This window comes from Phycodurus eques, chromosome 22, assembly GCF_024500275.1.
Source record: "Phycodurus eques isolate BA_2022a chromosome 22, UOR_Pequ_1.1, whole genome shotgun sequence".
In the NCBI taxonomy this organism is placed as follows: domain Eukaryota; kingdom Metazoa; phylum Chordata; class Actinopteri; order Syngnathiformes; family Syngnathidae; genus Phycodurus; species Phycodurus eques.
The window spans coordinates 4,811,501-5,383,555 of NC_084546.1; the positions used below are offsets into that span (position 1 = coordinate 4,811,501).

Below are 572,055 nucleotides of genomic sequence, written 5' to 3' on the forward strand. Positions count from 1 at the left end.
CATCCTCTCTCACAGTCCCGGCGAGCTCACAAAGTCATGATTGTTTACGAGCGCCATCATTCCGCATTGTCGTTGCGTAATCCGTCCAAAATAATGACACTCTCGTCAAATTAGGGCTAAGCATTTAAGACGTACCGTTTTCTTTGAATCCACTGCGCCGCCTCTGTGTTTTTTCGAGGGATCTCGGAAGGGGTTGATGCGCCTTCCTGTTGCCACGGCAACCCCTCGCGGATAGCTTTATACGCTCTGCCGCCCCGAAGGTTGTTGATGCAAACCGTACGGACAAACTTCACAAACTATTTACAAGGTAACATCCAACATCGATCAGATGGGAGAGAAGGGCGTAAGACGTTCGCGGGGAAAAAAGTCAAGAAATGTTCGGTACATGGAGTCCAGGGGAAAAGGATGGACAAAAGCAAAGTGCTGAGAGTCAAATAGAAGGTGAGAGCGAGGTGATAACAGCGGACAAAATTGTCCTTCAGTGTAAATTAAGCAAACGCCACAGCCGTCACAAGTCTGGACGACATCCATTCAATGAGGATTTATGAGCCAATATACACATGAACCACACACTGAGGAGGAATTCTGAAGCAACAATACATTAGATGGGAAATACGGCTGAAGTGGCAGAGGCCATGAATCAGGACTGGGGAACATTTTCTCTTCATACCGCTCCAACCCATACCCGGGGATTTAACGAATTAGCTCTTTTGTGCCCTACAGGGGTGGCATAACGCACGACGACAAGTTTGATACATTAATCAATGCATTAATCAGTCGTAGCAGATCGTCAGTTGCCAATGATATGCTTCCGACTTTGCGGTAACAGTTTAGGCAAGGCCCGTTTGCTCCGAAGCAGCCGCATCGACAAATATTCCAAAGCCCGGGCGCCCCCGTACTTTTGTTCCTTCGTCGAATGTTTCCAACGAGCTTTTACATCACCGCACATGCGAGCAAAAGCGGCGCATCCGCGTCACGGTGCTTAAGCGAGCGGCAGATAGACGACGACGACAGCGGCGGCGAGGTGAACGGGCGGCCACGGCCGGAGGAGAGAGAAGAAGCTGGTGGTTTCTGTGCGGATCTCGCTTCCCTTTGTGGTGTGAGGAGAGGAGGGACGAGGGATGCAAGACAGAGATAAAAGGAGGTTGATTCAAGAGGCGAGGCCAAGGAAAAGTGGCCCTGCGTTTAGAATTGGCCTGGCACTCGGTGGGCTTATTTTCATGCCCTAGTTTGTCAAAAGGAGAGTGTGCCAGAAGGACTCTGGTGGACGAGAAGCAGACACATGTTGTCATGTTGTCGAACTGGAGCGGAAAACACGTCAAACTGCGGATTTTTCACATCTTAAGTCCGAACTCTTTGGGAGCGACTACAATTAAACCAATATTTCCACTTTGTTTTTGAACCAAACAGGCTTAGTCAAACGGATCTAACCTAACTAGTTTCACTCGTTAATGTTTGAAAAATATCCAGACTTTCAATCTCGAGGTGACAAAATGTCGCACGGCTCCTCCAGAGTCAGGGAAGAGGCGGAGTATTACAACACTTCTCAGATAGTTGAGTGTTGAATAGAATAGATTTGCTCTCAAGCTCCACTCTAAATGCATACAAATAACAGAAAACGTGCGGACAGACCAATAGCATGGATTTGGTGGGGGGGAATTAACTTGGAAATATTCGGAGAGACGATGTTTCCGCCCGACGGCGGGGATATGCAACTGTGGGCGGCATAGTGCAAAGCTTCTGGGTCGGACTCGCCTGTGTGGAGTTGTTCCCGCGCTTGTGTGGGTTTTCTCCGAGTAGTCCAGATTCTCCGCACATTCCAAAAACATGCACGTCAGGCTCATCGAAGACTCCAAACTGCCCATAGCTCCATGTGCACGAATGGGACCGCTAAGAAAGAATCCACTGAATAAAATGTCGTTAATTTCAAAGTACGTATGAATCATAATGTCGCCGACAGTGTGCAATTGCGGCACTGCCAGAGGTCCGTGCCCTGCCGAGTGCCATTCGAGTGCCAAATGAAAGTACGAAGTAGACACATTGATAGAAACACGCCGCGGTTACGCGGGGCTACTTTGAGCAACTGACTAGTTTGACGTCATTTGGATTGCGAAGAGAGCGACGAGAACAGCGCGTGCGTCCCGGGGAGGGAACGTGTCATCAATTGAGGCCGCCGACAGGCCGCGGTGTCCCACGAGTGTGTAAACGGTGAAGAGTGGCGTCACCAGGACCCCGGCAGCACAATACGCTGATGCACTTGTAACTGCATGACATGCGTATCGGGCGGGAAAGTGTGAGTCAAGGGGTCGAGTAGCCCGGCTTCATAGTAGCTCTTGGATTCGCTCCGTGAGCGCCGCTCATTTGTAAAAAGTGGCGACCTTTCAACCTGCTCTTACATGGCTTCCATTACCCTTGTGTTCTTCACTACTCCTTCCTCTTCTATCTATCCTTCCGTTCTCAACTCATTAGCACTACCCTTCACACTTTATTTATTGATTTATTTATTGGCGCACTCTTTGTCTCATCCTGTTCATTCTTTTGCTTGCCTGCCACTGCTGTTGCTATGGTAACACGGGACGAACATGCTCATACTACAGTGTGAGGCGAGATGGTTAGCGTGTAGGAATGTCACACTTTTCCACTGAAGCAAATTTGTGAAATAGCTCATTTTCTGCATTCAGTCTAAATGCAACAAATGCACAAGCGCTCGGAGCACCCATCTGGCATCCGCTAACGCTAACTGATGAAGAAGCCCAAATCCTCACATATGCAGAGTGGAATTGCACCGTAACGGTCGCCGCCGTGGTGTCGGCGGTCCGGAAAAAAATTGGACGGAAATTCCATTATCGACGCTCTTGTGCTTCCCTTGTTGAATTTGTTCAGAAGTTTGTTGTGATTGAGTTCAGAGTTCAAACGGTGTGTTTGTGATTTTTCCCTTTCTTGAATGCTTTCTTCTGTTTTTGTGACTTTTTTCCATGTCATGGGGGAGGGGGGGGATATTTTGAAGTTCCAATCCACTGTTAAATACCTGTCTGATAAAGCTCTTGGCTCCTTGTACCCGTTGTAGCTAATGTTAGGACCCGTGAGCCATACGAAGCAGCTTTTAGCTGCGACAACGAGCGATGCGAGGCAGGGGCGCAACAACAACAAAAGACAAAACCCGCCGCCCACTTCTTTCCACCCTTTTATCAGTCGCCAGCTGGGTGACATTTAATGGCTGTTCCTCAGCAGAATGGCAACTGAGCCCTGCAGTCACTTTGCCGTTCTAGAAGAGCGAGGTGCACAAGAAATATTTTGGTGGTAAAAATGGACTCCCTGTGATGGAGTCACATAAAGTTTTGAACGAGATGAGCACTCATCCTGTGGCTATCATACTACTACTGGTTGTACTACATTTCGCATGCAAATATAGCAGCAAAAGGCGGAGCGTACGTCGTTTCACGCCTAAATTCCGAACGTGTATTTAAACGCCATTGCGCACGTGCGTGAGTGAAAGTGTCACAGTTCCGCCGCATCTTTCCAGTATGTGCAATACGGCGGGACCGCGCGGGTCGGCGTCTTTTATCGGTCCCTCAGGAATCCACATGAAAGCACGCGTGTGTGTCAGAGACAGGCCGGGGACAATGGGGAGTCGGAAGGTGCCGCTCTGTTGGTATGGTGGGCAAGAGGAGGCAAGACACAAACAGCGCGTTTCTCAGCAGCATTGAAAAAGTTGAAGAACTGCACATTTCGTATACATTTTGAATGGGTCTATCGTTGCCAACGGCCTCGCAAATATCCGCACTCTTGTCTTCTCACCTGTGACCTCCTTTCGTTTTATTATTATATAGCTACCGCGGCCTCGGCAATCTACAATCGCACCGTGTCGTTTGTGGTTGAATAAAATAATACTGTTCTTCAAGATTTTGAGGAGCCTGTGAGGATTTCCTGTCTATTTATCCGCAAGAATATTTCTGAGGCCATTCTAGTTCATCCCAAAGGTGTTTGATGGATTTGAGGTCAGGGGTTTTAGCATTAAAACATGCCGTTGTGGACCACTGGGAAAAGAAAGGGGCCTTAGCTGTTTTTTCAAATTTGTTGTTTTTACATTTTTTATTTTATTATTATTATTTGTTTAATGCAGCTGAGGTAATAAGACTCTGTGAAATGTGAATTGGAGGTCAGACGTTCCAGTACAGTGTCAGCATTCGTGGTCTTTTATGTGCAACCGTGCGGGCGGTATAATGCATTTAGCGGTCAATCCAAATAAAGGCGACATGACACTCCGCCTGGAGTTATGTGGTCTGAAAAGCTATGTAAAGTATCTGGAATTTGAAACGAGCAAAGGCCTACTTTAGACGAGCCGAAAGCGTTTCTAGCGCTCGGGTACGCACCGAACTTTCAGAAATGCTTCGGTGTCACCGGGAAGGAGCAAAAACGCGAGCGACTCACAAACCTTGGACGCCACGTTACCTTTCGAAGAGTGATAAAAGTGAGCCGCAGCCCAAATTCCGAAGCCCGCGTGTCATGTAGTCATTCATACATCACGAACGACTGCCTCAACAGTGCCGTTTTCCCCCAGCTGCACATTTTAGCGGCCCATACGGAGGCTTTGTCCCCTCGGGTCGGACGAGGCTTTAAATATGCTTGACCGGGAGGGAAATACGGTCTATGCGTGGGGATGAAGCATATCAGTCCGAACCTACTTTTGTACCCACGCCGCTTATTGTATTATCATACGAGGCGCGCATCTGTTATAAGGCACGTACTCCCTCGCGTGTCGAACGTTGACCACAACATTGCAGGGAATCGGTGCAGGGAGAGGATGCCCGGGACACGAAAGCCAGCCGTAATGGAGATAATAGGATGGACGAGTGCGGGCCAGTAAATGAATGGGGCCTCCTTGACACCAAGTCCGTTTGTTAGTTTTGAAACGTCGTGACAGTTAATTACTGGGGGTAGGCTGCAGCGGACCACTCCACTTAGGCGGCCTCGGGAAAGAAAAAAACGTCTGCCGGCGCGTAGGGAAACAGAGGAGACAGCTTACGAGGCTGCGGTTTAAGTGCGTAGGCGGCGAGGGAATCATCGGAGCGGAGGTGGGTCGCGCGCCTTTTTAGCCTGTAGGCATATCCGCACAAAGCTGTCTCTGGGCACTATTTGCAAGTACTAATTATCTTTGTGGGACATATTTTGGAGCATTTTTTGCTGCAAAATTGACCGTATGCAGAACCCAGTAGGAACTTCCGCACCAAGCTGCGCAACATCAGTTGTACACTTCAGGCTCCAGCACGCCCGCGACCCTAGTGAGGAGAGGCGGCTCAGAAAATGGATGGATGGATGGATGGATGGAATAGAACAATAAAAACACAAAACCAAAAAATGTCTGGAAAAATTCATGAAAATATGTTACAAGGAATTAAATGTACATGTATTTTGAAAAGGTTTTTAAGAGGATGGAAAGTGTTTTAAAGTATTGTAGAAGTTAATAGGAGTGTGGGGAAGATTAATAAGAGATTCATACAGAAATTTGAGCTACAAGTGCGAGATTGTGGCTGTGAACTAAACTCCCTCCACAACTAACAGCAGTAAATTAGTCAACACATGGTGAAAAGTTGTCGAATTTACTGTCAAACTGAACATAAAACAAAGAGAATGACATTTAGCATTTAAAACAACCACATCACTTTGAATGTCTGCGAGGTCAATGCCGACACACAGTGCAAAATGCCATAGACAGGCAAAGGACGAGTATCTATGCGGCGCTGTGATAACCTGTAAAGCAAAAGGTACTTGAACAAAAACAGTACAGCGACACATGTAGACTGACAATGGAACAACAATCACAGGCGTATATTCTTTATCCTTTGTGAAAAGCGGCTAATATCACTTCAGTTTACTGAGTCCCATTCATTTCAATGAGGAAAGACGATTTGAGATACAAGCGTGGTCGCAGAACGACTGAAATATGACTGAGCGTCCAGCTCTTATTGCTGGTTTGGTTTGTGTTTCACCGTTATGTTATTTTTGTGACATTGATTTTCTCTTAAAATATGTTCCATCTCGAGTCTTTGCGAGAGCAGAAAGCTTTGACTTTGACTTGGTCTGGAGATTTACTGTTAGAATGAAGCAGGGAACTTGACTTATTATTCACCAGGCCCTTCAGATCTCAAACGCCGACGAGCATCCACCTCCTCCTCCGTGTTGAAGGAGAACAAAACAGAGAAGAATACCAATGGGAGCTGCTCGGAAATTGTTTCATGAAAAAAAACTACTCGTGCTAATCAATTGAACGTTGCTTCGGGACTGTACGAACAAAACTTGTGCCGTTGGCCAATACAGAGCTAGAGAACGTTTGAATAGGTCCATAACTCAAAAGCGGCGTGTAATCTTTGTTATAATAATGCGACAGGGGCTCGCTACCTAAAATTGCGGCTGTTTGGGGTTGGGCAAATATTTAGAATTTGAATCGTGATGTGTAATTAGAAAGGCAAACGCGCGCCACGGCGATTGTAAATGAGTCCGACGAAAAGGTTTGTTGAGCATTTCGAGTCGTGGAATTTGGAATTGTAGCGTGCCCACAATCTGGATGGATGTTCCAACGCGATAGCTGTATTTATATTATATAAACATGTTATATCAATAAGCAATGGACTGTACTTTTGTTGTCTCCTTAATTCCACAGTTAAGTGAGTCCTCAGAAGGCTTTTGACCTGTGATGAAGAGACTTGTTCATGACATTTTGAAGGTTTAGGTAGCAGCTTGAATAGCTATGAAATCCCAGAAGGACAACGTTAACGTTGATTGTAGACTAGCTGTACATCTTCCTTGGATGTTTCCCTCTCGGGTAAAATTGCAGGTTGTTGGTTGTTTACCTGCTTTTTAGAAAAAAGAAAAAAAAGAAAACATGACCAGAATTGATGACGCTGTATGGCAGCGCTTCCATACACACTTCAATTGCATCCGTCAAATCCCAACCTGCCAGGATCATATTAGTGTTTCTTTTTTTATTGCTCAGGGAATCGCTAGTTTTTCCTACACATTGACGTGTTTTTGTCCAGCTCCAGCGGACGTCTCGCGGAAACTCTTTCTGTGGTTGGCGGATGATCCTGCCTGTTAGAAATACTACGCCTCTGTATATTAAAACACTGTAGCGTAACAATTGTCACTATTTGGGTAATCTCCCGTTTTGTCTTTTCGCTCGGTGTGTCACACTCCCGGTCCTCCTCCGGCGAAAGGTATTTTATAGCTTTAAAAGCCGTGTTGATTTGCGGGTACCGCCCCGATGACAAGGTCTCGTAACCCTAAAAGTGCAATCTACACTAATAAACTCTTCCTTTTCACCCGTCCGCTTCCGGCGAGAGAGTCACTATACTGTCGATGGGATTCTGGAAGCTCCTCGGAGTACAATCGCTGCCATTAAAAAGAGGTCAGATGAGGTGTTGCGGGCATCTTCCAGGTTTTCCAGGCACATTTCACACAGTCACACAGAATTCTATCCAATCTGTCCTAGGAGTGCCTCAGGGTCCCTTTAGGATGTGTCGGTCCAGACACGTACTCACCCGGAAAATTGATGATTGTGTAATACTCTACATTAGTTGGAAGCATAAGGTGCACGAGGGATGTGTCGGTTGAAGGCGACGACGGTATGAAGGATGTGCAGTGCGGAGGGTTGAAGTCACGAGTCAGGCGGCCCTGAGCCCCAGCGGCAGGAAGCCATAGAGTGTGAGATTGATAGTTTTTTAATCCGTCCACAGCAACCTCTTGCGTAGGCCCGATATAATTCCCGCCTCGGCCTGCGGGACAGCGGCGCCTCCTCGAACCCAAAGTCGTGCTCTCGAACAACGGCAGCAGGTTGGGGAAAAAGCAACTCGCGAAAGCGTAGCTCTTCACGTTCACTCAGTGAAGTTCAATGCAGTTGGTCCACTTCTGATTTGATTTGGAATCACTTTTTCCCCTTAGGAAATCATGGAAATAAAAACAATCTGTAATAGCAGTCTGATATAGTGTATCCTTTACGTAACAATCATACAAGTGTGAGGGGTAAAAAACGAAAAGAAATGATCTCCGTATGTCTGTATTATACGACTCGTAGTTTTCCAAGGTGCGCACACCAGAAGGAGCAGCACGATGTCCCTTGAATTGTACCCAAAAATAGTTTTTACATCCAAATGATTTCATTGCTGTATGTTTTCATGAAGTATAGTATTGTTGGGAAAGATACACAAGAAATTCATGGATAACTCGTTTTGAAATCAGAATTCAATGAAAGCGATTGGTTTAACCATTGTAGATTTGTTTTGACAAGGAGTCGGGGTACAAAGAAATGCTTAACGTCATTAAAAGCGGAGACAATTTGCTATTTTGGGGTCAGAGTTTTGCAAGAAAACATGAAGTCCGACGCACACCATCTACTTGATTCCGAATTGCACAGGTCGAGAAAACAAATGCCATCTAAGGTCTTTCACTGGGGACAGTTGACTCAAAGTGGAAGCAGTTTTGCTCTCTAATGCACCTACTCATGCACAGAAATGTCACCGGTGAAGTGGTAATGGTGTTTTTCGACCTCTTTCCACCGACATTTACAAATATTTGCAAAGGCGAGGGCTTTTCGCCCTGGGGTGTCGCGGAGGACGCCGCGAGCAGCCGCACCATTGTTTGCGATTTGAATCGCTCACTCGATAGCCGGGGACGAAATTAGACTCGGGCTTTAATATTTGAAAGGAAAGCGGAATCCGCTGGTGCTCGCGCTTCCCAGTGTGGAGCCGTACTCCGCTGTTCGCCGTCGGCGGCTCCCATTGACAGCGAAGCATCACGGGAAGGAGAGGCAACAGAGCTCCCATTCTAACCGGCATCCGTTCTGTCTGTTTTGCGGTCAAAACGATGCAGAGAGGACAGAAGAAACTGTTGAAAAAAAGGAGGGGTGAACACAGCAGGGGTCATATATTTGGTGCACTTTCTCAAGTTTTCAGACTTCGTTGTCGTGTCCTCAAATAATTGAACAGACCATCACACTCGAAGGAAACGAAAAACCGAGTTAAAAGTATTTGTCACTTCGTTTAATGGATGATTGATTTGGGGGAAACTTTGCTTCTTTCTGCCAATATGTCCATTTGAATGAATATTTGTTTTTGAAATGTGCGGTTTCAGCCCTCGTGATGCTTTTATAAAATGCAAATTGAAGATATTGCAGGAGAGGAGACGAGAAATGTTGTTGATTGTTTTGAAATGGGGAGGCCATTTCTGTCCTTATTCCTTCAAGGTACAAGTCACAGTAATGTATCCCATAGAACTGGTTACAGGATTCCATGGCTAATTGACCAAAGCACAACCAAAAAGAAAAGCATCATTATTTTCACCGCATCAACGGTTAAGAAAAGACAAAAGCAAAATGGCATGAACAAATAGATTACGCCATTTCACAATACTTGAACATCGACCTTCGCAGAATGTTGATAAGGTTGCCGCAGAAAGAGGTGCAAACTAAAAAAGAAACGCACAGAAAGGCAGAAGCCAGCCAGCCGTGTATCAGGAATCAGATTAACAACGCAAGTGTAAGCAAGTAGTACAAAGCAAAGAAGACTATGTTCCATGAAGCGGTGATGCAAACGATGGATTTTGCAACCCAGAGACAACGTGTGTGCAATACGCATGTTGTACAGAAAAATCCATTCAAGGTCAAATAATTTTGCCACCACACAATCGGTGTCTCAAAAAGTTAAAGGTTAAGTCGGACGTGGAATAAAGAAAGCGATGGCTTTACTTGGTGGGAACTGAAAGCACATTATTTTGATTGTGATAGATGGATTCAAGCCTGCCAATTTCGCCATTATGATAGATTTTTACGAAGATTGTCTACAGCGTATCGCTGTTCTAGAGAGACATAGTCTTAGAGTTTGTATTTCGCTGGATTGCGATTCTTCAAATGTGTTGAAAAATACCTCCCTATGCTGTGAATATACAGTACAGGAGAGACATGTCGGGATGTGTCGTCAGCTGCGGATGAGGGACATTGTCGACGGTCGACACCCCGGGGACGTCAGACCACGTGAGGCATCCGCCGCAACGCTCGGACATTCGGACCCTTCACATGAACCTGTGAAAGTGAGCATGTCAATCCGTGGGAGTCACATCGCACAATTGTTTTTTTTCTCATGTATTCACAAATGCTCAATTGTCCGAGAAGCGTTGTAAAATTGTGCCGCGGGCGACGTGCGGTATTACGTTGCGTCAAGATTGAAAGTGTGGATATTTGTCATTTTTGGGGGGTACAGTAACGAGTGCAAATAGTCAGGTTACATGCATTTGAACAAGAGCGTTTTGCTCTAGGGTCAGGAACAGATTGGCAAAATAGTCAGCATGGATGGTTTATGCCAAGTAAGCCAACCGGGCACTAGGAAAGAACATATATATATATAGATTAGATTTTTTTTCAGGTGACTATAACCGCTCCATTTGGTCCTTTCCTTCCACACAGGAGCTTTTCGTCACATCGGTCTTCCGGCGGGCTCTTCTTGTACGAGCCGGTGCTTCCGCACGTGGGCCGCATTACTGACCGCCGACCGTCTGATGGGAAAGTCGGGAAGTCGTGAGAGATGAGCGCTCCAGAACAAATCGCAGCTTGGCTTCAGCTCCGATTTGTGAGTCGCAATGAAACACTTTACGAGCGCCTTCGTTCCACAAGTTAAAATGATTCATCTGCGCGGTCCCCATTAAACAGGTTGGAATGGTTGAGTCATTGATTTAAATGTGACTCCTGTTGCTCTGAATGTCTTCCTTTGGTCTCCTCAATTCTCCAAAATAGTTTTAACAGTTACCTTTTATTTCATGTTCCCAATTGACTGGTTGTACAGCAGATATTTAATATTTAGAAAGTCCAAACGAATGCAGTGGTACCTGGACTTACAAGTTTTTTTTTAGATTGGAGCCGTCGCTTGGATGATTTATTTATTCCCCCCCCCCCCCCCCCCTTGAGTTAGAGGTAACAACGATAGCCGTAATTATGATTCAGTCAGTGTTTCTTCAGTGTGCTATCATAACAACATTCCCTCTTATCTCACTCGTGCAATGTGCAGATAAGGTGAACTGTTCTGGCAGGAACAGCAAAGTCTTGTTCTCGTTTTGCCTCGCTGCAAGCTATTAAGCCTGTGCCTACAAGATTTACATTTTTTTTGAGCAACTTGACAAATGAAACGATTACTGGTAAATAGACCCCCCTGCAATATTTTTTTCAATGTTGTTTTTTTTGGGTGCGCTTTTTGCATTTAAATGTCTAAATCAGATCAGTGCGTTTGTAATAAGAGTTTTTATCATGTGTACTGCTGTGCACAGTCCATCCTCTTCAGTAGCTTGCTGTTTTCCTCGAAGTGATGCAACGTTATGCATGAACACCAAATAAGATGAAGCATTAGCGCTCTTGTCGCCGCTGTTCTGTTCTCCTCCTCCTCAAACTCAATTCTGCTTTCCCGATTAAAAGTGCACTGTTTCTATAGAGACGCGCCCGCCGCGAGATGGCATCGGGTCCGCTCGGCTAACTCGTCGTCCAACCCGAAAAGAAACACCACGCCGGGGACGACGTTAGATCCCCGCATGCACGCTCTATTTCAGGGGTGGGCAAGTGTTCATCAAAAAACAGACAGTGGTTTTATTCCTAAAGAGTATATTCAGTATTATCGCAACAACCGTAATGTTAGGCCGTTTGAAAAATAACACCGCATTTGAAAATGGGAAAGAAAAAAAACTGAAATCACGATTCAATTAGGAGGCATTATACAGAAAAGTTGAATGAAAATTATACCGAAATAAATGGTCAAAATCTGACAGTTGTTGAAGATAAAATGCAAATATGTTGAAATGAAAAGTTCGATACAGCGGAATTGTACTTTGGCAGTGATTCACTAAGGAAGTGTACTCGTCTTTTAGAATTCCCTTCTTTCCACGATTAAGAGGCCTGTAATATCTGTTGCGTAATTGTTGCGGAGAGGAGGTTTCCGTCGGGAAGTGGAATCTCCGATTCAGGAGGAGCAGTGTGGTTTTCGTCCTGGCCGTGGAACAGCGGACACGCTCTACACCCTCAGCAGGGTCCTCGAGGGCGCACGGGAGTTCGCCCAACCAGTCTACATGTGTTTTTGCGGACTCGGAGAAGGCGTTCCGCGGGGGGTGCTTTGGGAGCAGGGGGTACCAAACCCCCTGATACGGGCTGTTCGGTCCCCGTACGACCGGAGTCGGCGTTCGGTCCGCAAGTCGGACTCGTTTCCGGCGAGGGTCGGACTCCGCCGAGGCCGCCCTTTGTCACCGATTGTGTTCCTAACTTGCGCCCGGGCTCTCCCTTCGAGATAGGTCGAGAAGCTCGGTCATCCGGGAGGGCCTCAGAGTAGAGCCACTGCTCCTCCGCATTGAGAGGAGCCAGATGAGGCGGCTCGGGCATCTGATGCAGATGCCTCCCCGGTGAGGGGTTCCGGGCACGTCCCGCCGGGAGGAGACCCCGGGGACGACCCGGGACACACCGGAGAGACCACGTCTCTCGGCCGGCCCGGGAACGCCTCGGGATACCCCCGGAAGAACCGGACGAAGTGGCCGGGGAGAGGGAATTCCGGGCCTCCCCGCTAAGGCCGCCGCCCCCGCGACCCGACCTCGGACAAGCGAGAGAAAATGGATGGATGGGTGTATTTATTTGTTTTCATTTAGGAATGTCAATAAATGAATATTTCATTGAGTAGCCGTAAATAATAAAGTCAAAATATGACTACAATGAAATTTGTTACATGTACATTAAAGAGATTTTTGAAATGATAATATTATAAATAGTAAAATAAAAATGAGCATTAATTATTTGACTATTAATGAAGTCGTTTACAAATGTTACCCACCCAAAAAGTTAGAAATACGCATTTTGTTCATTTATTATATTCTCGACCTCATCTACAAATGACCTGGCCCACCTGTCACATTTGAAACTCAAATGTCGCCCCTGAGCACAAATGTTGCTCGAGCTCGTTCCTGAGCTCTCAAAAATGCGACTGACACCTGCACAACGATGTGAAGGTTTTATGACACGGCACTTTTTTTTGTCGTTGATTGATGACCTGTGGAGAAGAAAAAAAAAATGACCCGTCTCCTCACCTACCATCTTTGCATTGACGTCGTAGTGACGTATGTTCTAGTTTCTACTATGTGGGACTTTGCTCGTAGCCATAGCGAGGTCCTCCAGGGCGGAACCCCGAAGTCACTCACGATACCGACGGTGCAAACTAGAAGATCCATGACGTGAAATTGCACGTGGAGTCTGCGATGAATGCTTAGGTTATGAATCACTGAGGGCAGATGTCTGGAGGAGATCATTCACGCTGGATGGCTGCACTGATTGGACTCGGATTGGTAGTTTTTATGGAAATAGGCTCCCCGCCCCGGCGTACAACATGGACTCCGTGCAGACAGAACGGAGATTAAAGATACATTCTGCCGCGTCCCACTCTGGTGAAAAATGTGTTTTTCTCTCGTGTAGGTTTTGTATTTGTTTTTTTAATGCGAGATTGACGGGAGAAGGCCGATTGCCGGTCGTCCGCAGAACACGGAAAGCATCTCGGTACTCAACTGGAATGTGACTTGCGGACACGATTGACGTCACAGTCGCGGTTAGCGCTGTCACGTTACCAACATTTGTATACCTGTATCCCGTTAGCCCGACTATAATGTTTGGCATTTGACGTTAGCACGAAGCTAGTGGAATTATGCGGTTTGGTTGAACATTTCGGTGCTTAAATAAAATGTTGTTTGTTCGAGCTGTCAGATTCATTGACCACGCTTGCCATACTGTTGTCGGGAGGGGTCTACCACAGCGTGCTCGCCCAGCTTTTGTTGTTTCCACATAGAAACGCAGTACATAGTTTGCAGAAAGTGATTATTGATGATTATTTTTTTTGAGAACCAGTCAGCTCTCTGCCGAACTGCGCTGACGTACCGGTACTATAAATACATGGTATGACTGAATTTTTGACAGCGGATTATCGCGGTACTTTTAAAGTACCGGTAGACTATACCGTGTAACCCTAGTCACAAGTATCTTGACTATATTCGCTATAAATGTCAATACTAGCAGCTATTGATTGAAATCCAAATGGACATGCCCTGTATTTGTTTACCAGCGGCCAGAAATCTTATCGCGTATTCACTGGAATAAAGATATCATTTAATGAATTTTGTCCTTTGTTTTGATTTCCCTAAGGAACGAAGTTACTTTTGTCGGTTGCATCCGTTTAGTGAGATGAAATCTGGGCCAGAACGTCATCCGTCTTTTTGTGCGATATGTCCTAACTTCACACAAGAGCGTAAAGCATTTGAAATAGAGGCGATGTCTCTTAAGAACGTCGTATTGTCATTGAATGAGTAATTTTTGGGCCCGCGGTCTAAAAATAGCACCCCGCTCATGGTAACTTGGGGTCAGGTTTAATTCCGACCGGTGACTCTGTGTATTGCTTTGCGGCTAACGAGCATTAACGGTGACTTGCCGGTGACTAAAGTTACTGTCAACACAGTATGACGTGAGTGGACTCCCGATGGCCTCATTATCTGAAATGAGTCTCAATCTCACCCGCTTTGCTGTTGTTTCCCCATTTACGGCACAAAAGGTAGAGCCGAAGTACGGGTTTCTGTAAAGAGTAGAAGGCCGAGAAAGTGACGTTTGGCAAAGAAAACCGGAGAAACATGTCCAGAGCGTTGTTGAGTGTCGCATTTGTGTGACGGTGGAGTGAGATGACAAAGAGCGCGAGTGCCACCGCCCCAGGGAGGGACGGAGGGATGCGGGGAGCTCGACGAGCAGACGGGAGGGAGCGAAAGCGAGCAGCGGGGCCTGTCAAACTATTAACGTCACGGCATGAGCCCCGGGGGCTCCTGGTGACACAGGAGACGAGCGGACATATTTAGCACTAGTGCTGTAAACACGCACTGTCACGTGCACGCACACCAAACCGGCCCACCTATTCAACTTTTAATCCCAGGAGTGAGCAAAAGCTGTATGTATATATATATGTATATGTGTAGTTATTTTTTGACAGCGAAAAAATGACCATATATATTAAGGGATTTTGTTTTGTGGAAAAATAGTAAGGCGTTTTTTTAAGAGAGAAAAAAACGACCATGTACAGTAAGGCGTTTTTTTATTTCTTTTAATTTTTTTTAAATGACCATGTATAGTAAGGCGCTTTTTTTGTGGGGGAAAAAACGACCATTTTTTTTTTTACAGAGCAAAAAAACGACCTTGTAAAGTAATGGTTTTATTGAACACAAAAGACAATGTAGTGAGGCTTTATGTATGCAATAACACATGATTAAAAACACACATAGTAAAGCGTTTTACGTACAAAAATACATGACGTCCAGTCAGGTTTCATTTGACACAAAAGTATAGCAAAACTTTATTTCCCAAAAAGACAATGTATAGTAATGCTTTTTATATGTAAAAATCATGATGAAAAGGCTTTATTTGGCATAAAAGAGATGATATAGGGTTTTTTACATCCCAAAAAAAAATACAAAAACACACGAGTAAGCTTTGTACATGTTGTAGAGTCAGGCTTTATTTTACACAAAAGTCCTTTGGAAGAAAAAGTACCATGCCTAGCAAGGTTGTTTTTTGAAGGTACTATAAGGCTTGAAAAGGAATTGACCATGTTGACTATGCAAACTAAACACATTGTTGTATCCTAAGGGTTTCGAAAAAAAATGTATTATTATGATTTTTTTTATTTTCCAAACTGTGATTGGCTGGCAACCAGTTCAGGGTGTAGCTATCTCCCGCCTCTCGCCCGGAGATAGCTGGGATAGGCTCCAGCACACCCGCGAACGATCAGGAAAGACAAGATGTACATCGTGAGGCTTTTTGAACACTAAAAAGGCAAAAGGCTTCTTGGAGTAAATTATAGTCATCATGTCTTGTACAATTTTTTTCTCCGTGAAGTCTTACTACACATGGTATAAAATATGAAATCCTCCTCTCTACCATGTCATATTAAACAGTCTTATTATACATCACGTGTTATTAAAACTTCCCTAGTATATATTGTGTCACTTTGATCATTCCTAATCTTATGGTATGATTTTATGCAATAAACAATTGTATCACGTCACAGTAAAGATGATTAGTTGTCATGATGAGAATGTCTTACGATGTAAATCATGATTTTGAAGCCAAAGTCTTACTGTGGCAAGGATTCCGAAAATAAACCAACAACTTGAGTATACATCAAGGTGCAGTCAAACGGCTGTACAGATGCCAAATCCATATGCAGATCATGCACATTTTGACATCATCCCATCGGGCGGCCGCTGTCGTCACATACACCCGTTGTCAAATGTGGCAACCGTGTTAAAAGTTAGAATCATCAGAAGTGTTTCAGCTTTGAAATGATGAATATTCAGCTCCAGACGGCCGCTTTGACAATATCTGCACGGCGAACCGTATCCGTGACACGGTCCGGACGGAGACGCTGTCATTTACGTGGGAAACCGCATCCGAGCCGCCGCGGGGGTGAAAGCGCTCGGGTCGACGCGGAGGTCGGTCCGCGCGGTGAACTTTTGACCCGGTCACAGTTCCAACTGGAAATCTGCGAAAGCGTGTTCCGTAGCCGAGAAAATACTGAAAAAGCGTAACTCAAAAACAAGCACGTTACGGTGAAGGAGAAGCTCAGGAGTACGAAGTTCTCCGCGTGTGGTAAATCTCCTCCGGCCCAGTAGGTGGCAGTAATGTACCTGAAAAAGACGAGGAACAGAACCCGACCCACACGGCGTGACGAGGTCAAAAATGCATCTACACCCGATTATCTTCCTCGCTGACAGCCATTTGCAGCCGTTGCGACCGAAGCGGGGAAGTTGAAATATCCCACGGAGTCGTCTTTGGCTGGAGCAGACGACTGCAAATTGTGCACAAACAAAACAAGCTGCGCAGCCACAAATACAATTTAGAGGGTATTATGTTCCTTTTGCCCAGTTTTATCTGGGACTCGTTTTAATTAAGTGGGACACTGCTTTCATTGACTCTTTGTAATCTTTTGTTTGTGTTTTTCTCCCCATTAGTTTGGCCTTATCTGAGGATTGCGCGGGCCTACGCACAAAGTCGTATTGAAACTCGGTTCGAGCCGATGACGGCAGCTGAAACACTTGATTGGTATTTTCTAATGGGACCGTGTGGTTGTTGTTTTTGCTGCCGGGCAAACCGGACGTGGAGCTTTTTCCCCGAGCTGCGATTCTCAGGGACGGCTTTACCACTTTCGTTTTGAATAAACGCTGCACTTTGCATCTCAGTCATATGTTCGAGCGGTGTCTATTTCTTTGTTTGTTTCTTCTCCCCAATTTGCTGCAATGACGATTAGCCAGCGGGGCCACAGCACCGGCAGTGGAATCACAGTCACACAAGTCTCTCGTGCTGTTGTACCGTTTACTCGCAGCGGTGACAAGAAACGACTTTGTCCTCTCGATCGATAACGATAAACGATATTTGTACCGGGACGGATATCTTGTGTTGCTTTCGTGTTTGAAGTGGCGAGATGGCGGTAGGTTAGGGCTAAAAGTGATAACAAGCGCAGACTTGCGATAACGAAGTCAGATGTTTTTGCCGTTGAATTATATCCCAGGGGCTGCCATTCTGCACCTACCGCATTCATTGGTAGCCAATACGGGTTGCGTATCACCCACGCACACGATGACGTTATTTGCTCGGGCGGGGATACGAACCGGCGATCCTCCGGTTTCAGGGTGCGCGCAGAGCCTCTGCGCCACGCCGCTCACAAGCAAGTTGTGAGGTTTTTTTATTGGGCCAAAGAGATTTGAGCTTGTAAAGTTGCCATTGGCAATCGGTGTTGAGAAGTGACCTTTTGGTTGTCTTTGCGACTCACTGGCTCCACCACCACTGAGCTATTTGAAAATCATCAGCACTTTTGGAAGCAACTCAGCCATTATTAACAAGACTTGATGATTCGAATTTTGTCTTGGTTTATTCTTATTTTTTTTCCCCATTCTCAACAGGTACCACCGTCATCAGCAACATGAAAATACAGTAGCTCAGCAGGCCCAGTGGTTTTATTCCTAAAAAGAAGTTGCAATATTGATATTATATGAGGACGATAAAGAAAGAACTACTTAAATAATTGATATCGCATATAAAAGTCAAAGAAAAAGGGTGCCTACACGTTTGATAACAAACAGTTCCTCAAGATGAAACGCATCCCGGTTGCCCCGGGAGACGGGAGCCGCGCACGCTTAGTGAGTTTCACCTGCGGCTCGTCGCGAGTGCTCGCAGCTGCGGCTGACGACGGGGACAAAGCAATAAGAGGGCCGCAGAGACAGTCAGTAGCGTGACCGGGCACCAAGGTGCCCGATGCCGGGGCCACGCGCTCGCACGGTCGGCCGCGGCGCAGCCATTTATGAAACGGCCTGCCGATGTAAGGTAGGTTTAGTTGATCCGGTAGTTTAAAAATAACCAGTGTCATGTTTATGCATGTTGTGTCGAATACCAATTCAGTCACAAGAAAATGTTGTCAAGGTGCTTTCCAGACCCGCAGAAGGCGAGAAGACCGAAGACTCTGTGGAACTGAAACTGTGGGCAAACGCATGGTATAAAATGGGCAGCCTTGGCAGAGTCCAAATGAGGTCAGACCCCCACCCCACCTGAAGGAAGATGCGCCCGCAGCTCCTGATGCAACTGGTAAGGGGGGAAACTTCCAATGTTGAGTTTGTGCCAATGAAGTTTAGTAATCTTTATGCTTGTTTTTTTGTTTGTTTGTTTGTCCCCCCCCCCCCAAGATGTAATTTTGTAAATACTTATTAGAGTATGATTTAATTTATTCATAGTGTTGAGATGACGACAATCATTTTAGAATGATCTGGTTTGAGAATAATTAATTTTTGAGGGAAACTTTAAATGTTTGGAATTGATTTGAGACCGATTCATATCTTTTCTGTCCCATCCTGTTCTTGTTCGAATGTCTGGGCCTGGAGTCACACGCACACACACACACACCCTGCCACCCAATTGGTTGCCTGGGGAACCAGCAGGTGTGATCCGTTACAGAGTACCTGGTGCATTTCGGAGCGACACGCTCTACGCAAAGGGAGGCGCAGCATCAGGAGCTCTGCAAAAGAGTTTGAAGCTGTGCAGAAAGCAACTCTGGACAGCTGGTAAGCATGCGCTTCACTTGTTTGTTGTAATTGTTAATTCTGCATTGCCAGGGTTGTAATACATTGTTTGCATCACAAATTCAATTGAAAAGGTAATCGTTAAAATGGTCCCAAGAAAAGTGGATGTTGATTGCTTTTGAAAAGCTTCACTTTTATCCCCTGTGAGCAAACTTACTCTTAGTCAGTTTGTTTTGAAAAGTGTGTCGTTAATCCATTTTTGTTTGTATAGCTTCATGTATATTTTGTTTCACCCACATCAAACAGGGACTGCTTGTCAATTGTCCAAACAATTTGTGACTGGTGTGGAATTGAATTTGAAGAGTGTGACTAAATGTTGTCACCTGGAAGGGGGTAAGTTTTACTAACCAGGGCCAACTTGACAACCATTCATCCCCAAATAATGTTAAAGAAAATTAGAAATGAAGTAATTTAGTGTCCTTAACAGCTTCAAGCAAATGAGTAATTTTTAATTTTTGTAATTATTTTTTTTTTGCACAGAATCGTGGTCAAGGAAAAACCCAGAACTTTACAATGTACGCGTTTAACTTTTTTTCTTAATTTTCTGTTCTTGCAAATGAAGCTGATTTAAGATGTACTTTCGGAAATACTTTAACTTAATAGTTGCGTATGATACTTTAACAATTGTTTTGAGAGCCCTAGTTAAATGTAGGACTTTTGACACTCTAGTAACAATTCTTTGGGAATTTAAGACCGCATGTTTTCTTGCTTTCAATTTGCCTGGAGTCCTAGTTCATTCCTGGATGAAAACCCTTCTCCAGAGTGAGAGACTTGAAAATGGCTGTCTACAAACGTTCACCATCCAACCTGACAGAAGTGGAGCGAATCCCGGTAGAAAAACTTGTTGCATACTTCACCCATAAACCCTCGGACTAAATATTGAGTAATGGGTATGAATACTTCAGACTGTGATATCTGCAAATTTGAACTGAAATTTGTTTGTGTCAAAATTTGATGTTTGTACATTGAGGGGAAAAAAGAAATTAAACAGCTGCAGTAAAAGTGAAAGCTTTAAGTGTGTTAAGACTTTCTGTGCCCACTAGCTTGCTTGCTTACTCTTATGTGTGTTGGTTTTTACCCAACTCCAGCTTGGACCACTTGTCAAGAAAATACAATTTGTGGTCAGTGGAGTGGAATCCAGTTTGAACCTTTTTAAAAAGGTTGACCACATCTTGGCACCTGGGAGTGGTTAAGTCTTACGAACCAGGGGCAACTTGAAATGTAATAAACTCTTAAAGGATAAAATAAATTTCCCCCCCCCCTTATCCTGTCAAGAATATTTAGTTTAAAAAAAAAAAAATTTCAAACCAAGCTTGGGCAGAATTGTGGTCATGAGAAACTCAGAACTTGACAATGGATGCGTTTAACTTTTTTGTCTTTGTGCAAATGAAGTTTAACTGATTTAAGATTCACTTTAGGAAATAGGTTTAACTTAATGGTACTTGAAGTATTGTTTATCCTGTTAAATTTAGAACTTTGTCAATTATTCAGGAAAATGTTGTTTTGGTGTTTGAGACTAATGCGCAGCTTTTGTCATTTGTCTGAAACAGTTTATTTTTTCTTCCCCTCCCCCCCCCCCAAGTGCTTGGAGTGTCATTTCTCCCAATTGGTTGCCTGGGGAACCAGCAGGTGTGGCTCCCTACAATAAGAGCACCTGGTGAATTTAGCGGAGACGCAGGACTGAGCACATGGAGCTCTTCTAAAGTGTTTGAAGCTGTGCAGAAAGCAAACCTTTGAACTCTGAAGGACAGCTGGTAAGTGTGTGAGCTAATGTGGTTCACTTGTAGTTAATTCTGCATTGCCAGTGTCAAACACTTTAATATATTTATTTTGCCCAGGTTGGACCACTTGTCAAATAAAATTAGTGGTAATTGGAGCGTAATCCAGTTTGAATGTTTTGAAGAGGTCACCACATCTTAGGAATGGGAAAAGTTTTCCTAACGGGCAACAAACAATTTTAGCAAAAATGAATGTTGTCCTTCAAGAATAAGTTTATTTTTATTTCCCTCCAGTTTGGGCAGAATTGCAGTCATGAGTCTATTTTGAAGTCAGTCTGAGTTAGTGGCTAGTTGAGTGTAACTGTTTAGAAGTTGGTTTGAAAAGTGTTAGTTGAGTAGCCAGTAATTTTTGAAGGTTTTGGTAAAATGAATGATTTTTTTCCTTAATTCAGCCTTTTCAGATTGGCATAACTTGGATGACTAAGAAGCTGTACAGAGAATTAGGCTAACCAAATATAGTTTGCCTTTAACACTTGAATTGGTGTGAAAGAATAATAAAACAAAGCTCTAATGTTGTCTGAACTAAATTGGAGCTCTGCATGTTTGTAGTGGCTTTGCTGGGGGACCAGGGTGTCGTCGGCCAGCTGTGACTGCAGAAAATGTGAGAGGATGACTTGGATCTGTATGCCTGGAGTTGATTTCAGGTAACGGCATCCCCTGGCGTAGGCCATCTGACAGTTAATTAGCAGTCTCGGCAGAGTGGCGCTTAAACAGCATTTGGAATCTAAAAGTATTTTTGTAAAATTAGTATTGCATTTTTGTAATTGGTAACACTTTGAAAATCTGGATTTTGTTACTTTTAATTGGTAGTGATTCCATAGGATGTTTTTCAGTTCTAAAACTGTTTAAAATGACTGTCACTTGTTTCAGTTTTTCCTAATTAGACTTGTGATTTTTAAATGGTGGGTATTCAGACACCCTTTTACATTTTTCAGTTGTATTGAAGTTGACCTTTCCCCCCCCCCCCCCCCTCAATGTACACAGCCATAAATATTCAGACCCTTTGCTATGACACTCCTATTTAATTTGGGTGCTCTAGTCATTGGGGTCCAGCAATGATGTTTACTTTCTTGAACTCTTTCCTAGTCAGGGCTTTATAGCAGAGTGGCCCGATGGAAGCATCTCCTTAGTGAAAGCCTGCATGAGTTTGCTTAAAAAAAAAAAAAAAAACCACTTGAAGGACTCAAAGATGGTGAGGTAAAAGCTTCTCTGGTCTTAGAACATTTTGGCCTTAATTGTGTGAGGAGAAAACTAGCCACTGCTCATCACTTACTCCAAACAGTGAAGCATGGTGGTGGCAGAATCATGCTGATCGGTTCCAATCGAAGGAAAGATGAATGCGGCTAAGTACAGCGATAACCTGGATGAAAACTCTCCTAGACTGGTAAAGCAGAGTAGCTCCAGAAGAACTCTGGAGCGATGTGAAAATGGCTGTTCACCATCCAACCTGACAGAAGATCCCCAAAGCCAGGTGTGGAAAAAGTCATGGCTGTATTAGCTAAAGGGTCTGCATACTTCTGGCTGTGATATTTCAGTTTGTTTTTTTTAATAAATCAGTAAAAATGTCAACTATTGTTTTTATTCTGTCGATATGGGGTGATGTGTGTACTTCAATGGGTAAAAGAAATAGTTGCAATATAACTGCAAATTTTAAAGTAGTCTGAATACTTTGTGTGCTCACACCTTCCAAAAACCTCCACTTTAATCTCGTCAGTATATAAAGTATCGTACTTAGGGTTGTGACATTTAAATGTAATTTCCATCTATGGGGTGATGAGGGGGAAGAAAAAAAATGGGTGCAACATAACTGAAAAATGTAAGGGGTTCTGAATACTTTCCATACCCCTGTATTTGTGTGTAAATGGGTCTTTTGTAGAATGTATTGAAATGTACTTTTCTGTTTAGATTAAGGTGCTGTTGTGCCCAAGATAAGATTCGGCGTTACTCTGCATGGATAATGAGGTAAGATGATGCTCAGCAAAAGGTAGATTTAATCATGTTGGCTATTGTGGTTGCAGTTTCTAAATCTGTAAATGTCATCGCTGCTACCACAATAATAAACATGCAGAACTGACAATGTCGGGCTAAAGATTCTTGCTGCCATGGCAACATCAGCGGCCGCACAAAGGCTCCTTTAGGATCCAGTTGAGAAGACGTTCAGTGCAAAGATGAGCTTCGAGCAGTTGATTTCCTAAGCCAGAGTTTTCACTTTGTAATGTCTAATTGAATTAGCGGGCTTTGGTGGCCCTCCTGCTTATTTAATTTGGCCTTTAAATGGAAATTCTGTCTTGAATTTTGAACACACCAGTAATGCCTTGAGGAGGGGGGGGGGGGGATTTGGGCAACTTAAATGGAAGTATAATTGGTCAACCTACCTGTCTTAAAAAAATGGGTAAATTCAGTTGGTGAAGTAAATAATTTTTTGGGGGGGGCTATAGTGTGTGCCTCTGTACAAGGATGAGCATGAATCAGCATTTGCAAAAACATTCCTTTATTATAAATAAATCTCATTTTGGTAGAAAAAGCTGCATGCGTCACCCATGGTGTGTTACAGGTTCACAACCCAGTTAGCCAAGACGGTGGGAGGAAACACACTCATCTCAGTATGCAGGGATGATTCATCAACAATGGTGAGACAAGAATTGGGGGGGGGGGGAAGAATTCACAACCACAAAAATACTTACAATTAGAGAACAACAAACATGTTTAGAGTCTTGTAGATTTTTGTCCATTTCTGGTGCCTTTCTTTATTTAATTTTATTTTTTCCCCTTCCCTCCATTGTTTGTCAGTTCAATCAATGAGCAGTATGAAAGCAAGCACGTTGTAGCAGTTTGTGGTTCCACCTCTCAGCGAAATGATCCAAAATGTCTCATGCTTGAATCTCATCTGTCAGCCTGTAGGTGTTTTTGGCTTGTGACTGCCTTTCTTGCTTTCAGATGGCGTGATTGCTGTAGCTGACGTATGTTGTCTTAGTGGATGAAGCTGTGTGACAAAAGAGAGGGGCCTGTCAGTTATTATGGGATGAAGAAAAAGTCCAGCTGTGTGCCAAGGTATGTACAATTGTTGAATCTGAATGAAGAGGTGCAATCAGACACTGCTTTCAAATTGTTACCCCAAGAAAATATTAAAAATAATTTGCCCATAGGGAGATGTTTAAACAATGTCTCTTGAGACTTGTCATTGGTCTAAAGGGTGGCTGACATGGTGTACTGCACTAAGCAGCTTGATGTTCCTATGAGAACCTCATCAGGTTTGACATGTTTATAATCAGATGAAGGAGTTGTAAAAATAAAAAAATTAAAGTACTTATTTTTTTTAGTGAATTTCTTCAACCCTTTTGAATACTACAGAACCATAATTGCCAATGAAGCCATTAGTGTATTTTGGTGCACAGCTTTTCTTGCAGCTGTCATTCCTCCACTTTAATGTTCTTGGCTTGTGCTGCAACTGCCTTAAAGTCCCACCAGAATCTTCAGCCTTTATTTCTGCCTCCAATTTTTATAGCCTGAGAGAATTGACACCCCCCTGGAAGGAGCATAGTATTGCAGTCCTTTTGAACTATACTTCATTGTTAACATCTGCCTCAAAATGTAGCAGTTTGTTGAGGCCTATTGTACTGAACAATGTTTCTTGTCATCCAAGGAAAAAGCTAATTGGTGAACATGGGAGGTGTCACTTGGATCAATTAAGGTCAGTGTAGCACAAAACCATTTGAAATACAACAAAATGTGGCTCACTTAAATCAAGGCTGTAAAATAACCTCAGATTACAGCCTTGATATAAGTGAGCCACATTTTGTTGTATCTCAAGTGTTTTGTCTTCTCACTTAAATCAAGGCTGTAATCTGAGGTTATTTTACAGCCTTGATTTAAGTGAGCCACATTTTGTTGTATCTCAAGTGTTTTGTCTGTTACATAAAGTAACCTCAGATTACAGCCTTGATCTAAGTGAGCCAGATTTTGTTGCAGTTTGCTTAGATCGAAATAAGTGTTTGACCAATAAAGGAGTTGAAACAATTTGGAGTGTGTTGGGTTGTTTATTTCGAAGAAGAAGAAGAAGAAGAAGAAGAAGAAGAAGAAGAAGAAGAAGAAGAAGAAGAAGAAGAAGAAGAAGAAGAAGAAGAAGAAGAAGAAGAAGAAGAAGAAGAAGAAGAAGAAGAAGAAGAAGAAGAAGAAGAAGAAGAAGAAGAAGAAGAAGAAGAAGAAGAAGAAGAAGAAGAAGAAGAAGAAGAAGAAGAAGAAGAAGAAGAAGAAGAAGAAGAAGAAGAAGAAGAAGAAGAAGAAGAAGAAGAAGAAGAAGAAGAAGAAGAAGAAGAAGAAGAAGAAGAAGAAGAAGAAGAAGAAGAAGAAGAAGAAGAAGAAGAAGAAGAAGAAGAAGAAGAAGAAGAAGAAGAAGAAGAAGAAGAAGAAGAAGAAGAAGAAGAAGAAGAAGGTTGGGTTGTTTATTCATGAATAAGAACTCACCATCCGTCTCCAGGCTTTCGCACAACTCCGTCTTGACTTCGCCATTGGGCCGGTCACTCCCCTTCTGCGACAACTTGCCGGACATGGCGGCGGCAGTCACAATGGCCTGCGTGACAACAGCGTTTGCAATTTCACACATAATAAAATACATGCATTACCTTGAAGCTGCGTTTCCGTTTGGGCACATTCTGCTCAGGGTGGAGAAGGATGATGTACACTTTCGACACATACAGCATTCCCAAAGACACGGAGGCAGACAGGCTGAGCGACACTGTCAGGGTGGTGGTCTGGATGTACATCTACAAGGGAAATTAACCAAATACATTGTGCTGCACCAAATAACCAATTCTTTGCAAAATGGACACAGGGTGCTGAGACTTCAAGGAGTGTTACAATGAACGGGGACTGATTCCATGACAGCTGTGTAACACATCCTCTGCTAGGCCAGTGTTGATGTCGGTCTGAGACCGTCATTCCCATGAATGTCTCAAGTTGACACAAAGGATTCCTCCTGAAGTCCACAACCTTGGGATGAGGTGTCCTGCCTGTCAGGGAGCTGGTGTTGAAATCCACAAACAGGATCCTCACGTAGGTGTTCAAGGATGAAGTGCAGTCCCATGTTGACTGCACTATCCACAGACCTGTTCGCTCAGTAGGTCCAGCACAAGACATTCATGGCTATTGTTCTCTGCTTGGAATGCATGTCAGACTGATTTAGAGTTGCTAGCACTGAACTGTTTTTCCAACATAGTTAATTTCTAGCGCAATTATACAATGTGAGCTTTTAGGTGGCCCAACTATGAGCAAAGTCATTACTTTTTTTTGTATATTGCTCAGGACTTAAGAACAACTATTTAATTGCAACTAGTCTAATTATTCCAGAGAAATGGACAAAACGAATGCCCTGCCTACCTGAAATATCTTTGCTGCTGACGCCCTACCCTGTTATTAGCAAATACAAGTTCAATTTGCTTTGAATAGTTATTTTTCATTATAAAACATCATTTTCTGTTTGAGAAGGGACTAAATACCGGTATGCAGTTATTTTGTACCTTCAATTGCAACAGTTTAGACTACACCAGAACAATAGGTGGTGTGAAGCTAGCTAACACTTTCACACCTCAGCTATATCACAAGTATATTGTTTTTGCCCGCATCACTCAATGACTAATAATGGACAATTCGCCGCAAAGGTCATCCGAAAAGGCCTGTTAGCAACTTCTGTTGCACGCTGCCTCCCTACTGAAACATTGAGATGATTGAGTGAAAAGTAGACAATTAGCAAATTCCTCCCTCAAGGTTCAAACATTGACACCGTTGTCTCTCCTCCGCCAAGGTGATTACGCAGGAGTATTTTAATTGCCATCCCGAGAGGCGCTGCTGTTTTTTTGTCAATGATTTCAAAAAAACTAAAAAGCGCTTGGGATGTCTTAACCTTATTTTTTAATTAGCACTCTGACTGAAGCTTTCAAGCAGACTATTGCAATGCTCAACGCAATCGGGACACAACATGACAGCAAATAATGACTGTGCCAAAAAATAAAAAGGATTAATACTAACACTACTGTTTTGGATTACATACAATATGTGCCTGATAAGCGGCATCAGAAACAAGAGGGAAAAGCCCCCCATACTTGAACCTTACACTTAAACAAATTACGTTGCCATGGAGACATCTGCACCACATTAATGTCAAGCGTGCAGACGGGCCCGGAGATCGTACCGTGAAAATGTGCAGAGGCTACGCGAATGCCACATCTGCAAAACTGACATCCGAGACTTGCGCGGCCACAGTGAACTACATTCACATCAGCTAACTAACCCTGTCAAACGATAATAATTGCACCTCTGTGAGGAGCCACTAATATTACTGAAAAGTTTTGACTGGATCCTGACAATCTCCATTGAATTTAAGCAGACATTTTTTTTTATTCTACGTACAATCATGCTGTTTTTCTTATTAAAGAATACAATGCCACATTTCCCTTCATCTCAAAGCAAATTCAACTTGTATCTTAAAGCACCGCTGTGCTACAATACAGTCCCCCTTCAGAAGTATTGCAATACCAAGGTCAATTCCTTTGTTTTAGACTGAAAACATAACTTCAGAATGCCAGCTTTTATTTCATAGTATCTACAGTGGCACCACAAATTATTCACACCCCCTTCACTTATTCCAAAGCAGATTTGAGTAGTTAAATTTTTTTTTCCAAAACAGTTGTGCTAATTTATTGACAATATATATACACACAAGTATTCACAGTCTTGGGTCCATCTCTACGAGCTTGGCGCACTTGTTTCGGGGCATTTTCTTCTCCGCAGACCGAAGTGATGGAAAGGATCCGCTTATGGTGCGAAACCCGCAAGCTCGTCTGTGAAGCACGGTGGAGGTAATGTCAGGGCTTGGGCGTCTTTCCATGATGTAACACGATGGTAGCGGCAGAATCAAATCTGAAGTCTACAAAACCATTTCGTCTGGCGACTTACAAAAATCCATCCAAACTCCTGAGGAGGAGGCTGAAGGGGGAAAACCCACCAGAAACAAGCTGCAGTAAAGGCATTTCAAAAAAGGTAAGGGTTATGTCACCAAATATTCAATGGTACTCACTACGTTTATTTCAAAATGTCTGTTCCCATACTTTTGCTCGGTTTCAACAAAAAGGTGCTCAGTCCTGAGTTGCTTAACATATCCATGTACTGGAAATACCTTGAAATAAGAGCTGGAATTCTGATCTTTTAATCCTTTGTGCAACAAAAAAGGAATTGACCTTGCCCTTCCAATACTTTTGGAGAGTGACAAACATTGAATGGCATCCACTTGCGCTTCACTTTGCAAAAAGGGGAAGATCCTGATTAACTGTCCATAATAACCTCACAACCGTCCACCTGGAGCTTTAACACGCCGCGCTTCACCCTCTTCTCATGTGCCATTTGTCGAGCCCCTTCAACCGCCCTTGGCTCTCCTCAAATCTCCCGTCCCATCTTGCTATTACGACACTACGGCTCTTCTCCCCGCTGTCACCACCCCAAACAGAGACATGGGAGCAGGGATGAGAATGTCATGTGGATTAGGAGGTGTCAGTTATTTCAAGTTAACAGAGGCGTGTGCGCATTTTATTTGTCTTACACAATTTTAAACCTCAACTGAAACATCTTTTCGGAACAATTGTTCACTATGGGCTGTATTCTGCCGTATGCGCAAGTCAGAAAAGCCTCGCACTTTTCCCCTCTGCGCCCATTCTGCCGTCCACTTAAGTCTATAACTTGCGCGTCCTCGAGCTTCGTAGGCACTTTTGTTGGAGTCACCCTAAAATGTGGGCGCTTCCTCGAAGCAGAATTCCTCTCGCACGCTCGAGTAAGTCTCGCGCCACCGAAAAGGTGAAACATCGTATTGCGCGTGGTCCGTGCCTCCGGCGGTTGCCTCGGCACGCTGACGGACACCTGGCCCCCCGCAGAGCGTTCGACGGCCGTGATGTGCCCTCGCCGTATTAATCCATTCCTGGCGGCTTGGGAATTTGTCTGAAAGCGCCGTTTACGACAACTGCGGTCATCTTGATACCGAATTACGCGCCGACGGGAAAATATGGCCCTATCTGCCAAACGGTTGTTTGTTGTTAAATGACACCGTACAGTGCTGTAATCACAATTGACTTTCATTATTGAGGTCTTATAGTGCTTTTAAGTGGTATAAATGTCTTCGTTTGCGCTTGCGTGTATTTTATGTCTGCCACATTCCAAAGTGCCTAAGAGTAATCGGGCGCAAATGACTTCTGTCGTTGGCATTCCGACAAACCCGAGCGGGATATGGGAGGCCGTGACGAGAAACTTCATCCTAACGTGAGCCCACCTGGTCCTAACTCTCCTCATTAAAGCCCCCCCCAAAATCAGCCAACCACATCATTACCCATTTATTCCCTTCCGCTTTCCGCCCTCTAAACCAGCCAGTTGCCTCACACGGGACACAATATTCCAATTAGATAGGACACATAAAAGGCACAGTGGATATCCCAATTACACGCGGCGTGCCGTCGCGCAAAAACACACAAAGGCGCGCGGACTAATTAGGAGAGTAAACGCGACGACGTGTCAATACACACCGCAAAAATAAATGACACCGACGCTGCAAAAAGTACGCGAGGTCGTGGCCTCGTGAGGAGATTGGATCTGCGAGAAGAGGACAGTTCCATTTTATTGGCCAAGGGCGGAGCTTGTACAACGAACGGCCAATCGGGTCTAGATGAGGAAAAAGTGCGCTTCGGAACTCCGCTGGCTTAAGTTACCGACAAAAGGAACTGTAGACATTTTATTCACATTATTATTATTGCACAATTGTCCAAAACAATTATTTGTACCACCGTTACAAGATAACTCGCAACCCTTTATTGCTCAGTTACTGTTTTTGTCAATGTCTTTATATCTCAAAAGTGTTCTGTCAATTTACTATCTGTTGTCGTACGAGAGCGGCTCCAACTACCGGAGACAAATTCCTTGTGTTTTTTGGACATACTTGGCAAATAAAGATGATTCTGATTACGGCAATAACAACATCATTACATTGGGGGGGACATTTCCACGACAAAATTAGACTCAATAACTAAATCAATCATGTAACGTAGTGATGCCAAACGTTTTAGTTACTACCGACAGTAGCATGGAAAGCCTAAATGTTCAACAAAACAAAGCTTTTTATTACTAAAAAGTATATTCTTCATTTTAAGCCGCTGCATTCACGCTGTGCTTCAATAAAGGTTTTTTTTTTTTTAAATTCCTTCATAATTCCTACGTATTTAAATGTAAGTTCAATACAAATGCTACCTAAATAAATATGGCAGTTTGGTAAATACAACTGAACCGTACTTCAATTTACTGTACCGGATTAAAACACGGTCAACATTATGCACAGTATGATCCCGTGTATATCGCTATGTCGAAAGCCCCGCGTATTCTCTAATCTAAATTTAGGAACAGAGTGTCCGACGTTAAGAACAAGCGACTGAAAAGATCTTCGGTTCGGTAAATGTCGGGTGAGGGAAACTACGAAAAATACAATAACGCCTGCGTGCGTGCGTGCGCCGCACCGCCGCCGCCGCCCCCCCGTATGGGAGCTTAGGCGACATTGTTTCTCAGTCAGCGCCGGCCTTCAAACAAAAATGGGGCTGAGGATGCAGGGGAAAAGGACAAAGAAAACAAATAAAGGCACGAGTGACACTCCAAAGCACGGAGACCTTTTACCCGCCGGCTCTTCCGCTGTCGAGCGGGAGGGAAGTCGTGAAACTTCGGTGGACTCGAAGGTACTGAGCTGCTGTGGGAGAGGAAGATGACAAAATGGGGCAGACCGTTGACATTTTAGAGTCGGCCGCGACAACTCCCTTTGGCGTTTTTCTTTCCGTTTTAAAATGACATTTTTAGATGCCTCCATTCATTACGCGAGCAAATGGAAAAACTACACACACTCGAAAACTCAGTCAAGGCAGACGTAACATATTAGCGTAGCTACAGCTGACAAAACTCTATTGCCAGCCACCTATATCATCTCCGAAAAAGCTTTTTTCGGCGAGTGACAAAAGGCATCCGTTCCGCAACGGCGACCGGTCAAAATCCATAACTGTAAAATGGGTCATTCCAAAATGTAATAACGTTGTAAAACGCGCAGGAGAGCTCAGCCGTACCTACGGGAAGCCCATAAATGCATCGTCGCCGCTAACCTGTCACTGAATACTTCATAAGACGGGTACGTTAGTATTTGGACACCTGCTACTTTCTCCCAACAGGGATTGAACGTGGAACAAAATACGGACAACTTCCCCTCCCGAGTCTACTGTCCGAGCCATTAACTCCAAGGCAGCTGGCTTACTTACCGATACCGTACATTTAACATGCTGGTCTTTTGGTGACTGAGTGCTAAAAACAAGGTTCTACAACATTCTCCATTCGGGCCCGTGTGTCCAACGCAGGCCCGGGGGCCAAATTTGGCCCCATGATATTTGGCCCGCGAGACCATATCAAACGCGCCGCTAATATTACAAATCCCACAATGCTTCGCTAGTGTGTTGGCCCATCAGTCTAGACCGGCGAGCGCCCCTTCCCTTTCTGTTCAAGTCGTTAGCAATTATGCTACCGGTCTCCTCGACTAAATGTACATTTACACTTCCCCTTCCCAATCATGGCCAAACGGTTCACTACCAAGACAGGTGGGAGGCAGATTGTCTCTTTACTAAAGGAAAACAAAGAATAACAATTTCATTGTTTTTTTTTTCTTTTCCATGCCCTTTAACAACTCCTACGCAGGGACTGTTAATAGTTTCAAGTTTGGATTTTTATTGAAGAACATTCTTATTTTTTGGGGTTGTTTTGTTGTTGGCCTTTGAAAAAACATTGACGCCAAAAACAAAGGTAGTTGGAGATCCGATAAATACAAGATGGAGAGACAGAATTCATGTTATCCATTTAAATACAAAACAACAAACAAATACCACCAAACTTTCTTTATTCCAGATTCAGTGTTTAAGCAAAATTGAAGATTGTTGTCACATGATCAACTTTAACGTTACATTTCTGCAGAGTAGGGAAACCTGCACATCGCAGTGATTTTTCATTAAATATTCACTTTGGGACCACGACGTTGTCCCAATTTGTCATTTGAGTTTGACACCCCTGATTTAGAGCAATTAACTTTGTAGAAATAGTTAAATATCAACTTAAGACATTTTGTACACTGGTACATTGAGTTAAACCGCAGCAACAATGCAAATGACCTCTTGCCCTGCCTTACCCCCCCTGACATTTGGATTTTGGCCCGTTTTACCGACTGTGGGCCCGTGAAGCCGTTTCAGACTCTTTTGGGATTAAGGGCTATACAAATTAACTCCGCTCCGTTACGGTCAAACGCTTACCCTCTCTGCAGATTGCGAAGTTCCAAAGAAGATGGGTATGAAGGCCAGCCAGATGATACAGGTGGTGTACATGGTGAAGCCGATGGGCTTGGCCTCGTTGAAGGTCTCGGGAACGCCGCGCGTCTTGATGGCGTACACCGTGCACGTGACCATCAGCAGGATGGAGTAGCCCAGGGAGCAGATGAGCGACAGGTCCGAGATGTCGCACTTGAGGACCCCGCGCGCCGCCCTGGGGTCCTGGGTGCGCTGCTCGCCGTAGTCCACCACCGTGTGCGGCGGGTCCGCGGCGAACCACACGAACACGCCCAGCAGCTGCACCGAGATGAGGCTGAAAGTAATGACCAGCTGGGAGGCCGGAGAGATGAACCTGCGATGAGACAACCTTTTTAAGGCGGAGGCGCGTGAAAAACACAACATTTTCACCATTTCAGAAGTGGTTAACGGTTATCAGACGTCGGTGTAGGACCAAAGACTAATCCACCCGCCTTCACGGCAACCGAATGTCATCTTACTTTTTTTCCTCACAAGCCGGCCAAATCAATTCCATTAGGCGGAGATCCCTGTTTCTCCATTGATGAGCGTTACGTTTGTTTCCTGACTCAAGTTTCAAAGCCGAGAATATGAAACAATCAAATGAAAAAATGATACCGTGGTAACCGAGCGCCCCTTCGTGAGCCACGTGACCGCTTATTACACCGCGGGGCAAACTAGATCGCGCTTTGGTCGGTAACCTTCAAATGGAAACGGAGAGCTCCCTGGAAATCCCCACCGCAAATCAACTTTTCCCCTTCCGAGTCGTTCTCCTGTCGTCCGACACGCCTTCGTACGCTTCCGGAAGGATTCTCCCGGGATCCCGCGCGGTTCTGTCGCCATCCGCTTCTTCAAAACGGATCCCTTCGATGACGGCCTTTGACTCGGGAACGAGGAAAACCTTTCGGCCAACCGAAAAGACCGGAACCTGTTCCCTAACAGGCGGAACAATTACGTGCTCTTCCGCTGGATGGCAAACGGTACAATAAAGCTGTGTATCCGCCTGTTGCCATTCATTCAACAGAATAAATCACCACGTCCCGGCAAATATACCGGCTGCGCGTTCAATTACACGAGCCCGCATTTCACAACGAGTAAGTACGTTTGTGACTAAATTGACATTTATTTCAGTATTTATACTTATGACAATATTTAGGTTTGGTGGTTAACCGTGAAATTTCACCAAAGACAAACGGGTGCCTTGGAGAACAACACTGATCTAATCGTCGCTCTCCTGAATAAAAGACTCCAGTCCAGCTGTTCAAGAAGTCTTATCCGATGCGCATGGCCAAGTTTGTACGAACGTAACGATTTCCAGCGAGTTGGAATCTCTCCGACGCGAGATCCCCGGTGTGTAAAACGGACGGCTCGGAAATCCGTTTTATGCGTCGGAGAGCTACAGACTCTCTGCGTCGGACTCGCGTTCGTCCGGAAGAAGAGCTGCTCGTTCGTGTCTCGTGAATAAGGCGCATCCGTGCGCGCAAAGTAGCGGTTACATCCGCGACGACTCGCGAGGGTCGATCTTCACCTGGGCGCGGTTACGGACTTCTTCCCCTGCTCGAAGATGCGGTGTATCCTGTTGGTCTTGGTGAGGAGCGCCGCGTAGCTGAAGCACATGCCCAAGCCCAGGAAGATCCTGCGGAAGGAGCACACGCCCACGTCCGGCGCGGCGATCATCGGGAAGGTGATGGCGTAGCACAGGAAGATCCCCGTTAAGAGCACGTAGCTCATCTCGCGGCCCGACGCTCGCACGATGGGCGTGTCGTTGTAGCGCACGAAGGTGACGATGACGAACGACGTGGCGACGATGCCCAGCATGGAGAGGAAGACGGGGACCGCTGCCCACGGAGAGTGCCACTCCAGCTTGATGATGGGGATGGGCACGCAGCCGGTGCGGTTGGCGTCCGGTCGCATCTCGTACGGACACAGCTCGCACGTCAACTCTGAAGCCTGCGGAGACGGCAAAAGTATTCGCGCTTCGGTACAAGTACAGATACTTGGGTGAAAAGTAGTAGTACAGGCTCCGCGTACGATATGATGCGCTGTATTATTTTGTATTTACCGTAAAATGAGGAAACGGGAGACGATAATCCCCTCGCCCGGCTTGAAACCACCTACATTGCCGCCGACGCCGCCCTCTCCGGGTTCACATCCTACCTGTCCGGCGGAAGCCGATTCATCCGCGTTAACGACTCCCAATCCCCAACTGCGTGGAGCGCGTTGTTTTTCTCCACTTGCTTTATTGTGACGCGCTTGTGTTTTGTCACGGCGCCATGGCTACAGGACCTCCGCCGCTCAAGTCCCAAATCTACAGTAATTATTGAACCGCTTGCCGCCGCTCCCGTTAGCGAAATGACTGCCGATCCTCCTCATTGACTTTTGCCAGCCCGGCTGCTGTTATGTTTGATATTTTCTTCGTACTTTGACTGTACCCCGACAAACTAACACGCGAACTTGCTCGTGTCTCGTGAATCTACCTTTAATGAAGGAAGACGTTCACCCCCCCCCCCCCCCCCCCCCGCCCCCGCGTACCTGGTAGTGGTAGCCCTCGCAACGCTCGCAGTGCCAGCAGCAGGGTACCCCCTTCACCACCTTCTTCCTCTCCCCGGCGCGGCACGGGAGGCTGCACACCGAGGCCGGCAGCGATGGGTCACCGGTCTTCCAGCGCATGGCCTTGACCTGCGGGGAAAAGGCCCGTCGTCGCGACAATTTAGTCCGAATGCACACGAAAACAATGTGCGATAATAATAAATGATGGCAAAACATGATAGGTAGACATATACGCATTTCAATTAAGACTTTTCATACGTAATACGTCTCATAAGTCTTACGGTTCTCAAACGGTTGACACAAAATACTTTGCTATCAAAGCACCACCATTAAAATAAAAAACAAGGCAGATGTTTTATTACTAAAAGATATATTTCATATTATTCTAAGCCACTATAACTGCCATTTGAACATTAACGCTGCGCTTAGATGTAGGAAAATTACAAATCCACATGAATATAGATTCAATTAGAATGTATTTCCCTTAAGTTACATGAAAAAAAGGAAAACATTAAATGCAACAGAATTGTGCATGCAAGTTAACTACAACTGAACTGTAATCAAATGCAGTGATTCAAAATAAATAAGCCAACTTTGTTGTTCGCCGTTTCGACCTTGAATTCAGTGATTCTTTTAGCTACCGCTAGAGGGAGCCCACGTATCACTATTGGCAGTCGTACGACACTTCGAGAACCACTAAACTAAGGAATATCGTATTTATCGAGACAGAGATTCCAGAGTTTGCATTGTTCCAGATAAAGCTGTGTTTTAACCACTTCAACAATACCATTTTTGCCTCACAATATTCCACTCAATCTGGAAAGGACTTTTTCTCGGGGGGGGGGGGGGGCACACACACCTATATTTCAAATAAATATATTCCTGTCATAATAATAAACCCTTTGTTACCCAAAGCTAAAGTAGGTAGGAATTGATTACGTTCTTTTCATTGGCACACCAGTCCCCATGTGTGGATATTTTAATAATTCATTGCTAATTACTTTCACTTCTCCCAAGCTACAGCTCTCTGACCCCAGTTTGGAAACCGCTGCTTCCGACGCAATTGAGCGGTTTAAAAAAAAAATGTACAAAATAAAATACAATCACGCATCTAAATGACCAGTGGAAAAGCTGAAATGAGAATTCCAGTACGTTTCTCATCCACAGCTCGGCACTTTGCTCTGGAGATGCAAATATAACTGTCAGGGAAAATAATTACTTCACATCCTCGTATGTCTGCGCGTGAGCGGGAGTGCAAATAAGCGTGGTCTGGAAACTTTCGGAAACATCTCGCGCCGCATCGTCGCTTCCGACCGACTACATTTCCCTTATCCGATTCATCCCTTATTCGTTCGCTCACCAATCTTTGTCAGAGTAACCCAAAATAAATTGACTTGCTTCTTTTTTTAAACAGCCTACAGGTTCCAGACACGTTACTGCCAATGAAGGTGCAGTCGTTTTACATTGGATATGAAGTCTACACACCCCAATTCAAATGACAGGTTTTTGTCATCATTTCTAAACTTTTTCCACTGTTAATCTGACCTGTACAACTCCAATGATTTTTTGGGATCAAATCTGAGAGGAAGTCAAAATATCTGAAACAATGCGGTTGGACAAGTGTGCGCACACTTCGTAACTGGGAAGTGGCTGTATTCAGAATCTACCAATCACCTTCAAACTCATGTTAAATGGGAGTCGGCGCACATCTGCCGCCATTTCAGGTGCCTCTGATGACCTCAAAAGGAATTTAAGATGTTCTAGTCGTCTTTTCCTGACCTTTTTTTGCTTTCTAGTAAAAGCCGCAAGGTTTTAATGCTGAGTGTGATTTAGAACTGTTCACAATTCTCTCCACCTTGTTGAAGAACACCCCAGTTCTAGCTAAAAAAAAATAACTAACTCAATTTCAACCTTGGTTTCATCGGACCTTAAAAGCTCCCAAACGTGTTACGGTGCGATGAAGCAAAGGTTAAACCTTGTCTTGTTTTCTTCAGCTGGAACTGGGCCTTCGTCAAAGCGGAGAGAATTATGAACAGTTCCAAACGGCAGTGTTAGCACTAAACTTTCAGGCTTCTACTAGAAGGAACAAAAATTGTCCATTACAAAAACCCACTACAGATTAGCCGGCATTTATTTGGGGTTCATTAGACATGCTGGCGAGTTTCAATGTGATCGGTAAATTCTGGACACAGCCACAACCGAGTTAGAGTAGGATGCGCGCGCTCGTGCAAACGATTCAGTTAACTTTACGTCCCATCTCCAAAATGTTTGGAAATGAATTATCATGGTCTCATTTCGTACATATCACGGAAACCTGCCATTTCAACAAGGGTGCGTCCACTTTTTATATCCTCTGTATATCAGCTATTCTGTCGACCATTTTCACCGCATCGCATCACCCCAACCAGTTTTATAGACAAAAACAAAACATATGTTCAATCACACTCAGCCAGCCATCCATCAAGCAGAAAGCATTTATTGCCCATTACTCTTCCCATCTGTCTTTTTTTTTGGTTTGTTTGTTTCTTTTAATGAAGTCCTGTGTGGACTTCCAAACAGTCTGCGAGTTCGCCTTCATCTGTTTTCACTGCGATATGTGCTTTGAAAATCATGCGTCGTCCCACCTTGAGGTGCAGTTTATTGGTCCAGGAGCCGATGACTCTGTACTCGGCGGTGGATCTGTTGGTGATCTGGTACTGGAAAATATCGTACCTTCCCGGCGCGTCTCCGTTCTCGTTGAAAACCACCGGAGTGCCGGCGCTTCCTGAGAGGGGGGAAACAGTAGGTGATGGCAATTAGCCTGCAAAAAAATAAAATCACTCGATGCGCACCTGAGAGGAGTAGGCTGCGCTCCGCATTTAAACAGGGTTGTCATGGTAACTATGCTATATTGCACATTTGGTGTTCACTGAAAAACCACCGGAAGCCTCGTGATAACATTTTTATGGCGTTATCGATAAAGCGCTTCTTCCACATGCAGGATTAATGCACATTTATATTTAACTGATATGTTCTATAATAAGTGTTATGTTCCGTCTACAATAGAAACTGCATATGAGCTCAAGAGTGAATAAACGCACGCACCGGTACATTTATGTCTTCGCTTTGCTAGGCGCCAATAAGCTATTTCTCCTTTTGTTCCGTTTCAGCTGTCCTTTTTTCCTTCGGTATTTTTTTTTAATGGAGACAATCCAATCGGATGGCGGACACGGACGGAGCGCAAGAGAAAATCCAATTACCGTGTACATGTGAAGGAAGCGTTGCATTATGGAAATAAAACCCGGCGCCTATAAGTCATTGATATGGTGGGACGCAGCAGACGATGCATAAAAAGGAAAACAATTCAGCGACGCTTTAAAAGAACTTCGACCGTGGGTGCGTTCGCTTCGGAGCCACTTTGGTCTGATTCCAGGCATCCCAAGACATCAGTGAAGGTGGAAAATATGTCAGATAAATGTACCATCTTCAGCTTACTTTCTATTTTACATCTTTTAAACTGATGCAAGTGGAGAATTCTTTTCCTTTTTTTCTTTTCCTTTTTACCTTGAGCTGGAGACCATCATTCAGTCTTCACTGATTGTGTGGGTGGATGTAAATAAGCGTGGTTTTAAAAGCAGCGGGAATTGGTGCAAATTGAAATAGCGGCTGGGAGCGTCGAGCCGTTATGTCGGAAAGCTTGTACCGGATGACTTCCCGTAACTTCATTTATATTTCAGTTTAAGGGATGGCGGCCCGAGCTCTCCTAATGAATACAGCTATCGTTGGGTTCGTTGGACAGGACAGAAGAGGGAAGTATTGACCGACTAAGTGACGCACACTTATTCTGGAAACAATTATTTTGTCTCCGGCTGAGGTGGAAAGCGAAACATCTGCGCAATTGCAGCTCTACTATAAAAAAAATGTGCCCTTTACAAATGGACATTTTTGCAGTCTGTTCGCCGTCTTAAAGCCAGGCCCTTCTTTCCTTCCTTCCTTCCTTGCGCAGCAGCTGCATCTGCTCTTCATGTACTTCTATTCCCGTCTGGTTCGCCTTAACTTTTAGTCTTGGTTCGTCGCGTCGCTCCCTTTCTACTCCCCCGCCCAAAAAAAAAAAAAAAACATACCCGTCGTCTCTCCGCTCTGTTTCTCCCCACAGCAGACACTTTCAAACCCCATCCCCTTTGTTATAAAGCCTGTGTGGTTTTAAATAAAGGCCCGTTTGGTCGACCGTTTGTCTGAAAGAAAAACAATAAGAGCAACAACTTGAGGAGAATTCATGCGCTTCGCTTCATGGAAGGGACTATCATTGAACGCACTCGAGGTGCAATCCATGCTATCGTACACTGTAAGGCTAATTATAGGACAAAAAGGGTTTGTACCTCTCCACGTCCAACGACGTACAGCTATCTTACCAAAAATCAAGACATCTTTAATCATATCTGCTGATTTACCTTCTTTATTTCAAGATGTTCATAATAGCTAAGTAATGGTCAATACCAGTGAGTTGACGCAGCAAGGACAGGGAAACCAAAGTGTTTATTGCCACTCCCAGCTGAAGTTGACACATGTAGATCGACAATATAAATACTGTAATATTCTGTTAACTTCGAGGGTGAAAGATGATTTGAGATGTGGGCTTTGACTTACGAGCTTGGTTACGCTACAAATGACATTTATATATCAGGACATCACTGTACGTGCGTTTAGGCAGGACCCAACGTTCGTTCGCGCGTCTTTTCTACCGATCTTCCCTCTTATCCTTGCGCGCTTCGGAATATTTAAGCATTTTCTTCACTGCGCCAACATTTTCTTGGCTGCTAATCTTGCCCAAAGATCATCAGGAAAACTAGGCTCCTTTCCAAACTTTCGACTGTACAGGGATCCATTCGGCGTTGTGACGACAACGCCGCCAGATGCTGAGCAGGTTGTTTCCTGGGCTGCATCTAATCTCTCTCAAGGCACAAATTGGTGAAAACTTCACATCGACCCTTTTTCAAGGCCTCTTAACTGCCTTCACCTCCGTAACCCCCAAACGTGAAAAACTCAAACGCTAAACCTTCAACACGTGGCGTAGCCATGCATTCGCCGCTTCTCCGGCGGCTGAGGCGGAGTGTAAAAAAATAAATTAAAAAAACACGTTATGTCAATAAACCCGAGTAACGTATTACCTGCTGCTTGTTGCAAGAGCGGCAGGTAATAAGTGGGGGATTAAATGTCAAGTCTGAGGCAGTCATTTTTAATAAAATGACATGCACTCAGAGGCTAATGAATCAGGAGCACAATTCAATGACGCCAAAGAACGGTTTAACATTTCCGTGACTTTAGCTAAACGAGTGGGTTGACTCAACCGTTTCCATCTGCGGTGGCTTGAAAGGTGGAGGGTCGCTCGCTTTCGCATCTATTGAGTTTGTCATGCTGTAAAACGAACGGGGACCTTACGCAACAAAGTGATGCCAAACAATTAAGTAAAACATGGGTACGAATTCAAAGTTCGTCTACACGTGAGGTTGTTTAAGCAAAGAGTCTCATACTACGACGACATACAAATGCGACTTGGCATGCTGCAGCTGGAGTTAAAGCGCCACTTCCCCGCCTGCCTCGCGGCATTTTGGAAAACGGTGTTAGGAATTACGTAGTGTTGTTTGTTGTTCCCCCGTAACAGTGCAAGTTACACGTTGCGTGTCGGGCTGTCTTTTAGTTTGCTCTGCGACGAGTAAGAAGAGCATTTTGTTTTGTGCCCGCCGTGTTCGTTTTCACAGCCGGGCGGGGATGGAATTAACTGATCTATAGGGACTGCGATGGATCGTGAGACGTAGTATAGAACAATAACCCCAAGGTAGATTTCATCTATGCTACGATGTCAGCCCTGGGATTTACATTCACATCACAGTTAGTAGAGATGCACTGTGATGTCCAGTGCTCATCATGTCATGCCTTTGCGGCAAATATTTTCGCAACGCCACCCCAGTGCCGCCGCAGCCGTGTGAGACAATGGGAAAGGAGTCACTGAAGAAACGAAACGCATCATCTTGTTCGCTCAGTAATGATTTCGTTGCGAGGTAGCGCTTCTTTAGTAGAGTGTACACTAGTATTTCATGTATGCTAACGGTTCTGGCTTAATACAGCTTCAACTGGATACAGTTGTGGCAACAAGACAGACAAACAGACTTATTACTCAGCTTTCAAAATATCACATTCTCCATTATTCTTCCCAAATGGTTCAGCTCCCCAACTTTAGATATTGTGACGCACGCGGCGCTCGTTTCACCCTCTCGGTCTTCCGTACGGCCGACGACCTCGGGGATTTAAAACCGAGCTCCTCTGTACTATTGTTTCTTAAAGTTTGCCGCTTCTCAAAGTCGACCCGCCCCGGCAAAGTCCCGACAACACGCTCGCTACTTCCGAGGGTCATCTCAGGTTAGACCTTTTACCGGATCCTGTCCCCGTCTGAAGTTGTCATCGACCGGTAAAAAATAAGACATTTGTCTTAACAGGCTGTCCGTCACCTCTCCTCTCCTCGCCATCTCAGCCACGTTATGGCCGTGGGTTTTTATTTCTCACGCCTCTTCGCGAGGTCAGGTCGCGACGCTCCTTTCGGCTCGCTCTTGCTCCCCGAGATCATTAGGTCCCGGGCGAGTTCGTCATCTGTTAGCACGTAAATTCCACCTTTACGGTGCTCTGCGCTCAACTCCGGTCATTACGAGTAGGCGCGCTTCGTCGCCGGCCAGCCGGTTGAAGTCCTTCGTCGTCGCTCGGCCTCCGCGACCCCCTCCCTCCCCGGCGCTCGTGCCAGGTTACACGCTGCCGGGTACGGAGTTCACCCCCTCAAAGTCAAGCCGCTCTAATTAGCGCGAGCTGCTTCCCGTGTCGGGGTCCGCCTCGTCTCCCCTGGCGGACTGCGAAGAAACCTTCTCTCGTCTTACACTCGCTTGAGCGGAACAACAAATAGCCGGCCCAAATTTCATCCAAATTCTAAATGTTTATCGACGCTGACCCTGGTGGTACATTTTCTCCTAAGTGTGCATCTGAATTAACCTTGGCAGGTCACTTCAACTTCGTGCCATGGCAGTTTTAGTGAAAATATTTACATCATCTAGGCCACTGTATTTCAAACGTAGGTCACGATGGTGGCATGTGTAGAGCGAAGTTAGGCCTTGCTTTCTCTTGTGGACGCAAAGGGTAAGTATTCATTGGTATTGCTTGTTTAGGGGTGCGTCATCCATGTGCAAACATTAACTGGTGAGTCAGCGGCGGTTTGGTGAAGCAAACAGAAGCGTGACAGAATAAGTAGGGAGATAAGCGAGGCAGAAAAATAAGGACGCAAGCGAAGGACGGCGAGGATTTTGAGGACAGACGCGAGGTCTTCGTTTTGAAAGGCTCTGAGAAATGTGCTCGGAACAAAGACAGACCAATGTCAATTCAAACTTCATCTACATGTGAGGTTGTTTAAGCAAAGTATTTCATAGCATTAGCCTAATAGCATAATTGCCAGAGTCGTTTTTAGAGTTGCGGCTATCGAATATTTTTAGAATAGACCGTTATTGTTAGTATTTTGATAAAGATTGATTTTGGGTCTCCATCTTCACTTACTGTCCGTGATTTTAAGTGTGTATGCCTTTGAAAGGCGAGGCCTGTTCTGGTGAGTGACGTGGTTGTCAGCGACTTAGAGTGGAGAGTCAGCTCTCCGTTAATCAGCGAGCCGGTCTGCGTGTTGAGTGGCTGACGTGAGTTGTGCCCATCGTCAGCCTGTGTACGAATGCGCTTATGATGCGTTTTCGGTACAATACGTTCTAATTTGCGACGGCAGATCGCAGACGTGCTGTTGCGGTACCAGTTCTCTCTCTTTCAGGTGCATTTTTTATTCATGCAACAAGAAATTGAAAAAAATGACTCGGGCAAGTACGCTATTAGGCTAACGATATACCGGTGTGTGACGACGACGTCGTAGCATCATCGGCATCGAGTTGTACTCGGGAGAATATCTGCCACAGTATCAAGGGGTTGCTATGAGTAGTACAATTAGAAGAAGAATCCAGTAGCCCTGCACCCGTTTGTCGTCGAGTTGCATACGAAAAGCCCGACGACGGCGACGCGCAATTTGTGAGCGGGCCGGCTCCGTGGAATCGTTTCGTACCCCCGCGGAACGCGATCGTCTGCGTCTCGCCAGCTGATTGAATTATCGGGACGGTGCTTCCCATTCGCTTCGAGGAGAATCGCATCTTCTGTCTCATTTGGCTTCCCTCTCGTGGTGTAGCGCACTCTCTTTGTCGGGCACTTTTACCGAGGATAAGTAACATTTAACAGCTAACTAACACGGGCGAGCCGTCGCCATGGTAACTGGAAGGGGGCGAATGTGTGCTGCGGTATGACAGGCGGGGAAGGGACCGCAGCGTCTGAAGCTGCCTGACGGACAAACGTTACATTTTAAACACAGTCGTCGCTGATGGATCGAAAGCAATTTCATTTCATTTATTTGAATTTGATATCTTTGCTATCCAGTGAGTCCATGTACTAGTACACTCTTTATCCTCACTAGTAAGACAGCACCGCGTACTATTGGAGCAACTGTGTATACGAGCAACATTTTCTCCACTTCTAAGACATTTTACAAGTTGGACAACTACGTTACGATTGAGGCAAAACCGCGCGCGGTTTTGCCTCACTAGTAACATAGTAGTACCGCTAGTAGGCTATGCCAAAATTGTCCTCTCGTAAGACAATTCAGCGCACTAGCGGAATGACTGTGCATTACACATGCCTACTAGTTGGCACAAGTAGCTTTACTAGCGCAGCACAGTAGTTTACAAGTAGGGTTTAATTAGTAGTGCAAAAGGGGCGCTAGTAGTGGGGAAAAAGGTTCCCATCAAGACAAACATTCTACTAAGACCTATAACATTTTCCCCACACTGGACAACTGGCATACTAGTAGGACAACTACTATGTTACTAGTGAAGCAAAACTACGAGTGGCATTTTGGTGCAACTAGTAGGGTCCAGGAGGCTGCTAGTCTGTAACACGTGCCTTGTAGTTTTGCAGCAGAGTACTTTAATTGATTACTAGTAGGCCAAAGGTGTCACAAGTAACAGAAAAACAGTAACAAACAGTCTTTCTACTCGTGCGCTGAATTTTCTTCACAGAGATGACAAATAGTGGGTCTTAAACTGGATATTAAGAGTAGAATGACAAAGGGGCACGAGAAGAACAATGCCTTCCACTACTGTATGACATTTATACACACTAGGAGGACAACTTTGGCGTACGAGAACGTCAACTTCATGTTTGTTACTAGTGAGGCAAAACTATGAGTGGGTATTTTAAAGCTATTCCAGGAGGGTTACTAGAGCAGCACGGTAGTTCACTGGTAAGGTTTAATTGCATACTAGGTCAGCCTGAATTTCCATACTAGTGAAGAAGGAAGTAAAAAGGAGGATACTAGTGCATGGACATGAAGCTGGATATCAAGAATATGAAATCGACGCTCAAACGGCTTTCGGTGTGAAGATTCAACGTGACGGACGTCCTCCCGCTTTCGCCTCGTCGGGAAGTGCGTGATGACTTATTTACACTTATGACGGTCACGTGATTTATACATCTTGCGGTGAGATCAAAACATTCCGCCATCGTGGCGGCGCGACGCCGTCGGCGACTCGCGAAAACCGACTCTCTGCTCCGCTCGCTAGCTCTGTCGTCTCCCGGTCGATTGGGTTATTCTGCCTCGACACGGTGCCGGGGACATCGGCAGCGTGTTGTGCTAACCTGAGCTAAGCCATTCAAAGGGGTTAAGGGAGGATCTGGCTCTCCTCTAAGCTGGCAATAACTCAAAAATACCCTTCGGAGCGCAAGAGTGCAGATCAAGGCCGTCGATAGACAGCGGCAGAATCCAAACGCGCTCCTTTGCGTGCACGTTTCCAGGAAGCGCTTTTTTTGGTAAATCCTCCTCATATGAATTGCTCTCATTCGTGTCTTGTTAACTAATCAGAGGCCATCTACCCACAGCCACACATTGCATTAGGGACACAGGAAAGGAAATGAAAAGTTGGCAGACCGAGAACCATCGGGTGTGTGTGTGTGTGGGGGGGGGGGGGGGGGGGGCTAAGGAAACATTCAAAAATATATAGCGTCCGATATTTAGGACAAAATGAGGGAGCCCAATTAAAATTGGGAGGAGGGGGGAGAAGTCACAAGGGGGAAATGAAGGACTGAAATGGGCACCTGCATTGGACCAAATTGAAGGCATTGATGTCAGTCATTTCAGTTCATTTTATTCTTCAATAGGTTTTCACATAATTACACAACTTGGGATGAGTACACTTGTGAGAACTCACTTATTCCTCATTATTCGTCCAGACATTGGCCATATATGTTTCTATTAGACGCACATTGTGTTAGCCATTTAGAATGACATTCTTGGTGCAATTATAAAGCGGCTGCAGTCAAACAAATGAACTGCCGCGAATCCTGTTATATTTCTAATTGCATGACATGCATTTATTTCAATCAACTGCCTGCAATAAAGACGACAGGAGAAATGCTTTAGAATGACAGATATTCTACAGGGATGAATGGATTCTCATTATTAGATAATATATGCACACGACACACCGGCCGCTATCGTGGGCCGTAAACCGTTTATTTAAAAGGTGCTCATGTTTTGCCCGTCGTGGAACAGAGTTGATCAAAATCGAACAAACGGCTCTCAGTTTGAGGCTGTGCAGTTCTACCGTCAACAAAACAAGTTTTCTTTTTGTTATGACGATCGGTAGGCGTACCTAATGGTGTGACCGACAAACAAATACCCTAGGGAGAGCGTTCTATTTAAAGTGGTGCCTCTGAGATACGAGTGACCCGACTTAAGTTTCCTGTTAAACAAAAAATGACGTGCATTTCAAACCGCCACAAAAATTGGCCTTTAAGTCCACTAGCTTAGTGCTAACGCACAAAGCAAAATGCCATAGAAGGGCTGAGGAAACCAGCATTGATGTAACATTCAGTATAACCAACAGAACACAAATAGCGCAGTGTTTGTTTGTTTGCGAGTAACAAAGTGACAGCGTGGCTGTGCCGCTCACCGTTGAAGTTGACTGCGCGGATGTGGCCGAGCAGCTCCTTGCCGTCGATGCCGTTCGCCATGCGCGGGCACAGGCCCGGGTAGCCGTGGCACAGCTTGCGGTGCGTGTGGTGCAGCGCGTGGGCCATGGCGTACACGGCGTCCATCACGAACTGCACCTTGCCCTCCTGCTCGTAGCTGGAGTCGCGGCCCACCTTCTCCAAACCTGAGTCGAAAACGGAAACATTTTGCATGATCGCGGCAAGAAAAACAACACAATCGACTCCAAACCAGAGGGCGGTAGGCCGTGTTAAATTACGAATAAGGCCTATGGAAAGAAAAATAGCAGTGAGGAATAGCGAAAAAGTGTCCTTTAATGAAGCAGCACCCCCCCCTCGGTCCATTCACGCCCCGAGCGCAGGTGAAAGAACACGCCGAGATGCTCTCTGAATGGCCTTTCCTTGTACGAGGACGAGACCGGGACGCAAATGCGTGGCTGCGTTTTGAACCCCTTCCCTCGACAACCGTTTGTATCGCAGTCATTTGACCGCAGTCCATGATGTGCAGTATGTAAAGTCCTTAGACATTTACACGGTTTCTATGGCAGTGTGGCTGTTGAAGTACTCTTATGTAGGAATACCTCTTAACCCGCGTCACTATTTTAGGATTGCAGTTATTAAGCACAGCAAGGAGCAAAAAATACTAAATGCATGCAGTATTTGCATTTAAACGCGAGCTTCAATCCAGCGGTGCCCCCGACTTGCTGGTTTTTCCGGACCATTTTATTTTTGCTTTGACTTATGAGCAAAAATATGAGATAAGGGCACTGTATGGTGGCAGTGAACTCAACTTCACTTCATAAGCAGCAGTTTGGCAGCTAGTCAACGAAGCTTGAAAAAGAGGACTTAATGCCACTTCCAGTTAAAGCTTACTGTGAAACTAAACAAAATGACATGGTGTACTTCAAAAACCGCATAGCTTTGCCTCAGTAAATCCCCTTTAGCTCAATGCTAACACACAATGCTAAACGGGCTAACATCGGTGCTGCGGTTTTATAACCCTTTAAGCAACAGATATTTCAACACAAACTGTGCGGGTGCATCAACACGTGGACAGACAATATAATACTCCTTGGCATATATTCTTTATCTTTTGCAACAAATGACCAATATCACTGCAACTTACAGTCAGTTGTCAAACCTTTCGTGTGTCTGCATTATACTGCCCCCAGCTGGCCAAGGTGCACGCACCAGGAGCTGCACAATGTCCATTGAATTGAAGAGCGCAAATTGTCACTTTACGTTCTATTCAAACGTCTTTACTGTATGTTGTCTTTTTATATATAAAGTCCAATATCCAAGTCCAATATTATAAAGGCCTATTTTTCTTATTAAAACACACAATTAGTGATTTTTTTTGGCTGGAACGGATTAATGGGATTTCAATTCATCACAAGTCACCACTGTATGTAGTTTTAATGTAGTTCCCTGAGGTCACCATAACACCAGAAACAAATTTAAACACCATTCCAATTCAATACAGCTCTCATTTCTATTACATTTAACTTTACCACCAATTTCAGGCTACAATGGCAATCCTCTCTCTCCTCCACTGTGCTCTTCAACCCTGTTCTCCTCACAGCCTATTTTTTTTTTCTTTTTAGCAAGTAGCCACCTCGGGAAACAAAATCAAAAGTCATCTGAACAGAAATGCATTAACAATAGCAGAGGCCCTTCGATCAATAAGAGCGTCTACGAGGCATTAATGGGGTCCAGAAAACGGAATCCGGTTGCCAGTTTTCTCTGGCTTCTAGGTGGTTTGTATGCATGTCATTGTATGGAGGGTAATAAAAAAAAATAAAGCTACAGGTGGTTTGAAGCCATAAAACACGCCTTTTGCACATTGCATGAGCCTGAGCATTTTAGGGGATATAGTACGTCAACAAAAGGAAAAGGACGCCTTGCGTAACCTCCGTTTGCGTCACTAAGAAGCCTCCCCAGGGATGGTTCTCGAGTTAAGTGCATCGCTCAAGGGGATTCTGATAATGTTCTCTTAAAGCGGCCAAACACGGATGGCCAAACTTCCCAGGAAATTGCTAAAAGGTTCCATTTCATTTGGATTCCTCCCCAATTTTTTCCCTTCCATCATCTTCCTCTTTGCTTTTGAAGTCAGTTGAAAACAGACTAAAGAACACGTCGCAGCAATGACGGTGGCGCTTTCTGGCATGCGCATAATGTGCGGCCCCGTTGTGGAAGAACCCTCTGTAGGAGACGACCGCCACTGCCTATCGATGTTATTTTAGAGCAATGTTTACCACTTACTGCTCCCCTTTTCAGAATGTACACTGGCAACAAACATTTCCAACAAGAAGCCATACGGCCTTTTGTCACGACGGCCTCACATAGCCGCATTAGCCGCCCGCGTTTATCGTCGCGAGTCAAGCGGGCAGAGCGTAATATTGTTCAGGATCGTAATCCGCGACACAGCAATTGAGAAGCATACATCCGTACTGTAGCGAGTGGCTCATTTGTTCTGAATAAAAGAGACGGCAGAACTGTAATTGGGTCTGGAAACAAAGCGTTCCAAAACACCGTTCGACAAATCATCAAAAGGTCCTCGAGCTGGCTGCCGAGCGACGTGACGTAATCCAAAAGCCAATTACCCTAATAGTCCATAAATAACACCGAACGAGGCATTCATTTGGTGACTTAGACGCACAAAACATGGCTGTCATTATCTTGGACAGCGCAGCTTTCCATCTCCAGAGCAACACACTTGCTCCCTGTTGGCTGCAATGACGATCGCCCAAAGGTTTGGCTTTCCAAACTCATCACAGATTATAGAATGTCATCAGCAGCATTGGACGGGAACACAAGTATGTAAGAGGGGAGCGTAACGGGAGTCGCAATGGATTTCGTCAACGGCTTCGGCCACTGTACCAATCGGGTCCGCTTCTAGCGACAAACGCGTTAAAACTGAACCCAAAACTTCGCTGTTTGTAATGTATTTTGCTCATAAGAAAAATAGCATACTATAAGATTGTGCTTTATAAAAGCCTATATTAATGACATCATTCAAATAGAATAAGGAAATAAAAAATGTTTTCCTTCAATTCAAATGGACATTCTGCTTCTAGCGTGAGCGCCATGGCCACCTTTGGGGCAGTATAATCCAGACATACACATGAAGGAAACCATCACAATTGCACAGTAGGCCACAGTAAGAAAATTGACTGGACAAGTAATTAATCTGACCTCGAGAAACAAAGCGAGCCGTCAAAGTAACAAATTGTAGCGGTTTGTTAGCGCTAAAGTTCCCACCAGCCGTGCGTGCGCCGCGATGCGAACATTGCGCTTTGAGCATGCCGTCCGCACGCCGTAATGTCACCCAATGACAATTTCTCTGCGCGAGGAGCGAGTGCATCATCGGCTTCTTGCAAGAAAACGCAATAGTGCCTGGAGACGGCTAAATGAGGGTTGTCCTTATGAGAGACGCCAGTGTGGGGGAAAGCCACCGTTTCTCGGGATTGCATCAGGTGTGCGCGTTTTTGCGCAGCCCTCTACTCGCTGTCTGCAGCCCAGTAGCAGCTCGTCACGTCTGGTAAATTGTCACAAATGTGTGTTCGTTTTACCCGCGCATGTAACGCACGTGGATACTAAATGCGGGACACCGGCTTGCGTCGGTTTATTCAAAAGCACGTCACATCTGTCCAAAGGTGAAGTTGACAACTGTACAAAATGCCTCCAACTTTCATTTCCCTGTATTTTCAAATCTTGAGTGTCTGATTGGAATCTGTTGAATCCAAGTGGATATTTAGGAACCCAGCTGCTATCGGCTTCAACAAAAAGGGCCTATTATGACGAGACCTCTAAAGGTGAACTTTTGCATCAAACGCAAACAATTCCAATTCAAGGTAGAGATCCAAGCTAATGCTCGATATCCTTTTTAGAATGCAGTATATGGAATATTCATACATCTTTGTGAGGAATAGCAAGAATAAAAACTCAACAGAGCGCATGATGTCTTTGTCTTAATCTATTGCATCGTTCCACAACTTTTATTTCGCTCTCAATGAAGACGCACGATGAGGAGACCCGAGAGCTGAACTCGCACAAGGACACAAACAAACATCTCACCTCTTTCTGCCTTCAGGCCAGCGTTCCATCATTTTGTGATTAAATGTGTCGTTTCTTTCCTATTGACGTGCTAGTCGTTCAGTGTGTGGTCAATGCCTCGGGCAAAAAAACAAAAACAAAACAAAAAAGTGTTTGGCAAAACACCTAATCTGGTGCTGGTTTTTTAACAAGTATCATGGTTAGTATTCACAGAGCTTCCAATGTTTAATGCAAGTTACAAGCATTATACAGGCAAAAGTACCTACAGCGATGTCTTGAGATAGGACTACAATTCTTCCAAAAAGATACTTCAAGCCGTTTGCCACTCTCAGTTGAAGTTTATCGTCAAAGCAAACAGAAAATTACACCTGTATTTGAAACAAGCACATAGCTTTGCCTTGGTTAAAGTCCGTTTAGCTTAATGCTAACAAACAATGCAAAACGCTATAAACAGGCGAACTAATAGCATCAGCGTTGCGGTGTATTAACCATTTGAGCAACGAATATTTGAACACAGCAAGACATCTACTGATATAACAATACTCGCAGCCATATATTCTCTGCGAACGACAACTAATATTACTGCGGCTGACTGAGATGTGACCGTCTCCATCTATGCCCATATCCTGCATTATACTGCCCCCAGGTGGCCAAGAAACACACGATATCCATTGAATTCTTGCAAAAGTCACAAAAACTGCTGAATTCTTTCCATTCTATTTAATAAGCTCATGACTGTACATTTTTAAGTCAAATATAGAGTACTATTTTTCCTCATGACAAAACATGACATTGTTTTGATTGATGGCATTTCCATTCATTTTAATAGGGAAATATGATTTGAGATGCAATTGAATCCACTGTGTATTTGTCAACACAATGTTGGCTATTGTCAAGGAGTGACGGAATTAAAAATAACCATGTTGTTCACCATTTGTTTTTCCTGTACTTCATTGCATTGCTCAAGGGCACGACTGCAGTACTTGGGACTCAATGGATTCCCAATTTTCACCAGATTCTCATCCCCAGGTGGGATTCAACCCAATAACCTGACAGATACACCTCCACTTTTAAAGTCTGCACGTTTCCTTAACAACAAACAAAAAAATAAACAACAAAACAAAAATCACAACTTTGTCACTTCCATTCAAACAGACCAACCCGTAAATACTGCAAGCGGTGAATAATCCATTGTTCTGCTACTGTGGCCAGCGTTGCTTTCAGTGCAACACGGCGCCATTAAATTGGGTTTAGTTAAGTAAGCTGATTGAAGAACACTGACTCGCGGCGGCACCTTGATGGATGACTTTATGGACCGGCGTGCAAACCGCATGTGATTGATGGCTGCACGGACGACAGGCCGACCAATGATTTGAACCAGCTCCTTAATTAAACATCATTTAGCTGCGCAAATTCAATTCACACCGCCTCCGTTTTGGCCCATTAAAAAAGCTGCTTCCCCCCCTTCCCCGAGTAATAAAATATACACACCGCTTTTTCGTTTATCACACCCACTAGGAATAAATACAAGAGGAATTCAAGTGGCCAATCTTCCGAATAACACACACAATCCTTTGAAATGGTCATGAATACCTTTACGGTGATTAGTTTTTCCTGAGATGTCAAGTTAATGACAGGCTGGCAAGTTGAATGCCCGCACACACCCCAAGACCGAAACTTTTATAACTATTCATTACTTTCTATTTAACTTGTAGTGTGCGCGCACACAAGCTGTGGCTGGAAGCGTCGAAGCTTACATGCCACGCCAAAAATGAATAATCAATCGCAAAACAATAGATAATGAGGATCAGAGGGAGATTCAGCTCGACGGTGACACTGAGGAAATATATCGATACGTCACATAAATAACAATACATTGCGTCATTAGTGACATTTTTCTTTATGAACCGTGTGTAAAATTATTTGCTATCATTCGGCCAGTGAATGACTTTATGCGTGGAGCCTTGTGGATAGCATAACAAAAAGGGGGAGGAAAGCAGGCCAGACACGCACATCGGGTTTCTGGCAGTGCTCAAGACAGTTGAGAGGGTTTCCAAAAATAAATTACACAATAGCAAGTCTGAAGGGATTTGAGTCATACAAAACCATATGTTGACTAATACAAAAAAAGTATTTTTGCAGAAGTGTAATCCAAGAAAGGGAATTAAAAACAGTTGAAGCCATGTAGTCATTTAAGTAGATGATAATGTTAACACGGTATGTATTATTATTGGATTCAAATAATTCACCGGGGGCATTCACCCATAAAAGGTAACCGACATCCGTCGCGTTGGCAGACCTCGTGGGGGTGTTACTAAACTTCAAGTTTAGACAAAGATAGGAGGGGTAATTTATGAGTGTGATTTGTACCTTTACATGAGGCTGACATTCCTCAGCGACTAATCTCCACGACAAAATTTGCAAATAAGCAGGAGGTGTCCAAAAGACTGCAATTCACTGCTCTGAATGCCACAATCCTGACGTAAGCATTGAATATATATTACATGACTTATTATGGGTATATATTACCGGAGATACAAAGAGCTTCAATAAAATATTCATGAGTCATTCATATTATGCTGAATCGGGCTGTGTTTACCCCCCTGCGTGTTTTCCATTTAACTTTATTCTCCGTTACATCTTGCTTGCTTCGCCGCTTGTCAGCTAGCAAACAGGAATGTCACGCTGAGGGATCGCCTGTTTGATGCCAGCCAGCCGTCCCACGCAAACGCGCATTCGTCAGAGCAAAAAAAGGGCGTGGCGCAACACAATCTAAACAGCCGGATGGGGAGATGCCACATTGAGAAAAGTGGAGGTACATGATGGGAGTATACAAATAAAGCAAAATCGGTGCAGTGAGAAAACAGCCTTGGGACGTGGAAGAGAAGGGGCAATTACAACAAATACCTTGTCATGGCTCTTGTGATGATTTAGCAATAAAGTTCACTTTGACTCAACCATCGTTTTAGTGGGATAAAACCGATTGGTTGAGTCTTTACTCCAGGGCTGAACAACCCCGACAGCAAGGAAAACGACACTCCGAATGACAACATGAATACAAGAATCGTGTCCGTAAGATACCAATTCTATATACATTTATTTTGGAACGACCATACCCATAGGGTTCAGAATTAATCCATCACATTTTAACTCGTTAAATGGGAGTCGGCACGCCTGCCAACATTACACGTGCTTTTGTTTCGCACCGAATAAAGTTCAGCTGTTCTTGTCAGCTTTTCGTGACATTCCCTCCACTTCGACTAAGGCCCCAGTCCCAGTTGAAGAAAAACAGCCCCAAAGCACGATGCTGCTACCACCATGCTTCCCTGTAGGTATGGTGTTTGCGCCAAACATAACTTGTGGACCCAAATACATTTTTCCACATGCGTTAGGGAGATTAAGTTCCCCCCCATCATCCCATAGCCCCGACTCGAATACGGGTTAGATTGTTGTCACATGTAGAGCCAGTACTTGCCAAAAACTCCTGCGACGCCAATGTTGGCGTCAGTCTTCCGGCACCTTCCCGATCCGCTTTTCTTCTCGTCGTCTGTCAATTCTGCGGGGGATATCCGGTTCTTGGCATTGGTATTTGCTGTGCCATATATTCTCCACTTGATGATGGCCGTCTTCACTGTGTTTCATGGTATATTTCATGCCTTGGAAATCCTTTTGTACCCTTCTCTGGATTGATGCCTTTGAATGAGATCCCTCAGATGATGTGGAAGCTCTCTGCTCTCCCATGACTTGTAAAAAAAAAAAAAAGACTAGCACATCTGAACTTTATTCGGGGTTAATCAAAGGGACTTTAAATCGGGAATGATGTACTTTTGTCTCATTTTATTTTATTATTTTATAAAGCAAAAACTTGACTTGACTTGTAGACTTTATATCGACTGTATCTTCTATGAGCCCAGTGGAAATCCATTTGTACTCTCCTGAAAGCCCTCCCAAGACATTTCGGTGTGTACGTGGGAGTTTACGACTGTAGTGATCGACGGATGTTCCGACATCAAAGCATAAAGCAAACACTCGACCTGTGCGCACGCGTGCTCCATCCAGGCATGCGTGGCGGCGCCTTCCGCATCGGTACGCCGCATCAATCACATGTGAAGGAAGCAAAGTAAACGCGTCCTCGACGGGACTACGACAAAAGATAATTTGGCGGCGGCTAAATGGCACTTGAGCTCACAGGGTCGACGACAAACGCGAGTCTGTGCATGTGTCGCCATCATTGTCTTTGGAGATGGCCATCTGTCTCAGTGCTTCAGTTCGAGGCTTTCAAGCCCGCGCCCCTCCGTACACCTCGTTAGCACACGCTTGATTTGCAGCTAATTTAGAGTGTGCGGCACGCACGCTGCGTCCACACTGGTAGTGCCGGTGATTGATGGGAGCATGGCTCTTCTTGCCAAAGACATACCTACGAATTTGGAGGCATCACTTGACGACTAAGAATCGTGATGAAATACAGTGGTGCTTTGAAATACGAGTTTAATTCGTTCTGAAACCATGCTAGCAAATCTAATCAATCTCATCTCAAATCTCTCGCCATTGAAATGCATGGAAACGCCACTAATCCCTTCCAGCCTCCCCCAAAAACAAATGTAACTATGTTTTTTGGAAAAATAAAAATAAATATATTGTACTTTCTGAAAACATACATTAATGACAAATAGAATAAAAAAAGAAGCCTTTGTCACACATTGCGTCAATTGAAGTCATTTTGCTGCTCCTCCTGGTGCGCGGCCACCTGAGGGCAGTATAAGACTGACATACGGATATACTGTTCATGGAGGCTCAGCTCGTCTCGGCTCCTCGCAGAGGATAAAGACGACATCACAGTGAGTACGTTTATAGTCTTTATTTGTTGCTGCACCTTTTGTTCAAATAGCCGTTGCTTAAAAGGTTAAATATGTATATATGAGCGGTTTGACAAAATTGACAGATGATATACATGGTGTTTCCATTGTGTTATCATGAGCATGAAACTAGCAGACTAAAGGGTAAGTTAAGTAAGCTGTGTCCGTGAGGTTGTTTTCAATACACAACACGGTTCTCGTTTGATGTGTAGTTTGACAGTAAACTTAAACTGGGAGAGGCCAACACCTTGACGCCACTTTTTTTGTACAACTGCTCACCGTTTGCCAAAGTGCTGCTTGTTGTGAATTGAGTCGAGTTCACTGCCACCAGACAGCGCTTGCATCTCAATTTTGCACGCACAAATAAAAGCAAAACAAAACAGGCCGTATCTCTAAGAACTCTCAAGTCGGGTCCTTTGCATCTCAAGGCACGACTGCAATGGATGTAATCCAAATTGTCATTCCCCCCCCCTCCGTTAAGTGCTGCTGAATGACCTCTAAGTGAGGAGTTATTGTTCCCATTAACGCAGCAGACAACACTGCCTTTTCTTCTGTACATTATGGTGACATAACACGCACGTCATTCTCAACGCCGCACCTTGACAAATGCTTTTCAAAATCACTGTTGGAAGCGCTGAAGAAAACATCTATTTTAACGAATGATACAACTTTTGTTCGCCAAATTCACACTAAATACCAAACAGAGTTGCATTGTCTTCACTTTTCTACCAATTACAGTGCTACTTTACAAAATGCCACAAAATACGAGCGAGAAGCTTTCATGTAAAAATGATTTGATGGGTCGCGCTGGACCCATTGAGTCTCCACTTGACTTTCTACGGCCCCTGTGGCAAAGCATGATGGGATTAGTGAGGGTGACGGGTAGGTGGGTGCAATGTTTGTGACGGGACCTGGGGGATATCAAAAATGAATGCGCCTGACATCTGTCGTGTTGGCAGATCCCGTGGGGGTGTTTTCTCTACCCTGACGATGATACGCCACTGAGAGCAGTCTAACACTTGTAAGCCTGTAAATCAAGGTACCGCTATGTAATTTTGTCTTTTTTTACTCTATGACTCAAATGGATTCTGTTTCATAGTACCTCTTCTCTTTCCACTTATTGACACTGTGTTTCTATTTGCTTCTCCCTCAGGCAATAATAAATCATGGCCGTTTCTCCATATGCTCGCCATCAGGTGTGTCGCCGCGGTGACCTTGAGCAGAAGGGCCCCGCCGATTGGCTTCCGTGAGTCGATGATCCGGAGGTCGCAAACTCCGCCGCTTGGAATTAATGGACTCGGCTGTCCGACATCGGGGGCCTCGACACGTGCTCGCCCGCTTGCGCAAATGCCGCGGCAAGTAACGGATGGTCAATGGGAGTCGCAGCCCTTACAAACCTAATTACGTGAATTAATGGCGGCCGTCAGACGGGGATACCCGCTGTGAGGCACGCACGCGCCGAACAGGATTTACGCTTGATATTACAGTGAGTCGTAAAGACGCATTGGATGGCATCGCTGACTGTACTTTAAGTCACTTTGAGTTGAGCTATAGTCACATGTAATGACACACGGCTACAGCTTGTAAACACAGATGGGTTGCACCTCAGTTCCGGTGCAACAAGCTGCAAGCGTTTTGACACGACAGCAGAAAATACAGGTCGAAGCGCAGATGCGAACAAACGTACGACAACATGGCTATCGCGTAAGATACTGCCAATAAGCTTTTTCGGGGTTGGTTTCCCCCCAAAAAAAGAAGAAAAAATGGGCGAAAAAACATTGAAACAAAATGGGGAAAGAAAAAATATATAAATAAATCAGGTGAGTCATCGTAGAACTGTCATTAGCGACGCCGACTCACTGCGAGGCTCGAGTTGAACGCCGGTGGCATTTTTACACGGGGACTGTCGTTCGCTGCGTGAACATTTCCCCCATTTCTCTCTCACGACCGCGACACACTTTCTACTAACTACGCCATATTGCATACTCTCCCTCATAATTGACGTGACCAGCAGAGATTCATCACCTCATCTTTTTCTCCTCAAAAGCTGTGCTTATCTCAAATCCAAAGAGATGCAATGACGCCATCTACCGGGATCACTTGGTCATTAAAGTTATTTACAAAACTGAATTTCAAAAGACAACCTGGGCGAGACCCTGTTGGAAAAACGTACTTGACGAATATATATCTCGGTGGCAGTAACTGTTGAATTCCAGTTGAATATAAACAGCGCCAGTGAATGATAAATGCGTAATAGCCCATTCGTTAATGGCTAATGTGTTCAAATTCTCATACTGCCCATATAAAACACGCCGGTGCGGAAGTGTCTTACCTGTGCATTTCTTAAGGATGCCGGGTCGTTTACCGTGCATGCCCAGCTTACAGTTGAAGTTCTCCTCCCAAAACTCGGCAAACCAAACGTTCCGTCTGTTGTTGGAAAGGGAGCGGCTCCGGAAATAGCGGTCAAAGGCTGTGAGAACATCAAAGACTATTAATGATGCGACACGCTCGACTGACGAGCTGTGCCGTTGAGGTTAGCTGGTATTTAGGTTTCTATAGCACAATGAAGCTTTTTAATGAGCTCTGTCCATGTTAGACTAGAAATGCGTGGCGATTGAAGACCCGAATGTATCCCCCCCAGACATTCCTGCAAAACTGCAAAGATCCATTGACAGCTCACTCCGCTGGGACACCGTCGGAGTGTGAGTGAAACCAACTGTGGAGGGCGGAGAAATCCCTGGAGCGCATCAGACTGACGTCAGACGTGCTGCGCCATGCTTGACTTGCGGTAAACGCTGACAAGAGCTGCCTTCGTTAATCTCCTCCGCTGTCAGGGTAATGCACCTGCGGAGCTCCTCCGGAACGCGGCGAGAGTTTTACTCGCGGAAGACGGGGATTGACCGACCGGGCTGATAGGGATTAGGAAGAAACTAAAATATCAAAGATGTGCAATTTACAATGCTTTGGACATTGTTAGCTTTAAGACAAAGCTTGACCTTTCTAGCTTAGACCGTCTGAAAAAAACCTGGCCCTAGGGATCGGAAGGGAGCCGAAGGTGACCGAAGTTTGGGCCTCGGCAGCGGAGAAGCGCTTTTAAGCGAGGCGGCCGAATCCCCAAACTGCTCTGGGCCGTAGCACCCGATTTCATTTTTCCCTCTTAGAGACCAACACAGATTTCCTCATCTGTCCTCCTTGTGTTCATTTCCTAGGTTGTTGCCTTTGTGTCCCTCTCAGCGTCTGAGGTCTAATAGAAAGCCCTATCTGAGATGAATTTTTAACAACTTAAGAAATGTTCAGCTCGCTACTTTCTCGCACTCACCGTCCACAGATGCTCGCTTGGGAAGAATGGTGATGGCTCCCCCTGCCACCCTCTCCTGGCCAATCACGGGGGAGATCTTGGCGCCCCAGCTGTCGGAGCCCACCCACAGGAAGTGGCCCGTCTGGTTGTTCCTCTTTGCTGCATCCAAAACGCGCCTGTTGATGAAGGCAGCACACTATCTTACCCACAACATGGAAAAAAGGTGTGAGGTGTCAAACAAATGGCTACAAAACCAACAATTTGAGTGGGCGCGGAGACAGCGGGACACTTGTCGGAAGTCAGCACGTACCGTATGTCGTCTTCGTTAGCGAACATAATGATGGCCCTGGCGTTGGAGGTCTCCAACAGGCGTCTAATGATCTTGTCAAACTCCCCTGGCTTCGGCTCCCTTGGGATCTTCAAGGACTGTGCGATGCAAACTCCACCTGGGACCAAAGGAGGGAAAACAATGCTTGAACAGGTGACTTGCTTTATTCATTTAAAAAAAAAAAAAAAAATTAAAAAAACATTGCACATTTTTTTTTAAAAAAGGCTTTCGGGCGTAAGCTTTTCCATTCATAGTTCACTTTCAGAAACCAATATATGAAGGACAAAAATGCAGTGCTTTCAAATTCTAGACAGGGAAGCAGTAGGCCAAGCCAGAACAACTTGCTTCCTAATGAATGGCAAACAAACGGCAACATTATAGTGCTTACTGTCTGTGTCGATTCTAACTCATCCAGGTCATGGTCATCCGCAAATGTTGAACAGAATGTCGCAGCCTTTGAATAGGCGCGTGGCACAACACTGACGAGCGGCTTCTTTGGTTTCAGTCAGCGGTTCTTTCACACCACGAGAAGGGACATTTCTTCCAAGATAACGACATCGCTCTCCAACGTCGTGCCATCCGCCTATTCAGAGGCTGCTTGGTTTCTCCAATGTAGAGGTCACTGCTCAACATCTAAAATTTACAACTGAAGAAGCATTTTGGATTTAAGGTGAAACAACAAGAGAAGTTGTCCAGTCAACCTTTGCAAATATAGTGCCGACCATTTTTTCCCCCCTTTCCCATTGCCGGCGATAACAATAAGGCAAATCATATTTGACGTATTAGTACATGTCATACTTAGGCTGTTTTATTATCTCCCTTTTATTGTATCATTAGCCCAGATCAAGGTGTGAAGGTGCGCGTTGGTGTTGGATTATTTCTGTGGCACATTAAGCCTGCCATATTCTCAACCTGTGCGCAAATCTCCATGTCTTCCATCTTGTTTGTTTGTGCTGCTGAATGAGGCCATTTGTTGCGCACGTGTACAGTGTCAGCTTCGCCGCGCTACTTCTCTTCATCGCAAGTCGTACGCACGACGGCCCGCGAACACGTGCGTGCAAATATTCATTAGCGTCCACCGACTCAAAGCCTCCCGGGATGGTTCCGAGTGACGATATTGTGTGCAGGCGCCAACACCTGAATACTAAAAGCGAATACTTTCTCAAGGATAATCGCCGACTTGACGTGCACTTTTGTATTCATGGGCATGCGTTGCAAAAATATGGGTGGTATTAGACGCACGCACACATGCAGGAGCATTGGTGCGTTCTGCGCTGTCCTTGGAGCGCTTTAGAAGTGATTAAGCCAGTTTGTTTGACTTGTATCATCAGTAATTGTCCGCATGCAGCGCACACTTTCCACACATCAAATTAAGTCGCAGACAAACCGGAATACCAAAGTGCGTCTAAATCCTCAAACATTTATCATCATTGCCGAGAGTAGAGTTACTGGACAAAAACACACTGTCTTTCTTACGTGCCTGATGGGAAATAAAAAGGGTCCTTAGACAGTAAGCGATATGACCTTCAAATAAAAATGTAGGATACTTTTAACCTCATAGTTGTTTTCCCAATGGTACAAACTACATCTTGTGTTTTTAATCAAATTGCTTAAGAGTTAAAATTTTAGTAACTAAGCAATCTGCTCCAAGCTTACGTGATTTGAAAGGGTTCGCGAAATCAAGAAACAAAACGGCTTTTGTAATGTGTATGGAACCGTTCCCCCCCCCCCATATTGCGTTGATTATAAATGTTTTGTTTTCCGTGCAGATTGCGCGGATGATGAATGTCTTCATTTGTGACGAGGTGCGTCGATCACAAAGGTATCCGGGAAGAGTCAACGCGACGGCAAATGTTTTGGACGCGGTGAGGTTGTGGGAACAATTGCAATTAGCATCGAAAGCTTCTGCTTCCTCATCCACATAGTATGCAACTCTATCACCATGTAGTTTGTTGTCTTTGTATTAGTATTTCCTTTCATTTTGCTTCGTTTTACTGTGCTGTCTGCTGCCAGGTCGGCATTGCAAATGACAATCTGCTCTCAATTGCCTTACCTGGATAAATAAGTTAAAATAAACAACATTTCTTAGTGGTGTAAAACTGTCAGATGGCCTTAGAGCACAAGACAAGCATCCTATTCCAAGTACAGTATTTTCACATTAAACTTTGTCATAGTACAAGCCACTTTTTTTTTTTTTCTATTAGCCCATTTTTTTTTCTATTAGCCCATGCAAAAGCTCACAGCAGTTGTCTCACTTTTGTCAGGAACAGGATGATTGAATTATTTGCGTTCTGCATCCGTTGAGCACCACAAGCTCTGAGTTTATCGCTAATCGCCCGATTACTGAGGCTTCAGTGGGGAATGGATTGTGACTACATTGTAATTTAGCCACATTGTGTCTGTTAATTTGCCAACTCGTTGGCCCGTGTGCGGGCTTGAAAGCGACCTGTTCTCGGGCATTCATATGTTGGAGGCGACACTTGCACCTGTCCCCACCAGACTAAAACAAGTAAACTTTCATGACACAGACATGGGAGCGAGTAAAACAAGTCATTGCAATCAACGGTCCATTGTTAAGAAGGCCTTATACGAGGTGTGCGACTTCGCCCACAACACCGAGACAATGAATGGGTTTCGGGAATTTAGCTAGTCGCTCTTTGATGAACCCGCCCACAAGTGACAGAAACGCTGTTATGACAAGCTCTCCCCTCTCTGCCTCCCCTTTAAAATTCTGAAATGTGCTGCTGCTTCATGTCCATTGCTAGGGGCGCTGCAGCGTGGACTTTAGCAATCAATGATTCATGTGATTGAGATTCTGTGCGCTTCTCCAGGAGTGTTTGTGGCAAACATGTTCTGCTGCTTCGAGTGAGTTTGAACATCTTCCCTGGCTTGCATATCACTAAAAAACACCCAAGGACCCTCTCCCCATGGAAATGTACATCCTTTCATTAAAATATGACTCAAAAGATACAGGCCTCGTTGCCTGTAGTGGACATGTAAAATTAAGATATCGCAAATCCCAAACAGACCTGAGGTGAAAATGCATTTTGCAGTTCAAACGTTACAGACACCCAACATTTCAAATCATCCTTCACTACATTAAATTATCCAACTTCAACCTTAACTCACCATTAGTCCATACCTCAATAAATGGTTCCAGTTTGTTGTACATTGACGCCGATTAATAAAAGTGGCTGCTTTTTGTCGTCAACTTCATAGTTGAGACGAGAAAGAAAGGTCAACAATTTACATCTTAGGGGTTGGCTCCATCTTCATGTATTAAGAGAGATGACAGGCTCTGCAGTATTCTATTATACTGATATTTAAATACATCAACAGCCAGAGATATTTAACCTCATACTGACATCTTTTAACTTTGTCGAGTGTTTGACGGAATGAGTTTGCGGTACAGTTGGACGTTGAACATCTGCTATCCGATACGCTGTGCGTTTATGTGCGCGTACGCCAAGTTGGCCGGTCTGTCGTCACCACGAGTCTAAGAGTCTAGCGCTCAAGTCGGCACTTCTTGAGGTCTGACGTGACCCAGGCGGGCACCTACTTTTATTGACCATTGTTTGAGTGTGGTATTTCAACCTGGTTCCAGCCTCTCCTTTAGAGACAAGCCACTGTGCGCGACTACACAGTATCAAACATTATGCACTGAGTTTATGCTGGCTCTCGTGTTGCCTGACATATCCAGAACCACTGTGAGGAAAAGCATGCTGTATACGACTGGTCATGTATTAGTTTTGTTCAGGAAGTGAACTTGGTCATCGGCTTTTGAAACGGCTTGACGGTGATAAATCCTGATCTGGCTTGCCTTTTTGGGGGTGAGGGTCCAGTGTAGGATAGGGTTAGCTCCATTAGCTCCAGGTGAGTTTCTTTTCTCTTTTCAGAAAGGAAGTGACTCCACACTAGATGCCAAGCTCAATCAGTCAGGACCATGCAATGGGTAGAGGATTGATTTGTTTGGTACTTGTGCACTTTCATCGCATGCAAGTCATTCTGATTTTCATGTCATGTATGTCCCCCCTCAACAGCAAGTTGCTTGAAGGGCCATCAATTAGAAGCAGAGCCCCAACGAGGTGGTCTTGGCATCCACCATAGAATTCTAGAGGCCAGTCCCAGTCTTCTGAGACTCAAATCACGCTACGTAGAAATGAGAGCCATCATGTAAACGAGATGGACTTGTGAAACACGTGGACGGACCGCGCGGCGTCAGACAGTGGCCGAGAGTCATCTGACCAGCGGCCCCTTTTTCGCACATCACTGATACCCATCTTCCAATCCAATCAATGGCAAGAATCCCCACAGGCTTTCCTTTAGCTAGACGGCAAGCTTGGATGATGAGGACAGGGGATAGTGCGGCGAGAAGGCTGTGTGGTAGCAATGGGAAGGAGGAATGAGGAGGCAACAGTAGAAGATGAAAACTAAAATGTATGAGGTGAGGGGGGAGAAGATAAGCAAGGCATGATTGGATGTCAGAGCACAGATAAGAAGCACAAGGTCAACGTTAAGCTGGGAGATCACAAAGTGAGAACATGTCCTCTCGCTCCAACACCCTACGTTTCTTCCCCTCCGAGAAGATTTTTCTCTACTTTTCAGGCAATTCCTTTACTGGCACGCTCTCTCTCTCGCTCTATCACACATACGCACGCACGCACGCACTTACTATCTGGCAGTAATCAGACATCCAATTACTGCCTGGACCTGGGAATAAGGCCGTGTGCCAGTATGTGCATGTACGGCACAATATAGATGTTGCAGCAGTTTCTGGACAAACACCAGCCGGGAGAGCGTCAGAGCCTCTTCAAGTCCCCGCAGGCAAGGACCGCTAACCTCCGGCCAGATGAAGGCGCTCGACTGGAACTCTACGAAAGAGCTATTGATGTTCATCTAATGTGCGTGTGGCATTTGTTGCAAATTTAAAGTTACATTATCGCAATGCCTTGGCGCCATCTTGTTCGTGGCCTGAACGGGCTGGTTTGGGGTAGGACTCGGCGATACCGGTATCGTGTCCAAAGTGTAAAAATTCTCAGATACTGTTGACACCGATACCACATGACCAGCCTGACGTACCTTCTGGAAGCAAATTACGCTCTGCAAAATGGACGAACTCCGCTCAGGCGACAACACGAGCCCCCGGTTGCTTGCTCCAGTTTCTTTGATGGGCCACAAAAGTCGGAAATTAGGTGTTCATATTCTGTTCGTGTTTTGTATTTTACCGTGTAATGCGCTCATAATAGGATCTGTTCATTATGAACCCAGGCTGTGACCAGTTTCGCCTTTAACGTGAAGTTTTAACGGTTTTTCCGCATTGAACTTATTTACAGCTGTTTGTGTGTTGTGCAGATGAAACTGTGATGGAGGTAACTTTTCTTTGTTTCTACATTATTATTATTATTTTTTTATAAATCCGACTGACGTAATTCTGGCTTGCTGCCATGTTTCCGCTCACGGTCACGGAACGGCTCCGTGAGGTGCCTTCGTGGAGACAAATTGTGTTTATTTCTTTCTGTACAGCATTCTTAAACAGATTACTAGGTCAGTTACCATGACCAAAATACCTGGCTAACTACCAATCACAGCTATATAATGCAGAATGACAAAGTTTGACCAAATCTAATGCTTTACTCAATATAGTGAGAGTATTCCATTACGCTAAATGCGGTCATTTATTGCAAGTATGCGGAGACGAAACCACACACAGCTGTTACAGGCCAGGCCATCACAAGAAACCTGCATTATTGTATGTCACACTTTTGTTTGAGCACATGCAAGCACGCACACGTTTAACAGCTTATCATTATCCATCATCTTCAAATCGGTCACCCGGCAACACGCAAAGAGCCGATGAAGAAGTTGCCTTCGCCTGCATGTATGAGACAATTACGCCATTTGCCAAATAAGACGCAGCACACAAGGATTAAATATTCAACAGACCCTCACAGATACGTCGAGACAGCGTGCGCGCAGCTGGCCGATCAGACGGTCCATCCAATATTCAGCCGGTAATTTGTTTCTATTAGAATTTTCCAATTATGCTTTGTGAATAGCAATGACTGTACAGAACTTATTGTTGCTGATACCATCTGTGTGGGCAAACAGCATGCTTGAATGGAGGGGAATATATTACCGGTATGCGCCTTGTGTGTGCGTATGTGCGCGTGTCCAGCACAGTCTTGTACACCTGGCACCAACGGGGGTTGTTGTGCACGCTATGCTAATATAGCGCCACGGTTACCTTACATGGATGGGACGGTTGCACAGTGTGAGCATTTTCTTTTTTCAAATTACATTTGGTGAGTGGGTGTTTTTTCATGCACTCACACAAAAACATTGGGGCTTTTCATGACCTTTTTCCATTGCGGTAACTGCTGTGGCATTGCAGAACACATACAGAAGGCTGCTCTATTGGCGGTTTCGGAAACTAAAATCAGAAACCACCAGAAATGTCATCTGAATGAGAAAAACATTTCAGAGAGAGAAATGTGTCAACACATGAATTGAAGACTCCAATGGCAGTTAATGTAACAGCATAGGCGTTATGCAGATGTATTTTCACAGTTCGCATGTACGGATGTGAAGATCTGTATTTGTTGACGGTTGAGCAGGACAAGATTTCAGCGCATCCAACGGAAACACCCACAGCAAATGAGAGCGGAGACAATGGCTTGATTTTCCACGATTTTGAAGCCTTACTCCATATACTCTGCCAGTTTATTAAACATTCAAATTTGGCAGGGTCAACAATGTGGTGTGTCAAATTTACAATGCATATTTATGTTCACTTCATAGGGACCCGTCAATATCAGTTTTGACACATTCCCATTCAAACTGCCCCATACAATATACAGGTTTAAATAAAATATAATGACTGCCAGCTCCTGTTAATGCGTCACTGCTTTGGCAAAGCTCGTGCATAGATTGGAGCGGATCAATACACCTTGCGCATGAAGTATTGTTCAGGTATTGAACACGTTGGCCCGAGGCACTGCTTCTTGCAGTCGCACTATTTCTTCAGTCGAGCGCTTCGTCGCTTTTCTATGGACGCGCGGTACTTGCGAAATGACAAAGGTTGCCGTCTCCTCTGCGGCCGTTTGCATTTCGCCACCCCGACCGCACTAGAGCTGGAGGAGCACTCCAGTCGGGTTGTGTCACGGGCAAATGATACGAGCTACGGGAAGTGGATGTGGCACGATGGCAATTCGGAGCTGGCGTTGCCCAGGCAAACGTGGAGCACGCTGCACGGAAGAGGCACTTCATTTTCATAATCCACATATGCTGCCAGCTGTAGCACAATGGAGATTGGGCACAATAGCAAAGTTGATGAAACTTCTTTTGCATAGCTGGCTCAGTGCCAGGTTCAGCTATTACGCAATCATGTGCAATAACAAAAAGCACTAATGTCACAGTCGATGTGGATTTGCAAAGACACCGCGAGGCCTTGTTTTTACTCTCCATTCCTCTTAGTGTGTTCCAAGAGAATGTCTCTCTCTCTCTCTCTCTCTCTCTCTCTCACACACACACACACACACACACAGCAGTGCCTTGAGATACAAGCTGCGATTCAGATTTTTTATTTTTTTTTACTTTGACTTGCGAGCCTCAACTTAAGATGCGGGCACTGCGTGGTGGCAGTGATCTCAAGTCACTTCACAACAAGCAGCACTTTGGCAAATAGTGAAAAAAATGTCCAACAACGAGGCTAACAAGCTGTTTATGGCCACTCCCAGATTAAGTTCACTGCCTAACTTCACATAAAACCAAGACAATTACTACGTGCATTTAAAACAACCACATAGCTTAGCCTTTCCGTTTGCTAACTTAATGCGAATGTTAAATAGAATCTACTTTACAGTGCTATAACCCTTCAAGCAACCAATTGGACAAACATGTAGACGGACAATGTAACAGTACCCACGGTCATGTATTTTTTATCCTCTGCATAGATTGACGAATTAGTGCCATACTGATGAGCCGAGACGTCTCAATGAACAGCGTATCCGTCTGTCTGTCTTATAGTGGCCCCTCCTCCCCATTCAAAAGTTGGTTTTCTACCTCAAACCCTTGTGGCAGCACATTTCAAGCAGTACAAAGTTGGAGGACAATGTGAGAAGGAGAAAGCTTCCTGCTCCATTAAAGAACATCAAGTGTGATTTGTCTCTCTCCTGGATGCTCTTTGACCCAGTAATCCAGGAAGTATGACTCTTATGTGCTCCTCAGCGGGGCCCCCCCATGTCGCTCAGGGCCAATCAAGTGGCCACAAAACACCGTGATTTGAAAGGGTGTCAGTTCGCAGGCATCGATTTTACCCTGGCGTCTTTAATCCTGCTCTCGGTCGCCGTCTTTCCTCTCAGTGTCCGCACGTCTGCCTTCTCGTGTGCTCATCCCTCCCTCTGAGCACTCTCCATCGACTTCCTAATATCTACCTCCGCCCCTCCCCTCTCTAAAAATTACATCTGTTGATCAGGTCCTAGAAGGCCCTCGCAGCCAACACTCTACAATGAAACCTCAGCAAACCTTATAGTGTTGATTAAAGCTGTCAGAAAGGAACTATACGCAGAGGAATACAAGCAGTACCAGGGGGGAATGATGCTTTGCCAATATCCCCTTTAGTTAGAGAGTCTTCCTTCCAATAAGTCTCTTGTTGACATATACACAGGCATGCTCCACCTCTCAGCTCCTCTTCATCCTTTCATTTTCTCTCTGTTTGACAGCTTCAGCTGCATTAAATGACCCTCTTGAACTTGCTTAATGCATTTCCCGTGAGCCACACACCTGCCTCTCGGTCTTTGGCGGTGTACTCTTCGAGGCACAGCGCAAGAGCAGCAGTCACAAGTTGTCACCAAAGCCAGTCAGCCTTACATTAGCAGACATTTACAAGACAAAGCTATGAGTTTTGCTTAAAACGAGCAAGTCCCTTTATTTTGTGTTAGTCTTACTGTAAACTTCAACTGGGAGTGCCAAAACAGCTGGAAGCAAGCACAAGTTTATGCTTATTGAAGAACTGTTCGCTATCTGCCAAACTGCACACTCAGCGAGGATATAATAGTATAGTATATGGCAGCCTGGTATTGGGTGTCGTGGTTGTTTTACGAATACAAGTACGGACCGACAATAGTTGGGATAGCAGGTAAAATAATTGGATTCTAAATGCTTTATTCTTACGTTTCAATTGCATGGGGACAATCCACTTTTTTTGTAATTAAAAAAAGTTAGTCAATGTTTAATTTTGCAAACCTATTTGCATGTTCATTTCATCCATCTTTGGGGGAAAAAAAAAAAACAAAAAACATTTCCAGCCACATATAAAGTATTTGCGCGACAAAACCAATATATGAAGCCGCATAGTGCAGTTGGAGTACTGAAAATAAAGTGTCAAATGGGCACGAAAAAAAAAATTAAGGTCATAAGACATCTATTTCAGACACTCCATCTGCATCTGTCAATAAAAACATTACAAAATAAGCCAGAGATCAAGTGTGACATAAACAATAACAAACTCCTTAAGCACATGCAGGAAAGGCTTGGGGCGCTTTCCATCACTGGGCTGACGTGGAGGCCTCGGGAGGCTAATGTTCTATTAACATTACATTAACAGCGAAGCTGGTGCACGACAGATCGACACGGCTGGCGTATCGAGTGTTTCTCTTTCAATTACGACGATAACAGAGCGTCCGCCGGCAATGGAGTCCGGACATTCAAGAGGAGGAATCCTGTGAGGGAGCCCGGGAATTGTCTGCAACTGATCGGTAAGGCAGTGATCTTTGAATGCACCACGCGCCGATGAAGAAATGACAGTGGTGCAGAAACAATAGATTGTTATTTGTGAGCCCTTATTACCAAAGCGCAACACAAGTTGCACCAGGAAAGGTTTTCAAAAGCCGCAAAAACCCTATTGTAAATTTTGTAACACAGCATCTGAAACTGCACACCGATTATCAAATGAGACAAAGAACAATTTACACCCGTTTGTGATATGTTTCACACTCGTGATTATACAACCGAGGTAAAATCCAATTTAGATGCAAAAAAAATAAATGATTCGCCGAGCAATTTTCTGTGACAATTTAGGAACGTGCGCTCATTTCTAGTTCCAATCCTAACGACTTAAATTCCGCCCCAAGTAATCAGGTCAGACTATTTATTTGTCTTCCGACTTGGGAGACTGCAGACTGCCAGATACATGGAAGTGCAGCCTGTCATCAGATATCAGGAGAAAATAAAAGCAGAAAGTTCTTTTTAGGTCTTGGTTAATGCATGGAACAGACTTCAAGATTTTAGCCACGTTAGTGGGACAATTTGCCATCACAAATGATTTTCTATATCGGAACCCACATCATTTGTCAATAATCCACCAAACGATTTGGCCCTATGATGCCGAAATGAAAACCCTAGTACGTTTGATTTATTGATTTATTTAAATATCTGCCGTTGCACTCGACCAAAAGGGTTGCTTGCGTCTTGCGATGACGCTTCGCCTCCCTTGGTCACCGTTGTCGACATTTACGAAACCAATGTTTACTAGAACTTTAGAGGATGAAACAACAGAACGCTGGAATGATGTTCATGGGCAAATGTTAGTGCTCGCACCAGCTACCTATCTAGCTAGCTACATAACGCAATGTGGCCTGCCTGCTTGAGGTATTAAAAATACGTCAATATTACCTCAAGCTCCTTGAAGAAAGGAAAGCCCAAGCCCAAGTTTTGTTTGTAATTATCGACTGCAGCAAGAAAAGGAACAAAAGTAAGGCGCGACTCCCTCCACCAGCCAACAAAACGCTCCATCGACCCAACTAATTCAGCGCTCAAATGTAGCCTGATGTATTTCGACCAGAAGGACAAATTCCACACAGTGAAAGTCCAAAAGCTGCTTGACGTGGCATATAATTACAGACTTTATTAGTGCACTTCTCTTTATTTGGCTTTCTACTTAAGGATTAGTAAGCACTAAATAGAAATTTATAAGGCCAACTGCTGAATGTTTTCTAAAATTTGTATTAATTATGATAATGCAGAGGACAAAAAGCCAAATAAACGCTTTCAGCTCATTTTTCATGTTATACTTAATCTTATTGATCTCATTGGAACATTTTCATGTTAACTTTTTTTTTTTTTATAACCTACATAATGTAGAATGTCCCCGCTTTCATCCTGTTCTCCCCACATTTGCACTTCTCGATCAATTTCCGTGCAGTCTATAGTTGACCGACCACATTTGAATGCATCGTGTGACAATGACTGAATGCTTGAGAAGACTAGTGATGAACACACTGAAATTAAGATGAAAAACATGTTAAACTCAATATTGCAGATGACTGCCACTGGTTGGTCAGGTGGAATGAATACATCGAAGAAGATAAGTCTGGATAGTCTGTGGCATGTTCAGGTTGCAAATTAAGGCAAACAACACAAACCTCTTTTGTAACTTTGAATTTGAAGTGCAACTCCACCCTGGAAAAAACACCACGAGGAGATGGTGCAGTTGAATACTGAAACATGCCAGACATTTAAGCTCTGAGCAACAAATTTTGAGCTGCACAGCAACAACTTCTGCATAATATATAATTAAGCAGTTTTTCTTTATAAATGTGAAAATAAATGTCAATTTTGAACACCACAGAGAACAGTCGTCGTTAACCCTGCCAAATTTGAATGGTCAAATACCAGTACTACAACCTGGAAAATGGATGCTACTTCCTCTAGCATCTTTATTTTCTAAAAATGACGTTTGAGTCGTGAATATATATCCACTTAAAGCCTCTAGTGGTGGGAATGCATCAGTTTGTCGCAGGGCTTTTCCACACAGCGACAATGAGGCGCTCTAAAGTGGCCACAGCAGCCCAAAGACCCGAGTCAAGTCAGCATTTTTTGTTTTCCTCCTTTCACTTTTCCGTCTCTCTCTGCATGTCGTCCGCGCACTCATGGGCGACAATGAGGCGCTCTAAAGCGGCCACACAAGCAGACCATAGACAATGATGAATTTCTGCGGTCTAGGTATAGCTAGGTGGTTAACTCCACTTCGCAATTGCGGCAGATAACGGCTGACGCGAACAAAGCCGCTGAAGTTCTTGTATAGCGCGGGCCGCTGATAGTGTGTCACCGGGCCCTGTGTTAGCCACTACCCCAAACAGTCAGGAAAACAAATGGTGGAAACCGCTTAACGCTATAGCGCCACAATGACGACACAGTTCTGTCTTTGAACATTTAAAAAATGACCTTCAAACAAGTATAATGGAATCAATAAGATGATCAGAAACTCATTCCGAGTCTTATTGGCAGCCTGGCTAAACACGAGTCGCTCCACAGTGGATCAATGTTCGGCTTCCCAAAGGAGAGGAACCTGCTGCTGCAAAGGGAGGATAAACTGCATGTTTTCTTCCAGTTCCTGGAGATGACCAGCTGCAACCATACTTTTGTAGACAAATTTACCATATATACAAATCAAGCAGCAAGAGTCCCTCAATCATGCGCTAAAGCATATTTTCCACCCTCGCCCATGTGCTTTCCCATAAAAAAGGCGGAAATTCTTCTTTTACTTTAGGTGTCCCTCGGGCGACTCTTATTGCTTGTAACCAGCTGGGTAGCTGCAGGGCAGTAAATAAAGTCAGGGGTGGGGGGAGATGCGGTGAAAATAGAGGAGGACAGGTGGAAGAATGGAGGTAGATTTGACAGATATTGTAAAAGACAAGATTCATTAAACATTCACATTGTGCACTGGAGAGCCCTGCAGGCTGGCAGTAAAAGTGTGCAGGGATTAAAGATGGAAAGAGAGGAGGGAGAGATGGCAGGCAGGGTTTTGAGAGGCGTGTAGGTGGGGAGTTGGGATCTGGGGGGGGCGCAGGGGTGAAGATGCCAGAGGAAGCAAATAACATGGGGGGAGGAATAGTAAAAGGTAGGGATTTAAATTGGTGGAGCCGAGCAAAGATGATGGTGGTGGGGTTTTGCGCGGGGATGCAAAATGCAGCGGGCGGTGAGAGAGGCACACTCACAGATGCCAGAGAGGAGAAGAAGGAGGAGGAAGAGGAGGAGGAGGAGTGACAGTGAAGGAGAGAGCAAAAGATACCGCGAAACAACTGAGGGAACAAAGTGGCAGCGCTGGAGGGAACGGCTGACTGTTGCCGTGCCATTAAGAGCCAGCTGGACGCCACTGGAGCCCCCAACACCCACGCCCCTAGAGCGAGCTTTGCGTTATTACCTGCAAAAACACACACACACACACACACACACACATCCTCCTCTTTGCAACATGCTCACGTATGATGAGGATATTTCCTCTCTCTGACTTGGAGCAGAGAACATGAACATTTATGAGCCACGTGTATTTGTGCATCTGTGTGGGTGCATGTGTGAATGGCAAAAATAAATAGCTTTTTGAGCACAGTCGCGGGATGTCTTTCAACAAAACAACATTTCATTTCCATCCTTTTTGGGGTAATATTTTAAAATGTATATGGCTAGCACGGGGTGAGTGGTTACATCTGACTCACAGTTCTAAGGTTGGGGTTCAAAACTGGACTGTTCATACATAATGCAGAACTTTTTGTGGTTTCTCCACTGAAACACATGCTTGGCCCTCCTCCTCGCCCCTTAAAATGCCGCTGGAGCTGTTGTCCACCGGAGACTCTCTCTCCCCATCCACATCCCATCTGAACAAGGCTATGTCTTAATCGGGACTCGCGGTGGCTTCTTGAGCTTCTTTCACTCTCTTCAAAGACATCCAATGTACAATGACAAAGAAACTCCAGCAAAGGCAGAACTCATCCTTTACTCATTTATTTTAATGACTTATTGATTCATCACTTACCAAGATAGGAAAATGTGAGATAACTGTGCTTCTGAAGCATTATAAACGCCATTTTAAGGATCCCAGGCAGAGGATTGGTATCTTTGGGGATAATTTGGTTTAATGAGATCTCGATACGATTAGAAATGTCCTTGTAGTCGTCTCCGTTGCAGCCTGTGGGGAGATGTGATGAAATTCAGCAGGCCCTTCAAATCACTTCACAGCCCTGCTTCATCTCCTCTCCGCATTGCACTCTTTTGTTTTAAATCTCTACATCTGCATTTCTGACACCAACTCCACCCGTCGCTGCCGTGTAATACCTCCTTTCGCTCTCTCCCTCACGCGTCGTTCCCTCGTTGCCGCACGAGTGGCCGGCTCTCTTCGCCTCGCGTGTCGCCACCAGTCCTCCCCGCAGCTGCTATCCCCTCCACATTTCCTCCCGCCCACCCGCTCTCCCTGGGGCGTCAGGATTGGTAATTGGTTCCTCCCAATCGCTTCACAGGCCAGCTCAGAGATGAGACCGGCTCCAGTAAAAGATTATGAGGCATATCCATAACAGCTATCAAAGCTAACAAGGTAAAGACACGGAACACGTGTGCACATATTAGCACGCTGATAGCCCTGTGCACACACCCGCCAGGGAAAGGAAGGCAAGGGAGATTGATGAAAAGATCACCTCGACCAGGCATTCACGGACCAGAATTGCAGTCTTTTTTTTCCATTGCGGCATTCCCCACGGCAACAATTTCATTTGTGTGATTGCAAATAAACCTGAGCTGCAAAGTCTGGAAGGTTTAGTTCAGGATTTGGGAACACTATTTAGTAGCTAAGCCTTCCAATGCTTAATGGCAAAGAAACTGTAGTCTGGAGTCAAAGCTTGCAGAAATAAGCCAACAAAATGGAGACACGGAGTAATTGGCTCAGCTTTTCGGGTTTTCTTATTCAATCTGGTAGCATTAGCAATAGTTTTTGGCTTGATGCATCGCTGACCAAATTACAAACTACAGTACTATAGAAAATAGCACTATGATATTGTACTGTCTAAAAACACAATGACATTTAAATAGAATAAAAATAAGCAGTTTCACTATACACATTCGATTCAACGCACTTTGTGCAGCTCATTCTGGTTTGCGCACCTTGGCCACCTGGGGGCGGAACAAATGGCAATTCACACTTATTTCACACTTCGTGCAGCCGATCATACTGCAGCTGGGCATGTCCTACCTACAACTCAAATGGGGTTTTTGTAGTCACGCTTCGCAGAGGATAAAATAATACAATATACGACTGTAGACTCAAACATGACATGTTTCAAGTGGAAGAGGAGCTACAAGAAAAGTGTATGGGCTCTCTTGATTCAAGCACATTTGCCAGGACTGTTCTGGACTTGTGGCTCGCAAAAAAGGTTTGCCTCTGTACAGCTGTATCAACAGCTGCTCCAGTATGAAGACGCAAAGAAACTTATAAAAGAGACGCAAATGGGCTAACAATATTTACAGCAGAGGGACAAGCAGTTGGAGCATCACGCCCCCTCTTCTCCACACTTCACATCTTTTTCCTTTGCCTTTCATGTGTCAAAGATAGAACAACACCTCGGTGCGTCACTTGGCCAAAAGAAAAGAACAATAGGACCGCTCGGTGTACTGTGGGATGAATAAGTTGGGGGGAAGCGAGAGATGGAAAGGAATTTGCATGAATGAGCTTTAGCGAGGGAGGTGGCAGAGGGAGGGCGGGGTTATTCTCCAAACAACCGCTTCTCACCGACCCTCTGGATTAAAGTGGCCCTTTCCCCTCACTCGCCTCCCATGTCATCCCTCCCTTGGCCACGACAGAAACGCAGAGAGGTCTCGGGGATGACACCGCCGGGATTTTTGCTCCCCCTGGAGTGTGTGATCTAGCGCTTCTCGTGCAATTTCAATTTCAATGCGCTCCGTTGGCACCGCAGCTGAGCGTTATTGGGTGAGCATCAAAAGCCTCTTCCCCGCTTTGCTAGCCCTCCTTTTCTCAACCCCTCTGCCCTTCTTTCGGTCCCTCCAACTAGCCTCCTCCCCCCACACACAATTCAGCCAAGTGGGACTGAACACACACAGAAGCACAAAAATTTGCTTTCATCGCAGGCTTGTCGAAAATATGACAATACGCAAAGCTGTATAACAGGTACAGCGAAATCAACCCTTCCGGCAAAGAGAGGGTGATTAATGTTACCAAAACGCTGACTGGATACAGTCCTACCGACCCTTGACAGTCAACTTGAGTGCACTACAATTGTGCTTACAAAGTCGTCGTTTAAACAAATGTGTTTCTCAATGTAACCAAGGCCTTACATTAGATTGGTTTGTTGCATTACCAGCTGTAATGTAAAGCTGTCAGCATCTGCCAAGCTAAGGTAGTTTCTGGGGTCGGACAGACATCGACCAATGAAAACCCTCATTTTGTCAGCGGGGGTGGAAGTCTGCCTCTTACACATTCATCGACATATCTGGCCGTTTTTATTGTGAGGAGGCTCCGAATATTGACCAGCTCTCTGCTTCGCCGGCGTTCCCATCGACTGAACTCGGTTGTGTCTGATTGAGATTAGCTTTTGTCCCGAGACGCTGAATCAAAACTGTCCGCGCAAACCCAAGAACACCCCTGCTGATCAATCCATTACTGTAAACAAGAACCCAGGTAACAACGCGTAATCAGTGAGACCAATCATCAAGTCTTGATTTAGCTGCCTCTGAACAAAACAAAGGTGCTGTTCAAAAGAGGAGGCAGTGAGGTCAGCAATTCCATCCCACATTACTGTACTGACAATGCAAATAAACCAGATACATTTTCACCTATGGACAATTAAGGATCTTTGATAATTCACAATATTTTTACATTATTGAAGGAAGCCACAGTTGCTAAATAATAGCCAAGCGAAGCTGGAAGACGAAATGACTGAACCCGATACTTTATACCTTACGTGGTATTCCACAAATGCACATTTGTAAACACATACCAAAGTTTGAAGTGATCGTACGCTGGGAATGTTATCTTTAAGAGACACGGGTTGTGGAGACAAATAAAGGTTGCAGCTTAATAGCATCTTTAAGCTTGTGTGTTTTGATAAAAGCATGCTCTTAATTCGATCTATCCACCATCAGCCTCGCCTCATCACCTTTTCACTTCTACTTAAAGGCTTCATCGCTGTCAGTTTGTTTTCCAAAGGCCAGGGTTTTTACAGTTCAGTCTGTCGCTCTCCTACAACGATCTCTTAATATCCCCTCACTCTTCCAGCCTTCTGTTCGCAGACCATCAACCTCGCTCTTTATGTCATCCCCCAAATCTGTCTCTGTTAAACATTTCACTAAATTCGAGAAATCAGAGGCGCGTTGTCCTTGCATCGCGATGAGTCGTCCTCCAAACGGCCCGGGGAGGCGATAAAGCCTCGTGGAAACGTTATTCTGTGATGGGTTTGTGTTGGGCGAACGGCCAGAGAAAACACGATCAAGTTGAGATAATGTGGAGACTACAGGTGCATGAAGAAGTCAATTTCAGAGAGGAAGGGCTGATGATGCTGAACAACAGCTACATTTCAGATATTCAACATGGGTGTTTTTTTCCTCTTGAATGATAACCTAGGTCGAGGATGGGAGGGTGGACTGAAATGAGAAATTGCGTTGGTAAAAATGACAGCAACAAACGCAGCGCATCATCGATTTCAAGGATGGAGATCTTGGTATATGTACACCTTACTACAGGTCTAAGAAGTCAACTTAAGCAGAGGCAGCATTAGCTCGGTTGGGAATGGTTGAGCTCTGGGGATTACAGGATCTCGGGGAGATTGGAGAGGCGGGGTGCACCATGGGCTCAACGTCAGTCAATCAAACAGTTACAAACCAAATTATGGACATTGGGATTGGTCATTTGCAGGCTGCCAGTTCCACTACAGACAACTGCCAAGATCCTTGACACCTCCTTCAAATCTCAGACCAGATTCAACTGGTGATTCTGCAGGTGACAAAAGCCTTGGTGGTCTCAAATGTGGCTTAGACAGCTAAATCCGTGTCTGTTTACCACAGGCTGTTGTTTAACCCCCCCCTCACACACGCACACACACACACACACACACACACACACACACAAAGGGTCTTTCTTTGGTAACCAAGTGCTAAGGTATTCTGGTCTGGCTGAGCTTTCATGACAAACACAATGCAATGATAAATAGTTAATTTTGCATTAGCTGTCGCGTTAGGAGAGTTATTTATCTCCTCATCCCTACAGGTATGTGCAGCAGAATTACCTTCCTTTCCACGCACCTTCACTGCATAAACTCTGACATTTACATCAATATTAACCGCTCAACACTGTAGGTAGCGTTCGTAACAGAGGCTGAAAACGTGGGGGGTGGGGGATTATTACAGATGAAGAAAAAAAAATTAACCGAGGACCTGCTGCTCTTCTGAATGTGTGAAACATCTGCACACAACAATGTACTAAAGCTCGCTCAAATTTGGTGCCAGCTTGTTGGGTTTTTCCACCCCTTGTCAGAACAAAAGAGTGCGCTGAAAAGGGCTAGGAACATAAAATGTAGACATTTAAATGCACACACAAACACACATTTGTTGGCTGGTAATTAAAGCCATGAAGGGACAACATAAGCTGCTATTGGCTGAAAGAGAAACAGGCTGGCCAGACTATTCGCAGTGGGCTTTAAACTAACAATACACGCAAACTGGTTATTAATGAGTACGCACACGGAACAAAACATTTCCCTCAAATAAAGTCACGGACGTGCACGCGCACAAAAACACGCCAAGCTGGTAAAACTGGCTTTGGATTGTAAACGGCTTATCCTTCATTCACAAATACCTGCTAAACTGAACACATTCTTGTATTAAATTTCCTATGGGACTCTGATCATTCATTGGCTCTTCCAAAACACACACAAACCTATATAAACCCATGCGCATTTTCAACCTACAAGCCAATTATGAGGCTGATGGGCAGCTGATGGCAAACTTAAATCATTATTAACAGGCGAGGTCTGACAAGATGAAGCATGAAAAGGCTCGTGTGTGTGTGTGTAAAGATCTGACATGGAACGAAAGAGTGGTCGAATTAACCCAAGCTTTTACACTGTCAAGGCGCATGACAACATTTAACAAGTCTGCAGCAAGGTGTATTCTGCTTAAATTTACATTTCAGTTTTAAGAAACGTTATCTGATGTCTTGACGTGAAATCTATTTGTGGTGCAAAAAAGGTTGGAGACCAAAGTATGAGAAAGTCATCCAAACCTTAATGTGGAATATTTCCTGAAACTATAATTTTCCCCACAAAATGGGTTCCATGTGTACAAAAATCCTATTGTTGTTTAAAGCCTTGATGTATTGATTGAAAGCAATTAGGGGCCTATTCAGATTTTATCAAAAAAACAATGCAATCAATGCTCATGCCGTATGAATGATTCAATGCGCTGCTCTTTCATGTGGGTGCTTTCATCCCAAACAATAACGCTGCCATGAATATGGCCAATTGCATTTGATCTCCAGTAGCACAAAACAGGTTCAGTTAACGCTGAAGCAAAAAATAATAATCTGTGCACGTGTAGGAATATTACATTTAATAATCTAAAAAAATAAAACGTGTTTACGTTGCCTGTCAAATGTAAATGTCCTGCAGTGGTGCAGTGCAACTATTGAACTGTGGGATTACATTTACCTCGGGATTAAGTCGTGTCGACCCCTGATTTGGTGCCACCCGGAGGGAGCCATCTTCTTCCTTTTCTACCAGTAAGCACTTCTCCCTCACCTTATGACTTATTTGCCTTTATTTACGGCTTCAGGGGATGTGGTCTTTTTTTAAGCAGGCTCTCGGCACCTGGACTGCATCTACTTTCAGCGTGTATGTCGAGGTAAGAAAGGTTTCTAATTTAGACTCAATTCAACATTACGTGTAGAGCGCAGAATTTTGAAAGCGCTTTTTTCACAAATACAAAAGACTATACATACCCACGTCTCGCTCCCAGTCCAGTGAAATCATCATCTGTTTGCCGCATAGTGAAACGCACCCAAATCGTCTTATGACGGAGCCGTTGAGATGAGTCCCCCTCTGTTGACCCTATCAAATGCAATGCTCGGGGTCCTGTGTGATGAGTGCATGCAGTGTGGCGTATGTGCTGATGCCACATAACGCCCTGGCATTTCAATAAAGCAAACGACGCGGGACACTTGACTCGAGCGCTCAGAGGCGTTTTTGGTGGCTTTTGGAAGCGTTGCAGCGTGCTGGAGAATTAACAGACGGTACGAGGTAAAAGTGGCGTATCGGGTGGGAATGGGCAAACCAGGCTTGCGAGGGGAGAGAGTGAAAAAAGTAGCAGGTGTTGCTATCACTGTTATGTCTGTTTTGATCATGACTGCCGGGAACAAGTGGCTGTGCCATTTATAGGCTGGGTCACACCTGTAGTATGCCAGTGGGAGAGTGCGAGCGTGACTCATTACGCTCCTCTGGACGCATGAGATTGCAGGCAGATGCGACTCCTAAATCTGAGGACATCTGCTTTGTATTGATCGAATTGAACTGATAGTCAAGGATGGCTCAGGCTTGTCTTGGCTAAACTCAGTTATGCGGCCAGGGGATCTCCTTTCACGCACCGCGCTTCCCTTTTCCTCTCTTTATCCTTCTTACCTCTTGGTCTCAACTTGTTTATAATAACGTCACATCTAACGTGGATACAGTTATTGTAAGGTGTACTGTTGTCTCATGACCGTCCATGTCGTATGTTAGGCCTGAGACATACATCGAGATAATCGGCTGTTTGGGTCCCAATTTTGCCCCTTCCCGACCAAGGATGCCAAATGACAGATTATGTTGATTATTTTCAATTATCCTACAAGATTATCCTGGGTGCAACACGGATCACAGCCAAGAGTCTTACATATTAAACGTTCGTATTAAAGATGAAAAGTCTTAATATGTGTGGGGAAAGCCGATGACTCCAGAGTCATGACTCCGCGAGTTCTGACATAAAACGGAATGTAGCCAATCAAAAAGCAACCTGAGTGAGGAACAAGGAAGCAGGCGTAAGTAAAAACACCAGTCATTAGCTTAATTTGAGAACTCACAACTACCTCGCGCAGTAGACAAAGTCCGCTTTCACACGGTCTCCAGTATTTTTTCCATGGTCTTGCCTCTTTATGATTTCAGGATTTAGCCATTTAAAAAAAAGTTACCCGGTTGTTGGTATGTTTCTTAATTTTTGTTAGCTCGTTTGATCGTGCAAGATTTCCGTCTTGGAGGACTAGATTCAAGATCCGTGGTGGAGCAGACTTATGGAGGTGCGACCGACAGCAGCGCCATTGCAACTTCACATTTGATATCCAGCTGTGTTTGTGCCCATTTTTCTCTCATCCCTCCCCCGGTCCCTCAACCCCTCTTTTCTATTTTCAAAAAATGAAAATGACTTGACAGAGTTCAAAACCAATCTAGGGTAGGTTTTGGCATGAATTCATTTTCAAGTGCAGAAAGAGCAGGTGCCAGCCCACGTTCATGTTTACATTTGAAAAATCTGCTTTTTTTAAGCGCAATTTTTATGCAAAGCAAGACACCAGTAGGCTATGATGCAGAGTGCAAAGCCCCCCCTCATGAAGCAAGTACCATGAGAGATTTGAAAAATATTACATTTTGATTCAAGAATCATGCTCTTAAAATCGGGAAAAGGAAAATGGCAATACGCAAAGTTTGCAACCCAAAGAGGCGCAGCTATGACGTAAACTTCATCAGTCACTTTAAAACACAAAGAGAGGTAAAGCAATGTTAACTTTCCAGTTTATCTCAACAATAGCTGGCCAAACATGAACCTTAATGTCAGTTATGCTTTTAACTGAGAAGACAAAGTAATCGACAACATGGAGACTGGTTTGGGATCATTAAATATGTTAGTACAGCTAATTAAGTACACAAGTGGCCAATATGCAAATACTGTACATGTAAGAAAGTGTGTAGGACCCAAGTCAGGACTATTTGCTTGATTTTCACCACAGTACCTTGACTTGCTTCAAACTCTAAGATTAAAACACAGTATGACTTCCTCCGACCTCTGCTTATTCCCTCAAACAACGTAATTCGGGCAGGGGGATTGGCGCTAAACAACACTAGAAAGCTCGTCTCGTTGAGACGGGAGTCAAGTGTGTTTTACTTTGTAATGTGTTGCAACAAATTACATTGGTATTCTCCCGGAAGGGCAACATGACTCCTTTACTCCATTTATAGTCTAACAAGCACCTGTAATTGACTGCGGGGCTCGTCTGTCTCCGCTGATGGTAAACATCGAGAGGAAGCGAGGGAGCGGAGAACTTATGAGATTTCTCTTCGCTGCGCACATCGCTCACCTTCCCTCACGCGTTCTCGCCGCCCTCCTTCCGCTTCGGGCTCGCCCTCCATTTCTCAATCTCAATTTGTTTGAGTGAGACAAAAACGCAGCAGCGCAAATCGTACGGTGTTTGACACCTAATGCTTACTAGCGGCGCGTTAATAGATCATACCGCCGCCATAAAAAAACCAAAACAATGTAATGTGTTTTTTTTTAATAAGAAAAACCCCACTATAATAATACACTATATTAAACAGAATATAAAGAACAGTTTGTGAATCATGCTGCAATTCAAGTCATTGCGCTGCTCCTTCTGTACCCGCCTATGCCACTGGGCGGCAGTATAAAAGTTAGAGATAGCACTACACTCAATTGCGCTGCCATTTTGTTCAAATATTCATTGTGTAAAGGTTTATAACGCCATGTCTGTCAATGCCATTCATTAGCCTATGGCACTTTCATTATGTGTTAGCATTATGGTAGCGGGGGCATTCCTAAGGCCAAGTTGTATGGTTGTTTTAAACAACGGGTAATTATGTTTAGTTTGACAGGCAATTTTCACAAAACCGATACTGCCTTTTAATTCGCTACCCTTTGCTGATTTGGAATGTGCACTACACAAAAATTGTTTAATGTTGAAAAGGAAAATCTCTATGTTTATGAAATGAGACCAAACTTATCTGCTCTTCATATTTTTCCTCTTACAATTGACTGGAAGATAATTTTGGACCTTATGACTGCAGAATTGACTCAAATGAAGGGCAAACTTGCCATAAAATCCCTTGCCTTGATGCTAATGCTCGGCCATCCAGAAGACAAATAACCGGTGACAGAAGCACATTCACCAAGTATTTTATTTTTTTTAAATTTCCAACATTATAAGCAAAAAAAGAAAAAAAAACGGCAGCACAGTCATGTACTTGGAGAGGAATAACGATCTTGCACTTTACATCGCCGTGGCTCCCAGTCCTGGAGTGATTATCTCTGTCTGTGTCACACATTCAGACAAACAGCTGCACCACCAATTAAACTCATTCAAAAAAGTGCCAATTTAATTAGTTGACGGATTGCTGTGAGCTTATTCTTTCACATACATGCATTAACAACCTCTGAGTGCTCATCTCTGCTTGGAACCTATACAACAACACACATCAAGTAATGACTCATCTATTAACTCTGCAGAAAAATATGAGTGTGAGTTCGCTTGCATTTAATTAAAGAAAAAATGAGAGAGAGAGCGACTACCGTTCCTCCATGACTTGCCGACAGCTTCTCTCACTGCTTGAGTGGGCACATGCGCATGCTAGGAAATGAACACTGCAGGAAAGAGCTTCATGAAGACATATGGTGGGAGGACGGGTCGTAAAATTATCCCAAAAAAGCCTGGGCGGGCTTGTGTGTTTTCAGGGTGTGATGGTAATCAGTCACTGGATGCAACAATAGAATCTGGAGAAAATGCAACGTTATAATGACAGCAACGACCGTACGTGTGTGCAGGTGCAACTGTGTAATCTACCTAAACTGTTGAATTTCTCTCCGCAGAGCCATTCGGTGGGGATCGGGGGGCTTGAGGCCATCCTACATCGTCACACTGCTGGGATTCGCCGAAAGAACACGGGCGGAGTGTGTGCACTTTGGCAGATGCGAGTGTTGACTTATTAATTCGCAAATACCTGAACAGGCACACTGCAGCCAGAGGAAACAAACATCCCAATTGACAAGCGCTCACTGAGAATTGTGGCTGTTTGCATTAGACTTACAGTGCAGACACGGTCAGGAACATGAGTCCAATTCTAGCCCATGAGGTCATATCTAATATACAGTATCCCCAAAAGGTAAATTGCACTCCAGAAACTGCATTCGTTCCGTAAACAAGTGTGGGTTCATTACAGCGAGTCAACAAAAAAAGGAAAACTCCTTTGGAACCTTGAAAATCACACTAAACTAGCTTGCTCGACCTCAGCGGGCCTCAGTTTAGTAAGCATCAAATGATAAGGAAAATAGCACTATAATATTGTACATTATAAAAACATACAGTAATAGAGAATGTAAAGAATTAAATGGCGCACCAATAGAATACAGACATACGGATATATACATGAGACAGGAGATGGTCAACTCTGTAAATTGCATTTTCACAGAAGATAATGACACACCTGTGAGTATTGTAAGATTATCATTCGTGTTCAAATATCAGTTACATCAGTCTTAACACTGGACACCGATGTTTTTCTTCAGCCAGTCTATGATGTTTTGAATTGATTGTTAGCATTACGATAAGCGGACTTTCCAAAAATCCAAGTGCTTTGGTTGTTTTTAATACATGTGTAATCGTCTTCGTTCTATGTTTAGTTTGACAGTAAACTTCAACTGGGAGTGGCAATAGTGGGCAAAAGTTAAAAAAACAAACAAACAAAAAAACACCGAATGATGCTCGTATCTCGGAAAACCCGTAGGTTGGGTTATTTTATCTCTTAACATCACTGTATTTACAATGGGAAAATAAACAAACTCAACAACGAACAGGTTGTGTTGGACAAGAGGTTCCACTGTAAAAGTAACTTGGATCACATTGAACACCAAATTCAAACATTTTTTACATTAACGCTCTTATTTAATGTTAAAAACATATGGCGACGATAATCAAATGCAAGCACGCTTTGCTAAAAGTTCAATCACTGTTGGGACAGCTTTTTAATCAGAGCAAGAGTTTGAAAAATTACAAAGTCAGCACTCAAACTTTGCGCTTTGGAATAGATATACATTCATAGAGATTCATGACTGGCCCTCCTCCAAACCGTCGTCGTCTTTGCTGACTCAAAGTTGACGGCTAGGACAGGAGACAATTTGCATAAAAGTGTGCCTGACAGCATCTTGGGGACCTTTCAACAGATTAAAATGATCCAATTATAAACAGCGCTAATCAGGATGTTGGCGCGCAAACACACGGCGCGTAGATACACTTTCATGTCTACTAAATCTATGTGCCCAATGAGTTCCCTGGCATTCTCTCCCATACAGTCACCTCCGTGCTTTTCATCTTCCGCGGATTCAGGCTTTGGGAAGAAGTTTGGAAAAGGATTCATTGCTGCCGTAACGAGCGTGCGTGCGTGCGTGCGTGTCATTCCGTATCCAAACGGTTCATAACGCGATTACGAGCTCAGTAGTTGATTTGACATCAAAACACGTCGGTGGATGTTTACCAGGGCTCGACTGACTGCAAACAGTCACTTTTTGTCCATTTCAAAAACAAAAAAACTAAAATGTGCATATGGGAAAATAAAGCACAAGTAATAGCTAATACGGCACCAGATGTGTGTGTGTGTGTGTGTATTTATAGAGTGTGTTTCTTCTGCACCTGAACTTTAAATAATGGCTGACCAAAAGAAGACTTCTCAGGCCTTCCAGTTCATTTATCTAACTAGCGGGAGGCTGCTTTTGAGCAAAGTCAAACTGATCCTAACGTTGGCAGCTAAATATATATACACATCTCTAAAAATAAATAAATAAAATGCCTGGAGAAGTCAGATCAGTGGAAGATTTTAAGACAACTTTCAAAAGTTATTTTAAGGAGCTTGTAAAGAAATAATCAAAGTTGACATTCAATTTAACAGGCTGCCTGGGTGCTAACCCACAGACGCGGGCTGGTAAAAGTAAAAAAAAATAAATAAATAAAAAATAAAAAAATGCTGCAAATGGGATCTCATTCTTCTTTGTTGGTATCATTACATGGGAAATAACTGACTGACAGTTTGTCAAAACCAAGTATAATTTAGTCCTGCAAATTGCCAGGCCATTTTCTGTACACCCTGGCGATTGCACATTGAATGCACTACTTTCGGTTACAATTGGTCAAACGACTTATTCCGGAGGTAATCTGTGACATAATAAGCCTCAAGTGGATTTTCTGATGTGTAGTCAGCAAAACAAATATCTGGCACTTTATCATTATGATCATATTTTCAGCGGTTAAATGTTCTCTTTTCTACCAGGCATTGTGGCAGATGAGTCAGAAAGACCCTGATTCTCTACTGCGGCTGTTCCCAGGTATTAAATTCCTTCTGCTCCAATGATCAGATGCCCATTGCTCATCCCCGCATTTCGCTGCGGGCGTTCGCATTTTACACAACACGAAAAAAAGTTGCTTTGGCCATGTCATTAAAACGGCAATAAATGTTCAGTCCGCGTCTCCCGGCATCTGCACCAGTAATCAGCGAGATTCAATAAATGCTATTCAAGTTTACAGCTTAAACCCAATTCGCATAGATAAAAACAGAGAAAAGTGGATGTGTGTGCTCTTGGCGGTTCAAAATTACAGAAGGAAGTGAGGGTGAGACAAACAAGGAAAGTGCAGAGTGAGACAAAAGCCATATATTTTTCTCTTTCATTAGAGGTTCTCTGCATGTAGCAATGCTGGAAGAACAGCCGCAGGCGTATGTACAAGCGCCAAAGACCGCCGCGCAATCGCAAATATACATTACACACACACACACACACACACACACAAACACACACTAACTTGGAGCTAAACGAAAAGCTGCTTATCGAGAATCACATTTTCTCAGCGCTCGTGCTGCATTTCCTTGTATTTCCTAACCTCATGAATTTAGAATAAGTTCGGGCCTCTAGCAGATCAGGACTGTGCTCTTCCTCTTATTTTATAGCCTTATCTTGTTTTCCTCCAATTAAATTAAACTAGAGAATTGGCCCAAATATGTTGGCCCCTGAGGCACTGCTGTGAACGGTAAGGCTGCGTATTACCAATTAATCTTAAGATGCTTGACTGTCTAAAGACTTGTTGTTTGGGGGGGTCCGGCACCTAACCGCTGCGTGGGTGGGAAAAGGAGAAGAAAATCGGTCCGAAGCAACATGGAATACGAAGCACAAGTGCAACCACTGGCCTAAACTTTCTCTTCAAGCCACCGCCCCTCCCCCTTTGCCCGTGCTGCCATGGCAACACAGCAGCCAGATCAACACACACTCGCACGCACGCACGCGGTCAGTTACATTGACTAAATACGAAATACATTTGTGGTGGGATGATATGAAAAAAAATAAATCAATGCATGCGTAATGCACCATTTTTCCTGTTTAACATCTGCATTTTACTGAGCGTCCATTTCCGTTTGGGCACTTTGGTCGCCCGTCTGTCAAATACATAGACGTACACTGACAGCCTGCATTTAGTGTTGAAAAGTTCCCATTTGTGAGCCGAAGAAACTGACGTGAGTGCTGAAAGCCGCTTGCAGCAGCAGACAGAGCGATCATTTTGCAGCGGTCCTGGTTAAGAGTGAGGGGTGGATGATGCAAATGCAAAAAAAGAAAAATACATAAAGGAATTCAGTCAAGATAATGTGACATTAGTGAAGCTGCACACTTGAGGAAAACCCACCAAAACAGCATAAAGAGAACTGGTGTAAATTCCAAGTTCTCCTTTGAATAATAACAGATTTGCAGTGGGAAAAAATGGGGAAGAAACAAACTTCCAAATCAGTAGGTTTGCACAAACATTATGGCGCCTCTGTCAAACTTTGGTGAGAAGCGGCGGCGGAATGTTCCGTGCGGCGGCTGCTATTTGTCAGGTTGAATTGCAGAGCGGCATAATTGGCTCTTTGGTGCTGCAGTTGCTGTGAACATCCATTTACATGTAAATATGTGGTCAACCAATGAAAGGGAAGAGCAGGACTCTGATGGTTGGCACCATTTTCTTTTCACTAACGACAACGAATTGAGTCTAAACGGTTACATTATATGAGGCGCTTTCGATTTTCGATTTGACACCACAACATTAGGCGCACCAAGCTACATCTCGTCTGATCCAAGATGGGAGTTAAACAGATTAGTCAAAGTCCGCACCGACATTTAAAGCTTGAAGTCGACTATGTGCTAATCACGCGTTTGTGGCATCTCATCTTCCAATCGGACAATTTACAGGACTTGGGCCGCGTCGCATTTTGGTTGACAAAAAAAAGAAAAAAGCCGTTCAACCCCCAGAACTAATACAAGTGCTGTAGACAAAATAATGCTGAATTTTGATCGACAACAACATGATACTGCAAAGTAATAAGTATCTAATGCCTGTTTAATGTATTGCCTCTTCGATCGTGCCGTTGTATCCAATGTTAAGGCCACATTTCCCAATCTGACCTTGTCGCCTGATGTTCTGTCCGACCGATCGAATAATTTGGTGTAATTTTGCCGTCTTGAGAACATCGCGGTGAATACTTTGGTAGGAGATTGACAGAGGAGAAATCACGATGGAGAGAAATGAGCAGTCTGACGAGATTGATAGAGAGCATCGACCCCTCGTCGCACATCCCGGTGTTCCGCCTTTCCGACATGGCTTGTCGCTAACGTAACAATGCAATCGCGGTGCCGACAGAATTGTAATTCTGGCCCAGTCACTCGGGCTAATCAGCCTCTTGCCAGTCGGCCATCCATCCATCTGTCGGAGGACAAGTGTGTGTTTGCAATCTTTGGAGGGAAATATATAAACTTGTGTCTCAGGGAATGTGCGCGTGTGTATATGCACATTTGATTTATTAGCAGCAAGACAGAGTAAAGCGCTACAGAAGGAGTGTCAACATGGGGCTCCGCCATTTAATCAGATGCAAACGCACAGTGGTCGACAACCACCAGACATTTATTGTATTTTACTGTCCAAAACAATCATTAGGACAAGGAATGCATCAATTGAGGGTTGGGGCTAGTTAGTCATGAATCGACACAATCCACGCGGACCTTTTCTGGGAAGCGTTTGAGAGGAGAGGTCAACGTTGGGTCCATGAAGAGGAGTTTTGGTAGACCTCAAGCCCACCAAACACCTTTTGGGTGAACTACAATAGACTGAAAACTATTTGTGGCTGGAAAATGAAATGGTTCCTTCCATAGTAACCAGTGATCACTGAACAGAGAATACATTCAGGGAATCAGTAGGGAATTCTTGTTGGTCATCATATCTGAGCCAACTGATTAAAATTGGCAGTTTGGGCTGGATGGGATGAAATTCACAGAAGTGCTTAGGTAATAATTACCATCTTTTAATGTCCTGTGGAGACAGCAATGCGATCCAAAATGGGCTGTTAACTCCAAATGGATATTGTCTGTTTCACCCAGCTGGAAGAAGGCTACCGTAAGGCTGGCATCACCTCCTTCGTAATAAAATCGTCCACGTTAATGACCTCTGGACGATGATTTAGTTTCAAATGAATCACACGAAGGCTGCTTCAGTAGGCTGAGGGCAACTCGAACACCACGGATGAGGAAAACGCCTTTAGAAAGACAAAACATGTCAAGGATAAGCAGAGCGCGAGCGAAGGCGCTTTGTAGAGCACGTAGGCCTTCGCGTGAATACGCCAAAGAGATCTTCACCTTGAGATGAATACCAAGGCTAATTTAATTGGTTACACATGGATAGGTTGATGTTTTTAAAACACCCACTCGCTCAAAACCCTGTAAGCATGACTCAGCATGTGTGCTAAATAGAAAATTTCTGAGTCTATTGAAGGACACGAAACAGGGAAATAGTGACCTGAGGGACAACGTTGCGTCAAAGAGCATTTGCGCAGCCTTGAGAATTAAACGTATGTGATGAGATTGGTTTCATGAAAACACGATCTGAGTCATTAGCGGTTTGGGCGATGAACCGCAAATGATGGCTAAAACTTCCGGGGAGAAGAACCCCGTTTATTCTGATGTGAAACTAACAGTGTGGCTTCGGTCGCTGAAATTCAATAAAACAGTTTTAGTTTTCTACCACTTTACTAGTCTGATCGTTCTAAGATTGTTTGGTTTTGGTGCAGAGATGTGAAATTTGTCAGGTGGCGCACAGGTGTGCTTCTCGAGCACCCAGTTAAAAAGATATTTCCAGACAAACTGATTCACAGACCTTGACGGTGATGTGACGTCGCTGCTCGGCCCATTAGTTGCACTGGGGGGAAAACATCCCCTGCAGTGTCAAGGATTTTGTCTTTGGTGTCTTTCAATTACAAGAAACCTCTTGATCTGCAATATCTGTGTAATATAATACACGTGAAATGGATTAAAATGCCCCTCTCCAGTCAGGGATTGTTTTATCTCACTCCCTTCAATAAATCATACATAGAGGGGGGGGGGGGGGGGGGGGGGGGGGGAATAGATGTGACGATGACAAGGACCACACTCTCTTTGTGAAGGAAAGCTCTGGACCAAAAGTCAAACCAAAGGCAAGGCGAGGCCCTGTTAGAGGCAGAAGATTAGTTTGGAGCCTGAGAATTAATGAAATGAATCTGGACATGAATGATTAATTATGTTCTCATTTTCTCGCCTTCGTCGCAGACTGTCGGGCTTTCAGCAGAGCCACCAGTGTGAGGTTTCTTCTGCCAAAAGTCACAGTTTGTGGGTCATGCAGGAATGTAGATCGCAGACAAGAGTAGGTCATGTCTCGTATAAAAGAACATTTCCATTATTTTGAGCCCATTTTAGCTTGCCGTATTTTCTACACTGTGCTGTGTAACAATGGTATAGCAGGCCTTATACATCAATTTCCACAGCAGGAGGTTCACAAGAGAGGGAGGGCTTCCTTCTAGCGAGCAAAAAAAAAAAAGATGAAACACAGCGGAAAAGCTCCGCTCGACTGCGGATTTAAACTTAGTGGCCTTCCCCCGTCAGAGATAAACCCTACTGTTTACATTCAAGAAATGCAACCGCACATCAAAGATGGGGAAGTGAATTATCGGCGCTTTGAAGTGTAACACGACACGATGAGAGGCGAGCAACCGCCGACGGAACAGGACACAAAACCAGCGACACCGCCTTGAATACACGAGAGCTTCGGAAGAAACAAAGTAAATTTTTCATCGTTTCCCTCAGTTTTATTAGGGCTTGAGTGGTGAGGAAAGAGAGGCGAACATCTAATCTATGGAGGTGGTTGACCGCAATGTTGTAAAGCTTTCCGAAGACCTTCAATTTCTAGAGCGGCCGGAGCGCGCAGACCTCTGCCGAGGCTTACGCATTTGTCAACTGCCAAATCGAGCAACGCTTTGATAAATGTCGATAGCTAAAAGGAGGTCAAGTATCATCCTGAACAAGAATCTCATCCTCCTCGACATACAGTAAACTGCCTACCATGTGTATAATCTGGATCAAATCTAAGAGTCAATGAGTCACTATTACTTTGAAGGTGACAACACAACAACAAGCAGCAATAACAATAGGCAAACATATGCACCAACATGAGACTCCAGTTTGCTCAAACAAGTAAAAAGCTATTTTTATTTCACGCCTACAGCAGTCATTTTTAAAAGCAAAGATTTTGCTGACTGTCGTGGACTTTGCTGAAAAATTAGCTGCGGCAAACTTTTTATCGGCTCCTCTTCCTCCCGGGAGCAGAGCACAGAAGTAGGACACTTCCCGCTCGAAATGCCGCGGCGTGCCGCCGATCGCCATGACGACCGCGTCAGCGGCCACTTCGGGCCCCGTTCGTTCGTGGCATGCTTACGACATTAGCATGCAAAGGCGCTCGCGCTGGAGAGTAAACAATGGTGCGCCAATTAAAATGGATGCTCTCCATTAGCATGCGGAGAGCCACGTAGGGCTGCAATCACAAAATAATCAAGAAATTCCCTGAAGTTCTGCACGCACAAAAAAAGAGGTTTACCTTTTTCTCTAAGCATGCACGTGTTGGTGTGACGTTGGTTGTTTGTTTTCACAGGCCCCGAGGGTGCCGAGCAACAATAATGTCTCTGATTTAAAAGATGCACTAACAAGAATTGTTGAATTTTGTATTCAAAGTAGGTAAAAATGTTTGGGGGATACATGAAAATGATCATGTTCAGCTATGAAAGCAACAGTTTGGGATTGTGTATTACCAAAAATAGTTCCAGATCCAACAATTATCTACATCCCAAGGAAATACATTATTATTATTATTTAAGACCAAAACCCTTACACCCATCCATTTTCTTTCATTCACTTATCCGGAGTCGGGTCACACGGGCAGAAGCCGAAACAGGAGGCCAGATTTGCTTCTCCCCAGCCACTTCATCCGGTCATCAAGGAGTTTCTAAACCCAGGCAAGAGTCCAAATCTCTCCAGCGCAGTCTACATCTTGTGAATGTGAATAGTTGTTTGTCTGCATGTGCCTGGAGATTGGAGAGCAACCGGTCCACCGCCTCTCACCTAAAGTTAGGGGGGGATAGGCTCCATCTTACCAGTCGTGCTAATGAGATGAAAATGGATGGATTTGCAATGCTTCATGTTTCACGTGAAACTGATCCGGATTATACGTTGCATACAAACAAATACATTTTCACGGCCATGTCATGTCCGCCATTGTGAAATGGAGATGCTGTTAAGCCACTTTAAACATGTCTGTCATTTCTAAACACCAATATTAATGAACATATGACTCCAGTTTACCCCTCCCCCCCGGCCATTTTTAGCCTTTCTGCTCCATCTCGTCTTGTTTTTCGCCTGACATTTTCTCAGTTGTGTTCATATGAGCCGAGTGTAAACAAGTGACTGACTGCTGTCACAGCATGTTGCGCACAAACACACACACACGGCAGACTATCTGCTGACTCCTCTCTCTCTCTCACACACACACACACGCACGCACGCACGACACCATGGTAAACATCAATGTGCTGACTGCCACAGCTCGCAACCCCGAGGCAAGCCGGCTCCAAACATGCACACAGAGGAGTCTGAAATGGACACTCGCAGACCTGAGCACACAGCTGTCGTGCACAAACACTGAGCGAAGAGCAAGGAATCAGCGAGAGAGACGATACAGCCCCCACGTTTTCAGGCGCGTCAGTCAGGAAATATTTGCCTAAAGTGATGTTTTCCCAATAAGACAGGGAAGCCGGCCCCATTTCTGATCCGTCAATATCACTTGGCGCATTTCATGAGCTGATGTGAGGCGGCGTGATGCTCCGCAGGGACGTCTGGCATAAAAAAATAAATACAATTATAAATAAAAATAAAACAGGCTGGCGCTTCCAGTCTTCACTTTTAAGGTGTCACTCGTTTACGCACATGCAATTTGCTCTCGCTCCCCCTCCCTTAATGCGGGAGTGATTGTGACTTGACACTTAACACTGCACACTTCATTGTACCCATTCACTGCTAAGCTACTTTTGAATAGATGCGTGATCCAATATGACACAGTTGAACACACCAACCTGGGGGGGAAAAATGCACTTCGATACCAACGGACGTGGCCTACATTGCATTTATTTACATCCATGTCTATTTCAGGTTGTGGGGCTTCAAGATGAGAAGAGACATGGAAGAACGCAACCACGTGTTGGGTTTTCCCTTCATTTTCACTCACCTTTGAGAAGCATCTCCACAAAATAAATACACGTTTGACATGAGTCAAAGCACTTCAGACACGCTAAAACAGTTATGCATCAAAACAGACTTTTGTTCTGTCTTTAAAGAACCTGGAAAGTCAGTTCAAAGATTTGTTTCTGCTCCCCCACGAGACCACCCGTTTGCATCAGTGTTTATCAAGTGCAATTTTGACATGCACTTAGCTAGCTAGCTATGCACACACCCAAAATACATTCCCATTTGGAAAGCCCGCTGACATGGCCGCATTAGAGCGCCACGTTGTTGGCTGTGACTAAACGCACGTCACGCAGGGAAAGATGGAAGACAGGAGAGGAGCCTCCCACTGGGCACGTCTGCTTGAGTGTGGCCCATTGTCCGGGTGTGGGAAAAGTCCACAATTGATACTATTGTTGAAACAAATGTTTTGTTTGTTTCTGCTGACACCGTCAAGAAAGTGCAGTATCTTCAAAAGGACAGAGGAAGTCGAAAAGCTGTTGCTCGTTTGGATAAATGGAAAAAGAGCGCGCGGGTGATGGCATTTCTGAGACGATCATCTGCATCTGCGGTAAGGCAAGAAGGTAAAGTGGATTCTATTTTTTATTCTTCATAATTGTAGCCACATGGTTGTTAAAGTTAAGGGGTGTTGTGATTTCAAACTGGTTGTGAACGCACCAGAAAGACTTGGACCACTGTTTGGGTGTTTGTTGGGGGGGCAGTCGCATTTGAATGAGGACAGTTCCCTTACTGCTGTTAACTCGGTGAATAAAAGAGATCAGATTTTGATCAATCACCCTTTGTTTGATATACAGTCCTGTTTTGCTTCATACTGTGTCCGGGTGTACAAACCTTCACTAAAATAGGGACTTTTGTTGAGGCAAGGAATTCCTAACTACAGCCAAAATCTGTCTAAACGGACGACAAATAGAACATTTTGAGTTCCTACCGGTTTCTCGTGAGATCTGGACGAACGCCTCCACGCCGCTCTCGCCGTAGTTGCCCTCGGAGGCCAGCGTGGACACGTAGTTCCACCCCATGGCCGTGACGATGTCCATCATGGCCTGAGCCTGGTAGGAGTCCGGCGGCACCACGCGGGAGAAGAAGTCGTAGCGGGTGTTGTCGCTAAGCTCGGGGGCCGTGGACGCGTAGCTGATCTGAGGGATCTGGAGGGGCGAAATAGAAACGAGGTAAGCAAAATCCGTTGCAACTTCAAGCCGGACTGACCCAAAAAAAAAAAAATTGGGGATGATAAAGGGATGCGGTCGCACCTGCCCATAACTTGAGAGAGCAGATTGAATCACACACAAACACACAGGTATTCGTGATGGGTAACATTAAAGGAGTTTGATGGATGACTGGCAGATTTGACATCTGATAGAAGGGGACATTCAAAGGGTGGACTGGTCGACATACACACTCACTCACACGCACACATCGAATAGAAGTCTCATTAGCATTCATTGCAAGAGCTCAGTGTCAGTCTGAAGGCAAACATACATTTAAGTGTCAGCTGTCTGACACACACACACACACACACACACACACACACACACACACACACACACACACAGGTTCAGAAGTGCTGCGCACAACCCAACTGGGATCAGGATGACATTAAGCAATTACATATGGAGTGTGAATGTGTGTCTAACATTTCAAAATGCCCGTTACTCAATGTCTTTATTCCCCTTTTAGTGTCAGATGTGACGCACCTGCCACTTTGCATCCTCACGTTGGCATTTATTTTTAAAGGTCACCGATACAGCGCGAGACACGTTGCACTTTTATGTGCGACGTGTATACAGCGCTTCCTGTTTCTGGGCCATCCATTATATCCGCCAAAATCAACAAGTGACAGTTATCATATCGGGACAGTGTCTTGTTGGTTATTTTCCTCGTGAACCGTCGTAAATGATATTTGTGCAGTGAAACAGAGGATGCCTAATTCATCGGCGGCACAAACTCAAAACAATTGGTGAAACAATGAGTGCGTGTTCACGCACGTTAATGAACACCTCATCTGTGCTCACATATCCATTTAAAAGAGGAAATAAAGGCGCGGTGGCGAGGAAACGCGATGTTTACGAGAGCGGCGGAAACGTGGCCAAGTGACCTGTGCAAACTGGCTGCTTTGATCTTTTGTCATTTTACATTTCACAAATGCGCAGACAATGGAGAATTATGCAAATGGGTGTGTTTTACTTCCCAGTCCAGAGTCATTAACATGCAGAGGGGCTAACTAGCTGTGGTGGAGACTCATAAATGATGTTGGAAATAGTGCAAAAATGCAAACAACGCAGGGATTCTGCACTTAAAACAAAAAAATTGGTCAGAAACACACAAAATATAACTTTTTCAACTAACTGCAGTTATTCTGCTACTTTTGAAGCGACAACGCAGAGTCGAGCATGTGGTGCGAGATGCGAACGACTCCGCCTCTCTTTCGCCTCCAAAGTGAGCGCAATTGGGCGCTAGCGGCAAGGAAATTCATGGCTCGGTTCACCCACACCACCGGGGAAGGAGATTATGCTTCCAATCCTCCCATAATTCCATTTGCTCTAATGAATGTGCGTGTGTGTGTTGAGAAGAGTGTGTGAGATTAAGGGAGAAAAAGTATGCGCGTTGCCCTGCTTAAAAGGGGTTTCAATTAGTGCTAGAGACACGCCTTTGCATTTATAAAAATAGAATGTCATTGTTTTAAAAATCCTGTGCTGGCTGAGGTCAGATTTTGTAGTTCGCATGGTGACACTAGCCTGATTTCTTTGAGTCCAACTCAAAATAAGTAGTAGTAGTAGCTGCGGTGGTGTTGCACCACAGTGAGAAATGTCAGCAAACTGAACTCTCTCTGCTCCGCATCATCCAGAACCCTTCAGATAAAGCGACCTTTTGAAATGCCTCTTTGCGAGTTGCGGTGAAATCGAGGAAATTTGAGGTCCAAAAGTGCTCTTCGAAAAAGGAACCTTGCAGAATATCATTTGCCACGTGCAAGCATGTGACCTTTCCGAGCCAACAAAGCCGTTATCCGTGTGTTAATTATAACGCGTGCTCTTTGTGGGCATACAGAAACGCGTGTGGAAACATATGCAATGTTCTCATGCGTGCGTACATATATATATATATATATATATATATATATATATATATCTTGCAGTAATGGAGCTGTCGTGAGCAGCGTTGCGAGCTCAAGACTGATTGATGGCCTCGGTCTGGAGCTAATTAACCCGACTGAATTGCACACATGCATGCGCTCGCTTTACATTACACACAAAGTGTCATGTGGAAGTGCCAGGTGGATCAGCATTATGAATAAAAATAAAAATGTCCAAATTCACAGAAAGAATGTTGTGAACGATGATCTGGATATATTTAGTTGTAATTCAAGCATTTAAATTGGTTGATGGTGGATGCAACTTCTGTTTCTTTTTCTTTTTTTAATGACATTTCACTAAAATGACAACGCTATAACTGAGCTGATTTGAAAAAATGCCCGTTTCTCTACGGTTTCAGAAGAGAATGTCCAGATATACACTGAAATAAATTGCTCTAAAGAAAGAAACTATTGGAGTAGACTTAAGAAACTAATCGATAGGAGAACCTATAAGTCAAAAGTCCGTCTTTAACATGTTTTAATTGGCTCAAGCCTGCAGACTTCCAAGGAGGAGGATGGCTCACCTGCTGTTGTTTTTAAATGCTAGGAATGTAACTCGTGTTCGGCGGGCCAAGTCAGGTGCAGGGTCTAATTGGGGAGAGGGGATCGCCACAGTCTGCGGGGGCCCTGGCAGGAATTTTCTACGCACTTTTGGATTCTTAAATATTTCAGTTGTAGTTGAGACGATTTGGATTCACTCTCTCTTTCCTTTAATGTATTGCCGAGCTATCGGAGCAGGACTCTGTATGCATAGACGCAAGCAAGTGACTGAAAAAAATAAATAAATATGATCGGGTCATCTTATTAATCAAGTGTCATTAAAATAAAGTATTAGAAACTGTTAGACCCACAACTGTCCATTTTAAAAGTGTGCCTGCTGTAAATTAGCAGCTAAGTGAATCAGGATGCTAATAGACACCGGCATTCCCTTTTATTCCGCTTGCACCCCACATCACAGGGCACTCTTGAGTACAATCGCTGTGTGGAAGTTTTTTTTTTTTTTTTACGTTGATGGGTAAATACACAAGAAGAGGAATGAAGAGATGAAAAAGTGAGGGGGAAAAAAGTAGTTATAAAGGAAGATATACAACAGCACGGGGGCACCGTCAGAGGAAGACGAAAAGAGAAACAACAGAAGAGACAACAACAAGAGGGAAACTTTTAATAGGAGCCAAAGAGAACCAAGACAATAACAGAGTGGGGGGGAATGATAAGAGGGAATGTCAAGGAAGCACACAGACAAAAGGAAGAAACAAAATTGAGGAACAAACTAAGTTGGATAGACTTACAGGACGGAATGAGGAACCTATCATAGTGAAAACCTAAATGGGGGAAAGCAATCGAAGATCGTAAAGGGGTTGGAAATAAATAAGTGACAATGATGAGAGTGAAAAGGAGGCCAGACAAAGCCTGTTTTGAAATGCACACATGCTCTGTTTCACCCATTTATCCTCACTTTAGTCAGGATTACACTCCATATTGAAGGCTCCAAAATCACTAATTAATAATTATACCTCCCTCCTGATTACACAAACGACTTAGCGACTGTGCGCTCCAAACTCATTACAAAAAACAAAACAAAAACTGTTCAATGTTTAAAAATCTGCGATATAGCACCGGTGTGAAAGATAAACTGCGATATAATGGGGGAACCTTCGAAGCACATATTGCACACACTTTTGGCATTCAGCTCAATTAACTATTCATTAGCCATGCATATTGGGAACTGTGTTTTTGCACACAGAAGCGTCAGTCGTGTGACATTTGCCTGGAGGCACAAGCTAAAATTGAAGGCGTCGCCAAGCCACGGGGGCAACACGCTCGGGGTGACACTGAATTAACGACGGAGACACGGAACGCTTGGCTTCCGGAGTGGCGATAGCAACTCATCGCCTGGGTCAATTTGAATTTCAAGAGGAACCTTATTAAAGGACACACTTATCTGGAAACAATTTATGGCCGAGGTGATTAATCTGCACCTGCTGCTAAGAAAAAAAGGTCAACTGGAGGGAAATGAAGGACAGCTCTTCATACGCAGATCATCAGTGCTGCAATCACACAACTTTCATAATTCTCTTTGGAATTTTTAACATCCTCCCCCCCCCCCCCAATCTTGAAGCGCAACGATTTAAAAGTCTCGAAATGTAATAAGTGAAAATTGCATTTTCACAGGATCGATTTGTGTTGCAGGGAGTTGTGAAATTTCAATTGCGTGACGTAAACAAAAGACCCGCCGCGATACGAAAGTGCTTCCTGACAACGTTGTCACTTTATGCATCTGTGTGTGTGTGTATCGATATTTGTATGTGTGTGCAAACGTGCGCCGGTTTCGACATGAGCGTTTGACACCTGCCGCCATGCATGCGCGACGGCACCGCATCTGTCTGGTGTCCTGGTGTGCGGCCGCAAGCTGCAAATGTCAAATCTGTGAAAAAAAATATTTAAAAAAAAATCTAGACATGATCATACGCACAGGCAAGTGTCAGAATTCATCTGCGTTCATACTACCATAGCGCCTCAATTTAGCACAAAATAAAACCTAGAACCAGATATTTTCAGACACGTTTTAGTGAAACGTGTATGAAGGCTAGCTTGTGAATCTGAATAAAAACTCGAGACTTCCTTTATGACGATGTGAAGGGAGCTCTTCTCTTCCTCCTCTGGGGAATCTGACCACTACTTCAGACACCATGAGGCTACCAACAGGCCCCTGGTAGACCAGGAGACAGCCAAAATGTGATGTCAGTTGGGTCTCAAGAAACAGAGGCGCTACAGGAGTGTTTCCATTGCACCAGGTGGTTTTGAGTGTTTTGGAAGCGGAATATTTTTATCCAAATGTAAATATTTTAAATTTATTTATTTTTATTGATTTTAACAGTTAGTTTTAAATTGTTTAATTGTGTTATGATTCATTATTTGTTATAAGCACTATGTGAAGTTTACATCATATGAGACACTATAAAGACATTCGGCCTAAAATGTGCGCGCTGCCCAACTATATTGTATTTTTAATGATTTGTTTTGCAGTCAAAAATTGAATTTTCAGTAGCCAAGAACGGTGGACGTTGACTTAACTTTGTCAGACAATTGGTAAAGATGCTTTCCACTCATTAGGATGTCGCGCAAATGGGCGATACGACAGAGAGTCCTCCAAAATGTCGACTAATTCAACCCGTTGCAGGTTTTATGGCTGCGGTTGAGGTGCCGCCCTTCATCCTCGAAAGGACGCGCGCACAGCTGGAGCTTCAAACCCACCAATTTCAGCGTTAGCACCGACCGTGATTGCCCTCTCGCTCGCTTGCAGTTTGTCCTCCCCGGCTTCCAAAAACGCCTTGATAAGATGAAACCAGAGTGTAAATCGTGCTGCTGAGCTCGTCGAACCAAAAAGAAACAAGCCCAAATGTAACGTTTTCATTGACCAATGCAGGAAGTGTGACGGTGACAAAGTCAGGATTGCTCGACCTTGTTGAGTTCACCATTGAATGCCATTGTGTTCCTAATAGAATATGAACTGAACCATTGTGCTCACAGGTGCAAACTCTGTTAAAACTTTCCTGGCGGTGCCTTTAAAGAGGGCAAACTGATGCGCGTGTCCCCTGCTCTATTAAGTCTATCAACAGTAGCTCAGCTTCATTAAAGAGCGAAACACTCGCAACTTCGCACAAGCCGCTGGGGAGAGCACATCATTTTATTTTTAGGGAGAAATGTACCGGGAAGCAGGGTTTCCCAAAAACGCCTCCCACTTGAGCAACACACCTCCTTGCACACTATGAGTCACACGTTGGCTACTTTTTTTTTTACCATCTGTTTCTCTTATGAGGGAAGGGCCATCTTGGTTATGTTGTCTTGAGCCATATAAAAAAATAAAGAAATAAATAACATTCACATGGTGTACATCTTGTGGCATAAGAACGAGTCAAGCACTCATATTTTAGCCGGCAGGTAAAACCGCTCAGGTGGATTACAAACCTTATTGTGTATGCAGCTTTATTGACTGCTCAAAAATAAACCAATTACATTTAATGCAAGTTGGGGCCACCTTGCGTCGCTCGTGGCAAGTGCTAATAGACCTCCGCCAAGGCCAGATATGACACGGATGTTTGTAGAAATGCAGTACACCGGACCAAAGGAATATTTGGAACCGACTTAACTGTGACTAGTCCAGCGACAAACAAGTGAGCAGCAGCATAGTCAATTTCAAGGTTAACTTCAAAGTCTAGATGAAGAGTCTTTGAAGATTGGGAAGGATTTAGACTTTTTTTTTGCTGTCGTTACATAGCAAAGCACCAAACAGCCACAGGGAAAGGCAAACGTGGGAAGGCAGAACTCGTGGTCGGGGCAGAAGAGGGTTCCCGGGGAATGACTTGGCAGGAAGATAAGGGGCAGACGGGGTCGGCAACGCTAGAACTCCAGTGAAAGTTCTTGGGAATCGTGCACGGGCGCGTAGCAAACAATCTGGCCCTGAGGCAGTGATCTGGAGAGCCAACTTCCCACAGGTGGCGCACTGCATTTAGCAGAGATTGCCTCAGTCAAAGAGGATTTGGGGTAATCTTGCGGGCAACATGGCGGAGTTGGTAAATAACGCAAAAGCAGTGATAAACAAGCATTGTTGCTCACACTCTAAAGGCCTGTTGATGAAAGGCTGCGTGGGAGAAGCAAAGTGGGGTGGGCACGATAATGAATGGGGAAGAGGGAGAAATGAATTATTTCATGAGTGGTGATGGTGGGGACGGAGGGCTTTCTTCTGAGGGTGCAGTGAAGGGGAGATGAAAGATTTGAAAAAAGACAAAAGGTGGGATATGTGGAAGTCAGGCAGTAATTGAGAGAGCTTGATGGACGACAAATGGGGAGATAAATGTCACCGAGACGCAATACTTGGATGAAATATGCATAACTGAATGCAAAAAAATGAAGAGGGGGAATGGATAAAGGAACAGAAAGACTGTGTGATGTGACGAATGGGATGACAGTCGGTTGAGTGGGGGGGGGGGGGGGGGGGGGGGGGGAATGGGGTTGTTTTGCAGATAAACCAGAAATTGCAAGAATGTTGAGAGTCAAAATAAATGAAGTGAGGACTGCGATGCCAGTTAATACATCGTAGCAATTCTGAGTAGGGGCGAGCAATATAGGGGATAACATCAGGGAAATCTGATTGGGCACTGAATTCCTTTCTGGCAATTCCAGTACATGGCCACCACTTCAAGTTCTTGCTAAGCATCTTTGTGTGCATCCTGTTTCTTCTCCACTTGTTTGTTTTTTTCCACACGGCTTTAACTTTTCCAGCTTATCCGGCCCAATTTTTCACTCCGCTCACATCCTATTTTCAGTCGCTCAATTGCTTTGGCTTCCACTCACACTTCCCTTTTCATGTTTCTCATTTCCACAAGCTCGCCACACTTTGGTTTTCTCGCCTCGGTAAAGATCAGGCTTAAGGCGGGGCGATGCCGCGTTCCCCAGCTTTTTACCCACACCGTCCTCATCTGTTTTTGCGCAAAAAAAAAAAAAAAAAGGTTTTGGAAAGGTCAACTCATCTGTGCGGCGCCCGACGACTGTTTAATTAATAACCGTTGACATTTTGCCTCAAAACACATGAATGCCACTTTTGGCAATTATTGTTACGGTGTCATTCAGAGGAGAGTCAACCTGTAGCCAGCTGATTTTTACAGCAGACAACCTTTTCCCCGAGACAATCCCTTTGTGCTGAGTTTATCCGTCGTATATAGCGGCCACGCACATGAATCGCCTCCAATTGCTAATTAAAAAGTCATCTGATGTATCGCGGAAAATATTTGCTCGCCACTTATCTAAAAACGTACTACGCATCAAACGTGACCTCGTCTCGCTCCCTCCCGTCTTTTCATCTCCACTCGCTTGTTCCCCCGCCAGCGCTTCCCGCCTTTATTTCCCGCCTGGCTTGTTTACACCTCTGGCCTCGCATCCCCGCAGGTGTCCTGCGCCTTCTTGCCTTCATAGCCCTCGCCAGCCGCCGTGCATATTACATCGAGATGAGCTAATGTGAAATGAGTCAAAAAGAAAGCAGTTGCGCTTGAGGTGTTGATTGGCTTTCCGAACACTATTGATTTCATGCGCCATATTATTGAATAAGGCTGCCAAATAAACTAAACAACAACCCGGCAAATGTGTGCTTTTTGTGCATTTTACATACGTACAGTAAAGCAGACGATCCATAAAACTGCTTTGGATTTGAGATCAGTACAGTTTTAAAGTAGAAGATAAAGACTAGGCGACGAATCTCTACTTGTCACGTTGATGGAGAGAAATGCCAACATGTTGGCAGTCGGACAAGTTTAAGTACCTCACACTCGAACAGCCACTGACGTTCAATTGGAGCCATGCAGTGAGTCGGCGTGCCCGCAGCTCATTTTATTGTTGGATTTCTGCATATAAATAATTTTACCATCAAAAGCCCTCTCTGTCGTGTTTTTGTTGTTTTACAGTTGGGTGTCACAAAACAAATATAGGTTAGTGTCAGAGTCAATGTTCTGCTTGATGTGTTTCTTTTCAACGCTTTTTGGTCAGTAACCTGTTTAAGGTGAAACCATATCCATGTTCTACTGCTGTTCAACAAAAAGCAGAAAAAAGTTATATTTATTATTTATTGAACAATATTTTTTTTGCTCATGAAGGGTTGACTATTTTGGTAGGTTTGCTTCTTATATTGTCATCAAAAAAATTTCTGTTGGCCAGTCAAAATGCTCTAAAAAGGGAAAAAGGGCAACTCTGCTTTGAAAATGGCTGGTCAATTGAGTTTAGAGGTGGACCGGCCGTTCCCACAAAACTGGATGCATACAATTCTCCAAAATGTCTTGGTGAGATGAAAAAAAAAAAAATCAAAAAACATTCAGGGGCAACAAATGGGTAGATTAACATGTGGTGCTGGTTACGCAAAAATAAAGTGAGTGAGGTTGTTTCCATGGTATCCATGCAACGGCGTCCACTCAACATGCTCAGTGCTGTTCTGTCCCCTCCCTATTCTATTCGCACCAATTCTCAACTTCTCTCCTCCGTTCGCATCTCCCTAAACAATCCTCCTTTGCTGCCACACGTGTTGCGCGCCGTTCTTTCTTTAACTCTCTCGTACACATGACAGTTGGAGTCATCTCAGAAGATCAGAGCCAGCGAATTGTTTTAACTTGAGGCTAAAAAAAAAAAAAAAAAAAAAACAGGAATTACTCAGGCTCCCCTCCCGTCGCGCTGCTAGAAATTTTCGCAACTCCCTGATAGCTGTCGACCTTCAAGTGACACGTTATCAAACGGGCCGGTGATCGCCTGAAGGAGCCGTCAATGAAAGCTGCCGTGCAAGTCTTAAGCAGCATTGCAGGTAAGATGCTGTGCTGTATGCGAGAATCATCGGCCAATATATTGGCTCTCTGTTTAGTCCACATTGTCAAAGTGATGTTATACGATAGTCTCCTCTTTCTTGATAGCAAGAGCTTTTTTTTTTTTTTTTTTTTTAAAGTTGAATTACTGTCATGACACGTCATTGGACTGTGCAGGTGTACCAAATGAGGCCTGTGGGTATATACAGTACCCAACTTCAACACGATGGGAGTTCACGCCGAGGTCAGCTTGCTGTCAGTTGAATGAGTTCACTTTGGGGCTTTCAATTCTTTGTTTAAAAAAAAAAAAAAAAAAAAACATGAGTCAGCGCTTAATGAGTGCTGTGAAGTGGCTCAAGTCTCGCACGTCAGCAAATTTGGAAGTCAGTTGGCGAAATAGGGCTGCGCATGAAGTTATACCCAACGAGGTAATCGTCTGGCAAGTGCCCATCTGATGCTGAATGAGGGAGCATAAAACTGATTTGTCTATTTTCGGGACTGTAACTCCCTTGGTTTTATTTGCTAAGTAAGTGGAAAACTTTTCAAGCTAAATGTTACAATTGTGAACCTAGAAAAACAGCTGAATCAATGACTTCAAATTGATTCGTCCTTTTTTAATTGTGAGGAATATTTGCTGGACATGTACCCTTCCGTAATTACTACTTGGCAGCAACCGGCAGATCTCTTAATTCAAATATAAAATGTATTTTGAATGACATTTCAGACAGACAGACTCAATGGTGGCAATTGCAAGGATTTTATAAACCTCGACCTCCACGGCGTTACACTAAACCTTTTATCTGCAAAACCTCGAGTCAATTTGCATTGAGTCAGTGCGCCGGCCGATCAAAACGTCTTCACAGAAGCGGCGCTCATTTCCAGCAATTTCTGACAGCACCTCACTCTGACATACGGCCGCAGAAGAAGCGAGGCTGCGGATGCAAACTTTTTAAGCAATCATCCTAACGTATAACTCCTGAAAATGTTTCAAGATTTTTCTTTGGGGTGGGATCTCCCGACGCATCCCGTAAGCCTCTGCTACTGTGTCATTCCTCCCATCTCTTCTCGCCTTAAGACAGATGACTTGGTGACTTTTCGGCGATTCCTGTCAGGCCGCCTGAGTCCATCTGTCAGCCTTGCGAGAGACAACCACGACATCCGTTACGGGAGCGCACTTTTTGACGGACGGCCACTTTCATCTATCGCTCAATCTTGTCTCTGTCGGTGAAGAGGACGGCAACGCAAAGGCGACTTTGTCCATTGGTGAGAATACAACAACAGTAGCACTTAGTCCCTTATATTCAGTAATAGTACACATCCAACCCACCTCGTCCAGTGGTACAGTATGGGACTACTGTTTTTTCTCTTCTTCCCCACAGCAGACTATAACAAATAAGGACATTAAATGGGCGTTCATTCCATTGCAGTTTAAAAGAGGCAAGTGTAAGACGTTAAACTATTTACTTTCTTACGATGCCATTTTATTACCCTTGGGGACATTTTACTTGCCACTTCAGCTAATACACAACATTAATATATTTAGTTTTATGGTCCCATTATATTTGGTCAGGGAAACAATGGCCCAAGTCTGGCTCCTAAACCTTTACAGTATATTATAGTCCAGATTTCCATCAATTTGCTAAGTCCTATTTTTGTATATTAATATATCAACTATATTTACACATTGGTGTCTTGACTCGCGAGTTTAATTCATAACAAAACCATATCTCGAATCATATTTCCCCATTGAAATGAATGGAAATGTCAATATGCCCCAGCCACCCAATAAAACCAACAAAAAGTGTAAAATTGTGTTTTTGTAGAAAAACTACAATTCTACAACTGTACTTTATAAAAACATACAGTGCTAACACAAATTAAATTTAAATAATTTGTTTGCGCATCATGATCAATTCATTGTCCGGCTCCATGTACTGTACACGCCTTGGCCACCATGAAGCAGATTACATACTGATACAAACGGTCATAACTACTCAGTAAATTGCAGTAACAGCAATAATTCTTTGCAGATGATAAAGAATATATGCCTGGAGTGGTTATATTGTCTGTCTACATTTGTTGGCTGCACTATTAATGTTTAAATATCCGTTGCTTAAAGGGTTATAACCGCGACATTGATGCTAGATTTGTTAGCCCACCGTTGCCAATTTGCATTGTGTGTTAGCATTAAGCTAGCAGACTCTTAAGTGGAATCACTCGTGACTCAATGTACCACCGTATATTCATTCTAAATTGCCATGACATTCTACAACGGGCATGCATGTGTCGCGTAACGTTATTGTACAGCTGTGTACATCCAAGTGACATGATTATTCGTTGTGATCCACAACGCAAAGGTTTTCCCCCAAAGAAGAGATCATTAAAAATATATCTGGACATTAAAGCACGGATCTGACTGGCACGACGGCTCTGCGAAGATGGCCGGGATGCACGCTTTCGCGTGCATTCTCATACACACCATTACTGTATCTGTCGGGCCAATACATCTTATTTGTCCGGTGTGATGGATGTCTGTTTGTGGCGCGGCAGAACAGGTTGTGGAAATGTGTTTGGAATTGCTCGGCGGCCGCGGCGAGGGCTTGCTCCAGAGAGGTTCAGAGTCAGGGATATTATGCCCATTGTGGAGCGGCGCCTCAGTGCAAGTGACTGATTGGTGGGAGAGAGAACGTGTGGATAAATCGAACTATTTATGTTGCGTTTCGATGCGGTGTGACGGGTGCATATGTGCGCCATGCAGCAGATTGACGTGCCTGCGTGTTTTGCATTTGTGTGCATCCGCGATTTATCGTGCGTCCGCTGGCGGTACCGCACTAAGTGGGGAGTGTCATATGGTTTGTCACCAGTAATATGCTGCGTGGTGGAAAAGCTTGCATCACAAATTCGATTTCGCCCAGGTGATTTAATTTAGGGTTTGCCTTTTTTCATATCAAGAAAATGAAATATTACTGGTCTAGTTTGGTGTACCCTGTGGTCATCTCACCTTGTTGGTGACTTATGATAGGAGGCTTTTGCCAATTTAAACTCTCGACTTTTATAGCATCAAGAAAGAGTGCACAATAGTTGATTAATTATGGCTGGTGAAAAAATGGTGTACTACTTGGCTGCAATGAGGGTAGGCGCTGATGTTTGAATCATCACTACTTTGCTGTCTAAGCTCAACATCGTTGAGTTTTGTTAGTATAATCCTACTGAATCCTAATTTGAAATATTGTCAAATGTAGGGCTTAAACGATTCGACTCCAATTGGATTGCAAAAAAATGTTGAAGCAAAATCATTTCTCAAAACGGACTAACCGCTCCATTTAGCAAAATGTTTCCAGGTACTGGCTAGGGCTCGGGACAATGACATGGATCACTGATTCCAACAGAACCCCACCATGAAGCTCCCATTCTTAACTGAATCCCTGGCTCTCTCATGTCTTGCTGAATTCAACACTGGTAGCTGAGGATCCAAGAGGCCCTATGTTCAAACCTTCCAATAAAATACAGGGCAACTACAATATCCACAAAGAACCAATGCTATGGGTCGATAGATAGTGCTCCAACATTAGTAAAGCTGATGTCCGAACGAGCAACTTGTCAGGGAGGATGGAAAGCTACAGGCATCCTTGGCCTAAACTCACCAGGCCATGCAGGGCCAATCGATGAGCCTCATTGATGTGTGCCATGCAGATGAATCCTCTGTGAGGCTTTGCCCTAAAGCAAACACACACACACTACAACTAAAAGTTGAACCTACACAGATCTTTTTCCACATCATTGGTATTCTTATGTTAACCTTCTCAAACCTCTCTCTACAACAAGAATGACATGGACCCGGGAGGAACAACTGTCTCGTTTGAACATCCGCCGCCATTGTTGTTACACGCTTGAGATTTTCAGCGGCACGAATAATTCAAGGCCCGCTGATAGCCGAGAGGGAGGGGACACGTCGGGTCTGATAGTGAGCAGCTCCCACGTGGGATACGCTTGTAAACATGCCACAACTCTTCCTCCAAAATAACACTTGAAATAAATATTGAATTGCACATGTATAATTCAGGTGGAATATTACATGGCACAGATGAGGGAAGGCAATTCACGCAGGGAATGCGATACGAATCGCTTCATGTCGCCGCGGGCATCATGCGCGGCGTTGACAAAGATGTTACATTATCGACAGTAAGTGACGATCAAAATCTGACGGGCAGAACCTACGGTTGGGCCAGCTTGAGGACCGGTCTCGCACAGTCCCATCGACCGACACCTTAACACTGCAGCAGATTTTGTTGTGGTTAATTTTATTTTGGAAAAAAAAAAGGCTCTAAATCCAAAAGACAATGCTGGATTCCGAACAAAGTTGGTGGTCCAAAAAGTTAAATGTGAATTCCCACGTATTATAATGGTTTGGCATTCGCAAATCCGCATATTGAAATCTTTTATTTAAAAGTATTATTTTGGCGCCATCTGGTGAAATCTTGCTAGGTTTAATTCATTGATCATGTTTTTGCCTCCGTTTGAGATGTTTTTGTTACAATTTGGCTGTATTCACAAACATTTATGAGTGAGTATAAAAGCCAAAAGGAGAGTTTAATGACAATACGGTTTGTGGAAAGTGCAAGTGCAAACATTTGTTTGCCTATTTGTGATGTTGTGCCAGTTTGCACTACAGTGTTATTTAGGCTAGTATGCTCGCTGATCCTGCTGATGAGCCTCATGTGAAGCTGGTTTGTTCATGTTGAATAATTTACTGAATACAGTGGTTTATGTAACATGGGTTCACGATTGTGTACATGCTAGATGCATGGTGTTGGTGCATGACGATCATCTCCGTTCTAAGTACTTAGCGGCCATCTTTTGGCATATTTACGCAATGATAAACCCTTTTTAGGAAGACGTCAATTTGTGGATTTTCACTATTCGCAGCAAATAACTGGTTCACTGCAGTAACTTGCACAGTTCAAAAGCCTGAGTTAATCGAGCAAAAATAACTGAAAACCCAGGCTCTCTTTTGGACATTTCTGCCCAAACCAGAGTGGTCATCCAAAACACCTGTTTCACAGCTATTCAAAGCTAGATTGGTCCTTCAGAAAATGCCCAGTCACCCTGTGACAAATGTTCTTACACGTGGCAACAGCACACAAGTACACAAACACGACATCGGGGATGAAGATGCCCTTGGGTGAAGCAGGATTTCAGCCAGACGAGCACCTTGAGCATCTCCGGGAGATAAATGTGTGCGAGCATGCACCTTTCTATTCCCCCCCACAGATAACATCGTTCGAGGAATGTTGCACTTGAAAGGGAATCTGTTTGTGTTTGCAAGGATTCACCCAAGGGTGCCTGAGGTGAGTGGCCTTGGACTGGATGTGTAATTCAATACCGTCAGAGATTACTGAATTGTCACTGGGTCAAGGGCCTGTAAACGCATCAGTACACCGGTAGCACAATTGTAAAGTATTCTTTGATTGCGACACTCTTTGGCTGGACTGTTGCTATCAATGTGCCAGACCACACTGGCTCAAGTTAATCCCTCGCAGCTGTTATATTTGGATGAAATGAGCAAAGACTGAAAAAGACCATTCATACTGAGACACTGGACACCGTCGGGAAAGGTGGCAAACCGTTTCTTCACCAAGCCTCTCGAGCATGACAAACCATTCAAAACTATTGACTGGCCATGTGCTCAAAAAACATGTTATGGTATATCGCCTCAAAATTGTGATAAAGCAAGTCTGACCTCAAACAAAAGTGCAAGTGCTATGCATGCCCATCTAACGTACACTCGAAATCCTCACGTCAGCCTTTCAATTCGCGAATTCAAAGAATAGAATATAAGACCGCTTCGACGATGAAACGGGGGCGAATGGTAGATGACCAACAACCTCTGTTTTAAAATATCTATCGAGTGCTTCTCGCTCTTCATCCTCCTTCCAGTCGCCCCATCCTCCGACTCACATCCAATCACACAGACACCTTCACAGCCAGTCGGAACTCTGAAAACTCTTGCAAGAATCCATGTAACATGGTCTGTAGCTGGGCAGCCACAATTAAGCATTCCCTCCTTTTTTTGTAGTGACCCTGCAATTGTGTTACGTGACTCTGAGTCATATAAGCTACGACGCTCTGCGAGGCAGTGAAGATGATTAAAAGTGATCTGTTGCCATAGAAAGCCTGAAAATAACTAATCATAGCAACTTTAAACATATGATCTAACCATTCATTGAAAATCAATTGTTCTTGCTTGCAAATGACAATCGACTCAAGAAGTTCAAACATCCTGTGAGCTAAAATGATAAAGAATACGTACTGACACGTTTTGGACTTCATATTGCAGTAGTAATGTTAACCTAAGAACCCTGTTGAAATTAATGACAGGATATTCTACTTGGAAAGTCTGTCGACTTGAAAATACAAATGTATCCCTTTCACTGAGCGAGGATTGACATTGTATATTTTTGTCTCTGTTCATTAAGTGCAGTGAGCAGTTCATTGTTGCAAACGAGGCCCTTCAGCACGATGGCGCTCCGAGCACGGCCTCAAGATGAATCACCCCACACAATTTGACACCGAATCATCATTACAAACAGATGAGATGAAAATGATTCCTCATTTCAGTACAATGGAGCGAACTAAGCTTCCAATAACAGATTGAATATTTAACGGTGACTTGTTACCGGGAGCTTGACTACCTGTCGTAGACTTCATTAGAGGTTAACACACTGATTTAAGGACAACAAATGGGTGACTAAATGAGACTTTTTGACCACTGAATAATGTTTTAATCTGACCTCACCATTATATCACGATATGATTTTACACCCCTTGGCCTGTATGAGGGCAGACATTTGGGGATTTCTTGCAAAGGCAGCGTGCAGAATGGTAATAAGCAGAGATGAGTCACTTGTGCGACAGACCTTTCAACACACACACACACACACACACACACGTTTCTGGAGAGCTGACTGCATGTGTGCATCTCATTGCGGACAGGTGAGTGAAGGTCAAGGGCAAGGAAAATTTCAATCCAACACTTTCGACCTGCGAATGCATGAATGATGAATGAATACACTAACATTCGAGTGTGTGTATGTGTGCCTGTGTGTGTGTGTGTGTGTGTGACAGCACCTATCAATGCAATATCGCTGGGCAGGTCGGAACCAGCGGGGACTGAGAAAACTTCTGAAGTGTCTTCGCAAGCACCTGGTCGGATTAGAACATGAATATTTATGATAAGAAAATCAAAGATACTAATTAGAATATTCGTGCCGACTCAGCAAAGTCGGCTCCATATTCCCCACCACCCCCTCCGCAAACGCCAACCTCGTCTCGGAGATATTTAGCCTCCCCGCTGTGGAGTCGGGAATTGTCCTCCTGCTCATTTTGCCATCAATATTTATGAACAAGTCAACAGAGTGCGGGAACTCTTCATTAGAATGGTGTAGGTGTGCGTTTGTTGCATTCGTGTCCAACTGGCAGCTGCTGGTTGGGAGACTTTGGACCGCTCGGAATTCCTGCTGCTGGCAAAGCCACAAATACAAATATTACCCAGTGGAATTTACAATATGTTCATCGATGCTTTAAAGTCATCTCAAATATCCAAATACCTTCCGACGAGAAAACAAGTCAATTAGGCCTGCGGATACAATACTTTCTGAATCGAGTATTGTAAGATTCCATCGATTAATCGGATTGTTTTGAATCATTAAACAATATGTGCATGAGAAGTGCAGCTATTTTGGTCCACTTGGGCTCATCATGCTCCAATTCCAGTGTTGTTCTGAAAACGTACTTTAAGGTCATTTGCGGAGCCTAACTTATGGATCTCAAAATTTAAAGCCAGTGGTATTAAATGTATAATTTTAAAAATGCATACTGGGGGTTTGGGTTAACTTCTCACGAGTAATTTTTAGTGATGTGAAAGTTATATCCAGGTGTTGAATTTAGGAAAAATCAAAAATGGTCCAAACTTTGCCACTGTTATTGTGCCTTCTGCTCGGCGCCACCTGCTGCTGACACATTTGGTTGGCATGCCTGCCAATACATTTTCAAGCCCCAAAGAGCAAAAACTAGCATTGAAATCTGTCTTTACCCTTATTAGAGTCTGAATGTTGCTTAGGCGAAGAAACTTAGCCTAGACAGCATCCTAAAGATTGTACGAGTGCCGCCCTTCGAGGACAAATATCTGTGTTGAGCTGCTGAAGCTGAATGTCATGCCGAGCAGATGGCAAGATGGACAAAGGGGAGCAAAGCGTCTTGCAAGGTTACGTGAAAACCGCAAGTGTCTCGAGCTTCTGCATGTCTCTTCGCATCTGCCCCGTGCAAACAGACCTGCACATACATTACGCACACACGCAAGCATATGCTCACCGACTGCACAATTTACAGATACAGAGGCACCGCAGATCATGCACAGCATTGAGTGTTGTCTGGAAAAAAAAATATAAATTTAAAAAATGGCTGCGACTGGCTGGCAACCAGTTCAGTGTACCCCGCCTCCTGCCCGATGATAGCTGGGATAGGCTCAAGCACGCCCGCGACCATAGTGAGGCGAAGCGGCTCAGAAAATGGATGGATGGGTGAATTAAAAAAATAATAATAAATAAAATAAAAAAATGAATTTAAAAAAAGGAGCTAAACGCGTCATTCTTCTCTCGAAAGAAGTGGGCTTTTTTCCTCTGTGTTCAAGTCCTTCACAAAGGAAGAACCAAGAGGGACTTGAGGCGATGCTGTCTGATGTGGTTGAGCGACAGATGGTCAGAATAAAGGAGGAAGACTGATCCAAATAGGAATTGTTGCAGACCAATCCCAAATGTAACAACAGACAAGTATAATTTTGAAGAGAACATGAAAGAGCTTTCTGAAGGTGTCAGGATGGGACGAGCTTAAAGAACTGTGCCAATTTCTCCCCCCCTCCCTTCATTCCGAAGCTCAAGGGGATCAAACCATTTTTTAAAGATGAGTGTGACATCAAGATGGCCCTGGACACTGAGCTGCAGAGGATCCTGGAAGAATCTTTCATTTGAATTTAAGATATCTCGCCAGTCCTGGAACCTTTCCGACACACCTCGTACACAAAAATCTCAGAATTCACCAATTACACTCCCATTTATGCTGATGCCCTATTGCTCCAAACCAGACTCAAGGTATCTCCATGATGGACAGGACCAAAGGGTACCGGAAATAAATCTTACCACATTTTCTTCAAGGAGTGACGCATTCAAAACGTTTGACCCATTTTTTAGACTAACCAACAAAACTGTCAAGAAAAATCAGATGGCTGGAATGCAAGAGACCACCAAGGAATCTGTCAAATGCTGTAATTTACCCAAATTAACTGCTGCCTTGCTAAAACCAGCCAGAGGAGATTTACCTTATTATTCAGCAAGTGCAGCCCATCAAATGACGAGGTCGCAGTTGATTCCACCGAAATGTGACAAATCCCTCCATCTTTTTGCCCTTCACGTTGGCTTAATGGCGTGACTGATGTGACAAAGATGCGTGTCACGAACATACAAGCACACGGGTCGTGAAGATTTGTGGGTACAACAGGTAGATTGTGCTGAATGCAAAACGAGATCCGCATGGGACAACAACAGAAAGAAAAAGATTCAAAGATAGCAGAGCTGTATGACTGCAGGCAAAAATCTTCAGATGAACTCGTCTGAAGAGCACAGACTGGTTCTTGTCACTGGTTTTGTTGTTACGCACAAAATGGCAGTCACTCTCGGAATTTCAGTTAGATTTTCCCGTACACGCTCCCCAACACCAGCACACGCAAGCCGAAACATAGTAAATTCTTTCCTTCCACTGGCCTCATCGACCCTCTCCCACAGGGCCAACCGCTGCCCCAACTCAACAGATTCCTACCACTTCTCAGCCTTTTTCCACCCTGTCAGGGGCCATTTATTCAGCCTGGCTGGTCATCTTTTCCAGACCAGCCTCTTCTCGCAGGAAGCCCCTCAAGCTACAGCCTCCCCAGCAGGCAGACGGGGGGCTGGAACACCTTTTCTGAAGCAACTCGTCACGCAGGACCTCTCTGCTCTGCGCTACTACGGCTGGCTTGCTTGCTTCACGCTCATTAGCATGCAAACACTGTTGAACACATTTTTGCACTTTCATTCAGCATCTGGAGGTCTACAAAATCAGGTAGTAAATACAAAAAGGAATTTATGACAGTGCTCACTTTGGTACTAATCCAGGGACAGTGAAAACAATCAACTCTTATCAACTCAGTGACTCCTTAATGTTGAAGTGATTCAACAAGGTAATGATGCATTAATGATGGCTGTGCTTTTACCAACGGCACCCAATGAGTGGCTGCAGCGTGGGAGGATTTAATTGAGGAAGCAGCAGATGACCAATGACGTGGCGGATGTCTGACTGCAAACCTCTGCAGGGAGGAGTCGTGGAGGGGAGTGGGGGGCTTTGATCAACACAAGTGTTGCCTCAGCTCATAGAATCTGGCATTCATAATAGTAGGAGTAAAAGCTAACGTTGCGGGGGCAAAGGCCAACGGCTGCGTCTCGTCCTCGCTTTCCTATTTTTAATCGGAGGTCACGTCTGGTAAACGCCATTACCCCTCATTGATTTCTATGCTTAAATACACTGGCTGATAATTGGGAGACTGAAAACAAACAAAAAAAGTAAGTATCAATATTTGATTTCGGGCTTTAGGAGAAAAGATGGATGCCGTTTGCTCGGAGGAGCAGGAAGAAAAGGGAGTAAAGACGGAGCCAGGCGAGCGGGAGTGACAGGAACAAGGGCTGAAGGGACACTGATGCAAGACAAACAGATGCGTCTGCAGAGGCGGGACGAGGCCGGCAGCGAGCGCACGCTGCGATGATGGAGCCCAAAATAACACCTCCCGTCCCCTCAAGTGTGACCAATGTTCTCCCCCGGCATCCTTTAATTTTTCTTCCTCCATCTTTCATCTGATGATAGCCTGCTTATGTTATTGCCTTTGGGGGATTGACCAAAAGGTGCGGCTAATACGAAAGTTACGGGACACTTAATTGAGTTCATCGATCCGAGGGGTCCCAGTCCATTTGTCCATTGAGTGACTATAATGATTCACGAATAAATCCTCACTGAAGCCAATAAACTTCCACCACCTTATCGTCGCTCACTGCTCACCATGCATACCGCCACCCACACTCTCTGTTCCAGCAGTTTTATGAACCTCTTTGTTCCCAAAGTCTGCACGACTTTTTGTCATCTTTCCAATTGTTCATCCCAATATCGTTTAAACATTTAGGGATATTGTAAATCACTGCACTAGCCAGTTACGAACCTTTTATTCACGCTGTGCTATGATGTATTATGTAAATATGTAACTATCACATATTTTTCTTTGTTTTACTCCTTTTGTCTGCAGCTAGGTCGGCATTGCAAATGAGAATGTTTTCAATTGCCTCACCTGGCTAAATAAAGGAAATATAAGAGGATAGGAGAGTCTCCAGCACTTTTCGATGACTATTCTATACAATACATAACATTAATTTGACACCGTAACCTCAGAGGCCATCTATCTTTATACAGGCAGCTTATTCCGAAGTTTTCTCAACTTTGAGTCCGTGGGGCGGTAGAACTCATACACCCAAAAGAGTGTGTCAGCATTTTTCAAACCGGTTGCTAACATGCTCTTGCAGTCGAGTGGAAACAAAATATAGGCCACAAGGGGAACACAAAACTCAGCCTTTATTTATTCGCCATGTCAAGTAGCAGGTGGCTAATGTTAAAAACAAAACATGTTTTCTGTCACATCGCCATCTCAGTGAAATTTAGATGTGTGTTTGTGTTTTCAAGGATACTTTCATCATCAAACCATTTCCTTTGCAGGCAAACGCTTTCTACCCTGACAGACGAAATGCGTGACTGACTGCGTGCCCGTGTGTGTTTTGCATTTATCTTTATGGCACCCACCGACGTGAGAGTGCCGGGGACAATATCCCTCCTCGCTGAAATTGCTGGAGGCGGCGTCACAAAGTGCGCGATAGACTCGCTCCACATGGAGGTAACATGGTTAGCACGGAAGCAATTCCAGCGCAATATGCAGTGTGAAGAATACACAACCAAACGGCAAAATCTTCCTGTGCAGCATTCCAACTCATTTCAGAACATTTAAAACAAGCTACAGTGGTGCCTTGACTCATAACTTAAATTTGTTCCAAAAACAAGACTCAACTCAACAATTTTATCTCCCACATTGTGCTCCTTCAGGTGTGAGCACTTTGGCCAAGACAGACATACGTGAAGAGTTTCACAACTGATTCAGTAAGCTGCAGTAATAGTCACTTTTTGCAGAGGATAAACAATATGGCTGTAAATTTCTGTCTACATGTGTTACTGCAACATTTGTGTTCAACTATCCGTTGCCTAAAGGGTTAAATGGGTTTTCACTTGTATACCTTTCAGCTCTTCAAAGCGCTTTACAATTTAACCGCAACAATGCTTGTTTTGTTCCGTCTTTGCATCGTGTGTTAGCATTAAGCTAGTAGACTTTTGTATAAGGCGTAGTTATGCGGTTGTTTTAAACACACAATGTGTAATTCTCTGTCTTATGTTTCGTGACGGTAAACTTCAAACTGGGAGTGACTGCTCGTATTAAAAAAACAACTTGTAAGTCGGGTCACTCGTAATTCGAGATACCACCGCATTGTCCAAATATCCTGTACCTACAAAAACATTGCCAGCAGCAATTTCCAAGAACACGAAAAAAATGAATAAATAAATATAAAGCTCTTGCCACATACAGGTGGTGAATTCCGGCAGGAAAAACTTTAACCAATCGGAAACCCAAAGAAAGTCAATCTCTTGAAAGACGCAATAGCAGTCATGGCGAAATTAGGAAACATGCAGATATATTTAGATATAAATATATAAATTATATAAATACATTATATATATATTATTTTTTTAAATCCTAAACACCAAAGAATGACAGTTGTAGGGTTTTTCTCTGTGCTAGCTTTAAAAAAACAGGACCTTATGTCAATTGCGTGTGGCCAAAGACATGGGGAAACTGTGTTTTTGTTTTTTTAAACCCGTTTTTCATGTGGCAATGGACTAAGTGTGTGCTGCACTTCCTTTGGCTTTTCACAGCATGCTGTTGTGCGTGCTTGCTTGCTTGCTTGCCCCTGCAAGTGGAGGGACAACCCCGTGGTGAATGACCAATAACTGGTCAGTGAGCTGGCAAAAGCCGGATATCCCCTTGGCACACTGCCCTCAGTGTGAGAAACACACACACACACACACACACACACACACACAGCTGATACAGGGAGCACTGAGGAGAGTAGAAGGTTGCTCCATGATACACCGAAAAAAGGCGGAAAAAGCAGCACGGCTGAATGTGAAAGCTAACATAAGCTGCCTTCTGCCAGGAAGTTATTTGGGGCTAATTTTTTAGAGACACCTTTGCCATGCATAAGATTTCAGCACAAGGACCAGGACCACAAGATTATGGGAGAAACTATTAGACCGCGATTTCACCGGAGCTGAGGCACCTATTTTGTTGAAATGTACAGTAAATGTGATCAAATGAGGCTGAATACTGTAAAGTGACCTGCCGTAACATTCGGAACAAAAGCACAACTAGAGCCAAATTTAAAAGAAAAAAAAAAAAGTTTTGAGAGAATTTAATTTTGCTGGCTGACTGCAATGGATTAATGGCATTTCAATTCATTTCAATGCGGAAAGATGATTTGGTCACAGAATGAAAGTCAAGGCATCAAGGCAATACATTTTGCAGTGGCGTTGCATTGCACAACTTCACTGTGTCGTTTCGAAATGATGCAAAGTCTACTGGCACGCCAGACATGCCCATATTGTTTTCAGTAAAATCTTTGGAACAATTTCTTTCATGGCTCCACAGAGACACGAAAGCGCTGGCGTGCCTCATCTGGCACGTAACTGACGCCCAGGTGCCAGCGATCGGCGCCGTAAGCCTGTAAAGCCGCATCTCTAATTATTTCCTTCATAACACCAAGTTATGTTCCGCGCAAGAAGCTAATCAAGTTGTTAGCAAAGGAAAGGGAGTTACAGTTTCCTGCATGCGTTTGGGAGATTTCAAGTGTGATTTTGCCAAATGGAGTCACGCTTTCTTTTGGTCAAATAAGGCTTCCACAGTACCCCATTGCGCCAACATATAGAAGACGGGAGATTGTTGTCACAGGTACAAAACAGCCTCGGCCTTGCCAGAAATTCCAGCAGCCTCTTCGGTGTTGCTGCATGCATATGTTAAGGGATTTAATAAAGCAACTACACACATTGTGTGTGAATGCTTAACAATATGCCAAACTAAAATACAAACTAATGACTAACACTGATTCAAATCTGTCAATCTCTCCTGAGCCAACTTCATGAGTGCGAAAGGTGAACAACCCGGACACTGATAAGTGTGCAGAGTTCGTGCCCGTTCGGCCACATTCATATCAGATGCATGCTTGTGAAATATGAATGAAAGGGAGTGAGAGGACTACATCCCAGCAAGTTGCAAACACTGAGGATAACAACCCCCCCCCCCCCAAAAAAAAAGGTCCTGCGAGTTATTTAACTGGACAGCTTCACAAGTAGCGAAGGCCAGGAAATTGAAAGCTTCCTTTTAAGTGCCCTGCTCACTTTTAGGAGGGGATGAGTGCGGCATTGCGTCACTGTGATTTCACGTTTGTTGGTAGTGGCTCACACTTAAAACTTACCTTATCATATTCATACCCACCTTGAATCAAATGAGTCAGCCAGTCTGACATGACGGGACTGTTGCAGTACATTGGCTACCTTGAGAATTTCACGCCATTCACTTGACATTACATATGAAATTTTTTTTTTTTTTGTGAAAATGGTCCAACTTTGCTCTTCCCATTCAGTCCACCTTTCAAAAGGAAGCATTTCCGAAGCGCTCAAGGGCTTCCATTCGCAAAATATTTCTGTTATCTAGATTAAAGCAACGTGAACACACAAAGAAGAGGGGAAAAGATTTTTTTTTGGGGGGGGATGATTCTTTTGATGGAGAATATTGAAGATTTCACTTTACAACTTGTGACACCGAATCTCTCGGGAACAACGTGACCTCCGAATTGTGTTACGGCGGATTAAGCACCTCAGGCACACTAAGTAGCTCGACGTTGACTCAATGCTAATTTGTATCATGACGCTGACAAAAGTTAGATTTCACATCCACACGTGGATACACGTCTTAATTGTACATTCTGCCAACCGGTGGAGGAGCATTTAATTGTTCTGCCTGTCACTAAACACTTGCATAGACAACGATATATAGTTAATGAATCATTTTACCGAAAAATGTCTCCTTTGTAGAAAACTAGCACTCATGTTATTAATGTATAATGTACTTTATGAAACCAAAGTAACGACAATTTAAGTAATTAAACAGTTTTTGCCATATTTTTTTGGCCTCAATACAATTGACATTGTGCTGCTCCTTCCAGTGTGCGCGCCAGGCCACGCCACCTGAGGACAGTATCGTAAACAACGTAGGGATATACATGGAGACGTCTCAACTCTTTAGTGAGCCGCAGTAATAATAGCCCTTCTTGGCAGAGGATAAAGAATATATATCAGTGACTATTATATCGGTCTACATTTGCTGCGCCACTGTGTTTCAATATCAGTTGCTTGAAGGGTAATAACACCGTGACAATGCCATTTGTTAGCCCGTGTATGGCATTTTGCATTGTTCGTATAAAGCTAAATGGACCTTAAGGAAAAGCTATGAGTTTGTTGTATAATTATATTTGTTTTATGTTTGGTCTGACAGTAAACTTCAACTGGGAGTGGCAATAAAAAAAGCCTTGAAGCCTATTTTTTTTTTTTAACAATTCTCTTCCCAGCTCAGTAAAAAAAAGTGATGCCATCTCATCTAGGTTTCATTTGAATACGCTAATTTGGCAGCACACACACGCATGCAGGCGGGGCCTATCCCACAGCTAACCCCCCCCCCCCCCCCCCCCCAAAAAAAAAACCTCACCATCCCCCAGGAAGTGCAGCAGGGACGACAAAGGTAATGTTCTTCCTTTTGTTTTTATGTAAGGGAAACAATCTGTTCTAATCTACAGAGACTCTCTTCCGCATCCCCTCAATTCTTTTGTTCACATCCCCCGTTCCCATCAGCAGGGCTCGCCACCCACTCACTCTCTCACGAACACGAACACTCTTCCGGATACTTAGACAGAGATGCTCTTTTATCAGTCTCTCCGAGCTCTTGGCGGGGAGTGGTTGCTGAGTGAGTGTGTGTGCCCTGCTGTGAATGTTTTCACTGTGTCACCAAACAGGAAGAAGGAAGTTCCATCCAGCGGTTGTTATATCACCCCCACCCCCCTCCCCCCAAAAAAGGTCGGTTTCACTGAAGAAAGACACTTAACAAAAAAAAAAAAAAAAAAAAAGGTGCAGAGGAAAAAGGCCCTATAAAATTCAACAGGAACCCACCATTAAAGATGTGATTAAATGGAGCTCCGGTATATTATGCTAATGTCAGTGGCGGCCGTGTCTCGCCGGGAAAAGTTAACTTTATTTTACCCCGAGGAGGGAGCCTGCTACTTTTCCGGCACATTAATGCAATTCTGTAATGTCACACCAGAGGACAATACTGCACATAATCCATCGTTTCGTTATTGGCCACCGAGGCCGTTCGCGGTGAGCAGGTCTTCGGGGCGCTAATAATTTGATAATGAATTAGGCCTTGGCCAGATGAAGTTGGTCAAATGCATAGAAGTTGATTGATTTAAGTTTGTGTTGCTCAACATATTTTGCATAGCTGCCACACTACATGGTCGTAGGGCTGCAGCTATGGAATATTTTTAGAATCGATTATTTTACCAAATATCCCATCGATGAATTGGATAAAACAGATTCGGGTTTACTCAACAACAAAATGTTAGGTGCTGGTATTATTGTCGAATTTAAGTTTTTCGATTAATCGTTTCAGCCGTGGACGGCAGCAAAGTGCCAGAGGTGTAACTAATTCAGGTCTGACTCATTTGCTCCCAAAACAGGCTGCTCCTGGAATTACAGTAAATTGGCATGTGAATATTTCTCAATTATATTCAGGAGAGTAGACTCATTTGAATGTTTTTGTCCCTGGTGGTTTCTGCGTTTGAATGGGAAGAGGGTCTCAGGTCTACATTTTTCAGCTGTTTAACAAAGCACTTTGTGCGTAGTTGCTTAGAACAGTGTCGGAACAATCTTTTTGAAATACTGATTTCATTGTCGTGAAAAATAAAAATAAACTCGATGGATGCTTACGTTTCCCGACTGGGTTGATTAAGGTAATGTCAAATGCCAATTTGAAGGAAATTGATTTTCATGTGTCGCATCACGTTTTTCTTTCCTAGCATTTTGCACTTGTTGCTCCCCCCCAAAAATCTGATTCAACCTCTGAATGACCAGCCGGTAAGCGTCCCATTTTTTTAACACACACTTTCCATCTCCTTGTGTATGAAATCAGCATTTTTCATACACACTTTCACCAGACGGTCAAAAAGCCCAAAAATAGTTTTAAGTTGCATGATGCTGCTGAAACGAATTCGCAGTAACGGAGACACACGAGCGTCTCTCTCGCTCTCTCTGTCAGTGTGTACAATCAGTGAAGTCTGTCTGCCCGTCACAGACACACACACGATCATGTCCCCCCTCCTCCTCTCTCTCACACACACACACACACACACACACACACACACACACACACACACACACACACACACACCACTGGCTATATAGATTTCCAAGCACTTGCAATCTCAAATAACCTGCCAATCAATGAGCGCTCTTCAATTAGCCAGTCCCGCGTGAACAGGTTTTTCAGGGAGTGCGTGGTTTTTGTGTGTCGAGGTGCTGCTACTTGATAGGCGCTCTCAAGGCAATAGACCCTGACGCGGGCCCCACACACACTTCGGCCCATTTGACCCATGTACCACAAATATAGCGGTGCCTTGAGTTTTTCACGATACGAGCTGTCATTTAGCATAGTGAACAAATCTTCAAAAGAGCGACTTAAAGTGTTTCATAACACTAATCACAGTTGAAGTTTACCATCAAACTAAATTACCGTGTATTTCAACCAAAATGCTAACTTAATGCTAGCACATAATGGGAAACACCAGGAACAGGATAGCATCTATGTAGCGGTGTGATAACGCTGGAAAGAACCGATATTTCAACGGTGCAGCAACACATGTAGACAGACAATGATACTCTCAGGCGTATATTTTGCGAAAAAATAACTAATTCTACTGCAAATTGCTGAGTCACAGCAGTCGAGTAAAATTTAGTTTGTGTATCTATGACTATTATACTGCCCCCTGGTGCCAAGTTGTACACCAGAAAAAGCAGCAAGAAATTAATCAGGATGCACAAACTGTTTGACTCTACATTCCATTTAATGTTATTTGTATCGCAGAACAACTTAAACTTGTATCTCAAAGCACCGCTATTTTTAACAAAGAAAAGTCCTTCAGTGTCTATTACAAAGACTTTGTTTTGTTTAACAAATGCAACTAAATGTCAAAAACAGACCAGTTGAAAATTGAAGAGTTGAAGCATCGTAAAATAGCCAATAGTTATATTTCGGGAACATGCACGTCTGCTAACCAGCTTTAATGTCTGTTCGTGAAAATTGGCCTCTGGGGATTTTACTGAACACATTAAGAATGCGTGACGAGGTCCTGATGGACAGCAAGCTCAATCCAGACTGGAAAAGGTTAGTCAGAAATGCCAATTAACATCCAGGTAGACATCAGCAGCTGACAGCTAACAGATCCCTCTTTTCAGAACACACGCAGTCACAATCCATCACAAACACACACAGCAACAAGGACCTTGATCTCCTTGGCAGATTAAATGCAGTTAGACAGGCCGACTTAAAGCGCTCATTTAAACTGTGGGGGAAAAAATAAAATAAAAATAGCATTTCCCAAATAAGGCTTGTATGACTGCATAAGATAAATGCATCCTTAAAAAGTGGCAGCCAAGCCAATTTGGGATATCCCCCCCCCCCGCGTGACACACTGGGAGGCTTGGGCATAACAATGAAAGAGAGCAAACGGGCGACAGAGAGCGTGTTGAGGGAGCAAAGATGAAAGGGATGCTGAGAATAAAAGAGGACGCGTTGGCGTACAATGCCAGAGAGTATGAGAGCGTGGCCACGGCTCAGTTCAACAGAAGTCTCGTTACGAAAATAAGAGTTACATACACGTCCACCTGCTGACCTAGATGCCTCAGGTCAGATATCGGTCAAAAAAAAGACAGGGCCCGCTCTCTGGCTTGCGTCGACGAATGTCCAACTCCGAAGGGCCTCAGCGCGTGTGTGACATTCAAGATCAATAGGGTCGTTTTTGCTCGGAGAAGACGCAACAACTCAGAATGAGGAGGAAAAACTGAAGATGGTCCACCAATATAACCTCAGCTTCATTTTATATCTTGCTCTGATTTGGTAGACTTCTGAATGTATATTTCTACAGCATTGAAGAAAATCACTTGACAACAGTACCGAATACAGGTCTTGATACTTCAAGGACGGCGACTGCAAACTGTGCGCTACAAAATGGATGATTAACTTTTTTGTTGTTGTTTCTACGTTATTTCTTTACCCGTTTGGTCGTGTAATTAATGCTGGCTTGCAGTTCAGCGCAGCCGCCATTCATGTTTCCGTTCACAGTTCACGAAACTGCTGCGTGAGCCGTTGCGTTCAGAAACACTTTGTAAATAAAGGTGAACTTTATTTCTGTACAATATGATAGAAATGCATACATGTATTAACTTGTACTGGAATGATTTGGTTAACAATACAATCACACCGTCGTAATGATTGATTTTGTTTTGTTTATTTTGCTTTGCAATGTGGAATTAATTCTGTAGTCAGGCAGAGCTAGAAGAAGTGCACAGCTAGTGCCCCCTAGTGTTCAGACTGAAACACCACAACTGAAATACCTTGTGTTACAAGCTACATTTTAAACACACGCAGTTGGATGTTAAAAATATAAACAAAGATACAACTTTAAAAAGTTTGAAATTACAGGTACTGGTGCATCCCTCGTGAGTAGGAGTACTTTTGTTTAAAGTCAAAGTGATATTCAAAAATCAGTAGGCCGCAGGGTAAAGTGTATTGGGGGGCGGGGGGAGTGGGAGGGAGAAGTGTTCCATTCTCGCTCAGGCACACAAATCAGCGCAATACACCTGATAAGTCCACAGATCCCATTTAAAGTGCCCATAGATAACCATCGCTGTCAGGTGTGCGTGTCTGTGATTAATCCAGTGTTATTAGTGGGAGGTGTTGATGCACCAAGGCCCGACTTCGTTTGCTCTGATGAGACCTTGACAGCTCAGGTTTATGCCTCGGTATCGCTTCTTCAACCTCTCTCCTCTTAATTTCCGTCCATTGTCTCACTCACAGATTGCTTCTGCATTTTCTCCCCCTCCACCTTTAATTAGTCAAGAAGCTCACCCTCTGCGTCTTATCGAAACCTCAACAGTCCAATGCAGCTTGCGTTGATCATAGTCTACTGCTTTTCAAAGGCGGTTACAATAGAGCGCCTCGGATACAGGGATGGAAACGATCTCTATTGGAGCGTGTATCACAGTGACAGTGTGTGTAAATGCCTGTAAACTGTGTGTGCGAAAAATATATATAAATGCAATATGTCGAGCAGCACGACATTTGAAAAGGTCACCTTTTAGGTGTTGATACATTCGTGCAAAACGACACGCCGATGGAGTCGGAGGAACGCTGAAGCGTGTCCGAGTCATTTGGCCCGAAATGTGAGCAGAAACCCACATTTTGTACGGAATTGGATGAGTTGACTCGAATTATTGTATTGAGTGAAAACAGCATTTTTCCCGCCTCCCCTGTTCACCCACAAAGTCCATTCAGCCTCTCTCATGATTGTTTACCCATTAATAATCATGACAACATAATGAACAAACGACACTGGTTGACTAGTACATCCGCGATTACATAATCCTTAATTAGCTGACTCAGGGGTTCACTTCCTGTTTGCTGCAGTTTATCGACGCTCAGTCGCTTCATTTGTCTTTTTCGGTGAGTTAAAGCCCGCAAATATTCTTACGCACGCTCAAATTTGGACTAGTCCATTGCATGAGAAGGGAGGTGAGAGCACCAGAAACAATGACAGATCAGGCATTCACAATAATTACTTAAAGTTTAAGAAAACTGACAGCATCTTTACGCTCTTGATGTTCCTCTCCCACACGTTCCATTTCGTCGTTGACATGTTAACTTTGAAGGCCAATTAACACGCCGAGCCCCCGGGAGGCACATTGGCTGGCATCACTTAAGCAGACGATGACGTGCAAAAGCGCGAGCGTCGTCGTACGGTTCTGCGTGTATTTTCGCATGTTTGTCGTCAGCGCCTGCAGAGGGACGCCGCACACGTGCGACACGGTCACGCTTTGAAACAAACACCCTCTTTTTCACGTGAAGCCTTTAACCACGGCCGTGCTCCGACTCACATTTATCATTTTTATCCAACTGTTGCCACGCCAAAGAACCAAATGTAACACTATGCAGGCCTACTAGTATCCCACAAGTAGACCAATTGCCCTGCTAGTATAACTGGCAAATACCAGTAACTCATTGCCAAAAATCTGAATTTGCAACAAAAAAATCCGCATCAGTCGAGCCCTAATCTAACCCCTAAACTAGTGATTTTCAATAGATGGTACTAGTAGCACGAGTAGTATGCAGTCTCCCTCTAGTAGTACGCAAAATAATTGCCCAACTACAGTTAAGTTGCATTGAATCTTTAAGAACTGTTGATTTTTAAACATTCAATTTTTTTTGTTTTCCAGATGAGGTTAAACTGCCCTTCAACTCCACTCTGCATCCTCCCCTTCAGTTCCCCTCATTCCCTCACACATCCAATTCTCCAATCTTCCTCCATTTGGAATTTATTAGCTATGACAAACGGAGGGAACACAAAACAAAGCGGCTGTCATTCACGAGCTCACTGAATGGAGAAAAAAAAAAAAGTATGTCGCTGGGAGCGGGCGATCTCATTTGCCAAAAACAATAAATATATATGACGGGTGAGTGGAGCGAGAGGAGGGAGGGGATGGAGGTGGAGGAGAGAGGGAAGGATGCCAAAGCGGGAGTTGTGGTAGACTAAAAGGAGCAAATGAGCTGGATGGCGAGAGACAAAAATATCAACTTTTTGATTTCTTGTTCCTCCAAAATGGATTTCAAGGCTCATCTGCTTTGGGTGACGCTGTGATGTTCACAGCCCAACAGCCTCGATAGAAACAGCCTTAGCGCAGTGGGGGGCAGCCTGCCAACAGGGAAAATAATGGATTAGATTATAATGAGACCAAATGGAGGATAGAGGGGACACTTTCATTGGAGCAGCTCGCCGAGAAGTCATAAGACTGCTAAAAAGTGGAGTTGCACCGTCTTAAAATCCCCCAAAACATCATTGCAACCTCATCTGTGGGCATTGTCTCATAAAAGCACTTCGACTTAGATTGGTTCTACCAAAGAGAATTTAAGTTTATAACTCAATTTCGGCACCCTCAAAAACTTCACTTCAATGTCCGGGGTGACGATAAACACCTAATGAAAACACGGAGCGCTGATAGGAATACTTTCGCCAGGAGCTAATGTGCGAGCGTGTGCGCGTTTTCACAGATAAGACAGTAGACTTATTTTGTTCGGGGTGTGCGTAAAAACGACAGCCGGTTGATTTGTGAGAGACTAAAGTTGGCGTCCGTGTGTCTGCGCCTGCCTCGGAGGTGCCAGTCAGCCACGACAGGATGAGAGAATTAAAAAGCCGCAGGCCAAGCGGGACCTTCTCACGTAGCCGTGCTGCGTGTGCACGAGCTTCTGTGCAGACGGCTGGTTTTGGTGGCGGCCCTCTGGCTTTCCGAAGGCCTGTGGGTGTAAATGAGCACATCTACTGTGTTGAACGAGCTCAGACTTCAAGAAGTGTGAACAAGCACGAGCACTTTATCGAGGGGTCCTTGTGCTGCTCTGTTTGAGTTTTCGACCTTTTGTTTCCCAAAAAAAAAAATCTCACGTGGCTCTCTAGTCATTAATTGGCTGTATTAATAAATATTGTATTTCCCATCTGGAGATGGAATGTCCCACTGTTGCTCTTGGTATCTTTGGAATCTTCCACTACACGAAGATGGTTACGTCATTGTACCTTGTAGGGAGGGATGTCAAACTCGTTTTTACACAAAAAGTTCATTCATAACTTCTTTTGAATCCAGAAGTCAAGCAAAACAGTTTATTAGTTTATTTTTGCGGTGAGGTTCATGGCTGGTGAGGCACTGACCAAGTCAGACTTAAATTCATTTCCATTCAATTAAATTAGCAGCCTGACAATTAAAATGGGTAAATTGGTATTTTCTGACCTCATGTTTGAAGCAGATCTTAAATCTCTTGCATCCCATTTTCGATTGGCAGTCCAGTTTTTAGAACTGTTTAGGGTTCGATATAAAACCTTACGTGTTCATTTGGAGCAAATTTTCCTCACAACCGCGCCAGCAAGTTTGTTTCGTCTCCCTGAATCAAGTCTGCACAGGCGCAGTGAGGTGGACTAGTCCATTGCATGAGAAGGGAAGGGGTCGAAACAATCATTTGAGATTTGATGTGTTGTATTGAAGCACCTCTACCGTTATGAACAAAGAAATTTCATATAATCCGGTTTGCGTGAATTGTCAAATATTGTGCCTTTGAACCCTTAACACCTTGCTCTTTTTGGACCGAAAAAGGTACTCGAAAGTTAGAGTCCAAATAATTCTTCCCAAGCTCGATCAAGGCGGTCAGGCTCCACTGTCTTAAAAATGCACTAACCCTGAAATGATTCAAATGAACTTTACACATTCATCCAATTAACTGTTTTAAACCAACAGTTTTCGAGTGGAAATCTTGAGGGTCCTGACAAACTCGTGAACGGTGGGGTGGGAGCACGTTACCGGCTCCATTTTCCCACGAGTCCTTCCCGCAGGCCACCTGTACTCAGGCACCACTGATGAATTTTTCAACGGGACGTGCAGAGCCTCCGTCACTTTCCTGCATCTTCCCCCTCGCTATAAATAGCGCTAGGACAGTGCATAAACGGTTCAATTATTGCTATGGGCCAGAAATCGCTTGCAAGCACAAAATATATTAAATTTGTCAAGCGGGTACAGCACATTGTGACAGCTTGAAAAGCACAAAAACACTCCGGACTTAATTTACATTATGGCGTCCGCATGTTATGAATGCAGGTCAATGCAAGACGTTTGATTCCGAGCTAACCTTCATTGCGCCGGCTGGCAATGCGACTTTTGCTTTGTATTCACATTAACTGCTGAGAAAGCCCTCGTACATACATATTCATACATACACACTTTCTTTCAGGGCCCCTGTAGTGCCAATTAGACAGTCATAATTACTGCCAGGCAGGAATAAGAGGACAGAATGGAAAACACTTGCCTTTTTTTTTTTAATAAATCGAGACTACATATTTCATGGCATTAATGTGGTGGGGGGAGAAGTGACCAAAGGATGTGGAGATTGTCATTGTGATGCTACACTGGCTTGTAGTAAGGTGAAAATAACTGTAGTTGTCCCATTTAACTACCAGTACTTTTATATCGCAGGACCAGCCAGGAAAACTCAAGACGAGTAATTTAGCACCTCAATTCATAAAACCGCATTCGACCGAAAATTTAGAACACATGGAACAGTCGCTTCCTTGATGGCAACATTTCTGTTTAGTGGGCATTAAGAGACTTAAATGCAAACTGACATGCAGCCAAATCGAGAGAAATCCAAAATAATGGAATGAGTCAAAAACTCCTCTTGGAAAAGTGACAGGCGAGAGAGGGAGGGACAGAAAATAAAAACTTTTTTTTTTTTTTTTTAAATCCACATCATCCTGTTTGCTTGGATGGAGAGTGACATTTCTGTCACATGACCACCTCCCCCTACACATCCCTGGGTACTTACAAGTTCATTTCCAGGAATGTCTCTTGATATTTAGTTAAATAAATAAGTAAACTTCTTCATAAAACTAAATGTTTATTCATTTAATTGTACTTCCCCCAGGTGGCTATGGTGCACACTCAAAGGAGCGGCACAATGTACATCGAATTGAAGCAAAACAAATGTTAAAATCTGTTTAATTATTTACATTCCATTACTGATGTTTCTATAAAGTACATAATAGAGTGCTATGGTTTTTGTTTTCGGGACGGTGGAACAGGTTAATGGAACATCCATTCATTTCAACATGGAAAGATGCTTTGAGATACAAGTGTTTTCAGTCAAAAGCGTGGTCGCCGAACAAATTAAACTTAAAGGCACCACTCTTTCATTTATATATATATATATATATAAAAAAAAAAAAAAAAAAAAAAAAAAGTATATTGCAGGTGAGGCTTGAATGACTGCAAATATTAGACTGCAAGTGTAGGAACTATATTGGTTTTGCCAACTGGCTGCACCTGACGCATTGTCCACACGCACAAAAGTGTCAAAAAGCTGCTACGGCAGCAGAAATCTGACAGGAGCTCAACTCGACACATTCTGCTCATTTCATTCCGTTTGCCCCTTCTTGCCGTGCGCTGCATCTGTGCATCTCTCCGAGGAGGAAACTCGCGCGCGCGCACACCCGAAACACGTGCGCCGCATGCCAACGATGAGTTTGTTTTTACATCGTGGCTTTCCAAAAGAAGAAGAAGAAAAAAAAATGTGGGCGTTTCATGCCTCAAGGCGGCCTGTTTATCGGCAATTGGTGGATAAATTAATCAGGATCCCTCAGGCCTCTTGACCAGGCGCGCACACACACCGACAAAGATTATAGAGGCATGGCTCAAAAATAACTCACATAACATCCAGCAAGGGAATACAGGAAGAAGGGATAGATACTTTAAATCACACAAACAGCTAATATGCATCCTATTACTGAGTGTGAGGTTAATGCGACACAAATGAATCATTAGGATTAACTGTGGCAAGCCGTTGCCTCGACTTGCGGAAATGCCATTACTCTGTTCCGCCGCCACAAAAAAATAAACATTTTTTGTAACGGGTTTTTTTTTTTTTTTTTTAAAATGGCACCCTGCAGTATTGCAATTTGCAGCTATAGCATTATTGATTAGAATGTCAAGAATTAAACGTGCATCATGATTTCATGCTTCAAAGCCCATTGACATTGTGCACACCATGGCCACCAGGAGGCAGTATAATAGAGAATTTCATAAATGAAGGAGTTTCACAACTAAGTGACTCAGTCAGCCACTGTAATATTAGTCATTATGCGCAGAGGATAAAGAATATATGCCGGCAAGTATTGTTATATTTTCTGTCTACATGTGCTGCACTGTGTTCAAATCTCTTGCTTAAAGGGCTCCAACTACTACAAAATTGATACTAGCTGTGTTTTGTATTGCGTTAGCATTAAGCTAGCCGACTTAAACGTTATGGATCATAGAAATATTTGTTTTTTTAAATATGACTAAAAAGTTTGGGAAACTTTAAATTAATCCCCCTATAAAAATGTTTTACAAAAAAACTACACAAAAAACATTTCATGGTATAATTTGAATCATTTGCTTGTGTTTCAATGAGTGCCCTACCACACCCATCCATCATTTTGTACAGTGCTATCTTCATTAGTGGTGAGCTGAAGTCTATCCCAGCTTAATTATTATTATTTTTTTTTAATCCTTGCTACAGAACTAAAGTGTCATTAAGATCTGACTCCCTGAACTGTATTTTTAGTTTTCCGATGAAGAGTTCTTGTGTCTGGTCTTGAGCGGGAGAGGAGGGGCCCGGCAGGCAGGTGTAATGCAGACACCGAACTCACTTTGCTCGCCCTAGAAACTTGTGTACCCTACCTACACAAAGACAATCTCGCTGACACAGACATTTTTATTCGCCGGCTTCTGCTGCTCACCCTAATGGCGGACATTATTCACTGAGGACTTCCCGTAAGCGCCGTGATTGTTGTTGGCGCAGTGCGTGTGGCTTCGGCCTATTAAAAGCATCCTTTCACTTCGACATATACACTTAATGGACTTTTGGGCTTGAGACGTATGCAAAGGATGCCTTTCGGCACAATTACTAAGCCTTTGAATAACAGCTTGTAAAACGCTGGACCAATATTACGGGTCACAGTATTGCGCCATTGACAATTTCCGCGCTAATGTTGGATTGCGTGAAAAAATGCTTTTTTTGTATCCGAAGTCCCTTTTCATTTTCCAGTGGACAGAAGTAAGGAGACGGAATCGGGTTTGTTGTTATTGTTCGGTGTCATGTAAAGCATGCACGTTGTCATTTCGTCTTCCTCTTATCGTCACTTCAGTAGGAGCCTTAAGCCGACATTAAGCCGCACCTTTAAAAGACCCAAAGCAGTGTATATTTCAGTCACATCTTAACTTGAATGCATGTCAAACCTTTTTTTTTTTTTTTTTTTTTTTTTTTTTAAATACACACTTAGCTAAGCTGCTCAGAATTAAAACATTTTTTTTTTTTTTTTTTTTTTTAAGTAAGCTTGAAAATTGTCACAAGATTTGGCCGGGAAGTGAAGTGAACATGAAACACTTGGCTGAGGGAGCTGAATGACTCATTTATTTGCCAAGGAATAAAATTAAGACTTTTTTTTTTTCCCCCCCCCCCAAGTCTAATCCCGCCATTTCTCCACTGAAACGTGAGACGATTTCATTTCATTTCAGGGGAAGGATGGAAATGGCGCCAGTAATCAAAATGATTAATGATAAAGCAGAACTATGTAATCATCCAACATTGGTTAAACATTTTTAATGCTGCTCTCGTTACCATGATGACCTTTGTTTGCTTCTATAACGGTCTGAATACTTGTTGGTGGACCAGCCAGGTCACTTGTAATGTGTTAGCGCTAGCTTGTGTGCCAACCCTACTGCGACAGGTGCAGCGATTTATTTATTGGACTTGTGTCATAAACTATAAAAAAATAGTTTCCCGAAAATAAAAAAGCTAAAATAACTAAATGTACGAGAGTTTAAGTATTTACAAGAGATTTCATGTATTTAATTGAATTCGATTGTTACAATGTAAAGATTTTTTAATTAAAATCATTTTTAGTTACGTACAATATATATCAGAATCATCTTTATTTGCCAAGTATGTCCAAAACACACAAGGAATTTGTCTCCGGTGGTTGGAGCCGCTCTAGTACAACAGACAGTCAATTTACAGAACACTTTGGAGACATAAAGACATTGACAAAAAACAATTGTGCAAAAAGATGCAGAGTCCTCTAGCACTTAGAGCAGTTCGAACGACTAATATTGCAATAGTCCGGTGCAATGACCATTGTGCAAAGGGCGCTGAGACTTCAAGGAGTATACATTAATTAATACATTAATACATTTTAATATACATTAACAGTGTATGCTGCCCATGTGATTGTCGCTGGCTGGTGAAAACATGTCCAAACTTGGTCAATTGTCTATTTTTTTCCACAAATCAGTCCAGAGTGGGTCTGTTTTTACAAATAAATTTTAAGAATTGAAAAACACTTGAGAACTTTAATGTGTTTAATAACTCCCAAAATATGCAGTGGAGTTAAAATACACAATTGTAGTTTTGCCAGTACATTTAAAGTGCAAGCCTCCAGCCTAACTAAATCTCCAAGAAATAGAATTCAGACACTGAAAGGCTAGACATGATTCAGATGTATGCACAAGAAAAGAGCAAGTGTATGTGTTTAAATGTGTGAACCAAAGTGGTTTTAGTGCGCGGAAACATCTGGCAAGAGGCCAGCTCCACTTGGACGGCGTTCAGTGAGAGGAGGGAAGGACTCGTCTCGCCTTAGCCGTTAAATCCCCGCTGAGGCGGCGAGTGAAACGTGCTCAGAGATTTACGCCTCGCTATAAAAGCTGCCTTTTTTTTTAAATTTTTTTTTTTTTTTATTAAATAGATTCCAGCGGTGGTGGTAGCCACGCAGAAGAAAAAAACAAAAACAAACTCATCCAAAAGGATGAGTTTGTTTGTCGGCCGCTTTGCCAAAAGGTGTTATCGAACATGGAGGATGACAATTTGCCAGCTGCCATTAAGCAGTCAGATAAATTCAAGTGTTGCCTCGGAATGAGGTACAGTTGCAATACAATTATGCAAACGCTCGAAATTGGCTCAACAGGAACTCCACAAGTCTTGCTGCGATTAATCGAACAATTTGGAATAAAAAAAAATGAGGTATGCAAAGATTGAGCAACATGTATTCAATGCAAAGTGGCAGCAGTGGTTGATCAATCATATCTTGAAGCGATTGAGGCAAAATGGAATGCGCTACTTGGCCGCCACCAGCAGAGGCGCGAGTGATTCACTCAGTGATGGGGACAGAGAAGGTGGCGTCAAAGCGCAAAGTTTATACCAAACAGGGTTTTGGCCCGGAGCATAAAAACAGCAAATGAGTTTTTACACTAAATGCAATTATGCAGGAGAAACACTGTACTGTAAATTGGGTACCATGGCAACTAGAGTTGGGGGATGCACAATTCTCTTTTTCCCCCAGAAAGAGGACGACCATTTGGCCAAATCAAAGCACAAACTACGCAGACCAGAAACTTTCATGCTCACTACATCAAAGCCATTCTAAACGTCAGCCTAATTACCACAGATGTTGCTGATATTAAATATATAAACAAATACTAAAATACAGATGCCTGAAGGTTTCTTTCGTCACTTATGCGCTCAAATTAATCATCTCTCCCAGCCAAACTTAAAAATGGCGAGATGCCAACAGGAAATGAGGCAACGAGCGTGAGTCACCGCCACTGGTGAGGTGACTGACGACTGGCAGGCGGCAGTAATGTACAAAAGTAACCTTTGCTGACCAAATATTAATGTTTCCTTGACAGCTCCTGATACGCAATTAGTTCGACTGAGAGTATCTGAAAGCTTACATTTGTCTTTTAATTGTACACAATTGATAAAGCACCAGCAAAAGCAATTCAATGCTCCACTGTATATATGTATTGGACTATATACACAGACAAAATGCAGCAGTGCCAAGTACTGAAATATTACAACTCCTGGCCATATAACAGTAAAACAAACACATTTTACGGACCGGTTCCCCCTGGATTGTGGAGGCATAAGGATGAATTATTAACAATAATAGAAAAATAAAACTAGAATTACCACTCAGTAGCGTGCTTGATCAATTTGCATTTCTAATGGAATAACATCCGTTTAATACAATGGATAAGAATTTCAATGGAAAATCTCAAGTTTTGACGGACTGCAATAACGTCTGCAATATTGAAACAAACTCAGAAAAATGCATACGAAAATGTTTTTTGCACATGGGCTCGTGCATATTAATCGGTTGATTTTTCAACATTTGCCTGCAGGCTGTCCATATATTGTGCCACACCGCTATTTTGCCCCTTTTGTGACCCCGAGTCATGAATATGCCTCAGAATTTGCTAAGGAGCATCTGCCCCCATCCTCAATAGGCAATTACTAAGAAAAAAAAATAAAACATTGCACCGGGAGTTGTGGGTAATATGTCAATGTCTTAAAAGATTTGGGAAGAGAAGGATGGTGGTGCTTGGAATGAAAAGGATGAAGTGGGAGGGGAAAGGGGTGATGAAATCACAGGATTTGGGAAGGACGCCAGGAATTGCTGTAGCGAGGTGAGAGTTCTCACTCTGCTCCCCTCGCCGCTGTGATGACTTCAACGCCCACATATCACGCCATCTATTCTCTTTCGTCCTCTCCTCACATCTCTATCACACCCTTCCCCTCCCTCGCACTCCTCGTGCCCTCTCTCTCTCTCTCGTCTCACTCGTCGTCGCTGCATTATTCAAAGCCGGGATTCCAGCGTGGCCATTAAAAATACATGGGCACGCCGTTGCACCAGGGCTGTTTGGAGCTGCACCGCGTGGGATGCGGATGGGGAAAAATCTGTTTGGGAAAGTGCAAGAAAGGGTTTTTATTTGGACATGTGGTAAATGTTCATTGACAAGTACATTTGCATATGGTTAAACAAGACAGCAGTGGCCGTGCACGTGCGCCATTCATCTGCAGTCCGGACACAGATGGAGGGAACATCTAATCTGGAGTGTTAAAAGACTCCCTAAATCCCCAATAACAACAAAAGGTTGCTCGATTTGCTGTCGTTTTCAAAACAAACACTGCTGAAGCGACTGCCCCCGCGACGTGACCTTGGATAAGCGGAAGAAAATGGACGGATGGATGGAAATGATTGCAAGACGGGTTGGAAATGTGGGCTGTCATGGTAACAAAACCTGCACTTGGACATTTCAAGGTTGTTGTTTTTTGTCAAAAAACTGACATGTTTCTCTCCCTTTATGAGCAAATGAGCACGACTAACAACAAACAAAGTACAACATCCAATTAGAAAATTAATACTTGCTCGTTGACACACCCAATTTGAAAGATTGTAGATGAACTGTGTTCCGGCAATTAAAAGGTTAAAAAAAAAAAAAAAAAAAAAAAAAACTGTACAGCCCTCACTTCCTGTCATGCTAATGTACAACAGCTAATCTCGCACACAAACACCTCGCCCACCCCGCCACCGCGTCATACTGTAAATAATCTTCCCATTTTAGCGCCAGCCTATCGATAAATCAATGTTGATAACCGCTGTTGAAACAGACCAACGCGAATGGCGCGTGTAAATAATGTATGGTCAGGAAGTGCCATATCCAGTTATGTTCCAGGAGTTCTATTTTAAAGCATACTTCCAGTCAACACGAACACTTTTATAGATTTTTAAGACCTCTTTCAGTATCAGTGTTATTTTGCGCCCGTGCTTCATACGCCGCCGCCGTTGGTGTGAACGGCGCCAGGAACAGAAGACGGCGGACGGACGTGGAGACGCCAAACACTTCAACTCGTTTGGTTTTTTTTTCCCCTCCCACTTCTCCAGTCTGATCTAATGCAACACCGCGGCGAGATGTAACAACACCTCTTACGGTGTTCCGCGCGGTGCTCTTGGTGAACTCCTCGGCTCGCTCGTCCGCCTGCTCCCATTACCAAGTGGACATGGAGCCATGTAGAGTCAGGAAAGGGGCCAAATTACACTAGGATGTTAGTTGGGATATTCATATTTTCCAAATATTTTTCATTTTGCCATTTACACAAATGTTAGCGAATACGAGCAAATAGTTACGGCACAGTAGACAGGAAAATACATTTATTGCAAACAGATGAGAGGGGGAACTCGAGCTAGTGAAAAAGTTAACTAGTGCTCATTGCAAGCGATGATAGATATTTATTTTGGGCTTATTTTGGAAAATACTCTCTCATGAGACACCATTCCAAAGCTCCATCCACTCCTTATCTGGCCTACTTTTTTTTTTTTTTAATGGGAGGAATAAATAAAAAAACAGTACATTAATTCTTTGAACTATTTGGGGTGTTCCTGTTTCAACTTCAGAGTATGCATCCTTGTCATCGCAAATGTTGCTTGAAAGAGGAGGCACAGTTTAGCGAGCACTCTTCTCCCTTTCTGAAAATTAAAAATACATTTGAACTTTTTTTATTACCTCCATCCCTCTCTCTCCCTCTCTCGCTCTCTCTCTCTCACACTTGCCGTCTGCAACCCAGTCAGAAATAAGCCATGAGGCGCGTGCCTTTGATCCATTTTAGATCGGTGCTTTTAAAAGGGTATCAAACCCGACTCGACAATCGAGCGGCAGTTGGGAATGGAGACGGTGGGGGGGGGGGGGCGGCGTCTTCACCCACGTGGCCCCACGGCGTAGTGTTGAACTTCTCACCCACGCGTTCAATTTGTCACCTCTGCTCCCAAACAATCCAATGAGGTAATGCTGCATTCTGGCGCACCAGGATGGAAGAAAGTCGAGCCAGTTAAGAAAAATTCTCCATTGGGTTTAAGTCTGGTGATTGGCATGGTAATGTCAATGCGTCACAGAAGTGGTTTCTCAAACTTTTTGAACCAAGCACTACCTAAAAAAAATAAAACACTCCAAATGCCACCCTAACAACAAAGCACAGAAGTTTTATTTGTAAAACGTTAATTTCGTATTCTCAGAAGTCACTAACATTATGCAGTTTCAACATTAGCACTGTGCTTAAAAACATAAAAGCCAACAAAATGTTTCAGTTCAAATGTACTGCACATGGTTAAAAATTAAATGCAAATCTTTTGGACAAATCCAACTGAACTGTACTCAGTCAGTGATTGTCACTAAATTCACCTAAAAATTGATGTGTCATTGCTATTAAAGCTGCTATTTATCTAACGTGTATCAGAATCAGATATAAATGTGGGAATAAAACCTGGACTGTTTTTTTTTTTTTTGTCTTCATCTCAACCAGATCTGGCCCTCCATCTCACTTTTTGTGGCCCGCAAAAGCTTGCCACCATTTTTCCTTGACTTTTGTTCACAACTTAATGATCATTGGAGGGGCAAATCATTTAATCTCTTTGTTTTAGGTTTAGTTTGACAGTAAACAACCTTTTGCGCGCAGGGCCAAAAAAATAAATGAATTAAAAAAATTATTGGCCGAGGGACATCATATCGCGAAAAACTAAATTGGGTCACATTTTCTTGATTAATGGCGTGACATTTTACGGTCATTCCGCGCAACACTGGTCTCATCTCAGCTGTGAGTGTCACATTCAACAGCAGCTCCGTTTTCTGACTGCAGACCTTTCTATAGTAAGTGTCAGTCTGGAGCCACATGTCACACCCATTAGCTGCGCCCTAAGTGAAGGCTAAGTGGACAGAAAGATGACCTGAATACTTTCGCCAGGTGTGACAAGGTGCCGAAAAGACGCACTTTAAAAAAGGTCAGTGTCCCAGTCAAAGGTTCTCCTCCAAAATGAATCTGGGAAGTTAGTCGTTCGTGTTTCGAGCTCACCCGATTAAAGCTTCTGTTATCCTACGTCGTAAACACAACAATTCAATTAAATCCTTTGGGGACGAGCTTTTCCGGCTCTCATTGGGGTGCGTGCACGCTCAGGTTAATTGTACGCATTAACACTCACAGTCAGCAGTTTGACTGCACGTAAATGTAATGATCTCCTGTTTCTCATCAGAGAACTTGATTAAACTTTCATTGAGTGTGCGTGTGTGTGTGTGTATACACACACAAGTGCGTAATGGACCGCTAACAGGTCTGCAAAGTTTACTGCTGCACTGCGTTTTGGGACGTTTTTAACAAGGGGAAAAGAGGCCGAGTTTGGCGCGGTTTGAATATTCTTATCCAAGGCGAAGCGCACTTATTCAGTATGAGCACTATTGAGCGAATAGAGGAGATGTATACCCGATTCCTACAATCAACATCTTGGCCTTGCATGAATGAATAGTCAGGCCCCAAGAAAAGCAGTACTACATTATTCCGGGAGGACCATTAAGGGTGGCATCACTGCGCAGTCTCGTTAGCGCGCCTTTGTTAGTCAAGATTCGATCACCGCGGGAGCACGCCAGGAAACAAACTGCGTGTCGACACAAAGCTGAAGATCGAAATAGTTTTCCTACTCTCCGCCGCATCTTCATCCCCACCATCAGTCATCATCAACCTCTTAATGTACAGTGTCTTGACGAACAAATGCAAAGGAGATCGTTACGCTCTGGAGGATTCCTCTTTTATCCCCTTTACTTCCTGTTGACCTACCAACCGTAAAATTCAGCTGGAAAAATATTTGAGGGTCACCGTCAATGTGATTGCAAAAGTGTGCACACCCTCTTATAACTGCAGTCACCAATCACATTCAAACTCATGTTAAATGAGAGTGAGCACACACATGCGACAAACTAGTGCTTTTGATTAACCCTAAAGGAAGTTCAGAGGTTCAATTAGGCTTTTACCTGCCATTTTATTGAGCTTTCAAACAGAAACCTGAATTTTGTGCTAACTGGTATTTGGAACTGTTCATAATGCCCTTTACTTCCCCTCCCAAAAACATTCATTCATTTTTTCTCCCCCTCAATAGGGTACAGGTTATAGGTCATGTTAATGGTGGGAAAAAGGTTTTGAAAACTGATCTTGGTCCAATATTATTATTTTAATCAGAAAACTGCCACTGGCAGGGGTGTGTGGACTTTTTCCATCGACTATAAATGCGCATTGTGAAGACTGTGCATATAAAATGGCATGCATGTATTTCAGATTGCACTTATTGATGGATATTTTTTCCACAGGTAATGGTTAAGGGATTTAAAGTTTTAGCTGCCAGTTTTTCAAGGTAGAAAACATTTTCCAATAAAAACGGAAAAAGAAAAAAAAATAATAATAATTAGCTGCAGCCTCAATTCATGTAAATAATTGTATTTAGTGAAAAAAATAATACATTCGATTTTTTTCTTTTGAGCTGTGTTGTGGAACACTAGGCTTTGTCAATTTTGAAGGTTAAGGTTAAGGTCTGAAAAACAGACAATTGCTGTGAATTTTGTGTCCAAGCAATCCCTCAAAGTTCCAAGGCAGACGATCGATGTGTCCAAGTGTCTTCCAACAAGAACCGAAAGGCAGATTTAGCAGTCACGCTGCGGGGATACAGATGCAGATGAATTCCTCGGAGCGCTGCGCTTAACTCCCCCGACAGACGGAGAGGAGAGCAGAAGGCCGACTTACGGAAGCGATAAGATGGTCGTTGTATGTTCATGACGGCGAGATGAGATGCGAGGCAACGCAGCAGAGGGTGCGAGTGGGGAGCGGGGAAGGCCGTGGGAAAGACTTCCCTCTTGTGACTGACCGCCGCCTTGGAATGCTTGAAAGACAAACACTAATGCACATAAAACAGCGACGCAAGTGTAAAGGGATTGCTGGAGGGGTACAATAAACTTCCACGAATGGGGTCCATTTTAGGATGTTATCATGGCTGTTACTTGGCAGGATTATGCAGAAACAACTTGGACAATTTTCACAAAACTTGATGGAATCCATAGGACACTTAACATTTTCCTTCATTTCCGATTAAATTATACATTCGTATCAATGGTGAAATTCTCACAACTGCAGGAAGTGAGACTGACTTTTAATTGCATTTCATTCCAAAAATATATATATATTTTTTTTTTTTACATCTGCCAGTTTTTATTGGCCACGTGGGGGCAGTATTATACATACGTGATATACATGATGGAGATGGTCACAATTGCCCTTGCAAAGAACATATAGCCATGAGTAAACAGCATCTACTGTATATGTATCCTAATGCTCGTCTTTCTGTTTGCTCCTTACGTATACATTCACCAAGTTGACGTTTCCGAGCTTTTTATGCAAATGATTTCCAAAAGTGAAGACTCTTCCTTTTAAATGAAACAAGCTGCTGCTGGCTTTCCCCTTGAGGATTATTGTTAAGTTCCATCTTAATGTCTTATGTCATCGCCACTGACTTTTTGCACTGCCTGCTTACTTCCAAGCGCAAGCTGATAAGGATAAACTTCAAGAGGAAACACTAAATAATAAAATCCGAGATAGTCTCATCAGTGCACACTGATAGTTGGAATTTAATTCCCTGACAAGTTTGTAGTTTGCGTCCAAAGACCGAAAATCGGACGACGCAGCTTTAAGAATAAATCGCATCTCGTTCAAGAGACAAACCGACTTGGAGTGCATGCAGATGCTGATGGCGAACAGATGCTATCAAAAGAGCGTCTCTACGATTCAAAAGACATTTGGTGGTTTTCAAGCGGTTTCGTTTACACTTTGGAGACGACGAGCCGCCATTTCTCGCACGCTGACATCAAGATATTGCAAATGTGTTATTTACTTGAGGTCAACAATCTGTTGTTTGAATCGCTTTTGTCTACCACTTTCAAAAGCGCACAGACACTCGCACAAGCGCGCGCATTCCGTTTTGTGAGCCCTTCGCTGTGAGTGGCACTGTCAGATTAGCCCATTTTAAAATAAACAGCAGCGTATCGTGCCATGTCTCATACATACATACATATATACATACATATATATATATATATATATATATATATATATATATATATACACACACATATATATATATACACACACATATATATATATACACACATATATATATATACATACATATATATACGGCTTTACACAATCAGGATTTTTGGGGCCGTTCACAGATTAGCAAGTTTAAAAAAAAAATAAAAAAATAAAATAGACGATCCGATCACATGATGGAGCAATGCGTCTATTTACGTGACTTGTTCGTTGATTGTATATACATGTGTACTCTATACTGTATCCTTCCATCCATCCATTTTCTGTACAGTTTATCCTCGCAAGGGTTGCGGGCGTGCTGGAGCCCGGCTCAAATTGTTCTCTAGCATTTCCGACAAAAGTTCAAACACCAATTACCTCTAGGGGGCATTCAAGGATTGGTCACTGACATAGATTAGGTCAAATCAACTTTACAAATGACAGAAATAATGGGTGCTAACTTATTGCAATTAAATGACTTTAATAAAATACTGTTAATGACATGCTTACGCTAACCTTCTCACTGTCCCGGCCGGCTATATGGACGGGTGTTGTCCAGAGTTAGATTCCGTTTGACATTTTTCTTTTCTCCCCCCCACGCTGCGTTGCTTGAATGCGGCATCCTCCTCGTGTACATTCGTCACGCGCTCGATAAAATTTGTGCTGAAGCATTTAGATGACATTCCCCACGACGTACATCAGTTGTGCAGAGACTGCAAATAATTTGTGTGTTGTTTGTCTGAGACACCGCAAAATAGTCCAACACCGACGATGTGTTTTTTGACCGACAATTTGGAAAAACTTTATTGGCAGTCAGATCGTTACAGTACTGCGCAACAAGACACGTGACAAGGCTAAAAATAAACTCTCTTTTGGATTCATACGCGACGAAGACGCGGAGTTAAATGTCTTGTGCGGAGCCGATCGATGACGTCATTGATCGGATCGGCGACTTATGGCATGAAAGCCAATCAGCATAAAATGCTAATTATCGGCCGATACCGATAACGCCGATCAGATCGGTGTAAAGTCTAACATGTATACACACACGCGCCCAATTTTCAGACTGCCGTTTATTCAGAGGCTAAAGCCTACAGAGAGCGATAGAATCTTGTACGTAAATACCAAGCGCCATAGGGCTTGCATTTGATACAAATCACTGAAAGGACTCCCGCCCAAACGCTGCCGCAACACAAACACGGTGGACACACATACAGACAGGTGGAGCTTCTCATCATACAATGCACACACGCACATATGCTCGCAAACAAGCCTGTAAATCGTATTAGGCAAATGAGGTGGAGAGTCGTGACAGATCCTGGCTTAAAATGCGCCGAGTCGCTCGCGTTGAATATGTAAATCTTGGCGTCCAATAGCACCAGACAGTTGTTTTGAAAGTGTCGCAGAAGAATTGACTTGTCGTTCTTTAAAGCACAGCCAATAATGAACCCATCACTGCAGTTGTGATGACCATTTTTACCTCAACCCTCATCCACATCACACTTAACCCGCCACGACTCAAAAGCGACACTTAACCTCCATAATTGACAAATATCCTCATGATGCAGGGTTGGCCTTGCAAAAAGCTCTCCAGCAAACAAAAGCAAACGCTCACAGGGATGCTCAATTAGGCCCACGCGCCGCGCACAAAGGGATGCCCACGTGCTCGCAAATCGTTAAGAGGCTTGTTGACACATTTCAGCTGTAATTGAGGGAATGTTTGGGACGATCGAAAGCATGTCAATGGAAGAATTTCTGCATTTGCGTAGCTTCTGTCGTCGTCGCCCCCCCCCCCCACACACACACACACACACACTTTAAGTGTCATTGCCTCATTACCCCGAGATGGGACCGGCTCAATGAAGAGGAACTAAGAATTGCATTCAGCATAATAGTGGGGGGTGGATGGGGCAGTTGTGGACCGCTGAATTTTTGTCTTGAATTAACCTAACATGCATATTTTTGGAATGTGAGAGGAAGGCGGAGTGCCCGGGGAATGCCCACACAAGCACAATGCTACGACGCCAAGGCCGAGATTCAAGGTCAGACACAATCAGATGTGCATCCAGAGGCATACGAGGAGAGTCCGCTCTTACCTTAAACAGACGCAGGATGTTGGCCACCATGATGGACACGGAGCTGGCCGCCGCTCCGATCACACCCACGATTTTATCTGGCTTGGTGAAGATGGGCGGGTCGCCGTTGGCGCAGCGCACGTCGGAGCCGTCCCTCTCGATCAGGGCCTGCACGAAGGTCAGCGACTGCTCCAAAGCGTACGTGTCCCTGGAGCACGTATCCAAGATCCGCGCCCCCAGCGTGATGTTGGGCAGCAGCTCGGGGTCCTTGTTGATCAGGTCGATGGCGAACATCATGGCCTCCAGTCGGTGGATGCCCTTCTCCTTCTTGAGGTCCCCGCAGGGCATGCCGCGGTCACCCCGCGAGTGTACCGGGAACAAGCCGCCCAGGATGATGTCGCCGTCCAGCCGGATGGAGTGGGCGTACTCCGGCGCGGCCTGCGGGTCGACGGGGAGTCGCTGCGGCCAGGCGACGGGCAGGAGGCAAGCGTAGGAGACGGCCAGCAGGAGGGAGGCGACGGGGTTGGACTGCAGCTGAGCGTTCGATTGAGGCTCCATGATCAGAGGAAATCTCGTTTAGGTCAAGTATTCCAAAAAGTAAAACTTTTTTTTCTTTTACTAGTTTACAAGGGAGAGGGAGCGGAGCCAAGGGGTGAAGCTAGCTGAGCCCCATGAGTCAGTCATATTCCAAAAGAGACGCATCTAGAGGGGGTTAGTGTTGACTGTTTCCAATCTTTTTAGGGAGTCCATCTACCGGTCACATGTTCTGTCAAGCCTGGTGGGAGAGACAGAAGAAGAGTGCTTTAATGTTGCGCTCAAGACTGCTGGAAAATAGCCCACGACCACCACAATAAGCTTGGCGCAAGTCAACTTTCAAGAAACTACTTCAGAGACAGACAGATATAGCAATACAATAGCAGGAGATCTGACTGAATAGCAAAAAAACCGGGGTGGGCTCCCTCCAAAAATAAAATGTAATCTTTTGGGGGAGCAGTAATTCGCAGTGGGATAGGAACCGAGCCCTTTTGCAAGGAGCAAAAATCCATGAGTAATTGACGGCCCCGTAAAAAAGGTTAATTGCCTATGAAATGCCAAGACGGCGGCAAAGCACTCCTTTCATCTAAATGACGCTCCTCAACTCACTTCAACAATGTTCCTTGGCCCCAAGATGATGCCAAAATGCTTTTATTGCTTTGGCCTTAGAACAAAATCAGCAAGTACTTTTCAGGCGCATAACAGAGGATCGCACCACCCCCCCCCCCCCAAAAAAAAACAGCTTTGGAATACTGAGGTCATGTGACCACTGGTCCACCACAGGCAAGTGCGGTCCACCACGCGCGTAAAGTGCTCGAAGGCGTGACAAAGGTTCATTGGAGCACATGAAGAGACAAGGCTGTGGGCGAAAATCGCCTGCACAGTCGCACGTCGCCATGGGGTTTCCAAAAAGAGCACTGCCATCCCATAATTAAGAACCCCCAAAAAGTCAGATTTGCTACAGACGCACACTTGTCAGGTCGAGGATCACAACAGATGGAGGTTGCATCTGTTCAGCCAAACAAATTTAGTGCGCCATCAAGTCTCCATTGGCCGCCACGGCTCAGGAAAAGGAGCTCGCACCTTCGTCGCTGCGAGGGAGTCAGAATATCTGGCATCACGCCGCTGCGGCCGGGTTGCGGCTGGCGCTGAAAATTGCTTGTGACAAAGCGGCTGGCTCCTACATGACACGAGTGCTAATATGCTTTCATGAGCCCAGGCCTGCGGGATTCTCTTTTTTTTTTTGCGGCCCAAATCCACAGTCGCTTATTTTATTTATTCCACAGACATTGTTTAAAGGTGGGCCGCCATTGATGTTGAATTCACTTATTTTCGCTGGCCTCAAATACAGTGGTCGATTTGGGGAAATTGAGTGTCGCGAGGTCGAATCGAGGTTCTTTGTTCTTTTATGGGCAGTAATTGGACCTAACAGGCTAAGCTTCTAACTAATTCCAATTAAAACGCCAACCGAGGCCAGTTGGTTTCGACCGACATTTCTTCATATTCAGGCCATCTTTTTTTATTAGAATTGTCCCGTTTACCTCAATAGTGACACGCTTGGCTTTTGTGGGCCGCCGAGAACACGCATATTAGCCAACTAATTAGTTTTGTAGCTGCGGCACAAACAGCCCAGTGAAAAGAGTCTATTAAAAGAAATTGCTGGGCCTGCTTTACTGTTACTGGCCACAGAGTGTGAATGATTGATAAATGACTTAGCCCCGCTCTTGCCAGTGCTAAGTTAAAAAGTATTTCATCACCTCCCGGAAGCAATTTTTCATTCAGGGCTCCAGACTAACATTTGTGAGCACAATGGGCCCCGAACTTAACGTTTTAGGGACACAGGCAGAAACTTTCGGGGCGAACACAGTTACAATATAATACAACCAACACGTTTGTGCGTTATCGCCAACAACTGGGCTGAATTGTGGAGTTGGTCAACCACAGAAATATGCAAACTTACTAGTAGCTTATGTATGAGGAGATGAACTATGATTCCCTACATCAAAGTGGGGTTAAAAGCATATTTGTAGTACATAAAAACCTTTCAAACCAATTAAGCGAAACTGATCAGGGAATCACTGGTGGTGTTCGTGACTGCAACTGAGATTTTTCCTGTGATATAGCTGGGTATGAACACCCAGTTGAGGGACATGAAACTTCGAGGGACGCCAGCATCACATCTCCATGCCAATCCAGCATGGGGGCCGGTTACCTCTCAAGAAAAGGCAACTGTGCCTAATTTCATCATGAGGGCCCCTAATAGGTTTAAGTCTCCAGGCGCAGCATGGATATCTCCCTCGCTCGCTCGCTTTTTCTCGCTCCGTGGATCCTCTCTAATGCAATTGTGTCCCAATTAATTCATCACTTCCTCGGCTCTCTAAATGAAATGAGGTCAAAGCCACTACAGTACATAGGCAAGGAAAGCGGCCCGCCATGATTAAGAAGCTGGCTTTTTGTAGGTTGGGCATGCTAGCACAGTGTAATTTTAGCCCGTGCACGATATTGTTTATTCAACAATTCCCCCCCGCTCAGCGAGCCGATCAACCGCTTGATCATCAGACGCTCCGCTTCTTGGCATGTCTTATCGTAGCGTCAACGACCAAATGTCACGATAACGAGATATCCTGTTGTACGCAGCGTTACAATGTTCGTTAGCATAAACATGTCAGACAACTATCAGCTGAAACTAAAAATCAAATAAATGTACACAGTACGTCGTCTGATTTCTTTGGTCTTCGTTTAAAAAAAAAAATTAACTACAACCTTCCTATGACAATGCGTCTATTTTTTCTTGTCTAGACAACAAACGTGATTTTTCAGATAAAAAGCGTTAACATCTGAAATTTATCAAGTACGAGACTTATCGGCTGGTTTGTCACCACTTAAAAAGTCTACCACGAATTTTCATACAATTTCCTGTGTAGCTTTAGAATTTAGAATTCAAGGAAGGTTTGGCTAACGTTCGAACAACAATAAAACATTCAATTTGGAGATTACGTGCTTTTTGTCAGTTTGCTTGTGAGTACGATTACTACCAATTCGGAATAACCCAAGGAAGGATAAATCTTCAGTTCTGGTGCAGATCCAAATATTTGCGTCTTGGTCAGCAATCACCTGAATCGGTTCACTTCATTTTTTTTTTTTTTTTTTTTTTCTTCCTGACACAGTTTGTAAAAACCAACAAGTGATCATCTTCCCTTAGAGCTAAAATGCTTCCTTGCATCCTTTCAAATCAATTTCTTTAAAGATGCAGACTTGACAAAAGGCGCTTTGTCTTTGGGAGGTTTTATAAAAAAAAACAAAGAGAGACCCTGAAGAGTGCGTGACTCGTCGTTTCTGTCCATCAGACTGGCAGCGGTGAGTTTGACTGATTCGTTCCACTCTCCCTTGTCCCGTTTCATTCCTGGCGCAGTCTCCTCGACGCTACCTCAGCGCATCCCGACGCCCACCCGACCGCTTCGCCTGCCTCGCCTTATTTACACCATCCTCCCTGTGCGCCCCTGCCTCCGCCTCCTCTATTCCATCACTCTTGAGCAGGCCTGCGCTGGTCTCCGGGGAGCCCACTGCTCTTTTCAGGAAGTGACAGTCCCCCCCCCCCCCCCCCCATCACAGTCGGTGTTACTCTCGCGGTTGGAATCGCATCTTGTCGTCACCATTCATTGCAGTTTTAGAGCTGCGCCATTATTCTTTGATGTCGCTTTTCCCAGCATCTGTGATGTATGATTTGGTGGGACGAGCACCAAATTGTATACCTTTGTAAATGATAACATTTAAAAGCCCTCTTTTTGGGGGGGGGGGGCAAGATCAATGGAAAACGTCTCAGCAGCTTTTTCTCACTGATCAGAACATTTAACCGTGTTTAATCAGCCTAACCTGCTGCAAAACTTTCCCAGCTCCACCAATCTTGTAAAAGTTTATTTTATTTTTATAAAAATTTGTCATTTGTCATCAGGGGGCGATTTAACCAGTAGGCAAACAGCGGATTGCAATATCTCAGGGCCCCAAACATCTCCAAAACTTTTTTTTTTCTTTTTTAAAAAGCAATCCACTCCATGCAGAATCTCGTGACCAAACCAAGAAGAAATCTTAGCAGACTTACTTTGCATGCTGCACTAACAAGCAATCCCAAAATGTTGTCTTTATGGCTGGTGTCTTCAGACAAAAGCTAAATATTTATCCAAATATGATATGATACACAGCAACGCGAATGAAGCCTAAACATCAGATACCGTCATCTTTGGTAGCTCTTGAAGACATCTTGTGAAAAACAAAATCCATTGTAGATGTTTAACGTCCCTGTGGGTGCTTTGTCCCAGTTTCCGGCTAGAAGTCTTCACCGGTCACTTGAACCAGAAGAAGTGCGTCGACTAGTTTTGCCAAATGTGGAAGTTGTTGCACATATACCCCAGTATCATCATTTTAGTCTTAATTCACATGCTTAAAAACATCAAAATACTAAATCTATCATTATCAAGTGCTTTACCCCCTCCCTTCTCATGCAATGGACTAGTCCTTTTTACTGTGCATGGGCATATTTAATTCAGGCAGAAGGTAACAATTTTCAATTAAACTTGTTTGCACCTTGTGAGGGAAATGAAGCGGAGAACAAGCAAAGGTGGAAACCTTTTTCATGGTGACACCGAATTTGCGTAACCGACACCAGAAAGACCTGGACGCATTTGCGAGTTACAGTAGCACTGCTGTCTGTGTCTGCTGAGGAGAATAAATTAGAGATGAAGAGGAGAATGACAAGTGATGCTTTTCACCATGAATATTTAAGCAGGCATAATGGATAACTACATTAAATGTTCATTCATGTTGCCAATTACACCAAGAACGTTCATGATTTAATACTCGAGGTGGATTCTAAGGACCATCTGGCTCAGAAAATAGTATTTTATCAAATTCACCCCAAATGCCAATACATGCACTGCCTCTAATGCATCTAAAAGTATTTTTTTTTATTTTTTTTAAATTAAAAAAAATGTAAATTGCACATTGAAATATTACACAGGGAAACTTCGACTGTTTTCAGCATTCACCCCTAATCATGGAGTAATACGATGAAAATGGAAAATACTCGCCCCGAGCTCATGATGCAGCCTCATTAAATGAGACAGTGCCATCCACTGTGAAAGCTGAGGAAACACCGCTGCAATATCCCTTTGGTGGGCTCCTATTACCCACGCACGAATTCAAAGCATGGAAATGATGGGGAATGTCACTGGTGGAATGTGAAAGGGAGGACCAAAAATGTCATGACAAAATACCTTTGAAGTCCTCAGAGAGTGGAAGATAAGGACCTCGAGTCTTCTCCCGTGCAGGGGGTCCCTCCACCAGAAACAAAAAACAAATATAGTCCTCCCTGAGCGCGATATTCCTTCTCCACGGTGATTTTTAAAAAGAGGGAAAAGTGAAGACGCCAAAGTAGGGATGAACGCCGGTGGCTGGCGTTTGCAAACAGGTGCGTTAATGCGGCGTCCGTGGGCACCAAACGAGAGTGAGCAGCTGCCTCAATCAAGCGCAGCCCCCAAAAGAAAAAAGAAAAAGAAAAAGGAAAAGACGTGCGCGGGCACGGGAAGGTGGAGGGAGCGAGCGCGTGCGCGAGACAGAGAGAGAGGAAGAAGAGGAAAAAATAAATAAATAAATAAATAAATAAAGTCCCGCGACGTCACGTCATCAATTATCAGAAAACACCTGCATTCGATGCTGCGCCAAATTGCGTCACAGGAACGTCAATCAAGTTTAGTGCCAATCTATATCGGTTTTGGGGGTCGATGGTTTGAACAGTAAGCGGGATAATTTCATAAAACACTTCACGGGCGCCTCAATAAGTCGTCAAAATGCGCCTAATTGATTGCCACCCCCCACACACGTCAATTTTTCACTACGCCCATTGATTAACAATTAGCACCGCCCCCACATCAAGGAACGCGTCACGGATGCTAGGTGAGAGATTAAAATTGATAAATAAATGAAGCGCATCCCATCTGCGCTCTCATAGCAATTTGATCAGCCGCGAGGAACGCGAGTGGCAGCATCCCCACCGGGGTTCGCCCGTGTGCCCGTTGGTGGGGGGAGACCACTTGTCCGCAGAGGCCATGGGAGCGTGGGGCGTGGAGCAATGGCGTCATCTTGAGGCCAGATCGTGTCATTGCAACGCGTCCTGGAATGTGTGTCGCACTAATAATTTAGCAGTTTCATCTTCAAATTGCTCTTAAATGTGATTGCCCCAATACCCATTTCTAATTAAATAATTGAAATAAATCATAAAATAAATGCCCATCGATTCATTTGAAAAATCAAATGTCCCCCCCTTTTTGTTTTTTATTTAATTGAACAAATGTACCCACAATGTACAGTGGTGCCAAGATATGAGTCGTCGCTTCGACCCTTTTTTTTTTGTCGACATCCGAGCGAAAATTTTGTATGAGTGCACTTCAGACCCTCACCGTTAAGATTAATTGCATTTCCGTTCATTTCAATGGGGAAAGATGATTTGGGATGTGAGCGAGGTCACAGAATGAATTAACTCTTATCTCAAGAGACCATCGTAGACCAAATGGAGGGCATTAAAACATAACTTTCTAAACAAATTTCTTGTATCACGCTTGGCGACGTCAAGAAAAAAAAAAAAAGTGACTTCTAAAATAAAAAGTGAAATCGTCAAACAAGAAATGAAAAGGGAAATGAAAAATGTGGGCAAAAGCAAGCTAAATGAAATGTCTGAGAAATATGTAAACAAATATGATGGATGTGGTTTTAATATTTATATCTGAGAGCTACCAAAAAAATTTATAGAAAATTAACACAAAACTCCCCCTTAGAAGTTTTAATGTTTATTTGTGTGTGGTTTATACATTCTGGTCACATTTGAAAGATTTCCAACTTAAGATGAATACGTAAAAAGAAAATAGTCATTGCCATACCTTGAGGTTTTCGCTCTCATAACACACTCGCAAAATAAAATGCTCAATAAAATGCTCAAACTTGTCAATGCGACCTACGGTGACTATTTCAACTAATATTAACAGCGTCCATGTAGGAAGAATAATTTATAAATTTCCCCTCTCCTAACATCGGGCTCGTTCCACACATTTCATGTAAAAAATAAAGTTTACAGCTTTTGTTCCATTTCATGGCTTTTCTGTTTGAACATTATTTACATTTGGTCTTCATATCGCCAGTGTTTCACAGACTACCCGACCACCTACCTAAATCATATTGATGCCCTTTAAGCGCAACTCCATCCCAGCAATTCATGGAACAAAAATTTAGGACTTGAGATTGTTCCACACAGACTGTGCATTTCAATCTGGAAAGAGTCCAGTTCAAAAGTCTAGTATAAACTCAGGTCAAGCTACATTTAACTAAAACAGTTAAGTAAAACAGGGTGCACGTAAAAGTGAAGGAGAAATTTCAGGAATCAAAACGCAAAACAAAAATTATGTCAGTCATTTGGCAAGAACTCAAAAACACACTTTGGGGGATTTTCTTTTACCCTGTAATACTAACATTTATCATTTCATTTCTAACTCAATTAAAAAGTTATTATCAAACAATGTGACTTTCACTGACCCTTTAAGTCTAACACACACACTCTTTATATAATTTATGAAATATGACCAGGGTTTGGAATTAGTGCTTTGTCCACTAAAATAAGCAGGTGGGCGGGTACACAGCTCAACCTCTTCATTGCCCGGCGGTTTTCATGGATAGGAGCACCATCTTCTGGACAGTTTGTGCACTACATGCAGCTTTCCTCTGGATTTACATCAGTCAAACAGACCGAATTGTTTTTTTTTTTTTTTTTTTTTTTTTCTTTTTAATAATGTGGCTCTTCTGGATGTTGTTGGTCCACTTTTCCACATTTTAAATCAACTTTCTGAGGTGTCCGTTGTGCCCCGTTGACTGTGCCAGCCAGGGAGAAGAACGCAGGATGATAAAAAGGAGGCGTTAAACAAAGAGCGAGATTTCACATCAACATAAAAGGAAACACAGCTGGTAGACGTTTCGTCTCAGCTCTTCACAGGACAAAACCCCCCCCCCCCCCAAAAAACGCACACAAACGCACCTCTTCAACCACGAACTCAAGTACACACTCACGCTTTTTGTGTGGTGAATGTGGCTGGCTAGGGGCAGGCCAGGGGGAGCGGTGGGGAAGAAAGGAAAGGTTTGGAGGAGTACAGGCAAAAGTGTCCCGAGAAAAGTTCTTACACTGCGTTTGTTGTTGTTCTTCACCACACCAACGACTTGGAGCGCGTGCTGACGCCTTTTCTCCTGCTGGCCGCCGCCGTCACCGCATTGCGGTGACTTCGCTTGTGAGACTCCAGGTACAACTGGGAACAGACGACAAATTCAGTCAATTGCAGTTGGGGAATGTTCCACTCCAATCCTGTGGCGCCACGAAATTGCAAAGTGAAACGTCTATTGGCGCTAATTTGCACATAATCCCACCAGATGGGGCCAAAGCCTTGGCTAATATAAAATTAGAAATTGTCAAGGGAAGTCTGTTGAAGGAGTACGTTGAGGAGGAATTGAGTCTAGTCTGGGTCTGCTTGGTACTTGGTGTAAAATGTTTGACAACCACAAGTGTAAAGAATTTAAGATTTGTAAGGCACCTCTTGCGAACACTATACGACAATATAAAATTAAAGCATGTGAGCGCTGTGTGTGGAAAAAAAGCATTCCAGAGGCAATACAGTGTGATGGCGCTTGGGCCTCCGCGACGACCCAATCCATTATACTCCTTTTCCAACCCATTTGATTCAAAAAAAGACAAGTGAGGATTTTCGAGTGTAGTAATGTGAAGTTAGTACCTTCTTTGCAAAGGCCCGCCCACACTGGTCGCAGGCGTGCAGGGAGAAGTTCTTGGTCACTCGCACTTCGGTGGAGGACGATCCGGAGCCGCTGCTCTCGGACGGCGCGTCGTGACGGCGGGTGTGTGCCGCTAAAGCGGAGGACGAGTTGCGCTGGTGCGAGTGCTTGTCGCTGCGCCGCGTCATCGGGGGGCTGATGGGCCGAGGCTGGTGGGCCTGTTGCCTCTCTTGCTTCCGTGTGACGGGCGGCGAGGGGGCGGGAGTCTGAGATGACAGCTCCTGCGTTTTCCGAGCGGAGGCGGGAGGCTGTGCCGGTGCCGCCGACGCGGCGGCGCAGTCTTGCTTGCGGGTGACGGGAGGCGACGGACAAGGCGAGGACGCGGTCGACGGGTGGCGCCCGTTCACTTCCCCCTTGCCGCCGCCCGTTCTCTTGGGGTTGGCGTTGTTGAGGACGGCCTCGGCGAGCCTCTTCACCGCCCGGCTCTCCAGTTTGGGCATAATCTTGGCCAGGTAGGGCGACGACTTCTTGTGCACCACCGTGACGTGGCGCAGGACGTCCCGCTTGCGGCGCGACTCGTAGCGGCACAGTGGGCAGCGGTAGAACTTGATGAAGATGTCGTTGCCGTCCATGTGCAGCTCGATGTGCTTGGACAGGTTCTGACGCGAGCTGAACTGGCGCTTGCACAGCTTGCAGAAGAGCTGCTTGAAGTCGAAGCCCACCGACAGTTTGCTTTTGGCCGCCTGACTAACGGCGAGCACGCCGACTGCCGCCCTTGGGTTGCACGGGGTCTCCTCTTCCTTCACTTTCAGGGCGCTGGGGGCAACGGAGGCACTTTTAGTCGACCCGGTGCTGTGAGCAGGAGATGCGGGCGGACTTAGGTCCATGCCCTTGTCTTGCTCGTCCTCTGAGGGTTCAACCGCTTCCTCTTTGACTTGGACACTGTCGCTCGGTGGAACTCTGCTGCTGCTGCTGCTGTTGGTGGAGGTCGCCGGTGGAGTTTGCGGAGAGGTTAACGTAGTAATCGATCGATTACTTTTGACGCTGTAAATCTTGTGGACGATGCGCATGTGTCTCTTTAACATGAGCTGAAAAACAAGACACAAAGGGAGGCAGATCAGCAAAGGTTTTATTTAGAAAATAGTGCATCTGCCGATGCCTCAGTCTTTGTATAGACCTAATAAAGTAAGCCCAAAAGTAAGCAAAAAATTAGGCCACTGGAAAGGCTAACCTGGGAGCTGTAGCTCCTCTTGCACAGGGTACAGCGGCTCGGCGCCTGGGTCGCCGCCTGCGGAGAGGCCGGAGTTTGACTCGGAGGCTTCGCGCGGTTCTGGTTGGGGAGCGCCGCTCTGGCGTTGACGGGGGCGGACTTGGAGCCGCTGCCTCGCGGCGGCGAGGCGCTGTTCCCCTTCCTGGGAGGGGTGGCCTCAAGAGACAGGGGCTGGCCGGGCCTCGAGGCAATGGCGGGGGTGATGGCGTCCCGCCGCAGGCCGCGGTGTACCTCATCGAAGTGGCGCCGCACGTTGGTTTTGGTGGCAAACACTTTGTGGCACACGGGGCACGACTTTCCGGGTGGTGTGTTCAGGGACTGTGGCCTACCTTCATAAAAACAACAAACCCTTTCAGCTATGTTTACTTTGAAACAAGTACATACAGTGGTACCTTGACACGGTCAGCGATAGCTAAGTAAAAGTAACACACATTCTAGTATGGAATGTGAGGATGACGACGCCAAGTGGACAACAATAATACATGCAACTCACATACACATTTTGCTGTTTAATAATGCTAAATCCGTTTTTTGTCTGATTACTTGATTAATCGTTGCTTGTAGAATTATCAATTTTAAAAATATTCCAATAGCTGCAGCCTAACTCATTAGTCAAAGTACAACTGTCCAAACACTGAAAGTATGCGGAATTTAACTTACCTTTCACCATGGAGAGCAGGCTGGTCGGGACCGTCCGCGTCTCGGTGTACTTGCGGAGCTCCTCCAGTTTGGTCTTGTGCATTTTGCGACAGTGACGTCGGATGCTGCGGCGCGAGTTGAAGTCCTGACCGCACAGACAGCACGAGATCGTCACGTCCTCCACCTGGACAGAGGAGAGACAAGTGAGGGATCAACTTGCATGAAGTATGGCTTAATGATGTCATTTACCGTAACATGAAAAGTAACTGCACCCTCACCCTAATGGGCTCGTGATGTGTGCCACCTACCCCACTTGTGGATTCCTCGTCCTCAGGCTGTGGTGCCTCTTCTTTAGCCTCCAGCTCTTCTGCATCCCACTTCTTCCGACCCTGGCTGTGCTGGCTGTGCGCTGGGCTCTCCGGACCACGGGGCTGGCCTGTCTGGTTGTTTTCAGCCTCCCTCGGCTCTCCTTCCCATGCGACCGGACTATCCCTGGCACTGGGAGCGACAGATGACAAATGTGGTCAGTGGCGGTGAGGGCGAGGAGATTGCACGTTAGTTAGCACGTCATCTCCACCACCTGGGCGCTCGTGACGGATACCGAGCCATCTCCTCCTCCGTGGTGAGATACTGGTACACGGCCTTGCTGGTGGTCTGGATGGGCTCCAGTCGCACCACGTAGTCCGGTCGGTCCCCTCTGTGATAGATGATGTCCGTCAAATCCTGAAGGGCTATGCTCTGTCGGTCATCGCCTGCCAATTACAAAGGAGTAAAAACGCTTTAAACAGTTCATACTTTCTGGTGAAAGTCTCCAGAAGCAAAAAAATGCACGTTATAGAGAAACCTTTGCAGTCATTCATCAAAATAACAACACAACACCCTCTCAGGCACTGATAATAGGCTCGAAATGGAACAAGGTCTGCATTGGACAACTTAAAGTCACACAAGCCGAGAGTTCACTTTCATAACTGCGTTCAGCAGCAGATTAAGACTAAGAAACAAAATGAGATTTGGGAAAAGACTGCTGGGATGTTTTGTGCCTTAACATTAGGCACACTGCATCAAAATCCCAAATGCTGTGACAGTCAGATACTATAACACTTAACGGTGAAGGTGAAGGGTGAACACTCACCGTCGTACTCGGGCAGCCGTGACAGGCAGTAGTACTCTTTGTGCGTGATGAGGTTGGGCAGGCCTCGGAAGAGACTTCGACACACCTTACACTCAAAGATGGTGTCCACCTCCCTCAGCAGCATGTGCCTCAGCTGGCTGGTGCCTGCAAGCAAAACAAAAAAACAGCAGTCAACACATAGGCTGTGCTCGGAATCGATCAATACTCACAGGCATATATTCTTTATAATCTGCAAAAAAACAATATACTCTATATCCGTATGTCTATTATACTGCCCCCGCGTGGCGAATGCATACACACCACAAGGAGCAGTACAATGCCCATTGAATTGAAGCAAACCAACTGCAGTAAACTATGAATAACAGAGTGTGTTCCAGACCTGAACGAAAGCATTCAATGATCTGGTGAATTCCAGATTTGGAGGTGTGCAGGGGCTGCTGGAGTACAGGAGGGTCTCCGGGCTCCACACAGTGACCTTGAACGATGCAAACAATGCAGAGCATTGTTACTTGTTACTTTTAACAGCTGCTTTATTTTGGAACGCTTAGGATCGTTACCTGTGTTATGAGCACCACCGGTAGTCTGGTGCAGCCACTCCTCGGTCTGGCAGCTCTGGTCCTGGGTGTCGGGGACAGCCCCCCTGTCAGGCTCTGGCAGCAGAGGGGGGATGGGTCGCCACAGGGGCTTGGCTTGGGGAGAGCAGTCGCCCTTTTCCTGGGCGTCCACTGGGGCTTCCTGGAGATCTTTAGCTGGCGCCTCGGTGGGAGCGGGAGAGCAGAGGTGGTCTGAGGAGCAGTTCGACGGCGGGGAGTGTTGGGTGTTTGGACTATGTGGACTTTCCGCCGTCGTCGGCTGAGGGGACAGTACCAGACAGACAGGGAGAGTACACAAGACAGCTCGAGAAGGTTTATCGTGACTGTAACACCTATGCTAATTTTGGTAGCCCGTCTCTAGTTTATATATGTTAGCATTGAGATAGCAGACTTTGGTTATATGAAATTCTATGGTTTGGTTGTGTTTTACAAAATATGTTAGCATTATTCTTGCGGACTTTGCCTTTTTTTTTTTTAACATTTTAGTGTTTTAATACACGATGTCTGATTCTCTTAATTTATGCATCAGTTTTACAGTAAACAACTGGGGGGGTGACAGCTTAAAGCGAGAGTGAGAACAGGCGTTAAGGGAAATTAAAAAGTGTTTTAAAAGTTTAAGACTGTTTTAATAAGCTTAAAAGTGCTTGAACTGGGAGAAGTAAAACTCAATAAAAATCTGTAAATTGTTAGCCTACCATCAATGGCCTAAGTCATTTTGAACTTCCTGTCAGAAAAATCAATAAACTATTAATGTACTACACAGACAGACAAATTTCTGTCTGTGTAGATTCTCAGTCATCAGTCATCATCGGCAAAGGTTGAATCAGGGCAACTGGGCCCCCTTCTTGTTCCTTCTATTTTTTTTTCTCTCGTTTTCCGAAACAGTACAAAAATTATTTGGCGAATTACGCGAAGAGGGTAACAATATGGTTTCTATGTGGCTGATTTTCAGCTATCGTGAGTCAGTCTGGAACATATCCCCGACTGTACTTCAGTTACGAGTTGAAAATTGCCGCTTTTCATTAACTGTGTTCCTGTACAATGACATTTAAGTTGACTAATGTAATCACTAACTCTTGTGTTCTGAAATGAATTGCATGTGTGGCATCTCATCAATCCTTAGCATCCAGGGGCTAAGTTAACATCATGACACATAGGCACCCCTCAGTAGATTAGTAACTGCGGGCCAATCCATGAGCGTGCATGTGTGTACGAAATCTGCTGCGCCTCCTGATTTTTCCTCCACCGATTTATCCTCATCTTCTCTCACTCGCCCTCGTCCGTCTCCCTCGCTCCGCACGTCCCCGCTGCCCTTGAAAGGGGATAAATGACTCCTACACTCGGGCGCTTCGCTGAACATCAGAACGGCGCAAAGTGGGCCACCTGGACTCTTTCCTGAACCGCCATGGCTACAGCAAAATAACTCATGTGGCGCTCAATTAAATCTCAAGAAGAACAGCAGTTTGCTGTGTTGCTTTTCCCCAGCTTCAGTCTTTTTTTTTTTCCTTACCTCTTGGCGAACAGAGTGAGAGCTCTTCCTCCCAGATGACTTTGTCTTCACCATGGTGCTGAGACGCCACGTTCACTGCCAGTACGCTCACCTGTAACATGCGATATTACACATCAGACGAAAATAAACAGCAGATGAAACTAGAGGAGCAGCTTCAACTTTTAATCATGAAACTTTGCATTGGGCCTGTTTGAATCCATCACCGCTTATGAAAGGTTTGTTTTCCTCTTTAAATAGACATCACATGAACATGCTTGTAAAAGACAAGAGACACTTGTCTTTTACAAAAAAATAATTATCCCTCTTGAGATTATCGAGTCAGGCGTCTTCATAACAAAACTGAATGTGGAAATTGGAGTGATGCTTCCCTCTAGTGGAGATATAATGCAAACGTCATTGTACCCAGTTTAGTGTAAACTACATAAATAGCACTGAACATTGATTTACTTTCCTCTGATTTTCACCATTTAAACAGCATCCAACTTTGCTCATCTCCAATCGAATTAAGCAAGTTGTTAACTTCATAAAAGAACATGTCAGGCTTTTCCCACCTCCTCACCTACCATCTGTGTGTATGCGTCACCTTTAATTGTAACATTAAAAAAATGAATTGGCAAGATAAAGGTGTTTAACCTGTTTAATGGAAGCTCAATTAAAGGGTGTTTTTATGATTACTTGGCGATTCAACACTAAAAGATCAGCAAACAGTACATTTGAAGAGTAGAAATCAAACAAAATTCGTTATTTTTTTTGCTTAAACACAGCAGTCAGCCATGTTTATACTTGTAGTTCGCGCCACAGCCCAACAGAGGGAGACAAAACTGATATTTATTGTTTGTTTTTCCCCCAAAATGTAAACCGTTTTGTGGTTAAGAGATGACACCAACGGACAGGACACCCCCAGCAAGGGAGAACTAAATATACTGCGGGACTGTACAACAATTTTTTTGGGTTAAAATAAATAAATAAATAAATAAATGAATAAATTTATAATAAAAAAAATATCGAAAAGCAGCACTGTATTGTAAATTTTAAAAAATAATACAAGAGAATGTAAACAAATTAACTGTGTTCCACCTGGATGTCACGAAACATAGTTCATAATTGGTTGGTGACTGGAGTAGTGGGTCTGACGCATGCTCCTAACTCAAGGAGGAAAATAAGCAGAGTGACGGCTCGTATAACAAAAACTTGTTCATTGAGGCACTTGTAAAATGAGGTACAACTGTACTATATTCAACGACAATCAACTGACAAAGCCAACTTTTTTCCCCACAACACAGCTCCATCTGTTGTCACTGGCACCAGTGGGCTTCAAAGGTGCCAATCCATTTATTCAATCTGCACCAAAATGTTCTTTCTTGGCCCATTCCTCTAAAAAATTTAGTGGAAATCTGCTATTTTGTTTAATCCTGCTAACCCGCCAACATACTGCCATAAAAACGCGCACACTTCCAATTCGTGCGATGATCCGTCTCCAGCGTGAGCAAATGGATGGTTTTATTGCGAGTTGATGTTGAAATATGTCTCACAAATCCATCTCTTGCGAGTTACATAATTTATGAGCAAATATGTGATGCCGCATCCTCAGTGATAATCCACAGCGTGGTTTAAACCAGCAAGCGAAACACAAACCCAGGAGGGACTGGAGAAGTAAGCAGTCGCCACCTTCTCACGGTGCTTTCCGGTGGCTGGGAGGAAGCATCCAGACAGGACTTCCTGCTAATGGAGCAGCGCCACACTCTGGAACCAATGATGATAGGGCACCGCGATGAGGAGGAAGGCCTGACGACGTGGCGCTCTCTATGATCGTCTTCCGCAAATACGGTCAATGTGGCATGGTGGCGGTGCACGTCACTTTTAGACAAACACAAAAGTGACAGCGTTGCACTTATTCTCAGTGGAGCTGTGGATGGCTTGTGAAAACTGAGTAGGATTACTTTTTTTTTTTTTTAACGTTTTGACTCGACAGGTGTAGCTTAAAATACCCAAACGAAAGATGCAATCACACAAGATGTCTACGGTTCATTCGTACTCTGTTTATCTTCCATCTGTTTACACCTGCTCCTGCAACAACACTTGATATACAACCTGTCAACACTGCCTGATAACCCACAGGCACAACTCATTTTCATTAAAAAGCAAAGACAAATGAGATACAAACAAGGGAAGGTGGAGCTCAAGTAGTAAATATATGAGGTTTAGGTTCTACCAGTTTGTCCCATTGTGTTCCCAATTCAAACTTGTATGTACAGTGAATATTAAAACGTCTACACACCCATGCTCAAATGCCAGACCAAGATGAATAATTTCAAAGCTTTTTCTACCATTACTGTGATTTATAACCTGGGCGAAAATCGAATATTTTCAAGAGGGGAAGTAACAATGAACAAGAGATCTGGACACTGGGGATGTGGATGTGTTCAGAATTAACCACTCACATTCACACTCATGTTGAAAAGGAGTCAAAACATCTGCCACCATATAAGTAACTCAAAGTTCAGCTGTTCTCGGAGGCTTTTTCTGTCTTCTTCTTTGCTTTCTAACAGAAGCCTGAAGGTTTCGTGCTAACACAGACTGTTATTTGGAACTGTTCAGAATTCACTCCACCTTGAATAAGACCCTGTAGCTCCAGCTTTAGAAAAAGAGGCCCAAAGCACAATGCTGCCACCACCATGCGTCACTGCAAGGTATGGCGAGCTTCACTAAAACTTACCTTTGGAATTATGGCCAAAAGGTTCAACACGTTTTCCCACGTGTTTGTTAGATTTGAAGTGTGTTTTTTGTTTTGGAAAATATTGCCAGGCTTGGATGGTTTTCTTTGGAAAATAAGGCTTCCCTCTTGCCGCCCTAACCCACACAGCCCAGATATGTGAAGAAGACAGGAGATAGTTGTCACATGTACTAAACAGCCAGTACTTGCAAGAAATTCCTGCAGTTCCTTCAGTGTTGCTGTCAGGCTCGTGGCACACTTCCCTGACCAGTTTTCTTCATGTCTTTTCAAATTTGGAGGGACTTCCAGTCCTTGGTAATGCTTGACGACTGTCTTATCTGTGTTCCATGATATATTTTCATGCCTTGGAAATCCTTTTGCACCTTTCTCCTGACTGATACCTTAGAACAACGAGATTCCTCCGATGCCCAGGAAGCTCTCTGCCGACCTTTGCTTGTGCTGTAAGATGCAACTACAAACATTTCAGGAAAATCCGATACTACGACAGCTCAACTTCAATTGGAGTACATCAGAGGCACTTTAAAAAGGTGGCAGGTGTGTGCCGACTCCCATTTAACATTAATTTGAATGTGTTTATGCTAAACGCAATCACATCGCATGTTATAGGTGAGTGTGGACACTTGTGCAAGCAGTTAATCATCTTTACTTACTTTCGAAAATATTTATTCCCCCCCCCACACACACCATTTGAGTTCCACCGTTTATAGGTCACAATGGCAGAAAAGGTTTTGAAATTGTCATTTCTTTATATCACACAAAAAAAAGCATACATTTGAACAGGGGTGTGTATACTTATTATATCTGGATCCATTCCAGAATAAGCGTGCACTTCCGACAGGAGGTGGCTGAGAAGTTCAGGGCGCTTTGCTTGAGTGGAAGGCAAACGCTGGTGGGTTTAAACACACAAGCAGAAACGCGTGGCGCGTCACGGAGGAAGCAGACAAACCCACGCGTGACTCCCCCTTGCCCAGCACATTCCCCGGTGCGTATGATTGTCCATCTCTTAAGGGGGGACCAAAACGATCCTCGCGTGACCAGCCCACCCCATGAATGGTCGAAGGGAGGAGGAGGAACGAGAAGGGTTGGACGTGCTGCTCTCCGACCGGCCTGCTCACTGGGGGGCGAGGAGCTGTGGAGCCGTGACCGGCTTTCGAGCTCCCTCTTTGGCCTCGACTCCGCCTGCGCAGCGCCGGAGAGTGTTGCCGGTCGGGTGCATTTTGCAAAGCCGCTGCAGCCCGGCTCTACACACAGAGGCCGTGACGCAAAACACCCACCGGGCGATTTGCAAACGACACATCCCGGTGTCGAGTGGGTCGCGCGTGGATCCGGTTGATCAGATCCCGCACGCTGTGGTTGCATAACTCTTATTAAACTTACGGCAAATATCAAGTGACGTGCAAATGTCGCGATCGATCCTGAAGCAGGCAAAGTAGAGTGAGTCGAGTGGCCTCGCCGTGGTGGTAGTGGCCGCTAGGACGCATGCACAAGCTGATCCGGCAGGGGTGGGTGGGGGGGCAGCCGGAGTGGGACTTCGGAGCGCATTGACGGGCCATAAAGGGGGCCGGCGCGGTGACTATTGTGCTCCCTTTTTTTGTGCCCAAGAGTCCCAACTATTGACAAAAGGTTGGCCGGTGCTCGCTTGGCGGTTGGGCCACGCAGCTGCGCAAAAAGCAGCGGCAGCAGCGCCGCCGTGGTGCTCGCGCAGCGGACGGACTTCCCCACTTTTTCGTGTGCAAACTATCCCCACTCGTGTTTTTGCGTAAAAGAAGCAGCGAGGCAGCGCGCGAGGTTGTCTCCTCTCCCGTGACACGATTAGCATCGGCCCGCCTTTTCTTCGCCCCCCAACCCTGCTCAAAAGGCTCCTTTTGCACGGTAATACGGCGTTGAAGAGCAACAACAAGGGGGTTAGCTCGACTCGCCTCGCCGTTGAAATGCACCTTCCGTCCGCGCCGTAGCGGTGGAGGCCCCCTTCGCGGCGACAGCACAACGGCAGGGAAGTGCGGCGTAAAGACGAGCCGAGCTGGCTAAAAGCACGCACAAACACCGTGTAAACGCGACAGTCGCCTCGGTGGTAGCGACGCGGAGCCACCTCAGGCCGTCCGGGCTCGTTTGGCCCCACGACGGCGGTGCTAATGTGCGCCAAAAGCCCCAGCACCATTTCCGAGAGGCAGCAGCCTGGCGCACAGGACCGGTGACCCTTCCATCTTTGCGCGTCCTTCCACCGCACGAAACCGTCGGCTAGCCGCCGCTTCGGTGGCCTATTTGCCTCGAAAAGACGCCGGCGAGGCCGTGTGCACACCCCGCGGGGCTTAGCGCGGCGTGTGCGGGCTGCCCGAAGCCCCTGGAAGCGTGCTCGCCGCGGCCGGGCAGAAACAAGAGGGCGATGACGCCATTTTCTGCAAAAACAAGCACGCTCGGGAAGCCCGAAGCGGAGGCGCCGAGAGCCTTCCGTGCATCGCCAAACCGCCACAAAACGAGCGCTTACCGTGTATCTCCCGGATGGGGGCTGCCGGCTGGTGTGTTCGAGGGGGCTAGACGAGCCGATTTGGCAGATCCGGAGCGTGTTCGGTGCGGCCGGTTCACTCCTCCCGAGCGAAGTTGCAACTGCGAGCCGCTGCCTTTGTGCACCCAGAGGAGCCTCTCGGGCGCCGAGGCTGCCTCTGCGCAAAGGTGCACCCGCTTCCCCCCGTCCCGCTGGGGCTGCGAGAAAAGCAGGGCCGACAACACATAAGAATTTCCAGGAAAAACAAACAGACGGACATGAAAGCACAACAACGCGTCGCCCTTACGATCCCCTTTGATTTCTTTGCAGCTCTAATCCAAAGGCCATACACACGTCGAGCGCCCAGTTTGTGTCGCCCCCAAAACGCGCAAGCGAGCCTTTGAGAGCACGAACTTCTCCAACGGTACGCGAACACAACGCTTTAAACTGCATGTATAAATGCAATCAAAAAGCGTACACATGTGCAAAGTTGTGGCACGACACAAAAATACTGCTCAAGAGAGAAACCAACTTGTGTGGGTCCAAATGAGAAACGACAGCATTACATTTTCTGTCGTTTTACTGACAATTTCGTCATTCACACTGTACTTAGAAGTACAGCTACTGTGTTATATTAAATAAAAACTGTAGTACTGATTAAAGTTAAGTATTTAGCTACAAAAAAAAAAAAGTATAGACTGAAATGTACTTTTTGTACAAAAGTAAAAAGGCTCATTCTTGGCTAGTAGTGACCAGTGTGATAACCTTTGGATTTTTTAAACCTATATAGTAAGTGTATTTATTTATTTATTTATTTAAGCTTCAGGAACTTGTATTGGTAGCTCAAGCACCCAAAAAAAAAAAAAAATTAAATTAAAATCTGTAATAGAATTTCCACAGTCAGGTAAACCGAGCAAGTTGAACCGATTAGTCGATGCTACTAAGCATCGTTTAAACGCTTGAAGTCGACTAATCACGAGGTGTTTTTTTTTTTTTTTGTCCATCTCTTATCAGCCAATTTGTCCAATGGGACAAAAGTACTCAATCTGTACTTCTAGTAAAAGTAGAAGTTGGCTTACTGATTCTACCCCTGTATTTAAGTACCCCAAAAAAAGTATTGACTCTAGATTTAGATACTTTAAGGTGTATTTACATTTAAACTGCAATACATCTCTTCGGTGACATTTAAAGAACCTCTGGGGAGAAAAAAACAAAACAAAAGCTAATTCTGGGGGGGGGGGTTACATTTTCCAGGCATTATTTTGCATTCATTTGAGAAGACATTGAATATCCAGGATATATATATATATTTTTTTTTCAAAATAAGCATTTTATTTACTCTGGAGAAAAATAATAAATAATGTTTGTGGTTTACTGTTAATTATGCACGCGTCAATAACTTGGCACAATGCAAAACCCTCCACGCAAAGTAGAATACCTCTTAATTTACAGTGCTCATAAGGAGATTTTTTTTTTTTTAAAGTAGCGTTTGTCATCAAAATATCTGCTCCCATAGCTTTGTTGTGAATTGATGAGGGGGGAAAAAAGCTAAATTAGCTAATAACAACTAACAAAATTACACTCCCAAAGTAAGGATACCTGAAAAATCTACTTAAGTACATTCACTACTTCCCACCACTGCAATTTGTACACCGTTATATTGTTTGCAAAAGTATAAACTAACCTGTGATAACATGAGGTACAATTGCAGTGTTTGGATTTTGCAAGTGTACCGAATGTTTCGGCTGGTGAGTGCATATGCAAATAAAGCATAAAGAAGGATTACCCTCATTTCACAAAAGGCAAAAATACCCTGGATTACATCTCCAAAATTTACATTAATATGATAAATGCATGCAGTAGCTCAAATGAGTCAACAAACTGACTTAAACGACTAAATGTTGGCTGTTTTAAAAAAAAAAAAAAGAGAGAGAAAAAAAGCAAAATTTTTACTGTGGTAGTGTTTAATGTTAATCGTGTTCCCCATCACAACATTGTAGGATAACAAACGTAAAATGTTTGCTTTTCAACAACAAGGCTAACGTTTGTTAGCTTAGCTCAAGCTAACATTGATGCTAAAATGTAGCTCGTTATGCTAACTCCCCAAAAGTCCAACAATTGTACTTGAACAACACTAATGCTACAAAAAAAATATCGTAAGTACTAAGTGATGAACCTACCTTGTTTACCCCCTAAACCCTGACTCACTTTAAATAGTCAAAGTTCGAAATGGGAGTTGGATTTTGTCCAGTATGTCAAAACAAAAAGATTTATGAATTGTCTTTTCCAAATTTGAGTTAACTATCTTAATGTCAGACGATTGAGTAGCAAAGTTGAGCAACTAACTGGTGTGTTTGACAGGAGCAGCACTCAACTGTAAAGCAGGTGTTTCAAATATTGTTAAATGTTGAATAACTGACTGTGCAGGTGGGCCAAACAACTTAATTTATTTTGGGGGGGGGGGGGGGGGGGGGGAGTGACTAGAAATGTCTAAATCGCATGCAAATTTTTTTAAATACTCGACACTATAGTTACATTTAAATCACGTACTGGCTGGATATTAATAAAATCATGACAGAAGGGTACATCCACAGTAATGTCATTTTCATATCAGTGTGCCTTATAAATCAAGAAATGTGGGATGGGGTCACATAAGTGTACTTCCTGTGTGCACTAATACATTTATAGCTTAAGTATTAATATATATTTTTCCTTGATTCTGTGTGAACCTTTATTCATAATGCATTTTGGTTATTGTGAGCCGCTGCAACATTTTGCAGTTTCAACATAAGCACTGCACTTACATGTAGAAAAATAAAATGCTGCACTTAAATAATCATCAAACTTAAATGCATCAAACAAAGGCTAAAGTAAAAAAATGTACTTCAATACGTTTTGAAAAAGAATCTTTGGATTAAATGCAAATTTATTGAGTAAAGTTAAATACAACTGAATGGTACAAGGGCAGTGATTCTTTCGACTACCACTAGAGGAAACCCGCTTACCACACTGAGAATCGCTGGTTTAGAGGTTCAAATGGGTCCTTTGCAAAGAAAGAAAATGTTTTTAATCAAACAAACAAACAAAAAACATGTTATAAATGAAGTATTTCAGTAGAACTCTTAACTCCATTTTGGGTCTTTTCTCGAGGAGGATGAAAGCAAACCCACAAAAGGGTGCCCACAACTACACACAATTAACTTAAGCACCAGCATTAATCCATTATCATAAGAATGCTGTTTGCATTGAGGAGGAGTGGGGTGCGGGTTGTGGCGTTTGGGGGGTACGTCGGTGCTGCTGGATGTGGTCCACTGGAGCTTTTTAAAAACCTTTTCAATAGCACGCAGGGTGCAGTGACACCATCTTAAAGTGACATGTTTGGACACTTTTTTGGGGGGGATGCAATATAAATCTATTTACTTGTTTGTCATCATTTTGGGGTAGCCTGTCAGCCTTCTATAGCTATTTAAGTATGTACAGTATTCAATAGCCTTATCCATTAAATGCAATTTGCAATATTCAAAACAATATAATTCAACATATTAGAATGATGCTTGTTGCGGTGCATACGTCATGTTAAACTTTTTAAATCATGCACTTTTCTGACTTTCCTACATTTAAGCACACTGCGCATGCTACAGTGGCTTACAAAAATAGAATATACTTTTCTTTAGCAATAAAACCACTTCATTGTTTTTGATAAATACTTGGGCCTACAAAGTTAGAATATTTTAATGTTGATACTTGGATAGTTTTTTTTTGATGGTACTTGGTTTATAAAATAAATAAATAAATAAATTTAAAAAACCGTTTACTGTACTGTACTAAATGTTAACAAGTGGAATTTTAAAATGTCACTAGTTGTACTCTACCATAAACATTTTGAACACTGGGGTAGGGTAAATAAAAGCACAAGCAAAGAAAATCAATGTCAACTGCACATCCATTTTGAGCGGAACTTTTGTCTTACCTCCCAGAGGTCAGCCGCAGATCCCTTCGGTGGAATTTCAGTTCAGCGTGGACACTTCGAAGATGGCGAACAACGGCTAAAGTCCGCAGGGCATTTGCGCGGCTACGTTCTTTGGTTGGACCTTGTCGCCTGTGGAACAAAAGCTTGTAGTTTTTGCTGCCGCTTTCGGCCATGTCCACACAAACGTGGGTATTTAAAAAGAGTAATTCAAGTGGTTGGGCCCTTTCATTCAAATTCCTTGCATGAGGTTTTGATATTTTTTCTGATGTATATTAAACAATTTTCTTTAACAACCGGTTTACAAGTGGACATAACCTAATGAGACTTAAGCCAGACCTCAAGAAGACTGGAAAATGAAACTGCACAGAGATGGGAAGGTCAATGTAGCAAATTTTCACAGCAAAATTTCCAAAGGCATTAAATTAAGTATGTCAAAAAGAGTGAAAGTTGATTTTGCCATGTGCTTGACATGACAAACTTTATAGCTGGAGACACAACATGAAATAATTCTCCCCACCCAAAAACATCACACTTAAGTTATTTAATAAAAGCTTTTCTTTTTTTAAAACAACAACTGCTCTGACGGCAGTGAAATAAATGTATTTAATAACAAGGCGAGTAGCAGACATTCAACTTTTACCACAGTTTGCATCCTGAAACAAAACAAAAAAAAAGAACAGTGCGCTGGTATCAGGAGGTCGTTGTTCTGTTAACTCTTCCTTTTTTTTTTTTTTTTTTTTTTTTTTTTTACTGCAGTTGCCAGAGACATACAAATATAAATTTTGACTTTGAACGTGTCAAATATATATAAATAGAACTTGGTTAAAGATTTTGTTACAAAGTGCAAACACCACGGAAGGGGAAGCGTTAACAACAAGCAAAGACAAAGACGTACAAAAATCAACGTGAACTTTGTCATTGTTTTAGCTGCATTGTCACAATGTCACCTCACATTGGGGTTCCTATCAAAAAAGATAAACCTCAGTTGAGAAGGTCCCAGACTATGAACATTAGGCCGGACGTATGTATTTAACCCAGTGTGTGCCCCCCCCCAAAAAATAAGCATTCTAATCCCACCCAGCAAATATACATGACACTGGGATCAGTCTTAAAAAAAAACACATTTGGGAAGACCAGTGATGAAAACAGGACTGCAAGACCTTTTTTGGAATATGATGCAAAACGCTTAGTTTTCCTACAAACTACAGTGGCTATAAAAAGTATACACACCACTGTTCAAAAGTTAATTGAGACCATGAAAAATAATTTCCAAACATTTGACCATCAATGCTAACCATCGCCTGTACAAGTTAAACTCAATTAAATTTTTAAAGAGGGTAAATAAAACAACTGAGATAATGTGGTTGCACAAATGGGCACACTCTCTTATGACTAGGATATGGCTGTGTTCTGAATTAACCAATCAACATTCAAACTCACGTAAATCGGAGTCAGCCCACACCTGCCACCATTTAAAGGCCCTCTGAATAAACCCAAAGAAAGTGCAGCTGTTCTGTTATTCCATAGGGTGTGCACACTTGTGCAACGACATTATTTCTGTTGTTTACTTTTACTTCCCCTCAGGAAAAGATTCCCCCCACCCCTCATTGAGTTGTACAGGTAATCTAGGTCACAACAATGGTGGACTCATCTTCATTTTCTATATCACAAAAACCTGGCATTTGAACAGGGTGTGCGGAGACTTTTTATATGAACAGTATATGAACTTTAATAGTGTTGAAAGGGGCACTGATGTGTTTTAAATATGAGAGGAAATACTGACAGACGGGCCCTAAAGATGAAGACGATACTCATATTCTCAGTCTTGCTTAAAAAGCACCTGTTGTATGACAGGCTCCAAGCGGTCAAGTGATGACAAATGGACACGTCACACGTTCCCCACAAAAGTATTGATAGTGCGTTCTCACTATTCCGCTTGCGATGAGCAATGTGGTGAACCGAGGGAAGAGGAAGTACTGCAGGGAGTGGTGATGAAACATTTTCCCGTCTTTTATCTTTCAATAAAGCTTGTACATCGACTTAAATAGTGCATGGATGAAGAAGTGTGTTGTGTAATGGTCAATGGACACACACTTGAACTTGAGCAACTAAAATTGGAACTCAAGTAATAATAATAATTAAAAAAAAAGTAAATTGCAAATATGTGAATTTCAGGGGGGAAACCAGGCCATTGACGTCAAATTATATAGCTGTTTAAATCCTCCCTTCTGCAGCTCAGTACAAACGGGGAGAATAATAAATACCAAAGAGTAATCAAACAGATATGTACACATTTTCAACAGTATAATACTTTCAGCATTTCTTCAAAATGACAATTATTCCTTGAGCTCAAACCCTAAATGGTACATGGCACTCTAGAAAGACCTAAGAAAATCTGTTAAAATAGCAAAAAAATAATGTTTCCTTTAGTTCAGACTTCCACCTATATTAGGTACAATACAATGCATTGAATGGCATCATTGGTTAAGAGATGTTTTTCCCCCTGTAAATGTATATATTGTAAATGTGAACGGGGTCTTAGTGTGGCACTGGTGGAAGCTGCTGCGAGGGAGGACGAGGGCAGTAAGAGCACTTTAAACAGCCATGCTGGGTGTACACAATGCACACGGGACAAAAGACTGCAAAGAGAGTCCGCGTAAAAAGCGGCTTCATATAAAACGGGGAGTTAAAAAAGTGGGAGGGAAGGTAAGAGGGCGAAGAAGCTGGTTAAAACCCAACTGAAAAGTTTGCCATTGAGCAAAGATTGCAGGAGAAGAAAAAGAAATGTTGAAGCCGAGCCGATGTTCCAGTCCTGTAGTAGTTCCTTGTCAGCTGACCACAAAGAAACTTATAAAAAAGTGAAAAATGAATTCCTCATGAACACGGCATCTGGACTCCGCAGTCCCGGGTTCATTTCAGTCAGCGTCGTTCAAAATTAGAACCGGAGGGTGAAAACAAGCAGGTGAGAACGTGCGGCCCAAGAGTCCTGAGCCCGCTTGGCTGCCATGAACGGAAGTAAATAAGCGACATCACACAGGTGAAGCAGTCTGATTGGTTCTGTCAATAAGGGGATTGGGTTGGGTCTCACTGCCAGACATTCTACCATACAGGTGTCAGTGATGCAACTTGGCCTGCAGGGAGAGGAAGACGGAAACAAGACTTTTCATACACGGTAACTTTCGTTTTTTTGTTCAACATGTCAGTTTTGTAGTACAGTAGCGAGAGAGTGGGAACAGACACTAGAGAAAACAAAAAAGTTTGTTTGAATAGGTTTAAGCATGCTTTAATAAGTTTAACTGTTTAAAGCATGTGGGAGGGGTAAACTAACTAACTAACATCTTGTTGTTTTTTTTGTTTAAATGGTGTCTTCATATCACAGATTTACACCGGTGGCGGGTGGGTCTGGAACATAACCCCGGCGATAAACGGGGGTTCATTATTGGTATTCATTACAGAGGATTTCCTCTATCTGCGGGGTGAATAATCATTTGCAGGTTAAATACTAAACAGAACAAATGGATTTCATGCAAAGAGAGTAGTTACTAAAAAGACAGCCTACCTGTCTTTGGGACTCGCTGTCGTTCCCGTTCCCAAAGAAGCCGTCCACACCGCCCAGCCTGTTGAGCTTGTTGCCGGTCTTCCCTTCATAAGAGCCGGCGCTCTTCCTCTTCCTCCCCTCTGCTTTTTGCCCATAATTCAACGCTCCAGAGGAGGGGGCGGCTGTCAGCTCCCTGCTGGCAGAGTAGGATATACCGGTGTTGCCAAGATCACTGGGGAGAAGAAGAGGGGAATTTGCAGTTAATGACATTTAGCGAGCACCAGTTTGAGCTTGATGAATAAACGCCGCAGTCCAACCTGACTCATAGAGGCAGGCATGGCCTCCACCTACCTGTTATTAGAGTTATGGCTGCGGGAGCCATCAGCTTTCGATAACCAATGGTCACTGTAGCTCCAAAGCCCGTTTCCCTCGCGACCGTGTCCCTTTTTCCTCGCCGGGGTGGCGTCCAGGCCCCCTGATGCTTGCAACGGCGGATGATAGCCGGTCCCGTTCCGAAAGGAGCAGTAGTAGGAAGAGTTTTTTCTCTTAGCTCCCACGAAAGAGTCCTCTCTCTCTTTGGTGGGGCGACTGGCCCTGTGCGCGCTGTGATGGGATGCTCCCAGAGTGGAAATTGGCTGTGGGGCATCTCTGAAGGTCAAACTTCGAGGTGAAGATATGGGATGAGGGAAGGAGGGACCGCAGGAGACTGAACTGGACGGGGCGGTTAAAGGCGGACGAGTGTCCGACGGGGGAGAGGGATGGGGTGCCTGCTGGGACGTGCCGCCAGAGGGCGAAAGGGAGGACAGGCTCTCTGCAGCAAGAGGAACCTTTCTGGAACAAGATGCATGAGGTCTATTTAAGGGGTCTCAAACTTTTTGGGTCTGCCACAAGAATGAAGGAGGACATCCGTATAATCCTCAACCCAATTCAACGTTTCTACTAAGAGAACCTCTAAATTCAATAGGGATTAAAAAGTTGACTGTTGAGGAAAAATGATGTTAAGAAATTCTTTTTTATTTTTTAATTTTATTTCATTCCAGAAATAGACTTATTCTTACATGCAAACAAAATTGGAATGGAAAGGATCAGCGAGAACGAAAATCTAGCTTCTCCATTTGAATAAATTTCCCATAATCTTCTGAACAATTTCTAACTTCTAAATATTTAAGACCCTTAATTTGATGAGCTTTTGAAACAATTTACTTGACTTGTTTCCTTTCACGACTATATTCATTTATATCACTTTGGTTTTAAATCCTTTAAAGACTGCTATTGTAATATTTCAAAAATCAAAGAAAAAAGTTGTAATATGAGAAGGGGCATTTTTCTTTAAAGTCAATTTTGATATGATTGTGCAAAGAAAGTGATGTCACAGAATTTCAAAAACAACTATTCTTAAAATATTGCGCTCTTTAATCAGGAAAAGACACCTTTATTCACTTGAAAAAGAAGGACCATAATCTCATAAAATACACTTTTTGTTATCCCAAATCTAACTAAAATAAGGACTCCATTCTAAAAAAATGTGCCTTTTACTCCTGAATAGGACTTTATTCCTGTAATAAGACATATTTTGTTAAAAAACATTTGTACTTGCAGGGATGTGAGATTTATGTGACAATACGTCACATCAGACTTTTTTGCTTATTGGCCCAAAGGTAAGGTACAGAGAAGTAATTGGTTTATGTTTGTTGTATTGAGGCACCGCTCCCCATATATAGATAAAGACTTTGACCACAATTTATTGCAAATTATTTTGCAGACCCCCAAGCTACAACTCCGGGGACCCCAGTTTGAGAACCGCTGCTTTAAGGTACAAATTCGTGCGTGTACACACTGGCCCAGGAGACTAACCGTATATTTTCAGATTGAGTTTTGTGTGAAACGGACATAGAAGAGAGAGAAGAAGAAAAAAAAAGAAAAAAAGAAAAAAAAAACACTGACCTCCACATTTGTGCATTGAGGTGCTTCTCCACCATGTTTTGGAGCGCCAGCCTCATCCTGTCCCACCGCCTGTCAAACACGTAGTGGCCTCGTCCCATGAGCCTGCTGCTGAATATGCAAAACTGCACCCAGAAAAGGCGGGTGGGAAAAAACGAGCGCGTAAGAAATTACAGACTGATCATGCTTCTACGTGGCTCAAATGAATTGCTGCCCGAAGCATGTCTAAGAGGGTATTAAACCCCCCAAATTAACTCATAAAATGCCAACAACTTCAAAATAAGTCCATATTCACCCCTGAAGGCTGTGGGTGGACTTTCAGAGAAGTGAAAGATGGGTGGGTGGGCATCCTCGGGAGTCTGCGCGTCGCCATCGTCGCTGGACAGCCGCTCGCCATCTCCGCCTGCTGTCGTTGTCCAAGGCTGGGGCGAGTGCTCTGGGTTGGAGGCCGGGATGGGGAAGGGACCTGGAACAGCGAAGGGTGCTGGTGGCGGAAGCTGAGGAGCTGAGGTGGTGATGCCTGGAACCCTGCAGTAGTTAAAGAATATGGCAAGGAAGTAGTAGTTCAGCTTCAAGCAACAGATATTTACTTCTTTCCAAGGTCTTTTGGTTTTGTTCTTGGGTTGATGTGCACATTCCGGATTGAGAGACTGACAAAAACAGGCTAAAGTCATGAAAACAAGGATTTTGTCACATCAGCACAAAGACAAAATAATTGCACTTGTGAATGTTTGCTCCCCAGCCAAAGCAAAGGACAAAACCGAGGCTCAGTAGCGTGAACAGAAAGAGGAAATGAGTTTCTCATAATACTTTCTTCACCGTAACTCTCCTCAACTCTTGTTTACAGCATCCCCTGGTGGGGGAAAAAGTGAACAGACAAGGACGAAACAGATTCTTTCCAAGCCCATTCCTACCTGGGTATGTGTGCGTTTGCCAGCTTTAATTTCAGCGTGGACAGAGCACGTCCATTAGGGCATTGAGACTTGCTGGGAGACGCGGCGTCTTGCGAGACGACACTTGGGCTGCAACCGTCCTTGTCTTTCTCCTTCGCTGCATCCTTCTCCTTGGTCCTGCCCCTGTGCTCGGCCAGGAGGACGTCAAAATGTTTCCTCCTGCCAGGCACGGCTCGGCGGTGGGTTAGGGAGTGAGTCTGCAAGCAGAGGGAAGAGGAGCAATGTTCTAATTGGGTAGTTTGTCTTGCTTACAGGGTGATAAGTGTTTTGCCATGCTTGGTTATTTGCATTGAGCAAATGAAAACTGTGCAGAATTATATTGCAATGGGGCAAAAGCTTCAGTCTTAGCTTTGAATCGAGGCTGTCTTCTCTCAGCAATGTTGCTATTATGACTGCAACAGCTGACATTCACATACAGTATTTTCAAAAAATTAACGACGGAACTGATTTTCAAATGCACTCTAATCAAATGAATACAAGCAAAAAGAATAGTTCTATATAATACAGAAGTTCGTCAACCCTTTACCAGGATGGTCCAAAAGTAGGTCACACTCAAAAAACATTGTTAATTACATTTAGTTTTTTTCCTTGATTTTTTTCCCCATTGTTAACATCCCTCCTTCTTTCTGTTTCCCACTTATTATTCAAGTATCCTTACATTCTTCCTTCACCTATACCTGCTTTTCTAGCTTCCTCTCTTCCCTCTGTCACACCTGCTCTTGTGTTCAACCATCCTGCCGTGCTTCCTTTGTGGCTTAAACCTGCTTTTCTGCCTTCCTGACCTCCGGCCCTGACCCTCCTTTACTTGGATCTACTTTATTTTGCATCCTTCATCCCTTTAAAACTACTTTTTTGCCTTCTTTTGCTACCCGTCCAAACTACTTTAGAATATTTTTTTTGTTCATGACTCAAATTATTTGCCATTATTCACATTTGCTGTTAAAAAAAGAAAAAAAGTGCAGTCCCACAAAACGAAAGATTATATTCCCAAAGTTAAAAGACTATTCATTTTGACCCTGCAGCAGTAATTTGCATCTTTCTGCTATTACGTACATACAGTTAGTTTATAAACAGTTATAATAAATATGTGTGTGTTTGGGATGGATGCCTGGTGTGTTGGCACCTTGCAGGTGAGGGAGCGCGTGCACGGCTGTTTGGTTTCAGGGTCCTGGACGCCACAGTGCTTATTTGGGTCAAATATTCTTCCTGTTAAGAAAAAGGGGGGAAAAAAGCACACATTTAAAGTGCCATTTCCAAACAACTATCACAATGAGTATTTAGGATTTTCACATCTGCATCTAGTTGCTGCAATTCATATGAAAAAAAAAAAAAAAAAAAGCAGAAATTGGCAATCGAGTTTGTGGGAAAGTGGGAAAATAAACCAGTTCCATTTGAATTCCAAATCGGTTGTGATGTTTTATTACATATCATGTGACAACAACTGAGTGTTGAAAAATAAATAAAAATATGAAGCCATGACTCAGGAACAGAGGGAGCCCTGAGCGAGGGTAAAATATGGAGGAAATCTCTGAGCTGTGGAATTAAAGGGTGTGCACCAAAGCAGGAAGAAAAGGATGGAAGGGAAAAAAAAGAGGAAATATATCAGTTAAACCACAAAACATTTAGAGTCAGACATTTTGATGCAGTTACAATAGTAGTTAACAGATTGGATATCTGGAGGGGAGAGAGAGCAGTGATATAAGAGTGAGAGGGAAATTGTTGAAAAGAGGAGGGAAAGTCTCCCACTGCCTGTCACGGCCATCTTGTCTGCAGCCAAATATTCAGCCTGGATGCTCTCCAAAAGTTAAGGAGATAAGAATGAGCGAGTGTGTGAATTTATAAAGCGCATGCGCGCACAACGGCAGGAAATCCTCTGAATGATTTCTAAGAAGCTGGAACATTAATACAGAATAAAACAGAACCCCTGCAAACCTGAAAGCCTGTTGTGCGACCTGGAAGAAGCCTTGGTGCCATTTTGATTCTTCTTCTCAGAAGGTGACAGTGACAACAGCTGAGAGGCCGGCCGGTGAGCAGGTGAAGGAGCGGGGGAGGGGGAAAGCGACGATGCCGGCCGCCTGTCAGGAGGAGAGCGCGCCGGGCTGTGGCGCACGTCCAGAGACGACGGCGATGCGGAGGAGCGCGGCGTGGAGGGCCCCGTGTTGCCGCGACCATTCGGTAGTTTCACATTGGAGAAGCCCACGGCTGGGAGCGGCGGGTGTTTGAGAGGGGACGAAGAGGGAGAAGAAGACGAGGCAGCTAGACCGACCTGTGAGGTCGAGTTGGCTCGGCTGAGGCAGGGCATCTTTTCCAAACTGACGACCGGAAGAGATACACTTGAGGGAATAAGAAGGGGTGTCATCATATAGTGCAAAAAATAAAGCTAGCGATTTTAAAAAGTGCATTTCAATGAACCTCCGTAAAAGATTTTTAAGCGTTCATTTCTTACGGTTTTTAGGATATATATATATATATATATATATATATATATGCATGCATGTATGTATCCCCGCATTAAACGTGTGTGTGGGGGGGGGGGGGGTTCAGCGTATGGCAGACCATGGCTTGCTCCGAGCCCCCTTTGGAGGATAGACGGCGAGTGGCGCTTTGCTGAAGCGCGAGTGAGGATAGTCTTTGGGGATCCGAAAGGCCAATGCATCCTCAGGACCGCCTGCCACGGCGGGGACCGCCGCAGGGGCTTTGGCCTTCATGAGGACCAGCGGGCTCCTTGAAGAGACGGGAGAGCTGTGGCGCTTCTCTGAAATGAGACAAAAATCAGCGTTTACACATACAGATATAATGCATTGTTAAAGGCCAATGTTGGTGTTCTCGTGAACCCCCACCAAGCTGCTACTGCTGTGTCTGTGCGCAGTGCAAACTCACCACAGCCATCAATTATGAATACATTTGGAGCCAAAGCTGATCAGAGCGTAAGAGTGAGGGGATGCGGACGAGCCAGAAGCGGGCAGGGAAATAAATCAAGAGAGAGGAGCTCACACTTACGGTTCTTGCTATGCATGTCTTTGTGGGAGCAAAGTGGGGAGGGGATGAAGGGGGGTTGTGGTCCAGGATTCTTGCGTTCTGTCTCACTGGGAAACTAAACTCCAATTACCTGAATGAATGTACACAGAGGAAACGGGGAGAGGGAAAGAAAAACACACAAATAAACACAAGCGTACACACACTCGAGCCACAACATCTGATGAGATGTGCGTATATCTGTCTCGCAGGACGTCCTTACGTGATTAATTTCGTGCGTGTGTGTGTGGATGGCAGGTGAGTAAATAAGCAACTGGAAGCATCGGACTAGTGGCAGCTGTATTCAGAGTTGCCGGATCAAAGTCCACAGTCGCATTCGCAGGTACGCAGCTACCGTCGAGTCGGTGACATGAACAGATTATTTCACACGGCTCCACACATCAGACGTAAGCTAGTTTAGTATTAGTGCCAGCATATGTGCGTGCAACTCTGGCCTGGATTGGCTCGTCAAGCATGTTTCAGACTACTCGCAGTGAAAATGACCAGATGAGCCATTTTTTCACCCCCAGTAGAGCTCATCCAGTGGTGGTGATTTACAATAGAGGGACGGCTGCCCAGGCAAGGTCACTAAGCCACTCAACTGCAAGGGTACCTTCGCTACTATACACTCCTGCCTGCCTGCCTGCCTGCCTGCCTGCCTGTCGTTATGGCGATGCTGAGAGCCTAGCCGGCTGCTGATTGGCCGGACCGGGTGCGTGATGAGGAAACTCTGCTGGGTCATTTACACAGAGAAAGGCCAGGGGGTGTTGTGATGATGGATCAATAGATTAGGGGACCAAATTAAGAGTGTGAAGGGAGTTAAATATCACACATGCCATTCTTGTGTGCACTTTTTCAAACTGTTTAACTGTTCAAGAGACTCCCAAATTCAAGCTTTTTTTTTTTATTTTAATTATTAACTAATATGCAATGTTAAAGCCTCTTAGAGTGGACGTTTGGCTATAGTATTTATTTTGTTTTATTTGTTTACTGTTTAGTGTACCAAAAACAAGCATGGCAATAAAAAAAGACAAGAATGTAAATTTATAATTAAAAAAAAAGTGTGCCAACACAAATGACAAAAATAAACCATGTTTTGGTACACACTCGGCAATAAAACAAAAACACACATTGGAGTAATAAAAATAAAATAATAATCTACCTCATGTTTTGTCCTTCGTTTTTCTTCTGAGGTCTATTGGTTGTTGGCAAATTTGCTTAATGTTGCATTAGCACCACTCTTCCCCCCCCCTTTCTACTGCAAGGACACAAATATGACGCAATGTTAACGTTCAAACCGTGCATTGTTACAGCGGCTTACAGTATTAAATACACTTCTGCCTAGTTTTGATGAACACTTTGCCTACTTTGAGAGTATTTTAATACTGGTCACGCTAGTGATACCTAGTTGGTACGTGGTGTAAAAATTTGAGAACCACAGCTACAGTTGATTGGCCAGCAGGCCAAAACAAAAGAAAGTATGATGGAATTAGGTGAGGAACTAAGCCTCTGAGGTTTGGCTATATTAAATGTAGTCCAGTGAGCACAAGTACTTGCCTGCTGTCCACATGCAGAAAGTGAGCAGCAAACTGGGCGAGCTGACCCTCCAGCTAGCAAATCCCTTTCTTAGTGCGTGTGTTTCTATATGTATGACCTCAAAGTAGAGTTTAAGCATGAAAGCAGATTCCATAATAGATGTACAGTGGACACGAACAAGGCCAACGCAATGAATAGATCTCCACTAGGCGGGCAGGGGACAGAGGCGCCACACACTTGGGACAGTGGCGCAATGGGAATGTGCAACAATCGGAGGAAACGCACAGGACTGCTCATTTACCGGAGGCGGAACATTATTTTTTTTTTTTAATGCATGTATGACACACTGTACTCGGTCCTATAATTTGAAGTCATGACTCGAATCCAATTCACAAATACAGACTTCACGCGCGTCCAACGACGACTTGTTGTGACGTGTTGTTTCACGCTCCCCCGTGTATGTGTGTGTGCATGTTTAATGAGTGTGTTTTAGACCGGTTGTTCCCCCACCCCCGATTGTGTGTGTGTCAGCAAGCAGAACCGCTGCAATGGGTGGGTGTGGAGGCTGTGTAGGAGCAGGGACAAAACAACGGCTGCCGCGAGCCTGCGTCCTCACAATACCATTGACCTCTTTCCGCTGAGAAACCAAAAGTAAGAGTGCGTGCGCATGCAATTATGCGGGTGTCTTTTCTCTCAGCAGTTTGTGTGTGTGTGCGTACCCTCAACCTCAAACAGACGCCGAGGTTGGAGCAGGTGCCAGAAGCAGCAGCAGGAGCTCGCAGGCAGATGCGAGCGAGTCGAGTCGTAATCAGTGAACGGCGATGATATTGTAAATACTGTAACTGGGCCACTCAGTTTTGAGGAGATGTGCCTTGCCCAAGGGCAGACTGTGTGTCGATTCCACACAAGGATTTGCGATCGCAAAATTTTAACAGTTTTGACATTTCTGAGTGTCGGCACGGACCATTTCCAAGCAGATTGGATACTCAAATGTGGTCAGTATGTGTGTATACAGATTTGGGAGGAAAAATCCCGAGTCTAAACCCATTTAATCTTACCGTAGTGCGTGAGGAAGGCCTGAGGAGTGACCACCTGATTGCAGACATGGCAGACAACGAGATGAAAGTCCTCCAGCACTGGAAACAGACGGCGGTGGAGCATCTCTGAGGAGGACAGCAAGAAGATCACACAAACCGGCCAATCAATGACTTCCTGCCAACTCCATGTAGAGAAACAAGATAGACAATGTCAAGTTTTTAAATCATCCCTTTGAATGCATCCACACTTATCTAGAAGCACCGGGATGTGTGTTTAACAGTGCTGGTGAGGGAGAGAAAGAGAGGAGAAAATCGGCGGGATTGTGGGTGTTTGTGTACAAGAGAGTCGTGGTGACATTGGAAAGCAGCGCAATTTTCTGTCATTCTGAGCGTACAAAAACTTTGCCCTTGTCAGATCTATATATAGACGCACCTGTACACAGTGTTGTGTGTCTCTGTGTGTAAAAAGGATTTTCCCAATTGAAATGAATGACCATTAACATCTTTTTAATCCAGAAAGATAGCACTATTGTAAATAAAAACATACTATAACATAAGAGAATGCAATTTAATCAACTGGTTGCATAGTGTATTTAAGCCAAAAGTCATACATGCTCAGTTGTACATTTAGTGTTGATGTGTGCCGTCAAGGGGCGTGGCCTCGTTTGTAGCGTTGGCCGTTTTCCACGCTATTAGTTCATTAGTCTCCTCCAAGCTCTCAAATTTTCGCTTACAAGTCAAAGCAAAAAAATCTTTGAACAACGGCTTGTAGCTTGACAAACTGTTAAGCGGGGGCACTCTTATCTGAAGGCACCACTGTGGAGAACTTTCTTTCACTAACATGCATTACAACAACACGTGGCTCAGGAGGGGTATATTTATGACGGCAAAAGGGCGCTTTGCCAGGCTGCAGCAAGCCGAGGTGGAGCTTGAATGAGAGTGACGTGAAGAAGGACAGAACGCAGTTTCCTGTGGAGGTGCCAAGCAAAACGCAGTGTGAGTGTGCAACCTATTTGTGCAGCCCGACTCGGAGGGAGAGTGCTCCAGCCAACTTGCGCGCTTCGCACGCTGCCAAGGAGCTGACAGGCAGGAAAATGAACTAGAAAGAGTGAAAGCTGGACTGAAACATTCACTCACTGGATGCCAGTTTTCACTAGGAGTTACATGCAGTTCCTGTTTGAACTGAGAGAAAGACCAGCTAACCTGTTGCGAACCAGCCTTAAGCCTAGAATTCATTTTTTAATAACAATGGGAAATTTTGCACAATTTTCGAAATGACAAAGTTTTACTTCAACCCTGATGTCTTGTGAGCTTTAGTGCATTACAAAAAATAAAATAAAAATAAAAAATTTGTGTGCGTTACATTCAGACTTCGAGGCCTCAGTCATTAGTGTCGAGCAGCCGTGAAGAATAAGCAAGGGACGAGCTCATTCAAGAAAAATCGCTCCTTTTGAAATTGGAATTCACTAACTGGCGCTTCACTCGATGCGATTACATTCAGCCTTCCTTTATTCTGCTTACTTCTTGGAGCTCGAATTATATGTTTCCTACAGATAATGACTACCGTGATCCACCGTTTATTGCGGGAGATCATACTCCAGACTCACTCGTGATTGGTGCAAAACCACGATATATAGAGTGAAAAGTAACGAGACATTAGAACTTTTTGTATTACTGAAGTCATTACGATGTTTTTCAAACAGACCACTCTAATGGGGATTTCTTAACCTCTTATTTTTAACACTTTTAAAGCATTCCCTGGCACCTGTTCAGACTATATCACTTGCACAGCTCTCCAAATAAGAGGCAAAGCGTACATGCTTCAAGCTGAAGCGAATGACGGACCGCGATATAGCGGGGGAACACTGTACACACATGTTCAAGGTGTTTCGCCTCGCTGGTGGGCAGCCAGTACACACAGCTCCGCTCTGACAGAGGAAGATAAAGCATGTGAGTGACTGAGTGCATTCAGGGTTGGGGGGGGGTGGTATTTGACCAGCCAATGTGAAGTGCTTCCTCAGCCATGTGTCTGTGTGTCCACGAGGGCTGTGGCTTGGCAGTGATTCAACAGAGTGACATGCTGCGCTTGGGAGTATTTATACCCACGGAGGTGTGAAGGAACTCCTCTGGCTGCTCCCTGCGGGGGGGTGGGGCTTTAGGGCAGCGATACCCCAAAAAAGAAGACAAGCATTCACGTATACAGGCAGAAAATTGTCCTTCAGTGTGAGCGTTAATGCTTGTTTGTGTTTTAAATCCTACACGCACACACAATGTATGTGTGCTGACTGGCTGTCGGAAGTAGTCATTCAACAAGCTACAAATATACTTTTCCAAACCTATATAATAACCATATATATTTTCATATGCTTCTGCCAAATGTGATGTCAGTCAGTTACATTGGTTGCACATACAGAGCCAAAGCTGTCCAGGTCTCGTGGGCATTTTCTGTCTCTTCCGACGCTAATTACATTAATTTTATCAACTACAAATGCCTCTTAACTGTTCTATATCTATTTTAGTAAGTGTTTGAACTCGTGGAGTGCGAGATAATTTTGTCCTCGTAAATGTTTTGTGCTAAATTGTCTGAATTAACGTTAGAATTCAGAAAAATAACATAACAGTTATAACGTAATATATATCAATATCTGTCTGATTATGCTGTTTCTCGTGCAAATCATTTAGGAATCTACGAAATGTTGCACACGTCCAAGTGTTAACTTGAAGCTAAAGTGCTCGGTGCTGCTACAATAACAAGGCACCACGCAGCTTACGTGACAGCTCCAACTTCCCCACTCACCTTCTTCGTTGACAACAAGCTCTGCGTGGAACTCCTTCAAAGGCGAGTCTGCGTGGAAACAAAATGTTAGGACGAATTCAAAAATAAGAAGACACATTCAACAAACTTTACAGGGTGGGCGGGTGTCACGCAAGCACACATACACAAACTGGTTAGCATTAGCTTGTTAGCAGTGGCTGCCCCCTCGCTGACGCTGTCGCGTTGCCAACTTACCGTCAACGAGACGCAGTTGAGCAGCACCGACGAACGAAGACCAAGGCTCGCTGAGGAAGGTATCCGGACTTGGTATGAGGCGAGCCAGTGTCGCCATTGCTCTTCCTGCTCGTCCTTCCCCGCTCTCGTTTTCTCTCGCTCGCTCCTTCTCCTTCGCACGCAGCAGGCGAGGAACGAGCGTGTGACGTCATCTCCGGCAGCCTTCGGCAAGACTCTGCTGTCGTCGGAGGGTTGGAGTGGAAAGGTCGCGACTCGATGAGGTCAGAAGTTCAACGCTATTTTGCTCAGTTTATTGTACGGAGGACTGAGATTTCAGGGTTAAATCAACTACTTTTTTGAAAATCTAAATCTAAAATGTGCGAATTTGAGAAGTTTCCTGAGCAAAGTACTTAAAATCCTTCTTGGGGATTATAATCCAACAAGTGAATCATCTCATCGCTCTTTCTTGTTATTGATTAATCAACATTTAAGATAGTCACATTTTCCTGATGAAAATCGACACTCTCCACTTGAGCTCTACTGCATCCTTCTCAACCGACACTGACAGCAGCAGCGCAACTGCGACTGGCTCTTGCTGTTGTCCGTGACGCACATTTGGTGTCACGGTGAAAAGGGATGAAACCGTTGGTCGTTTTGATATCAACTTTTAACTTTTTCCTTCCCGCTCCACTGGGATGAAACCTCTTCATTTGCCTCATACCACGCCAATTGTTTTCCTGAATCAAGTCTGCACACGCGCAGCATAGAGATAGAATAGTCCATTGCATGAGATGGAAGGCGGAACGATCATGATATATTAAGCAATATTTTTTTTCCAAGCACGTGAATTAAGATTAAGATCTATTTGGTACCTCGGAAATACATCATACTCACCAGAGATGCACATAATTAAATATGTTAGTGTGCAGATCGCTATAGACATGTTTTACAAGTTGAACTGGCAAGTTTTTTTCCCCGACAAACCAATCAGAGGACAGAAAAATGCAGACGTCATCGAGGGCCAGCGCTCTGGCCCTGTGAGAGTTAATTTAAAATCTGATTGGTGAAGGAAACAGTACAATTGTTCATATAATTTAAATTACATCTGCCAGAACTACTGATTCTGAAGGCCCTGAGCAGATTAGATTGACATGGCAACACATATAAGGCTGCATTCTGATTGGACAAAATATTTTTACTGGAAGCAGTGCAGCTATGAGAAAGGCAACCAAATGGAAATAATAGACTGTTGTGAATAAAGTAATACAATTTCATGGGATAATTATTTGAATTTAGGTTGTAAATGTAGGTCAGTGTTTCTGATAGTGTTTAACGAAAACTACCACAGACCAGTAGCCAGGGCCACAAAATAATGTACTGTATTCTACTGCGCTGACCTCTTGTGGCTAAAACAAGCAACTGCACCTCAAATTTCCCCCACTGTAAGTACTGAATAATATAGGGATGTAAATATAACACGGTGTATATGTATATATATATATATATATATATATATATATATATACATATATATAGTATTGCAGAAAGACACAATGCATTACATTCCGAATAGTTCATAAAACAATAAAATATGATTTAAATGGCAAAAGAAATGTATCGCAACCATTGAGGATAGAGCATATGCAGAGGCATAACCAGTATAGCCCCCCCACATTCAGTATTTTATTTGACATCCATCTACTTACATTTTTTAGCAAAACAGATATGAAAATACACTGGAAATATCTCGAACAGCCACCTCAATGCAAACAAATCAAGCATAAAACACTACAGAATGAGAGGAAAAACAGTGAATGGAACATGACATGAAACTATTTTAAATGATCTTAAAGGTGAAATTGGCAACGCTAATTGGCTCCAATGAGTGTCAAATATCGGCATCTAGTCCTCCGCGAGCCCAACATTGCTATTCAACATTCTGCCTCTGCCTCTGCCTCCTCATCCATAAGTAATAGGGAGGAAATAACACCAGAGATATTTCCTTGACAACTGGGTAGAAAGATGTATTACTCACGGCACAGCTCCCATCACTCCCCCTCGGAATGACACGGATTTGGACGAGAGCGGCCCAGCGTACCTCACTAGGAATAAAACGCCAGGAAATCCTGACATGTTATTTGGTTTTTGCCTTTTCGTTTCATTTCTATTCCTGGAGGAGGAAGATGTGTTTAATTAGCCTGGTTCAATCTTTAAAAAGGCAAGAGAATAAGCATGTAAAAAAATACTACATTCCACAACTTAATCCGTTGTTTCCTGAAAAACTCAATTCTAACCAGGATTTAAAGAGTAAATTCAGAGTTTTGTCTCTAAATGTACTATACATGCTGGAAGATAATTGCTGAAAACGTGCAAAGACTGAGAAATATGTAGTACTCATTTGTGGAGATAGAGTTTTTATTTGTTTTTTCTTTTTTTAAGAATGCTTCATTGTTGCATTCAGCAGACACGTCCACAGTGTCTGAGAACAGAGAAAAGAGCTTGACTTTTTTTTTCAGATTGTGAAGTCTCATTTTCGATATCTGGGGATTTTATTTGATTTATTATAATTTTTTTTAATCATTCAAATTTGACAGGGGTGTTGACACTCAGTTTCACCTTACAGGAACTTAAATAAATCCTGACATGGAGAAAGGCGCAGAAAGATTGAATACCTCTCCTGATACAATTAGGTTTCCGTCTTTTTTTGGACGCATGCAGCGAGCACCTTTTCTGGGATGAATAAAGATGAAAAATATATAATCAGATCAATTCATTCAAAAGCCAGGAGAGCCTCATTAAATGTTCTTCGTGAACAAAGGCAGGAAAAAAAGCATCCTGAGCTCACAATTAGTCTCTTTCTCTGCAAGAAAAAAAATATACGAATGCACAATAATATTCAGTCATAATAAGTATCTTCCCTCTATGAGAACAAGCCGAGGGATAATACCAGTACCCTAATGATGACCCTGAATTTCTTTCGTCAAACTACTTAATAAACATGAAAAGCTATCTTTGTTGTAACAAAGTAGGAATTTGATATTCTAAATGCATTGGCGCATCAGCAAAAAATGGATTTTTGGGTACAAAACACCAATTTGCCAATAAAATAAGGTGTTTGTTTACGTTGTTCGTGTGCGTTAGATAGCCGCTGGAACCTGCTGCCTCCCCGGTCCCGGTTGGGTTGAGATTTTCTGCGAGTGCCAGCGAGTCTCCTTGTACACAAACCAGGCGTTGCCGGCCCACACGAACATATTGAGGTAGCCAAATACCTGAAAGCATTGCACAGGGGGGGATTTTAAAACACAAAAAGAGACACATTTTAATTCATAAATAAATTTTTCCTGACTCACTGCCTGTTTTTGTTGATTCCCAGCAAAGTGTGAGTGGGGGGGGGAATTAAAGTGTTGTTGCTCAGTGTCTCATGACTGTGTGAGTCAGTATGCATGTGCTGAAGAAACTGGCCAGTGTCAATTTTGCATAAATCCCAACTGATGGTGCTGTTAGAAAATATTACATTAACTTTCTTCCTCAAATATATATTCTATTCAATACAGACTAGTGCATATATGGCAAAATGTATAGAATTAATTTAGTCCCATCTTTGGAGTAATTCTCATCGTGTTCCTGACACCCCTCCCTGTCCTTTCTCTGCTGTTTGACGCAGTAAAAGCTCGAGAAGCAGCACTGGGAGCGATTGGTTGAGCCCCCCACCAATTCTGCCTAGCAACAAGGTGCTGCACAAATGTCACATGACCAGAAAAAAAAAACATCGACTCGCCCAGTGTTTCCCAACCAGGCATTTAATCGATTGAATTTCAGTGATTGACAGAAAGTCTCACCACGGAGATGTTGAGCGTGCGCAGGTTGGCGAACTCGGTGACCTCGCAGGTGATGTTGCCGCCCTTGCAGAGCGCGACGGTGGCGCCGATGCCTTCGGTGTCCGTGGCGTCCTTCACGTTCTGCAGACCCTTGGCCCAAGCGGACGAACACACCAGCCACAGGAACACTATGACCGCCGTGATCACAAAGTCCTGGAAGTGGTCGACAGACACACAAATCACTATAAATATATAGAAGCCACAGAGAACATCTGAACTTTCTTTGAACAGGGGTGTGTAGACTTTTTATATGCACTGTATGCTACTTTTAACATGACGGAGATACAAAACCCTCACCAAAATGGGTCCAAAGTCAGAGTTCTTGTAAACGTGCATGTATCCCAAATAAACTAATAGGGCGGCCATGCTGTACAGGAAGCAGACGATGGCGACGCCCACGAAGAACTCGGCCGCGGAGGACGAGTCACCCATCAGGTGCGTGGTCCCGACGGAGTGGTTACATATCGTGGAGTTTCCCTCGATGAGCGCCACTTCGCTTAACCTGACAACATAAAGCACATCAACCAGGTGTATGTGGCGAGGGTGGGGGGGGGGGATAAAAAAAAGTTCAAGTTCTAACCTAAAGGGGTAGTGGAAGTTCGCGGTGAGCGTTTCGTTCCTGCCATCGCCGCAGAAGACGGACACGATGTTCTTGGCCACGAAGCCGCCGCAGCTTCCAAAAGCAAATATGGCAGTGAGCTGTTTGGAACAACAAGACAGCAATGTATTAGAAGAGCACAGTAGAAAAGTCGAAAATTGCCTACAGATGCCAGATGGCGGCAAAGCAATACTTTCCCATTAGACAGGGCTACGGCCTCAGCGCATAAATAGCGAATTGGTGAGTTTTTCAGCATATAACAAAGGACAGGTTTAAATAAAAATACTTCATCAGCGATTTAGGAATATGCAGGGAACACTTTATTTACAGTGTGTAATGATTGACATATAGCCCTCCCAATGACAGAATTAACGGTGACTAAAAAGCAAACTGGGTTGCAAAAATGAATTGGAGAGAGCGATGGGGAAAAGGAGAGATGGATAATTCCACAGCCTAACAGTTCTTCAGCATTCACAGCCAACTTCTCCAGAACTTGCATTCCCTCATTATCTTTGACTGTCTACAATGCACGTTGAGGAATAAAAGTGTCTCCTTGGAGAGCATTCCACTGCAGAATGCCTCGCGGGAGTGGGGGCAGGATGCAATTTAGCGTGGAGGAGACCATGTGACGCTAATGCGTGCACTCAAATGCCATTCTTAGAAATCGTGTTTTAAGAAGTCAAGACGGACAGCCCCTGACATGAACGACATAAAAAGATGAAGCACGTTAGTCAAGGTTTATCGCAAGGACTGTAGAATTTTTTTTTCTTTTAACCCTCCCATACTGTTGATTTTCCATGCACAAATAGTATGTTGTGGAGCAACACATGTAAGACAGACAATACTCTCAGGCATATATTATTTATCCTCTGTGAAGAATGACTAATTTCACAGCAGCTCACTGATGAGATTTGACCGACTCCATGTACAGAATATCCATATGTCTGTATTATTCTGAAACTGTGCAAATGTGGTAGAACCACAGAGAGTTCTCAGGACTGTCCGACGCTCCCTCTTGAACAACTGTACCATGAAAAATAAACACATTTATGGCACGTACAGTTTCATGAGTTTTCCTTGATTTAACACGCATGGTAAATCTAAAATTACCCAGAACAGCCTCATGTTGTAGCCAGTGATCATTTTAAATCTTTTCATTTTTGTGCATTTTAGCTCACTCAAATTTCAGGGTGACAGGACGACACTTAGGGCATTTTTATTGCTGTCAAATGTCAAAATGGGTCTAATTTGACATGAGTGTAAGTGTTAAGGGTGCGTTCTGTTTAAAAGTGCTGGCTACACGGGCAGCGTTAGCATTTTAGCTTCAACCACATGCGTTCTTTAAACACACACAGACACCTCGAGGCCTGAAACCAGATGTTGCTCCACATGACACCGGCCCCTGTGTGCTTCCTGTTGAAATCCTGATTTCCCCCCGACCCCCACCCCATTCGTTATAGATCATGTAGCCACATGGCGCACATGCAAGATGCCAAAAAATGGCGGCGATATCAGTGTATGAGAGGACGACGCAAACGTCGTATTTCCAACATGTGGGTCAACATCCTCACTTCTAAGCATTCGAGACTTCCTGTTTACATTTGACTCTCAGGAAGTACAAGCGTTTAGGTCCACTGTGTATTCCCGCTCCGGAATGATGACATTAACTTCCTGGGTGTCTCTTCCCATTTCATCATTTGACACAATTAACACGTTCACAATCAGCATGTGACCCAGTACGTAACGAGCACCTCCAATTGGAGGAAAATAGAACAGATGCAAGTAAACTCTATACTTTATGTTCAAACACGAGGTATGTGTATGAGCTTTTTCCGCCAGACTGTTATTCCGTGGGGTGAATTATTGCTGAGCGTGGCTTTAATCTGTAACCGTGCCATTTGAAGCACAGGGCCGCGGTAACCGGTGAAATGGACACCGTTTCACTTTCTTCACTTCACACACACACAAAATAAAAGAACTTCAGTTTTACAGTGGTGCCTTGCGATACAAATTACCCAATTTACAAGAAACAGAAAGAGGATTACATGTCGTGTATTTCTAACAACCACATAATTTTGCTTATGCTAGCTCAATGCTAAAACACCATAGACGGGCTAATGAAACTAGCATTGATATGATCCTCTTAGCAACATATTGTAACACATTTAGAGACATTACAATACATGCACACTTTATAATCTGCGAAACACTAATATAATATTACAGCAGTTTACTCAGTAATAGTAGTTGCGAAAATCTTGGTTTGTGTCTTCGTGACTGTATTTTACTGTTAGGTTATGCACACTAGTCGTAACAAATTTATAATGCACAAATTGTTTAATTCTTTACTTTCTACTTTATTACGTCATTACTGTTTTATAAAGTTCAATATTATAGAATGCTATTTTTTCTTATAAAAAATAATTTTTTTTTGAGGGAGGATGGAACCCATTGATGGCATTCCAATTAATTTCAATGGGGAAAGAGGATTTGAGATGAATGTTTTGAGTTGCGAGCATGGTCAAAAATGAATCAAACTCTTAAGGCACCACTGTATATAATGTTGTGGTGAAGTGGAACCTGCAAGAAATTTAAAATATATTATATATATATATATATACATCCATCCATCCATTTTCTGAGCCGCTTATCCTCACTAGGGTCGCGGGCGTGCTGGAGCCTCTCCCAGCTGTCATCGGGCAGGAGGCGGGGTACACCCTGAACTGGTTGCCAGCCAATCGCAGGGCACATACAAACAGACAACCATTCGCACTCACATGCACACCTACGGGCAATTTAGTTTCCAATTTATGCATGTTTTTGGGATGTGGGAGGAAACCGGAGTGCCCGGAGAAAACCCACGCAGGCACGGGGAGAACATGCAAACTCCACACAGGCGGGGCCGGGGATTGAACCCGGGTCCTCAGAACTGTGAGGCTGACGCTCTGTGTGTGTGTGTGTGTGTGTATATTATTATTTAAAACCACCAAAATGGGTGATTCTGCAGATGCTAAACAGAGTATGCGGGGGTCCACTGTATAACTTTGACTCTCATATACCAGTACTTTGTGGGGACAAAAGGGTAAAATTTTTTGCACACTGTATGTTCCCAATCAATCTATACTAATGTTCTGTTCCTCCAATGCTGAGGTGTTAATTGGACTTCAATACACTTTTTTCCCGAAGAGATCCTTTTAATTAAATTGCATCAACAAAAAACGTCAAGAAAACGGTCCAAAAACGTTTTGTAGCTGCTTATGGGGTAGATGAGATGAGAAGGGGGGGGGGGGGGGGGGGTGGAAGGAACCGCACCTCCTTGTCGTCTGGTTCTGACCCACTTTCTTCCTCAGTCACATACTTTAAAAGAAGAAACGAAAAGAACCAACTTACCCACTCCACTAGTTTGACGAAGCCCAGTGGCTCCTTCAGCGGTGACAAGTTGAGCCGAAATCCGGTCATCACGACTTGGGTCCAAAACTTTTTTTTTTTTTTTTTGTGGAGTCCTGAACAGTGTTGAGTCGGTGATGTTGGTCCCACACACGGAGGCAAAAAAAAAAAAAAAAAAAAAAAAAAATAGGCGTGATTTGACATCGTGACGTGGGTCTGCTGCTCACGCTGCAAAAAATGAGCACTGAAAAAAGTGACGAGAGAAGGGAAAGGTTCGACGATGAATTCGGTCATGAGGCACCGAAGCTAGGGGAAACTTTTGACAGTTTAAACAAAAAACAAATTAACTGGAGCGGTTTTTTCTTGGTTTTTTTTTACAGCGTAGAGTCGAACACGCGTATAACAAATGTTATATCATTTGTTACAGCTCTGTAACGTTCTTTCTGCTATGGAACGTTCCAGAACCCCCCCCCACAAAAAGACTGAATTTCGTAACGTCCACTTTTTTTGTGTGTGGCTATAATTTGAGTGAGATGAGGCTCAAATTTGAGCGTTCGGGCAAACCTCCTCGAAGCCGACTGGGTCATATGACGGCCGGAACAAAAGCAAAAGATTCTCAAAAGTTCTTTTATGTAAATACATATATAGATAAGGACAAGAATTTCAAAGCGTTACCGAACACAAAATACATTCGACGCCCACGTCACGAGCGGCAACACCCTATTAAATGTAAAAATAGAACTTCGCTAGTGAGGAAATAGATTTAAAATGTATAGCACAAATTTGTTTGAAATCAACGTTTGGTTATTATTTTTCTTTAGGAGGTTAAATATTCTCCTGTGACAAAACTGCGGATTCGAGAACACAACGCAATGCATTGTGGGAAGTGTAGTATCCCGGATAACAAGCGCAATTTTAACCACAAATAATGCTAAAGGATTTGCTTCATTTCAGTCGCTCGTTATTATAATTATTTTTTCAACCAACTCCATTAGTCTTGACACATGGGCAGAAATCATGTTTTAAAACCAGACACACATTCACTGCAATATTTAAGGCATTTAGAAGTCTGAGCATTTTAGCATGAACTTAAAAATGACCAACAAACAAAATAAACTAATTATCTCTGAAAAATAGTCAATCCTTCCCAATTGGACTATGAATACATATTTAATTGATCCCAGAAAACCAACTAACAGGAAAAGCATCATATTGTGTCCCCTAAAGTGTAATTTAATGCCATTTTGCATTTATATTGGACACTGGACAACACGAACAAGACAATCTGAAGCAAAAAAATGGATGAAACGTCATCAAACAGACAGGTGGCGTGTTTAATTGTTGTGTCGTCGACAAAGGTAGCTATGTGGGTGAGTTTAAATCGGGACAACCAACATATACACGCGAGGAAGTCAACAACACAAGGAAAGACATAATTCACAAACACTTGATCATTCATAACACACACGCACACACGTCCAAACAGTCGAGCAGGTTGGATATTTGTGTTGGTACAAAAAAGGTCTTCCTAACAAAAATATCATCATCTTGTGTGGTGGTCTCTCGGACCCGCTTCCCCCCCCCCCCCCCCCACGGTCTGATTTCAACCAAACTAGTTGTATGTACAGTAGAGAAAGGCAGTACATGGCCAGGCCGTTTGTAAATAAGGATATTTACTGCAATATACAATATTAATCTGAGGTAAGAACAGTGAAATCAACATTAAGTCCTAAAAAAAAAAAAGCACCATCTAGTTGTAAAAAAAAAAAAAAGAAGGAACAGCAAACTGGGAGGTGAGTTTTAACAGCAGTTGTAAAACCAAACAAATGGGAAGGCAAATTATATAAAAGAAGTGTGACCTACTTCAGCGCGTGACAGGTGGCTGTGCAGTTTTATCAGCTCGCTGTTAATCGAGTGTGATGGTGTGAGGGGATCGAAGTGGGTGACATCACAGGTCTACAGCCATGCTAATGCACATGATGGACCACCATTTTTGAAACAACATGGATTTGTGCAGCAGAGGGAGCTCTGGATTACGGACACAAAGAGAATTTAGCAGAAATTTGCGCAAAAGGAAAATAGTGACATTTAGAAAAAAACAATTTAAAACATATTCTTAAAAAGCCATGCAAAAATTGTATTTTTAGATTAGTTATTCTACTATTTGGTGGTTTGGATTACTCCAGTTTAAATGTAATACTGTGCATTTTTTTGTACAATTGATCTAAAAAAAATCTCCAGAAATAGCTGTCGAGTCGACAGCTATTTCAATCAATCTTCAATCTTCAATTACACTCATTGTCCTTGACGACTGAGACAATTCAGTGCACTAATAGAACTGTTAGAAACGTTTTTCCACTACTGATCCACATTTTCCAGACTAGTATGCAATTAAACCTTACTAGTAAAATACTGTGCTGCACTAGTAACTACTAGAACCAACTCGTAGGCATGTCCATTCGTAGTTTTGCCTCACGACGAATATGTAGTCATCCTGCTAGTATACTAACATTGCAGAAATGTTATACAATGTAAAAGGAAGCAGTAAGAGAGTCATTCTACCAGTGTACTACGGCGTTCCATAAAGCTGCTTCAGCATTTATGCGATATCTTAAGGTCCAGGGACAAGTTCACTTTTTGTCCTGACTAGTGGGACAACTACGTTACCCATAAAGCAACACGTACACTCGTTGATAAGTACTCGGAGTACCAGTGACATAAGTCTACAAGTTAGCACTTCCCTAGTAGTCCCAGCAGCTCACAGATGTCAACTCGTGCACCGTTTTACGTTAGTAGTACCATACAGTTGTCCTACTTGTGTGCAGAAATTTTATAGAGGAGTGGAAAAAGTGTTACGAGTAAAACAGTCATTCGAATAGTGAGGACAAAGAGTTGCAGTCGCAGTGAGGACAAAGAGTGTCGTAGTACATGGACATCAAGCATATGAAATAAATACTCAAACAGCTTAAGAGGAGCTCGGTGTTGATTGGATATTCTTGCTGGGAAGTGAGATACCTGTGATGTGACCAGCTCGTAGCGCCCATATTCTTAAATCGGTTGATCCGAGGAGACACACCACATTAAAGGCAGCGATACTGATGGAAACATTCAACTGGACTCTCCCAGCTTCCCCCTCCTCCACAATATATACCTTACTCGTGAAAACAAATAAAAATCCCAGAATAATTATTTGCATAAAGGAATACCACATATAGATGTTAAGACTCACACAGCAGAAGCGACACTTAACACACACGGTCAGGAAGTGATTCATGTCCTTCAATCCTCTTCATTCCAGTCAAGACATTTTATGTGATGTATCAACTTGACAAGATGGAAGATTTTGATGGCCTCTTGATGACGGGAATGCTCTTTGAGGGAGATTTCGAAACCTTGCAGAAATGCACCAATGACTTTAGCGCAAAACATTCAGGCACCACTTGAAAGATTTGGGCCTTTTCTTTTACATTTTGGCTGAAAGTAAAACCGCACTGCTATTTCAATATATTTAAATGCCTTCACATAAAAGACGAAGCCAGGTAGATTACAGAGGGCGTGTGGTGAAACAGAGCAGCCAATCACGTCGTCCGGTTCGTTCAGAGGGCGTGGCAGCAGCTCGGAGAACATCCATCCTTCCATTGGCTTGCCGCACTTCGTACACATTTCTTCATTTTTTTTTTTATATATCATTTGTCATCCTCAGAAGTGAGCGAGCTCCGTGGAGTTCTTGTGATTTTTATTTCTCTCTTTTTTTTTTTTTTTTTTTTTTTTTTTTTGAATGGAAGTCACAGTTTTAGGGGAGTTCCGGGCAGGATATATCATCATTGCACAAGGCCTCGGTTTATTTTAGGGTGTGTGATGTCAGAGGCTGAGGAAGAGGGGTTCGAGAAGGAATTGGGGGGCGGTATTAATGAATGGCGGACTAGTGGCGGCAGCTAGTCAAGCTCGCTCTCCTTGAGCTTGGCATTGTCTCTGACTTGGTCAAACGTGTACGTCTGCACAATCTTGCCGTTCTGGAAGACCGTGTGCAACAGGTCCTGGTTGGGGGGGAAAGTGGAAGTAGAAGAAGAAGACGTGAGGAACAAACACACGCTGGATTGCTGTGAGCATTTAAAAACAACAGCAGGGGATTTTCCTCATGTCCTTATTATTGTTATTGAGCAATTTTGACGGTTGGCGATATGGCGCCCCTTGTTGCTTTAGTTAATTTGTCCCTATATTTATAGTTAGCAGCCTACATCATGGTTTATGGAGGATTATATAGTGACTGAAATGGGAAAACTATATCTAAAATACATATTCCTCTGTAGCTTTATCTAGATTGAAACTATTTTCCTGTCTCTTCCACCACTCCTTGATAACATTTTGCCGAAATTGTACTCTTGACAGTTTGGTCTTAAGACACAGAAGCGCAGCTGCAGGAGTGTTTCCATGTCCCGCTTGGTTTTATGTGTTTAAAGAGGTTTATTTTTATTAACAGAGACTATTGAATTTATTAGTAGTACTTTATTGTGTTCTATTTTGGATTTTTATTTATGTACAGCACTTTTTCGCAGCTCAGGTTATTCTTTAAAGTGCCTTTATACATGAAATCCAATTGAGTTATGCAACTTTACTGGTTTATATGTCAAAACGAATTCTATGAAAAAGGTACCAGTTTGTGCATCATGATCAATTCTATGCGGCTCCTGGTGTGCACAACTTTGGCCACCGTGTGGCAGTATAATGGAGTCATACACACAAAAACGAAGAATTTCACAACTACTGTAAGTGACTCACAAAGCTGGATTAATTTGAGCAGTTTTTTGCAGATGATAATGAATATATGCCTATAAGTATTATTATATTGTTTGTATACGTGTTGATGCGCCACTGTGCGGGCTTTACTGAGGCAAAGCTATGTGGTTGCTTTAAATACACAACGGGTACTTCTCTTTGTATAATGTTTAGTTTGACAGTAAATTTAAACTGGGAGTGGCATTAAACAGCTTGAAGCCTCTTTTTTGAAGAATTGTTCACTATCTGCCAAACTACTGCTTTTTGGGAATGAGTTCACTGCCACCATATGGCGGGCGTATCTTACATTTTTGCTCGCACGTCAAAGTAAAAATGAGGGGACAAAAATTTTAAAAAATAAAATTGGCCGAATGATGGCGCCTAAGTCAAGTCAATTGTATTTCAAGGCACCACTGTACATAAAAACAAAGCTATTGCTGGCATAAGACTTTGGAAAGTATTGTATATTTTGTGATTTATTCATTTATTTTTTAAATACTCTTTTACTTATGCCCCAAGTGAACTCACCACTCCGTACTCCTCCAGGTCACCTTTGCCCTCTTCCAGGGTGACAAACTCCCCGCTTTGAGTCCGGTGCAGAGACAGGCGTCCTTTCTTTGACCTCTTGTTGGGGTCTGCTACGGGATCCTTGAACACGTTCACCTGGAACGAAGCAGGGAAAATGCTCAGTTCATCTCAATAGCAAATCTGAAAGTAAATAACTACATTTTATTTAAGTAGCAATTTTCACAGAATGGACCCCCATAGTATTTCACATAGTATAAAAAATAAAAAAATAAAATGTCATGCATACACAAAATTTCGAATTACAAAATTTTACAGTTAACACAAGAAATAACACAATTCAACAATGCAATGGCTCAAAAGTAGACATTTGTGGGCGGTCCCTCACCCCAAGTCCGTTTGTGACCACGTAGCTGCATTTGAAGGAACAGTTGAGCAGATCTCTGGTTAGTTTCTGGAGCAGAGCCCCCCCAGAGCCGAAGGAAACGTTCTCAATGGACCACCGATGCTCTTTCATCCCCTCCACAATCTGTCACGTCACAAAATGGAGTGAGAAAAAGGGATTCCTTTATCCTCAGTGAGCGTGTTACAAGTGCATGTACCTCCTGTAGAGTGTTAATGTCCACTCCGTCTCCTTGGATGACTCGGATATAAGGAGGCAGCACCATGAATCCTTTGGAGTTCTCATCTGGTGGGAACTTCTTGCCCAGGATCTCCAAAACCTGACATAAATTCATTCATAAAGACAAACTCTAATATCGCAGGGAATTTGGAAAGTGTGGAAAATCTACGAGCGCACCTTTAATACTGTATCGAGGGGGTTCCCCGAGTCTGGCCGCACGACGAGCGGCGCGTCGGCGCTGCGTGACTCGATGAGCCCGCGGAGGTCCTCGCCCCAGATCTTCTCGCAGGCATTGTAGATGTCGTAGCTGTCGCTGACGATGGAGACGGGCACTCCGGGGAACTGCTTGATGATGTGCTCGAAGGCGTCCTTCTCGTGGTCCTTGCCCCACGCTGTGATGGTGCTGTGGCGACAGAGACAGAAAATAAGGTATTACAAGTGCATCTCGAGTTAGAATAGCGTCTAAAGCTTAATTTAGTTCAGTAGTTCAATTCAAAAAGTAAAAATCACATAAATTCACTTCAGCCAGAATAAAATATTTCATAATTTGATTATAGTTTACAGCAAATTAAAAACCCTGAATTCACCACCTCAATAAATTAGAATATGACATCAACAATCAAGGATCACGCCAAATAATTCTTAATACAGATATTGAGTACGACATAGCCTTCTGAAAAGTACGTTCCTGTCTTTAATGAATCTATATGAGTACTGAATTAAATGAAATTTTCAAACATATTTTAATTTGTTGAGTTGGACCTGTAAACTTACAGACTGTCCACAAGGGAGACACGTCCTTATTTTCACATGAGAAAAGTTTTAAATTGTAACTTTAAAGGCAGGGATTTTTGGTCCAGGGGCAAAAATCTCCGGGGACAAATGCCAATTAAACTATTTTGTAGTAAGTATTGTGTAAATAATAGGACTATATTCTCAAAAAACACACCTTTTGTTCTAAAAAGAACAATAACAGGACTTTATTTCTGTAATAATACAACTTATGGTCTAAAAATAAAACAAATTTTATTCATGCAGGGACCTCAGATATTAGTGATGACACGTCACACAGTTTTTAATTGGCCCAAAGCTAATGTTGGGAGGAGTAATTGGTTTATCATGTTTGTTTTATTGGCACGCCCACCCCATTTGTAGGTAAGCACTTTAAAAATATATATATACAAAAATAATCTATTGCAAACTTTGCAGACCCCCAAGCTACTGTTCGTGGACCCCTAAGGTATATATGTCAAACTCAGGCCCGGGGGCCAAATTTGGCCCACGATGTAATTATACTTGGCCCGCAAGACCATATTAAATGTGCATTAGAGCTGGCCTGCCAGTATACAGCACATGCACCACTAATATTACAAATCCCAGAATGCTTTTCTAGTGTGTTGGCCCATCAGTCTAGACCGGGGAGCGCCCTTTCCCTTTCTGTTGCTGTCGATATCAACGATGCTACCAGTCTCCTCGAGCAAATTTACACTTCCCCTTCCCAAAAATGGCCTAACGAAAGATGGAAAACAGTTAACTTGCAAGACAGGTGGGAGGCAGATTGTCTGTTCACTAAAGGAAAAGAAAGACCTGTTTGTCGTGTGCGGAGCAACGTGACTGGAACAAAGAACATAACATAATTGAATTGGTGGTTTTTTTTCATGCTCTTTATCAACTCCTAGGCAGGGACTGTTAATAGTTTGAAGTTTGGATTTTTATTGAAGGACATTCTTATTTTTTTGGGTTGTTTTGTTGTTGGCCTTTGAAAAAAGATTTCATCAAAAAGAGGTAGTTGGAGATAGATAAATAGAAGATGGAGAGACAGAAGAATTCATGTTATCTATATAAATGCAAAACAACAAACAAATACCACTGATGTCTTTTATCGCAAATTTGATTTCTCATGTTTATAATATTAAAAGTTTGTTTATTCCAGATTCAGTGTTTAAGCAAAATCTAAGTTTGTTGTCATATGATAAACTTTAGCGCTACATTTCTGGAGAGAAGGGAAACATGCATATCGCAGTGATTTTTCATTAAATATTGAGTTTGGCCTGTGACGTTGTGCCAATTTTTTATTTTGGCCCACCATGAATTTGAGTTTGACACCCCTGCCCTGGGGGATTTAAGGGGTAAAAGCTTAATTTAATGCATGATTTTTTGACTTTATGATATAGGGTTGCCATTTTTTGACTACAAGTGTATTAAAGATGTTGATTTTTTTTCATACATTTAAAGGAATAATACACCCACGGTACAAACATTGCATTCCTCAAATCACATCAACCATGAACGATTTGTTACAGTGCAATGGACCCCTTGCTAAGGTAAACACGTGTGTATAACTGTGCGTGTCATTCCATACCAGTTACTATGGCAACAATGCGACCGCCCTACAACGCACTGGTGCGGGAATGAAGGATGAACCGAAGCAGCAGTAACAGCCCTGATGGCGGGGAGGAAGCAACCGTGTGTGTACGTGCGTGTGTGTGGCACAAATAGACCGGTGCCATAAAACAACAGCATGTGTACACAGTGCGACAGCCAATCACAAGCTTCCTGCCTCCAGCCAATCATGGCATGGGGAGCCAAACGAGCCCCCGACACAGCAGATGTCTCTGGGTGGATTTGGACGACTACGGCTGAAAAATTCCACCTAACAGAGAGCAGCTTTGCTACTGTAAAGATTAATAAAGACAGGATAATTCCTGATCTCCTTTTATGATTCCACTTCATCTTTGTGTCATTCGCCAGAATCCCCAGATAGGACTTCTGACTGAATAAAGAGGCCAATATAATGATTAATTTGGCATGCACTTGACTGTGTACAAATGTGCTTTTTTACAGTGCCCGCTTTCATCGCGGGAGGCGGGGGTACGTTCCAGGCCCACCTGCAAGAGGTGACAATCTGCGATGTAAAGAGACAAAAATTGTAAATGATTTGACCCCTTCTGCCAGCTTTAAACTTATTAAAACACACTTTTTAAAGTGTTCCTTCGCACCTGTTCTCACTCTGCCATTGTCAAGAAATTGAAGACTATTACATAACATCACCGTGGAAACGAAAAGAAGACCCTCACATGTACAGTTGAAGTTCATGCAAAACTAAGCTTAATGCTAACTGATAATGCAAAACACCATAGTCAGGTTAACAGAAATTAGCGTTGATGTTATTGGAATTATAAACCTTCAAACAACTGCTACTTCACACACAGAGCAGCAACACATAGAGAGCATACAAGAATACTAATATTATGTATGCTCTGTGCGAACAATTACGATTATTGGAGGTTAGTGGGAAGACCTTCTTCACCTCTTCTTCTTACTCTTAATTACACTGCATGTCTTCCAGAAGACCTCAGGGTTGGCCACCATTTTGTGGTACCACACTGAAGGTGCACAACTAAAAATTTGGACCCACCTGTACACTGTAAAGCCCATAAAAAAAAATAAAAAATAAACAAAAACATTTGTTTAAGAATTTGTGCAATAGCAGGAATACACTGCATTGTGGACACATTTATTGGACCGCAGTGTGTGTGTGTACCTGTGTTCCGCAGCAGGTACAGAGAACCCTGGGACTGGGTCCTTGGTGCCATAGTACTTCTTGATCACACAGATGCCAGCGACTGTATCCGTGCCCTTAAAGTTGACCAAGTGAGCAGAGGCGCCGATGCCCGCGGTCTGTAGAAAACAACAGAAGATAGGAAAGAAATTAAATACACCCTACGTGACTTTACATGCATGATGAAATTTCCTCAGTACCTCTTGCGAGGAAACGCCCCGGTAGCCGAAGTCGTGCAGTTTGTACTCGAGCCCCTGCAAGTTCCCCGACGTGTCCAGGAGATACCTGGCCAGGATCTTTTTCTGTTCCCTGGAGTTGGTCGCTACAGTGATGGGGTACCAGATCTGCACCAGGATGGTCTGACGGAAAGAGGAGGGACAGTCAATGCCCCGTTCAGTGGTCAACTGGAGCTAAAACCTTAAACCAACAGGCTGAGAAGTGGATAACACATTCCTTGATGTTCCCAAATTCCTTCTAGGTGAATAAAAGCGTGAAAACAAGCATCTCAACTCACATTACACGGAAAACACAGTGTGTGTGTGGTGAAGGTCACCTCCTTTCTGTGTGTGTGCGTGTGTATGTGTCGTCACCCAAGGCAAAGCTATTATTTCTGGGCGGGAGGTTGTTTTGAATAGTTGGTCTTTGTTTGTCTGTTAACGGGATTACGCAACAAGAAAAAAAGTCGATGAACACAAACATGCACACAAACTAAACAGACTCATGTGACTCCAGAACAACTCCCCCTTTTGCATATACACACAAGGTCATACAGCATTACTTACATATTGACCTTGACTAATGGCTAATGTCATAAAAATAGTGGCATGATTAAATGAGGTGGGGACATTATAGCTTGCTCTGTCATAAAGAAAGAGAGTGGTTGCTCCTTCTCAACGAGGGCAACAAAGCAGAATCATGCGTCTAATTTTATCATATCGTGTGTGTGTGTGCGCGTTTTTTTATGCATGTCTTTATACCAACGGTGGGGATTTGAGCGGGTGCATCAGTGTGTGTGTAATGTGCCCAATTTTACACAGTGTGTGCATGACTATACTTGAACAAATATGCCTGCTTTTATGTTTTCGTTATAGCTAAATGAACTACTGGTAAGCTTGTCTGCCTCTCAGTCAAGAAGATCTGGGTTAGAATCTCATTCTGGCTTCTTCCCACGTGCCAAAAACATGCACATTGGGTTAATTCGACTCAAAATTGTCCATAGGCGTAAATGAGTTTGTCCGTGTGCTTCCTCCTGGACTCACCTCCACCCAGTTGGTGAGCCAGTAGCATTCGGGATCCGTGCTCTCCACGGTGAACAACACGTTGCCGCGGGGGATGACGCTCCCCTCCGGTACCGCCTTGATTTCTATAGGCAGGTGGCCGTTGTATTTCTGCAAAATGACACACTCTCTCCAAGATTCCGAAACTTCAAGCCAGGTAATATTGAGTTTCCGACCTCCAAAATGTAGGTCCACCCTTTCTCGTTAAAAACATCATCCTGGAAGTGTTCCCGGTACACCTCCTTGGCCTCCTGGATCTTCTCCGGAGTGACTACCTTTCCTGGACACGAGAGGGAGAGAGATTTAGTATGAAGTGGGAAAAAATGAAGAGAAGAAGCCCAGGGGACTGGAATGCTATTTTACTGTCCATGGTTGTAATCCAATTAGACGCATCCGATGCGCAGCGACAGGGCTTCTTTGTCCTCTTACTTACACTCACTTCTTGATATTCTGTATTTCTAGCTTTAACTTTCCAAACAGCATAAAGATCCCATTGGTACATTTGTGGAAAAATCCTATTTCAATGAGGAGACACTGGATGCTACACTGAAAACAATGCACCAATTGGGAGGAAACTGACATTTTTAATCACAAGAAACAGCATTACAATAAGGACATATTGCAATCATTTTCAAGAAAAACTAAATTCTGGGAGCAAATAAATGTTCATGGTAAACTGCAAAATCCAGACAGGATTCTGATTACTTTTTTTCTTGATTTTTCAAGAACAATTTATGCAGTGTAGCATGTCACTTTACAAAAAAGTGACAAATATTTTTTTCCCCCATTCTGCTGAGAATTGATATACTGCTAGCCTAATAGACAAAAAAACAACACCTTTCTGCTGACAAAGCATTTCTGCGTCCTCGAGTACACTTTGGATTGAATAGTTGAAGGATCAAGAATGCAAATGGGAAGGTTAATCATTGAGCCGGTTGGAAGGAGAGGAGGCGGGGGTCGTCGGGTAGGGCCGGTCGTCCGCTCTCATTGGCTCAAAGAGCAGCTGTGCTTTTGTGCCGCTCGCTCTCCCCCGCGGCACCTCTGCCGTCGCACCATGAAATCCTCTTAGGAGGCCACGGACTCCTTTTGCTCAAGTGGTGCAAACTACAAATGCGTACATCCTGCTTCACATGCATGCACTAAATCTTCATGATTATTTCACAAGAAATGAACATTTAGTTATTGATGCTCGAGATACCATTTTTGGTCCATGTTGGGATGGCAAGTACCATTCAAATAAAACCGATGAAGTCAAGACTTACCTTTGAGGTATTTGTGGAGGATGTACTGCAGGCCGTAGAAGACGGTTTTGTCGTATTTGACTTTTCTGCTTTTGGTGGGATCTGTCCTATTCTCACGACACTCGAAGTAGGAGTAGACTTTACTCGTGTTTGGGGGGTACTGTTTGTAATGCGTTACCTGCACATGAAGAACACACATGAACTTATCACACGGGCACAATGGAGGAGCGTCACCACATATACTGTCAATAAAGATTATTAAATAAACTTCATCTGACCCTTCAACCACTGAACTCAATAGTGCAACTAATCTAGCAAGGTGTGCGTTATCTTCAAATTGCACAACTAAGAGCAAACTGAACAATAGCAAAACTATTCATCGTTGCAAAATACAGCATGAGGGGGTATTATAGCTTATGGGGGGGGGGGAAAGCCTCCACCTAATCACACACTCACTCATTGAATGTGACATTTTATTTTGTTACAGGGGTTTAAAACTATGTAAGATGTTGCTAGAATGTTACAAGTCAGACTTTTCCCGACTAACACATGCCCGGGCGTATTTCCTCAAACAGGAATTACCGATGCCATAAAAGGGGCAACCTAATCAGAATAAAATACAGTAATCATGTGACCCTGTTGGTCATCCATTAAATCCACACTGAGGGATTTGAAGATTGAACACATGTCACTGTACTGAATTAAATCAATTTAAAGTCATCCACTATAGCAGTGAAAATGAGTGTAATAAATGGAAAGCCTACCGACTGTTCTCCCTGATAAAATTGGAATTGGTGGAACAGTTTCAATGCACGTCTGTCAGATGTGAACTACTATTCTAGGGATTTTGCATTCAAAACAAACTCTACCGGGTGGAAAATTTGTGATTTACTTTGTCGGCGGCCTTTTAACACACAATCTTAACTCGTTTTATGTTCACTTAAGGTTTAAACTTGAATCTGTGTGGTCCGCAGACTAAACTGCAGTCTTGGGAAGGGCGGAAAAAACGAGAGGCAAAGATAAATGTCAACGACCAACTCAGTTTATTTGACCCCTGTCAGTGTCCTTTCATGGCCTCAAAATAGAGTCAAGACATTCACAGGAGGACGTGTAGCTCTCCACGCACACACACTCTCTACTACTATCCAGTTTTCTCTTTGGCTATTCTAAACACCAAAGTGGACAGACTTAAAATGCAGCTCTCTGAATGTAATGTGACCGGTGCAAATCATATAAAAATAATGAGATTAAGGTTACTTCAGGGCTTGTCCGAACTGTACTGGAGGTGTTCAAAATGAGTTGCAGCAAGGGGGCTGTCCTGTTACCTAAAACGTCATAAGTCCCCCACTCCCTCATGCCTACACTTGTCATTGTGAATGTTTCCAAACAATAGGTGGGGGTGGTGTGTGTGTGTGTGTGTGTGTGTGTGGGGGGGGGGGGGGTCTTAACTTTTCATGATAAGAGGAGACGGCCAATTTCTCCCACAGCTGTATATTAGATGAACCCTCAGCAGCCATTTAAGAAACCACACACCCAGAAGACATAAAACATGATCTGTGTCATGACCCTTCTCTGACTTCTTCGTGCAACTTCCTCTAATTTTATTTTAAGGGAGATGCTTGGTCGCTCGGCACAGATTACGTCCAAGCATGTTTTGTTCAAGTACAGATTGTTCATCATTACTACAGCTGATTCTGTTTATATTCACATTGGAGTTTTCTCTTTCGAAGGTATCCCCTGGAGTCTATCGCACTTCGCAACCCCTTTGCCTCTTCTCGCACACTGAACAAAGCAAACGCTGCAGGATCTCTTTGTAGATGCACTGGTTGGTCGTCTGGCCCCCATTGACGGTGAAAACCCGTAATTTGGTTTTGAAATATAGCTTTTGTGACTGACACTAGTCTGGGAGCTTTTCTGACATTAAGATATGTTGTTTTCAAACTTTATTTCCATCACCTACAGCTCTTTAAGATACTGTACATTGTATAAAAAAATAAATTAATAACAACAAGGAAGAATTCTCCTAAAAAAGTAAATAAACCAACATAACAATTGCAGTAGTGACAGTGCAATCACGTGACCACAGTACATGGCAACTAGCCTGACAACGGACCCAGGGATGAACATTTCGGCAAACTTTGTTTGTTTGTCTTTTTTTGTTTCAATTCTCCCTATAAGTGGTTTCTCGATCATGCATAATAAATTTTAAGAACGAAGGAATACCAGCTATAAAAATGGAATGGCGCAATTTGGCACCGCGACAACGCAGCTATGGGGCTAAGGTCATTGCCATTCCGTTTCTCCCACAAGTTTAAATGTTCACCACCCTCGCTCTATTTTGGTTCATAATAACTGTTATAATTCCTTCCGAATGAGACTTTTCCCACGGAGGAGCGCAGCGGACACTTGCTAGCTCGATGCTAACGAATGTTAGCTTGTTAACATCGCGCTTCCCCATTGGTTCGTACGTAAGTTAGCACGTTAGCTCATTCAGCTATTGATGGGATAGCAGAGGAAAGCCAACCGAGTATCGACCGGTGATTCCGGGGAGGGATTAAAGTCGACTGGGAGATGCTTTGTTTTAATCAACACCCCACCTCCGTTTAAGTCTCCCCTCCGCATCCTCCGGTCGACTCGGCCTGGTGTCGACCACCTCAGTGCGGTGGCCTTGGGACTGATGGTGGAGCCACCTTGACTTGAATGCATTTCCATCCATCAGCCCCCACCACCCTCATCCCGCCTGAGAGCGACACCGGCCCCGGTACGGTACCTTGTAGGAATCGGTCGCGAGCAGGATGTTGAAGTCGGCGTCTCTGTGCTCCATCTTTGCCCCCCTCTTCGGTTGTGAGTCAATCGCAGCTGTCAGTGTGTTGTTGAGACGTGCCGCTGCCGGGAACTCCTGGTTGATCACGTAGCGTAGGAGGAGGAGAAGGAGGCGGACAGAACCGACGATCCGGGGGTTGAGAACAAGGCGGGGGAAGGGCGCGGGTGGTCGCGCTCCAAAATTCCGAAATGGCTCGGCTCCACTCGGTTCTGCCCGGCAACGTGATGACACGAGCCAACCAGGAAGTGAAAAATCGCCAAAGATCGAATATTGTGGTGTCGTGACTCACTCTGCAAGCGAGACAACGACATCCTCGTCAGATTGTTTACAGTCCTCCTCGCGGTTTGCTTTTTGCGGTTTTATTGTATTGCGGATTTCCACCTATCCAATTTTACATAGCTATCAAAATTTAAAATGTTTTTATGGCTCTCATTTGATTGTTCTTATTATTAATTTCAATCAGGGCTAAGGATGGATAAACCCAATCTTTCTGAAGCAATGAATCACTTTGCGACACCACTGCTTTGAAGCGTTTGACATTCTTCAAAAGAGCTCCATTTGTTGGCCAAAGTCCTTTCATGGCTGTCATGTGTGTTCAATAAAGACCTAGCTGTCTATCATTTTCATTGTGTTCTTCAGTAAATGAATGTTCCAACGTGATAATTTACTCTAATGTGATGTCTCATATTAGGTGCCTACAGATTGGAAGGGTAAATCTGCAAATATTTGTATTTTACAAGCTACATCAAAATCCAATTTACTTATACCGTAGAGTAAAAAAATATATATGGATTTTTGTATACCGTGTGTTCTAGAACGTACCTTGTGATAAACAAGGGATGACTATAATTGGAAAACTTCATAACATAAACGACTGTTTAAAACACTCCCATGACAAAGGGATATGCGGAAATAAATTGTTACACAGTTGGAAGCTATTTAAATTCAATATTTTTTTCATTATAATCTCATACGCCTTCAAAGCAAGGTGGAAATTAAAATACACCGTTATAACGTGTTTAAATTGTCTTAACACGAAGCCAACAATTAGTGAGAGGTGGTGCTCTTCCGTTTTTCATAACATCTTTGAGGTCACGAAAGACACCGTGCAAGTTCTTAAAATGTACGCAAGAGGGAAGTGTTGACTACATTTACAACGATCGCCCACCAAAAAGAGAACTTACCAATCATACCAAACAAAAGAACTTTATGATATGGAATCTGTTAAATAATTGTGCACCTGCTTTTTTATTTTAACGAATTCTTGCGCAATAACAAACTTGGTAAAGGCATATTTGAAATACATTCCACAGTGGATCTCAGTAGTGAGGTGTACCTTATTATTTTGGCCAGTGCGTGCATGCGTAACAAATGAATGTGACACTCTATTGTGAGCTGCCTAAGTGACTGGATGGTGGTGAGAGATTCCAGCCCGGCTGGAGTGATGTCTCCCTCGGCCTATGGCAGCGCGACAAAGGACAGGGAGGAGCTGCTACGTGTGGAACATTTCTGATATGACTGAGGACAAAGTTAAAAGCTAGGCTGTCTTAACTTTTACAAGAAAGAAAAAAAAGTTAACAAGACTTTCGCTCATGTGATTCCACACCAGGAAAGACTGCAGAGTCTGCACGGAAACTACGCACTGTTAAGTTCTTGGTCTTAATCGTGTTCTTTTACCACAAGATTTGGTTGTGCTCTTATGTTAAAAGTGCAGCCCGAGTTTGACCTGCGCAGAGATGTGGAGGCTGACATCCGAAGGAAGGAGGCGGCGGTGTGCAGGGTGAAAGGTGAGGCATTCAAGTGTTGTCGGTCAGCTGACACTCGCGCTGTCAGAGTGCACTTAAAAGAACAAAAACAAAACGCGAAATTTACCTGAATAATAATTTAAGTATCACATACACTGAACAAAAGCATACAAGCAACACTGGTGTTTATGCTCCCTTCTTAATGAGCTGAACTCAAAGATAAGATTTAAATAAAATTATCTTGGCAAAGGAGAAGTGCTCACGAACACAAATTTGGATTTTTGCTAGAACTAGGCCTTTCGTGGACAAAAATGGTTTTAGTTCAGCTCATGAAAAACGTTTTGCATTCATATTTTTGTTCAGTATAGATTCTAAACTACACATGTGCAGAATCTATTTACTAAAAAGGAGAAAAGATGCATTTAGATTGGGAATGTTATTGATCCTCAGGCATCCCTGAAGCACACAAGGGCCAAAGGGAGCATCCTGTGCTAAAATGATGTTGCGGCCAAAGAAGACATAGTTTGTGTGTTTACGTGACAATTGTGTGTGTTTTTTTTAAGAAGCAGAGTGTAGGGGTTTACAGTACCGTTATGGCGGGATTACGCATCAAGGTTGAACTAATATATGGGTAATAATGGGCATAATTCCAATGTAAATGTCAAGGCACACTGATGTTGTTTCCCCAATGACGCTGTGTCTGCAGACTACTCTGGAGCAGTGGACATTTTAATCCTCAACACTGAGAGAGATGGGGGCATCCTTTACTCCTGGAAGGTTATTACTATTATTGTGTGTGCAACGTCCTGTCTCAACTGTGTTTTGGCAAAATAAATAAATTGTGTGGCATCCTGGTTCCCAAGGAACTATGATGATGTGAGTTGAGGAGTTTAGACAAAAGTAATGTTTTGCTACCATCTTGTGGCATCAATAGGCAATTAACCATTTTAGGAGGGCATCAATTACTTACAGATGCTTGCTATATTAGCTACTATTACAACATAAATAGTGGAGTAACACAGAATTTTTTGTGTAGGTTATTTTCAAGTCTATTTATGATTTTAAAAAAAAATAATAAAATTGGGGCAAAAAAGCTGCTCGCGTCGACTATCGTGCGTGTGCACCACGCATCATCAAATGGACTCAGAAATCAAACTGCATAAAGCACATGTTCCCTCCTGATGATTCCACTTCATATCCATTATTTGGGGATTCAGGAAACTTTTAAACCCTCAGTGAATAAAGTTGTGTTCTTAAACCGCTCAGCGCGGCATACATTTTTAATGACAGACTCGCCAAACTGATTTTGGAGGTCAAAGATGGCCTTGTGAAGAGGTTCTTTTTTTTCTTTTTTCTTTTAAGGTTTGTACTTTTTAGTATTGAATGTAGAGTACTTGAATTAATTAAGCGCTGCAATAATCTCTTCTCTGCTTATAGGGATCAAGTGGGGCCACACGTGTTGGGAAATATGACTCAAGCACCAAGCAGAATAAGGTGAGTTTGTGTGTTCATGTCACCTCAATATATGTGCTCGAGAGATTCTGGTACTCAAAAATAATCACTGGCCAAGTACAGTTCAGTTGTATTGCACTTTTAAGTTCAATACATTTGCATATGCACCTGTGTGTGTTCTCTCCAACAGCTCCTGTATACCTTCGACAAGCAGGTGTGTGTTAGCAGCTGCTCCCTAAACAAGGAGGAAACGTTGTTAGGTGAGCCCAATACACAGCAGCAAGTGGACAATTTGGGGGTGATACAAAACATTTGTTTCAGTGTATATTAAAGGGGTTAACTTATCTTTTTCTTCCTTTCCCTCTCAGCTGTCAGCTTGGCACAAAACAATGGTGGAGAGGAGCACCTCAAACCAAGTGAGACACGCTCACATGCTCCTTCTTTCATTGACATGCTTCATCATTTCTCATCCCTCGCTTTAGTATCCCAGTGCTTGACGCTCCTGATTGAGATCCATCCTATCAACAACACCAAAGTCTTAAAGGCGGTAGACTGCAGGGTCAAAGTGCAGGTAGAGCATGTGAAAAGCAGAAATGATGCGTGTAGAGGAGCGGCCTTTAAAATATCGGATTACTTTCGGCTTTCAGTTTCTCCATCCTGAAACTAACCGCAGATCAGTGCAGGAGAGCCACCTGCTGCTGCTAACTGAAGATGGATGTGAGTCTCATTTTTTCCCCTCATCCAGCTCGTGGACTGGACTTCAGATACTCAATGAATTGGGCCAATGTGTAGAATATGAAAACTCTACACACCCCTGTTCAGAGGCCACACACCACAAAGACCTGGCATTTTAACAGGGGTATGTAGACTTTTTAAATCCACTGTAGATCTTGACTTAGTTACCGCTGTGTGTGTGTGCTTCAGATGTGGATCAGTACCACGTCATGCTGACCAGGCATGAGGGTTACAAAGTGGTAAGATGGACTCTGCATGCTCTCCATCAAAGCACACCTTCCCAGTAATACAAGGCTCCCCGTGGGTGCTTGAAGCTTGAATTTGAATGTTTAATTTTGAAACACGTTCGACTTCTGCTATAATTACATCTCCCTGAGCTGCTACAAAACAAAACAGAAATGTCATTTTTTTTAATTGCTTCTATTTGCTTTAAAAGCCGCATAATAAGGCACATTGTTGCAATCCTGTACAAAGTGACTGAAAGTATTTGAGCTGACAATGGCGACCATACGGGAAGGCTTTGCATTGAGCTCCATATTTGCGGGAAGCAGGTGGTGGCCAATCCGGAGCGTTTGTCCAAGACAGCCGAGCGGGTGGCGGAGGATTTCTGCTGGGTCCAATGGGACGTGCACACGCAGAGGCTCTATTATCTCACCCATGCGGTAATGCAACGCTCACATGATACGTTTACATCGTCTGTGTGGAGCATGTGGTAAAAATCGGATTTAAATGCATGCACATGTTTTCCACAGGACAAGTTCCTGCTGCGATGTGTGCAGTTCTACGACAACCACAATTGTGAAACTGTGGTAACTATAACCCCTCCCCCCCCCCATCCTTCCGAACCCTACATTATATACACTACTTACAATTTCACGATGAACCTAAAATGAACCTCTACAGGTGTTTGATCCATGAAAATTTCCAAAGACGTTCACTGATATGCCTTTCTGAAACTCTTCCGACACAACTCGTGCACTGTCAAAAGTGAAACTGAAAGTATGTTTCTGCTTTTCTCCCGATGCAGCTACTAAAAGCCCGTGTGGTCTACATTGTCGTTACAATTTGCCTGTATTGCCTAATATTTTATTATTGTGTGTAAATTCCCCAAAATGATTTTAATGACTTAATAGTGATTGTGTTAAGTGCTAGTGCGCATATTTGTTGCCGATGTGTGACATCGCGTCAGTTTGTGCTCGTGTATTATTGTCGGCTAGTATCCAAGCTAATACAATTGACGAGCCTCATGTGAAGGTGGTTTGTTAGTGTTGAATAATTTAACGACAGAATAAAGTTGTTTATGTACCATGGCTTCATGATTGTGTTCATACTAGATGCATGGTGTTGATACTTTATGGTCCTCTCCGTTTTAAGTGTTTTTTACACCATCTTGTGACATACATATGCAATTACAACCTCCTTCATTCCAAAAAATATGTATATATATATATATATGTATATATATATTCGCAAATATTTGCTATTTGCGGCAGTCCTCAGTCCTTATCCCCTGTAGATCAGTTTAAGTTCATCCTGAAGTTTCCCCTGCTAGCCCAATAACCCGAACTTTTTGTGAGTAGTGTAGATGTACTGTATATCATTCTTATAGCTTTTCTGCTTTGCGTTGCTGTCCCACAGCTGGAGCTCCCATTAGCGTTGCCTGCTCATGCTTTCAGCACCGTCAAGTAAGGCAACTACTACTAGTACACATAGTACACAGTTTGCATATTTACTGTAATATCGCTGTCGAATGGCCACAGCATTTGGTATACTAGCACAATCCAATGAGAGCTTCTCTGTCAGTATCAATCAGCGCAGGTGTGCCTAATGTTGTGGCCAGTAAGTGTAGATAATGGTGTGTGTGTGTAACAGGTTTGTGAACTTGGGTTTTGACCACCATCACGTGGAGAAGCCAGAGCGAGTAAAGATGGAAGTATTCACAAACCGATTAGGTAAGACTCATTACACAGTAATTGCCCTCACATTAAACACATCAATAACCGACACCTCATGTTATATTTGTCTTGTTGTTTTTTTTCTCTTTCGGAAAATGAGAACGTAAGTCCCTCAACCCAATGCAATGAAATAATGATTGTATTTTCACCATTTGATTAAAAGCTGGTTGAATCTACATTTTCACACAGCCTTGCTGATTGATGCATATTTAATTGCGATATCCTAATTTGAATATATCAGAAGCACAATCAATTTTCAGTCCATGCCTCAACATGAGGTCCCCATGAACATCTAATGAGATCCGACACAAGCTGCATGAAAAATTCTGCTCACATGTATTATTATGATTACAATTTCAACATTTTTATATTTGACTCCAGGAAGCATGTGCGTGTGCTCCAGTCGACCCGCTTGCCACAAACCGGAGCTCATCTATTCTGTGGTTTTAGTTCACAAAGGTGTGTGTCTATGTGTGTCCGTGTCACCTGCTGTAGTGTGTCTCCAGCATGAGAACTAATTTTTCCTTTTCATCCTCTTTCAGACTGCAGCAAGACTTTTCGGGTCACTTTGGGCCAGCCGACACGGGACAGCACGCTGCTCCATCCCCTCTTCATTCCTATAGGTCAAAAACACACACACACACACACACACACACACACACACACACACACACACACACTTTTTCTCTTGTAAAATAATTTCGAAATCCATCCGAGTGTGTGTGGTCTCATTCGGCCTCATTAATGTCTGTACACAGAGAGCGAAGCAGCATGCACGCTGACAAAGCGGAGTTGTTATTTCCATATGTAGGTTACTACGTCGTGGTGTATCTGCGCGCTTGCTTCCTGCACTGCATCAACACCAGGCAGCAGGAGATGCTCTGCCACTCCCTCTTCCTGTCTGGTAAGATAAAGTGTTGGGCACTCTTTTTCTCATGAAGTGTTATCCCACTGAGATACATTGGTTTTGTGTGTTTAGAACTGCGTAACTATATGTGGGCCAAAAATGGGCTCTCTTTATTCAGTTTGGACATATCCTTAGCCTGATACTATAAGGCTTATTTATTATATAGCACATAAATGTCACAGTGCAGATACACATTTAAAACACAGTGCAGATGGACAATGACCCAAAGCATACCGCAAAAGCAGAGAGTTTTATGCAATGGCCAAGTCAATCACCTGACCTGAATCCGATTGAACACGCATTTCACTTGCTGATGACGAAACTGAAGGGAAAATTCCCTAGGAATAAACAGGAACTGAAGACAGTTGCTGTAGAGGATTGGCAGAGCACAACCAGGGATGAAATCCAGCGTCTGGTGATGTCTACGCGTTCAACTTTAGGCTCTAATTTTCTACAAAGTTTGCAACTAATTATTAAAAAGTGAAAGTTTGACTTGTAATTGTTAACTTGTCCCATTACTTTTGTTCCCTTAAAAAGTGGGAGGCACATAACTGTTGTAATTCCGTCACCTGATTTGGATGTAAAAACCCTCACATTAAAAATGAAAGCAAATTTTTTTTGTTTCATTTCAAATCCTTTGGCGTGGTGTTTAGAGGCAAAAATATGATAATTTTTTCAATTTCCCAATATTTATGGACCTGACTGGAACTAACTTAACTATTTTCACTTGTCATTGTATAAAAAAGAACCAGACTTTGAATCTTGAGGCAACACAATGTCGCACGGCTCCCGCAGAGTGGAGGCGTAGTTTTACAACACTTCTCAGACAGTTCTAGCGTTCAAAAGCATTAATAGATTTGTTCTCAATGTATTTTCAATACTTTTAATTGGTTAATAATTTGTAAAATACCAGACCACTTGGGGTCTGAACAATAGTATTGATTGAAGAAAAAGCATGAAATTGGCCATATTTGGAGATACGAGGTTACCGCCCGACATTGACGAAATGTAAAATATAACAGTGAAGCTGTTATTTTTTTTACACACATCTTTCCCATTAGGTGGCGCATAAAAAATGTAAAAATGTGCTTGTATCTGACCTTTAGGTGATGATGCGGACTTGGGCCTATCGTCAAAGTCCGGAGCGTTCACAGTGCTGCACGCAGATGACGAGTCAAGTGTGGCCCTGTTGGACCTGCCAAATGGGACTATCCATGGTGTCCAACTCAGCCCACCCCACCTTCTGCAGATTCTACGATCAGGCCCCCGTTCTGGGTGAGCGCCACCTACAGGAAGGAGACGGCAGTAGACAGGCTGATGAGGAAATGTTTTGTCAGTTTTGTCTTGTTTCTGTACTTCATCCATCTCACAAGGAGACCCAACAACATGGTTGACGCTCAGCGCCTGGCCACCCTTCACTGCCTTCTCCTTTACAGCGGAAATGACCCAAACGTGGAGCTGGAGGTACGCGCTGAAGCAGAGAGGCTGGCATTTAAGCGCCACGGCATGTCTTCTATATGTAAACAAACTTTTAGGTTAAAAATTGATATTTTTGGGGGGCATCTGAATACTTGCAGATTATTGAGTGGCTGTGTGACAATGTGAAAGTATTTGAGTCCTTTGACCCCATCCAGGAGTTCATTCTAGGTAAGTGTCAAGAGAAACAGAAAGTTGGATGTCTCGTTAATAACTTTTATGAAGCTGCTCTTGTGCTCATTCATGTGTGTGCGTGTGTTTTACATCTCTGCAGCATCTTTATACAGAATTAGCTACCAGAAGTCCCTCAGCCTGGATAAACTGCTGCCTTGCTCATCGGTGTTTGAAGGGAAGGTAGCCTCCACACATACTGTATGTACCGTTTGATTTAGTCTTTGCACCTGGTTCACACTCTCAGCCCCGCAGGAGGTACCAGCGTGTCTGACGGAGATCCCCGGTGTGCTGTGCACCACTCTGCTGCATACCGAGTCTGTGTTTAAAGGGAAGGTAATGACGTGTGAAATTATGACTTTATTTCTTTGACAGTCACTGCCTGTGTGTTGGAATGCACAACAAAAAATACATTGTGGTTGGATTTGACCATGAATTTCTAGTTTGCCTACACCAGTGGTACGTAGGCGCCCTCTAGTGGTGAGTGAAAGAATCCCTGAATGAAATGTTCAAACTATGCATAACGTTACACATTTTTTCTATAAGTTATCATTATTTGAATATAATCTTTTATTTTCCTATATTTAAGCACAGGTTTATTTTAGGCTGGGAACAAAGTTTCAGAACCACTGGTCTATAGCATTGTACAATCTGTGTGTATCCTGAATTTGACTTTGGAAAAGTTGGGGGAAAAAAAACATGTAAATGTGAGTCAGTAACCTGAGTCATACAGCGTGCTCGCTTTGTGCTGTTTTTGTCTTGCTGCTACGTGCAGGCCAGGAGTGTCCAGGGCTTCTGGTCCGAGCTGCAGTGGAACACGGAGAGGACAGCATATTTTGACGTCGATCCCAACCCCAGATACAGAACCTCTCACGTTCAGGCCTACTGGAGCAAACTTGTAAATAATGCTGCAAAGCAAACGGTCAAACACCGTGAGAATATGTTTTTCCCTGTTCCATGCTCATTCTTGTGCTCCTTTCTTCTAGATGACAGAAAAACCCTCAAGCCACATGACTCATGTGTTGGAGAACACTAAGAAGTAGGTCTGCTTTTTTCCTAACTTTTTCAGGTGTTGTTTCTATAAGTCAGAGGAAGAGTCCTATTGACTGGGGTGGGAAAGTATGGCCTGTTTGTTGCATTATCCCCCCCCCCTAAAATATGTTAATGAAAATGTATTTATTATTTTATCAGTCCCCAGTCTTGTTTTTACATTGGTGTTTCTTATGTTTTTAATGTTCTTTTTTACCTTGATTTTTAGTGCTCGCTTGTGCGGTGTCCTTGTATGCTCTAAAAGGCACCTTTGAATAAAATACATCATTATCATTAATTCATTTATCTAAAATAATTTGTTAATTTAGTGTACAAATAGTACAAATATTACATTTTATTTATAATACATGGATTCTGAATAATACAATTTAAAATGATGCAAACTCATTGCAAACGTTCTTCTTGTCACGATTTCCATCTGATCTTCAAAACTCTCAGGGACACATCAGCGCAAGAATCTTATTGATTTTCAATGATAATCATCAAGAGGTGGCAGAGGCCAAACGTCAAACCTGCCCATGGTCATTTCCAGCTTCCTGCGTTACATCCGATCTTTAAACACAGAGGCATATTGATTTTCAATATCAAGCACAAGCTGGTTGAGATAGCTGAGGCTAAAAGTAAAAAAAAAAAAAAAAAAAAAAAACCCTTGCTCGTTTTTCCAGCCCTCTGCACGTTCCAGAGCAGGAGGCTTATTGATTTTAAAGGATATTCAATACACGTGAAGCAGCTGTGGCAAAAGTTCACATCAATACATGTTATTTTTTTGGGGGGTCATCATTCTGCCGGGTGTAATTATTGAACAATCTTCAAATGTTCAGGAATGATTACCACACGACAGAGAAAGGACCTTGTTGATTTTGAAGGACATCCAATGCTTTGGGAGGTTTACAGCAAATCTTTTCTCTCTTTTTTGTAGGGTTCTTTCCATGGTAGACACTTGGCGTCTTGGTAAGACATTAGCACGCTCACACAGAGACGGCAACGAACATGCTAGTGTGTTGCGTCACATTTTTCATGCCCAATGGAGAGCACAACAGTACTAACCTCACCAAGCTCACTTATCTTGAGGTTTAGGCAAAAAAAAAAAAAAGAGTGATGAGGGTGAAAAAAATGAGGCATTTGGGGGAGAAAAATGAAGAAACAGAGAATAGGGAGAGGTGAAGAATGCTGCAGTTATGTAACAGCGCTTCCCATGATTGTGCCTCCTGTGCAGCTGTTGAGCATCAAGCCAAAATCTTCACATCATTTGATTTATATGATATCAGACATGATCGCATAGTCTATAATGACTACCTCAAGGTTAAAACATGCATGCTGGGTCACACTTACATCATCGATTATTGGCCATTATCATGTTGGTTTTTTTTCCCCTTTTCAGAAAAATTTAAACACTAAGAAATACAGTGGTGTAACTTAGTTTTGGGCAATTTTAAGTGCAGTAAACGATGATTACTGGTGAATTCAAGGTTTAATTCCAATTAGACATGTAGGAGGCAGTCCATAATTGCACTCAGCACTTTTCCTGATTCATCAGCAAAACACTGGGCCAACTATATTTCTTTTCCCAAGATGGTCACGCCCATGAAACTGGCCTTCACTTCCCGCCAAAAAAATCTCAGAAAGTTAGGTTCAGATTGAGACAATATTTTCTTTAAAGAAATAGTGCTTGGGTGCCAGTGCATATGCATATGAATATAAGTTAATGTGATCATCTTTCATGAAATACTGGTTGGTTTGATGGAAGTTTGGACTTCAACCACTATTACATTAAACTTTTTTATTATACAAATGATTAAATAGTACATATAAACTATATTATGATATAATCTAAATAATATTTGTTAAACTCATTTGATTTTTAACATGTTAAAGCTGGCAAATATTTGGCATTTTTGCCCAAAGCTAATGTCAATATGTAAATAAGCGGCTAATGCTAATACTGTTGCTAATGACAACGACTACCTGCATGTTTTCAAATAATAATACATGTATGTGCATATAAAGCAGCCGCTCGCATGCTGCGCCCTGCGGGTTGTTACATATGACAGATAAAAAAGGCGGCTTCTTGCATGTGCGTGATTAAATAAAGATTATATAAAAAAGGCGGCTTCTTGCATGTGTGTGATTAAATAAAAATTATATATATAGAAGTGTGAAATTATTCATCTGCTCACAGCGGTAGCGCAGTCTCATAACCTCCCCCCCAAAGTTTTGTGATGTTTTTTTCAAAGCCAAAACACTCCCCAAAAAGAATCCATTAATGCCTGATATTACCCACAATCCCCCTCTCGCCTTTGTGTTTTTCAACGTCCACTTCTGATAATGCCCGGGGTTAATGAGGCCGACTGGAGTGACCCACCTGAAACTCCAGTGGCGTTGCGGTTTTCCGTTAAACGTTTCTTCTGTCTCCTCCAGACAGGAAGCTGGTTCCGCTTTTCCAAGAGGAGGATCACCACCAGAAGCTGCTCATAGGCCTGGTGAGAAGGCACAATCAATCGATGTGGCGACCGTATATGCATGAAGAGGTCAAAGTGGACGGGTGCCAAATAGTTTTGTATTATGTTGCTAACTGCTCATTTTGCTGTCCTCATTATGACAATAACGTGACATGACCAAACGCGACTGAACTGTCACGCGGTGTGTGGGATTCACACGAGTTTTCACAAGGGAGTATTTGCAGTGGTTCGATATTTGAATCACAGGCGAACGATGTGGCAACGTCGCCGATATTATGGTATATCCAGTATTTGGATATACAGTACATGATTTTAATCAAAGGATTTGCTCCCTTTCTCTAGAACCTTACAACGGTTTGATGAAATCTGGAATTTAGATGGACAGTTAACTCCCTGCAATCTGAAATGAAATGCCAACAGCTTTAGAGCATCAGTGATAAGAGTGGAAGGTTATATGTGAATGAAAGTTGGCCAAAGATCAAAGGCAAAAAGGCAATTATTTCCCACCGGTGTTATCTGGTGAACTCTCAGATGAGTCACCCAATTTTTTTTTTTTCAAAAAAGGATATGTTTTAAGTTTTTTTTCTCCTTTTTCTTAAACAGTTTGATGAACATTTTCTTATCCTGCAGCTTTGGCCGTGCTCAGCGCGATTCGAAAAGTGCAGATAGCTTCAGTTTAACAGAGTTCAGACAAGATGTTAGTGCGGCACGTGGACTATTCTTAGAATGACCCGGTCGTCCGGTCGCCCGCTTCCCTCCTTTCCCGCCGCTCTGCTTTTATCTCCCTGAGACCAAACTGTGTGCGTGTGTGTTTTCTTCCTTTTTTGTGTGTGTTGTAGACGGTGGAGAAGCTCCGAGAGCATCTCAATACACACCTGCCTCGCCAGGGCAAGAAGAAGATAGACTCCCTGGTCATCAACTATGTAGCCAAACTGGTCGGTACCTCCCACTTTTCTTGCTATGTGACATTACTGGAAGCAAGATGTCTTTTTACTTTTCGTACAAAACATCCTGACTTTTACTTGAGGTTGTGTTTTAAAAGCTTAAGATCAAATACTAACATTTGAGAAAACAATTTACATCTTGTGATTTCTGTCTGAAAGGATGTGAATTAGTGAGACTGAGTGTTTCGTATTCCTGGGAGGTAAATCCTTCCAAAGCTACAAACCAACCAGAGTAGACAATGTGATATTTATCAAAACAAGACGACTGTGAATGGCACTGAGCCCAGCGTAGACCTCCGCCAAGGTCTAACAACCTGATTGTACACCCACCTCTTAAATTTGTCATTTAGATTGATGCCTTATTCACACCCTGAATCCACCCCAAAATGTTATGCATTCCTCTTTGGTGTCAGCGCCACTTTCAATAAAGTTTCATGGAAATTAGTCGAGTAGGTTTTGCTTTAATCTCGCTGAAAAACAAACAAATGGTGATGAAAACATAACCTCCATGCCAGCTCGAATACAGGTACGGAATTGGAAACGACTGGGGAGAAAAAAATGAGCAGCTTTGGCGGCTGCCCCACACACACCCTAAATTCAATAATGCCGGCCAAATGTCCACTCTCCGAACAAAAGAACATCGCACTCTCGTCCCCCTACCCCACCCTTTGGTGCATATTGAGACTAATGGCTGCATTGACACAAGTTGGTTGGGGGGGGGCGTGAAATAAATTAAAGCTTTTAAAGAGCCAGGAAGTTCTGTTGTGATAGATTGCGACTCCACACTACATTATTGTCATAGTTATTTATTCCCTGTCTCCCCGTTGCTATGGACAACGGCGATGCATTGCTTTTTATTATGCAGTCCAAAGAGCAAGCGAGAAGTCATTGAATACATATTGAAAGTTCTGTTTTGAAATAGACTGGGGAGGTTTTAATTATGCAGGAGAAACACTCTTCTGGATGATGAAGGTTATTACTTTTCTCTCAGAAAGAGCCTTGTTATGAGGAATGGCTGCTTTTAGATATTCTAACAAAGGGATTTTTGTAACCACAAATTTTCACCTTTTCTACAGATTTAGAGGCCCGCAGCTAGTTGAAAAGATAATGACTATAAAAGAAAAAAATCTGAATTTATTGAACCTGAGGAGCAGACAGAAGTATCAATATTAGTGGGCCAGAGGAGCTAAAACTCTGTTTTTTGAATAACCAAAATTAATCCCCAAAAACGTCAATCCAGAGTTTCAGCTAACATTTGTACATCGCAACGAAAACATTGACACACATGGTGCATTCTAAAGTTTAATATAGTAGCAAAGTATTGACACAACCACCCAAGAAACCTAATTCAATATTGTTTAAGAAAGATGAAAAATGGGCAAAAACATTTGAAGAAACAAAAAAAATCAATCTGATCATGGGGGGAAAAAAAAAATTATCATAAAAAAAAACCTCACTGATTTGAGCAGGACAAAAACTGTACACAACATGATTATTTTAAAAAAAAGATATATACTGGATACAGTGGCCCCTCGATACAAGTTTAATTCCTTCTGTGACCACTCTATCTCGTTACATCAAACACATTAATCCAAATTATCGTTCCCCATTGAAATTAATGGCAATGCCCTTAATCTGTGCCAGCCACCCAAAACAAAATGCTTTTTTTTGTGTGCACATATAATATTGTAATTTATAAAAACATATAGTAACAAAATAATTAAATAGAATTTAAAGAGCTAAACATGATTCATCTGTTGCGGCTCCTTCTGGCGTGCATGACTTGCCCACCGGAAGGGGCAGTATAATAAGGTCATGCAGACACAAACGAAGAAGAGTTTCACAACTACTATGACTCAGTAAGCCGCAGTAATATTAGTCGTTTTTCACAGACGATAAAGAATATGTTTGTGAGTATTGTTGTATTGTCAGTCTACATGTGTTGCTGCAAGGTTTGTGTTTAAATATCCGTTGCATAAAGGGTGATAATACCGCCACAGAGATGCTATTCGTTAACCTGTCTGTGGCCTTTTGCATTGTGTGTTAGCATTAAGCTAGCGGGGAGCAAAGTTGTGTGGCAGTCTTCAATACACATGTAATTGTCTTTGTTTTCTGTTTAGTTTGATAGTAAACCTCAACGAGGAGTAGCAATAAACACCGTGAAGCCTCTTTTTTGAAGACCTGTTCGTACAGCGCTCGTATCTCGAATTTTTGCTTGCACATCAAAGCAAAAAAATTCAGTATAAGTATTAAACATTACTTATTGTCTTGCTAATCATTGACAGCCATTGAGGACATGTTTGGAGAGTGTGGAAACTAATGGGGGATTGTCTTCCTGTTATGTTCAGTGAGAGATCGTATGTGTGACTGTGTGTGTGTGTGTCAATGATTGAGTACACGTTTTAGTCGCGCCAAGCGGAGTCAAGTGATCTCGTGTGCTGACATATGTACGGCGAACGGATGTGGCCAATGGCGTGTCATTGCGCGTGTTCACACACCAATCGGGCTGGGTGGAAATGAAAATAGGAAGTGTGGCTTCTAAAGAGGGAAGTGGGGATACAGAACAGCAAGCTGAGCTTAAATGCCCCCAAAAAAATAAAGATGGCCACAGATGTAAAAAATATGCTGAAAGTCACTTTGTTTTCAGGCTCAAATTCCCGCCCTTGCCTCAAGCTGCGAGTTGGACTTTCCTTGGAATCTAATTTCCCAAACTGTGAGTTTGTTTTGTGTGTGTGTTTGTAGCTGGAGCTGATCAGACACATGCTGGAGTCAGTCTGGCTGAAGCACAAGCTGGGCCCTCTTGTTCTGTGCTTGTAAGTGTCCCTCTTTTATCGATGTACACCTCCCTTTGTTATAATATGGAGAGCAACACGACTGGGTTTGCCTTGGGCCACCAAATGACTAAATATGCCCCTGTGAGTGTGAGTGTGTGTGTGTGTGTGTGTGTGTGTGTGTGTGTGTGTGCGCGCGCATGTCCATCTCACATGATTTCGCAATGCTTCAATGTCCAAATTTCTATGGACGTGTTGTTCCAGCAAACAACGGGCCAGTCCGGGCGAGTGGGCTGTGTTTCACTTCATGCTTCGGATCCTAGAAGCCACCAGGGGTCTCTGCATGCCCCTCCCACCTGGTACCGCCAACACACACAAAAGCAACCAATCAGAAAGTTACGGCATGTTAAACATCAGCATCTTTAGCATCGTGCAAACGTGTGAATCAGATCTTAGTCACTCATGCTGTGTCAGGTTCCCAGTTGTGTAATCGTAACCACACTAAAGTGTTTTCTTTTTTGTGATCAGGTTATCAAACTCTGCTAGCGGCGTTGGCTTTGCGTTGCCTCCCTCATCACACTTTCCTACAGTATGTCGACCACCGCTTCCTTCAGCTAACGGACACCTTCGTGTCTCGACTCATGACAGGTGCACCTGCATGTAAATACCAAAATAAATGTTTAAAAAAAAAAAAAACATTCTCAAAGATGAAATGCAAATGTATTGTATTTAAAGTTAAATATAACTGAACTTTACTTAACAAATATACAATTTCTGCCACTGTAACGTTACGCACAGTTTGAACATTAAATTCAGTGATACTCTCGCGTACCATTCGAGGCAGCCCACATATCATTTGTGGTACTCATACCACACATTGAGAATTACTGCTTATGCTTGCTCGACCAGAAATATCACCGGCCACAGCATTAGGTACACCTGCAGTATGCCAACACAGGAGCCGCATCATAAAATTGAGCTTTTCCAAACAATAATAATGCTGAGTTTGAATTGAAACTTTCAATTGGTTTTCGTCATTGGTGTTGATTGAAGTTGCTAAATTCCATTTTCATTTTTTTTGTGGGCACAGAGTTGGACAACAGTGCAGCTAATGAGAAACTGAAGTTCAGTGTATTAAAGAGACTTCCAGAGGTACGTGTATTTCCACCTGTCTATCATTAAAACAATGCACAATCCCAAGTTTAAGTAGCAAGGAAGTTTTGATGTCCAGAAATTAAAGTGCACGCAGTTATTTAAAGTCTCACAGAACAATCACAAAGCACTTGTATAAGTAACGACTGTGTGTATGTGTGTGTGTGTTGGGAGGTGTTTTCTGTCGAAGTCTTGGGGAGTGGTCCACCACTGTGTGTCTGTTGTGTAACGTCCATGTGCTAAGTGTGTGGGTACAGTATTTGTTAATAACCATAAGTGTCTGTGTGCCCCCTGTCTGCATTGTGATGAGAGGAATGTTGAGTGTTTTGTGTCTCTGTTCTGTTTCCTGCCAGTCAGATGCTTTTTGGCTGATTTTGAGAGGCGAGAGGGGTACAAAACACACACGCACACACACGCACGCAGTGAATATATCGATCTATCTATCTACCTAGAGAACACAGGAAAAGTTGGTCCATTTTGGACGATTCCTATCTCAATTGACAATGTATTAGGCACCCCTGCTGTAGATAAAACAAGTGCGCATGATGCAACAAATCTTGGCCCTCGCCGCCAAAGGTTTCATCACGTTCCGTTCAGTTTGTTTCAATTTATTTTTCATGCCATACCGGAGGGCTGTAATTTGCAGCAATGTCAAACCGAGCCGGTCACACCGAGATACCGAGGCTGAGTGTCGTAAATAATTTAGTGGCAAAGTTTCACAATCGGGCCTAAAATATTCATCTTGGGGAGGGGAAAAAATAAAAAATTAAACATTGATAAATGAGCGCCCGCACGAGCGTCTGGCTGTGGTTAGTAGAAACAGAAAGCAGCTCTGTATCAACATGACTGATGGAGCGTAGTTGTTTATTTTTGCTTTTAGTATTAAACATGAGCAAGGTGTATAGTATGTCACAAGCCCCAAAATAGAAAGGGACAGATGCTTATATGCTCCTGGTTTATTGATTTTTTTATTTTTTTATTTCATCTTTTGTGTGTGAAGGCAAACAGATTCTACCACATGTGGGATCATCCTATCAGTTCGGCTTCCATCTCCAGAGATTACGTCAGGAATCTGTTGGGGGGACGGAACAAAAACAAGGTAACACACACATACACACACACTCACAAAGTCACACTTGCATATACATAATAGAGCCCCAGAATTTTAGCATTTGACACAAAGGCACTTAGTGTCACACCATTGAAAGCAACAATTTTTTTTGTTTTTTTTAAATCTAGTTTTTAATTTCTTGGTTCTTTTGGCCAGCAGACACAGAAAGTCAGTAGACTTTTCCCACTTGTCCTTCTGCAGGGATTTGCTTTCACCGGCAGAGACAAAGCATCCTTCAGAACAGACGTCCTGCCTTTGACGTACCTGGCCAAAGTGCTTTCTGACATCGAGGAGCAAGGTAATGCGTGTGTGTATGTGTGGATGCTTCTCACGTGAAATCCTCTAAAAGAAGCCCCCTCGTCCTTCCTGCGCTCCAGGTCTGAACCCCTTTGAGGAGCAGGAGAACGTGGACGCTACATTTGTGGAGGAGACGGCTCTGAAACAGACACTCATTCTGCTGGGATTTGAGGGAAAATGAACCCCCCCAAAAAAGGACAGATGGGAGTGTAGATGGATGGAAGACAAGGGAATGATGAATTACGAGAGCAATCAAACAAGCAGGAAGAGATGAATGGGAAGACAGAAGCCGCCAGCTGAGATGTTGCCAGGACCAGAGACAAAGGGAGAAAACTAACATTTGTTTACATTTTGATTCAAGTCAGGGAAGCCTTCTTATACTCAATAAATACAATTGTATAAACAAGCAACCAAAATCTCAGCACATGCTATAACAGTACATCAACATTAGGTACACCTGTCCAATTTAATGAGATCGGGCAGAAGTTGTGTGTCAAAGATTGAGAGGAATGCTCAGTTGTAGTGAATGAGGTTGTAAATCTAGTCAATCGAAGAGAGGATCACGCGTCTATACATAAGGTATTTATTAGGGTGGAGTTATGTATGTTATGTATGTGCATTTTTAAAATAAATGTATCGTTTTTCATCAATAATTAGTTCATCAATAATGTAAAAGGCCACAGTGCTTTTTTGTTCAAATGGACAACGCAATTAATAGGGGAATGGCATCTAATTTGAGAATAGAAGCCACTTTGTTAGGAAATACAGTGGTGGCTTGAGGTAAGAGTTTAATATTTTCTGTGACCATACTCTCAACTATTTTTTGCCAGATGTTTTGTTCAGTTCAATGAACTTTGTGCTGTTCCTTCTGGAGTATGCGCCTTGGCCACAGTATAATACAGATACTCAATGCAAGGAGACGGTAAAATTGATTGTTCTTCACAGAGGATAAAGAATATATTATGAGTCTTATTATATTGTCTGTCTACATGTGTTGCTCAACTGTTTATGTTCAAGTATCCGTTGTAATAGTCCTAGTCGTTCGCCTGTCGATGGCGCTTAGGATTTAGCGAAGCGGACGTAAAGCTAAGCAGTTGTTTTAAATACATAATTTGATTGTCTTTGTTTGATGTTCAGTTACTGAAACTCAAAATTAACTGGGAGTGGCAATAAACAGCCTGGAGCCTCTTTTTTGAAGAACCCGTCACTTTCTGCAAAAGTGCTGCTTGTTGTGAAGTGAGTTGAGTTCGCTGCCACCATACAGCGCTCGTAGCATAAATTTATGCTCAGAATTCAAAGCAAAAAATTGCACCAAACGACGCCTTGTCTGTCAGAAAATTCAGGTCACTTGTATTTCAAGGCACCACTATACAGTACTTATAAATCAAACACATGCTTTCTGTCAGGCTTGCTGACAAAGAGTTTTGTATGGTTCTTGGCAGGGTTATTTCACAGCTCCTAAAAGATGTTTAGACTCGGACCATGAGGATATTCATCTGGCTTTAACCGTTAACGGTCGGATGAATGGGCGGGGATGTTTTAAAACGGGGTGCAATTATTACTTCAGAGAAAATCTAAATGAGGACATAATGCGAAGCGCAGAGGGACACACTTGAGGGATTTAAAAGATGGAAGGTTAGGCTCATATTTTTAAAGATTTAGTGGCATTTGGTCAGCGATGAGATAAATTAGTTGGGGTCTTGTTTCTGTTTTTTTTTTGTATTATTATTTTTACAGCACAGTAAAAATGTGTTCTGACAAATTTCTCAGATTGCAGGTGGATTCCAAGAAAGACAATAAATAACACAATTTGTCAAAATATAAACATCCCATGTCCTCATTTGGTGGCTCTGGAAAACTGCTGTGCGACCTATTTCATCTTGACCGTTCAAGACCATGTTTGATTATTTCCTGTAATCGTTTGACTCAGGACTGTTCCAATATTTGAATACACGTCTCCTGTTTGAAATAATGAGAGAACAAAGCAACTGGGCTTCATTAGACAAGACATTTATTTCCACAACACATTGCAGAAAGATGTCTTGCAAATGCTTTAGGAAAGCACGGCATCCAACCAAAGGAACCAAAAGGAGATGAAAAGACATGCATGCATGCAATGGTCTGTTTTGAATCATGTGACCGTGAGTGATCAATCATCTTTGATTTTTTTATGTTTTTTTAAAACTCTAAACAGTCTCTGGAAAATGTCAGTGTGGTATGTGTAGATTTTTTTTTTTTTTTGTGAAATACCATACATTCTATAGGTTTTGAATAAAAGGGACAACATGTTTTGTTTCCACTGAGTTTTATTTTTATTTTTATTATCTATAAAAAAAAAAAAAAACATCCAGATGCATTTAGAAGTTTGCACATCTTAAAAATATTTCAATCAGCAGTCAGGAAATTATCTCAGCGACAGAACAAGCTGAGTCACTTTCAGCAAACAGCTTGCACAGAAAAGATTTCTCCGGAATGTCTCATCTTTTAGCGGGAATCCGAGCCTCCGCAGTCGTTAGCCCCGTCCGGTCGGTGTTATGTAGTCGCTTAATGAAGCCCAAACTGTTTGGTGCTAAATAGATCCGACAGCTCTCAGCAGCTGCCAGCAATGGATGATCACACACACCATTACTCCTGAAGACAATATCTTACTAAATTAACTTCATTGACCTGTCCTTTAACATGCTGCTCTGTTACGTATGAGGCACTAACAGCTTAGATATTAGCTCAAGTTTGCTCTTATTTTTAGAAATTACTTCATCCATACTTCAACAATATTAATGCAACATTTAAAATATCTTCTAGCAGAATTTAAAGTTATACATGTTTAGATAATTATTCATTTTTGCATCCAGTGAGTTACTAAATTGTGCATTAAGTTGAAATATCCAAGCCATTTTCACAGTTTCATAAGCTAGCAACAATAATCATTTGAAATAATTTACAAAAAAAAAAGAAAAAAAAAAAATTTAGGTTGCCAGTAACCTTAATCCATCCAGAATTGTTTGCTAGTTGTTTTAGTTAATCTAACCATTACGTTCCCATCCAGAAACTTCCCTCTTGAGTTTGAAATGTAGTGTTTTAAACTTCTGCAAAACTGAAATTTGTTGAAGAGAAAAGTAGTAGTCGCTGTGCTGTCATACGATTATCTGCCATTCTGCTCAAAAACGTGCAAACGAGCTCAAGTCTCAGCATGTGCTAACTTGCTGTCGGAGTTTTCACTTAAATATGTGTTGCCTTTTCCACTAAACCAACTGTTCAATTGAGATTTATGTTGTTTGTTTCTATAGAGCGATGCTGAACAGTGACCAAATGTTGTCAGTCATAACTACTCGCCGCTGGTTGGTTTATTTCCAGTTTAACCGCCGTTTAAACACCTCATGTCCAAATTAGATCCAAATACGTTTTTGTAATAAAAGGTAGACTACTCCCACGCCTGGCACCTGACTTAAGAACAGAAATAAGTTATGAATCACTAATGTGCAACAGGCGAGCAATGCCATTGTAGTGACGTGACTTTTTTTTTTTCTATCACAAGCTACAAAGAAACCGGAAATCAAGTGAATATTTAGCATGTTCGTATTTCTTTTGGCACCACCTTGAATTTCTCCCCTTTTGTTTTTTCATCACTGTCTACCCTCTTCCACTGTGTGATCAGCCTCTCCATATTTACATTTCTCCTTTCAGGCTTTAAACTCATGGCTTAAACACGCTGCAATGCATTCATAGACGGGCAACATTAGAAGACAAAAAATTGTAAAATATTCAGAAAATCTCCCTTGCAACTCCCTCGCACTCTCACTTGTCGACAAACGCAGCATAAACAAGCTATTGCCTGTAAATACAGAAAAAATAGAACACGATTACAACCAGATGCAGCCACGAAGCAATTAGAGGAACTATGCTAAAAGGGAGGCACAGTGCTGAGGGACAGTGGAATTTATATATATATATATTTTTGTTGTTGTTGTTGTATTTCCTCTATAGCTCTAAGGGTTTGAGATGTGTCGGTTTGCGTATGTGTCTCATGTTGGCACCTGGTTGCGATGGCTTGAAAGGAGCCTGCGCTCCGTAGGGTTTGGGCAGCGGGAGCGCGTCTGTGTGGGGGATGTAGGCATCGGGTCGACTCTCCGCCGTGGTGTACTGTCCGTTCGGCAACTGCTTCCACTCGTCCTCGTCTGCCAGCTGCGCACACGCGAGGCAATGTTTTAATATTGATGGGTGACCTTGGAATGCGGCGCTGAAATTCAATTTTGGAGGAGTTTAATCATGAAAATGGAATAATAAATTCAATATGTGTGATATGTCAAAACAAATGCAAGTGCTCAGAATGACAAAAATATATCACTTCAGCAACAAGATATTCTCTCAAGAGTGCAGAACGCATGTTCAGTTAAGAGTGAACACCGCAGCAGTGCTGTGAGTAAGGTGCCATTCTTTCCATCTTCTGGCTCATTAAAGCCATTTGCCCAAGCTCTGACCCAGATGCACTTTTCACAACAAGAATTTGGAGGCACTTTTTGCAAATGTGTCTTGAGACTAAGATCAGGCCATAACTACATAAACATTGAATATTATAAAAACTTTTGTAGGCTTTTTGACCTTTTGTCCACATGCAAACCTTTGTTGGCACTATTTGGGGAATTCTGATTTTAAAAAAGACTTGGGGAAAAACTCAAATTTCAATGTTCGAGTCCCTTATTCATTAACGTTTTGTAGCCTTTCTTCAGACTTCTGATTGGATGAACTGGCCTGAGGTAGCCTTTGAATGTAACTCGTGGGAATATTATTAAAGTCCCAGTCAAGTGAGAATAAATGTCTTCTAAATTTAACACACCACAGAGAAGAGTGTTGAGAACGCTGCCAAATTTAAATGATGAAAAAAACTTTCGTGTGGGCGTGTCTGCTGAATATGTCAAACCACACCCGACTGAAAAATGGATGCTTCCTCATCTAGCATCAGTTCTGCCTACAAATCCTTACATGTTTGAGCCACGAGAATATAATAATAATAATAATTACTTATATGGGAACTTTAAAAACATGTTTACAAAGTGCTTTGACAATATATCCACTTAAAACCTGCAGTGGCTGGATTATATCCCACTATGTCGCAGCGACGAGAGCCGCTAGCCACCAGCTACGTCGCGAGTTAACAGGGCTTGGACCTAGTAATAATAACTAACTCACAATTGTGCCAGATAACCACTGACGTGAACAAAGTTGCTCAAGTTCTTATACAGTGGGGGAGGGGGGACTCATGGCAGAAGCGTGTCGCTGGGTTCTGTTTTAGACAAAAAAAAAAAAAAAAAAAAAAACTGTAAAAAATTTTTTTCATAAAGAAATATCTTTATTTAGTTTACAGGGTCTTTGTGGACATTGCCCAAGAATGTATAGGAACCTATAATGTCAAGCATTCCATACAGCCAGTATGGCGTATTGTAAGTGGGTCAAAGTTCTGCTCAAGGAGGAAGAATCAACCATGCCCTCATGACCCTGCAGTCATGCATCATGGAAATTAGGTGTGCTGAAATCCCAGAGACTTCAAAGCATATGAATGGATTATTGTCTAGCACGAGAAATATTCGATTTTAACTGGGGAGGCAAGGACGCATGAATGGCTAATAGACAGGAAACACATTGAACTGGGAAGTTCACGAAGCATTCTCGGAGGAGGTTAAATACTTAGAAGTGCCTCATTGACAAGCTTAGACAATCCCTCAACGTCCTCTTTCTCATTTGCATGTGGAGGCTTGTGGTGTCTTTTCGGGGCCGGCAGCGATAAACAGGAATAAAGCGGATGAGAAAAAGAAACCATAGATAAGACCATCTGGACTGCTTTCAGACGCAACCGATGACGCCAGGTGTGCCAGTTTCCACCTCTTCTTATTTGTGCACGTTGACAAAGCGAATCTAGTCCGTGTTTTGCGCGTGTGTGTGTTTTAAATCTCTCCTTAGTCTCATCATGTACACTCGCCGATATAAAGCAAGACTTCTGTGCCTTATAGCTTTAGTCAAGTCCTGCCTTGCGCCTTGTCTTTGTTCTTCTTTTCTTCCTCCCCTCCTCCTCTCACTCGGGCACATTAATCAAATCCTGACCAATGATCTCTTTACCCTCTCTCGCTCATCTTTGTCTCTCTGTCTCCTCTTCTTGTCCCGGAGCATCCTCCTCCATTCTTCCTCCATCTCAGGGCAGGGTGGCAGGCCTTGCTCCAGCCGCCTCTGACACCTTTCCATCTAGAGGGACACACCAATAAAACAGCATATAGTAAATGGACTTTGTGTTCAAATCACACGGCAGAGGTTGGCAAAAGTACTCAGTGTGTGACACTCTCAAGTAGCAGGACAGATACTTGTGTAAAAAATGACTGGTAAAAGTAGAAGTGATTCAACTTCAACTCCAGTACTTAAAAGTAAAAAGTACAACGTCTGAAATTAGTAGTTAAGAACTGAAGTAACAAATAAAAAATCTTTTTCACAGTCAATTCTACACGATACCCGTTTTAATAATTTGGCACAACAACAACAAAAACTGCATACAAAATAGTTACTCACTTTTATTAACATTTACATCGACATTACATTTACAAAATACCTTTTTTTTTTCTTTGTTTTATTTTTAAACAAGCGCTCGCTAGCGTTGGCTTGACTTTTGCCATGGTTTTGCTAACGTCGTGAACTGAATAACAAACAACCTGCTAAATTAGTTACTAATAACAACTGAAAAAAATGCACCTTAGGCCCGCCACACACCGAGCAATGTGGCCAAACACAACTAAAGAGAATGATCATGAAAAAAATTACAGTTAGCGACTTTTCACCCCACTCCAAGTGACTGAGCACCGCACATTTACCGGTGTGCTGCAACAGAAAACCTGTGACCCTGTATCGGGTTTTGAAGCTACACATACAATACACTGTACTGTGTTATTATTATTATTATTTTTTTTTTAATTGAACCAAAAAAAAACATGGTGCGATTGTCAAGGAAGAAGCGGATTGCCAAAAAGACAAGCGTGCGTCAATAAAGGAAATAATTTGGATCTAGACTGTTGGCAATTTTTGATTATCTCATTTACTGACTACACCTGTGCATTTCCGTGAGAGAGACTCTAGCGACAAGTACATATAAAATTATAAATCTAGTTAAGCATTACTGTAAAACACAATATCTATTTACTGTACATACTATATTGCTTTCACATTCCTCTATGTCCGTTTTTTTTCTACCTTATAAATCAAGATTTCAATTAATCAATTTAATGTACAGATACTGTATCTGTTTCTAAATGTAAGGAGTAAAAGTAAAAAGAGTAAAGCGCAGACACCTGAAAAGTCTACTTGAGTACAGTATTTGTACTTTATGAATTTTCACCACTGTCACTGCGTCTGTTCTGCACTCACAAGCATAGGTCATGTGTGGAAATGCGTGACAGAGGCCCCCCTTTCGGCCCCAATAATCAGTACGCCGCAGGGTCACGAGTCTGCTCCGACCTGAAGCTCTTTCTCTTTGACCTCCTGCTGGAGGCACAAGACAGCCGCTTGCTTCATCGACAGTTCTGCAGACGTGGCCATCAAGCGGCGGCTGATGTCAATGATGTGGGTTTGCAGCTCATTCAACTAGACCGCAGACATCCATAAAGACTTGGTTACATGTGTGTTAGCTGAGCCTCATCGTTGAATTTAAGGCTACCTTCTTGGCCAGCGACAGTTTGTCTTGTTGGCAGTTGTCTTTCTGTTCTTGGAGATCCGTGGAGAGACGTGTCACCTGGTCCACGAGGAGCCCTTTTTCCAAAAGCTGCCTCTCCCTCTCAGCAAGGCTGGCCTCCAGCTACAACGGGAGAGACACAACATCTCTAAAAATGCAATATTCACCCGAGCAGATTTGTAAAAGTTGCAGCGTACCTTCTCGATCTTCTTGAACAGTTCAGGGGAGGATGGATCGGAGCCTTTTAGCTCTTTGTAATCTGCTGTTTTTGTTAGATTATCTAGCGTCTGGTCTCTGACCTCCAACATCTGTATGATTAGAATGCAAGTGGAGTCAAATGTATGAATAAATATGATTCTGAATAAGCCTGTTGACCAAAAAGCAGTCATGCAAACAAATTACAGCATTAAAGGTTAGTTATTTTCCAACGAATAACAAAGTTCAAATCATAAAAAGTATTCTTCACTTTCTACCAACACTAACCTTTCTATCAACCAAAAATGACTCGTGCTACATTTTGAAAAATAAAGACAGTGGCTCCTATGTGGAATTGTGGCTGTGTATGAAAAAGTAGTAGAGTCATTCAAGGAGCCATACCAATATGTATGCATAAAATAAAAGGGAAAAAAAACACAGACCCCCATTGTCAGGGCCACGAAAACAGCAAAAAACAACAGGAGAAAATATTTATAGATGCTGTAAGGGATCAAGTAGGAACCCTGAGGAAGTAACTGGAAAGACAGAAGTGGGGGATCAGGAGGAGGAGAAAAACAGGGTGTGAAAACAAAAAGGGAGACACAGGCGGTCGTGACCCGGCGTGACCCGTCTTATGAAACAGCAGCTCAACCACGCGGATTATGCGTGTTTGCACGCCTGTATCGCAACGTGTGTGAAGGTGTGTGCAGCAGATAAAAAGAGGAAGGGGGAAAAAAGAAAGACAGCGTGGAACAAAGCGATGATTCCCATTTCCTCCAACTTCACGAGATTAATGAAGCCTCTCGAGTGTGAATGGGCAGCTGCTCTGATTCAAAGTGACGTCTCAGCCCTTTAAATACAGCTGCTTCAGCCTCTGTGTCATATGGGCATCATGTGAAAGGCAAAACATGCCGCTTATGGGCTCCAGTGCAGAGACGGGAGTGAGATGCCGATCCACTGAGAGCGATGGAGGAAGGACATAAAGTGAAGCAGCATAAAATATCAAACGGCGGTAGATAAAGGATGTGAAATCAAAGGAGAAAGAATGAAAAGACGAAGTGAGAAAAACAAAAATTGGCGTTGACAGACAGGGATCTGGGTTATCTCCAGTTTCCATCATAATGCACCAAACAGACAGATTATATCCAGATTTAACAAGTACAATGACTGCAATGGTTTAACAAAGTACCATAGTAGTACTTCCTCCACAGGTGCATGCTCAATGAATTACGAATTTGAGGAGGATAGAAAAAATATTTAATCTTCTCAGTGTCATCTGTAGCACCTCTCAACACCATGTGAAGCCTACAAACCTTTACACAAATCATCTCCTACATTTTAAGAAATCTCTCAGGGAGTCGGTCGCACACCACATTTAACCCACATGTCTCCTCAGCACTAAAGAACAAGGGAAGATTTTTTTTCATCCCAATCACAGCTCGCAAACTGAAGCTGAAGAAAGCGAGGCTAGCTTGCAAGCGACAGATTCGGTCATCACTTAGAAACGCTTTCTCCTGCATCTCAGATCTGTAATATATAACAGGTAATGCATAAATGTACAAGCTGACTGTAGACGAACAACGTCTTTTTTCTTTCTTTTTTTTTTTGCATATTTGCATATTTTGCTCCAGTTGAGAAGTGGATTTACTTTTGGGCCATTGTTGTAAATTGGCGTTTAAACATCATGAATTAGCAATAAACACCATCCGCACAAATACAATAAGAATAACTTATATAGTCCACTAAAAGTAAGTGATCGAGCGTTTCTATGGCAACAACAGACAGGCTATGCTTCTAATTACAGCCATGATTCTGAAGCCAAAGTGAACACAAAGTGTTGCTTTAAAGCTTCCCACTCATTTTTTTTTTTTTTTTTTAAAAACAATGTCAGATAAGACAAATTGGATTAAAAATATATAATAAATGGGAGGAGTTGCGACACTAAAGCCTGATATGCCGCGGCAAATTACTTGATGATGATTAAGCCGCCGACAAGCCCCCAACCCCCCTCCCCGACCTCCTCCCCAGAGCGACCCGCCTCTCTCTCTTACTGGTTGTCAGGAATAGATGGGAACAGAAAGAAAAGCACAGGACCTTAGGCTTCAGCAAGTCTCAAAACACATTAGAAGAATGATAAGTAGGGTCCAGGCCATGCATGAAATTAAAAACTCTGTATATCGTGGGAGGTAGAAAAATATAGCTATGCTTGTATTATAATAAAATGTAGGATATTTGTGGTTTGGAATAGGCATAGTTTGAGAGAGTCAGACAAGAGATAATGTTTTCCTTTTTCTTTTAAAGACCCTGAAATGAAATGCGAGATTTGTTTATAAATACATTATACATGTTTGAAGATAATTGCAAAGACTGAGAACTATGCAGTACTCATTTGAGGAGATAAAATGGCTCCCTCTATGAGTTGCCCCTGTCCCCACTACATAAGAACCTGAACGCCTTTGTTGTTCATCATCAGTGGTTATCCGGCGCAACTGCATCATGCAGTTAGCTAGCCAGCTATGCCTACAACCCAAAAATGCATCTTACCTTCGAATAGTTCACTATCACGGCCGCTTCAGAGCGCCTCGTTGTGAGCTGTGAGTGCATAAACTTCAAGTTGAGAAAAAACAAAAGCGCGAGGAAGGGGGATTTTTTAAAACATTTTATTTAAGTCTGACTTGACAGCCAGAATGTGGACCAGGGCTTCGGGCTGGCGTGGCCAATTTAGAATGCCTCACTGACGGCCGTGAGTGTGCGCAAGTCAAGCCGAGAGAGACGCAAATGGCCACTTAAGAGCGCCTCGTTGTCAGCTATGAGTGAGCACACGTCACGGAGAAAAGGCAGAAGAGCGAGGGGAAGAAAAAAAAAGTCACCGACATGACAGCCAGCGTGTGGACAGGGGCTCCGGGCTGGCATAGCCGCTTTAGAGCGCCTCGTTGTCGCGGCATGGAAAAGCCCCTCAATGACCCAGTTATTTTAGCCACTGGAAGCTCAAAGTTGATATATTTGCACGGCTCAAACATGTAGTTATTGGTAGGCATATGAAAAGACGCTACACGATGTAGTATCCATTTTTTCCAAGTCATAGCACTGGTATTTGATTGACAGTTGGGAGTGGTGTGCTTTTAGAGCATTCAGGGGACAGAACGTCTTGATTTTGCAGCCTAAATGTATAGACTTTTTCAACTATTCAAATGTGTCAGGGTTGTTATTAACACTTCACAGGGACCTTCCGGATTTAATGCATATGAAGTGGATTTATCAGCAGGTGAAGGTTTGATTATAGGTATCACATTCCTTCCAACTGCGGGGAATAATGTGATATTGTAGAAATGAAAAGAACACTTGAGATCTAGCCAGACCAATGGCTTAAAGCAAAGCCCGTTTTGTTGCTACTTTCTTCCTGCTCCACGTGTCTCGACTGTGGATTTCCCCGTGCTCCATTTCCAGACAGGTTGGATGAAAATTTAGGGACAGGCACAATATGACTCACCACCGTAGGGAGTGAGCAGCATGTCATCCGCCCTTCCCTGAAAGAATGAAGTGATGGAGTGGGGGTTTTGTCCAAAAGGCTGTGACATGAACCACGTACGCAGATAGGATAACTGGTTGGAAGACTGTTTTGAACTGTTGCGAGGGAGTTATCCTGCTTTTACAAATCCAGAGAGGTGCCAGCAGCTCATAAACACACAGAATCCAACACCAACCTCGGTTTATTTTGCTGCGATTAAAATTCCAAGCAAATGGCAGCCTCTGTGTATTGAACAACAATGGTCTCGCAGATGGCCTAATCCATCTTTTTCTAAATTTGCCATCAAAAGTGATGGGAGGAGAGGGGAATAGTCAGGTTGCAATGAGCAGATAAAGCGGTCAAAAATGAATACAAATATGAGAAATGGAAGACTATAAACAACCTACGTGGGGATTGAATTCGCATAGAGAATGAACTGAACTGGCAAGCCTCGTCCAATATATTACATTTTGGCTCCACTGTGCAGCAAGATGAGCCGTTTGGAATATGATCCATTTTACAATGGAGGGAGGGGACACTATTCAGCATATATTGGATTGATAGCCAGATGAACCGACAGAAGGAATCATACTGGAAGTCAGATAGGATGACAGTAGTCTGTGTTGTGATATTAAACACTGACAATCATACCTAGCAACGGCGCTAGGTGAAAAGATTCCAAATTATATTTGTCAGTGTCGTGAAAATCCAGTGTTGAGTCATTCTACCTTTGACATTACAAGTGAACAATTGTCCTCTGGAGACCAGGAATGTCTCCTCAAATGTAAGGTTTCCATGCAATAGCTTATGTGACATACTGCATATAATGACAGGAACAATAGAATGTTAAGAATGCAATGAAATGGATGCAAATAATTCATACACAGCAGACAGAGGAAACAGATGGGAGGGGAAAAGGGTCTGTGATGGTCAAGAAGAGACTGGGATGACATGACCTCTGATGATGATTTTGAGCTACAGAAGTCAAAACCTGTCAGCATGAATGTACTGAAAGTGACCTCTGTTCAAATTCAAGAACTCCAAAACTTTTTCGACCATTAATGTGACCTAAAACCTGTACAACTTGAGAAGTAAAAATAATGTGGTTGCACAAGTGTGCACGCCCTCTTATAACTGGGAATGTGTCTGGGTTCAGAATTAACCAATCGCATTCAAACTCATGTTAAAGGGAAGTCAGCATAAAACTGCCACCGGTTAAAGTTATTTGGATAACCCAAAACAATTTTCGCCAGTTCTAGTTCAAGCTTGGTTTCCCTGGACCATAACACATGTGCTTTGGAGATTCTATTACTGTCCAATGAAACCTAAGTTGAACATGTTGGCTTTAAGTCCAACAGGTATGTTTGGAGAAACCCAACAATGCTCCTCACCAAAAGAACACCTGACCGACAGTGATGCAGGGTGGTGACAGCATCGTGCTTTGGGGATGTTTTTTTTCAGAGGCAACTGGGGGCCAAAGACAAGGTGGAAGGACTTATGAACAGTTCAAAATAGGACTCAGTGTTAGCACAAAAACTTCAGGCTTCTGATAGAAGGCATTTGGCCAGGGGTGTGTAGACTTTTTATTGCCAATGTAGCTGTCCCTTTCTGCATTGTAAACATGCTTAGATGCATTTGTGCTTTTCTCCCATTTGTAGTCTCCGAGGAACGTGTCATCCATCCTGTTTTGGATGCACATCTTTATGCATGTTCGCATTTCAGACTGACTCAGTTGTTTCTCTCAAACCGCCAGTGGGTCTTAACAAAACAAAGATGGAAGATGAGCACAAAAGCTGGCCATTTGCAGTAATATACCATTTTGGAGAGTACATTAATTAAATTCAGAATAAACCTTTTTTTTCCAAGGGAGAAATTACAGAGGTCAAACGAGACACTTGCTTCTTTAATTAACTGGAGTCTATTCTACTCTGCCTATATAAGTCTCATTAAAACATCTTCAAAGTTGAGTTCCAATTGATTCTCACATTGTTTGCAGCTGCGTAAACGCCGTGTTCCAGGGCAACACTTAAAAACGCCTCCGAACTGACGAACATACACATTAAGTTGAGGCACGCATTCCTGCACCCATAATAACTCATGCCCTGCCTGGAATCCGGAGATGATGACACTGCCGTGACAGGTTGAGTCTGACTCAATATACACTACGTTCATCACATAGATCCTGATAGACTAAATGTAATACGCTGGTGTGTTAAGGCAAGGGTGACTCATCACATGGTAACACATTTACCGGCAGGAAAGAACACGCACTCCAATCTAATGTAATGTATCAGCGATATCATTATATGTGCACACTTCCGATGTTCTTGCAACAATTAGGTAAGCCTACTTCCAGCTGCAGCATGATGAGCTCCTCCTCCATCTTCTTCTGGACCAGCACTTCCTTCTTCTTGAAGCCGATCTGCCTCTTCTCCTCGCTGATGACCACCTTCAAGTCTCTCATTTCCTTCTCAAGGTTCTCCAGCGCCACATTGCCCTCGGCGATGGCCGCCTCCTGTGTGTTGACCTTCTCCTGGTAGTCGAACAACACCTCCTCGTGCTCCAGCAGCTGAATGCCGCTACGGGTGAACACGCAAACAAGATATGAAGCACGCTGTTTGAATCATGAATGTGTTGGTTGGTTCAAATGCTGATCGCACAGAAAATTGCGCCGCTGTACGGCCCCTTCCTGGTTCTTGATCATGTCGATAAGCGCTTGCTCCTGGAGGCTGATCATTTGCCTCAGCGTCTGTAACTCCACTTCATTATCCTCGCGCTCCTGGCGGACCAAACGGCTTTGCCAAGCAACCTATCGGAAAAACAACAAAACAACTGATTATCCAACTCTGAAAAACACCAATAAAGAAAAAGAAACAGGAGACCTTGTTGATGTTGTTGCGTAGTTTATCCCTTATTTTGCAGCTATTAGAGAGCTTCTTGTGAACTTTGGCCAGCAATCTAAAAATACAGCATGATTTTCTGAAATTCAATTGAATTTATCAAAACGCCATACACAGTTAAGATTTCTTAACCTGTCCTTCTTGGTGACAATGCTCTTTTGGATCTCCAGCTCATTTTCCAGCACCTTCGCCTGCTCCATCAACTCCGTGATGGTCTGTGAGGCGATCTGCTTCAGCTTGACATACTTATTTTTCTCCTCTGTGATAACGCTGCAAAGTTCGCCATACTGTAGCACTCTGAGCAATAAGGAAACAATTAATTAGTGACTCCGTTGGGCTTGAAATCAGTGTGTTTAGTCAACAGATGCCTTTTTAAGCGAGAGCTTCCTGTTCTCGCCGGCGGTGTCACATGAGCATCACAAATGCCCAAAGATTCGTCTTTTTTTATTGTTGAGGTGAACTAGTCACATTAGTTTGCTGTATATAGATCATGTTCTTACCCTCGCAAACATTAACTGAATTGCCATAATTTAGGGGAAGTCTGCAAAGAGAAATGAAAAGAAAAAAAGTGTGACACCTGCGCTGCAGCATGGCACTCAGCTTGCTGTGGTGCATCTTGATGAGCTCTTTCTCTCGAAGTTCCTGTTGGATGTGCTGGTTCATTTGCTGCAGACGGATTCAATGACACACGCGGAGCATTTTACAGTGTCACTAGCAGCAGCAGAAAGACACGCTTCGGGCTACAGTTATCAAATATGTTTTACAATTGATTATTCTACGGATTAGCCCCATCAATTAATTGGGAAGAATATTCTGCATTCATAAATAACAAAATGTGCATGTGAGGTGAGTGACACTGGTGAGTGACATGGGCATCAGTGAATGAGAGTTTAGAGTTGGCTGTTGTGACCTCAAGTTAGCGGTTGCCTGTTAAATGACTAACCACTAGCCAGTCTGCATACTGTTGCATACTGTTGAGTACCTGTCTGCATACTGTTGAGTACCTGTGGCCATAGCAGCTTGCGTATGAATTTTTTTATTATGTTCTTATTTTGTTACCATTTGTTCAATCAAGCGTTTGAAAGTCCACCGGCAGGTCTATTCTTGACCACTTGGGAAGGCATTACAATGCGTTCTTACTAGCGGTGGTAAGCTATCAAATTAGCCAACATCAATACCTTGAGCTGGCATTCGTACACATGCTGTATGGTAACTTTTACGTTAGTGAGTTCTGCTTAGCAGTAGACACGTTGCAGTTTCTCTTCTTTTTTAAGTGTGTAATTATCCTAAACTTTGGACATTTTCTGTATTTTCCGCACTCTTTCCTGCTGGCTCGCCACCGTAGCGCCAAACTTTTGCCTACACTGAGAGGTGTGTGAGACTGCAGTAACATTAGTCCATATGGAAAATTATCGCTGCTAAGTTTCGAGGAAGAGATTTTGCTTTGACTTTTTTTATAATCGAATTATTCAAGTTATTCGACGAATCGTTTCAGCCCTAGACATGAGAAGGAAACTAGAAGCAGGACAGGGGTTTGCAAAATTTGAAAACATTTCTGTCGATGGAATCTTTGTGTCAGATTCGAACACATGGACGGTATTACAGGTGATTACGTCTGTGTGTCTGTATGCATGTGTGTGTGTTGCACCTCGGCTCTGAGCATCTCACGGTGCTTCTGGCCCCTCTCCTCTGCTTTGATGTATGTCAGACATCTGAGGTGATGCAGTTCTTCTCTCAGGCCGTCCGATTCCCTTAGCAGCTCCTGAATGATCCCAGACTGCTGCTGCTTCTGACTCGCCTTTTCAGCTCTTGATAACTAGCAAGGGAGGAGGGAGAATACTTAGCATTGTTCTCAGCTGTAACAACTTCATGCTTTTGGAATGTGTTGCTATTTGTTAAGTATGCAGACGTGTAAGAAAAATGACAGTACTATTGAAAACAATGCTACCTTTGTCCGCGAGTAGGACTGATGAGGCAGCCCACATTGCAGTTGCTAACAACATCGCGCTTGCCCACACACTGCGCCCACATCCTCACCTGTTTTTCAATGCTCACTTTGAGTGCATCCACTTCCTTCTGAAGCGCCATCCTCTGCGCGATACCGGCCCCTCTTTTCGGAAGCGCATCCAACTGGAAATAGAAGTCGGAAAGTCACTGTCAAATGTTTGTGCAGATTATTTGCGTTAGAAGTTCAGTAGACATATTCCACTTAAGTACTTGCAAATTGAAGCCATTTGTGAAATTGATGGTTTATGAATTGCAAAAACCTTACAGTTCAAATGAAGCTATAACACAAAAATTATGACATTGCTGTCGAGTTGTGTTGATGTACCTTGTAGATATGCAAGCCAGCAAAACACATCCGACCTAACTTAAATGTCACAAAGCCCCACATAAAAAGATCTGGCCATAAAAAAAAAACCATTAATTTGCAGAAACATTTTGTTTGCGACATTTCCAAATATGTGAAATCCCTGATGTGTCATAGATATTTCCTTTCATGTACAAGTGAGATGTGCTGACACAATTCCCTTGATTCCTCTCTTTCACTTCACAAACTGTACTCAACAGTGAAATTACAGGAAGCTAAAAGACACAAAAAAAACATGGTCCTGATGTAATGGATGATATGAATGTTCCTGATAACAGGAACAGTGACAATTCAAGTAAAAAAAAGACAAAAAAAAAAAAAAAAAAAAAAAAATCAAAACACCTGCAGTCTTGACTTTGTACTCATAATAGCGATAGCAGAATTATAGCAATATGCTGCAAACACTTTAGCAAGTTAAATCATCACGCAATAGATTACCTGTGCTTGCAAATCAGTGCAGGTAGATTGAGTGTGCTTGAGCTGCTCAGTGGCTATGGTCAGGGCACGCTCCATCCTCTTGAAGACCTGAATTTGCCTGAGGAGACGCACAGATGTCATTGAAATATTCATCACCATCATCATGCCTCGCACAATGGTCAGAGCAAATCAATTGTCAGTGAATATGAGCTTGTAAATCGGGTGTAAAACCTCTAACTGCCATGGCCTCCAAGGTGCAAGCACGGAGTCGATTATCTTTCAACTACAGAAATTCCTCCATACAGACAGTGTATATTGTTGAAATACAGCACATACAGGCATTTATTGTTTACCTTTTTTTCTCTTTGAGCTGCACAGACCGGCTCTCGCAAAGCAGCTTTCGCTCACACATGATATTCTGCAACTTCATTTCCAGGATCCCTCTGGTATTATAAAAAACAGTGACAAGTATGCAAACATATAAAATAAAAAACATCGGAATACTTCACTTCAAGCCTAAAAATCAAATGCGGTACTGTTTTTCATGAGGCCAGTGTGTGTGTCGGATGGAGAGTGGCACATAAGAAAGTAACAATTCATGTATTGGATGTTATTAGATTGTGCAGGTATATGTTAATTCTGCCCTAAATCCTACACCTGAAAGGAAGTTAAGTGTACCTGTGCCCCATAAGCTCAGCTTCTTCTTCCCTGAGGACCTCGTGCTCTTTCTGGAGCTGACTGCACCTCCTTTGGCTGGCCTCCACTTGGGCCTGAAGACCCTCCAGTTCCTTGGCCAGCTCCTCCTTTTGTGCCCTGAGGAGGTCATTGTGTTCATCCACCTCCTTCGCTTTCTGCGTCATCTCCGAAAACTGGGCGTCCATCGCTTCCAATGTTTTTACCGCGGCTCTAAATGCCAATTTGTGGGAATGAGGAAGGTTAGCACTTCACACTTGCTACTCAAAGCAATAAGAGTATTTATTAAATGGTGACACCTTGAATGCCAAAGTGGCAACAAACGGCTTTTAGCTCCTGATTTAAAGTCGGGATGAACAATAAGATTTATGAGGCAAAGTTGTACCATTATGTTTATTTAATACACAATTTGAAAGGCCATTTAATCGAATGCAGTTTCGTGTATATGAAGGTCTCCATGCAGCAGAAGTGAATGATTAGAGTGTGATTTGAGTGCACTAACAGAAGGAGAGTGTATCAGGTGGCATATTGAGCCATTACTGTTTTCTTGTGCTGTTTCAAGTGAAGGCGTCTAAGCAGCTCATTTCGAGTTTATATCCCGGGCATTTGGTACATTTCCTGCACTTATTGGACACAGATTGTTAAACGTGTCTCACTCACTCCCTCTTGGAGCGTTTCTCTCCAATCTCCTTTAAAATCTGCTCAGGTGCGGCGAGGAGCTGAGCTTTCTCGGCCTTGCAGCACACAAACACACAAGAGAGAGAGAAAGTACAGTAGATTTGTTATTTTATTGATGGTGCGATGGAGCCAATGCCCGGTCTCTCTCTCTCTCTCTCTCTCTCTCTCTCTCAAACAAGTATACACACACCTCCTTGAGTTGTAGAATTTTCTCTGCGTCTTCCAGCTCTTTCTCCCCCTTGAGTTTTTGCATTTGATATGTTTCCATGTCTTCCTTCAGACCTCTGTGCAAGACAAACAACTGAAAAGTACACAATGATGTTTCATACACAATTAATGTTTTACTGCAGCGCCCCTTTTGAACATTTTCTGAAGAAACAACACAAGGAAAACAGGCACAGGAGAGTACAAATACCTGACTTCCATCTGTCTCTGGCCCACTTCTTTTTTCAGTTTTTCACATTTGTCCTGAAGGGTCACTGTGGTGCTCTCCAGTTCCTGTGGGATCTAACAGCAGATTAATTATCAGCTCTAAAAGATGCGGTCACTGATGCTAATTTAAGTCGGCCTGGCCTGTTTTTGTTTTATTTGGAGTGGAGCTATTCATGTCCCAAATAAATGCTTGTGTCACTACAGCACAACATGCATACGCTATATGAGACTAAGCTGCCAATTATTGCTGAGATGATGTTATGAATTAAAGGCTGCGCTAACAGTTATGGACTTGGATCCCAAAAATAACTAATGTACTCGTACACATTTTGGTGCACAACTGGATAAAGGTGCTTAAAGTGTATAATTTGGTACGGATTCAAATAACGATTTTTGTAATCGAATTATTCACATTAATGGATTAATTTTTTCAGCCCTGCTCGTCACATATTCCAAAAAGTACATTGTGGACTACTAATGGTGACGTCTGGATGAAGTCTAAAGTAAACCTCAAATTCATCTTCTCTCAAGTGAAATCCCTGTCTCAGTGACTCCACATGACAGGCGCTGAGATAAACTTACATCAAGTTTTGGCGGCATGTTGTTCTCCTTCAGCAGACACCGCTTCTCTTCCTGGAGCCTGCTCCAAGGGTATAATAAGGTGAGAGGAAAACAAGAGAAATCTAAAAGTCTGTAACAAGGGGAGCACAAAGTAGATATTACTTGAGTTTTGGTTGTTATTTCCAAAGGGGTCACGGGACTGAATGTTCAGGAAGCACCGGTGCATGTTATCACGTTGCCTAGTAATGTTCCAGTGATCTCCCGCTGACCTCCGGGGGAGCACTGGAGTGTTCTTTTCCATTTCTCTGGGTGCATCTGACCATTTGGACGCACCGATAGTAGCACTGAGAGATTTGGAGGAAGGAAAAAGGCAGGCCTGTGGCAAAATTGAGGAAAATGGCTAGCGAGAGATGGGCGAAAGAGAGAGAGAGGGAAACAGAAATAACTGCTGCACTGACGTCAAGGCACTAACCTGGACGGAACACTCAGGATAAGTAAACACTTCACAGGGAGGAAATATTAAATTCCACTGGCAACTGGTGTTTGGTTGAACAGATGCAGTTGATGTGATAAAGCTTATTTATTTCGAAGTTACAGGAAAATCACTTTGCTGTTATACTTTTCTCCCCAACGGTCAAGAAATGCCGTAGCATCAAAAAGTTGCTTTTCGCTGTCAAAGATTTTGACACTTGGGCTCCGCTCAGCTTGACTGCTGGTTGTGAATGCGTTTGTATGCGTGCGTCTCACCACTTGAGCTGGTGCTGTGTCATGTAGTCTCTGTCCTCGGCTGCTCTCAGTTCGTTGAACGCCCGCAGGAGCTGCTGCCTTAGCTTGCCCGCCTCACTCGTGGGCTCCTCGGAGAAGCTCAGCTCTCCGCTTTTCTCCGAGTCGGCTTGCAGCCTCCTCAGCTCAGCACGGAGCCTCTTGGCCTCTTCCAAAAGCTGGTCCTCCGAATCCTGGGCACTGATGGAGGAAGGAGTGATGTACATTTGATGTATTTTACTAAGTACTGCTTTTAATATTTTATACTCATCATGCAACAAAAGAAATATATTTGGGTTCTTCAGGTATACTCAGTGATTTTCTTTCTTCTCCAAAAAAAAAAAAAAAAAAAAAAAAAAAAAAGCTAGTTTAACTTCTCCCAATTTTTCAAACTGAAATAGAGCTTTATTTCTGAGTTCAACTACATTACTAAGGCTGAAATTGGATGCTTTAGTCACATTAGTTTTGGCACACAGCTCCGCTGTCTCCACCCTTCTTCTCGACTTGTGCTTTGCAGTCTTTGGCTCCCGCATATCAACCAAAAATGTAAGGAGGTCGACTTTTGTTTCCACTAAAAACAAGGTAGCATACCTCTTCACTTCATCACTGAGTTGAATATAGATTGCTTTCAACTTGTCCACTTTGGTTTTACTGATTTTTCCCAGTGACAGCATCTGAAAGGCAGCAAAACGACACAGCGCCCATAAAATGGATGCATAAAAACACAAACAAATGTGTTGTAATTCAGTGTTAATAGGGGTCTGAAATGGCCTGACGTGATAAAGCACAAATGCTTTAAAACAGTTGAACAAACCTTTATTGACACAAATCAGAGCCTCACAGTGCATTGACCTCAGCGTTATAAAAAGGAACAATGGCTAATCTCGAAGGGGGACGTTTATAAAAAAAAACAACAACAAAAAAACATAGCAGCAATTCTCAAGATTAAAAAGCTAGCAGAATGAAAGATATATAGCTGTAGGAAGAACATGTTGATGATTTCCCCTTTTGGGCTGCTCTTTTGGCCTGATTATCAGTGTCTTCACTGAAAGAATTGTTGTGGGTAAATTTCCCCCCGTGGCGAGACACTTTAGTGTGTCACACTGATGGAAAAGGCGGACAGGTGCTCCGCTCTTATCAAAGGAGCCAGGCTGGTCGGGATGAGGGGATAATGGGGGGATAACCTTGACTGTGTAATCTAAACACAGCAAACACACACACACAGATATAACATGACTTTTAAACATGAGGCATAGGTAATTATGTTGTTTACTATTCATTCCATTTTACAATATCTGGCTCATGTATAGCCTGCTTGCATGCCCCAAACACGTTCCTTTGAGGGCTCAAAAGAGAGCAATACGGGCTCATGAGATAAACGGGGCTGTCGTTAATACGATTTATTCTGATATTTTGCGGCGTTAGCAGTCAGAGAATGTCAGGTCAGGACAAGCAAACCGATATTGCGTATTATGGCTTCCCTAAAAATGTGTCACAATCTTCCATCTTGAAATATTACGTGGGTGATCCAAGCCTGCATCTTCATTGTTAGTCATGAAATTGATCACAGGCTCAGGAATAAAACGTTATTATCGTGAAGCTCATCCCACAGGAATGAAAACAACAAGGATTGATTTGGAAGCTACAGATGATTCACCAAATAAGATTGTGCTATGATTTTTACCGTCACAGATGACACAGCAGCGAAACAGCAGACATCTTGGCTGCACGCTGAACATTTGATTTGAAACAGCTCAGAGCATTTTGAGGCAAGCCTCGCCCCTTCTGGTGATGAGACTTATCTGCAGCCGTTAAAGAGAATTGAAAGATTTTATGGGGTGAGTGCGTAAGGCGTAACATGTGGCCGGCCATCTTTGAAGTGAGACAATCGCTAAATTATATTTATGCGTGCAGACAGCAGGTGGCCTGGACCGACACAAGCACGTACGAATAAGTGAACGGCGCATGCAGAGTAGCAGTTTCTAATATTTTAAATACCTGATTTAGCTTTGTGAAAGGGGGTAAATATTAGAAAAACACTCAGTATGATGCAGTACAGATGTATATAACTGTAAACTGCGACCACAATAATAAACAATGCTAGTGTGACAGCTGCAATCAAAACGGAACATGACTGTCTTTGTAAGGGCAGAATTTTCCGTATTGATTTCATTAGATTGTCCAGGTAAACCTAATGGACAGTCTGGTCAGTATATGTGGAAACACAGCGACATCAATGAAAAAAAAACACAGATCATCACTGTGGAGAGAATCATCCTCTTTCCCATCATGTTCTGATATTGACTTTTTGATTTGGAATTGTGCCCGCAGGCAGACTAAATCACGACGAGAAGGTGAGGGCCCTTCAGTTGATTCCACTTCTGTCCATGTGTAATGAATGTTATGAATCACAAAATCTTATTTTAGTGCGCCAAAAAACAATAACTACGGCCCAGGAATTGATGCTGGGGGCAAGTTAATGAACCTGCAGCCATAAGAACAAGGATAGTATCTAGACAAAAATAAACTTTGTTTTAATGTATGTGTAAAAAAACATCACACAATGACGAGAAAACGTCTGCCAAAGCACAACAGAATGTTTACAAACGGGATTGTAAATTAGCAGGGACATAAATAAAGTGGTTGTTTCATTCTGTAGCTTTGGACAAACTACAAGAAAGCTTAATTAACTTCTGACGCAATGTAAGAATGTTTTTTTTCTCTGCTGGAAGTTACTCCAAGCACACAGAGAATCCTTAAGCAGCACAAATGAAAAGAGAGCACCCACAAAAGTCTTAATGACATCCACGAGCGAGTCCGGGGGAGCCACTTAGGTTTGCGTTTTAATTTCCATATGGCAACTGCAACTGCAGGCAACCACTGGTCCGGACTGACATTAGTCTCTGCTACTGTATAAAACACCAGCGAAGATTAGTGCAAATTTGTTTTCATGTGTTCCCTCACTCCCTTATGATGGTGGGAAAACATAAAAAATTAATATAGGACATATTAGCAATAACACTCATTTGTAAATCTCTAATGACTAGTGCGCCTAAATTAATTTGCAGAATCTCAAGCCAGCCAATCTGAGAGGTTTGGAAAAGATTGTTAGTACTGAAAACTCTCTTATGTTGCTGGATTTGTAGGAAAAATTGTGCCCTTGGAAGTGGAGACTGACTGGTGGGAAGAAAGATTGCTGCTTTCACTTGTGTTCAGTTCACAAAAAGGGTAAAGTCAGGGGCGGGGGGAAGCATCCACCTAAAGTCAGTCGAGTGGAGAGTTCCTGTACACTGAGTCATTTCGATCCTCAGGGAGACGGGCTAACTTCCGAGTGAGGCAGGTTGTCACCAAGCAATGGCCGCGGCCAAAGGACATACATTTACCTCACAAACACCCACCTCTAAAAAACAAAGACAAAAAACAAACAAAAACAAAAAACAATAAGATCTTGCGGCATCGCTCAGCTTTTCACAAGGCCACCGAAATGGCTGTGGCCATTACGTAATAGTGCCGCCCCTCCCATCCCCTCAAAGTCGGCACCCTCCCTTTCTCTCTCCTCCCTCCCTCGCTCGCTCGTCCTCATATTTATGACACAGCATCGCAGGCAGCGCCAGTTCCCCTGCACTCTCTCATCCCTGCAGGTTGCGCTTACCCACACATATACATACGCAGACCTGACTCCACCGATCCTCACTGAATCGCACCCACTTTTTATTCTATTCAGAGCACTTTTTAGTTATTTCTTTGGAACTCAACAAAAATGAAGACTCTTCTGGTTTGTGCCGCTCTCGTGCTCACAGCCACCTTGGCGCCAAACACCTGTTATGCAGCGGACTTCCCCGGTAGTTCACACCAGAAGTGGGATGCAAGAGGACCCTACACTTTGGGAGCAGACTCTGGTACCTCAGGCTCCTGCGCCATCAAACTGAGACCTTCCGGCCATTGCGGGGGCTCGGGGTCAGGGGCCGGAGCAGAGGAGGGCGAGGAGTGCCCCTACCAGGTAACCCTGCCTCCTCTCACCATTCAGCTGCCCAAGCAGTTCAGGCTACTGGAAAAGACAATGAAAGAGCTGCAGAGCCTGAAGGAGGTGGTAAACAAGCTGAAGAGCGGCTGCCATGAGTGCAGCAACATGCGTGGGAGTGGAGTCTATGGGCACCAGCAGGCAGACCAGGGACAGACAGGAGATGTGGCAGGACTGGACCTGACAAGACAGGATGTGCAAAGTGGGTCCAGCCAAGAAGAAATGGACAACGTGATGGTGTCTGGCGCTACTGTGGAAGGCACTGGATTGGGACACGGACATCATTTTGGGAAAATCACACCTGGTCCGAGCAGTATGCAGGAGATGCAGGTAAGAGGCAGATTTTGGTTGGAACAAGCAATCTTTGTTTAAAAAGGGAGAATTATGAATGTTATCATTTCTCGTGACATGGTTCAATTATTGTTGGGGGTATCCTATCATCAAATCTAATTACAAATGTGCTTCCCTTAAAAAAAAAATTCTACATAAATATATATAAATAGTCCGATGGAATGAAGTTCCCACAGGGCACCACAGCACGGGGGAAAATTCCTTGTTCTGTAAACAGTGTTGGGAATATACATTAGCCGCCATCCAAAAGAGCCTGGTAAGCTTGTTGACTCGCACATCCACTTTGGCAGCCATCCAACCATCACGCAGCCTCCCTCTAGTCTCAAACTTCCATCTGGCTGGCCAAGCACATAGGCTGAGTGACTTGGTTAAGCCACCGGGTTTTAAATCACAAAATCAATGTTCTTTTCCAGGTGAAGCTGAACAGGATGTCAGTGAGCCTGCGCAATGCCAGGAACCAAATCTCCACACTGCAGGGTCGCATGGAGGGCCTCAACCTGCTCAACATGGACAACGTGCAGTCCATGGTGGACAGACGTGTGGAGAACATCACTGGCGTGGTCAACAAGCTGAGCTCCACCTGCACCACACAATGTGCAGTACAGAATACGCCACAGTGTAAGTATTCCTCCACTATAGTCTCACCTGCAGTGTGATAGTACCAATCCTCAAAGCATTCACCTTCAAAATTGGTTCAATAGTTCAATGGTTCTCCTGGGGGTGAATTCCTGGCAATTTACCTTCTTCAGTCATGCCTAAATCGCTCATTTTAATCTCTAATTCCAACATGTTTAGTGAGCGAGCTTCTGTGGACATCAGTGAATAGTTTCAGGTTGTGGTCATTATTGCACTTGAGGGAAGAAATATGTACAATTGACCTCTTATATAAGACTGTGGCGTTGAAGTGCCTGACATTCCATCACTTCTCTTATGCACTCCAAAAATGGGGAGAGGGAGAAACAAGGGCAGATAGTTGGCCAATAAACATAAAAGAAAAAGATAAGAAAAAGCAAACGTGCTATGAAAAATAGCAGAAAGCACTTTCAGTTTAAAGGCGGACTTTGTTGCATGGGGGAAAAAGAATGTGACGCTATATTAGGGTTTTTTTGGGGAGGGGGGGGGGGGGGGATATGTGAGCTTATTTCTAAGTAGATTAGTCGGGCGAGTGGTGTGAAGGGAATCCCAGCATTCAACTTGCCTTTTTCTCCTTCAAAACTCCACTTCAATGCTGTTCTCAAATGTTTATCCCGAATGCATGTGTCCTTCATCATTCATTCAATTTCTTGTCTGGAAGATGCTCCTTTTTCTTCCTGGCTTAACTTTCTTTTCCTTACTTGCCATCTAATCCCTCTTTCCTGTCTGACTCACCCCTTTTGGAGGTCATGCTCTTGAATGCTCAGTCCTGCATGAAACAACTAATTCTCATTATCTCTTGCCAACAACACAAGGAGCAATGTAGGCGGCTTTCCTGACATTAGTCACGGGTGGTTGATGGGGGTCAGTAACGCTCGTCTTTGCACATCAGTCGGCAATGTTCAGCTCAAGAAGCGGCTAATGGTTCTGACACAAGTCGTGCCTGGAGTGTCTGAAGTGAATCCAAATGAAAACAAAAAGAAACAGCTGTTGCCTTAGAGATTGGCGATAATCTGATGATGGAATCTTTCGGCTCTTCAAAGGTTTTTCATGTCACACCATTCCATCCTCGTATGAGCACTTGTTTTTCCTCACACGATTAATTCCAGATGTTAAATTAACACCGACATTACTCCCGGAGATAAGAATTGTTGAGAAGACTTTCATGTTTTCACATTTTTCATAAAGGCAAAGTGCTTAAAGGAGAACTCTGCAGGGCTCCCGTTACTTCAGTCAGCTACCAGCTGCCACACTGCAGTGAGAAATGTTTGAATGTGCTATTTAAAATGTGAAGAAGCAGTAAAGCACAGAGGAGAATTGCACCAACAAATTTTAAATGGATCACGTGCGCAAGGACTTAGCAAGCAAGCACATTGCCGCAGCTTTGAAAAGTCATCTCAGAGCATCAGTCATGCAGTGCGTAGCAAAAGCAAAGTTGTCATTTTAACATACACGGCTCACAGTGCATCTATCCCAACTTATTTAGCCAGTGTACATCCCTGCCGTCAGCACTAATCTTCCCTTTCACTCCTGCAGGGATGAATATGGGCCTTGAGGTGAACTGACAGGAATTAATGTTCATGTTCAGCAACATTAACTCACTCAAACAATGAGAACTGGCCGGACTTTTCTCCACAGTACAGATCTCCTTGTGAATGGAACGCACAACCTCATCCAGCAAGGCATTTGTGTTTCACTTCTGTAAAAAAGTAGTCTTTCATTTGAAAGGCAGAACTACTAGACTATCTGCTCGGAAAAACATTTGTATTCCTGACAGGGAGGTGATCTTACGCGAGGACTGGCTGTCATGTTGCATTTTGTTGCTAGTCACTTATCTTGCCACAGTCAAACAGGACACGCCGATAATCATGCTCTAACTGTCAGTCACGTGACGCGCCAAGTGAGCCGGAAACCCATTTAGGAATCCAAACGGTACACCAGGAATCGTGTAAAACAAAAAGGCTGGCAAGAGGGTCATTCACTGAACAGCAACCTTAATAGGACAGCCAGTCATGATGGCTCTTATTACATTTCTTAAGGCTAGTCAGAACGAGTCACATGGCATGAGTGAGTCAATCTTAAAAATCCAGTATTAGATTCACAAACATCCTCTTAGCTTTCCATATGCAGCCACAGTGCACCCAAGAAGCCTGCAACGATTTACAGGCACATTGCTCAACATATATTCCTCACTGAGGCATTAAAAGAGTCTGCTTAGAGTAATGGTACCAGGAACTACCATGAGTGTGAATATTTTTCACTGATTCGCAGACCTGTACCAGATGCCTCCTGAAATTTCTCAACGTCTGTGCTCCACCTCCTTAATCTACAGATCCTACAAGCCAGCACAACAAAATTGTATCAAAAAGAGTCCACATGGAGTCTGCTCCAGTGTCAGCATGAAATAGGTTCCATGGGAAGAGCCACTTTAATCCAGTTTTACACTTTCCCACATTTTTGACAAGTCTGTTCCCCATTCCCAAGAGTCTGAGGAGTCTTGTAGTCCTGCATGCAGCGCAACCACAGGGGAACAAGTGAAAAAAAATGGGCAGGTTCAAAAGAAAAAAAAAAAAAGATTTGGTGGGATGGAGCTCAGAAAGTTCTTAACCGTAGTCTTACAGTCGTCTTTGTCCTTTTGTCCATTACATTCTTTCATGTTGGGAGTTCTGAATTCCAGACAAGGCGGTCATGTTGAGATGCTACGCGATAAGGACAGTGCTGAACGTTCGTATGCAAAACTGCAGACTTCCCCGGTTATGTGGGCTTCACAAGGGGACACCTTTTATTAAGTCATGGGGAAAAGTTGGCAAACCGTTTTGCGTTCCAATACAGTTCCCCAGGATTTAATTCAGCACTGAAAACTTTCATTATGATTAAAAATTGAATTACTTTCTTCAGCCTCGGAGGCCATTTCTATTACGGTACTCTTGGCAGGACTGGGGGAAAAAGAAAAAAAAAAACATTGAGAGCAAAGCAAAAAGAAGATTGAATATCATCCAGTCACATTCCCATCACAAATAACCTCGCTTCAATTCACTTTCTGTCGCCCCGCAGTCATTTTAGCCCCTCGGGACTGCTCAGACTACAATGTGCTGGAGACGAGGAAGAATGGAGTGTATCGCATAACCCCCGACCCCCGCAACGGGACGTTCGAGGTCTATTGTGACATGGAGTCCTTTGGTGGCGGCTGGACGGTTATACAGCAGCGACTTGATGGGTCTGTCAGCTTCAACCGCACCTGGGCTGAATACAAGAAAGGTTTCGGCAACCTCAGGTAAAAGATTCAGGAAGAATTATGTGCTATCTTGTCCTTCGTTTACTGTCACCCTACTCTACCCTTACAACCTGTCCCCCGTGGTCGTAAAGTAAATTCAGTATGACTAACAGTGCCCTCTTGTGAACAACTATATCGGTCCCTACATAATTTATCTCTATCTCTTTTGGCCTTTATCTATTGCTCCCATTTCCCTGCCGGCCGTAGAGGTGAGTTCTGGTCGGGCAATGACCACATCCATCTGCTGACAAAGGCCAAAGACATGACGCTGCGTATTGAGCTGGAGGACTTTGAGGGTGTGCGGGAGTATGCCAAGTATGACCAGTTCTATGTGGCCAATGACTACCTAAGATACAGGCTGTCCATCAGCGGATACAGGTGGAGTATCTGTTTCTGTCGCAACACGCAAACAATAAAGGTGCGAGCTTATAACGATCATTGTGTCGTTACAGCGGGACGGCCGGGAACGCAATCAGCTTCAACAAGCACTTCAACCACGACCAAAAGTTCTTCTCCACCCCGGACCGCGACAATGACATGTACCCCTCGGGTAACTGCGGAGCCTACTACAGCTCCGGCTGGTGGTTTGATGCCTGCATGTCGGCCAACCTCAACGGCAAGTACTACCACAAAAGGTACAAGGGGGTCAGGAACGGGATCTTCTGGGGAACGTGGCATAACATGTCGACAGAGTACTACCCGACCAACTACAGGCAGGCGTTCAAGACGGTCAAGATGATGATACGGCCCAAGAATTACACTCCGTAAGAGGACTGGCGAATGAATATGGAAAAATGGACAGTCAGAAGTAGTACCGGAAACAGACTGTAGACTCACATGCACATACTTACACATATCACCAAATGTTACACATTCGCAAGCCTGTTGGGCACTTTGGAAGCAGTCCAAATTAGGGATGTACCGATATAGCGATATGTCCGGACTCATACTCGTACTCGCAAAAAATTTTCGATACTACGACACCGATACCACTTAACCACTGTAGTCCGGCCTGGACCGAGTTCCTCGAGCACTTGCTCATCTCCGACCAAGCGAGCAGTGTTCTTGTCCCGAAGCGCGGAGGCGTCTGGTTGATCCTGCCAGTAGCATATCTAAGATTAAGCCATTCAAGTCAAAGGACAAAAGGACCTGTACAGTCAAACTGTGAATGGCTCATTAAATCAATAGGTCAACCTACTACATAACACTTGTAATAAAAAGAACCAGCCCCTTACATTTTTTTAAACAGAGTCAAGACAAAAGAGAAGTGATCCTGTTATCAGGTATCACTTCAGTTTTCCTGCCAGTTTTATTTTAGAACCTAAATGCCTTGTGTTACAGGCTACATTTAAGTGAAATGTGTGCCAAGATTTAGAAAAGCACACACGTGTGTGTTAAAACATCACGAATGGCAGGTTGTTACTCTGCAAAGTGTTATTTGAGTGGAAATTTATGCCATTTTCAAGAAAAGTTTGTGTTTGATTAAAATAAAATACTTTTTGATCACAATTGCATTATCGAATATCAGTACTCAAATGTAAGTACAGTACTTGACCTGTATTGTGTGTGTGGGGGGGGGAGTGTTATCGGTGCATCCCTGGTCTAAACAAAACAAAAATCAACTGTGCTGTCAGTTCTCCACTGTGGCATATATAACCTTCTAAATTTTGAATTAAAATGACAATAAAGGACAATGCACTGTGAACAAGAACGGACAAATAGAAATATCACATGAGCTGTGTCAAAGCTAGCCTCCTGCAGGGGCCATCATATTAAAAGATATGTTACTATGGATGATTTTTTTTTTCCACTGAGGTTCTCTGTCAAAAATCCACTTCCTGTCCTGCTGCATCTTTCTATTAAACCATCTACGACTCAGCTCATTGCACAGAAATAGTTAAACTTATGAGCTATCATTTTGCCCACTCTAAATGCTTTCATAATTAATAACAGCCATTCAAGTGAGGCATACAAAAGCTGCAGAGTCCATTTTTTGAGTGGGTCGAACTGGTGACTGGCAGCAGTACACAAGTAATAGCATATTGTTGTGTTTTTTTAATTAAAGTCAGATATTCTGCACATGTTCCATAATTCTATGATGCATATTTGCGTTTCATTCATGACTCCTTGCATTGTACTAGACAGCATATGAACAGCAGGATTCAGAAGGAAGAAACATAACCACACTGCTTTTCAAACCATAGCCACTGGAGTAAGAAACGACTGCAGAAAAAAAGATTGCAATAAAAAAATAAAAAAATAAAATAAAAAGTCTCACCACTTGTATAATACTGCCACCTAATTCCAGATCACTGTATTGCATCACTTTATTCCTTCTAACACACTGTGAATGAGCAGAATGCAGGAAAGATTATTTTTTTTCTATATTGAGGATGTGTACAGTATTTATTTTTATTTTGTGAAATTTGATAGACTTTATATGTCCGGGAGTTATACAAAAACAAGATATAATAATAATGATGATGATGATGTTAATATTTGAGCAATGAAGAAGACATTGTGGCCATTCGTAGTATAATGAGGAGTGTGTGGAGCTTTGAGTATGTGTACAATATCTTTTCTATCATTCATAGTCATTGTCATCCCAAAGGATATGCACTTTTTATATTTAAAAATACCAATAAAGTTCCATTTAAATGGCCTCAAATGTGTGTTGTCACTTTTTTAGAAGCCATATCTTTACTGATGGCACTGAAGCACGTTTGAATAAAAGGGTTATTTGTGACATGGAAAACAAAGTGGAGATCCATATCATCCTCAAGCATGCGACAGAACGTGACTTTTGTGGGCATTTTCTATAAAAGATTCAAGAAGAAAATCCACCCAAGGTGAGCAGATCCAAACCGCGAACCTCAGAACTGTGAGGCAGACGTGCCAACCACTCCCGAACCGTGCCATCCAATTCAATTCATGCTTGTTAAAACAGTATTTTAAGCCCGTGATCTTCATTTTAAGATTATTGACTTAAAACTATGGTACAAAATCATGACCATATAGCTGCATTATATCACATCAGCTTTCATTAACACCATAAATGCTGTTTTATCCGGACTGATTAAGGAATGAAACACAAGCTAATGACTAAGATGTTGTCTTTTTTTCTTTTTTTGCATCATGCACACAATAGTATACGAGTCTTGCCTCATCCAGACGCTGAAAAGTCGACCAAGCAGTGACCTCTGAAAATGAAGCACCAGGTCTTATGGCCACAAGAGGGGCGTCCTTCTCCTTCTCAATCTCAGTCTCCATCTCTGAGAACTCACATAAATAGGCATTACATGAGTGTAATGTGCAAAAAAAAAAAAAAAACAGTACCAATGTTGAAATGCTGACATATCTAAACACTGAAAGTCTCTCTCTTGCAGTATTATGTCACCACAATTGAGAATAAAACGTTAAACTAATATGTCAACACAAAAGTACTGAATGTGGTGATCTCAAATGCAACATCGTTGATAGTTTCCTATGTTTTGTTAGCTTAAGTCGGCGAAGGCTAAACTAGCAGCGTCGTTGTCAGTGTCCTAAACGACGTGTTAAGTTGACCTACCTTGTGAACAGCTGTACGTGAGCACACGAAACAAAGTAACGGCAACAACAACAAAAAACACTGTTGACATACAATTGGAAATGTTCGTAAAACCGAACACAAATCACAGTTTTCACTCCAACCGTGTTTTGCGTGCGAGACCTTGGTTGTCATAGCAACGACGCCGTCCGTCCTTAACAACGCCTGCTGCAAAGAAGCCATTTAAAATGAAATTAAAAAACGAGTTTCCAAACGATTGCTTGATCTATTATCCCCCTCCGTTAAATATATACAGAACAAACATTAAATAAATGCATTTGCTGCCTGACACCAAAATGTCCAGCAGGGGCCAGAATATAGTCTTTTACTGCAATTTAGTATAGCTTGCGTTCAACTCACTGGGCGTTTTAAAGTGACTCTTTTGTGTCATTTATGAGTCCAAAAAACATATTTTTCTCTTCGGTATTTGTCTATTTTTCCATGTATTAGATATGGCCAACACGGTCTGCCTCACAGTTCTGAGGTTCTGGGTTTGAATCTCGGCACAGACCTTCCTGTGTGGAATTTCTAAGGAAATTGGAAATTTTAGACAAATGTGTTTATCATTGTGTTAATTTTACCGCTCTTTATTAATTTCCAAGACCCTTGGGTTGGTTGTCTTTTGCAGAGATTGCAAATTAATCTTGAACCAACAATACTTACAGTGCAATTCAGACTCTGGGTTTCATCCTGAGCGTTTCCATTAATTGTCAATTCCCATGTTTGGTTACATGAACTCGTCTTGTGATTGTAAACATATGTGGGAATGATCAAAGCTTCCCCATCATGCGAGTGCAGACAAATGCATACCTCCACTTCCTCACCATACTATTTATCATCCTTCACATGCTACAAAATCTGTACGTGCCAAGAAGACACCAGATCTTTCCAACGCAGTTTATCACTGTAGTTCCATAATGTAGAACAGATGAAAATGATGCAAGAGGAGCTGTTAAGCATGACTGAAGAGTGGGATTACCGAATATGTTCAGTAGTAATGTTGGCAGCTTTTATTTTCCCTCTTTTCCCCGTATAGGGATTTTGCATGGCTTCTTCCTAACACAGCTGCACTAATGACACAGTATACAGTATAGCTCCACAATGTTTGAATTGGAGGCGAAATGTGCCGAGTCAGCGGTTTCCTCACCGCCGACTACCTTCTAAAAATGTGAAAAACTCCATCGATGTGACAGTGGCATAAATATTGATGATGTACTGTATGTGCCTATGACTCGCTCGACTGGTGTAGACTGTTTTATGGTACACCTTGACACAGGGGGATCAATCTGCAAACAAAAATGATTTTATGAGCACATGCAGGCCAGAGTCACAACAATTACAACTGAGATCCACTTTTTTTTTTACCACTATTTCGAGCATCCAAATTAAATCGAACACACGCACAAGTGTTGTTGTTTTTTCCATACTCCACATACCTTTCTCTTGTCAAAGAGTTTGTCCTTGAGGCAAAGTGTCTGCAGACACTTCATAAACAGATGTTTAAAGTGCCTTAAAAAGCCCGCCATCAGCTTTTACAGAATCATTTGCAGACTTTTAAAATTCATTGCCATGTCCTCGACACATCCGACTTCATTTAAAAGGAACAGTAAAGGCTGAAGAGGGGTTTAAATGAACAATACATGCGTCACTACCTTGTAGAGATTTTGATGCAGCTCTTGTATTGGATGTTGTCATCTTACCAACAAATTGCAATGTGCTTTTTAATTCTTAACCAAACAGGCTAACTCAAATGTATTTAACCTTACTATTTTCAGTCGTTATTGTCTAAAAAACATCCGTCAATCTTGAGGCGGCTCAATGCCGTACAGCTCCCGCGGAGTTGGGGAAGAGGCGGAGTTTTACAACATTTCTCAGAAGGTTCGAGCATTCAAGAGTTAGTTCATATATTTTTTTTTCTCAAGCTATTTCAAAACTTAGCGGCACGGTGGACGACTGGTTAGAGCGTCAGCCTCACAGTTCTGAGGACCCGGGTTCAATCCCCGGCCCCGACTGTGTGGAGTTTGCATGTTCTCCCCGTGCCTCCGTGGGTTTTCTCCGGGCACTCCGGTTTTCCTCCCACATCCCAAAAACATGCATAAATTGGAGACTCTAAATTGCCCGTAGGTGTGACTGTGAGTGCGAATTGTTGTCTGTTCGTATGTGCCCTGCGATTGGCTGGCAACCAGTTCAGGGTGTACCCCGCCTCCTGCCCGATGACAGCTGGGAGAGGCTCCAGCACGCCCGCAACCCTAGTGAGGAGAAGCGGCTCAGAAAATGGATGGATGGATGGATGGATGGATGGATATTTCAAAACTTCAATTGGCTAATAATGCGTAAAAAGAACAAACGACCTGGGGACAGACCAAAAGCATCGATTTGTGAAAAAATATGAAATTGACCACATTTGGACAGTACAAGGTTTCCGCCCGAATGTGACGATATATAGATAATGTATGTGAAGTGTGTTTCTTGGAATGCTCAATGTGTAAAGCGCCTTTAGACAACTTCTGTTGTGAATTGGCCCTCTATAAATTAAGTAAAATTGACTTGACTTTGTGTTTTTAATGTCACCGTGGCGACCAAATCTCAACGGTTCCTTGACCTATTTTGTTGTTAACTCATGAAAAAAAAACTGGACATTGGACAAAGGTGTTGGCCAACAGCTGTCATTGTTTCATTAGCTTAGTCAGATTTCAAACTGTAAAAACTGTCAAAAAACAGATTTCAAACTGTTTAAAACTGTCAGACTGTGTTTTTTGGTCTTCCTGCAGTGGCAACACCTGGAAACAAAGCAGGCTTAGTGTAGAGCCAATGCTAGCTGGAAGACTACACACTCAGCATCAGTTAATGACCCTCGTCGTAAATGCCCCCCTTCAGTAAAAGCTTACTGGAACAAGCTGACTCACTTTCTTTGTTAGACAGATCCTGAACTTGTAAACCTCCTTTCCTGAAGCTCTTCGCTGGAGAAGCGGTTAAGTAAATACTTGACACAAAGCAAGGCATTTAAAAGATTTAAAAACATGCATTTATGCTCCGGCTGAAGGTTGAAATAAGTGGGCTAGTGCCAGACTGCATGGCAAGTTAATTGATTCCAGATATGTGACCTTTTGGGAGGTATCCATCTGAGGACACCTAACAACTGTCAAGGGAGAGTACCGCCACTTACTTGTTTGCAATGAAGGTACAATGAAGAGTGTCGCGACTGTATTTGAAGCTTTTATTTTGTGTAATTTAAAGCTACATTTGGAATAAAAGAAAGAAAACACATTACATTTGTTCCCAAAACAGAAAAATGATGAATTGCCGCTTATCCTTCGTCGGGTCTTCTTACCAAAAATACTCAAAGTAAAAAGTATGTTGCATTAAAACTACTCTGACATATAGTTTTTTTTCCAAAAAGTAAAATAAGATAGTACATGTAGCTCCTTAGTCATTACTACCCACCTCTGATAAACATGGATGAAAGCTCATTTATTACATATTTGGGGATTTTCAACTGAAGGCCTTGATGCCCGTTGTTTGTTTGTTTTCGCAAACGACACACAAAAGACAAAAAAAACAACAAATGTAATCTCCATAAATAATGTGCACTCATTGTGTAACATGTGCAGCAGCGCCATGCACCACAAAATGTAAAGCTCAAGGGATATAAAAGCAAAACAATAAGACTGGCAGATGTACAATGAGTAAAGCCACTGAATTAAGAGAAAGAAAATACCTGAATGGGAACTTTGACATTCAGGCAGACAAAAATATGAGCTGGTTGGAAATAATTAACCTCATCTGTGCACCAGACCCCTAGGGCAGCTGTTCATTTACATACATCTTTGCCTGGTGTGTATATGTATGTTTGTGATGAAGTGCTCCAGTGCTCCCCTTTCATCCAGCCACCACCGTCCACGGACGACCACATCCTTGTAAACTCCACCCTTTCTTTGGTTAAGATGGTTAAAAACAACAGTAATAGCCACACACTTGACGTTGTTTTGTTTGTTTTTCGTCTGTTGCTACAATTTGTTGGTTTTTTCCGACTTCATGAGCCTGAACGAAAACACAATAACCATCTGGTTTAATATTTAAGCTATTGTTTAACAACTGAATCAATACCAGTATTATTTTTTAAAAGTTCTCATCGTTCTTCTAAGGACGAAATGTGCAAAGCACCACCCCTAAACACTCCTTGCCAGGATTTGCACAACAGAAAACCTTTTTTTAACACATTCAAATCAACTTTCACAGCTTTTCTTTTCCAAATACAAAGTGTCCCCAAGACTGCTGTTTCATTTTCTATTTCACTCAGTGTTCAGACCACAAAGAGACAGACATGTAATTTTCCGTGAGGGCGATGGCATCTTGAAGAACACAGTTTTCCATTTCCTTCCATGATATTCACATTTTTCATTTCTTTTTCCCCCCCAACTTGTCTGTGGTCAGAAAAAATGATGGAAATCTTTCTGAGGAGTATATGGAAGATTTTCGGTTTGGTACTTGGAGAGGCCTTTGCATCCACAAGCATAATGACAGAGAAAGTGAGCACAGAATGAAAGGGATGGAGGATAACCATGTCTTTAATCTCAAATTAAGGTCCAAAAATGAACCATAATTGGCAGAAAAAAAGCTTTTTGTGTACAAGTCACCACATCTTGCCACTGTCAAAAGTTGTGAAGATGACCAAAATAACTACTGTACAATAAGAAACGGTACGACAAGGGTAGAGTTAGAAACTGTCTTGTAGTGACTTATACAAAATGCTTGATGACATCCATTGTTGATGTTTGTATACATCTCCCTCAAACTCAATGACGGGTGTGCAAACTGCGTCGCATTGTTATAGCGTCTCACTATTTATCGGCATTCCGCCTACACAGTCCTTGACGGAAATGCTCACCAGATCCGTATTTACTGGTACAACGGCTACAATACTGAACCGAAATGTATCGCTTGATGCAAACGGGGCTACACATGCCCTAAACCACAGAACTTCACTTTTTTTATGGCAGTCTAATGAGCTCTTTCCCTGTACAGCCTGTAGAAGTAATGGCAGTACTGTACAACATGGGCACAACCACAACTCGAAGCAGCAGGAGCTTGGAAGTTGAAAAAACAGACAGCTAATGAACACGGCGACATGTCCAGACACATGTTTTTAATTACCAAGGAGCGAGGATGAGTGCTTGTTGAGTGACGATATGTAGCTCAGGGGGGTCTTATCTTGGATGACCTATGAACCCCCACCCCATAGTCAGCGGTGTTAGGTAATGATGTGTCTTTAAATCACCTCTGCAAAAAAATACACATGCCATAATCCAGTTATCGAAAACATCAGAGGCTTCATGTGGAGATAAATGGGTGGGTGATGACTTAGTGGAGAAGAGAGACCCGATACAACACCATCACATGCAAGACAATCAATCATCTTGTCAAGCGAGCCCAACTCTGACTCAGTCAAGTAAATGAAAATAGCACTTAACGCTTTGACAAGAGCAAATGATTTGCAGACGGCTCCAGCAGGTCCTCAAATAATCTTGATCCGTGTGCATTGTAGCACACCAGCAGATAAACACAGTGGGCGGCGTAGTTGGCACTCCACCGGAGCACTGTGACACACCGCAGCCCCTTATAGTTGCTCGGGTTTATGGCGCCGTCGTCTTTTTAAACTGCACCCACAGAGGGAAAGTTAGAGAAATTACAGAAGTAGGAGGTTAAAGTTCTAATTGATGTTAAGAGCCAGCAGAGTAGATATGTTTGGGGTTTTTATAGAGCAAATGTAGAAGCCAAACAGTCAGAGGTAAAAGTTAATGTGTGAGTTTCTATGGGGATACAACATAAACTAAAGGTGGACTTAACAGTATTTCATTATTGAACAAAATACCATTTTCTTTGGGTAACACCAAAGCAACACACCACATTTCATCCAAATCCATTGATATCTGTTCTGGTGTTTGTCAAGTCTGTGCAATGTCTACCACACGGTTCAACTATATCGTAGTACTGATAATGCGCAATGCCCTGGGGGACTCCACCGATGTGTACATCACACACACATCACTGCTCTGGCATATGAAAATGACATTGTTCTTTGACAATGACATTGAAAAGATGACCACAACAATGCCTATGCCGGTTGCACTCATCAATTGGTTCAAGAGAATTTATCACCCATCAGTTGCACACATTTCTTGCCAATGCCATTTATCGAAAGTGATCCAATTAAAATCTTTAATCCCAGCAAGCCAATCAGCTTTGTTTTTGTTTTCCCACAGCGCCACTTTCTCAATGTCGCTATGCAAAAACAACAAATGGTGGCTGGAGAGAAACCACAGAAATTCAAGATTCTTTCGTAACTTCAATGAAAGGCAGATACATATGCAAATAATTACTCCTTCCAGCTGGGAGTATTTTTGTGTTGCATCTATATGCGCTACCCAACAACATAGGCTGAAAATTCCCAATCAATGTGTCTTTCCCCCACAACAATGGGATTCTGTGAACTAGTTACCACCTAGAAGGAATGTCATCATCAGGCTTGAGCATGCAGGAATACGATCTGATATTCTCATGACTTGCGCCTGGTATTCCTCAATTGATCGTAAGGTCCACCATAGTCTGACAGAAGATCCCGCAGGAAGAAGGGGGCAAGATTATGAGTTCATAATGACTTGATCCTATCAGTGTTTGAAAATTAAACCATTTTAAGGACTAAAAGGTATTTTTGCCAGGGGGTAAGTTTATAAAGGTTGAATACAACCACCCAAAACCCTGTTTGTTGGCTTGGGAGAGGGAACTATCCGGTCCTGGTGACCCCACACCGCCCTCCCCACAGGGAGCGGGACCAGCTACGTGGCCTCATTCAAAATTTGCTATGGTTCACCAAGGAGGTTGTCAATTGAAATGCTTCAGTCCACTTGGCATGCATGCTAGGCCAGGAAATTACTGTTCACTGGACACTAACTAACACTAACAATCCTCCCAACAGCAAGACATTTAAAATGATGTAATTAACTGACTAATGTGCTGATATTTCAAGGTAAACTTGCACTGTGTACCCTGCAGATTTTAAGAGAGTCGTTTATGTTCCCTGTTCTTTTCCCATATCTCCATTGTCTGTCCACAGACACATTCCAGTGCAATTGCAAGACGACTTTTAATCATTGACAACATGACACAAGAGCTGACCCGCCATGATAAGCTGTCATTTGACTATGTAGGAGGATTCAAAAGGCTGGGAAAACGCAGCATCCCTGCTCTAAACAGTGATTCATGCTGACTGTCTTTTTATGCGAGAGAAGAAGGACTTTCCTTACACCTCAGCCAGGGGAAATGCAGCCTATGGTCATAAAAAAGGGAAGTCATACGTGTTGCAGATGGTGCTATGGGATCATTTGGCTGGCTTAAATAGTTGCATCTGCACGGGTGTGTGTGTGTGTTTCCATTGTGTAATGGACAGAGGCCAGGTACAGAAGAGAAACAAAGGACTGACAGACAACAAAAGACAGACACACAGCTCACCAAATAGACTGGGAAAAAAAGCCTGCAGATAAAGGAAAGGGAGCAGGTCGAGGGCTTGTTAAAGTGATAAAACATGTATGTCTCAATTTAATTAGGACTTCTTTTTTGTTCTGACACAAGATAAAGGAAAGTATTGCTAACATCAATGACAACATGCAGAGGAATATGGAGGGAAAGAAGCTTGAGACTAATTAGAGGCCTGTTGTGTTTTGTGCTTACATCGCTGCCAAACTTGCTACAAATAGCACAATTTCAATGAAACATTCTGACATGCAGTTGGATTTACTAACTTCATTACTCCCCCCCCCTTCCAGCGGAGTTCCTTTTGCAGCTTTCTGGAGTATTTCAATACAATCTACAAATATTTGTGTTCCTCTGAAATATGCACATTTGTAACAATTCTTGCAGAAATGTGCACTCTTCAATTCATCTATTGATTGTTTACATCATTGCTTTTGAGTAAATAATAATGTATTTTTCTTCCTCTCGCTATGCCAGTGACATATAGTGACAGGCAGAACATTTAAATGTTCTTCCACTAGATGGCAGAAGGTACAATTAACCTGTGTATCCACCTGTTACCATTCAAAGAACAGAATAATGGCTTTGTGTAAGACGAAACAGGCCCAGATTTCACACTCAGTAAATTGCAACGTGCTTGTCGTCATTGTTTCAGTTTGTATGTATGTACTTTTTGAGACATTTTTATTTGATCGTGTACTGTGAAGCTACTGCTTGCCCCACGACTGCTGCAAATTTACACACAGTTTTATAGTATTTGGTAAGTGGCTACGCTCCATCCTATTTACTGCAACCTGAGCTGTTCTAAGTGCCCTCAAGCCAATGGAAGAGTTTGGCAGTAAACAATCTATTTCAGACAGAGTACAATGGTGGTCCTAATATGGTGCTGTTTCACCCACTGTTGATCCACTGGAGAAGGGAAGTAGAACACAAGAGGAGCAGGCAGGCACATTATTACCAAATAGACCTCAGAATAAACCACGTCGGAGCTGCTTTGTATCAGTTGGGCCCTACTGTTACATGTAAGCAACTGGTTGAGGGAGAGGCAGCCGCTGTGGTAAACAAGAGACTGGAAGCTGCTTTATTTGATGTGATACTTGATTGTTAGGGAATAAACTGTTGACAAAACACTCAAGGCAAGAGCTTCCTTTTCAGATGGGAAATAAGGCTATTTTGAAGAAAACCTGCTAATCTTTACTTTGCCGTCTACTTTGATTACATCACAGCCACAAAAGACCCAGTGACCAATAACCCAATGACGTCCTTTATCTCGCTATGCATCAGACCAGCTAGCACTAAATTCTGGAGGAGGTACACTACATATTTAGCAAGGGGGGGGGGGGAACAGTACAGACCCTCCTCCATGTATGTTATTGGGTGATGTGTAACATTAAACCACACATACACACGGTCCCCCAATTAGCTTGCATCTTCCTAAGCTCTGTGTGAGGAGACAGAGAGAGAGAGAGAGAGAGAGAGAGAGAGAGAGAGAGAGAGAGAGAGAGAGAGAGAGAGAGAGAGAGAGAGAGAGAGAAGGAGCAGCCAGTTGTCCTTCACTCATTGCTTTAAATTTCGAGGCAGACGTTCTTGGCTTGGACGCTGCGCTCATGTCAGGATTAGGAGCCGGGGACGCGGGACACACCGGTGATCTGCAGGTCCTAATTGACCAACCCGAGCCAGATTCCCTCCCTGGTCAGGTAGGACTCACATGACACTGTTGCATTCCAGTCCCGTCTGATATACATCCTGCCGCATGTTTGTGATTAAACTCCCTCAAGGCTTGAGGAAAAACTCCAATAGCCATTCATGGTTTTCTGAAATTGTTGCATGAAATAATATGGTAACACAATGTATTTATCCACTCCTCTTTTTTGCTCATGTGCATGAAAAGTATATAAATACAAAAAAAAAAAACATGTAATGTCAGTGTGCTTAGATGGATGGATCAAATAAAGGCAATTCTCTCAACAAAAGTGATTGACTTTTGAAGTCTAAATGGCCCAACCTGCCAATGTAGAATTCTGCTGATCTAAGCGCGTCTTGCAGACATCCCGTTCCCGTTCCCACAAGGGGAAGAAGAAAACATTTCATGGTGGCCCCATGGAACTGCCATGATTTACTAGTCCGTCCCTTGTGACGAGCGACCGAACCAGATAAGGACGGCTTTTGTGCGAGTGAAGGGGTTAATTCAGCCAATTGTAAGGATCTCTGGGTAATTATGTCCGCTTAACAACTTAATGCATCTTTATCTTGTCTGTAGGGAATTTGGTTTCAGCTGTGCAAAATCTTTTTTGTACTTCTTGACATATGTATGCAGCTTAAAGCAAATTGAGACAGAGGAGTGGTGGTGGTGGTGGTTGGGGGGGGTTGGGTGCATACCCCCCGTGTGAGTAAAATTCCAGCCACATGTGGTTTAACCCTGGAATTCTGCCCAGGCCAAGAAAAGGGAAGGGGAGGAAAAAGGCTTAACTTGCAAATGTGTGCTGATGAGTTAGGCTCATATACTTCAAGTATTGCTGTTTCAGCTTCTCACTGCTACATTTAAGTGGACCACAATGGAGACAGACTCTTACTTTATTAGCCAGTTGTCCTGTGTTTACTTGTCATGTTAATTCTACGATACAGCTCAAATTCAGAGATTTAGGAAATTAACAGCACCAAGGTCCATCCAGGTTTCCTCTTTTCATCACCTTTTATCACTGAGCTGCAACCCCGGCGTGCCCATGATGACCCACTGAGTCATTGACAAATGATTTGAATGAATGCCGACTGTACCAATTTCCCACTGAAGACAAAATCCAGATGGCGGAGAGTTTTTAGTGCATTAGCGCAGCCGCCAAGACACGGGAGGGGTGGGAGGTGACGAGGGTGGGGGCCGGGGGGTGACACGGCAACCAGCAAATCTCAAGTACTATACATTGGCTGCCCCAACACAAAGGAAAAAACATGGAACAACTTGTTCTCTTGGTAATACTGTAGGAAAAGAGGCTCCACAGAAGTTTTTATTGGCCCCCTTGTCAAAAACCAACTTTTCTGTCCCTCTTTGCAGAAACAAACAAATATGTCTTCAATTAGGCACTCAGGGTTCCTCTTTTATGCTTGCCGTGTCTACATACACACTCTACTGTATGTCTGTGTCAACACCGTCCGTGTTTTATGGTTAGACTTGGCCACGGACATCACTTTACTTTCTTACAGTCGCCCCTTGCATTCCCTGTTATTGGATTGCAGCTGGATCGGTTTCAAGCATCCACAAGCAGCTTTAGGCAGAGATCATAAAACCACTTGGCAATTTTTTGCAATTAACCCTAAAATAAGATTGCTTGCTTTGAGAAATGCATGGCTCTTGGGGTGGGGGCCCTTGTTCTGCCTTGGTTGTTTTTGCAAGCGCTCTCCTTCTGGTTCTAGTTTCTTTCCTTGCGCAACAAAGTGGCCCTTGTGTCAAAAGAGCTCCCTGTGGAGATGTGTGTCTAGTCATTTTTAGGAAGTGGTGATGCATTCAAAGGCTTTGGAGGTGGAACTGTTAAATTGGTGGCACTCTTTTATCTCTACCAGCGAGAGAAAAACACAAGCATAAATAAACCCCAAGCTACTCATAGATTGTGGCCCGTGCATTGTTCTAACATGGACTCACGTTCTCCCTTGGTTGAAGCCAGGGACTCGAAAATGGTTTTCAAAGATGTAAGCACCTTCCATCTGTGTTTCCTTGATCCTTAAAGTGTCTTTCCCACACAGTTTTCCTCCTGTAGGTGGTATGTGATGACGTCTGTTCTTCGGTCTACGGACATCCAATGACCCTTCAAAAACCCATAGATATTTCATAGACACAGCATGTGGCGGAATTTGTCCGTCCTGTTCCTTGCGAGACAAATAATCGGATTGTATATGAATCCAAAGAGATAGAATACACATCTATATATGGCCACACATATGGTTTTTAACTTTGTTTTTACACCAAGTCTGTAAACTGTATTGGTTTAGAAATCTGTGAGTACAATTACCAATTCAATTCTCCCATTTTCAGAAAGAATGTTTTAGCAATCATGCTGGCCAAAGTATAACACCATAATCATCCTCCCTGCTGTTAAGAACTACATGCTGGCAGTGTTTCTTCAGCTGGCACGCTTTCCCTGACTGACCACAGAAACGTTTGGGAAAAAAAATCTAATGTATTTACACTTTGCACCTAATATAAGCAGTTAACACAAAGACCCTAAAGCATGTCAACCAATCATGCTGGTATTTACAGCCAAATATGGATTTAGCAAATATACTGTAAAACAGAAGAAGGATTAAGTGTCTTGGAGGGAGTCCACATTGGTACCAAGCTACAATAAGTGACGACTGAAATGATTAAAATAGAATCGTAAACATGTTACATAACTGGTAATTACAGCCCATAGAACTTGTTCTCAAGGTTTAAATAGGATTTTGTAGAAAAAGTTACTGTTCCGTAGCATAAAAATGTCATTTTGGGGGCCACGAAAGTCTTTTACAAGGTCCCATTGCACTAACTTTTTCACTTGCAGACAATATAAGTCTGGATGATATTTAAAGCCACATCCGTGGAGATGAAAGTGACCACAGCTCTGAGCAAAATATTGACACACAGAGGGAAAGCGTTTCATAAGAGGCATGGTCGGGACAATAATGCTAGCCAGCGATGGCTAAATTCAGGCTGGTGTGGGCACGAGGTGAACCACATTGGCTTTTCTGGGAAATGTATTATATCGCAGATGAGTTGCTGCTTAACAGCTGTGATAGCAAAATGACTTGCGCCGGTTTTGATGGCTTGGAAAAGCTTTGCTGTCTATAAACGGAATTAGAGTTAAAAGAGTAATAATGTTTTCGTGCCGGGAAAGACGATATGCTGAGTGACACATGGATGGAGTGACTAATAAACATCATACCAGCGAGATTAGTTGGATTATAATTTAGTGCATCACGCAGATTAAACAGAGTGTGGGATCATTAGGTACAAATCCAACCTGGACAACTATAGTGTGTATAAATACCGTCAACAAAACTACACAGAGCTAATAGCACACAGTTCTACTGGGCTGGGTGGAACCTCACTAGAGATCACTGGAAGTCACAAAGTAGCGTTCATGGATGTTTAATGCGAGGTGATTGACCGTCCAGGAGGGCCCAGTGGGAAGAAAAAAAAATTGATCCACTTCTACATTCTCAGCTGTTTCTGTCTGTTGCCCATCAATTATTCACACAAAAGGGTCAGCCGCACTGACGGGCTTGTTCCAGTGTGCGAGACACTGCGAGACTGTCAAGGGGAGGGCTGCGGTTTGGTACAGTTGGAACTGACTCATTGTGCAGGCTTGCGTGTGTGTGTGCGTGTGTCTGCGATGCTTGGATGAGGTTTCTGCCTCTGATCGCAAAGGAGTCACTCTTGATTGCAAAGGAGTCCATGAAGTGCAAATGCAATGTTTAAATACATATTCCAAAAGCTTTTAATCAATTAAGGCCCATTTTATCAACTAATCGGTCGGGATGGGCTGAATGCATGCATTCTATGCATTCACGATTTAGGGAGTACCTTATTCTGTTCCAAGTGCACAGAACAAAGTCCATAAAGGTGTGTTTGGATGAATTTAGTGTGGAACTTGAGAGCAATGGACTAAACCCTTTGGAGTGTGTCCATGACTTTCCAACAAATTAACTAGCGCTGCCCGCATGTTTGTGATTTGCTAATTCCCCAATTAGCTGCTTTTTTAAGAACCTATCCTGTGCTATACGCTTTTTTGAGCTGAGGCCAAAGCCTTGTCTAATATAAATTATTGCTATGGCACTATCTTGTGGGATATCTGTGCCAACGACCTATGTTGAAGTGAGAGGAAGGTGCTTCATTTCGACAGATCGTAGCTCATTCTAAAAGAAAAATAGTGCTTTGTCGCCATCTTGTGACATCTATAGGCAATTATCAGCCTTTTTAGTGGGAACGTCAACTGCTTGCAAATTTTCGCTATTTGTGGCAGGGTTCAGTCCCTATCCTGCGCAAATAGCGGACGAACGCTGCAAATCATTTTATTTACCGAAACACTAGACCGAAATCAACTTCCTGTCCTCTTTTTTTCTAGCTGTGACAAACACATCACGCCATCTTCCGAGGCTGACCTGACTACCGTCATCTTCCATCATGCGTTTCCTCGCCGCACTGTGCCTCTTTGCTGCTCCTCCGGTTCGCCGAGCCCCGCAGAGCCCAGCGGTCCAGCATCGCGGAGCAGGGGAGCGCCGAGTGGACCCATACGCGGGGCAGAGGAAGGGCCGGCGTCGTGAGGCGCCAAACTCAGGAGTGCAAGGAATACATGGAAGCGGGAGAGAAGTACCTGGACTGTCAGGACAGGCAGTTGACGACCGTGATGCAAGACTGGCCCAAAGATATCCACCACCTGCTACTGGCCAGGAATAAAATCCAGGCAAGTACAAGCAGCTCTCAGGATACAAGACACGTAGCACCTGCTGCAGTCTTGATCCAAGCCACAGCTTGTCCATTCCTCCTTTATGTCTCCAATGAAGATCTCTGGATTCATTTCCATCCAGTCGGTGGATCTGTTCTCTCACCATGACCCAAATTACAGCCAGTTTGTTGACGGCATGAACATCTGTGCACCATCAGAGGGGGGCTGAGATCAAATGGAAAACTGGTTGTTTGTGCACGTGTGCTCAAGAGAAATTCAATGAACAACCTTGCCTTTCTGTGTTAACGACATACACACATCCTGGATTTTTAAAAATGTCAACAATTTTGGCCTAGCTAACTTGCTGCTTAAAAGCACTGCTGTGAAAAAATTTCAAGTAAACAGAATGGCAAGTATATATGCAAGTATGGCAGGACAGTGAACCCCTGCCGGGTCGCAGTTTGCTATTGACAAAAACAAGTTTTTTTCCAGTGAAACCTATCCTCACCTATTCACTAAAAAAAGTCCTTTTTATGGTATTGCACTCTTTCTATAATGCCAAATGATGGTGCCAAACCCCTGGCTAAAAGAAAGTCGTAATTGGTGTCAAGGAAGTATGTTGAAGTGATCCATCTTGATTGTGAGACTAACACCATTGTATGTTGGGGAGGAGTTTAAGTTTAATTTTAGGCTGGGTTGTAAGTAGAAGTTACGGAGAGTCTTCACGGGATGCGAATGTACATGCTCACTTCTGGTTTTCAAAATCAAATCATCTGTAAGCCATTTCATTTTAAGGGTAATGTTAGGTCTCAGTAGCTTTCAAATGACAAATCCCATTTCTCCTCATTTAGGTTCTGCGGGACAACATGTTCTCCCAGTTCACCCAACTGAAAAGCCTGGACCTCCAACAGAACGACATCTCCATGATGGAGGACCGAGCGTTCAATGGCCTTTCCAAACTCAGGACACTGCTGCTGCAACACAACCGCCTGAAAACGGCCTCTGAGGAGGTCCTGCTCCCCATGCCCCGCCTTACCTACCTCCGTCTCTACGACAACCCCTGGAGCTGTCACTGCCCGTTGGACAGCCTGCTTAGGACGCTGCAGGTGCCTAGTAACCGCAACCTGGGCAATTACGCCAAGTGCGCAGAGCCCCTTTCACTGAGGGGCCAGAAGCTGAAGAAGCTGAACGTGGACTCGTTGTGTGCAGGTGACAACCAGGTGGATGAGACTCATCCTAAGCCACCAATCAAAAAGCCAGTGGCCCCATCCATGTGCCACACATACATGTTCCCCAAACCTCTGCTGGACTGCAGCAACAAAGGTGAGCATGTCGCATGTCAATGGGCACTTACCCAACTTAAACTCTTAATATCATTATGTCACCTATCATGTTGCAAGTATAGAAACCATCAATACTATACAAAAGCACAATATAACAGCACACAACTATGCCATGGACATACTCTGGAGCAGTTCAGAATCAATATTTATCTAATAACATGACAGAAGAAAACTAAACTACATCATAAAGAGATGCTGATTATTAAATGTATTAACGTGTGCGGATCGCGACAAACGTGTTTTGTTAGTAACAGGTTTTGCTTCTACCAAACAATCAGAAAAAGATTTTGACATCATTGAAGAGGACATATTTGAAATCTGATTGATTAAAGAAACAGTCCCCTTGCTAATATTGCTCAAGTTACAACAACAGCACTACTGATTCTGAAGCAGCACACAGAGGCTGAAATCTGATTGGACAGAAAATCTCGCACCCACTTACAAATACTAGTGAGCAATGCAGCCAAGAGAAGTACGAACAAATGAAGAGAACCGACTGTTGGGAATAAATTACTTACTGCAATGGAAGCGTCTTTCTAGCTTGAGATGAAAACACATATGGTACATTTGTGGCTGTGAATCACTATTTCATGTGTTTGGTTGTTGTTGTTTTTTTTCCCCGAGAACATAAATCCTATGAAAATAAGTAGTAAATCGCATCTAAAAATCTGTCTTTGTTTTTAAACCTCGCTTGGCTATAAGAAAGCAGCAAATAGACAGGCCGGAATTAGCGAGACAAAGACAAAAGACGAAGAAGAGTGTCCAATTGACATCTGGTTCTGTATGTGTCTTCAATTATCTTTTTTTGAAAACTGTTTCTGCTGTTTCTCCCCAAAAATGATAACACCTGAATTAGGTGCAGCCATATCACGCTATACTCTGATTATCTTGATATGGCTTTCCTCTTATCACGCCTTCATATGTCTCCCCACTGTTTCCTCTATCAAACAATGAGGAGGCTTTTTGGCTTCCACGACTAGAACAGTGATCAAATAGCCTCTCTGTCTTTGAGCATGATTCAAACCTAAAAAAGATCTTTCGCATCATTTCTCACTAAGCATCGACGAGCCAGAACACCACAAAGCACCATCTGTGTCGGGCAAATGGTTGAGAAAGGATGTTTTGCACATTTTCCGAGTATTACTTCATTTGGACTATTGAATGGGATCTCTATCTGACTCCTGACATTGATACCCAGCAGTTCTGCTGCAGCTGGTTTACGATGCAACCTGAGTTTTGCGCATAAAATGTTGTGCACGACCATGGTTGAGTAAACAAACATATGTATTGGTTTTAATCATGAGGATTTTATGAAATGGGATTAAGCTGACACGTTTTTAAGATGATAAGTTTTACTTACAACCTGAAGCAATGAATGCATAATGAATGGAACCAATTTAACAAAGGCAACAAAATTGAGGGTGAAACAGGCTGCGGTAATAATTAAAAATAAAACTGGAAGAGAACAAAGTTGGACCAATTGGAAGTACGTACTGGACATACTAGAGGTTGTACCAATTAGTTGACTAGTCAACTTTACTACACCACATAGACATTTAACACTTGAAGTCGACTAATCGCAAGTGACACAGAAACAGTGAAACGGAGAATTGCTTAATTTTTTTGGAGCCTGCCTACGATGTCTCATCTTACAACAGGCTATCCAATGGAAGATGAGACCGGCCGGTTTGTTGCAGAGAAACATGCACAGGACTCCCAGTAATTACAACTACATTTAGTGTACTGGTGAGCCGTATTTTTAATCTTGTTTTCATTTTTTCTCTATGCCTGTCTGTCAAAAATATCTTTACGGGAATCCATCATTGTACTATGATGAAAAAATATCAATAACGTCATTGATTCGTTGACTTAGACTCGATTTCCATCAGATTATAGTTGACTACAAAAATATCTTTGGTCGTTAAACCCCTTGGAAATATTGCACCGAAATGACATTATTCTACTCTATACCAATCCCAATCTACTAGCCTTATTGACAGGTTTATACAAAGTTAAAGTTACCTATATTACTTGACAAGTAGCGCTGGTCCAAATTACAGTGAACCAAAGAGAATGAAAAGCATGTGAACGCAGGACATATATGGAAACATGGTTTTCTTTCTGACACAAGACCAGAGACAAATCAAATTGAGTCCTTTTTTTATTTCTCTCTCTCCTCATTTTCCTCCCTTGTGTCAAAATGGCGCCGCCCCTGTGGTTTGAGGGCTGCTTCTTTGAGGTGAAACCACAGCAAATTTCAGGCTCCACGTCATTCTCAGCACTGGGACTCAGCGAGAAATGAGCCCAGAGGCACACTTTTCTGTTTACTAAATGCTGTTACTCAAGAGCATACTGAAAAATATGTTTTGATTACTGCCATTATTCAAAACAAGGACACATTTAAAAAAAAAAAAAAAAAAATACTCTTCCAAAGTGATTTGGAGGGAAAAGAAACCTGAATTGAACCGGATTCTGCAGAGGATGCAGCTTCTGCCAGGTAATGAGACATTTCCTGCAGGAGGTCCTGTTCGGAACTGGACTTTGTGCAAGAGTTATGAAACGGGTGTTTGACTGCAAGGGCTAAAGGGTTCCCCGTAGAAGTGCACTATTGACTTTTGCACTGCACTAAAACGATTGCTGCGTGCAGCTACTTGCGCAGCCATAAAGCAAAATGTCTCGGCCTAAAAACCTGTCATTTGACAAAACCTGGGCCTGAATCCAAAGTGCAAAAAAATATTGCGCAGTCTAAACAATATAAACCATGTACAATAATAACTTAGTCTCAGAAATCATCGTTCTTATCCCTTCTGTTGTAGGCTATGTCGATTAATGTCCTCCAGTCCAAATAAATCATAGACGCATTTAGGCTTCCTCACATGCTTGCGTTACACATTCAGTGTGTCTGTGGAAGTCACCCTACCGACTTAAATTTCCTGTGAAGTGAAAATAAATATGCCTCGTAAATTTGACATACCACAGGCAAGAGTGTTGTTAAAAACCCCGCCACATTTGAATGATCTAAATAAAATAATCAAAATAAAGATTGCCAAGTGTGTAGAATGACGCTTGGGAAAATTGAGAAAGCGCATCACAAACGCTGTCGGCTTGTCCGCTGAATGTGCTGAAACCACGCCCCGCTCAACCATCCAATACCACTGCTACCACCTGGAAAATGCATCCTACTGCGGCCAGCATCTTTACATTGCCTTCACATAACTGAGCCCCGAAAATATATTTGCACAAAGCCTCCAAATATATCCGTTTATTTTTTTTGTTCCTTCGTTCTTCCGCAATCTCACCGTGACGTGTGCGCACTCAGAGCTGACAATGAGGCACTCTAATGCGGCCACGGGACCAGGAAGCCTGGTCCACACGCTGAATGTCAAGTCGGATTTTTTTTTCTTCTTCTTCCCTTATCGCTCTTTTGCCTAACTCTGTCTGACGCGTGCACACTCATGGCCGACAACAAGGCGCTCTAAAGCTCCAAAGTGTGGCACAAGGCACTGTTTTAGCACAGTCCAAAATATCAGGAAAACTGATTTGGTGAAAAACAGTTGAATGTTTTACCTCCACAACTGAATACAAAATAATTCTCAGTATTTACATGTTTCCAGCAATTATCTTCAAACATGTATAATGTATTTAGAAACGAATATCTGCATTCACTTCACACGGTCTTTAATGCAAACAGAACTTGTTTTTTACGGGTGCTTTTCACCTATCCACTTTCATCGAAGAATCCAATGTAGGAAATTGTATCTTTCCTCGACCACAGCTTCTCTCTTGGACAGGTATAATTTGTATATTTGCTCCCAAAGACACAGAGCCAGCCCCAGAGTCCTTTTGCATTGAGATGTGCCAAACACTTTCCAGCTGTCCTCTGCAAATAGGCTCCGAAAAGGCTGTAGACACACACTGGGGGGAAAAGTGGGATTCCCTTTCGAGTCTGTGGAGGCACATGAAATGCTAACTTAAAAGTCTGCTCCTTGAATAACAACAAACCTTCGAGGTGCATTTCAGTATCCAATCTTAGCCTTGCTTTACGGCACCGAGGCGCCATGATAACAGCTTACAACATCTGGGTCGGTGAAGTCTGCCTATGAAGCCTGCAGCATCTGCACTGTAAAAACCATCCATGAGTATTCTTCAGACGCAATTACAGCGTCCATGCAGGAAACGACACACTGACAAAGAGGAATCGTCAGGCATACAATGCATACAAATCTGCTCAGCATGATTACATCCGTTCACCTGCAACTAGTTTACAACAGAGACAGTCTGCCATGTTTAATTTGATGCCGCAAACAACGAGGAGGCCAAAAAAAACTAGCTTTTGAAAATATTTTATTTGATCAATCTGTCCAAAGCCTCACAACTGAATGAGTGCCACAAACAAACTTCCGGTTCTGTTTATCAAGTGTGAAGAGCAAGAAGCTTGCGTCTCGAAAGGAAAATCTCAACCATCTCGAGATTACAGCAGTGATCAAATGTTCGCACAATCGTGTCTGGCGTATGAGAATCACTGTTTCATGCATTAAAGGTCAATCTGAGCGGAATTGTGTGAGTGTGGACCTGAGTAACGCCTTGAGACACTTGTGTTTGTTGTAAAAAAAAAGAAAAGAAAAAGGGAAAATATTGCACACAACCCACGCAACATCTTGAAAATAGCTAGACTCAGACAAATCAGATCTTCGGGGGCTCCCGTTGACTCCGAGGTGACCTGTGGGAACTTGCGATTTTATAGGACGCTGACAAGATGGACAAAACAGATGCAAAAAAGCCAGGTCGAAACATGCGCAAGTATTTGTAATAACACTTGGACCAAAAATGGTATCTACCGTATTTCTTCAGTATTCTTGTCAAAATAATTGATAAACCAATGAAAAACTCATCTATTCATGGTTTTATGCTCTTTCTATAATGCTGTAAGATCTCACAAGATGGCGCCAAAGCTAAAGCTATTAAAGAACTAGTAATTGGTGTCAAAGAAGTACAGTGTGAACTCCACTTATGAGCAACCTGACGTAATAGTTTTTTTTTAAAACAACTGTAAGCCATTTACTTTTAATGGTAATTTTGCGAGCTGAGTTTGAAATGAAATTAAAGCGTTCTGTCATTATACTTTGTGGTATATACACGGTAGGGAATTTTAGGGCCATCAATTACAATTCACACAAATCATACACTAATATGGGGAACTAAATGTCTCCCTTACGTTCTCCGCAGCCAACTTACTGCGACAGGTCGAGTGATGACTCCTCTTTTTTCTGGCAGGTTTGAGCAACGTCCCATCCAATCTGCCTTCCGACATCGTGAAGATGGATCTGTCCGGCAACAACATCAAACATCTCAAGCCCAAGCAGTTCCTGCTGTCCAAAGACCTCAAGCTGCTCAACCTCAGCAGCACCAGCCTGAACCAAATAGACACAGGTGCCAGTAAAAATAATTAAAAAGAACACATTCAAGAACACAAAAAGATGAAGTATTCTTTTTCCATGCAACTTATAGACAAGAGGTACACTTGCACAATCTATTACTATCCACTGCGTCGCCAAACACTGACGAAAAAAAATCAATATTTAAAAAGATAGCGCGACAAATGATCTTGAGCTTCTCCACCATGTGTCTCTCATTCCGCCAATGGACCACCGTGAGGCTCAAAGCTAACGATGTCTGCCGCGCGGAAATGAAACCCTTAACAAATCCCTTTGGTTGTATTCATTAGCACGCCCGTGTAAATAACCTCCCCAGGGGCTTTCCCTCTTCGGTATTTAGACCCATGGTGAGGGTGTTATCAACCGTTAAGGGTAAAAGGATTACATTTTCATACAGCATAATTGGAAAGTTTGATAATCATTTATTTTGTTTAATTTATCATTTTAAAAAATTCCCTGTTATTTCAATAACATCAACGCTTTCCTCAAAATACAGTGAAGCCCATTACATTGCCAGACACAATTACTCGCAAGCTCACAACTCCCACGTTAACAGTTTAGCAGAACTTCGAAACTAATGTTGCTCACGCTAATCTGTGCTAACACTGGAGCTTTCCTTAGCTTTTGGCTTCGACATGACAGTGCTTCGGCCGCAACCTCAAAGTGGATCTTCATCCAGCCCAGCTGTCACCTTATTGACTGAGAAACTCGTTGTGTGGGCATTTATGACCCGAATATTTGGCAACAGTGGAGTGGAAATGCAGAACGACATATTTTAAGAAATAGGAAGATAACTAAAGATTTACTTGGTTGTTTAATTTCACACTTGATGGGGTGGGTGGGGGCGAAGACACTCCAGACTACAGTATTTGGATATAAACATTAAAAAGTACATTTTCCATCACAAATCCCCCATAGTAGTCTTTTTCCAGTTTCATTGACATCTAAGGATGTCAACTATTTTTGACATTGAAGGTTTGACACGCCTGTGAAACATGATATTTCCTCTAATGATAGCTTCGTACTCTATTTTAGTATGTGCGGAAAATGCCCGAGACGGTTTCAGAAGGTCGCGGTCAAGCAAGCTGGAGATAAAACAGGACGTCTCCCTCATCCTCTTCCATTATTTTTTTTATGCGTTTAATTATTTTTAAACATATGGTTACCACCACTCTTCCCGTTTCCCTCCCCTTCCTCGACGAGATCAAAGCCAAGCTTGAGGCCAACAGAGCGCAGCAGGAAACGCTCGGAAATGTCTTATTCCGATCGCTCACTTCCTTCCTGTCAGCGCACGAGACACTCCATTGACTCGCATTCATTTCCTGTGAAGGACGACAGGGGACACATCACGCCACATAGACAAATGGATCGTACTAATATTGCATTGTGACATAGGCATTCTGCAACTTTTTGACTTAGCAACTCTTGTTGTTGAAACAGACAAAATGAGTGGAATCTTTTTCACATTGTATGACAAGAAAGGAGCCCGGTGGCAGGCAATCACGGAGTCAATCGCACTGAAAATTGCCAAAGCCCATTTGTACTGAAAGTGTCCCAAATTTGTGAATTCCACGTCAAAGGGTTACCTTTTGACTGAGAGACAAACTTTAGGGAGGAGCTCAGTTTAGCCTGGGTTGTTAGCGGAAAATGTTGAGTCTTTATCTGTCAAACCATTTAACAAAGTCATTTATTTCCCTCCCAGGTGCATTCGCAGGGCTGCTGTACCTCCGCGAGCTGGACCTGTCCAACAACAGCCTCCACTACTTCCAGTACGGCGTCCTGGAGGACCTGTACTTCCTGCGCAAGCTGTCTCTGGGCAACAATCCGTGGATCTGCGACTACAACATCCACTACCTGATCTACTGGCTCAAGCTGCACCCCGGCGTGGCCCACACGGGCCTCACCTGCGCCGAGCCGCAGGAGTTCCGGGGCTGGCGCGTGGCGGACTACGTCAAGACCTACAACGGGGAGTGTCCCAAGGATGTACAGAATGGGGGGGCCAACGGGGGACAAGGGGGGACGGAGAATGAGGCCCAAGAGCTGGTGGGGGAGACGGAGGAGGGGCTCCGACCGAGGCCCTTGAAAGAGCGGAACCTGAAAAAATTTGAGATCATCAGGTTGAGTTAATCTCAAAGCGGATTAGTGGTTTATAGTTTGTGTGCAAGGGAATTTAGTCTAGGATCAGGGTGAAGAATGATCACAGGTTGACTCAGCGATTTTTGCTTTTGAAAGGAGACAACGGTACGTTTTTTCCAATGTATTTTGCAATTCATGTAAATAAGAAGGGGAGTCTTTTAAGGGGTGTCAGAATCCTCAAAAGGGATCCTGAAAGTGTCCCGTTGCTGTGCTTAATCAACTTTAGTTTGTGCAGAACTTTTCCTCAATCAGGTTGTATTCCCGAGTCAAACATCGACCCCAACTGCTCAAAACTACGAACTACAGGTGCTTTATCTCTCAATTACTTTTTGTACTGTTGAATGAATGAATGAGTGGTACTTTGAATAAGACCTTTGGAAATAAAAAGGTGTCTATTTTTTCTGGGATTTATTTTTTTACATTTTTTTTTTATGGCTTGAAAAAGCAAAAGACAAATCATATTACCCACTGGTCAAGTAAATATGTTTTAATACTAACATTATTATCATGAAGTATGGCACAGGGTCCACATACGGCCTCCTCTGTTCTATAATCAGACCGAGAGAGTATTTACATTATCATCAATCCTGTCATCCATCCATCCATTTTCTGAGCCGCTTCTCCTCACTAGGGTCGCGGGCGTGCTGGAGCCTATCCCAGCTGTCATCGGGCAGGAGGCGGGTTACACCCTGAACTGGTTGCCAGCCAATCGCAGGGCACATGCAAACAAACAACCATTCGCACCCACATTTACACCTGCGGGCAATTTAGAGTCTCCAATTAATGCATGTTTTTGGGATGTGGGAGGAAACCGGAGTGCCCGGAGAAAACCCACGCAGGCACGGGGAGAACATGCAAACTCCACATTGAACCCGGGTCCTCAGAACTGTGAGGCTGACGCTCTAACCAGTCGTCCACCGTGCCGCCTCAATCCTGTCATATTTGGATTAATTTTGCAGTTTTTCCCTGACAATTGGCTAATTAAAAATTACTTTTTTTTAAAGATTCACCTCGTTAAATAAATTTGATTGCAAATAATAAAATAAAGTATTTGTAAAAAATATATATTTAGTAGTTTTGTAATTCTAATTAAATTATAACCAAAAATAATGATGCAATTATTATATAAACTATTTTAGAAATTTTACATGAATGTATTCATTTTTTATTTATTTGTATTCATTTATTTCAAGAAAAACTTGGCTAATTTATTGAAATATAAATAAAATATTAGTAAAATAAACAATTTATTATATATATGGAACATGTTTCTATCGTTTTATTTTAAAATTGTTTATTAATTATTATTATTACATCATTAAAAATGTGTATTTGATTATATCTATCTCATTAATGAGTTGTGTTTAAAGAAATGTATTTTCTGTAAAGTTCACAACATTAGTAAAATTTTAAAAAGTACAAACACATTCACATTCTGTCATTAAAAAATGGCTAATTAATAGGAATTGATTAAATTTTGAACAAGAAAACATACATATTTAACTGATATATTACATTTCAAGTTACGTTTAAAATAGTGGAAGGTGATTGGCTGAAACATCTGTCTGTCACGTCTACTACTGAATCGTGCAAATGGATGGGCGTGGATTAACTCACCGCTAGCTTGTCATCCAGGTAGCTTCTCAAGCGTCTCAGCAAAAAATAACCATTAAAAAACATCCTTATTTTCACCCAAAGGCTCTTTAGTTTATGGAGAAACATTGTCCGGCTCTTACAAAACTGTCGTTGTGGCAGAACCCAGCCAACTAAAACAGAAACGCTGCCGCCGTACTCCCACCTTCCAACGACATGCACGTCTCATTAAAAAGGTTTGCGTTACATGATCATGGAGCGCCTTCCAGTGGACTGGCGGCGAAATCGCAACACCCAATGAGATTATTCTGTTGAAGTTCAAAAGAACCCCACTGGGTGTCACTGTTTAACATTGTTAAACAAGATCAGCTTTTAGTTGTCCAATTAAATTACAGTCATCCAGTTTCATTACACGATGGTAAATCAGATTTGTTTTTCATCGATCCATTTTCTATAGAGTGTCATTAACCAATCGCAGCGGATTTTGGGCAAGAGGCTACCCTGGAAGTATACCCTGGAATGGTGATCAACCAATCACAGGTCATATATTGGCAAATTCACACGTATTTCCAATAGTCTTCAATGCCAAGTGTATATTTAATAACCACATAGTAGAATGATTAATTCGTGAGACCAAAAAAGAAAAATCTGAAAAATGCCACATTTAACTATGTAAACATGGGAGGGAATTCCCTAAAATGATTAATCCAACTGTGTTTGGATGTTAGATAATTCTTACAAATCTCAAATCCCCAGAATGCAGAATAGCTAAGCTGCTTTCATTGAATTGCATAACATTCAGCTATTGAGGCTGAAAGCAGATCGCAGTCAGAACGTAGGTTATTATCAACGTCATCGCAATGAGTTTAACGGTGCATATTTTGTTTCACATTTAATACAAATTGAAGCATTGTCACACCCACAACAGACAAATGAAAAATCTTTTATTGAGCATTTTTACGTCCACTGTCGCCCATGCTCCAGTTTCCTCCAGAGAAGGCGAAGGGTCAAACACTGGCACTTAAAATCCTCAAAAGGTGAAAACTTAGGATCTTAAAAGGAAGAAATATCAAGGTTCTCCGCATTGATTCTTCAATGCTTCCAAATCACCTCCTGAGTGATGCGCAGCCATTCCTATTGTCCCGATAGGCATCCACTGTCACATCTTTTAACATCCTCAACAACACGACTTCTTGTCCGCCGATGTGAAGGCGCCCACGGTGCCGATCACTGGCCGGGAGTTAGTCCTGAGGAGAAGTCTGGGCCTGGCGAAGCTGTCCAGCCCATCCTGCTGGACCTGGAGGCCGTTCCGAGACAGGAGCTCCTTCGCCATCAACATGAAACTCTCCTCCACGTTCTGACCCTCCTGAACACATGCGCAGGAAAGCTCTTTGAGCATTTATTCGATGTCAAGGATATCAAAGCCGCTATACCAGCCACAGACACTTAAAAAACATTACATTAACTAGTGTTTTTTTTTTTTTTTTTTTTTAAATTACAAGGGCTCTTTTGGTTGGAGTGTCCAAAAACAAGTCCGACATTAACTAGACTGCTGCAGTTTGACACATAGGTCAATCATTGTGTGAAAGAACTGTCTTTGATCACAATTATCTGTTATTTTGTGGCTTGAAATTGTATGTATCATTTGATTGATTGATATGATTTCAAATAAATGTCAAGAATTTGTTCCTTTTTTTTTTGTGTGTGTGCGCAAAATTTGGGTCACCTTGGCGGATGTTTCCAGGGCAGCGAGCGCGCCACTTTCTTTTGCCAGGCTGCAGGCCTCCTCAAACAGAACCTCGCGCTCATCCTCCAGGTCGCATTTGTTACCTGGTATGACAGAGAGACAGAACTAAAAACCACATACAGCAACCATTTCTATACGACAAACACATCAACTTACACTAGTGATTTCAAATGGGGGGAAAAATGCACCAGTCACCAAGAAATAAGCAGTACATTATTTTATTTATGTACACTTGATATCCAAATTACCTTCTAATGTAATAAACTACACAAAAGCAAAATAGTCAAAAGGATTGATTATAAAAGTTGACAAATGTACCAACAACATGGCTGCAGATTGTATTTTCTGTTCACGTCACGTGTTTTTGAATAGTCACCTGTTGCTAGGCAGACTGTGATTTTTTAAAAAGCTTTTAAATTGTGATTCATTAAGAAACTGAAATTAAAATGTAGTAAGCCTGACCACCAGAATTGTGTAAATTCAATTTTTTTGTATTGTAACGTTTACTTGTTGCTAGGGAGAATTTGTGAAGCCCAATGATTTATTATTACACTACATATTCTGATTATTATTTTTGAACATATCATTATTCACTGAAATTCCTTGGTGCCAAGGAACTATGTGAAAGTGAGAGGAGGAGCTTCATTTAATCAGGCCATAGCCCTGTCTAACAACAAAAAGTAGTGCTTTGCTGCCATTTTGTGGCATCTATATATTCATGGCAGGAATGCTCGACAACAGAATTTGCCCACCAATCAGCGTAAATGTCAAAATATTAAAAACACCTTTTTTTTTTTTTTTTCCCCCCACGAGGCTGCCACCTGCCGGATGTGGCGAACTGCACACTCACCGATGAGAACCAGCACCACGTTGGCCGCCCCGTAGAGCTCCACTTCCTGTATCCAGTCGCTGACCGACTGGAAGGTGGCGCGCCGCGTGATGTCGTAGGTGATCATGGCGCCGTGAGCGCTGCGGTAGTAACTTTGCGTGATGGTCCGGAAGCGCTCCTGTCCCGCCGTGTCCCACACTTGCATCTGTTGCAGACAGTACCCGTCACAGATGGAAAAAGAAAGTACTCACACTCCCTCCCAAAGTCGATGTAACTGATATGAGTAGAACTACTGATTCAACGCCTGTAAGAAAGTACTGCTTCACAATCATACATGTTCAATTAATGCTGCTTAGTAAGAAGGCCGAGTGGATGTTAATCATGCACACATTCACAGGAGCATGTGACAAATTATGTTAGTATAGCAGCAGCTGCCGCAGGAACCCTCATCCGCTGCACTTGTTTACTGTAGCATCGACAGCAGGGAAAGGGGAACCAGTTTTTGTGAAGTCCCCTCAGGGGCATACGACATTTACATACACATAAAGTAGAACTATTGCTTATTATTTTACGTACTTTGGGGCCTTTTGTCCTAGATCTTCGCGGTCTGGCTGTCGGTTGTCCACACCCAATATATGTATAGCATTAAGTGTCTTCTTCTCCCTCCCATTTCATTAGCCTAATACAGTGGTGGCTTAAGATACGAGTTGAATTCGTTCCGTGACCCCACCTGTGACCCAAATCGTCTGACCTCATAGAACCGAATGGAAAAGCCATTAATCTGTTCCAGCCTCTCCCCCAAAAAACAACAAAGAATGTTGTTCAATTTTGAGTTTGTTTTTATGAAGGAAAATTGCACTCTATAAAATAATAAAACATATCGTACAAAAATATCTTAAAAGAATGTAAAGAATTCAACTATGTGCCATTGCGGCTCCGTCGAGTGTGTGTGAGTTGCCTACCTTGGGGCAGTATAACACAGTCATGCAGACAAACAAAGAAGCGTTTCACTCGACTTCCCAGCTATGTGAAGCAATATTAGTAAAAGCCTGTGAGTATTGTTATATTGTCTGTCTCCACGTGTTGCTACACCTTTTGTGTTGCAATAGCCATTGCTTGAAGGATTATAACGCCGCAACAACGATGCTCGTTACGTTAGTCCATCTAAGTATAAAAAAAAAAACACCAATGTGCTCGCTGATAACTCTTTTTTCTTTGTCTGTGTAGATTCTGTCATCCAGGCCATGGTTATCCGCAAAAGTTGAATCGAGCCAACTGGACTCTTCCCGTTTGTTAAATTTGTTGCCCCCCCGTGTTTTCCAAAAACAATAAAAAGCGAATTAGGCAGTCGTGCGCTTCGGCTAATGATTTTAAACTTGGTTTACAACCGTATTTTGAATTTGACTGTAATTAATCATTTTTAACGTCAGATTGGTTTGCAAAACCAATCACGGTGCAGCTCAACTACTTATCAGTGGTCCTGTGGCCGAGAGATCACGCGGAGGAACCTGAAGAGCCGGTTCTCTGTTACAGAGGCCGGTCGGACTTGTTTTTGGACACTCCAACCAAAAGAGCCCTTGTAATTTAAAAAAAAAAAAAAAAAAAAACACAAACGTTCCGCTTGATTGCTTTGACATCCTTTTTTAAAGACAATTTTTGACAGTGAGTTCAAGCGTGTCAGCGCTAAACCAGCTGACACCACACACAATAAAAAAAACAAAACACAAAGGCAAAAATAAGGGCCTCATTTTAGTGCTTCCTCATGGCTTATCTTTGCTATCAGCAGTCGCACGCTGGGACTTTTTGACCAGCTTTGTCTTCAATGGCTCTCAATGCACTTGTTTTCCGCATATTCGGTATCTAACCCCCCTGAAGGCCGGTTGCTCGGAAATAAACAGTTTACTGACCTTGACTTTCTTGCCCTCAATATCCAAAGTGCGCACAGTGAAATCCACTCCGATGGTGTTCTGCTGCTTCTCCGAGAAAACCCCCGACTTGAAGTTCTGGACCACGCAGGTCTTCCCCACGTTGGAGTCGCCGATCAAGATGATCTTGAACAGGTAGTCGAAGGTGTCGTCATGTTCCGGTCCCGGGTTCTGCATCCTGGAGCAGCTCGGTTGGGGGCGGGGGAGGGGCTGCCTGGGGGGTATTGGGCCCTTTTGGGGATGCCAGTGACGTTTGAGGTTTGGGGAAAGTCAATACACACAAGCAAATATGTCTCACCGCAGGGTGAATTGGAGCAAACGTGTCCACATCGATCCCGTCCGACCAGTTCGCGAAGACGATTTGTCAAGGTGTCAAATTGTGCCGTTCAAAGGTTACACACTTCTTCACATTTTCCGCCCTGCTCCCAAGTTCTCGATCCTTTTTTGTCTTTGCTTCGAGTCTCTATTGTCAGACCTTCAGGCGGTGACCGTCTTCAAAGACAAGTGCAACAAAAAAACAAAAAACGAACAAAAAAAGCCCATCCTTTACTTACCTGGGACTTCTGAGGTGATCCACTTGACAGAAACAACACAATGTGCTTTTTTTTGCCCGTCATCCAGTGAGCTGCCTGATCCACCTGCCTCTCCTTCACAAATCCCCTTTTAGTGCCAACAGTGCTTTTATACTGACTTCAGTTCCTCTCTCCTCTCTCCATAGCACCTGCAGAAACAATAGAATCCCGCCCTACCTGTTCTGGAGAAAACATTGTCGCTGCCCCTTTAAAGAGGAAGGGATTGTGGGAAATGCAGTTCACCTGCACGAAACCTCATTTTGATCACTCCATGTTTCAAACAGTTATGAGCAATTATGCAGTTCAAACATGGTGTGTGCAAAACAATATATATCCGGGAACACTGTACGAGTTCTCCAGTGCAGCATTCCAGGAATATGATCAATAACTATTATGCTTTTTAATTTAGCTTTTTTTTTTTTTTTTTTTTAAATATGCATATATACTAAACAAGGAAATACTGTATACTATAATGAAAACAAAGCCAAAATTATTGCAACCTAGGTTTCCCTCAGTGAAGCCCACTGTATGCCTATGCCCCTTGGTTACGTCACATGCAACCCGCGATAGCGAGAATTCCGAGTGTCCTCAAATGCAGCCTCATCCAGCGCATCTCTGTGACGTCCCCGCACGCGCTCGGATGCCGTTACGTCCTAAACATCACGACCACGCATCTTTGCCCGTTCTCCTTCTCCCGTGTGCTTTCGGGGCGTTGTCAAAGCTGGGGGTCTGCGGCGGCGGCGGAGGCGGCGACATGCAGCGGAACGCGGTGGTGGTGGTTGCGGATAAAACGAGCCTAAAGAGGCCATTCATATTCGCCTGCGCCGTCAATATGGTACGTGCATTTCCGCCCGGTTGATGGGTGAACGAACGGATGGGAAAAAAAGAGAGCCCTCCGGGGCGACCGCCTTTTGCACAGTGTTTTCGGTTGACAACATTTGCAGTGAATATAGCTGGCAGGTGACGTCACGTGGAAGGCCATCCGACAGAATGCAGTTTTATTTTTGTTTATCTATCTATATATCTAGCTGTCAACCCGAAACTAGGCGAGAAAGTCAAACTTGAAACCTGAACCCAATTCTGAAACCACAATCCTCTCTTGAAACCTGACCTTTCAACTTAATAAACCTCCCATGAAATCCAAACACTGTTGTAACTTAAGAACTGAGTTCATCTTGAACGATTTGATTGAAAGGGATGCACCTGAAATGTGTTTGGGAAAGGTTGGAGTCATGTTGCACAATTGGAGGACCTTTTCAAGCATTTAAACTGTGTTCAATACATGGAATTATATCAAATACTATACGTGTTAAAGTACTAAAATGGCTTATTTATGTCCCCACCCAGATATTGAGTCAATCACAAAAAGTGCATGTTTTAAAACCAATTTCTCATGTGTAGAAGTAGAATCATGCATTCCTTAAATATGCAATTTTCCAAAACAATCAATGAGCCTTTAAAATAAAATGATACACATCTGACATTTTAAGCTCTTAAAACTGTTTTCCAGTTGCACATTGGTTCTCAAGCTTTTACTACCAAGTATATTAGCATCGCGGGCCTAAGTGTAAATATCAGGGGGGAAGTATTGATTCAATTCAAATGTATCACACTCAAAAATAATTAAATATAAATTGTAACTTTATAATACAGGCTGAAGGAAAAACAGTTAAAGATTAAATGCAACTATTTTGTACCAAAAAGTTAAATACAACTGAACTGTGCTTCGACAGTGATTCTTCAAAGCACCGCTAGAGGGAGCCAACCATTTGAGAATTACGATTATTGGGAAATGTGTCCCCTGCTAAATGTCAGCTGGGAACATCTCCTTAACCCTGCCGATTCCTGTTGTGTCTCTTAATGTTGCGTTGTTTACCTCCCCCAAGGCTCTGTGCTTCTTCATGCTGACCATGAGGGCGGTGGGACACCGGGACCTCCTGCAAGCGGGCCAGGTGGGACTCCGAAAGGGTTGTCGCCGTGGCGAGCATCTCTCGTCTCTCCCACTGCCGCGTCCTTGAGCGAGACAGTGAATTATCTTCACGTCATGCTCATGCGACCCTGAACTTTCACCCCCTCCCGCCCCTTTTTACGGCCCTGCTCCCCTCGTCACTTCCTTCAAAAACAATCATCAGAGCCAAATTCATACTCCATAATAATATGCAAAGACTTTTAATGGTGTTACATGGATATTAGACACACTTATTGAAACTGTATAATATCCAATTTGTCCCCAATAATGCTAATTTTAACTCTTAATGGAAAACTTAAACCATCACTCAACTGATGTTTTTATATATTGTAATATATGCCATTTTTAATTTGTTGGTGTCCCTAATTAGTTGCATTTAAATTCATAAAAGGATAAAAACATAGTGTAAGACTAATTTCTAATCGCTAAATTACCACTCAGGTTTACACATTTTAAAAATGTAGTTAAATAATAATTCAAAATATTTGGAAATTAAATCAATAAGAAAATAATGAAATTACAAAAATACAAAATAACTCAAGAATAATGTACATGCATGTTAAAAAATAATTGTACTTTTGCATTCTAGCCCCTTTTTGTACTAATAACTGTGAATATTACAAAATTAACTTTGATTACTTAAATAGGACCTAAAAACAAGAGCAACAGCTTCAATAATAATAAAATGGATTAAAAAATAGAAACAAATACATTCAGTAATACTATTTAAAAATGTACATTACTGCAAACTACAATCACAATCATAAACATTATGGCAATTAAAATTAAGCATTATTGTCTTTGTCAAATTTTTGTATTGGCTGTCATATTAGACTGTACCGGCCGAACGCTGTGGCCTGCGAGTGCATATACCGTGTAAATGTCAAATATGCGGCTTACATGATTATTATTCATCCCCGCAGCTGGTGTCCAACGTGTCCGTGGTGATTTTGTACATCTTGGAGATCGCCTGCCTGCTGCTGTCCTTGCTCGGCGTCTTCGGCGCCTGCACGGGGAGGAGGTGGTGTTTGATTCTGGTAATTATAACATTCACTGCCTCCATCTACCACAATGTACAAGGGTGTGTAGACTTTTTATTTTTTATTTTTAATATCCCCTGTATGGCTTTCCCTGTGCAGTTTGCAGCCGGCATGGCGGCAGCCAGTCAAACAATCATCATCGAAACAGCACTAAGCTACCAGGACATTTACGAGGTAGATTACACGCTCGCGGTGTATTTATTCACAACACAATTTAAGAGGTTCTTTTTAGACAGGGGTGGCAAGAGAGGAGTCCAAATTGCTATCCATGATGCCCCTGAGTGCCACCAGCAAAGTCAACAGGACCTTGCTTCACAGTATTCAAGCGCATGTAAGCACACAGCATTCAGTATATTCCCATTTCTGGAAATAAATGGAGTGTATTGTGTGTCTGCGCTCACCAGTTTAAATGCTGCGGGCTCGTTGAAGGCTACAAAGACTGGGGCACAGCCATCCCCGCTTCTTGTCACTGTCATTCGCCGGGGAAATGCGTGAGTGTCCCTTTAAGATATATACGGCACAATACAGTATATACTTAACATTATGCTGGCCTGCAAAATAAAGTAAAATGGGAATTGAGATTCTATTTCTCTATCGAATATTGGTCTAGCTGTTATTATATATGTATGTCATCAGGGAAAGAATATTTTTTTATTGTTAGAATGTTTGATATATATAAAAACAAAAGAATTGCTTTAGCTTCCAGTTAAAAAAAAGCAGAAAATCAATTAAATTAACATTGAAGTATCATAATAATCTCATCAAAATCAAGAAGGTTAACAATGAAATATTATTTTTTATACAATTATATATATTTCTTATCTATAGTTAAATATTTAACTCCATTTTACTGACATACAGCACTTTGTTTTAGCTGCAGTTGCTTTTTAAAGTGCTTTATAAATTAAGATGAGTTGAGATTATCTCCCTATTTAAAAAAAATAAAGGCAGGAAAATTAGGCTCAGAGCAAAACATCAAGTCAACAACATAAACTGCAACTTTGCTACTCAAAGGTAGCAAAGTTACAAAATAAGCCAAGGTACTGACAACTTTACCTGTGCCATACAGCCTCACTCCATTCATGGTATTTTAACATTTTAAAGTCACATTTTTGGCTCTCAATCATCCAGCACCAACAAACTTTTGACTGCATTCTGTTCTTCCTGTTGAGCTTCTACTTTGGTTACAGTTAAGGCACAAACTAGTTAGGCCCGGCTCAATAGCGCCCTCTGTCGAATTCTTTGGAGCACTCACATTTCATGATCAGTTTTTTTAACCACAGTACTTTTGTATTTTTGTATTTTCTTTCTCAATCAGATACGACTGCGAGGAAGCGCCACTCTGGGGGCTCCAAAGAACCAATATGTCTATCAGGAGGTAAAAAAAACAAAACAAACAGAAAAAAAAACTTTTGATATAGATGTATTAATAAATATTTACTATTATTCACTGTTAAATCCACAGGCTTGCCTACAAATCTACGTCTCAGCATTGAAGCGAGCTTTCTCACTGACCATGGGAATTAAATTTGGAAGTGGAGTGTTTCCGGTAGGTCTTTTCTTTCTTTTCTTTTTTTAAAATCCTGTACAATTCAATATTGTTTTTAGAGCGGAAATAAAATGTTCGATATATTTTAGTAGTTATCATTTATTTGCTTAGCTTGCATTAGTATTTTGCATTAGTAGCTTGCATTAGTATTTTGCATTAGTAGCTTGCATTAGTATTATGGACAATATTTAGATAGAAAGATGTCTCGCCTTCAAGAAGATGACTCAGCAACATTTGATGGAAGGGCGCCTTGACCAAGGACGTGATCGGATGTGGTCGGGGACGGGACAGGTGTCGTCTGGTCCTATGTTTTGTGTTGTGTCTTAATGCTTTGAACATTATGTCTTGTAGAACCCTCCTATTTTCAAATAAATGTAGGAGCGACGGGGGAGATTGTTTAGAGCGTGTTGAGAGGCTGTAACCTGAACAATCTCCCATGCGCCCTCCTCATGAGTAAAATGACCAACGTCTTCATTCCTTTTGTGTTTATTCATTATAATGTTTGGTGAGATAAATCCAACATAAAAATAAACAACCGAAATAATGTGGTTGCACAGGTGTGCACACCCTTCTATAACTGGGGATGTGGCTGTGTTAATGAATCACATTCAAATTCATGTTAAATGGGAGTCAGCACACACCTGCCACCCTTTAAAGTGTCTCATTAACCCCAAATAAAGTTCAGAGGTTCTAGTAGGCTTTTCCTGGCATGTTTTTTAAAACATTATTTCTAGCTGTTCATAATTCCTTCCAATTTACTTTTTTTTCCCCCCCAGGCAGTCCTTTTGGTGATGAGCCTGAAGCTGATGGTGCAGATGAAGCGCAAACAGGAGTTCATGGCTCTGCTCCAGTCCAATCGATACGTCCCCGGTGCCTTCTAGTCACCCCGGAGCGACCCTTCTTTGAATTTGCACATGTCAAACACAATATGCTGTATACCATTAATAACCAGGCCATCATTTGAATATGTACCAATTAAAATGCACGTAAACATGACATGTAACCCACATGCATTTTGCCTATAAATCATGAATGATGGTCCCGTTTAACGTTTATCAGGTACAATTATGAGCTGTATATGATTATCTTAGCAGGTTAACCAGCGTACTATCCCGGCATGCACTGGGGGAAATGATATTTCCACACACTTAGAAAGTCAGGTATGAATATAATAGAGAAATATATGTAACCGACTCTTTATGTATGTAGCACAGTGTTTGCAATGTTATTTAACCAGATCGCTACAGGTTTTAATGGCTAAACAGGACTCAACAGAAATGACTGAGAATGTTACCACACATTGTATACACTGGAAACCTCCGTTTGTATAAAAGCACATGTATAGAGTCGTCATGTTTGATTTTGCAAACGCTTCTCATCATTGATTTCATCCATTTTCAATTTGTTTGAAACGATGAAAATGTGTGCACTTTGAAGCCAATGATGTATACCGGTATTATTCATGCATTTTTGGGGGGACTTTTTTTGCACCAGATGAACATATAATGTATTCATCGTGTCATATACTTGACTGTAAATAGTGGAAATGAAATGTGATAATTGTTCCTTTGGGGTTTTTTTGCAATACATACACACAATAAAATAGAAATGCAAAAAAAAAAATATCTGTCTTACAATATTTATAATATATTGCTTAAACATACAAATAATACAAAAATGATACATAAATAAAATTTCCCATGTGGAAAAAATACGTCGAAAATAGAAAATCTTCTGCCCCTGACTTTCCTTTGACATGTAAAATTTTCAAATGAGCGTGGAACTTGAATATCCCCTTGAGGGATTATAATCACTACTTAAGTTTAAAAACAAGATATCTGATTGGAACAAGTTTAAAAGCCGTAATGTCAAAGTAAAATTAACCTGGCCTAAAATCCCCTATTCAATTAAATGTGCAAAAAAAAAAAAACACCAATCTTCCTAACAAGAGTAAAAATGCAACCATTTTATTGCACAATTCAATTTTCAGTTTTAAAACAAACAATAAGAAACACTACACTGTAAACATATCAAAAACTTCATCGTGCGATTCCTTTACATGCAAAAGTCAGCTGAGGAATCACACACTTCCATTCAATTGCACACGATACAACACAGCAATTAGAGGATGCATATTTTGGTTAAGTTAAAATTAAGCTCTGATTCCACACTCATGGCTTTGACCTTTGAGGTCACACACTGGACGTTAATACTTTGTGGCGCATCGGAGAGGCGATCAGGTGAGCTCCGCGGGCTCGGCGAGGACGGCGTAGTTGCCCGTTTTGGCCTCTCGACTGTACGCCACCACCAGCGTGTCCTTTTTCTCTTTCAGCTGACACAGGACGGCGATGCTCAGCACGCAGGACAGCGCCTGGAGAGAAACGTGACAACAGTGAGGCGGATTCAAAGTCCTTGTACAGAAGCATTCAATAAGAATTGACTAAAATCCCGAGAGTCCGTACCCACAATGAAGTCAAGCCCGCTGAGGTGCCCACAAAAACGTCTATGGCCAGGTTTAAATGTGAGAGGAGGACCGGAAGGCAGGGCTGCAACAGACAAGCATGTTACACCAAGTTAAAATAATAACCGGATGAGATAAAAACCCAAAATGTCTTTGGAGGTGAGGCTGAATATTGGGCAAATGGGAACCAATAATATAATGTCACAACAATAGCAAAGTATTAAAATACCAGCATGACAATAGACTGTACAGCAGTGGTTCTCAGTTTTTTTTCCCCATCAAAAACAAGACAAAGGTTTTCGTCCTAAAAAGTATATTTCCTACTTTTGTAAGTCAATGTAACATTCACACTTTCAACATGACTCAACTGATTAGATTAAAATGTGCTGCAGATGAAAGTTAAAGTTTGTACCGAAATAAAACAAACGGTTAAATGTAAACGTTTTGAAATAAAAGGTACACACAACTCAACTGGAAGTCACCAATGTACTGAATTTAATAAAAAAAAAATAAAAAAAAAGTTGAACCTATTGTAACATTACGCACACATGAAATTCAGTGATTCTTTTGTGTACCACTAGAGGGAGCCCAAGTACAAGCACCACACTGAGAATTCACTGCTCTATCCGCACAGTATATTAAAAATGAAAAATATACTCTACTCCAGTGATTGTCGCATTAAAAAGCCCTCAAAGCTTCATGTAAAATATTCTTAGAACTGTTGTATAATCTTACATAATAAAATAATAAGTATATTTATGTCAATAATTAATTAGACCAATAGTTTAGTTGACATATAATAATAATAATCATCATCATCATCATCATCATAATGTATTTCACTATTATTATAAATATTTCAATAGGTGTGTCATCTAATTGACTTGCTGATTGGCTGGGAGACCAGAAGTGAGTAAATATTGTACTGTGCTACTTTGTAAATACTGCATAGGCCTCCTCCAAGTCACTTGATACACTTTTGTCCTGCGTGCAGACACATCAGCATGAGTTTCAGGCTACTTTTACACACGTAATGACATATTTGTACCTCTTTATAAATCATGACAGCCTTGTTATCTGTGAGCTGGAACAAGCTGCTGTTGCTGGGGGCGGCCACCTACGACACAAGTGACAGCAACCGGTCCAGTAAAAGAACTTTCATTCACTCAGATAAGCTCAGAAAAAATAAGACTCATCACCTAAAATGTGACAACCGGAAATAAGAGCAATATTTTTGCAGTGTCTGGTCTCTCCATAAGTGTGGATTTTCGCCAACTGCGATTGGTTCCGGAACATATCAGCCACGCTAAGCGGGGTTCAACGTAACACGGCGTTGTTCTGCGTACTCACACAGTCGTCCGAGGTGTCGTTGCACAGGCACGACTTGGAGATGTTGTAGCCCCACTCCTTGTAACCCTGTTGCACTCCGCAACAGCCCAACTAGGGAGCAAACACAGGGAACAGAGAAGCCCTCCATTTTGTGTTCGCGCCTGCTGATGTCACCTACTTCTATTTGGGTTTCCTCCAGCACTCTCAGCTCTAGCTCGCTGGTGTTGCTAATTGGCTGCATGCTTAGGTAGAATCTGGACATGATCTTAATGATCTGCAGAAGCGAGAACACACACGAAAACGCTTGAAACGTAATCATCCAAAAAAGGGAACGCGAAGAAAATGTGTGTTGAAATTACCACAGGCCGCATGATCAGCAAATGGATGGCCATGTAAAGCACAAACAGGTTGCACAGGATCATTCCAACGGTGAACTGAGACACATACAGTGCATATAAAAAGTCTACACACCCCTGTTCAAATGCCGAGTTTTGTGACATACAGTAAAAAAAAAAAAAAGGTCATTTCAAAACCACCATTAATATGAGCGATCATTTTGATAACTTATCTGAATTTTTAATCAATCTTTTCGAGAGGCGAAGTAAAAAATAAACAACTGAGATAATGTGGTTGCACAAGTGTGCACACCCTCATAACTGGGGAGGTGGCTGTATTCACCATTCACGTATAAACTCATGTTTAACGTAAGTCGGCACACAACTGCTGCCATTTAAAGTGCCTCTAATTAAACCAAAGTACATTTCTGATGTTCTAGTAGGCTTTTCATTGATTTTTTATTTTTTTTTGCTTAAGGTTTTGTGCTAACACTGACTGCTACAGTATTTGGAAATGTGCATAATTCCTTTCACCTTGTCTAAGGCCCCAGTTCCACCTGAAGAAAAACAAAGTCAAATGCAACTGAACCGTACTGATTAAATTAGTCGTACCACTCTTTGAGCATCACAGCTTAAGTACATTTCAGTCTCTACTTTTTAACTTTTTCTCCAGTACAGCAATAGAAGCAGTACATCTTTTACCAGAGCATTTCTTTGCACAACTATCTGAACTTCTACTTACACTAAGTACAGCGTGTGAGTACTTATGCCATGTGTGTGTGTGTGTGTGTGTGTGTGTGTGTGTGCGTGTGTGTTCACCCACCACAATGAGCACCCATCTCTTCTCTTTGCAGGCGGCATACAAGCCGACGATGGGCAGGACCAGGGTGGTGATGGAGAGCGCGTACAGGACCTTGATGCCCACGATCATGTCCTCTATCTGTGGATTTACAGAATCACTGTAGTTCTCGAGAGGACTTCATAGGCTAGTGTATCAAAATATTGTCTTTGTTATGGTCATAACTAACAGACATTCTGTATACTTTAGTACATATAGCTACTGCAACATCAAAGCTATTTCCATTAGCCCGTCTATGGCGTATTGTTTTGCGTGTTTGCATTAAGCTAATGGGCCTGCAAGTTATAAATACAAAACGTGAAATTCTCTTTGGTTTTAGTTTTGAACTTCAACTAGGATTGGCAATAAAGAGCTTGAAGCAAGCACTTGGATTTTTTTTTTTTGAAGAATATGGTGATAATGGTGAGTAAATATTATTTTTGATGAATTTAGGAATTAAAACTCAAACATATGTTTGTATCCTCCTGTTTTCCATTGCAAAATGCTACTGAATTGACACAAATGGGGACATGTTGCTCTGATCATTCTTTTTCTATTTATACTTAGTTATTTGATATTTTTCAATTTTTTCAAAGCAGTTGTACAGTAATACAAAAAAAAAGATCAATAAGCTTATTTAGTCAGTTGACTACTAGTTACAATGCATTATATTTTGTCTAATATCCGAATAAATTCTCATTCATGCACTCCAAAAATGCAGACCTGCTCATGTTATTTATGTTTATTTTTTAGCTGATATTTCTCCAAAATATAAAAGAAGTCAGGGCATATTTTAATACAAAAATACATCGTATTTCTTCATTCAATTTACATTTAATTGAAGTGAATTCCTACCAAGTACCACCATCGCGACCAACATTAAAACACAGCGGCCTAAATATTAACGAGATGTAAACAAGACAGAGGTTCTATTCCTAAAATGTATATTTAATATCATTGTAAACCACAAAAACATAATGCACAGTTTGAACTTTAATACTGCTCTTAAATATGGGAAAATGTATTAAACTTAAAAGTTAAATACAACTGAACTGGACTTAAAGGGACACACACTTTTTTTTTTTTCTTCTTTTGTTTTCTACATTCCCATAGCGATAGACCAGATTGACAGTTTGTCAGATAACGGGGGCGTTACCTCGTCATCCCGGTGGTAGTGCCCGTGGCTGAAAAGGGTCCCGGCCAACATGAGCGCGCCTGCAAGCTGCAACGAGAACAAAACTTTTGTTTTGACAGCACACAAGTTGCGACACGTTACATCACAACATTTGGGGAGCCTGTTGCAGAAGAAAAAAGATTGTCCTGCATTGAAAATCTGTTGTATGAGCACCAGCAAGTCATATAACACATGGTGTGTGTCATGGGAATGGAGTGGAAACCATATGGGGGAAGGAGAAAAAAAAAAAAAAAGTACTTACAATCATCAAACTTGTCACAATGATCAAACTCCTTTTCAGGCAGATGTTCACTTTCCCCATTTTGTTTACGGCAAAACTCCTACAGTGTTCAGACAGACAAAAAAAAAATACAAATAAAAAATAAGTGGAGAAACAGCGTCTTCTCAATTAGTGACGATTGGAAATGTGCAAAACAAAAAGGCAAAAAAATAAAACAAAGAAAGAACCCAGCCCCCTTCTCATTCCTAACTCTGTTGTACTGCTGGAGAGGAGAGGAAACAGAGGGGCGGGATTAGGATTTGCATTGGGGATTGAGGGGTGGGGGACAATGGGGGGTGCGAATTCAACGAAGGATATTTGGGAAGAAAGTTGAACAGATGTGCACATTGTTCATCCGTTGCATAAAGGGAGAACTCCTTCCCAAACGCCTCCATCCAGATGTGTCCCATGCAAAGGAACGCTGGTGAGCAATTACACAACTGTTGGAGTGGTGCCTTTAAGAGCACAACAACCCTGTCGGTGGAAACAGAAAAAAGAGGCACGCACTGGTGCAAGTTGGTCCCCTCTCAGTCACAATAAAGCATGCATTGTCCGCTACACGCACACACACACAAGCTGTGGAAGTACACAAAAGTGAACGCGCAGACACACGAGCACTTCCTGACTCATGGCACAGAACATCCAAACCTTCGAAACCTGACCCTTTTGTTTTTATCCTTGATTTACACACCAAATAAGGGAAACTTTTTGCAGAGATCAATGTTGATTTTCACGCAACAATGCTGTCAAGATAAGCGTAGGGCTTCGCATACCGCCGAGCATAATATTTAGAAAGAAAAAAAAGAAAGTGCCTGACTTTATATTTTGGATAGACTATGCATTGCAAACTTTTGTGCTAAAAAAAAAAATATGAAATGACAGATGGGCAGGGTTAGTCATAGATGAGGTAAAAAAAAAAAAAAAAAAAAAATTATTATTTTTGAAATCCAATACATACATGTCAAAATACACATACATACATACATACATACATACATATATATATATATATATATATATATATATATATATAATAAACATGTATATATATACACACATACACAACTCAATTTACTCTCAAATGGAATCAATTTTCTTCACTTGGAATTGAAATGCCACGAATCCATTCCAGTCTTCCAGAACACCACTTTTTTTTTCCATAAAGAAAAATATTCCTGTTTTGAATTAAAACAAACTGAAACACACACACACGCACGCGCACACACGCACACGTACACACACACACACAAGAGAATGTAAAGAAAAAATGCTTGTATAAAGTGGAATTACTGTCGATACTGTAGTATTCGTGTGTCTTTAAGGGGCGTGGCCAAGTGAATGACCTCAGGAACTGGAAGCAGGGTTAGTTCGGTGTGAGTGTCCGGGTGTGAGTTGTGGTCTACAGCAGCTCCTTGTGAGTGTTCTTCCAGTATGTCGTATTCGACCGTTTGTCTCGGTCAATAAAAAGCTGAAAGTTGCATCAGCGACCCGCCTATGAATTATTTTACCAATTTGTTTTGATTGGATTATTTCAAATAGTCGAATGAAGTGATTATTTAATTAGTTTAAAAAGAAAAAAAAACAAAAAACATTTTCACCAAACAATTTAATGGGAAAAATACAAAGATTACAAAATGGAGCTGGCAAAACTTTGTCCAACCCTACATTAGCAAAAAGTTGATGACCAAATTCGAAAGGGCTACTTCTCAGGCTCCAACTATGGTTTCTCATACAAAATACGGCCGTGTTTCCAAGCTTCGACAGGGCCAACCTTTCGGTTTGCGCCGAGAGCAGAAAACCATCTGTGCAGCACGTCACTTGCTATTCCGTTGACTCCTTCACGTGTCACGTTTATATAAAAAAATGGGATCCAGATTTCCTCATGCTCGGCAAGCTTGCATCCCCCGCTTTCCCTCTTTCCAAATCATCACAAAAAGGGGAGCGGGTTCTTGCTACTTTCTGCGTCGTGCGAAAGCTGTTTACACCGTGTTCGCAGCGACCACCGAAGCCCCGTTTCATTCAAGGTCAAATGTTTGCTCTCTAAAAATCAGTCACAGTAGATATATATTGTATACATGTAAAAAAATATGAAAGTGCATCGTGGACTGTGGCTCGTTTTGCCCGCATGCGAGGCAATTATAGTCTCAGTATACGTGTGCGCTGACGCCGACTCTGGGGCCGGCCCAGGCAGGGGAGCTTCAGTGTTTCCCGAGAATCTAAGCCAAATAATCATGTGTTTCGAAACAGACGTTGATTGTTCTGGGAATACATGACTTCATGTGGAGAATATTCGCAACTGCTCACACACGCAAAGCCCTGCGTTCGTTTTTTGTTTGGTTTTAACTCAAGCTCGGCTCCTTTGGGGAGACAAATTACAAAAGTTACGGGAAAAACCCAGCGAATGCATCCTAAAACTGCTCTGGGGAAGTCAATGCGATAACCTTTCGCTCACCCCGCAACTCCTGCGAAATCAGGGGAGTCGGAAACAGCTATCCAAGCAGAACCGCATTGAAGTTAATATGAACACCATGCAGAGTGGAGGAAGTTTCGGAGGAAGTTTTGGACGCCTGAACTGTCAGGAAGTGAACCTTCGCTTTGGAATCCTGTATCTCTTGCATTCCTGCATTTTTTTCTTCTTCTGTGACTTGTATTTCGACTTCTTTTGAAAGTTGGATCATCTGACCTCTGTTACCAATTAATCAAGGACCATCGGAGGGTGATCAGGAAACCACAATAAGAAAAATTCCAGGAGACAGACGACTGGAATTATTTTTTTTTTGTCGGCGTCTGTGATTAGCATCTTGATAGATGACAAAATGGTAAAGAAACAGCTGGCACAGACCGCGGCACGAATGACATTGAGTCGAACTCCGATACATTCCCTTTGATTGTATTATCAAAGCAAAATTGTGAATAAAGCCTTCCAGCGTAAACAGCGCAAGAGTTGGGAATCATAAAGCGATTTTTAAAGGGGTGATGATGACAATTATGACAAATAAAATATTATCCATCCATCTCTGAACCCGATTCGTCATAGTGTATTTATAACACTAAGTAACAACACGAATTTAACACAATTGTTTTTTAATCTCTGGAGGAAAATGTATTTAATATGCTTTCTAGTTTTATTTTGCATGAATAACAAGAAAACAGATCATTCTTGCCACAACTATTCCTAGAAATTAGTTTTTTCATTTGTACTTAAATTTAGATTTAGGTTGTAATATGTTGCATCCTTATTATTTTAGGTTTTATATATATAATATATATCATAATGTAATATTTCTTAAAGTGTTTTTACGAAGAAAATGTCAGTTTTCTACGAATTGCGGTGTATTATTTTGTACAAAATCCTACAAAATCTTAAAGGGAACAGTTTCAGTTGGTTTCCCTTTATTTCACTGCAGCCACAAAGTTAAACCAGAAATTTAAAGACACTGTAGAGCTCGGAACGACAAGGCTTTTGTAATGCTGTACAAATGTATGGGGGGGAAACACACACACAAAAAACTCACCACCATCATATGTCACAATGAAGAAACTCCTTTTCAACCAGATGTTCATATTTCTCATTGTGTCTCTTGCGGTGCTAAAGGGGGGGAAAAAAAGTAATAATAAAGGTAGCAAAATGAAATCTTTCTCAACACACTGACGATTCAAAATGTGCCAAATAAAAAAGGAAAAGAAAAAAAAGACAATCAAAAGCCAGAAATGCTTTTTTATCGTCATATTTTCTTTCTTTCTCTTGCCTTCCGGGCTGTACTGTAACCACAGTAAAATGTCCAAATTGATTTGTTTGTTTGTTTGTTGTTGTTGTTTGGTGCGTTTTCGTGTCGATTCAGACCAACAAGGATTCTTCAATGTCGATAAATTATTATTATTCTGATCCAAAATCCGGAAGATCACGTGTGGAAGCTGTTTCAAGATAAATAATGATGCCAATAGGAAACTAGGGTTATTGTTAGGGTTTTAAGAAAATAAAATGAATATATTTTCAAGTAAAACTACTTTGAAAATAGGATTAAAATCTAATATAGCTAAGAAAGGCTTGGGTGAAAAAGTGATTTTAAGTGACTGGTGAAACAATTTCTTCAAGTTAACCTTCAAGTGCTGTGTTCTGTCATGACCTGTAGATGGCAGCGGAGGCATTCCAGAATGAGAGGACATTTCCTGCCCCCCCATGCATGAAATCCATCCACAAAATACAGAAACATATACTTGTTGTGTACATCATCATACATCATAGACAAAATGTAACTTTAGCTGGAGTGAAAGCGATTCCTAAATATAATTTGAAAGACCCTCTCGAATGTTGGTATGATTTTGTTACGTCTTCCTTCCAACTGTTAAAACATTTTGTCGTGTCACAGACATTTGCCATAGTGGCAATTATGCCCTGAAGTTGTCTCAACACACACAAAAAAAAACTTTTTAGCCATCTCGAGGAAGAGAAAAGAAAAAGCGAGCTACACGACTCGGCGGAAATGACATCATCAAGCTCATTGTTCTATGGGTTGACCAATTGTAAGTCCTCTTCTATTTTTTCAATATTTTGAGCTGTAATGGGGTTTGCTTGTTTATTTATTATAGCCGCTGGTGGGGCCCATTCTAAAGCGCTAAATGTCACGTCAGCCGCTGGTTTGAAACTGCTCCATGTTTTGGAAGTTGTGAAGCGGTGGACGACAACATTTTGCCAAAGCCAATACAAGTCCTTTACCAAAAAAAATTAAAAAATAAATAAAATTAAAAAAATATATAAACAAAAGTTAAATACAACTGAACTGTACTTGCGGATTTTTTCACTTACCACATTTTGAGAATCACCAGTCCTGGAATTTAACATTACATCACATTAGATTCTTTAATATTGTGGCATTTGTTCGTAATTTATTATTTACTACCGCAGAATTTTTTGTTTTAGGAAGCAAATTTGTGTTTTCTGGCTATTTGGTTATTGTTTGTGGGGTTATTCTTTTGAGTCACTAAGAGACGAGTTGTTGTTGTTTTTTTTTTTTTTTACACAAATGCAACATGAATATCAATCAAGAATAAACAGGAAATTACTTTGAGCTTATCTAGATACACGCAGACAAAGAAAAAAAAAAAAGCGCCACACAATTAATAAACCCAGTGACACACGAGAAAACCTTAAAACTTTACAGACCTGTGGTTGTTTGCCAGCGGTCCATTTGAATCCGAAAGCCGTTTTCCTTCAAATATATCTTACATAAGCCTTTTCATATCTGTCGCTGTTTGGTCGTGAGTGTTCCTTGTTGCCATGACGCCACAGGGATGAATGGTGTTTGAAGGGCAAATGGAGGGGAAGGCCCAACAAACCATTTGAATTAGACCGAATCCCTGTAAAGGATGAGTTTCCAGAAAAAAAATCTAATGTCTGACCCTCATTCAAGATGGCGAGAGGTATTGTTTTTAGCCCTTTTGTTTTTGTGTATGTTTTAGCAAAAACCTGTATTTAACCACTGCCGTAGCCTATTCCAGAAAATACCTTTTGAATTTCAAAACGAGCGATCTGATGAGCACGCGGCAAAGGAGGGTACTGAAATGAAAAATGAAAACAATTCCAGCATCCCTCAGGGTGACGGATGAGGTCATAAATCAGGCGATTCCTTTTGAAACGACAAGTTCACGAGAAACGATGTCTTGCTTTCGCCGCGCGATCGGAACAGGTCAAACGTTTGCGGCTGTCGTTCGTCACCTGATGGTCATTTTGTATTGCGGCTCATCTCGGTCCTCATCCGCCGGCTGCTCTACCTACTTGCGCCTTCAAACTGCTCATTCATTGGAATGCTTTTTCTGTGGCTCAAAACCTTTTCTGATGAAGCCTCCGAGGACGACCTTTTGTAGCGGAACAGAATATCTCGCACCTTCGGCTGGAGGTTGACGAGTCCAATGTGCCGCGGTCGCCATGGCAGCGAGATAATACAGGCTCGCCTTCAGGAGTGGCAGCGTGATGAGAGCGCCCTTTTAACGTCGCTTTCATTGAGAAGTGTTAGAATAACATCAGTGACTTCATCATTCGCGTGACAATTCATAATTTAGCAGAGTGCTTTGCGTACTTCTTGGAACGAGCACCGCCTCAAAAAATATTGCCAACATCATCATTTCACTTTTGACACATAAAATGTCAATAAACACAATGACATATAATTGTGAACAAAGACTTTTCTTTCTTTCTGACGCACGTGATGATTCGCCGATGTGTTAAACCGCTGCAGTGTCGCGCCAACTACTGGCTAGGAGGACTTATTGGATGTCAGATTATTATTTTGTATTTCCTCAAGTAGCACTTGCTGGCCTTCATGAGGACCCGACTCCTTGACATTCTGCCGGTATCGGCCCGATATCGATTCCTGGTATCGGTACTCGCCCGTCCCTAAACAAAATGTGATAATTATGAGTCAATCGTTTTCATCATTCTGAAGACTCCTGGTAATATTTTAATCAACATTCAGAACATTGAATATGCCAGAAAGGATGTGAATAATTCTGGCTAAAATGAGCAACTGGTGGAATGTTACGATTTCCACTTTTTAAGCTCGGAAGCATTTCATAACATCTATTAAAGATGTGTTTGCACCCAATAACACTGCGAAACATGAACTTTGCTTATCGCTCTCCGACTCACCTAACTTCATGAGGTGCCTGCAAACATATAGTGTAAAGGCGTCAATAAATAACCACCTGCAATGCTTTAATATGAGCTCAAACGATGCAAATGTGCTTATTAAAAGAGCAGGAAAACACATTTAAAATGCTGCACGCTTGGATTCAAGATGAAAACCGCTGAGAGATAGTGGGCCCCTAATTTGCATATTGAGTGGAGAGGTGCGATAATATCAACGTGAAATGCAAAATTCCAAACTTGCGCTGTTTATTTGTGATTTGTACACGCAGGATGTAAATGTTATGAAAGGGCCTTTGTTGAATATATATTTTTTTCCCTACTACATTTTCAAAGTTTATTTATTTATTTATTTCCGGGTGAGCAACCATTTTAGCAGTGCAATTCACCTCTGCGACTGTTGCCAAGCAACTCCTGACATTTGAAAGATGCTTGATTTCCCCGTCGTGTTTGTCTGCTGTAAACTTCAAAAAAAAAAAATAATAATAATAATAAAAAAGTTTATATCGGACAAACCATTTTTGGAGCACATATGTAAAACTCAAAAGAAAGCAAAAAAACAAAAAACAGTAAACAGAATGCTAATCCGCCATCTAAGCAATGAACTAATTCCGTTTTGCAGTTCACTCACTGCAAAAGAACCTGATGACTTGCCAAGTCGCTTCCTTATATCCGTAAGTGACACAAAAGCAGTTTGAATAATAATAAAAAAGGGACAGTCGCGCCATTACATTTCCAAAGGGCATCTTGGTCCGACGAAACTCAAGAGTACAACCGTTAGCCTGCGTTAATTGACTTCCTCGAACGGCGACACGCAGGGCTGAGTGATTGGACGAGCCCATTTTGAAAGGATAATCTTTTTAATGAACTGATGACGTTCAGCGAAAAGACATGTCGTGGTCATCTCTGTTGGGATTGTACTAATGAGTCCAACATTTGAAATCAGATTAAAATGTTCTTAATGGGATGTGTTTAAAACAGCAAATTTTCAACGCTGGAAGCGCTCGAATTGTATTAGATTTCATATTAACTAGCAACGAATGCTATTTACTTACACATACAGGTAACACAACTTGTTCAATAATCATTGGTTTCAATTAGGGCCGAGGATTTATCACTTAATTTTGATTAGTTACGGATTGCATTCGATCTCATGTGGATCTAAGCCCTCGATAACCTTCCAGACTTGCAGTAAGTAATCAACTTTTAATTCTCGTTATTTGTAGCTGCGCATTATTGACATGTGACTTTCCATACCAAATAATCTTGCTAAATGTATTGATCTATTCAATTAAGCAGATATTTGAACCGTCAAACAAATATGAACAAGTCTGGCTACATTCTAATGACCGCTGTCGAAAAAAAGAAAATCGATTTTATGATGCAAATAAACGATCTGCGATCACTACTGAAAAGTTAAGACATTCGAGCACCTTCACGCAAACGATATTCCACCCTTGAAGGCTCCACAAAGTTGTTGTCCCCCCCCCCCCACCCCCCCTTCTCTTGATATAGGCGTGAGGATGTGCCTCTGAGTCACATTTCTTCCACTATCATCCCACTCAAACACACACGGCGCCTTCAGCTGCGAATGTGATGCCAGCGATACATTCAGACGTTGGTAATCAAATGATGCTAATGAAACAAAGAGGCCCGCGGTGCCTTCAGGCACCGGCCCGTCTGAGCTGATCAACACGAGCAATCTCGAGGAGAGGCGTTCTCAGCATCCGGGCGGACGGTGACATACTTTGTGCCGCTTGGAAATAACACGTTTCGGATAAAATTCGACTCTAATGTTTTCCAAAACCCCCGAAGGTTGGCTATTTAAAAAGACATTTGGCCATTCCCCTGCAGAGTTTTCACCGGTTTTCAATTTGAAAGCAGTCGTCTTTGTGGTCGCACGTTGAATGCTAATATTTGGAGAATGTCTGCTGAGGTTATAGAAGAAACAAAGGGCGTAGATAACAGTTTCAAACTAGAGTGGTGCATTTTCCCTTAGAATGTTGTGGAGTTGGAGATTGAAATGTAGAAAGAACACCGATGAACTGGCAGAATGAAAAAAAATCAGGGAACTCAATACAACCGAACTGGGGGGACAACGAGGCACACCTGGACAAGACACGAGTAGCCTCACGATTTGACAAACATGAAACAAAACAAATTAAACCAAGTCAACAAAAACACTGCTAGTGACTATGACTACCCATGTCTAAATGTGTTTTAACACCGAATATTGGGTCACACGCGTTGAAATTCCGTGTTTGATAACCGCACAGGTGATACTCTTTTAGCCAAGCAGAATCGCAGAAATCCTGCTTAATCACATGTGGATTAATCGAGCGATAAGCCTAACGAATCCTGACGATTCCGACGCTTGAAAGGAGCTTCATGGGAAAAATTACCTCGCGAGGACCAATCCCATCGAAGCGAGTGCGAGTGCTATTTTCATTGGGCTTTTGGTGGGCTTCAATAGGATCTGCCACTGTACATTTTTGTATTTCTTTTCATTTAATCTATAAACTATACTCTACTGTGCCACACACGTCTGCATTGAAACACATGCAGGATTATCTAATAGATTTGTGCATTTTAATCCAGATTTTCTGTGAATACAAGCATAAACAGAACAGCCATTTGTAAAGATGAGGGACGCTGTTTATTCGTGCTTTAAAGTGCGGAGCATTTTGGGATGCGATTACGCACTTAATGAGGCCACACACACTGAAAACAAAACCACTGCAATACCATGATTGGTAATTACAATCATAATCCTCTTGCAGCAATCATAAATATGTATTAAATGGGATGTGTGTTACCATGGAGAGCTTTTATAACCTGTTCGTACAGTGGCAAATGACAGTTAATGTCAAAATGAATAAGTAAAATAAACAAGTACACACAAGGTTGTTCAACTAAATATGAAGTCTTGTTCACTTGAATCCATTTTAAGGCTTTACTTCAGCGACTTTCTGTGTGGTTGTTGCATCGTTTGCATTCCGCCGCTTATGTGAAATGGAACTTTGCTCCTCTTGTCTGCAGCCACCGTAGCCCCAGCGAATGATAAATTGCGATCATTCCGTGGAAATGAGATTGCGAGTAAGTTGTTCCACGGGTGCGGCGCGCTCGTAGGGCACGGGGGGGTTGGCTTCGAGATTGGCAATATTTCTGCTTTGCAAATGGCTGTACTTGAGAATTCCAACATGCTGATTGAAGCCGGGGGTACCGAGCGGAAAGACGATCAGCGGACCGCCGAGGCTCAGCCAGTCCCCTTTGAATTCAATCGGTAATTTACTCGCCTGCTTGATTTTTAAAAGCGCCCATTGACTGCCCTGTGATTGACTGTTGCAAATCTGCATGACCATTGTAAACGACGATTCACCACATGTTCCTTAAACTGCAGCTGTTGCTCGACGCTGTACCACAATCGGCTCGTGGGTGTGTAACCAGTGATTCGCAAAGTGTCGGCGCACTATGCCGGCTCCCTCTAGTGGTATGCTATATAATCACTGCCTAAGTACAGTTCAGCTGTATTGAACTTTTAAGTTAAAAACAGTCGATAAATTCAGATGAATGCATGGAGACATTTAAGAAAGATGATCTTACGAGCTCAATTTAGTCCACCGACGGGAGTGTCGCTGCCTCACGTTGGCTCGACTGGCTCCTTAAGACGCCGCTGGGTGCAGCCAGTCTATGGTCTCTCGACCTGCGGAAGAAACGGAGGCAGCTGAGGCGGATTAGAAGCTTCTGCTGATCAATTGCAATGTCTGAACTAAATATTTGATCATTTTTTCATCCTGCTGGGGCTGTTCAGTTTTCAGAGTTATCATGTTACAATTTCTTGGCATTTATCATCCATAAAAGTTTTTCTTTCTCTCATCAAACTAATCACTATTTAGTAGGGATACACCCATGCCAATACTAGTACCTGTATCCTATGCCCTCTTCCTGTGCCTAAAGGAAGGATGAAAAGCTAAAAATAAATGGAAGAGTACACATAAGTATCCCACATACTCAGAGGAGTGAAGTGTTGTCATGGGCAGCTGAACAGCTTTACGGTTTTCCTGTGCAAGCGCACACACATCCTGCTGCGTCTTTCCGGCGCCACGCCCGACTCCATCTCGGCCGTTTTTGTTTTTCTACTGTCTAATTATTATAATTTCGGTTAACCTGGCGAATTGACGCCGCCATTTCCACAGTCCCTCCACTTAGCTTCTGCCACTGAACAATCCCCTCGCGGTTGTCAGCGAGGGGCTCCGTGTCATTGCGAGAGCAATTTGGAGTGCGACCGCGGCTTTTTGAGTACATGCGCGGAATAAAGCCTGTAAATGGAGCCTCCACTCGCAGCACCTGAGTCACTCGGCTCGCTACGGCGGCCTCATTACACGGCACTTAACGGGACCGAAATGTCACGTCGCAGTATGACGCATCTTGTTTTCCCACCGTATAGACAAAGCTTCGTGATCACGAGTGTGTTTTTATCAAAGCACTTTAAAGATCTAATCATGTGTCACTATACACACTGAATCAATTAACTCATTGTGTGCGTGTTTTGGTTAATATACCCGTATGTAGAAGCTCTTTAACAGACTAGGTACTTCACTTCTTTTTTTTTTTTTTTTTTTTTGCAGATTGACATCGTATGTAGTAATCCACAGTAACACTGTGAAGACTAAGCACAAATAAACCAAACATCAGTTTCAAGGTCAGGACAAAATACAGTTGAGTGTTTCTAAGGACTGTATAAAGAAAAGTCCCCTGTTGAATGTACGATGTGATAACAACATCGAAGCCTTTTGTTACACAGCAGCACATTGAAACAGTAATCAGCGTCTTCGTCACATCTCGGATGGATTACTGCAATGCACTCGACTTTGGAGTCAGCCAGCCCTCCCTCAAACATCTCCAGTTGCTTCAAAATGCTGCCTGCGTGACACTTAATTGGAACACATTACTTCTACTCTGGCATCCCTCCAGTGGCAGACCGGGTAATTTCAGTGTGCATATCAATCCATGCATCGAAGTGTTTTCGATTCTTTCATTTTGCATTTTAAGAAACTCTCATCCTGCCTCTTCCCCAGGCATGGGAGTGTGTGGTGGGCGGATGTAGGATGCAGATGGTTCTTTTCCTTGACTAAAACACACTCCCAACTCCAACTGTTTACATCTGCGTGGCACGTCTGTGGCTGTTTCCATGGTTACCGGAGTAAAGATAGTTGGAATGCCTGAGAGATACAGTTCCCCCATATGGTGCTTAATGTGAGGCGGGAGTCGAAGAGTGAATAGGCGAACACGACGAAGAAAGTGGAATGGCCTTGCTCACAATTTCTTCCATGCCTTCAATCAAATATTCAGTGTTTGAGTTTCTTTCTTCGCAGTTCTTTTTCACATTCGTTTTGTCACACATCCCCGCAGGGTAATGTGGTTTTAAATGTGTACCATTTCCAATAACAAGGAAACGAAATGCAACCAAAAACATACCACATTAAATTCACTTTAATCAGCTCCTCCGCCTGCTTTGCTCAGTTTGTTAGTAAGTTTGCAGCGGTTCTATAAAAAAAAAAATAATAATCAATCAATAACGTCAAGCAATTGTGCCACGTTCATTATTTTGAGCAGTTCAGAAACAATATTGATTAAAGTAAAAATGCACCATACTCACCAGAGATGCTGATTATTAAATATATGCACACGCACAGATCACTACAGACAGGTTTTTGCTGGTCAAACTCGAATTTCTCTGACCAGCCAATCAGAGGACGGAAAAATGGTGACATCATCGTGGACCAGCTCGCTGGCCGCGTGAGCAAGAACCTAAAATCTGATTGATTAAAGAAACAGACCCATTGTTAATACAGTTTAAGTTACATCACCCAGCAGTACTGGGCAGATTAGACATTTGGCATGGCAACACATGGAGACTGAAATCTGATTGGACCAAAAAAGAGAACCAGTGTGAAATAAAAAGAATAGACTGTTGGAAGTAAATGATTACAATTTCATGGAACAAATATTAGAATTTAGTTTGTAAATGTACTGAATTAAACAAATTTATATAGGTAACTGGACTGCAACTGCAATTTTAGAGGAATTTTATATAGCCTGTGAGCCTGTGTATCACTCGTGGTACAAGTACCACACTTTGACAAATACTTTTGCGATTCACATGCATTTGTTTGTGTTTGCATGCTTGGGACGCTTACCTGTATGTTCACAGAGAATTTATCATTTTTTTAAAAACGCTTTCACATGGAATCGTCTCAGGCGATTCTATGACGTCACTTTTCAGTTCACGAAACCCCAAGTGTCACATTTTTATATATGACATAAAACAAGGAACCATTTGTTAAAAGATAAATAGTTTATGTGAATCTTTCACATGGTATTCAACTTTATACACATTGTTCCCAACATGATATACAGAGTCATCTTTTTTTTTAATTCTTTGACATAACGGTTCTCTTTTTTTTCTTCTTCTTTTCTTAAGCATGCACTTCAGAATTCCAACAAAGGCTCCACGAATACAGACTTCAAACTAGATTTTTTTTTTTTTTTTTGCTCACGATAAAACATACAAAACGTGAACTCGGATCAAAAAGCTCGACACATTTGAAGACACGATGGAGAAGTACAGCATCGGACTACCATGAACAGTAAGACACAAAAATACAAGTTCGGGATTCAGAAAAATAAACAGCTTTTTTTTTTTTTCTCCAAGTTACGACATCATCTTAAAAATACACAAAGAACGGTACTCCTTGGTCAAATTCAAGAGTAAAGCAGCGTGTGTACAACACAAGGAGGATTGTGGGTAGAGGGCGACACATCAACAATGCCACATGACAGTCCTCGCCGTCAATCTTCTCAGTTTTTCCCCATCAACCCTCATGTTTTTGACTAAAAATCACAGTGTGGATTGGCGCTTTCTGTTTCTCCGATTATTGCAAATCTACCAAGGAGCATTAGGGCCACACTGAAAAAAGAAAATAAACTAAAATAAAGCTGAGAATAAAGTTTAAAATTGATGTGGAAAAAGTCAGAATATTACTTAATACTTTTACAAAAATAAATCATAGTCTTGGATAACGTTGAATTGAATAAATATCAGAAAAAAATGTGCATCTTGCATTTTCTACAAGAAAAATTTCTAATCTTAAAAAAACCCTAAAGTTTCTTAATTCTTTAAAAAAAACAGAGGCAATCTTACAATTAATATTTTTTTTTCTTGATAAAAAAATGAAGTCATATTGAAAAAAAATGTTCACCCTTACATTTTATTGAAGAATAAGGTGTAATCTTATAACTACAAAGTTTTCTCTCTTTTTTTTGAGAAAAATCATAAACACGAGGGGATACAGTCATCATTTTAAGAGGGTTAAAAACAGTCCTTATCTTTAAAAAAAAAATAAATAGTGGGGATCTTACAAGAATAAATCCATAATATTTTATGAGATAAACGTCATACTCTTTGTCATATTTTCAGAAAAAAGTGCATTATTACTTTTTTCTTTTCCCCAAGACAACGGTGCGATCTTACAAGAAAATAATTTTCTGTTATTCTCACAGAAGCCACAATCATACAAGAATAACGGCATATTTTTAGAGGGGAAAAAGGGAATAATCTTACTTCAATAATGTAAAATAACTTTTCTTGTGTTCTCGACGTTTGTGTTGTTATATTACTATTTGCGTTAGATTCAGAATTTCTGGTTAAATATTCTCATCATAATTGTGAAACATTATTCTTGTAACGTTATCATTTTCTTTCTCCTTTTAAGTGTGACCCTAATACACCTTTCCCATGAAGCAGATCTGATTATTTGTGCACATGGAATTGCTACTGTGCAAAAGTAGCCATTCTAGAAAAGTCTCACTTTTTTTTTTTTTTTCTTTTTAACTTGGTAAACGTCTGCTACACATTTTCTCCAGACCCAGAAATTAAAGGAGCGGGGTGCAGGATGAGATATATTTGGAAGATTCCGTTGATTTTACCACCACTGAGTCATGAGGATTCATCTGGTCGTAATCATTTGGTTTCAGGTGAAGATTTGCAGCACTAACGCAGGCTCGTTGCATGTTCAACGCACAGTGGGAGACTTCTACATGGGCAATTGCATTATGGGGGCTGGAGGGGGCTGGGGGGAGTTCCCTTTCTCACCCGTTTCTGTGCTAAACTAGAAAGTAAGGCCCGACCGATATCGATTTTTTTTCTGATAACCGATTAATCGGCCAATTAAAAAAATACAAATCTTTTTGCTCCCTGAATGCTTACAACAATAAAATATATGAATTACAGGCAAAATGTTTGACAGTTTTTCAATACTTTGTCCCGAAGTACTTGTTTTATTTTAAAACAGAGAGAAAAATCGGCAAAAATCATCGGCTGATTATTTTTGTTCTGTGTGTTTGAATGTCATTTTTCAAAAAAAGAGGGAAAAATCAACAAAATAATCGGCCAATTTATGCTAATTTCAAAAGGGCTCAGAGCAGCCGATTAATCGGTCGGGCCCTACCAGAAAGTGACGACATAAAACGTCCACCTACTCGACCTTTGAAAAGGTTTCTTGATAGGATACGCACATACAGTAACACACAGCAGAGCATTTGAACCTATACTGAAATTTACCAAGAGTAACAGAAGCAGAGATGTCACATTGATTCAACTTGGCACACTTGTCTCTCTGTGCTGTATATACTGGTTGTTCATCATATGAATACACTCCATTTCAGAACACAAAGTGCCTCGACTTAATACTTTTATGGTGGGGGGGGGGGGGGGGGGGGGGGGGGTACCATAGCGAGATTTGAGTGTCTCACGGCGCAACTTAGCAACCAACGGCGACGGCCGTGCTGCTGTCGGTGACTTATTTACAGAAGTCTATTCCAGCACGTGTTTGCTTTGGCTGTTTTGCTCAGGATTAAATGCTTCTCGCGGTCCTTCTGGGTTATCGGTGAAGTTCCTTCAGCCACGGGCCGAGCAGCCGTCTCCTAGCGGTTTTTGCGTCGGCTCGTTCCTTTATTGTCCTGCAGGAGTGGCTGGGAGGCCTCCAAATGGGGTCTTCCCACTGCAACAGGTCCTAATATTGTTATATAGTCTCATCCCGGGTGTGCTACTGAATCAAATTAACTATATCAAATCCTTCACATCCTGTCTCCCTCGAACCTCTTGCCATGCACGTTCTATTTATTCCAAATACATGCACAAAGATGAAACATCATGTTGTGCTACTATTGTTGTGTTTTAGATGGAAGTAATCAATAATTTAGTCAACAGACAAGGAGAAATGTTTTTAAGAGCACTCTTTTTTATTTTTATTTGATTTTCATTTTTTTTTCAGGGGGGGGGGGCAATTCTATGCGCAAAATGCATCATCTGCAAGCCAGTTGCTAAGCAACCCTTTGCTACTGGTATGGACGTAATGGAGGAAAGGGTGAGGTCCACGTGTGCAGTCCGCACACCTGTTGGATCACACAGGCAATTTATGCAGACTGTATTAAAATAATAATAATAATAATAATAATAATCCCTCTTTGTTTAAATTTACGGTTATACCTACAAAAAAGTAGTAAGGCCACAAAGGAAAAAGTCAGAATATGAGAAGTTGTAAAGTTAGGAGAAAAACACAAAATCCTGATTTTATTCAATTAAACCCTAGACTTAGAAATAGGGTGTTTTATCATAAGAACAAAATGCAGCTTTTCTGAGAAAAAAACCACAAAGACAGACTAGACATGTCATCATGTTACAAGGACAAATTTGTGATCTACGAGAGAGAAAAATCACCATGTTGGGAGAAAGAAATTGTGAAAAAGTCGCAATGTTACAAGAAAAACAATGTCATTACCTCCTGAAAAAAAAAATGTAACGAAAAAATTTCTGAGCCTCACATTTTGGGATGTTTTTCCTAGAGTTGATGCCTTGGAGTTGGCCCAGTGTTGTACTGATAAATCAAGAAAAGCGCTCAGTGCAATAATACACTGCCCCCGTTATGTCAAAACTGGAAATAAATCTTGTCAACATTTTTAAAAATGACAAAATGGAGATGGCCCCCTCTAGTTCTATATATTGTATATAAAAATACAAATAAAATTGCATGACACTACAGGATCTTCAGCCACCCCGTTAATCCGTATTTGTAGCAACGTTTTTAATGTTTTCATGATATATTGTCAATTCACAACAATGTTATTTCAAGACGCTTCCCCCACATATTTCATAAAACCAACTAAAGCCCCGCAAACCCAATCTGTTCTGTCGTCTCGTAGATTATTGAATGACCTCCATCTTTGAGTGCATCCAACCAAAACCAAAAACACTGGGACCGAACAGCTGAGGGCATTCCTGCATTGAACCCACAGACCCATGCAGAGGGGTTACCTTTCTGCCAAGGCGCCGCGTTCCCAAAGCCTTTAAGCGAGAACGCCACTCTCTGCTTGTGTGAAACCAGTAAACACCATCTCTTTGCAGTTATCTAAGAGTCAACAACCAGAAACATACATCCAACTTATACGTGCACATATGTGCAGTCATGTGGAAATGAAAGAGGACCCTCTGTCACGGTTTTAGACATCAGCTCTGAAAATTCAATAAATACAATGTCACATGAGCAATTACTTTTCTGTAATAACACAGATGGATATCTTTCACTATGACTCATGTGAAGCGACATTATTATTAGTATTATTTTTTTTTTTCCAGTATTCGGTCCACAAGGGAATTACTTTTTTTTTGTAATTATGAGGGGGATGATAGCTGGGATAGGCTCCAGCACGCCCGCAACCCCAGTGAGGAGAAGCGGCTCAGAAAATGGATGGGTGGGTGGATGGATGGATGGATGGATGGATGGAGGGGGAAAAATTGGAACCTTACAAGGGTAAAGTCAAAATGTACGACTGATATTACAAGACAAAAGTTTTGATGTCAAGTTGTGATAATATGAAAAGTCATAGAAAGTCATAATATTATGAGAATTTGTCATATTATGCAAAAAAAAAAAAAAGTCATCATATTTCCAAAATGAAATTTTAGGACAAGGAAAATTGATAAATTTGTGCTAACATAGGAGAATTTCTAACAAAAAAAGAAAAAAGTCACATTGTCAGAAAAATAAAGTTGTGATATGACGAGTAAATGTAATCAGAAAAGGTTTGAAAGGTGTGCAAGAAAAAAGTTAAAGGAATAAAGTTGTAATATTACAAGTGATATTCACTCGATAAAATGCTATTTCATGAATATCTTCATGTTACTTGAGAATCTTAATGTTCTGAACTCCTGTTTTGATGCCTGTTTATTGAGCACAACATTCATAATCATGGATGTAGCTCAACTTCCCATAGTTGATATCATGTCATTTTTCTTTGGACCACATTTGTTAAGGCTGACTCAACAGCGCCTCTGCAGATTGAAGCCAAATAGTACACTGAAGTTTGCTATACAGGTCCTGACACATAAAACCGAACTAAAAGCGGGTGTGCAAGTACTTCCTTTTTTCACATGGCCGCATATATTTGTATTTTCACAGTGTGCCTGGTGTGGTCTCCCCTGGCAACGTGGCTGGCAGACAACAATGGCTTACAGAATGGAGTCCATGCAAAAACATGAGCAGGTGAACAGGGACAGATGTGCGCGCTTGTTTGAATGACAAATCTCAAGGAAAACACAATTAAATGAGGATAAAATGAATAAACAGCTGTCTGTCTTTCTGGTTTTTATGGAAGCGCATCTTTTCTCTCTAGGTATCGAAATAAAACAACATCTAATAACCCTGATTACCAACATGTCTTTTATTATTAAATCGTATGGCTGCTACTTTGAAAGCCACCAGTCAGTTTTTTTTTGTTTTTATTGCAATATGACAATATCAAATAAAGAAAAAGGAAACTTCAAGTGACACAGGAGAGCTGACAAGGATGATAGCCAAGCACACTCAGGCAGTCATCAGTGGATCAGTCTTCGCTACAGGTGTGTAATACTAGCCACGATATCTAGCACAAAGTTCACTTTGTGATTGTAGGGTATGGAGCGGGAAATGCAAAAAAAAAAAAAAAAAAAAAAAAAAAAAAAAAAAGGCTGGCGACGCTGGACGTCTCACAGGATGGAGGGAATAGGGGAACGGGAGCGCCGTAGAGGGCAGGGCGATCCGTAGGGCGAGGTGACGGGGGACAACCTCAGGGCGTTAGCAGCCATGCCGGTCATGCCCGCTATGTTGTTTAAGCTCTGAGATTTCTCGTAGCCTTCGGATGGGGCGTGACACAGAGGTGGAGGTGGCGGTGGTGGTGGTGCGGGACATGAACACACACAGGCAGGCAGGCAGGCAGGCAGGCATCCGAGTCCAGGCCGAGTGAACCATGGCAAGACAGGAGACAGGAGTGAAAGAGAGCAACTATCACATTGTGTATGGTGAGTGCATGCGCAAATTATTTCCCAAACAATCACAGTAAGTCACCACGAAGTCTTAAGCCGGGCAAACGCGTCATGACAATGGGGCAAATTGGAGCTTTTATCCTTTGTTGTGATTAAAGTCGGCAAAGGCAAGCTTCTTGGACATGGCGTCTTGTATTAGAATATTTTTTTTAACTAACAAACATTCATTTTTTTTTACATACATACAGATACAACGATAGATAGATGACAGATTTCTTTCGAGAGCATGAAACTAACCCCTCTCTGTTGAGCATCAATTTTCACCAGTGAATTTTTAACAAGTTTAATAACTACCTTTACAGCAACGTCTCCTCAAATCGCCCTAATGGGGGCTTTAAATATTCATATAGATAATTCCGACAGATGGCTTTTAAAGCAATTTTAGATTGCGTTGACAAAAGCACAATTCCGTACAGTTACTTGCCGTGCACAGTGAGAAATAGGGGTACGGTGTTCAATTTATGCCCCTTGAAGTCCAATCTAATTGGAATTATTGGACTTTGTATGTAACTAATTGTACTCTTTGCCGAGTAAAAGGTGTGCTCCCCTCCCTACAGCAAAACCAGACTGGGACAGGTAGTCGGGTTTCAAAGAAGTTAGTAGTATACATACCTGTTTTTCTTATGCCTCCATCTGCAGGACAGTTGTAATCGCTAGCAGCAAGTAGGAAACATGTCCCCCCACTGCGGCGGTCCTGCTCCCGGGTGCTGGACCTTCGCATGGGGACCCTCTCCTCTGGAGACATGGTCAGGTCGCTGACCCCGCTACAGTCCGCCGACAGAACTGTGAGCGGTAATGACGTAATAACGTTCATTTGAAGACTGCAACTTTTGCCGTAGTTATTGTTAATATGGTTCTTCTGGTCCCAATATAGCCCACGTGACAACAGTGTCCAACAACAATGAAGCTAGTTCACCACCTAATGATTGTAGTTGGATGAGATCATTTCTTAAGATCCATTTTCTCATTCCAAAGAGTGCAGTACATTTCAAGTGTCCTCTGAGGATTTCGCACAGGAGACTACACCAGATTCTGTTCCATGCATAGTGAAGAGGAGGTTGAGTGGCTGTTTGTATCATGTTACCACAGTAGAAATGACGAGGAATAGCCACTGGAATGTCATTACCATGAACAGGTTGCCCAACTTGTGCTTTCTGGCAAGTTAGATGCCCTGTGCGGCCAAATCAGTCCGGGTACTGTGTGAGGTCACAATTGATCGCGCAATACCTTTGGTTTAGGTGGACACGGACTCTTGACAGTTTAGGTTTCTTTGCATGAGTCAGCATAGAAAGGTTCTACTAAACCAAGAACAATTGGAATGATCTCATCCATCCATAAAAGGGATTACAGACAGGGTACAGAGAGCATTTAGGAAACAACACAATAACACCTCAGTAAAGCCATATACAAAGCAATTAGACAAACTGGTAAATCCCAAAGATAATATAGATACTAAGAAAAAGAGTGAAGTCATATTTGAAATAATTAAAACCTTTCTACGCTGTACTTTACAAAGAAACCTAAATAGTACACTTTGCAGAAAGACAGTATGAACCCTGTGATAAAGACGGTACAAATTAAACGCACGAGTCCATGTATCGTTATATCTATAACCCTTGTGTGTACTAGGTTTCTGGTCGTTTTCTCTCCTGTGTAGCCTTACCTGAGCGGTTGCGTTCAAGCACCCTGCCGCCTTTGACGTGGCACAAGTCGCCTTGCGTGCTGTTGCAGGTGGTGTTGACATCAGCTTTGTAGTAGGTCGGGGACCCTCCCTGCACCGCCTGAGGAATATGTTTCTTCCGCTTCTTGGGGAGCTTCTGCTTGGCCATGGCCAGGGAGTAGTACATCCCAAAGTTATTGACGATCACAGGCACGGGCATGGCTATCGTGAGCACTCCTGCCAAAGCGCACAGCGCGCCCACGACCATGCCAGACCACGTCTTTGGATACATGTCGCCATATCCCAGAGTGGTCATGGTCACCACGGCCCACCAGAAGCCGATGGGGATGTTCTTGAACTTGGTGTGGAGGCTCGCCGTGGGATCGTTGGGCTTAGCGCCAATGCGTTCGGCATAATAGATCATGGTGGCGAATATTAACACTCCCAATGCCAGGAAGATGATTAGCAGCAGGAATTCATTGGTGCTGGCCCGTAGCGTGTGGCCCAACACTCGAAGCCCCACAAAGTGACGGGTAAGCTTGAAGATACGCAGGATACGAACAAAACGCACCACCCTGAGGAATCCCAACACATCCTTGGCAGCTTTTGAGGAAAGGCCACTCAGACCTACTTCCAAGTAGAACGGAAGAATGGCCACAAAGTCGATAATGTTGAGGAGACTCTTAACAAATTCCAACTTGACTGGGCAGAAGGTCACCCGGACCAGGAACTCAATGGTGAACCAGAAGACACAAACACCTTCCACATACGTGAGAGCGGGGTCGGTTTCTATCTCGTACTGTGGTCCCAGATCAGGCAGGCTGCTGTTCCGCATGCACCTCCGTCTTGTTGATAATAGTGTGGAACGCCTCATGGGTCTCCAAACAGAAGGTAGTGATGGAAACCAGGATGAAGAACAAAGACGCGAAGGCAATAAACTGCAGGGGAAGAAGAGAAACACACAATTTACTAAGGTTTACCCTGACGTTTCAGTTTACTTGGAGCTATATACTGGCTTAGCCTCCCTGCAAAAATCAAGATAAATCATTTACTCTTGAGCGAGACAGTAAACACAGACAAGTTTAATTAATTTGCTTCAATTTAAATTGCCTCCAGAGACAGAAGCAATCTATTAGCAAGTGAAACAGGTAAGCACACACTTCTCCCTATTGACCTGAGGCACGGGAATATGCTATGCCATCAGATTGAATCTTATTTATGTCGGTATGTCAGGCAGTTTGGGATAAAGTGGATCAAGCAAAGGAGCAAACATACAGTGTCAGAATCACCAAGAAATGAAAGGTTCACTTCATTTCCTCCGTCTGTCAGTGGAGCAGAGCAGTGACAGAAGCATGCCACTGAAGCTGCAGTAGATGCTCATGATTGTCCATGATGGACAGAAGCTTGTCCCATTTTGCCTCTTTTGTTTTGAAAACATTATGGTGATTTAAAAAAAAAAAAAAAAAAAGGCAAAATAATAAAATATCCACATTAAAGGTCATGATCGAAATAATGTGAACTGGATCATTACTGGTTAAAATTCAAATTCGGTTGTCCCGTGGCCCTTACCATATTGCAACAGTGTGAGATATGACCGGACAAAATACATTACAGGAAATGCAAACCAAAGCAAAGTTGACATTGCTCAGAAATGTGGCCTTCCATAACGCTTTGAGGTGCCTTCCAAGAGTAATTTGCGCAAGTAGAGGACTTGTGTAACATGCAGAGAGTGTACCCTTGATATCAAGATGTCAAGAAGTATGTGCCCTATTCCAATCACATGCTAGAATAGTGCTTTGGATTTTTTATGTCTCGAATAAATAACTGTGTGTGGTTGTGTGTGTGTTTTTCTGTTCTGCTTGGACTATACTATACGAATGGTGCATGACTTGGTCCCACCAAGTTGTCGTGACCTTTATTCAATACAACATGAACAACAACAACAACACCGTGGACTCTAAATGAAAAGCTGACCAGATCAGTCAGTATCTAATGACAGTTGTGTGTTCCAAAGCAGCTTTAAGCTATTGCTAGCAATTGCCACACTAACTATCATGACATATTTGAACAGTTATTTGAATTACACAGTAAGTCGTTATGCGCTTGACAAGTAACAAGAAAGCTCTCATGCACGGAAAACACCATTTAACTTTTAGCCTCCCAAATATTCTTACAGACAAAGAGTCGAGTCTCGTTTTCCAGCATGACTGTGAGCGAAAAAGCAAGTTTGTGTAGATTTTAGAGGGAATGATTACATTCATACGCCCAAACACAAAAAGTCCATGACTAATTCAGAGACTGCAGACAACATTTGCTTCATATGCCTGACTTTGCATCCAGTTGAAACATCGTTCAGCTCTTACGAGTAAACTGGACTTAAATATTACATCAGCACCGCCAAATCTGAGACCATGGTCCTCAGTCGGAAAAGGGTGGAGTGCCCTCTCCAGATCGGGTATGAGATCCTGCCCCAAGTGGAGGATTTTAAGTATCTTGTTCAGGAGTGAGGGAAGAATGGAACGGGAGATCGACAGGCGGATCGGTGCAGCGTCTGCAGTGATGCAGACTTTGTATCGGTCCGTTGTGGTGAAGAAGGAGCTAAGCCAAAAGATGAAGCTCTCTATTTACCGATCTACATTCCTACCCTCACCTATGGTCACGAGCTGTGGGTCGTGACCGAAAGAACATGATCTCGCATCCATGTGGCCGAAATGAGTTTTCTCCCCAGGGTGTCCGGGCTCTCCCTTAGAGATAGGGTGAGAAGCTCGGTCATCCGGGAGGGGCTCAGAGTAGAGCCGCTGCTCCTCCACATCGAGAGGAACCAGATGAGGTGGCTCGGGCATCTGTTTAGGATGCCTCCAGAAAGCCTCCCTGGTGAGGTGTTCCGAGCACGTCTCACCGGGAGGAAACCCCGGGGATGACCCAGGATATGCTGGACAGACTACGGCTCTCGGCTTGCCTAGGAACGCCTCGAGATCCCCTCGGAAGAGCTAGAGGAAGTGGCTGTGGAGAGGGAAGTCTGGGCTTCCCTGCTAAAGCTACTGCCCCCGCGACTCGACCTCGGATAAGCGGAAGAAAATGGATGGATGGATGGACGTAAATCGCGTGTTGAATGTTTTTTTCCTCATCGATTTTGGAATGCATCAAAAGACATTGTTGATTGATTAGTTTTTTGTTTTTTTGTTAAAAGTATCAATCAAATGTGCTTTATTTGTCTGACTGCTTTAGCAACCCGAGTCAATATAGCGCCTGATTGGTTGCTACCTTTAGCACACAATTGTAAATTGGCATGATTGATTTTTATTTTGTTTTTTAGCTATAGGATGATAGTAGAGCAATAACTCCTTTTCGTATGTCAAGAAAATGTTTTATGGTGTAAACATCGTCACAAAAATATGTTTTGTCAGAGGTTGGCATACCGCTGTAAACAAAGTCAATGTCATCTTCCAATGCCAAACAAAGCACTTAATTATATTACGTATTGTCTACCCAAAAGTGACACTGAAATCAACATCGCATTCATTTATTTGACCCTTTGAGACGTAGATGACGGGAAAAGTGACGGATGCGTCCTTTTGTTTATTCATGGTGCTCTTAACTGCTGCACTCGCTGGAAGTCACATTGAGGAGAACAGACTGCTAAACATGTACTCAGGAGATTAAAGTTAGAGAAAGACAAAAATAACACACCATAAATCAAGATTTTGTCACTATTGAGGTCAGGTGGATAAAGACGAAAAGAATGGCAGGACAGAGTTTTTGATCAAATGTATTCAGTCAAGACCATTAACTTCAGCTCATGGTGGAATTCGCTCATAAAAATATAAATAAGAGTGTTTGAAATTAAGGAATCACGTTTTAACTCAACATTTTGAAGCCCATTAAACAATTTATTTGTAATTCAAAAATTTTGACCAAGACAGACATCCTCCCGTTCTACTGTAGTATCTGTGACTTTGAGTATGCACTGGCTTTAAAAGGCGGAGCTTGACCTGGTGAGTGACATCAGCTCAGCATGCATGTTGAGTGACTGGGCATTAGTTGGTATTTTACTTGCATTGTGTGTATGTTTTTTTGTCTTTTTTACCATTTGTTTAATAAAGCAAACAGTAAAGCTATCTTTGACCACTTGCGGGGACATTGCAATACGTTTCAACTAGCAATGGTGGGTCTTATTAAATTCGAGAACATTGATGTGTTACCTTGTGTTGATGATCTTTTTTTTTTTTTTCTTTCGTTGCAATCAAATGATTCTCAATTGGAGAACCAATTGACAATTTTGGTCACTATAATTGTGATATGTATAATATTCAAACCATTTCATCCCAAATGGAAGAAATAGAAGTCGGATTAATTAAATGTTGTTGTTTTTTTACATGAGACTTTTTTGTATGTTCTGCAATTAATTAATCAAAAATGAATGCGTTAAAAACGCAATACATTAAATCTGCTTTGGCGTGCTGCTGTAACAGCGGCCGATCTGTAGGAGGGAAAAGTTCACGCTGGGAAGCAGGCATGACGCCTGATTTTTTTTTCTTTTATCAGGTTCTAAAATTAAACACTAGTTAAATCAATATTATGTTGTGAATTTAGCTGAATGGCTCATTAAAGCCCATTGTTGCATAATTGAACTGCCAAGTAATTGACTTCCATCTCAGCCTCATTCTATAGAGACAAGCCTGGATAACGTGATGTTGTATTGAAACAAAAGCATGCTGAAAATAAAGCCTGGGAGAAAAGGTCCCAGAATATCCAACGCAGGAAATTTTCCTTTTATCAAACACGGTGCTGAACGTCTTCCCTTGATCAGCTGCCGCCATGGTAACGCCACTTTTATCTTTTTTTTTTTTTTTTTTTTTTTATTAAATCGCTCAAGATGTTGAATTGGACAATGCAGTCGGGGAGGATGAACAGGATGTTCATCAGCAAGCTTCCATATTACACTTGTTCATTGTAATGTGAGTCAATTTGTCCAATTATGACAACGACAAAGAATTGACAACAATAGAGCAAGTGACGTCCAGAAACAGAAGAAGAAAAAAACTGAGAAGCATTTCCACATGACGAGAAGGATTTACTGTTCCCCTTGTTGTCTGCCATTACATGTCTCACCCCCCCCCCCCCCCCCCCTCCTCCTCCCGCCCCGAACACACGCACACTCTCACTCCTCTTCCTCATTATGCAGCTGCGCTGTGACATGACAGCTCACTGGGGGAACGCTGCTAAACCCATATTGCTTTTTGGCAGCAAATGGTTTTCCACAGCTAGAAAAAATTAAATAAATAAATAGCCCATCAAAAATGTCTATTTTCATTTGAATAATTCATTCTTCTTTTAAGTCCCACCATAAAACATCTTTTTTTTTGGGGGTGATGCATTTTATGTAAAAAAAAAAAAAAAAAAAACCTACAATGTAGTTTTGTACTTTATAAAAACTCACACGAATAACATATAGAATGTAAAAAAATTAAATAATTTGTTCATCAATTATTTCATGCTTTTGCTGCTCCTTGGCAACCAGAGGGGAGTATAATATAAATACGTGTATACGAGAAGAATATGTTCACAATTGCTCAATGAGCTGCTTTTTTTTTTTTTTTTGAGAATAAAGAATACATGCAGTTTGTGTTCAAATATCTGTTGTTCATAGAGTTATAACGCCACAAAATGTATGCTAGTTCTGTTAGCCCGTCTATGGGGTTTTTCATTGCCTCTTATCATTAAGCTAACAAACGTTTACAAGATATATGACAGTCATGCCCATGATGAGTGCATGTAAACATTTGGTCATTGCACGTATTCACCCGGTGAACAACATTGCAACATTACACAAACGGAAACAAACCGCTACATTACAGCCTGCAAGTCAGATAAAAGTACTGTCTTGAAGGTTCCAGGGAGACTGTGATACTAAATATAACTCTGTCTCACTCGAGCCCTTTCATCTGTTCATGTCGCCATCCATATTTCAGCAGCTTGCCTATAGTTGACGCGTCCCATTGATTCATGACAGCACAGGCAGAGGTTTCTGTAAGCGTGTTTGTCTTTTGTTTAGCAACATTTCCGCAACAACTTGTGCGGACGGCACGAAGGCTGAGCCCTACCCCTTTCCATGTGTTCCATGAGACCTGATTTTGCAGTAGTCTATTGCGACAAAAAAAAAAAATTTTAATATCCAATATTTCCCCAAACAGCCCTTGCAATAGCCTGCACAGTTCCTCGTGAGGGCACTAACAGGCCAGATTTTCAATAAATGACACAACCCTTTGATTCTGTTTGTGTCTTTAAATCCGAGCTCCCAAATCCTGGGAGACGAAACTTGACATTAATCACATTTCAAGGCTAGCGCACATCTGAAAAGTCTGACGGGATAATCTGAAACAGAGGAAGGGATCAGAAAGACATGGACGGGGATGGCAGGCGTGGCCTCATTAGACTGAGCCGTCTTGATATTTTAATAGCCGGCAGCATGTCTCAGCCAATGCGGCGCGGAGTGTTTGGAGTTGGAGGCGTCATGTTTGACAACAGGATCAGAGAAAAATCCGGGTAAAAAAAACATGACGCTGAATTAGAAACAGGTACAGTACATCTACGGGAGGTGAGTTTGTCACTTACTAAAAATCCGACATCCAATTTCATCTCATGAAGTCATCTAGCGACGCATTTGTTCAACGAAACAAGGATAGTCCGCTGAGACGGATAATAAAAATACTCATATATTCTTTATCCTCTGTGAAGAGCGACGAATATTACTGCATCTTACTAAGCAACTGCGATAGCAACAGAGGTCCAAATGTTCAAAATCATGATGTGTGTGCTATTTACGTTTGTGAGTAGAAAAGGGATGTCTGCGGACAGTCTTTCTCTGTCGTGATTAAAAGCCTAGTTGGCAGGCATTTTTCTCAGGCCTCCCAAGATTTCCTGAATACATGAATATATTATTGTCATTTAAAATGAAAACAAAAAAAACAAAGCGAAAGGAAGGCAAACGTGCAATTTCACGGAGAGTCGAAATAAGGCGAGCAGAAGCGTGATACGCTCAAGGATGCACACAGACACGCGCACACACACGCACACACACGCACGCACTACAGCTGACACAAAACTCATAGTCCCTTCAATCTTCCAAGTCTTTTTCATTTGCCATTTTTCTACCTCCGTCCCTTAGTATTTGCTTAATTTTACAACAGAGAGAGAAATCGTCAAAAGTCGACCGATTCTTTTTTTGTCATTATCTTTGTTTGATGTTGTAGCGTGTAAAAGAAATAAAAATAAATCTGCAAAAATCAGAAGATTTTGGCCAATTTGAAAAGGGCGAATATCGGCCAATTAAAATGGGTGGGCCGGTTAATCGGTCGGGCCCTGTTACAAATGAGGATCACCTCTGAGATCAAACCTCGTGTGATAAAAAGAACAAGAAATCGCCTTCAGAAGTAGCCGATAATGCCACAAAACGTTTTGCGGAATTGTCGACATTGACGCTCACTTTGTCGCTCTCCGTTGTCATGGTAACAAAAGCCATACTCTAGATTTGCCTTAGACAGAAACGCCCCCCTGAAACATTTCGACAATAGTGCAACAAGTTGATATTATGTTGCAATTCATTATTTGTTGTGGATTTTGCCAAAACATTTTTTTAAGACACTTGGAAACTGTTTTGTGAAACATGTGGGACAAGAGGAAATTATTTTTTTAATGAAGTTTTTAATTAATTAAGAACTGTACTTCAGCAGAGGATTCTTACCATGAGAGGGCGGCAAAGCACTACTTGTGTCTAAATAAAACTCAACTCACTTGACCATTTTTCCTATGTGTAAATTTCTCAACGAATTATGGAGTGATAGATTCCCCCCAAAAATACGCAAATTATGCCGAACCGCAAAATAGCGGGGATTCATTGTACTTAATATTGACAGCACTGATACTTTCTAATCCTCAAACACAATGCCATATACATACAGATGGTCTCATTTGTTGGGGCTTGGTAAACAGGTCTGTTTTCCATTCTAAAATTTGTAATCCGCCAACAAGCACTCACAAGGCCTGACAAATAAACAAAGAGCGGCAGAAACAATCGCGGATCTCTTACTTTGTTTGCACCCATTCACTGATAGGGTGCAAGGCAGCAGCTCAGCGTTATTCAACATCTTCGCTGAGGAGATGAGGTAGGGACGTCTTCTGTTGCTATGACGATGAGGAACGTGTAAGCGCCGGCTGCCGAGCGCCGTGACAAAAGATGGGAGCGGATCGGACAACGCCCGCACCCATCGACCCTGAGCTGAGCCGAATGCCGATATGTTTTGACAAAGCAACAACATGCGAGCTGACTTGGACCTGCCGTCTTTACTGCCGTTTTTTTTAAATGCAGAAATGTAATCATATGGGTCGTATAGGATCAGATACTGCACCAAAATAAAACTGCACCAAAACAAAACTACAACTGACAACCACTGAGACACGGTACTGACGCCAGTGGTCTGAACGCCTTCTTCAGTGATTTAAAAAAAAAAAAAAAAAAAAGCCAAGTTGGCAGTGAGCGTGATTGGTCGCTATTTGATGCATCTGCTGATTTTGTCAATATTATTGTGTAAAAAAAAAAAAAGGCAATTCCAGGTATGTTCCCCTTTAATCAGACATACTGTATTTATCCATGGGAAAGTTTCAGGTAAATTGCCATATGAAGTTAAGATAGGGAATTTGGAAACTTTCCATGGGAATTTACAGATTAGGTATTACATTCAATCATAAAGACTTTGTTTTGTCATAAGCAGACATTCATGCAAAATAGATAGCTCTCCTTACCCACATGCGAGCACATAACAGTACCCAAACTTCACCTTTGCACTGCTGGGGGAATATAGAGTCGGTTTCCTTAATTCTGATGAATTTTGCCATGTCTGTATTCTTATTTCTTTATAATTCAGTTTTAACCCTTTTACCCTGAAAAGTCAAGGTACCACTGCACTGAACTTCTCTAGCTTGGGGATCAAATAACTGTTTCACCCAAGAAACCGCACAAGACTTTATAACTTTTATATGGACCCATTTCCATTACCCTTATATTCTGTGTATTATCATCAGTCAATAAACCATAGCAATTGACGTGCAACACACACACACACACACAGAGGTTTTTACAGTTTTAGCATGCTACTTTTGGATGACAACTCTAGAGAACAGTCACATTTATGGATGCAAATGTGCGATGACAGTGTGGTAAAACCTTCTCCGGAATAAAACCTACCATTAGCGCAATAATTGCATTTCTGTCTGAAAGCTGATTAGATAAAAAGCCTCCGAAACAAGGAGACGGCAGCAAAGAGACAACCGAGCGCACGCAGGGAGCTCAAAAAAGGAGGCATGAAAAATGGAAGACAAAAGCAGATTACAGGCATGGTGAAAGAGGCGAGGCAGACAAGCGAGTGACGATAATGAATGTTGCCGCTCATTGCGGCTCGCTAGCATTCTGACCGTCCATTGTCCGAGGATTCCTCTTTAAATAATACAGATCAAATGGAAAAGCTCTCATCGCCCGCGTCCATTAAGCCAAATCGCACTGTGTTCTGGAAGAAAAATGCCTTTAATGATTCATGAAGCAGCTCCCATTACGATCAAACAGACTGGCAGAGTAGCAGCGCCATACAGCCAGTGAAAAGTTGAGCATTTTTAATGTTTAAATATTTAAAAAAAAAAAAAAAAAAAAAGATGAGGAAAAATAGTGTTGTCCTTTGAGGACAGTTAGAAGTATTGCAATTTTCCCCCATGGAATACAATGTAAATGGAAATAAATATAAATCACTTCGTGGAATCTTCGACTGCACTGTACAGCGAGCGGTGCCTTCAAATCATCTTTGCCCATTGAAAATGTTTCATGGAAAAAATGTCAGGAAAAATAGCACTCTGTCATATTGTACTTTATAAAAACACACACTGGCATGATTTAATAGAACGTAAAGAAATTGTAAATGTTTTTGCTTCGATTCAATGGACATTGTGCTGCTCCTTCTCGTGTGTGCACCTTGGACACGTAGGGGCAGTATAATTCGGACATATTGATAGACAGTACATGATACCAGTCTTAGCTCCTCGGTAAGTCACAGTAATTTTTGCAGAGGATATATGCCTGTGAGTATTGCTATATTGTCTGTCTACATGTTTTGCTCCACTGTTTGTGTTCCAATATTCAACTGGGAGCGGCATTAAACAGCTTGAAACCTCTTTTTGGAAAAATTGTCCACCATGTGCCAAATTGCTGTTTGTTGTTGACGGGAGTTGAGTACGCTGCTCACATCTAAATGTTTTGCTTGCAATTCAAAGCAAAAAAATAAAATATGAATACAAATCGTCCAACATTCTTAATTCCTGAAGTGCTTCCATCATCTACATATCAGTACACAGTGCACATGCATATTGTCAAGCAGGCATTTGATGGATTCCTTACAAACACGAGCACACGCTGGAGCAGCCCCCCCCCCCCCCCCCCCCCCCCCCCCCCCCCCCCCCCCCCCAGCGGATATTTATCAACAGTAGGCATTACGGCGGAACTTATCTGGAGTTAAGGCCAATTACCCTGGAGGAAGCGAGCAAAGCCACGGCAAAAGAGAACCGGCTTCGAAGAGGAGCACACAAACACACAGGGAGAGCGAGGATGGAACCCGTGGCAATGATTATTACAGACACTACTTCCCTACACCGTCACACCAACATCAACGCAGCTTGGAGCTAAAAAAGGAACTAAATACAGTAAAACTCTCTGCACACCCTGCACACAATTTTGCCCATTCTACTCCTTCCACATTTCTTCACCTATTCATATTATTCCCCTCATTCAGGACATTTTAGCAACGATTTCCCACCTTCCCCAAATTTCGACTTTTCGCACGTTCGTGATCTGGGATATGATAAGACGTCAGGCCGACAGCCGTCAATGTATATGCAATATTTGCGGACGAGCATGAATGATTTCAATACAGGAGGGAAACAAAAGCTCCAAAAACACATTTAAAAGCTTCTCAGAGAAGATAAGTGGTCCTGAACTGAATGTATGGCTTTTATTATTATTATTATTTATTTTAGTTTTGTGCTCTCTCACCACTGTGTCTGGGTGTCACCTTCTGCTATGAAAGCATGCCAAGGAAAACATCAACACTAATCCCTCCCTAGACTCTCCGCTGGGTTTGTGATCTCCAAATTCTCCCGTCTCAAGGTCACAGCCATCCATGGTCAGACACAAAGGGAAAAACAGTGGATGTTGAATTGGAGGGGTTGAGTCAGGAATTGCAAACTCAATGATAGAAAACCCAAGAAGGGGCGTCCAACTCATTTTCAACATGTTTTGTAAAATAAACTGGAAATACCTGCAGGTCTTGTGACCCCCAAAAAAAGGAGGACATGTGTTGCTGGGGGCTCCCCATACTCCAGGGGGACAGGAAACACTTTATATGCGCTGTGCAATATTCACACTAGACACCATTAGAGAGTAGATACAATTCCGTTTTCTTCTTATTTTATTTTAAAATGCCTTAGGGCTGTGTGTGACAAAAAACATGAAGGGGCAGGTGGATGGAGCCAGCTTCCCCAAGCCTGGGCCCTCTGGTTACACTACATGACGTGGTACTTTGCGCCTCGAGGTTAGTCCACCCTGACGACAAATAAGCAGTGTCTGACCTCCCGCTGCAGTCATTTTACACCAAGTCTATTTATTAAAGTGCTAAAAATAACCTTTTTTTTGGTTTGTTTCAAACACCACACCTCTCAGAGGGGAAGGCGGGAAAAGGGAGACGACGTGAGCAAAGCAGCACAATTAACACGAGGTGGGGGGCGGGGGGGGGGGGGGGGGGGGGTTGGGGGGGGGGGGGAGATTTCTGGATTGACATGCAAAACTCCTGCTGCGAATAGTAGCCAAACAGACAATCACTGTGGGAGATTTGCCGTTTTATGCTTGCGTGTGGCCGTGCAGGCAAGCAGATATGTTCAAAAGAAGCATTTCCTTCAAAGGAGACGAAAGAACAAGCTCTGCCAGAAAGATCAATGCCAGGCAGACTTGGAATCGTATGGGGACACATCCCGTCTTAGAGGTCAGGGGGGAAAATATTCCATCTCATTTGAGGGAACAGGGGAAGAATAATGAGCGAAAGCACAAACAAAATACCAAATCAAAGGTTTAGAAATTTGTTCCAGGATGCTCGTTGCCTTGTGAAAATCAAATACGACAACAATAATACATGGACTCAACTTCGGCATTCTGATCTCCGTCCCGAAAGAGTAACCCTGAAAAAGCCGTCTAAGAATATCCATCTGATGGGAAAAAAAGGTGTGAATGTAGGCCAAGTCAGTGAGGCACTGTATACACGGAAAGCCAAGAGACTTGGCCAAATCTGAGCTCATCCCTGGTGTGTCTGCGTTTTTCGCCAAAGCCCATTTCTGATTGATCGCCTCGTCTGGCTCAACAGGTATCTGTTCCGTTGCTCTCACGGAAGCATGGATATTGGAGATCTTGCGGTGATGTCCTGTTTTGGTGGACGGGAAGTGTATGCAGCATTCTTTGAGAAAATTCTGCCTCCGAGGTCAAATTCAATCCCACGATAACACAGGAGGAGCTTGACAGAAAACCAGGACTTCAAGGTATGACGCACGTTTGGAAAATAAGCTTCAATCCAAAAAGAAAGTTTCGGATTAGTGTCTAAGTAATACGAAATGAAAGCTGCACCGGCTCAATGTCTGGGTACAAACATGCTATGTGGCAGAATGTAATCCATTAGCATCCTCACAAAGTAATTAACACACAGACACGAGACATCCCAGAAGGTTTGGGCTCAGACAAATGTATCTGCCTTAGCGCAGCTGCATACATGATTTGAACATTACGCAGCAATGGGTGTCTCTTCCACATAAAAATTGATGCGTAGTCCTCTTTGGTATGCGACTTTGTCCGTCTTTGTGACAGTTCCAAAGTTCTCCTGATATATCGTCCCAAGACAACAACAGATTCAACAACAGATTTGTGATCGTGAACACAATGACCTTTTTGTTCTACACTGAATCCATAGCTTTTAAACTTAAAAACTTCAATTTTGTACAATTTCCCTTTTGTTCTACCACAATCGAGGGTTTTCACAATACAGCAAATATGTTGTGGTGCAACCTTTTGAGGAAATGACCTCAATCGAGCACTAACTGTGAGCAAACTGCTCGAGATGTCTGAGATTTGAAGGGATCATTCTCTAGACTGGATGTTTCAGCTTCTTCGACAGATGTTAAAGAGGATTTAGATGAGGGATTAGAGAAGGCCATTTCAGAATAGTGCGGTGTTTTGTTCTTCTGTGTTTTAGTTCATTGTCCTGGAGGGCCCATGACCTGCAACTGGGACCAACTTTTCTGACATTGGGAATTCACTCCAGAATGCAGAATGTTTTGTCCGTAGGTATACTTTTAGTAAAAATCCTACACATTCTTTGATTAAAGTGAGGCCCCAGCATCTTTATGTTTCACAGTATTTTTTTTTGGGATGATTCATTTTTGTCTCTGTAAAACAAAATCTGATGAAACTTGTCAAAAATCTCCAGTTTTGTCTCATATGTCTAAATGATATTCTCCAAGGAAGTTGTTCGAGGCTCTTTGGTTACCATTTTTATTGTCCGCCCGTTCAATTTGAATGTTCGTCTTTCCACTCCAGGGGTACCAACAATTTTGTCCAACGTCCATGCAAGTTTGATTCACAGCTAAATCTTGGCATCTACCAACCCTGAATTAAACAGAAAGACCAACGGTTGAATTTAGAAGTGTCTGACAGCTGACAGTACCAGGAATGATATCAGGGTGATGAAAGAAGTGTTATTTCATAGTATCACTTGGGGGGGGACAAAACAAAAACAAAAAAACAGAGCAGCTCAGATGTGAATGGTGTTGTGTTCCTCAGTAGCCCTTCCTTTAGCTTCCAGGCGTCGAGTTTTTGATTTGAGGAAGGCCTTTACTTTTCCACTGCGCAATTCCGCTTGGCTTAGCTCTACTCGCCTTGGTTTTTCCATATGAAAATAGTATCACAGGAAACTGAGAAAAAAAAACAAAAAAAACAGCCCACATTGAATACAGTCAGACACGCTGACAAATAACACTGGAGGAGAAAGAAAATGGACTGTTGTGGTGGGAACACAGACAGTTCTGGGGACTGTTTCAAGGTCCCTCTTGAACACTGTTACCACTCTCTGATGAATCGACACATTTACATCTTGCACAGTTTCAAGATTTCCAGACGAGCAGTCGTTTACGTTCATCATATGGCATTGGCTTGGAATTCTCAGACCTGGCTGAACAGGTACTAGAAACAGTACATGGTACTACCCGGTACTGGCAAAGAAGACACGGTACCTATCAGAGTGTAGGCCAGTATTTCAGGTTTAAGGTCTCTCTAAGGGGTTTCGGGCTACAGATGAGTTCTACTATGGTCAGAAACCGTACCTAGTCAGGCAGTTGCTGACTATTCCAATTGTGAAAAGGAACATAAGGTCTTATGTCTGGACGCCCCACGCCATAATTGCCACTGTTCAAAGGGGTGAGAAGACAGGCCTATAAAACGCGACCTTTTCCCATGGTCTAATCGTTCTCCCGCGTGTCCAGGTGCCTTCCATTCTCGACATGACAGTTTTACAAGACCTCCTTGTCACTCTCGCCTGTATTCTCAGTCATTAAACATGTACAGCCGCAGACGAGGAGGAAGAAGCATCACCGTAAAGTCACTCTCAGGGAACATGGAGCCAATTAGATGATCCATCCTTTTACTTCAGAGCCTCATAATGTTTTCAGTCAACACAAAGATAAAGCATGTTTATGTTTTTTCTGATCTGATTCCATTGAATGAAAAATTATGTACTGGGCGAGAAATATATCATGTAATGTACACCGTAATCTACCAAACTAACACTTTTGCAAACCAGCAAAAAAAGCCATCCAAGAAAGGTTATTTAACAATATACATTCTTGACTGAAATTACTGTTAAAACTCTGGATTGTTTGGCCTTAGTGGAGGTCAATGCTGGTTTTGGTCCTTTTTCGCCTGTCGTGGCATGCCAAAATATGTTACTGTGGATTAAGGTTACCTACTTATGGCAGTGTCATGCAGATTAGTGATGCACGTCTCTGTGTAATCAACTGCGAGAAAGGTTTCATTCAAAAAGCGACAAAAGTGGGCTCATTTGTTATGCTTGGTTTTCCCACAGAACCTCCGTTATCTGGGAATTTAGGATTTTAACAAGCTATTCGCTTGAGCAAAAAATTAACAGGCCGAAAAACAACGCTATAAAAGAGAAAGGACACCAAATGGAGCAAAGATTTTTTTGAATGATGATGATGATGATGAACTTGGAGAGCTGTTGCCAAAACTGCTATGACCGAACTGGGTAAGTGGGTCCGGTCCGCGTTCCTTCCAGAGAAATGCTGTGACTCATCCCACCCTTTCCTGTTGCACTACTTTACACTAATGGTGAAAAATAGACCTACTGAAAATATCCAGTCATTTTATAAAACGTCCCCAGAAATATCCAGGTTATTTGGATCAACTGGCTATACCTTTTATAAAACAACTTGTTAAGATCTAGGAATTATTTTAAAATGTACATAAATCTCCACATTCATCTGGATAGCTTGACAACCTCAATTGACTCACCATACCATACACACTGCAGTGCAAACTTTTCAAAGGTTTTACAGTTATCCCACTGCCTTGTAAATGTATACATAAAATATATACAAGTTGTAGCAGTGCATGAAAAAAAACAAAAAACAATCTCATTTCAACTAAAGCTGTCGACTGATATTTTGCAATATTCAGTGTCTTCAAAATATCTACAGGAGGTATTCAATTTCACAGAAATGTAGTGCAAAGGAGGCACAGCATTTTATATGAAGTCGGTTTACTTTGCTCCTGAAACTTCACAAGTGCATCGATATCAGGCATCAAATCCTAATTAACAGCCAATTTCAGAATGTCATTGAAGTGGTAAGTGGTCTTTTAAATGGCTGTCAGTGTGGCCTCCAGTGGACAAAATGTGCAACAACTGTTACGTTTATTGCAAAATTGCAGTTAATGTGCTCCCTATCCCCACAGGCCAGACCCACCGGCAGGTTCTAGGCCGAGGGCCGTACGTTTGAACCCTCTATTTTAAATCATTGCTAACACACCGAATCGGGTTTTTAGAACAGTAATGTGTGGCATATTAACTATATACGCAGAGGAAGGTTTTCCAAAGAAGGGAAATTCCTCATACGAGAAAAAGCTATATTTTCTGCTCACAAAAGCAGACCCTGGCAATTGCTGCTCAAATATCTTGTTAATTTCCCCCCAAGACAAATTCCTAGATGGAGTGGCTGGTTGGGAACAGGGTTTGAATATTTTCTGAAAGGGAAGTTGAGAGAATAAGTCACCCCATCAACCGAAGGATTCTAGCAAAATAACACATAAACAAAAGAGGACCTTAAACCAAATGAAAACTAAAATTGCTCGTCACTACAAAAGGGGTGAGATAAAATGCTGGGACCGAGATGTCAAGTGAAACAAGTCCTCACTTTCTATGACCAGACGACTATTCTGCCGGCCAAAACCTGAATGGTCATTTGAACAATTTGTGATGGCCTTGTCGCTGTCTGGCGACAGTATCCGCATGGGTGTGATCGCTGAAAGAAAAATGACTTGGATATAGGCACCGCTCGATCAATCAAGTGGCCTTGTTTTCTATTTTATCTATAATGTACTTTTTCAACGTTTTAGGCAAAAAACGCATTTTTAAAGCGGAGGAAGTCTTTACAAATTCGGGTGTTTGAAGCTGGTTTATTTGTTGCAATGAGTGTCAGTTCTGAAAAGAAAAACTGATGTAGTGTGTCACTATAAATAAACTCTGGGGAAAATAGGCAACAAGTATGTAAATACTGTGTCATTTTGTTTTCGATAAATTAATATACATACACTTGAGTAACCTAATTTATCACAACCCATAAACAACTTCATCAATCAGAGAGTGAAAGGATGAAGAAACATTAGTGATGGTGAACAACCGCGAGGCTAATATTCAGCAGATCGTGATAACGTTTCCACGGTCGCTGAGCAGGACAGAGGCACCTTTTTGCAGCAACAGTTGAGCATCTACAGTATATTCTGTCAACGTCATCCCGCGATCAATGAGTGCTGTACGACCGCCTGCTACAGGAAGTGCATTAGCACGGCGGTGTGATGGCGGGAGTGGAGAGCAAAAGCTGCCCAGATGGCGTCAAGGCAGGGCACCGCCAGTGTTAACAACCTCCTGCCGTCTGGCAGTCGAAGATCAAAAGCAGGAGCGGAGACGGTTTCCGTCATAACTACTCTGACAGAAATGGTCTTCTCGATTTCCACACGTACGCATGCATTTTTTTTAACCTTTACACACTGCATGGTCGCAAATGTGGTGGGAATGCAGACAGTTCTTGATACTGTTTCCAACTACCCCGTGAACAGTGTCCCAAAAAAAAAACAAATAGAAGTGCATGATTTGTTTCGAGATTGCCCTCGCAACCCTTCAAAGATCAACCGGCGCAAGTTTTGGACCAATGTGGTGGTAGACACTGGTCAAACTTTGGAGCACCTGTAGAAAAGAATGATATTTTAAAAGATGTTCATTTTTGCGTATTGTGGGTCACTTCTGGAAAATTCATCAAACTTTAGGCAGAAAGAATGACATTTAGGACATTTTTTTTTTTTTTGCTGTCAAAAATGAGTCAAACCCGAACAGCATGTAAGGGTTAAACATCGCCTTCACTTGAGGAAATGGAAATCAAGCTTCTCAACCGGTTGAAGAAGTGGCAAGAGTTAAACCAAGAAAGATAAAGATGAAGCACCTCTTCTTTGCCAATGACCACTTATGTACGCCTCTAACGTGAGCTGCGGTTTGAGGCGGAGAAAAAAAACATAATTGCCCGCGTCTGACGAGAGCGGGTAAATGAGGGTGCTTCAGAGGAGAGGGTTATATTTACGTGCCGGCTTGCGAGTGTGACCACAGACACCACAACATTTAAATGTGACATTTTTTCCACTAACGTACAGTAATACAGGCTGCATAAATAGTGGAAATGTGAAATTGACATCAAATTGCTGCCCAGAGTGCGTAGTAGCTTATTTTAAAAAGATGGTGGTAAAAGTGCTGATTCAACTCCTGAACTAAAGTAAAAGTTCAGACGGAAATGTACTTGTAGTAAAAAAAAAAAAAAAAAAGGATTTTTAGATATAATACCCATATAAATCATTTCAAAATTTCTTTGCACAACATTTTTTTTCAAATAGGTTACAAACCGAATGTCGGTTTTGTTTTTTTCTAAACCAAGCGATAGCTAGTATTATTATGCTATCAAATATTGTAAGCAGATTTAACAACAACAAAAAAATGCTCAATTTGCTATTGATCACAACGTAAAAAATCCTACCGCCGGTGACTTAAACCGTCTCTACGTCTTTTTTACGTTGTGTCGTCCATTCACTCTGCGCCCGCATCGGTAGGCATCCGATTCATATTGATTTGTTTCGACATTCTGATCTGAGGATATCTGATTCCATGTTTTAGTTTCTCTTTATAATGACATGATGCATTTGTTAGCCTTATAGCATAGTTGCTTAAGTCATATTTAAAGGTTATCAGAAAACTTGGTAAAAAGATTTTTTTTTTTTTTTTTTTTTTTAGCAAGTACATTGGTATTTTTGATGGATTCGTCAACAGTATGTTAAAAAGGACAAAGGCAATTATGAGATTAGGCTAACGATATCTGAACTGTGCCACTAAAAATATCGGAATTGCATTATTTGAACCAAATAGTCCCCAGCTCAATCTCAAAAAGGAACAGAGGTATAAAAAAATTGATGGCGGGTACTAAATCTGTCCATTAACAGTTTGTGGAGGGTTTTGCATTCTTTTCAAAACAGATTTATTTCTTGCTACCAGAGAAAAATGTTTTTCATTTTATAACGTCGCCAAAGATGTTTGGATTTTTTTCCAAATAATAAGACGTGAGTGGTGGTTAAGAAGTCAGGGTTTCAGATAAATGGCTGGCTCATGTGAAGAAAAAAACTTGCAATCACGTTCTTTACTCGAAGATTTCTCACGAAAATCCGCTCAGCTGGTAAAATGTTTGGTGCTACAATTCTTGATTTCGACAAAAGCATGTCACAGACTGTCAATTCGACACATAAGAACTGTTTTACATTGTGAACAAAATGCTTATATCTCTTCAGCAAGACCTACAATCTCTCCAACCTTCTTTAGGACACTGACAAATAAAGCAGGACACAGGGTGAAGATGATAGGTAGCAGGAAGCAAAAGAAACCAAAACAAAAAACTGCAAAGTCATCGCGTGTCCTGAGGTATCACTTTCACCCCGATACTGAACTGGGACTGATTTGGAGGGAAACAATTTGACTTTGGCAGGAATACACTTTGTGCTTGCTGCAGCTAAAAATCCATCCTCGATCGCAGAGTTTCAGCCTTCTAGGGTGTCACTGTTAGTTCCCAAGGACACTAAGATATTTCGATGCCTGTTGATTAAAATGGACTTGTTGAACTGCATAACAGGAATAATACATTTTGTTCTTATTATACAACAGAATCTGTTCAGTACGATGTCATGTAGTCTCATTTGTTGGAAGTACGGTCAGTAATTTTCACTCATGTAGCTTGCTTGGATCAAGTTTAAGAGGCCATTTATAACATAGTGGTGCAATATTTGGACTTGAAACCCACATGATCACATTTATTTGTAATCCACATTGTATGTGTCAACACGCAAGTGAAATGAGCACTGCTGTAGAGTGGAAACCTATGTTCAAATTTGGTGAATGTCGTATTGTTTAACAAATTGATACTATTGGTCAGTCCCTATGTGGGTCTGTTAGTTTTATTAGTTATTAACAAATGTAAAGTGTTGAAAATCGTATTTCAAATCATCGTTCCCCATTGAAATGAACGTAAATGCCATTAATCCGGTCCAGCCCCGCCCCATTCTTTTTATATACATCATTAAATAGAATATAATTTTGTTCATCATGATTCATTCATAGTGGCTCCTTCGGTTGTGAGCTACTTGGCCACAGGGCCCGTATAATACGGTCATGCAGACACAAACGAAGAAGAGTTTCACAACTACTTTAAGTGACTCAGTTAGCTCCAGTACGATTGGTTGTTTTAGGATAAAGTATACATGCCTGTGTATTGTTATAGTGTGTGTCTATGTGGGTTGCGGCACAGTTTGTGTTCAACTATCCGTTGCTTGAAACAAGATAACATCGCTACCTAGATGGTATTCGTTAGCCTGCTAAGCTAAGCAGACTTTGGGCAAAGGTGGTTATAAGTACACGATGTGTACGTAATTGTCTTTGTTTTAGCAAGGCACCACCACTGTACGTACTTGCGTGTTACTGTAATTGCAGTGCACATTACTTTAAAATGGCCGCGACATTTCAGGTATGGGCCCTTTTAAGATTTTGCTTCGGGACATTGCAGCACGACTTCTTGTCTTCCCGGCCAACGCACACGATTTTCCCCGGGCGCTTCAGCTGCCCCCTGCTCCAGTGTGTTCCACTAACTTGTGTATGTGTTCACTGTGATGGGTAAAATGCAGAGAACAAATTTCCTGTACATGCATGCATGTTCATGACAATAAAAGGTGATTCTTCTTCTTCTTCTTCTTGTTACAGAGTGAGCGGAATCAGGCATGAACATCATCCTCTGCCCGGGAGTCTGATGAGCAGGTCTAGAGGGCCCTTCCGGTCACCAGAAGACCGAATCCGCTCGAGAATTACTAATAGGACTGCCTCTGCCGGGTCGCGCACACTGAACCATGAAAGAAACTTCAGAGAGACAAAAGTCTGCTGCGCCGCACTGCAGGGTCGGGGGTCATTTGGCTCACATGTGAAGCCAACAGAACAAGACGTGAATCATTTTTGTATTCCCACTGGTCCAACGTGAAGACTGACACTGACGCAAAAGCATCATCTTTTATCCATACGCCTTATTTTGGAGCGCATCTCGCAATGTTCCCAACTTCCCAAATGAAACCAGTCAAACCGCAGCCTCAATTCTGAACCCAGTTGAAGTTTACTGTCAAGCGAAACATAAAACTAAAAGAATTACGTGTATTTGTGACAAACCATATCCCTTTGAATGTCTGCTAGCTTGATGCCAACAAATAATGCAAACTGCCATAGGCGGGTTAACGAAACTAGCATGGATGTTGCGGTAGTTGTAACCCTTTAAGAAACGACACTTGAACACAAAATGTGCAGCAAGACATGTAGACAGAATATAAAACATTCAAAACGACTAACATTACGGCAGTCACTTAATTGTGATACTCTTCATTGTCTCTCTTTATGTCTGTATTATACTGCCCCCGCTGGCAAAGGCATGCACACCAGGAGGAGCACAATGTGGGGCTTGAACAGATTCACGGCATTTCCATTAACTTCAATGAGGAAATAAGAATCAATGATTACCACTATATAATTTCTGCTGTCGTGAGGGTATACGGGCACATGGAGGTCAGACACTAAGCCACATTTTCAAGAACTGTGTGTAAGTCGAATGCGGGTCAGTTTTATTTCGCGCGTGACTGAATCCACTCCTCAACTCTGAAATGCATACGACAAATTTTACTTTTGTGTGTGTGTCAATTGTATTGAAATGTGATTAACTGTGACTCCTTAATTACAAAGCGTCTCATGCATCAGTTTCCAATCCGCCTGTCTATTCTCAAACACTCTCAGACAGTTGATGACAAATGAGGTTTTCAGATCAAAGCTGTGGAGCAGCCGAGTGTCACCTGGGAGACAAATGTGCAATAAATGTGATCCCTTGCAAATAAATATGAGCGTGTTGTCAATGAACACCCTCACCCTCTGAGCTGCTGCGATCATTTTGTTCTCTTCTGTTAATCTTTTATTTTGTTTGTGTTCATTTTTTTTTCATTCTTCGTCACTATCGGTCCTACTGCCTAAAGGTCCAAGTTTTTTTTGTTGCAAATTTCTGTATTTTCTAAATCTTAACGTTACTTTAATGTCAAACTGTTCATATTACATCGTTTAGGATGGCTTTAGAAAACGTAACATGTAATTAATCAACAATGATGTAACTCACTGTCCTATTGACAGTCAAGTGTAAATATTTTGCCTCTATTGTGTGTTACTGTAGTAAGAAAACAGGTTTAAGGCAATTCTCCATTTCTACAATCTGTTTGTGGTACAGGAGCCCGCTGGGGGCAAGTCTCAGGAAACTCATATGAGCCTGACGGTGAGAATTTGCATTATCCCTTTAAAGGAAAGAGCCTCGGGGTTGTGCAAAACAACAACTTTCAGTCAATCCGTTGTCCTTGGGAAACATTCGGTCTTTCGGAACAAATATGATACGCATGAATTATTCAGCATTGGCTCTAAACATTTGCCTTATAGCTCATATGAATTTTAACACGGGGCTGGCGCATCACCGCTTCTGCCGGTGGTCCGAGACGAGGCGCACACCTTTCGCATCCATAAATGCATGATACATATGACGCGAACCCAACTCAAAGCACATCTTCTGTCTAATCCTGGAGCCATCAGGGGTTTGACCTGCAAAAAGTTCAAGACCCAACACCTGCTTCATGCTAAAATAATGTTGGCTTATTTTTGCAGACTGAGCAAATTTGATATTTTTTCTTTTTTTAAAGATTTTGCCTCTCAAGCCTCACAAAACTGTTTAGCGGAACAAAGAGGAGTGCATTCATTTACAAACAAATGCAAGTCATGCCGACCATTGACCAAAGGGTTGTGTCATAATTTAGCTCTTTAATACCTTCATGAATAATTGATCTGATCTTCTAACAATTGTATATTTATTTCAAATGCAGACACACGGGCACCCAAACTAAACGAAACCGTGCTGAGTGTAATAATGGACTGCCCCGTTTTTGTCAAAATTGGAACTAAACCTTGATTTGGACCAGTAGTCATCTGAAAGATATGCCTTTTATCTAAAATAGTCCAAATGCAGCTCGCCTACTCGAGGTCTCAGTGGCTCAATTTGCTCTTCTCCACTTAAAGACGTTTAAAAACGCTCACGGAAACGGACGTCGTCAGACTAACTTCTCGTGGATGCCGGATCTGGTGCATGACTTGTGGCGCCAAATAATTGAAAAGTCCCTTTGCAAGTGAGTGAGCAAGTTCTTCATTTTGCATTTGAGAGTGTGTGACGAGGGGGGGGGGGGGGGGGGGGGGGTGAAGAGATGAGGACAACAGACAAGACAGGGAGTGAAAAGCCCGATGGGATGCCGGATTTAGCCGGCAACTGTGAAGGAAAAACTCCATTCATGCATACTTGATCGAGTCGCCTTAATTAACTGTCCAACAGGCCTCTGTCTCTTTTCTTATTCTGTCTGCAAACATATTTCTGCAATTTCATCGTTGCTGGTCACTGATGTGCCCTATATTATCATATGATTCACCCAGGAACCAATGAAGAAGAAATAAGAGGATGTTACGGATGTTTGCTTACCAAATTCATTTTTTTTTTTTTTCATATCCTGGTTAAACATCCAGTGGTGTCAATGTAATTAACTGGGGGGGAGAGCATAATTAATAAACAAAGCAGTGCAACATTGGTCTAAGTCCAAATCTGTCAAAGTTTCACACATTTAAAAAAAGATGACAATTAATATTCACTTGTATTAACATGAAGATGTACCGGCACCCTAGCTAAAAGAAACAAATAAAGAAAAAGTGCTGAGTGCAATATTGGACTGTACTTGTATGTCATAACTGAAGCAAAACCTTAGAGTATGACCTCAGGGGCATTCAACTTTAGTGGATCTGGCTGTACTTTATTGCCAATTTATCTCAAATGATAGCGACATTATCAACATTACAGATTGTCTGTTTTTTTTTTTTTTTAATGTTGGTTTCTGCTTACCATTTTGTCCATATAAAAACTCAGCTGTCACGCATATCGAAGGGCACCGACGAGGAAGAAAACATTCCAGTAGCATCAACAGTGACTAATAAACCCAAATAGCACGACGTTAGCGTCAGTGTGTTGACTCCTAAGCAACAACAAACCTCCCGTTCCCGTGATAGACTGCTCGAATACGCCAAGCTGTTACAGTTAACAGCACCGGCACGCCGTCGTGATTGGCGGGACGGCTTAACATGACTGACAGCGGCTCCAAACAGGCCCAGCAGCGTGCCGTCGGCGCCCACGCTCGGACAGACGCTTGCCCCGCCTTCCTAGGTCCGCTGCTGTATACGCGTCGGCCTATATTAGCCGCCTCGACGGGGTTCGACAGGGTTTTCCGAATGAGGCAGTGCCCTCAAACACCTGTGGTCCTGCTCAAAGGTAACATCAGGGGTCTCCAACTGTTTGTTTCTGTGAGCTACTTTTACACGACAGATTTGTTAAAATTCTTCATTTCCGTCGCGAGAATGAATATGCTTGTTTTTCATGTAACACAATTAAAAATGTGCATTATTGCCACCATCTTCTGGCATCTCTAAGTTATTGCAACCCTCTTTCAGCGGGGCTTCAACTATTTGCAAATTTTCACTGTTCGTGGCTGGCCATTTATATTGTGTAACATTTCTTAGATCCATCAATAATTTAGAAAAATACATTGCATACACCTGCATATTTAGGCTGGTATGCTAGCTAACACTATTGAGGGGCCTGGTGAAGGCGGTTCGTTTGTTTTAAATAATTTTAACTACTGAATGCCATCGTCGATGTACCATGGGTTCATAATTGTGTGCATGCTAGATGCATGGCGTTGGTGCTTTACGATCCTGTCTGTGTTAAGTGTTTCGCCACCATCTTGTGACATCTATAGAGGCCATTAGAAATGCCTTTTTTTTTCAGGGGGTGCTTCAGTTAGTCCCAGATTTTCACTATTTGGGGCTGAGCTCGATCACAATACCCCGCAAATTGCGGGCATTCACTGTACAGGACTCATATTGCGTAAAATAACTAAGATTAACTCATCAAAAGGGTGACTCTCACAAATATGTCAACCGATCTTATTTTTTATGCTCCCAGAATCATGATTGCTGGCTCTTTATTGATCCCGTTCGGTGAAGGGCTTTTTTGTGCTTGGTCAGGATGTGCGCCACTATAACTGACGCTTCCGTTGATGCGGTGGCCTTCTTTGTCGGTTTAATAAACAGAGACTGTTGTTTTTGGAGAGTACTTTGCATTACCCCCCCTCCACCCCCACCTCCCTCCTCTTACCAGAATACGTTGCTGTGAACTTCGTGGAAATTCACATTTCACATTGCGTCTTTTACCGACAGATCAGACGCACACATTTGTCCCATTCCTAGTACTGACTTTTTGGACAATTTTAGTTGAGTAAATAATTCAACGAACCCCATCGAACACTTTTGGAATGAATTAAACCACAATTCTACAAAGTCTTCGCAGAGACTTTCACTTCTTAGGTGTCCCAGTGAGTTTGTCCTCATATTTGATCTCAAAAACAAAATCTTTTAATGTTCAACCTCCTATTACCTGTTAAAATTATTCAATTATGAGTTGAATAACTTAAAGAGCAACCAGTTTCTTAGGAACCCCAATCCTAATTGAACTACTGAACTTTATTTGGGGTTAATCAGAGGCACTTTAAATGATGGCAGTTGTGTACTGATCCCAATTAACATGAATTTGAATGTGAACACAACCTTGTTTAAATGAGGGTGTGCACACTAATGTATCCTAATTAATTCAGTTTATTTTTGAAGAGTTTTTTTTTTTCAATTGAGTTGTACATGTTCTAAGTTACATTCATGGGAGATTGTTTTTTTGTTTATGATTTATCTTGCTCCCATTTCTTTATCTCACAAAAACCTGCGAACAGGGGTGTGTCGACTTTTCAAAGCCACTGTAGTTGAGAAATGGTTTCATCGCTGGAGGGGCAGCAGATACCTGTGATTTGGATTGGATGGCATATAGATCGAGTTCACCTCGTACCGAATCAAATGTAGCGACCAGCTACGACGGAAACGGTCTGTCAAGTTACCGGTAGCAAGCGAGCAACATGTTGGCGCCACCTACAGCAGGTAACACGATGCAAAGACGCCAAAATACCCGTCACTTTTATCGGCGTCAACGATGCATGCACACGTGGTTTGAATGAGTCACGCTCCAACGCGCTTCATTTTCAACGCATCAGCGCCTGGAAACTAACAAGCTGGCACGCCAAGGGGTAACCGAGCAATAAGGGGGTTCACGGTCTAGCAGGTTTCGGAAATCAATGTGTTTCATAGAGCAGACGGATCCCGGTGAAAACAGGCCGTGGTGATGAGCAATGATGTTGCCATGACAACGCGGAGGCTGAGCGTGCAGCCCGGCCTCGGTGTCTTCAGGCGTGCGGCGGGCGGCGCCCAGACAGGTTGGATTTGTAACCTCTTAAGTGGCAGAAAGCAAGCGTCGGTCTCAGATGAGATCGTAGACGGGGATAGGAAACGTAAATGTTGGGGGGGGCGTGGGTGAGTGCGAGTCAAAGGGAAAGGGGGGCAGGGGTGGTACTACAGTACAGGCAGTAAAACATCTGCCTCGCGGTGCAGACGTAGAAAATGAAATCGATGGCGGTCGCAATTTGTCTTTCGTTTAGTTTGTTGCCATCACAATTCAGCCAGGGCCAACTACAGAAACATGAGAGGGACAAATCCACGAAATTAACACACAGGACATGAACACAAAAAAATCCCCACACACAACCATAAATTCACACGCAGTATTTTTACGAAAGAGTCTGAGGGAAACAGCGAATTTAAAAACAAAAACAAAACAAAAATCACAACATTACGAGGGGGAAAGTAGTCGCAATGTCGGAAGTCGAAAAAAGTTCGAATACCACAAGACAACAGGTTGGAAAGTTACGAGAAAAAAGACAAAGGTAACGTCGTACTGTTAGGGTATTGTGATCATAGTCGCTATATTAATTTAGTTATGTATGACTTTATTCTTCTTCATTTATGCAATCCGTAAAAAAATTACGACTTGATTCGATGAATATCAACACCTTATGTTCTTGCATTATTACCTGTAGAAGTTCATGCTCTAAATATTACATTATTCTTGTAATATTATTACGTTATGTGACCAAAATTACAGCTTCATTCTCATATCACGAGCGTAGTCAGAATTTTTTAGGTGAATATCAGAATTCCCACACCACCGTAAATGCAACAGTCTCATATTAGTAAGACATTATTCTTGTAAAATGATTACTTTTTTCTACTAAAAGTATGTAATCTGTATAATTTATTCTCTTAAGAATTACAACTTTATTCTTGTAATATTCTGAGCCCAAACTTGTAATTTTGACAATATCAAAATTTCCATACAAATAGCTCGTGATAGTTTGACTTTATTCTTGTAAAAAAGTAATCGGTAAAATTTATTATCGTAAGAATTCTGACATAATTCTATTGATACTTAAATGTGAGTTTGTTACGATGAGAATGTTATGACTTTATTCATCAAATATAGTACTATATTTTTATGTATTTTTGTAATATTACAAGTATGTAAAAATGTCAACTTTATTTTCATAGAATTCAGAATTTATCCTGTAATTACAACTTCATTCTGTATTCTCATAATGTGTCTTTTTTTATTTATGTTTTCTCTCTCTCAGCGTGGCCCTAACACTCTTGCAATTTTTGTAATTTTTTTTTTTTTTTTTACAGAAAAAAAACAAACAAACAAACATTAAAACAGATATTCTCCCATGTTTCGGTCACACTGCATGCAGATTCAAGAGGGCTGTGTGTGAGAGGGAAGCGAGAACATGATGGCTACAACAATAGAAAGAGCGTGGGGAGCCCACAGAAACACGACTGCTGGCACGAGCACTTGCAAGCAAGTCCATTAAAGGGACAGTCTTGTGCTTTTGGGGTTTGGGCTCGCCTGGAAACGGGAGGAAAAAAAAAAAAAAAAAAAAAAAAACATAAAGTACCTTTCGGTCATCGGAAAACAACAATGTAAACACACCCCCCAAAAATATATTGACCCCAACCGCCTGTGTTATGTGCATCATCGCCTGATACAGCTTTTGTTTGCACAAGTGCAGAATTGTCAAGGTGAGTTCATTGTTTTGCCAAAAGAGGAAGTGGAGTCCATCTGCAAAGCTGCTCCGATTTCATCCAACTGGACGAGTATCTTAGCAACACATATGTAGGCAGCGGAGGTTTGTCACCTATTGTCCTGGATGGAACTTCTGCGGAAATAATAAGTGAATTTTCGGATTCATCATCGCTCTGGCGCTTGGATCACTCACAATCAAGGCAGGTTGTCAAAATCTCATTATTTACATTGCAACCATATTCCGAGATAGAAAATATTATATAAAGTAGCACAAAATTGAGCGTTGGGTCACCTTGAACGTGACACAAAGCCCACCGCCAACAAGTGTGCGCGTGTGACTATGAATACGTGACGAAAACACAAGCGCAATATCCGTTTAGGCAGCAGTTGTTGTTTTTTTTTGGTTCATTAGACAAAAAACAACTGACTGACACAATGATTTACACAATCTACTGAAATAATAAAATCCATTGAAAAAAAAAAAAAAATGTCCCCTTCTCGTAATACATTTATATGATCACCAATGGCAGTTTCTGGCATGTGCATTACGTGGGGCCGCACAGGGGTGCGTTGCTGGGTGGGCGCCAACATGTCGCAGAATCGAATTTGAAAAAATAATATTCAAAAATACACGACATTTCAAGTTATCTTCTTGAAATGTGCTACATCGCGGCTAACGTTAAATCTCAGAGAACGCAGTACATTTGAATTGAACCGCTGAAGTGCTTTTTGTTTTAAATGGATTTTTCTATTATTTATTGATATTTCTGTTGACATACATTTGGCGAGCAATACGAAGAAAGCTTCAGCACTCTCAACAAGCTGACATTCGCGAATTCCTAATGGAGTGTTACCATAACACGAAATGTTATTGGTTTGAAATTGTATTTTTTGTACTGTGCAAACAATGAAATATCAAAAAGCGGTGCTGAACTTATCTGTTGAGCAAACACGTTGCTTCTGAATCCTCAGCCGCTTGAGGTCGCTCTGCTTTTGTTTGTTCGTCTCAGACCCCTATTTCTTGCTTTCCGGGGTGGATATTACGCCACAGCGACTGACATCTCGTCGTTCACGCCTTCTGTCTCGGATTGGTTGTTTTTCCTCTGACGCTGTGTTTTCTTAAAAAATCTAATAAAGGGTGTAGGATGGGACCAGAGAGGGCTGATTTTTTTTTTTTTTTTTTAACTAAAGTTCTACTGTCAGGCCAGACAAAGTTGACAAAAAGTTTTTTTAATTATTATTATTATTCTTTTTTTAATGGGCAAAGTCCCCACAAGTACACATTTTTCATTTTCGTTATATATAAGCACAGTGCTATGTGACATAGTCTTACAATAAAATGTAATATATTTTTGCCTTTTTGATGAACACGTAGGTTTACTACACGACAGACTTTTTTTATGATGGTCATGGAGGTACTTGGAGAGCAAAGTATTTTTTTTTGTGTGTGTGGGGTGGGGTGGGGGGGGGGGGGGGTGGTTGGGTGTAAAAAGTTTGAGAAGCACTGTTCTCATCATCATAAGGTGCTTTCGGGTGAGCCGACCAGAATTCTCCGCGCGTCCTTACCCTGGCCGCCCTGGAGGAGTAAGGGTCCTCGAACAGATTCCAGACGACCGGCTGCCACTTCCTCCACAGGCCGCCACTCCCATCCGCGGCCGCGTCCTCGATGCCGAGCCTCTTGCCCACGTCGTCGTCCTCCTGCTCCCCGTTGTCCACGTTGAGCTCGAACACGTCCAGCGCCTCCTCGGCGTCCCGGTGCTGCCGGTACGTCATCCAGCAGCAGGGCTCCACGTCCGTCTCGTCGATGCCCCAAAAGGAGAGCTCCTCCTCGAACAGCGGTCCGCACACATCCGCCGGGCAGTGGAGCTTGCCGGTGCGGTAGTAGTTGAGCACGTAGGCGAAGACGCCCGGGTGGCGGTCGAAGAAGTACTCGTTGGTCCGCGCGTTGTACTCGATGAAGCCGGGGACTTGTTGCAGCTGATCCAGCACCGAGCCGATGTCAGAGTCGGAGGCGAGCAGGGCCAGGCGCGTCCCCGGCAGCGTCTTCAGGGTGCTCTTGTACGTCTCGTGCCTGGTGCCCCCGACGTTGAGGATTATCCTCTCGTTGTCGTCAAACTTGCCCATCGCTCCGGATCAGACATGACTCGATGGAGACGCGGCGGGTGGAAGTTGAGCGAGGCAGCGCGCGCGCGGTCCGCGGTCCTGATGCCGGTCAGCGAAAAAGCTCCAGCGGGCTCGCTTCGGTCGCCGATCGGACGCGCTCGACGCCCCTGCGGGTCTTTCGGGAAGCCAAACGCGCGGTGCCCATTGTTGTGGCGCTGTGCGAGACGACGCACGGTGGCGCTTACGAGCGTCGAGCTCCTCCGCCCCGGCCCACCTCCAGGACGCAGACGCGCGTCAGCGTCACGCTCGCTCCCCCCCCCCCCCCAAAAAAAATAAGAACGCACATATATCACGCTGGTATTTTGGATTTCCATCGCTCAAAAACATGACCCATCCGTCACTGCGCTTTCCCTTGAAAATCAACACTGAGATCATGTGCTTGCAAAAGTGTGCACACCCTCTCATTACTGGGATGTGGCTGCGTTCACTGCAAATCTGCCACTATTTAAAGTGTCCGCGATTGAACCAAAATAAAGTTCACTGCGTGCTCTGGTAGGCTTTCCCTGCCCCTTTTGGGGGCGGGGGGGCTTTCTAGCAGAAGCAGGTTTTATGCTAACACCGACCTGTACTTGGAACTGTTCATAATTCCTTCCGCCTTGAGTTAGAACTGAAGAAAAACAGCTCCAAACTGAGATAGTGGTTGCACTAGTGTGCACACTCTCTTATAACTGAGGACACATATTGTCCATACCAGAAACTGCCACAAACTGGGGATTTGGCCGTGTTCAGTTCATGATATTCAAACTCATATTCAATGGAAGTCAGCACACAACTGCCACCGTTTAAAGTGCCTCGAACCCCAAATAAAGTTCAGCTGTTCTAGGAGACAACTGACTTTAGAATTAGAAACGGCTTATTTCGTCATGGCATAAACATTATCGTGCGTGATTGAAGGATTCAGTGGTTGAATCTCATTCAACTGAACGGAGCTTATAATTGGAAGCTGGTTCTTGATTGCGCGCTGGCATTTTAGAGTTACAGCGTGGAGAAGAAGAAAAAAAAAAGATGAGTCATCCCTCCGCCGCGCATCTCTGTTGCTCTCCTGTTGAATTTCGCATCGAAGGAAACAGACAGAAACTGAGGGAAATAAAGCTGCTCTCTTTACTTGTAATCTCGATGTCTATTTCATTAGACATACAGTATTTTAACATGATATTTGATGTAAAGAAATTAGAATGGGAAGTGTGGACCTAAATATGACATTTTACCATTTAGGAATTACAGCTATTTTCTGCAGAGTACCTCCATTTCTACAACAGAATTCTAAATGTCACCATCATTTGTAACGCGTTAGAGAACATCGTTTGCAGACAATGACTGTTTGAAGCCCATAGATATGAAAAAAAATTCGAATTGAAAACGTGCACTTCATATTGCGACTGTCTTCACTCCATTTTTGGTGATCGAGGAGGAGAGAGTGACATCTTGAGTAAGTTTGAGCACAACTCAATCAACAGAGAGCCAAAGCAGGAGGCTCGCCTTTAATTACGCGCCTCGTTATTCCCGAATGGACAGAACAGCCGCTTTGTGAAACGGCAGCCTCCGAGTAACCTAATTACTCATTACTTGTTGTGATTACATCTGTACGGAATGGAATTAATGGGGCTGGGATCGGAGTTAAGCAATCATGAGAGGCTGTTTTTTTTTTTTTTAATATATAATTCCAAGATGCTCTTATTTCTTATTCTTCCCTGCTTGGTATTGGTCTCTCTTTTATTTATTTTTTATCTTTTGCTACCAGTCAGTTTCTCGTTTTGTCGCTAGTATCGACATCGACTTTATTCAATTTGCTCGCGTCTGTTTTTTTTGTTTTTTTTTCCATTTCTGACCAAAGGGGTTATGAATGGAATATCACTGAAGCGGATGGTGTCATCACAATAAGATTTTTTATTTTATTTTTTAACCCTCACGGGTCAAAACAATCAGCGGTCCGATTGGATTGCTGTCACGATCCGTGCGTTCAAACAATCCCGACGGAAAATTGCTTTGAAAGGTCAAAGCGAGAGAAGAAAACAAAATCCCTAAAGTCCACAAAATGGAGACATATTCCACGACTGGATTGCAAAAGATGGCCGTGACCTCCAATGACTTTGTAGAAGCCCTTGGATTTGCCAGATGATTTTAAGGCCAATGTAACATTTGTGGGGAAGAAAAAAAGCAAAAAAAACCAATTTGTTTGTTTGTATTCTTCATTTTGAAGTGCTGCCACCCACTTCCATTTCAAGCGCGCCATTTGGTGACAATGCAAAATTGGGCTGCTCACTGATGTCCTAATGAGAGCATTCATCGCAGAGAATGAAGCTTGTGGGCCAAGATGGTCCCTGTCTGCTCTCACGCTTACAGGAAAAAGTAAAGAGCGTGCCTTCAGGGTGACCTTTCCTGAGACTCAACTGCAGTACTTGGAATCCAAAGTCCCTTCGGAGCAAATGTAATGTAATGTACTTTAAAATAGAACCCAGACTGAGTCTTTTTCCCACATCCTTGCCATCGCTCAGCTCTAAAAATAGAGGAGCCGGGTAGCTGATCCTTATCAGGGAATTGCAGGGTAAAATAACAACCTTTCTTCGGAAAGACGAGGTTCTCGGCCGGAGCAAAGAAGGAGGAGGCCGCGAGTCGTACTGAAGTCATCGAGTCTGAGCCTTCAACTTGCTGCGGCAGAAATCCAGCGAGTCCAGTCTCCGCTAACTTTCTGCAAGTCGAGTCATGACTTGGGTCATTTTAGTTCACCAATTAAAAGAAAACAATCGATTTGGGGGCAATCTGGCAATTATGTGAATGAAGTACTGTATCTTACGGTCAACGAAAAGGTCGAACGCAACAGAGCCAGTGAGAACTAGAGTGCGCTAATTCCATTTTCGTCTCTTTGCAGAAGAGTGGTTTAGGAGTACGAGCAGGTAGTATTCAAAAACGTGGTTAATATCCCACACAATCTCCAGTGCATGATTAGTAATCTTGCTGAATTTTGCATATTTACGTGGGGGAACTACAGAGCGAGAAGGCCTGTCAGACGGAGACGGGGGAACGTTCTGCCGTTTGAACTCCACCCAACTACACCGTCGCCACGATTTAGAACTGATGAAGCGTGATAGCGGCACTTTCAAAGGTCCGGCAACACAACCCTGCCGACTTTGAAGACATCCAAGGGTCCAAAAGGACACTTTAAAATACATATAAATACTTCACGAAGGCGGAAGAATGACATCATGATCAGGTTTAGTGGGCTAGAAATGCTTGCAAGTTAAGATTATACAGAAGAGAATACAGTACAATAAAAGATGTCAAAATATTGTGGAAGAAAGGCAAATGTGGTGGGAACCCAGACAGTTCTCAGGAATGTTTCAAGCTGCTACCACTGTTCCATAAATAGAAATACATGACTTGGACTCTGAAATTTCCCCATGACACGCGTATACATAACTTGGACTCTTTTACTGTTTCGAGATTGCCCTATGAACCTTAAAAAGACAAACATGTTTCGGTGGGAACCTTTCAAAATGTGGTGGGTACACAGACAGTTCAATTTCAGGGTGAAAAGAAAAAAAAAAAAAGACAGTGTATTTTTATTGCTGTCAAATGTTTAAAAATGGTTTTACATTTTGTGGCCGAGTCATCAGACCTTTCAAGCATGTCAACACTGCTGAGCATGTTTTGAACACTTTTAATCCTTCTCTCAAAAAAATACACATTTTCCTTCTAAACCCTCGAGAACGTCTCGAGCGTGATTAGTGAACGTCCATTCAAAAAGCACCTGGCACAATAATGCAAAGACTTTATCCTGCGAACAGCAGACCACTCGGAAGGAATTAGGCCAAAATCCCAGCGGAGGAACACTGAGCTGATTAAATGTTGCCTTCCTTAATTGAGAAGCTAATTTGCGACCAATCCCACAACTTGGTTTCCGTGCCGCAATGAGAGGAAGTCATTAATAAACGCTGTATATCTAATTAGGAGTTGTGATGAAGGCACTTGGTTTATTTCACCCGGCAGAACTTCTCTAATTAGGTCACATTTCGAAAGTATGCCGATAGGGTATGATGTGTGCTCGCTGAGTTCAATATTTCAAAATTCCCTTTACATGTAGAATAGAGTTATTAACTGAAACTCTATGAGGGAGGAAATATTTGTTCCTACATCATAAGGTCAGAGATTAATAATATCTTTGAGGCTTCATTTCTCGTTCCCTGTTATTGTAACGCCATCTACAGGACATAATGAGAACTTTCATCAATCTGACATTTCAAGGTAAGAGATGGATGTAAAAAGTTTCATTTCCATGGTACTATTTCATATTTTCTGCAATATTTCACTGCATTAAAAATAGAAAGCAATGAAACAACATACACAAAAATACTGTGAATCCAACGTCCCAACATTTTTGTATGTGTATTTCTTTAAAAAAAAGTTTTTTTTAAATTCCATGACACTTTTTTTTTAATATATATACCCATCAAATGACTTGCCTAAATGAAATATAAAAATGTGAACTTTACCAATAAATATGGCCAGAGCAAAAAAATAAAAATAAAAATAAATTGCACATCCGTCAATCTTTTATCCATTTATTTCTTTAGAAATGTGTTTTTGCCCACCACTTCCACAATTCACAAATATTGGGAGAAACTAAGGAGAATTTTGTTTAAAAAGACAATAAATGCAATGCAACGCATACAAAATCCAAACAAAATAAAAACAAGGACCATTTTTGTTTTCATATAATTCCAGGTAAGGGACAGTAACTGAATGACGCCAATTAAACTTTGGATGTATCAAACGATTATGAAGCACGAGGAAGGAGAACAGTGACAATATTAAAGATTAATTGTGAGTTCACACTTTTTTTTTTTTTTTTTAAAGATTATACCATGCTATAACATTTTGCAGGCAAGGAAGTCACAAAAACATGCAGCGAGACTTTTGACTTTTAAAACTTATTTGAAAGGACTTTAAAGTCACATAAGGAATACGCATTTTTTTTTTGGGGGGGGGGGGGGGGGGACTGTAATTACCTTTACTATGTCATTTAATCATTTACAAAACATATTTATATTATTTTAATTAAACATGACCAAAACTGTATGAAAATGCATCGGTTAAAATAAAAATAAAAATCGTATTAGCCATACTAGACACGTGGTTTTATAAACAATTCCAGTTCGATGAGATTTTAAAAACCCGATTAAATCCAAAATTAAAATTTTGCCTTAGTCAGTTCACTCCCAACTTTAAAAAGGCACGTCTAAATCTTTTTTTTTTTTTTTTTTTTCCCCCACATTGAATAACAGCTGCTGATGGAACAGAGGACAGACTGCACTCACATTATATCAGAAACAACTGGCCCTGTGCATTCAGTGATTGAACATTTTTTTTTTCTTGAGAGGGAGGGAGAGACAAGGACTTTGTGACTAATTTTCAGACAATAAATAATCCTATACAGTAAGCTACTGCCCGCAGTGAGTTCATTCCGGAACGTTGCGCCGCCTGAGGCCGCACGCCCGCCGCTCTTGGCCGCCATCCTCGTGGTTTGCGTCCTCGAGCGAAGGCCTGACATCAAACTCCTCGCATCCTTCCTCTTCCTCCGTTCGCTCCTCTTCGTCGGCCTCCTCGGCTTCCTCCTCGGCGTCGTCTGCGTTCCCTTCCGCCGTTTCCCCCTCCGATCTTTCCGGGAGAGGTTCCTTCATGTCGCCGCCTCCTGACTTTTCCGAGCTTTTGTCGGCGTGCGGCGAAGTCTCCCTGGCCCCCAGCGTTTCGATGAGGTGGTCCAGACTCTGCTCGAAGCAGGACTCTACAAGTCAGAAAGAGTAAACGGCAATGTTAAATCCAAATTGTTGATTGTCCAAAAAATATCTTAAAACGGTTGTGAAAGATGAAATGCAAATGTGCGCTTTAAAGATAAATACAACTCAGTTGTACTAAACAACACTTGATTTAAAAAGAATTCAAGCCACTGTAACATTGCACATTATAAAACTATGAGTAAAAAAGGATTTTACATATTTTAAATTCAAATTGTGGTCAATTCATTGTGATTAAACCGCTTATTAAATATGTTCTCATACAAAATTCAAACATGAAAATGAGTTAATATTCCATTATTAAAAGAAACTATTATTACGTCCACCTTTTAACTTTTACTTTCGCCAAAGGATTTGGCCCAGCTGACAGTTTTATAAACCAAACAGGGCCCTTGAGCACAAAAGATTGCCGCCAATATGTTTCTTTCAATTTTACCTTGACTTGCTGAAGTTCCACAATAGTTATGAATATGAAATTGTGAATTAAAAAATTATTTAAAAAAGAGGGCCAAATAAAACTACAGGATTTGCAATACACATACAGAGATAAGTGCACAGATTACGTTGGTTCACCATTTTAAGTACACTTATTTTTTTAGCCCAATGAAAATCAAAGTATCGTACAAGGGCTCTCGTGGTACGTAAAAAATAATAATTAAAAAAAATCAATTAATCAAACGTTCAAACAGTGCAACTGATACAAAAAAAAAAATCTAGGATCCAGCATAGTAAATTTGTTAAGTGCAGTTCAGTTGTATTTAACTTTCAAATACAATACATTTCCACGTAATCTTTTTTTTTTTTTTTTTTTTTTTTTTTTTTTTAAAACGCTTGTTGAAGTGCACTGCTGACACCAACGGTTTTGGCAAATCTATTTCCTGACAGAATAAGTAAGGAAGCACTCTCGTCTTGGCGGGTTTTTCTTACAAAAAAGAAAGAAAAGTCTTCGCAAAGAGAGGAAAAGGTCTTACGCGTTGTCACCCCTCGCTGAAGCTCAGACAAAAATCCCTTTCGTTATATCGCAGTGAGAGAGACAGAGAAAGAAAACAAAACAACTATCTTTGTCCAGCTGCACTCATCTTATCTTGATCGAATAGCAGCTAGTAGTCACAACATAGCTAGGAACATTTAGTACGCACAGTATGATCGGGAGAGCGCTCGTTCGTCGCAACATAACAATAAAGCCCGTGAAGGTTGTCTAAAACGAATCATATTTGTTATGTAAATTAAACATACACTTTCCAACCCCGTGCCATTTGTATTTCCGCAATACATTTGAATCGAATCGTTACTAAAGGGCACTTTGCCGCTTCTCTATACCAACACAGCGGCATCCAAGTCAATGTGCGAGTAAATTGTCCGCATTCCGTCTGGCAGAACCTTTCGCAAAGTGGTCGACGCCAACGACAGAGTAAAATGAGACGCAAAGTGTCGCAACGTGGACGCTCAAGTTTTTTTCCCCCCTTAACATGACACTTTAACAAGGTCTGGAGGCGCACTCACCGTTCAAAGGCGGACAGTCCATTCCTCTTTTTTTCATAAGGTAGCGGATGGTCTGGAGTTGGGTCAAGATCTCGTTCTTCTGCTCCTGGGCCACGGATTTGGCACTGATGACCGATGAGGAGAGATAAGTGTAGATTTGGCATCTTCTACAATTGTCGCCATGAAAAGCATTGTCGGAGTATAAATCCCGCCGGGCATCCTCCAACGATGAGCACTTATACAGAGAATCCCCGCCTAGTTGTTATTTTGGCCAATATGCTAATTTGGTTTGTTTGTGTTGTCTGCTGATAATTTGTTTATGTAACATGAGTCATGTTTGTGTACATGCGAGAAGCTTGATGGTTTCTCAATCTTTAAGTACCTTGTCACCATCTTATGGCATCTATACACAACTTGTGATGCCAAAGAGGAAAACAGTGATCAACATAAAACATTGGAAGTTGACTTTTATGGTTCCACAGTGCAAGAAAGGAAGGTGGTTTAAAAAAAACAACAACAAAAAAACATACTGTACTCAGGAAAACAATGGTTATTTTCATTTTCTGCAAATAAATACGCCAAATGACAATATTTGTAATGTAAAATGTTCATTTTGTTCTCAAACATATACCTATAAATAGCAAAATGGGACCACTCACCAGTTTGTGAGCGGGTCAAGCTGGATGAGAATGGAATTGAGCATCCTCTCTGTTTGCGCGAGCCTTTGTTCCAGTTCGCTCAACTGGTTCTCTGCAGGAAAAATAAACACACCCACACATTTCAATTACTTTCCGTAAACAAATATCAGAGTAAAACAAACACAAGGTATTCAAATGCAAATTCCAGCGTATGCAAAACACACCTGCTTCGGCCGATTTTTTGGCTCCTTTTGCAAATTTGTCCTTTTGTGCCTGGTCATCTGAAGACTTGATCTGTAGATGAAGACAAAAATATTAAGATCACATTTCCGCAAACGGGAGCCAGGATGTTTATTTACTGACGTGCAGATTAGGGGAAGCCTTTATTCGGACAATTTGTAATCTGAAACAGTATGACCAGTAAATCAATGTGGAAAGGTGAATTTCACTCATTTGGCGTTATCGGCGTTGAATTCGAGCCTACCTTCAGAAACTTGTACGCCGCAAACACCCCGACCCCAACGGCGTACAACGGCATGAGCGTGAACACGTAGCCCTTGCTGTTATTGTTGGATTTGAATTTGTCGGCCTTCAGCTCCTGCTCCATCAGCCTCTTCATCTGCTGCACGCTCTCGGCCGACTGATGTGAGCTGGGGGCGCCCGTGCTGACCGACGGACCTACTGCCGCACCTATATCGTTCGGTTCAATGCAGGGTGAACGGGAAATCAAGTTTTCATGCATCGTGGTGGATTGGCTGGCTGTATTTCAACCCTTACATACGTTTAGGTCAAATATGTCCAGTTTTGACGGACAAATACAAATAGCCCAAATGTCAAATTCAATCACCCTGAAATCGGATGACTTTTCCTAAAGTGATAGTGAAATGGTAACAGTGTGCAAGTTCAAGTGTGTATTTTTATAAGATAGGGAGAATTTGAAACAATCCCCAGAACTGTCTGTGTTCCCACCACATCGGCACTGTCTCTTCAGCTAGCAAAAAATACACTTTAAATAGATTATTCATCTATTTAATAATTCCAGATAAATCTGTAAATACGTTTATGGACAATTATGAGAATATTCTTGGCCTTTTATACTGATTTTAACAGTACGGTGGTCAACGAGCAGTACTGTCTAATGAGAATAATTAATCCGGAATGACGTCACCTTTCCTGGAGTAGCGAGGGTCGAGCCTCGTCTCCTTCGTCCCAGTGCCAACGCCGAACATCTTCGGGAGGACGACGAACGTGAACAGCACCGCCGTGAACGCCAGGGCGACTTGTTGTGATGTTGACAAGAGCATTCTCGACCCGCGAAGAAAACTAAACGGGCAAATAAGAGGCGCACAGACACAGACACACTCACACTCTACACACACACACACGCACGCGCGCGCGCCCAGTTGTGTGTGTACGTGTGGACAACGAGTCCGAAACTGGGCAAAGCACAAATAAAACCTCCTGCCAAATCAACACCACCACTTCCGCGAAGCGGCTTTTCAAAATTAAAGCTTTACCCGGACGTCTTGTATAAAATCGGATTTTACACCCAACATTGCGACGTTGAGAAACTACTTGTGACATAAATAGATGATTTTATCTGGAAGAAAGCAGTTTTACTACGTTTTGTGTGTTTACACAACTTCGTTTTCCTCATCTCGGCGTCACCTGGGGTTTATTTTGAAAAGCAGTACATATTGTTTCCAGTGACAGCTGATATTGCGTTCAGGTGTAATCTAAAAATCGGGAGTTAGGGAAACACACGTTTCGCGTTTATAAAACGGACGCTTTTGCGAGAATGTGGATCGATTCCCCGAGAATAAAATACTTTTTAGCTACGAAACCCCAACTTTCTTTTATATATAAAAAAAATAAAGTTCACCATTTACTATGAACTTGACAAATAAATGTTATCTAATAGACAACACAACCATTACAGTACAGTGAATCCTCACATCGTAATAGTAATTTGTGAATTTGTAGGGATATTTTTTTCTGGGGGTGGTGCGCTATAATCCTTTATTTGCTGAAAATTCACCAATTGGTGCCAAAAATCTGTCTTATAAAAATCTTGCTTTGGTTCCATCTTGTAGCCAATGAACTATTCAGGCCCTAGCCCTGTCTAATAGGAAAAAATAAGTGCTTTGCTGCCATCTTCTGGCATCTATAGGCAATTCTAAACCTTTTTGGGTGGGCATCAATCACTTGCGGGTTTACGTAATTTGCAAAGAAACACTGTAATACCAACACAAACATTTTATTATGACAATGTTTGAACAATAAAATAGTCAAATGTCATCAACACTCATGTCAAATATAATTTAAAGTGAGCTTTGGTTATTATATATAGTGTTTAGGTGCGTCCAACTTAGGATAACACACCACTGAAGGATCATACAGGAGCAAACAAACATTTAGCATATCCAAAATATAGACGTATACAACCAATTTCCATGAAATGTTGGACAGGTGGTGGTGTCCAACGTCTTTCTTCAGGCAGTAGCCAGGGTTGTTTATTTAGTCAACAGCAACTAGAACCAGACAAGATGTTTACTCAAAGGAAGCATCGATTACAGGCCGACGTCAAATGACTGGTTTAATGGAGAATTGTTACTACCATATACTGCATATCGGAAGTGAGTAGTTATGCTTGAGGATTGGGAACTTGTAACTTATAAATAGACGATACAACGGAGACTTATTGTGACCACTATTTGAGAATAAGAGGTAATAGAACAAAATAGCTAAAACTGGTTTTAAAATTGTGTCCAGAAAAACACTAAAAATGATTTCTACAGCCGGCAACGCAGGAGTTTATCTCAGTCCGTGCATCGAACATAAAAAAATAAATAAATAAAATAAAAACAACGGACAGTTAATCTGCTAAATCCGGGCTCGTGCTGCTAAACCCGTTAGCCCTGCAGTCCTCACAGGATAGACCTCCTGTTTCGGCTTGGCAGCTGCACTGCACCGGCCAGCTTTTGTACGACAGGTCTCCATCGACTTTGGCCTGGACGCTCTCAGCCTCAGTGACGATTCTGTACGTCACCTCTGACTGGCTGCATTCGCAGGGCCGCGCCGGAGAGCCGGGCAGGCTGCGATGTTCGTCGTGCTCCACGGGGATGCTGGGTGAGGGGCCGTGCTGGATGTGAGTTGGGGCGCTGTCGTCCAGGCTGTGAGGGCGGTCCAAAGAGGAGAAGCTGGGTGGTGGAAGCGGTTGGCTCAATGCCTGGATCACCTAAAAGAATGAAAAGATTTGACAATATTATATCGACACACCTTACGGCGTACTCACACTAGATCAGCGGTTCTTAAACTTTGTATACCAAGTACCACCTCAAAAAATACTTAGCTTTCTACCAAGTACTACAAAAAATGACCAACATTCAAATTGAGTAGCGTAGTAGGCCTAAGTGTTCATCAAAAACGAGGCAGGTTTTATCCCTAAAAAGTGTTTTTAACAATATCGCAAACCACTGTCAAATTATGCATTGCATGAACATTAAGACTGTGCTTCAATATAGGGAGAAAAAACTGTACTTGTGAATGACTCGATTAAAATGTGTCGCAAATAAAAGTTACATAAAAAATTGTCCCCCAAAATATGTTTCGAAACAAACCGTTCATAAAGACTCAATGCAAATGTATTGCACTTAAATGTTGAATTCAAACGAACCTTCTTCATTAAAAATATATATTTAAACTGTGCTAGTTTAAAAGTAACAAATTTAATCAGGATGAAAAGTAAAAAAACAAAAAAACACTCTACTGCCTGATAAAAAAGTTTAACCACATGTAAAATTACAATTTGAACTGCACTTAACTATAGAAAATAAAAAACACTGTACTTTAATGGTTTAATTAAAATGCATTACTATACACATAAAATTTAAAAAAAAAATCATACCTAAAAATCTTTTAAAACAAACAGTTCTAAAAGACTAAATACAAATGTATTGAACTTAAAAGTTAAATACAGCTGAACAGTACTTGGGCACGGATTCTTTCACATACCACTAGAGGGAGCCCAGATACAATTATTGCTACTTGGACCACACTTTGAGAATCCCTTACATTCTCCATGCTGGGTCTGGAATGGTGACTTGCTACACATTGCAAGGAAAGATCCAGAAGACTACGCGCCAAAGACGTCGGCCATCGACCGGCCGACTCGTCCAAAAACTGCAGGCAGGAGTCCGCGCTGCCGCTCTCCTCCGCTTTGGAGGTGAGCAGATCCCTCTGTTAAAAGGAGACGTCAACAACAAATTAGAAATCATAATGAATGGATCATAAATTATTTATTTATTGGGGTCGTTATGGGGGATTATTTCAAGTTAAAGCAACAGTGTGCAGTAATTATTTTGATCATTTATTCACATATTGCACATAAGTTATATACAAATGTGACCTAAATGCTGGAAAACAAACAATTCTAAAAGATTAAATGTATTGTACCTTAAAGTGAAATACAACTGAACTGTACTCACTAATGTACTCCCATTGGTTAAAAACACGTTTAAGCGTATGTTACGTTATGCAATTTCATAGGAAGTGTAGAGCCACACTGCTCCCGTTTCCGCTGTCGTCCTCACTCACCAGCAGCGTATGTTTCGGCAGCTGCTCTACGACTTTACGTCCCGTCACCGTTTCCATGACAACCTGAGGGCAAACATTGCTGAAATATGAGGGGTGTAGTCACTTGTGAGGCGCTACACACACAAACATTTGAACGATACAAACTGTTCATCCCAAAAATGCAGAATGTAAATATTATCAAGAGAGATGTGTGGATACTGTGTGTCTGCACTCGTACTTATATCAGTGTTTTATTGGAGTGAAACCTGTGCCATGTTCAAGAAAGGGGTTGTGTTTTTGAACAATACTTGGTTAAAATAAAAAGTATCAATATTTGGTATCAGCCAGCACTCAAATGTATGCAAGTAATTGCAGTCAAAGTGGTATTGGTGCATACCTAATTGTTAATAATAACTAAGATTGGCTAGACTGCATTTAAAAAAACAAAAAAACACACAAACAGTTTGAGTGACTGTCACTTTGCTCCACAGCGTCTTGGAAATGTAACACTTTTCACAGCATCACTTCCTGCAGTTTCAGACTGTTGGTTTAAAAAAAACCAAAAAAACCACTTGAAACCAAAGTAAAAGAAGAAGTTTATACTGGGCAAGTCAGTGGACTGTGAAACGTGGTATTGTATTGATATGAAAAGAGGAAATGAAGGTGATGCATGCTGGGATGATTTTTACCACTTTGAGTCAATAGACTCATTCGTAGTAATGGCAACAACAACAACCCAAAAAAAAAACACATTTCATTCAGTGAGAAAGTTGATTCGTTACGTTACCGTTCCGAAGCTGAAAACATCCAGGCTGGTGGAGAGTTTGCCACTTCGGAGGTACTCCTCAGGGAGGTACTCCGGGTTGCCGTGGGAACCCACATCCAGGGTGATGGTGTGATGACGGTTGACCGAATGAGGACGGAGTCGGGCCAAGCCGAAATCGGACAGTTTGGGTTGCAAGTCGTCGTCCAGGAGTACGTTGGAACTGTGCGAAGAAGCCATTTGAACTTCAGACATTCTGGAAAATGGACTTTTTAATTACTTGTATACAAATAGTTGGGTGTACGGAGTGCCTGCTCATCAATCATGTGTCAAAGTAATTCAAATCTTTTGTATCGAGTGACAAGTGGATGTCAAAAGTGATTGCATCGCTGCATCAAATGTGTCCTTTAAGTCAGAATGTATTCGTACCTGGACAGATTCCCGCAGACGACTGCGCATGGTTGGGACGTATGGAGGTGATGTAAGGCCTTGGCGATCCCCTTTATAATGGCGAGACGTTCTTGCCAGGACAAAGGGGGCAGAGTGTTCTGTACAGACATTAATATTTACAAATTAATCCTCAATAAAGGTTAAGACGTCTTTGAACAAACTCATTTTTGAAAAGCCGCACACACCTGATGATGGAGTCTATGAAAGAGTGATCCTTTTGGCATGTAAGGATAGACCAGACAGTAGCGCCTCTCATTCGAAAAGCAACCCAACAACTCTAAAATGTTTGGATGTCGGCACCTGCAACAAATCATCGTGCTGCATAATCACGACAATAAAAGGTATGTCAACAACAAAAAATGTTTTTACCGATAATAATAAGCACGTACAATCGGTGAATTTCCATTTCTTTTTGGAAAATATCCCACAGTTTCTTCCAGGAGACATTATTTACCTACAGAGAATGATAAAGATATTCAATCCAGACTGAAACTGACGCAAGACTGACTTTCACTTCTGATAATCCTATGACATTTGTGGGTGAGAGGAAATACATAAATAAATAAATACATTTTTAAAATCACATGATTATTTCCCTGCAGGATTTCCTGTGCTTTTTATGTGGCTATTGCGGCGTGAACTGCCGGATTTTGTGAGATTTTACAAAAATTCCAACTGATGAAGAAGTATTGGTCAAAAGATAATTTTTGTCCTTTGTGGGGTCTCACATTATAAAAATCAGTTCAAATGTCTGTGAGACGGCCAGTAACCTGTTTGAAAAGCTTCACCGCAAACATTTCTCCTCCCGTCCGTGCCAGGTAGACGTCGGAGAAGCAGCCTTCTGAAATTCTCATTTCGGGGTGAAAATCTTTGGTTCCCTCTTGGATGTCCCGCAAACTGATTGGCGGCTGGGGTTTTCCTGGAAAACACAAACAAACTGCTTTCCTCAGGGAAATCCCGCATGCGTGCAGCTGAATCCTTTTAAATGTTCTATTGACTCACTCAGACTTATTGTTTCATGAGAATGATTCGCCTCAAATTGGATGGACTCCTTTTAGTAAAAAGAACAAAAAAAAGACGCTTCAAGCCCTGTTTTTGCTGGTTGCCCCATTATCGCAATGGTCATCATTACCTTCATATTAGCTGTTGACACATGTCCTGTGGGTTCACATTTATTTGTAAGGGGCAAAGGTGTCTCTGAAATATAGTCACTACTACAGTCATTGGTTAAACTTGGGAAATAGTGTACATAAAAACAAGGATTTTTCTCTGTGTTAAGTCGTGCTTACAGTACCTTTAACTGCATGAAATTGGCCCTGAAAGAGCTGCATAGCCCGATAGTGGCCCATGTCCTGCAGTACTTCGAGCAGGTCCTGTACTCGCGGGTTCTGCTGGGCCCACGACCACAGCAGCTCCTTGGTGGGACTGCGACCTCCCGCCTCCATGCGCTCGTACAGGCGAACCTCCGTAAAGCTCGGAACGATTCGGGCGGCTGTCGCAGAAAGACAAATGGTTATCATCCACTCAATTTACCAGACCTATCGCAACTTCAAACTCAAAATAAACTTTTAAGATATATTGAATACATAAACAATTAAAATAGAATGACGACGAAAGCCGGCAAACAATAGTTATGGTGTCCCACAAAGGTCTATCTTTTGACCAGTGTCATCGATGTTCTTCCCTTTGGCAGTAGCATTAGAAAACGAAACATAAACATCCATTGTTATAGTTCATTATAGTCATAATAGCATTTTAAATCATCCATTTTCCATACCACTTTTTATCAAGAGGGTCAAAAGTCTGCTGGAGCTTTCCCCAATTGACTATGAGCAAGTGGCGTGTACACCATGAACACGTCGCCAGCCAATCGCAGGTCGTTATAGTAGTTAACTATTACAGGGGGAAAGTTACTTAGTGCCTTTTTATATTAATAATGCAAAGAATTTCCCCGATTTAAAACAATAAGCAGAAGTAACAAGGAGGAACACTTCCTGTTATTTATAATACATGTATCCATTACTATGACAACTACTACCACTAATTTCAATATTAACAACAATGCAATCGATATTTGTTTTGACACCGTTCCATGTGTATTTCCCCTGAACACAACAAAGCTCTGACTCTTAGGTAATTTATTATGTAAAAATACATATTAAATATAAATGTTGTTATTGTTGTCTATATTCTCTATGCATAAAAATAAAATGTTTTACTGTAACGTTAATATGTATCACTTCTGACAATAATGAGAATTGTCATAGTAATAATAACTATTAATAATACAACTATTGTAATTCATAAAATATACAAAATAAATAATAAAATATTGTAATTAATTTTGGTTGTCCGCAGTTTCATTTCAAATGGGCCCATTAATTTTTTTTGTTTATTGTTTTTCATTCACGCAAACTTAAACTTTGGCCACCGAAGAGAATGTTAAGACGTCGATTTCAAGGGTAAAAATCAATAAACACTCACCTAGTCCGCGCCATCCATAGCGTTGACATCCAGTGTCCATGATTTCACAAAACCGTTCAATGAGCATCGGGGGGACGTTGTAGAGAAACGCGTTTGGGTCCATTTTAGCCCGTCTGCGCTGATAACGGCCACGAAGAGGAGTAAGGAAACTTTGCGAGTGGCGAAAGTGTGGAAACTCCCCACAACTCAGACACGCAGACGTGTGTCGACATGCAGCGGCAATGCGTGAACCACTTCCGGGTGGCCCCCCTCCCGGCTTCCGTTGTAAACAATGTACAATTTCGCAAACAGGGAACGAGCCTGCCCGCGGATTGCAAAATAAATTTGGAATTTTTGGAAATCTCTATCACAAGATGGCTGAAAAGCATTTTTTTTTTTATTAAGACAGGGTTATGGGCTCACCCAACTTCGACATACTGTACGTTGATTTACGAGATAAAATCGATTTACGAGATAAAATCATGCTCGTCACTTCAATCATTCGTATCTCAAATGAATTTGCCCCAATGAAATTAATACAAATTCAGTTCATCTGTTCCAGCCCCACAAAACACGTTACAATTTTTGTTGTAACCTGATTTTAATAAGAAAAAAGCACTATACAGTATTGTTCTGCATAAAAACACATTTCAGAACGTAATATTCATCTTTTTTTCTTTTTTTTGCCATTTTCGCCAAACTTTCAGCAGCTTCTCCATCTTTTCTTGGACAGAGGGTCCTCTACGAAAATGATTTTAACATCGTCAAAGCTTTTGTCGACAAACCTAGAAGTACTACGCTCGTACATCTTCACCAAGTCGACAGGCACACCAAACTCATGTTTTTCCATAATTTCACATTTTTATTTAAACGACATCATCAGCTCCTTCTTCTCATTATTCACTTCCTTAGGACCCGTTGTTTTTTTTAAAAAAAACTTTGTCATGATGCAAAATGTATTTTCCTTGAATAGGCAGCAGCATATCATGCACTGTCAAAAAAAAAAGTCAAATGATAAATCCATGCACATGTTGAATGAAAATCAATCCCAATGTTTAAGTATGGATGTGAGAAACCAAGCCAAGATACAATTCTCACGCAGACATGACATGCGAAATTTACTCTTTCGTTTACTTTATCATATGTATCATAGACTGTTGTGATCGTTAACAACAATTCTCCAGCAGATCAATAGCTTTTGGGTTAAAGGTAGTGTGAATATTTCCACGTGAACTTTGAGACATACTCTTTTACTACTGTAGTGCGATTATACAACAACTGGTGCAATATATTTGCGCAATAAACATGATCTCTTCAAAGCTTTTCCTGAGTTGCAGTAGTTTTTTCTGCCCTCCACTGGCCAACATTAATGACGGTTTATGAGACATTTACTGTACAGTGAGTGTCATATTACGTCCACTTGAGTCCTATTCCACATTCCACCGTCTATTATTTATCGTTCTCCGTCAACACAACCGGTCGAAGCAGGATCCCACGTCACTTGTGTTGTTCTGCTCAGTTTTATCCACTGAGCGTATTTGCACCAGTGCCAAAATCATTATTTGTCCCTAAAAAGCACTACTCTTTTACTTTTTTTTTTAATTAGATTCTTCATCTCAAGACAGAGTTGACCTGTGGAAAAAAAAGGATTAAAAACTTCAGCACAAGTAGAACAAACAGGGCACACACAAAAAAAAATTAAAATATTTGTTTTCATGTTCTCGAAAAGGAAACCAGTACCTACCCAAAACAAGGGAGCGGGAAAATGTTACATATCCGGTTCTGCAGAAAAAAAAAGATAATAATACTGTAAAGAACAGTGTCTCTTTAACTTTCGAGGCTGCTTGGCTCAGGACAACTCTACTTGTGACTATTTTAAATTGTGAAAATGAAAATGCATGTCTCCTTTCAAATGGAACTGCAAAATATTTTTTATTTCCCATTTTTGCAGGGGAAAATAATCTTTCCAACAACTAATCGATGAGCAAAATAATCAACCATTTTGACTGTTGATTAATCGTTTCAAGATTTTGTTTAACTTAAAATTGTCCAAATCCTCGGAATGTCAGGCTCTCGCGAGTAAATATTATCATATTTCTGTAGTCCTCAAAGGAGACTTTGTGTTTCATCAAAATAAGACATTTACCAATATTTGGTTTTACTTTGTGGAAACAATGATCAACATCTTTTGCCCATTTTCTGAAGTTACGGCCCAAACCAGTAACTGAATAATAATCAATGAAAGTTTGTACATTTTCTGCACTACCAATTTAAAATATTGTCGTTTTTCAATAAATGGATGGAATTTTTTTTTGAATCCGATTCATCGATTAGTTGAAAGAAAAACACTATCAACAGATTAATCAATGATCAAAATAATCGTTAGCTGCAGTTCTGATTAGGAACAGCTCTGCAGTTATACCCGACAGTAAACGACAAAATGATCAAGTTACATTGTTGCCGTCGAGTCAGTGCAGTTCAAGATTAGATTCCGTAACAATCGAAACAATGATTATCGTCTCATGCTACGGAGGTTCGTGTGCCTGAAGATGCAAACCTACCCCAAAAAAACGTCCTGGTAATCCCCATGTGAGTCACCAGGCAGGTGTACTCCTCTCCACTTTGGGGAATGAAGGGCACATATTTGGTCAGATAGTAGTCCCAGTCCTCCAGGAAGACCATCTCTGTCTGATTGGCCTGCTGGATCACGACGCCATTTCTCTGCAGGTCCACTTTGATCAGTGGCGGGTGGAAGCTGCTCACGTGGCACAGGAGGACGTTGGCTTTGCCCAACACTCCCGTTGTCCGACTGTACACCTGAACAATTGGTGGGGCTGTAAAAAAATAAATAAAAATCACAACCAATATATTTCCATGGATGGGTATCGGTGCCTTTCTGTGACTCTTCCAGTCTTTCTGTCTTTCTTTTTTCAAAGGGAAGTGGCCACTGAGCTGAAAGTGTCATGAAATGGTTGCAACAGGGTTCAGAGAGACAGGAAGAGTCACAGAAAGAATGTCATTTTGTTGTTTAGCTCCTTGTTAGCACGTTGTGTAAAAAGTACTCAAATGTTGAACAGTTCGACATCTGTATTCTAATGTTTTAATAACTTTACCAGAAAAGGTTCAAGTGCATTTTTAGGTTCACCCTGAATGCTCACAGCTCAATTATAATGAGAACCTAAGAAAAATCACACCAGGATTATCATGGCTAATATGATCACAATTATTGGCATTATCACGATATAACTAAAAGAAATATCAACATTAACAAAAAAAAGTACAGATACACACGTTTTATTTCGACATAAGAAATTGTACAGCGAAAAACCCCAAAGAGAATTGGCATGCATGCAAGACCCAACATTGTTTATCAAGAAAAATGAATGAACATGTACTTTTTCGAAGAATACATTCTTCGAAAAGTACAACATTTCGAAATGGACAAATAACTACTTACATTCTTTGGTCACCGAAGAGCCCAAGAGGCACACAAAAACGAACGCGGTCAAGTAGAGGCGTGTATTCATCACTTTAAACTCACTTTGTTCGTTATTTTGACTCAAAACTAAATCACGTTAAACAAAAGTAACATGCCAACAAAGGTTGCTAGACAAACCGTCATCCGTGTGCCGCGAGGGCGGTGCAAATGTTGACTTGAACACCGCCCACACGCCGGCGCACGTCGGTCATCAAAACAGCATTATGACCGCACCGGTGCAAAACCGGATTTGGAAATACGCGGAAGTGGAGATGCTGCAGATTTATTTTTATGACATTTTCTATGTGCTCGGTTCCACCAGCCACAAAAATATTGTTGTATTCAGCCTGTAACGTCCAACTTGACGTGTTTGTTTTGACCTTTGACTCCTAAATCGTTGTTTGCCCCGTCCGACCGACAAATCAGTTAACTGCTGATTATAATGACCCAGAAATATTTAATAATAATAATAAATTTTGATTTTTAAGTCATCTTCACTTTTTTACCTTTACTCCTACATTTGAAAACCGATTTTTGTTGCACTTCTACTTCTGACTTTGTTAACCACAAATTTGCTAAAATCACTATTTTGCTAATATTTGAAATCAGATGTCACTTTGCCAACCGCAAATTAGCTAAAGTGGTGCGAAGTAAGTAACTAGTAGCTTGTCCATTTATCAGTACTCTTTCCAGTGGCTTTTTACCTGTAATCCTACATTTGAAGATTGGAGTCGACATTTTCCAGGGATGACCTTTGACCTTTACGCCTACGTTTAAAAACAAATTGCCGTACTTTCCACTCCTAGAAAATAGGCCTTTTATATTACATTAAGTGTCCACTGCCAAATTTCAGCATCAAATGATCGTGAGTGTTAGTAAACATGTAAACACCAGAGAATTTTATTTGGCAAAATATTTAAACATGTTACAAAACACACTTTAAGGACAAATAAACCTCATTGTTGCCCAAAGCTGATACAAGTACAAAGAACCGAACACCAAGCCTTGATTACTATAACTTCAGAGTGATATTAACCCTGAAATGACTGATTGTGAGTTTAGCTCAAGGATGACTTAATGACTGGCAAAGCATTTCGTGTGATACGGCAGCGGAAAGATAAAGGAGTTAATGTCACTTTGAATGCGGAAGAAGATGTGAGAGATTGATGAATGTCGTGGGAAATCCATGATTCTGGCGCTCTGGCTCAATTGTGATAGAATTGCTTCCCTGGCACCTGCTCACATGTTGGGCTCTGTAAGAAAAAACAAATTAAATGTATCAATGCACTGATACTGTTGTACATCTGTACTTGCGCTCGAAAAAAATGAAATCAAATGCTCCGATACGACAATGGCGATACTCGAAGGTAAACGTAGATGAGATCACTTTTTTCCAGCCGACTGCGTATTATGCTCTGCATAAAACGGACGATGAACAGGATTGGACTTTGGCGGTTCCGCTGTGATAAATTTTGTACTTTTCTCACCCCAGTCGAAATTGTTGGGAAGACTCGACGCATGAGTGACTTGGCACAAGTATTTGTCGTCCCTCATGGGTGTGAACGCCACGTGCTTGGTCAGATGGAAGTGCCAGTTTTTTTCGAAGCTCAAGTCGCTCTCGAAGGCGCCCGGGAGCTCCTGTCCATTCTTGAACAACTTGATGGTGATGTCAGGGGGGTGGAACTGACTCACGTGACAGATCAGGGTGTTCTTCATCCCGAACTCCCCCGCCTGGTGGCTGTATACCTGCACCGTTGGGGATTCTAGATGACAAACCAGTGTTCAGAATTAACCAATCACATTCAAACTTATGTTCAATAGGAATCAGCTCCCACCAACCAACATTTAAAGTGCCGATGATTAACCCCAAATTAAGTTGAGACAGTTTTGTGTGTTTTTTTTTTTTTTTTTTTAAACTGTTCATAATTCCCTCCACCTTTCCTCATGCCAGCTGAAGAAAAACTGTTATTTTGGCAATGAGCAATGTTGTGTTTGCGCCAAATATACCTTAGGAAACAAAAAGTTCATCAGAATTCATATACTCAAGTAAAAAACAGTAATGACGTATTTGTAAAACCCCACCACTCCTGTGGTCTGTGGAGTCATTGCAGTTTAACAGTTACAAGAAATCGAAACTGAAATAAGTCGACAGCAGTCACCTAATTTATGCTCGAGATTTTTTGGAGGTCATTTGTATTACAGTGTTGCAATGTTGCATTTTGTAGTCCTAGTAATAAAAATAAAATTAAAAGACCTTGAAAAACATTTCGTCGAATCTCATACTTACGGAACTTGGAGTCCGCGGTCAAGTAAAAAGCCGCCAGAATTAAGCAAATTGTCACGAATTTCATGTTTGAGACGACGATCGATCGAAATCCGCTGTCGTTTTTTTGACTCAGACAAATGCTGTCCTTTCCCGAAGGCTTGAACTAAATCGAAAGTGTAAACAACGCAACCGCTCTGAAATATATTCGTTTGAGCCGTTCCACTTTCCCAAGGCTCTCAGCCAACCATTTCATTTAGTGAGTAAGGTAACCGCCCACTTGTTTCGCTGTCAGCCAATCTATTTAGTTTGAGTTGACCTGGTACGCCATTTTAGTTTCTGGACGCTGGGATTTCCACTAAATAAGGACAATAATACATGTCCACACCAGCACGCGTGTGAGTGTGTGTTTTTTTTTTTAAAACTATATGTACTATATTAGTTTTTTCCCACCCACATTCCACACACAAACCGTGTTGTAGGGCACTGAAAACGCCGATAGACCTTATACCTTATACCGCGCTGTCAAACACAGTGGATCGGCTCATGCTTATAACGTCACAATAATGCATCGTAAACTGTCAGGTATTATTGTATGCAGTTGATTTACATTATACATATCATAGATATAATATGTACAATACACGTATTAGATACTATATATATTGCGGATAATATAATGATCAATAACAATTTTATAGAAGTGACCTTTTTATTCAGTGTGGAAGCAATATGCTTCCGTACTTCGGTAAGAATGACGTTTTTCTTTTGTAGGAATGTGATGTAATCCATCCAATTTCCTGACTGTGTACGTATATTCATGTCTTAGTAATTATTGTTGTGTATTTTGTGCTAGTCCATACGAAACATGACCGACCTCTTGATGTTAATCAATAAGATTGCAATTTGAATCATTTTTTTGAGACATTGACCCCTACTGGGCACTTATAGAAGAAGCGCTTTTGAAATAAGCTTTTTTTTTAAATATAGAAATGAATATGTATTAATATATTTTACAGCAGACCGTTTTATAATTTGCTCTGTTGGTTTGCAAGTTTATGCAAAGCGGGCACAAATTACACAGGTAAGTAAACAGCCAAAACACTTGTCTTATTACTGAAAGTGTTCTTTATTTTGTTTTACACATCCTGACAATAGTCTGGCAGCAGACGTAAGGTCAGTCCTTGATGGGGGGAAAAAAAAAAAAAAAGTTATGACACATAACAGTTCTAGTGACATGAAATAGTACATCACCATGGCTGATTAAAAAAATAATAAATAGAGGAGCATTTGGTTTAATAAATCAGAGGAAACTGCTACAAAATATCAGGATGTCAAAATCTAACAAAACTACAACTATGGCAAGCTTTCCTCACCCCTTTAAACCTGTTTCAACATTTCAAACTGAGTACATTCCCCCACAGCGATGCAGTGCCCAGTTTAAAAACTAAACAAAACAAAACAAAAATAAACACATTTAAGGCACAGTTGGGATGTCTGCTGCAAACTTGCATCAGGTTTGTGAACATCTGTCAATGTGCATCATTCATACACAACTACACACTGCAAATACTGAATGCGACTTTCAATTCACTGCATTTAAAAACATGAATTAGGTGCATCTGAGTGTTGATAAAGAGGTGCTGTATGTATATATATATATGTGTGTGTATATATATATATATATATACATATATATATACACACACATATATATATATATACACATATATATATATATATATATATATACATACATACATATACATATATATATATATATACACACACACATATATATATATATATACACACACACACATATATATATATATACACTACATATATATATATATATATATATATATACATATATATATAAAGCAAGTATGTCTCTTAATAGAGCTTAAAATATTACAAATTACAAACTATCAATATATTTAGAGTGCTCCAAAGGTCACGGTGGCATCATTTCAAAAGGGGGGACATAGTGGATGTAGAAAATGAGAAAAACTTCAATTGGTAACATGAGAGAAAAGGGCCTGACTTTACAGAGGTAAATAATACACATAAACCATAACATCATATACTGGATTACAACTGAAGAACGCTTCAGGCGAATGTACAAGACAACACTCCCTGATTCTGTTATTTCAGGAGCACTGTGAGTTACGGAGGCCAACGGGGCAGAAATGGAACAAAACAAAACAAAACAAAAATAATAATAAAATAAATGGGGGGGGGGGGGGGGCAGGCGGGCGCAGAGGCTTGTGGTTTGCTTTTAATGCAGATTATTCAATAAAGCTTGTGCCGTCATTCCCATGTATTTACAGCATTGTCCTCTTCAAGTCTTCTCATGCCTTCCTCGCGCTAACGACATTGTTCGTCGGAAATAACGAGAGGAAATCAACACTGCTGTAATGGACGCCGACATGGAGGCATAGACCGATACACGCACCAGCCGTATATCCATACTGAGCCGCAGTGAACTCCGCCGACTGTGGAAGAGACGCAGGATTGGAGTCTTTGCACACACATTTAAACAGACCCAGAGGAAATTGTTCCATCTGTGACATTTTTGATACAAATACTGTAGAAAACCAACACTGGAAAAGACTCTGGGAAAATAAGTAATATAGAAATGTTTAAAAAAAAAATAATAATAAAAAAAAAAAAAAAAAAAAGTTAAGTCATCTCTGTTAGAAACGACCGCAGAAGGAGAAACTTATGAGAAGCCTGAGGAGGTGGCCGAGCCGCGGGTCTGCGAGCTGGCCATAGTGTTCGTGGCGTTTCTGTGGAGGTTGGAGGCCTTCAGGGGTGTGCTGCAGGCCTGAGCCTGAGGGAAGCGCTGGTGGTACCGGTCCAAACGCAGATATTTCACCGTCACCAGCTTACCTGTCGACGCAAAGCATCAATACGTTACTGAGAGAAAACTACAGTTGCTTTCACGTTTTCATCCCCTGTAGTAAGTGTATACTACTGCTTACGGGATTTGTGATACAGGGTGGCACGGTGGATGACTGGTTAGAGCGTCAGCCTTACAGTTCTGAGGACCCGGGTTCAATCCCCGGCCCCGACTGTGTGGAGTTTGCATGTTCTCCCCGTGCCTGCGTGGGTTTTCTCCGGGCACTCCGGTTTCCTCCCACATCCCAAAAACATGCATAAATTGGAGACTCTAAATTGCCCGTAGGTGTGCACGTGAGTGCGAATGGTTGTCTGTTTGTATGTGCCCTGCAATTGGCTGGCAACCAGTTCAGGGTGTACCCCGCCTCCTGCCCGATGACAGCTGGGATAGGCTCCCGCGACCCTAGTGAGGAGAAGCGGCTCAGAAAATGGATGGATGGATTTGTGATACAGCCTTAAGATTGAATACCAGACCCCCCCCCCACACACACAAATTTCCAATTACAATCATGTTTTTTTTTGCCTGTCTACACATTAAATCTCCAGGTGTCAGTTTTGGGCCATAGAAGCTAGTGTACGAATGTGCATATTACATATATTGTTACAGTTAGTAAAAAAATAAATACAATAAAAAAAGGCCTGAAATTGCACTGGCGGCTATGTCTATCCTTGAGCACTTGTGGGGGCATTGCAATACATTAACGAGCATCGGAAGGCTATATTAAATTAGCTAACATCAATAACTTGTGCGAGGCAGATACTTTTTAATTTTTTGCAATCGGGTTATCCGATTGCTACCGGGTTGTAAATGATCTCGAGCTTAAGATGCAAGTAGAGCTTCTGTAATATCGCCCATCTTCTCAGATGTACATTTTTGTTGTTGAAATAATTAGTTACCTACCATCAAACCAAGAGCCATGAAGTGCCTTGAAGGCTTTCCCTGAGTGTTCTGCAGAGAGGCACTTGACATAGACACAGCCCTGTTCAGAAAAGCGGGGAGGACGCTTGTGAAATCACCGCAGCCCATTGCGCTGCAGGCATAACATCAGGATGTAGTCGTCGCGCGTGAATACCTCTCGAGAGTTCTTGTCAACTGCAATGTGGACAATGCCGTTGTTGTCGCTACACTTCTCCAGGATGGCCTCGTGTATGGCGAGATCCCAGTTCTCCCCGACCTCCCTGAAAAGCAAACAACTTATGAGCTGGGAACAAGGAAGGTTTGGTAGCTTATCACCAAAACTGGCAGAGCGAGACACTCACATGACTGGGTCAAACATGTTCCGGATCTTCAGACACGGAGTCAGGCTGTTTGGTGGGGAATTCCGTCGGTCAAGAGGGAAAGCTGAGAAATAATATTTAAAAAAAAAGGTCGGTACTGAAACTGATGAATTACAAGAAAACACAGCGACACTTTTTGAGTGTGGCACCTTTTCCCTGCCAAACTTTGGAGGGGATCGAGGAGGTCTTGTCGCAACTGAGAGACGGCTGGATCCACCTCCAGACGAGGAAGTCTGATCCCCCGATTTTCTGGCTCTCTGTTCGAATTCTGGACTCGTTGGCAGACAGAAATCTCACAGCGCGCTCCCAGATTCTCTGCATTTTCTTCCTGTGCGACAACATAAATGGTATTATATTAGGTATTAGCCGGGTGTGGGGGGAATTCATCCCCCACCCCCAACCTCACTGACAGGTGTTTTTGCTTTATTTCATCTGTGTGATCCGTGTTTGTACTGACCGGTCCTGAGGCTGAACCAGTGAATCCCTGACATGCGGTATGGGCAAGTAGGGCTGAAGATCTTGATTCTCTTGACAAGCCTCATTATGGCTCCTTAGGACATCTGAACAACAACATCAACAACACAGTCAACGTTAGGAAATGACGTACTCAATGTCACACAGCTTTCAGTCAATGAATTGGCCTGAGGTCCTCGGAATAGTATCTCTCAATTGCTTATTCTGTATAAATATTTTACTGTATTCATATTATGCTGCTGTAAAACAAATGGAAATGGAAATTGTATTCATTAAAGAAGCTTGATAATGTACAGAATCGATGATGACTCGCATACCTATTCGCAATATGGCCATTAAAGTTCCTGTAATTATTTCCTCATCTCTTCATATGAAAACTAAAGTGTCTTGAATGTGAGGTGCTTCTTACCGATGATTCTCTCCACCGTGTGATACATTTGCCTAGTTTCCTCCTCCTCTCTCTTCCAGCGATACTTGACGTAGCACACTAGACCCCACACACCACCAACCACTGCGTACAGACATGCACACGCATGAGTCACACGTTCAAACGTGACTAAGGAAACGCACATTCCACTTGTGCCAGGGGGCAAATTATTCTTAAATGATAATTACATTACCGTGTGAACACGGATAGCGGGGCTATGTTTAAGAAAGCGTTTTATCCTACCGCCTGCAAAGAGGGAGACTCTGCTGATGACGGTGAGGAAAGCTCGGCGGAAGCGGCACGTGAAGGCCATCCTTGGATGTGTGGATTCGAGCCGAGCGATCTCTGATACGTCGCTCATGGGATCGTCGGCCGCCTGCCCAGTCAGCCTATCGACCGCACACACAATAAGTGCCAATGAAACCCCGATCGGGATAAAAATTTAAATTATCGTCAATTACCTTATCCCAACATCTTGGCCTGTCCGGATGATCCACTCAAGCGACGTGAAAATTAAGTCTCCAAACTCCTCATTCTGAGCCTACAGGTGGATAAAACAATATGAATCTCGCCACCAGATGACCTCTTTTTATGACAAACCTGGGTAATTGTGGATTGTGGAAAAACATTATTGTGGTTACATTTAAATGGGATATTCATTAATGACTATACCGTCAAATACTCAGAGGCCTCATCTATGGACAGACTTCTGTTTGGGTATTGCTGGTCTCCACAGTCATGTTGGCCTGGAAACATAAGAAAACACTTGCATAAATAAAACCTTACCAAACACGAATGAAGGTTTTACACATACTGTAATCTGAGTATGTTTGGCATTTAGGTTTTTGCTCGTAACTGGCTCTAAACGCCCTTAAAAACCTTTTGGGAATTAGACATCCAAACAAGGTTGTATAAACTGAACAGCACTGTTCCAAGTATGGACCTCTGTGGGATACCATGACAAACCTTCACGCACAAAATATATGATAAAATACAAAATTCTTCACAAAACGTAATTCAAGTTGGTCATGTAACATGCCCGTAAAAAAAATAAAAAATAAAATAAATTATCACAACCGCCTGCATAAACTTCTCACGCTACACATTATGAGCCCAAACATGAGCGAGAGCAGCAGACATTGGACTTAGACCTATTATGCTACTGCATTTTAATGTTGGTCCTCATGACGGTACTTTGACAACGATTGTTTTTAGGGGCTACTTGGTTTAAAAAGTTTGAAAACCGCTGTTCTAGCTCGATCAAACTCACTCATTACTCAAACAGAGAATAGGTAGCTTTGCTATGTTAACCATTAATAGCTACCAGCAATGTGCGCCAGATGATCGTGGAGATTGAGCAGCAGCTTCAAAATGAGATCCCTCACGGTCTTGTCCTGTGGACGGGAACAATTCAAACATAATTCAAAACCTAATCTGATTGCCTTTACCTGATATCCAGCTCTTATTACACAGTTCAGTAAGCAAGAATGAGACCAAGACAGAGTGTACAGTCCATAGGAAAAATGTATGCTTACGTGCGTGGTGTCAAACTCTCTGCCAAATGGGTGACTCTTAACTGCAACAAAAGAAAAAATGATGCCAGTCAAAATGAGCTTTAAAATGAGGGCACAAGCTTGACTGGTTTCAGGAACATTGCTTCTTTTGCAATTAGAGCATATGTTGGAGACAGCCATTAAATAAGTGAGTCACTGTCTATACACGCCAGTTCTCACCACACCAACCACTTCCATCACCAAACACTTGGCTGAATTAGACCAAGCTTTTCTGCAACTTATTCCTAAAGACAAACCAGCACGACAGTGTGCATTATGACTCTTATTGACAAAGTATTTTGCTAAATTACTTATTACAGTCACTCGATTCTTTCTCTCAGCCCTACTGCATGCATAAATCCCAATCAACAAAAAGCTCCACCATATGAAAATGGATGTTTTGGAACAGACCAGCCTCGTGCCCAGACGTAAATCCAATTAAAAATCTTTGGGGGGTTGTGTACAAGAGACAACCTCACAATAGAACAGATTAGGAGTGCTTTAAAAAAGAGTGGGCTAATATTGCAGGTGTTAGATATCGCCATTTGACTATTTCCTTGATGTGAATAAGTACTTAGATTTTTTTTTTTTTTTTTAAAAGGGGATGAGTTTTTCTTCTCTGGATGTTCTGCACTCCTGTTTTTTGATGCTGCTCGCAAAACGGTCGGGGCCGACAAACGTAAATCGAATTCTGTGATTGTGACGGCCATTAATCGGAGAACAGAAAAGTCAGTCTCTCAATGATTACGTTAACCAAGTATGAATTTCAACCAGGTCTACACAGTGAACAAACTTACCCTTTGAAATGTAAATTAGGTTACATCCCCCTCCCGAGCAATTTACCGCAGGTAGCATCCTTTTTTCGCCTGACAGGTCACACATTCAAACTACGGCTTACCTTGCCCCCCACAAAAAAATTGCTCTCGAAAGGGTTTGTTTCCAAAGTGGTGCAATCAGAGCTTTTCCCCCCCCCCCACCCGCAGGTAAGCATTTAGTTCCAATTCAATGTGAAATGATTTTGTGTGCTGTCCTATTCTACATGTTGCACTGGAATTTAAAGATGCATGTGTGCAGCTCTAAAATCTAATTTGGTGATACTTACTGACCACATCTACCTCTGATGAGCCAGTGCCCCTCATCCTGAGGTACACGAGGCCCAGCACGAGGAAGAAGAGGCATGCTGCCGTGAGCAGGAACATGGACAGGTAGTGGGCACTGAAACTGCTCGAGGTCGCCACCTCTTCCCTTTTGAACTGCTGGTAAAGCTCATCCTCCGGTGCGGCGGACAGCTTCTCCTTCAGGGGCTGGCTGTACGAGTGGTTGGGGGCGGTGTGGTTGGAGTGGTTGCCCCTGTAGGTGTGGGCAAGGCTGCTGTAGTTGGAAAATCGCGGTCTCAGCCCGATGCTGAAACGACTGGCGTCCTCGCCGACGGCGTGGTTGTTTCTCTCCGCGTCTTCTCTGTGGTTCTCCGAAAGCGACACGTAGATGGACTTCCTCGGAAAGCTTCTCTCCGTGTCGTCTCCCTCTTCCTCCTCCTTCCGTCTGCGCACCATATTGAGACTCCCGGGTGGGCTCGGCGCTAAGAATGCCTCCTTCGCGCGGCCCCGTCTGGGCTCCAGACTACCCCGCTGTCGGTCCCCACCAAGGCCCCAAACCTCCTCGTCCTCGTCGGAGTAGTTCCCGGCTTGCTTGCGTATATTTAAGTATGACGCGCGACTGCCATTTAAAGAACGCGAGGACTTCTCTTCGCCCCCCTCAAATTCGTCCTCGGATTCGTCGTAATCCCTTCCATCCGCTTCGAGACTCGATTTAACGCCGAGTTCCCAGCCCGAGGAGACACGTCTGTTCCCCCCCGGAGCCAACGTTGAGTTGTTGCTGTTCAGTGGACTCCCCGCGCCATGTCGACTTTTTTCTCTATCGAGCTTTATCTTCAGAGCCGGGCTCCTCCGCGGCGCCCCGTCGCTGTGGTTGAGAGCCTTCTTTTTCAGCGGAGCTTCGGCGTCGGACTCGTCCGAGCTGAAGCCGAGGACGGTGGACTTCCGGCCCGGTCTCCTGCTGGAGCTCAGGTGCGTGACGTTGTGGCTGGCTGGCCTGGGTCCCGCCGTGTTGCCGCCGCCGCCGCCGCTATTGACGGCCGCGCCGCTGCGGGTTTTAGCGGCTCGAACTCCTCGCTGGTGCTCTTCGCGAAGCTTCTTCAGCTTCTTCAAATACACCGGACGAGTGTGTTCGGTAACCGGACCCGGAGTGAAACCGAGGCGCTTCAATTCGGAGTAAAGCTCCTCGTCCGTTAACTGCGTTGACGCCATCTTGGTCCAACTCTTGCAAAGGACTTTTGGGCGGAAGTGACGTCGGACAAAGTGCCAGGCTGCTGCGTTCTAATTGGATTAGACCAAAAAGTTTGGCAGACTCAAAAACACGCAAACGTGGAATAAAGACGTCTCTTTAAACTTTTCTTGACTTAATATACAGCTCTTGAAAAAAATGAGACCACTGCGAAATTATCGATTTTTTTGCCATTTATACGTATATATTTCTGTAAAATGTTTTAGTTGTTTTATTCTTTAAGATACTGACAACATAACTGTAAAATTTAAAATACAGTACAAATATTGATATTCGTTTGCAGAAAATGAAAAATTGTCAAAATACCCAAAAAAAAAGATCCAGTATGTTGCACATTTTTTGTCAGTGAAGATGCTGTTCCCATTTATCACGGTAGATGGCAGTCATCGCGTTTATAAAGTCGTCGCCAACCGCCAATCACACATAAACAAGAAAAGAAAACGCGACGCTGATTGGTTGTTTATAGAACCAATGTAGAATGGGGAGCGGATTGGTTCCCTTAAAACACGTGACTAAGTTTTTTTTTTTTTTTAAATACTTTATTGATCAGTGGAATGTACATACATTCAAAGATGGTAACACATACAAATGAAGTTAGTCCGAAAATCAAAACGGGGATTCTTGAAAGAATGCACACAAAATACAGTAACATATAATGTGCATTTAAATTACAAAATAAACACAGAGTTTCATCATTACTGCAGAAGGAACATTGATCGACCTCAAATTAATTTTTTTGCAGAAATTCTGCCACAGGACAGATCTTATTGTGAGATTTCTAACTCTGAGTTTGGGCCTTTTAATTGGAGGTTGTGACATCAGTAAAGATGAAAAAGCAAAGGGACATTTTAACTTCAAGTTAAACGCTGGCTCGTCATGGATTCTGCGTGTTAGTGACTTGCCTGAGTTGTAGCGGTTAGCAGCTTTGTATGAATGTGCGTCGCAATAGAGCGACTGAAATGCATCAACGACTCGTATGTGGTCATCTGTGACCACATACGAGGGAATTCCATTAGTTATGGTTTTGATCCACAGAATTGCACGTGCAGTTGTGTTAAAAACAAAAGTGTCGAGTTTTTGTTTGGTTTGACATTTAAGATCATCGTTTATACTGCCCCACAGTGGGGAAATTAAGTTATGAAAAAAGCACATAGGCCAACCAAGAATTGCCAATAAATTCTCGTAATGTACCCCAAATTCAGATTTAAGAAAACATTGTTAACACAGTAGTGAAAGTGAACAACTGAATCTGATCAACCTGCACAGGTATCACATGTTGAAGATTGCACATATACAGATCGTACTTATTCAAATCTTTCAAGAACCATTACATTAAATGTAGTTTCAAAACAGGCATGAACATAAAGACATTGCATCCCACGGATTACGTCACATAACAGGATTAAAGCATTTTGATCCCTTCAGAATAGATTGACTTTTAATTTATAACATTTTACCAGTAACTCTGAGCCAAATTTAGAGAGTGTAAAAAGAACGTAAAGAATTAACTGTCAGTACAGCTGCCCATCGTGTTAAAACCAAAAACAAAATCAATCAATTCAATTCAAGCTTTTAAAATGGACACCGGCCTTTTTAGTGCTTCTTCATCGAGTCCAGGATACGCAAAATGTGAAGGAAGAGGTTGACGATGTCCAGGTAGAGGTTGATGGAGGCCAGGATGTGCTCCTCGGGGGAGAGCTGCTTCATCAGCAGGTGGGTGTCGTAGATGATGAAGCCGCAGAAGACGAGTGCCCCGGTCCCGGCGAACAGCAGCTCGGTGCTGTCGCTGTTGAAAAACACCTGCAGGGAGAACAACACCAAGGGGCAAAAACAGGGACAAAAGCTTTTGTAACCTGCAAAATAGAACTGTACACTCATGTACTTTATGAAAACATCGTGTAACATAATTAAATAGAATGTAAATAATGAAATCATTTGTGCATCGCTCTTCAGCTATGCCAATTTTCCCAAATCTCAGTGAAGATTTCCTATTCTGACCAACTAGCAACTACACAGTAAATTGAATGAACGAAAGTGAGAAGATGTCAAGTTGCTCCACTCACCCTCATAACACTTGCAATTAGGAGGATCCACAAGCAGGAAAAAAGCCTGCAACAGAGAGAAAATGATATACTGTACAGTAAGTCTGGACGTGGATTTCTTCGCATCCACTTTTTTTTATTAATTTTTTTTTAGCCAACTTACGCTGCTCCCAGTTTGGTGAAATCTCTCTTGGACTGGAAGGTGTAGGCGGTCAGTGCGGCGAACACGGCGCAGGTCAGGAACAAGGCTTGGAGCACAGTGGAGTACTCGTAGAAAGTCACTGTGTAAAGAGAGCGGCTCAATTTAAAAAAACAAAACAACTTAGTGACACCTTGTAGCTCAAAATATAATTATGTTGACTCTTGTAAGTCAAGATACCACTGTATTGAGTTCAAACACTACTTACAAGCTGTGGCCACAGAGATCGCCTCCAGTAAAGTCTGTAAACAACACACAGTTCATTAAAAGCAGTCGTAAGTTAAGAAATACAATACAACCTCCAAAGTTAAACGCTTTGAAGACCGTCAAATTTGGAGAAAAAAAGACTCGTTTTGGGATGTTCTGTGTCTGGTGTGCGTTTGAGTCCCTTCGCTTCTCGCTAGCTCGACGCAAACTGGTAATCTGCCATATGCTTACAAATACAAGCAGCAGGTAGAGGTTGACTGGATGCTTGTGTCGGTAAACGGCCAAGGCCAGAAGCAGGACCAGAGAGCCCAGAGCAGAAACCAAAACAACAGCAGGGCTGCGAAAGACAGCAGGCGAAAGTTAAGTTAGAAACAATGGCAAACACTTTTGGAATGCATGTTTCCCCCCCCCCCTCCACACAACACATCATGATTTGAAAATGATCAACACCATATTAGATGTGTTTCTAAAATGTCAGTCAATCAAAGTAGTTATGACAGCCATCTAGTGGTCGACTTGAGGTGTCAGAGGCATTAAACTGGTCGACACTAGTGTGGAGGCTGTGGCACCAAGCTGCCCCACCCCTCGCTCAGAAAGGGGGCAAGGTGGCGATGACTATGTGAGGCTGTTGCTGTGGATGATTCTGCATCGACAGGTCCTGAGGAGAACCACTTCCCGGAAGGCGTCGACTTGCAATGGGTTCTCATGTTGTTTCAACTAATGTCAATTTTTTTCTTCTTTTTTTTGGGTGACTTAAGGGCTACATAAGTGATCTTGACTATTTGAGGACATATGGCATTTATGACACTAGCTGCATACAAGCTAACTTGCTGATGTATGTAAACAACATTTTACGGTTAAGTATTGGGTCCCAGCTACATTGTCATGTTCTCACCTGGCATGGACAAACTCCTTGATGGTCTGAGAGAACATAAAAAGGGCAGACGTGCCCGTCGTCAGAATGATCTGCAAGCTCAGGAGGGTGTATACCTTCCGCAGGAAGTCTAAGCAACAGTAGACAACACAATGGATGGTTTTATTGTGGTGACAGCTTGATGACAACAAGAGAAGAAGGTTCTAACAAAACAAGAATGCCAAGTTTGCTTCAGCAATGCCAATACAGGCCTTAAAAATTGTAGTAATTGGATATCAATCGACTGTCCATACAAGCGAGCTACTATCCAGTTAACATTATAGATATTATGAAGCAATACATTTACGCGAGCTAAACTGTCAACAACAACAACAACAACAACAACAACGACGACAACGACGACGACGACGAGTAATGCTGCTACATTTACGATAGCCAGAGGCTAGCTTTTTTAAATACGTCATATCAGTTATGCTACTTCACATACCCATACGTATTTGGACACTGGCAGTGGCAACATTTGTGCCATAGTTGAAGTCATCTTCAATCGACGACCTCGGGTATTTTTCACTGCTCATCTTTAAAATGGTCGAAATTCCGTCGTGTGTACTGAAAACTGCAGATTATTAACAAAGGACCGATGTGAGAAGTGGAACTGGCCTGGGACGCGTAGCTATGACGTCACTAAAAGGGCGTAAACAAAGTGTTTTTTTTCCGACTCGAAAACTTTATTGAAAATTATTAAAGACTGATCTGGCGTTAGATTTTTTTTATATAAGTACTATATTTCTTAAACTTCATCCTGTATAGTTAATTCGTTTTGTTTTCTGGATTTGTTTTCATAAGTATCATTTATATATATTTGTTAAAAACCTTTGTATCAATGGCACGTATTCTTCACAGTTTACATTAATAAATAAAGTTCATACATTGAAATAGACGGGTCGAGAGTCGACAAAATATATACAGCAAACCCCAATAATAAACGAGATCGCATTTCATATCATTCAAATTCAAATATTTTCGATTTTTATACGATTGCCACGTACAGTATTGCACACTGTTCGGTTTGAAATAAAGTTTCTGAAAGAAAATAGACAGGTCGTGACCATAAATGGATACGTCCAGCAATCGAGCTGTTTTGCATAGTTGGAAGTGTCGCGGGACGTGTTACCAAGCTTGTCCGCTTGTGTCTGTCCCATCTGCGGCTCACGTTTCAGCCTGTTGTCACCGGTAGACTGTCACTCGCTGATCGTCGTCATTTTTTTTCTCTCGCTCTTCCATCGCGTTCCTGCGCCTACTCCCCGCTGGTATGTTACAGCATTTTAATGACGAAGTCAATCTGACAGTAACAATGGCGAATGTAAGTGTAAATGGACTCTTTACTGCTTCGAAATGATGACTTGCATTTTAGGCGATCGAGTTTTAAGGGAGACCAATAACAATGTCATAAACACAGAGTTGAGTGATTGTTTTTGCCTACAATGCAACATGAATGGAATTCGTTTTGTTGTTGTTGTTGTTGCTCATTTGACAGTGAGCATGTTGTTATTGTTATTATTCAAGTGGTCGGTGGGGGTGAACACAAAAGTCCCTGCGTTTCAATATGGCGCCTTCTCGATGAATCCAGCTGTTTGTGTGATTTTGCCAACAGTGCAGCACTTCACTCTTACATACTGTTCATTTTCCATGCATCCATAATTGCCAAGAATAATAATCATAATTGCCTGTACGAAATTAAGAACTGCAGACCTTTTCAAAAAATGTATTCATAGCCTTACAATGCTCGTTTTTGGATTAAAAAAAACCAAAAAACATCTACTATCAAACAATATGGCATCTTATTTCAAACTCCATCGTGTGAACACTGTGGCCACTGTCCCAGAAAAATACACGACTGTGGTATCAACGTTCAGAATGTCACTTGGCGTTGTTGCAAATCAACGGCAATTATTATGAGGAACCTATCAGAAGCCGGCGAATGCTGTCACATTTGCATGATGCAGTTTCCAAGCAAAACTTCAGACGGTTTACTTGTAACGCGACACGTCTGCTTTCATTTAGTATGCGCTGGGCTATTAATATTCAAGTTGTCCAAACCTCCCGTTGGATTACTCGCTAAGAGTCGCTATGTATATATTGCTTGCAGCAAGTTCCCAATCAGGATGACATGGTAAGCGTAGGCTCGCCCATCGCTTGTTTGAAACACTTCTGTTCCGCCGGCGTCCTCGATTGGTCAAATTGGTCAGACCGGTCCAAATATTTCGACAAGTAATCCCGCCTACTCTCTGTCTCTCTGTAGTGTGACAATCTCATGGCCGCCCTGCTCAGACGTGGGCTCTTCCTGGCCTCGCACCGTGTCATTGAGCACGGCAGCAGCTCGGTCTGCCGCCCTTCAGTGTCTGCCATTTGGCTAGGTAGAGTCATTCTTCTTAAGCTCTCGTAGCACTCGGACGTGTGACCACGATCCAAATTCATACTGGCATGTGTGTTAAGTTGAAACGGAATCCAGTACGCTGCCTGCATGGAAGTCAGGTGACTGAACCGCGACATGACATTTCCCATTGATAGAAAAAAAATCAAAATAAATGTTCCAGAGCCCCAATAGATCCCTACATTTCAACCTTTAATTGCTGTACAAGCAATGTTCAGCTACCAATTTTAACATTATTGCCAATACGAGCATAACCGGACGGTAAACAGTCCAATATGATTCCGTTAAAAACGAGCGTGACATCGTGCTCTCCATTTCGCTCCGTTTAAACCCCAGAAGAAGACGCAAATATCCAGCCACCATCGTCGAACATTTTGCTTCCTTTCAAGGCGTGTCGCCCGAGTTGTAACCGTCAAATCCCAATAACCCCCCGCTCAGTTCATCGTGACCTCATGTGTGTTGTGACCTCTCCTTGTGTCTGCTCCTTTTTTTTTTCATCCAGTTGTAAGCCCTGCGGAGGAGGGTGTTTTCATTCTAGTGGTGGTTGGAGCGTCTCTCCTCAGCAGCCATGTCGGGCTTCAATCTGCTCCATCTAATAAGCAAGAGTCAGCCTGTGACTCTGAGGTCCTGCAGTCTTCCCTCAGGTCCACTGACTGGGTGCCGTGTGCCTGCTGTGCTCTGCCTCGCTCTTTCTTAAAAAAACAAAAAACAAAAAGCCGTAACATTTGGCTCGTGTGTCAGCATGTCGTCTTAACAGTCCCCAGTCTGCGTGTGTGTCAATGTGTGTTCACAATGATGCGCCGCTTTCACTGGTTTTCTGAATTTCGGTCGAACCTCCCTGGGAAAACCAGTAACGCTGACTGCGTGACGGTTTCCAATCAGATCTGATCAAACGTATCGGACCTCGATTCTTAGGAGCGATGAAAAATTTGTGGCACCGCTAAGGTCAAACACGGGGAATAATGGACGTAGAAAGAGTGGCGGGCCGTGCATTTGGTACATGGGAACTTTCCAGACTTTGCCGACCTCTCAATACCACCGCTCGTCGCAATTACGAAAACGAGGTGCAACCATTAACTATAATTCCAAAAGCGATTGAGGCAAAAATGGAGTGCACTGCTTGGCTGCAGCCAGGAGAGGCGCTGTTGATTCAATCGCAACAAGTTGATGGGCCAAAAGAAGAAAAACATGACATTGGCGATTATTCTGTTCAACACAACTCTGGCGTGGAAACAGGAGTTCAGAATATTATAAGAGATTCAAATTCCTCATTGTCATCCGCTCACAGCTCCGAACAGTAACATGAGCGCAAATGCTAGTGCTAAAACAGCAAAATAGGCCATCTTGGATTGCCACGGTAATGTCAGGACAGTAATCCAAGAAGTGAGTCGGTAATTTCTTGTTAAAAATCAACACTGGCGTATGCTTATGCTTTAGTTTCATGGCTGTTTGTGTTGTTCGTTGTCACACACGTAGAATCCGAGCGCTAACGATCCAAACCGAATGGTTCACTGCTTGGCTTCCTTTTGCAGCTTGCACGCGTCGAGTGGGTTTGATTTTGTTTGACTAATTTACACACCTCGTTGTAAAGGTTTGTTTTTTTTAAATTACATTTAAAAAAAATTTTTTATGAATGATGGTGAAAATGAAGCTTTGGAACATATCCTGAGGAGATATTTTTTCATCGAGAAAAAAAAATGCTGCTTTAATTGGCGATGACAACTGAGTTAACATCATCAAGCTTTCCCGTAGGAGCTGCCCGAAGCAAGAAGACATGGCCCGTGACCTTCTCTCAGGAGGAGATGAAGAAACGTCTCACGCCCATGCAGTATCATGTGACCCAGGAGCGAGGAACGGAAAGGTGTGGGCATAAAAGCCCGGAACCACTTGCTTATTATTAGTGACGGCATTCAGATGATAACACAGGCTTGACATGCTTTGAATATGCTAACATAGGGCTGAGTGATGCGGCCTTAAGAGTTTTACGTCAGTCTGGTATCGGTGTCGTAGTATCGGAGCATTTTTTTTCAAGTGCAAGTACGAGCCTATACACCCGGTATACTGTCCTGGTTTGCTGTAATCTTTTAAGTACAGAATGTGAGTACTTTTGCCACCTCTGCCTCTTATGCTACACAACCTGTTCTGCACAGCGCCTTCACAGGAGAGTTCACGTACCACAATGAAGAGGGAACCTACACGTGTGTCGTGTGCGGGGCGCCATTGTTCAGGTGAGACCTTACTCCTGCGTGACTTGACGGCAATGCGTTGCAGTAATACTATTTAATAAGTACCATATTTATGGTGTTATTCATTTCTATTGCCGTACTTACTGTTTTATACAATATTTGTAGCCTAAAATTGTTTTTCATGAAAGTGACTTTTGTACTTTTCGAACTGTTTTCTTTTTTAGCTCCAAATCCAAATTTGACTCAGGATCAGGTAAGAGCAATCTGAATGGATTCTTCAATAGCTTTGCGATTGTCAATTCGTGCATCGAGATTTTGCTCTCCTATTGTGGCTGAAACGAAAAGGAATGATTTTGTTGCGTGAGTATTAAGTCTCCATCTCTGCTTTTCCCAATTCATGACGTCCACGCAGGCTGGCCTTCCTTCTTTGACCTTGTGAAACAGGAGACCATCGCAGTGTCAGATGATTTCTCCTATGGCATGCATAGAGTGGAGACCACCTGTGGCCAGGTACACTCCTGACACCAAATTTCACCAAAGTGGGATTCACACATCCTACTGATCAGTGTTTTAGTACTTTTTGCAGTGACTTTGTTGCTTAATTTAACACTTGATACGTGCGCCGGAACTCCATTGACCCATCTATTTGTAGATGTACGGAACACAAAAATCAATATTCCATAATATGGACCGCCACGCGAATAACTACAGTCGCTCCATTCTCCATCCCGATGCAGTGCGGAGCCCATCTTGGACACCTGTTCGATGACGGCCCAAAACCCACCGGAAAACGTTACTGCATCAACTCGGCCTCGCTGTCGTTCCAACCTAAAGATGTTGAGGGGGCCTCTGGCTCCGCCTCCACGGGTGCCGCCGCCGACTCCTCGACGGCCGAGGGGAGGACGGAACTGTAAAAACCCAGCAAGGGCTCACACGTCGTGCGGGTTTGAATCAAGGGGTGCAGGTTTGACTTCTATGTAGAAGAGAATTGACTCACAGATGGATGATGTCCTTTGACACAGACACACGCCCGTTTATTTTTAATATACAAGAGTATATTTTGAGTGTAACTTTGATGATATTTGATACTTTGAAGGTGCAAATATAGTTCTCAGGCAGAGCGTTTGGATTGTGTGTGATGTGAACACTATTTTGTATTTCTACCTAACTGAATGAAAATTTTTTTTTAACAGCTTGAAGTGAGACATTCAATTGATGAATAAAAAAAGCTCCCCAGATATATGGCTTTTTGAAAATGAATTAACCGGTAATATGTTTCATTTGTGGATTTGATACTATTCTGATAAAAGGCCAGTGTGGTATTCAACTTATAAATAAATGACAATATATGTACTCATAAATGCATTGTAATTGTTCAAATAAAATTTGAATATTTGCTTATTTTCCTTGAACAGAATTTGACCACACCAACTCCAAACATATTGGCTTCATTGTTTCTTTTCCCTTAAAAGTAACTAGCGTCTTGTTTTCATATACAGTACTGTACAAAGTAATTCCCGAATGCTTTAGAGAGGATTTGTTGAATAAAAATATGAACTAATATTAGGAATACAAACTGCATATGGGTCAGTGCACTTTATTTGTTACCTCCGCCAAGGACTTTATGATGCATTTCTGTCATCATAAAGGCCATTTTCTTTTCCTTTTTTTTTTTTTTTTAACTTGCAGCTCTTCTACATGAGTTCTACACATTCACATGCTGCGTTTTCTTAATTTGGCACTCCCTTGGCGGGGGAAAAAAAGAAGACACTATGGACACCTTTTTTCCACAACGGTCACGTTGGGAACATTTCGAAATATGGAACAAGAAATAACCGATGCTGTGTTTCCAATAATGACCACACTTGTTTCCAAAGACGTGGCATTCCAAAAAACAGAACTCTTTATCAAGAGGCTAAGTCTTGCATTGCAGAAGAAATTTGAGGGTCACTGGTACCCCGAAAATCCCAGCAAGGGGGAAGCGTACAGGTACGGCACTGCAGTATACCAGCCCGTTGAATGATTCCAAATATTATCCGAGGTTGACGTCTGTTGTAGGTGTATACGAGTGAACCGGCACAACAGGAATGACCCAGAACTCCTCCGGGCCTGCCACGAGAGCGGGCTGCGGTTCTGTGACCTGCGGCTGCCCCTTGACTTCACGCTGTGGATAAACCCCGGTGAGGCTTTTTGCAGGTGAGTCTCCAACAGTGAATCCTAAGTCACGACTGTACTTTTCTTTATGCAGATGTCCGAGTTGCTCATCAGTACTACAATCCCATACATTGCCAGCCTATGGTCAGCTGTTTCCTCACCTTTATAACGTGTTATTTCTTGAGGATTGGTGAGGAAAATCCTCCGTTCTCAGTGGCTACCGTGGCTGCCATGTATGAGGAATACTTAGGCGCACACCCGCCCAACACTTCGGACGACGAGATGTCCGACTGCGACTCGTTTTCCTCCTCAGATGGCGAGGACGCACTCTCTTGTTTTTCCATGAGCAACTGCACACAGGTATTCAGTCAAAATGGCGGATAAATCACAGTGAACCCCTGCTGTTGCAATTATGATCGATATTCATAATTGACGGCTTCCCCCAAAAGTTTTGTAATTGCCTACTGGTACCGCAAGATGGTGGCAAAGCACTTGGAGCTATTACACAAAGCAATGGCCTGACTAAATGAAGCTCCTCACATCAGTGCAACATAGTCGCTTACTTCCGAGATGCCAACAGATGGCGCCAGAACAACATTATCATATTAGTGCCGGAGCACAAACAGTAGGCAGTAACAACACAGCATTGGTTGTCCTTTTAGATTTTGCGTAAAGCACAAAATCGGGGAACTAATTGAGTGAAATTGTTGTTTTTAGTAATTTGTATTTTATTTTATTTTATTATTATTATTTTTTTTTTTAGTTGAATCCACTCGCTCCCGCCTGGTATCCCTCCGGCTTTCCCAAACCCACTCGCTCCCGCTTGGTCTGTCGAGGTACCAGGGAAAGGTTCCTTCCGTTGAACATTTGCAGGCATTATCAGTGTGCTACTGCAGTAAGGCAAATAAAAATGAAATAAACATGACTATTCTATTTTCTACTGTTGTAAAGATTGATTCTTTATCATGGTTGTTGTATTTTACAGTACGTGTCACTGAAACAATAGTCACTCGCCGACTTCTTACGCCTAATTCTTATATGACAAAAGCATGCCGCAGGCATGTTATTAGGACACTGGGAACCTTTTTAAAAATGGATAATTCAGCGAACATGAACATTCACAGGAAAAACCGAAACATTTTTGGCGGTGAAATGAGACAGTCTCAAAGGCGCATTACGTTGATGTAGACTGGGGAGTGCTCCATTTAAAAAAGAAACCTGAAATGAAACATTCTCTGTGCTGCATGTTGATTTACGACACACCGAGCCCCGTGTTTGACGCGAAGCATGGCAGGAATGTCTCGGCCTCGCTAGAAATGTTTCTCCTCTTGGAAAAACACTTGGCCATCGAGGAAAAGCTCACAGGTCCTTTTTGCGGTTTACTGCTACTGTGGATTCAGAGTGCTTCGCGGAAACGGGCTGAATTGCTCGGATCTGATTGGAGGAATTCCGCGCGACGAGTAATGCTTCCTCTCGCCAACTGCGATGTTTCATGCGCAGAAATCAAAACACGTAAATCATTCAAGAGGGGCTGATGTTCCACACGCAACATATTACGCAAGACATATTTTCCAACGACGTAAACAGTGTGTTACAGGCTGTGCGATGGGTCTCTGGATAAATAGTTGTTCTCAAGAAACTTTCAGTGCCGAAGTTGTTGTTAATTTGCTCAAATTTGCATTTTTATTCTGATCCTCACCAATAAATGTTGTCGCCCCCGATGCAAGTGGACTGTAACGAGGGGGGAAAAAAAACAAAAAACTAAAAAACTAAATCCTGATACCAGCACCTTAATTTGGATTCTCCACCAAAATAACGGTGACCCGATGCAAGTGGACTCCTAACAAATAAAGTCAACACTTTCTGGGCTATATTTTGATCGGAATAGTAGACACAAATGCATTTGTTTCATGTGAAAGATTTCAGTTCCCACTAATGTTCCCCCTCATGGAGATAGATATGATGTATTGTCGGCTTGCATTATGTATCATAGCTATGTAGCAATTCATATTCCCACTTTTTCAGGAAAATGTTTCGCCGCTGACAATAATTCAACTGTAAGTTGGAAAAAAAAAATCAGCGAGCAGACTAAACACATTCTTTTTGGTTTCTTGTGACCTCTTTCTACAGAACAATCCCACCCGAAAGTATGTAAACATCATGTCACTTTGGAGTTCTTTCTGAGGTATGGATGCAATCGGTGAGGGTCCCCTGGCAGGTCTATTAATAGCATTGTGGAGGTCTGCGTGTGCAGGAACGGTTGATGTCATCGCAATGGCCTGCACACTTGAAATGCGGATTAGGGAAAATTTAAACATCCGCCCGCTCAGACGGGCCTGGAACATGTGAACGAAAAAGACAACTTTAAAGTGAGTGGGATTCCGGTTTCCTTTATTCAAGGAAGAAAACCACAGACATGGTTACTGATGATTTGATTGGTGTCATTGATTTTCATTTTGATTCAAGTAAAAATAATCATGCTAATAGTACTTTTGTATTTCTGTAAAGGCAGTTGGAAAAAACCTTATGCTCACATTCCAGAACCAGCAGAGGACGTTGTTTCCCTCCCGAAAATTTAGACTTGTAAGTTTTAAATACCTCCTGGTGAGAGGTGTGAGGGTGTAATTGTTGACAGAAATGACTATTTCCAATACATTTGTGTGTGTTTTTTTAATTTATTTTTTATGTGGAGCGAAATATGTATTACCAATATATAGTTTTGCTTAAGGAATCTTGGTGCTTACGATTCTCGTGTGCGCTGACAAAGAGGCCTTCTGAGACACACTTCAACGTTGCAATGTGACCTCTGAACTCTGTGGGTGTGGCGGCCGGATTCCACAAATCCATTGGAGTTTGTCTGCACAGTTTACACACACACAAAATCAAATCAAAAAAATAACCCAGGAAAATTATTAGTGTTCGTGATGAATCAATGTCACAATGTTTTTTTTCCTTCTTCTTCCCCTGTATCTGACACATTTGGACAATAAAACAAGCTCTATTTTTTTATTAATTCTTATTTACTTTTCTGTCTCAATTGAATTCATTGTACAGTATTTGAAACAAAAAAAGAATTAAATTTAGACAAAATGATATTTTCTTGGATATTCTTTTCATTATTCTTTTTTTTTCAAAATTATGTTTTTGTTTCTTAATCCAAATAAAGTAAATACTGTAGAGGCATCAGGAGCACAAATATAATGATCTCTTTTTGCCCATTTTATACAAAAAATAAAAATATAGAACTAAAATGAAATGTTATTCACGAGTGAGATTTTTATTTTGGTTGAAATTATATTTAGGGGTCCAAATACAGTGCACGCAGCCATTTTCGCCTTCAAAATGTTTAATGTACAACTTGTCAGACTCGTTGGAGCATATCACTTCTCGCCTGACAGGACAGGCCTCCAAATCCTCAAAGCTTCCTCCTTAGGTTGTTTCATTCCGTTTTTTTTTTTTTTTTAAACACATTCCAGTGTCCCTAATCTTCATGGATCCTGTGTTTTGTGGAATGTAACACACTCAGTTTTCCGCCATGTACGAGGAGAAAATAGTTTGACGGTGGAAGGCCAGGAATGCACTGACTTGACTGTGTGGTATGTTCCCCGCCGTTTTGCAACATTTAGAACGTGAGTCCAATATGTCTGCAGCCCGGTGTTTAGTTTGTCTGTTCCCTTCATTAGTTTTATTTTGAGTTCTGCCTGAGTTGCACAGTCGGGATTTTACGGTGCTTTATAGATGAACCGAAATTACGCAGTTTAGATGCTTTGAAGGTTGAATATTTAAATAAAAAAAAGACACATTCAATTTGTGCAAATGTATTGAACTTAAAAGTTAAATACAATGGAACTGTACTTGGGCTGTGATTCTTAGCGTACCACAAGAGGGAGTCCCCATACCGGTCGTGGTATTCGTACCACACTTTCATGTAAAGGTTTACAACTACTGAAATATCTATGCTAGTTCTGTTAGCATATTGATGGCGTTTCGCATTATGTGTTAGCATTAAGCTAGCTGACATTCCTAAGTCATGTGGTTTGATTAAATAGATAGTGTGCTTCAAAAAACGTGCGAAATTTCCTTACATTTGGGATCAAAATTCTCAATATGACTTGACTGGGAAGTGTTCCAAAAGAAACGTATAACGTCCATGTTTTTTTAAACATAGTTTTTCTTTTACATACTGTATGTGCAATTGTACTGTATACCCCAAATGCTATTCTGGGTTAATCACACATGCACACACACCCTATCCGACCGCCCGACATCTGGACGGCTTACTTTATCTCCCTGCGTCTATATTTAATGTGTTCATTCCTTCCCTGACAGTCGGGAAGAACACAGACGTCGTCCTCCACACCGAGATGTTGTCCTTGAAAGCGCAAGAGCGGGGAGCGAACGAAACTCAATTTAATTGAGTTGAAAGGACATAAACGCGGGGCGCAGTGCCCCCGCCCTACCCCCTCCCCGGAAATCTTTTCCGAAAACGCTTGTAATCCGAAACCAGATTGAAATAGGAATTCTTAAACAATCCAAAGTGTTTGGCAGATGGCCTCTCAGCACTATGCGCCGTAAATGCATGACATGTGTGCCGCTGCTTTTGAGAAAGCACGGCAGGGACATGTCTGGAGGGGAGACTGTTCAAATGGACTTTGGGTGGCACGTCGGTCAAACTCTCATCTGTTCCCGTGCTGTGAATAGGGTCCTTTTCTTGCCTTGCCAAAAGCACGGCCAAGAATGTGGATGTTGAAGTCACAGTTGCTATTAGCAGTCGACGCAAAACGGTATGCGCCGAAAACCGCGCTGTCCATCATGCTTAAGTTGCACTCCAACACGCTAGACCGAAATTAAAGGGTAAAGTTGGCCGCTATTTCCTTGTAGCCAACAAAATGCAGCAAAACACTTCAACCGCAATGAACATGCACACACACACACACGCCATGTGTTGATGACAGCCATGACATGTTAGCGGGAAATGGAGCAAAATGACCCTTAGATTTGGATTCAGTTTTCTTCTCAAGGGTTACAAGAAAAAAAAGAAATCTGATTTTTCCGGAAAAATAAAGTGGCAACATGAAGTCCTATTTTTAAGAGGAAAAAAATGATTAACAGGAAAAAAACAGTTTGAAAGGAAGATGGAAAATTTTGCAAGATGAAATTTGTCGCATTACAGAATTAAACATTTCCCTCTGTTTTTTCCCCATCATCCATTAATATTCCACTTTCGTTGTGAAACTCTTCTTCATGTATTATGTATGTCTGTATTTTACTGCCCCCCTGGTGGACAAGGCGTGCACACCAGAAGGAGCAGAATGTTGATGGTCATCGAAGCATGAAATCATGGTGCACAAACTGTATCATTCCATATCAGTTACGAGCATGGACACGGAACGAATTCAACTCGTAAGTCAAAGCGCTGCTGTATCCGTTTTCCGAAAAGTAAAGCACAGACACCTGAAAAATATAGTTTGTGTAAGTACAGTAATGCAGTATTTTTTTTTTCTTGGTTACTTCCCACCACTGTGTGCAATACAACAAATAGAGTGGTAGTTTCGCAGACAGATGCTTGATAGACTGTTTCGGATGTATTTATTTAGCTCAGGCAGCATTCCAGGCTGGAAAGATGGAAAGTCTGAGATGACGCGAAGGCTCACAAAGCGCAGTAACATATTTACGCTCTCTTTTAATTGCGCTCCAACAAGGGGTCAGGCTGCACATGTGCGCCTGCACGAAACCACCCTGAAGGTAGCTGAGGGAGCTGGGCGGCCCATTGATTGTATTGGTTTGATGCCGACGCCACTCAGTCTGCGGGGGCGGGCGTTGCACAGAAACCCCCTTCTTTAGGAGGGGCCCGTTTTTTTATGAATGAATACTTGCTACAAATTAACCATTGGAGTCATTGCCTGCATTGGACCGAGGAGTTACACTCACAAACAGTTTGATAGCGTCGCGGCCACGTTAAACTCACTCCGGCCGACCATTTCACGACTTTTTGCTTGCTGTAAAAGCATTTTGAGGGGACGGCAGGATCGTGGGAAAGGTCGCGCACATAAGACACGTTATTCTTTGTTTCTGTTGTTCTTGGGTAATTGATCTCCCTGCGCGTCTACGGCGGAGAGCTTCAAAGTGGGTCGCGGCCATTACACCAAGTGGACACCTTGCATTTATCTCGGTGAGGCTGTGTTTTCGGTCTCACGCATGTTGGCCATTCCATCAGCTTCAATAGAAATAAAGGTTAATTAACTTAGTTATGTCCATTATTTATGTACTGTGGGTTATCTTTTGCTCTGTATTAACTATAAAGTACTGTTGGGAAAATTGTACCATCTTCCAAATCAGACTGGATTATTTTTCCGGATCCCCACACATTTACACAGTCACTTGTTGCTAGGCAGAATTGTGTGTTGCACAATCTGAGCTGCAAGTCATTCAACTACTTTATTCCACAAGAATTAAGTTGCCAAATGACAAGTTCATTTGTCCACAGCAACTTCACATTATATTACTCTGTATTCATTATAAAATACAGCGAATAGAACAAAAATAAAAAATTCTCGGAACTCGAAATAGTTTCTCCTCTCTTTATTGTGATTCTCTATTTAAGTTTACGCATAAAACAAAAGTGAATTAATTACACAGTGCGTATTTAACCAAACTACATAACTTACGAAAGTCCACTATCTTAATGCTAACACTCCATGCAAAATGCCATAGAAGGACAAACGAAACTCGCATCCATGTTGCTCTCATAATAACCAGTTTTTAAAAAAAACTGGTGCAGAAACACACGAAGACAGACAATGCAGCAATACTCACAGGCATATATTCTTTATCCTCTCTGAACAACGACTAATATTACTGCAGCTCATTGAGTCATTCAGTTGCGAACCTCTTCTTTGTGTATTATCTATGTCTCGACTATACTGCCTCCTGGTGGCCAATGTGTGCACACCAGGAACCCAATATCAAGGCATGGAAGCATGAAATCATGATGCACAAACTGTTTCATTCTGCATTCTATTAAATGAGGATATTACTGTATGTTTAATCAAGTAAAGAGCGATATTTTTCTAATGAATAAACGGGTAACAAAATGTTCTGAAAAGTCAACTCAAGTCGGAGGATCCTCCTCCCATTTTGGAGCTGATAGCATCAGCATGCCACCATTGAGAAGTGAACTTTCCTCTCAATGGCTGTCCGGTGCTCGCATTCCATTGAAACGTGTGAAAATGTGAATTTAATTCATAAATGTGGTCTGTCACGACTGGCCCAGCGCCAAGCATCCGTCTGGTGTGTTTTCTCTGGCCCCAGTCCAGACCCCCCATACCCCCCACCCCCCAGCCCACCCCACTTTCCCAACTCCTCCTCCCCTTCTGCCCTGCGTGTCCACCCACGGGAGAGGTGATGTCGTCCTCTTTTTTCCCCCCTCCTATTTTTTTTTTTTTTTTTTTTTTTTTAAAAACCTCATCCTCATTGAGCGTTTTTTTTTTTTTTTCCTGGAGTGGACCGTGGATGCGGTTAGTATGCTTCTTGTCAGACGCTCCGTGCCGATCTGTCACGCCTCGCCGCTGCTCCACGGTCGACCTCGGTGCCGCGGTGCGTTGTAAGCCGAGTTGGGTCGCTTCTTCTCCGGCGTCCGTTCGGCACTCCCCCCGGTGCTCACCGTGTCCCCAAACTTCCAGGGTCCCCTCCCCACGCGACTCGTATAGTTTCAAACCGCTACCCATCTCGCACTCAACTGGATAACAAAATCTACCATAACTTTTTTTTTTTTTTTTTTGGAACTAAGAACTATGAGCGGACGCGGGGACGAGGCCGGCGAGAGCTCCCAGGAGCCCGCAGGGGCCGCGGAGCCCCAGAAGAGGAGACCGGGGAGACCGAGGAAACTCCAAAAAGTCAGTATGAGTTCATTCCTCTGTTCATGCAAACATAACAACAACGTTAAGCGACATTTCTCTTTAAAACAAACAAACAAACAAACAAAACAAAAAAAACCCATTAATTCATTCAATTAAAAAAAAAAAAACAAGCACATTTGAAAATGATTGCACTGTGTAACATGACTCTTTCGCCAATGTGAATGTTAAAAAAAAAAAAAAAGTGCTCCCACCCCCCAGTCTGGAAGGTTTAATGAGATACATCCATGAGTCGAGTCCCAGACACCATGACAAGTGGGAGATTTTTCCCTTATATATTTTGCACCAGAAACACAATCCGAATTATAATTTGCATGGTATTTTCTAGCCAACTATGATAAAACACACAAGGAATTTGTCTCCAGCAGTCTGAGTCTCCAGGACATGGTGGTGTCAAGCAAATTTGTGTCCTTATGGTTTCCCTTAAATGGCTGTTATCGTGAAAACCATATAAACCTCATCCTATTGACGCACAACACAATGACGAACGACTAGTTTTGCAATCGGAACTCGAGCAAAATAGTTTGTTCGCAATATCTCAAGATTAAGAGGGAAAACAAGTTGCAGTTTTGAGCTAGAAAACAAAGTAGATGCACATGATTTGCTTTGGTGGAGGCACCTGTACTCTTCACCCAAAAAGACACGACTGTATAAAAAGAATTGTGCACAAAGTACAGAATGTTGTGTCATAGTGCACTTCTACTGACTGAAATGAACTGATTAACTCAGTACTAATGCCACAACGTCGATGTGCAAATTGGCAAACTGTCACCTTTTCCACAGATTTCCACGTCGGCGTATTGAAACAGGCTTTGTTAAAAATAGGTGAAGACGGTAAGAAAGGGAATAAAACGCCTCCCGGTGTCGGGCCACACATGCACGAGATTGTCGCACACACTCGCACACCTTTTGTCTGTGGCACTCTCGACACATAAAGCAGTGGCCAAATGGGAGACCACCACCAGTAAATGAGCGCATGCTTGAAAAGGGACCCACACAAGAGGGGTTGCCCAGTGTGTGTGTGCTGTGAATCGAGGTGGGTACGGTGCGGGTGCGGGGGCTCCCCGCTTTTGTTTCGTGTTCTCCACACCCATGTCATACCCTCCTCCTCCCCTGCAGGAGCCGAGCGGCGAACCCGTCCCCAAGCGACCGAGGGGCCGCCCCAAAGGAAGCAAGAACAAGGGCCCCTCGAAGGCAGCACAGAAGGTGACTCCCAACACGTATACTGTACAAATACATCAATTCCACTAATCCACAACATGGGGCCAGGATTATCATTGGAATGTTCGGTACGCTTCTAAAAACACAGTCGCATTTGATATAAGGTCAGTAGTTATGTCAATTTGAAGATGAGCCGCTGCTCAGCCATATTAAACACGCTGATGATTAATTCAACAGGGTATTGTCTTTCCCTTTGACCATCACATGTCCCCATTAAAAATGTAGCAGGTAGAACCGGGACGACAGAGTGCAGACTAGTGGGCCGAGCATTGTTAAAGGGCACAAACGACTGCTTTATTCCCTTAAAACGAGGGTTATTGACACTATGACAGCTCCATACAACTGATTATTATTACTATCATCCGTTTACGTGTAATATTTGAGTCTGTCTTCAATTGCCGCTCTCATGGAGTCCTAATCAATTCCTTTGTCCACAGAAAGCTGAGGCGACCGGGGAGAAAAGACGCAGGGGGCGACCCAGGAAATGGGTAAGTCGTTGGGTGTCCACTACTTCTGCATCCTGGGACAAAAATCTTCACATTTGAAAATAATAATAGACAGCATGCGTTCTTCCGCTGCACTGCGGCTTGTGTTTCTATTGAAGTCCCTGAACAGTTAAAGCAAATTACACTGAATGCAAATAAAAAAAGATCGATAAAATGTATTGTAGTTCCATATTTTCTAGTCTTTATTTTTCTAAGTTCACCATGGCATGGCTGTTTTATCATAATTGCTCGGTAAAATTTAATGACTGGCTGTTTGTGGAGGTCAAATAATAATAACACGTGTCTCCGTTTACGCGCTGCCATTTTGTCTTTGGCGACTGATTTACGGAGAAAGATGCTGCCGATTTTCGACTGTGTTTCTTTTAATGATTGAAATATCAAAAGTATCAATATTTTTGATTTGAGAATCGATAGTAGAGCATAAAAGTCAGGCATCGGAAGTAGTTTTAGATCGCCTGAAACCACATTTTTTTCAAAATTGGCCAAGAGGGATTGGAACGCTTTTCATCCTGAATGCGTTCACACCTGAACTTTCAGCACACCTGCGTTCACACAGGTGTGCTTGAATACCAGGTTTTAACAACCAATCGATGGGAAAGTCTGAGTGAGAAAGAGAAACACTTCAAGTGACGGATTTTATTACCACACGCTCACTTCCTGTCATTGAAAAGCCTTTTTGTTACTCAACGAGCTCGCCGTTTAGCTTTGCCACCTGCTTTTAATACATCTTGAGAAATGACTTGTGGCGTCATTAAATGGGATTATGCCACCTCAATGCTTCACTTTTCTCTGCAGTGTAAATGTGCTCAAGGAGATCCCCCACCCCCTGCCCCCAATGTTGCCGTTATCAGTCAAAGAAAATGTTTACCCTCCAGTCTGACCAGAGGAAAACTGAAATAATGCCTGTGACTGCTTGAAGGCCTCAGTGTTTATCAGCACCGAAGTGACAGGTATGATTGATAGCGCAAGGAAATGGAGTCAGAGGTGCCACCAGGAAGGTTTGTGCGGAGATGGACTCTTTGCATGTTCACTAGATTCCACATTTTGTCGCCACGGCTCTCGTCTGGTGGTCTACTGTGGCTCAACGGCAGTGAATCGTGGGAGCTACGTTCCAGACCCAAAATCCACGATATAGAGAGACCATACAAAAAAAAAAAAAAAAAACACTTTTAAACATTAAAACACACCTGGAAGACTATCCTATAACATCACATTGAGGAATTGAAGACTCGCACAGATCCCCGAATGACGTAAACCGTGCTTTCGTCATTTATTTGTCCTTCCCAGTTGAAGTTTAGCGTAAAACTAACACGAAAAAAGAATGAAACATTGTATCTTTAAGGATAAAGCTATCTTAAATGTCACAGCGGATGTGCGCTGTTTGCAAAAATCTTCAGATGAGCTTCAAGTGAGGAAGTTGATTACTACATGAGCGGCATCACCACCAAATCAGTTTCTCAACCCAGCTGCAAGGCCGCCACTGAACCATTGGACTGAACTGATAACAAACCGGTTGAAGTTTTCCGCAGTGCTTTCTTTGTACTCGTGTCTCTGCTGGTGCCTGCGTGTCCCAGGTACACACACCTCCGCTCCGACGCCCACGCTCTGGCCCTGACATCAACTGCAGACAGTCTGCTCTTTAGATAACCAGTCGAGAGCCAAAAGGTGCTGCCTTTGAGTGGCTGTCTGGATATAAAACTGCTTTACCAAACGCAACAATTTTTATTTTGTATTTTTTCCGACGATCAAGCATAGACGTCGCGATTGAGATGAAGATCTGTCCGACTGCAGCAGGCACATTTCCATAAAACTGCATTTGCGACACAGCGGGGTTTCCTGGGTTGGAGTCAGACACGCGGCCATTCCGAGAGACTGGTCGTCTGCGGAGCGCTTTGTTGCTTGTTCGATCAATGATGCTCCCCAAATGAACACCCAGGTGGTGTTAGTCCTCTTTTGACAAACAACATAAGGAATTTGATTTTCAGAGCACTTGGCTTGGTTCAACGCAATGTAACAGTGATATGAATTGATCTGAAATAATGTCAGCGGGATGCAAGTGCTTGTCCGGTCTTGTCTGCAGTTTTTGGAAAGTCTCTTACTATTTGACTATCATAATTGCACTAAGAAGGCAGACATTTATCTTCATGTGTCAGAGTTGGGATCCGTTGTTTATGTGTTGTTTCGTCTGCCAGCGACAATGCATTTGACTGAGCCAACTGACCAACTAACTAAATAGTGTCAAAGCGCAAAGTAAAATGAGACTTTACATCATTTTTACTGGCAAAGTTCCAACATAAATGTATGCAAAGTACAGCCGGTTTAAAATTCCCCACGTAGTAATTCTACAGGTAGGATGGCCACTTTCGCGACACTAACAATAATAAACGTGACCATTTTGAGGATGACTGTACCTTGACTCGTGCTCAGACACGGGGAAATGAGTCAGGCGTTTTCATCCGTGGATCATGACCTCCAGTTTAATGTTTGTGTGTGTGTGTGTGAGGACAGCCTTGTATTGAGTCATGCCAAGTAGGAAATGCGCCGTATGTATTTGTAAGGCTTCTCTTCATCACTCCTCTGACTTTGTCCGCGGCTTTCCTCTACCACCAGCGGTCCAGTTCCTCTCCGCATCCCCGCTTCCTTCCACACACAGCTGCCTCTTTGTGCTCAATTCTCCGCAGTCACATCTGAAGTTACTCACACCCGGGACACACTCGTACTCACACTCGCACCCATCTCACTCTTCTCTGTGACCGCACAAACCTTCAATGGAGGCTACTGTGAGACTAATACGCCCCACATGCAAACCCTGCGGAAATGACCCGCTGAATGGAAGAGGAAGCGCAAGTGTTTTGGCGCGAGCGCGTGTGAGGGGGAGTTGATGGAGTGTGACGACGAGAGGCTGAAAAAGTCCAAAAGTGCACGGCTTTGCTGCTCTTGGCTTTGGCTCAGACAGCGGTGACAAGTGCCAAGCGAGTGGGAAGGTTGAGGTGATGAGTAGCACTTCTTGACTTTTGGCCAGCAGCTTTGAAGAACCCTTCGTGACAATCAGTGTGTGAAAAGCTGTTGCTTGGGTTCGGAAGCGATGGAAATTCTATTGTGATCCGTCACAAACGTTCAAAAGCCGTTGAAGCCCCGAAGAGAAAATACCGAACTCAGTGTGCGGGGTTTCTTGGCAATAGATTTGCTGGATCCAGAGTGAGTCAGGACTGAATCAATTCCTGTGGCGCATCAAAGTCTTACTATTTTGAACATTAATTTGGCTTCAGTATGAGTCATGTTCAGTTTTGGACTAACTTTGTATGTTAAAAAATGTGCTGTGACTAATATCTCCTTGGCTCACTGACAATGTAATCTCTTACGTAGCTGACTGATAAGTCAGTTGGGAAAAGCTCCAGCTTCCATGCAACCCTGAACAGGTTTTGTGCTAAAGTAAATGGAATGATGGATATATATATATATATATACACATATATATATATATATATATATATATATATATATATATATATATATATATATACACACACTCCTTGATGACTTTCATGCAACTGGCTTAAATCCTGGTCGATGACCACCCACCACCGCCCTGCAACTGACCGCCCATCAGTCCGTGGTGTTGTAGTCCGCCTTAAGTCAAGTCTTAATGTCCGGCAATAGAGTGGGCGGAAAATAGTTTTCTGATTGCGGTGCACCGATACTAAATGCTGGATAGGTGATGTCATCGTGTAAATGTAACAGTGTGCGAGCATCCCCCGTTTAATTTTTTTATTTTTTTATTTTAGCAGGCTAGCACAGGGGCTGCTTGTGCATGCAGAGCAGACTCGAAATGTTTCTCTCCATGTCAACGTGTGTCAGCTGCAAAGTGTGTCAATTCTTGGGAGGACTTTACTTTTAAATGAGACAAACTGAAGGACCAAAGCAAGGTACTGCCTTTGCGAATGTAGACTAAGTGACTCTATGTCACGATTTGCAGACCTAGTCATTGCACAGTTACTACCACTAGTGCAGTTTTCAATAGCATTTTAAGTTGTTTTCTTTTTTTTTTAACTGGGTTGCGGGTGAGCAGGAGCCTAACCGAGCTCACGTTGAATCTGGAAATAAATTAGAGATTGAGATTCGAGCCGGGATTTGAACACAGAAACTCTCAACCGCGAGGCCACAAGATTACTCAGATTATCTTTAACAATCCATACTTATTCATCTGACTCCATAATAACTCCCCTGGGAGACTGTAGCTGTGCTTCAGTGCTGCTGTTTTGGTTAGCGACTGAGGTCAAATGGGCTTATCAAGTCATTCTTTATTATTTCAGCTTTCTAAATATATCCAAATAATAAAAATCCTAAACAAAAAAACATCTTTTCTAGTTTCTTGTTGTCTTACATTTTATGTTCTTGGCTACATTTGCCTTCTGGATGGAGTGCGTCCAGTTATTTTTAGACGCGTACTACTATACCACAGCGAGTTCCCTCAGGGTCTCTGTAACAGGGCGAGAAGGAGAGACCCCGTAGATCACACACATACTGAAAGGAGTTTTTGAGTGGGGGGCATGCAGGGGGGGGGGGTGGAGTGTCAGTGGTCAGAGACCATTCCTTCCCCTAGTTTTGACTGCAGAAGGGCTGAATTCCAACCACTAGAGACCTTTGTCCTGGCATTAGGAGGTCTCTGAGGACCTTAGTGGATTTCCACAGGTCACCCCCGCTTATCATGCGCGCCCACCTCTTTTTTCCTGCTGCTGACTGTGGAACAGTTGAATCATTTCACCCTAAAACAGCTATTTTACATGCTCATAGTGGAATTCTCCCTTTATTCCTCGTGCACAGAGGGATGAGGACATTTGGACAACTGCAAACCTGGCACATTGTTTGAACTCTCTGGAATTCCCCTTGGGGGGGGGGGGGGGGGTTTGGGCTATCCTGCATACGGTATCTGACACAAACCAATTTGTAACGACTCTTCAAAAATTGAGATGAGTTAAAAATGTTCCCCGTTGTAATGATCCTTGTTGGACAGGATCTACAAATAAACATGAAGTCGTGCATTTGCAGAGGGAGGGCACTTAGCTCACCGACTGTTTGTTTTACACAGGAAGCTCTGCAGCTGTCACGGCGTGTCCTCCATGACGTCTCCCCACAATTCCGCTTTAAAAAAAATAAATAATAATAATTAAGGAAAAATCCTTAAAATAGATACAGACTTTCATCTCATTAGCATATTTGCACCGCTGTTATTATGAGGCAGGAAGTGAGCTGTTTCAGGCAAGACAGGTTAATTCATAACATGTGCAACTCTGGTAGAACAAGCGCGAGTGGAATTCTTATTTTTTATACATCCTGTAAAGCAGTAATTCGCAAAGCGTGGTACAGTACTGTTCAGTGATATCTAACTTTTCAGGAGAATCGTTTACATTTAATCTTTAAGAACCATTTGTTTGAATTGAATCTTTATTGAAGAACATTTTCAAAAACTTTCCAATAAGCACAGTGTTAATGTGCAAGCTGTACATAATGTTACAGTGGCTTACAATATTTAAGTAATTAAATAAACATTTTAGGAATAAAAGCTGTATTGTTTGTGATGAACACTGAGTAGCAATACTGTATTTTAATGGTGGTCATGATGGTGATATATGTGGAGTATTTTTTTTTTGTTGGTGTAAAAAGTGGGGAGCCACTTTTGGGGAAAAAAAAAAAGCCAGGGCAAATTTGTTGCATTGCCTTTTACCCTGACTCCCCCCCCCCCCCCTCCATATACTCTGGGAACAGATTTCACTTCAAACAGCAGAGGCTCCTAAATGGAGCCAGTCCAATTTGTCTGCGCCTTTCTTTCCTTCCAAACCAAGCACCCCCCCAAAAAAAAAAAAAAAAAAAAAAAAAACCTTTCCAAACAAAAGGCTGCTTGTCTGTGAGGAATTTTCCACATTCCTTACAACGACGGACAGTTTTCTGCTCTACAAAGGGCCCTTCGGCAAATTCCCCCTAATCGTCGGACCCTGATAGGTGCAATTCATAACTCTGGGGGGGGGCAGTGGCTGTCGGGACAGTGGGTGGCGTCAACGGGTCAGTGTGTAGTGGGAGAGGAGCGCCTTCGAAAATGTATTGCGTTTCCAGCAATGCTACCCTCAGGTTAACAAAACATACGGTACGTTTCCCCGTCTGTCCAATGGGTGTACGACTTGTTCCAAATGGCGTACCGTAATAGCTTGACATGTTTGCGTGACCGTGGTAAAGCCCGCAAATGTCTGTTTGAACTGCAAGCTGTATGCTTACCTGCGTCGCCACGGCTACCTGAGGTTTACATTTCCGATGTTTACTAAAATGTTCAGTGTTTGGCCAACGAAGAAGCGGCTGATAACGTATCTCTTTGGTTTACATTTAGAGGAAGGGTTAGATAAGATCAAATTCAATTCTTTCGGGGACGCAGGTCAACCTCTAATTGGTTTGGATCTTAAAACAAACCCCACCTAAAGCCACACACAGTCGAAGTCACAGATATTACAGTGCGAAACAAGAGGATGGTGACCCCGGGTGAACAATGAGTTTACATGAACCTCACAATACACGTTGTTCAGTAACGCAAATTCATTTTTATCCAATTACTCAATTAAATCAATGGGATAATCAGTAGAATAATACATTTTACAAATATTCAATAGCTGCAGCCCTGCTTTTATTCTATGAGACTAAGTTATGGCCTGACTAAAGTTTAGTTCAACATAGATGCTTGGCACTAAGATGAAACGCAATATTTATATATGAGATATGGCTTTTGCTTGAGTACAAAACAGTGAACAGGTGAGTTTTTCAGCAAATAATGAGGATAGGTTCCCCCCCAAAATCCGCAAAGAGGCAAAAATATGCTTTGTGTTGGAAAAAAAAACAAAAAACCCTAGGCAAGAACAAAACTGAATAACATGAATGGATTACATTATCTGAAAAAAAAAAAATTATATTGCTATTCAGATTGAATTGCATAATGACATATTTGGACATGCATCTAAATTCTTGGTCATTCTTGGTGTAGTCATCCCAGTCGCATCTGCTGTATCTCTGAGCAGACGGTGTTTATTCCCAAGTGTTCCACAAACCTGCCATATAGGTAAAATGTTCACCTAGGCAAAGTGCTCTATTAGGCACAGTTGTTAAACTTTAACTATTTAAATGTCAAGCATTCCAGATTTTTACAGCCTCTGAGACGACACAGCGCTTCGTCTGATGCATAACCCATTACAGCCGTTACACCCATGCAGCCATGTGTGTTTGTGGAGGTCTGACCTCGCCGCTCCAATTATCCACCGGGCTTCAAAGGAGGTGCAAAGGTTAGCAGGCTCAGTAACGGTTAACTAGAGCAAACATCAGCTCCTATCTTAAGGGAGAATGAAAACCTATGCAAGGACAGCAGAGCGGGAATGAGTCGCACGTTGTTTACGTGCAGTGCAGTTCAGTTTTTTGTCTTGTCACTTGGGGAAGCAGATTAGTACCTCTTAATATCACCACTATCACATCACAATTATAGAAACCATCAATACTGTACAGTTGAGAATTAATATTTCTCTAAAAACATGACAAAAACAAATTTTAATCAATTACAGTACATTATACTCACTAGAGATGATCATTAACTGTAATAATATATGCGGACTGCTACAGATGTGTTTGGCTAGTTGAAGTCGGTTGTAACAACTTTTGTTCTGACTGACCAATTAGAGGAAGAATGCCGACGTGATCGCGAGCCAGGTCACTGGCCCCGTGAGGACAAATTTGAAATCTGATTGGTTAAAGAAACAGTCTAATTGCTAATATAACTTTAGTTACATGAGCCAGCACTACTGATTCTGAATGCCGTGGGGAGATTTTATCAACAGGGTAACACAGAGGCTGAAATCTGATTGGACAAAAAAAAAAAGAAAATCTTACATTCACCTTGTTTTCGTAATGCAATTCTAAGTCGAACATATTTTACTTAATGCATACACACTTCATTGAGGACTATAAACAACAGAATGGAATTCTGCGCCCTGCGATTGGCTGGCAACCAGTTCAGGGTGTACCCCGCCTCCTGCCCGATGACAGCTGGGATAGGCTCCAGCACGCCCGCGACCCGAGTGAGGAGAAGCGGCTCAGAAAATGGATGGATGGATGGATGGATGGAATTCTGCATCGGAGCTTACAGATTCGAACTGCGGAATTCCATTTAATAATTGGGTAATTAGATTTAGGGAGCAAATTCATGTTTGCGCATAATTATGTTTTCTTGCACGTTCTTACTAACCAGCAAATGATGTGTGTGCAACCTGATGTAGCAAAGCTGTTTTCTACCAAACATACTGTATCTAACTGGTATGAAATGCTCATGCCATTTGTGCACGCAACGACATTTGTTTTAGTGATTCAAGTAGAGCAGGGGTGTCAAACAAATTTTTGTCTCGGGCCGCATTGTAGTTATCATTTCCCTCAGAGGGCCGTTCGAACAGTGAAATGTTTAATCACCAAATCATACTATGACCATTACACAACAAATTGAGGGATAACTGCTTTTGAAATCAGAAGACAAGGATAATAGTTTTTTCAAGTATTGTTTGAGTTACTGTAGAACATGATGTGGCGGGCCGCATCTGGTCCCCGGGCCTTGAGTTTGACACCTATGAAGTAGCGGCTAAAACATTTAGGAGACACAAAGGAGAGGATGGGGAGCAAGCCGACTGGCCTTGAGTCGCTTATGAATGGCGGCCTGTGCAGTGTACTTTCTGGGGAGTGAAGGCTTTTCCCTTTGATCGGATGGGACTTCTGGGTGGGTGAGGAGCCCAGGAGGAGTGCTCGCATTCTTCCAGCAGCAGACGGGGGATTGTGTTTCAGTCGAGAAAGGGGTCCCAACCGCACTCCCCCCCTTTTGAGTCATTCTTACCCAACATTCCTTTGAATGGGCTTGCCCTCGCGCTACGCCTCAAGCTGTCTCTCGAATCGCTTGTACGACTGAGCAGCTGCTGGGGCCTACGAGTGATTCATAGTGTCAGAGCTGGGCAACATCAAAAAGCCGCCACAGTAAGTGAAAGACAATGCGCTGATTTCTCTTTTTTTTGGGGGGGGGGGGGGACAAAAGGAGTGAAGGGTCTTAGCGAGGGCACTGGGAGAGAGAGCAGTCTTTGCCAAAAGGGAGTAGATTTTCTGAAATGGTTATTTTTAATGCTGTTATTAGGAATCATTTGACAAATGCATGTACTGTGTAAAAGAAAACAATAATAATACAAAGAATAATAAGGAGCAGTCGTCCAAGTAGTAATAGAATAAGTGCTGCTAACTGTGTTACTTTTAAATGACTTTCACCAAAACAACCACGGAAGTACAGTGAACCCCGCATATTTGATATTCACAAATTTGCATCTTTTTTTTCGGAACCCATCCATTATTTGCTGAAAATCTCGTCTATTTGCTGTTTTTGTACTCATCTTTGGCGCCATCTGGTGCAGTGTTGTTGCTTTTGCCAGTTCTAATTAATAGATAGTTTTTCGTCTGCGTTTGAGGTGTCTTCGTTTTGTCGGCTGTTACGATTTGCCGAACATTTATGTTGGGTTAGTCAAAAATAAATGTCAAAAAGGTTTGATTGATGACTTAATACTGTTTGTATGAAGTGCTAATGCGCATATTTGTTTGTGCGGCAGTTTGTGCTAGCATGTTATTTAGGCTAGTATGCTAGCTAATGCGATGGATGAACCTCACGTAAATGTGATGTCATGTCATTTGTGGTGAACAAAATAATGACTGAATACAATCATTTCAGCAACGTGGGTTCGTGATTGTTTACATGCTAGATGCATGGTGTTGGTGCTTTACGATCCTCAGTTTTAGGTGCGTTGCTGCAATCTTAAGCGGCCTTTCCTTTGAGCTTTTGGCCCATGGATGGATGGAGGTTTTGATTCACTGTAAGGTGAATGTTTGTCTTTTGGACAAGGGATTGTGTCAGGGAGAGCATCCGGTGTAAAAAAAAAACAACCCAAAGACAATCTGCCAAACAAATCATGCGAGTAGTCGAAAGTCGCGACAATTACATCATCCTGCGTTCACGGTGAATGTCTTCTTGTGCTTTTATGTGACTTTCAAAGCATCTTTTCTCAAAAACGTAAATTTATCATGCTATATCGCATTGGATCCACTGACAGCTGACAGCTCACTTTTGTATAAGCCGAATTATTTTTAGGCATTGAGGAAACATAAGCTCATTAAACAGTAGGTGATAAGACTTCCAACTTGGAAGCGCTGTGTTTTTGCACCTAACTCGTGTTACCCATCCGGTGTTGGCATGGACTGCCGTAGCTGTTTTTTAGCCTGTTGGCATTCCAGCTGGTCCAAAACCCACCAGCTGCTAAAAGCGATCTGAGGGTCGGGAAGCTCAGTGGCCTGCAGCTGGCCTGGATTACGAGCACAGGATACATCTCCATGTTCTCCTTACATTCTCAGAGCAGTCGGGCTGCTCAGCTGTTCTCTTGCTGTAATGCTACTTCCTGTAAAGATTTAGGACGGCTTAGGAAATCCCTCACAACGCATCAGTCTATGAGCAATCCTGAAAACCTGATAGAAAAAGCTAAATGAAAAGCAATAGAACATCTCGTCGAACACTGGAATTGGATTCATCTGTTCCAACATCAAGACAAAACACAGTAAGCATACAACTGTTTAGGTCTGTCCTGCACATTGCGTTGAGATTCAAGACTTGTCTGTCCGTTGAGTCCTGAAGCTCTTCTTCCCAAAGTGTCAGAGAGAACTAGTTTCTCCGTAGGCCCTCCCAGCCCAATTATGTGACATTACCTTGAAAAAGGGTACATGTCATTTGTAAATGAATCTCCATAACGTGTGACTGACTGAAGTGTCCAAAAAACAACAGTAACAACAACAAAAACAAACTAACAAACAGGCAGCATTTGAAACAATACCTCTACTCGCATGCTTTTGTGCACGGTGGAGGTTCGGCTTCTTTGTCTTGCCTTTGTTTTTCCGAGCTTCGTCATCTTTTTGAGTTGAGTTGTGATGAAGTGACGCAGTCTCAACAGTAGTTCCCGGGAATGTTCCATTCATACATTTGATACGTAGAGCTTACCGCTGTCCGTCCGAATAAGACGTTCGTCCAGTTTCAGTTTGCTTCGGTCTCAGTGTCTATGAGGTGTGAAGGGCAGCTGCATCTTATACACTGAAGTCATCCATTAGAATTCTCTTGGCGCTTATAATGCCCCAGCGGTGGGTAGCCGCTTCCTTTGGCTCTTTGCCTTGAGCTATAAAACTCAGGCTAGCCCTGGGATACTCCCTGTAAAATTGTTGGCTTTTTATTATCGGTCAGTTTATATTGTTTTTAGTTTACTTTGGCCATGGACCCTGGCATATCCTTGACTTGTCCGATTTGTTGAATTGGATTCATACGTTGGGTTGTCATCATGCTGAAAGTCAAAGTTCTTTATTTCCAGCTTTGTAGTGAAAGCCTGAAGGTTTTTGGGACAAAACTGACTGCGGTTTGGAACAAATATACATTTGAGAGAAAAGGAAAGTGAGACTTGCCCGTAGAACACCAGGCCATAAGACATTTTCCTGAACTGCATGTGGGACTTAATGTATGTTTTTGCAAACTGGAGCAGGGTTGGATGTTTTTCTTAGTAAGAAAAGGCTTCCTTCCATCTTGCCACTTTACCCCGTCGCCCCCTCCCCCCGTGACAATTTTTTTCCACGGTGTATCTAATGTCTTGGAAATGTTGTACCTGAATGATTCAATTCAAGCCAAATTGAAAATTGAAGCAGGTTTTAGGGTGTGTTTGTGTCAATGATTAGAATATTTCCGAGTAGGAGTAACACTTGTCCCTCTCTGCTCTCTTGCAGCCACAGCAAGTCGTCCAGAAAAAGCCTGCTCAGGTAAGAGATCCTCATTATTGTACGCTAATCTGACTTCTAGCTTTCTCATTTTATGAATAAAATCATTTGACGCTGGCTTAACTGATCTCACGGAAAGCATGCTGAGGTCTGAAGTCATTTCAAAAAGCTACAAAAACCTTCAAAAATGCATGCCCAGAATCAATATTAGTTAAGGTCTTAATGTGAAGAATGCTTGCTCAAAATGTGTTTTTGTCTATACACAGACTTTTAAAACATCATTTCTTTAAGTCTATTCAGGACGGCTTGCGTTTTCAGAGGCTGGATTAGTCCGGTTAGCTTCTCTTTGAAGCACAAGTGAAAGAAGTTTTTTATCTAACTCTCTGAATTCATTTCTGAAAGCACGCTCTCCCCTTTCCCCGCACGTGCAGACATAACGTCGAATTGCGACTAATGCCTCGTGTTCCCCATGCGAGCACATTCATGAGCGGCAGAATGGAAGTCGAATGAGTGAAACACGACACAGGACCCCCACCCCCAGCATGCCCTCACTATCCAGGAATCTACCAACCTCCCTGTGTTTGCTGGTACAGGCCGCTTGCATAACTCACCTCTGATTTGTGGCTTTGTGGGAACAGGGCCTGAAGTAGTTGGGAGGTGCTGTGAGGCCCGGGGAGCTGCAAACCATAAAAATGTCATTTAGCTCACCCACCTTGATAGGCTGCTTTATCGCAGCCCAAACAACGGCTGGCAACAGCAAAACCTCAAAACCATTTCATTCCGGTGTGCAGGGTGGGGTAAGCCTTGACGCATTCGAAAGCTAACTTTACTCTTAATCGGTGGTGGGATGTAAAGAAGTACAAGTACTTATTACTGTACTGAATAGTTTTTTTTAAAGGTATCTGTACTTTAGTTTTATTACCTACATTTGAAAACAGATGTACCTGTGGCTATAAAGCGAAGCGTGGGGAATGTCTGTCGCTCAAATAGTGTCATCAAGCAAACTGATCTTTATGTCTCGCCCGCTTCCTATTTTTGTATTATAACATTGCTACAACGTTGCGAAGTTGAGTTTAGAATCCGATGTCACCTTTTTCATGTATTTACCTTGCCTGCATGGAATCATCTTTGTCAAGTTTGTGCATGGCAGGCCAATATTATTAATGGTTCTTTTGTGGTAGCCACCCCCCCCCCCCCCCCCCCCCCCCCACACCACTTTTTCCCTCTCTTGTTCTCGTTCGCCCTCGTCACACGTGGTAGCGTTTAGCCGGCTCTTCGAGGCCGCCGTACGCGAGCGCTAATGAATGGTAGCTGAGCTGCAGGTTTCTGAAAACGCTTGGGCCGCTCAATGGGTTTCACTCCCGTGGCCTGGGAAAGGAGGAAGGTTATAGATTGTGCCAGTTAGCCTCTCCATATATAAAATGAAGCCATGTGGAAAATGAAATTCATCTCATCTGAGTAGGGAGTGGAAATGTGTTATTTCCGCTCGGCCGTTGTTGCATGGTGATAGTATGCCCTTGACAAAAAAAAAAAAAAAATTAAAAAACCTGCGCTTGCACGACATCGGCGAGAGATTGGAAACAAAATTCATCGTACAGCTTCCTACGATATGGCAGAATCTTCTTTCCATCCCAAAAATGGGATTTATGTTTCTACTTTCTTATAGAGAAAAAAAATCCAATGTTGACGACTTTGGATTTTTTCCCAACCTTCTGCATTTTGCTTTTTCTGTGAAAATTCGGACACCGAAAGGAAAACATCGTGTCCAAACAAATCCGTTGTCTTGTACTAATTTATGTCGTCTATTGTAACTGACATAATTCATCCTTTTCCTTTCCAGGAAGAAGAAGAGGAGGAGGAGGAGGAGGAGGAGGAGGAGGAAGAAGAGGCTGGGGAGTCCCCGGAGGAAGATTAAGCTTCCATACCATGAAACCTCTACCTCATTCAGCTGTCAGGTCTTTCAAAGGGAAAAGACTACCTTGACCACTTGTTTTTTTTTAACCTTTTCCACATCTCATTTTACTTTTACTTCAGTCCATATCCAGTGTTTTGCTTTGTCGCTGGACGCAGGGACCTGTCACCGAGCAGGCGAAAGAGGTTTCTCTTCCAGTTTCCGCAACGTGCGGACACACCTTTTGGCACACTTGGAGATGTGCTCGCGCTTAACGCTCTCCCAAACTATATATTTTTTTGTCATTTAGAAATGCAGAACGCAGGTCTTCTATTGCAAATTATACCCAAACTGATGCATGACCACCAAGGACAGGGAGACGCACATTTTCCTCAGGGCAGTTTTCTTCAAATATTCTTGAACTAAAGGCAAGCTTGCTAAAGTTGTTCGCTCAGGTTTCCAAACAAACAAAATATCACGTCACACTATCTTTACATGTAGTGAACTCCAACAACAAAAATCCGCCCCACTCAAAATCAATCGTAATCGGACAAAATCTGTGGATTTGCGATCATTAATATTTAACAGGTTTAATGTTTACATTGGGGAGGACAAACAAAAAAAAAAAAATCACTCTTATTCCACCGCGCACCAAAGGATAATCGGTCACGATAATCTTTCGATATTGCCTAATCTAATCAATATTGCCTTTTGCTGACTGGGATTGAAAGAGAGGAAAAATGCGCTAATTCGGCCTGGCTATCGGTATTTGTGTAGCTAGGTTAAGGAATTTTTTTTTTTTTTTTACTATTTTGCAATTCAACTGTTATACCCCATTAGAATTCATTGAAACTAAGTCACAACCGGCTCGATACTCATACCGACACCAACACTTCGTAGAAAAATGAAAATGGGTCAGGTTGTATATTTACTTTTACTAATTTTAACCCCCAAAGAAAAATCTCACTTTAATATAATACAAAATATATATCATTGCTGTCGAGTAGAATCCTTACATCAAAATGGGCAGATTTTTTTTAATTTATTTTTTTAGTTATTAATCATTGTATTGTTAAAGCAAGCAATCTGTTTAACACTTTAGATTGCTTGATCATTTGTAAAAATAACAGACCCGTGTGGGGCTCGACCAATAGTATCGATTTATGAAAAATGTGAAATGCCTGAAAGCGATGATATTGTTTCCATTCTGTCCTCCAACCCATTCGTCGTCTAAAATAATGAGCTTAAAACATTGACAAGATAATTATAATCAAGTATGATATTCTGAAGATTCCTATGCCTTAAATACATTTTTAAAGCTTTACTTTTCATTGACTTTAGGTCATACCCTGGTCTCATATTTTATTTTGCTACGAGCTCAGACATGCGTTTTGCTTTAGATGCCCTGTTCTTGGTGGAATCGCAAACCTCCGGTTCGCCACAACCAAATTCGTTTGCATCCAAGTACTGTACGCGTCGTTTATTCATTCATGGCTTAAGTTGTTTGCCAATGCGCAACATAGCTTTAAACCTTCCTTGTTCAATGATGCACTGCAAATACACTCTGTACTGTATATCCTCAGACGGTCCTGCCTTGCAAAATAACCTCAAGATAGAACAAACACTTTACCTCAGAACACACGCCATACCTGGATTTTTAAGTGGCAGCGTAGCATCGGACATCTCATCTCACACTGTAACACGCGAGGGGAACCTTGCGTCGAAATAAATCTGCTTTGCATGTCAGTGCTTTGTGGTCACTGATGCGCGGCACCTTCTCAGCAGTTTTTTTTTTTTTTTTTTTTTTCCCAAAAAAAGAAAAAAGAAAAAAACTACCTCCGACTCAGCACAATCCGCTCTTGAATAATGCGCGCTGTCGCCGAAGCACATTCGAAGCGACGCACAGGAAGGCAGTGTGCGTTCACACGTTTGTGTTGGAACTTACTTTATTATACTGTGTATTGAAAGCGAGGTCATTCTTGAAGAAACTGCATTTTGTCTGCAACTGTTTTGTTTTTCGATCAGGTGCATCCGGAGTGATCGATGAAGAAGCTCAAGTCAGGTTGGCCGAGCAAAATCCAGCGGAATATCTACGGTTGAATGCAATTGTATTTGTTTTAAATCAGAATGGGCAAGTACCGATACCACGTATCGGTGTTTGGTCGATACCGGCCTTATTTCAAGATATTGGGTGCTCGTGAAGGCTGCCGACACCAGCCACCGATACTTAAGGGGAAAGAATTGGACAGAGTAAGTCCTCCTCGCCAGTAGCTGGCGCTACACGGCGGCGGTTCGACACATCGGCGAATTATCGAATCAATCAATCAATGAAATTTTATTTGTTAATAGGGTCATAAAAGGGGCGTCCGACTTTAGATGTCCCACTGTAATGTCTACTTTTTAAACCTACTTCGCTACCTGACATTTGCTTCTTTCGCGATACCTGGGGGAAAGAAAAAAAAGTCCGTGGTCTGTTTTTATTTACTTCAAACCCAAGCAGCTAACATGTTCATTTATTCCCTTTAATTTACTTTAATGTTTCTCTATATCGACACATAATGCAACATTTTTCCTCATTGACAAACTGGGATTTCTGTTTGACAATAGTTAACTTGAATGTTTTTTTTGTTTGTTTGTTTGTTTTTTTTTCCTCCAATGGGTAGAGCTATTTTTTGTTTTCTTTTCCTGATTGTACTACCTACAGTAATGAATGGACCGTACCTCAAAAGTGTCAGCTAACAATGGACTAATCAATTCACTACCTCCAGTTTTGGTCATGCCGGTTTACTTTCAGTATGAGCAATGCTGATTTATATGAATAATCTCCAGTATATCAGGACTGCAGAAGTTCCTCATTTGAAAGTGCTTTGTCTAATCTCAGTACATTTTTCACCCTCAAGTGGCTTTCAGATTTGAATATTGTATATTGTATTCATGACTATGTTTTCTTGTTTTGACTTAGTTGGTATACTTGATTAGGTGTCTTGTGTACGCAAAGGTGATTTAATTTTTTTTCCTTTCTTGTTATATGGTTAAACCATATGTATATGGGATTGCTTTTTATTTTGGGAGATATTATTATACTATTTTTCACCCAAGGCCAGAGGTAGAGGTTCAGAGGAGCGTCATCGATCCTTTCAATCCGCCTTCATGTGCAACAGTCTATTCTCGCGTCAAATATGACACTGTGTAAAGCGTGGTGTGTTATATATACTCAATTGGAGGTTCTGCACGACAAATGAAGTTTAGAAGAATAGATCAGGAATCATTGCGGGGTCAGCAAATGCCACAGAATTCAACCCAAATCGACGGATTGGATCCAGCTAAGTTGTTTGTATATGGACCACGTAAATTGATTTTCTTCAACACAGTAGGTTTTTCATTGCTGTTAACTCAGCCTTGTGTTCATCCTACAACCCAAGAGGTCATCAAAAATGTGGCAGTGGTTTGATTCCTAAAATGTATATCACTGTAACAACCCACAGTTTGAAAATTAACACCATTTTTAAAGATAGGAAAAAAAAGTTAAGCTACATTCTGCACAGTTTGAACATTGAATTCAGTAATTCTTTCACGTACCACTAGAGGGAGCCAGTGTGCCACACTTTGGGGATAACTGTTTTATTGTACGTAAACATCACTTTATTTGCTACATAACGTTTTACACTTTTGAATGCAGATAGCCAAGATTAATTTGAAACCTTATAACTCGCAAAGATTTCTTTATTTAAAGCTCCTGATATTACGAAGAAAAACAAACAGGAGGGAAAAAAGTCCTAATATCACAAGAAAAAAGTGTGATTATAGAAAGCATTGAGAATTACATGACAAACATATTACGGTAACAATGTTGAGCAAGATAGAATGACTAATCCGATAACAATTTAAGTTTAAGAAATGAGTGCATCTTTATTCATGTAATATGATTTTTTCCCTCATATTTCAAATTATCAGAAAAATATTTTGACTGGTTCTTAAAAAAAACTTTATTCTTGCTATATTATGACATTTTCCTCATATTATTTTGACTTTTTTTTTTTTAAATGCAACTTTTTTTCTAAAAAAAAACAAAACACAACATTACCAGGAATTTTTATATACTATAACAGTAACTTCTTTTCTTGTTTCTTTTTTTTGGAAATAAATATGGCTTTATTCTTGCAACCTTCCAAATTCTCAGAAAAAAATGTACAAAGCTATTGCTGTAATATTAAGACTTTCCTTCTAAAAGATTAAATGTATTACCTTGAAATTACAACTTTTCTATTTTTATTTTTTTTAAGTGAGTTTATTCCCGTAATACGACTTTTCCTCGGCATCTCTTCATTAAGCCTGAGAACATGCACCTGAATCCACTCCTGTGTAGATCCTCTCTCACCCAAAATATACCAGTACTTGCAGCATATGTTACATGAAGACTGCCTTACTAGCTGTTTGACTCAGATGATTGTTGAAGCCACTGTGGATGAACTTTCAGCTCTGGGAGTCTTAAAAAAAAAAAAAAAAAAAAAAAAAAAAAAAAAAAGTTACTTGTCATAACTTTCATCTTCTAGTACAATCAGATACACATTACTACCTCTCAAAAGGCCTGTTTTTTACCTCAATATCAAACCTAAATACTGTTTTGACATCCAGAGAACATTGGGTGAACATCTTGAAATGTTTATTTTTTTTGCCGGGATACATTTTATGACTGTTTTTCTATTCACCTCAACTGAACTTGTAACTTTTATTGTGTACTAGAAGCTGCGAGGCACGTGGTTGGATTTTTCCGAGCTCTCACCACTGTTTTATTTGTTTTTCCTTCGAAAGCATCTAACACCTAAAGTATCTAACGTTTTTTAAAATTGTTTTTTCCTATCCACTTCCTGTCTTGGATTACACTACAACTTTTACTCGCTTGCTAAAAGTCTTTATAGATATTCACTGCGTTTTATTCAGCACAATAAAAAAAGTATGGCATCCAGAACGTGTGTGAGTTTTATGTGCTACTGTAAATACAATTTGTGTCAATGTGACCCTTTGTATTACCCTGTGTTCCAAACAATTATGCAGATCAGATATAAATTAAATGAACATCAGTGCTTTTTGCATAATTTATTAACTGAACTGTACTTACACAGGGATTCTTTCACATGCCACTAGAGGGAGCCCATGTGGCACTAGTTGTACTCGTACCGCACTTCTCTGTATAACAAAATACTGAAAAATCATTTTACATTTACATATATGGTTCCTAACCCTTGTTTGAAGGCATTGCAAAGAATCGAAATCAAAGCGTCTTTTTTTTTTTTTTGTAACCGACTAAAGAAAAGAAAGCACATTTTCAGGTTTGGGTTCAATTGCGCATTCATCGTTGAATTGTTTAAATAACACCATATTGAGATCTGAGATAATTTCCTCGTACAGCGAATCTGCGGACATACTGTTGTGGTTTCGTTCATATGCTGGACGACAGGAGCACCAAAGTGCCTGTCAATCAGTCTGGTTAACGTGTAGTCTGCTTTTCCCACAAGGAACCGACCACAAAGGCTCCTTTGGGGAACAGACACTGACCACGATTATTTTTACTAAGGTCCGCTAACTTTTTTTAAAACTTTGTTTTCAGTCATGCCGCATGATAAGTGGTTAATGGCGGTGGAAACAATTCCAGGCCTGGCTCAGTATACCAGCTATTAGCCTTTGGCATGTTAGCATTTTTAGCAATTGTTAGCATGTTTGCATTCTACATCCAGTATCACATTTGGCTTTTATATATATTAGTGTTTTCGATAATGTTTGAAATCAATATTATTGGTGTGAGGCAGATGTTAGCATAAAAGCTGTTAGCATTTCCCCCCCTAGTTTTGCCTTTTTAAAATATGACGCGGAATTTGAATAAAGTTGCGATTGAAACCCCCTCCCAACAGCTTCATATGAGTTATTACTTTTCTACGAGCTCTGAAAGCAGTGATGGAGTGACTCAACGCTGACTCACATCCACTTGGTTCTTTTCCTCACATGAGTCAGCGCGCCATCACTTCCACCGGAGTCTAGTCATCGAAGAACATTGCCAGTGTCTTTCATTCTTTCAAATACTTGGAGTTAGGTTTGTTTTTCCTCCATTCGTCCCATTTTTATCCCCCTGTTCAGGGTCACGGGGAACACACTGTCGCTGAGTGGAAACTGAACTCAACTGTATCAGCACATCATATGTGACTCACTCGTTACTATAGCTAAAACTCATTTTAACAACGAAGATCCTGGTTTGTAGCTGTTCACTCGCTGATTTGATATGTGATATGGTGGCTACCCAAGACGATTTTATTATTATTATTATACATGACGTGTGTATGTGCAACCCAAAGCTAATTTGTTTTTCTTTTCCTGTACCTTTTTAAAAAAAACAAAACACTTTTACCTTTTTATTTGTAATCTCTGTTTCAACATTTCTTTCACTTTTTAACCTTTTCATACTTTCTACTTTTATTGGGAAAAAATAAAACATCGCTCTCAACGAGGTGACGTATTCATTCTGTAATCGACAGCTCCCTCTCGTGGCACAAATTTGGCATTACAAGATAAATTCACAACGCGTGCTGTATTTTACTATGAAAGGGTTCCACTTCCTGCGCGCGTTTAATTCAAAATCACAATATGTTTATTCAAGAATTTTACTGATACATTTACACTTGGATTAAGTAATGACAAGGAGTCGTGGGAACAAAAAGCTTCAACGTTTTAGGTTGCGGATTGATATTTTACTGCGAAGGGTTTCCACTTCCGGTACACTTTGTCCCCAGGAAGTGGTACTTGACAGCTTGGCTTGGCATCTTGAAAATAATATCTGCGCTTCAAAATATAATTTGTCACCATGTCCGCGAGAAACCCGGGGACCCAGCTCGGTACGTGTGAGCCAGCTAGAACTCGCTACGAAAAATGTCTGCTCGTCATTCGGCACTTTTGTCAGGATCGCCTTCTTTTCTCTTGTGTTTGTTTAATAAGTTACACTTTGGAGGTAAACGACCTGCAAAACGCAGGGATAGAGTTTTGCGCCACAAATACAACGGACTTTTTTCCTGGCTTGTTGTAAATAAATTGTTTGACGCTTTCTCGTGACCATGTAATTAAGAACTCATGACCACTCAGGTTACCTCAAACGCTTTCCCCCCCCCCCGAGTTTCCAGATTTCTTTATATTTGATAGACACTCCATTTTGAGCTCACTCGACTGTAGGGATGTTTTTTTTGTTTGTTTGGGTGAATTACAGTATAAAATTTAACTCAATGCACATCATTCACTTCTTGCCAGCACGCACTTTCTTAGGATCAATGGTAAGAAGAAAGAAATTTGACAAAATACTTGCACAAAACGCCACATATTTTGTACTTTCACACTGCAAGGTAACCGAATGGTGGCTGGATATTGTGAAGTTCGCTGACGCCATCTAGTGGCAGTGTCTGTAGCTCACCCTTAACACACATTTTTGCTCAACAATAACGCATTTGTAGTTAAATAAAAAAAAAAAAAAAAAAGAAACATCCAAATAGCGCAACGCTTATCATATATAAACAGTTTTAATGATATCAGCGTCGGAGGTGACCCAAAATTAAGTGGAGGTGACTGCCTTCAAATTCTATAGGCAGGGAAATCTCTGTCTCCATGCTTTTTTCCCCCTTCCCTCCCCATTGTACATTAGATCTGGAGTGGCTCTCCAAAGTGAGAGTGAACACACAAGCTGTGCTGAGGAGAGCTCAGTGCATCCAAGGACTGAAGATCCCCACGAAACAGTGGCAGGTACAACAATATTTGCTTTCTTCAAAATGTGCGTCATGTTAAAGTGGTTTCTTTTTCTAATCCAGTACAGTACATTAACGTTTGCAAACCACTGTTCTAAAATAGTCGTATTTCCCCGCCCGCCCGCAGGCTGCCTGGCTGCTGAAGGCCGTCACGTGTATCGACCTGACGACTCTGGCGGGGGACGACACGCCGTGCAACGTCCACCGGCTGTGCATGAAAGCCAGCCAGCCCGTCCAGTACGAGCTACTCAAGGAGATGGACATGCACGACAAAGGTCTGCCGAGGCTTTGAGCATGATGGTTGTATTAAATATTCTGCTTTATAAGTACGATTGTGTATTTTATTTTTTCTTCTTCCTGGGGTTTGCCCGGTGGTGACTGCTTTTCTCTGGTCAACACCCAGCAGTTTTGTTTACAACCTGCAAGGGGGAGACACAGACCAGTTGAAGTCATTCAGCCTCTGCCGCGTCTGTGTTTTGTGTCCGAAGGCGTGACGACCGCTGCGGTGTGCGTGTATCCGTCGCGAGTGGCCGACGCCGTCCAATCACTCAAAGCTGCCAACTCCAATCTTCCCGTTGCATCGGGTAAGTCGCCTTAAACTAAACCTGCGTGCAAATAGTGAAACTAACAACTAATGACTGTATGAAAATATTTGAAAGTTGCGTCATATCTTTTAATGTTCAACTTATAAAATGTACATTTGTCCCGATTCATCCATTTTTTACATTTTATTATTATATATTTTTTACAAAAATAATTTAAGTAAATGTGATGTTTTGCAACATTCACTTTTTGTTGAACTTAAAATAATTTAAATAAATGTTTAAAAACATAATTTAAATAAATGTGATGTTTTGCAACATCCACTTTTTGTTGAACTTAAAATATTTTCATTTATTTACAAAATACTGGGCTATCTTAAAATTGTTTTTGTTTTCTCATAACATTTCGATGTGGCCATGTTTAATTTAATAATAAATTTAAAAAAACGTGGAACTTTTTACGCCCCTGAATTATTCAACCAATAGGAAACAATCAAAATGAAATTATTATTTTTTTTAAATTATAGAATTAGGTTCGAATCAAATTGTCTGCGAGATTCATCTTCTTAGCTGCACCTATATATAATTAATGCAAAAAAACCAAAAACCAAACATGTCCTCTCCCAGTGGCCACAGGTTTCCCAGCGGGGCAGACCCCACTCGAGAGCCGCCTGACAGAAGTTCGCATGGCCGTAGCGGACGGGGCCACAGAGATCGACATTGTCATCAACAGGACGCTCGCTCTCACAGGACAGTGGGAAGGTTGAGAGACCATCTAAAAAAAAATAATAATAATACATAAATATATATATATATATATATATATATATATATATATATAAAATTGCTTCTAATAAAAGTCTGCCCGCTTATTGCAAACATCCTTGATCAGGGGCATAAAATGGAGTCCATGTTTGCCTTCCACAGCGATGTATGACGAGATCTGTCAGTTCCGAGAGGCCTGTGGCGACGCCCACTTGAAGGCCATCCTGGCTGTCGGCGAGCTGGGCACCTTCGCCAATGTCTACAAGGCCAGTTTGGTCGCCATGATGGCCGGTGGGTTTCACACAAACGAGTCGACTGCTCCGACGTAATTCCGCCGTCACGTAAAGAGCTGATTACGGAACCGAATTGTCGGGGGGGGGGGGGGGGGGGGGGGGGGGGGGAGGGTGGCTGATAGAGATCATTATTAAAATGCATTGCTTTTGTCGCCACTCTCACTTCTTAATCTCCTCTTGTTCCTATGAATTCCGGATGAGATTCCTGAAATTGAATGATAATTTCACCTATTAATCTCTGACGCGGGCTATTTTCCTCCGCCAGTAACCCCCCCGCCCCCGCCACCCACCACTCCCCCTTCCCGCACAAATGAATGGAGCTTCATTACCGCCACCCGTATTTAATAACCGTTATCCATTATCTGGTAATTAAGACACCCCATAACGAATCTTAAGGATTATGCCACTTTGAGGGAAAGCGAGGGGGAGAATGCTTAAAAAAAAAGAAAAAAAGACCTGACTGGAAAAATAAATAGCACAGGTCTTTAATGAACTGGAAAATGTTCATCTTGTTCTGTTCCGTAATGAACAGTCATTAAGCACCGGGGGAGACAGAAGGGCTGATTATCACTCTATAGTTTGTGGATCATCTATTAAAAGAGTGTCATTTCATCTTCTATTTTTATCGGGAAAGCTGATAATTGGCTGTGAAGGAAGGGAAGGGAAAATTAAGGATTTTATTGATGGGGGTACAGCTACCCTCTGTTAGACATCAGCAGCAACATCTGTTCTTGTCGGACCAGAGCACCGAGAGTCCACTTTCCCGGACCTTTGTTGGTATTTTCGCCAGTTATGCTGTCACTAACTTGTAGAATACAACAGAAATGTGGCTTTATCTGACAATTGATGTGTTTCAGAGCTGATTTGACAAGGGCTAATATCGGCTCGTTAGATCAGCCGATTAATCGGTCGAGGCTCTAAATTGAACCATAGCCCCTATTTTGCATACCAACAATAGTCGACTTTCCATAATGTCCCCTTTTAAAACAACCGTTCAACTGTACGACTTGCGCTTCAACCCGCCAGGTTCCGACTTCATCAAGACATCCACGGGAAAGGAATCTGTCAATGCCACCTACCCCGTTGCCATAGTGATGGGGAGGGCCATACGTGACTACTTCCTGCGTACGGGCCACAAGGTAAAGTGTCACTAAATTGTCAGACTGCTTCAGGACTTTAAAGTGTTTATGTAGGAAAGCCTCGCTCCTATTTATTGATAAAGTGTATTCAGAGTGTTTTGTGCTGTTAGTTTCGACTTTCCAGTCGTCTAATCAGACGGCGATTCTGTCGCGTGGCCCCTCAGGTGGGCTTCAAGCCGGCGGGGGGCATCCGAACAGCCAAGGAGTCTTTGGTGTGGCTTCTGCTGATCAAAGAGGAGCTGGGCAACGACTGGCTGTCTCCTCAACTCTTCCGCTTGGGCGCAAGCAGCCTGTTGGCTGACATTGAGAGACAGGTAGGCGCACGAATGGCGAAAAACGAGGTCCCCTAAAACTGCTGCAATTGTCGTAATCATGTTTCGTCGCTCGGGCAGATATATCATCATGTGACGGGACAGTATGCGGCCTACCATGAGCTTCCGATGGCCTGAAGCTCTGGAGATGCTCCAAATAACCAAATGGACCTCAAGTTCACCACGCAAGCCTCTCAATCTTATTTTCCCTCACATTCATGTTCAGTAGTTTGTAGTTTACTACAACCTTGAACCAGTGTCTGAGTACTTTTTATACTGTTAATGCCATTATGGGAGCTCTTATATAATATGATTTCCTTATGTGACAGTGGGATTAATGTGCTTAAGGTTAACTTTTGTTATAGGTTAATTGAAGATTGCCTGTATGTGCGAAGGGTTGAAAGTGAAAATATTACTTCATTCCTTTGGTGGAAAATCAACATTCCAAAACTGGCAATAAACGTGTGCATTCATGAGATGTGTTATTTTTTATTTATGAATTTTTTTGCTTGTAAACGTCCCTGAAACTCTCTCAAACTTGCCTGCGTGATTGTTCCGATGCCAGTCAGGCGTCCCGACCTTCCCCCCTTGCGATGTGCGCCGAATCCGTTATGGAGGCTTCTCCTTCTTAATTTCATTAGCGAGCCAACTGAAGGGTGCGGGGGATTAATCGGGGGTGTTAACGTGAGTTTAAAAGATCTGATCGAGCAGCTCACAAAACTGAGGAATCATTTGAAGACCAAAAAAGAAGAAAAAAAAACCTTTATCCTCCCTCTTCTTTCCCTCTGTGTTTTTCCTTTTAATTAAGATATCAGAAGACTTGACCTTGAAGCAAAGAGAGTGTAAATGAGTGAATTCATTACAGGAATGTTTGGGAGAAAAATGCGGAATTTGATGTGGGATAAACTCCAGGGACGAGTTTGGCTCCTGCACAAGGAGGGAAAGGGCTGGGAATGAGGCCATGCTACGTGATGGCAAGAAACTTGGTCATGAAGGAATCAAAAGCAGCGTTTTAAGAGGATACTTTTTCAATAAAATAGACCAACGATTACAAAAGTGTTCCACGCAGGCTCCCTCTAGTGGTACATTAAGAATCACTGAATTAAATGTTCGAACTGTACATCATGCTAGATTAGTTTTATTTCACTTTTAAGGTCAATATATTTGAATTTAATCCTTAAGAATGTTACAACTGTACTTTCTAGGACTAAAACCTCAACACTTTAGCCTACTACGCAACTATATTTTAACATTGGCGACAAGAATAAAGATGATTTGCAATCCCCCCCCCTCACTTTACATCTGAATTACATATTGGATGTGTTTAAAAATCCCTTATGCGAATTCATCCATCCATTTTCTCTACCGCTTATCCTCACTCGGGTCGCGGGTGAGCTGACTGTGTGATTTATTAACACTGAATGATGCCATCTCTGATGGAAATAAATGACGCAAACTGACAACTTTTAAATTGTTTTCCCTTCTAGTGCTCCCCCCCCCCACCACTCTTCGCCAGATAACAAAAGAAAAAAAAAACAACCAAAAAAAAAACTCCAAAAGCCCTGTGAGGTGGGGACTCGGCGGCAATGATGGAGTGAGCTTGTATGGCCCGGTTCTTGATGGATTAGTCCCACTTACATAAAGGCATGTAGATCATCTCAAATCTGGACCATCGGTCAGCGCGCTGCCACTTGATAAGATGGAGGCTGGAACCTGCTTGATTGATTCCCTAGGCCATCTACTCAGATCCCTATCACACACACACACACACACACACACACACACACACACACACACACACACACACACACGCACACACACATACGCTCACAGCGTTTCACTTCATTAGGTGCCATTTAATGGTTGTGTTCAGGGGTTCAACTCCTCTCTGGGTATTCTTCAAACAACCTGTTTTGTGTCAATGCCGCTCTGAACACATTCTAGTACACACACGCGGACACGAGGCCTACGTGGAAGCATCCGCGTTGGGGTTTCTCACAACTACACGTCAAGGGCCTTCTGGCTGGGAAATACAGTCCATTATTGGTCTTGGATGGACTGGATTCAGTCTCTCGATAACTACTCCGACTGCGGCGCGAAACTTAAAATATCCCAATCTTACTGGTTCGACAGAGGGTTTTTTTTCTGTTTCTTCGGAAATCTTTCCTATTTAATTTGTTGAAAAAAATGTTTTCACTTTTTGTGCTCAGACCGAAGCCGCGTCTCATAATAATAAAAAAAACCGTCGCATACCTTTATAATCAATTATTTTACCAACGATCCTATCGATTAATCGGGTAAAAATTGCAATGGCAATATGAAAACAACAAAATGTACACGTGAAACACCTTCCTCAAGTTTCATTCTATCAATCAGATTTCAAATTTGTCCTCACAGAGCCAGAAGGCTATCTGACGTCAACATTTTTTTTTGGTCCTGTGATTGGTTGGTCAGAATCAGCCAAGTTTGACTCGCCAAGCACGTTTCTAGCGATTTGCACACATTAAGACATTTAATCATCAGCATCTCCGGTGAGCATGATGGATTTTATGAACATTTTCACCTCAAAATGGCCCACAGTAACATCAGCATTTTCCAGTCCTCTGGTTGGTCGGTTCGAGCAACATTACATTTTCCCAACTCTAGGAGGAGCCCGGAACTGACCCACCGATCATTAGCTACAATGTACATTGCGGTGTACGTTGTCGTGTAGTTGCTGTGAACTTGTGTCATGAGGCATTGCGCATGTTTGTTTGCATTGCACCCCCCCCACCCACCGAGAGGTCTGTTTGGATGAACGCCCGGCAGGCCAGCGGTGATCAAGTCCCTCACGCCTGACAAATCGCCTTGCTGAGATTGATTGTTTTCTCCTTGTTTAATTCATCAGTGTTTCTTTAGCCCGTGGCGGCGGTGAAAAACGACACTTACCCAGGCTTCGGCATCCCACACGTAGTTTATGATGAAGAAAAAATGGCCGAGCGGGCCACGCCGTCAGTAATGGCCCGACTATCCATTATCAACGGCACTTTGGATTTTGTCATGCTGTTTGCGGCGGATGACGAATGAATGTGCATGTTTTAAAAGAAAAAAATATCCATGGACGCCGTCTTGCTATTGGACAGCGCGGCCAGCTTGCGTGAACGATATTTTCAGAGAAGTGGCCTGAGCAGGTGGGCCAATGAGAAAAAGATTTAGCTAATTTGATAATTGTTTAATTTATTGATTGTAAATTTTGTGGTAAAAGTGGTAAAAGAAAAGTACATTTTATATCCCTTTTTGTTTAATTAAATAAGTGGTTCATTAACTGTGATAAAATTCATTATAAACTGTAAAATAAAACAATGAGAATGAACTGTTATCTTGTACAAACCTTTTTCATTTTGACTGAATTTGTTTGTTTACCTAACATTGCTTAATTAAGATTTAGCTCATTGAAGTGGTCGGGACCAACAATCGTAAAAGTTAAACCTGTTCAATACTTATGATTGCAAGCCATGGACTCCATGGCACTATGCTTTAGTCTTGGGACCACGACAGATATGTTTTTTTTGGGGAGGAGAATCGCAATTGTGGGCGGAGATATCATTATATATGTGGTGTCTTCAGTATGACTGCATCTAGCAAATATTAAAAAAATTACAAAAAATTAAATGTACTGATTATCCCATCGAATAATTGAATAAAAGTAAATTTTGCATTATTAAACATGCATATGAGGTGCAGTTATTTTGTATACTTGGGGTCGCTGTCCTCACATTCTATTGTCGTATCTGTGACTTGGTGTCTGGCTTTTAAAAGGCGGGGCTTGGCCTGGTGAATGACTGGGTGTCAGCGATTGAGAGTGTAGATTTGGCTGGCTGTTGAGTACTTCAGTTTATTACGCGTTTGCTTCGAGGCAAAGATTTTGCTTCAACATTTTTTGTTATCGAATTATTGGAGGTATTTCATTAATCGTCACAGTCCCTTGGAGTACATCTGCAAGCACACACTCGCATCATCATATAATATTTACAAAACTGTTATGATGTTAAAAAATTGGTATGTGACCATACCCCTACGACATACATTACTGTACAAACTATGAGTCATGTTCAGCACAATGATTTCTTTTTTTTAATATTTGTTTTCAAGTTGAAGGCCATTTGTTGCATGCTGTTTTCAAGCCAGCTTTGATCACAGAGACACAAAAAAAAGTCCTCCATGACTCCCAGCCTATTTGTGCTCAAACATCCACCCGGAAGCCGATTCAAGGTTGCGGCAGGTGAAATTCAAAGCAAGAATAATTGGCCCTCAGACTGCAATGATATTAATGATACAATTAGAGCAGGTCTTTGGTTTCCTCAGCGCCAGAAACAGGTTGTGATAGGTGATACCGGGGGACTTCACTCGTGTCAGTCCGATCCTTCTGATGGCGCGCTGATCCCGCCAAAGTGGGAGGCTGGCACGCGCTCATTTCCCATGGTGCAGCAGCGTTGCCTTTGAGCGCTGACCTTGCTTGGATGCTCCCTCGCGAAGGGAGAAGAGATGGAATACATGTTTGAGAGATCAAACCGCTCCGGCCTCACCTGTCTGAGGCTCGCTCGCAATTAGAAAAGTTGATCAGCATCGATTCAGAGGAAGCGGTACCGCACTTGTGACACCGTCCAACGGGAGCCGTCGTAATTACGTTTTATTATTGATTTGGCTTCACTTTCGTCCTGTGTCTTTATATACAGTTGTCAATCATTGACATAAATAAAGAAATAAATAAATATATATGACCAATTGACAGGGTTAATTAATAGTAAAACAGCGAGCCCAGTTTGTAGGCTACAAATGGGATAAAATGGACTGTACAAAATGATACATTTCACAATTTGGGTGCCCAACAATCACTTTACTTTCACAGCAATCACAATATTCGATGTTGTAAAATACATGACAGGATAAATGAACTTGTGAGTACCAGAGTTGGCTAACTTCATTTTGGTCATTTTGCAAGAGAGAGACTGAAAGTTATCTCTGTCCGAAAATCTGCGTGATTTATATGGCAATGATTTCTTCTGGATACGTATTTTTACAGAAATGGTTGTTTTCCTCAAATTGTGTCTTTTCCCAATTCTAATGTTTTTGATGGTATCATAACAATTGAATCCACAGCTGAAGATCTAGTCTTTTTTAAAAAACTATTTTTTTTTTTTTTTTTTTTTTAAACATTTCACAGCTTGGATCCCAGTCAGTATCGTCTCAGTTGCCTGAAAGAAAGGAAACAAATAAGGATGAGGAAAAAATAAAGTTGAGTCTCATCGTGGTCTAAGTCCAAACACCCATTAAATCTACCAATATTTCATGGAAGATGATAAATAACTGACTTAAACTATATCAATCTCTGAACATCACTTTCACAATTCAGATAACACGAAAATGATTCAAATAGAAAATTAAACATAAATTGGATCACGAATCAATTCGGGTCATTGAACTTGTTTCAATCAAATTACAACAATAAAATTCTCACTATTTATTTTTCCTTGACACTAAACCAAAACAGCAATAAAAGTCTATAAGAGTCATTGAAAACTTCACCTGAGTCCTCCAGCCAGAATGTGAAAATCCAAATGAGAAAAGGTTGACGCGTTTATTTATTCAGCCATGTTTACTCAGATTCGTTTTCCCTCCAGGACATGGCTGCAGTGTGTGTGTCTCGTCCGTGTGGGTGGTTACAGCGGGGAGGTGAGCGCTGTTGCAACTCAAGCCTCTTTTAAAGTTCCAGTTGTGTACTGGAGCTCGTTCGGGGGAGATCCACTGCTTGGGGGCGAAGGGCGGGCGGGGGCCAGGCTTCACAATGCTTTCCTGTGGCAACAGAGGGGCTTTCTTATCTATTTTGGATGATATAGCCAAACAGCATGAAAGAAGCAAGGTGTCTAGGCCAGAGGGGTTGTAGGACCTCCAGAGGAAGAGCAAAAAGAGGGCTGGACAAGAAATACTAAATTGAAAAGTTCGGCAGTGATTGTGAACTTGGACTCGTGTTGGGCAAAAACAATCAAGTTGAAGGAGAGCACAATGGTCACTTGCTTTGAATTGATTGGATGATTTTTGGGGAATTTGAAAGACAGTGGCACCTTGACTTAAAAGTTTCTGGAGATACGAGCGGTAGCTCGACTGATTTTTTTTGTTGTTGCCTTGACTTGAGAGGAAAAAATGGAGATACGAACGCTAGATTGGGAGTGAACTCGAGTCACTTCGCAACAAGCAGCAGTTTGGTAGATAGTAAACAATTCTTTCAAAAAGAGACTTCAAGCTGTTTATTGCCTTTTCCAGTTGAAGTTTGCTGTCCAAACTTCAACTGGAACTTGAAGTCTCTTTTTGAAAGAATTGTTTACTATCTACCAAACTGCTGCTTGTTGCGAAGTGACTCGACTTGAAATGTTGCATATTGATATTTAACTGTTTCCAACCTTGTTAAATCATTGTTGCTAATCAATGTGAGAAATCAGTCACATGATCAGTGTCTTCACATGATGAATATATTTAATATTGATAAGATTTCAAGGTAATTTGAGCAAATTTGTTATTTCACAAGTGTGTATCAAACTGGTAGGCCTTCACATTTGTTAGTACCCAAGAAGTAGCTCTCCATTTGTTTTAATGGTACAGTGGTTCAAGAGGGAGCTTGAAACAATCCCAAGAACTGTCTGTATTCCCATCACATTTGCACAGGCATGCAAAATCAACAGTAGGTAATGGTTAATGCGACCATTCGGCTAGAGACGTTTTGCAGTAGATTATTCTTCAAATCGCACCCCTGACTAAAGTAGCTTTAAGATATCTCAATAGCGAATCTTTTACATTCACCTCAGGCGTTGGGTCAACAGCGGAACCTCTGTGAAGCACACCATACCGCCGAGACACGGAAATTTGACTCATGGCCTAGTAATATAAATCTAGAGGAATCTCTGTCGGAGCAGCACGGACAGAATAATTGTTTGCAATGGGAAATCTCGACGGAGTCCTCAGAGCTCATTCTGAGGCGTTTGAAGTGAGCGCTGACATTGAAGAAACCCAAGGGCGGCGAGGGAGCGAGGGGCCTTTCAAACGAAGAGAGAAGCGCTCACCTTCGAAATTACGAGAAGCGATTTCAAGAGCGTCAAGTTTGGGAACGTAAATTGAGGTGGGAAGAGGAGAGGAAGACATGAAAATCTCTGTACTTGAGGAGATCATTAAAAATGAAACGAGTCGGGCTTGCAAAGTAGAAGAGTGTTGATCTAGCCGTCTACCTACCCGTGCATTAATCACTACTTGTACACAGTATTGAGCTAAACATTTCGATAATAACCAGATATAACTTTTCTTGTCGCGACAGCATGACGCGACTTGACGTTAAGTCGACTAATCGTCCAACTCGCTCCGTTAAAGCGAAACAAGTTTCCATTTTGTTTCATTTTGGTCAATGTTGACCCTGATGCTTTGGCTTGATAGCTTGTTTTGCTGTAGGCTAACCCCACAGCTAACGCCACTGTTTGCTGAACTATTTGTGTTGTCGGAGACAAACTGATAAAATAAAGAAACAAATCATAATCTGTTCTATGCTTTGGTGTGAAACCAAATTATTACTGCGGCCGATAAAGAAAACTCACCACGATTCCTATTCATGACAAGATTGTCACTGTTGGAAGGCACTGAAAGCGAGCATCTTCACACTTCACATACCACGAATGAGTAAATAAAACTTGCTGTTTTACTTCGCCTACACCAGTTAATAGGGCGGCCGTGCTGATCAAAAGAACATTAGCTTTGATTAATCAATCAATACCCCGGTGGCCTCCGTCCTGTCCATTGATCTGCACGCCGTATGGAGGTCAGCATCAGGCTCGGCGGCATGTGAAACGCTCGGCTGGATTTTTCACACTGGCCCGCTCAAACGAAAATCCGCCCTCATTGATTTTCCTTTCATTTCCCTTCTTCGCCTTTTCAAATGTTTCTTCTCTCGCTTACACACAGAAGGAAGCTGTGGCGCTCAAGAGCCCACGCTGCAGTGGAATTGTATTCTATTGAGAACATTAGTGAATGTACATTTGTTTCAGTTTTTACATGCTCTGTAACCGCAGTTGTTTTTTTTTTTTACCCCATTTAGAAAGGTTTTGTGTCAAGACTCTCTAGCTTAATGCCTTGTCTGTTTTAAATTACTGTCAGAATATACATTTTAAAAAAGCTTGTTCTTTCTTGTTTTGCGAAAAGGTTAAAAAAAAATGACACGCAATTACGCTATGAGTCTAATGATATGCAGTTTTTTCCCCCTCACACTCTTTTACATTTCGGTGACAGGCTAATCTCAGTAAGACAAAAATATGGTATGTAAAAGTGTAATATAGAGCTTGATCTTGGGGCTATTTTGATGAAAGCATGTTTTGAGGGGCCGACCTTCTGTCATGCAAATGAGCCAAAACCAAGTCCCGCCCCGTTTACAGCCGGACAAATGGTGAGTACTGCAGGTGGAGCCCGTTTTGAGCCCATTTAAATAAATAAATAAATAAGTGACCACTCCCACATAGACGCCTTAGATCAGTGGTTCTCAAACTTTTTATACAAAGTACCACCATCAAGACCGACATTAAAATACAGTTGCATCATAGGCCCAAGTGTACAATAAAAATAAGTCAGGTGATATTCTGACATCCATCCATCCATCCATCCATTGTACCGCTTTATCCTCACAAGGGTCGCGGGCGTTGCTGGAGCCTATCTCAGCTATCTTCGGGCGAGAGGCAGGGTACACCCTGAACTGACTATTCTGACAATTACTTATTATTGTAGGCAACATGAACACTGCGCTTAAATATATGTGTACATTTCCCGCTACATTTGCCCTCTTTATATTACCTTCAGCGAGTCCAATTGTCACCAGGTGTGGGAGATGAACCCAGGTCCAGCCAACGATTCAGTCAAAATGCGGTGCACCTAAAAGTCAAATACAAATTAAATCGAAATCTATATTGAAATACAAACAGTTGTTAGATTAAATGCAAACGGATTGTACTTTAAAGTGAAATATAACTGAAGGGTACTTAAAAAAAACTTGAGAACAGCTCACCAACAGATACAGGCCAAAAAAAATACCTGGTATATATACCTGGTGTGAGCATGTGTGTGTTGGGACAGATTGATGAATGATGAAGTTAATGAATTATTTGGATAAAGTACATGTATTATGTCATCATTTCACAAAATTTGCGTATTAGCTGGATTTATACTCCCAACACTACTTTTGTCACACTGAAGTGCAGAAATTTTGCCTTACTCTCATTTTTTAAATGAATTTCATCAAAACCTTGATGACAACAAATGACTTCTATTTATAAAAAAAAAAAAAAAAAAAAAAAAAAAAACAAAGAAAGAAAGAAAACTGGACCAGCCAAGCAATTATTAATGCTTTCCTGCAAAACAGTGAGCCAAAGGTTGGTGATGCCTTTCGCCTCAGAAAGCGCACGTCTCAAAATAATTTGTACAAACACACGAGTCAGTCGTCTCAAGTTTTTGGTAAGCTTACTGTGAATGAGATTGCACTTTTTCTCTCAGGCATTTATCATTTTCAAAAATGGATTGTGGATGTGTGGCCTTTCAACAGAGAAAGTATAATACATTTGGATTTGAATCTCGCATAGAGTATTACAATGGATTGACAATCCCCTCCAAAAGTATTGGAATGGCAAGGTCGATTCCTTTGTTTTTTGTTGTATACTGAAGACATTTGGGTTTCAGATTAAAAGATGAATATGAGACAAAAGTTCAGACTTCCATCTTTTATTTCATGGTATTTACATGTAAATGTGTTAACCCACTCAGGACCGAGAACCTTTTGTTTAAAGCCGCAAACTTTTCAAGTGAGCAAAAATATTGGAACAGGCATTATTAAATTAACTTCAAGTGAATGGCATTTAATATTCGGTGGCATAACTCTTACTTGCAATAACTGCATCGGGTTAAGTTCTGGCGATTGACCCGACCAGTCTAATGACTCCCCCCGATGAAGTCCTTTGTTGTGTTGGCAGTGTGTTTGGGGTCATTGTCTTGTTGCATGATGAAGCTTCTCCCGATTAGTTTGGATGCATTTTTCGGTAAGCTGCCAGAAAAACATGGTTTTGTAGACTTCAGAATTCATTCTGCCGCCACCATCATGAATTACATCATCAATAAAGACAAGTGCAGAAGCAGCCATGCAAGCCCAAGCTGTGACATTACCCCCACCGTGCTTCACAGATGAGCTCGTGTGTCTTGGATCATAAGCGGCTTTTTTCTTTCTCCATACTTTGGCCTTTCCAGCACTTTGGTAAAGGTTAATCTTGGTCTCATCAGTCCAGAAAACTTTGTTCCAAAACTTTTATGGCTCATCTCTGTATTTTCTTTGCAAAATCCGATTCTTTTTGGTGATGAGTGGTTTGCATCTTGCGGTATGGCCTGTATATTCTTCTGTCGAAGATTTCCCATTGCAAAAAAAAAAACAAAGAAACTTTTTTTTAATCCGAGGAATGAACTAAATGGAGAACAGCCCATCACAATGGCATGAACAGTGGCATTTTCTACATGAAAAAAAAAATGTTTTGTCACATTTAACCGCATGTTAAATGGAAGTCAGCATACACCTGCCACCATTTGCCTCTGATTAGCCCCAAATATAAAGTTCAGATGTTCTAGTAGGGTTGTGACTGTGACTTTTACAGTTGTTTATTTTTACATCCCCTCTCGAAAATATCACATTTTTCAATCGAGTTGTTTGGAAGTGATTTTGATCTCAGTTTTTTAAATCACAAAATCTGGAATTAGACCAGGGGGGTATGTGGACTTTTTATATCCACTGCATTATAAATGAATTTGGGACATTATCAAGAGCTCCAATCCATTCTGTGAAAGGAACAGAGGGAGAAAGAACATCATCTTTAATGAAGAAGTTGCTCAATCTCCCGAATTCCATATTTGTTAAAGCCCTGCAGGGGCGATCACCAAGACAGCAAGTGCTTCGAGGTTCCATTTCAAAGGCACGCCGCGCCGTTGTTTTTTTCATAGCCCCCCTGTTCCTCTGCCAAAATGCAAATGAGCGTAATTTCAAATGACAACGAAAAGTAAACTTTTCGGAGTTGCGCGCGCCGAGGTTCCCCGTGGGGCGACGGGGAGCTGCGAAAAACCCTGCTCTAATTCTGTCATTGTCAAACTTTGACGTAAGTGATAGTTCCGTTGCCTTTGTTGAGTGATACAACGGGTAACAGGGTCCCAGTTCCTCCACGTTAATTTTTTAAAAGAAAGCACAAGATGCGTATTCCTTGAAGAAATGTTTGGCACTGCTTATGCTAAATATTATAACATCCAGCCAGTGATGTCTTTTGTGTTTTTCTTTTCTTTTTCTCAGCTTTTATCTCCTCTTATCCACGGGAGGCCTTTACCTTTGCCACCAAGCCTCATAACAGCATCTCAGAAATAATGTAAGAATCCCTTTTTTTATTTAAAAAAAAAACCCACACTAAGACAAGTTAGAAGAATCTCAAAATGAGATCAAAGTGTTGCAGTTTCTCCATCGCGAGGGCGTCAGCTTTCTCTCGTGCGCCACGCGATGATCAAGTGCGCGGTTTTGTTAAAAGGCCTGTCCTGGATTGCTGAGATGTACGCGCAGTACACGTCTGCGTATTTACAGGCATGTGTGTGAACAGTAAATTAAGTGTCAAGTTGAATGACAGAAGCCCCGACATGAGCACATTATGTTCACTTTATTGTCACTGTGGATAATCTTAGAAAGGGTTCGGATGAGGGTGGCACATTTAGTCACGTTTCCGCTCCATGGCGATATGGGTAGAGTAAAGTAAAGTAAGAGTATTGACTAGTACAAGGAAAAAAAAAAAGGCCTCAATAAATTCAGCTCTTACCCAAGAAATTTAAAAATATGATTTTGTTTACACTTGTCCAACAGCACAATAGAGAAAAATACAACAGAAACAGGAACAAGGAAGTTCTATGGTGGATATAAAAAGTCTACACACCCTTGTTCAAATGCCAGGATTTTGTGACATAAAAAAATAAAATAAATATGAGACCCAGATAAATCAATTCAGAACTTTTTCCACATTTAATGTTACCCATTACCTGTAATGCTGAAAAATATTTGAGGGAATAGGTAAAAATAAGCAACTGAGATGTGCACAAGTGTGCACACCCTACATGCCTACTAGAACAGCTGAAGTTTATTTGGAGTTCCTCAGAGGCAAATGGTTGCTGCTTCTGCACCACAGTGCATTTTAATAACAGCCTAATATTCCTTTTTCATCACCTTTTCAACATTCTTTCACATTTGATAATGATTTTCTTCATGTTTTGATTTGGAATAGAAGACGAAGTGTTCCCAATACATTTGCACGTATGTAGGAAAAAAAAAAGCTATGAGAAGGCTTTTTAAGCTCCAACTTCTTCAAACATGCTGCAATTCAGAAAAATGCATCATCTAGTCAGTGGCAGACATGCAAATCAATGATGATTTTGAGTTTTAAATCAATCATTCATAGCAACCTGTATTTCAAAATGATACAAGCTTCACCTGAGGCCACGTGGAAAATGGACACTCTGCTCACACATGTGAGGATTTATGGAGTTAGCCCATTATTATAGACCTAAAAGTTTCTCAGACTTCAGTTACACTTTTCTTCTTCATAAATCTAGGGATAAATCTGGGCTGGAAACTTCACAGTGGAGATTTTTTTTTTTTCAATTTCATCACCTCCCCTGACTGACAAGTATCATTATGGATAAAATTATCTTGGTAATTATCCTGCCCGGAAAGATTTATATCTCTTTGTGAGGGCTGAAAGGAAAGGCATGGTATATTGAGCAGTGGTTACATGCAACCGTGCAGAGGGGAGAGAGAGTGCTTTGTTAAAATAGTGCCATAATGAGGAGCTGCAGCCCCTCCTGCTGTGCGAGATCCTTGCCTGGCTGGATCACCCAGAGTGCATTGCTTTTAGTCTGCCAAACTCAGTTGAAGTAACGAGCACGGCAAAAAAAAAAAACCTTCCACAATTAGGTAATTGCTCAGTTTGCTTGATATGCCATTTTCTATCTATAAAAAAAATGGGGGCAAAAGTCATTCCATATTTTCATTCATTCATCTTCCGTTCCCCTTATCCTCACTAGGGTTGCGGGCATGCTGGAGCCTATCCCAGGTATCTTTGGGCGAGAGGCGGGGTACACCATGAACTGCTAGCCAATCGCAGGGCACATGTAAACAAACAACCAGTCACACTCACATTCATACCTACGGGCAATTTAGAGTCTTCAATTCCAATCCTCATTCCAAAAAGTGGATTAAAAAAATCTACACACCCCCGTTGAAATGCTGAACATACATTTTCACATTGGAAGATTTAGCTGCTGCTAAGTAGCTCTTACGTAAATGTTTGGCGATGATGTCCACATTGTTTGGTGATGTGTCCACAGAATGCGCCATGTGCACACAAATCTATGGCCTTTAAGTATGTTTCTGAATCCAGTCCTTCAGGAACTGATTGTTGCTACGTTTTTTCGGTCTCAAAAAAATGGTGCGACATTATGTCATGCGATGATAATCTCTCAACACAAACATTTTATTCGATTGCGTTTTTAAATGATCTTCTGCTTCAGAGCACAATTCAATTCATGCACATTACAATAACATTTGCTTATTTTGTCTTTATAATGGATTGTTTTTGAAAGTGTATTCAGCAAAGATATAATCCACTGGCTCAGAGACACTGTGAAACTGCAGTTGCGTTGGGACATCTGTGTTCAATGTTATTCATAATGTAATTTCGTAGAGTATATAAATGGCAGCATTATGTTCACTTTAGTGTACTTAATTCATGTCCAGACCTTGTGGCTTTTACCACTGTTCTGTATGTCACAACAGTCTTTAACAGCCAATGACAAGGTTTTTATATGCTACCAGATGTGCTAACCAGTTTGATCACCCACCTCAACAATGGCTTTCTAAAAAGGTGGACGTAATGAGGGTTCGGGGCCACGTTCGCAAGTGAGTAAAAAGACAAAGCCTAAAGGGCTGCGCCTAATGAGCAGCTGTGTGACTCATTAAGAGCGGCGTGCAACTGCTGATCCTTAATGAGCGTCTTCATTAAGATACATTCGGAGGGGAAAGTTGTGTAGGTTTACTACCCCAAGCACTGGGGCAGCCTACCACCAACAGGGAAAAACCATTATAAATATACCCACTGACTGGATGTGTGTTATAGCACTCATCATCTGAGATTAAGATACTGTCAATCACAAACGATTGGAGCTGAAGCCCATAAATGGGTGCAAATGCTGCACAGTTATTTGAAAAAGCATGCCACAATGTATTAAGACCTCTGGCAAACATCATAATATGTAACAGCATTGACATTTTCTGACGTAACATTCAAATGCTGCAATGCGGTAGTGGATGTAGTATCCAAAAACAGATATACTGAACTTCACAAGTCATATGAGTTGTGAATTCAAGTGGTCCTAATACAGAACAACGTGGCACACCTTTGTTAACACTACTCAGAGCCACAACAGTTTGACTGTTGTGATTTTGACTGATTAACTTGAACTTTCAAAATGTATGTATTATTATCAAAAGTAAAATCTCAACCACTAAAAATATCAATCCTATCGATAAAAGTTATTTGTTGATTTATTTCAGGCACACCTAAAAATGTAATCACTGATTGGTTTCATCAGATTTCATTTATAAATGAAGTTGTGGGACATCTGTATAACAACGGGAGTGTTTTCTAATAATACTACCAAAGAGAAGCACATGAAGACTGAACAGTGCAGGTGCAAGGACGGACCCCTGCGGGACACCATGATAGCCTTCTAAATACCCATTAAATAGAGTCTTCATGAGTGATATTAAAAAATCTGACAACAAGGATTTAAAGTCATTTAAGGGAGTTCCTTTAATGCTGCTCACTATGGAAAACAGTCACACACTTTCTTGGCAACCGCTTTGTCGTGAAAGTTGGAGAGAAAAGGAAGATCGGTTTATAATTAAGGCATTTGGATCAAGAGTGGCTTTTTTAAGAAGAGGTTCAATTACAGCCACTTTCAAGGACTGTGGTGCATAGCCTGTCAATAAAGCCATATTGATCATGTTAAGTACAGCCGTGCCAACAGGTGAAGGAGGATCCTTAAGTCGACTGAGTTAGAAGAGAGTCGGAGCTGACTTTGAAAGACTGATCGGACAAAAAAAAAAAACCTGAACCTCGTCGTTCTCGGGGGGACCACCTTGACAACTAGGGACTGGATGATGATATGCGGCTAAACATGAAACATGAATGTCATCATCATCGTCATCATCAGGGAAAATAGTAACAAACAAAGCACACACTACAAACTCCCATGACCCACGTTACCACATAGGGAGGTGAAGGTCTCCTGTTAATACCATGTGACTGACCTAATTTGTGTGTTAACTGGCAGATGACAAATAAAAAGTAGTCAATGATTCATACAGAAATGGACCAGTCACTCATAAATCCTTGGCCCTGAAATGATGGACTGTAAGAGGGCATTATCCATTTCTGAAAGAAAGACAGCTTAATTTATGTGCCTTATAAACTGATGTACAGTGGGACAATGGCAACATTTTCAGATCTTATTCAGATCTTATTCAGAAATATGATGAAGTGGGACTCTTCTCCAAAAATATTGAGCGATGTGCTTCACCAAGGACAAGTTTAATATAATTTTAATTTAAAAAAATCCTGGAGGTGGCTACATAAATTACGAGAGTCCGTTTATTTGGTGTTCAGTGGCTGTGATACTTCACACACACCAAAACTTTAAGAAGGATTTATCAACTAATCTATGGATGACATAAAGCAGTGATTCTCAAAGTGTGGTACTAGTACCACTAGTAGTACGCGGGCTCTCTCTACTGATGCGCGAAATGATTACTGCAACTTAACGTTTTAGTACAGTACAGTTGCATTTAATCTTTGACAACTGGTCGGTTTAAATTTTTTATTTAGGTACAGTTTTTAATTCCATCCAAAAATGACAGTTTGACAAAATTAACCATCCATCCATCCATTTTCTGAGCCGCTTATCCTCACAAGGGTCGCGGAAGTGCTGGTGCTTATCCCAGCTACCATCGGGCAGGAGATGGGGTACACCCTGAACTGGTTGTCAGCCAATCGCAGGGCACACATAAACAAGCAACCATTCACACTTACACCTAGGGGGAATTTAGAGACTTCAATTAACCTACCATGCATGTTTTTGGGATGTGAGAGGAAACCCACGCAGGCACGTGGAGAACATGCAAACTCCACACAGGCGGGGCCGGGGATTGAACCCCGGTCCTCAGAACTGTGAGGCAGACGCTCTAACCAGTCGAGCACCGCGCTGCCACAAAATTAACCAATTACTGATCAAATATTGTGGCTTTAACTACTATTCAGAAGTTAGTCCATCCATCCAGTTAATATGATTTCTCTATTTTGAGGTTCAGGTAAAATGACAAAATAAAAAACCCTATCATCAGTACAGTCTTATCAGAGCATTGCTCCTGTTCGGCTGCTAATCTGATTTCTTATTTTCGTGCTGCCCTTGGGCCACCGGCGTGTGAATGGGGTCAAATGAAACCCAATTGGACAAGTTAATCACACAATATTTATGGTTTAACCCACAGGTTGCAGGGAAAACGCTTGCACTTATCAATTCGATCAGTCGGGGTCACCTTCCAAATCCTGATTATATGCCGCCAAATTTATTGCCCGCCCCCGACGAGCGATGCAGTCGCAGAATTCGGCTTTCATTGATTGGCGGCTGCATGTGACAGTCCTGAAAGTAATGCGGACACCGGTTGTGATCAATAAAAAAATGTATGTGCCGAGAACCTAGGAGGCATTCTGTAATGAAATCAATAACTTTGCTTGGCTTCTGGCATTAAGATCATTGGCCAGGCTGTTATTTAGTCATTGTTGTCCTACACCAGCGGCATAACCTGGCGACCATGAGAAATCAATGGGAACACAGCACAGCTCGCATCCCAATTACTGGCAGGGCTGGCAAGGAATCAATGCAGCTTTTAGCCATTACCACTCCTTGTGGGAAATCACGGGACATTAGTTTTCTCAGGGAATCTGCTGCACAAAAGGAGGACGCCCGCTCGCTCGCTCGCTCCATACAAGTCATTTGAAAGCGCGCGAAGAAATAAGAAATACAGGAGAAATAACTAATATTTTGCTACCAACTCTTGTTGTGCGTGGTGATGCATTGATCAGCGGTTTTGGAAGAAAGAAACAAAAGCATCCAAAGCAGAAAAAGCATGAATTCAACTTTTTTTCGTCCACTAGGTGGCTGTAATGACATTTTATGTGATGTCAGATACCGTCAGGGATGCATTGTTACTCAACTTAAAATGGTGCTTTTACCCTTAAGTCATTTATTCTGATCCATTTTTACAAATGCAGTTTCTTTCCTGGTTGTGGTAATCATCTATGAACTGATTCGAGGTACTGCCAGCCTGAGACCCTTATGAGGATAAGCGGTATAGAAAATGGATGGATGGTTTTCTCGTGGTCCCCAAAAGAACAACTGTCCAAGTACAGTTCAGTTGTATTTAACTTTCTAAGTTCAATATATTTGCATTTAACCTTTAAGAATTGTTGGTTTTCAAACAATTCAATTTGTATTAATTTAGTACAACTTTTATTCAACTTTTCTGTGCAATATCTTTTAATTTAATCATTATCAGAGTACTTTTTCCTCCTATATTTAAGCGCAGTGTTCATGTTCAAACTGCGTAATGGTACAGTGACTTACAATGATATTAAAATAAATGAAACTTTTTGGGAATAAAACCTCTGTCTCGTTTTTGACGAACAGGAATTTAATATTGGTTATGTTGCTGGTACTTGGAGAGCTAAGTACTTAGCTAAGTAAGTAAATGTTGGAGAACCACTGCTCCAAGGAATTATTAGAAAACAATACTAAACATAACATCGATGCTATTATCACCTGGAATATTTTTGAGTGCTTTGATGAAATTTAGGAGCGCTAGAGTCTTAAAACCCAATTGGCGGTCTACAATATGACTGTTTCATTGTTCTTTCTCCACCACAGTTGTTTGAAAAAAAACCTAAATGTGGAATACAGTACCTTGCGTAATGCTGGTATGAATGATGAGCACTCTGAAATGGCCGACGCAAAGGGCATTAATCTGTTTTGTGCAAACACAAGCTCCCCTCTGTTCAAAGCAAAGAGCACAGGGAAAACGTCAGGCGCACAATAACTAACATTGATGGCTTGTGTGTCACCTGATATTAGTCTCACGTTTGCACATGAATCAGCATGTCAGAATCATGGAAAACACGCCTTGGGCCATATAGACAAACTACCAACATTCTGTTTCCATTTGGCAGCTGACGCTCGCTCACAACATCCTACAACAGTCGACGATTCCCCTCCCAAACTGGCAAAGGCACCCAACAAAGTGACTGTGCCGGGCTTGCTGGTATGTGACTGGCAGGTGTTTTGCACGCTCTTTTCAAAGCGCCTCACGTTGGCAAGCCAGGGCTCTTTGTTCAAGCGCGGGGTGTTTCAAGCACCTGGCTCCCAAACACTGCGACATGACGCGCGCTTGATTAAAGCGAAATGACAAGAGTTTGAGACAAAAGTGATTGCGACTACCGTGCAGCTCGGGTCGAGCCGCAGTCTGGAGAGCGCGTGTGTTGACTGAGGTTTGACGGAAGAGAAGATGAAGAAGAGAGCACCAAACGCAGCCGTGGAAATCACCAAGGAGAAAATAGCACTTTTGGTTTCATGAGGAGAATTTGATTTCCTGACACTTCACCAGTTGGTTTCGTCCCAAATTTATTTGTATTTTTTTTGTGTCCTTCCGGGTGGCTGAAATCCATGCCATGCTGAAAAATAAATGCTAGTTCAGCCAGCATGTTTCTTATTCCTACACATCCCTTCATGTTTGAACTGTGAAAATATACCCGCTTAAAGCCTCCACTGGCTGGAATACATCCTACCAGGTGGTCACGTGGCTTTCATGCTCAGGGCACTATTGTGAGCAGGCATGTGTTGTCATGGTGAAGCACCCACAACTCCTGCCTCTTCCTCACAATGAAGAAAGCAAAAAGCCGCAGGATCTCTTTGCAGACCTGCTGGTTTGATCATCTGGCCAACATTCACTATTTGAATGTTGGCTGGCTCCACCCCCGAGAGTGACTGGGTTAAAGGTTGACTTGTTTTATGTAACACATTCCAGTCTTGTCTCGCTACAACTGACACCACACAGGTTCGTAGGCTGATCAACTCGACTGTTAGCGTACATATTCACTTTTAATTGTCCTTTTCTATCGACTGTAAAGCAGTCACGATGTTGGACCTGATGCAAGATGAGGTGTTCATGGCTTACAGAACCTATGCACTTATTGTTATCCTGAAGATGATGATTATGTCGCCATTGACTGCTTTTTACCGCTTCAGCAGAGGGGTAGGTCAACACCAGTCGTGTATTCAACGACTGTTAAAACGTTATTTCAGTGTGTATGTTCATGCTTTAGTCCTTCGCCAATGTGGAAGATGTGGCCCACAAGTCTGCAGAGGAGAGAAAGAAACTGCTGAAGTCCCACCCAGATGTTGAGCGAGTTCGTAGGTGAGGCAAATTCTGCCGAGACTGCAGTTTAATTTGCGAAATTGCTACATCATGTATTTGTCTTGTCTGTTCCAAGTAACAGTAGACAATGAGTGGCGGGTAGTGCATTTGGTACCTGGGCCTTTAGTGTGGATTTAACTTAATCCACCTCCTAATACCGCTACTGTTACATGGGCTCACAGACAGTCAGATCTTATAAAATTCTCAGGCGATCCAGGTAAAACTCCTAATTTGCTACCATATATTATTGCCAAGCATTCCCTCCTCTAATTTCTTTAAATTATATACTACCGTACTAGTATACACTATGACATTTAACGACCCTGCAGTTCTGTTACATGAAATTGTGTTAAGAGTTTCAAAAGCTCTGACTGTCTGAATGTGACTGGATGAGCGATGTGATTGGAGCAAGAAAGTGAGTGAGCAAGCTCGAGTTTGAAGGCGAAAATGTGCAGAGCGAGTTAATTCATTCCTTCATCTTCCCTTCCGCTTATCCTCAACGAGGCTTGACAACTGAAAAAATATCAATGATGTCATCAATTAATAAATGTTAACCTGACTATCATCACCTTTGCGTTGACGACGAAAAAACCTGGTTGCTCAAACTTTAGTATAACGTAGCAGTTGTTTGAAGGTTTAGAATTACTGGAACATTCATGCTAATTTTAATTAGCTGTCTATGATGTTTCGTATTATAGGTTAGCCTTAAGCTATTGGACTTTCGTGATTTGTAATGTGTGAATGGTTTGCTTGAACATTTTGGTGTTTAAATATTCAATGTACTCTGACACGTTCCTCATTTCAGTGATTTCTGTTTTCTGTTAACCAGATGTCACCTGAATGACTTGGAGAACGTTGTTCCTTTCGTGATGGTCGGCTTATTCTACGCCCTGAGCGGACCGGAACTCCCAGCCGCACTCCTTCATTTCCGCATCTTTGCCGGTTCTCGGATCTGCCACACCATCTCCTACATTGGGGCTTTTCCTCAGCCCTGCAGGGGTCTGTCTTTTCTCGTGGGCCTGGCAGCCACCGTATCAATGGCCTACAATGTCCTCAGTAAAGTTCTCGTTCTTTGAAGATGACTGTCCCTCAACCATTTTCACCATTTGGATGAAGATAACTGAAATTCTGCTCCAACTTCTAAAGGTCCTAAAACCACCTTTACCCAGCTTAGAAGCACAATATTTCCGTGCCGGCCGTTTATTTCTAACGGGGTATTAAAGTATTCACTCGAATAATTTGGCAAATAAAATTTTTTCATACAACCATTTTAATGACTATTTTTGGGTAAAAGTTCAAAAAGTATTGCATCAGTAGTGCCAGAAGGCATACTAAAATATTCAGTAGTTCAAATTTGAACTTTCAAATCTTTCATAGCAAATGAATCATGAGCAAAAATTTTATGAAACCTTGAAAAACTGAATTACACTCAGAATACTGTATGTTTCTTAACCATTGCATCAAAGAAATCGATTCAGTCAGTGTACACTCTCACTGAATCACCAATTTGACATTTTGGGCCAAAGGCTGGACTGGACAAAAGAGGTACCTGTGGGCAGCAGCCTAACCAGGGAAGTCCAGACTTCACTATCTCGAGTCACTTCATCCAGCGCTTCCATGGGGATCCAGAGACATTCCCAGGCCAGCTGTCGCTCCAATGTATCCTGGGTCGTTCTGGGGGCCTCCTACCAGTGGGACGTGCCTGGAACATCTCATCAAGGAGGTGTACAGGAGGCATCCGAACAAGGTGCCCGACCCACCTCATCTCGCTCCTCTCGATGTGGAGGAGCAGCGGCTCTACTCGGAGCCCCTCCCAGATGACGAGCTTCTCACCCAGGAACACCTCAACAGGGAGGCATCCTAACAAGATGGCCAAGCCACCTTATCTGGCTTCTCTTGATGCAGAGGAGCAGCAGCTCTACTCTAAACCTCTGCCGGATGACTGAGTGTCAACTCCACCACTTGGGGCAGGATCTCATTCTTGACTAGGAGAGGGCACGCCACCCTTTTCCGACTGAAGACCATGGCCTTAGATATGGAGGAGCTGATTCTCATCCCAACCGCTTCACACTCGGCTGCGAGCCGCTCTAGCGAGAGTTGAAGGTTGTGGTTTCATGAAGCTGACAGTACCACATCATCTGCGAAAAGCAGAGACGTAATTCGGAAGCCACCAAACCGAACCCCCTCAACACCTTGACTGTGTCTGGAAATTCTGTCTGTAAAGGTTATGAACAGAATCGGTGATGATCTTGTACTCAACAAATGCACTGTACTTGATTTTAAAACAAGTTAAATCCACTGTAACATTATGCACAGATTGAACGTGAAAATTCAAGTCGTAACTAAAGGTATTGTCGGCATTTTGATTAGGGTTGGGGGAGGGGCAGAGTCATTTGTGGGGAGCTGAGTTGAGAAGAGCTGCATTTTGGGAGAGATGATCAACCTGGAGAGGTGGGGTCATATTGATTGGAAGTTGGCAGGGGAGCAGAGTCAAATCCATTGAAAAACAAGTTTAACTCGTTTGCCCAGTCCTGGTATCCAATTGTGGCTTGTCCACCCCTCTTCAGTTATTTGTCCACACCTCTCTGGCATTGTTCTGCTCAAGGCATTTTTCCTGTTCTACTCTTTAAAGTTCCTCTTTATCTCTTGAGATGAAGGCTCTCTTCACGTTCAGGAGAGTCTTCATTTCAGGGGTCAGTCAAAATTTATTGTTGAAAAAAAAACACTTTACTTCCCTGTGCTTTCCACACAGAAACTTATGTGATGCGGTTCATCAGACCATCAATGTCGCTTTACACTTGGTCACAGTCTTTCAGTTTTCATTGTTGGCTGGCTCCACCCTCAGAGTGACCAGGTTAAGGGTTGACCCGTTTGTTTCTAACACACTCCAGTCTTGTCTCGCTGCAACGGACACCACACAAGCAGCTAAGCTGATCAACTCAACATTTACCATACATATTTACTTTTTGCAAGTCAACCTCGACTCTAATAGCGGTCTTTATCAGCTGTCACAATGGTGCACCTGATGGAAGATGAGGTGTTCATGGCTTTCAGCACATACTCACTTATTGTTATCCTGAAGTTGATGATCATGGCGCCGATTACTGCTCATTACCGCTTCAGCAGAGGGGTAGGTCAACACCAGTCATGTCTTCAATAACTGTTAAAACAGGAAACATTATTTTAGCGTGTATGGCCATGTTTTAGGCCTTCGCCAATGAGGAAGATGTGGGCCATCGACCTACGGAGGAGAAAAAGAAGATGCTGAGAACACACCCAAATGTTGAGCGGGTTCGTAGGTGAGTGAAATTTCTGCGTAGTCTGCAATTCAATTTGCTAAATTGCTTCATAATGTATTTGTCTTACCTGTGGCTTATTAAGAAAGGATATTTTGAACACCCTGTTCCAAGGAATTGTATAATAATTAGTGGCAGGCCGTGCATTTGTTACCCGGACCTTCTGTGGGGACTTACAAATCTTAAATTGACCTCTTAATACCACACCATACTGCCAAAGGAGAATTCAAGAATAAACTAGAAAGTTCTCTTGGTGTTTTCAAGTGTTTATTACGGTAATGTAGAAAATATTGCCATAACACACGCAAGAATTACATGACAAAAATAAAGAAATGGCCAGTATACAGTATATTTACCAAAAGATATTGCTACTTGTTCTAACATTGGAATGTTGTACATTCATAGTCTTTTATTTTTTTGGTGTTCACTTCTCACTGTTGTTCTATTTCAATAATTTACAATGAGAAAAAATCCTGACAAAGCAGAAAATAACTGTTTTTGTTTCAAAGATGTCATCTAAATGACTTGGAGAACGTCATTCCCTTTGTGCTGGTGGGCTTTTTCTACGCTCTGAGCGGACCGGAACTGTCAGCCGCCCTGCTTCACTTCCGCCTCTTTGCCGGTTCTCGGATCTGCCACACCATCGTCTACCTAGCCGCTGTGCGTCAGCCCTGCAGGTTTCTGGCCTTTCTCGTGGGTGTGGCGGTCACCCTATCGATGACCTACAATGTCCTCAGTAAAGTTCTCGTTCTCTGAAGATGACAGCCACTGCCCCTTAACCATTTGTGTACTTCAGTTTGCTAAATCCCAACATTTTGCATTGTAAAAGGTTTTGGGTGGTGATTGTTTGTATTGAATCTTGAGAATTCAAATAAAAGATTTAAAAAAAATCCTACCTCATTTTTCTCACTGTCTAAGAAATTGATGAAAGAAACCGAATCAGTGAAATAAGTGCAAGGATGAAAGTGGCTTTGACATCCTTGGACCCCATTTACACAGAACAAACTGGTTACTTAGATATTAAAAGTAAAGTATGACTTGGGATCTGGGCCTTTACCCCCAATCTGGTCCTTCACTACCACTGCTGAGTCGGAATTTTGAGTTGTTTCTGAAGGGACTACCACTGTTGATTCAGGATCTTCCTCCACTTGATCTGGAATTGCCATTCTAGATCACTAAATGTCCACAGTAAAGTTCTCGTTCTTTGAAGATGACTGTCCCTCAACCAGTCAACCAGTACACCAGGGAGTGTAATGCCTCCCTTATGCTCTTATTTTCTTCAGAAGGCCTATCTTGTCATACTGGGGAACTTTGAGGAGTCTTTGAGGGGCTTCATTCTCAACTCCCAGCAATACCACCTGACTAAACTATATATATTAAGTCTGCTCAGGTCTTGGTCAACAGAGTCAAAAATATCAACTGACTAAGCCATTTTTGGAGAATCCTCAGGGCAGCTTCTTTTTGTGAGTTGACTACCCCATGACAAGGTGATAATAGTCAGTGTAATCCCGCTTGGTTTGTTGAATCTTTGTCCTGTTTGGTCTGATATAATTTGGAAAGTATTGCACCGTTTTTCTCGACTTTATTGGGCTTTTGATAAGCTGCAGCGAATACATGGTCTTCTGACCAGCACGGCAGCTGCTTATATTAAAAATCAAGTTGCCTTGCGACCACAAACACAGTTGCTGCATTTACTACAGTTTCTTTTAACAGAGCTAAAGAGAATTACCTTGGGCAGTGAGCCACATGCTGCTAAAGACAAATACACTGTTCTCTGATCATGCAGCAATGACCGTTTACCTACAAGTGGATGTCACCATGTTGGAGCCACTTCCAGTTCAGGTGAAGTTCTATAAATGTTGGCCTTCTGTACCACTGTTTCCTGTGGCTCAACAAACCATGGTATTAAATGGATGGTTACGGTTAAGACCGGGAGCAGGTCCACGCCTGGAATGCACGTCAAATTTTGTTGTTTAAGGTCCAAGCGACAATGGATAAATGGATTGTCGGGTGTCTGTTTTACTGGTAGAACAGGTTTGAACACAGGTTCTTAATTGAGTGGCATGGAAACAATGTTGCTCAGTCCTCGGGGTATTCAAGGTCCTTTTCTGAAAAGATGAATTGCATAATTATACCGTCTAACATGTTGGCCTGCGGGTCGTGGGTTCTTCAGTTAGCCGCTTGCGATCAAATAAAATGCCAATCGGGAGTATGGCTCTCACTTGAATAAAAAGCAGAATTATTTATTTGGAATGGCTGAGTGTTATGTAATGGTCTTACAGTACTTTGATCACTGGCAGTGAAGGGACATGTCTGGGCACCTCCCAGCGCATTCCACAACTGGTGGGAGGCTTCCAGGCAATCGTGTCTATCTGATCTTTGGACCGGTCTTTGCTTACATGTCAGTGTGGGGAGAAACAAAACACACACACCACCTTGTATTTAAATTAGTAATGATTTTTGTGCTACCTCTCTTGTCTCAGCACCAACCTTTCTGACTAGTCAGTGATGTTATTTACAAGATATTGACATACATACAGATAAACTAGCTTGAGGTGGTTACAATCTCAGACAGCTCGCCCGAAAAAAAAAGGTCAGTGAGTTACGAAATGCACATTTACCACTGCTGAATGGTATTTACCACTGTGTCTAAATCGTAAATTACACTTTACAAGTGCAGGGGGAGCTTGGGAGGAATCAATTGTCCTTTAATGCTACTTATAAAGCCAGTATTTCAGAAGAATATGAAAAACATCGCAAGAAATGTTATCCAGGTCTGATTTGTTGACTGTATTGTTTGCATGCTCCAGATTTGTATTTTTTTTCATCCACCGATATGTTCATCGACGGTTTGGAAAGATGGATTTGTGAAATGAACAACAACGGTGGCTCCTGCAGTCTCTAAAAGTTCCTTCTGACCAATTATCCTGTGGTGTGAGGTGTGTTAAGACCGGAACATGGTTGGGGGCTGACAATCGTAAATGTAAAACCTGTTTTCAATATTTACGATTGGAAATTTTTATGTCTGGTCAACACCGACTTCGTCCAAGCCACCAACTGATTGTGGCTTGAAACCACCACAATGTAGCTACCAGATAAGCTAATAATTAGCCTAGCAACTTCCATTTCTTCTTCGACTATAATTAAAAAATTATTGAAGATGTTAAAAATTGGTATGTGTGAACCCGGCTCATGACAAAGAAATAATCCCGAGAACAAACATTCATTACAGGCAACTTCACTTGAATTGCAAGTCAAGAAAATTCAAAATAAAAGTTTAGTAATGTACATTTTACGTGTGGTATATTCTGTTCTCATAAAAATACATCATAAATGATGAATTGGGCCCATGTATTTTATCAAGATGACCTTGGTAGGCAAACATTTTAAGTATTACCTGTCATACCTCAACAGGTGACCTAGAGGCATTAGAATATGTATAAATCAACGTAGCAAAAAGAATAACACTTCAGTCGGACATGAAAAATGTTAATGGTCTTGGAATGACTTTCAGCATGTTTATTTAGGTGAACGGTGAGTCAAACCGCAGAATACTGAATTATTGTGGGACAAACACAAGTCAATAGTGTCCAGAAAAAGATTAGAACACTCAACCTTCAGTGGGTGACAGAGAAACAAATACAATTAAAATAACTAATAAACTAACTAACTAACTAGGAAAGTAACAAATAAAGGCATCACCGCTATACAGCAAACAAAAATATCGATTTACAAAAAATAAAAAATAAAAAAATCACCATTTTGCAGCAGACCACCACCCATCAGGACAACAAAAGCAGCAAATAACAGTGGGAACAACCATCAGAGTGAATATTCCTGTTTAAAAAAAGGTCTTCAAGTGAGATTTAAAATGTTCATGACATTACTTTCATTTGCTGTCCTGTTTAGTTCCGTATAATTGACTGAGACAAAGAAACGGCTATTACAATCTACATGCAATCTACATGCATTTTAAAAGTGTTTAACTTGATTTATTATCAGTTACAAAAAAATCTGCATGAACTGTATTTGTTAAAGAAACAACAATGCCATATATATATATATATATATATATATATATATATATATATATATATATATATATATATATATTTCTAACATTGTTTTGCTGCACACGTAGTTGATCAGCACAATTATTTTCATTCCTATTCATGAATTACATTTACAGTCTGCCACAGTTTCTATCAGTACTGGAATCCTTTAGGTGTTCTGTATATTTATATGTTTTAAAAAAAATCATGATTACTTAATAATTTAATGATTAATCACATTAAAATCTCCCGCTTTAATATTTGCAGAAAATACATTTTTCACTCTATCTGTATTATTATATATAGGGTTAATTTCCATATGGGACTAAAACAGATTAAAAAATAATTACCACTTTTGCATTTAGTTGCCAACTAATTCAGGACATATTTGTAATAATGTGCTGTCAACTGATTAAAAAACAACAACATAATTTTAAGTTCTTTATCCGCCCCCCAAAAATCAGTTTTGCATTGTGCTGCCTGTGTTTAACCACCACACATCTGCTCCAGTCTTTCACTGTGATGATTCAGAACTGTTTCTCCTTGCCACTAGAGGGAAGCATTTAAAAGTCAACCGGCTTGCTTCCTCATTAGGAATCATTTATGGACCAGGTGCAGCTCATAAAAGTGCCTCAGCTCCAGCAATTAACTTCATTAGCTTTGCTGCGAACATTCCTCTGCATATCCCCAAAATGCTGCTTTTCTTTAATTTCAAACCGGTGCAAAAACACCCTGCTGAATGTCACACATTTAACACTCGCTGCTTAATTGACGTGCATGAACAGGACTCGGTTTTGGCCCCATTATCAAATGCAATTAGTCAGAATGCTAAGGCAAAAAAAAAAAAATTAATAAAATAAAAAATGAGCGGACTTCTGTTGATACAGTGTGCCAGCCGCTGATATGATGAATGCCTCTCGCTGCACATGAAGGTGACTGGCGTCAATCCAGAGTGCTGAAACCCATGGGTGGGCATCGCAAATAGTGGGATGAAATTACCATGAAGGCTGCTTTGGGCGGCTGCTTGTCTGCATTGTGTCCTGTTCCTGTATAAGTAGGATTTTTTTTTTTTTTTTTTTATGGGAGCTCATTTGTTCAGGACCCTTGGCCCTTCAGGGTCTCTCATTCCTCAGACAAGCCAAGCATTTCACAGCTTGGGAGAAGAGGAGGCGCCGAAATAAGCCCTACACAGTCTTTAACTAACAACCCTGGACACACCCAGTACTTACAAATGCTCAGTATGATGCAGTCTGTCTGCAAAACTAACTACTAACATTAAGTGTATGTACAGATCCCCAGACATGCTACGTGGCCCAGTGTGAAAAACTCATGGCCCCTTAAACCTAATAACTGGTTGGGCCACCCTCAGCCATAACAACTGAAATCAAGTATTTTCTCGAACTGTCAATGAGTCTTTCACATCTCTGTAGAGATATTTTGGAGCACTCTTCCTTGTAGAATTTTTTAATCCAGGGTTTTCGAGCATAAACAGCCTCTTTCATGTCATGCCACAACATTTCGATCGGATTCAGGTTCAGAATTTGACTTGGCCACTTCGAAACCTTTTTTTTTTTTCTTTAAGCCATTCAGAAGTTGACTTGCACGTGTGTTTTGGATCGTTGTCGTGCTAAAGAACCCAAGTGCACTTCAGCTTGAAGTCACAAACTGATGGCGGAACATAATTGTGGAGAGCAGAATTCATGATTCCGTCAATCACACCAAGTCGTCCAGGTCCTTGTGAAGAAGCAGCCCCAGACCATCACACTACCACCACAATGTTTGACTGTTGGTATGATGTTCTTTTTCTGAAATACTGTTACAATTACACCAAATGTCACGAGACAAACTGTGCAGCAGCACATTTAGACAGCAAATAAAACTATGCTCAACATGCATATAATATTCATCTTTTGTGAAAAATAACTCATATAACGGCAGCATACTGAGTCAGTGATTACTCTTCTTTGTGTATGATGTCAGTATGGATGATCTTGCCTGGTGGCCAACGCACACACACCATATGGAGCACAATATCAATGACCAGATAATGAACTAAATGAAACTTGCAGTAAATTTATTTTTTTTGGGGTGGTGGTGGGTGGTCGGCGGGTTATCACAGTCACATTCGTCAACCACATCCCTCCCTCTATGTACAGACTGGGATGAACATTTACACCAAGACATGCATTATAAATCAGCTAATTAGACAGACTTTGCCCACGCACACATCCAGTTTTGATCCGGCGTGTGTCGTAAATTCTATATTTCATGTATGGCAGCCTTATTAGACTGCGTGCATTTGAAGGCGTCACATCACGATGTCTGTTCTTTTGTGTCCGTGCTTCATTAACCGTCATCCACACGCTAAGGATCTGCCTCGTGTCTTTTTTGTTCAGCTTTTTAACGGAGTTGCTGCTTAATTAGATGCAACCTCAAAGTAACGCTCCACGCGGAGATGAAGCAGATATTTATATCTTGCAGCGGCACCTTAAGGTCTTGCGCAAATGTGATGAGAAGATAGCCAGGACGATTTACGGCAATGGGAATCAATTGGGTACCATCAGGCGGACATTTTGAGGCCGCACAATCTTTATTTTCTTCCCTTTGCATCATGGTAAGATGTGCAGTTTAATTTTACTGAATTGGTTCGATGGTTATTGCTATACTACAAATAATGTATTTCTTCATTTCTTTATGCCAGCGACGTGTAGTGACAGGCAGAACATTTTATATGCTCTTGTAGATGGCATAAGGTCGCGTTGACAGATATAGCAATAATCACAGGCATGTATTCTTTATCCTCTGCGAAGAACGACTAATAATATTGCATCTTAACGAGGATTGACCGTCTCCAAGTATGTCTGTGTGTCTGTATTATACTGCCCCCAGGTGGCCAAAGTGCACACACCAGAAGGAGCAGCACAATATCCATTTAATAGAAGCAAAACCTGTTGAATCCTTTACATTCCATTTAATAATGTCATTACTGTATATTTTTAATTGTACAATCTGATAGAGTGCTACATTATTTATAAAACATTATACTAACATGTTGTAATTAGTGTTTTGTTTTTTTAAATATTCATGATAAAACCTGTCAACCAACAATACCTGGTTTAGCGTCCAGCATTTTAATCTACACTAAGCAAAGTTAATTTAGCGACATACCGATTTTCACAATACACAAAGCAAGCCAATGCTCATGAATACCGCTTCCGTTGCACAATATATGGAAATCTGCTTTTTCTCTGCAGTTTTCATACATACAAAAGACAGCATAAAAATTTCCACCTTATGCATCACCTCCCAACTTTTTCCCCCGACCTTCTCGCGAATGCATATGCACGAGTTTGAAAAGCGCAATCTGGCATTCCGTACTCCTCAATTCTATGAGTAGAGTACTGTATTTAAAAATGTAATACAATTGACCACACAAAACCTGACATATGTTGTTGTTCACACTGCATGTGTCCATTTTGCAACCTTCCAACTCTGGGAGTGGATATACAATGAATGAATGTTTGTGTTTAACTTTTTGTTGACCTTCGCATAAAATTGCTTTTATTGAAGCATGTAAATGGGCAGCGATAAGTTATACAACAACAAAAAGATCTGTATCTTTAAACTCAACATTGAATGATGGTCGATTATGATCATTCTAGTCATTAGCCACTATGCTTTCGGTTGCGTAAACAAAAATATAAAAAGGCAACACTTTTGTTTTTGCTTCCGTTTTTTATCAGCTGAACTTAAGATTTCATGTACGCAAAAAAAGCCTATTGATGGTCTCGGCTGCAAAAGGCAAAGTAAAGCTCCCGAAGCCCGAGGTAAAAGGTCAGCGGCAGGCAGTGGGGGGTGTGCGATCGACAACTCATCAATCATGCCTTGATCTCTGACTGGTTGTTTTTCTCAGGCGCGGTGGTTGCTTGCAAATGAAATTAGATAATTTTACTCATGTATTACTCCAAGTTTTAACAAATATGACAAAAAGTGTTTATTTGGGGAAAATCAGGCTGGAGAAAACACTCCAGCCTGATCTCTTACCAAGAAATAAAAATGCCCTAAGTCAGCTGAAGTAAAACGTTGTAGTGGTGACTAAAACACCTAATCCACTTTAATTGCTTGACCCCTTAGCCGTGTAATTTCTGCACTTCTGATGCCACATTCCATATCATGCAGGCCTCTAAAATTTTCTCGTTAATAAAACTGTCCGGCCTAGCATTTGTATTTTAAAAAGTCCCACTCTCTTTATAAGAAATATCAAAAGGCCAGGCAGGTCACACAAACAAATATATATACACAGTTTAATCTCTGCTGACCCTTGGAGCCAGCTTCATATGTTTCAATCAGTGGCTGAGCATGGCTGGGGTCAGCAGATTGCTTATGCTGATCCCAGTGATTGGAGTGTAGGTGATTACCATAAGCAATTTAAATTTTATTGATTTAACCTCTTGAGTGCAGTAATTGAAAAGCGAGGTCTCTCGTTTCCTCTCCGTTTCCAAGCTGCCCCCCCCCCTGCACCCCCGCCACACAACTCTCTTTCCAAGTATTTTTCCAGTTCACTGTTCATCCCGTCTTTTCTTCATCCTTTTGTTCCTCGTCTCAAACTGTCAAGTCCGAGGAAGCTTTGGAAGCACCGGTAACCGATCAATCGACATCCTGCCTTGGAAGCAATGGCACAGTTCAATTAACAACACGCCGTGGATAATTTACAGTCTCGCCGTCATTGTGGGATGGCAGAGGTCGCATGGAATGTCCGTGTTTTCTCCCTTTCATAAGAATAATTTTCTGATAATTCTTCCCTTGAATAGACCATCATTACTAATCACCATCGCTAACACAAAAGCCCAATTTCTTACTTAATTACAATTTTTATTTTAGATAACAAGGACAGCCTAATTGTAAATTACTGAGCGGAATTGACCAAAAATGATATTGGCGTTTGTTCTTTAAAATATTCCCGAATGTGCTTGGTATCTTCTTCATTATACCGAGCCATAATGGAGGACCAGATTCCGCCGTCAGATCAATTAATAAAATGTAGAAAACTCCACCTGGGAGAGACACTTGTGCGTTCTCCATTTTTCATCAAGCGCCAGCCATTCCTCACAGGGCATCACAATTTCTTGTTTTAATATTTTAGTGCTCTAACTTAAGCTTCCGAATTCTCTCCAGGTAGAACCACTAGATCATTTTGACATTTCAAAGTACTGAAACCTTTGGAGTAAAGCGATTTTTATTAAAATCTATTAACATAATTTATGCTTGTCAGGTGCCCATTCATTTGCCATATTTCACCCTCTGGTCCCCTCAGATCGGGAAACCAAGTCGCTCGGACGTGTTTGACACCTTAGTGATGATAATGGCGGGAGAGTGGTTGCACGATATCCGGGGACATCGCTCACTTCCTGTTTCAGCAGGATGTAAACCACAGGAAGTGACAGAAATGGAAAAATTTCTCCAATTATGTTTTTGAATTACAACAAGGACGCCAAAACCGAGGCTATAATGATGTCTTGAATTCCATCCAACACAATTGAAGCCTCGCGTACAATTTATGACTTGCTCGAAATCCAGTAAAATAGGCATCAGTGGGAAGCATTATGAAGTAAACTCCAACCATTCCTCTCACACATACGTTTAGAGTTAATGAGTTCTGTGGGAGAATAATCAATAACCTGGAGCGTGGCTAATTAACTGCTAATCATCTGGACCCATTTTGTTGAGGCACAAATGTGGCCATTATAAGTAGCCATGTTAATAATAGATAAATCTGACAGTTTTTTTTTATTTGCGAAATAAAAGCAAGCTTATCGGCTGACAGGTCCAAAATTGCTCCAGGGAATAAGTGTTTACCCTTCAAAAAGATCCCCGCACGAATCCAAGATGGTTTTGTTTAGTGATTGTTTGAAGTAACTGCGCTATTTAGAACACATTTTCACATGAATTCGTCATTCTTCATTGAGACCGAGGAGAGCGAACATTCCTTCTGCTCCAAGAGAATGCAGATTGGTTTAGCGCAAGGTTATTTCCAATTGATTGAAGAGTAAACTACTATGAACATCTTGTTGAAGAAAAACAAGCGAAGACATCCTTTCCGTCACTAAAAAGTACAAAAGCGGTAGAAACAGAAGTATCTCGCCAGGATCGTATAGGATTGAGGATGTCATATGTCTTCTGCGACAAACTAACTTGTTTGTAAAAAAAAATGTCAGATACAAACTGAGATCCAGGCAGCCGCTGCCTGTAGCTAAAAAGCGAAGCGTGGATGCACGAGTGTAGTCAATGAGTGGGGCGATAATTGTCAACACCCTCTCAAATAGCCGCACTTGCACCTTTATTCTTGCCCGTTTCCTTTCCTTGTAATATTATAGTAGCTGCGGCAGCCAGGAGAATCCGCTTTGTCCTTGATAATCACGCCATGTTCCTGGTTCAATCATAATAATACAAAAAAAATAAAATAAAATACAGGACAGTGTATGTGGTGTCAAAATGTTCTTTCCTGATAAGACCAGTCGCAGCGAGAGTTTGTGTGCGAGGGTCAATCGCCAGGTGTGAGGGTGTGAGTCGCCGACTGCAATTTGTTTGCAATTTTCCAGGTAAGTGGTGTTCAGCTGCATCCAATCCAGATGTGTAAAGAAAGCGGTATGGCCACGCCACATGAACAGACTACATCGTTGAGCCACTTATGCCGGTTCTCCAATCGGACCAACGAGCAACCGATAGCAAAATTTAACTCCCCCGTATATCCCACTTAGCACACTTTGCATGACCAAATACTTGGAAAAAAAGAAGTGACTTTTGCCAACGAATGGCAAATGTGTCAAGCCGACTGCAGTGGAAAAGGGGCTTTGCATTGTGTATTAACAAAGCACGAGCCAGTAGAATGGTGATCAGAGTATTATAACACTTCAACCATGAAAACTAAGCTGTGCTTTTGTAGCGCTCACCCCGGATTGTGTGCCGAGACCTATTCAGCACACTTTGAGCTGTGTCAGAAACATTCACACTTGTACTTTACATGCTCTATATAGGAATAACGGGCAATTGGACTCCCCGAACCACTGGGAATGTAGATATGTTCTCTTCTTTCTGTACACCGGAAAACAATTCTGGCGTAACTTCTTGTCCTTACGTGGAAACATATTCTCATAGGAATAAAATGTAACTAATTCAGGTGACATTATCTTTCAAATAGCCCAGGGATTGTGGTGTGAAAAGATGCTGCTGTCTGAAAAGATATTTGGACAGGTTTTGTTAATATGAGGGCAGCTTTTTAAAGCATCATGCCTAATCCATAACCACCTCGATCTTTGAAGCAGCAGTGCATGAAATCACCATGCATTTGGCTGCGAATAGATAGCCAGAGGGATTTTGTTTGGTTGGAAGCTGTACACAAAGAATGGCTTCAACCTATCTGTCTCACAAGTAAATTTGGCAATTTGTGTTTGGTAGATTTCTTTATTTACCTTGAAAATGACTCCTCATTTGGCATAATTTTAAGGGGGAATGAACAGATTTTCATTGGCCAGAAGCACTGCTACAGCAGATGAATTATCTACTGAACACACATTTCCAAACTTGTTTAGTTCATGTTAATGTAATTTTTAGTTAGCAAGATTGGTGAACTATGCCCAAAGCACATGCGTTTACATAGTTTAATGAAATTTCCAACACTGCCTTGGAGCTAGTGGCCAGCGAATTGCAACAAGGGCGTTGGTATCATGGAAGTTTGAACACTAATACTGTCCGTCCATGTCAAACTTGTTGACATCGATAATTAAGTTCCTCTTGGAATCGCTTTTTGTTATTATTCTTTTGACCAGTTTTTCACTTATCTCAGGGCTTCAATGTGTCCCCCACCAATTTAGGAAAGTATATCCTGGTGAGATTTCATGTATTCAACACGACTTCCTCCAATAATCACTCAGCAGCTTTCTCCGTGGAATGTTACAATAATTAGCCCCAATTCTAATTTGATCGGTGGAACTTGCAAACAGGATGTACAAACTCAGCCATTTTGGGCAAATTCCAGGGATTGCACTTGGGTGGTACCAGGCAAACCAGAAAATAAGAGGCTCCCTCAAACTCCAACTACTGAATTTGCCCAAACGAGCCTCAACCAGAAGCAAATTGTGAAGCTTTTTTTTGTTTTGTTTGTTTTTTTTGGCTACACTACCTAATGTGGGTGGAGCATGAAGTTTGACGAGCATTCCGAGGATTAGGGTTAGGGTTTCATTTTCACTGCAATTTTTTGCTGTGTATTCTGTTTTGGATGTTTATTTCAGTAGTATTACATCATGATCCACCTTTTAATGACTTGCATGTGGACTCGCGAAGACAACTCTGGCTGAAAACCTGACTTACAGTAGGTAATCGATCGCCTAATGGTAGGTGGGTGCTGCATCTCGGTGCAACGGTGACGTAATACATTATCATTTCAAAATTACTTTTGGCTGAATAAGCTCAGACAAATCTGCTCCCCCGTGGTGAGCGAAGACCGTGTGCAGAATGATGTCAGTGAGTTAGCGGTGTTGCCAGTCCTCTGACATATCAGATTGGGGCGGATGAGGGGAGGAATCTGTCAAGGCAACATCCCTCATGAGCCGTGGAGATGTCAATGATGGTGCCGCTGCTGAGAGGGTGGGACTGCAATGGTGCACCTGGGGAAACTGCAAGCCCGCTGGCAAAATTGTGATGCGAGCGCAGTTGAGATACAGGAGAAGTCTGTGACGGCGCAAACACATTTGTTTGGCCCAGGCACAGCGTGCTCCGGCTTTCACCCGGCGGAACGCACAAAATCAATAATTGAACAGAGCAAGGATAATAGCGACTACACGCGCTGTGCACTCTTTGAGCATGATGATGGAAACATATTTGCTGGCAAAATAAATTGCGGCAGGTGGTCACTTGTCTGCACACTGAAGGATAAATAAAGAGACATGTTGCTCACACATAACTAAGAATGTTGGTCGTCTGTCACTGATGTTGATGTCTGCCAACATACGAGGTGTTCAGAAAAGTTCCAGGCTAGTGTGACAAGAGTGTTCAAATCCAAATTACAGGCTTCCCCCTTCGTAAGTAATCCACCTGGAGTCTTAACGCACTTTGCCAGCTTTCATGCACTCCTTGGACAGACAACAAAAGCATGAACCACAGGGCAGTGAGGCCATATATAGGGTGCTAAAACAGCTTTCCTCTGTATTATGACGGTCTCTCCTTTAGCGATCTTGGATGCACCTGCATGAAATGCTGATGTGGGTGCCTCTGCCTTTCCTTAGGTCTTTCTTCTCAATCTCTTTCCTGTGGCAATATATCCAATTTCCTCAGCAGAAATCATTATTTGGCATCATTACCATTCCCAACACTTTTATCTTCAGCCGCTTGTTTCCTCACTCCATTGCCTGATAAAGTTTGAGGAGGGGGAGGAGGTGGGGGGGGATACCCTTTTACGCCAAACCTAATAAATAAGCCTTGGAGTGGTCCCTTTCATTGGAGTATTTTTAAGGTTTCCAGTTCGGTTGCTGTCTAAAGGGATAAATCATTTTAGTAACATTAAACCATTGAATGTTTCCAACAAGCTTTAAGTATTGGTGGAAACTAGCTGCAGCAGATGTTCCAATTCAACCTTTATTAGCAATGGTAATGAATGTTGTAGGATACCGACTATGCCAGATATGTTTGCTGTAGCGGAACAGAACGAGACAGGACTGGTGAATTAACCCTTCAGGCCATTCCTGGTTTATTGTCGTAAGACTGATGCGTCCGGATGGACAGTTTGTAATGTGGGTCGCCAGCCTCCAGAGAATCAAATATTTGCACATCCTATAACCATTGGACCTATAACACTTTCTCTACCAGTTTAATTTTGAGCCCTTTTGACCTCATATAACCACCACCCAATGCAGAAGTGTTCCAAAGCAATTCAGAATCTGCTTGTTGAACAAGACAAATTGCATTTGTTCGTGGTATATCACTCCAAACTTTGGAGACTTTATAGCTGGCTAGGGCTATGACTGACAGGGACTCTTAAATGGGTAAGACCAGGAAGGCGAGACTGTCAAGGCGACCGTTGCAATTAAAGTCACTAATTATGACCTCAACAACAACTACATATACAACATGTTTTAATTGGTTGTGGAGATAGCACTGGTTAAACCACAACACATAATACTTTATGATGATCCAGAGTCTTGGATAAGAGAGCACAGTGTTGTTCCTTTGGTGCTGCAGGTCAGGAACTATCCAGGTACAAAGAGTGAAAATGTGAAGATTTAAGCAGCGTTAAGCACTGTTACTGTTGGAGTTGTTCAAATCAATAAATGCTGTTCTGAAATAAGTAACAAAATAAATACATGCTTCAACAAATAGCTGCATACATTTCAGTTGTAGTGGATTACATAGACTAGATGTCAGTAAATTATAGAGATACATGAAATACTTGAATGAAATAATTTTTTTTGTTTTACTTTTTAAAGACAATATAATATGATCACATGTAAGAGCCTGGTCAGGTAAATTTCCATTACAACCATGTAGGTACAATGAATGTTAGTGAACTTGCACTATCCCTACATATTTTTAAAAATATGGCTGTAAAATGTTGTGGAATTAAAGAGCCATGTTGTCCAGTTCTGGCAAAACTGCTGTTACGGTATTAATCCTTCCATTTTCCAAACCACTTGGCCTCATTAGGGTTACAGGTGCGTTGAAGGCTATCCCAGGTGACTTTGGGTAGAATGGGTACAACGTGGACTGGTTGCCAGTGAATCTTCCACATACTAAATATGTGAATGTATATATATATACATATATATATATATATATATATATATATATATATATGCATTCGCAAGATTGTACATATTCCTGAGAATCCAGGGTAGTTGTACTCAGGAAGTTTTGGGTCTGACATTTCACATTAGTGTGCTTTTAGAGCCGTACCGCATGGCAACATCTTTTGGTCAGTAATGTAGACTTCATAGCCGCAGTTCTATGTAACACATTAATTAAAGTTGAATCTCACTCCATGTAGCATTGGCTTATTGTTAAGCAGTATCTCCCAGTGCCAAATGTATTATTCATGCTCGCTGTTTTGGTTTCTTTGTTGTCCCTGCAGGCAGGTCCCAGGTAAGTCCTGATGCCTCAGTAGTGCTTCATGTGGCTGTGAGGCCCTGGGGTAGAGCCTCCAGCGATGGCTTTAGCCTAGCTGCTCCCCGGAGACCTTCCCGTTCAACCGCTCCGTTCCGTCTTCAAAGACAAATACAAACATTGCAGTCTCCCCTTCTCCAGCTCTCTTGTGCTTCGAGAGCTCATGCAGTATATTGTTCCCCTCTCGCTCTGCCCACATATTCAATCCAGAGTGAGTTACACCATGGCAAATTTTGTACGTGGGCGTGTTCTTTCAAATTGTGAAAGTGCGGTCAAGGGTTCAGCGGCGGAGGCGGGCAAAAGAAAGTCTTTTGTGACTTTACCGATGCAGAATTATCTGCGCAAACAAACATAATGAGTGGTGGGGACATGACAGTTATTAATAGAATGTAAGATTGAAAAGTTCAATTTATTTCACAATTAATATATTGGAATGACTAAAGTGAAAAACATTCACCTCCAAAAAAAAAAAAAGAAAAAGCTAGATTGGCTAAGGTTTAAAATATGAATTTATCTTCTTTATTTTTCTCAAGCTGACAGTCCACCCCTGAAGTCAGTCAAACTTGACACAATTGGAGCTTGAAACCATAAAACGTGATTTTAGTCAAGGTTTCTGGTGTTTCTTTCACTAATAATCCCCACACTGTAACGGGTTTTGTTATATTCATGACTTTCAGAAGATACTCTGCGGTCCACCTTGGCCTTTCAGGCTATAGTTTGGCAGAGAATTAGCAGTGTCAGGTTCCGTAACGGGATGGTGAACAGTAATTACAGCAAGGCCGCGGCCCCATCAAGATCTCCCCACATTGTCAGTTGGTCAGCGCCGGATTGGCAGCAGGCGCTCCTGCCTGAGAGTCTCCAGAGTACCCATTAGGATGGAGGCCCGGCATCCTTATCAAGCCAACCCCTGTGCTCTTCCAGTGCACAATTACAGCATGGTCTGCACATTTGTGGAGCTCACTGTTGTTGTTAGCGTCACCTTAGTCTACAGCCTCCTTAATAACAGAAAGTCAGTAGTGAGGGCTCGCAGAGCCGCAGTTGGCAGGGTGAGACGTGCACGGCGAGTTAATGACGAGAGTTATGGCTGTTGTGTGATGTTACATGGGAGCTGATTCGAAGAGAGACCGTGACCTTGTGTTTCTGCAAGCTTTATAATTGTTCTCGGTTTACATGTATCATAGAGGATAGCATTATATGAAGAACGTGTTTTGTTTGGGGGGTCTTTTCCCTTATTTTGGTCACAGCATTCATCCTGATACCCCTAAATTCCATCAATATGTCAGTTTAACACAAAAATAAACTGCTAGAATAGCGTTCACAAATCTCTCTACAGGATTTTACGAACCTATTAGAAGCGTTTGTCAGTAGTATACAAAACAATATTATAGCCACACAGAAATGTAGGAGAATAAAGCTTTAGTATCAGTATGGCACTATGCCATAACATTATTTATTTTCCTGACAAAAAAGAATTTTTTGTCACATTATACATTTTAGTAAGTACTGTATATTTACTGTCACAATAATCCAAACTACCATATCAATATCTACCATTTGCAAATGTTCAAACCAATTTCTCTCACAATTGTAATTTGCAATCACTTTGGGGAGACAAAGTGCCACTTTGTGAATTTTCTATTTACATTTTATGTACTGTAATATCTGTATACCATCGCATTTTCTTACCTCAGGTGTTATTTTTGCATAATCGCCAGTAAAATTTCACAGTCGTAGACAAGAAATTAAATCACATTATTACCTACTTTGATGTATATAAATGCATTGCGGTTGGTGATTCACTCCTTTCACTGCAACTTGATTGGACAAGTTTGTTTTCACCCGAGAATGGAAAAAAAAAAAGCCAATATTACTATTTAAAATCATAATTATGAAATCCAAATTATATGGACAAAAGTATTCAGACTGACATTGTATGGACAATTAGTTCACAAAGCCAGTTTCATTTGGCATGACATAAATAGATGTCCATCATGCGTAGACCCAGAAAATATTTTGACCAATTCTATATTTTTTCCCACATTTGATACCAAATTTGAACCGCGAAGCAAATGGGTGATGCTAAATTACGAAGAAGTCATTTTAAGCAGCCAGGACAGAGATTTACTGTATGTACCACTTTCACATTCAATCCACTTTGAACACCAGGATCTGGCTGAACACACATGAGATTTTCCTAGCCTACACACAGCTCTGCACTGGGATTGTAACTGTGGATAAACACATCCGGGTGTTTGAAAACCAAAACCATGGCTGAACCGCCAGGTCAAGTCATGCCTTAGAGCCTGCAACATGGCCTTCAGGACAGAGAAATGTATAGTACTGCCTAGAATCAGTACTACCTTGTTATGATCACGTAATCACATGAAACCATCAAACCATTTGTTCATCAAAAGAGATTTACGGGATTGATGAAACAGTATGGCTTATTCAAAAGTTCAGAAAGTTGACTCAGAAAACAGAGTTTTTAAAAATGAAGATAGACAAGTACTTTCTCATTTTTCTAGAAGCCAGCGCAAAACCGTTGCCTCTCATATGTTGCGAGACTCTGGCTTTAATAAAAAAAAAAAAAAAAAAAAAAGGGAAACAGGGATCCTTTGACCAAACATATCCACTGAACTTGGACCCCAGAACATGCAAGATAAACCATTATGATGTTGTTTGATAGGTTGGCTCGGCATGTCTAAACATTTTGACCTTTGCCCTGACAAAACCATTGCAAATGGACCCCTCTGAATTATAACTGAAGATCCTTGGCCAACAGGGATGATGTCCTGCAACTGCCCGAATGGTGTTCAGCAAACAACCTGGCTCTGAACAACACAAAGACAAAACAGAGGCACCATGATCTCTCCTGACATCTCCTTGTCCGGAAACACCTCGGCCGCTCGACTCCGTGAGATGTTTAAGAAAAACAACATCCGGCAGAATCTGCTGTTGACCTTCTACTGCTTGACCATTGAGAGCATTCTGACACACTGCATCATAGTGTGGTTCTACCACTGCTCTGAGGCAAAAAAGTACAGGCTCCAGAGTGGTCAATACGGCGCGAGGATCATCAGCAGAGGCAATCACAGGTGACAACACTCAGCCCTCCCACCACCTCTTTGACCTGCTGCCCACCCCTCAGGCAGGCGCTACTGGTCCATCAGCAACAGAACGAACAGACTTCTTCCCCCAAGCCAACACTGCACTGAACTCACAATAATGCCAAAACTTATTCCTTATTGCTGCTACTGTTTTACATTCAAAACATTCCTGACCGTTGTGCCTTGTTATGAGCATGAGTTGAAGTCACTACATACCAATACTCTTATCATCATGAATCGTGTAGAAATATTTGACGCAATACGCGATGCTTTTCGATTTATGTACAATGTTGGATGAACATACCTGAACTTAGACAACAATTATTTCTATTCCACTTAGTGAAGGTGTCGATAGCACACTTTCAAACTCTTACCGACTGTCGAAACAAATCAAAAAGGCCTTTCTGCCATCCGTGGACTAGAAATGCTAATGCTAAATACTAACTCTAGGCCTTCAGCTGTACTAAAATTACAAAGAAAGACAAGCCACCATAGAGACACAACTCAGAACAGATCACCCACTGCACTATTTAAAAAAAAAAAAAAAAAAAAAAAAATATATATATATAGGTTTTCTCCGGGCACTCCGGTTTCATCCCACATCCTAAAATTATGCAAGGTAGGTTAATTGATGACTCTAAATTACCCGGTGGTGTGAATGTGAGTGCGGATGGTTGTTTGCTTGTATGTGCCCTGCGAATGGTTGGCAACCAGTTCAGGGTGTAGCGCGCCTCCTGCCCGAAGATAGCTGGGATATATGTGAGGATAAGCGGTTCAGAAAATGGATGGAGGGAATATCCATCCATCCATTTTCAACACCGCTTATCCTGGTTAGGGTCGCAGGACGCTGGAGCCTATCCCAGCTGACTTCGGGCGAAAGGCGGACTACACCCTGAACTGGTCACCAGTCAGTCGCAGGGCACATATAGACACGGACAACCATTCGCACTCACATTCACACCGTCACTGAGTGGGAACTGAACCCACGCTGCCTGCACCAAAGTCAGGCGAGTGTACCACTACACCATCAGTGACTTGGAGGGAATATATAAAATCTAATTAATCAAAATTAGTGTGGTATCCTAAAAGTTTCTGTGTAGTGCATCAGTTGAAGCCCTATTGCGCTCTGTATTTTCTGCCCTTCTTAATGCCGGTCGTCAAAGTTCCTCAGATCCTCCATCTGCCCTGTTTGATTAAACTCATCCTCCAGACTGAGGTGGAGAGAGGGAGACTTGCCGTTTGAGCCTCTTCCACCATTTCCCCGCAACAAAATAAGATGTTTCATTGCATCTAACCAAACGAGCGGGATGGGAAAATTGCCTTTTCAATAATCTGGCTCGCAAACCCTCCCCCCTCCCGCCTTTTTTATCCTGAAAGGTTTTCTGACAGTTATTGTTGGGAATAAGGCAGCTCCTATACCCCCCGCAGATGACAATCATCTTTCCAATTTGTTTGAGATTAGGTCATATGGAAACAGCGCTTCATAAACACACAGGGTCGGCATCAACTGCCATGAAGAATGGGAGGGTGGTATCGCTAAGGCACTGGTGAACCAGGAAAACAAACAAAATTACACAGTTCTCCCTTACTAACTGGGGAAAAAAGAATAGACTCCCACCCTTCTTCCATTTCCAAAACAGCATGACCTGGCTAGAAGTTTGATTCGGATCACTAAACCCACCTTTTCAACATAATTAATATCTGAGTGAACAAGTGAGTGTTTGATATTCGACTATATGGACTTTGGTGCTTTTAATTGTGGCCCAAGCATGGAGTGCGAAAGCCATTCTGAAATTACTTTGTTTCTTCCACGTGATTATATTCAGGCCAAGTTAAATTGCCTTTTTGAGGGTTTTTCCATACTCCAACACAATTTTAAAAGCATTTTAATCCTGGAGTCTTTAATGCATTCCCGAAGCTTGTTTCACTTCAGCCAATAAAACCCACATGCCGATAGTCGGCAAAAATCTTCGCGTTTCCCAGACCTTCCGATGAGGCTTTGAAGGCCCGATTCTCAGATATCTGTAAACGATTATCCTGTGGTGTGGGATGTGTTAAGAGTGATTTTTTTCCTCCCTGATCTGCTCAGAAAGTAATCACAGCCAACAATAGTAATTGTTCTGATGGCAAATCCATATGTGTGGTTCACCCTGAGTTTGACCAAGCTACATACTCGATTGTGAAATGAAAAGGACTGTTGGCCAATTTGGAGGAGTTCTGAAGTTTACAATTTCTTCCAATTCATTCGTTTTCCAAGCCGCTTATCCTCACAAGGGTCGCAGGAGTGCTGTAGCCTATTTCTTCAAATCATTCACCAAAATAAAAATAGTGAGAACAGAAGTTTGCAACTTCAATGTAGTTGCCAAATAAGCTAACAGATAGCCTTTCTTCTTGTGCTTTTCTTCTTCTACTACTACACTTTATTTGTCAACAGTCTGGATGTCGTGTGGCACTATGCTGCCTCTCACAGGTCAGTCTTGGTACTTTTACACTTAACCTTCGGTCGCTGAACGGGAAACTCTGAAGTTCTGAACGAATGGGGTCAGAATGTTTTCTTAAAGAATAAACCCCCCCCCCAAAAAAATCGACTACTTCTATCAAAATGATACAAAGAAGTGGACCTCAAACCAAATGAAAACTAAATTTGGGAGTCACTACAAGAGAGGGTGAGACAACGGTGGAACTTGGAAGTTAAATGAAAACACAAACATACAACCACACACAAATTCAGACAGCCAACTGATGGTGTCGACTCCCTGAAGACATCCAACCTCCTTAGATACCCCCCAGCTAGTCTGATTGTCACCAGGTGTGGGAGATGAACCCAGATGGATGCAATAGCTCCTGATTCTGTGTACGAAGCGTGTGAGACGGAGCATGGCAGCAAAGTTTGATGACTTTGAAAGAAATGCAACTCTAATATCAACTCCACATCCTCTTGTGTGTGATGAAGACACTGGGCCTTAAAGGGAGCATACAGTGTAATAGAAAATTGACTTTTTAATTATTTGTATTTGAACAGTTGGGTCTCTGGAGTGCCTGCCCACCCATGCAGTTGAATCTTTATGGGCTCCTGCTTTATGGGGTGTGGGGGGATATGGCTAAATTAGCAATCATTTGCAGTCTGCGTCAGTCAGTGTCTCCAGAAGGCTCCAATAATACCACTAAAAATGTACGTCAAGAGATTCATAGGTGCCCTCTGGTGGTAGAAATCTGTAGATGAAGATTCTATAAACCTCCAAACTTTTGCAGGCCCCTGTAACTCAAGCGAGGACCCGTTTAATTCATTGTATTCATGACCACCAAACCACATAAGCACTGCAATCGCTTTAATACTTTAAATCACTTCTGCTGGTCAGGTGAGTGTTTGCGTGGTAGGGCCGATTGCTGTAATTTACCAAGCATGGTTGACCTCCTGGACGGGGTCCTAAATGGGCATCTGGTAGGCGTTATCCCACCACTTCAAAAGAACGAAGTTCACAGCCCCAAACGGTGCAATGAATCCCGATGACCATGCGGCAGATCTGTTGTCGGGGTCAGATTTGTGATGGGACATTAATGCAATCAATAAGGTGCTAATTGCGTGTCTCGCAGGCGTTCTTTCCATTCGGATTGTCAATATTTTGCCCGGTAAGGTTGTGACTCCGTATTAAAGGTTTTAATTGCCCCAACCTTCATTAATCCCCAAGTTATTGCGTGGCTATTTGCATGATTATGAAAGGTTTAAACAATAGAACAAATGCAAATATTCCAGAGGATTAATTTAAAATGAAGGCATGGTGTCTGGTAGAAACACAACCAACCACAATTCTCCAAAAAAAGAGGCTTCGAGCTGTTTATTGCCACTCCCAGTTGAGGTTTACTGTCAAACTAAACATAAAACAAAGAGAATTACATGTTGTGTATTTAAATAAAACAAACACACAACTTTGCCTCAGCAGCGTCCAGAAGCTTAATTTGAACACACAATGCAAAACACCATAGACAGGCTAACTGATAACCCTTATAAACCCTAAGCAAAGGATATTTGAACACAAATAATAGAGCAACACATGTAGACAGAAAATATAACAATGATCACAGGCATATATTCTTTATCTTCTGCGAAGAACGACTGATATTACTGTGGCTCATCGAAGAGTGACCGTGTCCATATACAGTATATCCGCATGTCTGTATTATACTGCCCCCAGATGGCCAAAGCACACACATCAGAAGGAGCAGCACAATGTCTATTCAAGTGAAGCAAAAAATTTGGCAAAAGTTTAATTCCTTACATTCTATTTAATGATGCAATTACTGTGTCTATATAAAGTAAAATATGATAGCGTGCTATTTTTCTGATTAAAAACACATGATACTTGTTTTTCTTTTCGAGACGATGGAACAGATTAATGGCATTTCGATTAATTTCAATGTGGAAAGGTGATTTGAGGGACAAGTGTTTTGAGTTACAAAGGTGGTCAAATGAAAGTGTTATGATTATTTTCAGAAGAGACGACCATCAGGTAATTAACCAAAACATATTTGGGCCTTACAAAAGTCTCTGCTAAACTTTTGGGTTTGATGTGGTGTTTCACCCATCCACGTGCAAACTGCAAACGGATGGTGCTTGCATAACGACACCGCTGGCTGATTTGACCACTAATCCACTACTTGTATGCAAGCATTTAAAAAGTCCCTTGTACCGTTTTGAAAACAATTGCTTTGATTGTCTTTTGTTGGAGTTCCAGAGAGCGAACTCCCCAAAAAACCCAGATTATTAGATTAGTAGCCATATCATAAATTTTAAACGGGCTAAACAAGCTTGTGGACACAACAACTGAGAACAAATTATTATTTGAGTGACCCCAGTGCTGTGTACTCTGACTGGGTGCTGACTAATTGTTCAAAGACTCAAATTCGCTTGGGTCTTACACTCAAATTAGACCCAAAAATACAAAATCCATTATCACCGCAATAAAGAGCTAATGACCCAACAACTGGAATTTATTTGCCAGGGCGCCCATCTCCTTGAAAGGGCCAAAGGATAAGGAGTCATTAAAGCAGCGTTATCTGGTCCAGATAGCATTGGCATGTCTGTAAAGATCATTATTTTTGCCCCTGGAGCCGTTTGGCAAAGGAGAGCAGCGCTAACTCCAGGGTCAGCATTAACACAGGGATGAAGACACTAACGATACACAGCCTGGCAGCTAATACTTTTTCTAAACGCTCTTAATGACTGTAGATTTGGATGTGGGAGAGTTTGTGTTTTTCTTAGTGCTCAAGCAGCTCACTGTGGCTTTGAGCGAAGTGTCGCAGTTCTTTAAATCTTCTTTACTTTTCTCAAGGTTCCATCTCTTTTTTTTCCCATCCATTTGCTGTGGCGAGAGGGGATGAGTGTGTGTTTTTTTCAGAAGGATCTCGTCAGCTGTGCGTATCTGACAATATAAAACTTTTTTATTCATTGGTTTTCAAGAGGCTTACCTAACTCCCTCACTCTAATGTGATGTACACTTTCAGAAATAGGGTAATGACACACACGCTGTTTTGCCAAGTCTAAAGACAAAAACATGGTTATCTGATCACATGGTCAATTTTCATCACATAATTGAATGCCTTCCATTAGTTACAGTATTTGACAGGCGGTGATTGTTTAAATTGTCAAAACATATGCCCTAGCATATTTTCTCCCTGCCATATCACACTTGTCACCTACAAATCTTCTAAAACTGAGCCATGTGTTTAATTCACATCCAATGCCCGCTGTGGTATGCCTGTTGTTGACAGAAAACTAACAAACAGTTATTGAGCGGCAATGTACATGTGCCCTCCTGTGCTGACGCCGACTCTGGGGCTGGGACAGGCAGCGCAGCAGATAATATCCGCCTGAAATTCGACATAAATAGATGGCATTGGGCGTTAACATCTTCTTGTGTAAATTCAGCCAAATACATAAAGTCGTAGGTGTGCGGATAACACCAACTGTATGTGAATTTTGGGAGGTCTGTTTCAGTTTATCCCAACAACAGCTGTTTAAATAAAATAAACATTATATAAACACAAGGGAATACTAAAACCTATCTTTCTCGCTCAATCCTTTCAACAAAGAGGTAAAATTGCACAGGATGTCATACACTCCAGTCGTTATTATATTACACAAAGACCATTGTAATTATAGCATCTTATTTTTTAGTTGCTTGGAACAAAGCGTACGAGAATCTGGTAAATCTCCGTAACAGTTTGTTCTTTTTTGGCAAAGCTAAAAAGATTTGGATGAACATGCTTTTTATGGCGAGCAATGTGTTCTTATAGACATCCTTATATACTGTAAATTGTGCCCACAGGTCAGATATATGACATTTGGAAAACAATAAAAATGTATGGTATTTTATTCTATTTTTAGCTTTCATTTCAGTTTGCAGTGTATTGTGAGTGCATCTTACAGTCCCCCCGTCACTGTAAACGTGTTGATTTCCCCCACGTAATGGACATAAATCAGTTTGTGCGAGAAAACAACCCGGTTACGATATTCACTTCATCTGTGGGGCAAACATACATGACAAAGCAAGTGTGTGTATTTTCCACACAAACTCCTGCTTTATTCATCCGCACGTCTTTTAATGGTGCAAATGGCCACCACGTTGTAATGTATCAACCCTGTCACAAAAGACAACACGGCACTAATGATGCCAGGCTATCAGCGGTACGATTCGGGGAGTGGGGGGGCTAACATCTGACTCCGGAACAGCCGAGGCAAAATAACGCATGACACATGTCTGCCATTAGTGCGAATCCTCCCTGCGGTTGCCACACTTTCTTTTAATTTCGCTTGGCTGTAATCTCCCATCGACTCGAGTGTTTTCATCTACTAAAGGACCTTCAACAGCTTGAGCCTAATCAAAGACATTCTCTCTTTTTTCCCCGTGTCTCTGGATAAGGAAATTCAATTAGCTTAATTGGGCTGGATATTATCCTCTGTAATGTGATGGAAGCATCGCTTTCACCAAAACTACACAGGGCACTTTGGAAGCACCCTGCTAATTAGTGCAATAACTTTAATCCAAATGTTTTACCTCAACATTCTAGATGATTCTAAATTGAAATCCAGGTAATTAGTAGAAATAACCCCCCACGCACGAGGAGATCACACGACTCCATCTTGAAGGCTGCTGACGGCAAAGTATAAATGAAGCGTTCCGTTTCCTCATGTTCCATGCTTGACACACAATGGGACCAAAATAGAAAAATCCTCATTTTTTGTTTTGTGTTTTACAACTGCAAAAACAGATGCAGAAACACAGTGGATACAAAGTCTCCACACCCCTGTTTAAATGAGACCAAGAAAAATAATTTCAAAACCTTTTCCACCATTGTGACCTATAACCTTTACAACTCTTGAGGGGGAGGGGGGGGGGGGGGGGGAATAAAAATTACTGAAATATTGCGGTTGCACAAGTGTTGTACATTAATGGTGGAAAAAGTTTTGAAATAATGTATCTTGGTCTAATTTTTTATACAACTAAAACCTGGAGTTTGAACAGGGGTGTATTAGCTGTATGGGAAGTGTGGCACGGTGACCGACTGGTTAGAGTGTCTGCCTCACAGTTCTGAGGACCAGGGTTCAATCCCTGGCCCCGCCTGTGTGGAGTTTGCATGTTCTCCCCGTGCCTGCGTGGGTTTTCTCCGAGCACTCCGGTTTCCATCCCTAAAACATGCATAGTAGGTTAATTGATAACTCTAAATTGCCATAGGTGTGAATGTGAGTGTGAATGGTTGTTTGTTTGTATGTGCACTGCGATTGGGTGGCAACCCGTTCAGGGTGTACCCCGCCTCCTGCCCGATGATAGCTGGGATAGGCTCCAGCACGCCCACGACCCTAGTGAGGAGAAGCGGCTCAGAAAATGGATGGATGTATGGATGGGAAGTTTTCATCGAAATTTGGGGGAATTTGGAACTCCGCAACCAATCGTCTTTACTTTGAGATTTCGTTGGCTTCCTTCCATCCAAGCAAGACTGAAATGGGATTTTTGTTCCCACCCCCAAGCAGCAGAGACAACAAAGTGAGGAAATGATTGCACTTCAAATCAGTCATATATCATAAGCTGTACCATGCTCTGTTGCTTAGGGTAATAGACAGAGAAACCGACTTCTTTCTGATAGCTGGTTTGCATCTAATGCTGTGCCCTTGAGCTAGATACTTAACCTTAGAAGCTCCAGCAAACACAAGGCCTCCTCAATGGGTTTGAAAGTGTAAACCTTTCTTTAGATATACAGTAAATTTCTCCGGTCAACTGGTTAAACGCATGCCAATTTCCCGCCATAAAAGGACAGAAAAAAAAGACACTAAACTCTGTGTAACACAATAAAACTGTATTACATTTGTGCTTAAAATTATTACAATTACAGTATTTACAAGCGTTGTCCTAAAAATAAACATCTCATGCTGGATGACACATAAAAAGAAAGAATTGTACAACAGGCAAGCAAAAGGAATTATTATTATTATTTTTTGTATGTACACCCACATTTTACAGAGGACATTTTGAAGTCAAGAATGAAATGTGAGCACAGCAAGACGTGGAGGTCAAGGTGATGAGGCCGCAAGTAGGGAGCGGATTGCATTCAAGTATTTGCGTGTTGAACCGTGCCAAATTTAGGACAAGAACTGCTTCAATAAATAATATACAGAAAGTTAACCAAACCCGCCAACATCATTCCATACACCTGTACAACGACTACAAGAACCAGACTCCATTATGTATTTCCCCAGCTGCCCAATGCAAAGTTTAATAAATGTGACTCCAAATCCAGGCGATCAAATACTGCTAGAAGTAGATGGGAATTTAAGGAATGGAATCAAGACTTTGCTCAAAAGTCTAGTACAGTGGTTTTCCAAGTGTGAGGCACAAGCAGCTTGAGAAAAATAAAGACCACACATGCTTTGTTCAAGGAAAAATCCATTTTAGCAAAATGGGATTTTAACAAGAATATTTGTAGCCCACAGTTTGCTCACTGAGGGGTACCTCGCTCTCCCATACTTTGAAAAACAATGCACTACTCTAGTCCATAAGGCTGTGTCCCATTTATCAATATTAGTATTGGTTGCTAAATTCAAAATATTGTGCAGAAGTCTTAGGTGACTTGTAGTTGACTGCGACAGTGTCACTCAATATGGAGTTCGCCAAGGCCTTAAAAATGGCAGATTTCAGTTTTTGCTGTTGTTGTCATGAAGCTACTTGGTGCCATTCTGATTCTGGGAGGTGGACTAGTCCATTTATATCATAGTTCTAGATCATCGGCAATATTTTATAAGTTCTTTCTTGTCCCCTTAGCCTTTGACATCTGGGTTTTGGCCTGTTTTACTGCCACCTCTCCTCTCCTGCCCCGAGAGGCGGCTAGGTAGCGCAGATCGAAGTGAGCACTCATACAAAATTGTTCCAGTTTTGTAAAAATTAGAATTTACACAACAATGCCTAAGTCTTTTGTACAGTAGTACTGTATATCAATCGTATTGTCAGAATTAATGAATATTGAAAAACGTGATTACCGATCAAACTGATGTTGAGGTCGACACTCTTTGTGATCAGACTCAACAGACTAAACCGAGACTACATGAGAAAAAACTCCTCAAAAAAGAAGAGTGATTTACACACACACACACACACACACACACACACACACACACACACACAGACACACACACACACTCGCACCCACACAAGTATTAAATTATTATTTTTTTCAAGCTCCTCTGTTTACACTTTACAACATCCAGTAAAAAGGTGTTTATCCCAAAGATACACTGATTGACAATACCTCTGTGTGTTTTCGATTCAAGTAGTTGGACCTCACAGTCCTTGTCGTAAAAGGTGATACATGAAAGTATGTAAATATCTGTCCAACAACTTGCTTTGGGATTTTCTGAGGCCAGTGTTTTTGTTTGCCAAGAGGAAAGAGGCAGCACTTGTCAGTCACAAACAAACAAAACCTTATTTTACCGATTCCAGGGCCGCTGCCTGCTATGCTGCAGTCTCTATGGCTATTCTGTACAGTAGAGTACCTCCCCTTCCAGGTTAGGCTTCATTATGTACACGTGGGGGACAGGAGTTGGACAGGAAGCAATAGTGCTTTTTCTTGTGTGATTGCAAGCTTTCCATCAGTCTTCTCCCACTCCTGTCTTCCATCTCCTTTTCGTTCCCCCGCCCCCCTCTTACGAGGGTCAGCGGACCTGGGGAGCGTAGCCCTCTTTCATCAGGCCCTCCTCGTAGTCAGTCTGGCACAGGATCATGTTGTTCTTCAGGAAGAACTTGTCTCCCACACAAAACCTGCGCGACACGAGAGGAGAAAAGCGATGAAAAGGCAGAAGAGCATCGTTAATACTGAGCTGTAGGCTAGCAAAGGTACGGTACTAGCTCATCTTTGGAAGCTAACACTGTGCCAAACCCCTTCAGCTGCAAAGTATGACGGAAATGCAAGAACATGGGGAAAACATATTTGTAATTACGCAGTTGGTGGTGAGGTCTTTCTTGGTATAGTTCCCTTCCACCTGCAGATGGTACCAAGCCCCTCACATCCCCGGCAGCCACATCCTCACAAGTGGGGGCGTCTACGGTTATTTTTGACCTTTCAGTGCGGCGCCAAGTGGAGATTATGTTGAACGAGAGGCAACTCTCGCTGAATTGTCCTGAGGGTCGCTTATCTCCCTTCAGGTTGGACAAGGTCGGCGAACACCGGTGCCAGGGCTTACCAGAGGGTAGGGGGGGGGGGTTTGGTGGGGTGGTGGCAGTTTCTCCTCTTGTTTGACTTTTAACACATACTAAGAATACAGAATTCATAGCCGGAAGCTGCACGGTAGCTTGTGTACCTCACAAGCTTGTTGTGTTTATTCAGTGGTGGAGGGCAGATTGAGAGCATGATTTGTTACATCCGTTTGGGACCAATTAACAGATAGACTGTAAAAGGTGAGACCTTCACGTTTTGGGAAAAAAGGCAAAAGGCAGGTATTATAATTACTTTGGAAAACATCATATGAAGTTCGACACTCAGAACTGATACAAATTGAAACCATCAGACCAGAAACGCCATATACACCACTAGAACGGGGCCACTAAAATAGCGGAAACTGGATTGCAGTGGTAATTCCGACAACTTCATTTTCTTATTACCAGCTAATGTACTGGCCCTATGAATTCAAAGTGATAAATGGGATATACACGTACCGAGAATTGGGCAGTGTGGGGGTGGAGCAGCTCAGAGAGGTAACGCAGGATGATACCATTTAGGGATTTAAAAACAAATAGATGAATCTTCAAAATAAACTAGTGCAAAGGGCCAGAATAGGAACTTTGTGCGCCCTCTCACGTGTTCTAGTTAAAAAGCAAGCAGCAGCATTTTAAACCAACTGGAGATGTTTGAGGGAGCACTGGCTGACTCCAAAGTGACGTGCATTACAGCAATACAACCAAGATGCGATGGCAGCATGGATTAAATAATATGATAAATATTTCATTTGATTTTCATATTTCTCTTGTCCGATTCGTGTGGGGTGTGTTAAAAGGGATTTTTTTTTTCTCTCTCGATGTGCATGGTCAACACCAAGTACGGCGTAGTCCCAGACTCCGTGTGACGTGAAACAGATTGTTGGTCCTGTCGAGTAGACCACATACAATAAGAGCAGTAAGAACATGCTTGATAGTTTTCAAGCTTTAGGTCAAATTTCTACGAATTGCTACTTGAAAATAAACGCCTCTCAACTCTATTATTTTTCTGCTTACACTGTGTCCACTCCCATAATGACCTCATGTCAACCCTTTTTTTTTGTACTCCTTCTTTCGTTGAGTCAAATTGTTTCTCCCTTTTTCACCTCCCCGCACCTGTTTCCTCTCCCCTATTTCACACAGACAAATTGTTTCTGCTCGGTGAAATGTCAACAGCATATGTGACATCTGTACGGCAATTTTGATGAGGATATAACACTGGGGCCCATCATAGGCGTGTCTAATAAAGGACGTTTTGCCCCCCGACTATTTCCGGTTTCTGGAACAAACAATAGCAGCGTCAATTTTCTATATGTGGTTCTATTAGGTCTGACTTGGATAGTGGTTTGCTGTTATTGCACTTTAAAGTATTAATAATAATAATAAACAATTAGTGTTGCTAACAACAACAGTGCCAACTATTCATTGGACTTTGAGAAGTATTGGAGTACAAAGCACTACACAAGATTTATGAATAGGATGCAGTTATTTCAATGAAAGTTCAAAATGTATAAAATACTCAAAGCGTTATTTGTTCACCATATCATCAGCCTTTACTATTGAGGCTCATTAAAGGAGTCCCTTGAGATCATGAATACAATTTTACAACTAGTTGTATCACACTATGGTCTGTTGTCATACAGATGCTTACTGTGCATGCAGTCATCGTTCTCTGCCGCTTTCTTCATCTCTCCCTTTTCGCTTTTCTTCCCTTTCTTTACCGAGAGGTGAGTGTGACTAATGAGTCTTTAGAGACCTCTTGTTGTAGGGTGGAAGAGAGGAGAAAAAAAAATGGCTTCCACAGGCGCACACTTAAAAGATGCATTGCGATGCCAGCTATATGCCCCGTAGGCGAGTGTTAACTAGAGTAGTCGCTTTCCACTCAAATGAGGAAACGGGAGAAAAAGTGAGCTGCGTCACATGTAGTTAGTGTTCACAAATACTCATCCTCATGAATGGGACTGCGTCTCTCTATTGTCAGACAGCACAAGGACAAAAGTAGCATTTGCCTTGAAAAACTCTTTGTTTTCGCAGTATGTTTAGGGTCATTATTCATCTCATCTGCACTGTGAAGCACTGTATAATCACTTTTGGAACATTTTACTGTATGTGACCAAAGTAGCGCCATACAGTACGTCTCAAAATTGATCTTGTTACTTCTGTCAGCAATCAAATGTCCATACTACAACCCTGCTTTCACCACTTCACCTGGATTACGAACTCTTCCTTCTCTACGTTTCTGTTCCCACTGACCTTCCTATCCTGGATGTTATCAGTGGGTTTCCCCTTGTCGTAAGGAGTCTCGTACATTATAACAATGACAGGCCTTCCTTTCATTTTGTGACATTCAAAATCATGTCATTGGTCCAAATACGTTTGAGCCCCTGAAAGTGGACATATTCTACGTACTATATATTGCTGGAACTCCTGAATGGAAAATACCGTCAGGAAAACTAAAAAGCTACTCTTCAATTTGTCTTTATGCAGAAGAAAATCCTTATTTGTGTAATTACAGTGTATGTCATGTTGGATATTCAGTTCAGCGAGGTACACACATACTGGTAATTGAGCTGGATATGAATATTTTCCCAAGGGCCCTATTGTCGGATGTCTCTAAATCCTTTGTCCGATTATCCTGTGGTGTGGGTCACCTCGATCTGTTCAGAAAGTGTTGTCCGGATCACCAATCATAAATGTTGAAAAGCTGTAAAAGCAAATCCTTATATGTGTGGTCCAAGTTGGGCCAAGCCACAGACTCTTTCAATTGTTACATGAAACTGAACGACAGCCTGATTGGAAGCGATCTGAAGCTGAACACTCGTTATGTTGGGCGTTTGTTGAACGTGACTCCCAAGTCATCGACCACAATTAAGATGACAAGTTTGTAACCGCAGCGTCGTGACCCATTAAGCGAACAGCTTGCCCAGCTTCTGTAAGGTAATGAACATGCAGAATCGTGGAACCCAGAGCAGACTTGACAAGATCTGAGCAATCGCACAGAATTGTGTTAAATCAAAAGAGCATGCGCGCGTGTGAGACAAATCCTTAGTACAAAACGACAACGACAAAAGATTAACGTGAAAAAAACTACTCTGAGTGAACAAGAACTAACAAAAAGAAGGTTATTATATTCCTCAGGGTTGTCGACAAATAGTTAGTTGTGCTTCTCGTTGATTGTGGACAAAATTGCTTGTCATCGTAAACGAGTGTGGAAAATCCTTACTTGTGTATGTATTTTAATGTGCCGTGATCATTTTTCCTCTCCAGTAGATCAGGATGAAGAAACACAATTGTGTTCTCCAGTATTCTTCCCTGCACAGGCTCCCAGTTCTCGACACCAATCATACACAAAGTGACAACTATGTCCCTTATTGCCTATTAGGCCCCTGTCTAACAAGCCTGACTCATGACATACAAGGCACCCGTGGCAGAGTTTTGCTGCGCTGAACCCAATGGGCGTCAGTCTCTCCTTCCAAGGCTCAAGTAGGGAGACCCCCCCACCCAAACCCTTTATCAGCACTGACCTTCCCCTGCACTGTCACCCATCCTGCTCCTCTCTGCTCTAACCTTCCTCCAGCCTCCCCAGACTGTGGCCTCCAGCTCATCAGGGGGAAATTGGGCCAGCACTGGCTAGATGATGAGGCTGGACGACAGCCTCATCGATTAGCTGTCCCCCACGGCTGATCTGTGGCTAACTGCTTGCTGGATGGAGGCTCATATCTCCTTCCTTATTCCCAACACCTCTTTTCGGAAGCAGTCGCATGTTCCTTTCGGCTCCGGCTTCCTTTCTGTCGCTCAGGTAGGGAGAATAACAGTCCGGGCAATTGGGAAGGTCACAATGGTAGATTTATGTTTGGTTTAACAGAGTGAGGCTGCATTGGGTGCAGACACAAGGAATCGGGACTGATGTAAGATCCTATATTTTCACTGATGGACCACGAATATGGGTGTAGTCACTCCCCTTTGCTTGATAACATTTGAAAGTCATGCTCGGAGTGGAAAAAGTGGGATGGGAAAAAAGCGGTCTGGCAGATGCACAAGTAAGATAACTGGTGAGGCTCTTCCATCTATCACACTCTTCATTGCTTTGCCTTCACGACAATACATAGATTGCTGTCAATTTGACAGTGATGGTGACAAAGAACAAAGGTCACGGTCGCTCGCTCCCGTGCACTAATTGGCCTTCACTTAACCAAGGCCTTTAATAGCAGAGCATGGCAATGACTATTAGAGTCCCACAGTGATGGAATCAGAATAATCATCGGCTTCCGAGTTCTCTTGGATAGCTTGAATGCACCCACAAAGGAACGGAAGACACGGGTTGATAAATGGGAGACTGGGAGGGTCGGCTGTATGTTCATACGTGATTGTAGCAATTCAACCTTCAAACGCCAATTTACGCAGCGGCTGACCTGGAGGAGCGACGGATAATTACACCGAGTGACCCCTGCCAACCCGCCGATCGCCTGCTCTGTTTATCAGATTTCACATTTTCTGACGACGTTCCACAGAGAAATCTCTGGGCCATTTGCGAGATGGATTAGATTGCTTTATTGAAGGGCCTGTCGGGGGAGCGGGTCAATGGGAGGGAACGCGGGAGCGGGGGGGGGGGGCTGGTCTTTCGTGTTTGTTTGAGGCCGGGAAATGAGAGGGGACAGAGCTGGTGCCAATGAACAAGGCGAGCAGCAGGATCGGTATGCCAGACAAAGCGCAGGAGCCCATTTTCAGGCCATCCGAAACAAGGTGGATAAACTATTCAGGAAAAGTGAGATCCCCAGAGAGCTAAGAGCAATTTGCAGAAGGTCAATCTATTAATCACACTATAAATGTGAAGCATTTTACCTCACCTAAGCGTGTTACTCTCTACCAAGGCGTATTAAGGCAGCATAAACAACAAAGACAAGTTGCAACGTTACAAGAACAAAGTTGTAAAATTAGGAGCATGACAGACTGTTTCTGATTGGATCATGCAGGAATTTTGACATTTTCCCAAGACTGAGAATTTATATCGCTGAAAAATTGCCCCTGTTTTCTGTGAAATCATGACTTTCAAGTAGCAATAAAATAAAAGTGACTTTTTTTTCTTGTAATATTACTCATTTATTTTGTCAAATTATGAAATTATTTCTCATAATTTCATTTTTTATACTATACCCGTCCAGGATGTTGCATGTAAATTTTGACATTCACTCTTTAAGGGATATGACTTTTAAAAATGTATTTATTTATTTATTTTGAAATAACTTCTCGTTACAATGTTATTCTTGAAAAATTAATGTTTGCCTCGCAATTTTATACTATGGTGAAGAAGTTGTGTTACTTTATTTGGACCCAAGGGTGGATTTGGTGAGTTGGCTGCTCACACATACACATAAAGGATTTCTGTATTTAAATCATGAATAAAGGACAGTAATATCACAGTGACAGTAGTGCTTCAAACATGAAAACACAAAACAACATGAAAATTGAAATCAAAAGGGCAAAAGCTGTGGTACATAATGAAAGCTATCCCCGCCAATAAAGAAACTTGGAATAAATGAATAAATACATCGATTAGCATGATTAATTGATCCAAGTGTATCAATGACTAAGGTAGACCTGATGAAGATTTGAATCCTTGAGACAGCACAGCTTTCGTTCAACTGTTTTTGAACAATAGCGGAACCATATTTACTCTAGAGTGTTTATGTATTAATAATAACCTCTGTCTGTTCTCACACAATATCATCCATCCATCCATCCATTTTCAAAACCGCATATCCTGGTTAGGGTCGCGGGGCACCAGAGCCTATCCCAGCTGACTTCGGGCGAAAGGCGGATTACACCCGGAACTGGTCGCGAGTCAGTCGCAGGGCACATATAGACATGGACAATCATTTGCTCTCGCATTCACACCGTCACTGAGTGGGAACTGAACCCACGCTGCCCGCACCAAAGTCAGGCAAGTGTACCACTACACCAGAAGTGACCACAATCTCATTAATGTTAAAATTTATCACTGAAATCTGTACTGAGACACAAAAATTAATCCCTTGTCAAAGGTGTCATTTACAATGTGGATCATAAAAAACACGAAACAAAACCATGTTCATATAATTCATGCTTAAATCAAATATGAAACATAACAAACCAAAACAACAAATATTTGTAACATGTTGTTGAAAAGCCATTACACTCTAGCGTCCAAATATTTTTGTCTATAAATGTATATATCCGCTGCAAAAAAATAGTAACAAACTAGAAAACAAAAAGTCAGAGCTGACGAACAGCTTCAATTATAGTCGGTGCCACCCCATAAACCGTGGCCAGACTCTGGCAAAAATTGTGATGGGCATCTAAATGGCGCCTGCAAGGCCGCGGTGGACCATGTGAAACACACAAATGTCAATTTCATTCAACAGTTCATCAGCCACCTTAATGTAAAAAGAAAGATTTGCCTGCGCTTAAGTGGGTTCTAATGCGGGAGAGCAGAGTTGGCCTGCCTGGGTCGAGCTGATGAAGATTAGCTGACTTCTTCTATTAGCAAAGGCTGTCTGGTGCAGCCGGCTGAAGTGGCAAGACAATAACCAAGTGCTAATTGTGCGTAACCAGGTCTTTTGCCTTTTAGTATGCACGAAGTGTCTGGCCTGTGCGGATGTCGGCAACATAGAGAGTAATGCTCTGTCTGTCTGATTGTGCTTCTTGTAACCTTCGCAAATGCAAACTCAATTGCGGTCACCTACCGCAAGCAGAGATAGCTTACGTTTTGTTGCATTGAATTACAAGATGTGGACATGGTGTACCAAATGAAATGTAATATGTACCCCACAGTCCCAACATTATGACCACTTGCACAATCTATTTAGATTGAATAAAAAGGCGTGCCTTTACAAATACAGCAAACACTTTTGACTGACACTGTTAAAGAAATATCAAACAATATCTTTACAATTGCAAGTTATAGTCGTGCAATGGAACTTCATCAAACTGAGAGCTGTTTATAATATTAAGACTTTGACTCCATCATGGAGATCAGTGATTCTCAAAGTGAGGTACAAATACCAATAGTAGTACACGAAAGAATCACTGCCTAAATACAGTTCAGTTGTATTTAACTGTTTAGTACATTTGTATTTAATCTTTAAGAACAATTTGTTTTTATTTTGATACTTTTTTTAATACATTCTAATTGATCCTTAAGTTTTTTTTTTTTTTTTCCTGTATTAAAGCACAGTGTTCCAATTATATTTTTGAGGTACCGGTTTCTTTTTTGATGAACACTTCGGCCTACTAAGTATTGTGTTCATGATAGTGGTTGAAACTTGGATGTTTTGAGTTCTAGGAAATGTTGGTGGAATTCTGGATTGTACGAGATTCTTCTAGTCCAACCATATTGTTGATTGAATACCTCTGAGACGGTGTCAATCAAAAGTCAGCATTGTTGTCTTTGTAAAGGCAGAATTGTGGTTCAAGCAGTCACCTTTGACCATGTTCATGATTTGGGTGGACCGCCAGTAATGAAGACTGATGGGACTGATGGAAGAATATGTACAGACAGAGAAGTGGCCCCTCTAGCTTTGTCTAGCCTGAAACTCGACAGTAGTAGTACAAGATCATCATCTACAGGTCCATCTGGGGTATCTCCCCGGTCACTTGTTAGAGTGATAAATCTCCAGAGGTTCAACTATCAGCGGCGGGGTTACTGCGCCGCAATCGTTCTTCCCCGAGCAGCCATTTGGCCGGACGCAGGTAGCGGCAGAGAGACGGCAGTTCAGTGCAGTTCAATCACTCACCTTTGATTGCAGAGCTGGCACGCGAAGCAGTCTAGGTGGTAGACGTTCTCTTTGGCTCTCATGACCATCTCGAAGGCTGGAATTAGCTTGCTGCAGGCTGCACAGTTCCCCGTCACACCAAACAACCTGCGCCGTAAAGTACACCTAATATGAGTATTTCAAACTGCCAGTTTGGAAGTCCTGTGCTTTCCAGACAGACTAGAAATGGGGAAAGTCGTGACTTCTTTCCCTACGAAAGATTATTATAGTGTGAAACACCAGAGTAGCAGCTCTTTGTGGTCACCAAGTCTTATTGACTGCATCCGTCCAAGGAGGCGTCGATAGTATCACGTTGTTTGTGTGCAGTCTTTAGAAACGCTAAACCTTGAATAGATCCCCCCCTTCAGAGCATCAAAGATTTGATTCGGGGTGTATATTTGGCTTTTTCACAACACTTATTTCAAATGAAAAACACCAGAAGTTAACTGACGGAAACTCCTATACAAAGCCGTGAGACTCAATATATGCGTCGTTATTTGTCGTCAATGCCAAGGTACCGTGGTTAAATTCTGTTAAACTTGTGTGACATTTAAGAATGAGAAAAATAAAGATGTGAAGAGCATTACTAACTTGACTCACTTTTTATTGTTACTCCACCTTCACATTAACAGTGGTTAATTGATTTTTACAGCCATACAGTACAGCCGTACTGATTAAACTGATCAAAATTTGAAAGAACCCATGAGCACCCCTTCACATTTATAGACTAATGCTGTATATATTATATTTTATTATATCAATTTTCTATCCCACTAATTCTGTTCAGGGTCATCATCGGAATGGGAACTGAACCCACCATGTCTGCACGGAAGTCAGGTGAATCAACCACGACACTTTATATCGAGGGTCTAACAAAAAAGTCGACTTTGCGACTTATTTTTTAAATGTTGCCGCTGACAATAATGCAATTTCAGTGGTGTCTTTAGATACAAGTTCATTTTGTTACGTGAGCATGCTTGTAACAAACAATTGTAATTCAAATCCTCTTTCCCCTCTGAAATGAATGGAAATGCCATTAATCTGTTCCTCCCTAAAAAACCTGACACAAATTTTTGTAATGCATTTTTAATGAAAAAATAGCATTCCATAATATTGTTCTTGGACGAAAATGTATGGTGATGACATCATAATTAAAAAGTTTTGGTGCACTTTTTGCTTCAATTCAGTGGACTTTGTGCTACTCCTTCTGTGTCACCTGGGGGGCGGATAATACAGGATACGGCTATACATGGAAACGGTCGTATCTTGTCAGTATTATGAGTTATTCTATGCAGAGGATAAAGTATATATACCTTACTATATTATCTGTCTCAGTTTGTGTTAAAATATCTGTTGCTTGAAGGGTATTAACACGTGACACCGATGCTGATCATTAGCCAATCAATGGCGGTTTTCTTGTTTGTTAGCATTAAGCTAAAGCGACTTCTTAGGTAAAACTGAAGCTATGTGGTTGCTTTACACAGATATGATTTTTTTTTGCAAAACATCAGCTGAATGATGGTTCCTGTTTTAAAAATCAAGTAAGTTGGGTCACTCATACTGTATATTCAGGCACCACTACGCTCCATGACTACAACTGGCTGCATCAGAGAATGTAACGTTTTAGTTAACTGACTGCTGACATAGACGAGTATAGGTATAGGACAAAAATAGCTGGATTGGTCTTGGCCAAAGTATTAAAAAAAAAAATAGCAAGGCCACAGCTTGTGCCATTGAAATAGATGGGACATGGCTTCCACCACTGCCCAGGGAGGACCCTATTATTTCTTTGCCTGCTCCAGGGACTTTAATGGGAGTATTCATTAGGGATTCAGGGCTGTTACTACACAGCGACCTAGACCAGGCTACAAGGGAGAGAGGAATCTGATAACGAAATCATATAACAAAATAACCTATTAAGCAGACTTCTTCAGGCACTTTTAGCCATCGTTGTTAAAATGATAAAACGGCATGCCACTCTCGGAGTCTGTAAGAGATCGCAATCTGATAAATGATCTCGGGGCTTGGGATATGCAGGGTTGTTTATTAACCTTCAGAAAGTATGTTTCCCAGAGGCAAAGGAAGCAGATAGATTGCGCCCTCATGAATACCTCCAGAATTAAGGGCCACTGTCAACACACCTTGAGACAATGAAGGATATTGCTTGTAACGTGGTAGCTGGGTGAAAACAAAGAGGGCCTCTTCCATGGATTAATACTGACTTAATTAAAAGAATTATGCCTCCTCCTTTGAGCCCTCTAAATTTAGATATGTCTGCGTTATCTCGTGCCCTTTTTTTTCTTCTTTCCCTCACAAATGTGTATCGCCAAAAGGCGCTCACATGAAATGGATGAAATGATGACTTCTCTCCTTACAAAGAACGGTAATTGATCTAAAAAAAAACCCAATAAAGAGCCAGATATGATAGATTTAGTGCGAGATAATGAGCACGTGTGTTGGAGCCTAACAGCGACACTTTGTATTGCGGCTTACGACAAAGTCCCAGGGAGACGTCGCTTACTCTGCAGAGGTGAATGTCCTTGTCTTCCGCTAACCCAAATCATTTGCAGATAGCATGCTCTCAAGGCTCCCAGATTATAAATGATGGAAGGTATTCGTGTAAAAAAAAGTGATGCTATAAGATTTCTGCCTGTCGGCTTGTATCACAACCGTGTTCTGTTTCACCGTTTCATTTGCCGGGTCTGTCCATGCTCTTCTCTCAACTCCTGAAATTCGGCTGGCCCGCTCTGTTTTAAAAAAAAGTCCGTCACACTACTTTGCTCGCAAAGATTCTCAATAGACGTCCTTGTGGCCTATTACTATTCCCCGTTGTGTCTACAGCTGCAATCAATAACAAAAGACTGCTGCTTTCCGACGGGATTCGTCACTGTTCAAGTTTAAACGAAACACAATAACAAAAGTTTAAGGTCAAACTGGTGGAAACCAATTAGAAAATGATTCAATGACTATCATTTGGTAATACGGTAGAAGTACCATATTCAAATCGCAGCTTCTGCTCCCTTAGACAGAATCTGAACATCTGCTTAAATATAGGGGGGAAAAAAACGACTTAAACAATGATTCAATTAAAATGTATTGCACATACTGGTAAGTTAAATCAAAATTACACTACGTAAGTTTAAAAAGAAACAGTTCTTAAAGATCAAATGTAAATGTACTGTAGTAAAAAGTTAAAGAAAAATGAACTATAGTTAGGCAGTGATTTTTTTGCATACCACTAAAAATTAGCTTGTGTCCCACCAGTGTTACACGTACCACACTGAGAATCATGGGGAAAACAACACTTTTACTCCTAAAACGCATAAACATGATTGTAATCCACTGTAACATTATGCACAGTTTGAACATTAATACTGCACTTAAATGATGATTCAATTGAAATGTACTGGACATAAGTTAAATTGTACATTACCTCAATGTTAAAAAACAAACGGTTCTTAAAAATGTAATGCTAGTGTATTATAGTTAAGTTAAATACAACTGAACTGTACCTAAAAAATGTAATGTACTTAAAATGTAAAAAAAAAAAAAATACAAAAATCCCTTGTATTACAGGTTGTATGCATAGTTAGTATTTTATTTCAATTTTAAATGTTGTAAATGTTATTTATATTTAATTTACAATTTAAGAATCAGTGCTCTAGATTTGAGTCGCGCTAGATTTCTTAACCACAACACACAACGCAATACCAAAAAATGCATGGATGGATATTTATGATACAGGGTTTGTGAGTAGAAACCTCACTGGAGATGTCAGCATAAAATGTACTTATTTTTACACTTTTATGCTAGGTAAGAATGTTCAAATATTACTTAAATTCAACTGTACTGAAAGCTTTCGGCAATGGTTTGACCCTGGAACTTAATTCTATTGCCATATTTCCTTTGGGAACCCCCCCCCCCCCAAGAAAAAAAAAAAAAAACAGGTTCGGATTAAAGTTCTAATTTGATTCCAAGAGGACACTATTTTTTGCTTAAAGCCATCATTCTAAGCTTCGACTACGCAGCAGATGAATTAAATCTTTGATAATATTTTCCAGGCTGTGGGCAGCATTTTTCTTGCGTCGGTGATGGATGTGCTTATTGAAAAAAAAGAAAAACTCATTGAAAAGAAAATGAGAAGCCCAAAGACCCCCCAGGTTCCTAAACAGACCTCCTGGCTGCTTCTCATCCACTTGTTTGCTGCATAATTCATTTGGTACCTATGTGCTACATTAACCACCGCGTTAAATGATTCAACATCGCCTTCCGGCGTGTACTCGCTTCCGGGGACAACACATACATTTGCTTCTCAAATCAAACCAGATTTTTTTTTCTCCCCTCCCAACAAGCTTGAGTCTGATGACCATCTTTTGGATGGCGACGGCAGCTCCGGTGTGGCGAACACTCTTCAAAGAGGCGGGACACGGGGAAAAGCCTGCCTGACCCTGTGGGGAGGGGAAGATGGATGGAGCGTACCTGTCACTCGTCTTTGGCTGCTCTGCCAGTTTGATGTCACAGACGCTAATGGCTCTCAGGGGAGGAGGCAAATTAAGCGTGGTTTTGCTTGTAATGAATTCAAAGGCACAGGCTCGCACGCAATCGGAGGATGACGGCTTAGAGGTCTTGTGCGCGGACGACCCGCAGCCTGGGATTCAATACATTTAGCTCTGCGTTATAATTGGTAATAAATAAATACATTTCTCATGGCCTTCTCTCTTTTTCTAACAGCTGCCTGTTATGTCGAGAGGGCTGCGGGATAACAATGTAAAACAGCAGGATTGACATGCACTTAATATCCACGGCTGACAAGACAGCATGTATATTTAAAGCGATTGGAGAAATTAAAATTCATGCCTTGCGCAAATCTGAATTTGAAAGGGTATTGATGCAGTCAGTGCTCAATACCTTTGTATTGTCGGTCAGAAGGCGTTCACTGTGAATTAGAGCCCGGTACGGCTCAGTGGTACCTATTTGATGAGTGGCGAGAGAGGGGCAAAAAAAAAAAACAACCAAAAAAAACATATACCAATTAAATTATTCCACAAGGCTTTAGCCCAGTGGACCCCAAAACCCGATCGGAGTCTGCGAGGCACTCGTCTCCTTTCGCAAATGCACAAGTGGTGTCAGGCTAAATGGATTGTTTCAGCTTTGGCGAACTAAATGTGTCAAAAATAAAATGACTCCCAGCTCATTACTGGAGTGCTGTAAGTGACGTATAGTACCTTACGCTGGAATATATTTATGTATTGGACGCAACACAAGACACAAAAGTTCTACCTTTTACAACCTAGACAACAAGGTAAAAAGATTGATGTTTGCATATCGACGCAAAACTTTCCTACCAAACAAAAACAGTTGAAATTGTTACGTGTCAAACAAAGTATATTCATTTGGGGAAAATATAGAAATGTGCTCTGCCAACTCCAAATAGGGTTATGAAATAAGCAAAAGAGAAGGCACGTAAACCAACCTAAAGGGGGGGGGGGGGGGGACAATACCCATCGGCTTTGCTATGCATTACTTTGCAGAGGTAATAATGTACAGAGCAAAGCAGCAAAAATAAAAATACAGTGGGAACTTGTGATACGAGTGACTCAACTTCAAGTTTTTTAATTTTTTGCTTTGACTTGCAAGCAAAAAGAAAAATCAAGATGCAAGCACTGTATGGTGGCAGTGAATTCAACACGACTCACAAGTATAGTACACAAAAATAACTTTGAAAAATAAAACAAAACAACTACAGTAGATGGCTTTGCCTTAATAAACTCTGTTTAGCTTAATGGTAACAAATGGTACGCTAACGAACAGCATCAGTGTTGCAGAGTTATGACCCTTTAAGCAATGGTTATTTAAACACAAACAGCAGAGGAACACACACAGACAAACACTATAACCATATTCGCAGATATTCTTAATCCTTTAAGATAAACGACAAATAGCTCACTGAGTCAGTCTGTCTGTCTCTGCCATGGCACACACACCAGAAGGAGCAGCACCATGTCCGTTGAATTGAAGCAAAAAGCAGGGGGGAAACAGTTTCATTCTTTAAACTGCATTAAATTGTGTTGTTACTGCATGTTTATTTTGAAATTTTTCTGAATATTGCAGATTGTATCAGGCTGGAGAACACCTGGAACCTTTGAATGTAGCATAATGTAAGCAAATTAAATAAATGACAATTACTTGCATATTATTTTGAAAAGTAAACCTGGCCACTCATATGCTCCCTGGGACATTATTATTATTAATATTACTATTATTATTAGAATTATTATGAGGGGTTGAGTTCCAGTACCCATTTAAAATTCCAGCTGCAGCGTTCCTCTTCTTACTCCTCCCCCTGATCTCCATCTTTCCCATCCCTCCCACCACTTCAATTGCCCCAGCCTCGGCATGCATTCATCAGCTGCCGGATTAGAATTTGTTTCCTCACAAACCATTGATCATCGGCCTATTACTAGGCAAATGACAGTTAATTACCCACTACATTAACCACTGGGACCCAGGGACCGACTCTCTGTGCCATCAGTCAACATGATGAATGTGGCAAGTTCAGTAATGCATGGCCATTCCCTCGTCCGCCTGCCACGCCGAGAACAACCCCGGGATCTCACTTCCAGGCACCCAAGGAAAATCTATGGTAATCTGCATAATTACAGGCTCAGGGTTAATAACAGACAAATGATTTGTTGCATCTCAACATGGGCATTTTTTTTTTTTTTTTTTTTTTTTTTTTTTTTTAATGGGATTGCGCTTAGTCCATTTGCTGATGCGGCCAGTCCGTAACTACGAATTTACTCACGGGAAGTTTGTCGAATGAATTCCAATGATACCACGGTTCCCGGTTTTATAATATAGCCGCAAAGTAAAGAAAGTTACGACAGGGTGGATAGGGAGGGGAGGGGAGACAGTTAAAGGTGGCAGATGTAATCAGACTCTCGCGTTCCTCAATTTAATACCCCCAGCATGTGTGATTGTCAGTGATTAAACAACGTTTCGGGGCAAAATTATTTCAATTACCGTGGCCGTGACCTGGGAATTGTCCGCGGGATAAGATTTTCTTCCTCGAGTGCCCCGACTTGCCTGACTGCCAGCCTCTATCAGTTCTCATCTGCACCTGGACTCTGATATCCTAATGATGAATTATGGCCCGCTTTCCGGGAGACTGCAGGGTATACAAGGCAAACGTTCCCCCAGTAACTGTCAGCTCAGTGAGACGCCACAGAGCGCCACCTAATTAGCTCCCATATAACCTCTGCCGAGAGGTTTAACAACATCTGCTTTTCTACATTAAGCAACTTGGAAAAGATAAGCCATAGGTGCAAGGTCATGTTCTTTGTTACTTTGAGCAAGTATTCATAGTGAGGTTCATTGTTTCCAAATGTGGTAGAGGCTAAGTACAGTGGTGCCTTGAGATAGGAATTTATTTATAAAAAGAAAATACAGTCATGAGTAATCACTTAATTCAATAGAATGTAAAATATTAAAGAGTTTGTGCCACATTGTTTGCTTGCTTCTCCTTCTGGTGACAACATGGTGGCTGGACAAAATTGATATATTGGAGATAGTCACAGCTCCTCAGTAAGCAGCAGTCATAGTATGAGTTGCTCTTCGCAGAGGATAAAGAATATATGCCTATGAGTCTATTTGACAGTATGTCTACATAGAGGATAAGCGGTATTGATGATGGATGGATGGATGAACATCTGCATATAAGAACTATTTGTTCTCAACTTTAATTTCGGTACAATTTGTATTTATTTTAAGCGCAATACACTATTGAATCACTGTTAAAAGTTTTTTTTTTTTTATTTACACATTTTTAAAGGAATCAGTCTTAGGCGTAACGCAAACTGTGTTGCAGAGGAACCATAACGCTTGTCACGCTACCACTGCTAATAATAGATATTATAATAATAGAACCTAAAAACAAAACGAGTTTCCCTTTTGTCAAAACATGGACCTATCGTTAGCCTAATAGCCCAATTTCCTAAGTAATTATTAACTTACTGTGATATCAATAAAACAGCAAGGTGCCTGCTGAATTTTTTCTTCTTCATGTCAGTGTCAGTTCTCATTCATTCAGGTCATGATAATCCACAAAGATTAAATCGAGGCACCTGGACTCTGTTGATTTTTATTAATTTTTTTTTTCTGAAAATAACAAATGACATAGGTAAGGATGCTATTAAGCTAATAATAATAATAGTCATAAATCTGTTGTTGAAGCGTAACATCACACTCCTTTTAGTTCTCTTACAGTCTCTCAGAGTTGTACAAGTGAGGCGACCCCGGCAAAATCTATAAAACATTTGCGGCATGGAAGCACATAACTTGGGTCAAAAATTTCCGATATGTCGATAAATCACTGCTATTGCAATGTATACATGGGCACCCAGTCTTCACAATGTTCACAATTGAAGTTATTCTAGCAATTAAAGTCTCAAATCGCTTTTTTGAATACAGTTGCAAGAGGCGTCGGAAAGGTCGTATACACATGAGCGCTATTGTTTGAAAACAACTCCGAGCAATAGTAGTCCAAAGGGGAAACAAGTAAGTTCAAATCAAACGGAAATTTTTTTTTTTTTGGCAAAGCCTCTTCCCGGGTCCATTTTGGGGACCACCAAATAAAAGATTCTGTCCAGATGTGTCGTTCGATAGGCATTCTCCCAGCGCCAGCCCACCTGCTATACCACGCCGGGTGCCAGATAGTGGCACACACAAGCCCCGCAATTATCTGCACCAAACATGCACAGTCCCATGAGTCATTGCTCTTCACAGCTAATTTAACTAATCTCCACTGGAGGGGATGATCCAAAAGAATAATGCATCCAGGGGACTGAACAACTAAGCATTTTATTCCAATTGGAAATAACGGCGGCGGGGCCCACACAGAGGCAAAAGATGCAAAGAAAGTGGCAAGATTCTATGGCAGGTTCGGATTTAGAGTTTTGAAGAGAAAAACGGCACTGCATCTGTTCACAAAGATCTTGAAAATAGAATATTGAAAAAATAAATATATAAATATATATATATATATATATATATATATATATATATAATTTATATGAGGGTTTATTAACCAATTTAAACTGTTTAAAATAGCTTGAGAATAAATTATTAACTCTCTTGAACGCTCTCAAAAGTGTTTTAAAACTCTGCCTCTTCCCTCACTTTGCGGGAGTCGTGCGGAAGTATGTCGCCTCAAGATGGAAAGTCTGGATGATTTTTAAAGAATAACGAGTGAAAATAGTTAAGTTAGATACATTTGAGTAAGCCTGTTTTGTTAACTATGGATTGCTGTAATGCTTCGGTGCAGACGGAACTGGTCAGCCACGAAGATACGTTAGCATGCCGATTCATGGCAACACTTTATGTTAACAAATTGACTTGAATGCAGCTTTTCAGTGGGGCAACTGCTTTAATGGACAATTGCAAACGACAAAGAGTTCCCGAAGGGCTTTCCCTTCAACTTAATTACGGCTGCACTTCAAACGCACATTAAATGATATTGCCATTGAGGGCCCGTCATTTTATTCCATCAGATGGCATTCCTTCCGTGCTTTTGGGAACCAAAACAAAGGAGCCACTCTTGACCTCTGCTAAACAAAACGTAAGCCCCCTACTCATCGGGACAATTAAACGGGAGTGAACACAGGCCCCTCCAATGTCTGTATGCGTGACCCTCCTTCAGACACAATCACCGGCGCCCAGTTTGACCTCTCAGCACTTTCAGATTTCACGTGAAAAGCCCGTAGTAATTACAGGAAATTCACATTGTCGCATTTTGTGAGCTTGGTGCATTATTGGCGAGGTAATTGCTTGGGGTGTGAAGTGAGTGGCGATGTAGGGGAGGGGTTAATGGAAGCCAAGCTGTAAAGCTACAACATTTAAAGAGTACTTTGCCAGAGTTTAAAATCTAGAAAGCATCTCATTAAAATGGTGAGGCAGAAACAGCAGAGGAAATCTGTACATTTTCATTTGTCTTGTAAAATAGGCTTGAAAATAAAAGAAATGGTCGGAATATTATTTGTAAAAATAATAAGGGTGGATAAGAACTTTCTGTTATGGCACTGATGACTGATTGACACCTTGTTCAAATGTTAACGTGCATCAGAATACATAAATATTCCCACTGCTCCCTTCAATCGGACTGTCATAGCTGTCCATGACAATCTCTTTGCGCTCATTCAATTTTGTTATCATCCCATCAGCGACTCTCCAGTGGGAAGTATCCGAGAATGGTCTGTCAAAAAGGTCAACTTTTTTCCACGATGTTCATACAATTGTCCTCATTTTACAGTACGTAATTTGACGGTTCCTATTTTGAAAGAAGCATCGCAAGAAAAACAGAAACCAAAACAAAATCCGCGAAAAAATTAAACTGCACATAACACATAAACCTTTGGATAAGACTTAAGTAGGCAAATGGGCGTACAAAGTGACGTGTCAAAGTCATCACAATGGACATGATGACATTGACAGATACGTTTTAGTGACTCATACAGTAATGTTATTTACCATAATGTGACAGTGAAGCATTACGGCTGCCCCACCGCACACCTGTCCACCTTTCCTTGGCGTAATCGCTTATTATTTCACGGAAAAACATCCCGATAAGGCAACAATTTGTGAAAGCCAACCAAGCTGCGAAACAAAAGGCGATGTTGCTAATGAACGGACACGGTGCAATGCCAATTAAATTAATGAGATCGTACAAAAGGCGAAATATGTGAAACCATTAAAGTCTGGCGGGCTCTCGAGAGGACTGAGGTAGACCGGCCTTTTATTGTTTATGCCAGGATAAGCGCTTGTCCTTTTGGAAAAGTGAAGGGCAAATTGTGCTTTTGTGTGAATTCCTTGACAATGAAGAGAATACAGGAGTACAGAATTAGGTATGCTTCAAGTAGCAAAACGCATGGCCAATCAAAAAATGACAATCAATACTATGCAGGGATGCACCAAGTACGAGTACAAGTACTAACATGTCAGTACTCGCCAATACTGAGTATCCCTACTTGATAATGCCATTAAAATGTTTTATTTTAACCAAATATTGTTCAAAAACAAACTTCTTTTGAAAAAGACACAAGTTTCATTCAATTATAAAACTCTTTCGAGTAACAAGTTGTCATTACGGACATTTTAACATCCAATTGCATGTTTTTCAAACAGTCTTGCCACAACTTTCACATAGCTGTAGCCTGTAACACAAGGGAATTTCAGTTACATGGAATCTCAGTCTGAACGCCCTGGGGCACTTTGTAAAAGAAGTACATACTGTAGATGAGATGAAGAAGAACCTTGAGTCTGGTGAAGTATCGAAACATAAGCAGGATTGTGGATTTGCAGCCAGTTGAAGGCGTTTAACTTGAAGTAACCCCACACGGCTGGCATGGCTCGTACCGGGAAACTATATTTCAGGCTGGTAAGGTAGTATCGGTGTGTATCATTGGTGCATTTGTATGAGTACAGACGTACAGTATCAGCACTGGTATCCCTAATCACATGTATACTAAAATACAAGAAGCTGCATAATAATAAGAACGAGTGATAAGCTCGCAAGGTATTGTATGCTGTAGCAGTTTTATCAGAACTAGACATGCTCTTCCCCCAAAATAAATAAATAAATAAAATGACCGCCCCCAAAAAAACAGCCAATAAATGTATGATTTCCTGACTGTTACGGGCTTGTTTTAGTTGAGAATAAGAAGACGAGGACTCGGTTTTACCAGAACTTGAGGTCCGGATTGCTTCCTGAAAGAGATAAACCGCAACACTGTGAACTAGTCACCAATCAATCGCAGGGCATATATACAGTAGATAAACAACCATTCACAATCTATTTGCAATAAACAAATTAAACATAGGCGGGGCACGGTGGACGACTGGTTAGAACGTCGGCCTCACAGTTCTGAGGAGCGGGGTTCAATCCCTGACTCCGCCTGTGTGGAGTTTGCATGTTCTCCCCGTGCCTGCGTGGGTTTTCTCCGTGCTCTCCGGTTTCCTCCCACATCCCAAAAACATGCATGAATTGGAGACTCTAAATTGCCCGTAGGTGTGAATGTGAGTGTGAATGGTTGTTTGTTTGTGTGTGCCCTGCAATTGGCTGGCAACCAGTTCAGGGTGTACCCCGCCTCCTGCCCGATGACAGCTGGGATAGGCTCCAGCACGCCCGCGACCCTAGTGAGGAGAAGCGGCTCAGAAAATGGATGGATGGACGGAAATTAAACATAGTGATCATGGCTGGTTCATGTTCATGGATGGTTTCTTAAGCTCACTCCATCTCTGAGCATTGCAAGTCCTGTCTGTCTCACCCACTGATCAAGTCTTCACCGGGGGTGGCTGAGAAATCACAGGACCGACATTTGAACACTGCTGCGCATCCCTCTGATTGCCTATTTACCATTTCGCAGATTAAAAGCGGCCGGAAAAACTGGCATAGGGTGCAATCAATGCAGCGGGAGCCGCTCTGCAGCCCCAAACACAACCCATATACAAGCGGCAGACATGACCTCAGCACCGTATTGATTCCTTCAAACCCCCCAAAACCAATAAACATTGGATACCAATAATGAGTCTTTGAATTATTTTCACTTGAGTTATTCCCGGCTTTTCATTTTCACCGTTTGCCTGGGCAAACATTTCCAGATTAAACCCGGATCATGTTGACAGTGTTATATCAACTCAACAAATACGCATTCAGCAACATCTGCGCTAATAGATAGGTCTTCTATCGAGTGACGTAACGTGCCAATGTTGTCAGGTGACCTAATGAAGTTGTTAATTCCTTTGTTGAGTGACTTGTTTGTCAATGTGGCCCAGCCAAGGGCAAAGCAGTGTGTAGCATTAGCATTCTTGTCTTTCTTTTTGGCATCCTCATGAATAAATCAGCCTGTTAAAATTGCCACATTTACATCTCATTTCACACAAGCGTAGCGCGGCAACGGGGACCGGCTCGACTCGGTTAAGCAAGGCGGACTTCTCCATTGTGGAGTGCGTTATCTGCGGTATTCAGGTTTTACAAAGCCTCACGCGAATGCAATCCGGAGAGCAGCGTTATCATGGAAGAAAGAGCAACATAAAAAAAGCATCATATTGCATCTTCAAAGCCGCCACGATGAAAACAAAAATGGCCCGATAAGACGTCTTCCCAACAAGTCAGCGTAGAATAACTTACCAAGTGCCTGATCACTAGATCTGGCAAACGTGCGGCTTGGAAGGTTGTAGCGGGATGAGGGTTGGGCATTGGGGGATGCACAATAGTGTCTGGCAGTTCCGCTAGGCCGCCCACTAATTGAGAAGTCGCTCAGGGGTTCAGCACAAGTCTCACAGCCCTGCCTTAAACCATTCAAATAACCCCTGTAAGTGGGGCTGACACCAACCAATCAGCAATTTGCAATGCTGTTTTCCACCATTCTGCCCCCATCTCCCCACTTTCACCCACGTGCTGTTTTAATAACCAGCTACGTTCACCGCGGCTAGCGCTCGTCTCGGTGTCTTCCTCTGCCTACACCCCTACTTCATCTCCATAAAGGCCTCATTAACCAGGGGTGGCACACAAGGCCTCGAAACGTCCACACACATACACACACACACACACACACACACGCACACGCCCCCACACACACACACACACACACACACACACACACCTGTGTCGACGCACATTACCACACTAATTGCTAGCATACCCGAACCGACTGACTCGCGGATCAGGTTCCACCGCTCCCACACTTCAATAATGGGGCTTGACTCCTGCTCGCACACTTCCGCTAACAATACGAGACTTCGAGTCTAGGTGACCTTCCTCATGTGAAACATCACCTCTGACACCAGCACGGCTGTCAGAATGGACATGCAAAAATATTTAAAAATTAAATAAAAAAAGATAAGGAAAGTCGGGGTAAAAGAAAATTGATATCTTTTGGTTATGAAAGCAGATATTGCAGTTCATCGTTCGCTACATCGCAGATTTTTAAGCAATCGTTTGTTTTTACCGTATGCACGCAAGTCTGAATTTAGAGTTGTGCGCCTTCAGTGTAGTATTATGCAGCACGAAGGTCTACTGGAAGAGATGCAGCGAAATTAACTCATTCACTACCAGCAGTTTACAAAGCCGAGTTCCCCATATTGGCACCCATTTTAGAACATTTTGACTGATCTTTCAAGACACAAAACTAACAAAAACCGGACTCTCTTCTTTCACCATAAAAAAAAGTTTGTTTCTCGCTTTTTCCGTTCTTTAGTAATCAGCAGTAGAACGTGGGTTGGTTTCACCAAAACACAGGTTTATCACCTCAAACTATAAAACCACAAAAACAAGACTGAGAATGGGCTTTTGAGTGAATGAGTTAAGTTAGTGGACTTAAGTTAGGCAAACATATATGATTTGGTTGAACATTTTGGTTGAATATTTGTGTCTGGACATCATCACAGAAGCCCTGCACCAGTTCCCAGACCAGTGCTACGGTCTCAACTGGGTCATACTGAGCTGGTACCTACACTTATAACCTGTATCAAATGCATACAAAGAGCCTTCCATTTTTACGATGCCATCTGTAGCGGGCACAATGCCATCCTCTCGTCTATCTTCATCTGCAACAGCGGCTGCACATCTGCTTTTGTCATTCGCAACTATTGAGCTTCCATAGTGCAAGTTCACAGGAGAGAATTCCGGTTCTTTCCAACGGGATAGGAAAGCGTGAGGGCATATGGCGGAAGCTTCCAAAACACACGGCCATGAAACAAAATAAGAGCAGCGTATGCCAAAACTTGTGGGGAGGGAGGCGGGAGGGAATGCTGCACATCGTGAGAGGTAAACAGCAAGCCTGTTATCATCTTCTCACACGCTGGTGAAACAGAGAGAGTCGCCAAATATGTGGTGGCGCTGTGTTTGCGGCAAGGCTTGAGGCCAGTGACTGCAGACTGTAAGTCCAATTTCAACCTAGCGGGACAGTTCAGCTCGCTATAGTATGGTTTGGAACAGGAGACCCTGATCTTGGTGGGTTTCTTTTAAGGAGGATGGGATTCATCAGCTACTTGTACACACTGAGGCTGTTCTGGGTCAAATTTGGCCACTGTCTTCTAAAATGGATTTTAGATTCACCTGTGTGTGTTAAAGCAAAGAAAATGGTGGGAATCTTGAAACTGAAACTGTACATGCCACAAATGTGTTTTCTTTTATGGGACAGCGATAACAGCGTTCAAGAGGAAGCTTAAAAAAGTCCAGAAAACTGTCTGTCTTCTGCCACATTCCACCTGTTGGTCTTTGAAGAATAATGGTGAGAATCTCAAAACTGTAAAAGAGGACCAGTCACGTGTATTTGAATTTGTATGGGACAGTGGTCATAGGGGAGTTTTAAACAACCCCGAGAACTGCCTGTGTTCCCAACACATTTGTACTGCTTGCCACAGAGACATGTATCTTAGTGTTTAATAAAGCCAACATGTGCTGTATGTTTTTGGGAGGTGGCCAGAGTACAAGGGGAGAACATGCAATCTCCATACAGGTAGCCCTAGTTGAAATTCAAACCCCAAACCTGGGAAATGGGGTGGCTGGGGTGGCTGACTGTCAGTCTATGGCCACCCCGTAGCTCTGCCCCTGTCTCTGAAACAGACATGCTAACCACTAGTGTACTATGCTGCCCTACAGGTTATATAGTCTGAATTAATTGAAAAGAAAACCAACACACAAAGTGTTTTCTGCACTTCTATGTATCTACAGTATATCCCAATAACATTAATATTGTAATTAAAGCTTCATACAGTGACGAACAGGCCCACGCAAATATTACACAAATGCAAAATGTGGTGAGTTTCTGAGTATATGAAGTCACTCAAAATTGTGATTTATTTGGCATAGGACTGCATGCTCGTCCCCGAAAAATATCAGAGCACACTGATAAATATATGTATTGGACTTGACCCAAACCTTTTATTTCAGTACATAAATCTCCCACAATCTCTGGTGTTATTTAAACAGAAACTGGTATCTATGATTCTTACCATATATATATTTTTTTTTTGACAAAAAAAACCTTAGACATTGTTTTTCCTCTCTATCAACGAACTCGCGGTGTAACAGAGTCAAAAAATGGGAAGTAGACGAGACTTAAAACTCCACTTAATCTGTGAAGCCTTGCCCAAAAGGAATCGGGATATTAATATATGCATGGAAATGACCTGCGGCACTGCCAGTAAAGAGGGGCCAGCAGAGGTCAAATAGCCGCCTGACTGCACTTGAGTTTAATTAAAAAGACAAAGGGGGGCATAATTTTGGAGTGGACAGCGAAGATTACTGTTCAATGAGAAGGGGAGCTCAGCTCGAATGCTTTCAGTGGGCCTATGTCCCCCTTTCCCAGAAGGCCTTGCGCCATCTTCTCATCCCTTTGATGTGAATATAGACCATTTATTAGGGCCATAAAGGTTAATCTGGAAGGAGGAATCCGCACGAGTTGCCGCTGTGGAGGAAAGTTCAAATTTAGCCGAGTTCACTTATCAGGTAATCAACTTCTCCCATGTTTAATGAAAAACCTTGAAAGACCAAAGTGGGACATGGCGGGCTTTGAGTGTTTAAAAACTTGATTTGCTTGAATGAATTTAACACAATGGGAGTCAATATTCATTACGGAGAGGTCTGCTCGGTCAGAGAGGGTTCATGATTGGGACGGCCGCATGATTTACTATATTACAAAGTAACACAAGATGATGGATGTGTTCAATTGCACAAAGTAACTGACTCAATGAATTTTTCATTACCCGGGTTGATGTGTTTGGGACAGAGAATTAGATAAGCCCGCTGATGAAACGGAGCTGTGGCTGTGTATCAAAAGGCCCTGAGGGTGGCACAGGGTCTCATAGCGACTCTGCGGAAAACGCCGCTTTTGTATTTGTTCATTTGGCACACTTTTGTAAAACATTTTAACAAAGCCTTCCATATAATCCTACTGTAATTACCACTATGTAGGTTGAAGGAGCGCCTGAACACAACTGTGAAAATGTATGTTTATATTTAATAAAGGTATATTGCACTGAAGGGAGCACGGTGGCTAGCAGGTCTACAGTCAAGGGGTTCTGTCTTCAAATCCTGGTGGGTTTCCTCCCATGTTCCAAAAATACGTCAGGTTAATTGAGGACAAACATTTTCCATAGGTTAGAATGTAAGAGGGAAAGGTTGTTTTTCAACACGTGTCCTGCAATATACTGCCGAGTACTCCGGGGTGTTCCCCGCATCTTGGCCAAAGTCAGCTGGGATTGGCTCCAGAGGAAATGAAAGAAAATGGATGGATGGATGAATATTACCCATATAGCTTCTGGGGAAAAGAATTCAGAGAATTCTGAGCATTTTTCTGCAAATAATACACAAAATAAAAATGTTAAGAGTTGCTGTCAGTATTCTAAAGAATACAAAAAAAAACATTAATTCCACTCTAACATACAGTATATATCATGTAAATGCCAAAATCACAGAAACTGATAATTTGGCAGTGGTCTCTTAATTTTTTTTCAGAGCTGTATCTCATAAAATAATGATTATCAGATAAAAAATTGGGAACATTTAAGATATAAAAATTCAAAACAAAGCCAGACAATTAGTCAACAACTTACAGTTGCGCCACTGAGAACTAAATTGGGCCAACGCCATTTGTCATTTTTAAGCTTAGTGTAGAAATAACAAGAGAAAAGGTACTGGTGTAAAGCAAGGTTTCGTTCAAATTTGGCCGTTATTGCACTCAGCATTTTTCTTGATTGTGCAACAGCTGGGCCAACTCGCACTTTCAAGATTGCTGCAACCATGGAACCAGGCGTTCTCACGCAAAAACATCCAGAAAGTGAGGTTCAGAGAATGACACAAATTGAGTTAGCCCACTCTAGTTCACGGTGGCTCAATTGTTTACGATTTGAAACAAAGTGTGCAAAATAAACTAATTGGCCACATGCTGCTTCATCAATATATGTTGTCGTTGGGCAGCCTTTTCTATTGAGATTAATCACTTCTTATATATGGGCTGCGATTAAAACAACAATCTGTTTCTTTCATACAGCTGCTCGCAAGCAATCACCATATACACTTTTCTTCAGCATAATATGACTCATGGTACCCACGTCTGTTCTATTTACTTGAATACTTTACATAATATTCACCACAGTTCTGACGATATAACCATCAGCCTGGAGTTTGTGTCGGTGTCATCGCCGCGCAAAAGCCCACGATAGATGCGGTGAGACGGTGAGTGGGAACATGCCAACTTGAAGATGTGAGCGAGGGGGGAAAACAAAAACAAAAAAAGGAAAAACCTTGGAGAATTACATAAGTCTACCAAGAATATGTGACGGTGGGAAATCAATAGAGCAACAATAACAACAACACATAAAGGCGCGGGCGGCACAAGCGAACCATTACAGTAAACTGCGTGTTCGGCGAGAGTGAGCTGTCTATTCACCGGTGAGTAATCATCTCGCTGTCTAATACGCAACAGAAGGATCACAGGGGGAAAAAAAGTAGCAAAGAAACTTCAGGCGAGAAGAACTGAACACATACGTTAACGTTTATAACGTAGATTCATTGCTGTCTGCGGCGTGGTTCAGAATGAAATTACATTCCACAACTGTAGGGGGAGCCTTCTGCCGAGTATACGAAACAGAAGTGCCCCTGTGATCACAAACATACAAGAGTTTGTTACTTGGAACAGGACAGTTGAAATGAGCCACATTCTGCTCTTCCAACTCTAACAGTCAAAGTCACACAAAATTTAAAATGGCGCATTTGTGCTCGACCCCAATGTCAGTGTTCTGGCAAATAAGCGGGATCAGGATGCCAGTCAGCAAAATATCCACCGAATTAACATTTCTGGCAGCTGGTTCGACATGCAACTGGTCGCAAGTGTCACTCCAATAGGGAAACTGAATGTCATTGTCTTTAAAATCGATGCACTGTTCCCTCAATATTTCCTCTAGTGAATTAAATAATTGAGAGAACAGTGAACCGCTGTTATATTTGTCATTTTTAAGTGAGCGTTTATGGATTTGTGGAGTATACAGGCAAGTCCGAATTTAGTGACAGTTTAGAATTTGCCCACATTCAGGGCTATTATGACTTCCTCCTGCCATTGTAGAACATTTGATTATAAGGTAGGTAAAGTAGACAAAGCCAAAACCAGAAAGGGCTTCTCTTAGAGAACTGCATCATTTCGATTAACTATAAATGATTCCCCCCCCCTCAACTGTCTTTCAGATGTCTCCTCTCACTTTCACAGCCCACACAGTTATATTCTCCTCTCAAGATGTGTGGGAGGAATCACTCCAGCAGCATCTCGGGTACCTTCAAATCCCGAACACAAACACGGGAGCGCTTTTACGCCTTTTACACTGAGCCATTAAGACATAAAGCTAATAGCTGTAATTGCCAGTTTTACTACATTCTGTCCCTGACATGCGAACCTTGATTGACCTTGATTCGCTACAAAATGCTGCAGGAACGCCAATGGAAGTTGGATGCATCTCATAATTTCGCAACAACCGTGTCCAGGATCGATAATATCTTAAACATTTATGTGCCGTGACCTTAAAATTCGTATTTAATCCACCGGGCAAAGAATTGAGGCCGTCAGCGTGGAAGCAGCGATTCCCATTGTACTATTTACAGTTCGTCCATGCTTTCACAACCTTAATTATTTCCAGTGTAATCTCAAAGAGACTAGCTAATTATGCGGCGCCGCTAAAATGGTTATAAACCCTCATGAATTCCGCTAACAAGAGATATCCCATAATGTGTCTGTGATTAGCATTGCTCTAATTTTTATGTGGGCTGCTTCCACTGGCTCCACACACATTGTCTATTTGAATACTGCCATCAAGAAAGTTAGCTTGGAGTGACCAGCAACCTCTTTTCTCTTTACAAGTCATTGGGGGCTCTACTTGTCAATCATTGCACACAGCACCAGTCATTGGTTGCTACTTCAGTAATTCCCTTTGATGCTACTATTACTAGGGTCCACCCGATTAATCGGTATTAGGCATTTTCAAATCGACGTTTTTTTTTTTTTTACACATTAAGAAATTACAATGACCGATTTTTGCCAATTTCTCTCTCTATTGCAAAGTTGAACAAAGACTAAAGGACAAAATATTGTAAAACAGTCAAATGTTTTGCCTTTAATTCCTATCTTTATTGCCGTAAACTTTAAGGGACCCAAAAATAATTTATTTTATTCATTACATATTTTTTAAATTAATCGTCCGATTAATCAGTTATCGGAATTTTATTCTGCTAAATATCGGAATCGACATTTGTCTCAAAAAATCCATATTGGTCAGGCGCTGATGGTCTTGTAGTTTTGTGACAATGCGGAATATAAATTCAGTCACTGTCCGTTACATCATTGGTTGCTTTATGTGTATTGGTTGTGATTTCACTCCTTGAGAGAGAATGAAATCAGTTCCCCCTTGTTAAGCAACAAAGCAGAAGTACCAAGAAAATATCATAAAAAAAGGCTTCCGAAAGTCACGGGCCAGGTTTGCTTAAAAGCACCAGGTGGTGACATCTTCATTTTTCACAGCCCGAAAGTGTGGCTGCGCAGGCTCTCCTTGCTGTCCCCCATGCATTATTCTTGCTTTAAGCAGCGAGGCTGCAAGGGGGGGGGGGGGGGGGGGGGGGGGGGGGGGGGGGGGGTTGTTTTAACACACCCAGCTGCGGCCTACTTGCCCGGCCTGGGGTTCTTTTTCAAGGAGTTGTCTTCGCTGACCCCTCTCTCTGGCAGTTATTAATAATAACACGTGCCGGGGAACAGTTCACCTTGTAGCGCTGAGGCCGCTGCATGTATGTCTAGCCTCGTACAGAGGGGTCTCAGGGGGGATGGGGGGGGGGGGGTTTAAAGGTAAAGCAAGCCAAGCAGAGATGCACACAAAAGACTTCAAACAAAGTTTCCCCCGTCCTTGCGTGTAATTAGAATCAGCTATCATCTACAGTGCTGCTAAAGCGATGGAGAGTCTGATTAGCGGGCATCAAAGAAGGCCAAGAGGGCCGAGACTTGTGACGGAGGGCCTACGCGGAGGGGTGAAAAAGATGAAGGCTAAAGATGGTGGAGTGGCGAGGCTGACAGCCTGAGTGCTGCATTCTCCACCTCGAAGTCCCCATTAAAAGCTTGAGCGGGCGAAACCTTTTGTGCATGCTGAGTGCTCCATTGTAATAACAAGCAGCCAAGATAGGATTCAATCTGGAGCCTGAATGAAGCTTTCCTGACAAAATTCTGCCGCTAAAGTGTTCAAAGTGCTCGACAAATTGAAGGCTCCCTTTGCTTTTCCAGTGCAAAGAAAATATTTTATATTTTATAGTTGTCACGTCGGGGAGTTTTTTTTTTTTTTTTTTTTTTACATCCTAATTGATTACGCCGAATTCAAACCGCAGCTGGTTTTATCTAAATGTGGCCGCGGCGCGAGGACGGCGTAAGTAATACTGGTGGCATTCGTGGGCACAGCGGGCACCGTGACCTTTTGCAGAGACGCATTCGTCAAAACACAGATGGCTACCCTTTTTAATCCCCCGGCCCCCGAAAAAGTGTAAAAGGAATATTAGACTGAACTAATAGATAGATACAGATGGAGGACAACAGTTATTTCGCACAACTTGTGACACTTTAAGGTGAATGGTATCACAACATCGCAGATCTAATGCCATCACATGAACTTTCACAACAAAAATGATTTTTCACAATATAGAGTAAATGCAGCAGTTTTAAAATGATACTTTGTTATATTTATCATATCACTGGTGATATCCTATTGAGTATCTATCCCTGCTTTTAGGGAAAATACATACAATTGTGCACCTTCCGTTCAAAATGTTAAAATAACCTGAAAATGTGATAGAGTGGAAATAGAACGTCTCCACACCCCTGTTCAAAAGCCAGGTTTTTGTTATATAAAACAATTTGACGAATCTATAGCATTTCAAAACTTTTTCCACCATTCATTTGACCGATAATCTGTACAACTCAATTGAAAAATAAAATCTTTAAGAGGGGAAGTAAAAACAAAAAAAAACCCAGATAATTAGATTGCACATGTGTAAGCACCCTTATAACTGCGGATGTGGCTGTTTTCAGAATTAATCAATCACATTCAAACTCATGGTAAATGGGAGTCAGCACACACCTGCTTTCATAACATTTTTTTTTGCCTTCGAGCAGAAGCTTGAAGGTTTTGTGCTAACACTGACTGTTATTTCGAATGCCAAGCATAACTTTACATACCATTTTTCTTCCCGTTTTCCTTCAGCTGTATAAGGTGGAGAGAATTATGAACAGTTTCAAATACCATTACGTGATAGCAAAAATTCTTCAGGCTTCTGCTAGAAAGCAACAACAATTTTTATTTGGGTGAAATTAGAGGAACTTTAAGTGGTGGCAGGTGCGTGCTGACTCCCATTTAACATGAGCTTGAATGTGGAAATTGGAAAGCGATTTACCTTTGTTGCATTTCTTTATATCACAAAAACCTGGCGTTTGAATAGGGGTGTGTAGACTTTTTATATCCACTGAAGATGGGGGTGGGGGGGGGGGGGGTCTATTGCTTTGATTCGAAAACCTTCAACACTAATTCAAACGTGTTTGCACTCGGAAAACTACGTTTGTGAGTAATCACACGCCACAGCGAACGGAATATCCCTTTTCTTATTAAAGCGATGACACATGTTCACGAGCGGGAATGTATCTAAATGAGATTTCCGAGGAGAAGAGATGGCTTTGAGACAGGCTAAGCTTTTTTTCTCTTCATTGCCTGTCACTCGGCGGTGATAAAGGTTGACGTGATGTCACAGTCACGCCTTGACGCCGACATACAAATGCATAATAAGCTCGATGTGAGATATAAAAAAATTATATATTTTTTTTAAAGATATGTTGTACTTTTTCTTCTGCGTTTACAAGACTGTGATTGATTATGAAGGAGAGGCATAAAAGAAAAATATTACAGTAAACCATGTTCTACATTTGGTTATCTCTCTGCTTTCCAAAAACTTGAATAAATCCAGCTGTGTTGACTGGTGTGCGCATTTGCTTGCGTTCACAATCTTAGTAAAACCACTGTCGAGGAAAATTGGAAATTGGGCGTGAAGAAAAATGAAGGAATACATAGATAAATAAATAAAGTGTTCTCCTGGTGCCGTCTTTAAAATGAATGCTCGGAATTTACAATTTTCCATTAACTGATGCCCAACAGCTTTTTTTTCCCATGCGGCCCACCCCTCCTAGCCTCCCGACGGAGCTTCATTTTCAAGCGGCAATGCGTTAGCTGTTAGCCTCCCGCCTCGTCTGGCCTTTTCCACACCGCGAAAATAGCGCATCAGCATAAACAAAGTGCCGCTATTACCTGGAATCACCGACGGAAAAGCTGTGAAGGGATCGTTTATGGATGCGTTATTCTCCATATTCATAGGGAGCAAAGTACAACTCAAGCTTTAGGAGATAATAGCTGTAATTTTTGTTTGCATTCCTCGCTGTGCATCATATTCAATCACACCAGGGGACTGCTGAAGCCTTAAGTATTCTTCCCACTGTTTCTTTCTTTTCATTTGAGGGGGATTATTACTTCTCTGCTGGTTTTAGACCCCTGAAGAATTCTATTAACCCTTGTTATGTCAAGCTGAATAGCATCGCAACCGGCTAAATAGAACAGGAGCACTGGTGTCAAAATATAAAAATGGACAGAGTCTGAAATCGTGATTTTTTTTCTCTCTCCCCCCTCCCCTTGCTTCTAACCCCAGGCTGACACAACAAGATAAACACAAGTCAAAATAATATACTGAAAGCGCTTTTTTACGAGAGCGACCGTGTGCGTGTGGTTGCGGGGGTCATGAATCTGTCGCAAGTCCTGATAACGTAAATCATTCAATTTTAAAGCAAGGTTAGGCCGAGTCAATGCGATGTCCTCGGCAAGTGATGGAAAGTGTAAAATTGCGGCGTTCATGTAATATCGCGGCCATTGATTGCCTCGGTGATGGAGCCTGACTTCTTGTGTTGCGCCGCAGATCAGATGGGGAGTGCTGGATTTGCCACTCGTTAGCCAGCAGCGTGCGTGTTGGCAAGATGTCGCCATCGAATCAATTCAGTCACCTTGAAGATGAAAGAATAACTCGTTGGAATTGGCCACATACCTTGGGAAACTACGCACAACCAGCGTATACTTTCTTACGACAACGCTAAGACCACTAAACAGCTCTCCAGTTGGCCTGTTGTCATGTGGGGAAGTTGATGGAAAACGGTGGGAAAAGGCCTGAAATTTTAAGCCAGTGGCTGAAAACATGAAAATGGAATACTGAATTGTGGAGCAACTGTATCGTCATATTCGACAGGTTTTCACCATTTCAGTGTCCATTTTTCTGCGGGGCGCTGTTTCACACATTCTGCGGACATGCCCACAGCATTTCAGAGCGGAGAAAACTAATTCAATTTTCACTATTTTGAAGCCTCATTTTGGATACTTTTACCGATTCCGATTTGGCAGGGTTGTTCCTGACACTCATCTCTGTGGTGTGTCAAATTTACAAGACATGTATTTTGACTTGAGGGGACTGTAAAAATGAAATGCAAACGTACAATAATAACAACACAGTAATACAACTGAACTGTTGTGGCGGAACGGTGGGCGACTGGTTAGAGCGTCTGCCTCACAGTTCTGAGGACCGGGGTTCCATCCCCGGCCCCGCCTGTGTGGAGTTTGCATGTTCTCCCCGTGCCTGCGTGGGCACTCCGGTTTCCTCCCACATCCCAAAAACATGCATGGTAGGTTAATGGAAGTCTCTAAATTGCCCCTAGATGTGAATGTGAGTGCGAATGGTTGTTTGTTTGTATGTGCCCTGCGATTGGCTGGCAACCAGTTCAGGGTGTACCCCGCCTCCTGCCCGATGATAGCAGGCATAGGCTCCAGCACGCCCGCGACCCTTGTGAGGATAAGCGGCTCAGAAAATGAATGGATGGATGGATGAACTGTTGTGGCGCGGTACCATTTGACACGTGCCGGACTTGGCCGAGATTCCTGCTCGTGGGCATGCTGTGGAGTTTTCCAAGTGTGCCAGCACAGGGTGAAGTGTACCGAACTTGAGTATGCATCAGACGTCCCGGACTTTAGGTGTCTAGTTTTAGTACTCTATTAAAGACAACTAATTGGACAATTGTCTTCTTTGATCGAGAATTGGTCAATTAGCTTATAGTATAAAATGATCGGCCAATCGATGAGGAGCGACATGTCTAAATACATTAGCGCTTGTATAAAGAAAAGCCTACAGTAGTACCCGGGATCCCTCTAGTGGTAAGTGAAAGAATCGTCATCTCAGGACAGTTCAGTTGTATTTAACTTTGCTGTACAATACTTTTGCATAATGTTGTCGTGGCTTATAATATTAGATATTATTTTTTAGGAATAAAATCCAAGTATGTTTTAGGTGGTTCTTGGTGCAAAAAGCTTGAGACCCACAAAGCAAATGAAAACCGAATGAGGACATGTAAAAAATGTAATTCTCTTCCAACCGCATGTAACCTGACCTCTTAAAATTCTTTTCAAAATTGATTTGAATAGAAAATGCTCTCCTTGGATCATTGCGAATGTTTGTTTAACGCTCAGGAAAAAAAATAAAATCATAAAAAACATCTCTTACCGTAAGTAGTCTCTCCGGCAGAGGATGAGGTTGGCTTTGGTGTAGAGCGTGGAGCCCACCTCGCCCAGCCTGCAGTCGCAGCAGGCGCACTTGAGGCAGTCTTCGTGCCAGTACTTATCGAGGGCCTTCAGCAGGTAGCGGTCCTTGATCTTCCGGTTGCAGCCGGCACAGCCTTTTGGCTTCGTGTCCGGCTGGACGGAAAGCATTTGTATACCTGCGACAAGGTGAGATGGAGGGGATTCAGATGTATTATAATATTCGAGTCAAAGTCTAGGTTATATAAGACCTCCGTTAAACTTTTACCTGGGATAATCATGACAGTTCAAGACTTTATTTAACTTATGAAAATACATTTTTTTAAGAATCAAGTCTCAGCTGTCCCATAATATGTTACATAACATAACCTGCTTTTACATTCATCGACTATGCAAGATGAAATACGAGCCACAGAACAGCGAAATAATGCATGCCGACTAAGGAGATGATTTTTCATCCATCCATTTTCTTTCGTGCTTGTCATGGCGACTGAGCTGAAAACTATCCTAGCTGACTATTGGCAAGACACCCTGGACCGGTTGTCAACCAATCACAGGGCACATTTAGGCAATCACGCATTCCCATTCAGACCTTAGGACAATTTAGTCTTCAATGAACCTAAGTTAGTTTTTGTATACAGCGATACACTTATTTTCATATTTGTATGACAGCTATTGACTCAAATGCTGAGTAGTTTTACTTGATTTTCGTTTACTGCATTACAAATGAGATGTTTTTCTCGGGCAACAAGGTCAAAGGTTAAGCTGAGGCCGCAGGGGTGTGCCCACGACTAATGATTGTCACCTGATAAGTCAAGCTTTCTCCGATTGGTGGGTTTTCTCGGGTGCGGTAGTTTCTTGTATATCACATTAGCAAATACAATAAATAACAAACATAACAAATATGATGTTTTGTTTTAAATGGGAAAAAATCCCTTTAGATTACCAAATGTGTTTTTCTTGCCTGATAAAAAGGGCAAAGCAAAAATCGTCGCCTGACAAAGACGGAAAAAACATCAACACGACGCCGCTTTGAAGTTTTTTTTAAGCACAACATACAACAATGAACATACAATCACACCGATATGAAAAGATGCGTGACTTGGAGCGTGTGTCATCTTTGTAAATGTCAAAAAACAAATCTCTTACTGTGGAATCAAACACTGAAAGAAGAGTAAAGTAAAACTCCTGAAATGTCAAACCCACTTTCTGTTGCTTGTGAAGAGATTGAGAAAAAAAAAGTGCCAAGGCAGCTAAAAACAAATGTTAAAGTGATGTTAATCTGGAGCATGGCCATTATAAATCCTACTCTGCGTCGTCACGGAATGTTAAGATTGTCCCAACTTTAAGAAATATGGAATATTTTACAAGTATTTATCAATGAAGTGTGTTTTGACGGATTGGGGCTGGTGGGTGACGGGGGGTTGGGGGGGGGGGGGGGCTCACAACAAAACAGCAGCCCACACAGGCACAAAGACAGCACTTTTTGGAAATTTTTTTTTTTTTTACTGTTTTTAAATGCGTTGACCTCCTCTGCATTTAAAGGGGCGTGGCTCCAGACGAGAAGCTTTGTTTGGCCTGAGCTGACTGGGGAGAGCCTTTGTTGGTCCACTGGGGGATTTAAAGAAGAGGTGGGGAGGGGCGGGGGGCAGCAGGCTGAAATTAGTATTCTCCCACAATTCCCTGAGGAGAGGCGTACCCCCGTTCCCTCTTTGTCCACCATTCACCACACACACGCACGACTACTCAGTTTAGTTTGGAATCATCGCTCGTCTTTTTCCTTCAACGTTCTATCAACTGTGCGATACTTGCTCCAGACAACATGAAATAATGAGTGTAACTTTAGAAAACAGCCACAAACTTTGTTTCTTCAACAATGGAAACTTTTCACAGGTCAAAATGTAATATATTTGTATTCATTGTATGTTTTCTACAGTAATCCAAACAGGACATTTGATCTATTTCTATTCAAACTCTACATACAGTTTTGATTGACCCACATTACACATTACAGTATCCTTACATTAAAACTAAGGCAGTGTTTCAGTGTTTTTTATTTTATTTTACAATTCCTGTGCTTTAAGACCCAAACAACATGCACCTCAACAATCCAATTACATTTAGAATAAGCCCATTTTAAGTCGTTGTAGTCAAGTTTCTTCATCTCTGGCCCATACAGTTTCCTGACATCTTCCTCCTTCCATGTTACATCTATTTCTGCATTTCAGGCTTTTTAATAAGGCGCACCTACAGCTTCCTGACAGACAGAGAACCACTAATTCCATGCAAATTCACCACACCACACACACTGAAAATATCCTTACATCGAGAGGAAGTATGTGTGTGTTATGGTCCAGTACAAAAACTTTGGTATTATTTTTGGGCCCTGCTTGAAGGTGTAATTACATTATCCTTAGAGATTAGGCCAGTTAAATGCAATCCTATTTGGCAAACTTTGCCATCCGTAAACCCCTTGATAACAGGCAAGTACAGTGTCCTTTCGTTTTGAATGAGTTCATTTTGTGTAAAATGTTGTTTTAACACATTTTGAACACATCACAGTTTTTTTTTGTCCTTGAATAAGATGCACCATGCATATATAAGGCTATATATTCATGTTTTCTAAAACTTCTGGGATGTTTTTGACCTGAATAGCACAGTGGCGCAGCCTTGAATAAGGTGGCACTGTACATAATAAGGCCACAATTCTGTGTTTTATTCTTGAATAACCTTACATTTATAGTCCGGTATTGTTGCACATTTCTACGACAATTTCTAAGTAGTATTTATGTTGAAATTCGTTTGTTTTGCTGCCCTAAACAACTTGCATTGACACTTAAGTTGACATTTCAAACACGCCAGCTCATCTGTTTTTAGCCCTAAAATCGATGCACCATGCCTATAAGATCACATTTGTGCATTTTTACTACGTTTTAGCTCTCAATAACGTGCAAGAAAAAGTCGGTTTCATCTATTTCGATTCCAACTTCTGTGTTTGGGGGGGGGGGGGGCTGAAAGGCGTGCGCGTCCAGTGGCTGCGGTGCGCCGGAGAGCTCAGCTCATTTGTTCCAGCGAGTTGCGGCTGTTGATTTGTTAATTGGCTGGATTTAGAGCGCGCGCGGCTGCTGCTCGCCCCCTGGTTCCTCTTCGCCGCTCCTGTTCAGCTGCACTGATCCGTCCTGCAGCCTCGTTAACACTACAAAGTCGCCCGCTGCTCATTACGGAATCCAGAAGAAGAAAAAGGGGGAGCCAGCCCCCCCCCACCCCCCCACCCCCCACCCGCAATCAGAGAAGGAGAAGGGGAGAAGCATGGCAGGAATTCGGCCACTTGGCTCTTCCGATTGCCGGTGGAAGAGGAGGGTGGGGGGTGGCTGAACAAAAGCGTCATTTTCCCATAAAGGAGGGGGGAATGAGGTGGGGGGGGGGGGAATCACAGCTGCTCGGAGCCTTAATGATATCTGTTTTATTTGCATGCTGGCTCGTATCCTCCATACCGGGGCTGACTGCGCGTACCCGGCGGTCACATGCATCATCACCGGATGGAGGACGTCGGAGGAGAACACCCCCCCCCCCCCACCCCACCCACACACACACACACACATACAAGCATGCACACGTCTAAACCTCCCACAATTCGCTGACATTTCACCCGATCACTTTAATTACCGTTGCCATGGCAGCGGAGTGCAGCTAATTCGATAGTGACTATCACGTTATAACGCCTCGCGGGGAGATTAAAACGATGGACAACAACAACAAATAAGCCTTCTTACCGAAACTTTTCTCCCTTTTCTGCATTTGTTGAGCCGCTTCAGCAGCATGCAACCGGGTCCGGTCGAGCAGCTGGCTTTGTTTTATATATAAACACACACGCGCGCGCGCGCGCGCTTAGACACACGCACACACAGACGCGCGGTGGGTGGGGGTGGGGGGGTGGGTTTGGGGTTGTGCAATCCAGCCGATGAGAAGGGATGGGGGGGGGTAAAAAAAAAAAACACCCCAAAAAAATGAGGTTCCGATCAGCAAAACGCGGGATTGAAGCAAAGGTCGTCGAGCGTGATGTTTGCGCGCAGGTTTTTGCCACCAGAGTGTGGAGCTGTGTGTGTGTGTGTAAGAGAGACAGACGCGCGCACACACACACACACACACACACACAGAGAGGGAGGAGAGAAAGAGAGAGAGAGAGGTGGAGAGAGAGAGAGAGAGAGAGAGAGAGAGAGAGAGAGAGAGAGAGAGAGAGAGGCGAGTGACAGCACGACAAAGAGATGCAGCTTCTCCTCCGCGGCGCAGCCACGAAATCCCCCCGAACGTCTTGCGTGCGCAAAGCGATCCCACCAAGCCACCCCAAATGAGTCACTCACCATTCTCAACAAGTTGATTGCACGCTAATTCACTTGCACGCACTTATAGTTATCCTTAAGAGGGTCAGCAGCCAGGCGGCAGGTGCTCGCCGGTCTGCGCAATTCTGCAAAGTGCGCGAGGTGTGTGGCCGGCGTCTCCATATGCATCAGTCGACCCCCCATGAACACGTTGACTTTTACACCTAACACAATCATTTACTTCTCGACTGCTCCATTCGTGCGTCACAAAAAAAAAAAGTTCTGAGGAACCAAATGGATGCGTAAAGAGAGAAATAAACTCAATTGCACGACAATTTGTGAACTTTTCTTCTTTTCGCGACGTTTCGACGCTCGATTAAGCGCCCTGGCAACGTCACCAAGCTCCAAATGTGTCACGAAATTGCGTTCCATATGTTTTCCCTCTGCAACGTGGTGTGATTACAGTCCTGGCAACTTTCTTTGAATTAATCGGCATTCAAAAGAGTTGCTTGTGTGTCACTTTTTTGTTTGTTTTAACTTTAAATCGTCACTATAAACTACTAGAATAACTTTTCATATATTCTACGTCAAAGTTGTTGTCTTTGAAATTCTGCCAGGCGTGGAGACAGAATGGCACTCGGATTTGAGCCTCAAAAGGCGGCGATAATGAGATGGGCCATAAAACGCTCTCCGCGCGCCATTATGAGTGATGAGATGCATTAAAGCTGACAGGGGTATTACCTGGTCGTAATTAGGTTTTGTCATGGATTGAATTATTTCAAGGCGGCCTATCTTGGTAATCATGCAATTTGTCGCGGAGCCTCTCTCCCCCGGTGCCCTCCCACCCGCCTTTCCGCACATTATTCCCCCCTCAGTGTGAATGCAGGATGGATGAGGGCTTTCACAGAAAGAGATTTGAGATTTTTCGAGGCATTACAGACAGTTTGTTGGGATTACTTTACGCGTGTTTTTACGCACAGCCTAAAAAGGGGGGAGTTAAACTCATGCACCAGCACTCGGGGTGTCCAAAATGAATCTGCACCGTATGAATGGACGGATGAAAATAAAACACTCCACGGTTTTGGATTCCTACACGTCTCGTCGCCCCTTTGTGCGCATTTTACGCACAGCCAAAAACGCACACTTAAACGCTTACCTTGAAGTGGAGACAGTGGCGTCCAAAATCCAAATCTTCACCGTCCAACTTCGTCACTTCCAATCGGCGCAGGGGATAGAAAGTCACGCAACGAAATGTCCTCAAGTTCTCCGGCGTCCGTATTAACTCCTCTCTCCTCTCGGTCTTCCGCCGTCTGGTTTTTCTCTCCAAGTGGAGCCGGCGCTCTCCTATTTAAGCCCCTCCGCCAGGTCCCCAGTCAGCAGCACACTCCAGCTCATCCAAGAAGCTGACAAGCACCGTTAGGGAAGGCAGCGCATGTTGCTCTAATGGACCTCATTAAGCTCTACTTACAGATGTTCTCTTAACATAATTGATCTGCAGCGAGTTGAGAGGACGGCAACCCTATTCCCCAGCCCCCAATTATGGCCCGGTAATTAGATCCCCAACCTCCAGTTCTCCACATTCACCCTCCTTACATTCCGAAATATCAAAGTATCTCTTTCTCTCAAAGCGCAGCCCCCTCAACCCCCACCCCCCACAACTCACCCCCACCACCCAAACCACCCTCCCACCTTCACCACCTCACCTCCAATGTCTCCTCCCACCCACCCACAAGACTTTACTATTGACAGTCAGATGTGCTAACCTTTTGTAGTGAAGCCAGACTAACTCCAGTTGACAGTGTTCACTCACTCACCCCACTAACCCCCTCCCCACACAACTCCCCCATGTCTCCCTGCCCGTTGGGAGTCAGTGTGAGTGACACAGGAAGTTAAAAAAAAAAAAATCCAAAAAATCCCATAAAGGGTTGTAATGATAATCTGTCAAGGGAGACTTCCATAATGTCTTTTATCTTAAATAATTCCTCTGATGGCAACTTTGAGAGGAGAAGCTGGGTGCCGCACTAAAGAGTAAAATAGTGATCGCGGAGCTTTTTTTTGTAATGCCAATCAGTGCCACTCCGATCACCCGTCTAATTAGCCGCTGTACCAAAACAGGAAATCACGGGGGAGATGCTAATGTCACGTGTTTTCACTTTCGGGGGGAAAAAAACAAAAAACAAAAACAAGGGCACCTTCCATGAATGTGGTTCTAGTGTGAGGACGTTTTTGAGGGATCAAGGCAAAGAAGTCCCCACGAAAGCTTGGTGGAAAAACCCCCAAATAATTTGTGAATTGGTTGCCGCATCCTCCCGGAAATGCCGCGCTGTGTGGCCCCACATAGCGCACATACCAGAAACGGCAACTGTAACATTATGCAGTTTGAACATCAACACGGCGCTTAAATATAGGAAAATCAAAGCGACTTCAATAAAGATTCAATTAAAATGTATTACACATCAGTTAACACAAACTGTACCGAAATAAAAGCTTTAAGCACTATTTAAATATTAAAAGCAAATGTATTTAAAAAAAAAAAAAAAAAGTGAAATACAACTGAATTGTACATGCAAACCACTAGTCCACCATGCTGTCCAATTTAGGCCTGTCCTCCAAATGATGAAATGTGTTCTTTCCTTCATAGTTAGGCATGATGAGTGGAGCCTTGCACATCATGGCAATAAACAGGAGAGGCTGCTCGGTGGTCGAGCGGTCAGCACAACCAAGAGGTTATGTGTTCGAAAGTCTGGAGTTTATTCTCTCCCATGCTTCCATGGGGCTTTCTTGGGATGAACTCCAACTTCCTCCCACATTCCAAAGACATAGTGTACATGTCAGGTGATTTTACAACCCAAATTAGTGATCCTAAAACGTGGTAGTGGCACGTGCGCTTCCTCTAGTGGTACGTGACAGAATCGCTGAATTACCTGTAAATGTCCAAACTGTGCATGTACAATGGCTATAACTTTTTTTTGTAATCCTGTAGAGAAACCAAAATGACACTATTAAGCTAAATGAACTTTGACCCAGACCTTTGTGAGACTGTGATCACAGGTTGACTTGGCTGAAATATTGTACATATCCAACCTCATTGTATGCTTCCTATGATCCTTCCCGTATTCCTTTCTGCTATCATTTTCCTCACGAGAGAGTCTTTTCAGGCCATTTAGGATCTCAAGGACCGGACCCTGGTCCTTCAGATGCCCCGACACACACGACCCAATATTCCTGAGGGAGATGTCTTCCGCTAACGACCGGCAAAAGCTCTCCTTAAACACACGCTAAATAATTGCTCCGACCTTGAAGCGGGGTGGGTGGGGGGGGGGGTCAAGGGATACGTAATTTTAATGACAATTTTTCCTCTTACCCCCTTGCAGGGCACTTTTGTCTCAAGTCATTTCTTCTCACACAAAAAGTCCAGAGAATCACCTTCTGTCAGTAATCGGTCAGAAGGGAACAGCGCAAATCCAAAGAGAGACACGGGCCAAAGAGTACTGACCCTTCTTATTACTCCTCTGAGAGTTAGTGGCGATTACTTAATTCAAACGTCTATTCATTTAGTGGGAATATAAAACAGGAGAACATCAGCAGTCAGAAGAGCCAGCGCTGGCGTTATAGGCCGTTTCATTCATCCATTTGACTGGGAACAGCCAATAAAAATCCAGAGGACGGAGGATGATTGAAACGGCACTTAAAATTCATACGTGAGATGTGTTATTTCAATTAACTCCATCGGCTCAAATCGAATGGAATGTCATGAGATTTTATGATGGAAAATGAGCCCTGTGACAAAACGCATTCACAGTATATAAAAAAAATAAGATAAGATCTAATAGTATCGAATGCAGTGTTTTTATGACTCAAAATGCAAATGCAAGCACAGCTGTCAACGCCTCAGCAAGGAAAGCCGCTATTGGCGGCCCAAAATGATGTCACCGCCTTAATTAAAGACATATTATGGAAAATTTACTTTTTAATGTTTGGATAAATACAGTTGGCAAACAGCTCTGATTGACGGTCTGCTAGATAGCTGCATCAAACTCAACTCAACTCACTTCGCAGCAAGCAGGAGTTTGGCAGATAGTGAACAATTCTTAAAAAAAAAACAATAAACACGAGAATTATTTTAGAATATTTAAATAACCACATAACTTCGCCTTTTACAAAGGTCCCCTCGCTTAATTCTAACACACAATCTCAAACAACATAGGGGGGCTACAAAAACTAGCATCGATGTTGCACTCTTAACTCTTTAAGCAACAGATATTTGGACACACGGTGCCAACGCACGTGTAGAAAGACATAACAATACTGATAAGCATATATTCTTTATCCTCTGCAAAAAAAACAAAACAATTAACATCGCTGCAGCTTCCTGAGCAGTTCTGACTGTCAACTTCATTTGTAACTGTGTGTATATTATACTACCCCCTGGTGGACAAGACACACACCACAAGGAGCCGCACAATAAACGAACCATGATAGAAAAAAAGTTGAATTCTTTACATTCTATTTAATTCTCATTACTTTATGTTTTACTGTAAAACTGTCGAGGTAATATGATTAACTTAGCCAGTGGTGGCTTTGTGCAAAGTAAGCAGAGCTGCATTCAGTTTAGTTGGTTGGACAGATGAGTGTTAGCTTCTGGTAAGTGGCTTACTTGATTGCTTGGTGAAGTTCTCGACGCGGTGCCAGGGGCGTGGAGGGTATTTGTGTTTGCCCGCGTGTCCATCTGCCACATACACACAGTAGAGAGAGAAAAATTGCTGCCTCCACCCGTTAAAATGCTTTTGCTGTCTTTTGCTCGCTTTTTTTTTTTTTTTTTTCAACACTCCAAGATGAAAGCCACAAAGCATGCAGAGATGGCAAGGCACCTTCAGCTTTTATCGAAAAGCTAATTTACTTTTCAGCGGGACATGTCACCATGGTAACCTGTGCTGTCACCTGCTGAAAATTCTCTTTTGGGGTGGGAATCAAGCGTCCCAGTATCTCAGAAATCACATGGGACCCATTGTATTAGGTAGGGAAAAAAATACATGTATATATATATATATATATATATATATATATATATATGTATATATCACTGCATCATGATGTGATAAAGGATCAGTTGGACCCGCTGTTTCGCCTGCACAGAGAATTTTTGAGTTGCCTTTTATTGTGGGCAGCCAGACACAAGTGCGTAATAATCATCCTGTCGTCGTCCCCCTGGTGGCGAAGGCGCACACACCAGAAGGAGCCGCGCAGGCAAGGCACCACTGGATGGAAAAAGTTGGCTTGACCAACAAAGTTGGAGGCAATTTCAGCAGTCTTTTAATTAGACCTTCTACCTCGAATCATGGCACTTTAATTAAAAAAAAAAAAAGTGATTATTATACTCTGTCATTAACATGTGCTACACTCCTGAATCTCATATTAACATGCAAACTCTGAGATTTTCCTTTGAATAATATTTCTTCAAGCCTTTAATGATGATAACCTTGAACAGCGCATTGCTGGTAACTGCTACATAATATCTATCGATTCCATCCGGTGCGATTTCCTTGAGTAGCTTGCGGCTGAAATTACTTGTGTGTTCCGAAACTGAACATCTCAAACAGACTGCTGTATACCTCAGCAGCAATCAATCAGCCTTAATCCAAAACCAATTTACTCCGCCTGAAGAGGAAAATATCTTTTAATCTCTCGCCGACAATCCCTGATTGCAGTCAGTTGACAGTCAAAGTGTGCCGCCTAGAATGGGACATTTATATTGGATTTGCGGTAGCCACCGCCACACACACATGAATGAATAGTCAATTTAATACCTATGAGAACTGTTCTCTTCTGGCTGAAGATGGGATATTGCTTCCCAGACGTCTTCTCCATAATCATTTGCCGTTCTAGCCTGTAAGACACGGTGACAAAAGAGACAAAGGTCATCACGGAAAACAAACTAATGGAAGGCACACAGTGGATGTAGGTATGTGAACAAAGAAAACAGTGTATAACATTCATACAAATATATAAAATAGGGTAAGGAGGTGGGGGGGGAAAAAGTAAAAAAAATCAATTAAAAAAAATCACCTTTTTGTCAAAATTAAGTCATATTACGAGACTAAGTTTGCAATATTATAGGAAAATTGTAGTGTATCGTTTTCAAATTCAAAGACTCAAATCATTAAATCCGTCGGATAACTGCGAAAGCCTCGAATGTACGTAACAATTTTTACCATCTAAACCATTAACGAAGAATAATAAATAAATAATAATAAAAATAGAAGCTAGACTGCTCCATTAGTCTCCAAGTCCTATTTTCGATAAATAAAATAATATAGGTCATAATTGAGCTTTTGCGAACTAGAGTGGGCTAACTCAATTTTTGTCAATTTTAAGTAAAGTGTAAAAATGCGAAGAGGAAGGCAGATCTTTCAGATCAATACTGGTCAAAATCAAGGTTTTGTTCTAACTTTGACATCTGGGGGCAGTCCATTGTTGCACTCAGCACTTTCCCTGATGCATCAGTGCAACACTGGGCCCACATCCCAAAAAAGTAAGTGATCAGTGCATCTGTATGTTAGTATGACTTAATGTTATTGATCGTTTTTCATGAAATACTGACAGATTGACAGATGTTTGGACTTGGACCACTATTGCACATAACTATTTTTCCTCTTAACACCGTAAAATAATCAGTCAGGATAATCTTTCAGTGACATGTGATAATCGGGCCTTTGTTGCCATTGAGTGAAATATTTTGGGGAAAATGCTCAAATTAAACCTGATTATCCGTATCCGTGCATTGGCCTAAGATTTTTGTCTCTCGTTATAGTTGCAACTTAAAACTGTCGGCATTATTTGTGTTGTTACGCCATACAAAAAAAAAGCACCATGCAGTTTTAACATACTGTATATAAGAATCCATTTAGTTGGACTTTATAACTAAAATGGCCCCGGATGGGGAAAAATAAAGTTGCCCACCCCTCCCTTACAACTTTAAAAGCCCGATTCTCCCCACTAACAGTCTGCATTAATTGTGAGATTGTTCCTGGGACCAAATTGGGTCACAGACCCTTTTTTTTTTTCCCTCCTCCGGTTGCTAATTGGTACTCTAAAATGCAAACCACTGCAAAAATAGGTGAGTTAATTTTGGCAATTAGATTTATAGATCGTTTGGTCGGTTCATATGTTTTGCGTTCACTCCCAATAGTGGAAGAGGTTGGTTATGAGTTGTCTAAATCTTAACGTGACACACTGCATTTCAGATGATTGCTATTCTGTACAATTACAACGAAAGCAAATACATTGAAAGATTTGGGACAGGGACTAAGGACGAAAAGTATTTTTGACATACCCTGCTTTGTTGAATGCGATCATGGCAACAACTGTTTAATTCTTTTCTTTCCATTGAATTATGTAATTACTGTATGTTTTTATAAAATACTTTATTAGCAAATAGCAAAAAACAGCCAAAAAGATTTGTAGTTTCCTATGGATCCACAAGATGGTAGCAAAACACTTTTTTTCATTTTAGATGACGCTATGTCCTGACCAAAGAATGCTCCTCCACTCACTTCAACATAGTTCCTTGGCACCAGATGCCACAAGATGACACTTTCAATTAAAAAAAAAAAAAAAAAAAAACTATATCATTGAATAATTTTAAATCAGCTGCAACAAAAGAAATGACCCCATCAAATGCCAGTCAACTGAGAGCACCGTGCCGTCTACCCTATTTGGCCGGCCTCTCGATATGCCCCCACACCAGCTTTCAAGCCAAGCAATGGTTGATTAAGAGGAGCCTTGTGGGTGGCTGTTGTTTTACTCCATATTGATCCTCTAAGCACAACTTTCCATCATGCAGAGAAGGCCAGGGCCAAAGACGACAGCTAATTAAGATGGCTAATCACTTCCTTTCACAAGGCTGCAGGCTCTGTCACTCTACTTTCCTGTAGCAACTGTTGTTTGGTATCTGTGAAATGATAAAACAGCAAGATGGATATTTTTTTAAATATATATATTCATTATCAGTAGAGATGGGAAACTAAGGTTTGTTAAAGAAAGTTACATCTGAACATCAAGGGCACAGATGTCATTCATTTCAGCTTTTCATTATTTATTTGAACTTTTTCCACAGTGGAATGATTTTACGACGTCTTTGATTTTTAAAAACACGATTTGGGATTTTCTCTGATTCGCACAGAATCAATTCAGATTTTCACTTAAAATGACATGAAAGTGTGTTTTTAAAAACTAGACATCACACAAACAAAATAAAATATTCAAAAATGAAACTCCTGCTTTTGCATGGAATGATCATCCAAATGTAATCTCTAAAATTGTGTTTTTTTACGTTGAGTCCAGTAGTCACAACCAAATTACTCACTTAATGTGGTGAATAAAGACAATGAGTCACTGCCAGCATGATCAGCGCAAAAAATCCTCAAAACTAAGGGTAGCCCAGAAATATTTATAGTGACAACTCTGCATAAAAGCATTAAGATACATCAAGAAATGCGGTTGATCATCATTATGCTATTAAGGGAGATGAGATTCAAATCTTCAGACAGAATCATCGTTATTTAGTATGTCAAAAACACAACAAATTCGTCTCCGTTAGGTGGAGCCACTCTAGTACGACGACAGACGGCATTTGACAGAAAACACTTTTGAGAGATAAAAACAGAAAATCACAGTACAGAGAGTCACTGAGCAATGAAAGGTTACCGGCAATGTGGTAATACTGATGTTTTTTTTTTTTTTTTTTTTTAGACAATTGTGCAAATGATGCAGAGTCCTCGAGCAATTTAGTGATTTGAAATCACTAATAGAGCTATTATCTGGTACAGTGACCATTGTGCCAATGGCGCAGAGACTTCAAGAAATTATGTTGGGCATCGAGGATCGAGAACCGATTGGAAGCGGGACTAACATGCCGGTTCTTCTGGAATCGTTCAAATGAAAACATTTCGCTTCCCAGTTTCGATGCCTCCAGTCCGCCGACCCCGCAGAAGAAACTGCCGCAAGCCAACGAAGAAGAGGCGAAAGCCAACGAGGAAGAACGCGCACAGACGTGCTTGTGCCCAACGGCAGCGATGAACATAAGTCAAATAAATGACCTCATAAACTTCAGTGAAGTCAAATTGGGTGAGTGAAACAATAAAATACGTCTATGCCAACATTGAGCCAGCTAACAAGTTAAGCGGTGGGTTGCACTCTTGAACTGATGGTTTTAAGGGTTTATTTTAGTCTTAAACCCAACGTAAGAGCCGATGACAAAAAAAAAAAGAAGGAAAAAAAGCTAAACATTGAGCTAAAACTTCACCAAAGGTCAAACTAGCAACTTTACATTCACATAAACGTTGTCTCACAGTATCACAAACGCTGACCTTGTGCCTCGTTGGTGTGGAGGTAAAGGAATCAATGTTTTCTAGCATTTGGTTCCATGCATTGCTCTTTTTCTTGCCTTCTAGGTTTCGTTTTTCAAAATTCACCGGTGTCGTGTGAAGTTACTTCAAGTTCCGGTGCGGACCCTTCAAAATAAAACGAGTCAAGCATAAAACAGGAAGTCAAGGTAAAACTTGTATGTATAAATAATTTGACGTGATAAAACGGTCCCAAATAACTATTTTAACAATGCTATATTTAACTTTTAGCTAAAACATTGATCAATGAATATTAAGTCAATTGGGTTAGTTCCACACACATTGCCTTTGAGTTCATAGGTTTGCTATTAATACTGGTTATAAAGCACCCCAATTCACATGTTCATTTTAGTCTACGCTGCGGGCTGCTAAGAAAATGGACGTGCATAATTTGGACACCCTTTATTTAAACCATGCAAACATTTCTGACCCAGGACCCTAAAAGAAACGGAATTGAGAATTGTTTGGAACCGGAATGGAAATGAGGAACCGGAATCAGGACCGGAATTGCTCCAATTCAAATGATGTCCAATCCTACTGCCGAAAGACCTGGATCACGTTCCGTTACATGGTGTATGTTGTTTGAAATGCCACCTCCGGCGGTAACGAGCGCCGTGGAATACATTGTGAGAGCGGGAGCTTGTTATAAAGTGAGAATTCCGGAGGAGGCGAGTCACCCCGGTCCTTTTCAGCATCACTCCAGCTGAGGAATTGGAGGCTGCTCTTCATGTCAAGTGGACTTATTCTGGTTGTTATGAGAAAAGGAGGATAAACATTACTCAAGACGGCGGGGGGTGGATTTTATGCACGGCAAGGCACAAAATTACAGCTTTCCGCCTTTTTCTTCTTTTTTTTCAATCAAATCGTATCGATAACCGGTTAACGCCATCCGGGAAACCTCGGCCATCATTTGTTTTGTTCTTTGACCATTTGGTAACGTGATTTGTGGGCTGGGATAAACACAGTGGAGCTAAGCCCCAAAGGGTACTTATGAAAGGAAACTGTTCGAGAATGATTTCCCTTCTGGATTGAGTCAGAAGAAGACACTTTTGGCTGCATTATTGAGTGTGTGAGCTGTGTGTTAGGCCACAATATTGCATCGCTCGACTCAGGAGAAAAAGGGGCCTCGTGCTTCTTAGCACCCCAAGAAAAGAGTCTGGGAAGTTGAGTTAAATCGAGCCAAGTTGTACAACACACAAACGTAGCGAGAGATTATAGCTGGAGTCACTTCACATCAGGAAGATCCGCCAGGGAGCTAATGGAGACAGGAGAAACAGGAAGAGCTGTCTCACTCTTATCCATCCAAAGGATTGATATGAAGGGGAAAAAAAGGGAATCAGAAAGGATCAAGCGCAGAGATCCGGGCTCGGCAACACATTGGGCCTGTCATCTTCCGTAGCCATTTTGAGATCCCGCCCCCATCCCCATCCCTTCTCTCTCTCGTCTTAGACTCCTTTAAGCTTGGCTAAGGGCTGTTTTCAAATACGTTCTTCTGATCAGCCGTGGAGGAGGATGAGCGATGGAATTCCGCCAAGGTTTGGAAATCCAACACAGTTGAGCGATGAAAAAGGAAAATGTGCTATTTAATGTCCTTGCATGTCAGGTGTCGCTTGTCAACTCACTACAGCTTTTTGTCTTTGAATGAGGATTTATTTGGGCAATATCGCGGGTGACACATCTAATAAGTGTTTAGCGACCATGGCAGCTGCACTACACCCTAAATCTGACTGTATGGTGGAAAAGGTTCTGAGAAACTCTTGTGGATGGAAAAAAAATATTATTTGGTGCTATATAGACCTTAGATGAGTGGACTTAGAAGTTTTTCAAAATGATAAAACTGTCAAAGAGTGAAAAATCAGAGCTGTCGTACTGTATTTACTACTCTGTCCAAGAGGATTCACGTTATTTAGCTCCATTCAGCTTCGTTGGATTTTATTCGTTTTTCTGACCCTTTAGAGCTACCGTACTTCATGACCATTGACCATTTGGAATTACAACCCCAATTCCAATGACGTTGGGACGTTGTGTTAAACATAAATAAAAACAGAATACAGTCATTTGCAAATCATGTTCAACCTATATTTAATTGAATACACTGCAAAGACAAGATATTTAATGTTCAAACTGATAAACTTTATTGTTTTTCGCAAATAATCATTAACTTAGAATTGTTTTTATGTTTAACACAACGTCCCAACTTCATTGGAATTGGGGTTGTATTTAGTTTGACATTAGCTTGACATTGCAGACTTAAATAACTAATAAATAGTCAAATTCACCACAATGACCCGCTAATTATCTCACCCAAAGATAGATGGGATAGGCTCCAGCACTCCCGCGACCCTAGTGGGGATAAGCGGTATGGAAAATGGATGGATGACCCGCTAATTATATCAAAATAATGCATGACCAAAAGAAGTGGACCTTAAACCAAATGAAAACGACTTTTGGGAGCCACTAGAAAGGAAGTGGGACAATGCTACATCTTGCGTGACAAGGTAAGTATAAGTAAAACTGAAAATCAACCTTTTCACACTCTAAAACAAATAAATTCAGAGAGGGAACTGTTGTCTCCCTGAAGACATACAACCAACTGACAAAGCATTGCCCTCCTTTATATACCGTTAACTAGTCTGATTGTCATCAGGTGAGTGAGTGGAACCCAGGTGTTGCTCCTGATTAGCTGTGTGACGCAAGCTATAGCTTTCAATACCTCAGAACCATAAATAACATCATACTTCCTGCGAAGCAGTGCGCGGACTGGTTTCTGGCACTTATATCACCTTTTAGGGGTCTTTAACATCCCCAGAACTTTTGTAAACATTTTGAAAATGTGGAACCTGATGAAAAGAAAGAGTTAGAATACAAAGTGTGTCAGAAAAGTTCCCAAACTGGTGTCACTCATGATATATTTCAAACCCAGATTACAAACTATGGACAATTTAGAGCCTCCCATTAAGATCGCGTCAATGTTTTGGGCATGTTCAAGTGGTGACATTGCGCTGTCCAGCCACACGTGGGCTCAAACACACACGGCCACCGTCATCATCAGTTGAGAGCCAAATGCCCTAACTGCTAGGCTGAAAGCCTGGGTTACCAGCTCCTGGCCGGAACCCTCTCTAAAGCATCGCGGGAGTGAGGTTCACGAAGTCGCCCTTTACGCTACGCCCTTTACTTAGCACTTTCCTCGCCTCCATTACACAAGGAAGCCAGAGTACCAGGAAAAAAACACGCAAGCAGAGGGAGAACATGTAAACTCCTCAGTCGAAATTCAAACACAGAATCCCAGAACCGTGGGTTGTGCTAAGCTCTAGGTCACCGCACTGCACACGTAAACCAACTCCTCCAAGGGAGTTCATCTTGGTGAGCCCAAATTTTGAATCAACCTTACCGTTGGATGTGGACGGAACGGAGCATTTGGTTTATTCACCATGCAGCACAAATTTCAAATAACTGTTTGTGTTTATCACACAAAACTGTTGGTAACTGTGACAGTATCTTGCAGAAGGCTATGAGAAACCAGGATAATTGGACTTTAATGGATGAGAAAACAGCAGGATGTGGTGAATTCGAGGTATGAACTAGTGTCTTAGGTCATCTGTAATCATGCCTTTGTCGCAGATGTGATGATTTTGATGCATTTTTGGGTGCTTTTACAATCCCTGTTTCGATTTAAGGTGTAGGACACCAAAAGGAATCCTTCTACTGACTCATAGCTGCTTCTCTTTTTATATTGAAAGCTGTTTGGGTAGATTCCCCCTCGCCACCTCTGCATATGCAAAATATCAACAGATGGCTTCCCCCAGTCTTTTTCTTTCTTCATTAGGCCGCTTCAGAGGAAATGTGCTGATGCCTTTCAGTCACTCCGTAAAGCACAGAGCAAGTAATCTGCGCCGTCTGAGAGGAAACTTCACTGACGAAGTTGCCTCGGAATAATTGCTTCAAACAAATGAGCTTTGCAGGTCCATTAGGCGAGTACAGCGCTCATCAAACAGTGTGTGATACCGACGCTTGCTCTGGGGGTCTGTGAGAAACAGATGGGGGCGCATTTTAAAGGAGAATTCCACCCTATCCTGGGCTGCTATGATTGTCTCAATTTACACCAACAATATGTTGATACTGAACAAAAGCTACAATATCAAGTTGATGCTAGTTGAGGATACAAAAAAAAAATAAAAAAATCTAACAATAGTCAAAAGTGATTTGTGAGTGTACAGCCACGTGCGCTAATCATTTTGAGAATTTCCCGGACTTGTTGTACAGAAGCTGTGCCAGAATCCTGAACTTCGATTATGTATCCTCTTTTATTCAATCATCGCATTGCCCCGTGGATGACATTTTGTCAATAATGCAATTTCCTAGTCATAAAGATATGCCAGACAATCCGCACCAACAGATTCCATTGGTGGTGCATTTCACATACTGCATTTAATCGAGATATTGAGTAGATGTAACAATTACATTATACTGTTTCTCTTTTATTTTCCATCGTTATAGAATCCACCAGTCCAAAGTTTTTTTGACTTAAATACAATTTATACCATCTTCAACAAATAGCATTTGTCTTCTGTTCTTGCTTCTCAAAAGTAGACTTTACCATGAAATACGATCATTTAAATCCTTTAAAAATGTTATACTTGCCAAACATATCTGTGTTACTCCCCATTCCAACTATAATTTAAGTTTATCTTTATTTTTTATATATAATTTTGTTCTAATTCACACTTCAGTTGTGTCCCAGGGTTTCCACTAAGGCCTGTTACCGAACACATCAGCCCACTGAAAAAGTTGGAATTTTCCAGAAGTTACATGCCTGACAGGAACATGCACCATTCAGATCCTTTGCAGGCCATGGGAAGGCCTAAAGTAAGTTCAGCTCGTCTATTTTTCTGTATATTTGATGATATTTCAACTATGACGGAGGAGCAGTACAATAAAACAGTTGCCTGAGATGGACAACTATACATTTTGAGGAGTTCGATGTTTAATATCAGATTGCGAGTTGAAAAAAGCCAGAAATGTGAGTCTATTTTGAGAGTGTTACAACACGAAAATATCACTGATTCGGTGGAATTGCCCAAAAACTGTTTATGCAGTCATTGGTCGGTCTACATATCCATCATCCCAGGCAATACCCGCTGTGCTAATTTAATTCAACATCGACGTGAGCCCAAGTCTTACAGTGCTTTCGCCTATGTCGCTGATTATTTTTTGACTTATTTAATAATTAATCACTCTTGGTCTGTTTCCTTTGGCAGCATGTCGCCTCATCTACTCCTCTAGAGACAGAACGCTTGTCTCTGTGGATTACCACATTGTGCATATTTAAAGGCAACACCATGAATTAATCAATGCCCTACAACTGGATGTACTTATCACCAGCCAGAGCTTGTGACAGACAACTGGATCAAACCCAAACAGCCCCTGGTCGGGTCGAATCACACGAGTCTATGTGCTATGGAAATCCTGGCGAGATCAGTCTCTTAATGGAGATTTTTGGAAACTAATAGCATAACTTTTCAAATTTGTTGTATTGGCTGTCAATCATCTGTTTTTATAATACATCCTGAGCAGGAAAGTACCATACACATAGCAGTTCATGCCTGTGCCAAGATAGCTTCAAGGTACAAGATAGTTTGTTATTGTAGAGTTGATGTCTTTTCGCCCGAACTGTCTTAATTTTGTAGTCTTACTTGTAATTTGCCACGGCATCAGAGAGCTGAACACAGCCTAGAGGTAGCAGAATTAAGCTGACCGGTGCTAATGAGCAAACAGCGTGCGGTGACATGTGTGCTGGCAGCCCAAAGTTACCATGGAGTCACGTCTCGGGAAGCTTTCCAGTCTCACAACAAGCAATAAAGCATCATTAACAGAAAAGTCCCTCCCTGTGATATACTGCTTATGATGCTAGGGGCCTTCAGTCTGAATGCAAAATCATGCAGTTTAGTCCTTGTGAAAATATCGTGACGAGACTTAAGAATTCCAATTGAAAGTATATTTGAAAGTATAATCTGTCGGAGCTATTTGCATTTGTTGAGGTAACATTTACAAACAACAACAAACTATTACCTGTACCATACAGAAAATGCTATTCCTCTTATACGTCTTGCCAGGATTGTACAAGACTGTCCATTTTCTTCTAATGTTCAGCTGTCCCTCAGCTCAATGAACAGGATAGAACTTCACTTTATTTGCAGATCGGTATCATCAGACAGCATGTACAGTCATCTCACACCCTGAAGTACAAATGAACACAATATCAGGACAAAATACAATAAAGCATACTTCAAACTCTCTTTTTACAAACAAAGAAAATTACTTCGTTCCGCCCACCAAGGGAGCTCATCTAATCTAAAAGATTCAAGACCTTCGCTTGGTTTCGGAGCTTTGGTTTTCAGGACTTAAAATGTGTGTCTGTTGTGTTCTGAAGCCAAATTTATGTTGAATTTTCCTTCCAAATTCTCAGAGAAAACTAGTTTCTTCTTTGGACCTCTCAACTCAATTCTATGTGACATTGCCTAGAAAGAAGAGTACAAGCAGTTTCCAAAAGCTGTGTGACATGGAGATGGTGGCCATGATTAAACTTTTAAATTGGTGTGCCACCTATTTGTGGCAGCAACACAGCTAATTAGTGGCGCAAAACAGAATTGCAATTACTGTTATAATTCGGTCGGAAGTCAGTCATAGTTAATTCGAGCTGAGAAAGTCGCCGCAAAGTTGCAATGAAACTGCAAAAATGTAATCACAGTCAAAGGAAAGGGCACAGTCAAATTTCCCAAACATACATTATGTGTGCTGTCTATGTGGATCTAATAATGAAGGAACTAAGCTTCCACCAGTATTGCCTCCATGACAATCCCACTGTATCAATTGAGGCAATCAGAGCTTATTCCACAGGCCAGGGTAGGACACCAGGACCTTATTTCGAGATAGAGGCTCAGCATTATCATTCATATTAAACAATAACCCATTGGCACTTGCTCTCGGGGGAACAATATAACGGGTCAATCAATAATGCATCCTAAGTTCAATTTGAAATTGATATTTCGCTTGCAGTTAATATAATGTGGCCGCTCCGCCTCGGATGTGTGAGTATGGAAGAATTAGCCGACCTGGCTAAATAATCAACTGCATATCAGATATTTACCTCCTGAGAGGATTGCTTAATATTGCAGGAAACATTTATTAACATTTTAGAGGAGGATAAGCAAATCATTGTGAAGATAAGACTAAACGATTTTGGACAATCACATGTCAATAATGGGGAAGTTTATGCATTTGTTAAATTTCTGCTTTAATTATCCATTTACATAGAAATTGCCTTATTTTCAACCTGCTAAGGACTTCTCTGATGTACTTAAAGCTTTTTTTAAGGGCTGGAAAAGGATGTGGTATTGATTTGAAAGAGTTTCTGCGGTAAACTGTATGCTGGCATTCTGGCTTTCTTGACCTTATCAGAAAGTACAGAGAAAACACAGGATTTAAGGCATTTAAGGTGTGCTACTTTATATGCCAGTTTTCAGATTTTTAATAATTGGCAAGCTCATAAAAGTTGACTTAAATGGGTATCAACTTTCTTTGAGGCGGTCAAGTATGCTTGTATAGTACAGCCATCCATTTTAATCCAACATATGCTGTTGAGGGTCACTCGGAGCTTTCGCCCTTCCCAGCTGTCTTTGGGTAGAAGGCAGAATTAATCACAGGGCACATACAGGGTGTCCCTAAAGTTAATAGAAGGGGCAGTTAAAAAATAAACATAAATAAATAAATAAAGATGAGCCCAATTTTCCTCTCGGTTTACTTATTGCAGTTGAAACTCAACATATGCATAGAAATGAAGCCCAAAAAGTGTGGATTTGATCGCTATTTTTCGATTTTCCATTTTCTCAACACCGACTGTCCATCGATGAGCAAGGGCATGTATGCCAGCCTCGTGAAATTCAATCGGCTGCACTTTAAACCCGTTTTGTTTGTTTGTTTGTTTGTTTGTTTGTTTACAGCTTGCTTAACTCATTCATCATCTGACAAGTGGTGACCCCTAACTCCTTCTTTTAAAGGTCCAAAAAGGTGCTAATCTGATGCTGCCAGATTGGTTCAGTATGGGGGATGGGTTATGGTTGTCCAGCCAAAGGAACTGATGACTTCACGACCTCCTTTGCTCCCACTCAAAGCAGGCTCTTGGTTTTCGTCTTTAATCCTGGACACCCATTTTTTGGTTGTGCTGTAGCCTATTGCAGCATCCCCCTTTTGAAAATGTTTCGTGGTGATTCCCCTTCCTAAGCACGAAATTCAATCAGAGCTCTCTGCTTCTGATGGGCATTCAACAATGACATCATTTCCAAAATGGCTGACAGGAAGAGGACAGATTTATTAGTAGGTTAAAATAAATTGGACTAATTTATTTATTTTTGACTGCCCCTCATAAATATTTCCTTTTCTTAATATTTTGTTTCAGGTGGCATTTGGACAGATGTGTGGCCATCAGCATTTGACAGTTAAGGCTTTGCAGTTTTTGTAAGCATTCGAAATTGCAAAATGGCCGCCTGGTGAAAAGTTTTTCCGTCCTCGAATGCAGTTCAGCGCCAGTTTGAGAAATTATGTGGCAGTCAGACTTCTCCAATGCATGGTTCAATTGACGCTATCCATGGCAAGTTTCTCGAAACAGGATCAGTTCTTGACCAACCATGCAGTGAAAGACTTGCTTCTACCACCACGAATGAAAACACTGAACTCCTAAAACAGGCGTTTGCTGGAGAAAGACTATGCGGAGGGCTGCACTGGACCTGTTCATCACTGCAAGGTAACTGACGCTAATTGACGGTGTTTCTGAAGCTCATTCATAAGTCAAGGTATCACTGTATTTACTGTACATTTTAATATTGCACATTAGTCTGTCAGGACTCCTTCCATTGACGTTAAGTCAGGATTAATTTTTTTGCAATGTTGGTGACCCTAAGGATGGTCCTTATACGCACATTGTTTAGCAGTCCGACAGGCAGATCTTAACTATTGACTTGGTTTAAACTGACCAAAAAAAAAAAAGCTATACTCTTGAAATGTTTCCCAAATCAATAATGACAAGCAGATGCTCCCGCTGCTTTACCAGCATCCATTCCCCATTACTTCTCGAGTCATTTAAGAAATATATTTGAAGCTATTTTAAACCTGCTTGCAGTGTAAAAAAAAAAAAAAAAAAAATCCCCCTCGGTGATAAAAAAAATTATAATAAAATATCGAGTGTTATAATGTGGTCCATCATAAAGTCACAAGGTAAATAAGCATGCGGCTGGAGATGTGTTAGCCATGTAAACAGTCGGGCTGTTGACATGCATGATATACAGCTGCCTCCACAGACGTCCTCAAACGCTTATTGATGAAAACATAATAGTGGATTTTGCTTTCCCTCTGTGGTTCAGTGTTGGCACACAAAGACCATAGGAATAATTATTATTTCAGGAGAACAAATATTACCCCTTGGGCTCCAATTATTTTCATGCATTGGCTCCTTCAGTGTCTATGGTTAAAAAACAAAAAAATGTTTTCGCTTCAACCCTGTTTGTGCAAAACATACCACGTGATGTATATTGGAGCAAAGTCCTCGAGATGCATGTGAAAAGGTGCTGCTTATTTTGATTGGGTTGGATTTTGGAATTGCAGTTTTGAGTCTTCTTTGTTTGTCTGTGAATGTTATAAAATGTGTATAAAACCTCAGTTTTGGTGAGTGTAAGTCCAACTATGGCGACTTAACCCTTAAGTAATTCAAAATGCACATTGTTACTCATTGGTCACCATATTATTGTGACACCTAAACAGCAGATCCAAAAATGCAGAACCCACTGACGTGCTTTGACCAAATGCCACCTTTCTGACCATTTAAGGCCACTGCAGCTTGCTTCTACTTCTTCTACTTCTGCTCTAGCCCAGAGAGTGGAGGGAAAAAAAAAATTTTGGCTCATGAAGTAGGCAGATGTTTACTGTTTTTATGTGGCACAGACACGACCAAACACAAATACACAGAGCAATCAAGTACTTTTAGTGCCGCTTATCGGAAGCTAGCAGTGTTAGCCAAGGCCTGCTGTAACTGAAGTGGACGGTCTCAAAAAAAATTATAGTCGGTGAGGCTTTGCTGCACATGAAACAATTAAGTACCACAAACATACACATTGCAATGTTAAAACTACAAGCATGTATCAGGTTCTACATACAATATAGAGTACTCTATTATTTTTAATTGAACCACAAAAACATGGCACGATTGTCAAGGAATAAGCAGTTGGCCACAAAGAAGCAGAAACAGGTAAGAATAAAGATGGTGCTTTGTAAAACCACTGTATTTCCTCTGAGTCTCTTAAGTTATGTTTTTATACAATACAGTGCTATTTTTCTTTTTTTAAAACAACAATAAAATGTTGCTTTTTTTTAGTGACTGGAACAGATTAATGGAATTTCAATTCATTTCAATGGGCAAAGTTTATTTGGTTTACATCCATTTCCTATATTTGCCTATCCAGTTCAGGGTTGCTGGGTTGTTGAAGACGTCGTCAGTTTAAGGTGACGCTAAATCTTCAGCTAAATCTAGGTTGTAGAGTTTCTCTCGTTATGTCTGGTGATGTCTTTGGAGATGTCGCCTGAGGGATGTTCTTGTTGTTCAACAACCAAGTAGAGGCCAGTTGCCTCAATTCAATATAAAATCTTTCCTATATCCTGTCAAGTCATCAGTTTGACTGGCCACACATGAGGTTGTGGCCACATTTTCTACATTACTGTGATAAACATTGGGAAACACCAACATAGGTTGAGTTAAATTCCTGTTTCTGGCATTTGCAATACGTGGGAAACCACAGGGCGGCAAAAACAAAATGCTATGTGAAATGATTTTCTATTGTGTAATCATTGGTGTCTGTGTTGTGTGGGAAATTTCGAACGTCATTTTGTGTAATTTTTTTTTTACACACATTGTCTGTTCTTTCAGCTGGAACCAAATCAGTGATCGACCCATTTAATAGAAGATATCAGTGCTGCAAAAACTCAAGCCAACTTGCTTTTTTTTTTTTTTTTTTGCACCGTGCAAAGACTGGTATCATCAAAGACTGTAAAGTTTATTCCAGCTAATTGGCAGCAACATAAAAGGAATATTGAGCAGTTTTGGAACACACAGAGACAAAAAAAAAAAATGTTTTTTTATATATATTTTAATCTGTTTTCTTTAAATGGCAAACACAAAGCATTTGCTCATTAATGATGAAGGAACTCCCATGTTGATTGACAATCACTGAGATGTATGACACCTCTCAACTTGTCATAGAGGAATTATTTGTACTCTGCCGTGATCCAGTCTGTGAGGAAAGACCAGATGTCCCGTCTTAATTAGGCCGGCAGTGATGTTTTTAATGACTTCTAGCCCATTACGTGCGATGCAAGACTTTTCAGATCCTCCTCCTGTCACTCCTGCGGGCCTGCTCCTCTTTGTCTCACGGCTCCAATGCGATTTTTGACACATAAAATAAAATCCTCCAAAGACGCCCGAAGAGATGCGTGTCAGTAAAACCAAAAGAATCCATTGTCGAAGAATGCGAGTGAGTTTCCCCAATGTCTCCTATGTTGTTCGCGCAGGCTTCATTTATCGGAATGTGGGCCCGTGTTGTACAATATATTTAATTCATGGTATATAAAGTTGAAAAAGTAGGCCATCATAGTTGACGCAGGATCTGCTGTGTGTGCTTCTTAAATAATAGTGCAGGGAAGGGGGTGGAAAACACCCTCCAAGGAATCTCTGTGGTTCTCTCTCTAAGGTTTAAAGTCAGACAACACCTTCTATCCCCCTTTCTTCCCTCAACTCCCATTCATCTGTTGGTTATTCTTCAGTTCCATTCCCTGACATGTTTTTTCTCCTTCTCCTTTTTCTTGGCAGCCAACACGCGATAATATTGTCAGGGAACGTCTTCCCCTCTCATTCATTTTAACGGGATCACGGCTCCAGAAAAATGCTCACAATGAAATAAGCATCACAGAAGGCGGCTAGTTTTCCCAGCCCCCCGGATCAAATATGAATATATTTGCAATGATATCCCACCCTCTGGTGTGTCAACGAGTTACATATCCGCAGCCATGTCGGAGGAAGGCTGAGGTGAAAAGGCGAACAGATTCCTCCCCAAATAATTTAAAAAAAAAAAAAAAAAAAGTGTGCCACCTCAAGGTAAAAAGACAAGCAAGTTTCTGAACAAATGTTATTGCTTGCTATAATGAGGGGTATAAAATGTTTTTAATATTTTAGAACAAGCCCTATTTTTCATTTCTGAAACCCACTGTGGGGTTTCTTTTCAAAGGGTTTCAGTCAAAACCCAATGGGAGATTCAATTGACTTTAATCTTGCATTCGTTTGAAAATTTGAGCCCATTAGTTAACTTTGCCTTCTCTGCGCAGTTTTCATTGCATTTCAATGAAGCCGCTTTCCTGTGGTGTTAAAACACTAATAGTTACTTCAAATAGCAAATGGGAGGGAGCGAGTGAATGGGAGCACGAGGGTGAAAAGGAAGATAGAGATGGAAGGAGGGGAGGCGATGGTTAAGTCGTGCGGAGAAGTCGTTTTATTATTGGACACTTCATTAGGTACATTTGCACAGTAACTAATGAAATCTAAAATGGCAATTTTGACATTCTCATAGTGGATCCTATAAGGAGGAAGTGTACCTAATGTTATGGCGAGGGAATGTATACATTCATGCACTGTGTATATACACACATGACAATTGGGAATGGTGGCACACTATATGCACTCAAATGTCTAAGGAACGTTGACATAACAAGGCTAATTGCTGAAACACATTATGGCTGGAACCCTGAGAGGTCAGAATGGTAATAATAATCAAATAAAGAATAAAAAGCGGGGACCTGAATTATTCTCTCTGATGCCAGGTAGACTTGGGAAATAAGAGTCTCTAATTGCCTCTAATAATTTGCTTCTCTGTTCCATTTCTTCCTGGACCCTGTCTCACCTGCTCTACTTGTATGAAAGGACACATATGATGTTTTTGTTTTTTTTCCCCACAATTTGGAAAATTCCCAAGTGTCTGGATGGCATGTCTGTGACAAGCTTAATCTAATATATAAATATAATGATACTGTATATTAATATATACAGGTACAGTAAAGGTGAAACTCAAGAATTGGCAGACATCCCCCAATTTTTCTGAGGTCGCTAAAATGATTCTATTTTGTGGGGGCGGTCCAGTCTTATCCAAATAAGTCACGGCGACAGTGGAGCCAATGTTGTAATGTAATTGTATATGTTGTATATGTATTTTGTCCCCATGACGACCCGGGAAAGAGCTAGATACAGAGTCCTGCCGTGAATAGCAAAAATCAACAGGTGATTGACGACACCCCCAAAAGGTTTTTGTCTATAGATGCCACAAGATGGAAGTAAAGCATTATTTTTATCTAAATGAAGCTCCTCAACTCACCTCAACATAGTTCCATGGTAACAAGCTGCCACAAGATTGTGGTAAAGCACTATTTTTGTCTAAATGAAGCTCCTGAACTCGCTTCAACTTAGTTCCTTGGCACAAGATGCAATGAAATGGCAGAAAATCACCAATGTTGTCTAAATGAAGGTCCCGAACTCACTTCCACATAGTTCCCTGGCACCAAGATGCCACAAGATGTCGGGAAAGCACTAATTTTGACTAATGAAGAGCCTCAACTCGTTTCAACAATTTTTACTTGACACCAAGATACCACAATATGGCAGCAAAGCACTACTTTTGTCGAAATGAATCGCTCCAACTCACTTCAACATAGTTCCTTCGCACCAAGAGGCCACCAGATGGCATCAAAGCCACCAGATGGTGTCAATTCGCGTATATGCGGGGGAATCCTATAGTAGAAGAATTAGAAGAAGCGAAGCTACCTGTTAGCTTTTCTGGTACAACTCATCCCTCAGGATAATCTTTCAGCGACATCCGAGAATCAAGCTTTTGCTGATGCTGATCTCATGGGAGGGTAAATGTTCCAATTTGTATCCTGCTTTAAAAACTGCATGCTTGTAGGCTTTGAAAGCTTTCCTCCTGTAAACATTTCTCCAAAAGGTGTTGTGCACTCTCTTCTCGCTCAGCTCACACACATCACAATAGGTGTGATGCCTCGTGGGGGTCAAAAGATTGTAATGCATCCATTCTGTTGTCTCTTGCCGTTTTACCAAATGTCATTATGGTTTACATTACAGGCTAAACAGTTTTTTCGGGGGTAATGCATCCCAATTAATAAAAAAAAAATAGGTCAGGTGCCGAATGCCAAAAGGAATGCCAAAACCCACCCACTCTCATCCCTTTTGCTCACCTGACCTCAAAAGGTGCAAGCAGGAAGACTCTATCCAGTGATTTGTCATGCTTCTCAGCCCCAGCGCTGGCTGCCGTTTTATATGTAAGAAAGGAAATGATGAGAATGACTCTTTGCACTGTGAGCTTCCTTAAAATGCCTAACCAGTTACTGGGGAGCAAGGTTGCGTCAAAGCAAAAATGAGTCAACAGATTATTTAAGCCAAAGCGTCCCATGTCGTCGAAAGCTTTAACGTCCCTATGGGAGCCCTCTGCCTTATTGCAGGTCCTCCACAAATGAAACTTCATATATTTTTTATTTTTTCCCAATGTTTAATCAAGCAGCCCCCCCCCCCAACTCCCCAGCATCATCACAAGCCACTGACACAATGCCTGACTAATCCTACGCCCAGCTTTGGGATATGGCACCCACACAGTCAAATGAGCAAACAAAGAAGCTTAAGTCCTCTATACTGGATTAAGGAGTTATAGGAATAATGGCGGGCTATAGATACCCAGTCTTTGAGCATGGCTGCTTTTTGGGGAACCCCAGGCTCCCGGTCGCCATCAAGCCAAGTGTCTCAGACTGTCTGAGCCCAGCCAAACTGAGCCCATCTGTCATGACGATGACCTTTGAGTAATAACATCGGCTATCATTGCTTTATGTATAGTGATCATTTGAAGTATCCTCCAGTCAGAAGAATGACATCATCAGGTTTTTCTGGTAGAGTGAGAAGGAAAACTTCATTTGGAACACCTACCCATTAGTTTTTAGCAAGTATTAATACTTACCAGAGGTGGCAAAAGTACACACACTTGTGGTGTTAAAAAAAAAAAAAAAAAAAAAAAAAGTACTGATTCAACTTATTTACTGATTGTAAGTAAAGGTAAAGAAGTACAGAATTAATTTTCCTGAAAAAAAAACGATGCTATAAACATGTCTTTAGGCCAATTTGTTTGCATCGCTCAAATGTGCAATACGCGCACATTATGGTGTCAGTGAACTCTACTCATTTCACAACAAGCAGCAGTTTGGCAGGTAGTTAACAATTCTTCTTCAAAAAAGAAAAAAAGCTCTTTACTGTCATCCCAATTGGACTTTTCTGCCAAACAGCATAAAATGAAGAGATAGTTGTATATTTAAAACAACCATCCTTCAAGCAATTAATATTTGAACACAAACAGTGTAGCAACACCTGTATACCAATATAAAAATACTCAAAGCCATATATTCTTTATATTTTGTGAAAAATGGCTACTATTGCCGCGGCTTACAGTGAAACTCTTCTTCTTGTGTCTCTATGTCTGTATTATCCACCCCGGTGGCCTAGGCACACACACCAGAAGGAGCAGCCCAATATTCATTGAATTGAAGAAAAAAAAAATTTCATTCTTTACATTCTATTTAACTAGGTCATTACTGTGTGTTTTTATCAAGTACAATATTATAGAGTGCTATTTTTCTGATGAAATAACAGACGACAACATGGAACGGATTAATGTCATTTCCATTCATTTCAGTGGGGAAGGTTGATCTGAGAGACTAGCGTGGAATTAAACCTGTAACTCTGGGTTCCACTGTATGAAGTGACAAACAGTGGCGACCATTTTGGTGTGCATCCATCACAACAAAATTGCGGACGATGCAGCAGATTATGCCGCAGGTGGGATTTAATATGGACTTTTCAAAAGAGGCACTTTTAAAGCGAGTGTGCATATTCCTTCCTGCGTACGTGCCAGCACTATTTCTGTTTTTATATGCGGCCATCATTTTATGAGTCTTTAAAGGCTCAGTCGCTAGACCCTAGGGGAAGGGGGGGAAATGAAGCAAAAGGCACAGGGCAAAGTTGCAGTGCGGGGGGTCTGTATCGAACCCGGGCCATCTACCCACCATCCCCACTGCATCCAATTTCAGCACCAACGCTTCGTGTTAAACCCCATCAAACAGACACACGGCAGCACAAAGGAAAACCTCATCTCCACGGGAAACTAATCCGCCGGTGTGCGCTGTAAGCCTGTCAGTTTTTTCCCCTTTTTTTTTATTGAAAGAAGTCATCACTCATTTCGACAAAGATTAAAAGTATAGCTAAATTGAGAAAATCCGCTTAGGAATTCTGAATTTAAATACCGAGTTGGAGGGGCAGCCAGGAGAGATGCCAAGCCTTGTGTGGAACAGACAGGTATGGGAGGTGAGATAAATTGAAAATATACATATTTGTTTTTGTAGCTGGATTTTTCATAACCATCAGGCGGTTTCTTTTTTTTTTTGTGAAAGCAGAGGGTGGAGAGGTGGGGGGAGCTGGAGGCAGGAGGGCTCCACATATGGCAGTTGTGGGAAGCAAAGAGAGCCTCACCGCACAGGCAGGTTCCTGATTGGAGATTTGGGCTGCAGACACACGCATGTGAAATGACTTCCTGTGACTTTAATTGCCTTGCTGTTGGCAACAAGGTGTTTGAGCAGGGGGATGCCAGTGGCTTACCAGCTTGGCCTCGCAGGACAGGGAAAATGTGGAATCGCTATGATCGGCGGCACACTGTGGCAAGCTTTCACCAAAGTTCAAAACAGCGAGACTCCGTTTTGGAGCAGAATAATCTTAGATTGTCCTTCCATGGAAAATAATAGCAACATCAAATGGACCCAGAACGGAAGACAGAAACATAAATTGCCGTTTGGTTGAATTTAGGAATACAGTTGCATCAGTCCATCCATTTTCTATAGTGCTTGTCTGGGCCGGAGTGTATCCCAGCTGACTTTGGGAGAGAGGCGGGGTAATATTAAATTGTTGTCAATTTGGAGTCTTCAATGCAGCAATCATTTACTCACCTTTTAAATAATGACATTGGGATGAACGAGGTGGGTTAAATTATTTGTTGCAAAGTGCTCCTGTCGTTTGGGGCAGAAAATCGAAAAGAAGATCGCCCAAAAGTTGTGCTGACTTTGGCAATGAAGAGGTTAATAAAACTGCCGGAACGGAGTGTGTGAGTGGTGGTATGCATGGTGAGCAGAGAGCGAAGAAAGGGTGGGCTCTTGCTAATAAAGGTTGGTTGGTCAGTCGGTCACCAGTCAAGGATAATAGTCAAGGAATTTAGAAGATCAGTCACCTGTATACTCACCAATTCATTTTAGGATTTACGAAAACTCTGCATGCCTTTGTGTGAGTAGCATTTTTTTCAACATGCAAACCAATGATCTGGCTTTCCCCGTCACATGTGCACACTGCTCTCCAAACAGACTGACATCATTCTGTCTGAGATATTTCATGTACTTTCCACAGAGCCGGCATCTTAGGCGATAATTATGTCAGCTCCCAGACCAAATGATGTTTTATTTATTTTTCAGTAACTGGCTGCTCCCTCTCCCTCTAACGACTGGCTGAGATGTGTGCCCCTGGAGTGGTCATTAATCTGATATCTGGTCAGCCCGGGCACAGCCCCAATGATCCCGACCCAATCTCAGATCCTAATCCAAGGAGGAAGAGGGCTGCGGGCCAGGATTTGGAGGCCCTGGCTATCTCTCTCTATATATATAATTGATAGGTTTTTGGCGATTATACCCGTCACATGATTATGATCTATAACGATGTATTGATTGGAGTGTTGTGGTATCTAACCGGCTGCCTTTCACACCACAGACACATATCCTTTCCTCCCCGATCATCTAGTATCTGACTTCTGTACACAATGGTTTGGCGGTACTGTATTTTGAGTAACTAAGGGGTTGGGAAGTTGTTCAGTGGAACCTCTAAAGTAGGGGTTGGTCATCAGATTTAAAAACATTTTTTTTTTAAAATGCCGCAAATAAAACCCTTTATTAAAAGTACAGACAATGTTAACCACTGTACTGTTAAGAATGAACAACAACAGCTTCAGAGAAACAAAGTATTTTTCCAGCAATTTCTTGCTTTTATCCTTGCCCACATCCTCTCTTTAGCAACCCATTTCTTCCTCAACTATTCATCTATCTTTTTATGGTTTAATAAATCTGGTAAAGTATAATATACTGTATGTGAAGTATTAAACACCTATATGGGCTTGCTGTTCAGGGTGTCCATATATCCAATCGCTCAATGTTCGGGGTTAAGTCGGCAACTTTTGTTTTTTTGTGATGATCCAGTCCAATTAGGTTCGACTGCATCGCAGTGTGTGGCATGGCCTAAACCTAAAAAAGAGAATTACACATTGTGTATTTTAACAAACTACATAACTCACAAAAGTCTGCTAGCATAATGCTATCACACAATGCAAAACATTACATATGGGCTCACAAAACTAGCATCGATGTTGCGGTAGGTAAAACCCTTTAAGAAACATACAGCCTGATAGTCTTTATCGTCTTCAAAAAATGACTAATATTACTGCAGTTTACTGAGCAAACTTGTTGTGAAATCTGTATTTGTGTATGTCTCTATCATACTGCCACTTGTTGGCCAAGACTTGCACACCAGAAGGAGCAGCACAATGTCAATGAGCAGTGAAGCATGAAATCATGATGCACATTTAATCTTTACTTTCTATTTAATTATTATTGTATATTTTTTTTATGAAGTACAATACTGAAGTGCTATTTTTCTTATTAAAAACTAATTTCCAAAATTTTTGTGGTGTTGGAACCGATTAATGGCATTTTCAAATCATTTCAGTGGAGAAAGACGATTTGCGAGCATGGTCATGGAACGAACCAAACTCGTCAAGCCAAGGCACCCCGCTTAAACTTTAAGGGACCACTTTTCATACATGAGTGTTCACATTTACAGGAAGTTTGAACCATCATTTTCGAGAGACTGATATTGGCCTTCTCATCTCCTTGGTATTTGGGTGGGTCAGTACCATTAAGGCGCGCTATAATGTAGTTTCCTCACTGAAAAGCTTGAGAGAAGCAGACATGACATTTCCCAGTGAGTATTGCTATGATGATTTGCAAGTATGAGAACATTTATGCTGCTATATATGACGCTAAAACCAGGCTATACAGTGTGTCATAGCTGTATGAACAAATGGACAATGCTTTCAGAGGGCATTTTTATTTGGAATCAGTAAGTGTACATGAATTAACATATGTTAAAACATGTATAGAGTATTTGTGTCTTCGATTAAACCTCTCACAACTCTGTATGCCTTTTAGTTGGCTCATTTTCTCACATTTATTACCCTTCTTAAAAACATCCCAACTTTCTCAAGACGACAACATTCTATCCTGCGATTCATAACCTATCCAACACATTTTTCTCCCGTTCTCCTTGTCACTTGTTCTTCATCTGCCAACGCAGCTGCTCCTTATCTACCCCAACAATGCTCCAAATTTAATGGCCCAATCCATCATAACTTGGACTTGAGTAACTCGGAGTTGGTATTTCCAACAGCCAATCTAAACGTGTCCCAGTGCATCTGCTTGGGAAACAAGGGAGACGGCAGCCAACTGACTTGCAAGTCTCTGAGCACAGATCCATTCCAGAATGGGAATAACAAAGGCAAATCAAGATGGATCTAGTTGAGAGTTGGAAGTGTCTGAGTTTTGAAGCACACATTTTTGCCATGACAGATAATTTCCCAAAATTCTGAGTAAAATGGATTTTAGAGTTGAGTTCCTGTTACGTCTTGTATGTGGATGTTTGTCCTTCTCATGCTAAGAGATTCTCCGCTACCCTTACAGCAAAAAAATGGAAATAAATCCTTTACCTCAATGCCGCATAATTATGCGGATTACGCTTAACAATCGCCATTCAACACCACACCCTCAAAAGGGCTTAATTGAGTAACAAGGGAACTTGTGTTCACTTGGTTGACAGTAAAACAATTTTTGTACTTCAATGTAAAGGAGAAGCAGACAGCAACCCTTCCTATATTTATCTGCGTACATATTGTAATGCGCTCATACATTGTCAAGAAGGACAGTCGCTGATTCACTTCAGTCGCTTAATTAGCACAAGCGTTAACAGAATGCGCATTCACACAAGAGCCGCTATTGGCTAAAACTCACGCCCAAGCACTCCACACACAGACTCCCAGACTTGAGCCAATGGTCAAGCTTAAAACTCATTCACTCCCATCCTCCCCAGTTAACATGGATATTTGACTTGTAAAGCTGTCAATGGCAGTGAATGTTTCTTTGGACCTTTGGTCTTTCACCTTTGATGACCTCACAACTGCCAATAACTAGCCCCAGCCTTGCCAGCCCACACTCAGTGTTCAGCTATTACACTGCCCTCCCCTGTATGAAGCCCATTGCCCGAGGGGTCGACGAAAAAATACCTAAAACTTGTGTTTGTGGTCGGCCCTGGCTTGACTCATTTCTGTCTCGAGTAGGCCCGATAAACAGGAGTTGACTGTATTTTTCAGTTTCAGTGTAGAAACTTGACATTAGTCGATTCCTCCACCCAGTTTTTATTCTTACGTTGGTTAGTCTGGTTGACTAGCATCATCTTCAGAAAGCATCATCCCCCAAAAACTAGTTCCACCAACCAGCCTGTTATGACAGTTTTGTAGCATCATGCCTCGGATTTCTCTTCCCAGAATGCATCCCTTTGAGCAGTGTGAGGCAAAAAAAAAAAAGAAGAGAATTAAAGAAAAGCAGACAGAAGCACTTCTAGTTCGTGCCAACATCATGGCACATTTCCATTTTTCGCCTCAGTCTTAATCTTCATTGAGTGACTGTCATCACCCTCCGGCAGTAATTAGGCATGGGCTCTGGACAACAACAGACGAGAGGGTCTAGCTCTCCTTGAGAAGCAAATTACCTTTAGCTTATGGTAAGCAATATTCCGTGCCAGGCAACTTTTACTGCTGATTAGCAATTAGCCCAAACTAGCGGCAGCCGAAGCGCTAATGTTTAATTTGCTCCTCTAATGATATACGGCGTCGGGGTTGCAGGAGGTGGGGGTTGGATGGAGGTAGTCTCGGAAACGTATGGATTTCTACTTAATTCCTTTTCATTTATGACCTGACAGGCCCCGCAGGTAAGAAAGGGAGGAAATTTCTTAGCGATTAGTAATGGCTGCTCCTCAAAGGGGAGGCAGCAGGCGAATGCTAAGAAGGTACACACACACATAGAGAATTACTGTCTCATTTCTGGGCCCTTCCCAACGCATTCACTTGCTCAATTATTCACAGTGAAGTTTGAATAATAACGCCGTTTTCTCTGTGAAAACAGAGTGATTACTGTGCACATCTCCTCCTTCTGTTCGGGGGAAGCAGTTGTTGCGAATATGAACGTACCTGGAGAGCTATTACAGAGAGCCCTCTGGTAAATGGATTGCAGCACACTGTCATGATGATAATGTTGTTTCAGTTGCGAAAGCCTGCGGTCGGCGTGTGCAACAGGATGAAATAAATAAAGTGACATTAATGGGCATCTAAGCATCTTAATGAAGTGATCCAGTAACGCATGGCAATAAAGGCGATTTGTTATCTGTCGAGGCAGTTATTACCGCGGCAAAATACGCAAGTGCAAAGGCGTGTTGTTTTCGGAACTGTTTGTTTGGCTGAATTACCCCAAAAACTACACCAATGATTACCATGCATCTTTGTGGACAAGAGGCAAACATACAGTACGTACATAGCCAGAACCAATTCAGTTTTGGTTAGAAATACTAGTTTTGGGATTTGAATGGTATTTCATAACCCCTTGATACTTGTCAGAGAGCTGTTATATTGAATAGATTTTGTGAATAAAACATTTTTTTTCCTTTGCCAAGAATCCTTCAAACCACAGTCTTTCCACCTTGGCGGAGGTCTGTGCTCTTCTGTGTGTCTGTCATTACATTTTAGTTTGAACAATCTGACGCAACTGCATGTTGTCGTCAGCAGCGGCAGTTTAAATAAGCTCTTGATTTTGGGTGACGTGTGCTGTAGGAGGCTGCTGCTCTTTAGGTCCTAATACCTTGTTTACTGCAGAGACTCTGGCCTTGTTTGCAAACACAAGTAGGCAGTGTCAGAGGAGGCTCCAGCAGCTCCCGCGGGGCCACCATAATCTAAGGCGGGTTCCTCTTTAAACTAAAACATGCTGGGAGGCTGGACTCGACAAATCAGGTGCACTGGACTAATCTCCGGTGGGCTGTGTCTGGAACAGGGGCTTTTTAAAAAGTGCAATGGGCACTGTGGGAATAGCCCCCCTCCCCTCGGGGTTAGGGACTCCTCCTCTCTAATGAAGGTGCAGGATGAGGCTCGTTATGTGCTGTTGCCTGTTATTCTGTTGGCTCGCCCTCGACTTTCTCACTCTCGCTCAACGGCAACAATCAGACCGCCATTCTTCGCCCTCTGTTGTGTTTCAGTGTTATAGATGTTTCAGAGGGGAGTGATTTAGAGGGGTTGAGACAAATGGAGGGATTCGGGACTGCTGGTGAACATCCACTGTTTGGACAGCTGCAGTGTTACATAGAGGCGATAACAATAAGACTAGTCTAGCGGGTCATTAGGGCTCTAACGGTGACAATCACTCACACACTGCCCTCGGACCTGTTGGAGGATATTTTGGAACAGTGGACCATGGGAAATCAGTAGAGTCTGTACAGATTCTTTGTTTATGCACTCGACAAATTAGGGATGGGCTTGATGAAATTGCTCTTCACTACTACTTGGCAGTAACCAGCAGAGGGCACAATAAATTCAGTCCCAACTAGTTTGCTGCCTCAGTAGGTTGCTGCGGAAATTGGAAGATAAAGAACCAGGAAGAGAGCAGTGTTTGGAATAAATCAAACCGTCATTGAATATACTTGGCCCTTAAAAGCAATAACGTTTTCATTTTGCAGCTTGGTGAAGTAGTTGTCATCACAACTGCATCACAGTCAAGAGGTCCCATGTTCAAAGCATGGTTAAATATTACAAGCAAGAAGCCCCATGATGGAGTTGATATGAGTAAAAAGGTAGAAACTGTAAACGAATGGGTCCTTACAGTCGTAGGTTGTTTACTTTGGCGCATTTTATTCATAAACAGACTCTGTTAAATTACCACTGCTGTGCACGGAGCTGTTTTGCAAGCTTTTCCTCTCTATTCCCTTTCAAAGTCAAGAGACACAAACTTTTCCCAACCCATGCATCGAGTTTGCCCAGACTCAGGGGAAAGACAACATGGAGGAAACCCTCATCTCTCACATAGGAAAAAAAAAAGACTGACAGGTAACTGGTTCAAAGCGTTCTACATCTTTCCTCTTGTGCAGAATTTCAATGATACGTTTTTGTTTTTTCTCCCGTCCAACAAGGCCTTTTTTTGTTATGATTCAGTGTAAGCCCCTGAAAAGATTCCACTGTCCATTTGTGAATTGAGATAAACATAAAAAAACATGGCAGTAAAACATTGCCCGAAGACTTTTACTGCAACTGCAAGTGTTTTCTTTGTTCCATCCTTAGAAAACATGCATGCAAAATATTCATTTGCTGCACACATTACAAGGAAATATTCCTCACCATGTACGCAGGTGTATCTGTGCATATTACAGTGGTTTATAAAAAGTGTATAGATATGTACAGTACTGTGAAAAAGTCACTAGTAGCTTTGCTTTTGGCATAGTAGGAGAGATACAGTTGGCTGGAATCCACAAAAAGTACCAGACCAAAACCTTGTAGAGAGGTGGTGCATAGGTTAAAGAAGAATACATTACATTTCGGTATGGCTCTCCAAAAAGGGGCTGGTACAGGAATTCATTTTCACTATTTCCCATCGCAATGGCATTATTGTAACACTCCCCAAAATCCTAATGGCACTGCCCATTCGTCATCATTTATGAATCAGGGAGTTGCCAATAAAATAATGGCACAACAACATGAACCAATAAGAAAGATAAAACAACAATGACAAAAGGGTGCTGCGATATGCAAATAAGTAACACAATGAATAACTACGAAAGAAGTGGATGTAGCCACGGAGGCAAGAAGACTCCAAAACTAGAACAATCTATACACATAATCAAACTTACACAAGGAGAGAAAATGCTACACAGGAAATGCAGAAATACTGTGACAAAGAAATTAAGATTTAACCCAAACAGATCGCAAAGCAGGTGGTGAACCACCACATCGCCTGACAATCAATATTAAGGACCACCATTGTTCTTGTAAAGTCTTTGTGCCCTTTTCCAATCATACAAAAGCCCAAAAGCAATAGCCCCTTACAAACATTTCATGATCCTGAAGTTGCAGGAAGCACAGAATGACCTTGTATGTGTGTGTTAATGTATCCTGATGCACTCATCAAACACACTTTGCTGCCCGAACAGGAATAACCATCTCCTCACCTCAGGTTCAATCCACCCAGAGCTGCGTTTGACTTCGGGGGTCAAAGCTGTGGGGGGCCGTCTTTGTTATCAGCTGCTCAATACCCACTGGCTGCACCTACAGGAGCCCGGGATAGGGGTCCGGAGTGATAAGGAGAGGTCAGTCGACTGGAGCCATTTGCATGCCGGGCTTGACTCAACATGTCTGTCAGGCAATACTTATCCAAGTTGAACATGAGCTGATACACGGATATATGAATCATTTGCCCATTAATTAAACTTCAGTAGTATTAGTAGTTGACTTTTACTCAAACAATTTACCCTAACATGTCCATTTCGAGTTAAAATGGCAGACTTCCCTATTTTGTTTATTTTTAATTACTTGGCGCTAAGGGAAACTGGCTCCGGGAGCTGAATTTTTAAAAAAGTCTGGGGATGCGACTGACCCTTATCAGCCGATATTTTTGGCCTAACATTAATCATCAAGAGCGCCTTTGCAGCACATATTCAGGCCCTAATGATAAATACACAATACAAGTAATTACTTATCAAAATAGTCCTCCAATCCTCCAAAATGTCTAAAGCAACTGAAGTGAGTGTAACTCAATCCCGATTTCAACATGAGCTGGCTACAAATGTCAAATATCATAAAAATATTCAGGGTCTCAACTTTTGCATTTAAATTGATGCACTTATCATATTTCATCATAACGCTCAGTGTGTTTGTGTAATGATGTAAATATTTAACGGGCCAAAACAAAGCACTCACTCCCCCGGGTCTATGATTTGACATTAACACAAGATTTACTCCAGTCTGACCAAGTTCAAGCATAAACACTGGTTTCGATCAATTCATGAGGATTTTCCTGAATCTGTGTTGTGTGAATGTGCTAACGGATAGTTGCATAAATGTTACGGTAATTACAAACCTTTAAACAACTGCTACTTTACACACGGAGCAGAAACACATACAAACAGAACATACAACAAGAAATGTAAATGCATATTTAAACACCAAAATGTTCCGTCAAACCATATAATTTTATCTAAAAAAAAAAAAAAAAAAAAAAAAAAAAAAAAAGTGTGTTAGCTTAATGCTAACATATAATGTGAAAGAGTATTTCTAAACTTTCAAGCAACTGCTACTTTAACACAAATGGAGCAGTAACGCATACAAACAGAGCCTACAAAAAAAGAGAATTAACTATTGTACATTTAAACACTAAAACATTTTAAACAAACCATGTACAACCCCAATTCCAATGAAGTTGGGACGTTGTGTTAAACATAATTAAAATCAGTATACAATGATTTGGAAATCATGTTTAACCTATATTTAATTGAATACACTACAAAGACAAGACATTTAATGTTCAAACTGATAAACATTATTGTTTTTAGAAAATAATTATTAACTTAAATTAATTTTATGGCTGCAACATGTTCCAAAAAAGCTGTGAAAGGGTCATGTTTACCACTGTGTTACATCACCTTTTCTTTTAACAATATTCAATAAACGTTTGGGAATGGAGGACACTAATTGTTGAAGCTTTGTAGGTGGAATTCTTTCCCATTCTTGCTCGATGTACAGCTTCAGCTGTTCAACAGTCCGAAGTCTCCGTTGTCATATTTTACGCTTCATAATGCGCCACACATTTTCAATGGGAGACCGGTCTGAACTGCAGGCAGGCCAGTCTAGTACCCGTACTCTTTTACTGCGAAGCCACGCTGTTGTGACACGTGCAGAATGTGGTTTGGCATTGTCTTGCTGAAATAAGCAGGGCCGTCCATGAAAAAGTCGTTGCTTGGATGGCAGCTTATGTTTCTTCAAAACCTGTATGTACCTTTCAGCATTAATGGTGCCTTCACAGATGTGTAAGTTACCCATGCCATTGGCACTAACACAGCCCCATACCATCACAGATGCTGGCTTGTACTTTGCGTCCATAACACTCCGGATGGTTCTTTTCCTCTTTGGCCCGGAGGACACGATGTCCACAATTTCCAAAAACAATTTGAAATGTGGAGTCGTTGGACCACAGAATATTCCACTTTGCATCAGTCCATCTTGGATGAGCTCGGGCCCAGAGAAGCTGGCGGAATTTCTGGGTGTTGTTGATGAATGGCTTTTGCTTTGCATAGTAGAGTTTTAAGTTGCACTTACGGATGTAGCGCCGAACTGTATTTCCTGACATTGGTTTTCTGAAGTGTTCCTGAGCCCATGTGGTGATATCCTTTACACATCGATGTTGATTTTTGATGCAGTGCCGCCTGAGGGATCGAATTCAATGTTGGTTTTCGGCCTTGCCGCTTACATGGAGTGATTTCTCCAGGTTCTCTGAAGTTTTTGATGATATTATGGACCGTAGATGATGAAATCCCTAAATTCCTTGCAATTGTACGTTCCTCAATTTTCTCACTTTTTTGCCACCTGTCCCAGCTTTTTGGGAACATGTTGCAGCCATAAAATTCTAAGTTAATACATTCTTTTCTAAAAACAATCATGTTTATCAGTCTGAACATTAAATGTCTTGTCATTTGTCACTGCATTTTGTTTTTATTTATGTTTAACACAACGTCCCAACTTCATTGGAATTGGGGTTTGTAGTTTCGTAGCACTAAAGTCCGCAACCTCAAACATCGCATATTTAAACGTCAAACCACATATTTGTATCTAACTAGAATCCGCTGGCTTAATGTTAACATAGAATATGAAACACCATAGACGAGCTAACGTAAATTAGCATAGATAGACGTCCATCAGCCACACTTTTGAATTCTCTGTTCCAATGTAGTGAAACACAGTTAACTTCCAAGAACAACATTTTCAAGCGCATTCCAACAGGCTATATGTCACTACCCTCCCACACAAACCGATGTACCCCCAGCCAACTTCCCCCACGCTGTGTTATTCCTGATTAACCGTAAACGAGCAAATATTTTCCCAGTGTTCGCCAGGTTAGATCCCCATTTAATTAAACTGGCTCATTATGTTGCTCTCTGATTAGTGGAGGAGAATCAATTATTCAATTCACAAACACGGGGCTGCGAGGAGCTGGAGGTGCACAACGAGCTGCTCATTTAATTCCAAGGACACTAATTAGCTACAAAGCAAGCAGTAACTTTCCCTCTATCCCCCCCATACCCCTCTTCCTTCGTTTCCAATTATCACGCAGGCAGGACACTTACAGTGTGCGAGGGAGAATCACAGGCCCCGGCCTGTGGGTGGTGCTTTGTAGGAGGGAACGGTGATGGGAGACGGGCGTGGCGGGTCAATCCCGGCCTTATTTACCAGGATTCTCCTCGAGTTAGTGAGGTCAAGACGGAGAAGCAGGCAGGAGGGAGCACATTTGCCGATATGTAGATCACGGCGCCTGAGCTTTCAGGAACTGCCCTGGGGATTTGCGGACGCATCGAGCCGGGGGCCGCTTTACTTTTGTTCTCTGCAATCAAACGGTGGCCAATTATCCGAATTATTGACAGCAGATTTCTCATTTCAACTGCAAATTAAGGCTATCAATAAAGCTTTCTGATGCAAAAGTGACTAATTAACCAACAGAGTGGAGCCTCTGAAGCCTTGATATAAATAAATAAATAAATAAATAAAAATCTGCAGTCAGCTGCACGTTGTGGAACCACAGGGGAACTAATTAGTTTAATTATCAAAACAGCTAATTAAAATTACACAGTTGCCTAATTAGTTCTGTGCCTCTTGCTGTCTACTTCTCCCCCCCCCCCCCCCCCCCCCCCGTTCTTTTTTTTCTTAGTTGCCCTCTCACTCCTTAATTGACAGGTTGAAGTTAAATATAAAATAAGAAGAAATAAGGGAGGCGAATGTGTGTGGGAGAGAGAGAGAAGTTTGTCTATGCGGCTACAAACAGCTCCTGCTGAATATCTCCTCCCATGGCAGAATCCCGAACAACTGAATAGATGGCTGTCGTTCCCCTCTCGCTGAGCCCGTCCAAATTCTCCTCCCATTAATCTGTCCCGGATTGAAGATGCACAGGGTGGGTTGAAAAATGAGTAGGTTAAAGCCAAACAGCAGGGTCCCCAGAAAGTCCCAGTTTACAACTTTAATGCAACTTTCAAATGACACATAAAAAGACGGATTGACTGGAGACGTCGCAGGTTTGGCTGCCGCGGTGAGAGGTGATATGCGGTGTTTTAATGAATGGCAGCAAAGTGCAAAATATTGGACGGGTGGATGATATTTGTATTCATTTGTAGAGCTCAATCAGCCACACAACATAATAATAATAATTCATCTCTCAAATCCGCTTTCCCCATTGAAATGAATAGAAATGTCATTAATCAGTTCCAGCCTCTCAAAATAAACACCACATTTTTGTCACATTGTTTAATAAGGAAAACACTAATATTTACTTATGACTAGCGATGCGTCCATAGCGTTCTGCATTGTGTCTTAGGATCAAGGTAGCAGAACACAAATTTGGGTTATTCTTTGTTTAGTTTGCCAATGGGCTGTAGAGCACTACTGAACCAATATGGTTAGCCAATATGATTATGGTTATGAATAGTGCCCGATCAATTAATTGGCTAATTTAAATCTGCAGATTTCTTTCAGATTTTTTTATTTAAATTTTTTTTTTATGAGAGAAAATCTGCATGTGAGCACAAAAACAGAGAATAATGAAGGAAAGGTTCCCCACAAAATCAGGAATATTCAAATTTCGCAAATGCTAAACCACAAATAAATTCACTTTGTACAAACCTTTTGGAATTAAGTAAAACAATTATTGTCGATGATTTTGCTCACCCCAATCGCCATTCAAGTTTGTAAGTTTGTTCTGACAGGTGCTCATAGTTAAGACAATATTACTTGTATTGTGTTTTCATAACAAACATTGTTTTGATGTGTTTTGATTCCCATACATGTTTCATGTGTGGGAACAGGGATAGGATATCATCCGCGTCCTGGACTGCTAAAAAATTTACAGCAGCATCTGCTCATGGCTACATGGGAACAATGTCACAGATGGTAAAATACCATTTTTCTCCAACAAAAACCCTCCTGAACTCAAGTTCAGTTGCTGTGGCATACCATTCAGGGAAAATACACTATAAATTATGTACATTACATGAAACATGCTGACACAAACATATTCCTTCATAATGAATTGATTATACTCACATTTGTGATTAAGTGCAATAGACGTACTATAAAAAAAGATTGAAGGTTGATACCTTTATGTGTCTTTTCCAAATTAGACTTGAGATTTTTTTAACACAGCAGCTGTTGCTTTTTAGGCAGAGCCAACACATTCGCCACAAATCATTCTGGTAGCAGACAACAAACTGGAGTTACTCGAGAACCTGCTGACTTCTTATTAGCTCTCACCAATAGACCAGCATGTTGCAAACGTGGGTCTCGAGCTCTATCTCGACATTTATGTCTTTTTTACCTTGTGGTGTCAATTCTGGAGGTTGAAAAGGTAATTAATTAGTCTATTTTGTCAAAGGAAGGAGTAGAAAGTACAGATAAAATGCTCTTCCTGGATAAGCGACATAGAAAATAAACGGATGAATGTTGGCATCTGTCGTTTGTTTTTGTGTAAATTTACCCTCAGACTACCAAACATGAACTAATGGCACTTCACATATTTCAATAAGTAGCTCGACTTTCGGAACGCTGATGAAATCTCTTTAACTGACTTAGCTGTTCTCCGTCTAGTCTAGTATGTGGGAAAACTTCCCAGCATCTTAATTGGATCATGCAATATCTGAAAATGGAAGCATTGTGAATGCCAGCTGGTATCGATGCCCAACATCTTCCCTCCTCTTTAAAATCAGACAGTCCTAAATAAGTGCCCAGTGAGGTCTGAGGTGTAGGGATGGTTTTTTTCTTTTTTTTTTTTTTCTTCGCTCGATCCATCATCAGCAGATTGTGTCTGGTGCAATGTGTTCACCGCCTCCAGCTATAGAAGGTCCTCATCGGCAGCCTCCCAGCATGTAAATGGTCCGCGAGCGCTCCAGAGTCGACCCGGAGCCTTTTCGGCCAGGGGTATTTTAAAACACACTAATCAGTGAGCTTATTATTTTTCGGGTTCACAGAAAACTTTGAACCGCAGCCTCTCCTGGCCTTAAAAGATTCATGAAAGCGAGGCTACTGAGGGACCGTCTCGAGGCTGCAGAGGTCAGAATTTGCTGTTATCCCCGCGGCAATCCCAGAAAAACAAATTACGTGTTAAGGGCGGATTGCTTGTACATTTATTGTATATGTTTAATGTAGCATGCGGAGGGTGAAAGTGATTTATAACTGTCGGGGGGCATATTGACATACAGGCAGGCTGGGATATTGGATTTGTTACCTGCGCCATGAAAAAAAAGCTGTGCAGTGTAAAGTAACCATCTGTTAAAAAACATGCCCCGCAGTGTAATTGGTCACGCTAATAAGTGATACATTCAAATGAAGCCGGAGCTTGGCGGTAAATCTGTCTGTGAGGGATTCAAAAGTTTCCCGTGCATGTGAAAACCTACTTTAAAATGAATCTCGAGATGATGCAACTTTATTTAGGACGCTTGTTGCAGATGCACTTGTAAATCTCGGCACCTTATGAGATTGCGGGTGAATACGTGTCTTGTCGGGAAAAGGGCCGCCTTTTGTATATAAAATGCAATCTAGCCGGGGCCAGCTGGTGAGGGAGGCATGTAGATTACAGGGTGAACCGCCTGCAAAGCGCCGTTCGATTTGAATTGTCAATGCGGCGCCTCCATTTGACTCATACGGAGACCATTTTGGCTCAGATAGCGCAAAGACAGATTCCATCAGGTCCCTTATCTGTTACAAGTTGCATTGCTTGCAACCGGATTCAATAGGCACCAATAATGGTGTTATTTTTTAAACATTGGGATACCTAGGTTTTGTGCACTGGTCAGCAGCGGGCTATATGAGTATGAGAACGCATATAAAACATGCCCACCTTCCTTCACTCTCCTCTGTCTGACGCCATGAATGGTGTATTATTCCTATCATTTTTCTGACTTCCTGGAGGAAAAAGTAATTTTATCGTGTAAAGGAGTGTATTTTTTTTATGCCCCCCCCTGTCCCGCAAGTGGTGTATATTGTTCTGGGATGAAGAAGTATTTTCCGCCGCATCAATACATCATCGCAGCCAAGCGCAATCACTGTCTGCCAATTGTCAGTAGAGACCAATTTGGGCCACACACACTCTGACCGTGACATTTCAGAAAAATTAATCCCACTGTAGTTCCTCAACCAGAAATAATTGTGGCCCAAATATGATTACAAATAAAGTATCATCAAACATCTTCAGATGGTAGTGTGAGATTACTTTTTTGTTAAATGAAGGAAGAAGAGGCAAAGCCATGTTTCTACCAAATGGTATTTAAAAGTGCTTCTTATTAACCCCAAATAAAGTTCAGTGGTTCTAGTCAGCTTTTCCTGACATTTCTGCTTCCAAGCAGAAGCCTAAAGGTTTTGTGCTAACACTGATTGGTATTTGGAACTGTTCATGATTCCCAACACCTCAACAAAGGCCTCAGTTCCACTGCTTATGGTCTTTTAGTGGTGCAGTTACTGAATTCAAAGATAAAAATGAATCAGTGCTAATATTATGCATTAACAAATGGCACAAATTCCTCACGTAAATGTAATCCACCATAGTTTTCAAAGGACCATTTTTCCAATCCACTCTTATGTCCACTGTTTTTGTCCCAATTTTTATGTAATATTCCTGGTTTCCAAAAGAGGCGTTTAATGGCACTCTAGATGAGCAAATGAATGATGCAATTTTGATTTTAAGAAGCGAAGATAACCACTAACCGGTGTTTGCCGCATCAACTCCCGTGACGATGATCTGATGGGCGTGGCGACGAAACGACGAAGGAAGTGCTTTCAAAAGAAAGAAAGGCTTTCATCAGTCCAGTTAGGAACATCTCTCTGTTACTTCAACACGAATTATGTGTAGCCAAAGCATTTGGGTGATAGCCATTTCTCCACCATGACAGAGATTGAAAGGATGAAGGCTTTTTGCCCATGAGAGCAGGAGCAACACTCGCAGATACACTATCCCGGGGTTATTAGTGAGCTCGAGCACTCCGAAAACACAACACTCAACAAAATGACATTTCACGCTAACGCAAGCATACCTGCTATGGTGCCATATGTGTAATGTCAGAGCTCGAAAGATAGTCAAGAAGGGGATTAGACGAAGCGTCACTGCTTAACTTCAATAAAGAGGGAGCTCTTCATGTACATATTGTCTGTTTTAAGTTCACTTCTTGTATTATTTCTGCTGTTATCAGGACGAATGAATGTGCGCACCTGTGAGGGGAGTGCCGGTGCAGTCGAACTGCGTTCATTGGGACTTCCTTTGAATCCTTAAGATGCCTCGCAGGCTTCGTTTTGCAGCGCCAGAGAAAGAAAAACAGCCGCAGACCACATCTTATTTACATTTCCTTTTGCCTAAACCTGATGTGTTTCGGTGAGAGTGCAGGGAAGGGCAAACACAAACAAAATATGAATATGTTTCAATGCCAAGGTTCCGAGGCCTTGGTAAACACTCTGACAGGTGGGAAGAAACGGTGATAATGAGAGCGGAACTCCTTTCCAAGAAAGCGGCATTGTTTTAATTGTTCCGACCGGAGAACTGTCTGTTTTTCCACCAGCCAATGCAATAAAAAAAAATCCTGGCTTTTTCTCGGCAATGTGTTCGAGCAATTATGTACAAACCCTGTAATTATGCATATCTTTTGGAAACATGTTAAAGCTGTATGGAAATGAGACAGGGGCGCTTAAACATGCCGCGGGGGTACCCCCACCCCCTCCCCTCCAAAACCAACACCACCTCGGCGCTGCATTGCTTGATAGTTTGTGGAAGTAACCAAGAGTTCAGAACTGTGTTCGAACGTGCAATTTGGAGTTCTCTGGTCTTTGTTCAAACAATTGTAGGCCTATATAAGTACAAGTCACATTTTACCATCGTCCCACAGAAGAACCTGTGAGAGTATTTCAACAGTGAATGTGAGAGCATTTTATTAATTTGTGTGAGAGTGTTTCAGTTGCATGAAAGTGTTAGTTTGAAAGCATTTCAAATCTACTTGAGCATTTCAGTCATGAGTGAGAGAATTTCATGAGTGTGTGTGAGAATAATTCAATAGTGAATGTGAGAGCATTTTACTAGTATCCATAAGAGGGTTTCACTAGTGGGTAAGAGGATTTCACAAGTGCACGTAAAAGGGTTCCCCTAGTGTGAAATAAGAGCATTTCAGTTGTGTGTGTGTGTGTGTGTGTGAGGTAATGGTAAATTATGTCCCAGATGGCCTCTCACACATAATGATACATTGTTTCCTCACATTTTGATTGCTGTTGCCAGTACGAAACCTTTCAAGGGATTCCAGTTCGGCCAGTGCGGCTGCTTGCTCATAGGTAGGAATTCAACATGAACTCCCTTGTAGTTGTTTAGGGCCTCCGTACAAATGCATCATTACTCCCCCTCAACAGTTCCACCCCCTCCCCCATACAGACATCCAGTCTTCTCTCCTTCCTTTTCTCTGTTGCTCATCTCTGCATGTGTGAGGAGGTCCCACCCTTAATTAAGTCTGTTGGGGTTTAAAGTGTTGAATCTTGTTTAAAGCCCATCTCAGCACATTTAAAAGGACCGTGCATGGTAATCAGGACATGCACAGCAGCCAGCTGAAGAGATCCTGATTGGAGACTTGATTCCTCCGCCGTTGTGTGTTTTTTTTTTTAAACCTCTCTCCACATCCAACACTTGGAAAAGTGTCCTAAATGTTGTACAGTATGTTTCTTTTGTACTGACTCAAGACTCCTTGTGCTCACAATTACCACAAGTTAATCTTATCACAACAAAAATTCAATTACTTTTATCAAGGTTATTTCATAGGCTCAGTGGAGCCTTTTTTTCTGCTGGGCATTGTGCGCCTTTACATGCGTCTCTGGCTGCTAATAACTGAGCGCCGCTTTTCTTACCCGCAGAACGCCATGTCCCCAGCCGCAACAATGCGGCGTGTAACAGCTCTATGAGAAACCAATAATGGGGGCATTACTGCGGTTCACCTCGGGCTGAACACCTGTTACTGTCTCGCCATTCTGTGCTTACGCTGACATTTAAAATGGACGTTTTTCAGTATTGATAACAGGTTAGTGGCAGAGCTGCTAGCCAGGAGTCTGATGAAGGCTATTAAAATGCTTGCAAAGTGGCGAGATTAAAATCGAAAAAGTGCTGCTTCCCCCCCCCCTCCCGTTTTTTTCTGCTTGACTTATCTGCATTCGTTCCCCCAGTCCCTCAACGCAGAGGATTCTGGGTAACTTCACCCCACCCCACTTTCCTGCCCAACACACCAATTACCACCGAATGGATTTTTTTTGGGAGTGAAGCAGAATAATTGTGCAATTATCCGGGTGAAATGGGAAGTCTAATGTGTTAAAGTAGGATTTTAAAGCTACTATGAGGTGACAAAAAAGGGAAAGATTTGACCTCTATCCAAGCCATACAGCATCACTGAGATAAATAAACACATATGACCATAAATATGATGAGTGCCTGCCCAGTGAACCTCAAACAGGGTGTGATCGTTGAGTCAGTGAGAAAGCGTATTGAAATCCTCACTGTTTATCACAATTATTTAGGAGACAAATAGATTTAAAGCACTTCAGCACAAATAATAGCCACCATTCGGGTCTAATTTGAGCATTCCTCAAGTTTCTGATGAAGTCAGCAAAGGCCCGATTATCGTATGGTGCGGGGTGTGTTAAGAGTGATTTTGCCTCCCGATCTCCTCGGAAACAACCGGGACCGACAATCAAAAAGGTAAAACCTGTTCAATAGTTAGGATTGTTTCCCGAAGTAATTTAAACATCAAAATTGATAAGACGAGTTTGCAAAACGGAATGTACGTAGTTGGCAGATAAGCTAAATAGCTTCTTCTATTTCTTCTTCTACTTCTCTTACTGGTAGTCTGTAGGACCTGGGGCGCTATGCTGCCTCTCACAGGTTAGTCTTAGTACTACCCAGAGTTCTGGTTTGGGGGAAGAGACTTCTGATTTTCAGTGGAGTGGTAGATGTCAACACTTGCGCACCACACTGTCTATTCAAAACACTCCAATAGCTAAATAGAAGTCAGTCAGGGTCCAGTACTCTGGAATGCCCTATCTGCGGAAATCAGAGCAGCTACCTCAGTAAAAATGTTTAAATCTTGACTTTAGATTTCTTTCTACACTCTCACATTTGGTTAAACCACACTAAATATGCAACTGTTTTCTAGTTCTGCCTCCCCCACTGACATCTGGATTTTGGCCTGTGTTACGGCCGCTTCTCCTCTCTCGGGCTAGCTAGGAATAAGCAAAGTGAGGCTCAAGCTGTAAGCATTCTGCATCAACCGATCAGGACAAGATCTGAGGAGGACCTCTTCCCCGAAGGCATTGGTGTGGAGGATTCTGCATCGACCGACCAGACCAGGTCCTGAGGAGAACCACTTCACCGGCGGCATCAACGTGTGGTGCTTCACTTCAATTTCGCTATTATGAACTCTCATGCTGTTTAAATTAACATTGTACAATATCATATCATGTGATAAATGGTGCCCAATGGGCATCAATTGCAGCCTGGTCATCCGAAATGAGTTTTCCCGGGGGGGGGTCTATACCAGGGGATATTGTGGATTTTTGTGAACTGTGGGAACTGAACCTTTTGTGATTAAGGGCTATATAAATAAATTTGACTTGACATTGCGACAAATTAGCCTGGTTGTCTGTTTTTTGCTAACAAATCTCTGACATGTATTTGTTCTTATCATATCTCGTCTCGAACAGCATCCATGTTTTTGTGGTGTCTGGAGAGAGAACCCATGGCTTCCCACACAGACATACAGTATCTAGGAATTCACTGTATGCTGTGATAAGAAGCCAATTAGCCACAAAATAAATAGCAGTTATGTCACATATATGGTGGCCAATATTACTTCACACAATAGGAGCTAGTAACAGTGTGGTTGCAAACACGCCTGTGCAGACAACATTTCACACTGTGGTCATTATTGATATGAAAAATGAGGGAAGAAAATCAGTGGAAAGCCATGAAGGCATTTCCCCCCAAATAACTCATTGCATTGACCCTAATCCAAATCCACTCAGAAACCAAGCAATTTCGCACCGCCATTCTCCAGACCCTGCTAACTTGTGAAACACGGGGGAAGGTGGGAAAGGAAGGAGGAGGGAGGGGGGCACAAAATGAAAATTCAAGGGAAGGGAACATAAGATATGTTGTCTGCTTTCAGCAGTTGTTAGAAAATAAATTGCTTTTGAAACTCGAAATGTTTACCTCAATTGAGAAGCGTTTTATGCCCTTGACAGGAAATTATTTCACAGCTTCTCTGGCAGTTGCTCTTTCCAATGGTAATGTTTCCTTAACCCCAACAAATAACTTGGCCTTCACATTTTTGCTCAAGTATAAATAGCCCGCCGCATTTATGTTTGGAGGTCTCTCTCTCTCAATAGGGTCCTCAAATAATTTCTCTCCTCATTTAGAGCAGCAGGAGGAGCCAAATAGAGAGCAAATGCAACATTGGTGGGCCAATATTTAGTGTGAAATTATAGGGAAGGAAGGAAATGATCAGATATGGAGTAGAGACAAAATCACAGTCACAACAAATAGAAAAGCAAGAGGAGGTGAATGTAATATTGGCTATAGGTTACTGGAATAGGTTGATAACATCTATTGGAGAAGGGTCAAATGTCTAGTCAATTATAGTTGTTACATAAAAAAAATCAGGTAGTGTAGACTGGGTGAAGTTCTGCCACTTTCAAGCCAATACAGTCTTAAACACAATCAAGTCAAAGCCAAATAGTCAAAACATCTTACAAAATCCAATTTGGAGGGAATATGTCATGATCAAAATGTGTGTACATCATGCTTCGTGCAAAAATCTCTATAGTTATGTTTAGTATAACCTCCTATAATTTATTTTAATGCGAGGTTAAGTAACTAGACCTTGTTTCCCTCTCTTGCTCTGATATTGTATTATCACTTTGCTGTGAGACAAAGCAAGATGTCTGTGATTGGTTGGGGGGGGGCATTCGCTTGCATAAGGCAATTGATAACTGCCTGTTCATGTGTACCCGTATATATGATCTCGTCTAGGGAGAAATTTTTAGAAAACAGCCTTCCAGTTCTTTTTTTTTTATTGTATCCCTTGTTATTATCAAAGAGCTTTTCCTGTCCGATCTACTAAAGGATTAAAAATTTTTCCTGGACATTAACAAAGAGAAGTTTGGTGCAAATACTAACCCCATTCAATGCTTGAACAATGTCCAGTATTAAATATAGCCATGTTTTTGATTATGAAACTATATTTTCCATAGAAAAGAATGGAAATGGAAATTACTGTCGCCATAAAACTACCATATCACACTGTGATGGAATTTTGTGCAATTTTAGCAGCACATTTCCTGACGTTTTGGGAAAGTTACGATAATTATTAAACAAGAATCTTAAACCCAATCGTGTGAAGACAGTTTCACAACAATGGCAGCATGTAATTTCCTATTACCCTACTGTTGATTTTACAGTAAAACTTTGACATTTCAGCCCGCCTTTTACTTTGTTGATGTAAAGATGCTGAGTGTTCGGAGTGCCTCTCCAGTCAAAACACACACAAGCGAACAAAACAAACACATAATGGAGGCTCTCAAAGCACCGAGCGTCAAGACAACCAACCCCTCACGCACCCCCTACCCCACCCCCCGCCCCCGCCGATGCTCCCGGTTGAGAGGGAATAACAATAAAAACAAATATGAGGTGAAATAGAGATGTCAGGGCCAATTAGGTTGAATGTTTTCATTGCGCCACTCGCCTCCAACAAAGGGCTCCTGTACCTAAATGCCATACACGGATACAAGGGTCCCTCGCATTGTTTGGATTGAGGCCTGTGATCTCCAACAGTGTACTCAAACAATGCTGCAAGGTACAAGTGAGCTTTAATTATGGGCTGACAATGTGTGCATCAAATAGCTGTAGTTGAAACTAACTTTTACGCCGTTTAGTCCCCACATAACACAATATCTGAATACAGGTATTTGGTATTTGGTGATTCAAAATCCTTAGGGTCACTTACATTTGCATTTTACATTTTTATGTCAAGACTCAGTGCCCTCATTGGCCAGTCAATGTGTAGCACCAGTGATTGGTTGGTTTCTAAATCTTCATTGGTCAAGCTAAATTGTTGATTATCAAGGGCGGACTTAGCCTTTGGCAAACAGGCAATTGCCTGGGGCCCAGAGATTTCCAAGGGCCCCGAAATGTCCCATCAAAACGGAATGGTTTTTCCTTGATTTAGAGCGATTATCATTCTTTATTATCATCATGGACTATTCCATCTCCTTACTGTGCATGTTCCGAATCTGAAAAAGATGTCAGATAAAAACAAGCATATACACTTATATTCAGTGAGTGTTGTTAAGTAGGAAGTGGCTTGTCATTGAAGATGCCTTTGAAACATGCTTCTCGTGAATAAGCTTGGCACGCCACATAATTAGGCCATACATTCAGATTAAAACTTCACCGGAAAGTTTTGTCAGGCACATTATATCCCGGTAATTTCAGCCGCCCAGGAAAAGCGGCAATAATTATGATTGAATAGTGATGACTACTGTCATAAAGCTATGGTTGTCTGATCAAGTTAGTTCACCACGACTAACGGTGGCAACAATGCAGGGGAACTGACGGTGACTAATTAGCACACCCATAATGTTTCCCCTCTCTTAAACATCTCCCTGGAGGCTGTTTTGAATCATTATGCAAATGATGTTGTCAAATGTCAATTATCGTGAGCGGAAATCCCGTGATTTATTATTTTGAAGACTTGTTGTTTGCAGGCGGAAAGTTTATTTGCCAAGTCATTAAAACTGTGTGGGAGACAAAAGGTGGCTGAAGGGGAACTGAAGAGCAGACTAACATTTAACGGTGGGGGAAAGACCTTGCTGTTCAGACGCATATATCACAGACAAGGCGAAATGTAACTTATATATACACGTATATATAGTTCATGTTACATGTGGGGGACCCAATTTGAGATGTAAGATCACGCAATTATTTAATAAATCACCAAATAAAGGAACAGTGTCAATTTGCTGCCGTGCTTTAATAACTGCTGACCAGACCACTCAGCCACAGTTGGCCATTCTCCACGTCAGAAGCATTGAAATCAATTACACATTCCGAATTGTACTAGATTTAACGTATTAGACATAAGATCGTGCAAAAGTTTGACCCATAACCAAAAGGAATGTTTAGGCGTTGAAAAAACAAAGAACTGATAACGTTTGCATTTCTTTGAAATTCTACTGTTGAAACAGCAATACCGTCCAGAGGTAGCGTTGCAGACAGTCGTACAAACACTCATAATTTTCTAAGCACTACAATTGAGTTAGGGTTATCGTTATATTGAGCCCCACTCTTGTCACTGGGGTAGGGAGCTACTACAGCTTTGAAAGATGTCCCAGATGGACCCTATAGTGCAATACTTATGAACATTGTGTATATTAGGACAGACATGAGACTCAGTCTATGCAAGTATATTGAACTGTACTTGGTCAGAACGAGTTTGTGTAGCGCTAGGACAATCAATGCTCAAGTTCATGATGTTCTATGGACATTATGGTAAAAAATAAATAAATAATTGATTAGCCGAAGGCTATTCACAGAGGAATAGTGTCTGTGTCACGGCCCTGATGCCCTCGGAGTCAAGTGGTTTACAATATTGGTGGGCCTCTTGTGTTTGCACAAGGGTCAGTGCAAAGGTTAAAAGCATTTCAGTGTCAAGAGTGTCGTTGACTTTCATGATTAGGTGTTCCCGGTGAATGCCGTTCACTGGTATGAGAGCTGACGACGACAAGGAGATGCACTCACTGTCTACATTAGGTAGATTACAATTACAGTAATGCAGTAATGAGTGTTCCAATGCATTATTGTGTCGACTAAAAGTGTCGGACTGAGATGTAAACATTTTCCTGGATTTCATTGTCTCAGTCAGCATGCATTCTTCCGCCCTATTGTGACTTATGTATATTTTTCTCCTTTCCGCACTGTAAAGTTGTACCGCCATTGATGTTTTATCCATTTATTGACAGCTGTTTTGTTTATTTTCCGCAGCTTGTTGCCTCAGAATCTGGTCTTGAACTGGAACCTAGTAACTTGTGGTTAAGAGCTTTCAGATAATCACTTGTATCTTGGATTTCTCCAAAAATATATTACAGTTAACCCCTCAAATAGCCATAATAACCTCTCAAATATTTGTAATTGCCTATAGATTCGACAAAATTGTGGCAAAGCAATATTTTGATTCGAAATGGCTTTGGCCCAAGTACAAAGACAGCAATCGGTGAGTTTTGCAGCTAATAATCCCCAAATATCCATGAATAGAAAAATGCTGAGGTGCAAATATACAGGGGTTTACTGCACTATAAAATAAAATAATCTAAACAAAGAGTAAGAAAGTAAAATGAACATTGATTTACAATTGTTATAATCTATAATCTGATACATTTTTAAAAGATAGTTACAGTTTGATCTTATTAAAAATATAACTACAATAATCACACACTACAATAATCAGTAACATAATTTTCTTGTACAACCTGCATGTCATCCAATCAGATCCAGATTATTAATATTAAAGAAATATCCAAATGATCCACAATGGTTTACATAGTGTGAACCCCACAAGACATTGTCTGGGCAGATTTAGTGGACCAAAGGCAAATATGTATCATCAGCATCTTATTAGAGGAGACCTTGATACTCCATATTTGATTTGACCTGCCAATCAAAAGCTTGTCCACACCCGTTGATGCTCATTAGACAGAAAGGTGCTTTATATTCGATAGCTGCTTCTCTGTTTATGGCCTATTTAAGTCATCGGTGGTTGGTTTACGGTTGAAAATAAATTAATTAATTAATGGGGGAAAAAAAAAAAAAAGGTGTGGTCAACCCTCGGGAGTGGGTGCAGTCTCGGGATGGACAACAGTGGGGGCGCCAGGGGACTCAAGGGACCCCATAGAATCAGAACAGAGAGACGGCTGTATTCTTAGTGAAAGGCGATCCTTCAATGTTTAATCAAAGGCCATTTCTAGCACTTTGTTAGATTTCACTTCACTCGCCTCTCTCTCTCTCTCTCTCTCTCTCTCTCTCTCGCTCTCTCTCTCTTTTAGATACTTATGTCCTTCAATCGGATCAAAACAGCGGCGTAATAAGAGCCGTTGCCAAGTTTGATCATGAGTGCTTAAATGAGTTTGGCCCATAAAATGTACCTCTGGATAATGAATAAACCATTCATCTTACGGCCCTGGTGTGATCTCTAATTAGGTCATGTGAGAGGAAATTCCACTGCTGCTCCATCTGGGCACACACAAGCACCTCAAAGTTAACAGCGTGTGTTCATAAAGTTGAAATAATAACAACACGGGAACGTATGCAAACTCACAACAACACTAAGGGTTGATTAGTGCCTACTTGCGTTTGATTTGGAAATTGTTGTCAGGATCTTACAACAAATGATTTTTAAAGAAATTAAACACTTGAGCTGGGTTTACACACATTTGGATAAGCAGGCCTACCTCATTTTAGCAGTTTTTCTCTCTTCTGTTCAAACTCGTGTCTTTGAAAGATAATCATAACGGATTATCCTGTGGTTTGACCCGTTTTGACATTTGACAGCAATAGAAATATCCTAAACTTGGGCTCTAAATTGGACAGTGATTTAAAAATGAATCAGCAAATTGATGCAGTGGTTTAGTTCGGCTTTTTGGAGTCAGCCAGCCAGTCCTCCCTCAAACGTCTCCGATTGGTTCAAAATGCCAAAATGCTTCCGCTGTCCTCTTAACTGGAACACATAAGAGGGAGCATAACTCATTTTCCTGACTTTTCCTTAAAGTGACCTAAAATACACAAAAATGAAAATACTAAAATTTGTCACTCTTTTGTGATTGGTATACTCTTCTAATTGGTTCAACAGGGTTAGCATTCAGTGAAGTGTTTTTTCCCACTGGAATCACTTTTTATCATAAAACCTGAAAAGGAGGAAGAGCATATTGAATTTTGCTTTTTTGATACGCTCCCATCTACTTAACCTTAATTCCCCTGGAAACAGTTTATGAACCTTCATGGGAAAAAAAAGGGCATAATTAAAGTTATAAATGTTTTTTGGCAGACGGAGAAGCTTAGTGTGATTCCTTCCAATTTCAACATTTGGCAGCAGCAGAGTCAGATTTGCCATAGATGACTACTTAGCCTCTAAATCTCACTGGCTCTCCGTTTGAACCCATCAACTTCTCCATCTCGTGAGCTGCATTGTTTGGCTGGTTTCTTAAAAAATGAACTCGATTCTTTTCACTACTTCAAATGGTAGGATGGAAACACCAAAGAGTGATGATGATAATGTGGCGACGCGTGTCATAGCTAACCCAAACAAATCGAGTCAACTCTCATTGGGTAAGACACAAACTAACCCTAATGGAGGACAGTTAGAACATTTGTCTTTCGAATTTGCCATTGCGTTCGAAGAGCAGGTAATTGAAAGTTGCTTCTTAGTGGCTTAACATATGTTCAGGCATTTAACATGACAAATGTGGAAAAGGCATTTTTGAAAGAATGGTGATTGCTTATGATTAACAATATCGTGCCCCAAAGTAGTATCTTCTTCTGAAATACCAGAGAATTAAACATTGAATACATACTGTATTCCTGTTTATAGTGGACAGGGAGGATTACTCAATTGCCAAGGGAACCAGGCATCTATCCATCCATCCATTTTCTGAGCCGCTTCTCCTCACAAGGGTCGCGGGCGTGCTGGAGCCTATCCCAGCTATCATCGGGCAGGAGGCGGGGTACAGCCTGAACTGGTTGCCAGCCAATCGCAGGGCACATACAAACAGACAACCATTCGCACTCACAGTCACACCTACGGGCAATTTAGAGTATCCAATTTATGCATGTTTTTGGGATGTGGGAGGAAACCGGAGTGCCCGGAGAAAACCCACGCAGGCACGGGGAGAACATGCAAACTCCACACAGGCGGGGCCGGGGATTGAACCCGGGTCCTCAGAACTGTGAGGCTGACGCTCTAACCAGTCAGCCACCGTGCCGCCACCAGGCATCTATTAAGGCATTAATTGGGGATTGGTTTGAACAAAAAAGTGAAAGTAGAGTTTAAAACAAACTCAAAAGGACAATTAAAGAATGATGTAAATGTGTTCACTGCTGGGCCAATGGCTGAGTCCGACTTTCATTACTGTTCAAATCTTTTTCTACATTATTGGTTGTATAATAAACTCAACTTTATTTACAATCGCAGCTGTAACAAAGTGTTATGAAAGAAAGGAGCAAGATTGAAGTCTCCAACAACCAGTATGAGGGCGACGGGATCATAGATTTCTATGGCCCGGTTGCTGCAACTGTAATGTCAGGATCACAGTCTACATGAAGTCACTCATGTTTGCTACGAGCTGAGTTTGAATGGAAACAAACGACAACAGTTTTCTAAGAGCCAGTAGTTTGTTCGCTGGTCAGTAACACATACAGAATCACCGGTTCAATTCTCCTGTCCTCGTTTAGTCCTCTCTCGCACTACTTTGCTTTAGCGCTGGCTCTCGTCTACTTCTCAATCAGTGGTCCTTCCAGTGCCACACGAAAAAACCACTGCCTAAGTACAGTTCAGTTGTATTTAACTTTTGAGTTTGATACATTGCATTTGATCATTAACTGTGTATTTTTGAACATTTCTGGAAATGTTCAAACTCTGCACAAAGATACGGTGCATGACAGTAATGTCAAATATACTTCAGGAATTAAACCTGTCTCGTTTTTGATGAACACTTAGGCCGACTACCTACTTTATTTAAATAGTGTTCATGATAGTAGAAGTTGGAAGTATTTTACAAATGGCACTTGGTGTAAAAACCTTGAGAACCACTAAACTAGAAAATGATGACTAAATAAAGCGCTTTTGTGAACCTGACTGAGTTCTGCCCATCTCCTTTTAATTCCCCATCAGTGTCTGGAAGATCACTCATTTCCCCCAAATTAAACATCATTCACGAGTAACGCATTCAAGAGATTCCAATTAGCCGAAAAGTGGTTCTTCATGATTGTGTTTTTCCCACCAAACCCTTTCCCATTCAAACACTTTAAAGAAAGCCTTCAAGGGGAAAGCCACCCCTCCCCATCCTTCTATATTAGCGGATGTGTGAGTGTCGTTGCCAGGGCGCTCTATCAAGTGGTATAAATCTTTAATTTTGGAGATCAGTATTAATGGCTGAAACAGCCTCAGATCTGGGTTCCGCTCCTCACTTTCATCCTCCCGGCTGGAGAAATTCCGGGGGAGGCGGAGAAAAGTGGGGAGGGTAGCTGTGAGATCGTTTGCTCTCATAAGTACACAAAATTAGCTTCTTATCGGTTGATCTCTGTACATGATCCTTTGGAAATCACGTCCAAGGCTGTAAAGTTGTGTCCCTGCTGGCTGTGTGTGTGTGTATGTGTGGCTCTAATTAAATCACTTTTCAAAGACAATAAGGCCTGAGTATCTGCGTCTTCCCCCCTGTCGCCCTTTTCAGGCTTTTTTTTTTTTTTTTTTTTTTTTTACCATGCAGGTCCATGCCGTGAAGGAAGTTAAATTTTCGTTCATCCTTCATTCTCGCATTGCATGTCACAATGTTTTATCACAATTGAGTGAGGTAAAATAAATGGAAAAAGAAGAGGCTGGGAAGCACAGGCAGAGAGTGAAGCACCCTAAAGTGGCTTTTGGTTTGACATGAGTCTCTTACTTCTTCTGAGGGAGATTCTTTTCAGATCCATTTGCTTGTTATGAAGTTGCTGGTTCACCGGGGGGGGGGGGGGGGAAATGACTCTTTACATTTTGCTGCATGTCCACAGATATATACATAATATATATATATATATATATATATATATATATATATATATATATATATATATATATATATATTTATATATATAGCAAAAGAAAGAGAGAGAGAGAGAGGTATTGCAAATGATAATCTGTTCACAATTGTTTTACCTGGATTAAGAAAAATAAACAGTTTCAGTTTCATCATTAAATTGTGATCCGCCTGCATGCGCTTTGTTTCGCCCAAACTCAGACCTGATCATTACCTGTCGGGTACCCACAGGAATGATGCAAGACTCTAAATGGTACGCCTTTAATGTAAATCTACTGGAACAGTAGGCCCGACATGTGATCAGATAATATATTTGTTTTTCACAAATGGTCCATTATCCAAGGTTATTCTCGTTGGCTCCAAGTAACTGTAAACAAATCCATGTTAGGATCATGAGGCTTTTTAGTATAATTGTGACAGCAGCTGCCTTATAGAAGATTTTGCACAGGGCAATCCGTGCAATTTATTCTCTTCCTTGCAAGGAATAAACCAGAAAGACATCTCTTGGCATTTCCTAGGTTTATTACAGAAATATAGAACATTTTCCCGCAACACTCACTCCACCACACGTTATTATTTGTGTTGAACTATGCTTTTTATAGGTTCGCAATGAATGCCGTTTATCGTGATCTTTTGCTTCTTTAGTCCTCGTTCTTGTCGGCGCGCGAACTCCACATTTGCTTCATACAACCCCAACACTTCAAAGAAGTGAAAAAAATAAATGAAGCATTTAAGGTGGAACCCCCAAGAGGAAACTCAATTCACGATCAAACTGGTTTACAAACGTTTTATTTTAGTTCCTGCATGTGCATCCGGAACTGAAACTGAACCACAGTCTCAGCACGTCATAAAACCAATTTCTTTACATTCTCTTTTATTATGCTTTGTTATTTATATTTTACAATACAGTGCAATTTTTCTGATTAATTTTTTGTGGGGGGGGGGGGGGGGAGGGGGGGGGGGGGCATGGGCTGGAACAGATTAATGGCATTTCAATTCATTTCAGTGAGGAAAAACGATTTAATATACAATTAAATTGACTCACGCTTGACCACAGAAATTGTTTTTAACTAATCAGCAGTGTTGTGAGGATGACTTTAGTAACGTAGTGGGTTACAATTAAAAGTTACCCTGTTGTAAATGTAATAGTACTGTAACTATTTCAATTACTTTCTCAATGTAATATAATTAATTAATGTGATTTCATTCTGATGACTTTTCTTAATTTTGAATGAATACATCAATAGAACCATTTAATGTTTCCTCTAAAAATGTGGATTGAAACCAGAAATAATTATTTTGGAGTTAACCACATACAGTATGTGTTCTTTGCACAAATAGTCAACTCCTCAAAAGCCAATGTTCTTTTATTTGTTCAAAAGTGTAACTATGAGTCTAACCTTTTCAAAATCTTAGACAAACTAATAGAGTGCACCACAAGGTGGCACTTCGAGGTCATATTTGTAAAAATATGTCATGTTTGAGACGACAGCGGAATGGCACATGACCAGAGCGAGCCGGTCACAAGCGTCGACTTTCGAAGGAGAAAGTGATATGAAAAAAATACAAATCCGAGCTTTTACGACTATTTTGCAAATGTAACTCAAACTGTCATCATGGAAATTTAATTACACATTTCCTCCCAGTAATATAGTGGATTACAATCACATTTATTTTGTAATTAAAATACCTCATCTTGTTCCATGTAATTAGTTACTCCCCAACACTGCAAGGTACCACTGTAGTTCTCTTCTGAGTGATGCAATCAAAGCAGCAGGTACACCATGTTACTTCCCAATTTGGGCTAGCCCCAGTCCTTCTTCAGGCTGTTTCCTAATGTTGCCGTTCCCCCCTGTATTTCTCCGCTCTAATGAGTCAGGGCTGTGGAATTACGTTGGGCGCCGCCTGTTAATGGGGCCGGTGAAAGCCGCAGAGTGACTGAACCTCTCGTTAGCCGAGCCGGCTGCTATTGATTGCGGCGGGCCACTGGGGGCTTCCTACCTGTGGTTGACTTTGTACTTTCTGCCAGAGTTGCAAGGGTCTGTGGAACAACAGGGACCACGCACATCTCAAACAAGGCCTATGAAAAGCCCATCAATTAGACTTTGAAGGTCACGCAAACTCTCCCCCCGCGTCTTGCGAATACTTGAGCTTGCGGTATCTCCTCGTCTCTCTCTCTCCAAAATACATCTGAAGACTCCATTCAATTAAATATCTCTCGGCTCCAGCTGCTCCCTAAGTGAAAGGTCAACTAAGTCCAGGAGGCTAAAAGAGAAAGGCACGGCTTCTTCGTTACACACAACAAAGCCTCCCCTGAGCTGGCGCTCTCGTTGTTAATGATACCCACTGGTCAATCCCTAACTAGCAGTGACATATCCTCCCACAAGCACCACTGCAAACCAGAGCTGATCGATCAGGAGAGGGGGGAAAAAAATACCCATAATGATAACCCGCAGACATAATGTCAAGTCCTTGCACTGTCCCAATTGGTTGACATTCAGGTAGATAGCCGTCCAGACATCAAAAGCTAAAGGTGCAGCAGCAGCGCTGTCTTGCGCTCCCGCGCCCACTGAGGTGGGTTAACCCTCTCGCATGAACTCTAATTATCCACACTGCGGCCTCAGGGAGTCCCCGAGGGACGGCCAAGCGAGACCGACGACACACACTCTCGCACACTCGCTCACACACTCGATAACCATCAACACAAACAGCACCTAATTGAGTCAAATTGGGACTCATTACCTCAGCTTTAGTGCAGTCATGTTTAAAGTGTGGGCCAGTGTGTGTATGTGTGCAAAAAGGGTGTGACGACAGTCCAGTTTCCAAGCCACCTGCAAAGTTGTGATTGATGCTGTAAAATTATTTTGCGGCTGCACATATTTATATATATATATAAAAAAAAAAAAATCTTACTGATTTTGCTGTATTTTTATTTTAACATTTAGTTTCAGGAGAAGTATCTGTCGATTCAGAAATGCAGCAGCTCTAGTTATGTCGCTTTTGCATACTCTCTAGACAGTCTTATTTTTTTTTTATGGCATTAAAATTGCCCCAAAATATTACAGTATTAGCCAAACCATATCATCCTATACATCGTTTTTTTATTCTGCTTATCCTTTTCTGGGTCGTGGGCAGCAAAAAGCTATCCTAGCAGAACTCGAACAAAAGATGGACCAGGATTCTTGCGGCTACGTCGAGACAGTATTCTTTTGCGTTTTATCACCAAATTTACATGAAGTATGTCTGTATGTCATACATTGCACTGTGGTGGCCAAGATGTGCACACCATAATGAGCAGCATAGTTCCCATTGAATTATCATGATCCACAGACTGTTTAATTATTTAAATTGCATTAAATTATGCTATTACTGTATGTTTTAATAAAGTGCTATACTGTAGGTGCTATTTTTCTCATCGAAAAAATATTTTTGTTGGTGTATTTTTAGAGCACTGGAACATATTAAAGGCATTTCTATTCCTTTAAGTATAATGCTGATACTGTATATCAAATGTGTAAAATATTTCAATGAGTTCACGATGAAAGAGTCATATAAATCTCTTTAAAAGATGGTTCAATGTTCTCAAGGGACATGGGGTGGACGGCTTGGAGGAGGTCTGAACCAGATCCATTTTTCGTTATTGAACCCTCGGTCTTTTCGGATTAAAAACCGGACAGACGGCCTGACTCCAGCCTTGGAGAAGAAGTGCTGGCTCGGTCGCCCCGAACACCCGTCGATAGGCGCTGGAGTGGCAGCCAAAGCGGCAGGCAGTAAGACCGGATGGCTGTCGCTGCCTCACCGATTAGAGCGGCAGACTGCATGGGGGATACGGAGGGAGACGCTAAGAGATGTCAGGATCCCTTACACAACCCTCTGTCTCCCCATTGACCCTCCTTCTATTGCCTAAATGAACAGACTAAAGGTGATCATATTCCCCATACTATCAATACTAGCTGCTCTATGGCCGTGCTCCGATGGCCGTGTGACCTTGTTCTTTAGACTGTCCTCCACTGTGCTTATTGGAAATGTCAGTCGAATGAACTCCAACTATATAGCGGCTTTTAAAGTGATCATTTCTTTATGGGTTTTTACAGTATACAGCTATGTCCGAATTGAATTCAATTTTAGTTATAGACCATCAAATCAAGACAGAAGCTGTCTCAAGGCACTTTTAATGGGGCACTTTAAGGAGCAATTGTTTGACGGCTTATAATCACCGTAATCCCGATGGCAATTTCCCTTAGCCCTTCTATGGCATTTCACATTTTGCTAACATTAAGATACATGCTTTGTGGAACATTTTGGTGTTTAAAAAACACAATATTTAATTCTCTTTCATATTATTTTATAGTAATGACTGTGATTGACTTGTATCAGGTACGCTAAGCCTCATATTTGGCAAAATGACGGTCTTTTCATTTCCTAGAAGTGATATAGTACTATAGTCTCCCATTTCCTGACAGTGAGCAAGTGAGAACAGGCACTAAAGGATTAGTTTTAAGTGTGTTTTAATAAGTTAAAAATTTTAAAGAGTGTGGGAGGGGCAAAACTATAACAAAAATATATACCTTATTTTATGTCTCTCTATATTGCGGATTTTCACCAATCGTGAGTGGGTCTGGACCATATTCCCCACGATAAAAATAGAGTTCACCTAAACTCAGATAATCAGCTCTGACTATCATAATTTCATCACATCAGAGACAAATCTCACAAAGACCAGAGAGAATTTGGTTGATTGGTTGGGGGTTTATAACCACATAGCTGCGATATGGAATCACTGTTTTAATCGAACGCTCATCAGATTGTCACTTTTCTTCTGTCAATTGGAAGGACTTGTTGCATACTTTTTGATTAATTTTTCCACACTTCTGTGAGGAATCCTCACTGTTGGATCAATTATTACTCTTTAATTAAAGAAAAAAACATTAAATAACACATTTAAGGCACAAGGCGAATTGAGTGACATTTTATTTTCTTCATTTAGTTTAATTTCATGTTAGATTCATTGAAGACTCTAAATTGTCCAGAGGTAAGACTTGCCATCCTTTCATGTTGAAATAGGGATTTTGCATTTAAACACTGAAATAACAGTCACTTCCATCGTGACTGATAAGATGAGTATTTAGCCATCAGTCTTTAAAAAAGATAAGATAAATATTTAAACAATTGAAATCCAGTATGGTCAAAGCTATATAATTAGAGCGTAAAAGTCAATCCTTTGGAATTATTGATTTTAGGATCATGCAGAACTCCATGTCAAAGACAATAAATGCCTCAAAGCGCTTTGAATTCTCATTATATTCACGTCTCCACAGTTGCTCCAGCAGTACCTCAAACCAATATCACGTGTTCTCAATGTATAGCTCTGGACAACGATTACCTATTGACCCCCTCCCCTTATGGGAATGCTTTCCACGACAGAGGGTATGGTCATATATTTAAATATCTTGTAAGCATCTGATTTCAGTAAACACTAAATCCATAGATGGATTTGGATATCTTGAGCTCTGGGGAAACTGAGAGCATTGGAACACGGACTGTCTCAAATGGCACTTTCATGCTGTGGTTCTAGTTTTGTTGTGGACTGACTTATTATATGAGAGCAGAGCTTGAGGAACTTTATCTTGATTTGGACTTTTAAAAATTCATAGTTCTCCCTAAAATGTCCATTACATTTTTATCATGCTCAAATCTTGAGTCAAATGCTCCAAAAGACAAACTAACCAATTACATATCTCATCTACTTTGACAGTTTTACCGGAGTTTCAATTTCTCCAGAGTGCCTGAAATGTTCATTTGTTGCCACGTTCCCTCGCATGTAATTTCGCACTCAAACCCGTTCATTTCCTTTGGTTCCTCAACTCCTCGCTCCGTCACTTTGATTGAACTCGACGGGATTACAACAGACTTAATCGCTCCTGGGTTTGTCCACTTATTACCATGTGAACCCCTCCGGTTCCCATTGTTTCCGGGCCTACTCGTTAAGATTACTTGCTCTTGCCGCAGAATTGCTCCATTGTCTCGCGCGCAGGCTACAAATGAAAGGTGAATGGCGGTTCGCCGCAGTGGTGACAGAGGCGACTGTGTGGCTAATTGCTAATGGAAGTGTACTATATGGAAAGCAGCAGCTTGTGATTTTTTTCACAAATATAAAACATTTGCTCTTGAAAATATACAACTTTTTCCTCAAAATTATAAAACTGTAGTCTCATGAAATGAAAATTTTATCAGAAAATTTACAACTTTTTTTTTTGAAATTACAAATTTAACTTGACTGGTCTTAATACTCCTTTACAATTTACAGCCAGTTCTTTTTCTGTTTGTGGCAGACATAACTTCTGAAATTACGGCCCAAAAACTCAACCTTGATTTCATCGGACAATAAGAATTTCTCCCAAACATGTAGGGAAATGTGTTATGGTCTAAAATTAAGTTTGGGTTTACTAGCCATGCCTTTAGCCCCCTTGTTAAAGTTAAAAATAAATAAATAAATAAATAAATATCCTAATGGTGGCGTGCAAGTTACTTGAATAGTGGCTCCTGGCAATGAGACATAATTTACGCACTGCTCTCTCGCTGAGGCTGTTTTTACAAACACCCCAACATTTCATTTTTTGAGACATGCAAGAAGGTCAGGCAACTATTGTTGATAATTAACCCCCAGTGTCAACATAATAAAACATTGCCAACAAAGTCTCACCTCGGAGGGACACTGACTCTTAAACTTGTACTTATGACCCGCAGCCAACAATCAACATCATCAATTCACACACATACACAAAACAAGTCAATGGGAAAAGGTCAGACGTAGCACTTTGCGAAAACCTTTGGTGGTGTTTTGCTTCGCCACTGGAGGAGCGGTGCATTGAGGGACTGTCAGAACTAACAGCGCCCTGCCAACAGAGAGGTGTGCAACCTTTAGTGTCCTGGCCTTAAGGAGCACCAGCACTCTCACCTTAACATTGATTTTAAAGGCCATGTGTACTATTTACACTTTACATTTACTCTTCAGTTTGCTGTCTGCTGAGTGGAAGATGTGACCGGCATATTTCCAAAGGCAAACAATGCACATATACTACACACACAGCCAAATATCAGGCTGGAAATGCAAGCTCACAAATGCAGTGGAACCTGAAAAGTATGGTACACACATAACGATAATCGGGACGATTTTATGATCTGACTTCCCATCAAAGGCCTGATTGTCGGATGTGTCTAAAAGTTTATCCTGACCGCTGTGAAGTAGGGATTTGCGGGAAATTCTAACGCTTTAAGGTACAGTTATGAACGATAGTGGCGGATTAACGCATATCGACAAGCCAAAAATATACAGGAATATATTCTTTATCCCATTTGAAAAACGACTAATATTACTGCAGCTTACTGAGGAATATATTCTTTATCCTCTTCGAAAAATGACTAATATTACTACAGTTTACTGTGTCACTTGTAGTAGTTGTGAAAGTCTTCTACGTTTGTGTCTACAGGACTGTATTACACTGCCCCCTGTGGCCAAGTCACACACAAACTGTTAACTCTTTACGTTCATTCCATCAAAATGTTCAAACTTTCCAA

The 572,055-nt window shown here is 42.2% G+C and overlaps 26 protein-coding genes and 1 long non-coding RNA gene across 69 annotated transcripts; 11 read left to right on the forward strand and 16 right to left on the reverse strand.

Moving 5' to 3' along the window:
* Positions 1-20,688: 20,688 nt before the first annotated feature.
* On the forward strand, positions 20,689-24,638 carry LOC133397217 (uncharacterized). 2 transcript variants are annotated; one of them, XR_009767578.1, is made up of 6 exons: positions 20,689-20,918; positions 21,492-21,586; positions 22,848-22,904; positions 23,497-23,572; positions 23,880-23,993; positions 24,586-24,638. It is a non-coding gene; the product is annotated as an uncharacterized LOC133397217 (long non-coding RNA). The 2 variants fall into 2 exon arrangements; XR_009767577.1 differs by having other exon boundaries at positions 23,880-24,628.
* grm8a (glutamate receptor, metabotropic 8a) lies at positions 23,447-147,464 on the reverse strand. 2 transcript variants are annotated; one of them, XM_061667836.1, is made up of 14 exons: positions 147,224-147,464; positions 141,441-142,194; positions 92,896-93,112; positions 58,485-58,620; positions 58,196-58,350; positions 57,209-57,346; positions 45,928-46,131; positions 37,504-37,643; positions 34,862-35,008; positions 33,858-34,279; positions 32,300-32,666; positions 25,565-25,705; positions 25,407-25,512; positions 23,447-23,925 (listed from the first exon to the last, which is right to left on the reverse strand). In XM_061667836.1, exons 2-14 carry the CDS (start codon positions 141,975-141,977, stop codon positions 23,876-23,878), a joined length of 2,760 nt encoding a protein of 919 aa, XP_061523820.1. In that variant the 5' UTR covers positions 141,978-142,194; positions 147,224-147,464; the 3' UTR covers positions 23,447-23,875. The 2 variants fall into 2 exon arrangements, with proteins under 2 accessions (XP_061523820.1, XP_061523821.1); XM_061667837.1 differs by lacking the exon at positions 25,407-25,512.
* Positions 147,465-148,776: 1,312 nt separating this feature from the next.
* On the reverse strand, positions 148,777-161,501 carry znf800b (zinc finger protein 800b). 3 transcript variants are annotated; one of them, XM_061668356.1, is made up of 12 exons: positions 161,134-161,501; positions 157,583-157,771; positions 155,915-156,005; positions 154,369-154,663; positions 154,191-154,286; positions 153,812-153,955; positions 153,260-153,431; positions 152,988-153,177; positions 152,701-152,863; positions 152,002-152,369; positions 150,773-151,858; positions 148,777-150,292 (listed from the first exon to the last, which is right to left on the reverse strand). In XM_061668356.1, the coding sequence occupies exons 3-12, from the start codon at positions 155,966-155,968 to the stop codon at positions 150,191-150,193; spliced, it is 2,670 nt and encodes an 889-aa protein (XP_061524340.1). In that variant the 5' UTR covers positions 155,969-156,005; positions 157,583-157,771; positions 161,134-161,501; the 3' UTR covers positions 148,777-150,190. The 3 variants fall into 3 exon arrangements, with proteins under 3 accessions (XP_061524340.1, XP_061524341.1, XP_061524338.1); XM_061668357.1 differs by having other exon boundaries at positions 157,550-157,771; XM_061668354.1 differs by lacking the exon at positions 157,583-157,771.
* Positions 161,502-165,626: 4,125 nt separating this feature from the next.
* Positions 165,627-180,300, reverse strand: atxn7l1 (ataxin 7-like 1). The gene is given in 13 exon segments (XM_061668164.1): positions 165,627-168,231; positions 168,660-168,870; positions 168,990-169,469; positions 170,583-170,704; positions 170,875-170,892; positions 170,894-171,107; positions 171,494-171,729; positions 172,656-172,738; positions 173,465-173,865; positions 174,089-174,287; positions 177,142-177,246; positions 179,918-179,965; positions 180,131-180,300. Coding segments are annotated over 13 exon segments (2,232 nt in total). The 5' UTR covers positions 180,228-180,300; the 3' UTR covers positions 165,627-168,213.
* A 1,435-nt stretch (positions 180,301-181,735) lies between these two features.
* sypl1 (synaptophysin-like 1) lies at positions 181,736-189,199 on the reverse strand. The gene is made up of 5 exons (XM_061668378.1): positions 187,976-189,199; positions 184,568-184,686; positions 184,285-184,489; positions 183,949-184,140; positions 181,736-183,378 (listed from the first exon to the last, which is right to left on the reverse strand). The coding sequence occupies exons 1-5, from the start codon at positions 188,264-188,266 to the stop codon at positions 183,247-183,249; spliced, it is 939 nt and encodes a 312-aa protein (XP_061524362.1). The 5' UTR covers positions 188,267-189,199; the 3' UTR covers positions 181,736-183,246.
* An 86-nt stretch (positions 189,200-189,285) lies between these two features.
* On the reverse strand, positions 189,286-209,526 carry nampt1 (nicotinamide phosphoribosyltransferase 1). Of its 2 annotated transcripts, XM_061668376.1 has the most exons (14): positions 209,173-209,526; positions 206,165-206,514; positions 204,526-204,638; positions 202,746-203,089; positions 199,997-200,153; positions 198,911-199,014; positions 198,717-198,845; positions 197,658-197,816; positions 197,440-197,576; positions 194,073-194,298; positions 193,876-193,995; positions 193,662-193,802; positions 193,277-193,411; positions 189,286-192,009 (listed from the first exon to the last, which is right to left on the reverse strand). In XM_061668376.1, exons 4-14 carry the CDS (start codon positions 202,797-202,799, stop codon positions 191,908-191,910), a joined length of 1,464 nt encoding a protein of 487 aa, XP_061524360.1. In that variant the 5' UTR covers positions 202,800-203,089; positions 204,526-204,638; positions 206,165-206,514; positions 209,173-209,526; the 3' UTR covers positions 189,286-191,907. The 2 variants fall into 2 exon arrangements, with proteins under 2 accessions (XP_061524360.1, XP_061524361.1); XM_061668377.1 differs by lacking the exon at positions 209,173-209,526 and having other exon boundaries at positions 206,165-206,515.
* On the forward strand, positions 204,199-221,996 carry gsap (gamma-secretase activating protein). Of its 12 annotated transcripts, none has more exons than XM_061668369.1 (32): positions 204,199-204,586; positions 205,251-205,336; positions 205,982-206,038; positions 206,187-206,256; positions 206,365-206,412; positions 206,479-206,567; positions 206,644-206,713; positions 206,921-206,970; positions 207,280-207,393; positions 207,484-207,540; positions 208,370-208,416; positions 208,604-208,683; positions 209,068-209,145; positions 209,229-209,309; positions 209,498-209,590; positions 210,700-210,868; positions 210,967-211,057; positions 211,171-211,240; positions 211,344-211,423; positions 211,496-211,576; positions 212,016-212,138; positions 212,227-212,279; positions 213,210-213,241; positions 214,709-214,770; positions 215,589-215,684; positions 218,436-218,506; positions 218,729-218,823; positions 218,993-219,112; positions 219,555-219,616; positions 220,617-220,715; positions 220,887-221,025; positions 221,105-221,996. In XM_061668369.1, the coding sequence occupies exons 1-32, from the start codon at positions 204,499-204,501 to the stop codon at positions 221,203-221,205; spliced, it is 2,652 nt and encodes an 883-aa protein (XP_061524353.1). In that variant the 5' UTR covers positions 204,199-204,498; the 3' UTR covers positions 221,206-221,996. The 12 variants fall into 12 exon arrangements, 11 of the variants coding, with proteins under 11 accessions (XP_061524353.1, XP_061524355.1, XP_061524356.1 ...); XM_061668371.1 differs by having other exon boundaries at positions 207,283-207,393; XM_061668372.1 differs by having other exon boundaries at positions 205,251-205,321; positions 207,283-207,393.
* A 1,379-nt stretch (positions 221,997-223,375) lies between these two features.
* ccdc146 (coiled-coil domain containing 146) lies at positions 223,376-277,790 on the reverse strand. Of its 7 annotated transcripts, none has more exons than XM_061667942.1 (24): positions 277,586-277,790; positions 273,633-273,808; positions 241,838-241,920; positions 241,232-241,447; positions 240,506-240,563; positions 239,907-239,998; positions 239,682-239,775; positions 239,474-239,547; positions 238,799-239,026; positions 238,474-238,563; positions 238,142-238,238; positions 237,370-237,462; positions 236,981-237,148; positions 235,910-235,998; positions 235,465-235,629; positions 235,315-235,390; positions 235,093-235,241; positions 234,783-235,011; positions 228,927-229,037; positions 228,715-228,852; positions 228,516-228,641; positions 227,136-227,258; positions 225,059-225,206; positions 223,376-223,655 (listed from the first exon to the last, which is right to left on the reverse strand). In XM_061667942.1, the coding sequence occupies exons 2-24, from the start codon at positions 273,687-273,689 to the stop codon at positions 223,594-223,596; spliced, it is 2,766 nt and encodes a 921-aa protein (XP_061523926.1). In that variant the 5' UTR covers positions 273,690-273,808; positions 277,586-277,790; the 3' UTR covers positions 223,376-223,593. The 7 variants fall into 7 exon arrangements, with proteins under 7 accessions (XP_061523926.1, XP_061523927.1, XP_061523925.1 ...); XM_061667943.1 differs by having other exon boundaries at positions 223,570-223,672; XM_061667941.1 differs by having other exon boundaries at positions 223,583-224,856; positions 237,388-237,462.
* fgl2a (fibrinogen-like 2a) lies at positions 244,841-252,187 on the forward strand. Its single transcript, XM_061668124.1, has 5 exons — positions 244,841-245,597; positions 246,032-246,236; positions 249,306-249,525; positions 249,733-249,903; positions 249,978-252,187. Exons 1-5 carry the CDS (start codon positions 245,007-245,009, stop codon positions 250,291-250,293), a joined length of 1,503 nt encoding a protein of 500 aa, XP_061524108.1. The 5' UTR covers positions 244,841-245,006; the 3' UTR covers positions 250,294-252,187.
* lrrc17 (leucine rich repeat containing 17) lies at positions 262,056-276,356 on the forward strand. Its single transcript, XM_061667946.1, is given in 6 exon segments — positions 262,056-262,338; positions 266,734-266,819; positions 266,821-267,072; positions 267,906-268,377; positions 273,672-273,827; positions 275,535-276,356. Coding segments are annotated over 5 exon segments (1,332 nt in total). The 5' UTR covers positions 262,056-262,338; positions 266,734-266,792; the 3' UTR covers positions 275,960-276,356.
* A 698-nt stretch (positions 277,791-278,488) lies between the features above and the next one.
* Positions 278,489-286,816, reverse strand: LOC133397258 (ras-related protein Rab-19-like). Of its 4 annotated transcripts, none has more exons than XM_061667916.1 (8): positions 286,700-286,816; positions 286,045-286,112; positions 285,504-285,609; positions 282,617-284,647; positions 282,045-282,293; positions 280,159-280,342; positions 279,288-279,391; positions 278,489-278,927 (listed from the first exon to the last, which is right to left on the reverse strand). In XM_061667916.1, the coding sequence occupies exons 4-8, from the start codon at positions 282,677-282,679 to the stop codon at positions 278,739-278,741; spliced, it is 789 nt and encodes a 262-aa protein (XP_061523900.1). In that variant the 5' UTR covers positions 282,680-284,647; positions 285,504-285,609; positions 286,045-286,112; positions 286,700-286,816; the 3' UTR covers positions 278,489-278,738. The 4 variants fall into 4 exon arrangements, with proteins under 4 accessions (XP_061523900.1, XP_061523899.1, XP_061523902.1 ...); XM_061667915.1 differs by having other exon boundaries at positions 286,045-286,144; XM_061667918.1 differs by having other exon boundaries at positions 282,045-282,525; positions 286,045-286,144; positions 286,700-286,814.
* LOC133397257 (tetraspanin-8-like) lies at positions 283,251-288,799 on the forward strand. 3 transcript variants are annotated; one of them, XM_061667913.1, is made up of 9 exons: positions 283,251-283,469; positions 284,521-284,586; positions 285,527-285,640; positions 285,743-285,817; positions 285,876-285,974; positions 286,048-286,134; positions 286,962-287,021; positions 287,109-287,192; positions 287,969-288,799. In XM_061667913.1, the coding sequence occupies exons 1-9, from the start codon at positions 283,275-283,277 to the stop codon at positions 288,071-288,073; spliced, it is 885 nt and encodes a 294-aa protein (XP_061523897.1). In that variant the 5' UTR covers positions 283,251-283,274; the 3' UTR covers positions 288,074-288,799. The 3 variants fall into 3 exon arrangements, with proteins under 3 accessions (XP_061523897.1, XP_061523898.1, XP_061523896.1); XM_061667914.1 differs by having other exon boundaries at positions 287,973-288,066; XM_061667912.1 differs by lacking the exon at positions 287,969-288,799 and adding an exon at positions 287,385-287,635.
* A 335-nt stretch (positions 288,800-289,134) lies between these two features.
* LOC133397256 (tetraspanin-8-like) lies at positions 289,135-297,189 on the reverse strand. 3 transcript variants are annotated; one of them, XM_061667909.1, is made up of 10 exons: positions 297,125-297,189; positions 293,592-293,670; positions 293,312-293,377; positions 292,141-292,257; positions 291,342-291,416; positions 291,161-291,256; positions 291,004-291,093; positions 290,702-290,770; positions 289,655-289,738; positions 289,135-289,563 (listed from the first exon to the last, which is right to left on the reverse strand). In XM_061667909.1, the coding sequence occupies exons 2-10, from the start codon at positions 293,649-293,651 to the stop codon at positions 289,429-289,431; spliced, it is 792 nt and encodes a 263-aa protein (XP_061523893.1). In that variant the 5' UTR covers positions 293,652-293,670; positions 297,125-297,189; the 3' UTR covers positions 289,135-289,428. The 3 variants fall into 3 exon arrangements, with proteins under 3 accessions (XP_061523893.1, XP_061523892.1, XP_061523895.1); XM_061667908.1 differs by lacking the exon at positions 297,125-297,189 and having other exon boundaries at positions 293,592-293,843; XM_061667911.1 differs by lacking the exons at positions 291,161-291,256; positions 291,342-291,416; positions 297,125-297,189 and having other exon boundaries at positions 293,592-293,843.
* Positions 297,190-312,324: 15,135 nt separating this feature from the next.
* Positions 312,325-344,774, reverse strand: LOC133397211 (potassium voltage-gated channel subfamily C member 2-like). The gene is given in 5 exon segments (XM_061667827.1): positions 312,325-312,483; positions 313,286-313,456; positions 314,337-315,136; positions 315,138-315,271; positions 344,016-344,774. Coding segments are annotated over 5 exon segments (1,809 nt in total). The 5' UTR covers positions 344,574-344,774; the 3' UTR covers positions 312,325-312,337.
* Positions 344,775-349,155: 4,381 nt separating this feature from the next.
* Positions 349,156-353,992, reverse strand: ccdc107 (coiled-coil domain containing 107). The gene is made up of 6 exons (XM_061667828.1): positions 353,693-353,992; positions 353,009-353,214; positions 352,749-352,818; positions 352,546-352,636; positions 351,908-352,011; positions 349,156-350,394 (listed from the first exon to the last, which is right to left on the reverse strand). Exons 1-6 carry the CDS (start codon positions 353,826-353,828, stop codon positions 350,069-350,071), a joined length of 933 nt encoding a protein of 310 aa, XP_061523812.1. The 5' UTR covers positions 353,829-353,992; the 3' UTR covers positions 349,156-350,068.
* A 773-nt stretch (positions 353,993-354,765) lies between these two features.
* Positions 354,766-361,044, reverse strand: irak3 (interleukin-1 receptor-associated kinase 3). Of its 3 annotated transcripts, none has more exons than XM_061668105.1 (12): positions 360,797-361,044; positions 359,607-359,804; positions 359,445-359,509; positions 359,315-359,363; positions 359,083-359,249; positions 358,702-358,766; positions 358,498-358,612; positions 358,292-358,410; positions 357,887-358,085; positions 357,121-357,183; positions 356,599-356,763; positions 354,766-355,762 (listed from the first exon to the last, which is right to left on the reverse strand). In XM_061668105.1, the coding sequence occupies exons 1-12, from the start codon at positions 360,897-360,899 to the stop codon at positions 355,400-355,402; spliced, it is 1,671 nt and encodes a 556-aa protein (XP_061524089.1). In that variant the 5' UTR covers positions 360,900-361,044; the 3' UTR covers positions 354,766-355,399. The 3 variants fall into 3 exon arrangements, with proteins under 3 accessions (XP_061524089.1, XP_061524090.1, XP_061524091.1); XM_061668106.1 differs by having other exon boundaries at positions 359,083-359,231; positions 360,797-361,043; XM_061668107.1 differs by lacking the exons at positions 359,315-359,363; positions 359,445-359,509 and having other exon boundaries at positions 359,083-359,231; positions 360,797-361,042.
* A 1,296-nt stretch (positions 361,045-362,340) lies between these two features.
* Positions 362,341-365,055, reverse strand: LOC133396936 (beta-2-microglobulin-like). The gene is made up of 4 exons (XM_061667233.1): positions 364,233-365,055; positions 363,337-363,609; positions 362,520-362,557; positions 362,341-362,407 (listed from the first exon to the last, which is right to left on the reverse strand). Exons 1-3 carry the CDS (start codon positions 364,300-364,302, stop codon positions 362,544-362,546), a joined length of 357 nt encoding a protein of 118 aa, XP_061523217.1. The 5' UTR covers positions 364,303-365,055; the 3' UTR covers positions 362,341-362,407; positions 362,520-362,543.
* An 82-nt stretch (positions 365,056-365,137) lies between these two features.
* LOC133396937 (beta-2-microglobulin-like) lies at positions 365,138-366,746 on the reverse strand. The gene is made up of 3 exons (XM_061667234.1): positions 366,541-366,746; positions 365,741-366,016; positions 365,138-365,506 (listed from the first exon to the last, which is right to left on the reverse strand). The coding sequence occupies exons 1-3, from the start codon at positions 366,602-366,604 to the stop codon at positions 365,493-365,495; spliced, it is 354 nt and encodes a 117-aa protein (XP_061523218.1). The 5' UTR covers positions 366,605-366,746; the 3' UTR covers positions 365,138-365,492.
* A 1,616-nt stretch (positions 366,747-368,362) lies between these two features.
* On the reverse strand, positions 368,363-375,464 carry lemd3 (LEM domain containing 3). The gene is made up of 13 exons (XM_061667232.1): positions 374,255-375,464; positions 373,135-373,175; positions 372,924-372,993; positions 372,272-372,345; positions 372,061-372,140; positions 371,843-371,988; positions 371,582-371,683; positions 371,156-371,258; positions 370,848-371,026; positions 370,681-370,762; positions 370,494-370,599; positions 370,322-370,400; positions 368,363-369,411 (listed from the first exon to the last, which is right to left on the reverse strand). Exons 1-13 carry the CDS (start codon positions 375,456-375,458, stop codon positions 369,242-369,244), a joined length of 2,436 nt encoding a protein of 811 aa, XP_061523216.1. The 5' UTR covers positions 375,459-375,464; the 3' UTR covers positions 368,363-369,241.
* A 560-nt stretch (positions 375,465-376,024) lies between these two features.
* Positions 376,025-379,496, reverse strand: tmbim4 (transmembrane BAX inhibitor motif containing 4). The gene is made up of 7 exons (XM_061667667.1): positions 379,305-379,496; positions 378,839-378,947; positions 378,175-378,280; positions 377,945-377,978; positions 377,701-377,818; positions 377,559-377,604; positions 376,025-377,295 (listed from the first exon to the last, which is right to left on the reverse strand). The coding sequence occupies exons 1-7, from the start codon at positions 379,393-379,395 to the stop codon at positions 377,089-377,091; spliced, it is 711 nt and encodes a 236-aa protein (XP_061523651.1). The 5' UTR covers positions 379,396-379,496; the 3' UTR covers positions 376,025-377,088.
* A 421-nt stretch (positions 379,497-379,917) lies between these two features.
* Positions 379,918-384,675, forward strand: msrb3 (methionine sulfoxide reductase B3). 5 transcript variants are annotated; one of them, XM_061668262.1, is made up of 8 exons: positions 379,918-380,180; positions 381,120-381,234; positions 381,754-381,895; positions 383,004-383,112; positions 383,402-383,479; positions 383,662-383,690; positions 383,850-383,947; positions 384,175-384,675. In XM_061668262.1, exons 3-8 carry the CDS (start codon positions 381,820-381,822, stop codon positions 384,349-384,351), a joined length of 567 nt encoding a protein of 188 aa, XP_061524246.1. In that variant the 5' UTR covers positions 379,918-380,180; positions 381,120-381,234; positions 381,754-381,819; the 3' UTR covers positions 384,352-384,675. The 5 variants fall into 5 exon arrangements, with proteins under 5 accessions (XP_061524246.1, XP_061524243.1, XP_061524247.1 ...); XM_061668259.1 differs by lacking the exon at positions 381,754-381,895; XM_061668263.1 differs by lacking the exon at positions 381,120-381,234.
* Positions 384,676-385,145: 470 nt separating this feature from the next.
* LOC133397378 (protein BTG3-like) lies at positions 385,146-388,581 on the forward strand. 3 transcript variants are annotated; one of them, XM_061668190.1, is made up of 4 exons: positions 385,146-385,426; positions 385,496-385,617; positions 385,686-385,951; positions 387,722-388,581. In XM_061668190.1, exons 1-4 carry the CDS (start codon positions 385,155-385,157, stop codon positions 387,773-387,775), a joined length of 714 nt encoding a protein of 237 aa, XP_061524174.1. In that variant the 5' UTR covers positions 385,146-385,154; the 3' UTR covers positions 387,776-388,581. The 3 variants fall into 3 exon arrangements, with proteins under 3 accessions (XP_061524174.1, XP_061524173.1, XP_061524172.1); XM_061668189.1 differs by lacking the exon at positions 387,722-388,581 and adding an exon at positions 386,355-386,529 and having other exon boundaries at positions 385,496-385,633; positions 385,777-385,951; XM_061668188.1 differs by lacking the exon at positions 387,722-388,581 and adding an exon at positions 386,355-386,529.
* A 4,515-nt stretch (positions 388,582-393,096) lies between these two features.
* hmga2 (high mobility group AT-hook 2) lies at positions 393,097-413,931 on the forward strand. 3 transcript variants are annotated; one of them, XM_061668191.1, is made up of 6 exons: positions 393,097-393,187; positions 393,381-393,486; positions 394,627-394,713; positions 395,166-395,216; positions 407,094-407,126; positions 408,925-413,931. In XM_061668191.1, exons 2-6 carry the CDS (start codon positions 393,385-393,387, stop codon positions 408,997-408,999), a joined length of 348 nt encoding a protein of 115 aa, XP_061524175.1. In that variant the 5' UTR covers positions 393,097-393,187; positions 393,381-393,384; the 3' UTR covers positions 409,000-413,931. The 3 variants fall into 3 exon arrangements, 2 of the variants coding, with proteins under 2 accessions (XP_061524175.1, XP_061524176.1); XR_009767598.1 differs by lacking the exons at positions 393,097-393,187; positions 408,925-413,931 and adding an exon at positions 396,030-396,184 and having other exon boundaries at positions 393,371-393,486; positions 407,094-407,110; XM_061668192.1 differs by lacking the exons at positions 393,097-393,187; positions 407,094-407,126; positions 408,925-413,931 and adding an exon at positions 396,030-396,342 and having other exon boundaries at positions 393,371-393,486.
* Positions 413,932-415,751: 1,820 nt separating this feature from the next.
* dera (deoxyribose-phosphate aldolase (putative)) lies at positions 415,752-420,281 on the forward strand. 2 transcript variants are annotated; one of them, XM_061667677.1, is made up of 9 exons: positions 415,752-415,859; positions 416,654-416,751; positions 416,881-417,028; positions 417,242-417,337; positions 417,923-418,057; positions 418,223-418,351; positions 419,380-419,492; positions 419,657-419,806; positions 419,885-420,281. In XM_061667677.1, the coding sequence occupies exons 1-9, from the start codon at positions 415,829-415,831 to the stop codon at positions 419,939-419,941; spliced, it is 957 nt and encodes a 318-aa protein (XP_061523661.1). In that variant the 5' UTR covers positions 415,752-415,828; the 3' UTR covers positions 419,942-420,281. The 2 variants fall into 2 exon arrangements, with proteins under 2 accessions (XP_061523661.1, XP_061523660.1); XM_061667676.1 differs by having other exon boundaries at positions 415,767-416,751.
* An 18,714-nt stretch (positions 420,282-438,995) lies between these two features.
* LOC133397399 (microsomal glutathione S-transferase 1-like) lies at positions 438,996-440,723 on the forward strand. 2 transcript variants are annotated; one of them, XM_061668246.1, is made up of 4 exons: positions 438,996-439,094; positions 439,171-439,292; positions 439,363-439,454; positions 440,284-440,723. In XM_061668246.1, exons 2-4 carry the CDS (start codon positions 439,176-439,178, stop codon positions 440,528-440,530), a joined length of 456 nt encoding a protein of 151 aa, XP_061524230.1. In that variant the 5' UTR covers positions 438,996-439,094; positions 439,171-439,175; the 3' UTR covers positions 440,531-440,723. The 2 variants fall into 2 exon arrangements, with proteins under 2 accessions (XP_061524230.1, XP_061524229.1); XM_061668245.1 differs by having other exon boundaries at positions 439,006-439,094; positions 439,168-439,292.
* Positions 440,724-440,816: 93 nt separating this feature from the next.
* Positions 440,817-443,580, forward strand: LOC133397400 (microsomal glutathione S-transferase 1-like). The gene is made up of 3 exons (XM_061668247.1): positions 440,817-442,584; positions 442,662-442,753; positions 443,260-443,580. Exons 1-3 carry the CDS (start codon positions 442,468-442,470, stop codon positions 443,504-443,506), a joined length of 456 nt encoding a protein of 151 aa, XP_061524231.1. The 5' UTR covers positions 440,817-442,467; the 3' UTR covers positions 443,507-443,580.
* Positions 443,581-469,466: 25,886 nt separating this feature from the next.
* On the reverse strand, positions 469,467-510,939 carry lmo3 (LIM domain only 3). 2 transcript variants are annotated; one of them, XM_061667669.1, is made up of 4 exons: positions 510,757-510,939; positions 505,247-505,460; positions 479,572-479,697; positions 469,467-471,367 (listed from the first exon to the last, which is right to left on the reverse strand). In XM_061667669.1, the coding sequence occupies exons 2-4, from the start codon at positions 505,450-505,452 to the stop codon at positions 471,262-471,264; spliced, it is 438 nt and encodes a 145-aa protein (XP_061523653.1). In that variant the 5' UTR covers positions 505,453-505,460; positions 510,757-510,939; the 3' UTR covers positions 469,467-471,261. The 2 variants fall into 2 exon arrangements, with proteins under 2 accessions (XP_061523653.1, XP_061523652.1); XM_061667668.1 differs by lacking the exon at positions 510,757-510,939 and adding an exon at positions 509,055-509,132.
* Between the last annotated feature and the right edge of the window lie 61,116 nt (positions 510,940-572,055).

Coding starts and splice junctions, on each gene's coding strand:
- ccdc107 (XM_061667828.1), bottom strand. CDS start 353,828: ATGCTCTTGTCAACATCACAACAAGTCGCCCTGGCGTTCACGGCGGTG. Junction 352,637..352,748: donor CAAAAAATCGGCCGAAGCAG/GTGTGTTTTGCA, acceptor TTTTTCCTGCAG/AGAACCAGTTGAGCGAACTG. Junction 350,395..351,907: donor GGACTGTCCGCCTTTGAACG/GTGAGTGCGCCT, acceptor TCTGACTTGTAG/AGTCCTGCTTCGAGCAGAGT.
- LOC133396937 (XM_061667234.1), bottom strand. CDS start 366,604: ATGAAATTCGTGACAATTTGCTTAATTCTGGCGGCTTTTTACTTGACC. Junction 366,017..366,540: donor GACCGCGGACTCCAAGTTCC/GTAAGTATGAGA, acceptor TTTGTCATCTAG/AATCCCCAACGGTGCAGGTA.
- LOC133397258 (XM_061667916.1), bottom strand. CDS start 282,679: ATGACGGGCAAAAAAAAGCACATTGTGTTGTTTCTGTCAAGTGGATCA. Junction 280,343..282,044: donor TTGAGGGCAAGAAAGTCAAG/GTCAGTAAACTG, acceptor TGTCTGCAACAG/ATGCAAGTGTGGGACACGGC. Junction 279,392..280,158: donor CGTGGTGCTGGTTCTCATCG/GTGAGTGTGCAG, acceptor CTGTCATACCAG/GTAACAAATGCGACCTGGAG.
- dera (XM_061667676.1), top strand. CDS start 416,617: ATGCTTTTTTCCCCCTTCCCTCCCCATTGTACATTAGATCTGGAGTGG. Junction 416,752..416,880: donor TCCCCACGAAACAGTGGCAG/GTACAACAATAT, acceptor GCCCGCCCGCAG/GCTGCCTGGCTGCTGAAGGC. Junction 419,493..419,656: donor TCCTGCGTACGGGCCACAAG/GTAAAGTGTCAC, acceptor GTGGCCCCTCAG/GTGGGCTTCAAGCCGGCGGG.
- LOC133397256 (XM_061667909.1), bottom strand. CDS start 293,651: ATGGGGAAAGTGAACATCTGCCTGAAAAGGAGTTTGATCATTGTGACA. Junction 291,417..292,140: donor AGAGATGGGTGCTCATTGTG/GTGGGTGAACAC, acceptor TATGTGTCTCAG/TTCACCGTTGGAATGATCCT. Junction 290,771..291,003: donor ACGACACCTCGGACGACTGT/GTGAGTACGCAG, acceptor CTTGTGTCGTAG/GTGGCCGCCCCCAGCAACAG.
- msrb3 (XM_061668259.1), top strand. CDS start 380,130: ATGTTACAGCATTTTAATGACGAAGTCAATCTGACAGTAACAATGGCG. Junction 380,181..381,119: donor TGACAGTAACAATGGCGAAT/GTAAGTGTAAAT, acceptor GTCTCTCTGTAG/TGTGACAATCTCATGGCCGC. Junction 383,691..383,849: donor CAAATTTGACTCAGGATCAG/GTAAGAGCAATC, acceptor ACGTCCACGCAG/GCTGGCCTTCCTTCTTTGAC.
- LOC133397400 (XM_061668247.1), top strand. CDS start 442,468: ATGGTGCACCTGATGGAAGATGAGGTGTTCATGGCTTTCAGCACATAC. Junction 442,585..442,661: donor ATTACCGCTTCAGCAGAGGG/GTAGGTCAACAC, acceptor GCCATGTTTTAG/GCCTTCGCCAATGAGGAAGA. Junction 442,754..443,259: donor AATGTTGAGCGGGTTCGTAG/GTGAGTGAAATT, acceptor TTTGTTTCAAAG/ATGTCATCTAAATGACTTGG.
- lemd3 (XM_061667232.1), bottom strand. CDS start 375,458: ATGGCGTCAACGCAGTTAACGGACGAGGAGCTTTACTCCGAATTGAAG. Junction 372,141..372,271: donor AGGCCTCTGAGTATTTGACG/GTATAGTCATTA, acceptor ATCCACCTGTAG/GCTCAGAATGAGGAGTTTGG. Junction 370,600..370,680: donor AACATGTTTGACCCAGTCAT/GTGAGTGTCTCG, acceptor TTTGCTTTTCAG/GGAGGTCGGGGAGAACTGGG.
- gsap (XM_061668364.1), top strand. CDS start 204,499: ATGTTAAAAGTGCAGCCCGAGTTTGACCTGCGCAGAGATGTGGAGGCT. Junction 212,139..212,226: donor AGGCCTACTGGAGCAAACTT/GTAAATAATGCT, acceptor CCTTTCTTCTAG/ATGACAGAAAAACCCTCAAG. Junction 214,771..215,588: donor AGAAGCTGCTCATAGGCCTG/GTGAGAAGGCAC, acceptor TGTGTGTTGTAG/ACGGTGGAGAAGCTCCGAGA.
- LOC133397257 (XM_061667912.1), top strand. CDS start 283,275: ATGCCGTTACGTCCTAAACATCACGACCACGCATCTTTGCCCGTTCTC. Junction 284,587..285,526: donor ACCTCCTGCAAGCGGGCCAG/GTGGGACTCCGA, acceptor TCATCCCCGCAG/CTGGTGTCCAACGTGTCCGT. Junction 285,641..285,742: donor GGAGGTGGTGTTTGATTCTG/GTAATTATAACA, acceptor TTCCCTGTGCAG/TTTGCAGCCGGCATGGCGGC.
- LOC133397378 (XM_061668188.1), top strand. CDS start 385,155: ATGCTGCGTTTTCTTAATTTGGCACTCCCTTGGCGGGGGAAAAAAAGA. Junction 385,427..385,495: donor AGCAAGGGGGAAGCGTACAG/GTACGGCACTGC, acceptor CGTCTGTTGTAG/GTGTATACGAGTGAACCGGC. Junction 385,952..386,354: donor CCATGAGCAACTGCACACAG/GTATTCAGTCAA, acceptor TTTTTTTTTTAG/TTGAATCCACTCGCTCCCGC.
- irak3 (XM_061668105.1), bottom strand. CDS start 360,899: ATGGACCCAAACGCGTTTCTCTACAACGTCCCCCCGATGCTCATTGAA. Junction 359,510..359,606: donor CCAATTTCATGCAGTTAAAG/GTACTGTAAGCA, acceptor ACTATATTTCAG/AGACACCTTTGCCCCTTACA. Junction 357,184..357,886: donor ATGTTTTCAGCTTCGGAACG/GTAACGTAACGA, acceptor GTTTGCCCTCAG/GTTGTCATGGAAACGGTGAC.
- grm8a (XM_061667836.1), bottom strand. CDS start 141,977: ATGGAGCCTCAATCGAACGCTCAGCTGCAGTCCAACCCCGTCGCCTCC. Junction 37,644..45,927: donor CCGCGCAGTCAACTTCAACG/GTGAGCGGCACA, acceptor CCCCCCTCTCAG/GAAGCGCCGGCACTCCGGTG. Junction 34,280..34,861: donor GCGAGGGCTACCACTACCAG/GTACGCGGGGGC, acceptor CCGTCTCCGCAG/GCTTCAGAGTTGACGTGCGA.
- znf800b (XM_061668354.1), bottom strand. CDS start 155,968: ATGGTGAAGACAAAGTCATCTGGGAGGAAGAGCTCTCACTCTGTTCGC. Junction 154,664..155,914: donor CTCACTCTGTTCGCCAAGAG/GTAAGGAAAAAA, acceptor CTGTCCCCTCAG/CCGACGACGGCGGAAAGTCC. Junction 153,432..153,811: donor ACGGCTGCCCGAGTACGACG/GTGAGTGTTCAC, acceptor TGTAATTGGCAG/GCGATGACCGACAGAGCATA.
- tmbim4 (XM_061667667.1), bottom strand. CDS start 379,395: ATGAGCAGTGAAAAATACCCGAGGTCGTCGATTGAAGATGACTTCAAC. Junction 378,948..379,304: donor CAGTGTCCAAATACGTATGG/GTATGTGAAGTA, acceptor ACTGTTGCTTAG/ACTTCCTGCGGAAGGTATAC. Junction 377,605..377,700: donor TTCACCAAACTGGGAGCAGC/GTAAGTTGGCTA, acceptor TCTCTGTTGCAG/GCTTTTTTCCTGCTTGTGGA.
- fgl2a (XM_061668124.1), top strand. CDS start 245,007: ATGAAGACTCTTCTGGTTTGTGCCGCTCTCGTGCTCACAGCCACCTTG. Junction 245,598..246,031: donor GCAGTATGCAGGAGATGCAG/GTAAGAGGCAGA, acceptor GTTCTTTTCCAG/GTGAAGCTGAACAGGATGTC. Junction 249,526..249,732: donor AAAGGTTTCGGCAACCTCAG/GTAAAAGATTCA, acceptor TGCCGGCCGTAG/AGGTGAGTTCTGGTCGGGCA.
- lmo3 (XM_061667668.1), bottom strand. CDS start 509,079: ATGCAGAAAAGGGAGAAAAGTTTCG. Junction 505,461..509,054: donor GAAAAGGGAGAAAAGTTTCG/GTAAGAAGGCTT, acceptor ACCTTGTCGCAG/GTATACAAATGCTTTCCGTC. Junction 479,698..505,246: donor TGCCGGAGAGACTACTTACG/GTAAGAGATGTT, acceptor TTTACGGCGCAG/GTTGTTTGGTGTGACGGGGA.
- nampt1 (XM_061668376.1), bottom strand. CDS start 202,799: ATGGAGCACAGAGACGCCGACTTCAACATCCTGCTCGCGACCGATTCC. Junction 200,154..202,745: donor TCGCGACCGATTCCTACAAG/GTACCGTACCGG, acceptor CTTCATGTGCAG/GTAACGCATTACAAACAGTA. Junction 199,015..199,996: donor CCTCCACAAATACCTCAAAG/GTAAGTCTTGAC, acceptor TCTCGTGTCCAG/GAAAGGTAGTCACTCCGGAG.
- LOC133397399 (XM_061668246.1), top strand. CDS start 439,176: ATGTTGGACCTGATGCAAGATGAGGTGTTCATGGCTTACAGAACCTAT. Junction 439,293..439,362: donor TTTACCGCTTCAGCAGAGGG/GTAGGTCAACAC, acceptor TTCATGCTTTAG/TCCTTCGCCAATGTGGAAGA. Junction 439,455..440,283: donor GATGTTGAGCGAGTTCGTAG/GTGAGGCAAATT, acceptor TCTGTTAACCAG/ATGTCACCTGAATGACTTGG.
- ccdc146 (XM_061667939.1), bottom strand. CDS start 273,689: ATGGGACGTTGCTCAAACCTGCCAGAAAAAAGAGGAGTCATCACTCGA. Junction 239,999..240,505: donor ACATGCCGCCAAAACTTGAT/GTAAGTTTATCT, acceptor ATCTGCTGTTAG/ATCCCACAGGAACTGGAGAG. Junction 224,857..225,058: donor TTTCAAGCCATCGCAACCAG/GTGCCAACATGA, acceptor CTGTATTTACAG/GCAATAGCTTGTTTATGCTG.
- hmga2 (XM_061668191.1), top strand. CDS start 393,385: ATGAGCGGACGCGGGGACGAGGCCGGCGAGAGCTCCCAGGAGCCCGCA. Junction 394,714..395,165: donor CCTCGAAGGCAGCACAGAAG/GTGACTCCCAAC, acceptor CTTTGTCCACAG/AAAGCTGAGGCGACCGGGGA. Junction 407,127..408,924: donor TCCAGAAAAAGCCTGCTCAG/GTAAGAGATCCT, acceptor TTTCCTTTCCAG/GAAGAAGAAGAGGAGGAGGA.
- LOC133396936 (XM_061667233.1), bottom strand. CDS start 364,302: ATGAATACACGCCTCTACTTGACCGCGTTCGTTTTTGTGTGCCTCTTG. Junction 363,610..364,232: donor CTCTTCGGTGACCAAAGAAT/GTAAGTAGTTAT, acceptor ATTTTTTTACAG/CCCCACCAATTGTTCAGGTG.
- sypl1 (XM_061668378.1), bottom strand. CDS start 188,266: ATGACCGAATTCATCGTCGAACCTTTCCCTTCTCTCGTCACTTTTTTC. Junction 184,490..184,567: donor AACTTCCACTACCCCTTTAG/GTTAGAACTTGA, acceptor TTATGTTGTCAG/GTTAAGCGAAGTGGCGCTCA. Junction 184,141..184,284: donor CTGACTTTGGACCCATTTTG/GTGAGGGTTTTG, acceptor GACCACTTCCAG/GACTTTGTGATCACGGCGGT.